Here is a 541,916-nt window from a genome sequence, read left to right as displayed (position 1 = left end):
CATTCATATGTTAAAAACTAGCATCCATTCACACAGATTCAGCTTGTTATTGAGACATCCTTTCCAATATTCATGGTCATAATAGAAATTTTAAATATGTCATAAAATGTGTTTATATCACACCAGCACTAAGCTAAATCTCCAGCTTTGAGAAACGATAAAAAGTAATGATGGCTTAATATGTATAAGCATGTTATATAACCAAAAGAAACAATGTTACTGTCTGAAGATTGAAGAAATATTTTGTAATATTACAAATTTCTTCCTATCAAATAAAATACAAGATAGTTCATATGTCAATTCTTTCAAATATAATATATGTTCATTATAACTCATTTTAGACATAGTGGGCTTCAATAAGTAAGGGCACAGATACAAAAGTAGATTACCTGGTGTGAATTCCAACTCAGTAACATATTAGCTGTGTGACGTTGCTCAGTCATTATAAATTCTTCCTGCTTCAGCTTCCTTATATATGAAGTTGGGGATAATAATAGTCCCTATCCCATAAGGTTGTTTGGAGGTCTAACTTAGTTGTTATTCATAGAACTAACAGTATCAGACGTATAGTAAGCATTTTGTAAGAGTTTGCTAGATATATAAGGTAAACCCCTTTTTAGTTGGCATTTTCAATGAATTAATTTTCAAGGAATTAATAGTCTGATGTTTATTGCAGCATTACTGACAATATCCAAATTATAGAAGCTGCCCAAGTGTTCATTGATAGAAAAATGGATAAAGAAGATGTGGTATGTATAATGGAATATTATTCAGCCATTAAAAAAGAATGAAATCTTGCCATTTGCAACAACATGGATGGGTCTAGAAGGTATAATCCTAAGTGAAGTCAGTCAGAGAAAGACAAATACCATATGATTTCTCTCATATGTGGAGTTTAAGAAACAAAACAAAGGAACAAAGAAAAAAGAGACAAACCAAAAAACAGACTCTTAACTATAGAGAACACACTGATGTTTACCAGAAGGGAGTGGGTAGAGGGTATGGTGAAATAGGTAAAGGGGATTAGGGGTACTCTTATCCTGATAAGCACTGAGAAATGTATAGAATTGTTGAATTGTACACCTGAAACTAATATAACACTGTATGTTAAATATACTGGAATTAAAATTTTTAAAAAAAGAAATTAATAGTCTAAATCAGAAGCCAATAGTTTCTTTTCCATATCAGTGAATTTAGTATAAGTGTGAGACTCATTAATCACTTATAAAGGAATCTCTATGTTCTCTGCAACAATGTGGCCTTTTAGGAATAACTAATATAGAAATCATGAATGTCCAGGGAAGCTCATCAACCTTGATACCTTCTCTTGAATGAGTTGTTCAACCCCACATCTCAATACCTGTCTGAGGAGTCGAATATTTGCCAGCAGCGATGGAAACACTGTTGGGGAAGACATACTGCCTGGGAAACGTGCAGCTGAAGGACACAAATGGTTTGCTCACCCAGCCTCATGCACAGCCTCCAAAGTACCACACAGATCTTCCACCTTGCTCCTGTCTCCACCGTGCTCCCATTGTCCTCCAAACACGCCAGCCCCATGAGCCTCCTTTCTGTTTTGTTTTGTTTTGTTTTGTTTTGTTTTGTTTTGTTTTGTTTTGTTGTAAAGGCCAGTATCATTTCTGTTTCAGGGCCTGGAATGTGGTTTTCTCATATTTTCACTTGTCTCTGTGCTTGTTATCCTGGTCTCAGCTCAGGAGTCACCATCCAGTCTCATCACAGGATCTAAGGTTGTTTCTATCATAACCAGAGACTCCCAACTACATTATCTAAATTTGCTTTCTCGATAGCACTTATAAGCATCAGAAATTATTTTATTTATGGTGTTCATCTGGTATGTATTTCTCCCTTTTGAATATAAGCTCCCTTTGAGTAGTGACTCTGTCTGTGTTTTTACCTTTTTGCACCCAGGGCCTAGATAACCCTGGAATAAGGTAGGAGGAGCTTGGTAAATATTTGCCGAATGTGTTCCCATGTTTTGTGGATAGAAGGGCCCATGAAACTAGCACCCTTATGTGTGGTCTCACAGTGGAAACAGATCACTTCCTTTCTGGAACTTAACATGTGATAGGAACTTGCTGTTTCCCCCTCAAAGTAAAGAGAGAGAAAAATCCCTGAGCACCAAGTGGACCACAGTCAGAAGAATGGGGTTAGGAAAGACGTGAATTTAAGCAAGAGATATAAAAGAGGTTGGTCTATGAAACAAAAATGATTTGGGTCAGGAAATGGAACAGAGTCCACTGCCCTATCCCAGATATCGCTGCTTCAAGATCAATCACCAGGACACCGCAGACTGAGGAAATTTGGCACAAAATGTACAGACCGGGAAAAGTCAAACAATTCTCTGGAATGCTATTGATTACTCTAGCAGCTTTTATTAAAAAAAAAAAAACACAGTAGTTTTTAAAATACATCTTATCTTAAATGTGTTTCAAGTACTAATAGTTTCTCTCACCTAATAAAACAAGAATACCATGCTTTATATTGTTTCTATCTCCTGGTTAGATAGGTCACAAGTTCAAACCTTGGAAGTTTGGTTAGTTGAGTCTTTTAAAATCAGAATATCAACTGCTGTCATCAAAAATAAGCCAGCGAAATATATCTTCCAAAAGTTGAACAATTTAGATCATATTTTCTAGCCGACAACTCAACATGGGTGAACTGAACTTTCTAGGGTCTCACTGATACAACTGAGTGTAGCCTTATGTATCTGCAAGATTGCCAAACGGAATTGAGAAAATTGAATTCTAAATCTTGTGATTTTGACAAGCTCCTTATCTTCCTGACATTCCATTGTTCCCTCCATGTGCCGCACTTATTGGGCTAGATTCATGGCTTTGCAAGACCTAAGAATTCCTCTGTGTCCCAGTAGGCAATAAGGCCTTAAATCATCTTCCAACAACTGAGAACCATAGGTCAGATAATAGAAGTTAATCCCATGTTTTAATTCACTCTTTTCTCCTCTGGATCTCATCGTCTTCTGGGATTATAGTGGTTATGCTGAGGATTTCTGTTTCCTCTTAATACAGAGCTCTCTCTCTCTCTCTCAGGTCTCTTGGGCACTATTTGAAGAGACGGTGTAGAGTAACAATCTTAGATCCCCTAGAAACACTGTGGCTGAAGCGTTCTCCCTGCTCAGGTGGTAAATGTGAGACCAGGGATCCACCATGGAACCTTGCTTGATGCTGGTATGAGAGCATTCTCAAAGGAATTGTCATCAGCATCACCACCCATTAACTTTTTTGATGAGACTGATTTGATATCAGTGAAACTGTTAGTTGAGAATCTTGTACTGGACAAATGTAATGGATGCCTCGGCGTAGAGTCCCCAATCCCACACAACAGCTGAGGCCAGCCAGGCCATCAGAATGAATGAAGGAAACCAAGGAGGGGGTTAACAAGGTCTCCAGTAACCTAAGTGTGGGATTCTGGCGAGCTGGTGAGTACATTTAAAGGCATAACAACCACAGGTTCAAACTGTTGCCATGTGGAAACTAGGCCTATTATTTCCCAGCTTGATTTTTGTCAAGAGAAACCAGAAAAAAAAAAAAAAAAAGGATATTTAAATGGAAACTCCCTCTCAATTTTGAACTCTTAACAACTAATTTATGAGGCAAGAAAACTTATCTGTGTGCCAGATTTGGCCTATGGATATCAATTTCTATTTTAAGTAATAATTTAATTGCCTTTTTTTTGGGTTTCAATTATATACCAAGTACTCCACAGACATTATTCCATTTAAATCTCCAAACTCTGTAAATTAGAAATTAAAGTATGTGCATTTCTGTTTCAGAGAATGAGGTAAAATTATGGAACTTACCTAAGGTTCTGTGGCTTTAACCATAGTTTTCCTCCCACTTCCACACCTCCACTTAATACAGGCGTACCATTCCAGAAGGAGGATGTGGAATGCCTTTTCTTTTGTTATATTACCATCATTAATCAAATGTTCAATATAGAGTATAAATAAACAGAGCCCTGGTAGCGTGCTCTTATCAGTCATTATTAGAATTTAAGTGCACTTAATGAAGTAGCCATTAAGTGCCTGCTTAAGTAAATATTTGCAGGATGGCTTTGAAAATGGAGTTCTGTGCCTCCCTCTATAACTTGGTAACTTCTACAGGGCTTGCATCTTGTTTCTGGCCCTAGTAAAATTTTGTGTATGTACAGGCAAGCCATCCAATATGTAAATCTAATTCGTGTCTGGACTCAGAATGATGTTAGCTTTCCAATCTTCCCATCACCTCGTCTCCACTCATCAGTATTTCTTCTAGATGACTTTTCTCTAATGTTACCCCTGCTCTGTGTCTTCCCACACCTGTTCTCCTACCAACTCCCACACCATGGCCATGGAGCTACAGAAGGGGGCAGGATGGTGGGGACGCTTCTAAAATATCGCACAAGAATGGTCTCCAAGTTGGCATCAGTTGTGTCTTGCCAACAGTACTGAGGCTGCCAAAGCAGAGGCTCCAGAAATAAAGAACAATGAAAGTGTAAACCTAAGGCTTTATTTCTCCAGATTAGGTTTTTAGAAAAGCAAAAAGTAAAATTTAAAAGACTCCATGTAAAATAAGTATTTTGTATCTCTCCCCTGTTTTTAGTTGGTAGCTATCAACGTATGCTTTAAAAAAAAAAAAAAATTCGTGTGTCTCCGGGTTGCCAAAGCACTGTCAGCATATCTGGAGTACTTTTATTATTTACTTTTTCAAGATACAGTATCAGGAGCCATAAAATATTGTTTACATAATCTTTGGAGAAAAAGCCATGCCCAGTGAAACCCGCTATAGGAAACCCTCCTATCAGTTCTTTGATACAGACTTAGACTCTTCCGCGTGGTATTTCCTTTGCATGAATATTAGGAATTTATCATTATCAAAGTGGTAAAAACTTGTGGAAAAACTTATAAATAGCTACTCAATATTCACATCATCCATGCGCCATATTTCCCAGAAAATAAGTCATAGAAACCATGAATACAATTGTTAAGATGTGTAATTTAAAATCCATCATCCATGCACCATATTTCCCAGAAAATAAGTCATAGAAACCATGAATACAATTGTTAAGATGTGTAATTTAAAATGTTTAAGTTTTTTCATTAAAATTTTACTCTTTTTTGAAAAAGAATTTTGTATATATTAGATATTTATGTTTTATATGTATTCTATGCATGTTCACATATACATATATGTATATATATGTTGCATATATGTTGCATATATATACATATATAATAATTTGTAGGGTCCAGTATCTAGAATATATACAGAACTCTTAAAATTCAATAGCAAGTTAAAAATAGGCAAAGGACTTTAATAGACATATTTCTCCAAAAAATATCTACAAACGGCCAACAAGCACATGAAAAGATGTTCAATATCCTTAGTCATTAGGGAAATACAAATCAAAACCACGATGAAGTACCGCATCACACCAACAAAGATGACTATTTTTAAAAAAAGAAAAGGAAAGAAGCATTGGCAAGGATGCACTTTGCTGGTGGTTCAGTTGCTGTGGAAAACAGCTTAGCAGCTCTTCAAAACGTTAAACATGGAACTACCTACCATACAACCCAGCACTTCCACTCTTAAATACATACCCCGAAGAACTGAAAACAGGTTCTCAAACAAATATATGTACAAGCACCTTCACAGCAGCGCTATTCACAACAGTCAAAGGGGGAAGCAGCTCAAATGTCCATCAATGGGTGAATGCATGAACAAATTGTGGCAGATGCTTACAATGGAATACTATTTGGTTATAAAAAGGAATGAAGCACTGATACAGGCTACAACATGAATGAGCCACAAAAACAGTCTAAGTGACAGAAGCCAAACACAATGGGCTATTGTATGATTCTGTTTATATGAACTATCCACACTGGGTGAAGCCACAGAGATAGAATGCAGACTGATGGTTGCCAGAGGATAGAGGAAGGAGGAAATGGGGAGAAACTGCATAATAATAGAGAGTTTTATTTTGGAGTGATGGAAAAGTTTTGGTGCTAGATGGAGGTGGTTGGTTGCGCAACATAGTGAATGTGCTAAATGCCACTAAATTATTCACTATAAAAGATCTGATTTTGTTATGTGAATTTCCTCTCAATAAATTTATAAAAATCTGTTTGAAAAAACTTCATTTGTAAAGATTTTCAGTATAAGTAATCTATAATAATTATGGTGTCATTTCTAGAATCAATAGACTCAAGATTTCGATAGAAGAGTATATTCCAGGAAATTAGGCTCTTGGGTGTTTTATAAATATTTATTTTGGTCCATCTTCCTTGCTAATGAAAGGAATATTTTCATTCTCAATTAAAGAAAAATTAAAATTTGTTAAATCTATTTTAACCAGTTGCCATTCACACCACCACACCTCTGGACACAGAAGAGAGGAAACCCATAAGATTCACTACCCCCTTCAGTCATTACAGATCCATACCTGACACCTCATGAGCAATCCAAACATTTAGACATCTCAAATACCAGGAATTCCCTTGTCTGACTTTTAAATTCTGGTCCTCTAACTTCTTGCTCAACTGCTGTAGGCACAGTGGCTCTTTCAAAACAATGTTTTCAAATACCTAACCTCAGCCTGCCACCTTCTTGGTCCCTCCATTCCTGCCTCCTCATAAATTTTCAGGAAAACAGTAAGAATGGGCTCTTCTCCTTGCCAACACCTGTCCCACTCCTATGCCCTGCTCTGAATCCTATGCTCTTTTCATACCCCCAGCTTTTTCATCAGAAAGTGAAATCTGCAGCACTTTGAAAGGGTGAAATTTTATTGTGTAACATGTCCTAAACTATGGATCTGATTCTTAAAAAAAAAAATGGAATGTCCAGTTTTTTTGGAAAGCAGTTTGGAAGGCCCTCAAATTAGTAAACATAGAGTTATCATATAACCCAGAAATTTTACTTCTAGAATTCTTATATTTAGAGCTCTTCTAGAATTCTGCTTCACCTAAGAGAACCAAAAACAGTCCAGACAAAAACCGTGTACTTGAATGTTTACAGCAGCATTATTCATAATAACTGAAAGTGGAAACAACTCAAATGTCCATCAATTGACAAACAGTTAAACAAAATGTAGTATAGATATTTAATGGAATATTATTCAGTCATATAAAGGAGTGAAATACTGACACATGCTACAATGTTGATGATTTTTTAATTAATTAATTAATTAATTTGAGAGAGAGCGCGCACAGAGGCAGAGGGAGAGGGAGAAGCAGACTCCCTGCTGAGCAGGGATCCCGTTGCGGGGCTCGATCCCAGGAACCTGAGATCATGACCTGAGCCGAAGGCAGACACTTAACAGACTGACCCACCCAGGTGCCCCAACATTGATGAATCTTGAAAATATTATGCTAAGTAAAAGAAGTCAGATGCAAAAAGCCATATACTGAGTGATTCCATTTATATGAAATGTACAGAATATGCAAATGTATAGAGGGGAGTGGGGGGATGGGTTAGCCCGGTGATGGGTATTAAGGAGGGCATGTATTGCATGGAGCACTGGGTGTTATGCACAAACAATGAATTATGGAACACTACATCAAAAACTAATGATGTACTGTATGGTGACTAACATTACATAATAAAAAAATTTTAAGAAAAAAATAAATTAGTGATCATTAAGAGTTGGGAAAGGGACAGGGGAACAACTGCTAATGGACACAGGGTTTCTTTTGGGGATGATGAAAAAGTACTGGAAGTAGATAGAGATGATAGTTATACAACAGTATGAATGCACTAAAACCTACTGAATCATACACTTTTAAAAGCTAAACTACAAAATACCTGGAATTGCCAATTGTTTAATCTTTAGACGTCTTGCTATCTTAGCCATCTGGTAGCTGTGAATGGTTTCAGACAGTAGTCAAGGCAGATTCTGCGGAGGTAACAAGATTTTGCCTGAACTCCCACCACTTCTCTTCAGGCTTGCTCTAGAAAGGCAGTGGGGTCTGGATTCAGATCCAGATGTGGCTTTAAGCAACTTGATTGCCTATTCTAAGCCCCCATCTCATTATTTGTAAAACAGGGTCAAACAAATTTAACTTACTGTGTCTTATAAAAATTAGACAATAATGTATTCAGAGAGCTTTGCCCGTAGTAGGCATTCAGTCCCTGGTAGCTATTTCCGTTATATTAAGGGACTTGCTCCTCATTTCTGAAGTCTAAAATAATCTGGCTTTAAACAATAGAAAAATTTTCTATTTCATTCAAATTATTGTTGTTTTCTAAATTGATTGCCTACAATTAAGACTATATGAATTCCAGGTGAAAAATGAAAAAAAAAAGTTATCACCTAATAAATTGGTTGGTGCTACATGGTAACCACCAGAAGGAATGGCTGAGACACTTTCAAGTGTTCAGTCAAATGTAGCCCTGAAATTAATTTATACTTGATTGTTTTCATAAACATCAACTGTCCTACATGATACATTTATGTAGGACAAGTGCCCAGAAAAAACATTAAATGCAAATCGGTGCTTAAGAAATCAAACCAAATTTTGAGATAGCATTTTTTGCTACACATTGCGCCTAGTATTGAGAGGAAAGATGCCCAAAAATGGTGTAAGAGTCAGGGTCTTTGACTTCCAGAATTTAGCGGATCAGTGTTTATGGAGAAGGATACTACTGATGGTGAACCAGATCTATGAGATGGGGAGAATTCATCTTTCTGCAGCATTAGAAAGGGCCCACTATTAATACTCTGGTGGGCTCTATGAAGAGAAAAAGATTTTTATTAAAGTAAAAACATCAGTCTTTACTTCCTCTGATAATGTGCCCACAAAGAAATGATTTACGTTTTAGCAAGAAAGAGTTGGGATTAGAGCACAGTACTGAGGACTTCTGGACCATAGAACTATTTCTAGGTGCAGGAACAAATTATTTTTGGTGATTTCTTACAAAATGAAATTGTAGATATTAATTCTTTGTGTTTGAAGACTGAAAGAGCTAAACAACGAATTGTAATAAAGGAAATAAAACTTCATTTTAAAATAGGATAATAGCCTAGAGGGCTTTGTGAATTCTCCTCCACTCTGTGATTTTATTATTTTAATATCACCAAAAAACAGGGCATATCTTTACAATACATCAGATAAAATGTGAATTGGCAGCACTGAGCAAGTTTCAGGCAGGGGGCAAGTCTGCTTATAAGGCATAATGAATAGAAAAAAGTGTTCATAACTCCATTTTGCATTCTCTGTATTTTTTTAGGATACAGACTTCAAATTTCAATTTTCTAATGGCTGAAGTTACTTCCTTTTACAGAAGCCTTTGAAAAATTGCAATGTTTTAATTGGTTCACATTAAAGACTCTTAGAAGCTTGAAGAAAAAAGTCTTTCCAGATGAGCAAGAGGTTGGATAAATGTAATGACATATGGTTTGTTTTTTATAGCTACAATATGCGAAAAATAGAAGCATAACACATGTATTCAATGATATATATGTATTTATACATATAAATATATATTCTGCTTATAAATTATGAGATAAGATTATTTTGTACAAATGTGATTTTGTTTTCTTTCTCTTTCTTGTTCCCTTTATGAATAAAAATAACAACTGAAACTTAGAACAATTTTAAACATCTCATTATACCAGGGATCTAGCAAAAGATAAAATCAATGTATGCAAAGCCGTGATGAGACACAATCCCCTGCTCCGACTTGGCAGCGGGGCTCTCTCAAGGGTCTCCAAGCCTTGGGGCAGGAAGACTGTCCGGTGGTCTCATTACTGAATATTCCCTGACCCAGCAGGCTTCCTCTGAATCCTTCCAGATGGGTGGGTCACGAACTGTTTCTTCAGTGTTCCTCAGTAAGGATACTTCTCCCATCTTCTGGCAAACTCAGAACACCCCCTGCAAGTTCTTCCTTCACGGCCCCTGGATGTCCGAGGCCATCAAGTCACTCATAAACAGGTAAAGACGTTTGATTATGCCATTCCGTGTGCTCAATTTTTACATTGTCAAAAGCTATGGTCAAATGACTATACTTTTTTCTTCAAAGCTAAAAAAAAAAACCCAAAAAATAAAAAAACAAAACAAAACAAAAAAAGTACACCTCAATGTGAACTTTTCTCTCATGTATTATACTTTATTTACTTATTTATTTATGTAGGTTCACACCTGTTTTCAGAGGACCGTTGTTGTGGAAAAGAGTACTAACCTAGGAAGAACATGGTGTATTGAGAGGATTACCTCTGAGAAGCAAAAATGAACCTCAAACTCAAGGCAATTTTAGCCTCACTCCTGAGGCTTATATAACGAGGCAGAGGCGCACTCTCAGGACAGGCCTGGGAGAGGAGAGAGGAGGAGGGAGCTGTAATAGTCACTCCCTTACCTGGGAACGGTGGCTCCCTCGCCCTGCCTTGCCTGCAGTTGTTTCTCTGTTATCCAGGTCCTGTCCTGGCTACCATGTCACCTCTAGGTTTTGTTGCTACCGTATCTCCAAACTACATTTATTTTACCTAGCTCCTACTTAGTAACAAAAGGGTCAAACTCTTTTTTTTTTCCTTACGATTAAATCGGTATAGAACGTTATGTAAGTTTCAAGCGTACAACAGTGTAATTCAATATTTGTACACACTACAGAGTGATCACAAGTCTAGTTACCATCCACTACCTTACAACTGAGCCCCTTCACTCCTCCACCTGCCCCCAATCCCCTCCCCCTCTGAAAATCACCAATATAATCTCTGTATCTGTGTTTGTTTTTATTTTCTTTGTTCATTTGTTTTGTTTTTCAGATTTCACATATAAGTGAAATCATATGGTATTTGCTCTCTCCATCGGACTTGTTTCACTTAACATAATACCCTGAAAGTCCATCCATGTTGTCACATATGACAAGCTTTTCTTCTTTTTTTATAGCTGAGCAGTATTCCTTTGTGTGTGTGTGTGTGTGTGTGTGTGTGTGTGTGTGTGTCTGTGTCTGTGTCTGTGTGTCTGTGTGTCTTTATGTCTTTATTCTATTGTGTGTGGAATCCATTCATTTATCAATGGACTCTTAAGTTGTTTCCATACCTTGGCTATTGTAACTAATAATCAGCATAGCGGGGGCGCCTGGGTAGCGCAGTAGTTAGGTGGCTGCCTTCGGCTCAGGGCGTGATCCCGGCATTCCGGGATCGAGTCCCGCATTGGGCTCCTCCTCTGGGAGCCTGCTTCTTCCTCTCCCACTCCCCCTGCTATGTTCCCTCTCTCGCTGGCTGTCTCTCTGTCACATAAATAAATAAAAAAATCTTAAAAAAAATAATCAGCATGGGGTACATACATGTTTTCAAATTAGTGTTTTCATATTCTTTGGATAAATACTCAGACGTGGAATAGCTGTATCATATGGTAGTTCTATCTTTAATTTCGTGAGGAATCTCCACACTGCTTTCCCTAGTGGCTGCACTAATTTACATTCCCAGCAGCAGTGCACAAGGGTTCCCTTTTCTCCACATCCTCTCCAACACTTGTTGTTTCTTGTCTTTTTGATAATAGCCAGTTTGATAGATGTGAGGTGATATCTCATTGTAGTTTTGATTTGCATTTCCTTGATAATTAGTGATGTTAAACATGTTTGCATGTACCTATTGGCCATCTGTATGTCTTTGGAAAAACGTCTATTCGGATCCTTTGCCCAGTTTTTAAATCGAGCTGTTCTTTCATTGTTGAGGTGTGTGAGTTGTTTGTCTATTTTGAATATTAACCCCCATCAGATATATGATTTACAAATATCTTCTCCCATTTAGTAGTTGTCTTTTTGTTTTGTTGATGGTTTCCTCCAGTGTGCAGAGGCTTTTCAGTTTGATGTAGTCCCATGAAGTCCTATTTGTTCATTTTTGGTTTTGTTGCTCTTGCCTCTGGAGTTGGATCCAAAAAAACATTGCCAAGATATTGGGGCTTACCACTTGTGTTTTCTTCTAGGATTTTCATGGTTTCAGGTCTTATATTCAAGTCTTTAATTCATTTTGAGTTAATTTTTGTATATGGTGTAAGATAGTGGTCCATTTTTATTTTTTGCATGTGGCTGTTCAGTTTTCCAACACCATTTCTTGAAGAGACTGTCTTTTCATTATTTGTATATTTTTGCCTCCTTCGTTATAGATTAATTGACCGTATGTGCGTGATTTTATTTCTGGACTCTATTCTGTTTCATTGATCTATGTGTCTGTTGTTATGCCAATACCATACTGTTTGATTACTATAGTCTTGTAGTATAGTTTGAAATTAGGGAGCATGATATAACCAGCTTTGTTCTTTCTCAAGATTTCTTTGGCTATATCATTTGCAGCGCCGTACAAATTTTTACATTATTTGTTCTAGGTCTGTGAAAAATGCCATAGGAATGCCATAGGAATTTTGATAGGGATTTCATTGAACATGTAGATTGCTTTGGATACTATGAACATTTTAATAATGTTAATTCTATCAGTCCTTGAACATAGACGATCTTTCCATTTATTTGTGCCTTCGCTTTTGTTTTAGTATCATACATCTTCTCTTTTTTTTTCTGATTTTATTTTTTGAGCCCTCTTTTTTCTCCTGGTGAGTCTATTTAAAGGTTTGCTAATTCTTTTTATTTTTTCAAAGACCAGCTCTTAGGTTTGTTGATCTTTTCTATTGTCTTTTTAGTTTCTATTTCATTTATTTCTCCTCTGATCTTTATTATTTCCTTCCTTCTGCTAACTTTGTGCTTTGTTTTTTCTTTTTTTTTTTCTTAGTTCTTTGAGGTGTAGAGCTAGATTGTTTATTTGGGATTTTTCTTGTTTTGTTGAAGTGGTTAATCCACTAACTTTATTAGATATTTGCCTTTGCCAGTGAGATATTTACCTTTATATGTAGTTACTAGTTTGTGCTTTTTCTTTTCAGCTTAAAGAAGTCCCTTTACCATTTCTTGTGAGGTCACTTTAGTGATGATAAACTCTTATTTTGGGGGGATAGATAATATATTAGGTCAGAAAACAAGTCTCAATAAACTTAGTAATATTGAAATTGTCTCAAACATCTTTTCAGACCACAATGGTATAAAACTAAAAATCAGTTACAAAAAGAAAACTAGAAAAATCACAAATATGTGGAGATTAAACAACATGGTACTGAACAACCAATGATTCAACAAAGAAATCAAAGGATAAATTTAAAAATACCTGGAGACAAATAAAAATGGAAATACAACAGTTCAAAATCTGTGGAATACAGCAAAAATAGTTTTAAGAGGGCAGTTTAAATATAAGTCCACTTCAACTTCAACTTTCATATGAAGGTTAAAAGACAGAGAATAGTAAAATTGTAAGTATAATAATTAGTTAAGAAACAAAATAAAAATCTATACATACATACAAAGCAAAAATCTATAGTAGATACACAAATGACAATGAGAAAGGAATCCAAACATAACACTAAAGAAAATCACCAAACCACCGGGAAAGAAAACAAGACAAGAAAAAAGGAACAAAGAGGAACTACAAAACAGCCAGAAAACAATCAACAAAATGACAATAAATACATTCCTGTCAATAATTACTTTAAATGTAAATGGACCAAATTTTCCAATGAAAAGGTAGAGTGGCTGAGGGAAAAAAAAACAAAGACCCATCTATGTGTTACCTACAAAAGACTCACTTCAGATCTAACAACACACACAGACTGAAAGTGAAGGGATGAAAAAAGATATTTCATGCAAAAGGAAGCAAAAAGAAAGCTGGTGTGGCTAGATTTGTATCAGACAAAATAGGTTTTTAAATAAAGACTATGATAAAAGACAAAGAAGGGCATTGCATAATGATAAAGAGGTCAATCCAACAAGAGGATATAACATTTGTAAATATTTATTAACCCAATATAGGAGGACCTAAATCTATAAAGCAAATATTAACAGACCTAACAGGTGAAATGGACAGCAATGCAATAATAGCAGAGGACTTTAATACCCCACTTATATCAATGGATAGACCATCCAGAGAGAAAAGCAATTAGACCAAATGGACTTAATAGGTATATACAGAACATTCTATCCAAAAGCAGCAGAATATATATTCTTCTTTAGTGTACATGGAACATTTCCTTTTAGCCACTCCCACTGGCCTACAAAATTTTTGCTGAAATATCAGCTGATTGTCTTACAGGGGTTCCCCTGTATATAGCAAGTTGTTTTTTTTTTTTTCTTACTGCTTTTAATATTCTCTCTTTCTCTTTAACTTTTGACAGTTTGATTATAACATGTCTTGGTATGGATCTCTTTGGGTTCATCTTGCTTAGAACTCTCTGTGCTTTCTGGAGCTGGATGTCTGTTTCCTTCCCTAGTTTAGGGAAGTTTCCAGCTATTATTTTTTCAAATAATTTTTCTATCCTTTCTCTCTTCTTCCTTTTCTGGGACCATTATAATGTGGGTATTATTTCACATGATATTGTCCTACAGGGTAAAGGGTCAAATTCGTTAGCTTTCAAAGTAACTGATTAATAGGTGCTAATGCCCCACCCCACACTTATTTTATTGCAGTTTTCATTTAACTTTTTTTTTGAAAATTCCATACTTATATAGTATAAGCAGAATCACATATTAAACCCTGTTTACTAATCAGCTAACTCAACAATTATTAATATTCAGCCACGCTAATATGATTTATACTTCCACCAACAGCTCTTTTTATTTTCTTTTTTTTTTTTTAAAGATCTCATTTCTTTATTTTAGAGAGACAGCACAAGCAGGAGGGGCAGAGGGAGAGGGAGAGAGAGAATCAGGCAGACTCCACATCGAGTGTGGAGCCCAACGCAGGGTTTGATCCCAGGACTCCAAGATCATGACCTGAACTGAAACCAAGAGTTGAACGTCTAACCTAATGCACCACCCAGGTGCCCCTTCTTTTTAAATTATATAACTTTTTTCTTTTAGTTAAAATTTATGTAAGTCAAATTTATATAAATCTGATTTTTTAAACCTTAGTTTGCCTGTTCTTGAACTTCTAAAAACGAGTTGGTACAGTATGCAGTGTTTTTGTGTGTCCAGCTTCTTTCACTCAGCGTAGTATCTGTGAAATCCATCCACATTGCTGCCAGTACCAGTTTTTCATTCTTTTTTTGTTATTGTTGTTTAGTAGTATTCCATTATATAAATTCCATGCCACAATTTGTCTATTATTTTATTTTCTGACAGAAGGTTGAGTTGTTTCCAGTTCTAGCCACAGCTAGAAAGCTGCTGTGAATATTTTTGTATGAGTCTTTTTGTAGATAAATGTTTTCATTTCTCTTGGGTGAAATTACTAGGTCAGAAGGTAGTTGTTCATTTAGCTTTAAAGTTTAACCTCTTCCCAAAGTGGTTGTGCTGTCACTTCTTTTTATATTGCATTTCTTTGTCATTTTGAATAGATAATTAAGTCAAATGGACAAAAAACCCCAAAGTACAACAAGTATATATTGAGAAGTGTTCTTGGCACCTTGTTTCTGTCTACCTCACTGTTCCATACTGCCTCCTGCATGTAAGTGCTTCCATTAATTTCTTGTGCATTCTTCCAATTATTTTTAAATGCAGTGATGATTAAATAAACATGTTTTGTCCCATTCCCTCTCCTAACACAAAAGTGGCCTACTAGATATCCATAATGCACCTCCCTATTTTCACCTATCTACATATCTTAGAGTCTTTCTGTATTGGTGAATAAATAGCTTCTTCATTGTTTTTTCTAAACCCAGCTCTATTGATGGCTCCTTGGATTGGCTCTGACTTGTTACTATTCTACACAATGCTGCAGCGGAGATCCTTGTATCTACATCATTACATATATATGTAGTAATAAAATTGGGACAGATGTTCAGAATGGTGCTTTAGCCTTATGAGGCCAAGGGTTATAGGTATTTGTAATTTTGTAATATTAGTAAATTGTGCCCCCAAACATGCTGTAACATTTTGTGCTCCCCTGAGCAATGCAAGAGAGATCCCCTTGTCCATAGTCTTGCTGCCAGAGTGTAGTGATCTTTGCCATTCTCAAACATTTCAATCCAACTATTCTGAAGAGCTGAGGAAAATAAACATGCAAAAATCCTACACTCCATGATTTCATCAGGTGAGGTCCTAAGAAGAACCCACTCCATTATTTGTGGGGCCAAGGGCAAAATAAAAATGCAGAGTCCTTGTTCAAAAGTTATTAAGAATTTCAAGATGATCAGAGTAGAGTATTAAGCCAAGCACAGGGCCCTTCTAAACATGTGGCCTCACGCAACAGTATAGCTTTTAAGCCATAAAAGTTATCCCTGGTCCTAAGCATCATAAAGAAAGAAAGAAATCTTTGAATAAATACCTTATTTTACCTTAAAACTTGATGCATATTTTTGTACTACTCCATATAATTACATTTTATATTACTTCTATCAAGTCAAATTGATCTTTCAGGAAGGTATATCATAGTATTATGGGGCAATGCCCCCTGGCAGCCACCAGGTACCTCCAATAGTCTGATGGGAGAACTCTAGATGGCATATCCCAGAATTCCCCTGCTTCCAGACAAACTATTTAACACTAGTCATTTAAATATAAGGACCCCCACTTTCTCTGCCTCACATCTGAATGACCAAATAACTGCAGTGATGGGAATTGAAGGCCAAGTGGAGGCTGGTGTTGGGACAGTCGTTGGAAGAAGATCCACAAATCCACAATTGCACTGATGTCTGTCTTAATGTCTGATTATACGATGTCCATTCAGGAGCCTGCTCTGCTCTGCTAAGTAAGAGAACAGAGCTCTGTACAACGAGGCTTGGAATGCTTCTGCGTTTTCGGAATGTTCTTATTAGTGGTGTTGGGGACTGCCAAGAATCAGTGTTGGTGGGCTGGACATGAAGCTAGAGGAAATTTCCTCAAAGAACTTGGGACAGTTCCTTCTGATAAAATAGAAAGCAAGTGCAGTGGAGGGAAACAAGTTTTGTAGTAAGATATGGCGGAGAGCAAAGCCAGGTGCTGTGTTAAGGGCTTTATATACATCCCCACAGAGCCCCCTTCTTAGGACTGCTCCATAAACAGATAACATCTGAAAAGACAGACACAGAGGGGTGAAGAGACATCTATCAAATAGGCAAAGAGAAAAAATAGAACTGAATGTCAAACGATTAATACAAATATAGCCAGTATACTCATGAGGATTGAGGTAAGAGGGAAGAACAATTTGATAGTAAACTAATCCACACTTTGAAGCCATTACTGTATCCCGAAGTGTTCATCCATACTGTCCTGAGGAGGCCACCTTTCTCTGCTCTTTCGCCCCCTCTGCTGGCAGTGCTAAGGCACGGTCCTCAGGTGAAAACAGCAGCAAGCACTGGGGAGAAGATGAAGAAAACGAGGTAGGTATTTTCTGCAGCCATACTTCTCAGATTTTAATATGCACATGAATTCCTTGGGAATCTTGGTAAAATACAGATTCTTATTAAGTCTGGGCTTGGGCCTAAGAGTCTGCATTCCTAGCAAGCTCCCAGGTCGTGCTGGTTTTTGGACCACACTTTGAACGGCGTGGCTTTACACCATCGTAACCACCAGCACAAACGCTCCTCCTGAGGTCTCCCAATTTCACATAGAACTGATCTCTATGGCCTTTAACTGGCTCTACATTCAACACTGGGTCCAATTCACAATTGAAGAGTTTAAGTTCTCTGGTTGCTTCCATGATTTACTTCCGTACAAGTCATCAGCTTTCTCATGCGGTTGATGGTAGTCAAATACTAGAATCTAGCCAGGAGATATCGCAATGATTTTGTCATATGGAGTCACAGTTTTATCTTACAAGAGTCATTTAACCAACCCTCTCATTTTGCAGGTGAGAAAGCTGGGGCACAAGGAGAGTGTGTGACTTGACCATAGTCACACAGTGTGTTGATAGCAGCCAGACCAAAAATCTAATTACACTGACAACTGTTCTTATGCTGCCTGTCCAGGTCATTTCGCATTCTTCTCTTTCTCTAAAATGACCAGACTCATATCTGCGAAGTCCTATAGACCATTAAAGTCCTAAGTGGTGGATCACAAAACCCAGGAAACGTGACAGTATGCATCTCATGTCAAGAGTTTTCCCCACATTCTTTCTTTCGTGAATTGGTGTCCAGGTCTCTTATCAACAGAGTTAGTCTTCATATATCCATGAGAAGAAAAAAGAAATACTAGTCCCCGTCCTACTATCATCACCTATCTTGGATGTTTAATCCTTATTTTGCTTTATCTTTTCTGCCTGAATCCAATTTACTACAACAGGACACATTAGGTCTTAATTGATAAATTTTTTTAAATTCTCCTCCAAAATAATACAAATTAATTCCATAGGGTGGGGATGAGAAGATTCTTATTAAGTATGTGTTGAGTGAATGATTTATTATTTGGGTAGGTAATAGAATGAACTGATTATTGCATTCAGATAAATGCATCATAACTAGACAGCAAAAGGAAGGACTTGTAAGACCCCCAAATGAGGCCCTGCTCAAAGTGGGGTTAGCCATAAACTATGCAGTTTCAAGGGTTTTTTTTTTTTCCTTCGGCATCAGAATTCACTTTAGAGTACTTAAGTGATTTTCATGCCTGAATGAGAGTGAAGGGTGAATTTCCAAACTGCCCTTTCCATTCCCAACAACAAGAAAAAAAAGCAGGAGAGTAAATACAGTTTCCTGGTCTCAGAGGTCCCACCCAACGTAAGCATAGAATGCAGATGAGCAAAGTGAGTGGGCGAGTGAAATCGTTTGTAACAAAAACTCATTATTTACAGATGAGAAATTTATATTGTCAGCGTAATATCTGTGAGTCTGAACGACGCGGAGAGTATATAAATGCAATGCGTTCTGCTGCAGAAGTACAGAGCTTAGGACACAGCACAGCCAAAGGTCCGCAAAGAGGGCTCGCTCTCTCCCCACCTGCTCTGCTCCAGTCACGGTGTCAGAAGGTAAGATTAAGAGGGAGTGATTGCAAGACTGTCAATCCTGTTTGGGGTACAGTTAGGTATTTTTAGGGGGGCAAAGTATTATGAATTAAGAGCTGTTATTTCATCTTATACCTTATTGCTAATAATTCAAGGGGCAGAATGGAGATGAAAAAGTGATATAAGATATATTTACATATATTTATTTTAACGTCGTGAAGCTGAAAAGTGACTTGGATAAATAATCCAATGCAAAGATATAAAATAGAAAGAAAAATAAAGATTCGAATCAATGCACTTGTTATAAGATTTAACTGTTAGGAGAACTGCTTTTTTAAAATAAGTGGTAACATTTTGAAAAATAAATATTTTCCTTGGGTTTGATAAATGTGTATACTACTTTGAACAGAAGGCGCCTTTTAAATTCAGCAGAAATGTGGCCATTAGAGAAGCTATAACAGCAATTGCTCCTTACCAATGAAAACTTACGGCTTTCTAAAAGAGCAGAACCAACATCATCTTTCAAATATTCAAATTTCTGATAAGTCTATCAACAAAATCAAAGCCATGAAATCAGCTCTTCATAAATGAGACATAGCATATCTGGTGCGAGAAAAATAGACTCAAGGATTGGGAAGCCTTTGGATGGAACTGCGTAAAACCACGGATTAATAATCCCTTACTATGTATTAAAAACCAACAATAATAAATAATATATCTAAAATGTTCACATTCTGAAATGAAATTTTAGTAAATATCTTTAGGAAAAAAACAGATGTTCTAAAGTACCTATTTAAGTTCTTAAGGACAAAGAACAATTTTGCAAAGATCCTCAAAAGCTGAAAATGATTAAGTGGTGTGTTTTTGCCCCACATATGAAGGACCTATAAGAAGAAATGAGCCAACCCGTTTGAAGAGTACTTATTTGGCCTACAACACCAATATATTTGGGGATATAGTATAATGACACCTTGCCGAGGTCTAAGGTGTATCTTCGTAAAAGACTTCCTATACAAAGAATACTATTGTTATGATATTTTCCCTTAAATTTGAGTAGAAATGTGTGGTTCTTAAAAAAATGCAGGTTCTTTCCTTAGACTACCAAAAGGGGGGTGATTAAAATTCTTCTCTTATTGAGTAGGAACCTGACCCAAAATAACATAAATATTTGCTTTCTCAGTAGTGGTATTCAAACACTTAATATTACTCTTAAAATTTTCACAACTCTGTAGGCTTCCACTAAATGAATGAATGAAATTTTTAAAGATCAGTTCTTTTCAGTAGAACTCATTTTATTGCCTATAGAGGACTTCAGATACTCACTTCCGTACGGTTGCTTCTCTTTCAGTTAGTTTCCACCATGGCAGAATCCCACCTGTCCTAAATCTGCCTCCGTAGAACATACTAGAAAATACTGTCAAATCTTTTGGAACTTTGCAAAAAAGGAATTATTTAGGACTAAATTGACTTTTTAACAGTAAGTTAACCCTAAAAAGAAATGCTTGCTGTAATTTTTTTAAAATTCCCCAAAGACTGAATTTACAGTTGAGAATTATAATCAGAAGACACTACCTGCATATGTGACAAAGTTTCCCAAGTTTGCCGACTAGGTAAGCTGAAGCGGAGCGAAATGCCTAATTAGTAACTTAATACTGATGAATGAAGAAGGGTGCATGTGTGATTCCTACTGTGTTGCTTTGTCTAATTGACCACTTACTCCACAAAGACAATATTTCAAAGAAAGAAAAAAAAAATACCACTGCAGGAACTACGGTCTCCGTGTTTTAGTGCCAAAGACAGATAGTAAATATGGCGAGGATGTTAAAGAAAAGATTGATAGTTTAAAATGATAATATTTGTAAAATCCTTATTTCAAACCAAATGCCATGTGCTAAAAATACTCATTCAAATTATTTATGGGTAAGCATAATCAAACTTGGATTGAAATCCCCACTTCTCAAAGTAAACACGGTCGGTCTTTGAAAGTAGCAGAGAGAAGTTCATGACAAACACCGGACTCAAAGTTTCCACGCAGTGACTAGAGGAGTTTGCCCCGTGGGCACCTGCCGCCGCCCCCATTCATACTGATCCCCACCCCATCCACGCCGCATCATCATGGCCTTGGCATCCAATGGCTTCACGGGGCATCTGCTTGAGCTACGGAGACAAGCAACCAGGTGTATCGTACAACCAGGCCTAGGGTGTCAGTAGCAGTGAATGACATGTCCTGGACTAAGTCCAATTATAAAACAACCTGGGGACTTCCAAGACTTCAGAAGCAAGCATTAATTTTCTTTATGACACTGATCTCTTAGTTTCTTAGTTGTGATTGTTCAAGTTGCCAGAAGCATTAGTTCTTGTTGCAAATTGCTTGTCTTTAAAATGATTTTTCCCTTTAATTTAGAACAGGTCAAAGCACCCTAAAATACCTCAAATCTGTTGGTCGCTTTATAATTACAAAGTCTAGACCAAGTTACACTATTTAAAATATAAATGAATAATACATCTGAACCGACAGCTGGTATGCCAAGTTGTAGCCTGAGGCTGCTTTAAGATGGTTGAAATGCAGTATAATGTAAATGCTTGGAAGTGGAGGACTATTAATTGAAAGCCAGACTGATAGTGAAGGGGGGTGGCATTATGGATAAGGTGCCATTCAGGCTAACCATATGTAGCGTATCATCCACAGTAGATATTTTAAATGTTTATCATGGCCATTTTTAATTTCAAGTCTGGAAATGAGTCTTCTAATCATTAACACAAGTGTCCTGCACTAATGAAAAAGCTTAGTTGGTGGTACATATCTTCTTTTTTTAATTGGGTGGAACATATCTTTTGTATCCTTTTTATTACCAAACAAAATCTGGGGAAAAATATAATCCACTATTTGAAATTAAGCTGGAAATACTGTCGGAGTAAAATTGATGACTAGCTTATTCTTTCTATTTGTAATATTTACTTAGTCAAAAACGAACTAATTTAATCTGACAGGTTTAAATATGGTTGCTGGTCTCCTCCTACCCTCTAACCCCTGCCCCTGACTGTTCCCACAGGCAGCAAAAATGAAAAGCATTTACTTTGTGGCTGGATTGTTTGTAATGTTGGTACAAGGCAGCTGGCAACGTTCCCTTCAAGACACAGAGGAGAAATCCAGGTATTAAATCCCTAGACTTGAACTAACATACCATTATGGTTAGAATAGAGCCTGTAAAAACTATGATCAGGGAGTAGGTCTCAGTAAAATACTTAGTTCGTTTTCCAAATGGTCAAGGTATCACTGTGATAAAGGCTTTTCTGCGGCATAGATCAGAGTATGTGCTATCTCATAACCAAAGGGGAGGGCAATGTTGCAAATTCGTTACACGGGAAATTATCTCTTTGAAATCTTCAGCTGATCCCATCTATCCATTCATTCCACACTGTAGAGTAGATTATTTTAATTGTTCATACCAACCTTGTGTCTCTTTTACTCCTTTTAAAAAATAGCGGTTAGTTGCTAATTGGGAAAGTCATATGCGTTCATGATAGAAAATATTTTAAAAACATGCAAAATTTTTTCCAGTACTCAAGCTTCACTATTCAGAGAAAACTATTCATAATTCTAAAATTTGGTGTATTACTTTCCTGTATTTTATGTTCACTGTATATAAATATATCCCAGATACTGTTTTTTCTCTTTTATTATTTGTTTTTTTCTTATATCATTAAAAATATCTATTAAATGTATGACCTTTAATGACTGCATACTATTTCATCTCATAAATGTATAGTATTTATTTAGCTATTCCTCCTTTATTGAACACTTAATAATTCTTCCAATTTTCCCACAAAGAATGTTGCAAATAACATTTTCCCCTATGTTTCTTACTATTTTCTGAGGATAGATTTCTAGTAGTAGAATTACTATGTCAAAGGGTTTGAATGAGTCTAAATTTTTTATATTATCTTGCCAACTTGCTTTCCAGAAAAGTCACACACATAACACACTCCCATCAGCAGTATAGAAATACTTCTCTCACACTATCCTTCCCTGTGTTTAATCCCTGCTAATTTGACAGGTAAAAATAGTATCTCATTTCTATTTCTGAGTATTAATCACATTGACTATTTCCCCATATTTACCATGCCAACCAACTGTTGATTATTGGCATGCATATTATCCACTATACAGTTTCAGATTACCAAGTCCACTTTTTCTTGTCTTTTTTTGAGTGTTTAATTGTCTTTCTTCCACCATTAGCTGCCATATAACCAGGTAAGTGAGCTAGCTTTTTATATTAATATATGCAAAAACACAATTAGGAACAAAAGTCTGCTGCTGCCCGACAAACAGGCGGGAATTTTTTATTCTTTTAAAATAGTGAAGCCATTGATCTCTTCCATCATTATGAGCATAATCATGAGTAGATGCATTAAAGGGAAAAAAAGACTCCTTTAATCCCATTTCAGAAAAAAGAAGCCAGTTGAGAAATCTACTACTAGAATTCAGAATCAGAGTGTATTCAATTCCAATAAAACTGTGGAATTCCCATGGCAAGCTAAAGGTGTCTCTGAACTACCCACTGAAATACTCAAGGCACCTGCCTTCCAGCTTCAGAAGTGCAGCGTTTTATGGAGACGATGCTGTTCAAGTGACTCTACTCTTGGGGAGAGATTTACTTGCACCAATTACTGTTCTTCACAGATCATTCCCAGCTCCTCAGACAGACCCGCTCAATGATCCGGATCAGATGAACGAAGACAAGCGCCATTCTCAGGGCACATTCACCAGTGACTACAGCAAGTATCTGGACTCCAGGCGTGCCCAGGATTTTGTGCAGTGGTTGATGAGCACCAAGAGGAACAAGTAAGGGTCTGAACCTGGTCCAAAAGTTGCACACAAATGTGTTACAGAAATAGGTCTACAATTTCTCCTGGCTTTTTTTTATCGTGTTCCTCAAATCGTGCCCATAAACTCTTCCAATTTTGATCATTTTCAAGGTTGATGATGCTGTCCTTTGTATTATTCCTCGGAATGTCCCCTCCCCCTCCACACCTCCAATCCCCTTACCTATCCTCCAATGGGACATGGACTTTAAATGATATTCCCAACTGTGTCTTGGTCCATTTCCCTTTAAAATCAGAAGTCGACTTCTGTGGAGCCACAAGGTTAGGCATGTAATTTCTGACCAAAGGATAGAGCAAATTCAACATTCCCTTGTAGGGTTCAAACTCATGACTCTGATCACATTCAAAGTATCCTCTAGCCAAGTTAATCATGGTAAGGGATGGAAACAGATGCAGTCTTTTTCTTGTAGAATACAATCCAAGATACACATTTAAAATTACAGCCTAGCTGCACAGCATAGAGAGAGAAGAAGGCAAATAAGAACACAAGCCTATCATAAGGCATACATTTTAATGCTGGATTTTCTTTGACAGTGTTGGGTTTTTTGCTACATCTAGGCTACTGGAGGAAATCATCCGCAAGGGTTTCACAGAGATGGTGGAATTTCACAATTTCTTTGGAGGGTGGCCCACAAGGGGAAGGGAGTTATGCATACAAAGTAGCTGAAGGAATCTAAAAATCAGGAAAAGGGCATAGATTTGTCTGGATAGAATAGAGAAGGGAGAGAGGAAGTGAGAGCAAGAGAGTGAACAGAGCCAGCAGGAGAAACAGGAGCAACAGAGTAGTTGACCTAAAGTTCTTAAAGTGGAAGTTACAGCTGCAGGAAAGATGGCGGTCACGGCCAGAGCAGACACTGGGAGAAGTCCCTGCCAAGGACTACAGATGAGACCATTGGCAAAATGTGGGAAATCACAAATTTGAGAAAATGAAAACAACTGTCCTCATTTCTAGAAGGGGAATGCCACAACGTGTTTAACTAACGGGAAACAATTTTTTTCTCAGGCGGTTTCTGTTGTGTGTTTAAGATCAACCTTCTGGGGCAATATATGTAGGGGAAACTGAGGGAAGCTAGTCACCCCCCTACACAAGAGCTCTGCACACCCTTGAGGGGGAAATGGAGTCTTCTTCTTAGCTTTCCTCATGGCTGGTCCATCACACATTTCTTTAATCCATTATCATGTGGTCCCTTTGATGATATTTTGAGATAATCCTTTACTTTCCCTTGAATCGCTTCATTAACTCTGACCCCCATATGGACTAATAAACAGCTGCCTTGCTTGAGAGTAGCACAGCACAGGGCAGAGCCCACATATATTGAGACTGAGGTAAACGCAGCTTTAATAATCAATGGCACAGACAAGCAGGGGAGGCGGAAATGGGATGCCGGGTAGAGTGGAGGGGCCTTAGCCTGCCTCAATTGTTATTAGCCCTATCCCATCAACCCTGGATCCAGGTAATAAATGTAGCTTCAGAATAATCCCCTGGCCACCGTCATCTCCCAAATCTCCCTAAGCCCCTTGTACATAGGATCCCGAACCCAAAGCTGCACTGCTTAAAGGTGAGAACCATATTGCTAAAGAGACAGATCTTCAACTTAACTTTCACATTTCTTTCAGGAATAACATTGCCAAACGTCATGATGAATTTGAGAGACATGCTGAAGGGACCTTTACCAGTGATGTAAGTTCTTATTTGGAAGGCCAAGCTGCCAAGGAATTCATTGCTTGGCTGGTGAAAGGCCGGGGAAGGCGAGAGTAAGTCTGTACATTCTTATTTAACATTTTTTTTTTGCATGATGCTGAAAACTTAGACTACAGTTATCTATATATGGATCTGGATTACAGAAGCAATTAGTATAGTCTCACAAAGTGAGGAAATAACTCGAATCGGTGGGAGACAGTCTATAAAAGTCTAGTCTGTTTTATTTTTGATAGAAAATATTAATAATATTTATAATTAATAATCATCTTCTAGTATAGTTGTGTTATAATTAAGGTATTTAGGGGGCGCCTGGGTGGCACAGCGGTTAAGCGTCTGCCTTCGGCTCAGGGCGTGATCCCGGCGTTCTGGGATCGAGCCCCACATCAGGCTCCTCCGCTGTGAGCCTGCTTCTTCCTCTCCCACTCCCCCTGCTTGTGTTCCCTCTCCCGCTGGCTGTCTCTATCTCAGTCAAATAAATAAACAAAATCTTTTAAAAAAAATAATTAAGGTATTCATTTGTCAACCCACGACACTCTTGATAACAAAGAGAATGCTTTTGATAACTGTACCAGGACAACAAGCTTAAACTAGAACTGTCTCTGGAAAACTAGAGATAAGGAAAAAGAAGACATAGGGCTGAAAACTGAAAGTCTGACTGTAAATATTTACACGTGGGATCACATATACGTGTGTGTCAGGTTTCAGGTAAAAACGTGATGAAGACGAAAAGGAACAAAACTTAAGATGTGTAATGAATTGCCACTCAAAGTACAGAGAGGTGGAAACACCCATAGATTTAACAATATGCCCATTTTTTAATAGGGCTGTCATATAGACAACCACTAAATTGTCAAAGTTGAAAATGAAGCTAAAGCCTTTTGGGACTTTCTTGGAACTTACCACAACCAAACAGATTCCTGAACCATCTCATTTTCTCCTGATCATTTTGATTGACATTTGAAATATGAGAGGCAGGAAATTCATGTTCAACTCTGTTTTTTTTAGTGAGATTTAAAACAAGCTCACTGAGACTTAAAGAGATCTTAAGACAAAAGGAAACTAGTATTGTCGCTGACTTTTAAAACATGAATGACCAAACCGATAAAACTAATGGTAAAATAGTCGCTTACACTTGAGGATATGTTATGGTGTTTTAACGTCATAATGCCAAAATTCTGCTATACTAAACCACTCAAAAAGAAACTGTTGTATAGACTAGTTTTAATCCTTTCATACTGCATGTCGCAAGGCTGTTCAAATAATCACTAGTTTTATGAGACATAGTACACTTTTCTGAATTATAGACAAATTAAGTCTCAGTAATAACATCTGTGCTGCCAATACACTAAAATCTTTGAAGTAGCCTGGAATATTGAAAAGGGCATGACGCTACATAGTTTTGGTCTCAGATCCCAGCTCTGCTCTTTCCTACCTAAATCATTCCCTTTCCCACATGGAAGTTTCTGTGATGCTTTTTCCTGGTAGGCCCGTGGAAATAGAAACTGTTTTCTCAGTTGTCCCCATGAGACTTACCAGGGATATGCAATCAGTAAGGACTTACCTAAAACATTTAACCAAGCACTTATTTAACTTATTTTATTAACTTATTTAACTTATTTAATTTCTTCTCAGCTTCCCAGAGGAAGTCGCCATTGTCGAAGAATTACGCCGCAGACACGCCGACGGCTCTTTCTCTGATGAGATGAACACAGTTCTCGATGATCTTGCCACCCGGGACTTTATAAACTGGCTGCTTCAGACCAAAATTACTGAGAGGTGACTGTATTTTAGTTAATTCTGAAACCATCAAAACTTCCATAAATATTATCACACAGGCTACAGGTTGTTCCCGATGTCGGGGAGAGGGTCTTTTTTTAGTCTCTTGGTATATAATCAAAATTAGGAATCATTTAAGAAAACATTATTATATTCATTTTTGACCATTACAGTCCTCTCCATTCACCCATTTATTCCAAAAACATTTCCTGAGTGTCAACAAGGGACAAGGCATTAAGAACACAGATAGGAATAAAACATGGAGATGCAAAGTCATTCGCATATTAACGTCACATTAAAAATTGCTATCTATATATGTTGACACTTTAGCACAAAGTAAAATACCAGCATACACGGTATTAGAGACTGAATGTAATAAGCATCGTAGTAAAAATCTAAACACCAAAACTTAAGCACTTATTTTGATAAGTTATAAGCGTTTTTTATGATTATTCATAAACTTTATATTTCTTGATAGGGGAACTTTAGGATAAGTCATCTCTGAATGCAAATGTTTGAAGAGTTCAAAAGAGTAAGGGATTTATAAAATGAAAAGATTGACAAACAAGTTTTATCAAAGTAAATCACTGAAATATTTCCTGGATAAATTAATTACATCATCTCAGTCTTATAGCTATGCTAAATCACTGCTGTTTTTTTTTAATTCCTAGGAAGTAAGTATGTCACTCTTCAAGATCACCTTCACATCACCTGCCGGCCACGTGGGATATTTGAAACTTTAAGTTCTGTAAATTTAAGAGGTGTATTCTGAAACCATATTGCTTTGCATGCCAATAAATAAATTTTCTTTTAATGTTGTGTAGCCAAAGATGGTAAATGGAATAAACCATTGTCAAAATATTGCTAAAATACCAACTTTAAAATATGAAAATGCAGAATTCTCTCATTTTCTTATTTTGGATGAAATACCCTAACCTGCTTACATTAGCAATGAAATTATTTTTCTGTGGTTTAATTTGTACATATAAATTATTTCAATCACAATATATCTGCATTGTAATGGTAGGATAAGGGCAGACTAGTAGCCACAGTGTTACAACAGGAAAGAGACATTCCTCTTGAAACGTTTGTCATAAAAGTGCTCTGCTTTCAATATATCAAAGGTAGATAAATAAAATTTTCAAGCTTCTTTACCATTGTCTGTTTTCTGTCTTCTTCGTGACCCCACTGCTTCCAAACACCCTTTCTTCCTAAGCTCATAGCCCATGAGCCAAATCTAGTGCCGGGACATGGCTTCATGATTTGAATGGCGGCACGGGGCTTTAACATTTTGGGCGCACACTGAAAAGTCGATGTATTTTATATAAACATATTGATTTCTGGCTTATTTTAAAAAAAATAAAAAAATCGTCAGGCAATATCAGACCTACAAGACAAATCTCTGCTGGAGCTAAGCACCAGCTGCACCCTTCCGAGGGGGCACAGGCTCTTAGTCAATTTTGTTTATCTTAAAAAAGAAAACAAAACAGCTTTTAGTTTTGTTGGTCTTTCAATTGTTTCTCTGCTCTCTACTTTATTTATTTCCACTCTGATCTTTGTTATTTCATTCCTATTGCCAACTTTGGGCTTACTTTTTCTTGTTTTTCTAGATCTTGAGATGTAAAGTTGGTTGTTTATTTGAGATCTTTTGATTTTCTCAATATATGCACTTATCACTTTCTCCTTCCCTCTAAGAACTGCTTTTGCAGCCTCCCATGCATTTTGATGTGTTGTTTCCTTTTTCATTTGTTTCATGATTTTTTAAAAATTTCCTTTTTGATTTCTTCTTTGGTCTATTGATTGTTCAGGAATGTGTGGTTTAGTTTCCACATGCTTGTAAATTTTTCAGCTCTCCTCTTGTTACTGATTTCTAGTTTCATGCTACTGATTTCTAGTTTCATGCCACTATCTGCTTAAATTTGCTGAGATTTGTTTTGCGGCCTATTATATGACCTATTCTGGAAAATGTTCCATATGCACTTGAGAAGAATGTGTATTCTGCTGCTGTTGGACAGAGTGTTCTAGAACTGTCTTAGGTCAATTTAGTCTAATGTACGGTTCAAGTTCACCATTTTGTAGTTGACTACATGTCTGGAAAATCTGTCCATTGTTAAATCTACTCTAGTTTTTTGCTTTTTGGTTGCCATAAGGCTCATATGAAAACATCTCAAAGATAAAACAGTCCATTTTAACTTAATAACAACCTAACTTCAATTGCATACAAAAGCTCTACCCTTTTACTCCTCCCCTTTTATATCTTTGATGTCACAATTTACCTTTTTTATATTTTTGTGTTTGTTAACAAATGGTGGTAGCTACTTTTCTGTAGATGCTTCCTGTTGCATTTTTCATTTCATTCACTAATTCTTCAGCTCTAGAATTTCTGTTTTGTCCTTTTTTACGATTTCTGTCTCTTTGCTAAATTTCTCATTTTGTTATTTATTGCTTTCCTGATTTCGTTGAATTGTCTTTTCATGTTTTCTTATAACTGGTTGAGTTACCTTAAAATAGCAGTTTAGAATTATTTAACAGCTAGACTGCAGAATTCTGTGTCTTTGAGTTCTCAACAATTGGACGATTATTATCTTTTGGTGTCCTTGATTCTTCATGCTTTTAAAGTTCTGCATTGCCGCTTTCACATTCAAGGTAGTAGATAGACTCTCAAATTTTCACTAGTTGCCTTCAGGTGGGATATAGGGATATATTGTTTGTTGGTCCTATTAAATGAGGGGCTCCTCTGACCTTCTATGGGTACACTCTCTCCACACTTCTTACTTCCTCTTGTGGAAGAATTCTTAAGCTTTTGTGTCTTCTCTGGTTCTTATGATTCACCAGGCTGGCTACTGAAAACCTATCTTTTGTTTTCCAAAAGGTGGCACTACAGCTCCAGTTTGTGGTTTCTCCCTTGCTCACAGACCCTGGTCTGATTTTCTGAGTGCACTCCATTTACCAGAGCTGGCTCTCTCACACACTGCACTAAGGAGCACATGCCAGGGACCAGGCGTAGAGTTGAGGGAGGTGTGGGTTTAGCACTTGGAGCATTGAGAGTGCCTGCGAGCCTGATGGGGGTTGTCTACCATGCTTTCTTGTATGCAAACTGTTGTCTTTACCACTCCAGAACCCATGTACCTATGGATGACTTAAAAGGCTCCATTTGGAACTGAAATTTGGTTTAGAAACTGTATTCTCACTATATCAGAGTCAAAAGCTTGAGAACGTCTCTGTATGTTCCAGTTAAGCGGCAGCCTTCAGAAGTATGGAATATTCTCATACAAAGGAGGAGAAGTAGTCAGCTAAGAAAATTATCATGTGGTTGAGATGAATGGAGAAGGGGAGGATAAGACAGAAAATGTGAATCAAGCCCAAAGGAATGCCCAAAGTCAAAAGCAGAGAAAATTAATCTTCCCTTAAGTTCAAAAGGCAAACTAAGGGATGACAATGGGAAATAAAGCTACGGAAGAAGACATGTAAGTGTAGAAACGAAGTTGAATTTATTAGTTATGTATATGTTTAACTGTGTGTAATACAAATCCAGTCACAGAGAATTAGCTACATGGGTGTTTATAATTTTCACAAAACAAGAAGTTCAGAGGCAGGGAGTCCAAAAGTAAACATGTCAGTTATAGCACACGGTCTTCATCCTTCCACTTTGCCATCATTAACAATGGCTTTCCTCCCATGGTCACCTTAAGATTGAAAGTTGACTGGTCCATCTCCCAGTTTCCTGTTCATTTTCCAGGGAAGATGAAGATGATGAAGAAAAAATGAGTAGGAAGAAAAAGAGGAAGAGGAGGAAGAAAACAAGAATAAGACACATAGGAAATGAGAATTAACAATCAAGAATAGAATGCACAATTTTGAAAAAGTGAAACATTCTCAGAAATCCCCAGCTTTTCAGTCATGTCTTGCAGGCCAGATATGTGTCCCATGATCACATCCTGGCTAGAAAGGAGGCTGGGAAATGTTCTCTTTCAGCAGCATGCCAAATCAGGATTACATTTACTAAGAAAGGGAAAAAGAGAATATTGTGTAGGGAATTGAAATCAAAAGGCATATTACACAGTCAGGTTTAGATGCCCGAGGCTTATGTTAGTGAGTGTCACCTTTGTAGTTTGAGGTTTTGTCCGCCTAACATAAGTCCACGCAGGTTTACAAAATCCGAGATTCCCTCTGAATTCAACGTGATAAAAGGAAAATATCCAACAAAGAAATTATTGGAGAATATTCAGATAAAACTCATATAAGCATCCTATATCTTTAATTATAAAATTAAAATTAGTGGGAATCAAGGAGTAAAGGATTCAGGTTGAATGAACCAAGCAGATATAAAAGAAGCAGAGCTGTGCTTTTGCAATCAGAAGGTAAATCTCAAGCAAAAAATATTAAGAATAGAGCACTTTAAAATCCTAAGTGCTATGAATCATAATGAAGATCCATAACAGCTATTAATATTTATGCACCCAATGGCACATCAACCACTTTCACAAAGCAGAAACTACATGAGATTAAAGAAGAAATAGTCAGAAATACACTAACAATGGGAAATCTTCACCGTCTTCTCTTAAACCAAGATAGAGCCAGTGAGGTAAAAAATTAGGATACAAAAGACCTAAACAACATAATCAATAAGATAGATATTATATATCTAAATTGAATTATGAATTCTATGAAAGAGGATACATGTTTTCCAAAATGGAACGGAAAATTCACAAAAACTGACCACATAGTCGGCAAACGTCAATATTTGTACAATTATTGTTCTCTGACCATAATGCAACAAAACTAGAAATAAATTAAAAAATTATTTTTAAAAGCTTTTTTCATACCTGGACATTAAAATACATAATGTTAAGCAATTCTTGGGTGAAAGAGAAATTATAATACAAAATTGTCAGAGTTTATAGAAAATAACGACAACAGTGTTACACATCAGAACTGAAAGAACGTTGGTAAAGCACAGCTGTATGGGAGGTTCTTACTATTAAATATTTGTAATCAACTACAAAAAATGCATTGAAGATAGATTAAACATGCAGCCCAAAAAGCTAAAAAAAGACTCAAAGTAAAAAGAAAAAAAAGTAAAGAAATTAATAAAGAAAAAAGCAAAAAATAATGAGATAGAAAATAAATAATAGAATTTATGATGAAATAAAAATATTGGTTCTATGGAAGAAAAATCAGCAAAATTGACAAATGACTGAAAAACCTTTATTTTACACTTGATCTTAGCCAAAAGGCCAAGAAGCGATGAAAAACCTTTATTTTAAAGAGAAAACATAAATACCATAATAAGAAATGGTAACAGTAAATAATTATCAAAGTAAAAAAAATGTTTTAATTGAGACTAATTTGAACAACTCTATGTCAATACATTTAAAAATGGATTTTAAAAATAGCTTTATAGGAAAACACAGTTTACCAAAATTGTTCCCAATATAGATGGACACTCTAGAAAGACCATTTTCCATTAAAGAATAGAGAAAAGTTTTAAATATGTCTGTACAAAAAACAGGATGTCCCTACAAAAACCCCAGAAAACCAGATGATATCACAGTGGATTTCTACTTAACCTTGAAGCATCAGATAATCAATTATATTTAAGTTATTCCAGAATACTGAAAACACAAAAAGCTTGTAAATTCTTTTTCTGAAATGAATGAGCAGAACATTGATACTAAAATATGAAAACAAGGGGCGCCTGGGTAGAGCAGTTGGTTAAGCATCGGACTCTTGATTTCGGCTCAGGTCATGAGACAAAGTGCAGTGTCAGGCTCTGCACTCAGCATGGAGTCTGCTTAAGACTGTCTCCTTTTGCCCCTCCCCCTTTCTTTCTTTCTAAGATAAAAAAATAATTTTTTAAAATTAAAAAAAATAAAATATGAAAACAAATTGCACGAAATTCTACAGATGGATTTCACTTATAAACCTAGATTCAAATATCTTTAAAAAAGAATCCAACTGTCCCCATTAAAAATATTATAATGTGGAAAAATCAGAACACTTGTGCACTGTTGTTGGGAATGTAAAATGGCATAGCTCCTGTGAAAAATAGTATGACTGTTATCATAAAATCCAGCAATTCCACTTCTGGGTACATACCGCAAATCCTTGAAAGCATGATCTCAAAGAGATATTTTCCGTGCATATTCATAGCAGCATTATTCACAATAGCTGAAACATGGAAACAACCCAAGTGCTTATTGGCTGATGAATGGATGAGCAAAATGTGTTATATACATACAATAGAAAGTGATTCAGCTTTGGGGGCCTGATGGTTCAGTCAGTTAAGTGTCTGCCTTCCGCTCAGGTCATGATGTTAGGGTCCTGGGATGGAGCCCAGTGTCAGGCTTCCTGCTCAGCGGGGAGTCTGCTTCTCCCTCTTCCTCTGCTCCTCCCTCCCTGCTCCTGTGCTTTCTTTCTCTCTCTCAAATAAATAAATAAATAAATAATATTTTAAAAAATGATTCAGCCTTAAAAATGAAGGAAATTCTGCAATGTGCTACAACATGGATGAACTTTGAAGTTATGCTGAGTAAAATAAGTCAGTTACAAAAAGACAAATACTGTATAACTCAGCTTGATGCATTTGGAGTAGTTAAAATCATAAAGACAAAAATTGTAATGGTGGTTGCCAGGGACTGGGGGAAGGGGAGAAGAGGAAGTTGTTGTTTAATAAATACAGAATTTCGGTTTTTCAATAGAGTTAGGGGGATGGATGATGGTGATGGTTGCAAAACAACGTGAATGTCTTTATTATCACTGCGTTGTATGTACACTTATAAATGGTTAAGATGGTAAATTTAATGTTATGTGTATTTTACCACAATAAATGTGTGTGTGTGCGTGTGTTTGTGTGTGTGTGTGTGTGTATAATGACCAATGGAAATTATGCTTTGGATGTAAAGCAGTTCAATATTAGAAATCCCCTTAATATAATTCATCATATTAATAGGCATGAGAAAACCATAATATCATCTCCATAGATGCAAAAAAGGTATGCATGACAATATTGAATCCTCATCCATGATAAGATAGAAATTGATGGATATTTTTTAAATATGATAAAACATATACTAGCCCAAAAGTTTGCAGTTTACTTAATGCTAAATATTGGAGATATTTCCATTAGATTCAGAAACAAGGAAAAGCTACCCATTATTTTGGCTATTTAACATTGTCTTGGAGGTACTAAGAAATTTTAAAAATTAAGGTAATTAAGTTAGAGAAAGTATACATCAAAAAGGTTATAACAAAACTATACCTACTTAAAGATGTTATGTTTGTATATCTGAATAACTCAAAAGAATAAATGGAAAAAATACTACAAACAATAAGATAACTAAGTATATTAGAAGACAAAATAAACATACAAAATCAATATCCTTCAGAAAGAAAAGAAAACAAGACAAATGCATCAATTCTTGTTAATTCATAGTAGTTATGTTACATAAAATCACCGCGAACACTGAATAAATGAATATCGCGAACACTGAAATGAATACGAACTCCCAGGGGAACTACAGAGGTAAGGTCTCACAAGCCTCCATTCTTGTCAACCAAAACACCACTTGCCTTTGTATAGGCTTGTTTACCAATGTCCTTGTAAAACAAATCACTCTCATAAGCCTTGAAAATCTCTTCCGTATAGTTCTTTTCCTTATAACACTTAGCAGGTATTTTAAAATTTTTTCTACAGTCCCCGGATCTATACAACCTGCCTGTTTACTTGCAAGTTTACCATTTTCCATAATATATATCACCTTCTGAAACATGTGGGCCTGCTGGCACTGACTGAGAAGGGTTTAATATTTTCTGGACTCTAGGTAACTCAACCATGTGGCTCCTTGTTTAACTTTCAGTCTCGCAACAATACTATTGCCTATGCTTTTTTTTTTTTTAAGTCACTCATTATCTCATGAATCCAGAAATTTAGCTACTTTTTTGCACTTAGGAACACTAGGCAACACTTTGGGACTACACTTGGGGACCATTTTAAACAGAGAAGTCACCAAGAAAAGTACAAAAAATGTGAAAAATATGACACTAAAGAGACTACAAAAAAGACACGTATTTACAGTATGAGAGCTGAAACAAGAAGGCAGAACATCACCTATTTTGACCTCAGGAATGTGTGCATAGAGGGACTCAAATTTTTCACCACTCTGTGCATGTCCATGAATAACCATGAAATTGCTGTGTTGATTTTGGGATTACAAATAAATTTTAGTCAGTAGGTGAATTTGCAAATATGGAATTAGGAAATAATGAGGATCAACTGTAATAGAACCAAAATAAGATAGCAGATATAATCCCAATTATACTAGTTTTATACTAAATGTAAATGAAGTAATATTCATCTCGAAGACTAAAGTTATCCAATTGGATGAAAAAATATCCAACAAGCTATTACTATTCTATACATAAAGACATAAGAAGCTAAAATAAAAAGACTATACAAGTTTACAGCATGCAAATGCTTACACAAGAAAGCTTGTGGGGATATATTAATAACAGGAAGTAGACTCTGAAGAAAACAGCATTACTAGAGATAAAGAAGAACATTTAAATATGATAAAGTAATCAACCCATTGGGGATATATATCAATTCTAAATTTTTATGCAGCAAAAAGCATCTATTCAAAAATAGATGAGTTCTAAAATGACAGAATTAAAAGTAGAAAAAATTTCAATTATAGTGAAAGACATAAACAACTTTGCCAATAGTTAACAGAACATTAGTTGAAAAATCAATAAAATCTTATAAACTCAACAAAATAATTTTAACATTTATAGGATATCATACCTTGTAACAATAGAAAGAATATTCTCTCTAAGTGCACATAGAATATTTACTAAATTAACTTCATGCTGATCAAGTCTTTAATAAATTTCAAAGATTCTAACCATGGTAGAATTAAGATAGAAATTAAAAACAAAAGATATCTTAAAAATTCATAACTGCTTGAAACTAGGCAATAACTTCTAAATAACACATACGTCAAAGAAGTAATCATAAAGGAAATTTAAAAAGACTTTTGAACTCTATGAGAATGAATATACGATAAATAAGACTAAAGAGACAACTAAAGCAGTGTTTAAGGTTAAAATATAGCCTGAAATGGATTTGTTAGGAAAAAACAAAGTGTGAAAATCAATAGCCTAAGTTTTTACCACAAAAAAGACACCAGATCTCAACGGGTAAAAGAAAGGAACATTTTAGGGGTGCCTGGGTGGCTCAGTCGTTGAGCGTCTGCGTTTGGCTCAGGGCGTGATCCCAGAGTCCTGCGATCGAGCCCCACATCAGGCTCCTCTGCTGGGAGACTGCTTCTTCCCCTCCCACTCCCCCTGCTTGTTTCTCTCTCTCTCTCACTGGCTGTCTCTCTCACTGGCTGTCTCTGTGTCAAATAAATAAATAAATAAATAAATAAATAAATAAATAAACAAATAAATAAATAAATAAACAAATAGGAACATTTTAAAATATGGGAGAAAATTATTATAAATAAAGAAAATTGGCAATAAAAATGAACAAAGCCAACAAATTCTTTGACTTGATTACTAAAATTGATAAATCACTAGCAAGACTAAGCAAGAAAAAAAGGAGGAAATTTACCTAAAAAGGGGGACATCTCTAAAGACATTACAGACAAAGAAAAGGGTATTAAGAATATATTATGTAAAATTACAAGCCTGATAAATTTGACAGATAATATGGAAAAATTTCTTTTAAAAATGTAACTAAAATAGACACAACTAATTGGAAAATCTTAATAGTTCTCTATTTTGGACATTGGATCTATTATTTAAAAACTTCCCCAGAAAAAAAAATAAAAATAAAACAACTTTTCCAGAAAAGAAATCCAGGCCCAAATGGCTTAACAAGTGAATTATTCTAAACATTTAAGGAAGAAAAAACACCAACATTACATAAACTTGTCAAAATAAGGAAAAAATAAGTAATATTTCCCAGCTCATTTTATTGGACAAGGATAACATTGACACAAAGATCTAATAAAGATTTTGCAGTAAAGGAAAACAACAGACCAATCTGATTCATGAATATAGGTGAAGAATCCTGTACAAAACATCGATGATCATATCTAGAAAATTTTCTTAAAAATCTAGCAATATATAAAAGGAATATTACAGTACAGAGAAACAAGGTGTATTCTAGGAATTCCAGGGTGGTTTGTTATTTGCAAAAACAAAATCACCATAATTCACAACATTAACAGAAATAAATAGAAAAAATTCACATGCTGGTCTCAGTAAATGTAGCAAACATATTTGATAAAAATCAAACATATTAACAGTTTTTTAAACTCTAGAAGGAAATAATAAAGTTTAAAAGAGTAAGAAATTCCACAGAAAACAAAATAGAAAACAGTAGGATTATTAAAACAAAACTATGATTTCATGAAAAGAAATAACAAAATAGAAAACCACGAGCCACCCTACACAAGAAATAAAAGGGAACAATAATATATAAGATAAAATGAATTGGGAAACAATCATTGAGACTGATAAAATTAAAACAAATATGAGACTATTAAAAATGCTAAACAAATATATTTGAAAATCTAGAAGAGATGGATAAAATTTTAAAGAAAATATAAATTTAAAAATTGACACTAGTAGAAATAAAAAAAACTGAAATAAATCAATTTCCATAAAAGAAATGAAGAAAAGTATCAAAGAACTACCTCATTAAAAAGCATCAGGTCCAGATGATTTCACGTGGAACTTCTATCAAACTTTCAAAGAATGGGTAATCATGATGCTTCATAAATTATGGAGAATTACGATGTTGGGGGGGAAAAAAGAGGAGAATATCCTAGTTTTATTTATACAGTGAACATAGCATTGATATCTAAACTTGCTAAAGATAGAAAAAAACTTCTGGACTAATTTCACTTATGAATATTGATTTTAAAATCCTAAAAAATATCAGCAAATAAAATTCAACGGCATATTAAAAATATTAATACACTGTGACCAAAGGTAATTTATCCCAAAATTGCCAACGGTGGTCAATATTAGGAGATTCACTAATGTAATACAGCATATTAAGAGATCTAAAAAGAAAAAAAATCTCCATATATCTTGCATAGGCTTTGGACAAAAATCAGCATCCATTCCTCATATAAAAATTCAGTTAAATGGAATTAATGCATTATACATTCATAACAAATTTGCAAAAGCCAGGAGGCTAAATGGTGGCAAAGATGCAGAATTCTCAGCCAGAGTTCTCGTACATTTCTGGGGGTAGTATAACATGGGACAACCACTTAGGAAAACTAGCCATTTGTTACAAAGCTAAATATGCACCTATTTCATCTATATTAACTAAAAGAAACAGACCAAAACACCCATCTATCTATTCATAAGACACTGGTTGAATGAATTAAGTTACACTGACAAAATGGAGATCTACATAGCCGTTAAGAAATAGAAGTATGTATAGGAATGAATATGATTTGAACAAGGGAGTTCTTAGTGACTTTCATAACAATCAAAAAATTAGAAACAACCCGAATATCCATCAGCAGAAGAATGGACAGAAAAACGGGGGTCCTCATACAATGAAATATTACACAGCAAGAAAAAGAACAAGTTATTAATACATGCAGCAACACAGGCCAATCTCTCCAATAACATGTTGCACAGAAGAAGCCGGATACAAATAGAATGTACTACATGATTCCATTCATAGTGCAAACGAAGCAATGGTGGTAGATTAGCTTAGCGGTTGCCTCTGGAGAAGAGGGTGTGGAATTTGAGTAGAAATGGGCACAAGGCAGCATTCTGGAGTGATGGAAATGTCCCATTTCTTGAATGAGATGGAGGTTACATGGGTGTATACATTTATAGATCTGTGCATTTCACTGTATGTAAATTATGCCTTAATAAAGAAATTTAAATATGTAAAATCTATATGAATAAAACAAAACAAAAGTATACTGAGATATTATTTCTAACTCAAAAGCCTGACAATACATTCTGTTGACAAGGATGTGGGTACAGAGTCTTCAAAACACTGCAGATGAGATTGCAAAGTGTTATTACCCCTTATGAAGGAAAACTTGACAATATACCAAAACTACTTACGTATTTGTCTGTGACTCAAACAGCCCTGGTTCTAGAGATTTACCCTAAAGATACACACTCAAAAATTTAAAACTACGTTTGAATAAGGTTATTGCTTGTGGATATTGATTATTCGTTGTAAAAAATCAGAAATAATCTGAATATCTATCTATTAGCTACTGGGTGATTGAATCAAGATACAGCCATGAAGTAGGGAACTATATAGCTATTTTTAAAAAGAAAGAGTTTTAGTTCATTATGATAGCCTTATTTTTAGTAGTATTATTAGTGTAATAATTCTGAAACTGTTAGGAATTGGGTTCTCCATGCATGAGAAAGGAGAAAAAACTATGGAATCAGAAAGGGGAAGAAGTACCAGGCAGACTTGAATTGGAGGTGTTAGTACGTGTATGTGGGCATGAGTGTATGTGTGTTTGTGCACACACACATACACGAATTAGCTATAAGTGTACATGTATGTATGTGTTTGCTGAGAGTTTAGCTAAACTACGTAACACACTAGGCCCTCCCTGGAGCGCATGCCCGGGTAGCCGCTGCAGACTTATAAGTAAATGTAAATCCGTGCTACGTGTCCTCTAAAAGTTCTCTTGATAAACGTTCTCCCCACTGCCCAGGCCCTTCCCCCTGTGCACCACCAAAATAAGGCCCCCATGGGGATTACCAAACCCTGCTCTTTTGGTTTGAATTGATCATTCAGCAACCCTGGAACACTCCACCCTCGAACCCTAACCAAGGCTGTGTCCCAGGTTTTCATGCTCTCTGTCTGCCTGCACCTGCCTTGGTTCTCCTGAGGGATGTAAAGTACAAGACAAGTTGTGCCTGAAAATAAGGAAATGCTCAAAGGCTGATGGAAGAGGGGTATGAATGCGGCAAAATGTTACCAATCAGCGCGCCTAGAGAGGGGAGAGTGTATGAGTGTTCGTTACACTATTGCTTCAACGCTTGTAGGTTTAATGTTTTTTTCTATGTAAAAGATTTTTAAAATATTTGTTATATTAGTGAAGACTGCTGGGTCGTCACCATTACTCCAAAAACATGATAAATATAAGGAAAGAAGCAGGGATTTGTTATACTTTTTCTGCACAGGTCATTCTTCGGGGTAACTAAATAGTTGGTGAAAGATTTTTTTATAGAATTCTAGTTTAAAAATTTTAAAAGAAATTATAGAATTAGAAAAATCGCCATTTTGCAGTCTTTAATAAAATAACAGATCCAGACAACAATCATCATCAAAAGATACTAAAATCATTAACCGCAAATATGATGAAAATATGATGTATAATGCATGGGTCAGGCTGACAACATCTGAACCCACTAATCTTGATGTGATGTAGTAGAAAGAACCACCCTGAATTAGTCTTAACTAAAAACTAAGCCTGAATCTATGAAACCTCTTAATCTAAATACCAGTTACTAAGGAATACGGGGGAAGCTGTGCATCAAATGCAAAATGTGAAACATTCTATAGGACAAATTATTCGGTGTCTCTATCAGATAATTGTTTTTTTTTTTTTTTAAAGGAAGCGATCTGTTACAAAATTTAAAACAGACCTACCTAATAAAGGCATGTGTCCCCCAAGCTAAAACAATCAAATGCAGTTGTGGTCCTCCTTTGGATATTGATTCAAATGATAGAAATACATTTTGATAAAATTGGGAAAATTTTAAAAATAATTTGGGTGTTAAACAATATTAAGGAATAGTTGTTAGTATGGGGGAAGTGATAATGACAATATATGTGTGTATGTATATAAAATATATATATATATAATTTTGAAATACACATCGAGACCTTATGGGTGAATGATATGGGATTTGATCAAATTACTCTAGCCTTTCCTCACTGAAAACAAATGACCAAAAACGGGGAGAAGGATAGATACAACAACACTGGCAAAATATTGATCATTCTCGAGGTTGTGTGACAAGTGTATAGGAGTTTCTTATGCCATTCTTTCTACTTTTCTTGTGTTTGAAAATTCTTGTAATAAAAAGAAGAAACATAAAAGAGATTTGGCTAGGGAGGTAGCAATGGATCTGGGATCTACTGGCAGATCCGACACACAGTCTAAAGGGAGAACTAATAGAAGTAATTGAATGTGGGAGATAAGCAGTAGCATCTTGGTAAATGTTTGAGGACCTGTTCTCTAGGGGACTGGGTTGGAGGTTGGGGGAAGACCCTCAATTGGTAGTTATTGCCAATATTCATGGTATGAGCACTCCCCCCATGACCAATCTCACAATGAACACGAATTCGGGAAGAAATGTGCACTATAGCCTCTCCCCAGCATGCGAACGCACAGCACACCATCATTCCACAGCACGGGGAAACGTGATGTATCGAGCGTCACTGCGAAGTTTCTGTCTTCAGCAATTGGGCAATGATGCTGAGACACTATGTTAGGTGAGTGACGGCTGTTGTAATTTTGTCATTAAACTAAATACACAGGGGAATGAAAGAACCCTGACTTCAGAGTAGTGGGTTGCCTCCGGTTGGGAGTCAAGAGGAGAAGAAGGGGACATTGGACTAGTGCTTCGATTTCTATGGTGTTTGGAAGTTTATGTTTTAAGATGGGTGGTGAGTTAGTGGGTGTTCATTTTTTTTTTAAAGATTTTATTTATTTATTTGACAGAGATAGAGACAGCCAGCGAGAGAGGGAACACAATCAGGGGGAGTGGGAGAGGAAGAAGCAGGCTCATAGCGGAGGAGCCTGATGTGGGGCTCGATCCCATAACTCCGGGATCACGCCCTGAGCCGAAGGCAGACGCTTAACGACTGCGCCACCCAGGCGCCCCCAGTGGGTGTTCATTTAATTGTTCTTTATATCTTTTTGAATTTCTTAAATGTCTTAAATTTATTCATAATAAATTATAAATGAAATGAAGATAAAAGAGAATGAGAACGAAAAGCTGGTGTGTTCCAAATTCCCAATAAAATACTTATGAAGACAAAGTGGTGATAATAATGAATTATTATTATTATTATTATTATTATTATTATTATTATTATTTTGTAACCATGGCTGGTGATTCTAGTTACGTTTCTACCAACTCAGCTCCTCTTGTCACCTCACCAACTCTCATTGTGTTCATTTACTCCTGCTTAATTATACCAGAATGTTCTGAGAGATGGAAAGTGTTTAGGAGGATGCTAGGCCACAAGTGTTTTAGAGCAGTCTCTGTGTCCCTCACATTTTAGCCCCTTTCTTCTTTTTAGTTCTAGTTTCTCTTATCATTCTCTTGAAGACTCCCTTCGGCCATCTTACTGCTCTGGATGTCTTCTGCTTTGGACACAGATGCCTATGTCCCCTTCACCTGAGCATTCTCCTCTCTTTTCTCCTTTTATCTGGATTGAACTGTTAATCTCATAAAACAATTTTAAAGATTGGAGGGAAGTTGCAGTTTGGAAGGACATTTTAGTTGAAAAATGAGAAGATTTGACTTGAAAAACTGAGAATGAACAGAAAGGAGAAGGTAAGCCACGTACAACGGAAGTGGCATGGCTAGAAGGTGGCATGGAGCTTGTGTCCTAGAGTTCTGGTTCGGCCACTAGATGGTATCATCCACTGAAGAGTAAATCCTGGATGAGAAGCAGGTTTTAAGGGCTGGAGGGAAAATAGTAGGTTTGGGTTAGGACACAGGAAAGATATCCAGTTGCTTCTGCACCCACCCCTACTCCAGAAGAACCCACTAAAACTTGTCCCACAAAGGAAGGACGGAGCAGATCAAATTACAGCACGTTAAGAAGAGACAAGAAAATGAGGAATACAGATAACAAACATAGACCACTGTGGTCTCTCAAGTTCTGCCCAAAAGAAAAGCAGTAAAAGCAGCTGTAAGGCGTATGCAGAAGGACATAGGAGCAGGGTGGTTGGAAGAGGAATGGGGTTGGTGCTATACTTACCTATAATGTTCTAGATAAAATTGAGATTTATTAATTGTTCAGGTGGGGAAAAAAAGGGGGAGGGAGAGAGATGATTCATAGGAGCAAGAGGTAGTTGTCAGTTGATTGAATATTTGTTGGTCGCTTTGTTAAGATGAGATGACTTGAGAACAAATTGGTATCTCCTCCCAGCCATGGCAGACCACGTGCAAAGCAGAGTGGGGAGAGGCTGTCATTGAGATGGACTTGCGCTTTCTTCTCCTCCCCAGGGAGGAAGCCAGAGGAGGAAAAGGCCACAAGATTGACGGCCTCAGTCCTTACCAAGCATGTCAAGTCACACAAGTAACAAAAACCAGCTAAGGAACAACACAGTTTCAGAAATTTCAGAAGGCAGAATATGAGCTTCAACCAGAATCTTGCTGGAAAGTTAATTCTGAAGTTTTGCTCTTTAGAAATGATATTTCCCCCAGGGAAATTACAGGATCTGCCAAGACAGAGAGAGTTCTTGCTTTTTCCCCAATGTTTTTGAGTGATCCCTCTCACTTTTCCAACAATTATAATTTCATTTTTGATGTTTGAATCATTGCCATCTGACATCTGGAACAAATACATGGCATTTCGAGGAAACTAGCTTCTTTTTCCCCCCCAAGAAACTTGTATTTATAGTAACACATCTTCCTTGAAAATTCATGGTGCTTCAGATTCTTAACAACTGTATACCCCAGCTAGAGAAACGGAGTGTAAGCAGCGGCAGGTGAATGAGGTAGAGTAGAAAAAAGATGGGCTTTGAGATCAAGCAGAGTGGGGCTGACACGTCAGCTCTATCAGAGACTAGCCATACTGTTTTGCCTCTCCAAACCCCAGTAACATAAGGATAATGATCCCTACCTCATGGTTTTGTTGTGGTGTGTAGTATGTGGAGATAGCATCTTCCAGGCTCACGGAGCAGTTCCTGGCACATGGAACACTTTCGATAAATGGATTCTTCTATTACATGAATTATTTTTAAAACCAATTATGAGGAGTTAATGTTACCAATAGTCTAGTAAATACACACTGGTGTTGTGGCTTTGATGATGGGGACATAAGACTTTATCATCGCTATAAATCCAAAAATGGTCTGTTAAATAAAGCCATGAAGTTCAAGACGAGCACAGATATTTTCATGAATAAGCCTCTAGTAGTTCCTGCGACAAATCACAACAAACTTAGTTGCCTAAAACAACACAAATGTATTACCTTGCCGTTCTGCAGGTCAGAAACCCAAAATGAGTTTTAATGGGCTGAAATGAAATGTGTTGGCCGGGTCACCCTCTCTCTAGGGCACTAGGAAAGAATTTGTCCTCTGCATTTTCCAACTTCTTAGAGGCAGACTGCATTCCTCCGCTTGTGGCCTCTTCCCCTATCTTCCCAGTGTGCCTCTCCAGTCTCAGTTCCCAGCCTCAAATCCCTTTTCTCCCTCACCCTAATCCTCCCATCTCCCTCCAAGGACACTAGCGACAACATTGGGTCCACCTGGCTAGCCCAGGAGAATCTCCCCTTCTCAAAATCTTTAACTTAACCACATCTGCAAAGCCCCCTTTTTTTTCCACATAAGGTAGCATCCTCATATGTTCTGGGGACCCCGTTGTGGGCATTTCTGAGGCACCGTTACCTAGTCCGGCAAGATACCCAAGACATAGTACACAGATATGACAGGTAGAAAGTATCAGTTTTACAGTAAAAGTCTTGAGATTTATTGTGGGACATCATCTATGCCAGAAACAAAAATGAAATGCTATAATTTAAGCAATAAATATGCTACCTGGGTAAGATAAGAAGAAAATATTGCTGTTTATTGGTGGCTGGTTAGGACTTGAGCAGAAATGCTATTAACAGTGTTATACAGTGAGCTGTGGAATCGACTCCAAAGAGAAACATTTTAAATTACAAAAATTATTGTAGAGGGGAAAAAATAAGTCTTCTGAAAAATAAAGGAATTGCAACACTGTAGCGTGGGGTGGGGGAGGGGAATAGCATAGTCTTAATAATTAATTGCAAGAGTGTGGAGCGTGGGCCAGAGATAATTAGCGGGAAAGGTTGATCTTGTCCTTTCCATAGTCACAGAGAGCTGTAAAAAGAGGAAATGGGCCAAACTGCAGTGAGAAGCTGGGTTTTTAAAAAAGGAAGTTCTTGACCATGAAGATCAGACAACCAAGGGAAGCTGTGTAATCTCCATCCTTAAAGAGCTTTAAAAATAGTATAAACAGCCATCTGCACAAGATGATTTATGCATTGACCTTCAGGAGGCGGGCCCAGATCATCTCATGAAGTCCCTTCCAAGTGTGGGATTCTATGATTTAATCAGTATGTGATTTTTCTCAGCTCCACATTTTGTGAGATAACCAGCAGATGGAAGCCACAAATTCCCCAACATCATACCAAAATCATGGTTCCTCACACTGGTAGGGCCCGGTCAAGCTTGCCAAATTGGCATCGGTTGTAAAAATCATTGAAGGACCCACCTCAAACATTTATTTATCTCCTCGTGGGTGTCTGGACCACCCATGTCCACAAAATACAGATAATCCTTATCCTGATTCATGTGCATTTAGCTTTGATTTAGCATAGGAGAAAGTTGCATGCGTTAGAAATATTTGTCTGGTTTTGAAATTCCAGGCAGTACCTCTCAAAAATGTTATTAGAAATTTCCAGACCCTAGTCTAAGTAGAAATGAGGCCAATTGGGCATTTTGCTTTGAGAAGATTCACAGCTCACTTGGGCCTTCGAGCTTCTCACTTAGATGACAGATACAGTTCTCCGTGTACATTCATTTGTTCACTGAACAAATATTTGAGTGTGACTGCATTCGAGATTATGTACAAAGCATCGGGATGCAACCGTGAGTCAGACTCTGCCCTTCTCTCATGCAGCGTAGAGTCAACTGGGAGAGACAAACAAATAAACAGGGCATTTTGACGCAGAGCAGTAACAGCTGCAGTCAAGTGAGGGACACGATGCTAACTTCGAGGAGCAACCAACCAGCTCTGGGGGACCCAGGAGGATTTCTGGAGGGAGTGATGCTTAAGATCGGGTCTCCAGGATGAATGGACGCTGCCGGGGAAGGAGGGTGGTAGAAAGAGTTATTTCATGGGGAGGGAACAGCCTGGTTGAGAGGCTGGTGGAAGGCATGGTATGGGAAATGACAGTCTGCGAGTACGGAGGGAGCGTGCGTGCACGGCAGGCAGAGAAGGGTGAAAGGTGGGTGGGAGGGAGAAGAGACCATGGAACAGTTAGCAGTGAGGACTGAGAGATCATCAGAGGCCTCGTGGGCTTGCTGAAGAATTTGGACTTGGTGTGAGGATAGCGGGCAACCACTGAAAGATAGGATCAGGTTTGTCCTTTCAAAGGATACAGGAGTCCAATTTTGAATTCAAGGGAAAGGAAAACATTGGCATTTGTTTCAGCAGGAGGAGGAGTTTATCAAGACGATATTAAAAATATAAGGAATCAGAGTAAGACCTGAACGTCCAGGGGCGCCTGGGTGGCACAGCGGTTAAGCGTCTGCCTTCGGCTCAGGGCGTGATCCTGGCGTTATGGGATCGAGCCCCACATCAGGCTCCTCCGCTATGAGCCTGCTTCTTCATCTCCCACTCCCCCTGCTGTGTTCCTGTGTTCCCTCTCTCGCTGGCTGTCTCCATCTCTGTTGAATAAATAAATAAAATCTTAAAAAAAAAAAAAAAAAAAAGACCTGAACGTCCAAGCTGAATGAAGGGCGACGATGCGTGTTGGAAGCTACAGAGCCAGGCACGGGCACACCGTGGGGCCTCATCCATCTTCCATCGCTACTCCTTTGTGCTTCAGCCCTTCCTTGCTCTTTCTGTTGCTCCAGTTACATTCACGGTCACCAAAAGCTTCTGCATTTTAAGCTCTCAGTCCTGACAACTCCGAAACAGACTCGGTTCAGTTCTCTCAGTCCTAAATGCAAAATGCCCGTGGAAGGGACGTCCGGGTCCTGTTTCAGTCTAGGAGCTCGTTTCTGGACTGAAGAGCCGTGCCAGGGAACAGAGGTACCTAACAGCAGGCCAGCCGTGCGGCAGCAACTTGGATGGGGAAGGAGGGCTCCTTCCCCGAAATGGAAGGGCTGCTTTGCAGATTTGTCTGTGTGTCCTTGCTGCAGCTTGAATTGATGGAAAGCCTGGAGGCAGAGCCACTGTGGAGATGGTTGTATGTGTGGAGCTTATACCTGGGCCCAGCGAGGAGAGGTGAAGCCTCCATTAAGCCCAAGATCGATGCAAGCACACTAGCCACATGCCCAGGGCAAGCTCTGGACCTCCATTAGGCTCCACAATCCAGAGAACAGGTTTCTGGGAATGTGTTCTTATTCAAAACTGTAACTACTGGCAAGTTCTATCTCATATATGAATTTCCAATCAGCATGCTTTTACTCAAATTGTTCTTTTGTTTCAACGTGTTACTAAAAAAAGTATGACAGGTTGGCATGCTTGTTTATGTGAATGTCTGCAACCGTAATTTCTTACATGTTAATTTGGGACCATTATATAGGCTACCATTTATAATATTCTCTGAAACAACAAAATCATCTTATCAGTATTGATAAAATCTTCCTTAAATTTGTGAAGTGTGAGGTATAAATCTTTTTATTAATGAATAATTCACCTCCCTCCAGTCCCCATCCTTTTTAAATTTTGGCCCGCAGATGCTACGTTAAGCAATTTGTATGCAGTTACCCATTTCACCACTAGATGGCACCATACATCTTTCCTTCTAATTTTATCACAAACGAGCTTTTTCAGAAATGGGATTTGCTTTTTTGTTTTTATTATTTTGTAAAGAGTTAATGGTATTTTTGCACCGTTTATTGAATAGCCATCAGTGTCACTACTTATTTGTGGTAATACCTTTAATCATATACTAAATTTCTATTTATGCTACACTGTGTTTCCAGGCAGTTTTATCATTTTATTCTGTCAATCCTTAAGACAAACCATGCTGTTTTAATTATTTTAGTTTTACAATACACTTTAACATCGTCTATCACCATCATTTCTCCTCAATTGTGTCTTCAATTTCAAAATCTTTCTTACCCCTTAATTTATCCATATGAAATTTAAGGTCATTTTATCATCTTAAAAATATCCACTGGCACTTTTATTGAAATTGTCAATAAATTTAAGAATAAATTTTCCAGTTAATTTGGGGGGAAGTTACATCTTCACAATATTCATTTCCTTCAGTATGATTAATGCATTTGAACCAGTGATGTGGGCAAGAACACATGCAGAATTCTTGGCATGTGCATGAGTGTGTGTGTGCACATGCACAGAATAAATAAGCACATAGAGGGCAGTCTGACATGCCATGTAAAAGAGGAGAAATTGGGAGAACTTCTCATGTCCAACTACAGCCGAATGGCTAAACAAAATATAATTTCAACAGGATATTGCTCCATAACAGGTAATGATTTCAAATGATTGACAGATGAGAAAATGCTCATACTAAAAGGTCAAGTAGATAGAGTATATGTCAATATATATACAACATGATAACAGTTTTGTTTAAAAATAGAGACAGAAGGAAATAGGTAATATGCTAACTCATTCTCACTGGGAGCAGCATTACAACTAATTCATGTTTTCTTAACAATTTTTAGAAGTTTCTCTATTTTCTACAGCGAACATGTATTGCTTTCATAATCAGAGAAGCAAAACTTCTAAACCTTTAAAACAAACAAGCTTCATGAAGATTGCAAAGATAAACCATTCTCTCATATAGGTATACCTATGTATATAGTTAGTGCTCAATTTTTTAGAAAAATTATTTATTATATAAATACTTTTGTAATATTCAAAACCAAAATGTCTCCCATAGCTCAAAAAGTGCCTTTCTGATACTTTTTCCACATATGTATCCTGCTATTCCCTCAGAATGATGCTGTGCCCTGTCTCAAGTTGTAAGTCACAGTCTCCAGGAAGCTTATTGTGTTAAGACCCTCCATCTTGACTTCCTCTGTACATGTCTAACCTCTCAAATTTTTCCTGAGACCAAGTCTTCATCTTCCAGTAAGTAATAAAAATCAGTGGGTCTCAAACTTTTTGGTCTCAGGGGCCTTTTATCCTCTTAAAACTTATTGACTACCCCAAAGACCTTTCTTAATTTAGGTTATACTTATTAATATTTAGTAACATTACATATTAATATTTATTAATACTCTAATATTTATTAATATTAAAAATGTAAGTATTAATATTTAAAATTAAAAGACATTTCTAAATATCTATTTAATTCATTTAAAATAAAAGGATAAGAGGGACTGACAAAAATGGATTTCTGAACTCCCTTCCTTCCATGGACACAGAGAATGTACAGTTACCTACAGCGAAGTTACCCCCGAAGGAAATCCAGAAAGTAGTTGAGCAACTCTTACACATCAGGTGAACAAGAAAATCCCTACACTGAAACAGGTAGAAATGTCTGAGATACACCCTTGCTGTTAGCCCACCCTTGGTACAGTGCATACATAAAATCAGGAGGGTACACCCAACTCTTAGCTTCTCCCTGAGGAGTGAAGGGTTTAGACCCCACATTGAGTGCTCCAACTTTTATACTCCCGGTTGAGAGATGGGTCTCTAAACACCTAGTTCTGAAAGCCAATGAGGTTTGCATCCATGAGACTCTCAAGAGGACAGCAAGCAAAGTAACAGTTGTTAAGAGGAGCGCAAGCATTCACTCCAGCTATCTCCATAGGGCTCAGCACAGAGGGAGCAAGGAAAACTGCCCATTTCCCAGTCTTTCCCTAAATGGGTCCATCTGTAAACTTTGAAAGCTGTGGATCAGTCTTCTAATTTAACATACATTTAAGGGCCGACTGTGTTCTTCTCCAGAGGATGCCCACTCTCACCACTTTTATTCAACATAGTACTGGAAGTCCTAGCCAGAGCAATTATGCAAGAAAAAGAAATAAAAGTCATCCAAATTGGATAGGAAGAAGTAAAATTGTCTCTATTTGCAGATGACATGATATTATATATAGAAAATCCTAAAGACTCCACCAAAAAAAAAAAAAAAACCGTTAGAACTAGTAAGGAAATTCAGTAAAATTGCAATATACAGAAATCAATATATGAAAATTGGTCACATTTCTATATGCTAACAACAAACCATCAGAAAGAGAAATTAAGATAACAACCCCATTTACAATAGCATCAAAAGGAATAGGATACTTAGGAATAAATCTAACCAAGGAGGTAAAAGTGTATACACTAAAGCTATAAGATACTGATGAAAGAGATTGAAGAAAACACAAACAAATGGAGGAAAGATATTTTGTGCTTGTGGACTGAAAGAACTGATATTGTTAAAATGTCTGTACTATCCGAAGTAATCCACGGACTTAATGCAATACCTATAAGATGACAATGGTATTTTTCACAGATATTTAAGAAAATCCCTCCTACATTTCATATAAAACCCCAAAAGACCTTGAATAGCTAAAGATCTCGAGATCTTGAGAAAGAACAAAGCTGGAGGCATCACGCTTCCTGATCTCAATGTGTATTACAAAGCTATTGTAAGCAAAACGGGAGGATATTGACAACAGCAGATACATAGGTCAATGGAACAGAACAGAGAGCCCAGAAATAAACCCATGCATATATGGCCAATTAATTTTTGAAAAAGGAGTCAAGAATATAAAATGGAGAAAGAATTGTCTCTTCAATAAATGGTGTTGGGAAAACTGTATTGTCACATGCCAAGAGTGAAACTGGACCCTTATCTTGCACTATACACCAAAATCAACTCAAAATGGATTAAAAACTTGAATGTAAGACCTGAAACAGTAAAATTCCTAGAAGAAAACTCAAAATGCTCTTTGACATCAGTCTTGGCAATGATTTTTTGGGTTTGATACCACAAACAGAGGTAACTTAAACAAAAATAAAGTGGGGCTACATCAAACTAAAAGGCTTCTGCTCAGTAGGAGGAACCATCAACGAAACGAAAAAAAAGCAGTCTATGGAATGGGAAAAAATATTTGCAAGCCACATATCCAATAAGGGGTTAATATCTGAAAAATACAGGAAACTCATACAACCTAATAGCAAAAAAACAAATACCCAGTTAAAAATTGGGCAAAGGAACTGAATAGACATTTTTCCAAAGAAGACATGCAACGGCCAACAGGTACATGAAGAGATGCTAAATATCATTAATCATCAGGGAAATGCAAATCAAAATCGCAATGAGATATCACCTCCCACCTGTTAGGATGGCTATTATTAAATAGAAAAGAGATCACAAATGTTGGCAAGGATGTGGAGGAACAGGAACCCCTTTACGCTGTTCATGGGAATGTAAACTACCATGGAAAACACTATGGAGGTTCCCCTAAAAATTATAAGTGGAATTTCCATGTGATCCACAAATTCCACTTCAGGTTATATATCCAAAGTAAACAAAACCATACCTCAAAGAGATATCCATAGTCCCATGCTCATTCAAGCTTTGATCACAATAGCTAAGTTATGGATACAATCTAAGTGTCCATCAAGGGATGAATGGATCAAGAATATCTATAAATGTTATTCAGACTTTTTAAAAAGGAATTTCTGTCATTTGCAACGTGGATGAACCTGGAGAACATCATGCTAAGTGAAATAAGCCAGCCACAGAAAGACAAATACTGCATACTATCACTTTTATGTGGAATTAAAAAATTTTAAGAAAGGTCAAATTCTTAGAAATGGATAGAGAAGTGGTTGCCAGGTGCTGGGGAGTGGGCAAAACAGGGAGAGACTGGTAAACAGAGTTTCAGTTATAAGATGAATAAGGTCTGATTATCTAATGTATATATAATATGGCGACTACAGCTGACAGCACTGGATTGGATAATTGAAATTTGCTAGGGGAAGAGAACTTAAATATTCTCACACACACAAAAAGTCATATGTGTGGTTATATATATGTTAATTAACTTCATGCAGTGCATACAGATACCAAATCATAAGTTGTAGACTTACCATTTTGTCATTTACGCCTCAATAAAGCTGAAAAAGAAAGATTTTGTCTGACACTCCAGCCTTACTTGAGGTTCTTCTGGGGAAGGATGTGCTCCCAGTCTCATTGGGGCTGTTGGCAGAACTCAGTTTCTTGCTGTGGTAGGACTGAGGAATTTGGTTCCCTGAGGCTGCCTGTAGTTCTTTGTCACATAGGGTTCCCCAACATGGCTACTTACCTCCTCAGAGCCAGGAAAAGATATAGCAAGCAACTCCAGGAAATTGAGCACTGCATTCTTTTGTAAGAGAATTACTAATCACATATATCCCATCACATTTGCCATATTCTGATTCTATCGGGCAGTGTCTTCAGATGTGTATATGGAAGGGATTGGCTATAGAAAACCTCAGGTAACTTGGCTGATACAATGAGAAAAAGTCTTCCTGAGGAGGAAGTATTTTAGCTGAGACCTCAAATGAGAATGAACCAGCTGTGCGAAGATGGGGAATGGAGGTGAGGAGCATTCTGGGAAAAAGGAACAGAAAGTGGGAAATGTAGCTTTACCCACAGACAGAAAACATTATCATACCATTATTAACTTGTGTCTTATTTATTTCTGTGTCTGTTTTCACCATCATCCAGTGAACTGTATAAATTATCTCAGAATCTTCAACATCTATTACATAGTAGACACTCAGTAAATTTAATAAATGGGTGGATTTGAAAACAAACAAACCCATTACAAGTCAACATAAATAACATTTTTTATGGGAAAAATGGTATTTTCCAAAACAGCAAAAACTTGGCATTGTCTTACCATCTTTTTGAAATCTCCTTAATTTCTAGCTTAATAGAAGACAGCTGGATTTTCATATCTGCTTCTGCACTCAATCTGTTGTGCTGTCATACGTCACGTAGCCTCTGGAAAGAGCCACTGTACATTCACAAGACAAAAATCAAAAATGGGAAAATGACATCTTATTTTTATTATGCAAATAGTTGTGACCTGAAAAAGGTCTTGGGGAATTCCAGGGGACCCCAAGGCACATTTTGAGATTAATTACATAGCTGGCTTAAACTATTATCAATGACTAACTAATTATCATAAACTAATTATCATTACTCCACACTCTTTCCTCACTCTATTTTAATACTCATGTACTCAACTGAAACTGAAAAATAATGATAATGAGAATAAGAACACTAGCATAAAACAATGGTCCCTCATTATCCACTTGCCTCCATGGAACAACTGGGGGAACCCTGTAAGCCACACCAGTATGCCATTCTAGAGATTACTGGGTTTATTGAAGTCATCTAACATTCCCACCTCACCACTGCCCCACCCCTTGTTTACTCATTATACAGTCTGCTTTCTGGCCAATAACTACCTTTCTTTCCAGCTTGCTTCCTAAGCCCCATTTCCAACAATCCCCAAACCCACAAACACCTCCAACCCACTGATCCTACGTTTTCACTGGTTCTCCTTATATCCTCACACACTTCCCCCATTACCCAGCTTAAATTCCATGGTCACTTATAATCACTCCCTCAAATTTGTCCCCAACTTCTTTGCTTTGCTCTTCCTTCATCAAATTCCCTTGGATAAAACCCAATCCTGGTTAAATTCAACATTCTGCCTACTCTGTGCCTACACCCACACAGATGAACATATCTAGAGAAAAATCCACTGATGACATCAATGTAGATTCATGATCGCCAACATTATGTGGGTGATTAACCCTGTCCAGCAATTACATTGTATTTCCCTAGATCATTTACTCTTCTAAGTGACTGTGTCTTACTTTCTTTCTCTTCAAACTCCAACGCCTCCTCCATCCTCATTCTCAGATGATAATTCTGCCTCCTATGCAACTAAGAAAACGAATGCGATCAGAGGAGCCCCTCCACAACTACCCGCCCACCTGCACGTGTGCTCATGCTCTGCTTCCTTTCTTGCACTAAGGTTGAGTCATCCATATTCCTAAAGACCAACTCCTCCAACGGTGCACTGGATCTCATCGCCTCGAACTCACTCAAGCCATTGCTCCAGAAATTTCCCCTAATTTATTCCTCTCTACTGGGTCTTGCCTATCAGCCTACCGACATGCTTTCATTTCTGTGTTCATTGATCAAAACTCTTCATCCGATATCTCTCTTCAGCTATTTCCCATTCTTCTCCTTCCCTTAACAACAACAAACTCCTTGAAAGAGCTGCCTATACCTGCTGCTTCAATTTAGCTCTTTCTGCTCTCTGTTGAACCTACTCTAATCAAACCCTTATTGCCATTACTTCTCCAAATTTGCTATCAAGCTCATTGGTAACTTACGCATTGGTAAATCCAATGATCATTTTTCAGGCCTCATCTTCCTTGACTATTAGCATTTGACAGACTTGTACGATTCTTCCTTTTTACAACACTTTTTCAGCTGGCTTCCAGGCCACTTTGCTTGCCTGGTTTTCCTCCATAGGACTGATATGAGGACAGAAGGGAGTGTTGTTTCAACTGAATTGTACAAGCCTCTGTAGTCATTAGGAGATCCGGTTAGAGAGAATAATCAAATAGAGAAAGCTCAGGAGCCTCACCTGGATTTGAAGGCAGAAGAGTAACTGACCCTCTCATGATGCAATAGGAGGACACTCATGCTAGAAGGATTGTCCAGGTGGGCAGGTAGATATTGGCATTCAGGATATCAGGTCAACAGAGATCTAGGCAAACAGCCAACAGAGGCAGTAATGAAAGGTAAGGGTAAAGATAAGGTAATAATTTTGGAAACCCCAACTCCAGCCTGGTAACCAGATTTACTGATAATAATACCGTTCATACCTTTACTACCTAATTCATACAAAGTGCTTTCATGGCTATTGTTCCTGCACATTGTTTCTTTCATGGCTATTGTTATTTCTGAGCAATACAGCTATTTTTTATCCCAGCTGTATGGAGGAAGAAACCAAGGTTAAACTGAGGTTTCATACAGATTAAAACAACTGCATAAAATTATACCGAGAGTTATTAACAGAGTTGAGACTAGAGTTCAGATCCAAGAAAACCAAGCAATAGTGCCAATGTGCCAGGAATCAGTGCCCTAAACACAGAAATTATGGGCTAGAGAGTCAGAAGCTTCTGAGGTTGTGGTCCAGAAAGACCAGGAAATCGACATCAGATCTTGAGACTGGGTGCCAGATATGGGTGGGTGTAGGGATGAGGTGGGAATAAGTAGCAATACTGACAAGCCAGCAGGAAGGGGAAATTCTTGTATGCCAGAACTCAAGTACAAGCCGACAAACTGAGCTGAGCACAGGTAAAAGGAGCAGGTGTGTTTACCTGACTAAGGGAGTGGGGTGGAGGTGTACAAAGCTGAGTCATTTCTGACGATCATCTCAGAGAATAAATAAACCCATGGTTCTCTGTGGAAGATCTCATGTTTATTTCCTGGAATCCTTTGGTGTCTGGCCTAAGGAGAAGCAAATATTTGGCATCTAGTCGGATGGCCATTGGGTGCTACTAAGGGTTGAGCAAGGGGTGGAAAGGGTGGAATTTTCCCCTATATTTAACTAGATCATCATCCAAAGGATTTTAAACAGTTCATGGAAAATGCATAATCCTTAAAAAGTGGAATAAGAGAACTGGCAAATTATTTTTCTGGCAGGCAATTTGTTACTTCTTAGAGCAGGAGTTTTGAAATTTCAAGTGTAACAGTGTATTGAACAAGTATGACCCATGATGAAATCACAGCACCTGTTTTTATGATCCATAACCACTACACGTGGGTTGGGTGGAATTAACCTTCCCTTGCCCTTGGACAAACATTCAGACATACCCTGTGACTTTTGCAGACACTCAGATATCTACGTCAAGACAAGGATATCCTACAGTCACTTTAGTAACAAATAGACTTAAATCCACTAATTAGAATATCTTACATAATCTGAAACTGGATCTGATTTAATGCTAAACCTCCTGCCCCCTTGCTTGGGCTGCTTCTCCGTGGAAGGTTATTCACGATTTCTTCACCTTGTGCTTTTCCTCTTCTTTCCCGATGTTCTTTCTGCAGCTTACTAGCCAGTTTCTAGGTTGGAGCTAGAACCAGGACAACAAAGAGAAACAGTAAGGGGATAGGCAATGTCCTTCATGAACTGGCTTTGCTTAAATGTTTTAAATGTTTACAAATGAGTCTTTCTTTTATGAACACTGCCCTAAGTGTCCTGTAGGGTCTTTCCTGGACCCCTCCCTTGCAGTTCCCTTGTCCTGGACAGATGCATCCTATTATGGGTTGTCAAGGGTCGGGTAAACAACCATTCCAGTTCGTCAGGGTGTATCCCTGCTTTAGCATTGAAAGTCCCATGTCCTGGGAAACCCCTCCATCCTGGGTAAACCAGAAGAGTGGATCACCCTAGTCATGCTTCTATCACCCTTATTTAATCTGTTATCAACTCCAACTTCTGGCTTCTGGTCCTTCACCCCTCTAGGGCCCTATTAGACAAAGTCAATGATAAATTCACATTGACTCACTTAAGTGACCCTCAGGCCTAGTCCACAGAGAATATTCCTTTGCTCCTTTGGAATCTGGAGCTTGACTGAATCCAAGTATTTGCAGCAGTCATCTCCAAAGCACAGGGGAAGAGGCTCCCTGCACCTCCCTTCCCCTTTCATGGAGAAAATCAAGTGTACGTTGGTCCCATTAGAATAGACTCCTTTCCATCACCTCTGAGAGGGTTTGGTAACACCCAACGGACCTCAAGGGATGTCCAGTTTGGGCTTCTCCTTGGAAGGATACATGTTCCTCATGGGTGTGGTCAAGTCTGCTGTAATCCCTACCACGTGAATGGTGAGCCCATAAATAACCCTTACTTGGAGCTACCTACCTTGTCTACTCTGTGAGGTGGGATAATAAAGACATTATTAATTAAGTTACCTTTTTTAAAAAAAGAATAAAATATTTTAATAAAATAATAAATAAAATAAAACTTATTTGAGATAAAATAACAGTAATAAGTAATAAACTTCAATAAAATTAGATTAAAAAAATAAAGATACCACTTATGTTGCCATTGGCCTGTTAGGACTTGTTGCTTTCTTTTCTAATGGAGTATAGTTGACACACAGTGTTACATTAATTACAGGTGTACAACATAGTGATTCAACAAGTCTGTACGTTATGCTGTGCTCACCACAGTGTAGGTACCATCTGTCTCCATATAATGTTATTACAATACCATTGACTATATTCCCTAGTGCCTTTTATTCCTAAGACTTATTCATTTCATAACTGGAGGTCCATTCCCCTGTTTGGCTTTCTAAGATGTAAGCTGGGTACCAATCCTCTGAGAATCCCAACTGCAAGAAACACAGTTCAAAACACTCCCAATGAACCCATGGAGGTCTCCTCTTACTAAAGTTGGAGCAAAGGGGGTAATACCCACACCACACCCTAGGATGCAGTAACTTCTTTTTCCAAAGATATCACTACAAAATTCTCTGTAGCAACTCTTGGAATTTGTAAGTGGTTGAGGGGATTCAAGTCATGGAATGTAAATGGTGCATATTATGAACTGGCTGTAGAGTATCAGATCAAGTCTATCTTGGTGCCTCAATCTCTAACTTTAATTTTAACACTTTTTTGCACAAGACTATAAACACACACACACACACACACACACACACACACACCACCTCTACCAGTAGGTGGCAACTGCAGAAATACATGCAGAGAATTTGTAGCAGATTGTATTTTCCAAAAATTGCCAGAGCTATGTTTATGTTCCCACATACTCTCCCAGAACCTCGACATCCTTCCATCAAGCAGTGGAACCTATTCTTTCCTGTCCAATATGGGACACTCCAGGGACCTGCTTCTAACAAATACAATGTAGTAAAAGTCTGACTTCCTAGATTAGATCCAAAAGGGTAATATAGCTTCTAGCTAGTTTTCTCTTTCCTTCTCAATAACCCCCCCCCCAACTCCCTGCTCTGTTCTCTCTCTCAAGCAGGACTAACTACATAATCTGTGGGATGCAGTGCAAAATGAAAGGGAGAGGCCTTATTCCAAAATTTAAAATTTCAAGACAATAGTGTCAGAACAATAAACTAAGCATGGGGTCCTTTTGAGTGTGGGGGGCTTAGTGTGATGACAGAGATCATAAGCCAGGAAGCCAGCCCTGCTGAAGATGCTTACCCTTGAATGCCAGCCACCATATTGAGAGGAAGCCCAGGCTACATGGAAAAGCCACATGTAACTCTTCCAGTTGACAGCCCTAGGAAGACCCCCCAGCCAACAGCCAAATCAACCAGCAGACATGTGAGTGAGAAGCATTCAGATCATTCCAGCACTCAGCTTTCCAGTCTTCTGGATGAGGCCCCAGACTTGTAGCAATAAGTTGCTATCATTGTGCCCTGTTCAAACAGCCCATGTACGTAATAAAAAGTTCCTTTATGCCATTATGTTTTGGAGTCGTTTGTTACACAGCCATCGTAACAATAAAAGTATGGGTTACAGACACAACTTACGACAGTCATGCAGCCCAGGCTCACCTGCCCGCCACTTTACCCTCAGACACCAGTTTTCCTCCCCAGTGTTGCTGAAAAAGCTCCAACGTTCTGGGCTGCAATTGATGCAACCCCGTAGTGACAGAAACCCACCCCCCACTCCCCACCCCCGCACCCTAGTGCTGCCTGAAGCAGCCCCTGCCTTAGGCACCCTGGCCAGCATAAACCTGAACCACAGAAGGCTCTGCAGCTCCCTCCAGGGCTTCAGCCTTAGGACCTTTGAGACCGCAGCTCTGATACCACAGGCAACCCAGTAGGGACACTGACCAATGAGACCGACACCCCCCCCCAATCCGAGTTCAGATTTAAAGTTACTCTTACAGCAACTTTGTACATTAAATTTATCTGAGGGAGTGGCCTCAGAACTTCTGCATCATTTGCATCAGGATTTCTATGAAAATGAGGGTCTGAGACCCAAACCTCAAAGTTTTGAAACCCAACCTTTTCATTAGTTAAGAACCACAATCAGATCTGTAATCACGTACAATCCATTTGACTGAAATAGCTGCTGGAGGCCGATGGCTCTGTCCTCCTGCCTGCTGATTGGAGTGGCTTTGGGAGCCATATCCCTTGGAATTTAAAGCACTCAACCCAAAGCAATTTAATATGCCATAGCAATCTAGAAAAGAAATACAAAAACAAAACTCTAAACTAGAAGGTTAGACATTTTTTAGGTTTTACAAATTATGAAACCATGACCACTGAAAGAAACTCATCCATTATACAAAATGATGTTATGAGTTATTTTGAAAAATATAAGAATGTTCTCAAAGTAAATGGGGTTTTTACTATGGTAAATTTATTCCATGCAACAACTCACTAAATTATCTATCTGCTCTACTCTTGTTAGTTCCCAAATTTAGCTGTTCCTAAGCAAAGATGCTTTTCTTTTCTGACTCTTCCTTTCAGTCATATATGAATGCATGTACCATTTCAAAACCATGTAAACAACTAACTTATATAATACACACTTTTTAAAAACCTAAATTTTTTCCTGGGGCCCCTGGGTGGCTCAGTGAGTTGAGCATCCGACTCTCGGTTTCGGCTCAGGTCGTGATCTTGAGGTAGTGGTCCCCGCATCGGGCTTCGTGCTCAGCACGGAGCCTGCTTCAGAGTCTCTCTCCCTCTTCTTCTCCCTCCCTCTCTGTCCCTGCGCACACGTGCTCATGTGCCTGCTTGCTCTGTCTAAAATAAAAATTTGAAAAAATTCTTAAAAGATCTAAATATTCTCAGATCTTGAAAATATTTCTTACATTTATTTTTGGTATCCAGTTACCACACAGACTTAAATTCAGATATTTATCAAACTTGTTTTCCATACCCAAACTGCATTCTGACTATTTGGAACTCGGCAAGCGTAACAAAAATTAAAGAAAAAAATCAAAATAAAATGGCATTGTATCCTTAAGGGATCACATTTAATTATTAAGAAACAAATCTGTGAAGTGTTTTTTTTTTTCTGTTTTCCTTTCTTTTTCCTGAACTACATCCAAATTAAACCAAGCCAGATCATAAAGAAAGGTTATCAAAATATGCAGTTCAGGTTTCCTCCGGGACCATTCATATTGCTAGTAGTACTACAAAGTTGTAATAGCAGTAAACTAGGAGGAAATGTGAATTCCTAGCTGAAAATCCAAAAACAGGATGCTAGAGAACAATGGAAAGCAGCCCTGCCTAGCAGTGGATGTACAGTGAGAGCGGTCGGCCAACCGAATTCTGTTCCGAAATAGGTGGAAACAATAGCATTTTTAAGCACTTTGGAATGTTTTCACAGTATTTAACGCCAAGAAGACATTCAATGATAAGCTTGTTAAATAATATAGTTTATCTCGTTTTTCTCTCGTCAACAACTGTGCAAGGTGCGAAAGACTATCTCCGTGACGCAGGGCACCTCCGGGGAGTATACAGCGCCTCGTTGCATGCAGGGCTCTTCCAATATCACGCATCTGACGTTGCGCTCGGCCATTCAACTTCTCATTTGTTGGTTCTTTTACTCTTCAAAGCCAAACTTGTGGTTAATACGTTTGAAGAGTACCCAGTCCAGGAGGGACGGAGACCCGTGATTCAGACACCACATTATGGACTAAGTGGTGCGACAGGGGTAAACTCTTTTGGGGTCAGGCAGGACTCCCCAGAGGAGGTAATACTAAGTAGCATCCTAAAGTGGAGGTGATCTAATGAAACTGTCTTAACGCACATGGTCTAACTCAGCGCTTCACAAACTGCTTGAAGGAACACTAGTACTTGGTTGAATATCAATAGATATTCTGTGGATGACTGAATATCCCAATTACCAAGAGTTGTTCTGTGCTTTCACCCAGCATTTCATTCCCTGTAAATCATTTCCGCTGGTCCACTGCTTCACCAATGAGCCTGCTGAGTGTGAGCAGTCAGAATTAGTCTGACATAATCGGGCTCATTTAGGCAACAAGACCCTCGTGGTGGTCTCACAGCTGAATCTTCTGACCCGGTAGGGTGAAGGCACAGAACCCCAGAACAGAGAGGACAACTGTTAAACATGGCATCATACCACACTTCTCAGCCTTCCTGTAGCTCATACTCTTTTCTTACTTGCTTAAGAAGACATTGGACATTCTTTGGATGCATTTAGTGGGTGTGATTTAAAAAAAAAAATCATTTAAAAAACAAACTAGAAGTGATAATAAGCTGGATTGTTCAATATTTAAGCAAGAAGCCAAAATCAAGTTATCAAAGGAGCTTTTTGAAGTCGCACAAGACAAAACATCTCTGCACCAGGGTGAGACCAAGTAGCTTGTACCACGGCTAGTCAGCCAGCACCCACATTTCCCGGGAGAACAGAGAAGAGAGCCAGGAGGTTGACTGTTTAAAGTGGGTAATCTGAGCAGCACAATGTTGAAAGCTGAAATTGGAATTAGGTTAGCCAGAAAAAATTCAAAGTGGGAAGGAGCCTCTCCACATCTCTTCGATTGTGCACAGCAAGCAGCCAGGCCTCAGTAACAACCCTGAGAAAAGCACGCCCCTTTGTGAGTTAGAAACTTGGCAGCAACCTAAGTAGTCCCACCTTTCTGTGTGTGTTTCATGTCATTTTTATGGAAGTCTCAAATGTGTGCTGGTAATCTCTACTGCAGTTCTCCTGCAGGATGAAACTTGCACTCCTGGAATACTTTGTAGGAGTTCTGAGGTTTGTTTCTGCTTGCCGTGGTTCGACGTGTTTGGGGCAAGATAGCGCGCATTCAGGGTGGAAGGGATGCCCTCTGCAACGTGGCCAGGCCCATCTCAGGGCTCTCAGCTTTAACATCAGAAGGGTTTTGATTTTCAGTAGCACAGAAGGGTCCTTAGCGTGGCTGATACTTCCCCCTGGTGACCCCTGGACCCTGTGCAGCTTGGCGATGTTAGCACCGAGGCTCCTGCATGCTGCTGTCAGAGCAGCTGGGCGAACAGTTCACTCTGTGCCAGCCTCTTGGCATTAAATTTTTCCTATCTTAGCAGGGAATGGGGACTCTCTGATTGTGAAGGACCCAAACCTCGATGGCCAGGCCTGTAAAGTTGTCCCCACAGCACTTGGCTCAAGACACAGAAGACACACACATCTGTCCCTCAGCCAAGGTCCCAGTTCTTTCCACAGCTCATGGGAGGGCTGCTGTCCTCTCTTATTCTGCCAAATTTCACATGATATATGTTTTGTACTTTGGTTACAGAGGGAGGGAGGGAGTGGCAGAAAAGAGGAACAGAGAAAACAGTGCTCTGCTTCTCATGTAAGAGCTCTAATTCTCTCTTTCCTGGAGGAAGTACAAACTGCATGAAAGTGTCCTCTTTCTCCTCTTTCTACACAGATCCCCCTCCACCCTTATTTTCTTGGCTCTTCTGAGACCAGTCTTTTGCCATAAGAGGGCAAAGAAGAGGGTGAGGCAAAGAATGTGTGACAACAATTCTAGTTCTTCTCATTTCGAGTTCCAGAAACCAGGTAAAATCATACTTTTCTACATATGCAATGTACCCACCTGAGCACCTGCCATGGTCACGCTGGCTCCATGACACCTCCCCTGTCACCTCTCACCTGTCCTCTCCGTCCCGTGATGGAAACATGAGGAAAGATGCAACACCACTTCCACAGCCTTGTGGAGGCTTAATTCTTTTTTTTTTTTTTTAATTTTGGAGTTTCAGAGCAAAACCAAATTGTACTTATTAAAAAGCAAGGTTCCCAAACCAAATAATAAATGATTTTGAAAGGAAATTTTCTAATCAGCTATTTAGGATATTTGGCTTTACTCCGTTTTACAAATACCAAATTGGTCTTCACTGATCTAGTCCAGTGAGAAAGGAGACTGAAAAAAACCACAAAATAACAAAGTTAAAAGTGACTCTTTTTTTAGCATTGTAATTTTAAGGAAATTTCACAATTACATACATACATGTGTATATGAGAGTAATCTTGTATGTTTATATACTCGTCTAACGAATGTTTTCCAATCATCTACAATACTAAGCATGCCAGCTCCTGCTGGGTGCTGAAGATATCGGAGTTAATATAACAGTGCTTTGATTACCTATCACTACATAACAAACCACCCCAAAGCTTAATGCCTTAACATTATAAGCAGGTAGTGGTGACAACTGTGTAATAATGTGAATGTGCTTAATGTCAGTAAACTGTATACTTACAAATGGTCAAAATGATAAATTTTATGTTATACAAAAAAAATTGAAAAAGGAATACTATAATTCATTATGTTCTCTCATAGTTCAGTGGGTTGACTGGGCTCAGCTGGGCGGTCCTCACTCAGGGTCACTCACGTAATTACAATCAGATGGTGGCTGGGGCTGGAGTCGTTTGAAGGCTTGACTGGTCAGGACATCCCAGTTGGCTTGTTTCACAACTGGGATGGCTGGAACAACTGGAGCTTGCTGGCCCTCCCTCCCTCGCAACCTCCCTCCCACTCTCTCTGTCAATCTCATTCTCCCTCTGTCTCTCTCACCATGTAGTCTCTGCACAAAGCCAAATTACGCTTCCTTAGAGCCAGGCAGCCCACAGCAGTCACACTTATGAATTCCTTCAGAGCACAAAGAGACCAAGGCAGACGTTGCAAGGCTCTCCATGGCCTAGCTTCAGAAGTCATCAGCTTCACTTCCACTGAATTCTATTGGCTACACAAGAAAAGCCTAGATGCACTGTGGGAAAAAATTACCCAAGGCATGAATGTAGGGAGGTGTGATTTGGTGGGGCGGCCATCTTTAGCAACTAGCCAAGATAAGCAAGCATGGTCCCTAACCGCAAGGAGCTAATACTAACTAAATAAACACTGAACTAAGAATTTTAAGCCCTGAGTACTAATTTTGGCTTTGCCATGTGGTTGCCAAAGTCATTTAATCTTTAACAATGAAACAACAAAAAACAATCCCTACTGAAATGGATTTTTAATGGCGTATAGAACTAGGTACTATGCAGCAATGAACAAATCATGCTTCCAAAGAGTATTTGTGGATATTGCTCACTTGGAAAGCAGAACACATAAAAAGTGTATATTTGTAGGCTATTTCTAATTTTGCTAAAAAGACACATGTACACACATACACATATAAACGCCCAGAGATAAGACCAGAGAGAATCCCATGAACATGTTTTTTTAGAGATTTTTAATTTTGAAGTTTATCATGTAATTTATTTATTTATTTTAAAGATTTTATATATATATATATATATATAGAGAGAGAGAGAGAGAGAGAGAGAGAATGCGTGTGCGTGAGTTAGCACGGGAAGGGGCAGAAGGAGAGGGAGAAGCAGACTCCCTGCTGAGCAGGGAGCCGGACTTGGGGTTTGATCCTAGGACCACAGGATCATGACCTGAGCCAAGGCAGACACTTGACCTACTGAGCCATCCAGGGGCCCCTCCCGTGAACATGTTTAAGATGGTTAGGATGTGTTTGTTTTTTCTTTCTTTATACTTTTCTAAATTTCCGCAATGAACATCTATTGCTTCTAAAACAAAAACTATCTTATAATATAGTATATTTATAACTAACATCCTGAAGAGAAAGGAAAGTGAACAATTAGTTTTTATGCTTATATCTGGAACCTGGGCTTCCCAAGATAACCGTCCGAAGATGGCAAATTAGCACTGAATCTTAATATGATACTTGGTAAAAGTGAAGCAAAGACTTCAGGGTGTCTGGGGTGAGGTTCACAGGACTTCAACATGAACAACTTTATATAAGAGGAGTCAGGCAACAGAGAATTTCCTAAATCTCCTAAGAGCAGAAACCACTTCTTGACATAGGAAAGAGTCTGAGGTCCCTGGGTTCTGCCTTGAACGCTGAGGTTCTTAAGAGAGAAGTGCTTTTGACTATGATATTTGTGTGATGCCATTTGACCTGGTTTCCACGCTTCCAAAAAAGAGAATAAGAATTTTTTAAAAAGGTGAAATGTTAAATATAATTAAATATGTATGTATGTCTCCACAGTGTATGAGGCCTTCCATCAAGGCCATCCATTGGGGAATCCAATAAATTGGAATGACGGTGGGAAGAAAGTCCTTTCTTATCTCACAGGAAGGTTATATTGTTATATGGAAGGGAGCAGGAAGACGTTTCAGTGGGAGGACTCCATGAGTGGTGAGCGGAAATGAGAACTTAGTGGTGATATGGTGGCTAGCTGAGCACGAAACCATAACTCCCGTGGCTCGGCCTCAAATCTATGTCACAGACAATGAAATATAGTGCAAAAACCAAGGTTTTATTTAAAAGTAACTCAAGTTCTTCATTTTTCAAGGACTGTTAAAAATACTGAAGTGCATAGTTTACAATACCACCCTAAAATTTTCTTTCCCCTCTATGGGTTGTCTGCTAGTTATCTGCCCCAATGTCCATTTTTCTTCTCTTCCTTAGAAGTAGAACCTGGGATTTTACTGGACCCCTCAAATAAAATAGAAACCTCTCCCAGATACTGCCACATGACTAAATTCTGGGCAACGAGTTTAAGTGCAAGCGTTGAAGGCAACTCCTGAAAAATCTCCTCAGAGTGTGTCAGCAGGCCTTGTCTCTTCCTTCCTCCTTTATGCTGGCAACAGTACAGATGATCTGACTGGAACTGAAACTCCTATTTTGCACCAGGGGAGAGCATGCTAAAGACAATGGAATGAGAGAAGAGAAAGACCCTGAGTCCCTGATGTTCATGGAACTCCCATGATGGTGATGAATTACCTACATTCGGACTTTTTAAAATGATTGAGGAAGAGGAACAATCTTCTGTCCTAGGTAAGCTATTTTTCTTCAGAGAATTTTCTGTTGCTTGCAGCTAACTGTAATCTTAACTGATTCAAAGTCAAATCCCTTAGATTTCATATTTCTAAATGCTCCTTTCCTAAAATTTCCTAGAAAAACTGTTCCCTACTTGCAGTCTCCAGGATCCCAGTCCCAAGAGGCTTTTCTCTCCTTTCCCATGAAAAGAACATCTCACCTCCTCAGTGACTGGGCCCTTCCTTCTGCTCATTTATGCTCCTGACTCTGAGGCTCCAGCTACCTGTCCTCATTCTCAAATCCTGCACCCCATACCCCACACAACTGGTGGCAATGGCAGGGCCTCTTTGGAAGTGGAGGGGAAGAAAATAAGCAAGCAGAGGCTAATCTTTCTTTCTTTCTTTCTTTCTTTCTTTCTTTCTTTTTTTTATTATATGATCTTTCTTATGAGGAAGGGGGCAGGGAGTTGTGGGGAGATTCACACATCAGTAACTTTTACTGTATCACACAACTTTTGGGGAAGTGAAATAATTAAGGGAAAATTTCAATGTTGAAAAGATGCCTTTTCACATGTGCAAATGGCTTTATAGAAAATGTGTATTTTTCTTATGATTATTTCTTATATTGAACAAAAAAATTGCAAAGAGAGAAATTACACAGCTCTTTGAGATGATAATATTTGAGGAAGGACAATTCTGGAGCAGCGTTTTAATTATTTTCACTCTCACACTTACATGGCATTTAAACGCATCACTTCATTTCACCTTCTGAACAACCTGAAGGGTAAATACTATTATCGTCCTCTATACATAGGAGAAAGCGGAGGCTCAGAGAGGTCAAATGCCTTGCTCAAGTTCACATAATATGTCAAGCTGTATCACTGTTCTCAAATATTGCCTGTCCCACACCATGGTAAGATTAGACCCTGTCACATCTTTGACAGCAGGCTTGCCAATGTGACTTGCTTGGGCCAATAAAATGTGAGTGGAGGGCCAATATCGATTCCAAACACAGGCTTTAAGACTGATTCTTCTACCTTCTTTTCCTTGCCATGAGACCTGCCTGCCTGGGTCGAAGCTGGGTCATGGAAAAACTAACTATGTAGAGTTGAGCCACGGCTGGAGGACACTTTCTCTGACCAAGAAATACCACCGTGTTTATTTATTCCTGTCACAGAATTTAGACTAAGGGGACTGATGCATGGACTCAGTGACTGGAAAGCCTGCGCCTGAAAGCCCAGCGCACCCCAGGCAGCACTGGCTTGCTACTCCCTGGCATTTCCGCACCGTCTAAACAGCTGAGGGAGCGGCAGCAACTCTCCACTCCCTACTGCATCCTCCGTCTCCCGTGGTGGGAGTTTCTTCAATATACTCGAACCCGGCAATCTACTACCGTAGTCCCGTAGGGATGTTTCTCAGAGGGTCTGCCATCAGGCCGTTCTAGTACAGTTCAACACACAGCCCTGTTCTTGACCGGCGCCCCGTGCCCCTGGGGCCCAGCTGCCGCAGGCCTCAGCTGGACAGTGGCTTTTCTGCCCACCAGAGGACTCTCACTCTGTCACCAAACCCCAGCTTCTGACTCCACAGATGGCCAAACGCGCTAGGAGAGTTTCCCCAAACACTTCCCTCCTTCCCCTCTTCGCCTGTTCAAATGCCTCCGCTTTGTAAGAGGAAAAAGACTTTGAAATTAGGGGTGTCACTGTAGTTCTAAGACAGAAGGCTTTTAACAAGCCACCAGAAACAGGCTACTTGTATCTCAGCTGCATTAAAAAAAGGAGATCAACAGTGATCTGGTCAAGGTCCAAGCAGGACGGCAACCATCAGAGAGAAAGCTAGTAGGTAGGCCAGAGCTGTTCCAGGACACCAACAGTGGCTGCCATGGCTGCCAAGGAGACCCAGAGTTCCCCAGATTTCACGGCAAGGTTAGGAATCAACTCGGACACTATGTGACAGGAACGTGGATGTCCCAGAAATCCACTGGGTGGAACACAATTTGCTCATCCTCTCTAAGGCTGGTGTGGCCTGAGAAATTTGCATAATACTCTGATTGTGTTTGTCATAGCAGGTGCTTTTTTGCCAAAAGTATTTTTCCACCACCAGCAAATACATGGGTACATGACTTGTGACGACTTGAAACTGGGTGAGTTTTCCCATATCTTGTGATCAATAGTAGCATTGTTAGTTGTTTTAAGAGAATAATGGGGAAGTTTTAAACATCTACCAGGAAACAAAACTATACCGGTTATAGTTCTTTTTAAGGATAATTACTTATCCTTTGGATTTTTTTTTTTTTTTGAGCCAATATGGTTTTAGTAACCACGTTTAAAGTTTATTTAAAATCTCATTTCCTCTAAGGCTTATTATGAACTGAGTGGAAAAAATCTCTTTACCACAGGGTAGATGACTCGAGGAAATGTGAGGAAATGTGGAGATACATTTCTGATGTATTTTGTGGACAAGAATACCTTCTCCAGAAAAGGTACGTGTAAACTCACTACGTACCTGTGCACCTAAGCGGAAGGCCCAGCGTTTCATTTGCCGCAGTCCTTCTTCAGAAAGAGGGTGAAGCCTGAGAGAAAATGGAGGAACAGAAATCAGAACAGGGGATTACCCAAAGATTCAAAGGAGGAACCTTCAAATATGCTTTGCCAGATAGGTTTGACTCACAGTACAGAAGTGATGCCAAGGTCAATTAGGGCTGTATTTTACTGTCTTTAGAACAAACCAAATGTGTCTTGTAAATGGATCCACTTCTATGTGCAAATATTCTGGGAAAGTCCTATGTGTGTGTGTGTGTGTGTGTGCGCGCGCGCGTGTGTGTTTCCCAAAAGCTAAGAGGAAAGGGGATTTTCCTCACTCTGGTGAAGCTAACGGAAGAGATCTGTTTCTAGGGGCCATAAATCCCGCTGGCAACAGCTGTTCCAACTGGACAGAGGGGGAACTCAAAAGGAAGAATGGGAACAGCTGTTATAACTGATACTATGCCCCTCACCTCTCCCTGCAGATTCCTTTTACTAACCGTTCTTCAAGTCTTCTTTTTCACTTGTTCACATGACATCTGTATTTTAATACTCTTTCCCCACACCTCCTCATGGCCACTCCCTCGTCTCCCTGAGGTCTTGCCCAAATGCCACCTTCTCATTGAGCCTTCTCTGCCCCCCCCCCATCTAAGAGTGCGGCGCTTTCCTCTCTAAACCAACATCCCCTAGTCTCCCTTTCCACTTTTCTTGGTAGCACTATTTTATTCTTTTAAAGTGTAATATATCATGCATACGAAAGAAGATATATATTTGTAAATTACAAATCACACTAATAGACTAAATACCCACGGAGTTTACCACACCATAAGAATTTAAAACATTTTAAATACACCGTTGTCTTCCTCGTCATATTCCTGATATGTGCACTAGAAGAATGTCCTTCGTAGTATGCATAATTTTAACACAAAACTGAAAACAACACAAATACCCATCAAAGAATGGATAAATGAACTCTGATATATTCACCCAGTAGAACACTCCTCAGTGGAAATCAGTGAACTACAGTTATACACAACTGGGTGTGGATAAATCTTAGAAACATAATGAATAGAATAATTAAGTCCCAGAAGACCAAACAGAATATAATACCATTTACATAAGGCTCTACAACAAGCGAAAACAGTGTTATTAGCATGAATCTTAACAACTGTTAACACACTGAGACATGCTCATCATCTTTATCTCAGCTTACTACTCAGATAGGACTCTTCCACTTCAACATACATGTAAAACAATGTCTTCTAAATTCACGCCAATTTTAAACAATCTTAATTCCCCAAATACAAAACTATATTTAACCTTCCAAGTTGGAAAATAGAAGTCGATCTTGACATCTTTTGCTTCTTGCCCACCATATAAAACTGATCACTCAGTCAGGTAACTTCACCTCTTACATCTGGCCCCAATCTGCTCCCAGTTTCCCATCTCCCACCTCCTTAGATCAGCTCTTTAACTTTGAATTCTAGATATTTGACGGTTTCCTAACCCACTTCCCCATTTCAGTCTATTCATAGTTTTTCCATGAGTTGTCCAGAAGATTAATTTTTTTCGTTTTTATTTCAATAAATTTCAACTTAATTTAATATGAGCATTAACTATGGCCTGAAACCTGTAGGGCACAAGAGGTGGGGTCCTCATCTTTCTTTGAGCATCTCCACTATTTGGGTGAGAATGAGCGGGTGGGGGTATTGGGTCCTACTTAAAGGGTGCTGTCATGGTTTTCACTTGACCATCCTAATTATCCACTCCTCCAACATGGCAGCAGTCCAGTCATTGCTTCTTTTGGGAGGCACAGTGTATGCTCATGTCAGGGCGCACTGCGTTCTTGAGGGAGGGCTCATCTCACCATTTAGTTCTGGGTATAGGAAATCTGATCCAGCTCAGTGTATCCCAATCTCTTCATTCAGTTAGATTCTCAAGCCAGCTCAAACTGGCCAATCATTAAATTTTCTGAAATTTTGTGAGCTGCTTATTAATCCATTGGTAGCCTGAAATCAGCCCTGGTGGGAGAATTCAAACAAATTGGCAAAAACTACAAATCAGTTCCAGTTTTTTCTTATGAAAAGCCAGTTGTTAAACATTTACTAGTATTTACTAGAATGTCCACAGCTTTCTTCTCTCCCCAGTATCCGCTCCACTGCCCCTTGCTGCTGGAACGTCTTCATCCCAGTCGTCTTGGGCAGGGGACCGACAAAATGGTTGAAGCCTGGTACTGCATGCTGTTCAAGTCACTCAGAGGAAAACCATTAATCTCTCTTCAAATCTCTGCTCTTTCTGCTCAAACTAGGACAGTAGCAGTCTGAGTAAGCAACTGCCTAAGCAGGCATACAGCTCAGGAAAGACATACCAATCTTCCCTTCTTGGAGTATTCACAATGTCTGGAAGCAATTCTGTTGGAGTCTCCTTCCCATTGGAGAGGGAGAAGGACTAACATCTCATATAAATAGTACTCCCTGACGATTTTCCTGGGGCAGGAGTCCTCAAACTTTCTACCTTAGGACTCTTTTACCTTCTTAAAAAATATTGAGGACCCCAAAGAGCTTTTTTGTGGGTTATGTCTATTGAAATGACTGTATTAGAAATTAAAATGGAGGGGGCGCCTGGGTGGCACAGCAGTTAAGCGTCTGCCTTCGGCTCAGGGCGTGATCCCGGCGTTATGGGATCGAGCCCCACATCAGGCTCCTCTGCTATGAGCCTGCTTCTTCCTCTCCCACTCCCCCTGCTTGTGTTCCCTCTCTCGCTGGCTGTCTCTATCTCTGTCAAATAAATAAATAAAAATAAAATCTTTAAAAAAAATTAAAATGGAGGAATTTTTAAAACATATAAATACAGAAACATACATTCTCTTAGCTACTAGAGTGATGACATCATGTCATTTCATGTAGCCTCTAGAAATCTCCACTGTATATTTGTGAAAGAATAAGAATGGAAAAAGCAAATAATGTCTTAATATAACTATAAATGTTTCGGCTTTCTTGACCCTCCCATGTAAAGTCTCAGGGACCTTTAGAGTTCCCCCTCCACTGTTGGGAGACAATTCTCCATGAGCCTGTCATGTTTCTGCATGCCTCGCTAGTACAGACACCCACTACCTTTGATCACTACCTTTTCAAAGATGTTTGTATTGTGAACAACTTTGGAAAACTAAAGACATTGTCTCCCTCCCAGTGTTTGCTCAGAGAAAAGGGCTAGTTTATTGCTGTCTAATATAATAAGGATAATGTCTCTTTCTGGAATGTATATTGCTCTTGACTGTGTATTTATGAATTATGCAACTATAACCACAATCTAATTTTAGAACATCTGCATCAACCCACAAAGAATTAGCATTACCCTCTATTCTTCCTCATTCCTCTTCAGTCCTGAGTAAGATTTTTAAATGATTATCTCTTCACATTTTTAGAATTTGACATCAACAAAAACTTCCCTCACTTAAGTAGATGATAAGAAATTTAAAATCATTTATTAGCAACTAATAAAGTATTTCCAACAGCTGAAGTTATAAAAAATCTAAAAAGCATTTTTTTCTTTAACAAAGCTATTAATATTTCCTATGCAAATGTGAATGGATTTCTAAATACTATTGAACTTTTTCATTTTATGTTAATTATCTATTGCTTAGTAACAAATTACCCCTAAATTTGGTAGCTTGCAACAATAATAAAAATGTATAATCTCACATGTCTGCAGATCAGGAATTTAGGAATGGCTTGGCTGGGCATTTCTGCCTCAGGTCTTCCATGAGGTTGTATTCAAGTTGTGAGTAGAGGTTACAGTCATCTGAAGACTTGACTGGGGATGGAAGATCTGCTTCCCAGGTGGCTCACTGATACAGCTGGTAGGTTGAAAAAGCCCCCCAAAAGATGTCTGTGTCCTAATACCCAGGATCTGTGAATATATTACTTTACATGACAAAAAAGGACTTTGCAGATATGCTTTGGTTAAGAATCTTAATATGGGGAGAAAATGCTGGATTATCCACGTGGTCCCAATGTAATCACAGAGTCCATATAAGATGGAGTTAAAAGTATAGAAGGAATAGTAGAGGGGCACCTGGCTGGCTCAGTAGGTAGAGCATGCAGCTTTTGATCTCAGGGTTGTGAGTTTGTGAGTTCGAGCCCCACGTTGGTATAGAGATTATCTAAAAAAATTTTTTAATTTTTTTAAAAAAAGGATAAATAGTAGAAGATGTGAAAACAGAAGCAAGAGGTTGGAGTGATACAAGAAAGGACACATGAGCCAAGGAATGTGGGTGGTCTTGAGAAGCCAAAGGAAACAGATTTTCCCCTTTGCACCTCAGGAAGGAGCCAGTCCTGCCAGCACCTTGACTTTAGTCCAGAGAGACTGATTTGGGATTTATGACCTCTGTAACTATAAGATAATAAATCTGTATTGTTTTAAGCCACTACATTTGTAGTAATTTGTTATAGTAGCAAGAGGAATAGTAGTAGTTGGGAAGTTGAGGCTGGCTATTCACAAAAAGCCTCATTTTCTTGCCACAAGGACATCTCCACAGGGCTTCTTAAATGCCTTCATGACATGGTAACTTGTTTCCCCCAGAGAAAGTGATCCAAGAAAGAACAAAGTGGAAGTCACAATGCCTTTCACCATCTAGCCTCAAATATCACACTCGATCATTTCTACAATATCTTATTGGTTACACAGGTGAGCCCTATCCAAGATGGGAGAGGACTATGTGGGGCATGAATCTGAGAAAGCAAGAGTCATTAGGGTTCACTTTGGAAGCTGGCTAGCACACACAAGTCTTTTAGATGGTGATGAAACTCTAATTTAGAGAACACATACATCCTTAAAAGAGCAGTCACCTTTGTCTAGTTTCTACGCCACTGAAGAGTACATCAGCCAGCAATGACCAGATGACCAATATAGGTAAAGACAGACATTGGGGCCCTTAGCTCACAGAAGACATAGCCTGATTTCTCTGACATCCCTCCTTCTCCCTCGATACAGGCCTTGGGTTGGGGCAATGTTCCTTGGACACCTGCAGTATAAATTCATCCAGCAGCTCCATGGACCCTGTCATGGTGTGGGCCTCCGAAAGCAGAGCCTGAAACAAAGGCTTGCCTGCACATAGTTTATTTGGGGAGTGAGTTTAGGTTAAGACCTGGAAGAGTGAAGCAAAAAATGAGGGAAAATCAATAAAAAGATGGGCTTACAAATTAGCCACTATTATTGGCAACTGAAGTTCATTCTCACAGGACCTTCTGGGGACCCTTTTCAAATGCATTCAGAATGATACCAGGTGATGAACATGGCAAGCTTGATCCATCAGTTCCCACCCCTTGGTCAAAAACTGCTCCATGGGCATTCGTTTTCCATACCTCCAGGTTGTGCATGTGGAGGTGTGGAACCCAAAGCCATGGCAGCTGAGCGCCCCTGGGGCCATAAGCCAGAGGCATGCTGAAGAGTCGCAAGGAAGGTGCTATCGGGTTGCACCTAGGGGAAGCTGGTAAGTCTGTGTGGAAATTGGTCACCACAACAGACAGTGAAGAAGTGAATGGAGAGGATTTGGAGTACTCCCCTAGTAGTGTTCCGTATTTGCTCTTTGTCTAGGATAGAAGTCTGCAACTGGCCAGGGAAGTAGGTAAGTACACGCCCAGATGGCAAAGAGCCACCTTGGCCATTCTTAACACGCAATATGGTGGCAGAGTAACACATGCTATATGTTTCTTCCTGGGGACCTTATGAAACTCTGCCTTCCACGGGAAAGGAGAAAGCGAAGTCTTTTTGCCATTTCCTAAGTCCCAACTGGTGTACCTAGTCCCAATGCCTAACCAGAAGACCTCTAAAATGGGAGATCCTTACCATCCCATTTGTTCTCAGGTTTGGAACCTAATTACCAATTTTAGAGCCCAAGGGAAAATCTCAATCATTATTCTATTAGTAAGCATATTCTAGGTCACCCAGATGACCACCATATAAACAAACACGCAAATAAACAAGGGAGCCTTTTTCGAGTTCGTTGTCTGCGTTTGTGTTTACTAAGGTCAATTACCATAGCCCGTGGCAGTTTTTTAAAAAGTAGCTAAAAAAACCTCTTTGACATTCTTCTCATCAAGACCTCAAGACATGGGGTCCGTGCTCCCTCCCCCTGCATAGGAGTGGACTTGTGGCTCACTGTAACCAACAGAATACGCTGGAAATGACCTTGTGTGCCTTCTGAAGCAAGTTCCGAGAACGTGAGGCAAGTTCCACTTTGCGAGCTGGGACACTCGGGAGCTGTGAGCTGCCATGTCAGCAGCCAGCCTACCCTGAGAGTCCCAAGCTGCGCGAAAGCTGACACTGCCTGCAAAGGCATCCGTTGAAGCTCCAGTTGACCACGCGGCGTCAACTACCAGAGTGAAGACGCTGAGTTACCTCCAGCCCCTGAGTCTTCGCTGAGCGCCAGCGATCACGCGGATAAGACAAGCCATTCCCCACTGCGCTCAGTCTGAATGCCTGACTCACAACATCCGGAGAGCATCATAAAGCGGCTGTTTAAGCAGCTAAGTTGTGAGGGAGGCTTAACGTATTAAATGAAGGTCGAGTAACTGCACAGCATGTTGTATAGATGAGAGACGGACCGCCGTGTGAGCAGCAGAAAGAAGGGGAGGAGTGGACTCATCGTAACGCACAAGGCATTACGGGCCTCCGGAACGCTCTCATGATTCATGAAATCCATTCTTTTCGTGAATTCATTTCAGCAAAACATGATCCTTCACATTCAATTAATGTGAATTTGAATTTTAGAATTCATATGGTTTTGTTTTTATGTATTATGTAAATTAATTTTGGTTGTCCCGTTATTTAAAAAACTATAAGCAAAAGAAGGTGATATATAACTAGTTGAAGCCGATATATATAGGATGCATATTATAATAAGAGTAATTAAGGTCAACCCTGAAAAAGTCCTTAAAAATCATTTCCATTAAAAGGGTGCATGTAATAATCAGATTTGAGAAACTCTGCTTTGTAGTGTTATCAGCTACCTTCTGCTTAAAAACCCACCAAAATACTCTACTGCCTGTTGCCTTTGGATTAAGTCCAAAAACCTCTGTAAAAAAACTCAAGGCCCTTCACAATCCCCCTCAGATCTTCCTTCCCTTCATCCATTTGCCCTGTGTTCCAGCCACCCTGAACTTCTCCCCCATCTCCTCAGAAACTCCTACCCTTCCTTAAAGACTCAGTTCAACTGCCACTTCCTCCGTGAAGTCTTTACGGATTCATAGGATTCCGTCCCCTGTGCTCTCACCATGTTTCCGTCCAGGCCTGGCGGAAAACAAGTGGTACATTTGAAAACATTACCTGAAAGCAGCTGTGACTTTTGGTCACACTTGCAGGCAGCCCATTGTGGAAGGAGCAGCAGATTTTATACCTGACCTCGTGTTTATCCCTTCCTCTGATGTGCTGCCAGGGTCCTGTTGGCTGAACCCAACCAGAAGCCAAAGGGCAAAGAAACCCCCTGACACAGTCGTCCATACAGATCAGCCTTCCCAGGGAAAAGCAAGGTGGAGAAGGATGGAGGGAGGCTGTGGGGTGAGAGGGGAACAAACCATATCCAAGCTCTTTATTTATACGTGAATGACAGACATTCTATCGCAACCACCTGTTTTCATGAGTGCCTTCCCCCTGGACTCTGACCCTGCCACCATTACCTCCACAGTCTCTGCCCTTGGAAAAGGGTGTGGACAGAGGAGTCTCTTAGTAAGTGGTTTTTGAATTAATGAATTGGTAAGGGAATGACATAGATGAGAACAGCAAGAGCATAACTGGTGCTCTTGAATGTTTTTCAATTTTTATTTTTAAATTCTGTCTCTACAGTTGTTTTATTTCTGTCTTTTGGAATACACCCTCCCCCTTTTTTTCTGTAATAGAGTTCTTGTGGGTTTTTTTTTTCCCTAAGCAAAGCAGCTATTTGTATTGTATTTTCGTTTATTTGAATCTTGTTACTGTGATTTTAGCTCTTCAAGCCAGTTAGGATTATATCTTATAATAAAGCTCATTTTAATCTGTTTTATTTGTGTGTATACGATTGTAGAGCAATTTAATTTATAAAAGAGGACACATTTATGGCACATGGTTTAAAATTTTCCCTTCAGTTTTGTACTGATTTCCTAAATTTCTTTACACTATTTGTATGGATCCTGTCAATCAAATTTTATTCTGTATAAGAGATTAATAGAGGAATGCTACATTAGAAGCCTTCCAGTTTCCTTGAATGATTTTTAGTATTCTGTAACACTTTTTTGTAATTAAGATTTAAATACCCAATCCCTCAAGACTTGCCATACAGAGAGCTGTCAATCAGAGAATTGGCAGGCTGTATGAACCGCATGATGAAGTCTTTATCCCTACTCTCTGATGCCTTCAAGACCAGCTTTTGCGAGCTGATCCTTCATTTCACATGTCTTAGAACTCACTCACACTTCTTATGCTTGGAAATGTAACACACAAAGTGACAACGTAATCCACAGCTAATAAGTTAGCGGCTATAAAAATGAACATTCACATAAACTTGCCAAGCATGAAGGCTGGAGGTGTTACACCGTACTCGTGTATACATGTTTGCCAGGGCAATAGTACATATGCCTTTGGAGATGCTTCTAAGTTATGCAGAGAAGCCGACAATAATTCTTGAACTTTGTTGTCAGGATCCAGTTTCATTTAAGAGCCAAAGCAACAGCATCAAAACACTTGGCCGTGATCAGCCACCATCCAGCCGGCGAAGAACACATGTAAAACTAGCCCTTGCGTTGCGAATTTTGTGGAAGGAAGACTATGTCAGCTCACTTCGTTGTGTCCTAGTCTAGGATCTATGCTTTTGCTGAAAAAATAATAGTCATGAAGGAGTTCTTGGATCTCTTTTCTGCTTATCTTTTAACTCATTACAGAGTCAAGTAAAATAAACAATTGCCATTATTCTGTAGAGAAAAATTTTCATCTCGAATTTATATCATTAGCACCAAGTGTAAACATATCGTTCCCATGTTTTAAAATTTACATTCAAAATTTAAAATCATAAGTTTACTCCGTTACAATTAATACTTACAGTAGTGCACAATGAAATTTAACAGTGGCCTAAAATTTGAACCTCACGCCATAAAACAGAGTTCTGCTCATTGAAATCTCATTTTAAATTTACTTATGCTGGGGGCACCTGGGTGGCCCAGATGGTTGTGTCTGCCTTCAGCTCAGATCATGATCACGATCCTGTGGTCCTGGGATTGAGCCCCTCATCGGGCTCCCTGCTCCGTTAGGAGCCTGCTTCTCCTTCTCCCTCTGCCTGCCGCTCCCCTGCTTGTGAGTTCTCTCTCTCTCTCTGACAATAAATAAATTAAATCTCTAAAAAAATTCTACTTATCTTATACGATAAGATGGGGTATTTGATATACAATGCTTTAAACATTTATAAATTCTTGATACATGCATCTGTTTTTAATGTACCACATTTGTGAATATTGTTTTTAATAAATTAATAAACTCTCTTAATGTTTTCCCAGTATGATTTTTTTAAATGGTGTGAGCTCGTGATCACATATGTGAGGGGAGAGCACCTGGAGTCCACCAGAAAGGTGAGCAGAGATTTGTGTTAAGTGGAAACAGAGTTGCATGTCAGTAGAGGAAGGAGGCCAATGTTACCACATGCCTGTTAGAGCACATTTAATGGATCTTATTTTGGAACTTATGAGAATCCCACAAGGTAGACATCTTTTATCCCTGTACTGATTCACACGCTAAATCTCAGGTTGGATAAATCACCGTAATTCACAGGGTTGGGAAATCGAAAGCTGGGATATAAATCCAGATCTAATTAAAAGGTCTGTTCTTTTTATTATCCCATATAGTCTTCCAATGTGCAGAAAGTAAAGCAGACTACAAGCTCTTCGAAGACCGGAGCTCTGCCCAAAGCGCCATTGTGCATATGTCTGTCTGTCTGTCTGTACGCATTCATTCAACAAGCATATGTTCAGGGTTTGCTATGAGCCAGGCTCAGTGCTAGGCCCCAAGAATACAATGGTGAACAAGACAAGCAAGAGGCCCTGTCCTCGAGGAGCTTACAAACTATAGAGGGTTTCAGAAAAGCGGAGACTTCGGTCATCTAGTGTGATCAGAGTTACGGGGAGAGGAAGGTGGAGATGCTCAGGGAATTCAGATTTTTGGGATCTGGGAAGGTGACTTGGAGGAAGCAGCCTCCAAGCAGAGACTTCACAAACAAGCAGGGTTTGTTTGGGCGCAGGAAACCAGGGATGCTGCTGGAGAGAGGTCCTGAAGAGAGTACTGAATGAGCAAAGGCCTGGAATGAAGAACAGGGACACACTGAGAAGGGGCAGGAATGGCGGGGAGGGAGGAGATGTTACAAAGGAATTTATAGGCAATGTTCAAAGGATTGGAAACAATAGGACTACATGTGCATTTGAAGACAATCTCTCCGAGCAGAGTATCGAGACCCAATGGAGGGCAAGGAGCACAGACGGCACTAGGACTTGGAAGACTGCTGGACGTGGTGGGGGCCTGCACTCCCAAGTGGTTCTGGGGACTGGGAAGTGGGAAGGCTGAGCCTGGAAACTGTTGTGAGAGAGGAAGAGCACACTGTGGACTGTCCACAAAGGTTTGTTAAGTTTCTGAAGAATACTGAGAGAGAGAGAGCACTAAAACAATTAATGCAGGTCAAATCCCCTCACACGGAACTCCATGGGAAACTGCTATAATTTGAATGCTCCCCGTTAATGAAAATGGAGACTTCTATGAAATATTATGTAGTCATAAAAAATAATGAGATCTTGCTGTTTGCCACACATGGATGGACCTAGAGGATATAACACTAGGTGAAATAAGTCAACCAGAGAAGAACAAATACCATATGATTTCACCCATAGATGGAATTTAAGAAACAAGACAAATGAACAAAGGAAAAAAAAAAGAGAGAGACAAAAAAACCAGACTCTTTTTTTTTTATTTTTAAAGATTTTATTTATTTATTTCACAGAGAGAGAGAGAGAGAGAGAGAGAGAGAGAGAGACAGCGAGAGAGGGAACACAAGCAGGGGGAGTGGGAAAGGAAGAAGCAGGCTCCCAGGGGAATAGCCCAATGCGACGAGGCTTGATCCCAGGACCCTGGGATCAAGCCCTGAGCCAAAGGCAGACGCTTAATGACTGAGCCACCCAGGCGCCCCAAAAAACCACACTCTTAAACATAGAGAACAAACCAGTGGTTGCCAGAGGGGAGGTGGATAGGGGAAAATAGATTAAGGTTAGAGTACACTTACCCTGATAAGCGCCGAGAAATGTATAGAATTGTTGAATCAATATATTGTACACCTGAAATTGATATAACACTGTGTATAATTATACTCAAATAAAAAAATAAATTAAAATAAGTAGAGACTTCTTATGAGCTCTAAAGTATAACTATTCCTTTAAAAACCTTAAATTGTAGCATCCAGAGGGGAAAATCTCTGGTAATAAAGTACTTAAGCATTTGAAGGTATTTATCTCTAAGGGGATTAGAGGTCTTCATCTAACTTCCTGGAATTGATAGGCGAGAAGGAATTCTTTCCCTCTAGTCAAGATGCAGTCATTCTATGATTTTGCATTTCCTTGCTAACCGCAGAAGAAAATTTGCTCCATGATTAGTGAGCCTGTTCATTTCCTCCTTATGTTTACGCTGCACCACGCTATCAGATACTCATTAGTTCTTTATTAAGACTGTCTATTAGATGAACACAAACTGAAAAAGAACATTAGTTCTTTTGCATAATCTAGAGTTGTGAATTATTACTGTATTCTGTATACTGGGACAAAAATATGAAGGAGGGGGTTACGTTTGGACGTAAGTCAGAATTTTTTCAACACCAAAATATTTCATATATTTCTTGGAATTCTTATTTTAACAGTGAATTAAAATTTTTACTGATCATTTTTATTCATTTTGTCTTAGCACTATTTATTCATACAGAATAGTTAAAAAATGTAAAGCAGTTCTTACTGAAATACATAGCCTTCAGTGAGATAAAGGAAGATTTCCTACACCCCTTCAACACAGTTCACCTCTGACTCAAAGAACACAATAAAGAGTCATTTCATAAAATGGTATTGACATTAGTGTTGATAGTAAATTAATATATTTTTTATAAATTATAAGACTCTATTTAATGACAGGGAACAAAATAAAATAGTGTCTTCTCTCATCAAGTACTGGTTTATTATAGCATGGAACATGGTATTATGTTTCTATTTTGCTGCTGTATTTAAAACAATATTTGAACTTAAGTTTTTCTTAATAACACTATGTTACTATTCTAATATCGATTTTATATTTGACACAGTATAGGATGTACTGTTTTATGGGTAAACCTTAGACATAGTGGGTTGAACTATATTAAATTGTCATACTGTCGATCACAAATAGTCAAGGATCAGCAATACCACATGGTTCAAGTCTGACCTTTACATTACATACCTGTTTTCTTATCCCTTTGCATTATCAGGAAGGGTTAGCAGTGGTCACCCAATCATTATGTGAATGCTTAAGAGAAAGAACATCTATATGGCATATACTCCATTAACCACTAATTAAAAGTACTTCACCCATACGTAAGCATTAACTTCCTACAGGGAGGACTGGGTAGAAAAGAGGTCCAGAAAACTGATCCTCCGTACGTTTGAGTTTGGTTCATGATTTCCACTAAAATAATAAAAGAGTCATTTGTTTTTTAGTAAATTTTGTGCTTGAATAAAACTTCAAAGGGAAATTGCTAAACATAAATGACCTACTTACTAAGCATCGCTCTTCAAAACAATAGGGAGGACAGTTACTGAAAATTGTCTACCAGCAAAGCTTTCAATAGAGTATAGGAAAAAACAGAGGCTCTTCTTGGGAAAACAGGAAGATCCGTGGACTTTAATTGGAAAACCTGGTTTGTCTGGGCGGTTTGATTTCACTCCCCTCAAAAGTGAGAATGCCTTGGTCACTCCTCTTTCAAAGCAGCTGTCTGGCCTAGAGAGGACAGCAGGACATAAGAGGCAGAGATACAGACGCGATGCGTTCTTGAGCCTCTGAGATCCAGGAAGGAGCTTACAGCTGTCAGGTGGCGGTCTCTGGAGGGCCGAGGGCTGTCGCAGTTTGCCACCAGAGCTAGCATATCAGGAGTTGCACAAAATCGTTGGGTAGAAAGAAACTCTTGCCACTTATACCTTTTATGAATTGTATTTATCTAAAATTCTGCATGTGTTTAGCAATACAAGTATCTTGAATTTTTGCATGTGTTTTGTCCATATGTGCATTCTTAGTTCCTGAAAACCCTGAGAAAGAAAAAGAAAGGTTATAAATAGGAATGAGAAGATCTGGTCCCTGCCCACAAAGTGTGTGCATTCTTGGGCAGAAAAGATGAACCTATAAGAAAGAGTTAGAGATTACATCTCTGTTCACCTTCATCCTCCTGCCGCAAGGCATTGGTCACTACAACACACTTACGTGGCACCTGCCTTCCGAGGGCCCAAGCGCTGCCTGCAGGACAAACTGCTGAAGAGGATCCTCCTCCCAGACCCTCCTAGCCAGTGACTCCAGCTGGGAAGCCAATCCAGTCCCTTCTTCCTAATCATAAGCTCCTCTGTCTTCGGGACCTACCTTAACCTTTGTCGTGGTGGGGAGATACTTCAGAAACCGTAGTGGGAAAATTAAAACAATGCTAGTGAAAAATGATTCTTCTTCTTCTTTTTTTAAGATTCATTTGTTTATTTGTCAGAGAGAGAGAGAGCACAAGCAGAGGGAGCAACAGGCAGATAGAGGGAGAAGCAGGCTCCCTGCTGAGCAAGGAACAGGATGTGGGACTCGATCCCAAGACCCTGGGATCATGACCGGAGCTGAAGGCAAACACTTAACCAAAGAGCCACTCAGGCATCCTGTGAAAAATAATTCTAATGACAAGTCCACTCCCATTTGTGGAGACTACCACGTGCTCTTTGGAAATGTTTTACTTATTTCCCCTCCCTCTTTAATCTTTAAATCCTACTTCTCAAGTGCTGCTCCAAAAAGACCATCAGGCAGAGCCTGGGTGGGCAACCCGCTCTCTCTACTGCACCAACGTGTGTCTGTCCAGTGTTAGCTGCCGCATAACCCAGAGGCTGGAACAGAAAATGCTTGTTTGCATGACCACAAAATTCTGAACTGCCCCCGCCCCCACCCTACTCAAAGTTTTCAAAGTTTCTAGAGAAATTCTGCAATGCATTTTAGTAAAAATCTTTTGGGACTTTAAATCTACGGAAAAAGAAAACTGCCAAATATACCGACTACCCCTGAAACTCCATCACTACCCTTGGACCCTTTCCCCCTCTTCCTGTGTCACGTGCCACTTGAGGATATTCTTTTCTAAGGGTTTGCTGAAGCCCAGGCTGTCTAGAGAAGTTGTCCTCTCCTCTCTGCCTCAGCTCCTCAAAGGGCGGTTCGAGATTATTGCCTGTACACTCCTTTCTTCCCGCGAACATCTGTTCAACATCCTTCAGACTGAAACCTGTTAGTGCATGGACCTTCGGGGCTCTGGAATAGTGACCCACAGCTTTTTCCTCTCACAACTATTTTTAGCCTTGGAGATTTTTCAACATTTTAGTCATTTTCATGTCTCTGCTTATTCTCCTCATTTCTCCATGTTGTGTAATATTCCTTTGAGTTATCTTTTTCCAAGGAACTCAAAGAACTCGATGATTCAGCCCTCTGCCCACATACCCGCATGAGGCAGGAGGCTCTCCTCCCTGCTTATCTGAGGCACAAAATCGTTTGGCTCCAGTTCAGCTCTGTTTTTCCAGCTGTCTAGCAGCAGCTGACCGGATTTTTTTATACACACTGAAAACTGACATGAAGCAAAGTGTGCTGGGGAGTGTAGGGTGGATGCAGGGTCTCAAAAAAGCACAGAGGCAAAATAGCATCTTAGAACTCAGAGAGGCAGTGAACCTACGCAGAAAGACAAGCTTGACGATTTTATTATGTGCCAGGTACCAGGCCAGCTGCTGGAAACAAACAGAATAAAACCCAGTCCTTGGCCCTTCCAAAGGGAGGGACACAAATGAATTAGCATTTATTCATTCAGTGAGTCTGTAAACACATTATGAGCTGCTATTACATGCCAGAATTTATTCTAGGCCCTGAGAGTACATCAGTGAACAACATAGACAAAATCCTTGGAGAACACTGGATACAAAAATGCATAGTAGATAATTAGATGGACTGGAGTCGGACCTGTTGGGTCCACATGCTGGCTGTGCAATACCGGGAGGAACGTTTGCCTCTCCGTGTGTCATCTGTAAAGTAGGGGTGTTAACAGTACCTACGGCAGAGGGTTGTGGGAAGATTACATGAGCTGATACAAGTAAAAGAACCTAGAAGAATCTCTAGTACGTAACATGGGGTCCGTAGTCTTAGCTGTTATTACATGAGATGATGTGAAAACTAATTAAAGGAAGTCTTGTTTAGATCGGAGCTGGAAGGCTGGCGGGGGGAGCTTGCACGACCTACCGCTCCTCATCACTGGCAGACGAAGAGGAAGAGACGTACCTTGCACTTCCGTGGATACTACTTTACCAGGCCAGCCGGAGGAAGAAGGGCTCCCATCACCCCCTCAACAGTCCAACCATCGAGAGACTGTGCAACTCAGCCAAGGAAGGGCCACTGTAGTTCGAACTCCCAGTTTACTCCAACAGATTTTTCTGTTTATTAAGCCCCTCGCAAGAGCCCCCTTTCCTCTATAAAAGTGTTTCTCTCCTTTGTTCTGAAGACTTGCCTATGGTTTTGCCATAGCTAGCGGTCTCCAATGGCAATTCTCTACTAAGCCCAAATAAACCCATTCTTGCTTGTAAAGTAACCGACAGGGTTTGGGGTGTGTGTGTGTGTGTGTGTGTGTGTGTGTTTAAGATGAACGATACTTACATTACAGAGTGAGAGCATTTTGTTAAAAGAAGGGAGGCATGAGGCCCCCTGAGAGCACAGAGGCAAAGCACCTCCCTCGGAGGGATGGTGAACAGAGCTTCTCAGAGGAGCTCGACACCCCAGTCCAGAAGGTTGACTAGGATTTAGCCCGATAAAAAATGAAAGCATTGTGTTTGAAGATTTGGAAGCGAGGGAGAGAGCAACAATGCTTGGAAGTGCACCTAACTTAGCGTAGGTGGGGGAGGTTGGCAGAAGAGGTAAGAAGGAAGGTGAAGCAGAGATCAGATCATGTAAAGGAACTCCGGCTTTATCCTTCAGCAGGAGAAGCCATTAACTGTAAACAGGAAAGTGACAGAGGCTGCACTGGAGTGAAAGCACACAAGGAGAAGCCAGTCAGAGGAGGGAGGCTGCTGCAATACTAGGATGGGAAGAGAGGAAGCCCTGAACTAACCGGATGGTCTTGAGCTTAGAGCTCAAGTGGACAAGTAACAGAGATATTAAAGAGGCCGATGTGTCAGGCCAGGCATGAGTAGACACCTGGGTTTCTGGCTTGGGCGATGTGGCAGGTGTGACCTCTCCCTGAGGTGGGGCCGGATGGAGAAGGGTCAAACTTGGTGTTTGGGGGGCCGTTGGGGAGTGAGCATGCGCGGTGCCAGCAGTAATGAATGATTCACTTACTGTTGGCTACATTGCCCCTGATAGGCTTCGGAGTGAGCCAGGCTGGGATACCCGGGAGCTCAGCATCCAGCAGAGAAAACCCAACTAAAGAGATAGGCGCAGAAATCATCAACATGGAAAGCTTCTGGGAGTAGCTGAAATTGCTCATTTATTATCTCATTAAATCTCCACAACTCTGTGAAGTAGGTTAAGAAAAAGACCCACGGGCATATAATAATTGGATGACAGACCCAGGCTTGTCTGACTTTCAAATCTTCAGTCTTTCCTCTTCTCCACGCTGCCTTCTGGGTGGTAAGTCGAGTGGCTGGAAGAAGCAGTTGTTTCTGTGTTCATGGTTTTGGTACGTTGCTGAGTTCACTCCAGATGAACCCTGCTGGAGTTTCTGGAAATACAAATAATAACAAAACATGTCTACCACCGTCAAAGCAGGGTAAGAGAGACAGAAAGACAACTGTCCTTTTGATATCATAGGGTAGAGGCAGAGGGTATATTTGCCACCACTTTTGAGAGTCAGGAAGGGGTTTGGCCTCAAAAGTCTCCATAAAAGTGTAGGTCCAATCATATCTCCTCATCAGAATAAATGGAGTTTGAGACTGGAGAAACGGGTGGAGAGGTGGGGCCTCTGCCTGAGGGAACTTGTTTGGAGGAGAGATTACGCAAGGGGATACTTGGCATAGAAGGGACAATGAAAAGAGAAGACAGTAGGCCCCGGGAGGGAAATAGAAAGAAGGGCTCCTAGGGCACTGTCACACTCGAAACATCAGTTCCATAGCTCAACATTCACATGGCCTCTGGGAATTCCAATATTCTTCCCCAGGCTCCCTGCAAAAAAATACTTTTGGGGGGTCAGTAAAGCCCAGTCATCTCTGGAATTTGGTCTTGGATTTTGCTGGCAAGCTTGGATGGATTAGCAATTGTAAACTCATTTGTAAACACTCTGATCTCCGTTTGGGGCCTGACTTGTTCACTGTGAGATTCCCAGTACACTGCCTGGCAAAGTAGCATTTCAATATTACGAACCTTGATTGAGTTAAAGCTAAACGTAAATAAATAGTTATAGTCAGATTATCAAAAAGTTTTTCTAAAATATATATTGTAAATCTATATAACAGATTTACCATGTTGAAGTTTTTTGTCTTGCTAGTAGAAGCCAGAGCCCTGAGCTGCCCATTGAGGAACCTCTGATGGCAATATTCATGGCCATCATCTAGTTTCTGTCCAAAAGACTTTGGGTGGTTTTTGCAATGTTACTCATAACCACATGACCTGATTTAGAATCAATCTTCCTTTAAAAAGAATGCCACAGACCCAAAATGGAACCACATAAACCAAGTTACCAAACCAAGACTTAATATCTAATCTAATTGCAGTTCCAACGTCCTCCAGAAATGCAGTCTTCATGGGACAGTTGGGAATTTTCTGATCAGCACCAATCAGGTAAACTGTCACATGGGCTCACCATCCCCGAAAGGGAAGTGAGGTGATCCACTTCAAAAGATCCCCTGTCCTTCCCCCTAAGAGGTGGTTACCTCACTTGGAACAATCCTCTCTTTTTCTTTTGTTAATAACTTCCTTGTTCCACCCTCCTTCCTCTAAAGACATTCCATTATGTACAACTTCTAGGAGCTTCCTTCTACCTGCTAGATGGGATGCTGCAGGATTGATGCATTGTTTAATAAAGCCAATTAGATCTTCCACTTTACTCAGTTGAATTTTGTTTTTAACACTTCTAATCAAATTCATAATCCATTGTTTCTTGTGAAATAGTTTATAGTTTGCCTGCCAACATATTAATGGTAACACACTGCTGGATGTGATGAAAAGTCTTAACTAGAAAGAGATAAACATTTGGGTTTTTTGTTTTTGTTTTAAGAGAGAAACATTTGTAATGAAATCTTCAAGAAACAGTCACTTGAGCACTGAACCTTTTCCTAGGCACCATCAGAGTCAAAGTTAATATTTAAGTATTTAACAAACTCTGTAGTCATGTATTTTTCTATGGAAGACTCCTATTGAGTGACTTAGCTAAGTTTTCTAGCACTTGCCTCTACTTCCAAACCTCTTTGAATATTATAGCTGCTACAGTCAAATGGCCACAGAATGTGGACATGTCATTCAAATTATTAAGATACCGTGGCTGATAAAGGACTAGACAAATGATGTGATAACAGCCTTTGGGGTACTCAAAGAAAACAAAAACCAAGGAATAAGGTATGCTCGCTGCTGAAATACTGGAACAGAAAATGAAAGAATTATTATTTCTGGTGTCTTTTTAAACATGTAAGGTCTTCGATGGCTACACCTTCATTCCATATTATGGAAATAAACAAAGACCACCCAAATAAAAACAATCAAAGGTTATTTTTTCGGAACCTAATATAGTGACGGAGTCATCCACCATCACTTGGCATTTGGATTCAAAGGCAGGCAGGGGACTGGGAGTGCTTTATGGGTTTAAAAAAAAAATTCAGGGGGACTTCAGGTATGCTCTGATTGGAAATTATTGGCATGGGAAAAGAGGAGGCAGGCTAGAAGTGGAATACCTTGCAAGATTGGATTGGGAGCATAGTAATCTTTTTTTTTTTTTTCTTTTTTTGGTTAGTTCCAAGTTAGAAACCTGACCACACTGGGCAGGTTGCTGTGGAGGCTGTGACTCAGAATCCAATTGTCATATGTGGTCTGGCCATTACCTGTGTGCATATGCAGCTTCTCAGCATTCAGATTTCAGAGATTAGCTTTCCCAGAAGGAGCTCAGTGTAGCTATCACCTGCTGGAACCAGCGCTCCAAAGGAGGAATGACAGCCTGCGGATCCCTGGTAATTGCCACATTCGAGTCGGGACCGTGCATTAACTATACAGCAAGCACTCTCAATGAGGCAATATCAACACGAAGGAGTGGTTCTTGGGGGCAAAAAAAAATATTTTGCTCTTCTTATATATAAAGCACAGATATATAGAGAACATATAGTACATAAAGAAACATACAGTGTATTTGTGTATTTGTGGTCTTTAAGTGTCATAGGGAGTTGGTTAGAAAAAAAATACCTAAAAGAGTAAAACCAGTCTGGAGTGGGGAAGGGTAGAGAATTAAAAAAAAAAAAAAAATCGAAAAACAGGTTTTAGAGCCTTTGTAAATACTTCTACCTAAAACTATTCTTTCCTGCCCACAGAGCCAAAGAGCATCCGACCATTCTTCTTAGACTACATTTACCTTGAAGTTTCTGGCTCTTCAAATTTTTTCCCAGTTGGTTTAGTTTCTGTTTGAAATATTACAACTACTGTCCTTTCTTTTCTCAAAGCATGGGGAATATCACCAGAATAAAGCTCTCTGCATACACCCATAGCAAAGACTCCCGTGTGGTATCATTAAGAAGATCCAATTTTCCACGGAGTATTCTTTTCCATGCCATATCTCCTTTATGAAGAGCAGCTCAAGCAGCAGAAACCAGATGCCAGTCCAGAAAGTCTATGATGAGAGGAATGAAATTGAACTCCACCATCTTGGCAAGAAAAAGGAGAGTCATAAATGAAGAATTTTAAACTGTATGCTTAAGCCGCTAAAATTACATGATAAATTGGGGCGCCTGGGTGGCTCAATTGGTTAAGCCTCCAACTCTTGATTTCAGATGGGGTCATGATCTCGGGGTCCTGGGATCCAACCCCATGTTGGGCTCCCTCTCAGCGGGGAGGCTGCTTCTCCCTCTGCCCCGTTCCCCGCTCACTCATGCACAGGTACTCTCTCTCAATAAATAAATAAAATCTTTAAAATAAATAAATAAATAAATAAAATTGCATAATAAACTTTGAACTACTCTGAATAAAAAGAAATGACTGTCCACTTAAAAATGGTTAAGATGATAAATTTTGTGTTATATATCTTTTACCACAATTTAAAAAAAAAAAAAAGAAATGATGGACTTATTTTTCATGCTAGTCCAATACAAGCATGAACTCATTTCTCCCCCTTTATTATTGTGATCCAGAAAACAGTACACAACAAAATCGGGAAGCCTCTAACATAGGATTTTCTGGTTATGTGATTTACCACTCAGAAGAGAATAGGTGGTCCCGCCCATGGCCAATGACATCTCTCCTTTTAGTTTAGTTCGGAGCCCTTAGCCATGATCTACTGATCCTTGCTCCCTCTTCCCTTCCATTGTAGCAACCATGGCCTCCCCTGGCCCCTCCACTCTACCACTGACTCCAGCCTCACAAACATGCATCACCAGCAGCACACCCACCACGTGGTTAAAGTTTGGAAATACTGAGGAGGAGAGGTCATCCTAGCCACAGCCACTTTGTGAGAATGTGGGTCTAAGGATCTTAAACATATTTGCTCATGAAGTCCTAGAATTATTTCTTACGTCGGGGACTAAAATAAGCACATTCTCCAAATTAAAACAACAAAAACAAAAACACAAAACACAGACTAGCCAAAGGACACCAACAACAGAAGAGCACAGAAGTCTTCTCCTGCTTTGGCTGGTGTCTGGTCTAACAGGTAGTGAAAGGCCTCTCCTGACCACCAAGTGTGACCAGAACCCCTTCTTTAGTATGACTGATAACTGGGGTAAGGAAAACACCCCAAACCACAGCTGAGAAACAGTTTTTAGAGAGTTACAGTGAAGTGCAAATCAACATGATGAAATTCTTTTATGACAAGCTTCACAATTAATTTTACAACATGGAGCTTATTGACCTTCGTCCCCGCTCTAGATGTTCTTCTCTCACCCATCCAGCGTATACTACTGCCTGCTTCTCACAGCTGAAGTTCAAGGATGACCTGGTTCCTTTCCCTGGCGAAAACTTGTAGTGGCTTCCTAGGACGTACTGAATATTGAATTTGAGCCTGAAGAATATTCCACAACTGACCTTTATTTCCCAACACTCTCAAACACCCTACATCCCGGTAAAACGAAACCAGGTAGATATTTCCTGAAGATCCTCCAACTTTCTCATTCAGCCCTGGTGTGCAGTTATTCTTTTGGCCCCAAATTTCTTCTTTTCATATATCTAAGTCCATAGAATTATTCAGGCTAGCCGTCTATCTTTTATATATCTCTTGGTAGAACTCAATTTTGTTGTAAATAGCTTCCATCTAGAACACAAGCAGAATAATCTTCCAAACTACAGCTGGTAGGGAAAGCAGAAAATTGAACAGAAACAGATGGGGTCAATGTTGAAGGTATCTGTAAAGTGAGTTTTAATCTGAATTTTAAAGGAGGTGAGATGTGAGCTTTGGCTTGGACAGCAGGAGCTCATTCCCAGATAAGTGGGGCAGATTAAGTGGAGGGTAGGTGTCCACTGAGCAAAAGAACAAATAAAAACTTTTGTACTTACTTAACTTATCCTCCAGAGCCGAGGCCAAGGAAGAAAATCTGTTCAGTTCCCTCACCACGCCGTCTGCCCTCGCCAAGCTCCCTCTCTCCCTCCTTTCTACATGTTGAGATCTCAGTTCTTCCATGACTCTGGTTCCAACCACCAAGAACACAGACAGAGATTGGAGATATTTTTTCTTCGCTTATCATTTCATGTTTTAATTTTTTCAACACATTGTCTACTGCTGTGTTCTGAGCATTTCCCTAGGCCCGGGAAGAATGAAGGATGGAAGAAAACAATAAAGGAATAAATGGCACATTTCCAGTCTTTATGAGGAGATGATTTAGCAAATAACACACACTTAATGGTGTTGGGCTGTTTATTTGGTTATTTTTCATTTGGACCCTCCCATTCATTCCTCAATCTTATCTGCCCTGCCCAGTACCTTATGTGGCTGACCCCACAGAGAGCACGCGGCATTATCCAGGCTCCTTCGCCCTCTGCCGTTAGTAGGGTTCAGCCAGTATCAGCAAGCTATTGAAGAGAAGTAGGAGAAAGGGACCAAAGTATTTATTCCTTCTGCTTTTATCTAGTCTGTGCTGCAGTCTGACATTGGCTCCATCTTTGCAAGCCAATAGCTCTCTCTAGGTGACCCCCCCCCACTCAAGGTTCTTAAAAAGGGTTAGTCCCAGGGGCTAATAAATAAATAAAATCTTAAAAAAAAAAAAAAAAAGGGTTAGTCCCGTATCCCCTGCAGGGAAAACATGGTAACCAGGGTGTTTTACCTGCAATGATGGTGGTTCACTCATCATGAGGTACTTAAGACTGAAGGAGATGGGCAGCATTCTAAACTAGGGCTGGATTTAAGCAGTCAGAAAAAATCTAGGTGTGGGGCAGAAATCTCCCTTAAGTTCCACAATAGAAATTCATGGCCTCTTATCACGTTTGAGACTCAAACCAGTGCATTCTCAAACCAGAACACCATGTTTAAAATGAAGGCCAGATCTTTTGGAGGAAGGAGCCTGCAGTTTCACCACACTGAATATCTCAAGTCTTCTTCCAAGTCTTCCCTTGGAGGACACGTGATGTAGTTAACTTTGCAAATGAAGGGACATGCTCAGACCTCCCAGGAGTTATTAAACACTGGCCCTAGGTTTATACTCTTTTCTATGGAACTAAAACACCACTCTGGTCCAGTGGTGTCTCAGTTTCCTCTCGCTGCTATAATAAATTGCTACAAACCTGGGGGCTGAGCCAACACAAATGTGTCATCTTACAGTTCCGGAGGTCAGGAGTCTGAAAAAGGTCCTACTGGGCTAACGTCGAGGTGCCAATCAGAGGGGCATACCTTCTAGAGGCTCCAGGGGAGAATTCCTTCCCTGGCTTTTTTCAGCTTCTAGAGTCTGCATTCCTTTTTTGTTTGTTTGTTTTTAAGATTTTACTTTTATTTATTTTGACAGAGAGACAGCCAGTGAGAGAGGGAACATAAGCAGGGGAGTGGGAGAGGAAGAAGCGGGCTCTCAGCAGAGGAGCCCGATGTGGGACTCGATCCCGGAACGCCGGGATCACGCCCTGAGCCAAAGGCAGACGTTTAACAACTGGGCTACCCAGGCGCCCCTAGAGTCTGCATTCCTTGGTTCATGAAGAGACATTAGAGTAAGGAAGGCCAAGTGGAACTGTCCTGGAACTGTCCCTCCTCCACATCCACATGGTAAAATCAAAAGTAATACCACATCCCTGGGCGAGTACAGAGATTAGTGTCACTACCTAAGAACCCAAAAAATGCAAGAATACTCGTTCTCTATCCTATACTCAATGAATTTCCCTGTTCAGCCAGTGCAAAAGAAAGATGAATTGTGGAAAATAATGAACAGTCCCAGCTGCCCTTTCCAGGGTGGTAAGTTTACTGGGCCCAACAATACAGTCCTAGGATCTGGGTGCTATTAACCTAACGAATACTTTTTTTCTGGATCTAATTGATAGGACCGTCCAAAAGAGTTTGTCTTCACTTAGAAGGGTCAGCAGTGTAGTTTTACCATCTTACTTCAGAGCTATGTCAACTCTCTTGCTCTCTGTCATAGTATGGCCTCCTGGGATCTTGATCATCCTGAAATTCCATGGAACATCACACTGGTCCACCATATGGGTAACGTTATGCTAATTGGACCTCAAGTACAATAAGTAGCAATTTCCTTATGTCCTATAGTAAGACAAATATGGCCACAGGGTCGAGGGTAAATTCCATGAAAATTGTGCAGTTTCAAGGAGTTCAGTAGTCTAGAGCGTGTCAGCCTACCCCCTCTAGAGTGAAAGATAAGTCACTGTCCCTTGTCTGCCCACCACGAAGAAGAACAATGTTTGCCAGAACTCTTCAGATTTTGGAGAAACAATATACCACAACTGGGTGGGCTTCTCTTACCCCTTTGCTCAGTAGCCTCTAAGCCTGTCTGTTTTGAATGGAGCCTGGAGCAAGAGAGGGCTCCCAAGTTGAGGCTGCCCTGATGGTTGGATCTTAATGACCTCACAGACGCAATAGTTATTAGACACGTCTGTGGCGGCCGGAGATACTGTACAAAGCCTCCGACAAGCCCCAAGAAGAGAATCACAGAGTATATGCCTGGGATTTTTAGAACAAAGTCATGCCCTCTTTGCCAATTTATTAGTTATCTATTCATGTGTAAAAAAAATACTCCCAAAACTTTGGGGCCCATCTTAGACTTTGGCTATGGTAGTCAACAATTATTCACCATATAAAAATCAATTTCTCTCTTTCTAGAGGGCCCTAGTAGAGAAAGAAAGCACGATCATGGAACGCCAAGCTTATTAGTTGGCTTGGGCTGCTATCTGTACCAAGGTACCCTAAACTGGCTGCTTACACAACAGAAACGTATTGTCTCACAGTTCTGGAGGCTGGAAGTGTCGGACCGAGGGATCAGTGGGGTTGGCCCCTTCTAAGTCTATGAGAGAAGGACCTGTTCCAAGTTTCTCTCCTTGGCTTGGGGATGGTCATCAACTTGTGTCTTCCTACTTCATCTTCTTTCTGTGCATGTCTGTCTCTGTGTCCAAATTTCCCCTTCTTATAACCAGTCATGTTAGATTGGAGCCCACCCTAAGTATTTCTTTTTAATCCAATTACTTTGTAAAGACCCTATTTACAAATAAGGTCACTTTCTGAAATACTGGGTATTAGGACTCCACCATGTCTTTTCTGGAAGAGCAGCATCCCATTATTAAGTGAAAATAGTATTTATAATATAAGGCAGAAGAGCCTAACTGGTCCAGCAGGCACAAGAAACGCACGTCAGCAGAGAGCTTAGGCTACAGGACGGCTTCCTCAATGCTTCCCTGTCTCTCCTGCAGTACACACCTGTAGCTTCATAGGGAGTTCTAGCTAGCCAGGCAACAGGAAGGAAGAGCCAGCCTTGTGCAAAAATGAGCTGGCACCCATCCTAAGTGGATGGCTGCTGCATCACAGCCCCGCTCAGGAATGCCCTGAAATATGGTAGGAAGAGAAATCTTCCTAAGGGACAGAACTTTTATTACAGCTGTTTTTCCATTTTGTCTGGAAAGAGAGATGGCCTGATACAAGATCACACTGACTCATCGGTGGTGGCTAATGTGTTGGCCAGCTGGTTCCTTAGGGACTTGGAAAAAACAAGACTGAAAGACTGGTGATAAAGAAGTTGGGGTAGGGGAGATTTGGGAAAGAATATCTTGAAGTGTTTCCACTTGGGAAGGTATTTGTGTCTCATAGAATACCCTCCAGAGACCAAGATTATCTGTCCCATGGATGTCAGCCAACCTCCCTCCAGATTCCCCTTGCTGAATGTCCAGTGCCCTGGTACAGACACGGAAGTTAAGCATGGGCTCAGCTGCATTGCCTTCCCTACTGGAAGCTAATGTGACTTGCGGCTTCCCTCCCCCATTGCTTTGTGTACAAACCGGTGAGAGCAGAGGCAAACACTGAGCCCCCAACCTGGCCCCATTCCCTGTAGTCCTTCGATGGCTCTTTTCACAGCCCCAGCTCACAGGCTCCAGTAGCCCTACTGACTCACCTTCTGAGCAGCTGGGAAAAGGAGGAGTGGATGGATTCAAGATATACTTGTAAAGGCAGATTTGGGAGAAATTGATGGCCAAGTGACTATAGTAGGAGAATGGAGAAGAAAACCTGAGATGACTGAAGTTTTCAGTTTTTGTGAATGGTGAGCGGGAACACTTTGAATGAAGACACATGATCAGAGAAGGGCAGGGAGAAACTGACAAAGGAGGTGAAGAGTTCAGTTTGAGCCTCTGGAGGTGGGTGTGGGTAATATGTAGGTATCATGAGCAACCAGTGGTCGAGAGGGGAAACGATCCCTGAGTTTAGAAGCAAAGTCAGCACTTGAGATAAAGGATGAAAACTTGAATTTATTCATAACCATGTGTTAATGTACCACAGGACTTTGCATGTTTAATCTTTTATCTCTAACTATGGACACAGAGACTGCTTTTCAGCTGTAGTGAACCCGAGTTGAAGAGGCCTTTAGGGGGCTGGAAGTACTTATCCTCAAGAAAGGAAGCAAGCATAGAGAGAACTTAAAGGCAAATGTTTACCAGAGTATTTTATACTGAAAGTGCCAAATGCACAGACCTCATCTGTCTTGTCCCACTTCTCTCTCTCCAGCGACTAGAAGAGGGTCTGGCACCTTGCAGTCACTCAAATATTTGGGGAGTGGGCAGAATAAATGGGAATAAATGCCAAACTGGAGAGAAAGAAGGAAGGAAGGAAGGAAGGAAGGAAGGAAGGAAGGAAGGAAGGAAGCTACTGGGTAGGAAGGGAGGGAGGAAGGAAGGAACCCACAGGGCACAGTGGGGAGCTGCGGAAGGGAGAAGCCACATTTAATCTTTTTCTACTCTCTAAACTCTCTTTGCAAGACTGAAAGATGAGAAGCTATGTGACGTGATGGTTAAGAACATGGACTCTGAATTCAAGCTCCTAGCTGAGCGACTTGGACAAGTGACTTAACCTTTCTGTGCCTAGGCTTTCTCCCTATAAAATAAACACAATAAATGCTTAGAGCAGCTCCCGAGAAAAAGTAAGTTCCACGTAAGTATTATTGTTATTTTTGGCATCTTGATGAGAAGGTAAACCTGCGAGACAAGCTGGAAATGCCCTGCGGAGGGTGAATTCAGATACTTAGCCTTTAAGCACCATTCTCAAAGGAACAATCACCTTTTCTTTCCCTTTGCCTTCCAGAAGCTTTAAACACAACACTACTTCCCAACAGACTTTCACTAGCAAAAGACAGAGGCCTGGGTTTTAGTTGGGCTGCCGGCAGTGAGCCGTGAGTTAGTTTGCAGACCCCATGGGAGCCGAGCGCCAAGGTCCCTTTCCGCGAGGGCGGACCACCGCGTGCGCGCCGGGTGCCAGGCGCAGGCTCACCCCGGCTCGGCTCTCGCAACCCCGCCCGCGCGTCCCGGGGGCCCTGCGCCCTGCGCGCCCCGGCTGCCGCCCCGCGCCCGGCACACGGGGGAGGTGCCTCTCGGGCGCCCTCCGGCCGGGATGCCAGTGCCCGGCGCCCGGCGCGCCTTCGCCCGCAGCCTACCCGCGCGGCCTTTATACCGAGCGGGCTGGGCGCTCACTAATGTTTAACTCGGGGCAGAAACTTGGGAGCGCCGAGTGACTCTGAGGCCCCGAGCGGCGGAGCTGGACGCGCGTCTCTGCGGCTCGCCTGACTTCTGCCTGCGCTCCTGCTCCGAACACTCAGTTCCGGGCACAAGCCGACGATGAAGGTGAGTGAGGAGCGCCTTTCCCGAACCCCAGGGTCGAGTCGTAGGTGCTTCTTCACCAGACTCTCCCCCCAAATTGACCCCGAAGCTCGAGGAACGGGACCAGGAGCTCCCGTTCGGCGGAAGCTCCAGGGCCACCCTCTGACAGGTGAAGGGACGTCCCAGAGCCCCCGCCTGGTGCTCGGCCCCCCGGGGTTTCTGCTAGAACCCGGCGCCAAGCCTGGGAGGACGCAGAGAGCCCCCCCCCCCCATAAAAAGCACGCTCGAACCCTCACTTGGCTTCTGACGTGCAGGACACCGTGGAGAAGCAAACGCTAATGTGCTCAGATGCCACAAGTTCAAGGGCAACCGCTCTTGCTACCTCCGCACTCCTCTCAGCTCACTGTGCCCCTCTTCCGATGTTCGCCCATGGGCAAATCCCGCTGCCTAGGGTGCAGCGCGGGCCCCGACCCTCTCCCTGTACCAGACTGGGGCCAAAGGGCTCACTCTAACTGGACACGATCTGCCCTGCTTGCAGACGCCGTGGAAGGTGCTCCTGGGACTGCTGGGGCTTGCTGCGCTCGTCACCGTCATCACCGTGCCCGTGGTTCTGCTGAACAAAGGCAGTAAGTTTGAAACATTTGCGAAAGATAAGACAGCTGGAGACCAGGTCAGGTTCTATCTTACCACACTGCGGAGAACTAAGGATCTTGCTGGGGGCTTGGACCAGTGCACTAGGTTGTAGCTGAGGCTCCCCTGATGTTGTTGCTGCTTCTAGGGAATGGCTGGATGGCCTTGGTGGGGTCTCCAGTGTTCAGGCTGCAAGAGCCTTGCATCATAAATACATGCTTCCCAAAATCAAGGAGAAGTCTTAGGATTTCTTTTTATTAAATTCAAGTTTAAATGTTTAAATTTAATATGGTTTAAATTAAAAAGAAAAACTTTTGTAGTTGTGATCTTCAAAGGAAAAGATGTGGTGTTTAAAGGTTTCAAACTGTAGCAAGGATGGCGAAAAAGAAGGGAAAAAATAAGAGAAGGAAAAGCCCCAAAATACAGTTTTGAGAAAAGACTACATGGGGAACCCAGGTTCTTTTCCTTCTGGGGTGATGAAAATGCATTAATCAGAGAGTGAAGATGCAGAGAAATAACTAGTTGACCATTTATAGAAATATGTCATAGTAAATTGTAAAGCTGGTGTACATGGTAATAATCGGGGGTGGGTGGGACCAGTGATGTTTGGTGGATTCTTTCATTTAAAGCCGCCTTCATTTTTTTTAGCTTGCCTGACGCAGTTCAACTCTAGCTCGTACTATAAAACATTCCTGTAATGGGATACACATTATTGGATGCAAACAAGTGAGAACATCTAGTTTGGGTTTCTTCTGGCCTTACTTTCCTTTTAGTAAATATTTACTTTCGTTTCAGTATTACACATTCTAGTGAAGCATTCTCTCTGGATGGTCTAGTCAAGCAGGAAATGTGCAGACAGTGCTCACATACTGAGGGGTCTTCTCCAGATTTCAAGGTGACAGTTCAGAATTAGTTTGTGAAGCTGTCAAGAACTGTTCGCCTGGCAATTTCAGGGCCAGGGCAAAGGTGCCGAAGGTTAAGTACCTGAGTGTGCTGACCTATTGATAATGACTTTTAGTTAAGAAAGCAATGGTTACCACCATTTGAGACAATTCAGTGGCAGACATCAGTTCCCTTACATTTGACTTTGTGTTAAAATACAATGGTTGTCGTAAAGCGATACTTTGTATATTTAAACAACCACACACACAAAGCTTAGTTGAAAGAATGGGTCATCCAGGACGCCTTGGTGGCTCAGTTGGTTAAGTGTCTGCCTTCCACTCAGGTCGGGATCTCAGGGTCCTGCATTGGGCTCCTTGCCTAGTGGGAGTGTGCTTCTCCCTCTACCTCCCACCCCTGCTCGTGCTCTCTCTGTCTCACTCTCTCTCTCGAATAAATAAATAAAATTTGTTGTAAGACTGGGTCATCCATACAATCAATAAATAGTCACATGGCTGACATTATGTCCCAGGCACTGTGCTACTCGCTGCAAATACAAAGATTAAAATTTGTAAAGATCTCTGACCTCAAGAAGTTTATATCTACTGGGAGACAAATATGCAAAAAATCAAAGTAACCAGATAGTCCATTTGTCTCCAGAACATCACTAGCCACCACAGCGTCACTGGAAGGATGGGTATAAAACTGTAATTATCAGGACTTTCCTTAAGGAAAGTTGGAAGGAACACTGAACCTTGGTAAGCCACTGGAAATAGGCTGTGAAATGACCTTGGGGCTTGGGTCATGCGACTGCCTTCTAGGGGGTCTGGTCAAGTTAACTACAGGGAATTTTGCTTCGCCAGGTCGGCCACACACACTGGGGAGGAGCAGTCTTGCCGTTTCCTTTAAACCACACCAAGTCTCTTTCCCAAATGAAATTTGGACAAATATTTCAAGAACATTCTTTGGATAGGGACTTCTCCAGAGATTCATGTGTCTCCATCTAAGCATTATGATTTGATAAAATACTTTAGAGAGGCTTGAGCAAACTTCCGTGTGAATTAGGAGGATTACTTCTGGAAATGTCAGGGAAGTCTTCTCACGAGAAGTGTCTTCTGTGGGGATGCTCGAATAGTTGTTATCAGTGTCTGGAGATAAGGTTTTCCAGAAAATGTAAACTCCTTATGAGTCACAGAGACATAAGATCACGTCCTCTAATTGGATTATAAAAGGACTCCCAGTGGAAGAGCAGGGCGGGCAGCAGCAAATGGAGTTGATTTTAACCTGCAGATGATGAGAACTACTGGAGAATTTTGCACATGCCCAGACTGTTGGGCATGACAGTGGGAATGTGGGTTGAGTGGGGCAAGGCTAGAGGGGCAACAGGGAGGTGTCCCAGAAGGCTGATGGGGCAGAGCAGAATTTGGAGGCTATCAAGCTACTCAGAAATGTGAACAATTAGACTTCAGTAATTGATTAAACATAAAAGGAAGGGGAGGGTGGGTACGTGGTTTCATTGTGTGCCTTACTTACACTTAGGAAATAACACCCAAGTTATTTCTCTTCTCATATTTCTTAATTGGTATGTGTGTATATATATATTTCAGGAGAAAAGAGAAATCATCTAGTTTCAACTGCTGCTTTATGGTAGATGAAAGCTCAGGAATGTGGCATTTTTACTAAATCAACAATCTCATTCCTGGGCTGTGCCACAATGAAGGATAGCATTCGCACAAAGAATCCAGAGTCACCACCCAGAAATGTTCTCCATAGTGTCAATCTAGGTTTAGAGTAAAAGATATAAATAAATAAATAAATAAATAAATAAAGTACTAGAAGGGAAAAGAGGATAGGAGGTAGGAGAGAGGAAAGATGAATGGAAAGAAAAGGAAGGAAGAAAAGAAGGGAAGGGGAGGGACGAAGATTTTGATAGAAAAACAAAGTCCTAGATCATGTGGAAAGCTAAGAAATAAACAGCCAAAAGGAAGGAGGAAGAAATGAGCAAACCAAGTACATCTCCCAAGAGGTTGGTTTAAGAGAAGGTTAAGTGTTTCCATATGAAATACTGGCTTTAGCAGAACTAAACACACCCAGAAGAGAGAGAGAGAGAGAGAGAGAGAGAGAGAGAGAGACAGAGAGGAATGAGCTTAATACTACTGTATTTTTTTTTTTTTTTGGAATATAAACTCCCTGAGGTCAGGAATTATGCATTTCGTCCAGCAAAATTAAAAGTTCATCTTCTTCTGTGTGTATTATAAAAGATTGTATTTTTGTTTTAAACACTTCAGATATCCTATTATAGAAGGATTTTACATTTAAACATGCAGTTTCCCAGAGTCATTACTCTTAATGAAAGTATAGAAATCTTCATGGCTTAGTGGTAATAAAACCTCTGACTCAATATTTGTGATCCCGTTACTTCCCCTTTCACATTATATTATGAAGTATTTGTCAAATAGTTTTATTATTGAGTGGTTATTTGTCAAATCGTTTTATTATGGAGTTTTATTATGGGATAGAAACATATCTGTTCTTCTTTTGTTCTTTTCACTGCTTTTGCAGTAAATTTCCTCAATATCTTCTTTGAGTGCATAGGAAGTTTGACTGCTCACCCATCCATCAGTAATAAAAGGAAACCCAAATGTGAAGGGGACAGGAATAATCAGAGAAAGAAAAGATAACATCTATGAAGTTTGCCCGAGGAAGTCCAGGATCTATTCCAGGTTTAAAAGCCCTTAAATGAGACTGAACGAAAGCTTTGTATATTTCGGAGGACAATTTCTAAACAGCGAGCCCCGTAAAAGCTCGAGTTGACCTCAGCCAGTTCAGCCAACTATGGTCAACCTTTGTCAAGTGCTCATGAGGTCAGTGGGTTGGTCTTTTTCAGGTCAGCTCTTGCGGTTCCTTAGCCACAGTATGTACCTTAAATTTCTCTCTTAGAGATTTTGCCTCTCACCCCAAAAGGGATCAGAGAGGAAGAGGGAAGACTGTTTGCCCAGTTGATGGATAGAGAAAGACAATGTAAAATGACTGACTGAAGCTGGATCAGTGTACTTAACAAAGTGCTGATCCCGTGGGAAATGTGGCTGTAAACACATGCAGGACCACCTCGCTTACGGAAGAGAAGGCATGCGGACATGTGATAATAGTTAACATGCGTTCACTCTGTGCCAGGTATGAGGCTGAGAGCTTTCAACGTACTTCTCATTTGATCCTTAAGACAACCCTTTGAGAGAGGTTCCATTATCATCTCCATTTTTACAGAAATGTAAATTTTACTTTGAGAGGGTACTTTAATTATTTATTACTGCATAATGAATTACACGAACACTTAAAATGACAAACATTTGTTATCTCACATTCTCTGTGGGTCAGGAATTTGGTGGTGGCTTAGCTGGGAGGTTCTAGCTCCAGGTCTCTCATCAGGTTTTAATCAAGATGTCATCTGAAAGCTTGACTGGGGCTGGTGGATCCACTTCCAAGCTCCGTCACATGGCTGTTAGCTAGACATCTCGGTTCCCCACCATGTGGGCCTTTCTATGGGGTGCAATGAAGGATCCAAGAGAGCAACCAAACAGGAAGCCACAGAGCCTCTGTTGTGACCTAGCTTCAGAAGCGATACGCTGCCACTTCTGCTGTATTCTGTTGCTCACCCAAGCCAGCCCTGACACAATGTGAGAGGGCATGACACAAGGGCGTGAGCACTAGCAGTGGAGATCACCGGGGGTCATCATAGAAGCTAGTTACTGAAGAAGCTAAGGAACTTGCTCCAAGCTCCACAGAGTTGCGATTCACACTCAGACAGTGTGACTCTAGAGCTGGTGCTCTTAAACTCCAAATCATTCTGCTGGGTTTGATCAAGTATAAATTCATGTAGCCTTATTAGCATAAAGTTACAATTTCCCTATATTATAATTTCATGGCTGCTAATCCCTGGATGCCAACTGTTCTGAAGAAGAGTACCCGCTGGGGATGCCTGGGTGGCTCAGTCAGTTAAGCGTGGGCCTTTGGCTCAGGTCATGATCCCAGGGTCCTGGGATCGAGTCCCGCATTGGGCTCGGTGCTTGGCACAGAGCCTGCTTAAAGAAAAAAAAGAAAAGAAAAGTACCTGCTGCTTTTGCCTCCATTCCTATATAAGACAGGCAGTGACCTCCAGCTCAGGGCTGACATCCCGCCCTTTGGATTGGTCTTATGACCTGTTTTTCATAGGTAGTAAATCCAGATTTGCTCCTTGCACTCAATTACACCTACTTGGTTTCTGATGCATGTTATATTATTTTATTTGATCTTCACGGAACAATCCATTAAGATATTAATATCTTGACTTGTTATACTGAAGAAACTGAGGCATCAAGTTTAGGGCTTTGAGAGTAAGTCCTAGAACTGGGGAATCCAAGCCTTTTGACTTTGAGCCTTTCCGGAGTCTGCTGATTTGCATCCATAGCTGTTTTAAAGAAATGCTTCGGTGGAAATTTTTGTAAGTGAATGATTAATCAGGGCTTTATGGTTTGACGCTAACCCTTTCATTGTTGTAAATCAATTATCTTGTAAATATTTTTACCTTTAGTGTTCATAGCTCCATTATGACCTCCAAAGGAGGGTGTGTCTCTCAATCTGAGAGTAAACTAAAACTACAAAATCAAAACTTCTGAGTTAGCTGTTTTATTTTTGCCAAGTACTGTATTTTCAGCTTTGTATTTTACTTCAAAATCATAACTTCCTAGGAAGTTTTTTAAACTTAATGATAAACCATTGGCTTTAGTTACCCGTATACATTTATGTGCACATTTCTTCATTATTTGGGTCACTGGGGAAACAAATAGACTCATGAGCTTGGAACACATATTTCAGCATCTCAGGCCCAAGAAGCTTGGTAATTCCATTCAGAGCCCAAGCCAGTAGGGACTTTGTTCCTGGCACCCTAAGGTCTACAGTGGCTCAGGCTGTATAATGCAGGAAGAGGGAGCAGGAGGGGTATCAAATGGGGACTACCACTTACCTCTTCCCCGACTTCACACGGGGTCCTCCAGAACTGGTTGGGTGGTTCCAGTGGCCTTAACGCCATCTCTGTGGAGCTGAGACCTTTTCCTCTTATTTTCCTCAGTTTTTTTTTTTTAAAGCCTGACCTGCTCAAGCTCAGGTCCACGAGTTTCATGGTGTCTCTATTCCCCTGTTATTTTCCTTTTTTCTTTTATTTTGGCAGGAAACTTGTACTATAAGACTTAACAGCTCTTCAGAGCTGAGGTCCCATGCTGGCCAGAGTCAGGATTTGCGAACTCACCAACATGTATGGAACACTCACTGCATGTCAGGGGTTATTGTGGGTCTAGGGGAGCTGGCCCTAAACAGCAGAGAGGAGGCACCTGCTCCCGTAGCCCTTGGCCGTCCGTGAGGCAGGCAGGGGGGAGGCAAGCACACGAGTCATTTCAGACAAGAAGAGCGTTAGGACAAAAATTAAGTGTGATAGAGAAGGCAGAGGGAGATGGAAAGGAGTTTCTTTTTATTCCAAACATGAATGTAAATGATTTTAATTCCATTTTTAAAAAAATGTCCCTGACTCCTTCATACATAATAGAGGAAGGAGGGTGGGGGGCATTTGTGAGAGATGATGGCAGGTTGGACAGGGTGGTAGTATTGGAGATGTAAAACGAAAAAAAAAAAGAGAGAAAGAGAGAGAAAACGGGATGTACTTTGGACGCAAACAGTGTGAGGTGGAGAGCGAAGAAATGAAGAGTGAGGGAAGGAGAAGAGATAAGGATGACTCCTTGAACAGCTGTCTGCATAGTCCAAGTGGAGAACTTTCTCATGTTCTCAGGGCTCTGTCTGTCCCACGAGAGCTAATCGACAGTGGTTCCTCTGAACTAATTCCTTTGTCCTGCTGAGTCTGCTTCAGGGAGCAGGAGGCAGGACTCAGGGAGGCGTTCTCCATTGTGCACCTAGCTCATAACTGTCGACAGATGGTCATCTCACTTCAGCAAATATTTATGGAATATTTTCTACATGCCAGGTGCTTTGTTACCCACGAGAAATATAAAAATAATAGATACTGCCCTTATCCTCAAACAGTTCCCAATATTAAAGGAAACATAAACATTAACTGTAGTAAAAAGGGCTAAGTATCCTTCTGGTAAATGATCAAAGTACTATGGAAGCACTAACGGGCAGCGATAAATGCTGTCCAGGGAAGTCTGTACAGAAACCAACCAGGCATAAAGGGTTAATAATTAATGAGCCCGAATACAATCCTTCCAGTCCTGGAGTCACCAGACTGCCTCCCAGGCATACAGTTCACCTCCACGTATTGTCCTCAACAATTATGGCCCCTGGTTCTGTAGGAGGACTGTGTCAAACAGAATGTTTCTGGCTGCAAGTAACAGAGTACCTGACCAAAAGTTGTTTAAACTATGAAGTGTTACAGGGACGCCTGCGTGGCTCCGTCAGTTAAGCATCTGCCTTCAGCTCAGGTCATGAGTCCAGGGTCCAGCTGGCTCCCTGCTCAGTGAGGAGTCTGCTTCTCCCACTCCATCTTCTCCCCTTGTCCCCCACCCCCACCCATTCTGGCTCTCTCTCAAATAAATAAAATATTTTTAAAAAAATGTAAACTAGAGAGTGTTACTATTGTCCTATTATTAGCATCTTACATAACTGGACGTGTAGAAGTGAGGCAGTTCTAGAGTTTGCTGACGCAGTGGTCCAACAACAACCTCAAAAGCCTGGCACCTTTCTGTCTTTTCAGCTGCTCCCCTCCTCCGACTGTCAGCCTGTGTCTCAAGCCTGTCCTCTCAGGTCGAGCATGATTGCCACAGAAGCACATCATTTGCTCACACAGCTCCTTCGCAAGGCAGAAGATGGTGCTGTTCCTCATTCGTAGTCTGTTCTCTCAGGGAGGGAAAGCTTTTCCAGAAGGCTCTTGGCCCAAGGCAGACTTTCCCTCACATCTCATTGGCCAGATTTGTGTCACTCGTCCATTCTAATCTGATCACTCGCAAGGGTAATGAATGTTGGGTTCTGGATTTTCCTTTGAATTAGATTAATCAAGACTCACCTTTCTGGGACAAGGAGGAAACTCCTTCCTTAACACATGGAAGGGGAAGGGGAATTACCTAAGTTGAATTGGGAATTCCAAAAGAAAGAAATGGGGGGGGGGGGCGGTCTATGTAGGCATACCATGTATTTTAATGATTTAATTTGCTAACAAAAGAAAATAGATGGCAAACCGGCTCTGATCTCTGAAGAACCTAGTCATGTAACGCTCCTTCCCCCCTTCTCCCTTGCTTTCCTAACCACCTGAGGTTTTGCAGAGCAGGGTGTTCGATGCTGTGTTTTTTATCTGAAAGGCATTTTGGGCCCAGTACCTGTTTTGGCTTGGCATCTAACATGATTGAGAATGGGGAGGAATTGAATTTGAAATGTTTAAGATACAAATCTGAGACAGTAGAGCGGGTCAGACACATCTGAGGGGAATTACTCTCAATTTTTAAATTAAAAACCCATATAAATTGTCATATTTTATCCAATCAACAGTGCAAAAATGTAGGAGAAACAGTCAATAGAAAACAAAAAGAGCAAAATTTTCAAATAATGATAAACATTAGACCTGCAAAAGTTGACCCTGGAAGGTAGGATTTGAAATAACTAATGACCATAAAAACAGAAGATAATCAGTAAATAAAAGCAAACAAAAAAACTTCATGGTATCTGGATTTGATACCAGATTTGACTCAAATCTTTGTTGCTAAATCTCCGGGAGGAAAAATTAATCTACATGGTAATGATTTTCTGAAGATGAAAGTGGTTTGACTGTACTGAAAAGAAAATCTAGAACGCAGTGTCAGTGGCTTCTTGTAAGGCCTGGCAGTCCCACGCTCCCCACCTGCTCCCTTACTCACGCTGCTGGAGGACTCTGTCATGTGTCTCCCTTCCCCAAGGCCCCAGCATCCCCTCTCCAGTCTCATTTTCAGCTGACAACCTGGCCTCCTATTTTAATGAGAAAACAGAGGCCCTCAGAAGAGACTATCCTCCGTTCCTACCAGCCCCTCTGAGCACTCACCTGCATCGGCCCCTCCCAGGGCTCTAGGTGAACTTTTTTGGCACCTGCTGGAGGCCAGATCCTCCTTTGGACACTAATTCCACACCTTTTGCTTTGCATAGAAATAGGGCTCCAGCTATTTCTCCTGCCCTCTGCATCATTATTTTCTCTTCTCTATCTAATTGTGCTGTAACCTCTCAGGAAAGAAAAGGAAAGGAGACGAGAGGAAAGGAGGGGAGAGGGGAGGGGAGGGGATCTTGTGGATCCCACATCCCTACCAACCTCCCAGTTCCTTTCCCTGCTCTCTTTACCACAAACTCCTCAAAGAGCTTTGTCTTATCTCTGTCTACAGTTCCCCTCCCATCCTCTCTTAAACCCACTGGAATAAGGCTTACCCCCACCCCGCCACTGAAACAGCTCAGTTCACCTCAAGGTCCCTAACCTCTGTGCTGCGAAATCCGAAGCCCAGTTCTCCATCTCTGTCTCACTGTCCTGCTAGTTGATCTTTCTTCTTTTCCCCCTCCCTCTGGGTTTCTGTCTTTTCCTGGTGTTCCTTCTACCTCACCGCATGTCCTCTCCATTCTCCTTAGAAGTTTCTCTTCATGTCTGACTTCTAACCTTGAACCCACCAGGGCTCCATCCTGGAGCTTCTTCCTTCCTTCCACTGGGCGATCTCATGCACTCCCATGGCCTTAAACACTATCTATAACCTGACAATGTCCCAACCGTCCGACCAGACCTCCTTCCGAAACTCTACATGCATGTATGAGCAAACATCTCCATTTTGATGTTACTGGCATCTCAGAGCAACATCTCGCCAAAGTCCTGCCAAACCTATTCCTCCCTTAGTGCACCTTGTCTCAGCCCAGAGCAATTCCATTTCTCTAGTCTCTGAGCCCAAGATCCATGCAGCTCTTCTCAACTCCACAGACTCATTTATACTCAACATCCAGGTGGTCAGCAAAGTCCCATCACTTCTACTTTCACATTCTTTCAAAATTTGACCATATCTCACCACTTCCACTGCTACCCCCCAGTCCCAGATGCCCATCACCTTTCACCTGAATTCTTGAAAAAAATCTTCCTATTTCTTTTTTTTTTAAGATTTTTTATTTATTTATTTGACAGAGAGAGAGAGACAGCCAGCGAGAGAGGGAACACAAGCAGGGGGAGTGGGAGAGGAAGAAGCAGGCTCTCGGTGGAGCAGGGAACGCAGGAGCCCAATGCGGGGCTTTACCCCAGGAACCTGGGATCAGGCCCTGAGCCGAAGGCAGACGCTTAACAACTGAGCCACCCAGGTGCCCCTTCCTATTTCTTTAACTTTTCTACAGTGCATTCTCATCACAACAGGCAAGGTGACCAAGGGAATAAGAATTCTAAAATGACTCCCCAGGGACACCTGGGTGGTTCAGTTGATTAAGTGGTTAAGCATCTCACTTCAGCTCAGGTCATGATCTCAGGGCCTGGGATCAAGCCCCACACTGGACTTCACAGGGAGTCTGCTTGTCCCTCTCCCTCTGCCCCTCCCCTGCTCATGCTCGTGCTCTCTCGCTCTCTCTCTCTCTCAAATAAATAAAGAAAATCTTTAAAATAAAATAAGACAAAACAAAATAAAATGATTCCCCAAATTTCCTCCCTTCCCCGGCGTACAATCTCTGAGATTGTGAATATGCTGGATTTCATTCTGATGGTTAGGTTGCATTCTGCGGCACAGTCCACTTCGAGAAAGGGAGATTACCTTTCAGGTGGGCTTGATCTGATCACATGAGCCCTTCAAAACAACAACAACAAAAAAGCAGGGTTTTTATGGCTGCTCACAGAAGAGGTAGTCAGAGATTTGAGGCACAAAAAAGATTTTTTCACACCGTTGCTGATTTGGAGGGGCCCACATGACAAGGGATGTGAGAGGCCCTCGGAAGTGAGAGCCGTCCTTGGCTGGTAGCCAGCAAGGAAGCAGTGACATCACTCCTACAACGGTGCAAAACTGAATTCTGCCAACAACCAGCATGAGCTGGGAAGCAACTTCCACCCCTACCACACCCTCCCCACCCCCACCCCCACCCCCACCCCCAGAGCCTCGGAATGAGGGTGAGGGCTCAGCCTAGCCAATGCCTGGATGTCTGCCTTGTGAGACCCTGGGCAGGGAATCCAGCCTTGCAGGGCTGGAATTCCCACCCACAGAACCCTGAGCTAATGTGAGGGGTTGTATTAAACCACGGTGCTTGTGTCATTTGTTAGGTAGTAACAGAAAACTTATACAGTGACCATTTTGAAACAGAGGTCTGATCACATTCTTCTCTGCTCAGAAGCATTCGATGACTCCCCATCTTTCAGACTGAACACCACAATCCTCACAATGGCCCACAAGACCCGTGTGACCTGAGCCTCACTGCCCCTCTGAGCTCCTCCCCTGCTCCCTCCTCTTCATCACTCACCTGTCCTGCCTCAGAGGTTTTATACCTGCACATCTTTTTGCCAAGCTTCCTCTTCCCTGGGACTGTCGTTGCTTACCCCCTTACCTCCTTCAGGTGTCTGCTAAAATACCTCCTTATCCTTGGGGTCTCCCCTCACCGAATTACCGAACACAGCACTCTCCCCAAACCTGACACTCCTTTTCCCCTTCCCGACTTTATTTTCTCCATGGCCCCTATGGCTACCTAACATATGGCATTACGTACTTGCTGTTCGTTCCTCTGTCTCCCCCCATTTGAATGTAAGCTTCCTGGGAGTAAAGTTTTTCCTGTTTTTTTCCTGTTTTATGTCTCTAGGGCCCAAGAATATTTTTTGATTAACATCTTAATTTTGCTCTAATTCTGATTAAAACACTTATATTCATAAATATGGAGTCAAGTCAGCCATGTGTAAAGTACTTCCCTTTGTAGAGGACCTCCTGTGTCTAGAGCACAGTGCTGGCAGCGGCCTGATGAGGACAAAATAACTCAGCCTTCCAGCTAACTTACAATTAGCTTAGTTAAGATTGTTCAGATTAAGTATTCAAATGATCTAAAATTACTTGATTAATAGGCCAAATATACAGTACAGAAAATAAACCCTGAAGAAGGAGAAATGGGTGTGGTGTAAGTAGTGAGGGGTAGACCCAGAGACATGAAGGAGGGACAGTGAGAAGGGGAAGACCACAGGTGTGGACTGGTGATTTGAGACATTGGCTGATAAACACAGGCAGAGAAATGAGGTGATGGCAGCACAGTCAGGTAAATATTTTTTTCTGATAGCTACTCCCTGGGTGTGCTTAAGGACAGGGCAGAAGTGGGCAGTGAGAAGACACTGGAAGCTGAGGGAGGAGAAATGAAAACATGCCCCTAGGATAAAGAAGACAAAGGGTGGAGGCACAGGTTGGGCCTGCTTCTTCCTCCAAGTGCTGAGGAAAGGGTGGAGGAAATGGTGGGAAGCATGGTGGGGGAGAAGCCCCTTAGGGTGGCTTTCGCTATAAAGGAAGAATCATCCTATCGTTTTTGGATGACTTCATACTCTTGTGAAAATGGGAACTGCAGGGCCTGAGTTATTCAGGATTGTGTTATGTTTTAAATCTAGGAAGCATGAAAAGAAAGGAAGAAAAGAAACTTGTTAAGTTCCTACTTTCATGACTCCTTCTTAGGAGTTCAGGGAAAAGATGATGAGTTTCTGGAAGCACCATGGAAGAGAGAATGAGGATGGTAAAACCGCCTTTCTGGGAAGTCACAAAGTTGCCTTTTATTTATTTATTTTTTTTAGATTTATTTATTAATTTTAGAGGGCTGGGGGAGGATAAAGGGAGAGGGGCAGAGAATCCTCAAGCAGACTTCCTGCCGAGTGTGGAACCCAATGCAGGCTCGATCCCAGGACCCTGAGATCATCCCCCGAGGCTAAATCAGGAGTCAGATGCTTAGCCAACTGAGCTCCCCAGGGCGCCCCACAATGTTGGCATTTTTAATAACAGTCTGGAGAGAAAATTCTGGGGTTTTCTAAAAAAACTGGTACCCCTTTGGTTTTGCAGCACTAGGACAAATTATGGTCTGATGCAGCCTACGAGCTCTGCAAGTCCAAATGATATTACCAACCTATCGGTCTGGATTCATGGCAGACATTGAATTTGAACACTTCCATGATGTCTGATGTAGCCATAGCAATTCACAAAAGCTGCCAGCATAGCATCTACGATGTGTACCCCCCCCCCTCGCAAATACTCAGGTTGTTTAAAAGAGTGGTTATAAGCACAGGTTTCAGAGCCAGGTTGCTTACTGCAAGTGTAGCTTCGGCACTTGGCAGTCCCGGGACCTGAGTCCACTCACTCTCTATGCCTGTCTGCACCTCAGTTTCTTTACCTATAAAATTGCGATGAGAATAACTTATTAAGTGTACAATGCCTGGAACAGCCCAGCACACTGCAATAACTCTATATTTGTAGTTATGATTCTTTATGTATTTTTAACTTTTTTATTCTTTTAACAGTCCCAGAGGCAGGTACTATAAAAACACTTGTCTCACACTCTTGAAAGCTTTGCTTGGAGAATTCTGGGAAGGGCAATTTTTGTGGCAGTTTTGTTTCCTGTTGATCATCTTTCCTTGTATCCTGGAAGTCAAACACTTAGCAGAGAGTAGCCTTGTTAATTATGCTTATAAATCTTTCTGGAAAGTTCTTCAGTGATTCAGTACTAGGGCTTTCAGCATCACCAAATGCTGATGTCCTCTAATCAGTTTTCTTTCTAACGCAAACTAATCATTCTTAGCTTGCATGGTAACACCTTTGCTTGATGTCTCACTATAACTACTTTTGAGTATTTTTCAAGAGGAAACAGCCTTTTGCTAAAATGGCTGAATGTTTCATGGGCCTGTGGGTTATTTATTCACATAGTTCATGTTTCTACCTTTCAGCTGTTTCTCGTCATCTGGGATTACACAGGTTTAATGTCAGTCAGTGTCATGGGGCATAAAAGCCTTATAAATATGAATGTCGGCCATTATCGTACCAGTCTTATTTATTCCCAGGAGAGTCCTAACAAGGGGAGAGGAAGTGACTATAATGAGAATGAATGAATGAATGAATGAATGAATGAATGAATGAATCACTTTTCATTTCAAAGAGGAATAAAGCAGCCCTGATGCCCTTTTTGGTGCAGGCTTCCTGTGCGGGCTACACTTCCGACTCATTCCTGAGGTCAGGGCAGAGTGAGTAGGGCAATCTAAACTGGGTTTGGATCAGGAAGTCCCTCTGGCCTTGCACTTCTTTGCCAGCCGCTGTAGTTATCTTCATCTTGACCTGAATCTTGAGGCATGAATATTCTGCCCTTTCACTTTTCTGCATATATATTGGAGTCTTATGCTGATATTCTTATTGTTTCAAGGCAATTAGAGTTTCAACCTCAATCTTTCAAAACCAATCTTGGGAGCGGTTGTGTTTTTGTTGTGCTTTGTTTGTTGTTACTGTTGCTGTTGCTTACAACTGAGGAATGTCTACACAGTGTCGTCAAAGAAAAGCTAGGTCTGGCCACTTGTTTTTCAAAGTAAAGTTTTATTGGAACACGGCCACGTCCCTTCAATTACATGTTGTCTGTGGCTGCTTTCAAGCTACAGCAGACTGGAGTAGTTGCAGCAAAGATGCATGACCAACAAAACCTGAAACGTTTAGAGTCTGGCCCCTTAAGAAGAGGTTGTCAAACCCATCTGGATATTGGATGCTTTCGAGCCTAAAAAGACCTTATTTTATAGGCAAAACATGTAAGTCTTTGTATTGTTAAAGTATAGTGGCGTAACAAATACAGAAATCACACTCGGTGTTTCAGAAGAGGGATTTACTCTAAAAATTGGTTGCACAGATTAAAGAGCAAAAGACAAATTCCGAAGTAACCCAGAGACAGAAGCTGCAGGAATGGCTTACCTTTAGGGGTTGGGAACAAAGAGGAAGAAGGAGGACACAGAAGATCTGGGCTCAAAACTCTGAGGGGTCTGAGGCACCCAGCTACTTCTGCCACCACTGGGAGGCATAAGGAGGCAGGCTTGGGCATTCCAAAGGAGGTAGAGGCTGGGCCAGGTGCTACTTCTGGGCACACACTGATGGGATCGACAGGAGAAAGAAAGTTCTTCCTCCTCTCCAACTGGCCAATCCTTTAACCAGACCCATCTGACCAGTGCACAGCTCTTCCTACTACCACTGCCACCCAGAGTTCACAATGCTGGTATTTGGAACCATGTTCCTCTTTGTGTTCCTGTGTTAGTGTTATCTGGCTTTTATTTTTTCATTCAACAAATACTTAGGGACTATCTTTATGTGTTGAGCACTGTTCTAGGCTGTGGTGATATAATTTATAGTAAAAGAAACCAAACACAACAAAATCAGTGCCTCTATGGAGTTTACATTCAATCAAAGGAGGCAAACAGTAAAGATAAAATGTAAGATATATGGTATGATAGATGGTATCACTATTAAGGGGGAAAAAAATAAAGCAAAAAGAGCAATAGAGAATGCCATGAGGGGAATCGGTACTTAATTAAAGACCTGGAGGAGGTAAGGAAAAGCAAGCCTTGGGCATATTCGAGGTCAAGAACATTCCAGGAGGAGAGTACAGCAAATTCAAAGTCCCTGAGACTGCAATGGGTGGAGTGTGTCTAGTGAACAGCCAGGAGGCCATTGCGGATAGCGAGGAGTGATAAGAGGGGAGGAGGAGGTGAGGCTGGAGTCATGACAGACAGCCTCCCACTAAGTTGTTCCCTTTATCCCGAACTGCTGCTATTCCAGGATTTGTGCATTGTACCATTTGGTTGGCCTTTCAGAGCAGACTTTTGAAAATACAGTGATTCCATCTCTAACAAAAGTTTGGTCATCGGACACTCTGCTCTGACAAGGAAATGCACGGAGGATGCAGTCCCAAGTTCCCTAGGCTCCAGCTCCACGGTGACACATTTATCAGATGTCAATTGATGTACCTGGGATGTTTCTCTTCTCGAGCTGAATCTGGCGATTGTGATTATAGTCTAATGCCTCCTGTGTTAGTAATCAGAAAAACGTCACTCTTCACAAATCCTCTAAGTCCACCAAGTTCAGTGTTTTCCCTCCATGCTACGAACTGCTGATTCCCACTATGGGTGGGAGGGAGGGCATGAGACCTGTACAAGGGAGAAAATGCTGTTCCTTAGTACTTAGCAAATGATTAGGTTGTGGTTATCCTAGGTGTTTTCTCAATGTGTTGCTCTTATGCTGTCTTATTAGGGTTGTTTGGGATATGAACATAATGAAACTTATTATTTTAACCATTATTTTGTTGTGGGTAAAGTCTTAATCTCAGCATCACTGCTCAGTGCTTGAGGGGAGAGACTCCTTTATTCATGTTTGTATCCTGATTGCCTAGCACATGTTTGGTGTAAAACAATAATAAATAGTGTAACATATCTGGAGAGCTTCCTAAATTCTACGTCCTAAGCTAGGTATTTTACATCCATTATCCCACTTAACCATAGCAATTCCCCATGGGCTACAAAATGCTATATTCTGGTTTTATAGATTAAAAAGTTGAGGTTTTGAAAGAATAAGTAATTTTCCCAAGGCCTCAGCGCAAGAATTAGACCTAGGCTGAAATCCAGGCTCTCTGATTTCAAAGCCACCGGGGACCCAACACTTCATTGGTATTTGTTGGATCAGTTCAGATGGGTGGTAGCCTGCCTGCGTATGCTACTGGGTAATACAGGGTATGAACCGCCTTCCGGTCAATTTCTTCTTCTGCCTTCTTGACTTTGCTTCCTCTGTCCCTATGTCAAGGCTGCTATTTTGCTGTGGCAAATTCTGAAGCAACACTCGTTTCATTTCTTTAGCATCAATACAAAATGTTAACTGATTACCATATGGAACGCAAGAACTCTATAACCAGATAGCTTTTCCCTGTGTTTAACAACTTAATAAGTTTATGAGCCGTAAAGAGCACATTTCTTTTTAGTTGCATTTCATTAGCCACTTATTTACCAAAACAATTTATCTTTGTGAAGTAGAAATATTATATATCATAACCCAATACGTACAAAAAAGTTTCTTATTAATGTATACAAAATAATTCAAAATATTCTGTCATCGTAAAGTAACAAGTGGTCAAGGCAAGGTGATTCTGTGGAACTATACTACGTCGTTACTTGGATCTTGTCATTTTGGAAGTACTTTTATTCAGAAGTGAATTTGGTCCTACCACAAGAATGCACTGAGATACCATACACTTCGATGAGAATTTATGATTCGGTTGAATCATTTTAAATACTGTTATTCTCCCATTTTTGGCTGATAAAAATGACATTTTCGTATGGTCCAACCCAATAGCTGTTCTCACCAAAAAAGTGAAATCTAAAATTGTTAACCTTTTTTTTTTTATTTTGAAATTCAAGAAAACGTGAATCTAAGAGTTTCTATAAAAGCTGATGGGTAGCATATGATTAACCGCTTTACTTGGCTAGCACAATGCTTTGAACCGATAAGTCAAATGAACGACATGTCCCAGGCCCACCAGGAAAACCACACAAGCAGCCAAAGACCTTCATCTGTTGCTGCAGCAGTGCCCTGTCAGGGAGCAAGGAGACAGGGAAAAGAAACACGAGCGTGTCCTGTAAGTGTTTGACAGAATAGGTTGTAACTTGGCAACAAACTGGGAACTTGCTAAAGGTCAAAACCTGGACTTGGCACTCACGTTTTACAGAACTCGCTTATCTAGATGTTTCAAACAGATCTTCCAATGTGCGCTGCTTATCGAATGGCAAGGCAAAAAACAAGGAACATTTGTTGCTTGATTTGCTCCAATCCAGCAGCGCCGTTCTGGGACTGGGTAGCCAGGATGTGGAAAGGAGCTCACATTGTCATCTTTCAGTGGCTAAGAGAGCCTGACACAAACCAGAGGTGGCCCCGAGCCCTCACAGATGTCCTGGGCCATAGCAGAGTGTAGCAACAGTATCGATATCTGGGAAATCAGCAGATGGTTTAAAATCTTCCTGGGCCCATGATGAGCAAACATGGTAGGAGGCTAAACATGGTAGACATGATGGGTCTAGGAATGCTGCGGCCTGAGGAGAGAATGAGTTCAGCATTGTCTGAGACAGGGCAGAGGTTAAGTGCTCAGTGAGTCATGCGTCATGAATGTGAAGGGTGGCGCCCTGGGCAGCAGGTGACGTCTCAGGGAATTTTGCCTCAATGATTTTAATATTCCAGATTTAAGTGTCTTATCCTAAAAAACCCAGGCAAACACCCTTATATGTGATAGCATTTAAATGAGATAACACTGCACGTCATCTAAGTACTTGGTTAATTTTCTCCTTACAAAATCAAGAGGCAGTGAAAGATGTTCTAAGTTGATATGTCTGTTTTATTAGATATACACGTTTTAAGTTGTTCACAGAAACACCACAGACTGGGTGGCTTAAACAATGTTTATTTCTCACGGTTTTGGAGGCTGGGAAGTCTCAGGCACTGGCAGATTATGTGTCTGCTGTAGTGAGGGCCCGTGTCCTGTGTCCTTGCATGGAAGGGACAAGAGAACCTACTGGGCACTAGTTTATAAGGGTACTAGTTTCATTCATGAGTGCCCTACACCCATGACCTAATCACCTCCCAAAGCCTCATCTCCTAATACCATCGCATTATGGGTTAGAATTTCAACATTTAATTTTGGCAGACACAAACATTTAGTTCATTGCAATGTAAATGTGCGTGCGTGTAAATGTATAAATTGTTCTCCATCAATAGGTCTATCTAGACATCTATATCAGCAGGTAATATAGGCCTGTGAATGTCTATAACCATTTATACCTTGACTTGTACTAATTTTGGAATGTCTTTTGTGTCCATTTTAGACTAATAGCTCTTGATAGCAAGGTATATATCCTCAACAGTATTTTTCAAATAGTCCTTACTTTATAGCTATTTGATGTATCAAAGAACGATTGGATGAATACAAACAATTGAGGGTATTTAGTGAATAAATCTACAGATCTGTAGGGCTTCAAATATTTTGTATAGCACAAGGCTTTACTTCTTGTTTGAAAGTTGGCAAGTTCAAGGGCTGGTTTTGCCCATTTGTTCTATCTCTGCTAACTAATACAAATACCTTGCTAATTTGCCAGGGTGAAATGCAGGCCCACATTAAAAAAAAAAAACAAAAGAACAAAAAAAAAAAAACAGTTTTTTTAAAAAAAAAATCTTTAACTTATTTAGCAAACTAGGCTTAAACAAAATCAATAAATAAAGTATGACACTTTTATCTATTGAAACTGAAAGTTTTGTAGGCAGAACCAAGGCTATGTTATCAGATAAGATCCAAAGAAATAAAATCTTGAGAACATCTTTTGAAAGAGCATTTCCTGTGAGAGAATTACCTTTCCACAGACCGTAAAAAATTAACAAGAGAAGCTGCTACTGGCTTTTCAATCCCCAGAAGAGTAAGAACCGTTATAGAAAAGTCTCGATAGTGCCTGATTTGGTGAGTGCATGTTTGCGAGTATGTGGAAAGAATCGAGTATATGGAAAAACTGTCTGGGCTGTTTGTTGTCAGTGAAGGCTCTGTGACTGGGGAATCACATTGGCTTCATTAGGCTTGTAGAATGATATCCTACATTATCAAGGAAAGCTGTGTGTGCCTACTGTGGCATAGAACTCTGCTAGGTACTAAGTTCTTGAAAAAGAAATAAACACATAACCCAAGGCCCTTTCTTCAATGAATATGCGGCCTCGCTCAGTCCAGCACACTGGTGGGCATGGAGAAATAGTTGTCAACAGAAGTTATTAGTTACAAAAGCCAAATGAGTAGTGTGGGGGCAAAAGTCAGAGGAGGCAGCACAGAAGTCTTGATGAGAGAGGAGGGAGTTGGGGGTGGAGGACTGTGACAGCCCGGGAAGCAGTTGGAGATGCCACTGGGAAGAGGCTTAGGACAAGGAGCAAAGGCAGAAAAGCCAAAGAAGGCTTACTGGGTCCGTAGGCAATCATGTGAGTAGGGTAGGGGGTTCATGCACGGAGTGAGTGGAAATGAGCCTGGAGAGTCTCATGCCAGACTGTGGAGGCCACCAGCGTCACGCTAAGGAGTTGGAATCTTTCCATACACAACGGTGAATCAGGGGAGGATTTTGAGGAAAAGGTCACCGGGATGAAAGTGGCGTTTTGGAAAAATCATTCCAGGGGTGGTGCAGAGGAAGGATTGGACTGGGGAGATACTAGGATTTCACAGGAAGACTCAACAGGGTTAATTAGATGCAGGTGGTAGTAAGAGAGGGAGACATCAAAAATGATTTTCGGACTTTGAATATGGGTTTCCAGTAACAGAAGCTAAAACCACACAAATTCCCTAGGGAAAATTATTTTAGGCAAGGTAAGTCTAGGGTTAGTGTGGGACAAGTCAACTGAGAAGGCCCAACACAGCCCTAGAAATGTGAGTTTGGGGTGTGGAAGGCTAAGATAATGAGTATAGGTTTTGTCATGTATTTAAATAGAAAATATGCCTGAAGCCCAGGAAGTCACATTCTCTAGAATCCTCTAGAAGGAAAAATGGAGAGAGAAAAGAGCAAAAAGCTGAAGATTATATATCAGGGCATTTCTGCCTTGAAGGTCGATAGAGAAAAATAAAGTCAAAGGAGGAGAAGGAAAATGAATGGTCAGAGGTTAGGAGAAGTGAGGTGTCACTGAATCCACAGGAGGGTTTCATAAAAACCTCCCCCTAGTTCAGGGAAAGGTCACCATAGAAACAAAGATCAATGAATTATGCGATCACCGTGTCTTAAAGGTCCGTGCAAAGCAAGAGAGCTTGGAAATGAAACTTCAGGCCTCAGAGAAGGACAGCCTAGCCTTGTGCCATCTACTACGGCTACTGACCAGGAGCGTGCCTAGTCAAATTGGGACATGCTGTAATCATAGACGACATACTGGATTTCAAAGAATGTGAAAGATCTCATTAATAAAATTTAAATATTGATTCCATGTTGAAATGAGAATATTTTGAATATATTGGGCTAAATAAAATATGCTCCTAAAATTATTTTCACCTTACAAATCTTTAAATATGGCTACTAGAAGATGGACTCCCATTACTATGTCCATTGGATTTTGCAGCTCTAGACCCTCGTAAGGAAGCGCGCTAATACAGGCACTGACATAGCTCAGGGAGACACAGCATCACATACGCTCTCACGGTTACGTGCATTTCCACTCCAGCCAGCCAGCCTGAAATCTTTCAGAATATGCTGTGCATTTTGTGAGTGCAATTCCTGTATTTTGTGGCCAGTGTATATTGCAGTGATGCATTTGTTTATTTTATCCCAAACTTAGGTTATTCCATTTTACTGAACATTTGGCTCTTTTTTTTTTTTAATCAACAGATGATGCTGCAGCTGACACTCGTAGAACTTACACTCTGACTGATTATTTAAAAAACACTTTTAGGCTGAAATTCTACTCCTTGCGTTGGATTTCAGGTAAGGACTTCTTTGGGGAGGGGACAGATTTTTTATGCTTGTCCGCCTTCTAATTAGGTTGTGGGACGCTTTCGTGGCCCTGAGAAGATATTCTTGCTTTGTTAAGCCATACGGGAGAGTGTTTTTCTCTACTTACAGGTACAAAGGGAAATAAACCTTGGTATTTCTTTGTTACGGACTATAAAAAGTTAAAAGTGAATTGAAACTCTGACAATGATGGGAAGATGAATGCATACTAGTGTAATATTCATCACTTAATGTTTTTCCAACTTAGAAATGCTTATTTAGTACTTGTGTGAGCTTAAACCCTAAGTTTTTTTTCTGTATCATTTTTAGCTTAAGAAGATTTTTTAACTGCAACTTGAAATACTGATCCAGCCATTTTCTTTCTTTAGATCAGGAATACCTCTACAAACAAGAAAATAATATCTTGCTATTCAATGCTGAATACGGAAACAGCTCCATTTTCTTGGAAAACAGTACATTTGTATGTTTGATTGCATAATTCATTTATACTTTAAGGAAATTCTGAGGATTTTTTTTCATAACCTTTCAAATCATGAGTACTATCATTTCTCATCCTGTTGAACTCTCTCTGCAGCATATGGCACAGTGGATCTTTCTCTCCTTCTTGGAATGCTCCCTGCCTTGGCTACCTTTTAGTCTCCCTTGACGATTCCTCCTCCTCTGCCCATACTCCTAAGCGTAAGTGCCCGTCAGGGCTCTGTCTTGCCTTGCTGGCCTCTCTCTGCAGTTTGCCTGCCCTTCTTCAGTGAATTTCATGCACCTCCACAGCAACAGAGATCTCCTGTCTGGCCCTGATTCTCAAACGCACACTTTCAACACTAACCTCCTGCCAAGATCGAAATCTCTATTTCTAATCGCTTGCTTGCTCCTGCCCACCTGTGGCCTGCAGGTATTTTAAACACAGTATCCCAAGCTCAACTAGTGATTTCCCCTTCCCTCTCCTAGCACACTGAAAGCACCCTATTCCTCTTCCTGAGTTCCCAGTCTTGGTAAATTATGCTCCCCTCCAAGTCACTTAGACTAAAAGGTGAACTTCTACTTGAATCCTGAGAATCCTCTTTGATGCCTCTGCCATGCTCATATTTAGCTATTCAGCAAACCCTCTCACTTCTCCCTCGGCAGTGTCAAGTGTCCCTTGGATTTCTATGTCCACGGTAGAGTCCTGGTTCAAGACCTTTTTAATCTGTGTTAGTACTTTAGTACTCTAGTACTTGTGTCCCTATCTCCATTCTGTAGATGAGACCACTGCATTGCCCAAGTCCAGGGCTGATGCAACCCCTCTCATCTCATGCCGGCCACCATGTCCAAGAGCGTCTTTGTAAAGACAGAAAAGATTCTATTACATCCATGTACAAAAAGTGGTTCACAGTTCTACTTCTTACATTTTCAGTCCCAGCTATTTTTCTAATTTTATGTCCTCTCACCTTACACGTTGTCTGATGTACCCTGTACTGTACTCAGGTTACGCCTAACCTCTGGGTGGTCTTAATATGCATGCCCTTCCCTACATCTGGTGTTTTGCTCCTGCTCTTCCTCCTCCTGGGAAATTTCTCTCTCTCTTCTTGATGCCTACCCTCATGGCTGTCTTCCCTTGGTTAGATTTAATTCTTCCCCCCTGGGTCTCTAACCCCGACCATCATACACCTTGCATCACACTCATTTGTGCGGGGGAATGTGCCGTTTCTGGGAGCTCCCAAGGCATGAGCCACATGTCTGTCTAGAACCACACCTGCTACATAGTTAGTGCTCAGTAATGATCGTTACATGAAATTGTTCAATTGTTCTTTTTTTCCACTTGCTTGACAGGAGGAGTTTGAACATTCTATAAATGATTATTCGGTATCTCCTGATGGACAGTTTATTCTCTTTGAGTACAACTATGTGAAGGTAAAAGAAATGCGGTCTTACTGTGACATTTAAAGAATCCTATGAGTATGTTATTTTATAACTGATTTCAAGTCCCTGAATATTTAAGATTGACACCCAAGTACAAGTGACTGTTAACAACAGAGAACAAGCTGAGGGTTGATGGAGGGAGGTGGGTAGAGGATGGACTAGATCGGGGATGGTCATTAGGGAGGCAATTGTGATGAGCACTGGGTGCTGCATGAGGTGATGAACCACTGAATTCTACTCCAGGAACCAGTATTGCACTGTATGCTAACTAACAAAATTTAAATTAAAAAAGAAAAAAGATTGACACCTAAGTAATATAATAGGCACTAAAAACTCATTAATTCAGCATCAAAAGGAGAAATAGCCATTCTCATTCATAAAAGGTAAGTCCAACAACTGTTTTAAAAGAAATTCATTTTTAGTGTTTTCAAATGCTAAAAAGTATAAGTAATATATTATAGATGCTAAAAATGTAAGGTAATGAAAGACAACTTATAATTTAAAAACAAGCTTATATGTCTGACTTGCACAGCCTGTAACAGAACCCCTTATTTCCTTTGTCTCAGCTTTACATACAGTAAAACTCTCAAGAAGTCTTTGCCTTAAAAAGAGTTACACTTCCTATCCTGCAGAAGAGACTCGGCAAGGTGACTCAGACCACCTCACAGCCTTTGGGTCCCACCATATACAAACCATTCTCAAGGGGGAGCCTCAGCCCAACACCAGATTCTCACACCTCAGGAAAGCTTAATCACATATCCTCTTCATGGTTAGGCTGGCTGCAATACGCCAGTAGCTTTCACAGTAGCTTTTTAGTTATTCCTGCATTTGACAACAGTTGTCAAGTACAGGAAGTTTTGAGACTTGTAGAAACATTAAAACCCTGTAGGGATATTCTGCTTTGAAAACAAAATATAAAACTGGAGATCCCCACCTCTGCCTTTTTATTCTAGAATAAATAATAAATACTGAGGGGGGCCTTATCTCACACCCCAACACTTCTATACTCAGGCCAAGCCAACCATCTCCTACTCCATTTCCCATTTCAATGTGGTGACTTTCAATCATAATATTTACCCTGGACTCACTGTGTCTAGCTCCATTTCCGGACATGAAGACTCTCTGACTCTAAACCTATCAGCTAGGAGCCAATCAGCATCCTAGGCCAAGTTTAACACATCTGTTCCCAATTAATGGATTGTTTATTTAATTCAGTGGTTTTTACTGCTGTCTCGAGATTAAAATCACTTGATTAGCTTTTAAAAATTCCCAGTGGCCAGGTCCAATCCCCAGATTAATAAATTATAGCCTCTGGAGTGAAGCTGACATCATTTTTTAAACGGGTAGATTATTTGAATGAGCAAGCAGGGTTGAGAACCACTGAATTACAATTGCCCATGTTCAAGACAAACATATACAAATGATGAGGTTAAGGTAGAAACAGAAAGGTAAATACCAGCTCACTTTGTTATTTGGCCAAGTTCAGTAAGTACCATCTGATGTATACAAATGGATGTATTTCACCGGTAGACCTTAGTTGGACAGCCATCATCGGTAATTTGTATCTGTGGTGTCCCTGGAGTTTCCATGTGCATTTAACTGCTTTTGCTATTTTCATGCTATTCCGTCATCCCACTGCCATCCGTGCTTTTCAGGCTGTACCTACAGTGCTCTTTTTAAAACCTAAGTTAAATTATGTCATGATTATGCCTAACCCCTCATGATCAGGGGTTTCCCATCACTTTCAGAATAAAACACAAACTCTAACCACAGCACCCTCAGAAGCCTATGTGATTGGACCTCAGTCTGCCCCTGCTAACCCATCATCTGTTACCCTCTCTGGACTCACCGTGCTTGGCCAGTGCTTCTCACCCCTGCCTGAACCTTCCAATCACCTATGGAGGTTTTTAAAAATGCAGATGCCTGCAGCCTACCCCACACCAACTAGTTCATCACAGTGATGGGGGCGGTGGGGGCAGGCATGGATAGATTTAAGGGCTCCCAGGTGATTCAGTGATCCAAAAACCTTTAGGGGCACCACTCTTTAGTTCTCTCAAGCATCATTCATTCCCATCTAAGGGCCAAAGTATTTTCTTATTGTTTCCTTCTGGAACCTCCTTCCCCTGATTATCATACAGCATTCCTTTTTCAGTAATTCAGGTCCAGGCTTTCTAGGATTGCTTTACCTAACTTTGCCCCTGCTGCTCTGTTCTCCCGCACTCCACCATTCACTCTGTCACGTTGGCTTATTTTACTCTCTTCATACCTTCTATTGCAGAGTGCTAAATTGTAAGATTATTCAAAGTAGAGCACTCTATCTCCTGTTTCACTTCTTAAAGAATCCAATAGAATTTTCTGTACAGCATACCTGTGCAACTTCCAATAATTTCTACTCATTGCCTAATGCTCCAGAATTAATCATAGTCACATCATCTATCACACGCTGACAATATGCCAGTTGACTAATCAGTGCTCAATAAATGTATCCAAAACAAAGGAAAGTAGTTTTATTCTATTTTCTTGGAGGTCTGCTGTGCAAAGTTCTTTAGATTCTACTCCATGGCTTTTCCATGACAGAATTCGTGCGTTCAGAAAGAGCGATATTACTTCTATGTTGTGGCTACAAACAAGAGAGCGAGTGAGTGAAAACATGAACAACCAGCATACATTCGCCTGGTATGGATGTCCCCCCAGCATCTCCATTCACTGCCGAGTGCTCCAGAGATAACAGTTGCATCAACTATGACATGTTGACAATGTTCTAGGGCCCTGCTCAGCACTTCACATGTATTCTCATGAACCTCACATGAGATCGTTGCTGACATCAGCCCCATTTTCCCAGAGAGAAAATTGAAGCTTAGAAAGAAACTTGTATTACGCAGTGGAGACTTGTCTTGGTCCATTTAAGCTGTTATAACAGAGTACCATAGACTGGGTGGGTTAATAACACATTTACTTCTCATAGTTCTGGGAGCTGAGAAAGAAGTCCAAGGCAAAGGTGCTAGCACATTCAGGGTCTGGTGACATCCCGCTTCATGGAACATAGTTGACCGTGTTCTCCATGTCCTCAAATGGAGGAGGGGGCATGGAGTATTTTTGGAGTCTCTTTTATAAAGGAACTAATCCCAATCATGAGAGCCCCACCCTCATGAGCTAGTTACCTCCCAAAGGCTCCACCTCCAGTATCATCACATTGGGGGTGAGGATTTCAACGTATGAATGGTGGAGGGCGGGCAACATTCAGTGATTAGCCAGGCTTGAATCCAGGTTAGAAGACTCCAAAGCTTAAACATAATCTTTCCCAACTTGTGCTTCAACGTCTCTCTGCTATGATGCTTTTTTAACCCCTTCCCCATGTGGCAGTTCTCTGCTTTGAGACTGAATCTAACACTCAACTTTTCCATAGACCTTTCTCCCTCCCCAAGGCCTAATTTATGACTCCTGCCTCTCCCCACCTACCTCTGTTATATGACTTGAGATTCTTTTCTTGTATTTACTTGCCCTTATCTCCATTCAACTATGAGCTCCTCAAGGAGAGTGAGCCTGTCTTATCAGTAATGCCTGACAGAGGATAGTTGCCAAAGTTTCTAACCTAAATAGATGGATGAGTCTGTTTCAAAAGATGAAGTGAACATACCAAGCATTTGGGGTTTCCTTTTGCAGCTCATGATGGATCTGTCATCCTGAGTGATCTCAAACCTTCTTAAACCTCTTAATATTTTTAGCCTGTAACACACCTTTCGGCTCTTACAAGTAGAGCATTCAGAGGTTTCCCAGAAACAAGCGTGGATTGTGTCAAAACAATCCAGGATTTTAAAAAAATGTATGACTTGCAAAAAGTAAGGACTTAATACATAATTGTTGACATGAGAGGATAGGAGGATGATAAATGATAAGTGGGAAATAGTCTTCAAGGTTAGAACCTCTGGCTTCTGTCTCAGCTCTATCTTATACAAACTGGGTCTGCTTGGGCTACCCATTTCATCTACTTCATTGCCATGGGTAAAATTGGATTTTTGCGTTAGTTTGTTTTATTTCTTGAACAGACACTATGAGGCTTGCACTAGACAAGACTCCAGAGATGTAAAGATGAATAAGACACAATTTCTTACATCTAAGGTTATGGTAGAGAAGACAGACATAAAGACATGTAATTTCTTTTAAAGTATCTTTAATGTATAAATGCATCCACATATAAACAAAATTTTTCATAAATGCAAATCTGTGTGTATACATACATACGTATATATAATATATACATAATATATAATATATAATTATATATATAATACATAATCTTCAGCCTTATCTTTTTTTTCTCTTATGCCTGGCTCCCTACTCCTCACCTCCCCTCTACCATTTACCCAGGTATCACATGTTAAAAACCTAGTATACATATCTCTATATTTTATATTTTCCCCCTTATTCAAATAATTCTATGAAGATAGATATTCTTTTAGTCATTGCTTATTCTATAAAAAATAAAATCCTATTTTCCATACTTTTCTGTAACTTGCATTTCTCAATGATTCTGTGTGGAACTTCTTCCAAGTTATCTGGCATAGCTAGAATTCATGTATTTTTAAATTAATAGACTTAATTCTTTTTAGAACAGCTTTAGATTTACAGGATATGAGTGGAAAATACAGAGTCCCCATATACTCCCTCGTCACCCCTCCCACTTCTGTCTCAGTTTCCCCTATCATTAACATTCTGCATTAGTATGGTACATTTGTTACAATTGATGAGCCATTACTGATACATTATTACTAACTCAAGTCCATAGTTTTCACTAGGGTTCATTCTTTATGTTGTACATTCTGTGCATTTGGGCAAATCTATCATGTATAATGACATATATCCACCATTCTGGTATCATAGAGATTATTTTCACTTCGTAAAAATCCTCTGCAACAACTGATCTTTTGACTGTCTCCATAATTTTGCCTTTTCCAAAATGTCATATGGTTGGAATCATATAGTCTGTAGCCTTTTCAGACGGGCTTCTCTCACGTAGAAATATGCATGTGAGGTTCCTCCATGTCTTTTTCTGATGTAATAGCTCATTTCTTTTTATGGCTAAATAATATTCCAATGTCTGGATGGACCACAGTTCGTTTAGCCATCACTTATTGAAGGTTATCTTTGTTCTTCTAAGTTTTGGCAGTTAAGAATAAAACTAAAAATTTGTATAGAGCGTTTTTGTATGTGTAAGTTTTTAGTTCATTTGGTTAAATAACAAGGAGTTTGCTGCTAAAGTTATTTGGGTTTGGAGTTTTGTTTGTGCAAATGTTTTTATTTATTGATTCAATGTGTTTTTTAGATATAAGACTATACAGATTTTCCATTTTTTCTTGTCTCAGTTTTGATAACTTGTTTTCCAAAGAATTTGTCCCTTTTTAAACTTTTAAATTTATTGGCCAAACAATGTTTGTCATAGGGTCTTAAAAACTTTTAATCCCATTTTTCATTTCTGATATTGGTCATTCATACTTTTTTTCTCCTCACTCTTACTGTATTAGCAATTTTATTCATCTTTTCAAAGAACAAGTTTGGGGCTTTGTTAATTTTTCTTTATTGTGCATTTTCTATTTAATTACTGCTTTTGCTTTTGTTATTTCTTTTCTTCTCATTTATTTAGATTCGGTTTGCTTTTCATTTTTTAGATTCTTGAGATGGCTGTTTAAAATATCAATGGTATATATATTTCAATGTTAATATATATTGCCAGGTGGCTTTTTTTTTTTTTTTTTTTTTTTTTTTGCCAGGTGGCTTTCAAAAAATCTGTAGCACTTTATATTTTCAGATTCAAAGTAGGAAAGTAAGTATTTCTCCACATCACATCAATAGAATTATAGATCTTTTAAATATTTTGTCAGTAAGATGATTGAAAAGAAAAAAATCTGTATTTTCTTAGACAGGTAGACTTCCCATGCTATGGTAAATGCTAGGAGTGATGTTTGCCAGGAAGCAACACATCAGCCCACTATGATTCTGAGAAGTTTCCTTGGAGGGTGTGATGTTAGAGCTAGGTTACAGATGAGGTCCAGAGGAATTTGTACTGGATGGTCTCTAAGAATCTCTTCCTAATTCCAAAATTCTAGGGATTGAGATAGAAATTATAAGACATGATAAAAATGTGGGAATTATATAATGTCATATTACTTTACATCTCATCTTGCACTCCTATAGCAAGTGGCCGAATTATCAAGAATCACAGAAGACTGAGATGTCTGTTTTCTTTTATAGCAATGGAGGCATTCTTACACGGCTTCATATGCCATCTATGACTTAGCTAACAGGTCAGTAACTTCCTTATAAAATTTATTAAGCTTCTTTAGTATAATAACATTTAAAAAAAATAAAGTCCCACTGTGATTTATTCATTTGGTAATGTTTCCTTTTATCTTTTTTTCAGGAGGCTGATTACTGAAGAGAAAATTCCAAACAACACACAGTGGATCACATGGTCACCAGAGGGTCATAAATTGGTTAGTGAGTCTCTTCTGTGGTCAGAAAAAAATAATGGCTCAAAGCTATCACATGCAGAAGCCACATACCCTGATACAGACCAGACACTCGGGAAGCAAATACTTCACTAGCCAAGATAATGTTACTGCCTAAAATAGCATTTTACTTGTCTAACGAAGTCAATAGGATTCCTGAAAGTTTCTGAACTACTGCGGGGGAATTCTTTATTTCCTGGAACAAAATGTCCATTTAAATTCTCATTTCTGTGGTATTCAGTTTGTTGTTGTTTGCTTGTTTTGGGGGGCGTACCTACTTCCTGCTAGTTCTGTGACCCTCTCTGTGTCACTCTAGATACACCTCCATGTTCTTAGTGCTAGGAGAATGCCAGAAGCCCAAGAGAATCTGAACAGGAAGACGGGATGTTCATTGGTAGACAGAATACTCCCTCCCGACATCGAATGCACCCTCTCAACTCACCGCCCCCAGAAAGCAATGGGAGGCACACATTATTCTGTAGAAGTGGTCAGGCTCCTGGGTCTTTGCAGGCACTCTGGCATCCGAATAGTGGTGTTTGTGAGCTGCTTCTTTTTAATATATTGAGTGTCTTTAGAATTATTTGGCGGTTATAGCTTGTATACTTACAATTTTTTAAATGTGAGGGGTGTGGTGCCTGGGTGGCTCATTCTTTTAAGCATCTGCCTTTGGCTTAGGTCCTGATCCCAAGGTCCTGAGGTCGAGCAGGTGACCACCGCCCCCTCATTGGACTCCCTGTTCGGTGGGGAGCCTGCTTCTCCCTCTCCTTCTACTCCTACCCCGCTTGTGCTCTCGCTCTCTCTCTTTCTCAAATAAATAAATAAAAATCTTATAAATAAATAAATAAATAAATAAATAAATAAATAAATAAATAAAATACGAGGGGGGTAGCAAATGACTTTCTCTTAGTCAAATTGAATAACCCAAAGTAATCATTACATTTGCATACCAATATTATTTGAGGATAAAAGAGTCGATAGATATTTTTTAACTCCAGGATAAGATATGTTATAACAGGTTGTTACTTATCAATCTGTTTTTCAATATTTCCAGGCATACGTTTGGAACAATGATGTTTATGTTAAAAATGAACCAAATTCATCAAGTCAGAGGATCACATGGACCGGGAAAGAAAATGTAATATCCAATGGAATAACTGACTGGGTTTATGAAGGTAGAGACTTTAAAGCTTTTTCAAATTAGAAAATCTGGAAGTTTTTTTTTTAATAGTAAAGTATTTTTCTTAAAATGGAGAAATTTGATACCATTCAAAATAAGTGGCATTTTAAAAAATGTCATCAAATCTCTTTAGCTCTTACCATACCAGGTGTCTCCCAGAACAAGGATTTCTTAGCAGTAGCTAGTTTCCCGTGTCCGTGTCCTCATTGTCTCTCAATGCCCCTATTGTCTTCCGTCTCCTCCTACAAAGGGCCTTTCTGTGTAGGTAGCTTTTCTGCTTTACTGGGGCATAAAAGCTTCCAGATTAACATCAGATGTTTCTCTAACTGGGCCTACCTAACCCAGAGTTACTAAGGAAAGCTAAATACTCCCACAGCATTCCAAGAGCTGACAAAATATTGTCTGGAGGTTGGGGAATAGAGGGGGAAGAAAGCATCTGTTTTACAGAGGATCTGTGTTCATTTGAACTTGGACAATTCATAATTTCCTGTTTTTAAAGAAGGAAAAAATAATTAGAAATGTTTCTGGGGGAAAAACCAGTTTAAAAAAAAAAACACCCAGAACAAAAAAATATTAAAAAGGATTATTCTGTCTTTTAGGATAAAGTATTAGAAAATATTAGAAAAACATTTTGCACATCTGTAGTTGCCAAGGTAAAAGGCAGTTTGAGGCTGTTCCAGACTGTTTGCAAGGTTGCCTAATGCTTATTAAGTATTCATCTTTATTTCATCCTCTTATTTCTTCCTCATAGTTAAAAAAAAAAAAGTTTTTCTTCATGACTTAATTTTGGTTCTTACCCAGTTCAAGTCAAGTTCAATTAAATGGCTAACATTTTAACAACAACAGCAACAAAAATCGCTTTAAAAGAAAGATAAATCCCCCATGGCCCAGAAATCATTTATAATGAAATTTACTAGCACTCGTCACTTAGCAATTGAGAAACATCTTTAACACTTGTTGGACAGCACAGCACAACCTGCAGGACCCCCAAAGTGACCTGGATAAATTTCTCCCCAAAGCTGCAACTCCACCCGTCCTCGAAACATCTGAGCGTCTCTAAGATAAGAACACACCTAACACTCTTAGTCCTTTCTCAGGTAGATAATAGCTGGAAAGATCTCATTTTGCATGTTGATGACAAACAGAAGAATGGCTTCCCAGTTCCAGTGTGGGCCTGTCTCCAAAAAACAGGACTTTGGTTCCTATGGGGAAGTTCCTATAATTGGTTTTATATACTTAGGAATGATCCATACTTGCTTCTCCACATATGAGATCCACCCTCCCGTGGCGCATCTCCACTGTAGCCAGGAAGACTTGTCGAGTGTAAGACTGAAAGAGTACATTTTAAGTATCTGTAGGTTCATAAGTAAAAGGAGAAACAAAGCTGCAAAGTCCAGACAGGGCCATGTGCCACATCATGGAGGGACACTCACAGGGCAGCCTACCCTCTGGGACGTATGTCTCCTGCCCCGCCCCAGGTTCCCAAATGAACTTCTCTCTCAATGTCTCGATGTTTTCACTTTGTCTTCTTTCATGATAACAGGTGCCTTCTTTTGTAAAAATAATACTTTATCTCCTAGTACGAAGTTAATCACATGACATTCACCCTTAAGTATGCGTGTAGTTTACCTAACCCAGAGGTGAGAATGGGAATTTTGAGAGCGAGGATGAAAAGGGATAGAGAAAGAAATAAGTTTGGAAGATGGGGCACTCCTTACCCTATAGTAATCGTGCTAACAGTGGGGGTGTGGGTAATTCGGGGCAATTCACACTGAGTGCCAACTACCATGAGGTGCTGTGTGAGGTTGTAGAGACACGGGGACAGATGCTATCCAACTGCTGCTCTCAGAGAACTCAACCCAGAGAAGGAGACAAAGATGCCAATGGATAGTTGTCATAGAGTGAATGGAGTGACCTCTGCAAGGGAGGGCACTAAGCCCTGGGGAAGGTCAGAGTGGCTGGACGGGAGGTGTCACAGGATGGCGAGGGAGGTTCAGAATGTGGGGGAGGGGGTGCCATAGACGCTTGTGCTCACATCCAGCTTTGTATCAGGAAGGACTTGAAATGTCTTCCTCCGTTGTTATTCTCCCTTCTCCCTACTATTCATTCTCAGGACTTTGAGTTTGACCAGAAGTAGTTTTATAATGATGGTTTTAATACTTCACAGTACGGAACAATAAATTCTGTATTACAAATACCCACCAATTCAAAACATAAATACCACCTGCTACCTGTACTTAAAAGCAATTTTAAAAACCATAACCTTGCTGTAATTGTATTCATTTTATGTGATTGCATCTTGATCTTAGACTAGAACCAATGGGTAGAAGCCACAGGAAGGAGACATCAACTCGGTATCTGAAGAAGTTCTCGGTAGACACCCCTTGACTCGGAGTCACAAGGCCTGTGTGCTTGTCTTGTCTCTGGCAATTCATTCTCTCTCTCTAAGCCACTCAGTTGCCTCCTCTGTAAAATGGGATATGACTAGACTCATCTAGGGACCTTTGCGAAGACTAAATTAGATAAGTGTTTTGTAAACTCTAAGTTGCTACATAAATGGAACGTAATGACATAGGTAGAAAACAGATAAGCGGGGAGCAGGCTGCCTTACCGAGAGGGTTTTCTGTTACTACAGGAGCTGAAATAGGCATGGAGGGCATAGAACATGGAGGTGAGAAGCATGGATTCAAACCAGACAAGTCTGGATTCATTCTTGAGTCAATCAATTATTGGCCATGTGACCCTGGGCAGTGACTTCTTTTTAAGCCTGCCCACCCCTTTCTCATCTGCACAATGAGCTACTGTGAGGACTACGGGAGATCACAGATGTTGGTTGCAGATGAAGCCTAGTGCATGGTTTACTCTTTAAATGATAGCTGCTCATCATGATAATTATTATTATATTTTGTTATTATTGTTATTGTTGATCTTGTTACTACCACTACTATTACCATTATTATTTTATTATTATTATTAAAAACAAGCGTTTGGAAGAGACCCGTAAAGAGGCCTCAGGAATCAGAAAAGTGATGGGGACAGATGATTTCCTAATTCTAAGACTCAAGTTTCTGTGTTTTTGCTTTTACTTTTACACCCACAGCGGAACATGAGATCTGTAGATTAAATCGGCATAAAGGACAGAGTCTCCATCTAGTCTACCGGAACCTCCCATCAAAGAGGTTTTGGCATTTTAAGAGCCAGAGATTGGAAGTCCCAGGAATAGACTCCATAATAAACATAGAGAAGAACTACATTTGCCAGATAATGAGAATGAGTCCAACAACATTCTGGAGAGCAAGACCTTTGCTTCCATTTGCCTCTCTCTTTGACCCTCTTCCCTTACCCAACCCTGTGCTCCAACAGAGTGTGTTAATCTGGCGGAGTCTTTAGTTTCTAGGCTAAGCGAAGGAGGTGTTTCCCAATAGGGGTCTCATGGAGCTCCTTGTCATTCTAAATTCGTCCTTCCCACACCCTGTTTGTGCCAAGAGTAGTAAACTGTGGGCACCATATTAGTTTGATAGTCTGGAGCCACACACCACCCACCAGTACCCTGTGGGCACAGTACAGACTGAGCCCAGTTGGGGAGAGTATGCTGGCATGTTGACTGTTTGAAAATTAGAAAGGAGAATCAGCCCCTTGTGTGAAATTTACTTTTAGTATGTTTTGCGGCATAAATTTAGAGGATTATAAGATAAAGAAAAAAATGTAGAGCTTATATTAAATATTGTGTGCTAAAATATTCTAAAATGGTCCAACGGGTTACTTATTTTTACAATCCAGATCTATCCTAGAAGATTTTATTTTTATTCATTTGTATTACTCTGAATTTGGAAGCCCAGCAAATGCAAAATGGTTCATTAGTTGAACTCTACTGTAATTACTAAAGCTAATGAGAACAATATTTTGAATGCCAAAGCCAATTTATCAGCTACTTCTTGTAACAGAACAATTTATGTCTTTTTTCAGAGGAAATCTTCAGTGCCTACTCTGCTCTGTGGTGGTCTCCAAAAGGCACTTTTTTAGCATATGCCCAATTTAACGACACAGAAGTCCCACTTATTGAATACTCCTTCTACTCTGACGAGTCACTGCAGTACCCGAAGACTGTGCGGATTCCATACCCAAAGGTCTGTGCTCCTATTCACGTAGTGGTTCCGTGATTTGATGGGAAGAGAATGGTTTCATTTAATCCTTTCCTGCTAATGAAAATATTGTCAGTCTCTCTTCAACAGCTTGCTGTGATTACTCTTGCTGAAGTCAACAGCATCTGGCAATTTTAAAGTATTTTTATTATCCCAGGAAAGAGTGTGATTTAAGGTTTTGTAATTTCTCCAAAAACTTTGAGGAATGACAAGCCGAAAAAGATGGGGAAAATGCTTTTGAAAGAGGTAGGGGGAATGAAAATGTTTCAATGGAGGCAAAGAGAGGCTGTCATTGAATCACAAGCTTATCTTATTTGTAGAAGTTGGAAGTTGCCCTGGATGAAGTTGAAAAGCTCGGTTATATATCAGGTTATATTGCTAATTAACCACTACGTGACTAGTTTCAGTGGTTCTGGTATAAATTTGGCACTAATGTGAATTTCACACGTCCTGCGTTTGGAATAATGGTCTCACATCTTCGTTTGCAAGGCTGTTCTCTCCGTCCGGTATGCATATTTATGAAAATTGAACAGCTTTGTTAAGCAGTGTAAGCTGAGGAAGAGGGGGATTTAGAAGGGAACCAGGATTCTTCACTAGTATCATAACATTAACGGCCACAGAATCACCTATAGGAAAATCTAATAGTGAATGTTTTCGCTGTAAGCAACTTGGGAAAAGGGATTTTTATTTTTACCAACTCACTCAATTTGCTTCATGAAGAGCTGCCATTTTAGGAAGACAGAGGAAGTTAAAAGAAAAAAAAAAGACCCAAGACTAAATATAGAGATGTATTTTCAGTGGAATGTTATTTTTTGGTGAGTGAAACTGGCAAAAAAAAAAAAAAACCCATAAAATGCTCTCACTAAAAATATATTATTTCCAACTAATTTGTCAATTGAAGATCTATGTGTATATATAAAAAAGTTTTGTAGATTTCTGTCATCATATTGATTGTAAACCTTGAACATGGTGAACTTGAATTTGAAGTGCAAATGATGGCTTCCTAATTAGCATTATTGGCTCTCGGCTCAGGTAAACTCATTTTCCTGGTGGGTTGTGTCTTTGGCTGAACCCAAGGTATTCTTCCTAGCTGTCAGCCATTAGACTTCTTGACTTTTGGAGTCAGCATATTTGCAAAATAATAGAATTGATTTTTTAAAAGTTTATCCTTGTTTGCACAAAACACATGAAGTTATGAACATTCATGATTTAAACAGGAGTCTTTGGGGCTGTCAGTATATATGTTTCTGCCTGAACATGAAAAAGTTGCATTTCATGACTCTCTTTTATGTTCATTCTATCTGTATTAGATTTATCTATATAAAATTTTTAAACATGTCTCATGATTATAATTTTATCACTGTAATGTGGATGCTTTCGTGCAGTTTTAAACCTGTGCAATGATGTGATATTTTTTGTCCATATCAATTCTGTTATTGTTTTTTCCTAGGCAGGAGCTGTAAATCCAACCGTGAAGTTCTTTGTTGTAAAAACCGACAATCTCAACCCAAACACCAACTCAACTTCAGTAGAAATCCCTCCTCCTGATGCTATTTCAATAGGGTAAGAGTCTTGATCAGAAAGTGTGGGTTGTACACAGTTTCACAGATCTTGGAGAGAACATTTTAAAAATGAATGGCAGAAACAGGGGTAGCATCCCATGGTATCCCCCCAGGGTCAGAAGTCGTTGCCTCCTTCATCAGCCATTCTTTGTTGAGCCCCCATTTCATGTGTTCATGCTGAACATGGTTCCAGTGATGGGGTTGCACAGTGAATAGAGCAGCCAGAGTCCCAGGTATCATGGAGCCTACACTCGAGGTTGGGGAGGTGGACAACAGCCAGGTAGACAGAATATTGTTGTGAAGACAATCAAAGCAGGGCAAGGTGATGGTGATGGTGGGGGGAGGTCGGGGAAGCCCTCTCTCATGAGATGACCCATGAGCAGTGATGTGAGACAAAGGGCCAGCTAGCCACCTGAGTAGCTGGGGGTTCGGTATCCAGGCAGAGGAAGAGCAGGTGCAAAGGCCCTGCAGAGAGGATGGGCCTGGTGCATGAGAGGACCTGTGAGGAGGCCAAGTGACCAGAGCAGTGCGAGTAGAGAAGTGAGTGATAGGAGTGAGGTCCGATCATGAGGGCTGTGCAGGTCCTCATGAGAACTGGAGAAATTCAGGGAAACGGTTACATTTAAGGATCCTCATGACACCGATATGCCTCAAGATGTCACTTGCTTAAATAACTGGTGGTTGGCAATTCTGCTGCCGCTCACCCTCAGCCCCCTGTGCTTTTCCTGTAAAGATAACCACGGCATTGCATGCAATTTGTGGCTGCAAGTTGCTTTCTATTCATTTCCGTTCGTTATGTTGGTTTTCTTGTTGCTTTTAAATAATAACTAGTATATACTGAGCACTCATATGTGCCAGACACAGGGCATTATCACAGGCTTTATTCTATTAATATTTAAAGTAACTCTTTTCCAACAACTGTAATTATATGCCTCTTTTACATATAAGGAAATGAGGCCTGGAAGTTAAACAAATGACCAAGTAGGAGTCTGTATTCAAGCCTGTGTTTCTGACTTAGAAGAAAGAGCTTACAAGTGCTGTGCTAGGTGCCTCCCTCTGTGTGAATTCAGCCGCTGCCCTCAGCTGCCTGAAGTTATCGTCAGAGCAACATGGAAGCATCTTCTCGGGGTTGAATTTACCACATCAGGCATGCTGTAGGCTTTGCTGTGTAGTTATTAATTCATTGACTTGATTAGAAATATCTATATGAACCCATTCGTTTGGAGGAAGAAAATCAATTATCAGTAAATTTAAAAAATTATTTCTTCTGAGTTTGTCCAAGGTATAAAGGTATAAAAATTTATCTGGAGGTTCTAAGATCTGCTGTGTGGCCCAGTCCAGTCATCTCTTCTTTCAGCATTGATTGAGCACCCACTGTTTACATAACAAATGTCCATAGGGCTGAGCTACTGTCTTTCTAGCACTTATGACCAAGCAGAGGACAGAATATATTCCCATAAATGACTCCAAAAGCACATACTCCAGAGGCGTAAACAGAAGGCCAGAGACATTCCGAGGAGGGGAGATGGGTTTTCCGTGAACTCAGGGATCAAAGAAAGCATCCTAGGGAATGCATGGATTGAGCAGAAAGGGTTCCACAGGGCACAGCTGGGGGGATGGCATTGAAGGGGAAGGTAACCCACGTGTGTGGAAGTACCGGGCTGTCCAGGGAAAGGGCAGCAGCGCCTGGTGTGACCTCCTGGTCTACGACCAACATCTGTCTGCAGGGGAGATAAGCCGAAAGCCCCGCTCTGAAAAACATTAGATCTGGAAGAGGCTTTAGACCTCACTCGTCGTTTACAAAATGTTTTAAGGACCCGAAGCCTTTTTTTCAAGTGTGATAGAACACAGGAGTACAGGTCCAGAAACCAATCAGATGATTACTGCTCAGGTTGCAGGCAAAGGCCTTGTCCCCTCCACTTCTCCCAGGAGTCAGGATATTAGAACCTGTGGGCTTCCAGAACACACTGAGAACAACGCTGTGGGACACAAACTGAGGCTTAGAGAGGGAAACTCTTTTGCTCAAGGTCACACAGCAAGTTAGCATGGGATCTGGGAAGAGGACAAGGTCCGCACCTGCCAGACTAGACTCAGTGGAATAATGGAGTTTCAATGCTTTGAGTGTTTCCTGTGGGCGGGGACTGTGCTTGATGTCCCACTCACATCTTACTTGACCACTGCGTACCGTGTCATTGTCATGGCCGTTTTACAGGTCTTCATCTGTGGGGTCTTTCCCCCTTAGAAACCTCATTCCAGGAGCTGAGCTCCGGAAACGTGTGCGAGTCCAAGCACTTAGTTTTTGCCCCGTGCAAAGGAACCCTGAAGTCACTGTGTGCAGATCTTTGTGCTGCACTCCTGGTGAGGACTGCCTCGCTCACTGGGGATATTTTGTGTGAGATGTATTTTACTGAGAGATCGTTTCTGGAAATGCCTCAGGAATGTGTTATATAGGGAATTATAAATCCAGCCCTGGTTTCTATTAACACCAGTGAGGCCGCAGCTTATGTAAAACCAGGCTCGAGGTCCTCTCTGGGGAAAACATTCTAGCAGGCGGTGGTGCCCCACTTTCTGGCCTCATGCAAACCCAGCAGGGCCAGCAAGTTGTGCCTCTTCAGAAACTGCCTAGCACCTTCTGCCATGTTTCCTAGCCATCCGCTAGCTCCTGGGGTGTAGGATGGCCCGGAGCGTAGCCCTCGGACGCTGGGCGTGTTTCTTCCGTCCTCCGCCCCGCCTGCACCCGTCACTCATTTTCCCTCGAGGCCCTGTCCTTGCACCACAGAGTCTCGACAGGGGAAATCCTACCGAGGCAGGCAGCCTCCCTGCTGCCCTCATTGCATTAGAGGTCAAGTGGAGTAGACTCGTTAGGCTGCTCATTTGTATGGATGACTCATAATGGGAATTTGCGAGCTCAAACTCTTTGAGCGAAAACAACATAGACTGTAAAATCATAATCCCCCCTACCTGCTTTAATTAGAGCCTGGCTTCACGTGGCTGGATTGAAGTAAGAAAGTTCTATAGGTAAAGGCCCATCTTCTCATAGTATCTCCAGTGCCTCTCAGGGGGTGCCTGAAACACAGCAAGTGCCTGGTGAATATTTATAGGCTAAATGAATAAGCTTCTGCATGGATAAATGAGGTATGTTATATGTGTGACTTAATGTGTTTGAAATGGTTTACACAGCCAGTACAGAAGATAAGCCTCCGACTGACCCTGTGTAGCAGTCCCCCTTTTCTGCCTCCTCCCAGCCATCTGCAGATTCTGTGGCCTGAGCTAGAGGATTGGGAAGGGCCTGCTCTCCTGAGGTGACCCCACCCGACATCTGCTGAATGGCTCCGGGGACCCATCACATCCAGCTCAAGACCTGCCCCACCCTGTTTTTTCTGCTCCTGAATGATGCAATAGATAAATGCCTCCTCTGAGCAGTTGATAATCCTTGATCCATATTGTAGCGGTATCAGGGTCTGGGGTTGTCACACAGGAGATAAATGACCTGGCCTGAAATGGCCTGGAAGCTAGCGACACTTCAGGACAGGCAGCCGATCGGGAGCTCACATGCTGTGGGTGCTGCCCTCACCCCACCTATCCTTCTCCTCAGCGATCTGTCAGCAGCCCCAGGAGGGCTGGCATCCCCATCAGAGCAGAGGGAGGCATGGAGCCCGGGGCCAGCACTGGCAGAACGCCGGCTTCCTTGGGTGATTCACCGAATTAATCACTCCACCGTCTGCAATTGCTCTTAGGAGCAATTTCTCTCCAATATTCTTTCCAGTTAGTAATGCCTACCTGATGTTAAGTATCCTTAATATACCAAAAGAAACATTTACACAAATTAGGAGAACGAACGCAACTCAACATTTATTAAATGCCTACTATTTGTAAGGCAACGGTCACTTTACAAAGGGATTCTCTGTAGTATGACCTCCAAAAGCAGGTCTGTCCAGTACATTCAAATATAATTTGCTTTATAAAATTCAGCTATTTAGTTTACACAACTCTGTGGGAATAAATAGACCTCATAGAGTGAGGAATTTTATCCTGAAAAAAAAGCGAGAGGGTAAAGCTAGCCAACAGTATTTACCAGAGGGATGGGTGGGGGTTCTATAGAGGGAGCTAATGGGAACAGAAAATCTGAAGCCAACCGCTTGGTTTGAATCGGGGCTCCAACACTTGCCAGAGTGTGACCTTGAGCAAGTTACTTACCCTCTCCGCACCTCCCCCTCCTTGTCTGCAAAACATGAACCTCGCCTTCCTACCCCATAGGGGGCTACAAACTTTACGTCGAGCACTTGGAACGGTCCCCGGCACATAGTAAACTGCCCATGGGTGTGAACTGCTATTATCATGTCCAGAAATTACTCCATTGCTTTAGTATTAAAGTCAATCATCCTCTCCTTGGAATAACACTGTTCCAGAAGTTAGAAGACCTTGTTGAATCACTATGCCTAACCTGGGATAACCGGAGTCTCTGGCTCAAGGGAAGGCCAGGCTGCCTGATGGTCCCTCTTCTGCCCCTTCCCACCATTACATAACCAGTCTACTTAGTAGATGCCTCTCTGTTCTTACGGAATAAAACCAGCACGTAGGGACGCCTGAGGGGCTGTTGGTTGAGCATCCGACTCATGGTTTCCGCTCAGGTCATGATCTCAGGGTCATGAGATCCAGCCCCGGCTCCAGGCTGGGCAGGGACTCTGCTTGAGATTCTCTATCTCCCTCTCCCTCTGCCCCTCCCCCACTTGCGCCCGCTGGCCCGCTCTCTGTCTAAAATAAAAAAATCTTTAAAAAAAAAATCAGCATGTAGTGCAAAGTATAGTTGATAATCCTGCTTGTTGGACTTTTCTGATCCTAAGTGGGACTTAAACCTTTCAATAAAAAGGACAGTTGGGCCATTGGTTCCCTTATATATCTTTTATGACTCACTGACATCTCAGACTGGCACGAGCTTGGCTCAGGGCAGGGTATGCAGCGTCGCTCTGTCTTGCCTTAATTCCAAATCCTAAAGAGAAGCTGTGGTTAAACAGAAGTATGTTTACATGAGGATTCAAAATGTCTCATCCGCTGGCCGACGGCCCTTACAGAGGCGTCAGAGGGTGCAGAGTGCACCTGAGGCTACCGCGGGTGACAGAGTGGAAGATACAGGTTCATGAACCTTTGATCTAGAAATGGGCAGGGAAGGTGCCAGATGCATGTGAGTTTCCTGGCAGATTTCCCAAATTCCATTACTCTGCCTTTTCCAGTGGGGAAAAGTTGCTTTTCTACTGCTGGTTTCTGAACCTGGAGTATGATCAATGGTTTTTAGGAGACAAAGCACTTACTAGAGGTGACCCACTAATTATGTTGAAGAGTTTTCTTCCCCCCTCACCTGCCCTTTCCTCCAACCGGGCTGCTTTAGAAAACGGAAGGCTGTTTCTTGAGCCCCTGATCCTAATCGATGCCCATGGAGCCCTGGGACAACGTGTGCATGTATGTGAAGAGAGTTTTTTTCCCCTCTAGAGAGAGGAACATGATTTTCATCTGATTTACAAAGGGATTTGATCTGTGAGTAGGAACCACGGGCGTAGAGCAGGGATCAGCACGCCAGGGCCCACTGGCAAAGCCAGCCCCCTGCCCCATTTTTGTATGGTCTGCAAGTAAGAAAGGTTTTTACAATTTTGAGTGTCTGGGAAGGAAAATCGCAAGAAGAATAATATTTCATGACTTGAAAATCATATGAACTTCAAATCTCAGGGTTTCGCTGAAACTCCTCTGCGTGTGTTCGTTGATATATTGTCTCTGGCTGCTCTTGTGCTGCAAGGGCAGTGATAAGTAATTGTGACAGAGCACATGTGACCCGCAAAACTTAAAACATTTACTATCTGGCTCTTTACTGAGAAAGTCTTCAGACCCTAAGTCTAGAAAGTTAATCTCAAAAAGTTTTATTTTCTCCCTTGCACGTTCCATCCCCTTGGCGATGATTTATTCCCTATCACCAGCAAGATTTATTTGCCTTTCCATTTTCTCATTTAACGCCTGGGGGTTGGACACAGGGCAGAAGAGCTGGACTCCGTGAGGTGCCCTTGCTCCTGTGCGTGCAAAGAGGGGCTCACCCTCTCAGACCTTGCAGCCTGGCCGTCATTAATGATGAGTCCTGTAAGTCTGCTGATATCAGTGTGGAAGGAGGGGCCTTCCAAGAAGGCGTAATGGGTATTTGAGGAAGACCAAAGGAAGTCAGAGCCTGGCAGTGGTTTCAGACTGAGGGCAGGTTAAACAAAGCAGGGGCAGCTGGGAAATCTCAGGAAGTGTTCATGGAATACCAGCCATCTGGACTGGATGCTGTATAGATTCTTCTCTCTCTTTTTAAAAAATATTTTGTTTATTTATTTGAGAGAGAGAGAGAGCACAGGTGGGGGAGGAGCAGAGGGAGTGGGAGAAACGGGCTCCCTGCTGAGCAGGAAGCAGGGTGCGGGGGCTCGATCCCAGGACCCTGGGATCATGACCTGAGCCACCCAGGCGCCCTGCTGTATAAGTTCTTATGAGCAAGAGAAAGGGCTGCAATGGAGAGGAGTCCCTGTTGGTGGGAAGGTGGTGCTTCGCTGCTGGGGGAAGGGGTTTGATCTTCTTTCAGTACATGACACCTGCAGAGGGGACAGCCAGGAGGTGCCCCTGGCAACATTAACACAGGCGATGTCCCCAGCTATAGAAGGGGGATAGTGAAGTGGCGATCCATCCTAACTGCTCAATGAATAGTGGCTGTTTGCTTTCATGTCTGTGAAGGGAGTGCAGACAGGACATGATCTGTGAATTCTGAGGAAGGACAGAGCTATTTAGGCCACAAAGAACATGATAGGATTTTCCCCTTTGTCAGTGCTGCATTCCATAGAATTTCACTGAGTGTCTACTTTGTGCCAGGTATTCATTCCGCTGGGGCCTGGGGACACCCTGTGAACAAGAAAGCTGTGGCCGTGCCTCAGAGAGCTTGTGGTGGAGCAAGGAGAGCAAAGAGACAGAAGGAGGGCGTGACCACAGCCTGTGAAGGGAAGAGCAAAGGGGCATTTTAGAGCATATGGGGTGATGAGGAGGATATGGCCATGGGGCCAGTCAGGAAGAAAGGGGAAGAAAAGATTCTCTTGGAATTTTTCTGACAAAAGGGAACAAGGCTTTGATCAGACAGTGGAAACAAATGATTTAAGAACAGCCATTCAAAATCACACTGGGGGCTAGGAGGAGCGAATAAAATAAAATAAACAATCCAGAGCAAATATTTAGGGAGGCTAGCAGAAAAGTAAGTTGAGAATTCCATGCATCTCACTATAAATCAAAAGGTAGTTCCAAAAATATTTAACAGTATGTGTTGGAGGAAAATGCATGCTAGAGAGACCTCCATTTGTATAAATTTTATGTTAAGGTTCCTTGACTTTTTCACACGGTTCATGTTTTGACTTTTGAGAAAAGATTTTTACAATATAATTATTTGATTTTCAAAGTCTGTAGAGATGTGAGTCAATTTTTTCCCCTTTGAAAATGAAGTTGAGAAAGGGGTCAGTTATAATTTCACCCTAAAAGTAAGAATTTTCTGGAGAAGCACGTCAAATTACCAGAAAATATTCGAATCTCAGCCAGTGTCTCTGGCCTCACTGTAATGTTCTCTCAAGGCAGCAGAAAAGAGATGGGAAAATGTCACCCTTGACTTCCTGGCACCACCCAAGGCCAAGTTGAGGACTTGAAAAATCCTGAGCCGTGGTGTGAATCACGTTTGCTAAGCCACTGTATGATGTTAGCTGCTATTTTTCCTGTCAGATGTATTTTAATTTCCATTCAAAACTAAATTACACTTTAAGCTTTCAGAAAAGATAAAATATTGTGGTATTAAATGGTTTCGACAACCATTTAAAATTAAATGCCTATTAAGATTGATTTCATTGAGTAAAATGTCTATCTGTACCAAGGTCTGAAAATAGTTATTTTCTCTCTCTCTTTCCTTCCTTCCTTCCTTCCTTCCTTCCTTCCTTCCTTCCTTCCTTCCAGGGATTACTACTTGTGTGATGTGACATGGGTAAATGAAGAAAGGATTTCTTTGCAGTGGCTCCGAAGGATTCAGAACTATTCAGTCATGGATATTTGTGACTATGATAATTTCACCAACAGTTGGAGAAAAACAGTGGTAAGATTTAATGGGGATGTTCTGCTTCTAAAGCTACATGTGATCCAAGAACTATACAAAAACAGGGAGAGTGAAAGGTTGGGAATCAGGAAATAAAGTTTGAGTTTCTTTTCTTTCTGACTCTATGTCAGACCCTGAAGCAGTGGGTAAGTCCTGACTAACTTTTAGAGAATCTGGTATCTGGTGTTACTTCCATTTCATCTCTACCCACTAGTCATACTGTGTTTTAGTTATGGATATTATCACTTGGGGAGGGGGTGATGATTGGGAACCCAGAATATAGAATTTGATGTCGAAATTCAGAAAGCCCAAGAGGGCCAGGGGCTGCAAAGTCAACGAAGTGTGTTTCGGTAGAGGAAGTATGGGAAGCAGAGAATGACTGGCTGAGAATATGTGAAACAAAGCAAGTATCAAAAGGCCACAAATCTCTTACCACCCTCTGACTATCTTTCAGCAGTCAACAGCTTTAGATCATAAATAGATAACTACCAGGCAGAGAGGGTGGCAACATTAAGACAAAGGAGAGTGCTAATTCAACCTTGAGGTGCTGGGGGGCAGGGCGTTCCCCACAAAAAACAACCAAGGTTCAGCCAAGGTGAATCAGAATTAAAGCCCCTTGGGTACCAGCAGCCTCAGGATGGGCAACGTCCAGGGAAGATTTACTGGCATCTGTGAAGGAGACCTCTCCAAGCCCTTTCCCGGTAATGGGCTCTGTGTCTATGGGCCTCCCCCTGTACACACCCCCTCCTGTTCGGGCACAGTCAGATGCTTGCCTCACAAAGCTTGGGCACCCTGTATCTTGACTTGCCTGTTCATTTATTTATACAGCAAACAATGAATACCTACTATGTCCCAAGTCCATGCACAGCTCTGCATTTTTAAAAGAAACAAATTTGACAACATGCCGGCCCCCCAAGTGCGTATGTTTTAGTAGGGAATACCATTAGGGTGACCAATAATAATAGTTACCGTTTCTTGAACACTCAAAGTAGCCGGACGCTGTGGAGAAGGACGTTCTTAGGTCACGTGACAGCCAGACTCCAAACTAGAAAACCTAAGCTCTTTGCTTGCTGCGAATTCTGTCATCCTGCTATCAGGATAGTGTGCCTTAAAAGGGTATAAGCAAAGTACAGAGGGAATGTAGGACCAAAGAAGACGATCCTCTCAACTGGGGAAAGGCGATGGGAAATGACAAGGGAGGCCTAGAGCACCGAGGACAGACAAGGGCACAAGGACCCTGTGAACAGAGGCTGTGCAAGGGCATCCAGTGATGCTTGGAGGGTGAGGGTATGGGGCTCCAGAGGACGAAGGGCTGGGGAGAGGCACCATGGTGAGAACCGCGGGTGGAGGTAGGCTGGGGCTCAGGTGCCGTTCTGAGGAGTTTGGACTTACTTGTAAGACACTGGGAACTATTCCTAGGTGTAAATAGGAGAGGACCATAATGAGATAGAACTATCTGTTGCCAAATGAGGTCAGCGGGTGTTGAGCAGGGTGGAAGAGGAGAAGAGCTGCAGGGTCTCCAACCGGAGGTCAGGGCAATGGACCAGGGAGAACAGAAGCTAAGGCAGTAACGGTGGAGAAGGACGAGAGGAGTCAAAGAAGCAGGAGGCAGGGGTGGGGAGGGGGCTGCGAGGAGAGGGGGCATCTAGAGTGACTGCCAAGACTCCGGCTTAGGAGAGTGGGGACACTAAGCAGAATGAAGGCGTAAGAGCAAGCCGTTGGTGATGGAGGCAAGATAAAGGACATCACCTTCTGTACGTGTTGAATGGAAAATGCTGGGGGAGCTTCCAGGGCCACATATGGAAGACAGAGCTCTAGGCAAGAGAGGTAAATGTTTGAATGCAGTTATATAAACAATCTGAGCATAAATGCAAATACATAAATGGAGATCGTTTTCAATTATTTTAAGTACAATTTTGCTTCTAGGACCACAGGTTGCAGATGAAGAGTAGAATGAATAACTTACTTCTCTCTGAAACTCCGCCCTTGTATTTTTCCCTCCCTAGGCACAAGAGCACACCGAAATGAGTACCACCGGCTGGGTTGGAAGAGTAAGTGCTTCAGAGTTGTGGGGTTTTCCAGTATGGATCAGATCCTCAGAGCTATTTGATATGTAGATATACCAAAGGAGGGCCCGATGTCATTTGCTATTAATAGAGCTATTACTTGACCTCTTTCTCAAAATATTGAAATGCTCCCCGCAGAGACAGCTTTTCATGGGGGAATACAGAACATGCTCAATTGGAAAAAGGAACAGGACAAGCAAAAACTTGAGAGCAGACAAAACAAAAGACATACTCTAGCAAACTGTAGCTCCTGAAAAGTTAAAAAGCAACCGGAGATGGCGAATGCGCTCGTTGACCGCCTCTTTGAAGTCCCGTGCTTTGGAGGCAGAAAACACGGCTTCCATCCACAGCCTACCCAAATGTGTAAGGAGACGCGACTACATCCAGCAGCACCTCGGCTGCGACTGTATCCATCCAGCAGCACTGCTGTGCACCTCCCCTTGGAGGAATCCTGCTCGTGCAGCTTCACGCTTTACTAGGGCCCCAGATGCCGAGTTTTATCCAAGAAAACGCAGTGACCCGCAGACACTTGTCACGCTTCTCACTCCCACCGCACGAGGCCTTGCACAAAATCACCAACCGTGTGGCTACGGGACCATGGGATGACTCAAGTTAAAGGAGGCTCTCCAGCCATCGTGGCACCTCATAGAAAGATGATGAACACATCTCACCTAATTTTTCTGACCGCTTCTGTTAAGCCTCCCTTAAGAGAGAAACAAAGGGACCAAAAAAAAAAAAAAAAAAAAAAAGCCATGTAAAGATTTCATTCACATCTCTGGGGCCATTGAGGGGAGGCCCCTGGTCCAGAAACAGGACCCCTTCCAGCTGGGCGCAGAGCTCCGATAGCATTCACACGTCCCTTTTCTTCAGGCATTGATTGGGCAGAGGGGAGAGGTTTGCCAACATGAAAAGTGGTTTCCTCCATGGCAAGAGACACGCTACACTTCCTCACGACTCTTTGAAAAAAATATGTTTTTTCCTCTCTGTATTTAACCAGACAGATGCCACTTTTCACACATTTCTACCAGGCACAACTCCATCCAGGGGAAACAGGGAAATGTATTAAAAAGATAAGGCTGTGAACACAGGTCTAGAGAGGGGAATGTGTTTCAGAGCTCTGTAATGAGAACACCAAGTGTACCGCACGCCTCAGCTCGCTCCATAAATGAATCCGCTTTGAATCACTAAATAGAAGAGGGAAGCATTTTTCTTCCTTCCCAAAATGGGAGCTGATAAGAGAGGAAACATCGAGGGTAAAGTGAACCAACAATTTTAAAAGACCATCTCCTACCTGCTCTCAAATGTAGTAAGGAAATCGAAGTCGTAAAGCGACACGTTCCTTTCAGGCTGGGATAGATATTCTTCTGCTTAAACTACATTATGTTCTGAGAACTCTCTTTTATTGAACTGTGAAAAATGGAAATTTTATGCTATATTTCCATACAACTACTTTTTTGGTAAATTGTTGATCCTATTTAGCAAAATGAAAAGACTTACAATAAAAATGGTAACTAGGAGAATGTTTCCGTGTGAAATATACGACAGACGTCCTTTATAGTATCCAGTCCAGAAATGGTTAAAGACTTTCTGGCTTTCAAAAAGAAATATGTACTTTAAAAGGAGGGAACAAATCCCTCAAATTAAAAACCACCTCTTGTCTGAAACCGTAAAAATAATAGCCTGTTTCAAGCAAACAAGCCAACCAAACAGAAAGCAATCACTCAGGGATGCCTGGAGGCAGGGGTGGGGGATGGGCAAAACAGGCGAAGGAGATTAAGATGTACAAACTCCCAGTTAGAATAATAATAATAGTCTGTTTCAAGAAAGCACATCTGTGACACTGAGGAAATGTACTTGTTAAAACTGGAAGACGAAGGCTAATTTTTGCACATTTATAGCCAGAAGTCACGGAGTTACCCTCCACAGAGAGATGTCCAGAGATAACCACTGCTATGTGCAGAGAGTCCCGCGTCAGCCTCTTTACATGCTTTCTGTCATTTGCTCCATGCAAAAAAATTCCCTGAGACAGATCTTTTTATCTGCATTTTCTAGAAGGAGAATTTTCTTTTGAGACACTTGGCAAGTAAATGAAGCATGGGTTTTGGGCAGAGATGTCGAGAGGACTTTCAAAAATTAAAGTTGGTGCTGAGATGAGACTGATGTGCTCTAATCTGTTCTTTGTTTTCTATTATTTGCAGTTTAGGCCTTCAGAACCTCATTTTACCTCCGATGGGAAGAGCTTCTACAAGATCATCAGTGACCAAGATGGCTACAAACACATTTGCCTATTCCAAATAGATAAGCAAGTAAGTATTCTTTCATGAATTATTTTAGGTTGATCTCTTTTTTAATGAGACTAACTCGAAGTGGAAATCATTGGGTAAAGTCAATCAATGTGTGCTAATTAATCCAGCTAATTCAAATTCCAAAGCGGTATCTGGAGGATGATGGGATCGGGAGGGGAAACTCAAGAAGAAGACCTAAAATTACCTAAATTGCTGCTATAAAAGATTCAACCTTCCACTTCGATTAGAGAGTTTAATAAACGTCTTTTTAAAAAATCCCATTAGGGTTGCACATTTATTACAAAAGGAGCTTGGGAAGTCATCGGGATAGAAGCTCTTACCAGTGATTACCTGTGAGTATTCTAATAATTGATAGGATACAAACGTACTCGTTGTAATCACACCCTCTTTGCCCAGAAATAGGGGAAAATCTCGTACAAATAAAGAATAGTCTATTTGGAATGTGTTCAGTACTTTTTTCCTTTCAACATACGGAAGCCTTAATGATTTTCACATATGCTTAGCGGATTTGATACCATGCCACCCAGCAGCTCTACCTCTTGCTCTTACCTGCTTTACGTTACAAGAGCTGTAGCCTCTTTTTCTTAAACGTCTTGGAACACCGAACCAGCGTCAGGGGCATTTGGTTCAATTTTAACTGGCACCGAATTTTTGGAAGGCTTGGAGAGGCTCTTTTATTTTATCTGTCCATATCTCGGCCTTACTCTGGAAAATGGAAAGCTTTGCAGAGGCTGTCAACTACCCTGCACGAGTGGGTGGAAAGGGAGCGTTATTTTTATTAGAATCTGAGGCACTTCTATGATTCCTTATCGGGTCTCAACACGGAGGATTTTTGCCACTGCCCAAAGCAGTTTCTGAAGGGCCTCTTTAGAAGTGGCTCTGCTGCTCCCAGACAGATGGGGCTCCTGCCAGCCAGTAGTTTGTGTAATAAAACAGAAAAAATGGAAAACAATATAGGTACGTGGGCTCTCAACTTCAGGCTGGTTGTCCAGTCGGACTTTTCTTTAAAAAGACTTTTTTTGAGTTTTTGATTGTCACTTTAATGAAGGGAGCAATCCCTGCATTCAGATATTTTAGTCTGCTTTAAAAAATAGAATCTCCTTTTTAGAGATGACGGGCAATATGGCTTCTGGGGGAGAGGGGGCAGGGAAGGATGGTACGAGAAGGGCCAGCGTGAATGTTTGGTGTTGAGTCAAATACAGTGTACTTGACTTTCTTTAAAAACATAATTAATATATATTTCATTTGTTTTCTTCCCAGATACTACATTAGTAATGAATATAAAGGAATGCCAGGAGGAAGAAATCTTTATAAGTAAGAGCTAAATCAAATTATTGACTCGAGTCTTTTTAGCTGAAGAACAATTTCTGGGGTTCTTTTTTTTTTTTTTTTTTTTTCATGTCTTAACTAACTGGAATTGTAATTGAGCACTTTCATTCCCTTATAAATCAAACCCCAGGTGTCAACAAAAAGAATGACTTCAATAGATGTTTTGTGTTGTTCCCAAACAATGGGAGGTTTGAGGTTATTATGAATTAATTCATGTATTTGTTGCACAGTAAAAAACAAGCTTTTGAGCTTTGCTTTGGCATTCTGATACCTTTGAAACTAGAATATGGCATTATTCAGTTCTGTCTTTTCATTTATTCTTTCATCAAACACTTAGTTTCTACCATTGGTTTGCAGAATCCAGCTGAGCGACCACACAAAGGTGACGTGCCTGAGTTGTGAGCTGAATCCAGAAAGGTGTCAGTACTATTCTGTATCATTTAGTGAAGAGGCAAAGTACTATCAGCTGAGGTGTTCAGGTAAGTGTGAACTGCCATGGGGAGGGAGAGCAGCCCAGGGACCACCATGTCCGTCTGTCTGTCTATCTGAAGTGGCTCCTTCCATTCCCTCAGCCTGCATGCTCTTCCTGCCTTCCACTCAGCAGCTGACTTCGTCCCCTCCTCTCTTCAGACAACATTCTTGTCACCCTCCTGGCTCATTGTGCCCATCTGTCCCTTTCTGTGTCCAGTCTGGGACACCTTTCTGCCCTGCTTAGTTTTCTCCTCTTGAATCTGAGGCGCTCTTGAAATCACCGAAGGCCCCTTCTCTTCAAGCTCATCTAAGTGGTGAGTTAGCCACCTTTCCTCCCCTTCTAACCAAGAGAGTTGCCTGGCTTGCTTTTGACTGAACGCACAACAAATACACACACACACACACACACACACACACACACACACACTGGAGACTATGTACAGCAGAGGCCTTCATCAAACACACACACACACAGATTTTTTTATTGTCGTTTTTTTTATTGTAGATCTTTAATTATTATCTTATGCACTTGCCCCTTTAGATGAAAAACTGTAGGTGGGTAGTGTCTGTCACCCAACCTGCTCACTGCTCTATGTTCTGTTGCTATTTTCTTATTGTTTTCTTTATTATAAATGAAGAAACTTGGCAAGACAGGCAACGTGACTTCCACAGATCACACAGCTAATAAGAGGCACAACGGGATTCAAGCACAGGTCTCCACCGCCTGAGCCCTCTGAGCCCTCCAACAAGCGCTATGCTAGATTACTTCTCAAAATGAGAGAATCTGGATATTCTGAAAAAGAACTGTCCCTCGCCGGAAAGAGATCTCCAAACCAGCTCTCTGAGTCTTTATTTACTAGCACATTTTCTTTATCATTACATCTTTCTTTCTTTCTTTTTTTTTTCTGTGACTGTTTTTAGACACCATTTCTTGGGCACACATTTCATACTAGGAACTGTGCTAAAAGTTTTATATTTGTAGTCTTGTTTGATTCTTAAGAAAACTCTATAAAGTAGATATTATCCTCCTTTTATATGTAAAGGGATCAAAGCATAGATATGTTGTCCTAAGTCACACAGCAGGTAAGTCAGGATTCAAACCCAGGTCTTTATAATGCCTTCGCTGTGGTTCTGATCAAGACTAAAATATTAATATTATCTAAATGCTTCAAAATTAAATAGCTCACCAAATAGCTTTTCTATACATTACCTTCTAGCCTGCAACTACCACAGTTGGGATAAATAGTGAAGATATGTTCATGCGAGAAAAACACTTTTGCATGCCAGAAAGGAATCGCTTATCCAAGTCAGGCACTGTGCAGATGTGCCCCCTGGCTCAGGACTCGGTGGGGTGGGGGTAGCGGGAGGGAAATCCGCCCCTCCCCCCAGGCTGGCTCCGGAGCTCCGCCCTGAGGGGGCGGGACCTGAGAGTGGGCGTGGTCATTGCCGGATTGTGGATTTAGGGCTGGGAAGGAAAGATAGCAGTGTCGGGGGTCTTCTGGCTTAGCTCACAGTTGAGGAAGTTGGAGGCAGCATGCCCAAAGCACTCAATGGGGCCAGAGGTTCATTTTCTGCTTCATTCTACTGAGCCCTGTGCCTTTCCAGTAATACTTCTTAATCTCAAATTGCACTATTTCAAGGAAAAGGAAAAACAGCTAACACTTATTAAGCCCCTTATCTACTATGATATTTATTCTATTGGAGTTAATGATATTAAAATCATATCAAGTTAAATGGTAGCAAATGGCCATTTTTGAAAAATATTGTTATCATGCTATCTGCGTTTCTTAAAAAGCCTCACCTAAAACATTTTTCCTGTTAACAGGCCCTGGTCTGCCCCTCTACACTCTGCATAGTAGCAGTGACGATAAAGGTATTTTCTAGCATTTCACCTTTCCTTTGCTTTTTAGAGAAATGTGTGTGAATAGGATCAATATGTACTTCGCACAGTGCGATTTTTTTCAGCTTTAGAGTGTTTAAACACTGATTGAAACTCCAGGTTCATAATCTAAAGTATGTATAGTCCCATCAGTGAATTGCCACTTGTTCGTTAGTGCTTTGCACAGTCCGAATTCTTCACATTGTAACGAATTACTGCCGTCTGGAATATTTGTTTAGAACTGAGAGTCCTGGAAGACAATTCAGCTTTGGATAAAATGCTGCAGGAAGTCCAGATGCCCTCAAAAAAACTGGATTTCATTATTTTGAATGAAACAAGTAAGTTAAATTTCCTTAGGAACTGAACTGCTCCTGGAAACACTAATAAAAATATAACTAAACATGATAACTTGATCCGAAAATGCACATTTGATATTATATGTACATCTCATTTAAGGTTATTTTTTCTATGAAATATTCTGTCATGAGAACTGCTAGTTTTACATTTTTTTGTTTTAAAATACAATACCACTCTATGTAAAAGTTATTCTGTTAAAAGGAAAGCATTTGGAAAAAAACACACTATTGCTACTTCAGTTTCATTCTGTTAGTAACTCTGTTCTATAAAATATTGAGTGTTTAACTTAATGATATCCTGATATATTTTATCTTTAACCCAAAAAGATAAAAATATCTGAGGTGATTGTATAAAAAATTAGGGTTGGCTGTAAAATGTTTAAACTTTAATCTCGGGAGAGAAATATTGAATTTTTCCTAACCTTCTCCCTGCCACAGTTAACCTGGTCCCTGTGCTGGGAGCCTGAGCAGGGATGATTATGCAGGAACCACTGAGAATGGGGCAGGAGTCTTTGAGGAAATTTTGTAGTTTGTTCATTTTTATTTGTTTGCTGTTTTTCCCATTAAGAGCTGATTACTCATGGGGGATAGGGGAATCCGCCAGGATTGGTTTTTTTTTTTTTTTTTAATATAGGATAATAATAAAAAAGATTCGAATAGATCCAGTAGAAAAGTTCCATACGATTTTAAATGGCAGGAAAAGCGCTGGGGAGTCAAGGGTGCTTGTGAAGAAGAGCTTAGGGCAGGCCTACGCAAACTCAATGTGCATATGAATGGCCGGGCACCTTGTTAACGGGTCGGGTCGGGTCGGTTTGTGATTCGGCAAGGCAGGGTGAGCCCAGGTTTCCCAGTTGGTAATTCGCTCCTAGGTGATGCTGGTGCTGCTGGCCCTTGAATCAGGCACGATAGGCAAGGACTTAGAGTTCCGGAGAGCTCCCTAGGCTGCTGGTGCAGAAGGCACCACATACTGAGATGTGACAAACAGTGGGGGACACCGAAAGTTTTTGGCTCAGGGAAACCACAGGACTGGATGGGCAACGTGATAGGGAGGAGAGCGAGGCTGGATCTGCCAGGCTGGATCTGCCAGAGCTGGACAGTCCCGGAGGGAGGAGGTTGTACATTCAAACTCCAGGAAGGGGTGCGGGGGGGGGGGGGGGGGGGAGTTGAGGAGGAGGGGCCGAAGGAGGTGGGACTGGGGATTACAAAGAACCCCCCCCACCCAAAGGAAAAACTGCATCTTCAGAAAGATGGAGCTAAAACACTTGTAATCAACTAGTACAAATTCAAACAAAGGAGAGATCAAATGGTGGGTTTGGCATATTTATTAAAAACATCATGATCAACACATAGTTTGACATTCTACTGAAAAATAATAAATACTTAAATTTTTGTTCTTATAAGCACATTTAGTCAGAAGGCATATATCTAAAATACAAAATACAAATTGAAGAGAAATCCAGCTATATAAAGATTTTACTCTTAAATCTTTCTTTTTTCCTCAACTAAAATAATTTTAACAAGAAAGAAAGAAAGAAAGAAAGAAAGAAAGAAAGAAAGAAAGAAAAGAAAGATAGACATAAAGAAGCATCAGCTCTCGAGATATGGATTTTTTTTTCCCCTACAGGTTAAATCTACTGAAGCTGGAAATTATCTGATTAAAATATAAAACATCTCTCAATCTCTCTGTCTTAAAGATTTATTCATCTAACTCATCATCTTGAATTTGGGAGTAAAGGAAACCAAGTCGTTATTTAGGGACAAATTTTATTAAACTGGTGATAATTCCAGCACAGAGGATTAAACAGACCCGCAGATCACCCAGAACGTACACAACAGTGTGCTCCATGTAAACCTGATTTCATTCTGTGGAACACAGAGCTGAAAATGGGAACTCAGCTTTGCGGTCTGGGATGGCAGTAAGAATTACAAAAATGTTATTAAATCAGAATTCTAAAATAGATGTAGGGCCAACTAAAAATCCTAAACATCTTCAAGGAAATTCAAGAAGAGGAAAACATTTTGGAGGAAAACTTAGAACATAAGCCATAAACAAACTAGATAAGTAGATCCAGTGCCAAAGAACAGAATCATAAAAACAAAACATTAGCAATTCTAAGATGCACTTTTATTTTACAAGGCACCAATATATTTAATAGATATAATAGAAACAACTTCATTGCTTTAATCTTAACTAGTATTCTAGCCTGCAAGAGAATGTTTTTATGTCTTAAAAACATACTGAATCCAAGCAGTTCATTTTCTTTTTCTATTGTAATTTAACAAATTGTTGAATACTAGTTATGATTTATCACTGCAAAGAAACCTAGATCATGTGCTAATAATTACTCTTAATTTACTAATTAATCTTTATGTTTGTTTAGAATTCTGGTATCAGATGATCTTGCCTCCTCATTTTGATACATCCAAGAAATATCCTCTACTCATAGAAGTGTAAGTATTCAAGAGGAGGGAACACATTAGAAGTTAACCACTGGATATTTTTTACCTGCTGCAGCTTACAGAAAATTAGGGCTGAATGCATCTTTTGTCTCTTCCTGAATCATTGGGAAGCAATTTGACTATTTCTTTCTTCCATTTTGCAGTCACAAACCCAAACCTTTGTTTTCTACCACCTTTCCACTGCAGAAAGTAGACACCCTTTTGTCGTGATGACATATGGTCCTTTAGTTTTGACTTGTTTCTCTGAACTACAGGGGAATTTCAAAGGAATTTTCAGGTCACCGGTTTTATCCTTACCTCATGGACATTTTAACATGCAAGAGATGGATATTAATAGTCTTCACAACTTGCTTACCCCCAAACTTGCCCAAACATCTCCGTTAGTGGCCTTTGATGCAGCAGGACACCAAGTTTCTCTTCCTTTAGTTCTTGAAATACCACTGTCTGGTATTTTTTTCATTCCCCTCTTTGGTGAAGAGAAGATGTGATATAGGAAATCATTCATTATAATCCAGACTTCTTCCCGTCTCAGAGAAAGTTCTAAAATCACACATCTTCAAACAGTAAATGTAAATTCATGCAAATTCTAAATGTGGCATCTTTGTAAAATATTTTTGATAATGACTGGGAATACCTTTTACTTAATCCTTCTAAAATTGCCCTGAACTCCCATGTAATACCACGATGCCACTCCTCCTGTCCCAGCCTGTCTCATTTCCTTGATTAGAAACAAGACAAAAACAAGCCAACAAACGTGCCAGGTGCCTGTTGCCCATCAGATAATTTACAAGCCAATAGGAGGAGTTCTATTGGGCCCATTTTATAGAAAAGGAAACTGAGACTCAAGAACATCACTTTTCTATCGTAACCACCACCACCAGCAAAAGAGGGGTGTTAGCAACCAACACAAACTTGCTGCACCGTATTTACAGTTCCATGTAAACAAAACACAAAAGCTCAAAGAAAGAGGAAAAGGTATTTTAAACTTCCAGATGTGCTATTTGATTTTCAGTAAGCCTAACTTTGACTGCAATGACATTAATTTGCTTTAGGCTTTAGCGCCAATACTGGAAACAGATATTTTAGAAAAGAGTGAGACTTTTATCCTCCTCAGCTCCCCAGTGAGGAATGGTTAGACCCCCCCCCCTTCATTAGGAAAGTTTAAAAAAACATGGTAAATTTACTGCCTGGTTTTTTTTTTTTTTTTTTAGTTGTTTTCCTCTTCCCATCCTTAGATGTCTAAATCTTTGTTTTCTATTTTTAAAAATAATGTTGTTTAATCTTAGGGGGTAGGGTAACTTGATACATAACTAATATTAAGGGAAGGCTCTTCCTCCACTGAATCTAAAATCATTGAAAGGACCAAGGCATTTCACATGTTGTTAAAAAATGTTTCCTCACACAAGAAATGCATGAATGCATTCTTCTTTTTAAAGTTAGAATGTAACAATATTTAGTTTACAATGAAAGTAATACAATGTTTGTGTAAAGCCAAAGTTCTTTTGACTTCTCTCCCTGGGAAGAGCAAAGGCATGCAAGTGGAAGGAACAGCGAGCAGACCAGTAGGGGAGATGGGCTGGGAGGGAGAGGTACTGGACAAGGTCTGGGGCCAGGAGTCCCGTAGATCGTGCAAAGATGACATATTTAAATGAGATGCAAGGAGCTATAGGAACTTCTCTTGATGAACAGATGGGAATGAGAGGGCTTGATGGAGATTGTGCATCCAGCTGTGTGGGAGTGGGTTCTAGCCTGTAAAGATTGCAGATAGCAGGGAGTTAAGCTCACTAATAAATAGAAAGCGGAATAACAACATCTATGTTTTTCTTCTTTCTCCTTTGACGTTTTAAGGAGTAGTGGTCATTCATACCTTGGCTCATCCCACGGTGACTTGTGGAGCCTTAGTGTGCAACCTGTCCTGGGACTGGGAGTGGGGGGGAATGCAGTGCATATCACACAGTAGTCAAACCGGCCTTCAGGACGTCCAAGTCTAGGAAATACACATGTAGTGGAGGAGTGCTTGCAAGCCAGGGGGGAAGGTTATATTCAAAGCTGCATTTATTGTCACATCCTCATTAATTTTTCATAACACAACATCCCTATCCCAACCATTAAGTATTTATTTCTTCGATTTCCAAGAAATATACCACCTAGAAAATGTTGGCCTATGAAGTCTGTGCTTGATACCAATCTTCAAAGATAAAACCGATGGGCATCTTTGAAGGAAACGCACAGCCATTATAGTCACGTTGCCAAGTTTTAGAGGAACCATTGTGGACACCCTGGTGACTGGCACGATTTCAGGCTCATGGTCGGGGAAGACGCATACTTCTTGTCCACAGGGAGTAGAAATACAGGCGCTCTTCATTTGATTCAGAAAAACCACAAAGGCTAACAATTTGGGATTTTTCACAGATATGCAGGCCCGTGTAGTCAAAAAGCAGACGCTATCTTCAGACTCAACTGGGCTACTTACCTTGCAAGCACAGAAAACATTATCGTAGCTAGCTTTGATGGCAGAGGAAGTGGTTACCAAGGAGATAAGATCATGCACGCAGTCAACAGAAGACTGGGAACATTTGAAGTTGAAGATCAAATTGAAGCAGCCAGGTGAGTGACTAGGAGATGAATTACGAAGGTCATCTGATTTTTCCCTCTCAATTTATATTTTAAAGTTGTAAAGTGGAAAGAATGTAAAGTGTCCTAGGATGAATCTTTTATCTTTGGGGTACATTTTTAGTGAAATATCACACTTGGATAAAAATGTATGTCCTTATAGACTTATCTAAAGGTGAAAAAAAGACGTATTTCTTAAATTCCTCTCTGTCTGTGACTCTAGAAAGGGACTTGGTATATGTGCTACAACCTTTCAGGAACAGACACCGGAATTCATCAAATGGACAAACTGAGGGATAAGTGCACCCCGAGTAAACATCTAACTAAACAAGCAGTACCCCTGCAGTCAAGGTTAAGCGAAGGCGCTCAGTGTTCTTTATGGCACAGGAGGCTACGTTACGTGTGGTGGCTTTCAAGTGCTGGGAGTGGCCCCCACAAGCGGGCTGAGGGTTACTCTGCCATTTGGGGAGAATTGTGGAGCACAGCCGTCTTCACTCACAATTATAAGGTCTTCATTATGTATGAATCACATCTCATTCTTGTGCTTTCCAGCCATGAGCCCACAGATAGATGGGGTCTGGCTTAAGAGAGACGTTACTGATGAATAGTGGTTACCACGTAACGCACGGGTAAATGGGCAGTGTTTTACCCGCAATGTCATGGGAACCGCGCAGCACCCCTGTGAGGTGCTTCAGGGAAAAAAGGCAGGCTCTTACGTGGGGTAATTTGCCAGGGGAAGTCAGAATTTGAATCGAGGTCTCCAACTCAATTGGAGTCTCAAATGCATTCTCCAATTCAGCTACCTTCAACTGGTAAATGGGAAATGCAGTCTTGGAGTTTCTATAGCCAACTGCCTGGGTGTCTAGGGAAGCATGACAAGGGGTTGATTTAAAATAATGCTATGAAATCATAAACTAGGAAATGCAGAAAAATTGTGAATGATGAAATAGATGGAGGAAAATGCCTTTAAAAACAAGAAACAACCAAAGAGAAGAGATGAGACAATTTATTACGTATCCCTAAGTCTCTTATATCAAAGTTAATGACTAGCTATTTTTCTTTAAAGTAAAATAGAGAGGAAGAGAGGTTTAGATCAGAGAGCGAGAATAAACTGGTTCAGGAGTGAGGCTGTGATATTTTCAAACTAAAATTTTATTTATCCAGACATCCTCTGTGAGAGAGGGCAGAGTGTTCAGGGCTTCTCAAATCCAAAATTAGAGAATTGGGTAAGCACACCATACATCTCTAGTTTAAAAAGTTAATGAGATGTAGTGTGTTTATACAATAGAATAGTAATTCAGCAATTAAAGGAACTACATACAGCCGCGTAGATGAATCTCACAGGCTGTTGAATGAGAGAAGCCAGGCGCAAACGTGTATATCTTGCATGGCCCGTTTTATATAAAATTCAAAACCAGGCACAAATTGGAATCTTATAAATGGAAAACATTTCATTTTTTCCTTTTGCAAAGGGGAAATGACCCAGAGGCTTCCGGGGTGTAGTAATGCACTATATCTCCGCTCAAGGATATGCTCATTCTGTAAAGTTTATCAACTTGTACATCACGCTTTGGTGCGCATGTCTATATGTATATGTCTTCTCAGTTTCAAAAGTTTACAGGGAGAAGATAATGATTTGAAAACTACTTACTTTCAAGTTCTTCTAACATCGCTTAACTCGGGGCCGCCTAAGGCATATATCTATAATCGAAAACATACAAATTTCCGAAGTCACATATAGGTCAATGCAAGGGTCCCCACCCCCCACCAACACTATAAAGTTAAAGAGCCTCATTTGCTAGGTTGCTTCTTAAAGCCAACAAATTACCTTTTGATGTTAGGTTAAGATTAAAAAGTGGATGTAAACATTTTTTTCTCATTTCTTTAGCTGGATATGAATCCTGAACACAATTTAGTGGCAAAAATACTTCTTAATCCATCAAGGAAAAATTGCTTCCTATTTCATGTGCTGAGCTAACTAATCAACACCCAGCAGAAGAAGGGATTTATTTAGAGAATGGTGTTTAAGTTCTCAGGTAGGGGGCCCAGAGACCTTCCGAAGCCCTACCCAGATGTTCTCTAGGCCCCTCTACTTCTCCATTGCGGGGGCAGCCTCTCTTCAACTGAAAAACATCTGGAGAGATTTAAATTCAATTATGTAAAGAAAAGTGCATCTGGGCTGCAAATTTTTATATAAAGCTGTGAAAAAAACTGCCAGGATTTGTTTTCTGTGAATCATACACACACACACACACACACACACACACACAAACACACAGACAAAATTTTTATGGACTCCAACAAAAGTAAATCTTGTTCATCTGGCTCTTAAGTTAAAAAAAAAAATGATTGACATCCATCTCAGGTGTTTATTTGATTGCTGGCTGTAATTAATCTTAGATTCCAACAGGAGGAAATAGAGAGCAAATGGCAGGATTTCACATTTGCGTACTTATGTACTTATCTAGTTTTCCATACACAATGCAATACAAATTCATGGACTTCTTCCATGTATTTTAGACAATTTTCAAAAATGGGATTTGTGGACGACAAGCGGATTGCAATTTGGGGCTGGGTGAGTAGTTGTTTGGCTAATGAATCTGTGTCCATATAGTTAGTGAATATAATTTGGAGCACGACAATTTTATCTTTGGCATGTAACTATTTGGAGATGAAAGTCCCGTAGTTTTAATCTAAGAAGACCCCAGTAAAATGCCTTAGATCTCTAGGCGGTGAATCCCTTATGATTAAGGAGGGAGGTGAGGGGGGTAAGGAAGGCGAGAAGGAGGGAGAGAGGTGGGAAAGGAGAGAGGGAAGGAGGGTGATTTTTCTCATGAGTCAAAGTCAGTAAAGATCTAGTGCTTATCGATCTTTTTTTCTTCAAGTACCACCCAGCAAAGTTTGATGCTTTTCCCACTTAGACCTATCAAGCAAAGGGACCAGGGCTCTGAAAGTGTAGTCTTTAGATATTGTCCAATTAAGGCCAATTTAAGCCCTTCTCTACCATGCTTTCTATCTCTAAAGAGGCACAGTATATAAAGATGTGAGAAATATGGAAACTGCGACTTGCTTACCATATGTCCTGAATTCCTTTACCTCCATAAAAATAACCATTTCCATTCCTTAGTCATATGGAGGGTACGTAACCTCAATGGTGCTGGGATCCGGCAGTGGCGTGTTCAAGTGTGGAATAGCCGTGGCGCCCGTCTCACGGTGGGAGTACTATGGTATGTAATTACTGTCAGGTACAAAAAGATACAGAGTGTTCACCTTAAAATTTCAATGACAAAACCATTCCTTTTTGAGTTTCCATGTTTCTACAGGAAATAAGCTGATTCATTGTAGATGCGCTTTACAGATACCTATAATCGAATAGTCTCACTTATTCTGCTATTGTGAAAGGCTCGGGGGTAGTATTTGTTATCTATATGTTTAGTTATCAACAAATTCTGTTTCCTAAATTTCAAACCTCCTTAATGCTACATTCTGCACATAAACCCTTCTTTATCTTTATTTTAGCTTGAGTTTTTGGGCTTCACATATTAGCAGAATAAAAGAAGCATGTATTTCTTTTCCTTCCAGTAAAGGTCAAATATAAGTAGGGCTTTGGTAGGGATGGGAGGAATTCCTGGGTTGTTTGTTTTTTTCCCCCTCTGTCTCTAAGTTAGTGAAAGCCACTCTAGGATCTCTTCTTCATCACTGAGAAATAATTCTATAAGGCATCATACATATGGAAGACTAGAATTCCCCAGGTGGAGAGAGTGAACATTGGAATACTAGGTAGGGGGAAAGAGTCAAAGGTGGTGAGAAGATGAATTATTTTCCTGCAGATTTTCAGACCCCGTATCAAGTCCTTTATGTGATATACTCATTGAAACAAATATGCTCATTACATATTTTTTGCCCTAATGTATGGCGGTAGCACCAATCTTGTAGGAAACCCTTTTTCAAAGGCTAAGTCAAGAGAAGCCAATGTAAAAAAATAATAAATACATACATACATACTGTTATCTTTCTGTTTAAAAAAATTGAAAGCATACTTCTGACTTAGTCTACACACAATGGATTTGTTTTCATATAATACTTCTCTGCTTCATACTAATTGTTCTTTTGGATAGCTTGTTTTTGGAGACCTCTGGTGGTCAATAAAATAATAGAAGCAATCTTTGTGAGTTTAGAAGTGAAGAGAACTTCATTAAATATATTTGGACCAACTCAACTTTCTAGACATAGGCACTTTCTAAAGTTCTTACATATGTATTAATTCGAACAATTTTACTCAAAGATCAGATAGAAGGAATACATAAATGGTATTTCAAAGGTGCATTTGTAGAAGTTTACAACACCTGTATTATGCATTTTTAAAATACTATTATTAAAATTTCAGGGGTGCCTGGGTGGCTCAGCCATTAAGCATTTTGGTTTAGGGTTGTGAGATCTAGCCCTGTGCTGGGCATGGAGCCTGCTTGAGATTCTCTCTTTCCTTCTCCCTCTGCCGGCCCCTCCTCCCCTCCCCTTGATCGTGCACACACACTCGCACACACACTCTCTCTCTTTCTCTAAAAAAGGAAAAAACAAATTTCAGATCTTCTCACGCATGTAAACCTGATTAACATAAGAAGAAAGGGGTATTACATTCTAGAACAAGAAGAATTGTAGTCTGCTGCTGTTTCAGGAAAAATTCATTTTGCCTTTAATGGCTATTTTCAAACCTCCTCTCACATGTACAACCTAAATTATTCATATTTAAATGTTAAAAGATCTGAACATTTTATGAAGATCTTGTATTTTTAAAAATGTCCTTCAAAATATTATATTGTCTATATTAGTGTCCTCTAGATACATAAAATTACATATAGTCTGCATTCCTTTTAATCAAAAGGATACAATGTTGCCATTACTCATTTTGAAAGACAGTATTTTGATTTCCATAGAACAGGCATAAAGAATACATGTGACAAAACTAACACTCATCATCAATGTAGTTGTTAATGATGCCAGACATTCAAAAAGGGTCAGAATGTTTGTTTAAGGTTGTTGTTTAGATGATATCTTCATTTAAAGAATTAATGAGATCAGTGTGGAACTACCTGTACAATTGCCGTGAAATTCAAGCCACTAACCTAACTAGCACAATGACAGCGTGTTACTCTGTACTTCCTATTTACTGTAATCTGGTCACTGGAGGGGGCATCTTTCAAAGCAATTACTTCAGATTTTTAAAGTTATTTTGGAATTTAGCCACAGTAAATTGTAAGTTTTCTCACATATATTTTAGGATATATCTATAAAATTTTTAAAAATAGGGCAAAAAAAATATGTTTAGTTATCCAAAATAACCAAACCAATTATGTATCCTGTTTTCAGCCATATTTATAGATAAAAGAACTTACATCATTTTAGCAGATATTAATGTGATCGATTTCACAATACACAACTGTCATAATGCCAAAATTGAGGGCTTGCCACAAAATGAGCAAAAACAAATGTTTAACTTGCATTGTGATGGAGTAACGGAGCTCATACGGGGATATACAGCAAATAAATGATAACTTAATTCTTTGTTTTCATTATAGTGGATTGTAAATTGCCAAAAAAATATGATTTAAGTAAGCAGCTAGTAATTGAACATTATAAGCGATTTCCAAAAGAAAATTAGGGCATATGCTTGTGTCAGGACCAAAAATTCAAGACAGTTGAGACATTAAGTGACTTCCTAATTAAGATTCTTTGAAAGGATCAGATGATGATGTTAAGAGCCCTTACTTTTCAGCACTTAACATTTGATTTTTCTGCAGATGGATTTTTTTAAAAAAGATTTATTTATTTATTTGAGAGAGAGTGTGTGAGTGAGAGTGCCCGAGCAAGGGGGAGGGGGGGGCTAAGGGGGAGGGAGAAGCAGTCTCCCTGCTGAGCTCAGTGTGGGGCTTGATCCCAGGACCCCAGGATCATGACCTGAGCCAAAAGTAGATGCTTAACCAACTGAGCCACCCGGATGCCCTCTGTAGATGGATTTTTGACTGGGTTTAGATCACCTAGTTTGATCTCCTCCTACCCTCATTGGTTCCGGCTGAGGACGGAAAGGCACGAGTCTGAGCGGCTGTCTGGCTGCATTAACAAGCCAAATAAAAATGATCTTGAGGAGACACTCCTGAGGGGGACGCTACAGACCCACGCACAAGTTGCAGTATATGAAAGCATGTAAAGTAACCCAGTAAAAAGAAGAAAAGTTTGTCGTATGAATTAACTATTTTTAAATGTTTTTCCTTACAGACTCAGTGTATACAGAACGTTACATGGGTCTCCCAACTCCAGAAGACAACCTTGACTATTACAAGGTAAGAGATGAGAAACTAGATCCATTTCATAACCTATTTATAAGTTGTTAAAGAACATTTTTAAGTGTATCTATTCTAGAAAATATGTATTTTTTATTTCCAACAAAATTCTTGTTAAAAAGAAATAACACAGGTGGTTTAGAGATACTCCACTAGCTTCCCCTACTATATTCTGCATTAATTACAGTCTTTATCGTATGCTATATAGGTCACAATATGCATTCATTTGGAAATACAAAGCAACACCAGATAATTACTTTAATTATAAAAATTTCATTTAGAAAACATGTCAAATTCGACATATTCCTTTAAAACCCAGAAGACTCCCTAAACCTTTAGCTATATATTAAAATGTCTACGGTATTATAATTAAGATGTATGTACAAACCTATAATTTTCCTATTCATGGCCAACTATATACAGTTTGCTCAAACAATATTGGAGTAACGCAGGTGAAGAGTACAATTGGGCAGTGCCCTGAAGAGCCCTGGAAGCCACAGTTCCTGCATAGCCTCCAGCAGGGTTGGCTGACAGGGGCACAAGAGGCAGGCTGCTCTGCAGACAGGCTACAGCATTGGAAAGATGGCCTGGAAGCCGCCATCGTTGGCAGCCACGTGTGCGAGAGTGGATGCCACGGCCGAGCCAGAGCACCCTCTCTGGTGTCGCACTGATATAGCTGGGAGTGCTAGCCTAACTCCGAGAGACCTCTGTAGCTCTTTGGCCCTTCCAGAACTTTCCTGAGTCGATCTGTCGTGTGTGTTGAAAACCCCAAAACTTGCAGATGACAAGGTCAATCATCTCATGGTCAAATTCTCCAAAGGAAATTCAAAATGCTCTGCAGGGTAAGGAATTAAAAAGCATGAAAAACAAAAACAAGAATAAGTTCACACAATTTCTCATCTGGGCCGCAACTCTCAATACATGGGTTTCATATGAACGCATCGCTCCGAGCAGTACGTGTACATTTTTATTAGATGCCACCATTCCTATAGATTCTGAAGCCATGTGATCAAATCACAGGAAAACTCATATAAAATGTCTAGTTTTGTGACGTAAGTATACACGGTTTCGTCTTAGCTCTTTCAACTTTATTTAGGAAGGCTTAGGGTGGAGGGGGTGCAGGGAGGAGTATGTGGCTAAGTCTGCCTGCGTGTGTGTTTTCCAGTCAAGAGAGAAAAGCGACAACCAGTAAAGGGAGATGAACCGATCACCTTCCACTACCAAGCAGTCCCGTAATCAGGTTGTCCCCATTTCTGCCAGTTGTCCCCCATAATACTTTGGACTCAATTCTTCCCAATCTTTCTCCTCCACATCCAATAAGCTGCCTTAAACATCCTTTCCCTTCTTCATCAGTCACCACGTTGCTGCTGTCACGTGACTATCTGCTTTTTTCTAATAATAACACAATTGGTGTCCCCTTAGCTTATCTTTGTCTGCTTCCGTCTTTACCACAATGGGACATGAGATTAATCCCCACAGCCCCACATACAACACTTTCACGGATCTTTCATGTGACTCAACTGAGTCCAACCTTCATTCTTTAACCAGGTGTTCAACATCCTTCTTACGATGGCCCGGTTCGCTTGTAATAGTCACTGCTCTCTGAATGTTTCTGGGCCTTTCGCTTTTATACCCTTGTCTTCTGTTCCTTCTGTCTGCAATGTCATTTCCTCCGTATCTCCATTTAGTACTGCTCTTCTGGCGGACTAGCATCCCTCTTGACTCTCATGACATTTTCTTGTCTATCTCTTAATCTTCAGTTTCTCTATCTTGAACTCGTGGTTATTTTGTACCCCCATTTCCCTTCTGCAGTATTATTAACTGTTCACATCTTTACTCAACACTGTGTTCTTTAGGTGACCCAGGATGACGTATAAACCTTAAAACCTTTCCTCATTTAAGAATTTTTGAAGGGAAACATTGTTATAAAAATTGCCTGTCTCCATCACTTCTCTCATTTTACATCTGGAATTTTCTTGTCCCTAACCTGACCAGGATGCTGACCTTTGAAAGCCATCCCTCCTGCGGTATGCCATATTTGCTGAGTTGCTTGAAGGGCTTTCTCATATATCCCAAGTACTAAAACTCCCAAAACAGAGCTGTACTTACTGTCCGGGACCCCACCCCTGACTCTAGAACCTGGTGGATGTCAAGTCAAAAGTTCATTTTTAAAATCCCATTCTGAAAAGTCCTTGAACCTAGAGGCGCAGGGTCAAGCCCAAACCCTGACATCTAGGGAAGTCCACGGCACCTGCCCTCCTTCCCAACATGAACATCAGCCGACAGCCAACAGGGTCTTTCCTCTTCAGCCGGCCCTCCTCCCTTCAGGATAATTCGTTCTAATCTCCTTTCATCCTGCATCTTTTTCCAGATTTTCCCAGAGGCCCGTCATTCCCGCATCGATCCCCCTCTTCCCCATCTCTACCCGCCCTGAGGTGGCCATGTTCGTCTCTCCCCTTAGGTGTTCGCCGCATGAGGTAGTCATGTAAATAGAAGTCACTTCCCACTGCCAATGGCAACACACGCACACTGGGTGCACCAAGTCACTCTTTCACTTCACTGCACAGATGGCTCCCGAGGACTGTTTAATCCTTCCACGCCAGGAGTCGAGTTTTCTTGGCACAAAATTCAGTGCTGGCAATGGACACATTAAAACTGCCAGTACCAGGGAGCGAAAGGTTCCCAATGTGTTACTCGGAGGAATGATTTGGGCGGGTGAGAGTTAAGGTGTGTAGGGAAAGGGAGGCGATCGTTCACTGAATTGTTTCCACCCTGGTAAGTTGCTTCCTCAGAGTGTGGAGAGCTGAATCTAAGTGCCTATATTTGGTGCACAGCAGGCTTTAGAATAAAGCTGCCCTCCTTTGTTTTTTAAATAAGCCTGTGCTTTTGTCTCTGGCAAGAATACATTCAAAGATTCTATTTTCCTCCGAGGCCCCAGCTGCCCCTCTGGACCCCATCTTTTACTTTTCTTTCCCAGGTTGTTTTTATTTCTCTCTCTCCTTCTCTCCCTCCCCCCCTCCTCCCACCCTTTTGGAAAAGACAAAGAAGATAATTCCTTAGAGGCTTTCAGTACCCTGTGCCTGTCTGTGGGTCAGAAGGAAATATTTTGAAAATGATTCTCATTTCGTCTGGCTCACTGACTCTCTGCAGGACATCCGGGCCAGGAAGGACCAAAGTGTGGAATAAGCAAGGCCCTGATTTTTGTCTATATTTGCAGCTAATGAATCATCAATAGAGTAGCCAGGATTATAGCCTTTATAAGAGAAGACAATCTTTAATTTAAAAAAAATAAATGAGAAAAAGGGATCATTATTAGGTCATTGATGACCCAGATTTGGAAGAATTTAGAGAAACTCACATCACCGAGAGAAGCACCTTTTATGAAGATAAAGGTCCTACTTATGATTTAGGAAAGGAAATCGCAGAAACCATTTGTATACACAAATGGAACAGGTAGGGATGCCATGTACAGTTGTTCAGCCTGAGCACTGCTGAAAACTAGTCAATGCTTCATTCACTAAGACATGAACCTCTGGGGTTGCATCCAACCAGAAGGAATGCCTTTTCCTATTCTTACAAAGCTGCCGAATAGATTAGCAGACCCTGGACTAAGGCTCAGACCCAATGCAGTGACATGAGCAGTGATCCCATGAGACTCCTTGTAGATAATCACCCACCTACTGCCAAGTGGTAAGGCAGGAGCACTTTTAAAGGCAGTGTAGCTCTGTGGAAACATCTTTTCTGCAGTGAATCTCAGTCCACAGCAGACCAAAATGGCGGCAGATTTGAGCAAAGGAATCTGATAGGCAATGAGACAGCCCTCACCCCCAACAGCAAAAAGCCAATAGCAACTACCGCCACACCTTGAGGAGTGTGTTGCTCACGAACATTGACAAGTAGTCGTTCATAGGGTCAGTCGTAGGTCTTTTAGTCAAACCTTTTTAAAAAATAAACATACGGTCAACTTTCACTCACCCATCCAAGGCCCTTGGTATTTTCATTGTTCAGAAGTTTATTACCTTGTTGGTGAGGAAAGATGTGCACACAAAATTATCAAAGAGAAATAAAGGAGAGTAGCTAGTAAAGCATGAACTCAAATATGACAGAGTGCCCCCTATGTATGGAAAAGAGAAGTGGTTCTCTAATTGTGATGAGCCCCAGGAATTTTGTACCTTGGGAGCATGCTGGGCAGGGAAAGGAAGTGGCCAAGAAGTTAGGGTTTCACCTTCCCCCCCAGCTCCTCTCAACTGGTTGGGAGTGGGATCCAGTTTCATTTATTTCATTCATTTTTCTCGTTTATTCATTGCTTGCTTGCTTCCACGGGCAGAAACTATTCTAAGCTCTTCACAAGGATTATTAGGTTCAGTTCTCCCTCAGATTCTCTGAGAGAAGTGCTTAATTATCTTCATTTTATTGACACTGAAACTGAGGCACAAAAATGTTACATAACACGTAGATGCTGAGGGGTGGGAGAGGGAGGGGCGCTCCTGTGAAGCCAATAAAGAAAGACTCAGGAATAAAGAGGGAGAGCATAGGCGCTCTGCGGGGGTGGCAGAGAGGGACGAGGCCGAGCAGCACAGCCGCACGAGTACCAGGTACAGCTGGTTTTCTGGGGATTTGTGAAGCAGGTTGGCTGAACCGACGGGTAACATGGAAGCAGGGCTGTGGGAAGAGCAGGCCAAATGGCGGCCCGTAAAGCAGGACACAGACCGGGGTGGGAATGGATTTATGAATCCGCAGAGAAGCAGAAGATCAAGGGCAAGAGAAATGGGGCCCAAGTCCTGAGCCTTGTTGCCAAGGGAAGAGGGCAGCCTGGAACACACAGAAGGGACTGATTTAACTTGTAGAGGAGATTTATTTTGCATTTTGCTCAAAATTTGATAGGCTTTTGGCAAGTGTATGAAACAGTCATAGATTTGGCAGTCTTCTGCTAGCAGATTTGAAATGTTCAGTCCTTAAGAACTGCTGCATCGTTAGGTTATGCAAAACAGGGTGCAATTTTGTAAATATGCCATCTTGTACTGATTTGACATTTGTTCTATTATCCCAGAATATGCCAAAGGGAGAGAGACCTTCAGATTTAAGCCAAACCTTAACTTGTTTGTTGAGTGCTGATAAAATGTTGACTGCTGTGTGATCTTTAAAGAAGCCAGTGTTGCTTGGTGAGGACTGAGGTAGGGCCCCCTGTCGGGATGACGGGCTCTCTTTCCTTGGCGTCTCACGGATACAGTTGTTTGATAGATGTAAACAAGGAAAACATCCGGTAGAGTGGGTCGAAATAATTTTTTCTCAACAATTTTCTCTGGCCTCTGTTTTCTGTGGCACTAATGGTGCTTCCTAAAATAGGATTACTTAATGCTATCGATGAGGTTTCGGTTGCAAGCTGGAGAACGCGTAGAGGAAGTCGGTGCACCCGGAGTAGCTCCCTGACGTGCTGGGCTGTCTGTGAGACCGGTGGCCGTTTGTCCTTTCCGAGAAAGCCTGGGAACGGGGAGGAGTTGTTGGCTGGGATGTGAAGGGACACTAGAACGTCATGCTAAGGGGAATGGACTTCGGAGTTCGACCTCTACTCAAATTTGGTTTCCACCATTTACTAGCAGTGTGAGCTCGGAGAGGTTGCATAAGCTCTCTGAACCTCAGTTTCCTCATCTGGAAAATGGGGATCATCAAGCCTACCTCACAGGGTTATTGAAAGGATTAAATGGGACCCCGTGCCTGGCCTGAGGTAAGCTTTCGAAACATGGCACCTGCCTCCTTCATCATCCTCAGGAAGCCGGTTGTCCTTATGGGTCCTCGATGGCACAAGGGCACCTTAAAAATTGTTAGAACTTCCGTTTCTTACAGTACTTCCCCGCTCTTATCAGCTCCCTCTTTATTTCAAAAATACAAAGATTTATTTGCCGGAAGGTGACTGCGGAACCGGCATGATCCGACAAGCAGTTACAGATGGTTCTTCTTAGGGCTTGAAGGAAAAGCTCCTCGCAGAGATGCTGTGGATTCGGCACTGCCACTGGACCAATCCTTCCCACTTCGCTTTGCCAGACTGTTGCTGACAGCGGGGCTCTCCGGAAGTTTCTAGCCTCGGGAGAGTGCCAACTGCACCACCATTGCATCCTTGCCCATTTATCACTCTGAGCTTCCTTTTTAGTAGCTGGTGATAGACTATTCGGCTTCTAACTTAGTCATCCATTTCCTTTTCTATTTCTGTTCCCATCGATAGGCAAATGGGGATGATCCTATTTTAGTGGGTTAAAATAGCACGGCGATATTATTTCCGATTATTAACCACATCTTCAGTTAATGCGCGCGCCTCTTTCTCTGGCTTCGGGGTTGCCTTCCGCGCGGTGGACCGCCAAGGGTCTGTCTCGAGGGAGAAGCCAGGATTCTGGGTCCAGTAGGGAATGATGGGTGGTGCCAGAGGCAAGATGCCACGGCCGCATCTCGGGGGGTGGGGGGGATGCTCTCTGCCGCCTGAGAGTCTGAGAGCCGGCGTGGGCCTCCAGGCTGCCCGTCCACCGGTCCGCCTCGCGCCGGGAGGCCCCTCTGGAGGCTTCTCCCGGGGAGCAGGGGGAAGCGAGCATGGAAAGGGCACACCTAGCTCACCGTTGCCGGGGAGGCTTTTGTTTTATTTTTCTCGTGCTGCATTAAAGTATTTGTCTTTCTTTCTTTGTAGTGTAATATTGTTAATGTAAAACAATTTGCATCATGACACTTTTATCACAGTTTTCGTCTTTTTCTCAGTATGTTGCATTTCTCACCATGTCTAGTTCATCACAGCTACAGTGTGTACATCACAACATTTATCTTAGGCTCAGGGTTTTACTTGTTTATAAAAATTGTCTTCTTTCAGCCTGTATTCACTCCATTTAAGAAAAAAAAAAGGCAGCCAGAAACTGTTTTGGTCCAAACTCCAGTAGTTATCACATTCCTTGCTAACTGTCCTGCGTATTTATATGTCTCCTAACTATTACTCTATGTTTCAATGACATTTCTCAGTTTCATGGCTCGTGGAGGTTGTAGGAGCAGCTTTTGCTGTTCGAGCTGCCAAGCCAGGAAGGCCCGTGGGGCTTTTGGAGGTGAGGCGAAGTGGCAGAGCTGCCTGCGCGGGTCAGGTGTCGGGGCGGCAGCCGCGTGTGCCGCGGTGGCCGAGCGCTGGGTTCGGCGTGGGCAGGACCGAGGCCGAGCGAGCGGCCACGGCTGGGGCACGTCGCGGGGAGCGTCGGGGCCTGCGGCTCGCCCGGTGCGCGTTCGCCGGCGGTGCTGGAGCCCCAGCGTCTGGCAGCTCAAGCCCTGAATCCTACTCTGCCCTTTGGGGAGGTTGGTTTTGACCCCTTGCTTTCTGAGGAGCGGAGATTGCTCGGGGTTCTGCTGCCGCCTTGGGCTCTGCGGCAGCTGCAGGTTCAGGAAACACGCTTCCACCTCTCACAGGCCGTGCAGAGCAGCTCTCTTCGGACCTGCTCCGCGTAGGAAGGCATGGGACCCCTGTGGCCGAAGGGATAGCCAGCGCGCTCGCGCCGCACAAGTTCCAGGACAGTCACCTTGGCTCTCAGGGTCCCTTTGCTGGAAGGCCACATGGTGAGCAGCTTGGAATTTGAGCGGCCTCGGGGCGGCATAGGAAGTAAAAGAGGTTCTGCTCTCAGACCTTGTGTCCAGCTCCGACACTTCGTACAGATGTAACCTAGTGCGAGTTCGTCACTTTTGAGTCGTGGGGTCGCCATGGAGAAAGCAGGATTGCTGTGGACCTATCTCAGAGGACTGTTGGCAGGATTGAAGAGAGCAGTGCTTTTTGCAAATACTTCCGTTTTACAGAAAAAGAGACTCAGAGAGCAGCATGTCTCCAGGTGCACAGCTCACTGATGCTGAAGCCGGGGCTGGAATCCAAATCCAGTTCCCTTAGCCCTGTCCCCTTCCTGAGACCATCAGGTTCCCATCAAAAAGTACGAAGCTGGTGTTAGCTACAAAGAGATCTGTAAAATACCTACCTTGGCACTCATAAAGTTGACTTCGATTTACCAAGATGCTGGAGGAATAGCTGGATGATTTTTAATCCTATAGGAAAACTACCGGCCCTCCCTGTGCCCAAACTGTAAGGAGTCAAGAGAAGCAGACTCCAGCTCGCCTCCTTCCAGAGGCACTACGATGCCTCTGTGACACCTTTGCCTTCATCCCAACTTTGTAAACATCCCCAAATCAAGATCAGATGACCAGTTCTGTGCTTTCAAAGACTTTCTCATCGAAGGCCCCACCCCCATTCTAGAAGTCCTGCCTCACTGAGGCCAGTCTTCAAAAAGCTTACCTCCCAATTTTTCGCCCGATTTCTCTGGCTGATCCAAAAGCAGGATTTTCCCTGATACAGAACGAGGCAGACAACAACAACCCACTGATTTTCTAAGGCCATGCTTGATCTTTTGCACCCCATTCCCCTCCCATATGTTACATTTGCCTAGGTTTTAAACATCTGTTCCAAAAGAGGTAATACTTGCTTCTCATTCATTGCCTAGCAATGTGGACCAAAGTTCATATGACATATTGCAGAGTATGTTTAGTTGCAAATGCTATGTACAGGCTCTTTGAAATGTAGCATGTATGGCACCATGTGACACACGGTTGCCATGGCAATACACTTTTTGGCTGAACTACAGCATAAGCCCATGGAACATACATTGCTAATATGAGACTCTGCCCTGTGCTAATGCATAGGACATAGCCAATCTGGGATCTGGGACTCAAGGGGCTTTGCGTGCAGCCCTGGTGGCAGGTGCCCTCTGCCTGCATGTGCAAGGAAGATGTGGCATCCTCCCTTTCCAGTCTTGTCTCCCAGGCACAGGGCATGCTGTGCATTCTGCCATGCATGGAGACAGCATTTGCTTAAATATCGGTTTGCTATATTTTGTATCAAAGGGGGCCCCAGCTGAAAACATTTTATTTTGTAAACTGAAGTGAAAAATCAGTTTATGGCAGATCTTTTTTTGAATAATGACATTCTTTTTCCCAATTCCAGAATTCAACAGTCATGAGCAGAGCTGAAAATTTTAAACAAGTTGAGTACCTCCTTATTCATGGAACAGCAGATGGTGAGTTTCAGTTAATTAGACTTTTTAGTATCACAGACAGGTTTGCAATTTCACTACTGACAAAACAAAAGCATGAGGGGCAAGACTGTTACATTTACTTCAATAAAACAGTGTTGCTTTCCACAACTCACTTGTCTTGGGCTAAATGGGATGCGAAGTCCTAGAACTTCAAATAGTCCCTTTCTTCTTGTGCCTTTCCCGCCCCTCCCATCAGAAAAGGAGCGGCTATTAGATACTTTGTGTTCCCTTTCTCTCCCTGCAGATAACGTTCACTTTCAGCAGTCGGCTCAGATCTCCAAGGCCTTGGTGGATGCCGGAGTGGATTTCCAAGCAATGGTATAGCAAAGCTTGCTGCAAAAGGGGAGAACTTGCTGGTGGGGTCTTGGTTTCCCCTCTCCCGCTCCTTCCCCTCAAGCAGTCCCAGGAGACCGGGACAGAATTAAAAGGGTTTTTATTTGCCCAATGAGAAGTTGGAAGTGATATCCTTAAGCCATAGAGAGAGTAATGTTCAAAACTATTAGCGACTTGGGAGTTGAGCAGCACAGTATTGCGTATCTCGGGAGTGTCAGAGCAGTGCTCTCCTACCCGTGTGACTGTTCCATCTCTCCCTGTTTGGATTCAGAAGCAATCACTTACTCAGTAAATGTGCGGCAGAGTAAGTCTAAAGTGAAACCAGCCTCATAATAGCTCAGCTCCAATATGAAAATCCATTTCTGTCTAGTAAGTATTACTAGCCATTCTGACAACAGTGGGGCATTAATAATCGGCATGCTTCAGTTTTTGCAATGGCAGGGGTACCTTTTGTTGAACAACCCCAGGCAATAAACAATTAGGCTTGTTTTATAGAGTTGGAAATGGCTAGTGCTGTTGTTGCCTGTACAGTAGGCTGTTTCTAGATAGTAAGTCAGATTCATTTTTTGCTCTAGACCTTTTCAGATCAAGAAGAAAAACGAAAAGATGTTGTGTGTGTGTATAACATACATTAAATGTATGTTTGTATATATGTATATGCATGTGTGTTGCACTAAATATTTTTGTATAAAATGCTTTCTTGCCTCTATTAGCTAGAAAACCTCTTTTCCTCACTCTCTTCACACACACACACACACACACACACACACACACACACACACACTTTGCTCTGTGATCAGTTCAAATGGTGCCCACTGAATTAGAGTGGGCCAGTTATTGGATACCAAAAAAAAAAAAAACAAAAAAAAAACCCAAACCTGGCTTATATTTTTTGGGGTCAGATTCTTGTAAGAGGTTTTTTGCTACTCAAAGAAATGATATTTTAATTAGGCAATTTTTTCAAATTTTATTAATGTCTCCATAATATATGTTTACCTGGTAGTGACTTCCTACTTGTTTATTGTGGGATGCGTTGATAAATTTTTGCCTCAAGTCATCAACTCTTTCATAAATGTCAGACATACAGATAGAAAATTCTGGTGAAAAATCAAAGTGTTTGCCAATAATACATTTGACTTTTGACCTCATGTCAAACATATGTATGAAATATTGAAATAGATTTTTCTAGTTCCTTGGTAACATATATTAGGAAAAAGTGCTTTTAAAAAACTCATTTATTTTTGGGGCGCCTGGGTGGCACAGCGGTTGGGCGTCTGCCTTCGGCTCAGGGCATGATCCCGGCGTTATGGCATCGAGCCCCACATCAGGCTCTTCCGCTATGAGCCTGCTTCTTCCTCTCCCATTCCCCCTGCTTGTGTTCCCTCTCTCGCTGGCTGTCTCTATCTCTGTCAAATAAATAAATAAAATCTTTAAAAAAATAAAAAAAATAAAAATAAAAAAATAAAAAACTCATTTATTTTAATACAGTTTCTCTTCCTGCAGTGTAGGAGAAATCTGACACTTGATAACACTTAACTAAAACTAGTGTGCTTAATGGGATAAACATTCTCTCCTGTGCATGATGTGGTTCTAAGTGTCCTTTGAGTCAAATCTGAAAGTGGATTTGGATAGTTTCATTACCATATATATATATATATACACATACCCTTAAAACAATGTTTTAATTCTATGTGTGCTCATGAGAGCTTATTTGAATTATTTTCTAAAAAAGAAGAAGACAACTGACTTCCTAATTCCGGCCTTTCTCTTTCTCTGCAGTGGTACACAGACGAAGACCACGGGATTGCCAGCAGCACGGCACACCAGCACATATATACCCACATGAGCCACTTCATAAAACAGTGCTTCTCTTTACCTTAGGACCTCCAAACATGCCCGACCTTATTAACAGCCATTTTTGTTCTATCTCAAAACTGCACTGTTAAGATGATGATCTTAAGAAAAAGTACACTCAAATCAAGAAATTCAAGGTTACCTTTGTTCCCCAATCTCATGTCTGTAACCCTAAATAGGGACTTCTGTCTTTGCAACAGATTATTACCTTACTGAAGTTTGAATTATTCCGTCTGGTTTTGTTTATTATTTAAAATCATTTCCACATCCGTTGCTGAAACAACAAATCTGAATTGTTTTTATGGGAGCTTTGCATAGGTTCCCTGGGAAGCATTTTATTCTTTTCTAACTGGACCAGTCCAAATCTCGTTCTCTTCTTCAAAGGGATGGCATGATGTGAGCAGTGACGTCACTGAGACAGGGGTAAGAAGGGAAGGGTGAGGGGAAGGAGCCAGTAGGTCTGGCTGGGAACCCACGTCCGAGCACGATGACCCGACCAGGCTCCTGTCAGCAACTCTTGGAGAAGAGCTGTTCGCAGCCAGACTGGCACGGTTTTCTGAGAAAGACTATTCAAACAGTCTCAGGAAATCATATATGCAAAACACTGACTTCTGAGTAAAACCACAGCAGTTGAATAGACTCCAAAGAAACGAGAGGGAATCTGCCAACAATGCAAGGCCCCCAGGTGCCAGCTACGGCTATAGGTGCGACAAACACACAGCAAGGGGGAGGGGAAAGCACTGTCACTGTGCCTTACAACTACTGATGTTTCCTAGTGAAAGAGGCAGCTTGGAACCGAGATGTGAACACATCAGCTTGCCCTGTTAAAAGATGAAAATATTTGTATCACAAATTCGAACTTGAAGGAGTCCTTGCATCAATTTTTCTTAGTTCATTTCTTTGAGCATCTTAATGAAGAGAATATTTTAACTTCCTTGGCCTTGTTTTTAAAAATCAAAAATAAACTACAAAGTTATGTATTGTTATTCTCATTCTACATACGGTGGAATTTCTCCTGGTCATTTAATAAATGTTCCTTCATTTTTTCAGAGGTAATGCGTTTTGTGTCTTGAATGAGACCTAAACCACGTTGGCATATGGACACGCTTATCCAAAAAGGCTCTTGTTTATTTTGCTTGTTACCCCAGACTGCCTTGTAAACATGGAGAGAGTTCAGTTTTTGTTAAAAAAAAAAAAAGATACATAAAAATGTGTTAAATTAAGCAGTTTGTAGGGCTTTTATGTAATACATATACAATTTGTTATCACAAACATATATAGCTTTTGAAAAACCCAAATAATTTTTATTTTTTAGGTGATACATAATATATAATTTTATTCCAGGAAACTGTGATGAGGCTCATGTTATAAGAACAAATAACATCAACAATAACATCTCAGTGTAAGTTAAGGAGTCAGTAACTCAAGTGTTTGACTATTTTGGGCTGATATATCTATATTAATGAAAGCATAGATTTCAGATGCTGCATTTAGTCTAGCAGATAACTGAGGAAACATGATTTTTTTGTTCAATTGTTTGCAAAATGGCCTCATTGTTTTAAAAAATTGATTTTATGAACTCAAACTTAATTTCAGACCATTTACTGGAAAAAATTGTCTCAGAGTGAGCTCCAGCACAAAAATCTAAAAATAGAAGAAATGGAAAAAATCTATCAATTCAACATAAGACTGGTGAGTCATGCATAAGAATGGGCAGAGGTTGTGAAATTCAGCTTCGATTGCACCTTGGGAGCATGCCATTGGGTAGCTTCACCTGACGTCCCAAATCCACTCATGCACTAGAGCTATAAATCGACCTGCAAACCTGTAGGGCTCTTGTCATAATTCTATTTCTTAATAGAGCTCAATCATCGTGAGTAACTGGACCGATCTCTGCAGAGTTCCATATCCAGAAACAGTAGTCATAGATCATATGTCCACATCCTGGACTGAACTAATGGTCATGAGAGCAAATTCAATAGAAATTCTTCTTTTATTTTAATTGGAACCAGATATTGTGCAATATCAGATGGGTACAGATATTGAAACCATTTGGCAGTATTAGTTGTTAACAATATCAGCTATTTCACAGATATCAATAAGACCATTGTACAAGAGTAGATATTTCACAATATCAGATACCTCAGAGATACCAAGAGCATTGTATAATATCTGATATTGTACAACTTCTGGACAATATCAAAACCGTAAGATTCATCGCTCCTTTAGTTTCTACACACGTTATTTTCTCTGGAGCCCAGAGGTAAAAAACCCTAGCACATACTGTTCACATGATGAGGGTTACAAGTGGTAATGATGTGATTGGGGTTGAAGTGGATCTCGTTCCACCCTCACAGGACACGTTTTACTCTCCAGTAAAAGAGTTTGAAATGGGCTGATTGGAAAAGGAAGGTAAAGACGTGAACACCTTCAGGAGAAACTTAGCCTGAGGCTAAGCTGGAAGCACATAGGAACTAATCCCAGCACTAAGCCGTGCAGACGTGCCCGCCGTCGACAGCGGCAGCCTCGGCGGGCACCGGGATGCTGAGATTCCCATCCGACACAACCCGTGGGGGCGCACCGCGCCCGGGGGAGCCCACGCCAAAGGAGCGGTGTTCACATCCTTTCTGTGGATGCAGTTTAGGTTTTGCTCAAGATTTTTAGAAAATCACTTTAAAAATTATTTTTGAACATTTTTTTGGGGAAATCTTGCTAAAAATGATTCCATACCTCCGTGTTTTCTTAAATAGAAGGCATGGAACATAATTCAGTGCATCCTTAAGGACTCAAAGGCACCACCATAAAGATCAATGATCACATCAGGCTGTGTGTCATTCTGGGTATTTTCGTTCTTATTCACAGGTGGTCACTGAAGCTACCAGTTCTACTACGTGGCATTTGCTTCTTTTGCTCGAAGGTGACATGCGAATTCCAATTTATAAAACTACTAGATTTGTACAATATTTAAGATTCAGTAAGTTCTAAATGAAAAACATACCAAAACACCAGAATGGCTTTTTTCATAAAGTAAGAGAATTTTGTTCTGCCAATTTTGTGACAGTTCTTTCAGTGGTGTCTGAGAACCTTTTTACGTACATCCTGAGTGATCTGGCGTGTGTAGTCAGGATGTCTGAGGGATCCAGGTGATTGAGAATGAGAGACGAACGTGAGTAATAAAGCATAACGTCACTGCCCATCAGAAAAACTCAGAGCATGGTATTGTTAATAAGACTAATGTCATGCCCAGTGGAAATTTATCATCTTTCTGCATATCACCTTTCTGTGACAATATTAACATTTGTACTTGAGAATTTGAATTAATAAAAAGAAAGTTCCTTTCCCAACTGCTAACATGAGAGGGGATTCTTTTCTGATGCTACAGACTTTAAATTTCAACCAACTCAATTAAGTTTTTTTATTCTTCATAATCTTTCATCTGAACAATTCACCCCAAGTTTGTCAGATGATTTCAAACACATATTTGGTGAGACCCTGATTATTTCATTAAGTTTCTTCTATCCAAAGTCATGATACTTGTGACTTGTGAGCCAAGCATTTCCTTGGCTAAGTCTGGTTTCCAATGTTGATCACAGAAATATGAGTCACAAAGAAAATGTAACATCCTGGGAAGAAATATTACTCATCTTAACCTGATTCTGGTTGCGTGACCCAGAATGAGGAGCCGGTTAAGGAGGAAGCCAGTCACTCCTCGCCCCCTGTTGGAGACTCAGCGCACTGCAGCCTAGATGAGGGGGACGTGGGTTACAATCACCGCATCACCACTCACAGTGAGAAACATTTTCAAGAGCATTACTTAGCCTCTTTGAGCCTCAGTTTCCTAATCTGAAAGAAGTACAAAAACACCTACCTCACAGAATTGTGCCATTGCTGTGAAGATTTGTGTATAACTCTGCCGGCATATCCATGCCGGGCACTTACACCCCCCTCCCGCCCCGGTCACACTACATAGCTTTTGATCCTGGTTTGATGACTCCACTGCTGACTCCATCGTTTATACGGGGCCTCACCCTAGGTGTCTGTGTCTACCTCCAGGTGCTGGGCACATGAAGGTGATCAATAAGTATTTGCTTCTGTTTCCATACTGACATGCCGGTGAGAATCCTTTTCGGATCTTTCACCATTCTTAATAAATGGAGCAGCAGCATCGTGCGATAGACTTCACTGAGGGTTCTGTCCAGCCTTTCCCAGCTGCATAAAGAGCCGAGCACAGACCTAAGCTCCGGAGAGTTACAAAGAACGGATAAAGCACTATTCCTATCTTTAAAAAGCTTATAAACAAATGAAGAAATAAGTCACATGGCAGAAATCTATACTACACACACCAGAAGGCAAGAGTACCTAGACATAAAGCGAAGTCTATGGTAAGAATGGTGAGATGAGTAGGGTGAAAAGACGGGTGGGGGAAGGTGGTTTCTGGGTTCATAAGCGCTGCCATTGGCCGCGTTGGGTACTACATTTAGATTTCCTTAATAGTCTCAGGATTACTGTTGATCTCATGCTTTTCAGAACATTTTTTTTCAAATACAACTCAAAATCTATCATCTATCTATCTATCTATCTATCTATCTATCATCTATCTATCTATCATCTATCTATCTATCTATCTATCTATCTATCTATCATCTATCTATCTATATGCCTTGTTCTACATAAAACGATTTCTAGTAAAGCTATGTGTCTGGAGTTACTTAAGTACCTGAGGGGCATGCTTAAGCCTACTTGGTTTTAATCACAATAACGTTTATACACCATTCACAGAGTTTGGTTTGAGCTTCAGAATCATCCTGGTACAGGATCCCTAAGGAATCCGATTCCACTTTTTTCACCACTATATTTTCCACTGTGCTGCTAGACTAATCTTTCCAGAAATTCATGCCTCTCCATTACTCAAAACTTTATTTAAGGTATAAAGTTCAAATATCCTAATACAGAACTTAACATCATTTATAATATAATCGGCTTGTATTTCTACCTTTTCTTACAGGTCTTCACTGCTCTCCTAACACTCCACCACACTGGGCTGTTCGCTTCGTTCCAAACATGCCATACATGAAATACGTCAGGCTCCAGTTACACCATATATCTTTACTGTTTAATTTCATTCTTATTTCAATACTGGCCTGTGTTTGAGAATCTTTGCAGCTCTTGGAGTAGGTTTCCTTCCCCATTTCCATCCTAATTCATATGCTACCTCTTATATAATATCTTCCTCGAACTCTGCCCTCCTGAAAGATCCATGTTTGGGTTATTCGCTGTTTTCATTATACAGCCAACTCGGTACATGTCACATTGTGTCATGGCTCTGTGTCTACTGTGCCCTTAGAAGCAAGGACCACAGTTCGATTTTCAATGTTCCAGCTCAAAAAAGTAGTGGCCCATACACCGACAGAACTGAGCAGTAATGACAGTTGTATCAGTGAGCTGCAGCTTTCTCAGAAGAACACCCAAAGAGATCTGGAAAATAAAATATTACCGGTAATCCTTGAATACTGGGCTTCTTCAAGGGGACTGATTGCAAGTAGCCTTTCCAAATAGATATTTAGAGAACCACCATATCCAAATTACTCTCATCAAATTTTCAAGTGCTTGTAAATCTTATTTCATTTCAATGGATGAATAGACAAGATACTTATTAGAACATTTGGGTAGCAATCTTGAAAGAATCATAAAATAGTCAAGTGACCACGAGTTAACAGCTAAAGTTAAACAGGAATGGAGGTGCAGATAGGAGAAAGAAGAAAGAAAGAAAGAAAGAAAGAAAGAAAGAAAGAAAGAAAGAAAGCCACACTTTTAAGAGCCAAGAAAAATCCTAAAAGATCTAGGGATAGTGTTAAAATACAAGTTGCTTGTGAATTGTCAGTGAACAGTTTCAATTAAGCTGTAGATTTAAACTATACCAAGGAGATATTCAGATTAAATTCAGGAAAAAACTTCCCAATATCAAAGGATGTTTAATGGTAGCAATTATAAAGTAAACTCCCAAGTCAAAAGAAAAATACTAACCAGTACATTAAAGTTCTGAATGTAATTATCTCCATAACATACTGCCAGATGGCTACAAAAGAATAATGGTCCCATGTGACCCATAGTAACAAACAGGGAGGAGAGAGATTTTAGGAAATGCCTTTCCCATGGTGGGGTTTGGGGGGTTGGGCTGAAAACAGAAGTCTAAGGAGTTCTACTTATGGGAAATCCTACTAATGACCTTGGAAGATTTCACTAGTCTTGGGAGCAATGCCATTTGCACCCAAGTCACTGCTTTCTGGAAAAATGAAGAGATATATCCTACTACATACATAATATTCTTTTCATAAAGTTCAAATTGTCAGAATACTCTAGAAACGTCTGCATCACCAAATTTTCTTAACAGGGGTGTTTAAGTTTAAATATTATGTTCGGTCAAAATGTTCTACATTGATTTGCTGATTAAGGAGAAAAAAAACAAGACACTTTGCATCACAATTTAAAATATGCAAGGAAATTAATTAGGATAAATATTTATTTCCACATAACATTTCTTAGTTGTGAAAAACACAATATCCTAGTCACATTTACATATTACTTGAACTTTGCAATAAATTACATTCAAGATATTCAGTAATTTTGACCAGGAATCTGAAATTAGGAGGAAATATATAACACTACATTTTTTTCTTATATTTTATATGATTTCAAAATATTAGGATTAACATAGAGATAGCATTAAAATTCACACAAGAACAAAATGACTATAAAAATACTCAGAAATACAGAATTTCATTGGGTATGATTGCTTATTCAAATAAGTGATCATGTGAAGGTTTTAATTCACTATGATCATTTGTAACAGAACAGTTATTAATATATTAAAACACTAGGAGGCTGCTTTGGGGACTGACTGGCACATACAGCTAGTCTAAATCATACAACAATGGGAATGTTTACAGTGTGGAATCTGTATTATAAAACACACAAAGGCAACACACTTGGAATGGAAAGTTTCTGTATTTTTCCTCGGCATTTATAAACACAGACTGTATTAACTGCAAATTATTCTTATAGTTTTTAGGTTTACATTCCATAAAAGAAATGGCTCCTTAAAAGATTGTGAGGGGAGTTTTCTGAAATATCAAAATGTTGAGTCTTATGGAGGCTTTGTTGGGATTTTTTATTTCCCTCATAAGCTTGATCACAAGAGGATTTTTTTTTCACTTTTCATGTGCACTGATACACAAAATATGTAATTACTAGTCTGGAAAAGCGGCGGGGCTCTGATTTATAAAATTGGACGCTGCAGATCATAAGATTGATGATCAGTGGTCATTCTTAGGAAATCAGAGCACTACAAGATTCCGTCTTGATTAACTTCGCATTATCTAAAATGAAATGAAATACCGTGTTTTTTGTAATGCTCAAAAATTCTTAACTTTCCTTCCTCTTGTGCAAGCTTAGTAAAAATGGATTCTTTCCTATGGACTGAAATATCTACAGAATCTTCTCGAACAGAATCTGAAATATTCATTGAAAAGACTATTTTTCTACAACATGCATTCAATTAAAAAGTGGAAAAGAGCTTTTCAGAAGAGAAAAATATAGTTGGAGACCTGTCAGCCTAACCTTAGCACATGATTCAGAAGCAGCATTAAGCAGTACGTGACCTTTAGCTGCAGAATAACTATACAGGAGTGAGAGTTCATGTACAAGGACTCACCATGGGGCCTTCCACGGGTGTTACAGAATAGGTTTATTTGGAAAACATTTGTTTTTAACGGGAGAGAAATTTAACAGCATATTTCTGATAAAGGTTTATATTGAAAATCTCACAAAACCTACAAAGTTTTCCTGAAGCATTTCCTACAAGCTGAGTGTTTGACGGTGTAATCACAACTTGAATTGTTAAGCAAACACTATTTGACTCTGCATTAGTTTCTCATTCTTTTAAACAAGTTGTGAGCAGGTTTCTATATATTTTTTTCAAATGACTTTAGTTTTAGTTACATATAAACTCTTAAGTATTAAATGTATCATAATAAATCAAGGAAATGCATAAATACAATTATTAAAAAATGCTTCCAAACTAACCTTTTGATTTGGGTCTTTTGAAATAAGTCACTAATGCTAAGCTATAAAAAATAAAAAGGAGTAGGACTACCTTTCAAAATTCTTCTGAATGAAATTATCAGGTAGCTTCAGGTCACGAAAGTAGGAAAATACAAACTAGGTAAATCTGACGTCTCTTTAAGAAAGCTATTGCTCTCATAAAACTAAGCATGAGAATCCAGTGTTTACAAATGTCTAACATACAGCAAGGAACACAGAGATTCTTGCATTAGCTATCATGTATGCTCACAAGGGTGTCTCACTGCTCAGAAGTTTAAACACAGAAATGAAACAAGTATTGCGCTACTTACAGTATGAAGGTGGATTTGGGATGAGAGACAGAATTTACAATACATGATCAAAGCAGTTTTATTAATAATTGTGGCACTCTTCTCATATATATGTAAAAAATAAATTGAAGATCAAGTCATAGACAAGTCTCCCTGTCAACACCTTTCCCTGAGTCAGCTTTCTTCTCTTTTCGGCTTTCAATGCTACAGGGGGAGAAAAAAAGGAGAAATTTATTACTGCAATCCCGCGCGGCTACTGTGAGATCTGCTTGCTCAGACACAAACCCCATCAACCCCAAAGCACCACATGGGCCCTCAGCATTGCTCTTTCATGCTGCGAAGCATAGCTAGATAGCAACAATTAAAATCCTCTGCACTCAGGGAGGTAGAAACCGAGAACTGCAGAAAGGGGGAAATTGAAAAAATAGGAACTAGAAAGCAAAAACCAGACATTTTAAAACAGTTCCAAAAGCATGCAGGATCGATACCACCGTCCTCGTTTGGCCAAAGGAATTATGATTGCTGAAAATGCCCCCAACCACCCCACCCCCGCCCGTCTTCAGAAAGCACCGACGCCATGGGAACACCAGCGAGATGCCCCGGGAGGTATCTCAGGGCTCGCTGCGAGGGGCTCGTCCTCTGTGCACACGCCGGATCAGGATCTTTGGTGAGCACTGTGTTGTGGCCAGCAGGACAGACACATCTCCGCTGGTCTGGAGGACATGTTCACTCCCACACACCACCCTCCGAACACCTGCGCAGACTAACTCTCATCCTGGCCCTCACCTCACTCCTTCCAGAATCAGCTCCTTCCCAAGTAACTTCTGTTTTGTCTGTTCTCCAATTAACTTGATGGATGGGCAAGTTGGTAATAAGACTCTACTGTTTTTGTCTGTGCTTTTTTTCGATATTTTCCCAATGAACACTTTTCCTACTCTCGTGTGGACAGTTTTCATGGAAAATTCAAATCATGTGTTCACAGGCGGGAAGCTCCCAGCAAGAGCACATGCTTCCAGAGGGGAGAAGCCCTCACTCCCTAACGCCTCCCAGCACGGGGCAGAGCCCCCACACCTGAGGCCTCCCGCGTCCCTCCCTGTCACCTGGGGCCCTGAGCCGGAATAGTCCACCCATTTTTACTGGTAACTTTGTCCCTTAATATAAATGTATGAAATAGTTGGTGGTGGGGAAACCCTCGGTTTTATAACTCTTCCCAAAGTAATAAAGTGACAGTTAAAACCTTTTTTTTTTCCTATGCGGCCTCCTGCACAGCTTTCTTAGTGGTCAATAACTTAGACACATTCTCCCAGTGTGTTTTTAAAATTGTTTTTCCTCCAATTCAAGCTAGAAACAGCCCTTCTCAGTTGTCACCACCACCCGGCACCATCAGGTAAGAAGTGCCGGAGCTTCTGCCATCCGTGGCACGCCGCCAGCGCTGAGAGCTGGTGTGAGCGGGTGTCTACGGCACCCGGGTGTACGCCTGCCACACTTCTCAGCACACACTACTTACAGGTCAGAGCAAAGCAACTTTCCTCCCTTTTCTTTTCTTCTTCCACAAGGAGAGATGACAGTGTGCACATGATGTGTTGAGAGCCTTAACTCTGTATTTTTAACTCCCCTATCGGCATGACTCACTTTCTTCTACTTTAAGTGCCTTTCCTATGACAAGTGTCTGCTACCCTACTTTCCAAATTAACTTTTCCCTGGGCTTTACCTGTCTCCCTGGCTCTTCCGCCACACAGAGCCAGTGAAAAAGGGCAGCAGGGGGCAGGGGAGGAAGCCTGGCCTGGAAACTGGAAGGTTATGTCCAGTCCCCCGGAAGCTAAGGATGAACTGTGGGACCTTGGACTCATTATTTAATCTCTCTGGGACTTGGTTTCCTCATCTGTAAGTTAGTTTTGGACTTCATGGTTTCTAAATACTCTTGTAGCTCGAACGCCAGAATTCTGAGGCTGGTATTCTCAATCACAATGAAGATAGAATAAAAAAACCGCCCCGTAGGAGACTGCAGGGACAGAGACACACAGGGCTCTCCGCACACGCACAGCTCCTGCATGATGCTCCGCTCGTCACCTTCTTACAAACCAGCACATTCCCAAGGGCACTATAGTCACCGAGCGGTGAGAAAAGATTCAGAATGTTGACCTCATTTACAGGTGTGCTTCCTCCCGACGTCCTGGGTTGGTCATCTTGGTTGTTTGGTTACAAAACTATAACCAATGAATTGATCTGGGGTTTTTCCCCCTGTTTAAAACCAGTGGTTTGGGTATCAGATTAGATTTCAACCAACTACGAGGCAGAAATTTTATAACCAGCTCAAGACCTCTATGAAAAATATTATTGACTTGAACCTATCTTCTTACCATATGGCTATTACTCTCTTTATTCCTTCATTTTTCAGGATTCCAATCAATTCTAAACTTTCATTGTAATAAACATATTACTTCTATTTATTAAATATGTATCATATCTATGATATCTATTACAATAGACATATATTACATATCTATTCTATACCAGGTACTCGGCAAAGATGAAGGGATACAAGATAGATGAGACAGTGCCCCTCCCCTTAAGGAGTTACAATTTAAAATATAAGGAAATAATATTTCATAAGAGAACAGAACATGACCTGCTACCCTCATGCTGCCCAGCGATCTATGAAACTGTTATGTTTCGATCACAGCAAAATCGTTATGAACCACATTTACCAAGCAGTCATGAGAGGGCATAGGCCTAGAAAATCAGAGCAAAGAAGGAGAATCCAGGATATAAGAAGGTGGTGGGAGTGGGTAGCCAGAGGACAGCAGAGAAGGTGGCCCTGGAGCCTAGCCTCGGCCGCCAGGGCAAAGCCAAGTGCTGTTTTCCCAATGTTGCTAGCTCTCTTCCCAAGAAATGTCAATCTTGGGTGTCAGTTTTATAAAACATAGCAGTTGCTCACCTATTCTGATGCAATGTGGTTTTTATTGAGACCTATTTCTGCCATTCCAATTCAATAAACCACTGAGGAGCTTGTCACATGTATGCATTGCACTGTTGGACAAGGATCAAATTAGATATCCTACAGATGTGGTCAAATTTGCAATTAGTTCTTAGATCCTGCTTTCAGTCAGACTGGATAAAACATTTTTACCAACGAAAAGTGAATGAAATGATGGAGAAAATACAACTGCTATTCCAAACTCCACTAAGGAAAAATATCTAGGCTTCTCTGACACCCTGATAGGCATGCAGGACCAATAGCAAGGGACAGGATGGAGAACAAGGAGCGGCGGGGGGTGAGGGGGGTGGCGGTCAAAAGTTTCAAGGAAGCCAGCTTAGGTCTCAAGAGGTGTAGACCCTGGTGACCTGGTCTTTAGGTTTTAGTTTTGTTTGCCAACAGATACTCTAGCAGGCACAAAATTTTGGAGTTCCGGGTCATCACACTCCGATGCCTTCAACAGACACACCATGAAAAAGCAATGGCTTTGGGAGGGTATTGTCATTAGTGGGTGGTTTTAGGATTTTTGGAAGCCACACTGTTTCTGCCAGTTTCCACTGTTATGAAAGTGAAAGACATTAACCATGAACCAAGAGATACATCCACATGGAAAGCTACAGATCTTATCACATTTAAGGGTAAACTTCCATTCACAATAGTTTGAATCTCATGTTAGCGGTAACATATGTTCAAAGAGTAAGAAACAAGTGGTTATATCAAAATATAAAGGATGGTCCTAATTAAAACTGGACATGTTGCCTTGTTTTAAAACAGCTAGGTTTTTCTGATGAAAAGCATCACTTGACTTTACTATTTACTTTGAGGAGTACCTAAAATATCATGACATAAATTTTTTTTTTTTGCTTGAACCAAAGGAAAACAGAGAAAGCGTCTGTATTCTGGATCCATTTTAGTGCAGGAAGAAAAGTAACCTGTAAGTTCAGTTGTCTCAAATTTTCCACATATTTCCAATGGCCAGCATTTTATTTTGAGCTTATAAACCTGGAGTTCCCATTTTTTAAAAAAAATCAGAGAAATGCCATATTTTTAACGTGAAAGAGTCCACAAGCACATATTCCAATGGGTTTGAGAAATTACCCTTCTCATAACTCTGATTTTCCCCCAGACTTCTACCAAAACAGAGCTACTGTGAGGATGACTCTATCAGACTATAGCAGGGATCACTGGGAAAGGAAGATAACGCATGTTTTAGAATAAGATATTACTTCTGCTTGAGCCAAGCAAAGAAATACACGAAGATTTTAAAGCCCTGTTAAAGACAGAAAACATCCAAAAGTCTTTGAGGGAGCCTACTGTGTACCTGATATTAACCTCTGGTGTGTGAGAGGTAGTTGTTGGGTGGGGGGAGAAAGAGACAGAGAGAGAGATGACTAATCCCCAGCTTTCTGGGATGGAGACTCTGCACATCCACTGTCTGTCTTTTTGGAATAGAGATGACACTGAAGCAGCATGCCATTTTGGGGTGACAAAAACCAGCAACAAGAGATATTCTCTAAGCCTAATGTAACGTCTTTTCCGAGTCCATGTTTCCAAATATTTCTCATGAAGCCACATAAAGCTTACAGCTTTGGGAGCATGTGGCGCATACGGAAGCTCCCAGCTTTGCCATTTCTTAATTCAAAGGGTAAATTTTCTTTTTTCCAATATAGAAATTTGACGTCATTACTAATACAGTTCTGTGAGATTCGTTGATTTGTATATGATGCATTTGTAAAAGTCATGTGGCGAAAAAAGTTCACTCAAGCTTCAAACCTTCTTAAAAAGCTGAGTAGTTATAGGAATACCATAAACACTCAGTGCGATACTGGATCTAAGCCTTTTGCCTCCCCAAAACTCACACAGAGAACATAGGCTGACCGGGTTTCCAGAAGACACCATTTAACATAAGGAAATACAACCAAGGAATAGGTTTGAGGGAGAGGGTCTTACCTTTGGGGAATCAGCTTCTAGAGTGATTAGGAAGGGGAGCTTATGACAAAAATGTAATATAAAAATTAAGTAGAAAAAGTTAATTTAAGGTCATGAAAATAAAGGAAGTTCATAATTAAACACTGCCCCAAATCCCTCAATCACTCTTTAATAAGAAGAGCTATTAGCATAACATAGAGATTTTTCTTCAGATCAGCATCTAAGAAGAGTGGATGGTTTGAACTCTTTATTTATAAATTCTGGAAAATTCAATGGAAATCCTATGATGACTCTTTATATTTAAGGACACACTCTTCCCCCAGCATGCATTTAAAACTTAGCATCTACAACTATAGGAGTTGTTTGTAATGTTTGCATACAGAGAAATAAGAATGCATAGAACTTTCTGGATCTGAAAGTTTCAGGATAAGGAAGTTAGGGAAGATTTTCAGGTGGTTGGAATAGGGGCCTGGAAATATACTAAATACAAAATCACCATGGCACGTGCATGTGGAGTTTCGGAAAGGACAATAGGAGGAGTGCAAAATGTGGTCAGATATCTAAGAGGGTCCTAGAAAGCGAGCGATGAAGGAATATAATGGAATCTTACTGCAAAACAGTAGGCCAAATGAATGTCCAAAAATGCCATGCATCGGGACCCATTTATAGCACTGTTTCTCCCCACTGTCACAGTTTTGGAGTGAGCTTTTAATTTGAAAGGGAGATGTTGAAAAAACAAACCAATTAAACTGCCAATTTCAATTTCCACCTACTTTTAAAAAGAACTATCTGGAATATATTACACCTAAATCCAGTGGAAACCAATACTATTCTTTTGCTAATGGATTCATGTCATCAAATGACTGGGATCCACACAAATTCACATTATACTGGAATTCAAACCTTTTAGAAGGAAAGCTTGACTCCTTATCTTTTGAGTTATCGGCAGTCATCAGAAGGTTCCTCCACAAGGCAGTCTTTGACATTTCATCAGAAATATTGATCACAGATGGATCATCTCTAGATAGTTTACCCAAAATGAAATTAAAAAATTAAATAAGTAACTGCAGTTGTCTAGAGACAGATACTAAATATAGGACAGTCTCGTGCCTTAGTACAGTATTTTTGATAGTTAAAAAATAAGGAGTAGTCTCACAATTACTTTTTAAAAATCTATGAAAAATCAAAAGATTCTAGTTATATAGAAACTGGTTTTGGCTACCGTTTCCTAATTCATTTCAAATTACAGAGATGGGGTTCTGCATGTTCGTGGCTCAGCCTCTTGCCCCAACATTCATAGCTCTCAGACTCAATAGGAAGAGCCCGGTAGACGGACCATAGGCTCTGACCCCCCCTCATCCTCCGACTCCATCCCCTGCTATTACACCCCTGCTCCTTCCTCTCTAGCCACAATACAATGGTCTCCTGACAGTTCTGGAATACTACAGGCTTGCTACTGCCTCAGGGCCTTGTACTTGTTCTTCCTTCTGCCCATAATGCTCCTTTACATGGCACAAATCTTTCCCTCCTTCGTTTAAATGTCGCTTACTCACAGAGGCCTTTGCCGACTACTCTATTAAAATTCCTATTTCCATCCCCTCAGAATACCCTCATCCTTTTGTTCTCATTGCATTTTTCACCATCTAAAGTACTATACTCTATTACCGGTTCATTTGTTTATTTTTTGCCTCCCCTACCTCTATCTGTTCTAATTGAACGTAAGTTTTATGAGGACAAGGTTTCTTGACCAATTGTCTGTGACTGTTCCCCCAAGACTCAAACAGGGCCTGACACTTGGTACCCACTCAACAAATATTTGTTGAATAAATAAAGGCAGTCTGTGTATTTGGCAGAAGTCTTTCCAAATGCCTAGGAGAGCTGTACTATCAGGACACGTACAATGCTGGGTGATTTTCTTGCATTTTAAAATGGCACCAATTATAGGTGACATTCAGAACTCTCTAAAATATTCCCAGGGCTAGAAACACAACCAAAGAGCAGCAGAGATAAATCACAGGCCAAGCTCAAGAAAGTTTCTAGTGAGAAAACAGCACTCTTCTTACTACACGTGGAAAAGATAGCCTGCTGTGAAAAAAATTTCTAGAGAAAAATTTCTAGAGAAATCCTAGGCTGACCTCACATGACCTTCATTGGTGGTTATTCACAGAGGGCAACAAATTAGACTTTTAAGAGGAACACCAAAGGTCTGGAGCAAAACCTTCGGTCTCACACACTCCCTCCCTTCCCAGTCTGGACATACGTTCTTTAGTTCCTCAAATCCAGCAGCCCTTAGTGACTCAAAGCATGAGATCAACCAGCTTCCAAAAGAATGTCATATGAATACATGTATTCCATGATATTATATGACAAAGAGACTTGTAAGCAAAAGAGTTTAGAAAATGCTGGATTAAATAAAATTAAACTTTAAAAAAATTACAGTACCACTTGGGTTCTTCAATATGCCAGAGTGCATTGTGAATCTCCAAACTAGAATGCAGTATGGAAATGCATCTAACCAAAAAATCCTTTCAAGAGAGGCACCGTATGAGACTAAGTTTCTACAACATACACTTGGAAATATATCGATTCGATGAAACAATCAACAGGATTTTAAAACTTAAATATTTCTTAAAAAAAGATAAAATGACTTTCTATGATAACATGGTAGATAACTATATTTTAAAAATTTTACCTAGGGAATGTGGTTTTACAGCAGACCCTGAAGATCTAGAAGATTCCACTTTTTTTGTTAACATTATGATAAATTTCCTCCTCAGAGAAAAGTTTTCTCTCCTTTGTTACCGGCATGGCCTTAAATTATCCGTAAGCACTCTGAGACCATGTATATGGCTTATATGCATACATATAATTTTTGGCCAAATTCTTTCGTAAGTCTTTATTATAACACATAGGAGTTTGCATTCTTTTGCTATGTCTTTGTGCCTAAAGACGACTAGCATATTTTGGAGAGTTACATAAATATTTCCAAAAATGACTGGTATAACTGAATCCTTCAACTCAGGAAATAGATCATCTCTTTGGAAGTGCCATATTTTAGGGGTAACCTAAAAGAGTTCAAACATTTACCTGGGATCAATTTAGTGAATACCTAGGCCATTTATCCTGGCATTGAATCTCTACCCGTCTTCAATAGCTACTTTTAGAGGTTGTGAAGGACAGCTTTTATATACATTACAAATATGAGAAGGAAAGACCACAGACAACAGTTGCCCGCCACCCCTTTATTTTAAGCTACTTGGCCATACTCACACAGTTATTAGTGTCAGAACTTAGTACTAGGACAGGGTAATCTAATTCCTAGTTTCAGTTCTTTCTCTCTAACACGGCTTCCACAAACCTTTGTAGGAATCCACACAGTAGGAAATTCTTAAGTATATAACAACACGTGCCATGACTCAGAGCTTTTACATGTATATCTTACCTATAGTGCCCTTCCAAAGGGAGCTGCACCGTGCCCTCATCTTCCATAGCGAGCATACTTTGTTCTTCCTGGAAAGACAAATGTAAAATATATGAAGTGAACCTGATGAGTCTCCATTTTACATTAAAGAAGAAACACAGATTAATGTTTCACTATCTCATTAACCTCAGGACCTTCACTTTGTTTGCACTTATTAATGCTAGCACAGGTCCTCTCAATAAAGCACCAGCTACCAAGAACATAAGTAATTAATGAGAGTCTCATACCACAAAGTAATTTAAATGCTAACAACAATCTCCTTCATGTCACTCAATGTAAAACGTGGTTAATTTCCAAGCAGATTTTTTTTTTAATAATCCAAATCTTAAAAGGAAAAACGTATGGGCGATGTAATTGTTTTCATTGTTATACAATTTAAATCACAATCCCAGAATGCTCTGTTAGAGGGGAATGAAGGATATACTTAGTGCAGTGGTTCTCAAACTTTATTTTACATCAGAATCTCCTAGAGGGCTTTAAAAAAATACAGATTGCTAGGCCCCCACCTCCAGAGTCTGATTCAGTAGTAGGTCTGGAGTAGGGCCCAAGAATTTACATTTCTAGTAAGTTCCCAGGTGATGCTGATTATGTTGGTCTAAGGATTACACTTTGAGAACAACTGCTCTAGAGACTTTTTCCAAGACAAAAGATAACTTCCTATATGGACCGAAACACAGGTGTGCTTTCCACTAGACATATCGTAGGCTTTTGTTTTATGCCGCAGATTTCTTCTCACAATGACAATACCCTACCCTTCCCCAAAGGATAGAAATACTTCATGTATTCATTTCTTCATATATAACACTTTAAAACCATGTCTTTAGGATACAGATAATCTTAACCCACCATATTAAAATTCATGGTTTAGTTTTCAATAATGTTGTCAGCCTTTTTCCAAATACCAAAAAAATTTAGTTATCTATAGATTATAACTCCTATATAATGCATTTATTTTCAAATGGGTCAATTAACAGTGCTCAAGTTCAGAGAACAATTGAGGGTCATTTAAAAATGTTAGAATCATTAGCTCTAACTCCAGAAATGGAATTTTATTTTATTTTATTTTATTTATTTTTATTTGAGTATAGCTGACACACAGGCTACAAAAGTTTCAGGTGTACACATAGTGATTCAACATCTCTATGCATTATGCTATGCCCACAAGCATAGCTACCACCTGTCACCATACAACACTGTTACAATACCACCGACTATATTCCCTACGCGGTGCCTTTTATTCCGTGACTTATGCATTCCATAACCAAGAGCCTGTATCTCCCACTCCCTTTCACGTATTTTGCCCATCCCCCAGCACCCCTTCCCTCTGGCAGCCATCAGTTTTTTCTCTGTATTTATAGTTTTGATTCTTTTTGTTTCTTTATTCATTTGTCTTGATTTTTAGATTTCATGTATGAGTGAAATCATATGGCAACGGTCTTTCTTAGTCCGACATTTCCCTCAGCGCACTACCCTCTAGGTGCACCTGTATTTTCGCTAATGGCAAGACCTTATTCATTTTTATGGATGCACAATATCGGAAATGCAATTTTAAGTTAGAGATGAAGACCTAGAGAAAATAGGATGACCCTGGAGGCTCATCCCTCTTTTAGTAACTTAGCAGTATCTTGGCTGATCTAACTGAGCTTCCAGAAAGACATGACCTTTGGTTGATGTCATTTCTGGCAGGCAAGGCCATTCCTACCACCATCCAGACCTTGGCCTCAACTTACATGCTGCCTCTGAAGAGTCCTTGCCGTATTTCTTGTTACTTAAAGAAACAGTGTTTTCTAGAGCCTGTTCAGCTAACCTATGAATATAAAATGTAATGTAGGCATTACACGCAGCTCTCATTTTCACTCTTGGAGTGCTCTCTGTACACATCCAACCTACCGACCAAGGCAGGCTCTTCTGCTGGGACCTTAACCATACCTCTGCCGGCCGATGCTGTGTAATAACGAGAAGCCAGGGAACTGCATGGCTCTGCTTCTTCTTCGCTTACAAGTTCCTGCCCTGGCCAACCATAAACGCTTTCTTACATTTATGCTCTGCAGTACTAATGGCACCTGTCTGTTACCCCTTAACGTTACAGGAACGAATCCTTTCTCTTTCTCTGTTGTTCTTCAAGAATATTTTTTCTTTTAAGAAATAAAAATATCAAAAAATATACATGTAATATATAGTCTGATATACCTTATATATGTATATCTTATAGTGTGTATATATATATATACTATATATATAATATCTATATTATTGTATATTATTACATGTATAGTATGCCTATTTCTCTTGTCATTGGCAGTACTATTAAAACTAATTCAAAATGAGTAGACAATACCATTGGTTTGAAATTACACATTTTAGCATTTGAGCAGAGCTAATCTGCAGCCTGGAATAAGGCATGCCTTGCAAATGGGTTAGTCACTATATATGGAACATAATACATATGTCATATTAACTTACACGCACAACACTGAGGCCATGGACTGAGCATGTGTACTCTTTAAGGTAAAGAAGTTTACTTTTTCTATAGAAACATTACCTTAATACACATGGAGGGACATAAGAGAAAACACTCAGTGATCCCAAATGCTATTTACGTAAAACCAAGATACAAGCAAAATGCAATTCTTTTCTCAGTTGTCTACTGGAAGGTAAGCTTGATATATAGTATGTTTCCTGACTAACTTGGAATAAAATGTCAAGAAGGTATGTAGAAAGGTTTAATAAAGAGTGAAATTTAAAAAGAGAGAGAGGGAGAACAGTGCCATCAGTGCTTAGGTGACCTGGCAGCAGAAAACTAAAGCTCAGGATTCAATGTAACAGCAAAAAATTGGACCAAAGCTTTGGGAACAATTTTGTTTTTTCCTCAGATGATTTTCCACTTTTCTCTCAAATTGCTTTCAATAATTATTTTGCACTCTGTGGCTTGTTAGCATGTGTGGGCTTTATACTAGTCATAATTCTATCCAAACAAAAACTCATCACCTCTAAAGATAGCATTTCCAAGCCATGCTTATCTGAAGAGAAGGGTGGCGGAGCAGCCGCTGCCTTCAGTGCCAGAAGGAAGCTGGGTGGGCCCCCGAGCTCAGGGATGGAGGGCCGGCTGCATCCCAGGCAGCACTGTGAGGAAGCCAAAAATTTGAGACTTTCTGGGGAGGAACAGTCAAATCAGGCATTGGCCGTCACGACAATGACAACCTAGTTTATCTCAATCGTACAGGAAAAGAGAGTGAGAGCACAAAGCTAACTGGGTATCCATCAGTTTCGAAGTCAGAAGTACCTTAAAATGAGTTCCATGTAGCGCTTCATTTACATGGGGGTCCATCAAAACTATGCTGAGTTCTACAACGTGGTGAAGACGTTAAAGGATGATGATCCAAGTTTACCCAAGAACGTTTGATGGGTTTCACCAATTTGACTAGAGGACTACTCATGCTGTGATTTGAATGCCATCTTTTAATTAAGATAGTCAAAGCATTTTTCAGATACTACGTAAGTGAAGGATAGTTAATGCAATATCTGGTAAAAGGCAGGAAAATCGAGGCTTAAAAAAAAACAAATCTGATCAATGGCGCTCAAAACACTTACTCAGCATGCTTATGCTAGGCACACAGTGAGTACTCCAGGAGCTACTCATGAATCCATTTATGAAATACGTATTGAAGGTAATCTACATGGCAGTGTTCCGCTCGGTAGTGGTGAGATAGCAATGAAAAGACATGCGCTGTTCTCTCAGAGGATGAGAAGGGTCACTGTACAAAATACAGGAAGAGAGGAAGTAGTAGCTGAGCCAGTCTTATTTGATCAGTTTGCTGGAGGAAAGGAAGAAACTCCAGAAACAATGTAGGCCAAGAATAAAAAGTAGCAATAAATATGACAATGAAGGACAAGTCTGGCTAGAGCCAAAGGCCTGTGCTAAGTAAAAAATAAAACTGGAGTTAAATTGTAGAGTGTTTTGAGGCACCTGGGTGGCTCAGTCAGTGAAGCGTCTGCCTTTCTGCTCAGGTCATGATCCTGGGGTCCTGGGATCGAGTCCCGCATCGGGCTCCTTGCTCAGGGGAAGTCTGCTTCTCCCTTTCCTTCCCTCTCGGACCCTCCCCCAACTTGTGCTCTCTCTTGGATGTGTGCATTCTCTCTCTCAAATAAATAAACGGGATCTTTTTTAAAAACTGTGGTGTCTTTTTTTTTTTTAAAGATTTTATTTATTTATTTATTCGACAGAGATAGAGACAGCCAGCGAGAGAGGGAACACAAGCAGGGGGAGTGGGAGAGGAAGAAGCAGGCTCCCAGCGGAGGATCCCGATGTGGGACTCGATCCCAGAACGCTGGGATCACGCCCTGAGCCGAAGGCAGACGCTTAACCGCTGCGCTACCCAGGCGCCCCCTAAAAACTGTGGTGTCTTTTGATTGGTAGGAAGTATGGATCTGAATTATATTTTGTGATAGCATAAAAAATGATTCATCTATCATGACAAATGCTCTACCTTTAGTGAAATAGGCAGCATCTGTTACTATATCCACTTCTCAGGTAAAATCTGTAACTGTAGGAACCCTCAAATAGCTCAAAGTGGGAACAAGAGCGGACAGCCAATGTTCGCAAAGATGGTTAGAGTATTAGAGAAAATATTCAGCAATTTTAGAATTCTTAGATCTTAAAAAATGGAAGGGACTTCAACAATCAAGTTTGACCCCCCGTTTATTTTATCCAAGAGGAAAACAAAGTCTATAGAACATAAGCGTCGGACCACTTCCTTCTTTGATTACTAATAAAACAGATAATGCTGCAAATGTTTTACACACACACACACACACACACACACACACACACTACTTTGAAAGTCATAAAATGTGATGTGTCGAAGAGGTATGTATTAAAACTTCCAATAGATAGAAGAACCAGTCAGTACATACAACTACTCACTTCAACAATGAAAGCTAAAAAAGAAAAATGGGGAGGAGTAATCTATATAGAATTCATAGAAATAATTGGATGTGACATGTTTTCATCAGAATATTTGGTTCAATATCGCTAAGTGACTTATCTAAATTATTATAAAATACAGGACTTTTGATAGAGTAACCTCGGATTTAGAAGATTATATTCTGGAGATATAGATATTGTGGTTTTAGAAAAGGTCTTATTTCACATTTTAGCATGCATCAGAAGGACCTGGAGGTCTCCAGATTTCTGGGCCTATCCGCAGAGTTTTGATTCAATAGGTCTGGAATGTGGTCTAAGAATCTGCATTTCTAACAAGTTGCCAGGTGTTGGCTGATGCAGCAGAGGTCCTAGAAGGACACTTTGAAAATCACTGCTTGATGCAGAATATGTTCGGCTTACTCTTAGGTTTAATTAGAACTAACATTTGCTTGTGTAATAATTAGGTCATGCTTCCCCAATCCACAACCAATTCTCATCTTTCTTAGCAGTAAGACCTGCCCTGTAATTTGTTTAATTGCATTAATTGCACTTGTTCTTAGTTTGCTTTTGCATCTTCTTGGCCTCGCTCATGATCCTTCCTCATACAGATCACAAGTCTCACTTGCCTCTTTTTGTTTTTCCCATAGCATATATGTTAGAATGAACCTCCCGTAAACCAAGAAGTGTCAATATCATGATCGCTGCCCAGAGCTGAATTTTCAGGATTTATCTAACATTAACTGCCTTCTACCCCCCCACCCAGGAGCGAACATTCTGCTGGGGCTTTCTGCTTTTAACAGCAGCCCTTTTGTCAAATGTGTACAATGTCCTAGAGAATATTTAAGTAGGAAGGAAAGCATGTTGGTACTCTGAGCACATTTGGACATCCAGAATTTGATTCTGCAGTCTTCCCTTTACACAGAGCAATGTGCAAAATGTCAGGGTTCCAATATTCATTTCTATCCTGATTATAATCCTTTCTTTCTAAAAACTGAAGCATATGCATATGCATATGCATGAAGTACATGAAAATTTGGAACAGAAGCTCTGCGACCTTGGACTGGCCTGTGTAGCTATTTATTCTGCTTAACTCATTATTGAATTTTAAGGTCAAACTAATGTTTTCTCAATGCCATAAGACCAGAAGCGGGCTACTGATAAGAAAACCCTGGAGGATAAAGGTACAAGCTTGTAACTATCATCAAAAGGACAAGAGGTGAGCCTACTTTAAATTCGAGTCTCAGGGAGCTGAACATTTTCTGCTATTTACCATCTTTCCAGATCACAATCAAAGTTACTCAATTAATTTGAACAATGACAGAAATGCAGCATTTCTGGAGAACTTGTCCATTTACCACCTGAACGCACAATTTCTTAGAACACTGCACCTTGGTATAAGATGCCACTGTAAGAAGATCACAGCCATCAGTGGAGTCCATAGCCTCAAGAAAATGAAATATGGATATCTGGGTGACCAAATAGAAAACCAACCAGAATTTAAGTTCTAGTGCAATCCTTCTTAAATCATCCCGTTTGCTATACTCATCATACACTTTTAGTAACTAATTCCAAGTTAGAAAGCGAACATCTTTAAACTTCCTCTCCAGTTGTCGGATGGAGAGTTATCTTTCTTGGCACTGGTCAGAACTATATTTAAATGTTCAATAATGAATTGTGTCCTCATTGTATTATTGATTCTCTTGGTTCTTTCCATGCAGTGAGATTCACGCGCAAGCATCATCACATTAATCTATTTCCGATTTTAAAGGTCTGTAAATCTGCCTGATTAACGTATTGTAAGGCATTTCCCCCTACTTTTTCTCATACTCAGATCTGAAGGATACAGCGGTAAATTTGCCTCAATAAATCTTTAATCTATTTTTGCCTCCTTTTGGAAAACATGAATTCTAGGAAATTTAGTAAGATTTGATTACTTCTAAAATACATGTTTTCATAATCAAAAAACAGTAAACACCCATTGGAGTAGAGTGGATTTATGATGTAAAAAAGTTAGAAGCTTATTCGAATAGGGTCTCTGCCTATATGAGATTAATAAATTTCAAAATGGACATCTGGCACATGTCCATATACCATACATACGCAGCTTCAGGAGTGGTTCTGGGCAATGGAAATGACAGATGAGAATAAATTTATGATTACTATCAAATTTGTTCTCCCCTATTTCATAGACACATAAAGGGTGAATCTAAAATTTTCCTTAAATGACAAAAGGGAAGAATATTAAACATAATATGTTATATATACATATCATTTTTCATTTTACAAAGTTCTAGAAGGGCAAGAATGTTCCACAGTATGGATATAGCCTAGGGAGAATGCTGTGAAAGGGATGATTATATGGCTGGGGCTCTTGTTAACTCTTTCTATGGAGGTAGTAGAGACATTTGAACAGGAAATCAAAGCAGGAAATTAAAGCAAAATTACATTTATAAGTTACTGCCTTAGTATATTTAATAGTACTCTCATTATCAGAAAGACTGAAGGGATATGGCCAATGAGTTTTATATTCATAATTGTCTCAGGGTCAATGAGTTTTATATTCAGACTTGTCTTCTTTGGAATATAAACTTTCTTGGGGATTATCTTCAACCTGCATAATTTTAATTACATCCAGTACAGATAATTTAAACCTACAGAATTTTTATATTCCAGTGTCCATCTTATTTACATTTAATTTATACCAAATTCTGTCATATTCTTCTTGAATGGTATCTGAGGAGGAGACCAAATCTTTACTAAAGCCTAAAAAGAAATATCCTAGCTAAGGCATTATTTTTAAAAATCTCTCATACTCAAATAAGAATATGTCAAACAGAAAATAAAGAAATAATGTTTTATGAAATTTCTGATGTTGTATTAATATTAGTAGACATATGTTTCTAAGTATTCCTTCTCCATTACTTGGGAAAATTAAAATAATTGTGCAAAATTAAGATACATCATCATGATCAATTTCTAAAGTGGGAATCCATTGCCAGCAATGGGACACTACAGAAAAGTAAAGGAATGCCAGCCAGTCACATATTAGAGAGCCATACTTGTAAAAACATCTGAGGAGAAATTTCATTAGACTTTGTGGCGTAATCTGACTTCACCAATTGACTGAGTAAAACCTAGAACCACTGAAATGTTTGCAAACAAATTCCCCAAATGAGAGAGGAATATATCCATGGTTTGCGAAACTATGTTGTAGACAGAAAACTGAGCATATGTACAGACCCCCTTGCAGAAGAAGGAAAGTGGAAAGAATTCTCACCAAATATTCTTTCATCTTCATTTCTATTCACATGGAAATGTTGTTCTTATGTTTTACAATCTATGAACTCAATCATGCTGGTAAATGGTATACTGGTCATTTTTTTCCCCATATAGACCCTTTTTGGTTTTTATAGAAAGCACTTTTTAAAAATATTATGGTTACTAGCCTTCAAAGGAGACCCAGACTTACACATGAACTTTAAATATGCCATAAAACGTAAAACAAATCATCTTAATGCATGAAACAGAATAGGATAGATCAGTAGTCCACGGAAGTAATTAAATCCCCCAGTTTTTTCAAACTACACTTACTCGATCTTAAATCACTTTGAAAGCAGATCAGATCATAAGCATTTCATCTATTTCAAAAATAACTTCTTTTATCTTCTGATTGGAATTAGAATCTTACTATTAAAATTTTGTTCCTTAGAAAAATACCAACAAGAATACTGTCTCTTTCATTCTTTCTCACATATTCAACCAAAAAGCAACCATTGAGGGACCCTAACTTGGAAACAGTTAAGCATCAGTAAGGTTCTGCCATCCACAAGGGAGGGAATAGAAAAGCAAAGCTCACAATTTGGATAATGAAGTACAAAGTGTTTGCATATTTCACAAGGGTTTGGTTTCCTCATGTAAGATCTGTGTTCTCTCTGTGTTCAAGTTTCAACTTTATGATTTTAAGCATTAATTTTCCAAACATTAATAGTCCACCTGTGGTTGTTAGTAACTGCTATCTAAAGATAAACACAATGATTTGGTTTTGCAAGGAGCTGTTACTGTGCAAATGTTCCATTTGCTTCTCTTTGTAAGATACCGATTTCACTCTGACTTACTTCTTTTTCAGCATCTTCTAGTTTCTTTTTCTTACTCTCGGGCATTAAATCATCCAACCAGCTGAGTTCCCGTTTTGTAAACAAAAAGTCCATCAGTTTTCTTACAAATACCAGAGCTAACACCTGAAGCAAATAATAAAATAATTTAAAACAGGGAAAAAATAAAAATGGGAGAGGTAACTTTGTTGTTTTTTTGGTGGAAACAAGTCAATTTCAATTAAGACTGATATTAAAGTGACACTTGAAGACATGTGTATATAATAGACATTGTACTTTTGCATCCTTCATTTCCTTTTCTTACCACATCCCCAGAATAACAGCTCTGATTTTATCCAGCAAAGGAGTCACTTAAAGAAGCTATCTCAAAAAAAAAAAAAAAAAAAGAAAGAAAAAAAGAAAACCTACAAAATATATTTGACTGTTTCTCAAATAGATATAGTTAATAGTTTGCATTATTTTAAATGAACATTAAACCATTCTTATCTATGTTGATAATATTTTAATTAATAGTCATTCAAATTCACTATATTTTTGGAAGTATTTGAAATTTATCCAAAATATTTAATAAAATTTAATTTTAACCACCCCTGAGTTTTTCAGATTTGCTAGTATATCTTTAATGTTACATTTTGAAAGTTTATGTTTTTCTACCCAACCTCAATTAATTCAAACCATTATGAATATTTAGAATGATAGAGACAAAACTAAAATGAATCACGGAAATTCACATATAATCTCAAATCCTATCTTAGTCACTAGCTTTAGCAGCTAAAGTTTACATCGTGGTTTCCCATAATTGTTCAAAATGACTCTACTGTTCCAATTTCAATTTTATGTGTTTCCAAAGAGAGCAGAAAATCAGAGGAGGAGAAAAAAAATTGACTTAGAAATTTCATACCATCATGGGAAAGACAATAGCAGCTCTTGAAACTTTTATTATCCACAAAAGGCCAAGGCAACTCATCTGAATCACTGTGAAGAGATGGACTTTTCGAAGTGGTACATGCCTTAGATATATAAAATCTGGCTGATGTTTTGCGGGCATCCAGAAGAGCTTTATTCTATCAAAGAACTAAAAGATAAACAGACTAAATTGCTTTTCAGAGACAATAAAGTAAGACAAGTAGATGTTTAATATGGTCCAAAATATCACACTTAAGTTGACAGCTGGGCATCGGGACAATGGGACTGATATGCATACACTCTAAAATGCATAATTTCCGTTTCATAATATCCACATTTATTGAATATGGAGACAGGCTATAAGAGTTTAGAAGAGTTTAAAAATATTAAAGCCAATGCTAACCGTTGCTACCTGGGAGAGTGTAGCCTTGAGAGACAAAACGCAATCACCATCCTCTTTTCCATTATCACAACACAAAGCTCTTCCTTTTATTTGCCCACTAAGCATCATGGTCCATTCTCTGTCCTCTTCTTTCCTGAAAGAGCTCATCCATACCCATGGTTTCAACTTTCACATGCTTGTTAGAGACTTCCAGACCTAGGTCTCTACTTCAGCTCTCTCTTGCCAGAGCTCTCCACCCACATCCTGCTGCCGAGTGGGATGTGTTGACTCTGCTGTTTTGGCCTGGCCACATTGACCCCCAGCGAGGTTTTGAGGCTGTCTTTACAAACACAACAGCTTAGCCACAAAGATTTAACCTAGATGAATTGCTGTTAATCAAGTCTCTTTCAGAGCAAACTTTGTTAATTTGATTTCTTGTTCAGTTTCTTCTAGTGCACTGTCAAGCCATTTACAATGTTTTCAATTGTATTTTATTAAAATTATTTTCACCTGGAACAGTTATTTCTGTTTAAATTTTACCATGAAGACAGTACAATTATTTTTGGACTATACGGTATTATTGTTCCACTTTCAATTTTGATTTTTATCTACCAAAGCAAATTTCTCAATTCAAATTTTATAGATTAAATTTTCACAAGAAGCTTAAAACTTCAATCACAGTTTACTCACTAACAAATTGTGCTGCATGTTAGTTTTATTTTACGTGGACCATTTTGTTTAATTTTTTTCAGGAAAATTTTTACAGTTTTTAATGTTTCCAACAAGAAGTGGTTATTTAGAAAATGATGGTCTCAAGCACCATCAGTGATATTTCATGCCATTCCTATAGTAATGTCTATTACTTCAAAAGAATGATATTTGATTTTACTTCTTGGCTAATTTATGAAAAAACTGTAACCAATTCTCATCAAATACCCCAAAATTACTCCAATATGCCAAGAGACAAATATCCATGGGGTTAAATGTTAGGGTCAAACATCCTTTTTTTATGCAAATTTTGGTTAAAAAAGATGTTAATATAATATATAATTAATAATAAAATAAATAAAATATAAATATAAAATATATAAATATAAACTATATTAAAAATATAAAATATATAAATATAAAAATAATAAAATAAAATAATACAAAAGGATGTTACTATAACATGTAATATTACATATTAATATATTTAACAATATAATAGGAACCTCAAACTCAAATCCATCTTTTCTTCTCGGTCCTTTGACTTATGGCACAGCCTACCTACCCTTCTTCCCTCAGTCATCTAAACCAGAATCATATGTAGCTTACTTCATCCACTGTTCATGTACTTATTTATATTCATTAATGCCTTCCAAAATCATTTATTGAAATGTACTTCCATGCAAGTACCAAGTGCTGAATTTCTTTTTCTTGGTTCATCCTTCTCCGTATTGTCTCCAAATATTTCATTAGGTCTTCTTATTCCTATCTCCTAAATATCTCTTTAAGGTACAGTCATTAAACAAAGAAAATTTGGTGATTGGTGGAGGTGGGAATAGGGAAGAAATAAAGTAAAATCCTCTGGCTTATAACTGAATGTTTCAGTTTCTATAGAACTCATTTTTCCCAGCCACCATTTCTCCATTTGGGAAGCTGTTATTGCATAAGTGTACTTCAGTGTGTGGGTGCTTCAATTGTTATTGTTTAAATGGCACATTTGCTTTACTTTGGATTCCTGAAGTGTTGGAATGAATATAGATGTGGTTATATATCTGAGTACAGAAACAGCATTCGTAAGAACACTGTGATCTGTTTTTTCTGCCATGTTGCACAGTGAGAAGCCTAGATAATATGTTTCATAATATTGCCAAACAGTCAGGTAGCATATAAATTCCTTCAACATATAAGGTAACTAATTGACATACTCCTTGAAGTATTGGTACTCAGTACATGCATATTACTACTCAAGTAACGATAATCATGATATATGTATCCTGAGTTTTGCACTTAGCTTTTATCTTGTCCTAATATCAATAATATTCCATTCCTCCACGCAGTTAGCCACAAAATCCCAAATAGGAATTTCGACTTTCTGAGTTGGGGGTTCACTTAAATCTTCACTAACCTTGTTTCTCAGTGTGAGACCCTGCTTACTGCTTCATTTGTGCTATTTAAAACTCATTATACTTTTCTCATGGGCCTTTAATAATGTTTTCCTCAATCTTCATTTGAGAGATTCACACCCCAAATAATTCCAAAACTTGACATTCTTGTTTAGTTCTAAACCTCATGGGTATAAAATCATGTGAGTGGAATTAAGGGGGAAAATCTGTTGAAACCTATCAAAATGATTTTACTTTGTTTCTTAAACTTCTGCTGCTGTATTTATGTGAGCCTGGGGCCTAATAATAAATACTTTTCACTTACAGATGAAATTAGTACTCGTGGAACTTTTGCCAAAGGCAAAAAACAGTAAAACAAATAAACAAAACCTCTTCAGTACTCTTCTCTATCTGCCTACCAAACCAAGTCTTTCAAAATACACTTTTCATACACGAAATTATAAATTAGCAAATTAAATCTTATTAGAGTAAAATTTAAATGCATAACACACTTCTCAACCATTTCCCTCTCCCAAGTAAATTTTACCCAAGCGTAAGGAAGAACAGTCATAGTACCTATTTTCGGTGTCCAGTGATCTTTCAATGACTTCATATTGAAATTTTGCCTCGGTTCTGACATCTAGTACCTTCCTAAAGCTGAAGTGCTTTTTCTTCTCCCAAAGTCTGAAACTGGTTGGTTGTTCATTCAGGAAGAGGGTTTCTGTGCTCCCTGTCCCTTGGTGTCAAGAGTTTAGCTAAGCTACCCCATGGTTTTGCTGCCTTGGCATCCATTTTGTTTGGCTAAGCAGCCTGTGGTCACCTGAACCGACACTAGTTCCTCATGTAGGCACATGCCCTAGATAACAGCCAGCAGAGTCACAAGTAAATGTAAGTTCCTGAGATGACTCCCCCAGATGTCCTTGCAGTCAATAGTCTCCCCTAACTTCCAGGGCCTTCCCCTTACGTGCTCCTTAGATAAGACCCGCCTGGTGCTTACCAAAACTCTGCTTTTTATTTGAATTGATCAATCAGCCTTAGATCAGAAACCCCAAAGCACTCCACCCACAAATCCTAACAAAGGCTTGTGCCCCAGGTCTTGATTCTTTCTCCGTCTGCACTCTGCCTTGACTTCCCCATACAGACCCTTAAGGTACTTCCTCCCGGACCTGTGAGTAATAAATTATCTACTTCAATTTCTCTTCTAGTCTATCCTTGACTCACAGCTTGTCATCCAGCACCCTGTGCTCCACTTCACATGTGTGAATTTAACAAATTCATAATAGGTAACATTTCTTTCATGTCTTTGAACAGCAATGAAACTAGCTGTGTCATAGAAAAAGCAGCAGTTAATGTTTTCCTTTGGCCAACAAAAAATAAACTACACTTTACAATAAATAACCCTCAAAATTAGTCTCCTTTCAAGAAAATTTAAGTGTTTTAGATCAATGATGTTAAGTGAGAAGACAAGATTTTTCAAAGGCAAATTTAAGTAGAAATCATGTGGCTTTCTTCCCTGGGTCTCTCTGCATCCTCTCTTCTTATAAGGACCCCCATCATTGCATTTAGGGTTCACCCTAAATGCTGGATGAGCTCATCTTGAGATCCATAACTAATCCATCTTCAAAAACTCTATTTCCAAATAATGTCACATCTGAGATTCCAGGTGGACATGACTGGGGAGAACACTATTCAAGCCACTATAGTATCATGAGCATGAATAATTTGCCAACCGCCTCTCCAAAGATATAGGATACCATTGTGGTTACTTTAAAATGTGTCCATGAATTCTTCAATACTGCCTCTTCAAGAGATGGAGTCTAATTTCCCTCCATGTGTGCAAGCTGGACATAATGACTCACCTCTAACAAATGGAAAAAAATGGAAGTGACCATGTGTAACTTTGGAGACTAAGTCAAAAGGCACAATGACTTCACCCTCACTCTCTCTCACATTGCTCACTCTGACGGAAGTTAGCTTCCAGGTCATGAGGGCACTTAAGTGTCCTATGGAGAGCCTGTCTGGCCAGAAACTGAGGCCTCCTACCAACAGCCACAGAGGAACCGATGCCTTTTCCCACAGCTGTGTGGTAAGCCATCTTGGACATAGGTCCTCTAGTCTTAGTCAAGCTTTTGGATGTCTGCGGCCCTCGTCCACATCCTGATGGCAACTACATGAGACATCTTGAGCCAGAACCACCTGGCTAATCTGTTCCCAAATGCATGACCCACACAAACTGTGAGATAATAAATGTTCATTGTTTAAAAGTCACTAAGTTCATTGTAATTTGTTATGAATTGTTATGTAATTTGTTAATAGAAAATTAATACAACTATATTAAACCAATACTTACTTAACTAATAAGTTTTCCTTTATACCTTGAAATTGCCTTACCCTATACCTTTATTTTTAGTTTAATTAAAAAAAGAATTCTATAAATATCATTGTACTAATAATAGAAAAAACAAACATAAAAGGGAAAAAAATCACCCAGGATCTCACTCCCTTAATAAATTGTTTTTATATCTCTACCTTCTTTTTTGATCCATTCACACTCACAGCTTTATAAACCTATATGGTAGGTACAGCTTGTGTTCCTACCTTTTTGCTCTGCATTAAGCCATAAGCATTTTTGCCATGTTCCTTTTATGGCCATCATAATTACCAATCTTAAATGACTGTAACATAGACCACTTAATTATTTTACTGCTGATGGATAATTGGGTTATTTCCAATATTTTGATAGTATGTGTTACAATGAACATCTTTGTGCATACAGTTCTTCTTTTCTGTTCCATATACATGATTACAGTATCAAAGATTACAAGCATTTGGTTATATTTTGAAATGTACTGTTATGAGTTTTCTAAGAGGGTTGTAAAGTCTAAACCTTATACAGTTTTAATATAACTTATGGTAAACAAAAGTACCTTAAGATTAGGAACCAGTTTGAAGAAATTTAATTGTGGTCTGAAAGCTGCTCCTCAGATGATGTCATTTTCTTAGTTATCACATGATTTAGCATCAATAGACTTAAGATAAGTGATCACAGATGTGCGTGGTTTACTGTAAGCAATTTACCTGAATTCCCTTTAGAGATGAAGCACCCATATAAAGAAACACTCCATACAGCACTGGCATGGGAATAAACTGTAAAAGAACAATTGGAGAAAATATAGAAGTTATTTTCAAATAACTGGTCATGCTATTTTTCACTTACCAAAGAAAAACACAGAAAAATAATATTTTAGAAGCAATATAGGGCAGAGCCAGAAGCCCCGGGTTCAAATCCTAGCTTTAGCACTTTTTAGCTGCATAACCTTAGGTAAGTTACTTAAGTTTTCCTGTGTGTATCTAAAAAGGGATGGTAATAATAGGGTTGTTATGATTATTTAATAGGTCAAAACCTATAAAAGGGCATATAAAAATATTAACTACTATTATGATTCTACTTTAGAGAAATTTGTATTTTGTTTCACAACGGTAAGATATTTGGATTAAAGATGAAGAATGGAACTAACATCCAGATGTTCTGACATTATACCAGATATTTGCAAACATGTGGACTCTTCACTTTTTTTCTTTTTATTGGAATAGCTCAGCATAATTGTAGCTCTATAATTACTTATATAACAGAAATTAATTCTTGCAAATATGCTTACATAAATGATTAAATATAAATAAACTTAGATAAGTGATTAAATCATTCCATTAGAACATTCAAATTATAGACAACTAAAATGAGTTATAATTTAAAATACAATTGACATACCTTGGTAATACCTGCCAAAATTCTATGACAAAATAATTACTCTTTAAAGCTCTTCAAAATAGACTCAATTATTTTCAATGTGAAGAAAATAAGTATATACAATGGTGAGGCCCATGCAGTAGTTTCATGAAATATTTAATATACGAAACTGCATATGTGGCCATGACCATTACGTGGCTCATCTCTGCAGCTTTATCTTATACTAGGTAATGTTAATTGCAAATGCATCTGACAAGAAAATAGAGACTTTAGTTCAGGTAGGCCTGCAGTGAATTCAGATCACAAATCAGTTAGAAATAATGAGTGACTTTTCCCCATAACTTGATAACTATTTCAAAATTACAGGAATATTTACACATTGCCAGGCTAACTTTCTTCTGTATTTAAGGTTTCCAAAACACAGCACTTAACTTCCCCCATTAAGAAGTTATATAAACATGGTAAAGAAATTCATCACTTTTGTCACATGCCATTCAGTATTTGCAAATTGATGGCTTAGATTTAAATGAAATATCTTAAGCAATAGTAAATATATTCTGCCTTCTCTTAACTTCATAAAGGCAGATTTCATTACCTTCAGAATACTGGTCATAAAGACTGATGAACCCATAAGAATAAAAATCATAAGCCCAGTAACCCTTTGCTCCCGAATGCCAAGAAACTTGGGCTGTTCTCCTGGAGCTGAACATTCTGATTCCAGTTTTAAGCTGTTGACATGAGTGATGGACAGGACAGTGGCAGCCACAAACCACGGCAGGCCCATGATGGAGCACACCCCAAGCATGACAGCCACCATCAATAGATCCAGATGGTACCCACAACCTTTCTGTTAAAAGAAAGAAAAGAGGATTCTCTTAGGAACTGAATTTAGTATAGAGACAAATGACACCACCACCATGGAACAGTAAGAATAGAAAAGAGATACTATCTTGAGTCTTAGACAACTGATTCTAAAATGCAAAATAAATTAAAGATAAAAAAGTAACAGTCTGAAAATATATAATCCACTTAAAGAAAAGTTGCAGATGTTCCTATTACAATTATGATTATAGTAACTTCAACCTACTTTAATAGGTTTAATGTATGTCTGGGTTAATATTACATTAGTTTCCATTCTATTTCTGTTGGATAATTCAAGTCATTATTAAATACAGTCACTTCTCTTAGTTTCCTTAAACGGGCAAGTTAACTCACAATTCATACATCTACTCATTCATTATTAATTCACACAAAAAAATTACTGAACACCATGTACCAGGCATCAGGTAGAAAACAGAGAAAACAGAGTTAAGGACCGTATCCACACCAGTGCTCAGATGGCCTGAGTGTGAACAGAAACCACTTCCTGACAAGACTCAAGAAGCCCTTCATATCAGATCTCCTAAAGAAAAACTCTGCTCAAACACTGTGTTTCCATTTGCCCTCTTTTGTCTCAATGGGTGGGTGTCTCAATGTCTTACTGGGAAAAATAATACCATGGAATCAAAGCTTCCTTATACACACCTATTTTTATCCTGATACAGCTCTTGCTCTCTATCTTGTTCTCATTTGTTTCAGTTTCAACACTAGAAAAATTTGCCTCTCCCTAAAATGAATTTTTGTGTTTTCTCTCTACTCCACTATCACTGACCTCCAGGTGTTGCAAACTTCAGTGCTTTCTAGGACCAGGCAGGAAACGTAATTGAGACAAAATAGGTGCAGGGGGCATGTGGAGTGGAGATGCAGGGAAGTGAGACACGGGTGAGTGGCTGAGGGCTCCGAGGAAGAAACTAAAGGGCAAACAGCCAACAGCACTTGCCTCTCCCTTCACCACCCCATCCCCCATAGGAAATTGTCAGTGGAAAGCCTCAGAGGTAGCAAATGGCTTGGCCTATTTTACATTCCAACTGTTCATGACTAACTTCATGAAAGGTCATATAATACAGTGGTTAAGGGCTTAGGTTCTGGAGATAGGTGGCCTGGGATCAAATACTGGCTCAACCAATGCCCTTGAGCAAATCATTTAACCTCTTCTGCCTCTGTTTCCCTATTTGAAAAAGGATGATGGTGATAACAGGAGTCACTTCACTGGGTTGCTGTGAGAATTACATTATTTAATTTTGAAAATTATTCAGAACAATGTCTGATACATACTAAGCACCCAGTAAATGTTAGGAACTATTATATTCTGGCAATTGAACAATACATTTTTATTTGTACTCATTTGTTTCAAGGCTTCTCAATAAAAAGATGTGTTTCTTAAGGGCAGGTAACATATCATATAATTTCTCAGTATTCCCTATAGATTTTAATGCAATCATTGGCACACAATAAGCAATCAATAAGGTACAGATGGACTTTTTTAGAGGAAAATATGCATCATTAAAACATCTTTCAGAATCAGATTTAATAAGTATAATTTAAAATAAATATAGCCATTACATTTGTTATTATGAATATGAGCAGAAATTACCAGTTTTTCTAGAGGAATAATTTTGATTTTTTTTTACAGGCAGTTTTACCAAACTGCAAGCAGTTCTTAGTTACTATGAAATCTCATATAGCCTAGAGTGTGAAGCATCCTATTTGTTGCATATTTGTCATGATACTGTTTTTTTTTTCTATTTTGTTTTGTTAATTGTTTGATTAAGAAAAACACTCTTAAAGTCGGCTGTACTTCCTTTCCTTTCTGCTTACCCCTGCAAAATTATAAAAGTGCAGGAGACAACAGTGAGGAGAAAATGGCAGATACCCACAAAAGGACATTTTCCTCCTCCGCTGTCACCAATTCACAGTGCCCTTCCTTGGGGTGGCTTAGCCGTAGCGGTGTTCCAGTTCACCAGAATGCCTAAATGCAAATTCTCTCGTCCATATGACTCTAGAGACTCTTTTTTGCAAGTAACTCGGCAAAGGTTTTTATCACTAAGAGCTGGAGAGCGGGAAGAGAAACACGCTGGTACCAGCTTAACCAAAACGGCATAGGAAGAAGCTTCACCAGGGCCACACTACGGTCTTCTGGTCCTTTTGAATGAACAGTTGGGAAGATGTGGCAGCATAGAATAGAACGCAAATTTTGGTCCCTTTAAAGGAGCGTGTCTTTACCGCTGAGAGGAGTGTTTTGTCCTAGGGACCCTGGAGTGAGAAGGATATAGAATAGCAAAGGACCTAAGTCCTCAAGCCTCTGCCTGTGAGGGAGCACGCAAGATGTGAATGGTGCCCCCTGGGCTGTTTTGCAAAGTTATGGTACTGCTAAGAGAGAATGGAAGAGGTGCTAACAGCCATGAGATAAACACCAGGGAAGGGCAGAGGACAGGGGCTCTGAGAGTCTGGCTTGTCCTTTTAGCACACCCTGGACCTTCCCAGGGTCCACACTCACTGGGACTTAATAATAGAAAGAAGGCCTTCTTCATGATAGTGATTTCCTATAGCTCTTACCTAGTGTTTTAAAAAGACAATACAAATATAAACAGTGGGCCTCTGGATTGCAGGAAGCAGACAAAATAATGGTTTCCAAGTGAATAATTTCATTTTTAAATTTAGAAAGCTAGCTTTGTACAATACAAGCCTCTAATAAAAACAAAAATACAATTTCCCCCTGATTATGGTGTACAGCAATGGGAGCATCTTAATTTAATGTGAATCAAAGGAAATAAAGCAGTTCTGGCACTTCCACTAATTAATCATCATCATCCTTCTTGCCTTTCATTAAATATCTTAAAACTTGGTCTTTGTACCCAAATTATTAGCTGATAGGCATGACAGCCAAAGGGAAGTATCCTTTTGTCAGAGAGAGAACTCTGTACCTTCTAACATATTTCTGTAGATTTTTTTCTGAAATAAAGACAGAATCAGAGCTTTTATTCTCACTTTCATCCACGAATCACAGGAAATGGACATATGGGAGGAAAAGGGAGCATAGCAACAGGTGATGCTACACCAGACCCCACTAAAACCAACATGCAGCAAGACAAGAGGCCAGCCAAGAGGACCATCTGATACCCAGATGCCACTGCTGAAAAAATTCATTTCAAAGCTTGGCAGCAATTTCCTGCATCTGTCAAGTTAACCACATAAAAGACTATAGATTGACATGAAGAACCAGGCTGACAAAGAGGGCAAAAAAGAACATATCAAATGCCATAATCATCAAGAGAATGTGGTGCCAAATGAATGTTGCAAATGCATTCATTTACTCAAGTGATCTGAGATTGTATTGCTGTTTATTAAAAATGATGTCAAAAGAAGCCTGAACTGTCTACAGAAACATGTAGAAAAGCCCACAGTTGTAGCTTAACAGAAACTTTCTTTTCTGTAAGATAATATCTTTCTTTCCACTTTTAGAGAATGTGCTTTTTTTAAAAGCAGTTATTTCTAATGCTTTTCAAAGGGAGTCAGCTAACCTATGCCTATCCCACTTTTCTAGGTAAGAAAACAAAAGATGCTAGAGTATGAATCTATACCTATATATAATATAGATGATACTTTGCTTTCTCAAATTTTTACATCTGCAGCTTCTATCACTCTTGAATGACCCAAAAGATCATGGGGTGCAGTGAATTGGAGTTTTGCTAATTTGAGCTTCTTCATTCTGAGGGAGGAGAAAGTCACTTAGTGAGTTGGGCCAACTTCTTCAGCTCAACGCAGCTTTACTGTGTCTGTAGTAACACTTTCAAAATGATAAAAACATTTTTAATGGCATGAAAAAATTTCTCTACAAGAAAACAACTGCTTTGGTAATGGAAGTAAAGAAAAGGTGAAACGGTGAAAAGGTAAGTTTGGGAGACATCAAAATGATGTATTCCAAGGTGACTTCGATATAGGATATGAACTAAGATATATGATGTGGGGTCAAACCAGGTGCTTGATACAGAAACTAGAAAACACAACTCATTGAACTATTTCAGGGCATGATCCAACCAAGGCAAAAACGGGTTTTCAAGTGATAAAAAAAAATTAGTAAAAGCTGAAAATGTGGTTAACTTGTGGTCTGGGGATATACTCAAGAAACACGTATCTTTTCCTGACAATGTGGTTCAAGTCAAAGCCAGGAGACCGTGCAAACATTTCAGTGAAGCAACAGGTGGGGAGACCAGCTCTGGAACCAACCGTTACTCTGAGTCAAGACTGTTCTGAGAAGGTGATCTTTTGTTGTTAGCAGGAAAATCAGCAGCAGCAGACCACACTATACTGAAGCTTATAGAGGACAATGGTTACAGGCAAAAAAAAAAAAAAAATAAAATAAAATAAAATAAAATAAAATAAAATTAAAAAAGTGTTCAGTGTAGATAAAATATGTCTTCACTGGAAGGAATTTGCTTTGAAAACATCTACATCTAAGGAGGAGGATAGAGTGTTCAGACTTACAGTGACCAAGAAAAGATTAATTCTTGGGGCGCCTGGGTGGCACCGTCAGTTGAGTGACCAACTCTTGGTTTTGGCTCAGGTCGTGATCTCAGGGTCGTAAGATTGAGACCCCCACCCACACCTCCTGCCACAGTTAGGCTCAGTGGGGAGTCTGCTTAAGACTTTCTCTCCCTCTCCCTCTGCCCCTCCCCGCCATGCTCACTCTCTCAAATAAATAAATAAATCTTTAAAAAAAAGATTAATTCTACTCATGGCAATATAGCATAACTTATGATTAAATCACTTGCTCTATTGTTTACTAAATCCAGCCTATTAAGGGATAAAATATAAATCTTTTGATTGCATAGTCATTTATTTGTATAGAAAAAAATTAATTACAAATCATGTAATATATTTTAGTAATACAGCCTCAAGTTTATTTCCGTGACAAAAATATTAAATGCTTTAATGCTACATTTAATTCTACAAAAGCAAGTACTTGAAAAGAGCACTTAAAGGATATTTTATGGTATTTTAACTATTCTACGTGATATGTACACAGTGTATTTGTTGATTTAGAGCTTTTGAAAGGCTGTCAATGTCAAGGGCCTACCGCAGGCTCATGAAGAACAAGGAGCAGATGTTATGTGATTTATAAGGTTGAGAGACCTGGAAAGAACAAGGACAGAGAATGAACCAAAAGGTTATATCGCTCTCAGCAAATCTTCACTTACTTCTTCATTTTGTTTCAATATGATTCCATTAACATGTAGGAAAAAAAAAAAATACTGCCTGTATTAGTTTAGCTGATAGTCTTTACAAAGAATAATTTTTCAGCAAAATCAGTGGGATTTCTGCCTAATTACAAAGGCTAAAAACAAAAACAAAAAATCTGACTTTATTTGAAGGGGAAACAATAATGATATGGCTTACTTTCTTCCTAAAATAGGAGGCTTTGAGGTCATTTTAAAACATGTCATATAAAAAACATATATACGGCCATTAAAAATGATCAGATTTACATGGTTGGCGTGGGATGACTACTATGATAACACTCTTACATGAAAAATAATACAAGGAACGTATGTAGTATGAAAACATATATTTGGCTATATTTCAAAACTTTAACAATGTAATCTCTAGGAAATAAAATGATAGTGTTTTTCACTTTTGTCTTTTGAGTTTTTATACTAATTTTTAAGGCAAAATCATATACTACTTTATGAGAAATATAGAGATGCTTTCAGTTCTAAAAAACAAGTTGGTGTCCAGGAAAATGTTTTCCTACTTCCTGAGAGTTAACAGACAAACAATATTCAACCTAAAGTACGTGCACGTGTTTAATAGATCTATTTAATCAACTATGTAACTTTCACAATCACTCGGTGGTAGAATTTGCTTTTGCAGATGACTGATATCTTAAAAGAAAATAATATTTTGAAATAATTTTTATTAAATAAGTAGGCTATTAAACTTGGAAATCTGAATTCCTTGTTTTGAGGGATGCACATCACTCAAAGTTTCCAACATTGAATGGAGTAGTCTTCGATCCAGCTCATATAGGCTATGAGAAACAATTGTTTAATTTTCAAAAATTTTTTGATGCCAATTGATATCACATTGGTAACTTGAAATGGGCCATGGTGGGGGTACTCATACCATGAAAATTAGCAAACATTATAAATCAGGGTCTCTCTCTTTTAAATGCAGAGAACTGGTTGTTAACCATCTACTAGCACACCACTTGTCTAGTTCCTAAGACTTTTTGAGATATTTTTGTAAAATTACCTTTTTTAAAAGTTTTAATTTAAATTCCAGTTAGTTAACATACAGTGTAATATTAGTTTCAGGTGTACAATATAGTGATTCAACACTTCCATACACCACCCAGTGCTCATCACGAGTGCCTTCCTCAATCCCCATCACCTATTTCACCCATCCTCCCCCCCACCTCCCCGCTGGTAACCATCAGTGTGTTCTCCACAGTTAAGGGTATGCTTCTTGGTCTGTCTCTCTCTCCCTCTCTTTTCTTTTTTTTTTTTTTTTGACAGGGAAAGAGAGAGAGAGCATAAGTTGGGAGGGGTGGCAGGCAGAGGGAGAAACAGGCCCCCTGCTGAGCAGGGAGTCCGACGTGGACTCTATCCCAGGACCCTGAGATCATGACCTACTGGAGTTGAAGGCAGACGCTTAACTAACTGAGCCAGCCAGGCGTCCCCCTCTCTCTTTTTTCCCCTTTGCTCATTTGTTTGCTTCTTAAATTCCACATAATTAAGAATCTTATTTGACAAAACCAAAAAGTGAATTGAACGAACTCCTTTTAGAAAAAGGTTTGAGCACTTGAGTTACTTTCTATAAAGAGAATGAAGAACGCTCTTTGTTTTCAGATAGATACACATTCTCCTCCAATATATACATAAAATTCCGTTTTAGTAAGATTTATTAGAGATAATTGTGCTTTCTCACGTTAATGCCATTACTATTTTCCATCAAATAGTTCAATCAGAGATTGTTTAATCCTTCTAACAAACATGACTTATAAAATTCTATAAAGCATGATTTGTGTTGCTCTGACAAGGAACGTTTCCTAGAGTTTAAAGAGTGTATGAAGATAGCTGGGAATTATCTCATGATACCAGAAAAAACAATTTGATTAACCGTGCATGTTCTGCTTTTATAAGCTTTGATTTGGATTATTTTTTTAGAAGACTTTATTTATGTATTTGTCGGAGAGAGCACAAGCAGGGGGAGCAACAGGCAGAGGGAGAAGCAGGCTCCCCACTGAGCAGGGAGCCCAAGTGGGGCTCAATTCCAGGACCCTGGGATCATGACCTGAGTCGAAGGCAGCCACTTAACCTACTGAGCCACCCAGACGTCCCTGATTTGGATTATTTTTGGCCACTCATTGATATCGTGGGTTTCATGTAACATATTCCTGTAAGTGATAGTGTTCACATTGACTATCTCAAAAATACTGCACAGCAGTGAATAACTTTGATTATTCACAATTGCAAAATGGCAGGGTCAGAATATACTAAGTAAGATATATCCATATTTATTATATTAGTTTATTAAAAAAGTCATTGAAATCGGCAATAAAACTCAACAAAGGTATCACTTACAAATGATAACATCTATGGCTGCGTTTTGTTGTCATAGACATCATGGACAGATGAATAACTAAACCAAATGAGAACTACCTGCAGCTGTAATTTGTTCCAGTAATGAATGCGATCTAATAGGCATACTTAGGGCCAAATAGAGAAGTAGAGGAATCGCACACACAAGACAGATTGGTAAAGCTGCCCTTCCCCAGAATAGACTGTTATTTCATTAACGTATGTTAAACATGGTAAAGAAAGTTACAACCTCGGCAAAGTGTATTATTTTACATCCTGGAAGTGAGGTTTCAGAGTTTAGGCTCAACCAAGTGCTATAAATTCATTTTTAAAAAATTAAAAATTAATTAATGTTAAACTCATTGTGAGACAAAGCGTCATGAATATAGACAATAAAAATTACAAACCTGAAGACATTATCTTAATATTTCACTTACAGATGACTAGAGAGTACAGGTAAAGTATAATAAACATCAATGTCAGTTAAGGCACAATGATTTACATTAAAATGGATGTTGAAATGTACCTTTAGTTTATGCTCCTTTCTGTTGATGATGACAGCTGTAATCTGTTGGTCCATAAAAATAAGAATAGTACAAAGCAGAGCTGGAATAATAGCAGCTATTACTGTCCACCATGGATTTGGACCTAAAGGTGTGACAAACCAGCCACGATCATCTCTGGTAGGCTGCAAGAAATAAAGTGATGTAGATAGTTAGTAACTGGATTAATGAATACCTAATCAAATTAAGTCTTACAGATGCTACCACAAAAGCCCTAATTATAAATTGATATGCTAAGTGAGCTATACTTAATAATAATAGTCAGATTTACAAAGCATTTATAAGGTACAAGGCACCAGTCTAAGTACTTCAAATATTTTAACTCATTTTTTTCTTTACAACACTTTAAACAAGGTGCAGATAATAAAACTGAGGCAGAGCAGGGTCCAGTAAATTGCCCGAGGTCCCAAAAGTAGTAAGCGGTGGAGACAGAATTTAAACTCTGACAGACTGGCCAAAAAATCTCTGTTCTTAATCAATACCTATAGTACATACAATAATATTAATATTTACCATTTACAGTTGGCAAATTTATTTACATTTATAAAGAGCCCATTGACAACTGTGTATAACTCAGTTTAGATGTGTGCACAGGTCATTATTGCAAATGGCAAAAAGACACTTGGTCATATCAGGAGCTCTGGGAATGGTTCTAAACATTGCTGGTACCTGAGATGAGTCCCAAAGGAATTCATTTTGACATTCTTTGAAGACCTCCCAGCCCTGTTTGACAAGTGAGAAAACTGAGGCTCAAAGAGGTTAAGTAACTGGCCCAAGGTCACATACTTCATTAGTAACATGGTCAGAATTCTATCCCAGACCTAATTTTATCTCTTTTCCACAGCCTTATCCACTGGGCAATTTTGCGTCAAGATAATGCATTTTCCTTTAGTTTCAAAATATTTTCTTATCTTTCAGGAGTGTTGTATGTGGATATTCCTGCTGGAATAATTGACAGGAGATTTTTTCAAGTGGCCTCTAGATTCCATTTCTGTTTTTTTCTTTGTAATATTAGACCAAAATTTTAGCCATGTTGTGGGCATTTTATTGAATACTCTATTAGTCTATATTCCTTATATTTTCATGAAAACCTCATCCTCTAAATAAGATTAGACCTAGAGATGGAGAAATAGATTATAAATGCCATGATAACTTCACCTTGAAAACACTTGGTACTTGTAGTTTTGGAGATGGGATCCCAATGGCATAGTCAATTAAAACCATACAGAGAATTGTAAGAAAGACAGCAAAGTCACTCACTATGGATCGAACCTAAAAATAATGAAAATGCTTGTCACTTGAAGAACTATAAATAGTAAGGAGTACTCAAGAACATAATCCAGAATCACAATTTATAATCACTTAATGACATAATATCATAGTATTATATTTTATGCTTACTATAATATTACCACTAGCTCTGTCAGAACTTGAATATATATTTATGTATTCTGTTGCTAAGATGGATACGCACTCAGCCTTTCTAGAATGAGGCATTATGTAGTAGCTAAAATGGCAACTGCACTGTTTTCAGTATTTAACGTAAATTTATTATGAGCTCAAGTGTGTGAATATTTACAACACAGAATAAGACTGCATGGCCAGAATCTGGCTGAATTTTAGGATTTTTTCTCCCACAGGTAACATTTTAATATGATAAACCGAAAGCACAATAAAATAATCTATTTATATTGAAGAAGCATAATACTTTGGCTAGTTTATCTGGATGTTAAGTATGTGTACAACAGAGTGGGAAAATTTAAAAGTTATTCTGTGGTAAGCGAGATATTTTTTCCTTTTTAAAAAATTTTCATTCCAGTCTAGGTAACATATAGTGTTATATTAGTTTCAGGTGTACAACATAGTGACTCAACAATTCCGTATATTACTCAGCGCTCATCAAGAAGGTATGCCAATTTTTAAAGCCATGTTTCGTTTTTAAAGCCATCTTCAAGAAAAAAATCCTTATTACAATCATCGACTAGGTATGGCTTCATTTAGGATGACTTTATGACTCATACACCCACACAAAATGCAGGAGATTATTGTTCCAACTTACTAAAAAAAACCTGTATCAATCAAATTGAGCTTTGGGGGGAAAGGAATTAATCTTCCACCTTAGGGAAGGAAGAGGTGACAAAAACAGAAGTTTTCTCTGGATGAAACAGATCTCAAAACATTTTCTTAAAGCAGAATTTTGATCATAATCTTTAGCTCATCCCTAAAAAGCTTGTTTTCTTGTTTCTTTTCTTTTTTTTCTTTTTTTTTTTCTTTTTGGCTGAGTCAGACATTATAGGTGTTACTTTGCAGTGTTAAATATTGAACTAAGCTGTTTCTCTGTTTACTTTCCTCTCCAAATATGCAGATGCAAACGTAGTGGGTTAGGGGGAGGGACTGACACTTTAAAAACGAAAAAGAGAATAGTGTTCCAATGAGTCTTGCAGGGGCTTTCCCAATTAGAGACTGTAACAGTGGCTCCTATGAGGTACCTGTCAGGCTGGAATAGTTCCCACTGTTCCCTGGGCAAGAGAGTGACAATCAGTAATGCAGTGTGTGCTTTTGATTTCCAAAAGCCGTAAGTGGGAGAGTGGGAGCTTATCTTTGGGATCTGAAGTTAGCGTAAAAGCCTAGAGGGCATGTGCTGTCCTACCACCTGTATCACCAAATGCTTTTCTCTTCACCTCTCCCCCTGCACCTCTCTCCTAACCTGGCAGCTCCCACACACACACACACACACACACACACACACACACACACAAAGCCTTTTCGTGGCTCCTTGTATGGCAGCAATTGCTATTTCTTTTATCTTAAAACACATCTGACTCTGTAACATGCTTTATGTTGGTTTATGTTTGGATCAGGAAAATTCTAGTCGAAGTACCTTCGTTGGAAAATAGCGGCTCGTCTTGAACTGCTTCAGGGTGGCTGACAGAGTAACTGTGGAAAAGAACAGGATCACTGACCAAAACAGAACATCTGGTACATATGGGTGATCGTGGCCACAAGCTCGTCCAACATACTCTCCATGCAATGATTTGCATTCCTGCCAGAGAAGTAAAACAAATGGAGCTAGTTAAGAAAGAAAAGGACACACTTCTTTCAGAAAACTAACATCTGAAGATCAACTGTAGTTGAGATGTTGAAGCTCTTCATTTATGGCTCTCAGTGATTTAACAGACATCAGAGTAAGCTTTATGAATTTTATATAGATAGGTAGTAAGCAATATTGGAGATTTATATTATGTTAAAATTGAACATGAACCACTTTTAAAATTTTTGCTTTTTTCAAATTAAATTTAAATCTGTAAAACTAATTGATCTACCAATCAATGTTATTTAACCTCATATCTGCCAAGTTCCTAACACTAAATTTATGGAAAATATGATATACGTGAAAGTGAGTGGTTACTAGGGTCAACACGACACCAAACCATTTAAATATATCATCTTAATTAATTTCCACATCAACCCTATGAAATAGGGAGATATCATTATTTCTATTTCATGTCCGAGGAAACAGATACGGGGAAGTAAAGTAATTTGCTATGGCCTCACTGCTGCTGAGCAGCTGCTGTGCTTTGGTACAAACATAGTGCCTATGGTGGGAATATTATTGCACATTAAAGAAGAACAGTGATTTTGTAAAATTATCTAGTCCAAAAGCTACCAAGAAAGGTGAGAAAGGCAAAGAGAAAACCATGATACATTTCTTCTAGAATGTAAAATTGGGAGTCAAAGAGGTGGCTCAAATTTAGATTATAGAACAAAAAAGAGAAAGTTAGTACATGAGCAAGGCAAAGCTCATATTTACTGTGACTTCTCGTTTTTTGTTTTTTCCTGGTATATATTTTTATAAGCCCCTGAAGGATCATTCTAATTACTACCTTAGCCATGAGGTGGCAGCAAAGGCAAAAAAATTTCTTTTCTCCAAGAAAAACTGAGCATTTAAACATTAATATTTTGAAATGAAATAAAAAATTCTCTTTAAAACTCATTTTGGTTTCTTTTATTTTATACTAAAGATTAGATTACGGAAGTATTACTTTTTTTTCAAAACAGAAAATCATGATTTAAGTGATCCAGTGACCTCATTAGTAGTACTTGAGATATTCTGGACCTAAACAGAAATTGAATTTATTGAGGATCCTTCCGTACCTTCAGAAGATTTTAGAGTAGATCACAGATAGCCCACATTTTTATCTAAAAACAAACCAACACCCAGTGAAATCTTTTTGGGGCAGCTACCCCTAAGGCTAGGATTCTTGAAAAATACTGTTAGCTTACCTCACAATTATCTAAAAGAACTGTCCCCTTTTCTAATCTAGCCCCAAATACCTTCCTTGCTAGCTAAAGTTGAGTTCCAGTTATTTATATTAAGCTAAGATAGAGCACAATAACTTGGTTAATTAAAAGACCAAAGAAACCACACCCTCCCAGCCATAAATATGGTTTTAATTTTCCTTCTCTCAAAACTCTTAAAAAATAGTGTCAGGAGTGAATCCTTGCATTTTTAGTCTTTTCTCTTGCCCTTGTCCAGAGACACTGGTAGAGCAATCATTAAGCAAAGTAATGGTTAAGCAGAATGGCAAAACACAAAGAGGAGCTGGAAGTTTCCCTGCAAACACACTATCTGTAGATTTGTGGCCATCTTCAGTCTTTCATGCAGGTATAAAAGTCTTCTCAATATTCCTTAGACTTGGCTGGGTCTCGTTCTCAGTTCTTAAGAACATAGATGCCACTTAAAGGATCATTTAACAGACATATAATCTATAATAAATTGCCAGTAGCTTGCCTTGTTACTTCAATTCAAAACAAATTGGAAAAGGGTGTTGTTTTTTTTCTTCCTTTGTGGGGGGCAGTATGCTATTTAAAAAGAAAAATTTTGACCTACAAAAGTCTACAATTATTTTCTGGTTTATACTCCTAACACATACACACGTGCACGTGCACGCACACACACACACACACACACACACACACACACACGAACCAGTCCTGAGATTTAGGAGCGAAAACAAAATCTAAATCCTGCGGGCTTTTTTTTTTTTAAATCTAACATATGGTTTCACTTACAAAAATTTAAAAAATGATTGTTGACCAACTCATTTCTACTAATTATTCTTCAAACATATTCTAAGTTTCAATTTTATAAGTTCACAAAAATTTAGTTTGATAAGAAATAAAATATATTTATTTCATTAGTAAGACTAAGAAATTAAAGTTGGCATCAGTATCTTCCCCCCTTAGATATGTACAAGCTAAATATGTAATTTTGAGACAATTGCTAGTTAACTGCATGTGAATATTTTAAACCGTGCCTAAGAATTCCTTGTAATGACTGATTTTGAGATACTGTTAAATATGTTTATTTATTTACATAAACCTATATTTATATAAAAGAAACTTATATATTTTAGCTTGCCATAAAAGACCTGAATTAAGTATTACTCACAATAGCCAAAATATGAAAATAACCTATATGTCTGTAGATGGATGAATGGATTAAGAAAATGTGGTATAAATATACAGTGGAATATCAGTTACCCTTAAAAAAGAAGGAAATCCTGTCATTTGCAAAAAACATGAATGAGCTTGAAGGACATTATGCTAAGCGAGATAAGGCAGACATGGAAAGGCAAATATTTCATGATTTTACTTATATATGGAATCTAAAAATTCAACCTTGTAGAAGCAAAGAGTAGAGTGATGTTTACCAAGGGCTGGTGGGGATGAAGAAGGGAAAAATAGGCAAATATTCATCAAAGGGCCCAAAGCTTCAGTTATGTGGAATGAATAAATTCTGGACATCTATTAATATATAACGTGATGACTATGAATAATAATACTGTGTTATATGGTTGAAATTTGATAGGACAGTAGATCTTAATAGTTCTCACCAAAAAAAAAAAAAAAGAGAGAGAGAGAGAGAGAGTGAAGAAGAAAGGGGGAAAAAAGGAAAAGGTAACCATGTGAGATGATGGGTATGTGAACTAGCTTAATTGCGGTAATCATTTCACAATGTATACATACATCAAAACATCATGCTATACATCTCAAATACATACAAGTTTTATTTGTCAAACATACCTCAATAGAGCTGGAAAACAAAATGAACCAAAACAAAACACTTGCATTAAGTAGTAAATTTGTGATATGAAACTATTTTTCAAAACAATCATTAAATGTTTACTGAATACTTACTATGCATATAGCAGTGTAGGAGAATCAAAGAAAACTGAAATTCTTTGCCCTTGCTGAGTTAGCAAGGTATAAATTATAATTCATGAGATATGTAACAATGCAATAAAAACTTTTCAAATGAATAATATGTAAATGATCTATCACCATTTTTATAAAACCAGTTATAATAGCCATTAGCACAGTGGTTTATTAATAAAATGCTGATGATCACGCTGGGGAAAAAACCCAGCATAACTATTAAGACAAAAATTTAATGGTCCTCATTGACTTAAAAATTACAAGATTACAAGATTTTTTCATTATGAAGCATTCCCTTTGGTGATAGAGGCTATTTCTGGTCAAGATTAGCAATTATCCATTGAAAAACTGCTTTTAACTAATGAAAAATAATATGAAAATTTCTGCCAGAGTGTTAACACCTACTGCAGAACTTAAACACACACACACACACACACACACACACAGTGCAAGATTTGCTTTGATTGCAAAATATTTTTTACTGTACTCTGCTTGACCCTAAAACTTTTAACATCTAAAATTAATTCATGACTAGCCAGATCAATCGTGCTGTGAGTCTCTCAGAAGTTTATTATTCAGGATTTGCCATCACATAGAATGAATACTATGATTTAACAGTAAATTGGTAAGAGAATATATAACACATAGAATAAATTATCATGTTAAATAATCTAAAAATGGGATTATTGGGTTTCTGCACTGAAGGGGACATTGAGATGAGCCCACAAGCAAGGGGCTCTTTAGACACATTATCTTTACAGTTTATACAAAGGGAATATAAGCGAAAGATACACTGCAGAATAGATTAACCATGGTCCCATGCCTAAATTCTGAATAACCGTAGCATTCTTTCTTGCTCAACATTTCTTTTATTGGTCCATTTAAATGGCTCTCTGAAAGGAAACAGCCTGTTACTGTTATTTTTCTAGGGACAAAGAGATGGAACAGAATAAATGTTAATTATAACAGAAGAAAACAAGAGTAAGTGAAAGCTTATTCTAGAGAAAATGATTAGGATAAGAAAAAAGCTCATAAAATATAGGTCAAGATAGAATTTTAAACCAAGGGCAAGTGATTTGATTTTGATTCTGAAAGAAAACATTTAATGGGGAAAATTGAGAAAATAGGCAATAGGTCAAATGCTCTTATAAGAATCATACTTAGAGTTTTGTGATACTTGTACAACAGAAAAAAATTTCTATGTTGCACTAACTGGCTCACTTGCTAAAATAATATGTGTTTCATAAAATGAACTAGAATTCATTTAGTGTTATGCTGATGGTTATAATGGGATTCGAGCTTATACAGGTAAGTAAAGTGGAAGGAACTTTGGGATGTAATGTTCATAACTAGAATAATTCAGATTCTAATACTCATCAAAATCAGAACACTCAATTTCTCCAATTATGAGATTAGATTGAACAGAAGGATGCAAATATAGATGAAAAAAGAGGTGCACAAACATTATAAGAGATTAGGAATAACTGAGAAATGCAGCTATGAGGAGGGAGAAAAAAGAAATCACAAAATAGAGGAAGCCAAAAGTTTTTAAAAGGTACAGGATTTAACCCAGATAGGTGAAAATCTTTGTCATTTCTTTTCTTGAGTGGGAGATAAAAAGAAAATCTAAGTAAGAAAACCCTTCCTGAGGAAGGTGCCAGAATTTTGTTAATAATGACTTTTGTTCTTCCTAAAGACTTCAATATTTACACTGAAATATTAACAAACATCTCCTCTCCCTCAGCATATTCCCAACAGCTGGAGCAGTATTACAGAGTGAAGTAAAAGCGTTCTGGGTTCTTTACACAGAAGGCCGACTTAGTTCTGCCATATGGTTTCATTTAGGTCAACACCACTCTTATTTAATGTGCCTTCAGTTAATCTTGTCATATTATGATTGCTTTTAGAGTAACTCAGGCCTACTAACTATTAGTAAGACTTAATAATTAAAGAAAACCCCTGTTTACTAATGAAAACCTAAAAATGAAATTAAAATTAAGATAAAACTATTACTTTATAATAATTAACCATTCAAAATATTATTGCCTTAGTGGCAATAATTCATTCAAAATGTGAAAAAAGCCTGTATGTTTCACTTACCGAAACAGTTAGGTTCTCCCAAATTATGTCAGAGGCAGAAATATTGGACTCCCTCCATTCCTTCAATGTATCATTGCTGGGATTATGTGGTTCTACACAGTTACACCTGTAAAGGCAAAATAGCATCTTTTGTGAACTAAGTATCTTTTTTGTTACTGTACTCAAAACAAATGTGTGATGGGTTCTTCTTCCCCAGTCATAACTTTTCTCTATCTGAGAGAAAAGGAGTTAGGTCATTCTAAACTCCAAGATATAGTATTTCCAGAAAGCAGGGTAGATATATTTTCAGGACATTAGACTACTCTATAGTATTTTCTCTAATGAAAGAGGTCTTTCCCTTTTTGTCCCAGTGAGAGGAAATTCTTAAAAGTGTGGGTAGAGCACAAGGGTTTTGGGGCCTTTGAAACCAGGATGCCTTCTAGCCTTTACCATAACACTTTGCCCCTAAATTATAAGTTAAATGGAAAAAATTATAAACATCCAAATCTATTATAATTTACTTATTTTTATTAATATTATACAACCATATCAATTAAAATTGTAGTTACTTAATCTGTATTTTAAGGTCATTTATAATTTTGCAAATTAGGTTGAAGAACCCTAGGTATCTTAGGATATACTATTCTATACTATACTAGGATATATATCTTAGGATATACTATTCTTTGTGATGAATGACAGTGTTATTAAAAAATAAATAAATAAATACACAAAAGCTTTTTGAGTACCTCCACATAGAAGGTAACGTAAGCTGGACGGGCATAAGAGCAAAGAGAAAATGCAAGAGTTGGGCATAGTGCTATTATTATGTAACAGAAAGCAGTTTTTGCCCTCATGGTTCTTATTTATAAATAAAACAGAAGATGACACAAGCAAGGATTTCCAACAGATTAATGCTCTTAGATGTTAACTTCAATTTACAAATGGTTTGTTTCCAAAAATTCATTCATAAACCCACTGTTTGTCCTTCAGAAAGCATTTTCTTATAGAAGCATTTTATAAAAATGGTGGTTAGCCTCCCAGATTAACCCATATATACTGCATAACTTAAAAGTTAGTTGGACTGCTGTTTTAGTGGTATTAATCAAACTGTAGACTCTAACTACCATTACTAACATTATTTCTATAGAAAAATATCATACAGTTTCTACGGGGTAAATCCCTCTGCCTAAGCAATAGTCTCTCATCAGGAATTTGGTCTGCTCTTTTTTGCACCATTCATTCATGCTTCAAAGGATACTGAATGTCTATTATTGCAAGAATCTCTACTTGACTTGGGGAATACAAACAAACATGCTTCCTTCTCTTACTAAGGAAGGTCAGAAGAGTCTGTAGCTGGGCTCACTTGGAACTGGGCCTCTAAGAGGGTAAAGGGTTCCAGTGAGAAAGCTGGTGACAAGGGTTTTAAGAGATAGGATATGGAAGCATTAGCTACTATGGGCAGCTATAGTGACCTCCATGGTACCAGAGAGAAGCTACAGAAAAAGGGAATCAAAGGAACCTGAGATGCAGTAATAGACATACATTAATGCAATTTATTTAAAACTATAGGTTCCTAAGTCCCAGATTGGCTGTACATAAAGCTCTGTTCTTTACTGGTTGCACAACCATGGGAAGATCATTCAAGCACTCTAAATCTTTGTTTCCAACTCCAGTAAAGGACTGCCCTGTAGAATCCCAAAGAGTGTCTGGACTAAGACAAGGGCTCATACTAAACAAAGAAGTACAGTAAGAGATGAAACTGAAAATGTGGAAGATAATTGAGAGTCTGACTATGTACACTTGATTCCAGAAATCCTCCTTCTACTACTACATGTAATACATCCCTTCTCCAGAAAAGTTATAATTCCCCCAACAGAAAGAAAGTTAGAGTCCCCCAGAATCTCTAGTCAGGCTGATTAGCAAGGTCTTCTGCTGTAGAAAGCCAGTTCATAAAGACTAGGAAATGTGGCCGTTATTTCAAATGTGCCAATTCCACCTCAAAGTAATGAGACACATGAAGAAACAGGGAAACATGCCCTAAACAAAAGAACAAAATAGAAACAGAAATTTTGGAGCTGAAAAATATAATATAAAAAATATAATAACTAGACTGAAAAATTCTCTAGAGCAGTTCAACATTAGGCTCATTCAAGAAGAAGAAAGAATCAGTGGACTCAGAGACAAGTCATTTGAAATTTTCCAGTCAGAAAAACAGAAAGATAGAAGAATGAGAAAGAATGAAGAAAGCCTACAAAATGTGCTAAATACCATTAAACAGACCAATATATACATTATGGAAGTCCCAAAAGAAAAAGAAAGAGAATAAGGAACAAAAAACTCAAAGAAAGGGGAAGGAAACTGACATCCAGATTTAAGAAGCTGATAGAACTCTAACCATAGTGAATTCAAAGAAATCCACACTGAGACACATTATAAGCAAACTGTCAAAAGTCAAAGACAGAGAAAATTCGGAAAGCAGCAAGGGAAAAACAATTCACCATGTGTAAGAGAACCTCCAAAAGACTTTCAGTGGATTTTTCAGCAAGAACTTTGTAGGCCAGAAGGGAGTAGGATAATATATTCAAAGTGCTGAAAGAGAAAACTACTAACCAAAAATGCTATGTCTGGCAAAACTGTTATTCAAAAATAAAGGAGAAATAAAACCTTTCCAGATCTGAGGGAAAAAAAGGAAAGAAAGTAAAGAAAGAAAAAAGAAAAGAAAAGAAAAGAAAAGAAAAGAAAAGAAAAGAAAAAACAGCTGAGGGAGTTCATCACCACTAGACCTGCTCTGCAAGAAATGCTAAAGGAAATTCTTGAAGTTGAAACAAACAGACCCTGAACAGCAACACAAAAGCACATGAAAGTATAAAGCTTGCTAGTAAAGGTAAACATACAGACAAAAAAATCACTTTTAATTCTGGTATAAAATTCTGGAATAAAATAATTTTAAAAATTACTATAAGATATGTTAATGGATACACGATATAAAAATGTGATTTGTGCCATCAATAATATAAAGTGTGTAAAGGGGAGAAAGTAAAAGCAAAAAGTATTTATATGCAACTGAATTTAAGTTGTTATCAGTTTATTAATATTGTTATAATTATAAGATGCTTTATGTAAGCCCCACGGTACCACAAAGAAAATACCTGTAGAACAAACACAAAAGGAAATTGTGAAGGAATCAATGCCACTACAAAGAACCCCCCCAAAAAAACAAAGAAAGACAGAAAAAAGAGGATTAGAGGGACAAAAACACTGTAAGACAGAAAGCAAATAACAAAATGGAATGTAAATCCTTCCAACTACTTGAATGCAAATGGATTCAACTCCCCAGTCAAAAGGCATAGAGTGAATGAATGGATAAAAAACAAGATCCACTATATGTGTCTAGAAGAAACTTTCCATTTAAGAATACACATAGGGTGAAAGTTAAAGAATAAAAAAAGATATTCAATGCAATGGTAACCTAAAGAAAGCAGTGAGGGGGACATAACTATAAAAGATAAAATAGACTTTAAGTCAAATATTGTAAAAAGAGACAAAGAAGGACATTATATATTGATAAAAGAGTCAATTCACCAAAAAGATATAATAATTAAAAGCATATATGCTCCTAACAGCAGAGCACCGATATATAGAAAGGAAATACAATGGAATTAAAGGAAAAGATAAACAGTAACAAATAATATTAGGAGATTTCAATACTTCATTTTATTTATTTTATAATTATGTTTAAATTTTTTAATTAAAATTTTAATTTTAATTCCAGTATAGATAACATACAGTGTTATATTAGTTTCAGGTGTACAATATAGTGGCTCAACAATTCTATACATTATTCAGTGTTCCTCATGATAAGTGTAATCTTTAATCCCCATCACCTGTTTTACCCTTCCCCCTACCCAACTCCCCTATGATAACCATCAGTGTATTCTCTATAGTTAAGAGCCTGTTTCTTGGTTTGTCTCTCTCTCTTTTTCCCCCCTTTGCTCATTTGTTTTATTTCTTAAATTCTCAATATCTCACTTTAAATAATGGATCACATCCAGACAGAAGAGAAATAAGGAAACAGAAGACTTGAACAACACTATAGACCAAATGAACCTAAAAGCATATACAGAACATTTCAGCCAACAGTAGCAGAATACAGTTTTCTCAAGCACATAAAGGACATTCTCCAGAATAGATCACATGTAAGGTCACAAAACTAGTCCTAACATTTTAAAAAGAATGAAGTAATATTAAATAAGTTTTCCAACCACAGTGTAATGAAACCAGAAAACAGTAAGAGAAGGAAAACTGGAAATTTCACATACATGGAAATGAAACAACACACTCTGGAACAACCAGTGAGTCAAAGAAGATACCAAAAGAAAAATTAGAAAATATCTTGAGACAAATGAAAATGAAAACATAACATAATAAAATTTATGTGGTGCAGAAAAGCAATACTAAGAGGGAAGTCGATAGCAATAAGTGCCTACATTAAAAATGAGGAAAAGTTGCAAAACATCAACCTAACTTTAAACTACAAGGAACTAGAGAAGGAAGAACAAACTAGGCCTGAAGTTGGCAGAAGAAAGGAAATAATAAAAATGAGAGCAGAAATAAATGAAAGGGACTAGAAAAACAATAGAAAAGATCAATGGAATGGAGTTTGTGTTTTGAAAAGATCAATAAAATTGACAAACTTTTAGCTAGACTAAGAAAAAAAACAGAAGACTCAAAATTGGAGATGAAGGAGGAGGCATTATAACACATGCCACTGAAATTAAGAGTTATTAAGAAATTACTATGAGCAATTATATGCCGATAAATTGGATAACCTAGAAGAAATGGGCACATTCCTAGAAACAGGCAATCTACCAAAACTGAAACATAAAGAAATAGAAATTCTGAAAAGACCTGTAACTAGTAAAGAGAATGAATCAGTAATAAAAAATCTCCCCAAAAGGAAAACCCCATGACTAGATGGCTTCACTGGTGAATTCTACCAAACATTTAGAGAAGAATTAATGTCAATCCTTTTCAAACTGTTTCACAAAGCTGATGAGGAAGGAGCACTTCCAAATTCATTTTATGAGGCCAGCATTACCCTCATAACATTGCCAGAAAAATATAAGGAAAGAAAACTGCAAGCTCATATCTCTGATGTATATTTATGCAGAAATCCCCACTAAAATACTAGCAAACCAATTTCAACAGTGCATTAAAGGACTCATACATCAACACCAAGTGAACTTTATCCCTGGAATGCAAGAGTGGTTCAACATACAGATATTAATCAGTGTCATATACCAAAGTAATAGAACAAAATATAAAAATCACATGATTATCTTATTAGATGCATAAAAAACATCTGACAAACTCAACACCCTTTTATAATAAAAACACTCATCAAATAAGGAATAGAATGAAATCATCTCAATGTAATAAAAGTCATATATGACAAGCTCACAGCTAACATCCTAATCAATAAGGAAAAAAAAAAAAGCTTTTCCTCGAAGGTCAATAAAAAGAAAAGGATGCCCACTCCTGCCATTTTAATTAAACATAGTATTGGAAGTCCTAGCTAGAGCAATTAGAGAAGAAAAAGAAATAAAAATCATCCAAATTGGAAAAGAAGAAGTAAAATTATCTCTGTTTGCAGATGACATAATCTTATATGTAGAAAACTCTAAAGATTCTACACATAAAAAAACTGTTAGAAGTAATAAATGAATTAAGCAAATTGTAGGATAAAAAATCAACATACAAAACTCAGTTGAGTTTCTGTAAACTAGCAATGAATAATCCAAAAAGAAAATTAAGAAAACAATTGTACTTACAATAGCATCAAAAGGATAAAATACCTAGGAATAAATGTAACTAAAGACATGAAAGAACTGCACATTTAAACTACAAAACATTGCTGAAAGAAGTTAAGGACAGGAATGAAAAGCTACACATGTGCTCATGGATTGGAAGACTCAATGCTGTTCAAATGTCCATATTACCTGAAGCGTCCTACAAATTTAATGCAATCCTTATCAGAATCCCAACGGCATTTTTTACAGAAATAGGAAAATATAATCCTAAAATTGATATGGATCCACAAAGAATTCTGAATAGTCAAAACAATCTTGAGAAAAAAGAATAAAGTTGGAAGGTTCACACTTCCTGATTTCAAAACATATTACAAAGCTAGACTAATCAAACAGAATGGTAAGGCGTAAAGATGTATATAGACCAATAAAACTGAATAGAGAGCCCAGAAATAAGCCCTCACTAATGCAGTCAAAAGATCTTCAGCAGGATGGCAAGACTAAAAATGGGAAAAAGATAGTCTCTTTAAAAATGGTGCTGGGAAAACTGGATATCCAAATACAAAAGAATGAAATTGGACCTTTATTTTACAATGTATACAAAAACCAATTCAAAATGTATAAAGACTTAAAAATAAGACCTGAAACTATAAGATTCCTAGAAGAAAACAGGGCAACAGCTTTATGACTTTGGGTTTAGCAACGATTTCTTGAACATAACACCAAAATCACAGGCAACAAAACCAAAAATAGGCAGTAGAACTGTATCAAACTGAAGAGCTCCTACGTATCAGAGGAAACAATCAACAGAATGAACAGGCAAACTAAGGAATGGGAGAAAATGTCTGCAAACTATATTTGATACAGTGTTAATCTCCAAAATATATAAGGAGTTCCTACTACTCAATAGCAATAAAACAAATAACTTGATTAAAAAATGGGCAGGGGCACTTGGGCAGCTTGGTTGGTTAAGTGTCTGACTCTTGATCTCAGCCTAGGTCTTGATCTCAGTGTGGTGAGCTCAAGCCCCATTTGGAGCCTACTTAAAAAAAAAAAAAAAAAAAAAAAAAAAAAAAAAAAAGGCAAAGGACTTGAATAGACCTTTTTCCAAAGAAGACCCTACAAATGGTCAACAGCTTTATAAAAAGAATACTCAACATCATTAATCATTAGGGAAATGCAAATCAAAACTACAATGAGGTATCACCTCACACCTGTTAGGATGACCATTATTAACAAAACAAACAAAACATTAGAAAAGAACAAGTGTTGGTGAGGATGTGGAGAAATTGGAACCCTTGTGCCAAGGTTGTTGTTAGGAATGTAAAATGGCATGGCCACTATAGAAAATACTATGCAGGTTCCTCAAAAAATTAAAAATAAAACTACCATTTAATCCAGCAACCCCAGTTCTGGGTATTTATCCAAAAGAATTGAGGCCAGGATCATGAAGACATATTTGCATTTCCATGTTCATTGCGGCATTGTTCACAATAGCCAAGAAGTGGAAACAATCTAAATGTCCATCTACAGATGGATAAAGAAAATGTGGTATATACATACAATGAAATATTATTCAGCCATTGAAAAAAGAAGGAAATCCTATCATATGCTACCGGATGGATAAACATTGAGGAAATTACGCTAAGTGAAATAAGCCAGTCAGAGTACAACAAATACCTACCTCATTATTCCACTTATGAAGTATCTAAAGTAGTGAAAAATAGAAACAGAAAGTAGAATTGTGGGTTTTGGGGAGGGAGGGGGAAATGGGGAGTTGTTCAATGGATACAGAGTTTTAATCATGCAATATGGAAAATTTCTAGAGATCTACTGCAACATCTGCTGTACTATAGACTTAAAATTTTAATAAGGAGTCCACAGGATAGAATTATTGAATTATTGGAAAGCTTGAAGACATTCAAGCACAGAAGGCAAGAGAAAAAGAAGGCAGTCAGCAATTCCAGAAAAGATAAAGGTTTTACAAGAAAAGCATATTCCAAAGAGAAAGAAACTAAAATATGGAATGATTTTGAGCAGCTCATGAAATGTGAAAGGAGAATTCATTTGACCCTGATGTTAAGAACATTGCTATTTTTTATTCTTCACTATATATCTGGGTTATTTTATTTGTGGTTGTCATAGGACTTACCACATACATCCACCTATTGGGCTCTACTAATTGCTGGCTGATTGCTCTATTGTTTTTGACAATAACCTGGGGGCATAAATTGTTCTGGTGATCTGATTCAATTAAATTCTAGCTCCTCTGCAGTTGAGGTCATTGAAATTTTGTTGACTCTGGTTTTCTCTGGTACACCAGGTGGCCTATTGTTTAGCTTGTATCTCTCATACAGCTACCTACCGCCTCTTAATTGCTTTCCACCAAAACTTCCATTATTTTTGAGAGTATGTTTAGGCTGTACTTCAAATAAAACCAGTCCCTTTGGAGAGAATTTTGGGGTTCTCCCTGGGCAAAATCTCTAAGGTTTGGCTCCAGAGCTAGGGGTAGGGAAAATGGCATGCTTTTTTTCTGAGCTATTCCCTTGCTTGAGGAGCAAGGAGTTGGGCAGTGTAGGGTCTATGCCTAAGGTATAGACCTCCACCCTACGGGCAGGTTTGGGTGAATGAAGGGAGTCCCAAACTCTTGGATGCACTGACTCAGTATTTAACTTTCATCACACATGCAGGGGGTGGGGGTGGAATAATAAATGCTGGCAATCTACTCTTCCTGAGAAGGTATCATTGTCCTCACCTGGAGGATAGGAGGAGAAGGAGCCCCGTGATCTTGGCTATACTTGGCTAGAATGAAGCTTCTGTCATACTGAGCTGGGATGGGCTTAAGGAAGAAGCAGGTTATGGCTCAAATGCTGCAGACTTGTTGCTCTTACCAAGATTTGGTAGATTTTCTTTAATCAGTGTTTATTTGCTGTATGCTCTTAAGACAACTTCCACAGACTTTCCATTATTGCTTTTTTAAAAAAGATTATTTATTTGAGAGAGAGAGCACAAGCATGGGCAGGGAAAGGGGCAGAGGGAGAGGGAGAAAGAATCCCAAGCAGACTCCCTGCTGAGAGTGAAGCCTCATGCGGGGCTCAATCCCAGGACCCTGACATCATGACCTGAGTCAAAACCAATAGTTGGTCACCCAGGTGCCCCTCCATTATTGCTTTTTAAAATGGTTTTCACCAGTGTAATTGTTTCACCACAGAGAGGGTGGTTGAGCTCCCTATGCCACCATTCTGGAAGTATCTATTCATAACATTGTTTTTTTAATGGCATAGGAGTCATGATACGAGAGCCAAGTAATTATTGCACTTTACTTAGCTCTAGAATGAACAATATATGGAAACAACCAAAATGTCCATCGATAGATGAATGGATAAAGGTGTGGTACATATATACAATGGAATATTAGTCATGAAGAAGAATGAGATCTTGCCATTTGCAACAACATGGATGGAGTTAAGGATATAATGCTGTAGAGAACAAAATGGAGTCTCTCTTGACAAGCAGAAGCCTGTGTCAAGCAACGATGCAAGCAGTGAAGGTACTGCAGTTAGGAGATCTCGCTGGGACCAATGTCAGCTGACACCCCAGAACTGATAACAAGCAGAACCAGAGGAGCTCTGCAGAGACCCAAAACTGATGAAATCCCTTTAAAAAGGGAAGGATTTTGGCAGAAAACTGTCAAGACTCTTCAGACCTGACCCCTCTATGTCTGACCACTTAAAAAAGGCAACTGCCATTGAAGGCTCTGCCTGATTGATCTCCAAACAGAACCAAGATCCTTCCCTGCCTGAACCGCTGAAAGCTGACCCGTATCAGACCGAGGCCTTATCTCAACTGCACACCCACAGACTGACTTCGCGTTTGGTTCGTTAGCTTCCTGCACCCCTCTGTTATCTGGCTTGTTGTGTGGCTTCTCTTCTGTCCTGCTCTGTGTGCTGTGTAAGAAGCCAAGTTTAATCACACTGTGAATTGTCCTTGAGTTTGGAATCCTGAACCTTCTTTATAATTGTGATTTAACTTTGCTTTATGATTGGGTAAAGCCGACACTGTGAGAAGACAACTTATGTGTGTACCTTCAGGGTGTGCTCATGACAAATGCTAAGTCAGAAAGAGAAAGACAAATAGCACATGATTTCAATCATATGTTACAATTTAAGAAATGAAACAAACAGAAAAAAGAGACAAACAAAAAAAAAACAAAACCCAGACTCTTGAATAAAGACAACAAATGTGGTTGCCAGAGGGGAGGTGGGTAGGGGATAGGTGAAATAGATGATGAGGGTTAAGAGTACACTTATCATGAAGAACACTGAGAACTGTAGAATTGTTGAATCATTATATTGTACACCTGAAACTAATATAACACTGTATGTTAATTATACTTCAATTAAAAAGTAAAAATGGAAATACATTCAATCCAGTAATTCCACTAGTGGGTATTTACCCAAAGAAAATGAAAACACTAAATTGAAAAGATACATGCACCTCAGTGTTTCTTGCGGCATTATTTACAATACCCAAGATATGGAAGCAACTTACGTGTCCAAGAAGATATGATACACACACACACACACACACACACACACACATACACAATGAAATATTACTCGGGCATAAAAAAGAATGAGATCTTGCCATTTGCAACAACATGGATGCACACAGAGGGTATTATGCTAAGTGAAATAAGTTAGAGAAAAACAAATACCATATAATGTCAGTTATATGTGGAATCGAAAAAACAAAACAAATGAATAAGCAAACAAGTAAATAAGAAGCAGGAGCAGACCCGTAAATACAGAGAACAAACTGATGGCTGCCAGAGGGGAAAAGGTTGGGAGTTGAGCTAAATAGGTGAAGGGGAGTGGGAGATTCAGGCTTCCAGTTATGGAATGAATAGGTCCTGGCAATAAAAGGCACAGTACAGGGAATATAGTCAATGGTATTATAGTAGCATTGTATGGTGACAGAGGGTAGCTAAACTAGTGGTGAGCATAACACACACAGATGCTGAATCACTGTGTTGCACACCTGAATCCAACATAACATTCTATGTCAACTATACATCAATCAATCAATCAATCAATAAAAATGCATTTGTGAAATGTACTATAAAGAATTCTAGGCTGCTAAGAAGATAAATAAAAGGAGAATCATACCTTGAATCTGGGTGTTTAAAGAAAACTTTAAGGAAGTGATGTTTGAGCTGAGATCTACTAAAAAATGAACAAAATTAAATAAGAAATGGTATGGGCAGGGTGGTGGGGGTGGTGGACTAGAAAGAGCAAATAGCAGGTGGGAAGACCTGAGTCAAGGAGCAGACAGACATGCATAGAAAGCTTGGTGTGGCTGATGAATAAGGGGAGAGGGGAAAGAGATGGGACCAGGGCTAAGAGATAAGTAAGGCCCAGATGGTGTAGACTGAGCACTGAGGGCCCTTGTAAGTATTATGAATGTTAAAATGAGAACATTGGGAAGCTTTTGGAGGTTTTTGAAAGATTTCTTATTCCATTATTGCTGTGGTTTTTGTAATTAACGTTGGTTATGCAGTCCTCATAGAAAGTCCATATCATTAGTTGAAAAGATCAGATCTAGGCATATCTAGAATCACTGTAGCTCAAGCTCCCACAAAATGGCATTAAATGAAAGTACTTAGATCACTGAGAGGTCTTGCAAGAAGAGTCCATGGACATAGTAGAGAACTGTGATAGGAAAATCACTGCATTTAGCACCCACCAAAGGGACGTGTGGGGGGCAGATCAGGTGATTCCTGAAGTCCTGGAGCCACCGCAGATATCTATGTTACCATGCATACAAGAGCTGCATGTTACTACAGGACGTCATTTCTTATTCCCAGGAACGAATTTTAACATGAATGACCTTTCCATACTTCATGAAGATACTCAGACACCGGTCTAGGGACTAAAAATTAATAGTAGAGCTTTCGGTAGCATGTCTATAGTCTGAAATAAGATCACTACTTATTTTTTTAAAGTAGAACCTAAAGTACTGGAGGGGAGGTGGGCGGGGGATGGGTTAAATGGGTGACAGGCATTGAGGAGGGCGCTTGTGTGACGAGTGCTGGGTGTTGTAGGGAAGTGACGAATCACTAACTTCGATACCTGAAAGTAATATTACACTGTATGTTAACTAACTAGAATTTAAATAAAAGCCTGGAGAGAAAAAAAGTCGAACCTAAAGTATTCACATTGATCTTGGATCCTCCAAATGAAGGTTTAGAGATTGTACCTTTGGGAGCCTCCAAAATATCCAATTGTGTCTACAATGGCTTGTTCAGAATCTCTGGTTCCAATTTCACAGTTGTGCCAGGATTAGATGAAAAAACAATAGTGAAAAAGCAAGGATTATAGGCCTTCAAATATCTTGCTACTGTTCTGCTCATACATATATGAACCTGCCAAACTCCACGTATAAATCAGTTTAGTAGTAAGGGGGAGGGTGTTCCCATGATGGGAAATGCCCCAAGTTGAACATTCTGTTACTCTGCATCAGAAAAAAAAAGCCCAACACCATAGGAGTTTGATGGGAAAATATTTTCATACTCTGAACGTTTGTTAAAAGTAAATTTATTGATGATAAAAGGAAAACTATAATGCGAAATAGGAAAAATATGCCAAATTTCTTGTACGAGTAACAAAATAAGAGAGAATTAGCATTATGGTAGATGTATCCATTAAAAGGGAAAATATATATGTGTATGTATGCACACACACATACACAGAATTTCATTTGAAAGGAAGAATTTTATTTAAAAGGAAGTTGGGAACAAAAACATTTACTAGCGCTTTGATCCCATTTAAATTACTAACAAAGGGCACATCAATGGAGATTTGAGGTTATTAATTTGCATATTTTAGTGAAATCACTAAACAAGCCAGCTCTTCTGTTATCTTACCACATCTAAGTAACAAAAACAAATCACTAGTTCTGACTCATTTGAGTAACAGACAAGTAAACTTAAGACATAACTGATTCTAAAATAAATCCTTCAAAGTTGTAACTCATGGCTTTACTTTGATTTACACTGGGAAAATTAATCATTATTTCAAAAGAAAAAGTAGTCACTGCTTAACAATTAAAGTACCAACACGTTAAAAAAAAAAAAAAAAAAGGGCAAATTGTGATGATGCCTTCATCTTGCCAGGGGACTCATGGAATAACTTGGTTCTTGGGAACCAGTACCATGGTGTCCAGCTGTAAGACTGGCTTGTCCATCCTTAACAGCAACCTGGCCAAATTTGGGTACTGAGAGCCTCCAGATATTGACCTCCAGGCCAATTATCTGCACCTAGATGTAAAAGATGAGCATTTTCTTCACATCGCCTTTGGTCACCCTGTGGTAGAGTTTCTAAAAGGAGCTAGGCCAGGATCCTTTCCTCGGCATGTAGAGGATAATGCCCAGACTGGAACATTGGCATGAAGCCAATGGTTGCACTAGGAGCCAATCAACCTACCTCTCATGTTGAGGATACTAAGAACCCTGGGGCTTTGATTAAAGAGACTTGGGAGAATGAGATGAAGGTTAGACTTACCATCAACCTGGGAACTACAGTGGGATATTTAGCACCATGGGCTAATCAGATAGATACAATCTCTGTTATGCCCGTGGAACCTAAATTTGGAAGGCAGAAATGTATGGGAGATACGATGTCAAGGGTTCATCAGTGGAGGACCCAGTGTCCATCTTTAGACATAGAGATCAGTGTTGAAGTGGGTACTACATGATCCATGACCATGCAGACACAGGTGCTAACATGACAGTGTCTGGCAGTGTTATTATGAGGAGTGAACATCCCAGGTCTGTGATCGACCTGCTAAGATATATTGGCTCAGAAGTTGCTCAGAAACATTCTCTTCAACAGCAAATTCTCAAGGAGCCCAATGTTTCTGCTCATGAAATTTCCCTCTTACTGGAAAACAGGAATGGTGACCACCAAATCATATTGTATGAGGCAGTGTTGCTTTCCTGAGCAACTATTTATTCCAATGCCTAAGATCTATTGTGCAAAATGCTCTAGGGGGTGAGAAAATAGTGTTTATACCTACCTTTTTAAAGATGGACTTTAAAGATTAGTGTGATAAAATACAGTTTTTACTGGGAGATTTGAGTTTTAAAAAGAATAAAAAAGAGCTATATTAAGATTATAAACAGAAATGCAATGGATCTCTCCATACTGCATAAAGAAGCCATATTAGCTATTATGAAAAAATAATTTTCTGCATTTCTGAAAGAATTTTCTGTTGTTTACCACCTGTTTTCCAAAAATGAAGGAAGTCCTTATGTTTTTCCTATTTCATGTCACTTGTGATTTGTGGATAGGATTGACAATATGAGTAGAATGGAACTTATGAAAAACTAAGCTTGAATCTGGCTGGATAGTATACCATAGTCTTCTTGCATATAAAACATCTATTTTTCCCTTTTTACTCAATACTTAACACATAAAATGTATGAAGCCCACGGGTTTTCAGGTGGTCTATTCTAAATCATAAGCATTGGTTTTATCAGGGTGATTTGTCAGCTTTGTTGAAAGGACAGATTTTTCAGTATTTTTTCTTCCCTTTTTCTTAATGCCACCTACCATTCTTAAGGACATTAAATAATGTTGTTGCCTGAGTTCTGAATAGAAAGAAATTTAAAGCCTCCATTTGGAAATATTGAGCTGAATCTTGACTCATCCCTTTCAACCTATTTGACTTCAGAAAATCACACAACCTCTGTGAGTTTCTATTAACTCATTATGCATCAAATGTAATTATAACAATTGTGCGGGGTTGTGTTGAGGCTTGGAAGAGGTATCATAATATATATATATGTCAAGTTTCCAGTACTAGTCCTAGAATTTAGTACTCAATACAAAGTAGCTATCATTATATAAGCTTGCTAGGTGGGTTATAAAGTACTTTGGTGTAATATTAAACCTACAAATCACACCTAGGACTACTAGGACAGGTATCTTTGTCCTCTTTAGAAATGAGAAACTATACTTCAGCGGCAGGCTGGTACCAAGAAAGGGATCTAATAGGTCACAGATTTCCGGTCTATACTTGTATCTTTTACAAATGGAGCCCTTGGGGGAGGTAGGGTGGACAAAGGAAGCTTCTTTTACTTACCATTGTCTTATTTCCAGCCTAACTTTATTCTGTAGCAGACCCAGATGGCTGAGAATATTCTGGAACTATGGCTACTGGCCCTAAGGATATCTACTTTATTATTCCAAGAAAGACCAGGTAGGTTAGGCAATGACAAGGTACGGCAGTAATCCACAAACTAAAATACTTATAACTATGCTCAAAGTTATACTTAGAAAACCAAATATGGACCAACAACTTTATTCTTCTAAAAATTCTTGTTATGTAAGTATGGTAAGAAATTTTGTAAAAAGGACAGGTATCTGCGGTCTTTTTCTCTGTATAAAATATTAGAATTTGAAAAAAAAAAAAAAGTAAAATCCCTAGCTTTAGACTGGCATATATTCCCTAAAGACTCCTTCTTAGAATCATAAAGAAGTATTTAAACTGCTACAGAGATTAATTATATTTGCCTAGGTTATATGTATGCTATGATTCAGGTTTCATCCGAACATACAGAAGAACTGCCTCAAATCCTTACCGAGCCTTATCACAAATTTCAAAGAATAACATAAATGACTATTGCATAGTAGTGCTGTCAAAAAGAAAACAATTACTATTCATGGGGAGCAATAGTCTCTTTCTTGTTAGAGCAGATTAGTAATACATGGTCTGAATCTGTTATATCATGTGGCTAACATTCTACTTTTTAGGTAGCTAACAATTAGAATTCTCTAAGTTGGCCATTTTGCTAATTTACCTCAGGAGAACAAAAAGGGCCCCACACCCTAGTTTGATAGGAAATGATCTGAATATTCTGAAAATTTGGTGAAAGTAAATTTGTATATGGCAAAAGGAAACTAAAATGTAAACTAAAGAATCATGGTAAGTTTCTTGCTGAAGTAAGGTAACAAGGGAGAAAGGTAACACTACAACAGGTGAACGAATGTATCTATGTATAAAAGTGTGTGTATATACATACACGTGTGTACTTTCTTTAGCTACTGTATACTATGCATGTAGTTATGATATACATACAGCTACCACTGCATGACAGGAGGCATTTTGTTTCGTAGTTTCAGTTTGATTTCTACACTCTATAGATGGAGGAAACTGAGGGGTAACTTATTCAACGCCATACTGATTAGCTTTGAATCCAGGTCTGCTTGACCCTGAAACCTCTGCTCTTTTAGCTACAAAATGCTTCCTCCAGTTATAACTTTGTGCCATTTCCATCAGCACAGCCAGAAGAGTGAGAAGACTCCAGAAGAAATCAAATAATCTACATTACACTGTATAATCATCTCCTTTTCCCCTTTTCAGACACTCCTCCTTTAAGATATCCCCTTTCCCCCAAACACCCTGCAGCTCTGCCCTCATATCCTGATAGCTCTACTACCACCACCTCCTTTGGCCCAACTGTCCAGAGTCCTATTTCTCATGGCCTCATCTAAACGTGGCCATGGACTGATATCACATCTCCATTCACTTTGCTTGCTATGTGCACCATTCCCTCAGCGTCAAGGTCTCTGTTTTCCAAAGTGATTGTATTGTGTTAGTGAAGACAATGACAAAATGTGTTACTCCATTCTTGGGAGGATATTTAAATTTAAACAGTGAAATAACTACATACTTAGAAAGTACTAAAATTTGTTCTGAAAGTCCTAAGCAATTTGGTATAAAAATAACAAGCTCATAGGAGAGACTTGTTTTTGCAGTCAGGTCTCTGAGTGGACCTTAGCCACGTATGCCTCCTTGTCAGGCCTATCTCTAGTTAATAATATTGCTCATCCACAGATCAATTCCAAAAAGGAAAAATATATTTATCAACCTAAAAGACATGTTACACATCATAGATATCACCTATCGCCTATCAAATCATTGTTCTTTCCTGAGTCTGTGCCTCCGATGTTTGAAATCTCAGCAGTTAGTTCTCAGAGGCTGTATACTTGTGCAGGAAGTTTAATAAAGTATCTGTACCAACCCTCGGTAGCTCAGAGAAGGCTCTGGATATTTAGATTTTATGTTCTTAACTGTCAAAAGCAGATATTCTAAATAAATCAATCAAGATAGAATGAGAAAAACCCGACTTTTTTGTTCTTCACCTGTACTGGTGAACTTAGTCCAAATAACTCTAATCCAAAACTACCAAAGGAAAGAAAGAAGAAAGAAAAGAAAACTAGAGACAGCAATGTGAAGAGATGGAATATGAGTTTGGAATAAGCTCCATTGTTAATTTTGTCCAAAATAATTTTTAGTAACTCTGGTCATAAGATGGAAGTATTAATGAAAAATAAATTCTTTAGGTGCATAAGATAGCCTGGTGCCTAGGACACTGGACTTCAGACTCTCCAGCCAGAATTCCTGTACCATTCACATCCAAGCACTTTGCTGAGCAACCTTGGACAAGTTACTTAACCTCTTTAGATTTCAGTTTTCTTAAAGTGAGGATAATGAGAGCAATCAACCACATGAGGGTATTATGAGGGTAAAATGAGTTAATATAGATAAAAGCACCTATAACAGGGTCTGGCATAAGTAAATACTAATTAGATATTAGGTATCATCACTGTTGTTATTGTTACACGATTATCGCTACCACCAGCAGACTGGGAAGTTCAACAATCCAAAGGCAAAAAAATGGGCAGTATCTGCACTTGTTTACAGTTTTAAAAACACCAGTAAAAAATGCCAATAATTTTGACTTGTGGTGTTGGCTTGTTTGGCTTGAAATACACTTCACCAGACACATGCTCTACTTACTTTGCCCAAAGAAAAGCATGTGCTCTATGCCATCTTATTTATATAAATGGCTACAGAGTGATTAGATAAACATTACAATTAAATGCCCTCATCCAGAAGTCTTTGCTTTTGTTTCAAGGCTAATGGGGGTGATCAGTCTTCCTTACATGAGAAGAGCCTGTGGCTGTCTTCTGGAAAACATAACTTGGTAGAACTCCCTTCAGCATTATTACTAATTTTAGTTTCTGGGTTGCAGATGCTCTCCTTTTGTCTTTGTAGTTATTATTAGTACCTTTCTGTGTGTACTGAACAATAATGGTTTATGATTCATTTTTTTGAAGTCTCTTTATTGACTAAATTAGCCCCCAGAGTGCTGTATAGCAAGTTAGGTTTTGATATAAGGCATAAAATCAGAGCTATGATCTATCTGTAGAAGTCAAACACATTTTTATGCCTATTCTTTCTTTTTCCAAAAGTATTTTGAGTTACCAAAATAATAAAATCATACTACAGAATATTTACAGAATAAAAAATTAAAAAGAAATCTCATAGTATTTCTACCAGTTACTATAATATTTTTGGCATATTTCTGTTAGTAGTTCTTACGTATATTTTCAACATATACATAAGCATACAGTGTCTTTAATCTTTTCTTTCTTAAGGTGGGGGGATGAGAAGAGGGAGAGGGAGAGAGAGAATTCCAAGCAGACTCCATGCCCAGCACAAAGCCTAACACAGGGCTTGATTTCACCACCCGGAGATCATGACCTGAGCCGAAATCAAGAGTCAGATGCTTAACTGAACCACCCAGGTGCTCCTTTAATCTTTTCTATATAGTATCATAATGAAAGCATTTTCCATGTGGCTACATTATTCTTCATAACTATAATTGTTACTGCATGAGACATGGTTTACTTACTCATTCTTTATTATTAAACATTTAATTTTGTAATAGATGACTATTTAAATAACACAGTGGTAAATCTTTTATGAATATATTTATTTCCATATTTTGGAATTTATTCTTAGAAGAGATTGTCTAAGTATTTATACTTATCTCTCTAGGAAATTATCTAAACTTATAGCTATATCATGAAGAAAAGAAATTTTCAAAAATATGCAAAATAACTCTATAATATAAACACTATCACTGCTAGCTGATACTGAAAACATAAATACTCCATTAAATTCTTAAATTTGTTCTCATCTGAATTTCATTTCCATTCAAACAGCCATATCCTCTCCTCGGCCTCTAGATACATAACTTTGGAAGCATTTCTCACTCTCATGCAGGATGGCATATTCTGCAGCTTTATATGTTAGCACTTACATCAACTATAACTAAGCACTTCTTTGAGTAATGTTTAATGTCTAACTTTTTCAATAGATAATATGCTATGTAAGAGCAGAGACCCCACCTATTCTGTCACTTTTACACCCAAATGTCTAGCACACAGCAAGCAATGTTATTTATTCTTTCATTGATATATAATGGTTTAAAATTATTTGTGCAGAATACTTTGCTAACTGTTATGGGGAAATACATAGAAATATACGACAGTCCTTGCCTTTAAGGAGTTGAAATAATAATAATAATAATAATCCTTTACTATTATTTTTATTTTAATATGTTGTAGGAGAAAGTTCATGGGCTTTAAAACCAGATGGATTTGAGTTCCATTCTCATTTATCATTCGTTGGCCATATGATATTGGACAAACTAGTTAACTTGTTGGAACCTCATATTGATCATCTGTAAAGCAGGTTAATACTTGTTCCACAGGTTATTGTGAGGTTTAAATAAAGTCATATATGCAAAATTTTGTTATAGTTCATATAAATTAGAAAGTACTCCATAACTTTTTGTTAAATGAATGAATAATGCCTTGTCAGTTTTGGGTTTTCTTCCTTTTCCCCCCTGGTTTATTCACTTTCTTCCCCTTATCATTGTCTGAGTCAATAGTAAAGACTTAAACATTTCACACCTAGGCTATTGATCCTTGCTCTACTTCCTATGATCACCTTCTAATCTATTACCACATAATTCTTCTCAGAGCTTTGTCATTATCCCCAATTTTTTACCAGATAAACCTTACTACAATTTTTAAGGATCCTTGCCAATTGGTCCCAGGAGTCCATTCTGTCTACCTCAGTGTCCTCGACTCTAACTATGACCTGCTCAGGTAGAACATACAGAATACAATAAAGAGAGAGAAAAACATAGATATGCTGTATATAATAAACTCAAGTCACAGGTACAGCAGAGATAGCATGACAATTTAGGGTTACTTCTTCTATGAATATTTCCCAACTCCCCAGGTAGTTTCTTACTTTTTTCTCCAGGCCATTATGCATATATCTAGTATAAATACTATGCTGCAATTATTTGAGTAGGCATTGCCTCTAGCTCCCTCCTCATTTATTGATTCAACAAATACTCAGTGTGCAACACATTATACGAAGGGCATCTGTAGGCTCTTCTTGATAATCACTGAGCTCCTTGAGAGTGGAAACCATATCATACTCATTTTCATACTATCAATGCAAACAATACAGAGAACAACGGATACCGAAGGAATGAGTCAGTGAGTGAGTAAGAAAATGTATGAACAAAATGGCAAATCTACTTATTATACCTTAAATATTTTGCTCTATTCTACCCTCGAATTTTGTAGGTTGCTATTTTCCTGAAATGGGAAGTAAATTTGGTTACAGGGAACTGATTTGATGAGCAACACCTGGTCCTAATTAGCTCATCTTATGACTTGCCATAGGATGAATTTCCCATCATAAGACTTATTCTTAGAAAGAAATTATAAAATAATGCATGCACACAATGCCAGTTGAACATTTTGAAATACACAAAGAAAAGAAGGCCTTTTTTCTCATAATCCTATCTTCTGTGCCCCCCTCCCCAAAATATAGGTTTGGCAGGTATACTTCCAGATCTCTTATTTCCTATGTATTTCAAATATATTTCTTATGCATTTTTGAGTTAAGACATTGTCTCCAGAGGCTGCTCTCAGGGGCTTTCCTAAGGCCACAAAATAGGATATTGGTGCAGATTCCTACCCCAATCTTTTAAACCAGGTTATTACCAAGCTTCTTAAAAGTAACAAACTGAGGGCTTCAGAGGGGAGGGGGGTGGAGGAATGGGACAGGCTGGTGATGGGCATTAAGGAGGGCACGTATTGCATGGTGCACTGGGTGTTATATGCAAGTAGTGAATCATGGAACTTTACATCAAAAACTAGGGATGTACTGTATGGTGACTAACATAATATAATAAAAAATTACTATTAAAAAGCAAAAAAAAATAAAAAATAAAAAATAAATTAAAAAAAAGATTAGCATCCAAAATATAAAGAACTTATAAAATTCAACTACTGATAAACAAATAATCCAATTAATAATGGGCAGAAGAGATGAACAGACATTTCTCCAAAGAAGACATACCGATGGCCAACACACATGAAAAAATGTTCAACATCACCTATCATCAGGAAAACGAAAATTGAAACTGCAATGAGATATGTCACACCAGTCAGAATGGCTAAAATTAACAACAGAAGAAACAACAGTTGTTGTTAAATATGGGAAGAAAGAGGAACCCTCTTGCAATGTTGGTGGGAATGCAAATTGTTGCATCTACTCTGGGAAATGGTATGGGAAGGGGGATATGTTAAATAGTTGATGGGGATTAAGGAGAGAATTTGTGAGTGCACTGGGTGATGTGTGGAATTATCAAATCACTATATTTTACACCTGAAACTAATAAAATACTGTATATTAATTTAAAAAAATAACAAGGTGACGTAAGGGTTTCAATGCGATGCAGCAAAACTCACCTCCAGTCAAGATTTTTCTCCCTCCTTGTAAAATGCCTATTTATGGGTAATCAAGATAAGTACTTTTATGTTTCAATAAGTTCTAAAATAAGAATCCATTTTACCTCTACTATTATTCAAATATTTATTTATTTATTTTTAAAGATTTTATTTATTTATTTGACAGAGACAGAAACAGCCAGCGAGAGAGGGAACACAAGCAGGGGGAGTGGGAGAGGAAGAAGCAGGCTCATAGCAAAGGAGCCTGATGTGGGGCTCGATCCCAGAATGCCGGGTTCACGCCCTGAGCCGAAGGCAGATGCTTAACTGCTGTGCCACCCAGGTGCCCCTCAAATATTTATGTTTTTATCCCTCTTTTTATATTTTTTATTTCCTATTAGAAATTAAAAATTGCTTGAAGATAATATAAAAGACCAATAAATACAATACAATAAAAATGTATCCAAACTCTTCTACATTCTAAATATTAATCATAAAAATTACTTTGGCAAACCAGTGGCTTATAATGTAGTACAGTGTCAAAAGCGTTCAACTAGATGTTAGATGTCTTAGGTTTTATTTTTATTTTATAAAGATTTTATTTATTTATTTATTTATTTATTCATTTATTTATTTATTTGAGAGAGAGCTAGAGAGAGAGAGAGCCAGAGTCAGAGAGGGGAAGTGGGGTGGGAGGGAAGAGGGAGAGAGAGAAACAGACTCCCTACTGAGCAGGGAGCCCAATGTGAGGTTCTGATCGATTCCAGGACCCTGGGATCACGACCTGAGCCAAAGGCAAATGCTTAACTGACTGAGCCACCCAGGGGCCCCACATGTCTTAGGTTTTAGCCCTAGTTCTTCCACTTGGGTAAGTCATAAACCCTCTGAGCCTCTGGGGTTTTTTGTGTTTTGCATGTTTCAAGGTTTTTTTTAGCCCTAAACAGAGGTAATATTCATTCAACACTTAATTCATTTATGCAACAAATATTCATTGAATACCTATTTTGTGCCAGGAACTGATTCAGACACTGGAAAAGCAGTGACCAAAACAGACTAAATTCCCTCCCTTTATGAACTGTTCACTCTAGAAGGGGAACAGATAACAAATTTAATTGATTAGTAAAGGTTCCACTACACATAAGCACAAAACTACATGCTGGGGAGGATGCAGATCAATGGAAACTCTCATACATTGGTGGTAAGGATGCAAAATGGTACAACCACATTGGCAGTTTCTTATAAAGTTAAAATAGACACTTTTTAACCCAGCAATCATGTTTCTAGGTATTAGACAATTTGTGGTAGATTTCTACAGTGGAATATTACCCAATAATAAAAAGTAATAAACTGATGCATGCAACAATATGAGTAAATCTCAACAGCATAGTAATAAGTGGGAAAAAAGCAGACACAAAAGCTTCCATACTCTATAATTCTATTTATGTGAAATTCTAAAAAAGGCAAAACTTCTGAGACAAAAATTATATTAATAATTGTCAGGGGTTGTGGGTTGGGGTGAGAGATTGACTTCGAAGGGGCATAAGGAAACATCTTGGGAAATGCTCCATAATATTTCAATTATGCTGTTATTCATTTGTCAAGACTCACTTAAGGATATGCTTAAAAGGGTATATTTTATTGTGTGTAAAAATGATGCCTTGGTAAATCTTACTTTTAAAAAATATAAGTAAATTATATCCTATTTTGGAAGGGGAGAGAGAAGGGAGTTGAAATTTTAGATAGAAAGTCCTCAAGCAGCTAATTTTGAAGGAAGTAAAGGAACAAGCCACATAGATATCTGGAGAAGGGCATTCAGGCAAAAAGAATAGCAAATGTGAAAACTTAAAGGCAGAAACATGCCAAGTGTGTTTACGGAAGGGCAAGCAGATCAGTGTGGCTGGAACAGAGGGGTGAGGAAGTAGGAGATAAGAGAGGAGAGCAGACCATATGATATCTTGAAGATAATAGGAAGCTATCAGTGGCCTTTGAGAAGCAGAGTGACATGATGTGACTTGAGTTTTAAGAGAACAGTTCCAGCCACTTCATAGAGAAGAGTCTATGAAAGAGGTGTAAAATCAGGAACACCAGTTGGAAGACCAACTAATAATTTAGACAGGGATTATGGAGGTAGAGGTGGTAGTTAAAAAGGGTTCATATTCTGTATAAAGCCATTTGATTTGCTGAGAAATCTAGGTGTGTGAGAAAGAGAATCAAGAATAAACCCAGGTGGTTTTTTTTTTAAGTCTAAACAGCTAAAAGGATGGAATTGCCAAATAGGGGGAGAGACCTGACAGAATTTGCTCTTAAAACTGCAAACACAAATAGGCCTAGCCTGCAAGCATCTTCCCCGTACATTAGTCTGCTAGGGCTGCCAAAATACCACAGCCTGGGTGGCTTGAGTATCAGAAAGTTACTCTCTCAAAGTTCTGGAGGCTGGAAGCCCACAATCAAAGTGCCAGCACAATTAGTTTCCTCTGAGGTTTCTCTCTTTGACTTGCAGATGGTTGCCCTCTTGCTGTGTCTTCAGATGATCTTTTCACCATGTATGTGCCTCCCAGTGTCTCTGTGTGTCCAAATGTTCTCTTCTTATAAGCACATCAGTCAGTTTTCATTAGGACCCACCCTGAATCACCTTTCTAAAAGCCCTGTCTTCAAATGTAGCCGCATTTGGAGCTCCGGGGGTTAGGGCTTCTACATACAAACTTTGGGGGAACACAATTCATCCCATAACACCCAGCGATATGATTTCAGAGTGAGGAGAACCATCTCTTTCATCCTCTAAAAATTTGATTTCATAATTTAAAAAATTCTACTGTGGATGCTTCATTCTCTCAGATACCAATTTTTTTTAAAAAATGGAAGAAATAAAATCAGACTCCTACAAATTATCTTTAGAGCAAGTTCTAATAGACCAAGAAGACACCAGGTACCTACGTATTGAAGAGATGAGCAGCACGGTGGAGTGAGTGGAAGTAGCACAACTGGCCTGGACACAAGTTCACAGAGACGAGCAATGAAAGTTAACTTACACGACATATTTCATTACCCTTCACATAATATTTAAACAGTCTTGGAGAGAGATTGTTTATAAAAATAGCTTTTTGGGTGGCATATAGAAACTGAGAACTATAACCATAGAATGTTTTTACAAAGTAAATGTCTCCCTTTCCAGAGTTGATATTTTCCTGTTTGTTAAAAAAAATAAATGTAAAGTATATAAGCAGAACACCTTATATTATCAAGAATTTCACGTATAAAAAAATATACTGAGCTAACTGAATTTGGTTGGTTTTATAAAATATCTAGTAGGAATAGTATTCAGAGCAATTAACATATTAATTTCAATAGTTAAAGGGAAGTGTTTCTTCCTCCAAAACAAGTTATTAGCAATGTCTCTAAGCATTTATTCAGTGTGACTAATACTATAAAGTATGTAGTAGTGACACTTCAAATATCCAGCAAAGTGGAGATGAATGAATAAATAATGTAGCAACGTTTTACACGAACAAGAATAATTTCCTCAAAATTTCCCAATAGGAATGGCAGATACCTCGAGTAAAATTATCAGATCATATACAAAGTGCCAACACTGGCATTATAGTCATCTCCCGAAGCATTCATGGCAATGTGCCCAGCAGGTGAAATATTCCATAAGCAGGATTCTGGTCCTATTTTAGCCTGTCATCAGGTACCAAAAATGGCTGGACACTGAATCAGTTAGGAATCAAGCCCCAAGTGCCATCTCTAGGAGATGAGGCTCATGATTCACTTGCTAGATTCCAATATAATATATCTTAATTACCTTTCATTTTTTAAATAGACTTTATTTTTTAGAGTAGTTTTAGGCTCACAAGGATATTAAGCAGGAGATACAGAGATTTTCCCATATACCCCCCACCTGGACGCATATATCACTTCCCCCACTATCAACATTCTCCACCAGAGTGGAACATTTGTTGTAAACAATTAACCACATTAACACATCATTATCAGTCAAAGTTCACCTTAGGATTCACTCTTGGTGTTGGACATTCTATGGGACTGGACATATTTATAATGACATGTATCCACCATTATAGTATCATACAGAGTAGTCTTACTGCCCTAAAAATCCTGGCTTATTAGCGTTGCGTTTTAGATGTTCTTTGTATGTTTTAGGTAACAGTTCTTTATTAGATATGTCTTTTGCAAATGTATTCTCCCAGTCTGTGGCTTGTCTTTTCCTTCTCTTATCTTTCACAGAACAGAAAATTTTAATTTTAATGAGGTTCAGCTTTAATTTTTTCTTTCATGAATCGTACCTTTGATGTTGTATCTAAAAAGTAAACTAAAACTAAACCCAAGGTTGTCTGGAGTTTCTCTTATGTTATTTTCTGGGGCTTTTATAGTTTTGCATTTTACATTTAAGAATATGATCCATTTTCAGGTAATTTTTATGAAGGGCATAAAGTCTGTGTCTAGATTCATGTTTTTGCATGTGGATGCCCAGTTGTTTCAGCACCATTTGTTGAAAAGACTATCTTTGCTCCATTGTATTGCTTTTGCTTCTTTGTCAAAGATTAGTTGACTATATCTATGGGGATATATTTCTGGGCTCTCTATTCTGTTCCACTGATCTATTTGTCCATTCTTTTGCCAATACCTCACTGGATTACTGTAGCTTCACAGTAAGTGTTGAAGTCGGGTAGTTTCAGTCCTCCAACTTTGTTCTCCTTCATTATTGTGTTGGCTATTCTGGGTCTTTTGCCTCTCCATACAAACTCTAGAATCAGTTTGTTGATATCCATAAAACAACTTTCTAGGATTTACTTGGGATGTGTTTCATCTATAAATCAAATTAGGAAGGACTGACATCTTGATAATACTGAGTCCTCCTATCAATGATCATGTACTATCTCTCCATTTATTTAGGTTTTTTAATTTGTTTCACTAGAGCTTTGTCATTTTCCTCATATAGATCTTGTGCATATTGTGTTAGATTTATACTTAAGTATTTTTTTTGGTGTGCTAATATAAATGGTATTGTGTGTTTAATTTCAAATTCCACTTGTTCATTGCTGGTATATAGGAAAGTGATTGATGTTTGTATATCAACCTTGTATCCTGAAGCCTTGGTATAATTACTTGTTAGTTCCAGAAATGTTTTGTCAATTCTTCCAGATTTTCTACAAAAACAATCATGTCATTTATAAACAAAGACAGTTTTATTTTTCTTTTTCAATCTGTATACCTTTTATTTGCTTTTCTTGTCTTATGACATTTGCTAGAACTTCCAGTATGATGTTGAAAAGGAGTGGTGGGAGGGCATATCCTTGACTTGTTCCTGATCTCAGTGGGCAAATTTCTAGTTTTTGAACATTCAGTGTGATGTTAGCTGTAGGTTTTTCTGTATTCTTTATCATGTTGAGATAGTTCCCCTCTATTTCTAATTTACCAAAAGTTTTATCATGAATGGGTGTTGGATTTTGTCACATGCTTTTACTGCTTTTATTGATATGATCATGGAATTTATCAACTTTAGTCTGTTGATGGAATGAATGCCTTGTATTAATTGATTTTTGAATGCTGAACCAGTCTTGCATACTTGAAATAAGTCCCACTCGATTGTGGTGTATAATTTTTTTTAACATTGTTGAAGTTGAGTTGCTAATGTTTTATTGAGGATTTTTATATATTTGGTTATGACAGATATTGGTCTGTAGTTTCCTTTTCTTATATCTTTCTTTGGTTTTGGTATTAAGCTAACGCTAGCCTTATAAAATGAGTTAGGGAGTATCCTCTCTGCTTCTATCCTCTGAAAGAGATTGTAGAGAATTGGTATAATTTTTTCCTTAAGTGTTTGGCAGAATTCAACAGTGAATTCATCTGGGCCCGGTGCTTTCTTTTTTTGGAAGATTATTAATTATTGATTTGATTTCTTTAATAGATATAGGCCTATTCAGAGTATCTATTTCCTGTGTGAGTTTTGGAAGACTGTCTCTTTCAAGGAATTAGTCCGTTTTATCTAGGTTATCAAATTTGTGAGTTCATAGTATCACTTTTATTTTCTTTTTAGTGCCCATGGTATCTTTAGTGATGTCTCCTCTCTCATTTCTGATATTAGCAATCTGTGTACGATCTCTTTTTTACTTTGGTAGCCCGGTTAGAGGCTGTGCTGAGATATTTTAATATAAATTGAAACATCATTATATTCCATTTTAAATATTTCAGATTGTAGCCTTAAATCTAGGTCAATTCAGGAAGTGAAATGAGGTCAGTACTTCAAAGGCTGTAAACTCTCTGAGAATGTTCATCACATCTCAACTAAGTGAAATGCTGTGTATTTTGATACACAGCCACATGACTGGAGGCCATTTGATGTATCTTAAGAGAAGAAACCAACAGTTTTTGCTTATCACTCTCCCTCTAATATTGGATGTTCATGTAAATTTCTGTCCTTTCACAGCTATTTGACAAGAAAGCATGAAAGATAATTCTATTTAACGTCTGCAAATCTACAGTTATAGAGAAGGGAAATAGTAGCTAAAGGTGCATCTGAGAAGTAACATTGTTGCCAGACAGTTAAGAAAGACCTACTCCGGGGCACCTGGGTGGCTCAGTTGTTAAGCGTCTGCCTTCAGCTCCGGGCGTGATCCCAGGGTCCTGGGATCGAGCCCTGCATCGGGCTCCCTGCTCCGCTGGGAGCCTGCTTCTTCCTCTCCCACTCCCTCTGCTTGAGTTCCCTCTCTCACTGGCTGTCTCTCTCTCTGTCAAATAAATAAATAAAAATCTTAAAAAAAAAGAAAAGAAAAGAAAAGAAAAGAAAAGAAAGGCCTACTCCTACTCACCAACCCTCTTGGCCTCTAGAGGCAGAAAGATGAAGAAACATTAATCTAGTACACAAAAGGCTCATAATCCATTAGAAACAATAAGGATAAAACAGGCAAATGATAAACTTACATTGGATGCTATTGCTACTGAAGATAATACTTTATCATTAAAATAAGAATTTAGCTCAAAGTGAGAAGGGAAAACAATGATAGCAAGTGTTTAGATTAAAAATCAAGAATGAGATGGGTTGCCAGAAGTTTCTTTATTGAATAGTCATTTATTGAGTGCCTATAACTATACTTATTTGATTCCAAGATGTCAGATAATCTATCAGCTTTTTAAAGGAGAAAAATCTCTATGTTAAATGTGTGTATCACTGCTAAGGGGCATTTCCAGAAATGTAAAAATATGAACATGCTCATTTTATGCCACATGCAAAAGCACTTTGCTAGGACAGCGGGTTCAGATGTGTGCCTACTAGTCATGGACCTAGCATTACAGAGATTAACCTGGTGGAGTTACGCATACATTACACAAATAAGTGCACAAAAGTATAATTATAAACTAATGTTGCAAGAAATCTGGATAAGTTTGTTGAGTGTATATGCAGTAAAAATCTGATTTTAAAAAGTTGAAACACAGGGGTTTCTCTAAAGCTGAGTTTTATCCTTTATTTTTTGACTAGTGAATATTATAAAGTCCATGAGCTATGAGAACTTCCTTTTCATCTTCTTTCTCCCTATATCTCTGAGAAACTTTTCAGTCTCTGCTACGGGTTGTAATCCTGCCTCTCGTTTTTCCAGATGACTCATCCACCATATTGGCACCCTGTCTAAATCTTCAGTCAGGACTAGTTTTATAGAGCCGGGTTTGTACACCTTCATCCCACATTAAGATTTTCATAGCATCTCAAGTTTATTCAAAACTTCTGGTTGAAATCTTTAAGAGTCATGTTAAAGTTACTGTAAAAGTGCACAATTGTCTTTACTTGCCAAACAAGATTGGCCAAGTGATGTCAATTATATTACAACACGTTCCGTTAATCAATATGTATGACTTACTATAGTTATGGTATTATTCTGGGACTGGAGGGACAAAATTATTACATGTTTTCTACCTTAAAGGAGGCTCAAATCTAGTGGAGGAGTAAGAAAAATAATATTCTTCTATGACTATAATGTCAGTCAATAAATAACATTTATCCATAATACTCCTGGGTTATGTGGAGGGCTGGGAGTTGAAAAAAACAACAAAGAAATAGGGGGGAAAAACAAAACCAACCAAACAAACAAAAAATCTTTCTATAAGCCAGTAGTAAAATCACTCCTCCTAATGGCTTTGTAATTGTTGGCTATTATTTAACTCTAGTCTGCTAGTAGATTGGAAACTAGAGTAATAGACCCTGTGCTTCGCTTTGATCCAAAGAATTAACACCACCCCAATCTTTCCTTAGCTAGCCATCTTTGAGAGTTTTAGATTATTACTATATATTGAAGGAACATTCCGTCTTACATAAGCAGAATGTTTTATTCTATTTTTGTCATTTCTTAAAATCAAAGCAACCTAGAAAAAGTTATTCCCACAAACTCATTACTTATTGCTAACTTGACATATTCAGCTTGATCATCTGGTGTAATGTATATATTCTTGAAACTAAATTGATTATCTTGACACTTGCTCTTGGCACAATGAAAAGAAAGCTTATAGCTTCAAATATAAGGTCTACATATTACCACATTATAAGGTTAGGATGCCAGAGAAACTAGGAAAGTCTTTTTAAAAAAATCAAAGACATTTTGTTATTTGGTTGGTAAAACTAGGAACCTAAGAAAATCTGAATATAGGAGGCTCAAACATAAAGAATATCTGAACACAGATCCTAAATACGATGCCTTTTTCAATATCTTACACCTAAACAAGATATGTGAAAGCATGGGCATATTAATTTTGCAAAGATTGCAATCTCAGATATACTGCATCCTAGCTATGACATTTTCTAAGAATTTTTCTCATAAAAACTGTGAAAGCATGAGGCCAGCAATATCAGTAGAAAATTTTAGGTGAGCATGAGTATAATGGCACTTACAAACTGATTAGTGTGAAAAGGTCACAGTGGCAAGAACAAGAAAACCACCAAAAGTATCCTATGGAATCCATGAAACAGATTAATACTTTCAAGCATGCGTATGAGATTATACAATGCATTAGTTGTTATCGTTAGCAATATTTTTACTTACTTTTTCAAAAGCACATGACTAAAAGTACATTGATAAATATATGTGTTAGAAGCATAGCAAAATATTGGCTTTGCTTCTCCAAAGACCAGGTAACGGCACTACTGATCAGATTCATGAGCACGATATATGAGTGGTATTGGGAACCTGGGAATCCCAGTGTGAAAATCAAAGTGGGGATGGTCCGGTAAAGATATCTGATCACACATTTTCCAGGGAGACTGTCAACCTCCCTGACTCTCCTACACCCATTTCAGCACCAAACAATACTAAAATCTCAGCACAGGATGAACCAGTCTTTCCTAATTGTGGTTGAGAAGAGCACTTGGGCAATGGAGCGCAGTGATTAGCACACATTCCTGCTCAGCCTTCAAATGATTAGGTTTTGGATGCGTACACTGTGATAAAGCATAACTTGAAATTAAACTTGTGGGGATCTGTTTTTAGAAAAGAGAAGACAGAAACATTGAGAGAGTCAGGACCCAAGCAACTCGCCTCCTGATTGCCCTGAAAAGCGGGAATCATGAACAAACAAAGCTATTTTTGCTCTCCAATTATCCTCTGAGCATTTGTCTTACTGAACCCCACAATTTGTCTTGATCTCATCACTTTTGGGGAGGTGGCAATCCCACATTTATCTACTCTCTCACTATCATCTCTGGTCTCTCTCTTCCCTCTGCCTCTACGTCCTCATTTCCAAACACACATAGCTCTTTTCTGTCACAAATTACCATTCTCGGGATCTCACTGCCCTCTCCAGCAGGCACTGTTTTTCAGTTTCTTTGACACCAAAATGGCCTATGCATACTTTCTCCATGTCATTACCGCCTACTTCCTTCTTCCTCTTTTGCAAACTGGCTTGTAGTTCTGCCTCCCCGCCCCACACAATACTGTTTCGAAAGTAAATGATGATCTCTCTCTCTCATTCTGTTTGATCTCTGCACCTCCGTTCTCTAACGGTCTCTTGGCACAGCCTCATCCATTGCCTTCGACAACCTGACATTATCCAAGGTTTTTTTTCTTTTTCTGACCCTTCTGTCTTATTTTTTCTTCTACATTCAAGCTATGACCATTATCCAGGGCACAGTCTTTGCTTCTCTGATCTTTTTCCTTTTCAAACCCGGAGAGATATTAAATGGTATTCCTCAGTCTGAAGTACGTTAGAAGTGGCCACTGAGGGTTCAAGAGCAACCGGAAGGGTAGACAGGTGGTGCTTCCCACCACTTCAAACGGAATAGTTCTGCTTTTACCTATTTTACTTGTTCTGTGTTGTTTCTTTTGGATAGCTTATTTGTACTCATAAGTGTGCTGAAAATTGCATCAAAATCCTAAAACCTGAATCCAATTTCTTGTTTTACCACTATCTCTAAAACTTTTGCCAATATTTCAAAGCATTAATGCATTTCTTACATCCAGACCTGTGCCATTCCTTCCATCTGGACCTCTCTCCCACCCTATTCCTCAGCACCTTCCTAACTCTTACTGATATTCTGGTCTTCTATGTCACTTCCTGCAGGAAGTCCTCTATGAACCCAAAATCTGGGTAGGGTGTTCTTCTGGTGTGGTACCATTGCGTTCTGTACCAATCTCCTAACACAGCACTTATTTCACTGTGTTGTCTGTTTGTGTATATTCCCTATTAAACTGGAAGCTCACTGGGGGCAGAATATTTTTACACCTCTAGCATAGTGTTTGGCATGTAATAAGTTTGAAAAATCCAAGCAGATAAATATATATCCCGCAAGGATATCCAAATTAGGTGACACTGCTCTCTAAAGAGAAATGAAAGGGTTATCCCTCATTCTGATCAAACTGCCCTTGTGGTTTGCCTGCTTCCTGAGTGTCCCTGACACTTCCTTCATCCACTCCTGAGTCCTGTTCACAACACCCTCACTAGTTGCTTTGGGGGAAAGTTATTTTATATTTCCACTCTGATTTTTCTTGTCTGAAACAGAGGTTTACTGTTAAAGATATCTCTGATGACCAGGAAAAATTTAAAGTACTAAAAATCATGCTATTTTCAAAACTGTATATTTAAATCATTCTTAACAGAATTCTAACAATACACAATTTTGGCCTAATTTCAACAGTTCCGGTGTCTTCCACTAGTAAATAAAGGTAATAAACTTTCAAAGGATTTGAAGTAATAGCTGCAGTTTATAAGAAGAACATTGGTGGTTAAGTGCCTTGTGAAGAACATATTGCTTCAAATATTTGCTGGACAAAAATGTGTATATATAAATGCAATAAAAAAATCCTAAAATTAAATCAAAGAGAAGCTCAATGTAATGTCCACATATACTCTGCAAACACAGCATTAAAGAAATTTTTCAAACTGCTGGTGTACTAAAACTAGAAAGTGCAGTAGGTATAGTCCCATCTTTAATCCTAAACAGTAATATCACCTTCAACAGGCAAAGCCTGAGTACCTCCATCATAAATGTGGTAAGTTCCGAAAGCAAAATTACATTTAAATTCAGTGAGCTTTGTTTTGTTTTTATAATGAAAACTCAAGTATCAGATGAGTAGCTGATGAGAGGATTTTTAAAATCCTGTTCAACTCTGAGAGTCTGGTCAGGGATTTAGATCATGAATCAATTTAAGTCACTTTATCTGCAGGGTAAGTTTCTCATATTTCTTAAAACAATAGCAATTTTGTAAAGAAAAAAGCCCCACAGCCAACAGGGGAAACGTTACTTACGAGTATTGTGTCAGCAGTTCCAAATCATTATGCATGTTGATTGGATATGCTTCACTGAGTTCAAACAACTTCTCCAGGGCCTCATAAATGAAAATGATGCAAATAAGAGAAGCAAAAGCTTCTTCAGTAAACCGGGTGATATAGCAGACAAGGGAGCTTGCATCGGTGGCCACGAGTATGATACACAGAGTTGCAGTCCAGAGTCCAATACTTGCTCTTAAAGACAGGTATGACAGCCCATATTCTCTAGAAGGAGGAAAAGAACAGTGGGAATAAGGTCACTTAACAGCTTGCTACCATTTTAAATAGATGGAAATAAGTCTAATTTAGGAAGTGAAAGTAAATAAGCTTCACATCCCATGAGTATCTAAATTCAAGACTGTCTAAAGGGAGCATCTAAGGGGACAAAACTAAAAGGAGTTTCTCAGTGTTTAATACAGAATATGATTTTTTTATCAATTTTACTTAACACATTACGCAAATCTTTTATTTTTCCTTGATTTCCACAGAGTGACAAAAATGGCAAACTGAATTGAATCAGCCACTTCTACCTCTCCCAGCAGACCCCGAATGTGATGTTGGGAGAAGTATAAATACAGTGGAGAAATAGAAAGGGGCTAAGGGCCAAAAGTATTTAACACTTACTTGCAAAATTTAAACAAAATCTTTTCAAACACCAAAACTGGTCCTGTACTGCCTAATATGGTAAGAGGCTGTCCACCAAAGAGAGAATAGGCTATCCCAGTCATAGATGCTCCAAAGAGAGATTCGATTGCACTCTGTGTAGAGATACAAATAAGTCCATTATCTAAGCTGTACAGGCAACCATTATAACTAGGGAGAAAATGTTTAAAATACATGAGTATATTCTTTCTCCTTTGCTACGAAAAGCCTAGCGACCTTGGGCAGGATGTGGGGTAGAAGGATAAGAAAAGGGATAAGCAGTCAGCAGAATATGAGTGGTTCTCAGTGGGGATATGTCCTCTCCACATTCCTTATCTTACTTTTCTTTTGTCTACTAACGGCTTACTTGTATTTGTAGTAAGGGTCAGGATAGAAGCATGGCCTGAATAAATAGGAAATGGACTGCTGGTGAAGTGAGAACCAGAGCAAAAAGCTAGCCAAACATTGGGGGTCAGGGATGAGACCAGAACCTTGTGTGAGACCTAAGCATTAACTTCTGAGATATTCCATTCCCAGATGACCAGTTCTACTAGACATCCAGAAAACTCATATGAAGTGTACCGGTAAGACCACACATCAAATCTGTCCTCATGATGCAATTCAAAAGCAAATGAACACTTATCTAACCATGAATCTTAAACACTGATCGAGCTTTAAAAATCCAGGAAAAGCATAATACATACTATACGACCTTCAGTTGCTTCTCCCAGCAGTCCTCCAAACGTGATGACAGGAGACATACACGCGCAGTAGAGAAACAGAAAAGATGCTAAGCACTGCAGGCTGAAAGCATCTCTGAAGTCACTCCAGAAGTATGGAGCTTTTCTTTTGATATCTAAAATAAGTCCCCCAAAAATCCTAAGACAGGGGGGAGAGACACAAGAGTGAAATCCAAATATAAAAAAAACCCACACAAATCAAAACCCTCATTTACTTTGTTGCCAGGTCACAGTATACGTTTTCCATCAGCAGAGATGAGACCCATTATCATGATCTACAGAGATGGCTTTGCACCACTAGGTTACTTCAATTCCTAACCAAATATTGTGCCAGCAACCAAAAAACCCCAGGTTCTCTCAAACAAGGTTCAGAGCAGTTTCTTGATCAAAATTCGGATAATGAGATTTCAGGATTACTCTAATCTCTGTGCCATTTCTATATCCATCTCCCCCTCCTAAACTCAGGCCTGCTCCCCTCAGTCACTGGCAGCATTTTCCAATTGTTCACATTTCATTTAGGGTAGCAGGAAGTGAAGATTGGGAGGGTAAACTGGCTTTTGTATTCTCCAATAGTGAACATTACCCTGGAGAGAAGATGTAGTGTTTAACCACAGCTCCAGTTACCTACTTGCTCTGCCAAAATAGTCCTCACCAGGTATTGTTGCAAGCAGGCATCTAAATGGCCTTATGGAGGACAGTAATACCTAGTAAAGACAGATTGCTTCCATAATTGTTTTCATTTTTAGGAAATTAAGAAAGGGACCTTATAATAACCAACCTAGAAAAATGCAATTTTGATCCACTTTTGTCTAAATATATCCCAACATCTATCATTCACAAGACAATAATACCCTTCATTGGTATAAATTCACTTATTCTAAACGTATCCAAAAACCACATTGAAACACTTCAAAGAGGATTTGGGGATGGGGGAGGGGGGAAAATAGCATTAAATTATGAAGTGCTCCCTAAAATTTGAGGACTAAAATGCTTTCAATTTACTAGGAATGAGAGTATTAATGAACAGGCATTCTCATTCTTTGAACATTTTATAATAATGTGTGGATTTAACAGTTGGCTACTAAGAGCTCTTTGTGCTCCAAGGAATAAAGATGTCAAATTAAAATGAATAAGACTCTGGGGAGGTTAAAAAAGCCTATTATGGGGGCGCCTGGGTGGCACAGCAGTTAAGCGTCTGCCTTTGGCTCAGGGTGTGATCCCGGCGCTATGGGATCGAGCCCCACATCAGGCTCCTCCGCTATGAGCCTGCTTCTTCCTCTCCCACTCCCCCTGCTTGTGTTCCCTCTCTCGCTGGCTGTCTCTATCTCTGTTGAATAAAAAAAAAATCTTAAAAAAAAAGCCTATTATGTTCCAATATCCTGCCTGTATACTGAATATATTTGGGTTATGCAAAAATATATAATTTTTTATTTATTTTCTAGATAGAAATGTTCACTAGCAATCTAAGAATCGCCTCAAACATTATTCTCTTGAGAAACAAATTCTGGTTTGCCTTGAAAAATGCATATCTTCAGGATAACTGAAAATTTTGACTATCATTTTTAATGGCCCTGATCTGATATAGGCACAATAGTAACATGATAGTAACTATCTTACTAATATGTAAGTGATAGAATCACTGTGTTTTCCTAGTGATTGCTTCCATCAGAGAGATATAGAGTAGGAGAAACTGAGTAGGATGAAATCCAATTAAAAAGAGGACCTTTAAACTCAAAAGAAGCTTACAGTGAACCTGCGAAATTCAAACACACAAAGATCACCTTAGGTTCCCCTACCTGTGTTTGTTAAACACATATATAATTTTATTTGGGGGAGGATCGGTTCTGAATGTGTTAACTTATCAAAGTCACAATTCAAAATAGATTTAATCTACTATTTATTCATTCATTTATAATTTATATCCCACCTAACCCGAAAATATTTTGAGGTGGTTATGAGCTATTATTTAGTAGTTAATATTTATAGGTTTGATAGTACTTCCTATTAAACCATTGTTTTCTAATTAATTACTTAGTAGGGCATACATTAGTCTACATAGCTATTATATTACTGTGTAATAAACGTGCTTTTAGCAGCAAAAATCTAAATCCGGAAGTGGGAGGTCATTGCAGAGAACAGTGCAAGAGCAGCCCAGATGTACACCAGCAACTCCAGGAGAGCAGATGAGTAATGGATACTTCAAGTCATGTCAGCAACAGAATCTGTGGAAGAACTCTGGAGAAGCGAAGATACCGGATATTGGTGACCTGGGAGGATTTAGGAAGCAGTAAGGAAAAGTGAACTTCGAAAAAAATCTAAGCTATGTGGCATGTTACACCTGAGAGAGAGAGAAAGAGAGAAAAAAAGAACCACCAAAAATAAAAAGACAGCATTTGAAAATATAAAAGTAAACAGAAGGAGTAACCGCGCTTCCAGTAAAGGGAAAAGGAAAAAATTATTTGAATCATCTCAAATTATGTATGGAGCCTGAGGAAGACGTTCAAGGACATTTCCTCAGAGACACAACATAGATAAAGGGAAAGAACAGAGGAGAATTAAAATGCACAGAGTTGTCAGAAACCGGAAAGTCGGCTTAGAGGACACAGTGAAAGCAGTCCCAGAAATGGCCTTGAGAGGAAGGGAGTACCAATCCTGCAAAGCCTTTGCCATTGCCTTCAATTATAATGGAGCCTGTGTGCACATATTCCCTGAAGACAGACCCTCCCAAGGTTTTCTGCTTTTCTGCTCACACATTGCTTGGAGAGAGACAAGCTGTCAAAAAAACGATAAAGAACCATTTTAAGAAATAAATTGAAGCTTTCATCTCTTCAAAGATGTGTGATTAGAAAAATAAATCATATAGCTCTTTCAAATTACAACCATAAAAATAAAAAATACTATTATATACATCCTACTTGCATGTAATGAGATAGGGTCTATAAGACTGAGTTCTTGGTATTTATTTTTATTTCCATCTTGAACTTGAAGCTTTCAACAGGCTTTTTTAGAAGGGGCAACTGACAGTTTTCTTATTCATTCTAAGAATCTGTGAATGCATTTTATGCACAGCAAAATGAAAGACTAGGTAAGATAAAATGGAATGATGTATCCACTGTTCTGGTTTAATAGTAACAAAAATCATTAGCAAATACTGGGAAATCAAATTAATTGGCATTAAATAGGTATTCAAGTACTAGGTATTCAAACAAATAAATATTCAAATAAATAGGTATTCATTAAGTATTCAAAGTCTAAAAAATATTACATCTCACAACAGCAATTCCTGACACAAAGACCGGTATCTCATTTGGTCTTCAAAGTCCCATACAAGTATTTTTCACTAACCTTCCAGTTCGCTGAAGTTCGGGTCCACTATGTCCTCCGTGGGGCTCTGCTTCCCCATGAGCTGCTGTTCCATTCGGTACAGCAGGAATCTTCCTCTTCTCCTGCAGGAAGTTTTTTGTTTTTGTTTTTTAATTTCAGGTGCTAGTTGCAAATAACAAAAACAAATTTTTTTCCCTTGAGGCAATATGCAGAGTGGCTAAGAACCCAGGCTCTGTTACTTATTTGCTGCATGACCTCTAGCAAGTTATCTAAGCGTCCTACAGCTTCTGGTCCCTCCTGCATTTACGAGTAGTAATAACATCTATCAGGGTGATTAAGAAAATTAAATGAAGTGATGGACATTTGTTCATTCTTTCAACTAATCTTTGTTGGGTGCCTCGTGTGCCATGCATTGTTATGGATGCTAGAGAGGCAAAGATGAGCAAGAAAAAGCATTCTTACTGGAGACAAACAACAAACCTCTAACGTTAAGTAGAGATAGAGCTATGAAGACAAATGACAGAAAGGAAGAAGGAAGGGGACAAAGAAAGACGAGGGCTGGGTAGGTTGGAGTAAGGTGTTATATCGTGGCGTTATATGGCTGGCATAGTTCAACTGTTCAACAAACTTAAACTATTACCGTTAGCTATTTTTGAGGGTAGTTCCCTCCTTTATTCTGGCTGATATCTTCCTACCCATTGAATGATTTACAATAAGGTTTTTTTCCGACTCACAGAGATTCAAAAGATTATTACAAAAGGAGACTTCTAGTTGAGCCATTGAAAAATAAGCTGAGGCTTATGTAAGTGCTGCGTATTCACAAGTCTATTCCACCCACTTTTGTCAGAAAATCAGAAAATCCTACCTATCAGTTATCTTAGAGCATGCCAATGTGTTCGAAAGGACTTAAAAGGATCATAAAAAAATTTTAAAGTGGTGCAATTAAAATTTTTACTTTGCCATTCCAAAATAGTTTAATCATTATCAAATGTTCTTATGGACAATGGGACATTTAGGTAAAATGCCACAGGTTTAAAACATGAGAAAAATAGGTTTTGAAATGCACAAAATATAGAAAAGTTCATTGTTTAATGTTTTTACAATTTTCCAAGTATATGAATAGGTACATTGAACTAAAGTTCAAAGATAAAAGAGAGGGTGTCTGTCAACAGACGGTGGAACTGCCTTTACGTATAAATAATTATCTTACGTTGTAAGGGGCTTTAAGAGTGGCCTGAGTACCTTCAACACCCAACAGTCACCCAGGAAACACTTCTTAGTTTCCACAAATCTCAGAAAGCAAGTGATATTATTTAGTCTTCTGGGTAACTATCCCTTACTGGCTATGTTAACTCATTGTCTTACAATGGAAAAAGCTATACATTGATAAGGTAAATGATAAACCATGAAAGATATTAGCCATTTTAAAGCACCTGTTTCATCAAGGAGTGTTCATCTTATAGTAAGAGGGAAAGGTGTGTGAAAAGAGATGTATGAACGGTACCGATGAATATTCCAAGGAAAATACAGGAAATATTTTTTGTTCAGAAACACAGGTATTTTGATATTTTAAAACAAACCAATGAGTGATTATATATGTGGCTACTCAAATTATACAATATATTTGGTCAAAAACAAATACTTATTGCAAGCTGATCTGTGTCAGGTTCTTGGCCCCACCACTAATACACCAGTGGACAAATCAGGTCTGTGGAGCTCACATTTTAATGGGGAATGCCAACAATAAACAAATAAACACATAAGTAAATTGATTCTATGGTGTGTTAGAAAGATTAAAACTGTAAAAATAAAAATTTAGAGTAGAGTAAGCAATGGTCTGAAGTGTGGGCTGGGTGGGTAAGGAGGAAGGAGTGGCAATTATAAACAGAACGGTCAGGTAGGATCAGTGAGAAAGTGTCATTTAAGAAAAACCTGAGGGAGTCGAGGGAATAAGCCATGAGAATAACTGAGGGATATCTAGACAGAAAGAACTGCCAATGGGACAGTGTCAAGGTGGGAGCAGGGTCTGAAGAACAAGAATCAAAGAAGCCAAATGGTTGGAGAGGAGTGAGCAAGGCAGAAAGTGGTAGGAGTTTACTTTGAAGAGGTAAAGGGAAGCTAGAGTAGGTTTAGTAAACCATTGTAAGTATTTGGCTTTTATTCTCAGTGAGATGAGGAAGTGTTGTAGGGTTTTGAGGAAAGGAGTAGCATGATCTCATTTGGAGTCACTCTGGCTGCTGTGTTGAGAAAAGAGGGACCAGGGGCAGAAACAAGGAGACCAGTCAAAAAACTATTTCAATAATCCAGAAGGAAAATGATGGTAGCTTGAACTAGGAGGGTGGCCGTGGCATCAACGAGAAATGGTGTAATTCTGGATAAATATTGAAGACGAAACCAAGAGTATTTCCTGGCAGAATTGAAATCTAAGAATAAATTAAAAATCAGTGATTTGGGCTTGATCAACAGTAAGATTGGAATTAGGACCTACCAATATAGGAATGTGCAGATGGAACAGACTTTGTGAAAAGATTAGTTTCTTGTACACTTCAGGAAGCATCATATTGCCTTTTCTAACATAAATGCGAAGATGCAGACAGGAACAGAAATGAGACAAGCTACAATTCGTTCAAACTTTGGACATGTCAAGTTTTGGGTATCTATAAGACATCCAAGGGAAGACATGGAACAGGCATTTGGATAAATGACTCTCAAGCTGAAAGTAAACGCTGAATTTGGGAGAGGATTTAAAGCTACAGGATTGGATGATATTATCAAGAGAATGAGTGTAGGCAGAAAAGAGAAGATGACTATAGACCGAGCCTGCATCATTTCAAAATAAAGAAATCGAAGAAGAAAGAAGAAACCAGAGAAGGAGTGAACAGTGAGCTAGGAGGAAAATCAAGAATGTGGTGTCTTGGGAGCTAAGCAAAGAGAGTATATCAGGGAAAGGGGAGTCATCAACTCTGTCAAAAGCTGTTCACTGACAAGCTAAATAAAATCCATACTGAGAGTTGACTATGGGATTGAGCATTGTGGAGATCCTTGGTGACCTTCACGTAATAATTTTAGTGAAGTGGTGGGGACAAAAGCCTTATTGGCAAAAGTTTAAGAGAGACTTGGAGGAGAGGAATTGGAGCAGGTAGTACAAGAGAACTCCTCTGCCATTTGGTTGCAGAGGGAAAAAAAAAAAGGAATGAGTGAGTAGCTGATAGTGGTAGCAGTATTGAGAGTTCTTTTTTTTTAAGTTTTGCAAATTAATAAGATTACGCTAATAAAAATGATGTAATAGAGAAGAAAAGAACTGATATAGGAGAGAAAGAGGAGAATAGGTGGCGTAATGTCTCTGAGTAAGTTTGAAGAGATGGGATCTAGTACAAAGGTAGAATGCTAACTTCGGATAATTCATCAATAGTAACATATGGGAAGGTAGAGTATGTGGGTACAGATGCTGGTAGGCAGATAGGCATGGTAGTGGGAATCTATGGAAGTTCTCTTTTGATCATTTCAAATTTCTCAGGGAAGTGGGAAGCAAGTCAAAATTTGAAAGTAAGGGTCAGGAAGGATGTGCTGAAGATTTGAGGAGAGAAAACAGGTCTAAAATAGTCATCTAGAGAGAATTATTGGAGTAGGGGAGCATGGTATGATGAACTTGCAACATTAAGGGCCCCCTTGAGGTATGTGGTCATGAATTAATGAGATCAATCAGTGTAGTTCTGTTTTCCTTCAGCTATGCTCAGCTGTATCAATGCTGGTACAGATTAAAAAGTCGGCACACAGGGCTGTGATTTTAACAAGCAAGTAAATGGCATTAGAGAAAAGCAAAGAAGCTCAGGGTATACACAAGGGAGTGATTATAATGACTGACATGAAGTTCTAATGAATATTTTCAAAGTTATCCTTTGAGGTGACTAGTTATTCTTCTCTTCACTGAGAGGAATAAGTGTTTAAAATCTGTGATTTATGGGGTGCCTGGGAGGCTCAGTCCGTTAAGCATCTGACTCTTGATTTGGCTCAGGTCATGATCTCAGGGTTGTGAGATCGAGCCCCACATCTCCCTCACCCTCTGCCCCTGCCCCTGCTCACATGTGTGCTCTCTCTCAAAAAAAAATTATTTTTTATTTAAAAAATAAAAAAATAAATTTAAAAAAAATCTGTATTTACACATTTCAAAAGAACATGAAAACCATGGAAATTATCCCGTGGGGGAAAACAGTATTTGAATGGGTATGAAGTCAGAGTGCTTAATATCTTTTAATTTATCTTGCTTCACTTAATGAAAGAAAACGTAGTTCATAGTATCTGTTATTCAATTACAACACACATTTTATTTATTTTTTTTTAAAGATTTTATTTATTTATTTGATAGAGAGACAGCCAGCGAGAGAGGGAACACAAGCAGGGGGAGTGGCAGAGGAAGAAGCAGGCTCCCGGCAGAGAAGCCTGATGCGGGACTCGATCCTAGAACGCTGGGATCATGCCCTGAACCAAAGGCAGACGCTTAACGACTGCACCACCCAGGCGCCCCAAATTACAACACACATTTTAAAACTAATAATGTTGAATGAAGCATGAGAGACTATGGACTCTGAGAAACAAACTGAGGGCTTCAGAGGGGAGGGGGGTGGGGGAATGGGATAGGCTGGTGATGGGTAGTAAGGAGGGCACGTATTGCATGGTGCACTGGGTGTTATACGCAACTAATGAATCATCGAACTTTACATCAAAAACCAGGGATGTACTGTATGGTGACTAACATAATATAATAAAAAAACATTTAAAAAAAAAAGGATAAGTTTAAAGTAAAAAAAAAATTTTGTGATGCAAAAGTTTTTCCTCTTGAAAAATCACCATTAATATTTGAATAAAAATGAAAAAATTATACTATCTTAAAAAAATAAAACTACTAATGTTGTAAAGAAGCATAGCAGAACCCAAATGCCTTGATTCCTAATTCAATGTTCTTTCTACTACTGCCTCTTAATATTCAGAATCCAATAATTAATCCTGATTGTAAAGAGTCTGATAAAAATAATCAAAAATGAAGAGCTTCCAGGCCTCAACATGCCTTAAAAATATCATTCCTCAAAGGCAAGATGTTTTCAAAAATGCTTGACTTCAGTTTTAGTGTTTAAAAAACTAAATGATGTTAACAAGTAACTTTTAAAGTCTCACTCTCAATGTATTAATATTTTCACAGAATTTTTCCAAACAACATCAATTAAAGACTTTCTTTCTTGGGGTGCATGGGTGGCTCAGTCGGTTAAGCATCTGTCTTCCGCTCAGGTCATGATCAGTTCCCAGGATCAAGTCCCCCTTTGGTGCCCTTCTCAGTGGAGAGCTTACTTCTCCCCTGCCCCTCACCCTGCTTATCCTCTCTCTCTCTCTTTCTCAAATAAATAAATAAAATCTTTTTTAAAAAGTTTCTTATTACTTCAGGAAGCATTATATTGCCTTTTCTAATACTGTAAGTGCAAAGATATTTACAAGTATAAAAATAAGTCAATCTGTAACCTAAAAATTACTCTTCAAGCAACTTCTATTATTTTAGTAGTTTGAGATCAACTGAAATTGTGTGGCTGTAGGTATAGAATCAGAAAATTGTCATTGTTGAGAAAAAGAAATAAAATAATCTTTAATAATTATGAAATGACTTCAGAATGAAAATATAGAAATAAAACATCAGTACATATTTCTTAAACTGATAGTGAGATTGAGCTGACCTTTTTAAATACTCATGGATGAGTGGTACACTTGTTCATTTGCCCACCTCTGGCTAACCAGGAAAACTTCTATGTCCAGGGCTGAGTCAACTACAGCGGTAGAGTCTGACGGGTTGTACTCCACAGGGACAAGAGCCCAAGACAAGGCTGAGTAGATGACAACTGGGAGGGTTTCAAGAGGCATATTCAGTAGGAACAGAGGTGGCAATATGAGTGGGCTTAACAAACATTTGGCCATCAATCTCAACAAAGTCAGCCCTGCAATTAAAAAATGACCCCAAATAATAGCAACAGTCTTTATTTTTACCTTTCTGGATTATATAATGACTGAATGCACACTGGACTTTTATAGGCAAAATTTTTATAATTTTTGTACCATATGTCCACACAAAGGTAATACATAAGAATTATTATTTAAAAATTATTCCTGATCATAAATATGATTAGCAGTAATGGGGAATTTCCTATATAATATGATTAAACCATGCCTTTGAATTTTCTATTTTTTTAAATGTTTTCATTGTTCTATTATTAAAAATATTGATCCACCTGGAACTTGTAAATATTCCAATTTAATGCAAGGCAAAATTAAATAAATCTTGACATTAATTAGGTAAACAATATATACCTACCAAAAAGAACTTTATTATTTTTTTCACTTTTTTTAAGTTTTTATTTTAATCACCTGATGCTTATCATGACAAGTACATTCCTTGATCCCCATCGTCTATTTCACCCATCCTTCCACCCACCTCCCCTCTGGTAACCATCAGTTTGTTCTCTATAGTTAAGAGTCTGTTTCTTTGTTTGTCTCACTCCTTTTTTTTCCTTTACTCATTTTTTTTGTTGTTTCTTAAATTCCACATATGAGTGAAATCGAATGGTATTTGTCTTTCTCTGACTGACTTATTTTGTTTAGCATTATACTCTCTAGCTCCATCCATGTTGTTGCAAATGGCAAGATTTCATTCTTCTTCATGACTGAGCAATATGCCATTGGATATATATACCACATCTTCTTTATCCATTCATCAATCAATGGACACTTGGGTTGCTTCCGTATCTTGGCTATTTAAATAATGCTGCTATAAACATAGGAGTGCATATATCCCTTTGAATTAGTGTTCTGGTATTCTTTGGATAAATACCCAGTAGTGTGACTACTGGACCAAAAGATGGTTCTACTTTTAACTTTTTGAGAAACCTTCATACTGGTTTCCACAGTGGGTACACCAGGTTGCATTCCTACCAGCAGTGCAAGAGGGTCATTTTTCTCCACCTCCTTCCCAACACCTTTTGTTTCTTGTTTTTGATTTTAGCCATTTTGACAGGTATATGGTGATACCTCATTGTGGTTTTGATTTGCACTTCCCTGATGATGAGTTTTGTTGAGCATCTTTTCATGTGTTTGTTGGCCATCTGGATGTCTTCTTTGGAGAAATGTCTGTTCATGTCTTCTGCCCATTTTTAATTGGATTATTTGGTTTTGGGGTATTGAGTTTTATAAGTTCTTTATATATTTTTGATACTAACCCTTTATGTGATATCAAAAAGAACTTTAAAGCATTAAAGAGCTTTGAAATGTCTTTAAATTTCTAGAAATACAGCAGAATAAACATTTCTACTTAATAGAATTTAAGGAGTTTGAGTAGTGAAATGTTCAGTGTGGCGAGGTGGACTAAAGAGGTAGAAAGGTCATATGACTTTGTTTTTCAACTTAGTGAAAAATGATGTCAGCTAGGAAAAATATAAATTATTGAGTGCCTTACTGTATACATTTTTATCTAGTTTTCATTTGGTATATTATAAGATGGCACATTCTAAAAACTATTATATGCAGAAAACAATCTTTTTCCAAACTTTTATATCCATATGTTTCCATGGATATCAACATTAGAGAGTTTATTGACTTGAGCTCAATCAAGGTATTCCATGACTTTAATGTGAAACCTTTAGTGTTCTCTAAGGTCATGGCATAACTGATTTTATGTAGAATAGGTAGTTCTCGTTTCTTAATTAGTTGCTCTGTTCCTTCTCTTTCACACTGAGTATAACATCCACAGTTATTCCTTTATCCTGCAGGGACCAGCCTTCCTCCCCTTCCAGGGGCCTTCTGGGAAAGGAAGTAGAAAGGCTGTGTAGGGCTGTGTGGTACCTGATTTTCATCATCCAGTCAAATAAGACCTGTGAATTGTAAGACTAAACAAACTTTCTTTTCAGGACCCCCTTGGACATTGGAGAGAAAGAATTACTTTTTCAGCTGTTTCAGGAGATTCTTCAGGTAGATGAAGAAACTCTTCCCGTGTGGGCTCTTCAACAGATGGTGAAACTTTGGTTAAAGTCTCAGGCAGGGGTGCCTAGGTGGCTCAGTCGGTTAAGCAACTGACTCTTGATTTCTGCTCAGGTCATGATCTCAGGGTCATGCGATCCAGCCCTGCAATGGGCTCTGGGCTGAGCATGAAGTCTGCTTAAGATTCTCTCTCTCCTTCTCCCTCTGCCCCTCCCCATTACTCATGCAGGCACACACGCGCGCGCACGCTCTCTCTCTCTCTCTCTCTCTCTCTCTCGAAATAAATAAATAAATAAATAAAGGCTTAGGCAAGTTGAGTCTCTGCTGTTCTCTGTTTGATGTTTCAAAAGATGTCCAACTCGTTTTCCAGCACCACATCTTCATCACCCCCAAGTTTATGACCGTTGCTTAACTTCAAGGTTTCACCTAGCATCTGATAAAAGCACTCTTCCAGTTTTCTGAATTTCATTTCCTGCTGGGGTTTTAGAACATTCTTTATGTATTTACTGGCCTTTTCATCCTGTGTTTCTTGTTTTTTTCTGACAAGTTTTTGCCTTTTCTCATTCTTCTCTTCTTTTTCTTTTAGATACACTTGGGAAGATTTAAATGAATTAAGCCACAAGGTAGTCACAGAAATAATTAAAGTAAGAAGAGCAAGCAGTAAGAAAATCCAGACACACAGCAAAATTAGATCTTTAATTCCTAGATCAGGGATCCTATGCCAAGCTCCAGACACATGAAGGGGAGAGTAGAGAGGAGGAAAATGCCAATAACCCAATGAGAAGTCATAGTGGCAGGAGCCCCATATCTGGGTAGGAGGCTGAATTTTCTGAATACCTGCCAATTTCAAAGAGCTATATCAAAATATGGAAAGACAGTAATGGGATTTTTCACAAGCCATATTCTACATTTTTATTAAAATTTTAATTTTCTTCCATTATAATATGTTGTAAAGTGGGTTTAAAATCTTTCCAGGCATATGGGACCATTTGATTTAGTGACATATCACCAATATACCAAATTTCTCAGTGAGGTGTGTTGGATAGCATCAAAAGACTCTAACATCATGCCTTCTTAGATATTATATAGGTTCTGGTACCAATTCCAGTGTGGGGAGAACAGGGGGCTTCCAATACCAACAAGCAATGCTACAATCCAACTCAATTCTGATACTAGTTAATGAGAGACAGCATCAGATTCCAGGGTTGAGGGTTCAGTGCTGCAAGATTGTCCCCATCCCACTCCCCAGGCTGCTACTTGAGCTTCTGACTGAGTGGCTATAAATCAGAGGTTCCCACGACCCTCTCCTCGGGTTCAACTAATTTGCTAGAGCTGCTCACAGAAATCAAAGCACCATTTTATTTACAGATTACTGGTTTATTATAAAAGAATATAACTCAGGAACACAGACAGGTAGAGAGATGTACAGGGCAAGGTATGGGGAAAGGGCACGCGCTTCCCTCTCCAGACATGCTACTCTCCCCCATCTCCAAGTGGTCACCACCCTGGAAGCTCTCTGTTTCCTGTCCTTTTGAGATTCCATGGAGGTTTCATTACAAAGGCATAATTGATTAAGCCATTGGCCACTGGTGATTGAACTCAACCTCAGGCCCCTACCACTCCCTGGAGGTGAGCCTAATCATACGGTTGGTTCCATTGGCCACCAGCCCCCATGCCGTGCTGAGTTCTAAAAGTCACCTCATTAACATAACAGAAGACACTATTGTTCCTCTCCTCACTTAGGAAATTTCAAGGGGTTTAGGAACTCTGTGCCGAAAAGGGGAATGAATGCCAAATGTATATTTGTTATTATAAACCACAACATCACAGAGGTTATAATTTAAATCATTTTAAATCTTTTGCATAAATTATACTATTTCAGTACAGGTATTTAAAAGACAACAAAATGATGGGATTTTAAAGAGTATTTTCAAATAAACATACCTGGGATGGAACGTTTTTGGGAGGCTCTATACGAATGCTTGGATCCCATTCTCCAGGAGGGAGAACAGTAACCTGATCCAAAAATTCATCGATTCCTGATACCAAGTCATTGCGATCTTTCGCTTTGTAAGCAACATCATGAAATACCTGTAGGAGGAAAAGATAAAAACAATAAATAAAAGATAAAAAAGCAATTATAAAATCTTAATGTGTTCAGTGCTTTCATTTCCCAGTTATCTCACGTGTGATTATCACAATTTAAAGAAACAGGCAGCTCTAACTAAAGATGTTTTTCATTTAAGCTATTGTAATTAAGTTTATTCTATGAATGCATACAGATATATATATTTCTTAGAATGCTAGAATGAATGTTGAAATTTCTGGAGGCAAGAGTAACAGAAAGGGAAAGGAGTAAGAAAGGAAAGCTCATTAAATTGAATTGAATTAAGAATTCAAGTTTGACAGAGGTTATTTTTGTGTGGGTAAATCAAATCTTCAGAACGAAGCCCTTGCTTAAAAATACAGATCAGATTTAGAGAATATATTAAAAATTTTAGCAATACTTATACCCTGGAACATATAAACCAATTAAAAAGGTTTATTTTGTTTTAATTTTTAAATAATAATATAGATATAAATCAGTTTTCTCTGAATATATATCATATCTATACAGTGTAGCCAGTATATTTCCATTCAAGGTGAGTTACATTTACACACATACACACATGCATGCTGTGGTAGTCATTTAGGCTATGACAGACACTGCAGATCTCCTACACACTGGGTAAGATTTCACTCTTTGATATTGGGGTTAGGTGTGTCCCATTCAGGTGTACATACATCACTTTCAAATGAAAGTTATGATAATCAGTGTGTACAATAACATATTGCCTTTTGTCTGCTATAGTGACTGAGAAAAAGCAAGTCAAGAGGGAGCTTCTATGGGTCTGGGTGCCTGAGTGACTATAATGAGCAGAAATCTGCCAACTCATGATAGACACAGAGCATGATAGAAGGAAATCCTCATTGTTTTAAACCACTGAGATTTTAGGTGGTTATTCCTGCAGCATAATCCAATATCTTCTGACTAACACACAGAGGAACGATATACTTCACAAATGAGGAAAGTAAAAATAAAGATAAATTGGAAAAATTAATCTATCCTAAACATAATATAAATATTGCTGACACTTTTTGTATTTCATATAATACGAAATGGAACAAATATTTCAAGCTTGGGGCTAGTAAATTATTCTTTATGCTGAGCTACATATTACAGTGACCACATATTCCAAAATTTCCAGGGAAATTGGGCTTTCAAATATTCTATTCTACTATTAGACCATTTGTTTTAGTTTCTAGTTTGATACTCAATCTAAACTGAAGAAGAGATAATGATTATTTTCAAAGGCTTTTTCTTTACTTTCCAGCCAAGAACTTTTCATAAAAGATCATTGGTATGATAAATGTGTACATTTGATTAGGATAAAAGTCTTTGATTAGGATAAAATGAAGACACCAAAGATATATTAATGGTTTAGTTGTATTTTGGGAAAGATATATATTTTTTAAAAATATTGACAGCATTCGTTTCCTTGCCACAAGCACCACTGAGATTATAGCTCAGAATGCCTATCGTCTTCAAAAGACGCCATGAGACCTAATCTGAACTTTCAAGAATTGCAAATGTTTTTATTCCCGAGAGTTTAGCTACTTTACTCTTTCCCTGCCAGTAGCAACTCTCTTGAAATCTTTCTGGAGTTGATCTCTTAAATAAAAAATTGCTTCAAGGGATCATATGATCCTATACCTTCTTTAGATAAATGAATGTCCAAATTCATCCACCATAGCTGATTTCCTATTCCCTTAAAACTCCTCAGAGATATAGATACCACAATATGTTTGATGTTAAATTAAAAACATTCTTTACTATTGATTTCCTATCACCAATTTCCCCAATAATTTAATTATTTTAAACGGCTCCTCTCCCTTCTCTTTATGTAGCTAACCTAACATTCTGATTCCAACATACATTTGACTTTTTAGAGAAGGCTTCCTTGATTCCCTCTCAAACAAGATTAGACATCTTGTTAATACTCTCCTAACACCTTCTTCTTTTTCTTGATAGTTTTCACTGTAATTATAATTATTTATTATCATTAATTGTTAATTATATAATTAGTTGCTTAATACTTATTTTCCCGGCTAAAACAAGAGCTCTGAACATTCATTTAAAATTTATCAAACTATTTATATGCTAAGGATACAGCAGTGAATAAAACCAACAAAAATCCATCCCTTCATGGAGCTTATGTTCTAGTGGGAGGAGAGAGTTGGAAAATAAGCAATATAGTCAGTATATATTTTGTGGGAGGGTGTTAGGTTCTATGCAGAAAAATGAAGCAGGAAAGAGGAATAAGGGTATGACTGGGGGATGCTGTGATTTTAAATAGGGTGATTAAGGAAGGCCCCAATGAGACGTTTCAGCAAGAAAACAAGGCACAAGCACACAAGCCAGGGGGAGGGACAGAGGGAGAGGGAGAAGCAGACTCCTCACTGAGCAAGGAACCCAAAACAAAGCTCGATTCCAGGACCCTGGGATCTGACCTGAGCTAAAGGCAGACGCTTAACTGACTGAGCCACTCAGGTGCCCCCATGGTTGTAATTTCTATCACACAACTAGGAACTGTGCCTCCCTCCCTCCCTTCCTCCCTCCCTCCCTCCCTCCCTTCCTCCCTCCCTCCCTCCCTCCCTTCTGCCTGCCTGCCTTCCTTCCTTCCTTCCTTCCTTCCCTCCTTCCTTCCTTTTCTTTTTAAAAGATAGGAGATTCTAGATCATCTTTGTAAAGTGATAGAAACGATAGAGTAGGGAGGGAGAAACTGATAATGTAGGAACCAGAGTGGATAATGAAGAAGCAAAGTTCCCATCAATGCAGTGGGTGGGAAGAAGAAGGATTCAGAAAAGGAGACAGAAAAAAGCAGCAATGAATTAGGAGGAAACCTCAGTAAATGTGTTTGTTTCCTTCAAGCATGCTTTTACTATTTTTGGACCTTTGTTCTTCCATATATTTCTTAGAATAAGCTTATCAAGCTCCTCAATAAATCCCAACAGGATTTTAAGTGGAATTGCATTGATGTCTCTCTCATCACCATTGCTTGCCTAAATTGTTGCAATGCCTCTTAAGTGCTCTTTCTGCTTTTTCCCTTGCTCCTCCACAAGCCAAGTGACGCTTTTAAGATGTGAGATAAATCATGTCAATTCTCTACTCAAACCTTCCATTTGCTTCCCAACTCAAAGTCCTTATATGACCAGAAATACCATACATAGACTGGCCTACTGCTTCTTTGACCTCATTGCCTACTGCCCACTCCCTTTCTCCCTCCTGCTCAGCCAGGTTGTCCTCTTTGCTGTTCCCCAGATATTCCTGGCATGCTCCTGTCTCAAAGCATTTTCCCTTGTTTATCATTTGCTTGGAAAGCTCTTCCCTCAGATATCTGAACAGCTTTCTCCCCTCCTCTTTTAGTTTTCTGATTTTAACATGTACTCCCCATCCCACCTCTATTTCCATTCCCTGCTTTGGTGGTTTCCTCCACAGCACTTATCACCACATATCATATATTTTACTTATTTACGTGTTAGTCCATCTTTCCACTAGACTATTAGCTCAGTGAAAGAAAAAGCTTTTGTCTATTTTGTTCACTGATATACCCCCAGCAACTGCAAGACTGTCTGAAAAATAGTTCACATTCAATAAATATTTAGTGAATGAATTAATAAAGAACAAAGTGAAGGAGGAATTTGTTGTTCTAGAGACCAAGACTCATTAGACTAAAGACACTATAATTAAAATAGTGATGGCACAGAGATGGGTGGTTTTGTTTTTTATGTTTGTTTTTGTTTTTTGTTTTTTTGAAAAGCACTCACTACTAACCATTGAATAAATGATGGACTAACCAATAAATGGTGCTAAGCCAAGTGACTATTTATATAAAAATGAAACTGGATCTTTACCCACCGCCCACACAAAAAGCAATTCTAGGTATATTGAAAACTTATATATGAGACATAAAGTATAAAACTCATTGAACATAAAATAAAAGAATATATTTTTGACCCTGGGGTCAAGGTACACATTTCAAAGTTTTAGTTTCAAAACAAAGCACACAATTAATTTCAGTAGTTCTTCATGAAAAAAAAAATAAAGAAGAGATGTTCAATAATGTAAAATGCCAATAGAAGATCAAGTGACATCAGCACTAAACACGGAACAGTATATTCTATAAATAGTGACCGTATTGAAAGCAGTTTTAGTGGAGTGGTAGTAACAAAAATCAGACTGTAATACATTGAGATGAATGAAGCTAAAATAACCAGGTCCAGGAAGATGCTACTCCTTCAAAGCTTCTGAAATTCAGATTCAGTCAACAGTTCTTCAATGGTAGATACTATGTGAAGCAGCGAGGGATTTCCTTTTAAGGATGGGGAAAACCTGAACATTTATTTGATATGTATTTCTTAAGTAGCTACTATATTTGGGCATGTTTGCTGATTGAACAGAAAGAGTCAGTGTTGACTTAAAATCTGGATAATAGAGAAAATTCTTGGCTCAAAAATCCAGAACAAGACAAACAATTGCCACTTTTCCTAATTTTTTGTTTTTGTTTTTCCTTTCGTTTTCATAAAACTGTCATTTATGTTAATATATACTGATTTTGTTATTATTTTTAAATGAATTTCATAAATACAGATTTTTAAAAATTCTCAGTTTTAAGTTCTACTTTGATAAATATCAGCATACTATTTACATAAACAAAAGCTCTTTGGCGTGCTTAATAATGTTTAAGAATGTTAAGGGATTAATACATTGGTAGTGGTGCCAATAAGCAAAATCACATGATTTATCATTAGTAATGCTTAATAGAAAGGAAGAAAATAGTTGACTGAATTGATTAAATGTCAGGGATTGCTAAGATGACTAGCACATTCAGTCATTAACTCATTAAAAAAAAATGATTAAACCCTGACTGAAGACCAGACACTATGCTAAATCTAAAGATGCAAAAGAAAAGACAGACTGACTACCTACAAGAAATTTCCAGTACAGAGAGGTGAAAAATCAACAGAGCTCAGTCAGCAAGTATTTGTTTGAGCACCTGACAAAATCAGGCCACAAAAATGAATGATAAGTGGTAACTGTCATCATGGAATTTACAGTTTGATACCATAATCTGATTCACCACTTTTTAAACTAAACTCTACAAATCAACATACTAAATTTTATTCTTAATAAGTATTCATTGCCTTCAAAGCAATTAGATAAGCAGAACAAGTTCTCTATCTGGGTTTTGAACAACAAAAAAGTCTTTCTCTTTTAAAAGCATTTAAACATCTTTTTGATACTCAATGGATTTATTATCATAACCAATTGCTCTCATTTTCTGGAGTAACTTTCTGGCTGTTTCTGCTTCTCTATTCCACTGCTCACAGAGAGTTACAAATCACCCTAAAACTAAGCTCTAAACTTTCAAAGTTGAAGGAATTTATGTTCGAGCCTGCATTTAGATGACTAATACTTGCTCTCAAATTGAGTAGTTCTCATTAGTTAGGGAAATAGATGGAAATCCTTTCTCTGCTCTCATTCTAAATCTATAATTTAAAAAACACAGATGCTTCCCTGTTGTGTTGTACCATGGAAACTTGATTAGTCAAAAAAACTTTGGAACTGACATCTTTCTGTTGAGAAAATCTTGACTCCTAATTGGGGAAGAGAAGAATTAGGAAGAGAGATACCTTAAGTATATATGAACCTCCCATGACACAACATCCTCCTCTCACCATATAATATATCCCATGCCCCAGAAATATCTTATGTCCTAATGTGGTAGATATAGAAACATAATATAACATGAAATGTATGTGCATAAAAGTGACAGTACTTAAATTGTGGACTGCATATCACAGTGTCATATATTTTGCAATACTGTACAATTGTAAAAGATTAATCAATATGGAAACACTAAAAGCAAAGATACTGTGTCTTCTCAAGAGAGTTCTACTAGAGCAGGTTTGGTCCTCGTGAAGCCCTTTTCCAACTCCCCTGTCTTCTTCCAGATTTCCTCAAAAAAGTGATACTCACTGTGGTGAACTGAGTAGTGTCCTCTCAAAACATGTCCACCTGAACCTCAGAATGTGACCTTGTTTGGAATAAGGGTCTTTGCAGATGTAATGAAGGTAAGGATCTCAAGATAAAATCATCCTAGATTAGGGTGGGCCCTGTATCCAATGACAGGTATCCTTATAAGAGACAGAAAGGGAAAAGACACACAGAGGCACAGGGGACGAAGGCCATGTAAAGATGGAGGCAGAGATTGGAATTTTGTTGCCACAAGTCAAGAAATGCCAGGACACAACAGAAGCTGGAGAGACAGGAAACAGTCTCCCCTAGAGCCTTCAGAGAAAATATGCCCCCCCCCCCACTGACACCTTGACTTCAAAATGTGAGAAAAATAAATTATTCTTGTTTTAATCACCCACTTTGTGGTAAATTTTTATGGCAGCTGTAGGAAACTAATACATTCATTAAGTTGATTCTTTCTCAAATTGAAAAATGTGTTTTTCTTCTAGCTTTTGGTTTCCTATGTGTAAATATCAATAACGGATCCATACAAAACCATAAAACATAATTTGGACAGATATAATAGAATTTATATCAAACTCCAAACCAAATCTAAATTTTCAGATTTCATAAACCTAGGAAAACTTGTACACAATACTAATTTGCTCTTTTTACAAATTTTCAAGTATCCAAAGCCATGTATTTCAATAAACACATTAAATTATTTAGATGAGATTATAAAAAATGCATAACCTGTTTGTTATTTACTACTTAATTTTGAATGTATGATCCTTCTGTGATCTTTTGTATCTGTTCTCCTTTAACAATAAAAACAGTGAACAATAGATTTCCATAAGGTGTTGGGGAATACATGAAACCAGTTATATGTTAATACTTATGTTCTCATTTTTATGATTGTACATTTTTGAGACATACACCTCTTTGAGAAGCTGACAAAAGCTTTTTCCAGTCCAAAAATAATTACATACAAATTTTTTACATAGAAAAGTTTGTATCTGTATCAAAGAGATCACAGGCCCCTTGGAATCCATCTGTAGCACCTCTAACGGTGCAAAGACTCTCAGGTTAAGAACATTTAGGCAACTGTAAAGAGAGTTGATAGATGTTGCATAGCTTTTGGTGTCATATATACTAATCAGATAAACTGCCATTGTTTTTTCTTGAAGTCCTAAAATTATCTTGCCCCAAACAAGATTTGTAATGATATTAACAATGGGGCTCACTTTCGCGGCACGTATACTATAGGGGAATATTAATAAATATATTCTAAATGTCACTGAATCATTTTCTTTAAAATATAAGGTTTTAAAGCATTATATCCATGTGTGTGAATTTATTACCCCTTTCAAACAAATTTTTCCAAAGGAAATTTTATAGTGGAAGCATAGAAGAAGGGGGATTCAATACAGAGAAATCTGATTCACAACGAATAGTCATGAATACAGGAACTCCAAAAGTTAAGTGTACCTAGTAGGGAAAATGTTCCCAATGAACTTGAATAAATACCTCATCTGTCATTAGGGTTGCAATTGATCTGCCAATCTCATGGTACTGTTGACCCTTTCCCAGGGGTCCCAGAAGAATGAACAAAAATCTGTAATTAAGAAGAAAAAAAAAAGTTTCATGATAGAAATACGAAAAATAACTTTAGTAGTCAAAGAATCACTCGTTCAAAGGAATTATTAAGATGAGGACTTAAATGTGAAATACATATTTTTTTCATAGTTAATTCCTATTTTAAAACATTTTATGAAGATTGGCTTTTATGCTTAAGATCCTTGAGAAATAGGAATCCATGGTTATTTTGATCTCAGTACTTTCCCATTTAATTATCTGTAGAGCCTACATGGTAGTGAGAATTTTAAGGATTCTATAATCCTTAGAGGAGGAAGGTAAGAAAAGTAAAATATGATTAAACCTTTCTGAATTATAAAGAAGAACTCACTAATATGCAAATTATAGAATGAGGTAAAGAGGAAAAAGGTAATATAATAATATAAACAAAGAACATATGATCAAAAACAGTAAGTATATGTAAAATTTACATTGAATAAATTATTGTCAGGAATCAAAGATCAGTTAGGAAGAAAAAATAGGGAGTCAATGATCTACTACTTTCAGTTAAGGGGGAATAAAAATACCGGCTGCATTGTGGTATTCCATCTAAATTAGACTGAAAGCCTAGCAAAGTCAGCGGCACAACTGGAGATTTTGAAGAAATCAGTACATGCTCTAACTTTGGAGGACTGGTAATTGTCTTGTCTCTGAAAAGGTCAATGCTACAGTGAAATTGTGAAAATTTAAAAATGCCATAGATTCTGCAATACAATACAGTGGTATTAATTTGTTAAATTGTTTATGCTCTTAAATGTGAAGACTAATAGCTTTATAAGGTATAAAGGAACAGATCCTATAACCCTACTCTTCATTCAGTTACAAACTTTAGCTATTGTGCATGTTTTTACATAAAGCATATATTACACAGTCTTAGAGAGTCTGACATTAATTTTCTGTGTTAGCTGTACCTGAATCCAAGTCAATTTCTACTACACAGAAATGTCCACTATAAATTTAAAACAGGAATAGCTTAATGTGGTGGCAGGTGTTTTATCAACTATAATACTTCTAAAAAATTTTGTAACCTATGTACATCTTGCCACTTTTCAGGTTTCTACTCCATGGGCTATTTATAAAGTCCTAAAAATTTATTTTCTGACATTTTTACTATGTGTTGCTGTTATATTCATGGTGTGCCCTTTTGTCCTCCTAAGAGAGAATAATTAGGAACCTGGAGCAGCTTTCTTTATTCTATTTGTCTACCTAATCTTCTTCCATTTTTCACCTTTCCAAACTAAATAGTCTAGTCTTTTTAATCTCTCCTTATACAGTGACTTTCCTGTGCCCCTAATTTCTCCTCCATTGTTCTCTGCACATATTTTGCTATGTCAGTATGAAATGAGGTCACCTAAACCTTGACAGTTTTCAAAGTGAGGGTATATAACCCCAATAAGGCTTTTCTCTACCCCTGGGAATTTTCTTTTTCTTTCCTTTGAAAAACAGGAACTATCCTTGTCATAAAGAGCCATCATTGATGCAGAATTTCATCAGACACCCCCCTAAATGGTGGGACGGGAATGCGCTGCTTGGAAGACTGAAAAGGAATTTTAAACTACTAAAATAATACCACCACAATTAGTAAGCTTGACATCTTAAATCTGAAGTCCAAATTCCCAGAAACTCTGAAGAGGTTACAAGTTGTATACAGAAAAATGCAATCTAATCATAGTCAGATGTCACTTTAATGTACTCAGGTCACCGTCTCTCTTTTTAATAAAATTTGGCACGTATCAGAACTCCTAGTAGCCCTCCAGCAGGATGAATAGACACTTCTTTCTATAACCTGAGTGTGATAACCAGGTTCCTGCTTCAAATCTGTTCCTGTCACAGATTCAGGGATGGGTAATTTTTGGAGGGGATAGGGGAGCAGAGGGTGGGAGAGAATCTTAAGCAGGTTCCACTCCCAGTGTGGAGCCTGACGCGCAGGCCTGTCTCATAACTCTGAGATCATGACCTGAACAGAAATCAAAATTTGGTCGCTTGAGCTTGAACACCAGGGATAGGTGCTTGAACACCAAATCCCATATTAGTCAGCTGAGTTCTCATGAAATGAGGCCTCTCCTGGCTAAACTGTTCCATATTTTTGGAATATCTTATGCATAATCAAAGCACAGACTGATATAATCTGCTGTGTTTTAGTTAAGGCCAAAGGTCCATAGAGGAAACATATTTTACAAACCCAGAACCATAGCACCTGAACTTTTCATCACTTTAAATTGGCTGAGGCATTCAGTGTGTGGAAGAGGAGGCATACTAACAGCACCTGAAATAGTTACAGCATCAGTCAAAGGGCACCAATCATGGGGGAAATGGAGCCCTCCCTAAATATGTTTTGCTATGGGAATACGAATGGAGTAAAAGGCTATCTTTATATAGAAATCCCATTTGATAGAGAGAAAAAGGAGGAAAGCAAGGTCCCCCGGATGAACTGCTAGGAACCTAACATGCTGAGGTCAATAGTCTTCTTTTTCTTCACAATTTTGCCCATGGACATATATTTTATCTATGAACTAGAGATAAGTGATAAACAATGTAATTCAGTTTGTGATATCCCTAAGTTGTTAGATTTTATGGATGGTTAAATGATAAATAAGCTTAGGTAATCAAATTAAATTTGTACTTTTGATTTGAATTCAAGCACAGTCCCACAATGCTAATGACCAGTGAGTTTTCACTTCTGTGTATGGGAAGCATACTGTTCCTGAGATGGAAATACACAGTACATTAGACAGACATCTCCTAAGGATGGCACTTACATGTACTTGGAAGGCCTCTTCATTCAAGCATAAGCCAAGCCTTTGAAACCTTTAGCTGTTTGCGTCTGACCACCCTCATCTGCTGGATCCTCTCTTTAGCCCATAGTCTAATGCAATCTTTGAGGCAAGCCTAACACTGTATCCTTTTTACCAACATTATAAGAAAGGATTTATATGGTGAAATAGACCAGGGTATTCAGAGTTAAGGAGCAAGCCTGAAAGAAAACATTGGAGTTTGAGAGGAGGGAGGAAAAGACAGAAAAAAATTTTTAAATACTTTTTCTCCTCTTCCACAAACAAGAAGAAACGATTTTGTGAATGACACATTAGTTTCTAGAAAAAAACTTTCAGAGGAAATTATATTTATTCCTTGGGTTTTTTTGTTTTGTTTTGTTTTGGTTTGGTTTGGTTTGGTTTGGTTGGCGGGGGGGGGGGGGAGTTTACCAAGAAAAATGGCTTAAGAAAAATGCAAAAGATGCCCTGATACTTTTTACCTGGTTGGAATCGGGACTTCAGCCAGTCCTTGAAGCAACACAGCGGGAGACAACCTGACAAAGGCAACTACAGTTCGATCCAAGAACTCCAACTCCCCGACTAAGATGTTTGAAGCCTCAGCACCTGGAGGAATCTTTTTCATAAAATGCAGATCAACCTGAGAGCATCACAAAGTAAAATAAGATAAATCAAAATTTGCTAAATCATATCCTAGCGCAGTGCTTCATAATCCATCAATATCCACGGTAATCCATCAATAAATGTAGGTGAAATAAATGTAACTTATATATATATATATATATATATATATATATATATATATAATGTGAATAAAGTTTTAAAATAGTTAAACATCTCATTTGCCCTTTAAATAATACCTTTTTTCTTTACTTGTGTATTTTTCTATGTTCTCATAAATAAGCTGAATACTCTAGTTTCTCTATCTCATGTTTTTAAAAGATGCTTCTTTGCCATCAGCAATCTTGAAATTTTCAGGGAGAAAAATGTATGTGCTCGAATAAATGAATATACTTGAATTATAATTTAATTAGTATTCGCCAATAGATTTAGATATTTTATACTGCATCATCTTAATTTTGTGTACAATACACTTAAATTCGTACTCAAAATATGCCTATTTAAAAAGAAATGTAACCATGTCTCTCCTTACAGTATAAATTATGACTTTAGTCTTCATCTTTCTTCTAGTTTTTCTATATCCTTCACATTCTATACTTGGCCTGATCATTCTTCATTTTCAATTTCTCATCAGAAATTAGAATTTAGATATAGCAGAGTAAAGAAAACAATAAAGGTATTAACATTTGAAGTTGCTGAAGAGCCATAGTTGAATTTCTGATATGAGATGTCTGTGATTGAAATGAATGCATACGAAACAAAAGCGATCATTAATAAGAAGAAATGTTTAAGAGATGAATTCTGGGAAATGATTGTAAAACATTCTTAAGGGTAGATATCAATTTTTATACACAGGGCCTCAGTGAAAACCAAGCACTGACTTTAAAGTCAATTTCACAAGGCCTATTTCTTGTTTCTAATTCATTTAAGTTGCTTTTTATGGGTATCTGTTTGTAGGGAGAATAAGAGTCTATCTGCTGCAGTAATTGGTTGTATGCTCTCCTGTTAATGAAATGGGGCCCCAAGGACAAAGTCAGGATAGCCGAGAGAGAGAAAAGAGCTCTGGCAAATATAAGTAAGGCAAAGAAGATGTTTTTCTTTTGCAAATTTAATGATTTGAGAAGATTTTTACCAAGAAGTTTAAAATGAAAAAAATGAAAACTTTTAGGATGAGTACCTTAGAAAGTCCATAGCCAGACTGTAATGACTACACTAAATAGGTTACTTTCTGAAATCAGTACCTCAGCATAACTAGTCAGAAGGTTTATAACTACTTAATTTTTCTGTAAGATAAGGGTGTCATAAAACATAAATCCTATTAGATGAAGTACACATTTTATCACAAACATTAAACATAAAAATAATCTGCAGTACTCCACTAAAAACATTAAATAGAACCAATGTTCTATTTTAAAGAAAAAAATTATGATTTAACAAAGCAAAACTGCCTATAAAAAATTATGACAAATATTATAAATACCAAAGTTTTTATTCTGCAAATATACTTCCAAATGTAAATTTGTAAACTCATAAAACATATACATTGGGATATTACATGGTAAATATTTTCCTTTTATGGAATCTAACTTTTTAATTTATAGATACAAAGTATTTATTTACCTTAATAATAGAAGGTTAAATTTCATGGGAATTATTATCATATTTTCATTTTTATTTTTGTAGCTAGAAGAAATGCACACATTGAAAATGCTTTAAATTAGTAATGCTTTACAATTTTACAATAATGCATAAAATTTCAAGGAGAGGATAAAAGATTACCTATACACTATTAACCCTGTGAGAAAAGCATAAAATATCTTCATAAGTCTTTTAGGGCCTAAGAGAGTAAAAAACTAAGTTTTTTTCTCCCAATGGAAAATAACAATTATACAATGTTAATACACTGAAACAAAATTTAAAGTGAAACAGCTTTTTAAGAAAATCTATAATTGATAAATTTGAATTATATTGGTAATACCTGTCATAACTTTACTGAGAAATTGAAATTCCACCCAAAAAACTTTCTATAAACTCATTTATTGCTTGACAAATGCTGTAGCCTCAACTATTAAAATCTGTGTCTCAGGCTGGTGGCAATCATACAAATAAACACCTTAAGATGCAATTTAATTAAATTAAGGAACACATAGTGTGCTAAAATAGTCTAATTTTACAAAAGGAAATATAGGATCCTAGCATTTAAATTTTTTTTGCATTACATAATACCGAATATATCACTGATTTATATCTATTATTTAAAAAATGCATAATTTCAGGTTTAGCAAATTTGTCTTTTGGTTTAAAATGTAATAATTTATAGTTAAATAATATATATCTGGAATAGACATCATATTATACTCATTACATTATATTATTCTTGGGGTGGTCATAGACTTGGAAGGAATAGATTATATAATACATTATCTAATTATATTATATAATTATATTTTTCTTGCATTAGCCCTATATTTTTGTATTTGTGCTAATACATTATTCAGAAGAACCCTGACAATCTAACTACCTTTTAATATAACAAAAGATCATATTTAAGAACCACAATTTAACCTTTTATAAAATTACAAATGTCTAAAACTGCTTTGAAGAACGAGGCTGAACTATATCCCTAAGACAATCCTCAAGTGGACTCAAACAGTTGGAATGAACATAAACCAGAATTTTCTGGTTCTCTGAATAGGACCTTGAAGAAATCAAGGTATGTACTCTTATGAATATGGATTCACATTCATGCTCCCGGCTCTCTAGACCTTTATGCTAAGAAGCGAAAGATGCTTTATTCTGGGCATTTGGTACTTAAGTTGCAGGTGAGAAACAGATATATCTCTAGGGAACAAGGTGAGACAGAAGATCATGGTGGAAAGTGTCTGGACGAGCCACATGCTGAGATGTGATGGAAACAGTGATGGGACTTAGGGAGAAAGTTTGTCTTAAACCCATTATAGAAAGAAAGTACAAGAAAATTAATAGGGATTCTCTGGGGAGAAATGGTGTGGTGACACTAACCAGCCACTGATCTTGAGCAGCTCTCTTACGCTCTCTCGGATTCAGCTTTCTCACTTTCTAAATGAGAAGATTTCTAAGGTTTCCCATAGTTCAAAGATTTAAAAATCCACTCATTGTAGTATGTTTCACATGCTAAAGATAGATGCAGAAGAAAGTTCCTTCTACATAGAAAATAATGTGAAGTCTTCTTTGGGTCATTTGAAATAAAAGAAACACGACTAACATCTGGGAAATACTATTTAGCCATCTTCTACATGGCAGTTTAAAAAACAAAAAGATATAGAGTGTTTTGACACATCGCTTTTTAAAAGCATTATGGGAAGCAAAAACCTGACAACTCAGATTATATTCAAAAGCATTCCTCAAATCAATAAATTTGATGAGCTTATCCATTGGAAGGGTTAAAAATATGTAGATTGAATGTACCTAGGATACTCTCCCCTCCCCCCTTAACATCACAAAATCCTACTGGGGTTTGGAATCTACATATTAAAGCTTAAATATTAACATAGCCACAGTAACCTGGAGACTAGCTGAGCTTTCACAAATTCACTACCAAACTGAAATCATCAGGGCTAAAAACCCTTAACTCATGTACCTGTAAAATCTGGCACCAAAATTTGTTTCCATAACAATGGATCACATTTGTTCTTTCCAAACCCTATTACTCTGCCCTCCGAGGTAATAAGGTAAGAAGTATTACTTGGAAAAAAGTTCCAGAACTAAAGGCTTAAATTACATTAAATCTCATAGGATTCATTCAACAAATACATCCCAAGCACCATTCAAGACACTAGACATCCAAGGGAGACAAAAACATATTAAATTCTGGTCTAGTATTTATTTTTGATACTATTTCTGTTAATATTAACAACAACGCAATAATAATAGCCACTTCTTATTGAATATCTGCTATATATTCAGCACTCTGCCAGGCTCTCTCTATATATTACCTCATTTAATCTTTACAACAAAATTAGAAATAGGTAATATTGTTCTTATGTTACATATGAAGGACCTGAATTGCAGAGAACTTCTCCAAGATCAGATAGCTTATAAATACTAGAGTTAGGATTCAAGATCTGATGTTCTTTCTCAAAGGCCATGTTCTTTCCAATGTGCCATGATATGGACAAGAGACTGGGGAATAGAGATGGTTGGCACTGAGTAGAGGGCTGTAGAAATTTCACTTGTCTGTCAAAAGATGAAATGGACCAGTGATTGGAAATGCAATAAGGAAGATAAGGATTAAAGGAAAGTATATATTTTTCTCTCTTCTGTAGTTCTAATTATTTTGGGGGACCTGAAGGTAAGACTACTCTCCCCGATTGACAGTATTCATTTTCTTTCAGATGTGATAACGCATTTGTGAAGGCTGCAAAGATAGGTCAGAGAACTAAAAGCAAAATGATATGGAGATATAAAATTCAGGGTCAAGGGGTTATATCCTTTAAAAAAGTTAAAAGGTAGTTTATTTCAAAGGATGTGATGTATTATCATTGTTTTTGAGAGTGTTAAATGTGCCCTTGTTATGCTGTTAGTGCCTGCATAAATAAGTAAGCAACTTTTTATGTCATTGCTTTTAAGATATTGTTTCAAATGGAGAATTACAGAAATTAAATGTATGGCAGTTTGTGACAATTTTATTCCAACTTGCAGATGAATGAAGATGTAATGCTTTAAAAAGATATGCTTTTTGGAGCGGCAAATGGAATAATACATTTGAACTGGCTTAATATTTGAATCACATGCCTCCATATGATGAAATGAGCTTTGAACCATTGTAGAAAGATAGCCCGAGTATGCCCTCACCTCTCTCTCTTGCTGGTGTGGAGGTCCTTTTTCATGCCTTTGTTTCATCCCACAGGGACTAGTATGCCCCTTTTGTTGGCCTCCCAGTCCCTGCACGCATAATTAACAGACTTAAGCTGGTACACCATGCTCCCATGGAGACTCCACCAGGCACCAGAGGGAGAACATGCACATGACTAGACCTAGACCATTTAGGCACTGGCATTCTGAAACAGCAACAAGGAGCTGATCGCCATTAATCTTCAGAAGCTTGATGCAGGCAACTTCTTCTACTCTGCCTCCCATTCCCACCTCCTCCCACTGTTACAGTCATTGCCAAGTGCTAAGTGCTTTCAGGGGAAAAAAAAAAAAAACACTCTGGGTTACTACTGTTTCAGCCACTCAGATAAAGAGAATTGTTGACACTCTTTATTTTTCATCAATATGGAAACTCCTTTTTCCTGGTCAAGTGTTAGTTTGCCATAGCCTACAATAGCACATATACACTGTCAGGAATTTGCTAACCAAAACCACACGTATTCTATTTTCTTAGAATATGTTCAAGTAAATGATTTCATTTGAATTGTCTCTATTTAGATGGATCCCTCAACAGAGTCAGTTGTTATTATGTTTTTATTCAAAACTCTGTTCAGTCTTATTAGGTTCTAGTGTTTCCTTACACTAAGGCCTTCCTGAATTATGACAATGAAGTTTATATCATATGGTTTGTTTTTCCACAAATAGAAGAAAAATGAATTTGAAAAAAATAACTAGCAATAGTTTCAACAATAAACTTCTATTAAATCTCTGCGAAGTCCACCTATTCTTTTTTTCTGGAAGAGATACATTATACCAAGTGGCTGAAACCTGAAGACTATACATAAAACTTACACATTTGGTGTTGTGAATAAGCAAAACATTACAGGTGAACTTAAATACTAACATCATCTGTAACAGTATCAAGCTCTGGCTAAGAAACAAAAAAAAATTACATGCAAAAAGTTGTGTCAACACCTCTTAAAATGGGTAGTAATTTCTAGTAATAATTCAGCGGCTTACTTAAATGAGAGAGAAAAGCCTACCTTGCTAAAGTCAACAGTGCTGTTTTCTCTGCTCACATCATTTTTATTTTCAACACAGGCTGGAGTAGACTGAGGAGAAACAACCTGACCTGCTAAAAGAAATTGTTATTACAGAATACAAACAATTACTTACACAATTCTAGACAGATTGAGTGAAAAATGAATTAATCTAGGCTAACATAGGTTTCTTAATGAGTTTATGAGGTAAGCATGGTCAATATAAATAGATCTATATCAATACAAATACTCTTATTTGTCAGTTACAGATAGAAATGGGAGAATTCAGTCAAGAAAAAGAAAGCCAATTCTCAGACTAAAACTCCATAGCCTAAACAGTTATTCTCTATGAAGAAGATCATCTGCAAAATATTTAAATCTAATCATGGTTTTGAAACATCATTGGTTTCTAAATATATATAAAACAAGATAGACATCTATGATTTAAGCTCAACCTGAAGAATTTAAAATGTAATTTTTTAAAAAAAGGCAAATATTTATCTAAATATTCAGATGTATCTGAATACACAACATATTTATAGCTTCCATTGCATCTGAAGAAAACAGACAATGAGAAAAAATGCTTTGACAAAAACTTCTAGAGATTTCTATATGACAGGGGCAGTCAGAAATACCTTTCCCTTGCACAGTACAGACCCTGTGAATACGATTTTATCCTTGTTACTATTCAATTATGTAAGTATACTGATATTGTCCTGCATCAGAAAAGACCAATAAACTTTAATTGTATTAATTTTCCATTAACACTAACCAGCAACTTAATTACTTTATAGTCTTCTTCCCATTATAGGGAAGATTACAATATTAGTTAAATGGACAGTAGAGGTGAGGATGTGACAATGGGTAATGAAATTCCACTATTCGCGAAATAGAAAGATCTTTTTCAATCACAGCTTATCTGAAATCTGTCCCTATTCAGCAATTAAATGATAAAAACTAACAAGTTCTGTTTACTCTTACTTGCATCTTTCTTCTTCCCTAACCTCCCCTCATCCTCACTTATTACTTTTGCTGTGAAATGAGTAATGGCAACCCGGCTTTGAAGCCTTGACCATATTTATGACCATAACTCAGTGACTCCAAATTACTGCTCTTATTCGCCTCAGCCTTAGACAGAAATGCTCTCTCCTCTCTCTCTGCCTGCCTCTTCTCTGTACCCTACTTAAATCCCAATTTTATTCAAAGTTCACCTTTAGTCTCATCTTCTCCACTTACTAGAATCTGTACTTATCTGACCTTCTCTAAACTACTAGCGTATATACAGATAGAAACTTTTCTTCAAATTCTCTCCTGGAATCCCATTTTTTTCTTTGTTACCGAGAAATTACCAAGCATGACTTAAAATACTAATAATTTGCTTTCAAATATTAACTATACTTTTGCTTTTGGAACAATTAAGCCTCTCAGGCAGGGGTCGTTTATTAACAGGTACAATTTTGTTATGTCTTAAAATTGTTATATTGCCAGAAAGTAATGGACTTAAGATTCTTCCAAAACTTAAATATTTCTCTGCTTTCACTACACAAAGTAAAATAATACATTTGGTGAAGATTTTTAAAATGAATTTTTAAAGCAAATTTACCTCCCACCATGTGCACAAATTCTGATTACATCAAATTCCAAGAGATACGTGAACTTCAGAGAAATGACAGACATAAACTGCATCAATTATTCTCATTCTCCCATTTCTAACCGCCATGTGCAGCTATGACTGTGAACTGTTCATTAGCAGCCATTTCATTTATCATTCTCAAAATAATAACTGTAATTTTAAAAAAACCTTTTACATAATGCATTTGTGCTACTAACAGATGTCTTCAATCACCAGTTTCACATCATTTCTCCATATTTTCATGAATTAGAACACTAGATATATTTAAACCTAAATTTACTGAATGTTCCATAAAATTGAGTGGTGAAATTCAAGGCATGGAAAAATTAAATACACGTATATTGGCTTTCTTATGATAATTTATTTCATGTGATATAAAACTACAGGGAGGGACAAATTATTTAATTCGATCAGCAAATACATACAAAAAGAGTCAATCCAATGCAAAATCACCCACTTTGAAGAGATTTAATTGGATAGAAAATATGTCATAACTTAAACTCTGAATACATTGGATAGCCTGTGTTTTCATATATATATACTTTAAAAGCAGAATATTTTATAAATTACCTTCAGCTCATGTGATATCTTTAAAACATTGGCACTTGTATTTCCTCTTGTAAATATTAACACTTTGAGATTTATTGTTCTATTCTTGTTCTAAGATGATGAAAATTTTACAAAATATTACCTCATAAAGGTAACAATCAGGAAGAGATCTGAAGTCTGTCTCTATGAATATTTTTTTAATAATTTTTATTTTGTTATATTAGTCACCATACAGTACATCCCCAGTTTTTGATGCAATGTTCCATGATTCATGATCTGAATAAGGTCCTAGTGGAGACTACTTAACTAGCAGAAGACATAGGAGGTGATAGGAAATTTCTTGCAAGTTCTAAATTCTAGAGATGTGAATAGAATGTATGCTCATATATGAAAAAGGCATTCAAACTACCAACCTATGCTATAGAAATATAGGCTACAAATTTGATATGTTTTATATTTCAGAGGTAATAGTTAAATAATAGTAGTAAATACAAGTAATAAATATATTTAATCACATCAACAGTCCTGCAAAGTTTAAAGAGAACTCCAAATTTTATTTCTTAATATGTACATTAATTTGTTAAAACAAAACAATAGACATTAAATGTTTGTATCTTCAAGGTAGTATCTGAAAACTTGGCAGGATGTAGAAAAATACACAGATATTGTAATTTAAAAATCAAACTGACAACTTTGGTTTGGGTTATTTTGGAAAAATAGAAGTCTTTAAGGGGCTTAAAATTGTATTTTTTATATATCTAGATCTATCTAAATATATTAATATATGTATGTAACTAAATCACGAAGCATAGTCTGTTGGATGACCAAAAATTCCACAAATTAAAATAAATTTTATGACTATAGTCTTTGTCTTTCTAAACACTGATCTCTTTAGTTTTTTCCAAAAATTACTGCCTTTCAGAAGAAGGGGATGGGCTTGGATTTCAAAATAACTTTTATTAATGTAAATACTATTACATAAAAATAATCAGTAAATATAGACTTTGAAAGGGCAACCCATATTTTCTGTCCGATGTTTAAAACAATAGTAATTCACAGAATGCCAATTTTCAGGTATAGGAATTTCCCTTCAACCAAAAGTGAGAGTATGTTTTCTAACAGAATAACAAAGAATTTGTGAGGATATATTTCCCTCCAGGACAAAATGGTATAATGTTAGGATTTAGCACCCACATATATGTGTGGAAGCTTTAGAAATGCTAATTTTCATGATACTATTTCTAATCATGATGCTACAATGCTTTTGAACATACATATTTTTATTTATTTCTTTATATTACCTTCATTTTACCCATTGATCACTATTCATATTAATATATCCTATAAATAAATGTCATTGCAATGTTTAATCATATCTGTTATTATAATGTCTAAATAATTTTGAGGCACGAAGATGACTATCCAAAAAAAAAAAAAAAGAAAGACAGAGAGACATTTATTAACTCAGGAGCCTAATTACATTTTGAGTATATTATTCAAAAACAAATGAAAAATGGACACTATTAGTATTAACTGGGAGATGGTCATGACTACTTAAATGTAAGCATTTAAGAAACCTAACATCATCCTACATATGTTTAGTTTTCCGGGTTTTTATAAATCTATTTATTTATTTATTTATTTATTTATTTATTTATTTATTTATTAAGTAGGTTCTATACCCAACATAGGGCTTGAACTCATGACCCAAGGACAAGAGTCACATCCTTTACCAACTGAACCAGCCAGGTGCCCCTATTTTTCCAGGCTTTTAAACTCAACTACTTCACCATCTTAAATCCAAAACTCTAATATTTGTCATACATCTTATTAATCAAAATGCATATTATGTCGTATTCATATTAGCACTGCTTGAATTAATTTTCCTTTGAGTCATGAATTCATTTTTTCCTTTGGACTTCCATGAGGGAGCATATATCAGTCAGATAAAAAAGTTATTATAGACCACATATTTTTCCAAGGCAAATTATAAAAGATGTGGGGCAAGCATGGGAGAAAACTGAGAGTAATTTAAGTAACTGCTAATTAGAAAATGAAAGCTCTGTCATTCTACTTGTTACTTCATAAATTTTTCATTAAGTCCATTGTGAGACTGGTATAGTCATTTCCCTCTTCATAAAGTTGGGGGGAAGGAACATGAAATTACGTCAAAGGTAATTTTTTTTTTATTTTAAGTAATGTCAATATCATTAAAGCATCTCATTATGGCAACACAACTGTAAAATATGTTCTCAAAATATCTGTAAAGTATCATATTAGCTCATTTAACCCCTTACCTACAGTTTTTTCTTCTTTAAATAAATTATGTCATAAAACAGCAGCTTTTTAACTTCTATTTGGCCAAATTCAAATCAATAGGAGAATAATATATCGCTTAAGTATAGCATTATTTGCTACTGCTTAACTGCTGAAACTCATGTGTATTGAAGGAAACTGGGATGAAGACATAAAGGTACATTACTATTAACCTTGAGACCAAGCTGATTTACACTACCTCAGAAACCTTCAACGCATTTAGAGTACCCAAAGGGTAGGAGATGAGGGAGGTACAGAGATGAGATGAGCCTGTTAGAGACAGACACAAGACAGAGCAAAATAAAGAAATATAAAGATGAATGACAAAGTTACATACATGTGTAACAATACATTTATTCATGGGAATAGAAAACATGAAGAAAGAAAGGCTAAATATTTAGAAAATGTTGATTAGGTGAGCTACATTTCAAAAACATAAAAAGTATGCACATAATTAAACTTGGAGATAAATTAGTATGCCTGAAAATAATTAATGTAATATAAGAAAGAATAAATTTAAACACATCATATTAGATCTATTTTTGCTGTTAATATCTAGTCTTAATATTCTAAAACTCAGTAACAACAATACAGCCTCTGAACAGAACTGTCAGTTTTGTTAACAAGTCACCTTGGTTTTTATTTTGGTTTTTTTTTTTTTGGAACAATGGAAGACACCTTTATTGAATAATAATGTTTACTTCTGATATCTACATGAATCTTTTAACATGTTTTCTCTCAAGTAATTCTAAGAATTGTAAGTATATATTTTTTTTCTTCAAAGGCAGAACATTATGTGGAATAATTTTTAAACTCTTTGGTATCTTACTTATGAGAGCACAGTATTTAAAAAACATGAAAGCATATAAATAGCTCAACACATAAAAACATTATACATCTGAAAATAAAAAGTACAGCATTTGTAAAAGAAGTGATTATAAAGCAATAAAACTGATTTCCAAAAGCCATAAATGAAAATCATTCACAATACACATGTGTACATTATTTTAAGGGCTGGAATCTACACAGGCCTACAGAATTAACTCATATCCCCATCCTTACAAATCTAAATGTTCTCCTGTAACCTATGGTTTTGAAAGTAAGTTAGAGACCTTCTGCTCTGTAACTCCTTTTGTGATCCTAAATAAAAGATGCAACTGGAAAGTATTTGTAAGAGGAGGGAGAAAAGATATGTGAAGGAAAAGAAATAGAGTTAGAATTATTAGTGGAACACGGTGGAATGAGAAAAACCTACACCTGAGCAAACACCTGAGTCTTAAATTATTTTTAAAACATATAAATGTTATCAGTAGGTTAATAATATTTTATATGAGATTTGTAATCCAAATGTCTCATTACCTAAATGATAAATACAAATATTGATATATTTACTTTTCAGATCATTTAACACAAGTCTTATTTTTATTTTTAGAAAGTCCTTCTAGTTTCAAGGAATTATTGAGTATTCTTGATATATTTATTCTGAGTACTTTCCACACATATCTTTTTCAGAGTTTTAATGTTAAAGAAGATATTATTTTTCTATTATTTCTTGCTGTTGTTTTGCCAAATGTAACTGTCACTTTTTATTGAAACATCAGAATCAGACATTTAATTCTCACAGTTTTGATGCTTAATGAAAAGTGAAAGTTAAACACAGCATGGTGGCATTCAAATGCATGGTGAATCCATAGCATCCTGCAACTTAGCCCTTAAGAGAATGTGCAAAACACCAAGAAAAAAAATTATACAAAAAAGTAAAGCTAACATATTTAGAGGTGAGACTGACAAATTATCACAAATCACTAAAAAAGTTATGAACAAAATAGTGCAGACTCAGGGAGGAGGGGAGCAAGGAAATCACTATCTTGCATATCAAATCTATAAAATGGGGAAGAACCACATTTGAGACTCACATTGAAATATCTGAATTTAATTAACCCTTGGGATTACTACCAAGGTAATAATGCTCAAGGAAAAGTCAATTAAGGAAGTAGAAACCTTATTCTATTTGACTCTATTAGACATCTCTACATAAATATCAGTTCATTTTTGAGGGAATTTCAGTTGTTTTACCTCAAAATTGACAGTATATTAAAAACAAGAGGGGGAAGGAAAACATTTTCTCTTTTCAAGTTTCCAGAAAATCCTCATTACATTATAATGTTAAAAGAAAAAAGTCAATCTTTTTGCATGAAATACTCTGCTGAAGATATATATTTTTTTAATAATAAGAGTATTATTTTCACCTTTTTGGATTTCTTAAAATCCTTTTGCATCTCTCTGTACTACTGCACACACACACAAAAAAGTCTCCATTGCATATTCTGAAACAATGTCAAATCTGTATTTACGGCTACGAATTTCGATTTGTTTGTTTATCTAGAATTTGTCAGTTTTTAGAGTTCCTAAGTAGATTGAGAACCTTAGTAATAAAGGTCTTTCACACTTTTTTTCACTTCTGGATAGGAGATTTATCTCTAAATTGGTGAAGTCTATACATATTTTCAGAATTCTCAACACACATAATTATGCAAAGTGTACGAAGAAGCAAAACAGAGTCACAAGGAGGTGTTATAAGCCTAGGCTTAGAAAACCATTTCTGACAGCATACTCTACAACAATACTTAATTGGGTATATGAATCTTATTAGAAATATTTCCAAGTTTTTATTACTCCAATGTGTGCCTCAAAAAGATCTCTACGTGTTTAGATAAAGGCTGATTATACAAATGGTGACAGAATCACTTCAGAAGTACTCACATTCTAGTTTTCAGAAAAACTAAGCATTTGCCTCAGGAAGGCAAAAAGCAGGCTTTCAGAAAACTTTGTATCTCTATGTATCTAAATGTAGACTTGTGATTCAAGGCTATAATTCTATCATTTCTTCTTATGTTTACCAGAAGTTTAAAGCAGTATCAAATACTGTTTCTAGGTCTACATGATATTACAATAAATTAGTCATCCAGTAAATTCATTACATTCTTCCCTCCATGAATAAAGTGCAATAAAGTTATTTTATAGTAACCATTATTCCCAGTGAAATTTGAAATATAAATTATGGCTAGTTCAATTCATGAGCCTTGCATTTTTAAATAAACACATATCCTTTTTATGGACATAGATTTTATTGTATAATTTCTATTAAAAGTAATCATGAAGGCAGAATTTTTTTAAATGTGCTTGCATTCATAGAGAGTTAGTTCATAGAGATATTTTAATAAGGTCTTCAGAATCATGTACACATAAACCCAACATCAAAATTAGTATATTTCTGAATCTGTTGTTTTAATATCATCATACGCAAATAAATTCTAGTATTATAAGCATAATAAAAGTACTAGATTTAGATTAAGTCTCAGAATATAAAAACTTCACTTTGTCATTTTGTGTCATTTTGTGTCAAATTGTGATTTAGAATATGAATATATTTTGAATATATGATGTGATTTAAAGCAAATCATAAATCCTCAAAATGCTCAGTGGAATCTACAAATACAAGTTGGTATACGTTATAACGTACTTAACTGAACTTACTACAGGTTTCCCTCGCTTCGCAAAAGTAGTGTTCCTATGAAACCCTTCATAAGCCAAAATGGCACGAAGTGAAGAGTATCCCTCACTTTCCGAAAGTTTGCCTTATGCCACTTCACTTTTAAGACCTACAAAAGTACAGTAACAGCTTTTTTTGGGAGCAAAGGCCTCTTTGGATTTCTTTTGGTTAATGAAAATAGGTACTAACGCAGATCTTTCATGAAAATGAAGTTGTGTGGGGCACTTGGGTGGCTCAGTGGGTTAAGCGACCAACTCGATTTCAGCTCAGGTCATGATCTCAGGGGCATGAGATCCAGCCCTGCATTGTGCTCCATGCTCTGAAAAGGGAGTTTGCTGGAGACTCTGTCCCTCTGCCCCTCCCCCCACATGCACGTGCATCCTCTCTCTTTCCCAAATAAATAAATCTTTAAAATAACCAAAGTGAGGTGGCATAACGTGAATTTTCAGAAAGCAGGGGATACTTGTGTATGCACAACTACAGATTGCTGTATAAGGACAATGATTTTAAAAATCAAATAAGTATTTAAAAAATCATTTTGCCATTGAGAACTAGTTTTGTGCCCTGAAACAACAGTACATCTAATCATCTTCATTGATTTATTAAAGTATTTATTCTACATGTATATATGTGATTCAGTAGTAGGAAAATTGGTTTAAAAATCCCATTTAAAGCACAATGTGGAGAAAATTCATTTTCACGCGTTTGTATTTAAGGCATCCCTACAGCTTTTGAAAGTAGGAGTGAAATGTCATAAAATAGTCCGTGCGGAAACATACACGCTTTAGTGCATTTGTGCAAGTGACAGTCTTTCTAGTACAGCGTTTGAAGTTACTTTTCATTAATTTTTATCTTTTAGAACTGGGAATTTTTATAGCTGATGTAAGTTTAACAAATTCATATCCTCACGATAACTTTATTTTCCTTCGTAATACTAATGGAAAGGATGGATGTACAAGAGATTCCTAAGCAGCTTCTTTATTGTAAATGATGAAGGTTCAAATAGAAGCAAGGAGAGAACAAAATACAAAAGAAGGATAAAACAGTCTGAAGCACAAGCCATAAAGCGTAAGTCATGACTGCTAAAAAACAAAACAAAACAAAACAACAGTGATTGGTGTCATCTGTGCTGGTATGTGAAGATAGTAAGTGCACCGTGGCTCCAGGGACATCGAAGACGCAGCACTGCAAACAGCAATGAGCCTATGAACTGGAAATCTGGCTTAACATACGTAGAGCCACAAGCAATGCACTAGTTGGTCTTTTCAATCATAATCTCTCATGGAATTTGTTGATTACGAATAACATGAAATCAATATCTCTTTTCCACAAACAATAATTGGTGATCATTATTCATTTTTAACTTTAAAAAACCATAACTCAAAGCATTACATCACATTCTCAAGTTGTGGGACGAAGACTACGCCCTTGACAGGACTACAACTGATGCTCAGTTTATGTTTGTTGCATTTGAGTGTGTAACTTCTTATTCGATAAAAGTTTCCTTCTCATTCTTTCATGAACATTTCAGGAAATTTAAATTCTTTGTTAAAATTTCTATAATTTGATGCTTGATAATCAGACTATATACATACAAAAAAGAAATAATTCTACTACAGCAATCTGTATTTCAATAGATCATTTTCAAATAAAATATGTTTTAAAGAATTTAGAAGCACTTTAAAATTTCAGATACCTATAATAAACATAAAGAGTACAATAAAGAAACATTTACCATTTTTATCCATGGAATTTGGTTCTGATTGTTTCTTGCCAATATCAGCAAAGGAACGAACAATGGGAATTCTATTGGTGAGTTTTTTCTGATTCTGGTGGTGATGCTGTTTCATCAGTGCCTCATGAACCCTGTGGCGTACGTCCTCATTGAGCTGACCTGAGCTCACTTGTTGGTCAAGGACCATATCTGAAGGAGGAAGACAAGAAAAGATTAGCACAGTAAATTAGCATAGTATGCAAGCAGCAAACCACTAAGTCCAAATATACATACCCCAGATAATATGAGTCATCTTAAAATAGAATGAATTCCTTTAAAAAACTTCAAAAAGTTGTAACTTTTTGTTAAAACATTGCACCAAAAAAAGACTTGGGAAAATTTTACTATAAACCATTCAATTTTAAATATGTAATAATTTCATGAAGTATTATTTTTTAAATGGACATAGTTGCATTGAGAACAAGCACTTAATATTCTCAATTATTCACACTGATGGGAGGAAACAGTAGCAGGGATAATATCAAGATAATTAGTATGTTTAAAATTGTAAAGTGGTTTATACTTATATTTTAATATGGTTCTTCTCTCTTTTTCTAGCAGAAAATGATTTCCAAGTTTCCTCCTTAAGTAAACAAAAGTCCATCTGCAAAAATCTGATGCAGGGAGGCTTAGGCAGCTATCTAGTTGGTTGTATTTGGAGAGTAAACAATTCTTACACTGATATAAAGTCAGCCCCCTCAAAGCTTCCTTGAAAATGTATTTATATTAAAAAGGTCTTCTATAACCATAAAACAAAGAATAAAGGTGAGATTTCAGAGGGCTATAATTAAGCAGATTGATATTTACCATATGTAGTGTCAGAAATGTCTATAAAATAAGTAGATGAGTAAATTTTAAGTTTTTTGGTACTACAAAATCACTTCAATAAACCTCATTGTAGGAAGAAGGATGGTAGATGGTGAAGTTGGAGGATCCTGAGCTTACCCCGCCCCACAGATACATTGAAGCAATAGCTACATTTACACAGCTAACTGTAAAAATGCCTGAAGAGTGGCAGAAGAGACATTCCACAGCTAGCCATAGAGAGAAGGTTGCATACAAAAGGGTAAGGAAGGCAGAGATGTGGTTGGGAACCAAACTCCTGGCAGTATTAATCCCAAATAGAAGGGACATCACAGACATGGAAAGGCAAGAGGATCAGACCCCACACCAGGCTCTCCTGGCACTGAGGACCTACACTGGGAGGACTAGTCCCCTTAACATCTGCCTTCGAAAACCAGCAGGGCTTAACTCCAGGGGAGCCTGAGGGCAATAGGAAACTTGAGTCTCCACTCCTAAAGAGACAGCATACTAAATAATTCAGCTGAAGACAGCACAGAAGCAGCGGTTTGAAAAGTGCCTGGGGTATAGGTGAAGGAAACTTATTGACTAATCTTAGAAAGTATACCAAAGAGGCAGGGATCTACAGGATATTTCTCTGAGAGCAAAAGTGCTGGCAGGTGCCATTTCTTTTCCCCTCCTCCAGCCTAGACAGCAGGACATTTGTGGGAGCCAACTCTACCAAGCTCCATCTACCCTGCTAGCACTGTGTGCCCCAACTGAGCATTCTCATGTGGTTCCACTTCACTCAACCTTCTTGCCTTTCCAAGCATCCCTCCAAAGCAGCTCCTCACTGGATCTGACTCCAGAAGCAATGACAACGAAAGCAAAAATAAACAAATGGGACTCTATCAACCTACAAATCTTCTGCACAGCAAAAGAAATCAACAAAATAAAAAGACAACCTCCCGAATGGTAAAAGATATTTGCAAATCATATATTTGATAAGGGGCCAATATCCAAAATACATGAAGAACTCATACAACTCGACATCAAAAAATAAAAATAAAAAAATACACAACCTGATTACAGAGGACCTGAATAGACATTTTGAAAAAAGAAGACTACAGGTGGCCAACAGGCACAGGAAAAGATGTTTAATATCACTAATCATGAGGAGATGCAAATCAAAACCACAATCAAAACAGGTGTAACCATTCCTTACACATGTCAGAATGACTAGTATCCAAAAAGATAAGAAATAACAAGAGTTAGAGACAATGTGGAGAAAAGGGAACCCTCTGCACTGTTGGTGAGATTGTAAGTTGGTGCAACCACTGTGGAAAACAGTATGGAGGTTCCTTTAAAAATTAAAAATATAATTACCATATATCCAGTAAGTCCACTAATGGGTATTTATCCAAAGAAAATGTAAACATTAATTTTAAAAGATAAATGCTGGGATGCCTGGGTGACTCAGTTGGTTAAGTGTCTGCTTTTGGCTCAGGTCATGATCCCAGGGTCCTGGGATCAAGTGCTGCATTGGGCTCCTTGCTCAGCAGGGAGCCTGCTTCTCCCTCTACCTGCCGCTCCCCCTGCTTGTATGTTCTTTTTCTCTCTCTGACAAATAAATAAATAAAATCTTTAAAAAAAAAAAGATAAATGCTTCCCCATGATTATTGCAGCATAGTTTACAATAAGCAAGATATGGAAGCAACCTAAGTGTCCATTGATAGATGAATGGATAAAGATGGATAAAGATGATGAATGGATAAAGATATAGATATAGATAGATATAGATATAGATATATAATGGAATATTAGCAACAAAAAAGCAGGAGAGCTTGACATTTGTGATAACATGGATGGACGTAAAGGATATTATGCTAAGTGAAATAAGTCAGACAAAGACAAACACCATATGATTTCACATACATGTGAAATCTAAAAAACAAAAGAAATGAACAAACAAACAAATAGACTCTTAAATATAGAGACCAACTGCTGGTTGCCACCAGGGAGGTAGGTAGAGGGATGAATGAAATAGATAAAGGAAATTAAGAGGTACAAACTTCTACTTATAAAGTAAATAAGTCATGGAGATGAAAGGTACAACATAGGGAATGTAGTCGGTTATATTGTAATAACATTGTACAGGAACAGATAATGACAACACTTACGGAGTTGAGCACTGAGTAATGTACAGAATTGCTGAATCAATAAGTTGTACACCTGAAACTAATATAACATTGTATGCCAATTATATGTCAATAAAAATTTTTTATACTTCTATAATAATTTTTAAATTTTTTTAAATTTAAAAACATAGTCAATTCTGTTTTTAAAGAAATAATCCAAGTTGCAAAAGAATTTATACTGTATGATTCCATTTATGGCACATACACACATACAGAGAAAGGACACCATAATGATACACACCAAATTGTGTAAGAATGGGTAGGGGTAGGAGTAAAGGGAAACTTTAAAGTTTTGCCTTAGAATTAGATCAAACCATATAAAACTGCCATAATTGAAAGTCAGCAGTTTCATAACATTTTAATTTTTTGCATGAGGAGTTTTATGTAATAAAAAATACTAAAGAACACTAACCAATCACAAAATTATCTCCTTTTTCAAAATGAGGGGATTTGGAAGAGAGAAATACATGAAACAGAGGATTTTTAGGGCAGTGAAAATACTCTTTATGATATCCTAATGGATATATGTCATTATACTTTCATCCAAACCCATATAGAATGTATAACACTCAGAGTGAATTCTAATATTAACCGTGGACTTTATGTGACAGTGATGTGTCAACATAGGTTCATCAGTTGTAACCAACATAATTTTCTGGTAGAGAATGTTGATAATGAGGGAAGCTACGCATGTGTGGGGTCAAGGGTTTATAGGAAATCTCTCTATCTTCCCCTCAGCTTTTCGGTGACTCTGAAGCTTCTCTAAAAACTAAATTCATAATTTAAAAACAACCTCAGTATAATTAAACTTCTCTTAGATGATCAAATATTACTCTATTTAATTTTTTGAGGCACTAACTCCTTATATAAAGCAATCGTATCACAATGAATTGCCTTCCACAGTCCTACTGAGTGCAACAAAAGATTGAATATTAGCAGAATTCTCCCATACAATGTTTACTTCAGTGTAAAAGGGAAGAACTAGGGAAACAGACTTGGGTCACTGTATCAGATTCTAGCTGTGTGATCTTGTAAAGTTGGATAACCTGAGGGTTCTTACTTATAAAATGGAGATAATATCTATCTCTTATGCTGTAGGCCTAAGGACATAAAGCACCTAATGGAATGATTAGAATATTGAGACCTTCAGTAAATATTTCCCAGTATAAGATTTTCTTTGCAATTTCCATTAAGTAGGTTATGGGTCCCTGGTTTGGATTTTGTGGTGGTTTTAATGCATTCATATTTATTTTATAATAGTATATCAAGTAGACACAAAGTAGGGTTTATCAATAATAGAAAACTCAGAGGAGGTAGTTCAAGATGGTGATGTAGGAAGATATGAATTCACCTCTTCCCATGGACAAAACAAATATACAACTACATATGGAAAAAAAATAGCCCCTAAAAGAACCTGAGAACTAGCTGAACACCTGCTCCACAACAAAGAATAAAAGGACCACATCAAGACTGGTAGGAGAGGCAGAGACATGCTCTCACCAAAAACCACACCCCTAAAGGGGCAACCCACAATCCGGAGGGAGCTCAAAAAACATGTGTGTGTACACACACATGCACACATATGTATAAAACATGATAGACATTAAAAAATTTAGATATAGATATAGATCACTTCTCACTAAGGGAAAGAAGTTTGAACCCCATGCAAGACACCCCTACCCTCAGGTCCTGCACCAGAGAAAGAAGCTCCAAAATGCCCATCTTTGAAAACCAATGGGGATTATGTTCAGGGGAAACACAGGACATAGGGAATGAAGATTCTGCTCTTAAAGGGCTTATGTGCAGAACAACACTCTTTGGGACCCAGAATAAAAAGCAGCATTTTGAAAAGAGACTAGATTATAAGTGAAGGAGATTTACTTGCTAAACTTAAAGCTACCAGAGAGGCAGAAGTCTGTTGGGACTCTCTCCAGGGATGGCATGCCGGCAGATGCCACTGTTATTGGCTCCTTCTACTTTACTGACACCAACACTGGTAGGTGCCATTTTGGTACCCTCACTCTAGTGACCTAACAGCAGAGGTAAGCAACCCTGGCCCCCTCCTATCCCCCGGCTGCTCATCCACCACCACCAGAGTCAAGGGGCACACCCAGCCTACACAAGGGATACCCCCTGAGTGGCAGGCTCAGGTGGCCAGGGGGACTGAATTTCTGAACCACAAAGTTCTAAAACAATCCAAGAGACAGCCTGAGAGTCAACCGAGAACTAGGGTAAGGTTAAATGACAAGGTTCAACTCCTACACAGAGCCGTTCCTTCAAGACAGCTCTAGATAACTGTTCCACATAACACCAGAAACAAATACAGAAAATCAAGCAAAATGAGAAAACAGAGAAACACATGTTTCATAAAGTAATAAGATAAAACCCCAGAAAAAAACCTTAATGAAACAGAGATAATTAATTTACTGAATAAAGAGTTCAAATTAATGGCCATAAAGATATTCACTAAAATCAGAAGAAGAATGAGTGAACACACCTAGAACTTCAACAAAGAGATAGGAAATATAAGAAAGTACGAAATAGAACTCACAGAGCTGAAGAATATAACTGAAGTGAAAAATATACTAGAGGGAATCAAAAGCAGACTAGATGACACAGAAAAACAGACTGTGACCTAGAAGACAGGATAGTGGAAACCATTAAAACAAAACAGCAAAAAGAAAAAAAAGGAAATTTAAAAATATGACGATAGCTTAAGGGACCTGTGAGACAACAGCAAGCATACTAACAGTCATATTACCGGGGTCCCAGAAGAGAAGAGAGAAAAGAAGGATCAAACAAAACTTATTTGAAAAGACAATGGTTGAAGAGTTCCCTAACCTGGGAGAGGAAACAAACATCTAAGTCCAGGAACACAAAAAGTCCCAAATAAGATTAATCCAAAAAGATCCACACAAAGATGCATTGTAATTAAAATGCCAAAAGCTAAAGATAAAAAGGGAATCCTAAAACAAGAGAAAAACAACTAGTTACATTCAAGGGAAACCCCATAAGACTACCTGCTGAATTTTCAGCAGAAACTTTGCAGGCCAGAAGATAGTGGCATGATATATTCAAAATGCAGAAAGGAGAAAACTTTCAACCAAGAATGCTCTGCCTGTCAAGGTTATAATTCAGAATTGAAAGGAAAACAAAAAAGAGTTTCTCAGACAAGCAAAAGCTAAGGAAGTTCATCACCACTAAACTGGACTGAGAAGCATTTGTTAAAGGGACTTCTTTAAGCTAAAGAGTAAAGGCCATAACCAGAAATAATATATAAGATAAAATCTCACTACTAAAGACAAATATATATTAAAGGCAGCAGATAAAGTACTTATAAAGCTAGTATGAAGATTAAAAACCAAAAGTAGTAAAATCAACTATTATCTACAATAGTTAGGTTAGAAATACACACAAAAAAGACATAAAATATGATCTAAAAATGATAAAACAGATTGGGGAGAGCATAAACAGAGTACCTTTAGAAGGTGGCCAAACTCAAGTGACTATCAACTTAAAATAGATTGCCATATATATGTTATTATATTGAATCTCACCATGACCACAAACCAAAAACCTATACTAGATACACAAAAAATAATGAGAAAGGAATATAAACATAAGACTAAAGAAAGCCATCAAATCACAAGGGAAAAAAATAAGAGAAGAGAAAAGAAACAGAGAATAATTACAAAATAGGGCAGGCAAGGAATGTGATAAGAAGGCACACCAATAACTTTAAAAGATGAATTGGTATTTATTCCAGGAATGAAAGAATGGTTAAACATCTGAAAATCAATCAACATGATATACATTAGCAAAATGAGAGATAAAAATCATATGATCATCTCAATAGATGCAGAAAAAGTATTTGACAAAATACAACACCATTTATGATAAAAATCCTCAACAAAGTAGGTATAGGCAAATGTACTTTGACATAATAAAGACCATATAGGACAATTCCACATACTCAATGGTGAAAAGCTGAAAACTTTTCCTCCAAGATCAGGAACAGGACAAGGAGGCTCATTCTCATCACTCTTAGTCAACATAGTATTGGAAGTTCTAGCCATAACAATTAAGCAAGAAAAAGAAATAAAAAGCATTCAAATTGGTAAGAAAGAAGTAAAACTATCACTATTTGTGAATGACATGATACTATATGTAGAAAACCCTAAAGATGCCACCAAAAAATATTATAACTAATAAATTAATTCAATAAAGTTGAAAGATACAGAAGTCTATTGCATTTCTATAAACTAATAATAAACTATCAGAAAAAGAAATTTTTAAAAATCCCATTCACAATTACATCCAAAAGAATAAAATGCCTAGGAATAAATTTAACCAAGGAGGTACACACCTATACACTGAAAACTATACAACATTAATGAAAAACAAAAACAAAAACAGAAGACACAAACAAATGGGAAGTTATACCATGCTCACAGATTGAAAGAATTAATATTGTTAAAATTTCCATTCTACCCACAGCAATCTACAGATTCAATGTAATCTCTATCAAAATAAAATGGTCTCACAGAACTAAAACAAATAGTCTTAAAATTTGTATGGAACCACAAAAGACCCCAAAAGCCAAAAAGCAATCTTGAGAAGAATAAAGCTGAAGGTGTCATCATCCCTGATTTCAAATGACACTACAAAGCCATAGTATTCAAAACAGCATGGCACTGGCACAAAAATAGACACATAGATCAGTGAAACAGAATAGAGCCCAGAAATAAACCAATGCATAGATGGTCAATCTACAACAAATGAGGCAAAAACATACAATAGGGAAAAATAATCTCTTCAATAAATTATGTTGAGAAAACTACATGCAGAAGAATGAAGCTGGATAACTATCTTACACCATACATAAAAATTAACTAAAAATGCGGGGCGCCTGGGTGGCACAGTCGTTAGGCATCTGCCTTCGGCTCAGGGCGTGATCCCGGCGTTATGGGATCAAGCCCCACATCAGGCTCCTCCGCTATGAGCCTGCTTCTTCCTTTCCCACTCCCCCTGCTTGTGTTCCCTCTCTCGCTGGCTGTCTCTATCTCTGTCAAATAAATAAAAGAAAATCTTTAAAAAAAATTAACTAAAAATGGATTAAGGACTTGACTGTAAGACCTAAAACCTTAAAATTCCTAGAAGAAAGCTTAGGCAACTTAGGCAGTCATTTCTTTGACATTAGATGTAGCAACATTCTTCTAGATATGTCTCCTCAGGCAAGGGCAACAAAAGTAAAAATAAACAAATGGGACTACATCAAACTAAAAAGCTTTTGCACAGCAAAGGAAACTATCAACAAAACAAAAAGGCAACCTACTGAATAAGAGAAAATATTTGCAAACCAAATATCTGATAAAGGGCTCATATCCACAATATATAAGGAACTCCTACAACTCAATAGCAAAAGGCAAAAAAATCAATTAAAAAATGGAAAAAAGACCTGAATAGACATTTTCCCAAAGACATATGGATGGCTAAGAGGGAAATGAAAAGATGCTCATCACTAATCATCAGGAAATACAACCACACTGAGATATCACCTCACATCTGTTAGAATGACTAGTATCAAAAAGACAAGTAATAACAAATGTTGGTAAGGATGTGAAGAAAAGGGAACCCTTGTGCACTGTTGGTAGGAATGCAAATTGGTGCAGCCACAATGGAAAACAGTATTTTTCAAAAAATTTAAAAACAACTACCATTTGATCCAGCAATTCCTCTTCAGAGTATGTATCTAAAGAAAATGAAAACACCAACTCAGAAAGGTATATGCAGCCCTATGTTTACTGCAACATAATTTACAACAGCCAAGATATAGAAGCAACCTACATGTCTGTCTATCTATCGATCTATCAATCTATCGATCTACCTATGCTGCTAGAATAATGGAATATTATTCAGCCATAAAAAAGAATAAACTCTTGCTATTTGTGACAACGTGGATGAACTTGGAGGGTATTATGTTAAGTGAAATAAGTCAGAGAAAGACAAATACTGTAAGATTTCATTTATATGTGTTACTTAAAAAGTGAAACAGATGAACATAAAAAACAAAACAAACCAGACTCACAGATATAGAGAAGAGACTGATAGTTCTCTGGGAGAAGGCAAGTTGGGGGAGGGCAGAATTGGTGAAAAAGATCAAGAGATATAAACTTCCAGTTATACAATAAATAAGTCATGGAGATGTAATATATAGCACAAGGAACACAGATAATATTGTATTAACTTTATATAGAGACAGATGTTAACTAGCCTTACATGGTGATCATTTCAAAATGTATATAAATGTCAAATTGCTATGTTGTACACCTGAAACTAATATAATATGTGTGCCAATTATACTTCAATTTAAAAAACCATAAACCCCAATCAAACTATAAGACAATGAATTTCATTGGCTCACATAACAGAAAATCAAAGTTAGGCTGGATTTAATTCTAGTCCTCTGACTCTGTCATGTGTGAGTTTAACCTAAGGTTGATTTTCCTTATGGTCATAAAGTAAGTGCCAATAGCAACAAAGAAATACATATCTTTGTTGATATCCATATATTCTTTGATTTTTTGTGACTTTCTCTCAAAAGGAGGTTCTTTTTCTTCTACCCAGGAAAAATTCTCTTAAATCCAACTGACATAGCCCTGCCCATGCTGAGACAATCCCTAGCTAAGGAAACAGTGCCCCTATGACTGGACGAGGCTGATCAAGAACTACCCTTCACTCGAACTGGTTCTCTAAACCACAGGTATTTGCAGAATTTCATATAATTTTCATTAAATATTAAATTTTAAAATTTAATCCAAATATTAATTTTGCAAAATATTAAATTTCTCTTTATTATTTTTTAATTGTGTAAAATGTAATAACCATTCTTAGCTCATTGGCCTGACAAAATCAGACAGTGTTTGAGTATAATTTGCCAACCTTTGCTCTGTAACTTTGCTGTTTACAATGAAAAGAGGTAGAATTTATGTTCAGAAATCAGCCATAATATTCACTATAATTACCTCTAACATCCCTTTCAATTCTGAAACTATGATAGTATAGAATATTTAAATCTATACCTCACTTCTTTGGATATGAGTAGTTATAATATCCTGGAATTAATTTGAAATAAAAGAAATGATAAATTGCCAAAATATGGGACTTTACACTGAAACTTTGCTAAGAGGGAAAAATGTACACAAAATATGCTGCATACACTTCATAATGCGAGTTGTAAAGTAGGTTATTAAAACACCAGAAGGGTACCACGGTACCACAGCTTCATCTGTAAGCCATAATGTGTATCCCCAGTTCAATATTCTAATCAAAATCAAATGACTCATATAAAACCCCATGTACATGGTTATGATTTTTAGTTCTTACCAAAGTGCAGTCTTTCCAGGCTTAAGCACTACAAAAACCCATAAGCCACTAGCTTCACAGTCTTTCAGAAATAAGGTCTTTATTTGAAACGGTTACATAAGAGAAAGTAAATAGAAAAAAAAAATGCTCATCTGCTCATTAGCCACACAGAAATACACAGTAAACTCCTCTGAGGTATAACTGCATCAAATATATCTTAATGAACTAGAAAAGTTAATCATCTTGCTTAAGAATATAACTTATACTGAGGTGAGATTTTAAGTACCAATGGGAGCCTGATTCACTAATCACTTTCATTGTTCTCTTCACCACTATAATATATACTAGTATTAACCTTGAAAAGTAGGAAAGGATAATGAACCATAATGGTTTTGGGCTCAAAATCAAGTCCTACACTCTCAGCCGGCTATGATGTCTAAATAACACAGTCTAGCCTGCCAAAGCATAATGTCAGGATCTGGGTGGTATCAGGAGAAGCAAGAACGAAAAGGATAAATAGGTCAGACTCTTCTAGCACTAAGCAGGCTCTAGGAACACTAGTAGCATTTCTGTAAAAAGGCCTCAGAAAATGAAAAATTATTTTTCATCTAATCAGGCAATTATTTATCATGATCAATCAATCTTGACCACTGAATGAAAACCTCCAGAGAACATGAGATTTACAGATTCTTTAGAAATCTCTGCCTCTTAAAAGATAATCATATAAATTCTTTGTCTTAAAAACCCATTGCCTTAACTTTGAAAGATGCTGGGGTTGGGGGGGGGAGTGAGAAATAAGAAGGGTCTAAATTCAGCAATTTGCTTGACAGCATTAACAGGAATGTATATACTAAAATTGTGAACTACCCTAAGAATTCTTACTTTCCAGAACAAGGATGTAATAGTATGGACATGTTAAACAATATGTGACTATTCCCATACTCCCAAATCTGCAGATTACACTCAGTGAAGCAAACTTCAATCTTTTCTTTCAGTAGAATATTTTACACAACAAAAGTTGTTTTAATGAGTGGAGAGCTATGATTGATAATCTGTCCATGGTCCTAACTTTGGTTTGGTTTTCATTTCTTATTCCCATTGACAGAATTAGGTTAAAGCATAAAACTTCAAAGAGAATATTTCCATTACTAATCTTTACAGTGCTGAATTTCAAAGAGATTGACAAAGACCATAAAATCGCCTGTAATTTATATAAATATAATTAAGAAGCATTTTAAATACAATTAATCTCCATCAGAATAAATCACAGTAACAAAATATATCTGAAGAAATTTGGTTTTGAAAAGGTTAAATAATATTTTGAAGGAGGAAGTTTAAATTTATTCTGAGTTCCCTGAAACATTGAGAAATAGACATTTTTAAATTAACTTTGTCCAAAAGAAAATCCTACTTTAATTATACCAGACATTCTTGACAGACCTGCCAGATACAAATGGGATTTTCTCCTGCTAAGTCTACAAAAATCTCTTTAAAGAATTATCTCAGACTCTATTAAAAACATATCAGAACACTGATATAAAAATCCTTGATTATTCTAAAACAATATCTGGGTCATATTTCTCTGTTAGAAAATGTCTAGAAAATATTAATGCTGCAGAGCCTGTGTATTCACAAAGTTTAAGAGTTTAGAGCCCTTAAAGATAAATACTATATTCAGCTTTTGGAAAACTGAAACTAGTGACTAATATGCTAGTAACTGCCTAACATATAGAAAAACATGAAAAATATGAGGTGAAGAAGAGTTCCAGATCCTCTTGTTAATCACTATGATCACAAGTTATCATGAAATAGAATAAAACAAAACTTACGATTATAGATTAATAAAAGAAATTATTCCCATCGCTGCAAGTATCACCTATGACATATCACTTTCTGTTTACGTGTTTATAGAACAGGGGGTATATCCTCCTCCCTATCTCATAAGGTTAACTGTGCTAATAAAATATAATGAATGTGAAAATACAAAGTTAGAAGCCTTGAAAATGTAAAGTATACTTATTACACACTTAGTAATACAGCTCAATTGTCACAAAGTAAAAATAGCAATAAGTAAACAATAAGAAAATAATTACAAACTCTAGGGAGAAAATGTCTTAATAAGATTTTATTGAGGGCAGAAATAAATACCTTTGTATTAAATGAGTCAAATTACAATTACTCAAAGACAGGAAATCTCATTAATGAGTGAAAAGAAATTTAAGGTAATAATGATCAACAAATATTTTTAATCATATTTTTAATGTGGTACTAGCTCTAAACTACTGACATCTTCTGAATGGCATTTTATAGACTGCTCTACACTGAAAATGGGACATTCAAGTTGAGCTACTTTGGAGACATAAAGATACAGACTAATTAGACGAGCAGAAAGAATAAAAGCTATTTGGGGTATCAAAACTTCCATTGAACTACTTTCCTTTGTAAGGATAGACTCAGAAAATGTAATTTGCTTTCAAGAGCAAGAATTAACACAGCTAACAACCCTCCCATATTCTACAGAACTGAGCTTAGGGAAGGGGGCAGCAGTAGGGAAAGGAAACATAAATTTAGACAATAAAACTGAACTAAGGTGATAAGATGAACAGAGTTTCTGTCAAATTCATGGGAGGATTTCCTGGTAGAAGTAAATTTCTAAAGAAAGCATTAGAAATTACATACTTTAAGACATTTAAAACCTGGTAAAACTATGAAGGGTTTTTCTGAGGTTAATTTTGCCAGGTTGAGGAATCTGACAGTTTCATTAGATACAGCCAGTCCAAAAGTTATTTGGATTAATCCATTTTCAAAGGTAATGCCATCACTGACATAAATAAACTTCTTATTTTGGGCAAGACCTTTAACCTTCTGAATCTCATTTCTTCATTTATGAAGTAAGGATAAACAATCCTAATACTAACCCTCAATTTTGTTTTGAATATCAAAAAGATAGCAGAGAATTACTAAAAAGAGCTTCCTAAACTGCAAAGTACCATGAAAATGTCATTTGGTTCCTAATTAAAACATAAAAAAGTTTATGGGCTATCAGCAGGACCCCATAATGTAAAGCTAGGAAATTAAGTTGGATAGTTACTATGCCAGCATTCACAAGAAGTTTGCTAATTCCTAAGTTAACCATTTTCTCTAAGTCTTGATTTAGTGTTATCCATCACTGTATCTGTGTTTTTCTGAAAAATATACTGTATTTAACTTCATATAGTCTTTTTGGCTCTATTTATGTATTTATGTATTTTATTTTTTCTAGTTATGTATTTTAAAGGGAAAGCTCTTTATAGGGGTAGTATGAAATTCTGGGAAAGAAGGAAAAGAAGGTCTATCTAACCCATTTTTTCTGTTTTGATTTTGTTTTTGCTTAATATTGTAGGCCAAGATATCTTTCCATATTTACTTTTCTTTTCATGCATATTGCAATGTATGCATGCCTATCAGCTCCAATGACCAAATAAATAATTTTTAAAGTAATTAAACTATCATTAAAATGTGGGCAACATCCACTTCAAGCCATTCTCTTTCTTCAGACAGTGGTTGTAGTGTAATATAAGGAACACATAGCTTATAGTCAGAGGCCTTTAGATGGAACAAGGGCCCCGAAAGTTGCAGAATTTCTATTTTCTTACTGAAAAATGGGAATGACACTTAATTCATGAGACTATTTGGAAGATTAAATTATGTCTATTTTTTTGTATAATATTCTTTCACTTCTGGAATCAAAAAAACATTCACAGAGTTTTGGAGGTTTTTTTTTTCCATTACTACAATATAATTTAGACATTAAAGTTTCTCTTAAGTCTTTCTACTTTACAAATAAATTCTACATGGAACTGCTTTTCTTTTTTCCAAACTAGAAATTTTTGAAAACCGCCTGTGTCGTTGCTTTATTTTTATTTTTAAAATCTCCATTAACTATTTCATTTATACTCTTTCAAAACTCTTTTTTCTATTATTTTGCTTTTACTAAAATGTGTTTGTCTTCCAGATCAAAAGATACTGGAGTTCTTTCCTCTATTTTCAGAGTAACAGTAAGATGCTTCCTAAGCATAGCTCCTTGTGTTATATGGACATAACAGACTTCTAATACAAATCTTTCATCTCAGGGGTTAGTCATAATATTAAATTACAAGATAATCTCAACTGCATCACTTGGCATCCTCTGGAATTCATGAGTTTTAATTCAGTTTAAAATAAATGGCCATACCTTTCTGTTTTATTCTAAATTAACATTTTCCCTATGAACTGATTTTTTTTATTTGATTATTTCGTGCATTTGAATATTAAAAAATTCCATCTCTAGCTTTATGGGTTTTTCCTTCAATTTCTTTATGGTGACAGCTTAATTAAGCACAATAGTGAAAAACAATATATATTAAATGGGAGTCAGAATACCTAGGTTCTTGTTCTAGATGTGCCAGTGACAAGTTGGACCACATTTCTCTGAGTTTCAACTTCTTTTATCTTAAACGAGGGAGTAGGAGAAAGTTAATTTTAAGCTCTCATATGCTGATCATAAGAATTAATTTTCCAAAGGTACACATACAGAGAATTATAAGGAAAAAGGAATAACAAAAATCAGCTATACCCATACGAGTAAAATAGACTAAGGGAAAAAAATATATACCTGCAATTTCTTCTAAAGTGTTGGCATGCATGTCCAGCAACACAGTTCCATTCAGAATACAACTTCTCAGCTCAAACAAGCTGTGCAATGAAAGAGTAGCCACATAGGGTTTGCTCCACCTTTCTCCTCCATCTTCCACATCTTCTTCAAACTTCAACCACCTACACAAATAAATATTATCAGCACACTGAATATTCTATTGTAGATGAATGATTCTTTGTCCCAAGAATAAAAAGTAGTAACAGAAAGATATTCACATTGCTTCATGGTTTTATGGGTTTGGAAGTAAAAACTAGCTCAAGTCATTTGGTTTATTTCATTTTAATTCCATTTAACAAGCATTCTTTTTGTCATTGGAAGTTGTGTAAAGACAAAGAAAAACTCAAATGTTATTTTTATTAGTTTGTTGATCTCTGAGAAAATATCTTAATATAAATGTTTATTCAGTGGCCACAACAAATCTGCTGTAGAATTAACAGAATATACTTCATAGAAGGAAAATGGCAATTCAAAAAGATGCAAAAGAAAATGAAAGAATAGTCATTTTTCTTCAGTGGGAAGTCTTAAAATGGAATATCGATTTTTAGGAAGGCTAGTATAATTTTGGGCCTATACTATAAGAAAAATACTTATTAGGTCTGCTTGGATGAAATCTAGTGATTGCAGTCATTTCCTAGAGACTACAGAAACCTATAAGAATGGAGCTTAGGCTCCAATCCCTGAGCCTTTTTGCCTGGATGGAGAACAGAAGAGCCTTGATGTCAAGACGCCAAATGACAGACACTGCCTTCTTAGAGTGAAATGAATAATAATATCTGAGTTTGTTTAACTAAGATAAATGGAAAGAATAAAGAGAAACCAGCAATTCCACTGGTCTGGCACAAGCACTATATCTCTTATTCTTTTAGGGACTTGTTCTCTAATCCTAATAGATGACCAGTTTAATTCCTCCATTTTTAATGAATCTTAAATAAAGCCTAAATTGCTTCCCTTCCCTTTCCCTCTGCCATTTTCCTCATTTCTCCTCTCCTTAGTCATTTTTGCTCTAACTTCCTCTCTCCATGCAATATCACTCAAATTCTCTCTAAAATACTATATTATTGTTGTATGTAATCAAATGATCTAACTCCAACAGAAACTAGTTAGGGAATCAGTGGATCAGCCAAAAATAACTAACCAAAAGGGTTAATCAGAATGATTAATGTGCAAAGTTCCAAGAAAGATAAAGAAAGCTATGTATCCATCCTCACTGTTCAGGAAGCAAAAAGTTGTGAGGAAATGAAAAGGAAACCAATAGGGAAGAACAGCTATGCCTGCCAACAGTTGACAGACAGGGAATACCTATACCTCTCATAAGTTTGTAAGATACTTGAAGGTTGAAAAAACATATTTAAGCCCCAAATCACTGACAGCATTTTTTCAATGGTGGCAATTTTATACAATATTTTTGTGTATACAGTTGGGAATATTTCACATTAGTGACTCTTAATGATTTTCAGGCCTTGATAGGGCCATAATACTTCATAAATCATGTGATTGTCGTTAGTACTGTTCATCAGCTAGTTGTCCCTCTCTATCTAGTAGAGAATAGGATATCACTGCCTGGCTCCCTTTTGACTGGGTGAAACCATATGACTATTGACTAGTTCTGGACAATGAATTGTGAGCAGAAATTACATGTGTCACTTCCAGACTGTGCTTCTGTCCATTTTTCTAATTGATTTGTTTTCATACTGTTGAAATTTGGGAGTTCTTTGCATCTTTTATATATAATATTTTTGTCAAATATATGGTTTGCAAATATTTTCTCCTTGTCTATAGCTTGTCCTTATCCTCTTAACAGGGTCTTTCACAGCACAAAGGTTTTAATTTTGGTGAAGTCCAATTTATGAATATTTTCTTTTATGGTTTGTGCTTTGGATATAATGTCTAAAAATTCATCATCTAGGTCCTGGGTCCTCCTAGGATTTTCACCTATATTTTTCTCTCAAATTTGTATGACTTTATGTTTTACATTTAGATTTATGATCTTCCTTCCTTTAGCATAATTTCCTTCAGATTGGAGGCTTGGTCTTTCAGAAAAGAATGGAATCTCTGGGAATTCTGGTTTGGTAGTTAAGATAACCAAATATATGGATGTTAGTTTGATTTAGCCATAGATTTTATGAATATTATAGGAAGAAGCATAAGATACTTTCCACAAAAAGAAACTCACAAGTTACAAATACCAAGTTTCTAAACATTTCAAGATTCAGTGCTTTAGGCCAACTCCAGAATGATGCCAAAAACATTAAGAGCTGTTTAAATAATTATTTTTAAAAGACTATATTAAAAATTATATATCTATCCTATACATGTATTCTCTCTCTCCTTCTCTCTCTCTCTCTACACACACACACACACACACACACAAATACATAAGTATCTCTCTTTTCTGCTTCTTTATTACATTTCATATTTCAAAGACAGAAATTAAGAGGTCTGGGAACACACCAAATCCTGTTTAAAGATTTGTAGTCACTGAATAGACAGTTGCAAAATGCCTGATTGCAGTTAATGACCTAAAGTACTGTAATTTATTCCAGTTTTCAAATAAACTCAGCTGACATTTGTTCGAATAGCAAACAAGAGTCTCACAGGCATAAATGAGATGTAATGAACAATGAAAAAAATCAAAACTATAGGCCAATTGTATGACATTTTCTGGGGGGGGGAATGGGCAGATTTAAACTCTGAGATTATTTGATTTTCCTACAGTGTGTCTGGATCTGTTTTCATCCATGATTAACACATTGGAATCTCTTTCTACTAAACAGCAACAACATAAAATAGGTGTTTCATGAATTCTTTGAGGATTAAGAGATGATAATCTCTTCTACAATACTCATATTAAAAATCTACAAAATAAAATTCTTCTGTAAATTAGAAATAGATGTTCTCCTTAGAAATTAACTCCTTCTGTTTATTCTATTCCTACTAATTTCTTTTAACTTTTCTAGGAATTTTTATTCTCTAGTTCTACCCAAATAGAAAGTAAAATATCATCCAAAATTATAGCCTTGGGAGAAGTTATGGATTCTTAAGAGAAAACAATCTGTTTTGGGTAGAGTTGAGGCTACAGATGGTGGAGGAGGGACATGGTTAGGGTGGAGGCTAGACAATAACATATGTAATCATAAAATGCCTATTTTAAGGGGAAAGGGAAAGTGAAATATATCCAAACCTAGAAATATTAGCTGTTCTTAAAGAGATTTTTAAAAAAGATTTTATTTATTTATTTATTTATTTATTTATTTATGAGCTAGAGAGTGAGCACAGGAGCAGGGGGAGGGGCAGAGGGACAAGCAGACTCCCCGCTGAGAGGGGAGCCTGACACAGGGCTCCATCCTGAGATCATGACCTGAGCCAAAGTCAGGTGCTTAACCCACTGAGCCACCCAGGTGCCCCTGGCTGTTCTTAATCCATATTATCTTCACATCTCACATCTCATGGAAAAATCTTGATGATGACTTAACCTTTCTTAATTTTGAATATCAAATGCCTTCACAGCATCAATAAAATTGTTTTGATGCAATAATCCTTTTTGACACTACCATGTATGTACCAGAGGCCAACTGCTACCCCCTGCTTTGCCTCTCCTGAGCTCATTTGTGTGAAGCACTTTTAAAGGGCAACCACAGCGAGTCAAACATGTTGTCTTCGTAATTGCACAGCTGTGGTATCTTTGCATGCTTTTCTATTAATAACATTATATGTTATTTATAAGCAGGACATTGTAATTGTGTTGATTTCATTAGCCCTTGTCATATGGCTTCTTTTAGGGTTTTTAAAAGTGAACAGCTGGTTTTCACAAACATTTATTAAATAATTATGATTCAAAAATTTAGCTTCAAATTCTAAAACTTTGCTTAAGTTTTACTTGGCAACAACAGTGGGCATGAATTATTCAAGATGTGATATGTGACAGGTGCAATGTGCTGATAAAATATCCTTTTTATTTCTACTATTAGGGTAGAAAATTATTAATCTCCCCTGGAATACTAATCAAAAGAAAGAAATGCTTCAAATAGTTATGCTAATGATTTATTAGAATCAAATTGCATTTGGAAAATCAGATGGAGTCCTAAATTAACTAAAATTAGTCTTTTTAGATGAACTAGGGTAACCAGAACAAATTACTTCTGCCACCTTAAAACTCACTACATTTCTAAATCCTCAATAAATACGCTCTGTTCTTCCCTGACGTATTGTGTCTCAGCCAAAATTCAGTTACCCTCCTCTTCAATGTCTGTTACTATTTTGATTGCTCATCAGATGTCTCCTTGAACCTCAAATAGCTGTACCATGCATAGGGTTCCAGAAGCATGGCTAAGAACACAGGTCCTATTTAATAACATTAGAGAATACTAATAATTAACTGGATCAACTTTTCTTTATAAATAAACAGCAATACATTTTGGTGGTTCAGGATAAACATGTTGTTCAGGTGAATCCATGAGAGCATGATAAAATCCTACCTGCTCAACTTTGATGAAGTGGAAGGGCTAGAGTCTAGTCTTGTTCTGCCATAACAGAGCTTCATGAGAGTGAGCAAGTGACAAGGAAGTTACTGCATAAAAGGAACAGATCACTATTTGATCTGGAAGATGAAAAATCATCAGCCATTTTAAGAATAAAGGAGTTACTCCTGACAAAATACACATTCCAATCTTACTTCTCAGCTCTATCATGTAGGATGACAGTGAAGAAAGGAATATAAAAGAAATGCTTCCAAAAAATACCTTTCAGCAATATAGAGACTCAAACTAACCAGAACTTCATCATACCTAACAGATATCCCTTCTTTCTGCCATCCAGGAATACCTAGTACTTCTCTAACCAGTTGAAGACAGATGCTTCCAGCCTTAAACAGGGAGGTTTGCACTTTAAATTCCTATCAACAACTCTAATCATGGGAGAGCAAAAGTCATAATGCTAATTGGTGGAGAAGATTACCATATATTGTTTTTCTGTCATCAAATAAAAAGGATGAGCATCATATTATATACATGAAGAAGTCCAAAGCACTTAGTTTTTGATGCAGTTGGAAGAAAAAAACAGGATAGATGGTTCTTAATCTTAAAATCTACCAAGTCATATAAAAACTACTTCAACTTTGGTTCTATATTTAATATATTATAATAGCTTCAGAAAGAAAGTGATTGACTTACATGATTTTTTTTCTAAAAAGGGGAATCCAGACAGAATAACATACCACTAAAGTACTAAAAAAGGCAAATAAAGAAAATGATTTGACATAAAATAGGTAAAGGAAATGAACAACTTAGTTTACAGGGAAAAAAATTAAAGCATATTTTTGAAAAGATGTTCAATCTCACCAATAATTTTAAAAATGTAAATTACAACGAGATTATTTTTCATCTATAAAATTAGCAAAAAAAAAAAAAAACGTAAAAGTTTGATGATTTAGTCTTGCAGGGGTTTGAGGAAAATAAGCACTCTCATACACTGTTCAGAGAAGTATGAATTACCAAAACATTTTATAAAGGCGATTTTGCAATATCTATCAAAATTTAAAAGCCTGCTGTCATTGGTACATAAGTTCCACTGTTAGAAACTCACCTTACCTAATGCCTACAAAATAACACCAAAACATACATGTGAATGATCACTGCAGCAAAGTTTGTAGCAAAAGTGTAAAACAACCTAAATCCCTATCAAGAGTGGCTAAATAAAGTTCATTCATATTGTAAAAGGTAATGCAATCATTAAAAAGATTGAGTAATCTGTATTGATAATATGGAAAATGCTCCAAATATATCATTAAATGAAAAAGTGAGGCACGAACATTGTATATAATCCCTATAGTATAAATTTTAAAAGGGCATACATTTTCATGCAGATCTAGGTATTAAAATTTTTATGAGAAGAGATACAAGAATAGTGATTACCTTTGAAGAGCGGTAATGTGAACAAGAGTAGAGGATACTTTTGCTTTTTTATCTTTCTATACTTTTGGAATTTTAAATTCTAGCAGTTCATTTTATTTTTTTAAATGTTAACAGAGGTGAACTAGGTAATAGCCATTTTAATTTTCTTCTATTTATTTCTAGTATTTTTTAAGTAAAAGGGACCTGTAAAGACCATTTAAAATATATCAAACAAGAATTAACTAACCCAGTATTATTTATACTATCATGACTGAACATTTAATTTCACACTAACTCTGGGTAGAGTTAAGGCAACGATTAAATGCAACTACAAGTTTCATATGACCCAGGGGTGTACCGTGGTTTTCAGAGGGCCATTCAATCCCCCGGCCACTAACAACTATGGCCAACAGAAAGGATTTCTAACAACAAGAGCTGTATGACCATGGAAGGGAGAACCTAACAAAAAAGTCAAACGCGTTCAAGCATATCCTGCCTCCTCTTCCTATACCACCCTTTTTGCTTTTCTTCCTAGCTAAGTCCAACTCACTCTTCAAGAGCCAGCTCAGAGATCACCTCCTCTAGGAAAGCTTTTTTTTTTTTTAAGATTTTATTTATTTATTTGAGAGAGAGTGCGAGAGAAGGCACATGAGCGGGGTGAGGGGCAGAGGGAGAAGCAGACTCCCCGCTGAGCAGGGAGCCTGAAGGCAGACACTTAACTGACTGAGCCACCCAGGTGCCCCTCCAGGTAAGCTATCTTGATCCCTCTCCTTCACCCTTTGGTTTAGATCCTTGCTACTCAAAATGGGATCCTCAAACCAAAAACATTGGTGCGACATCAGCTGGGAAGCTTATTAGAAATGCAGGATCTGAGATTCCATGCCTGAGGAGTACTGAGTTTACATTTCAGCAAGACCCCAGGTGATTCGTATTCACATTAAAATTTGGGAAGCAGTGGTTAAAGGACAACCCTTGGTGTGCCCACAATTCCTTGTGGACATTCATTCATGCATTCATTTTACAGTATTTACAACTTTACTTGTCTAAATCCCTCATTAAACTGTGAGATTGTTAAAGGCAGGGTCTAAGATTTTTGTTGTTCTCTATCCCTTATACCTGGCACATAATAGATATTCCATAAATATTTGTTAAATGAATGAGCAAAAAGTTAAGAATGAATGAATGAATGAAAAGTAAATGCAAAATTTAGCTTATGATTGTTTTATAGTAATTCATCAATTATATGGCAATATAGAAATATTAATTACAGTTGACAGAAAAGTAATTTTTGAAGTTATTTTGAAAAAACACTGTGTTTAAATGTATACATAGCCTAGAAACACATTACAAAATATTTTTACCTTCACCAAATAGTACATAAATAAATCCAGGACTATACCTAAAGCCTCTTATAATGTTTTCCCTTTCTTTAAAAAAGTCGCACACTCCAATTATCATATACTATCACTAGTTTGGGCACAGGCCAACAGTTGAAAAGATAGAAATAAATTACTTTTAGATACCTATTGTTTTCCTGATGACACACAAATTATGCTACAGTTTATCTTTCAGGCTGCAGCTGTTGCTGGCTCTGTGTCACTGTTTACTATAATTGCTGCCTTCAGATTTCATTCTGACCCATATCCCATTATAGGATATGCCCAGGCCAGATGAGCAATTTCAGAAATCCACAGCACGCATGGATGTTTGCAAAATCATGGCTTTACAAATCTCTTTTCCGATAGCATGAACATTGTTTAGTATACCTTCACCCTTCAACAAAAATCCTCACCTGGCTGTTTCTCGCCATTCAGCATCCTCACCTTCACGCCAGCAAATCTCATCCAGTTCTGTGAAAAGGTCATGAGGAATGTGTTCCTCATCATCATCCTCAGTTCCAAGAATAAACTGTACTCGCTGTGACGGGGTGTCTATAGAAAGTGAGAGACATGAACATGCATTACCATGACTTCAAGCTTAAAATTTCCTGGTCACCAACTTCGACATCACTCCCTGCCACCCCCCCTGCCACCCGACATCACTCCCTGCCACCCCCCCCAACTACAACAGTCATCTAGAGTAGACTTGGGAAATTAAAACTAAATTTAGAAAAAAGACAAACTAAATTTAGCATTACATGAAGTCTAGTACAATTTGGGAGCATAATTATGTAATATGCAAATATAAGATTATATATATTATCAAAAATAATATTAAATGTTATGATTATTTTTGGCTTATTTATACTTATCATAGAAACTATTTCTGTATCTCCCTCACACACATACACACATTTTCTCTCATCATAAATGCTATACTTTACAGTAATATTCAGAAGAACAGACTACGATAAAACTCACTTATACTAAAACTACACCGGATGTAATTCACCATGAACTCCTTTGTGATGCTTTTTTTATAGTCACACCTTTGCCCCTTCCCCAACCCCTGACAACCACTCCTATAGTTTTGCCTTTCCCAGAATGCTATAAACATGGAAACCAAACCCAAAATCATCTGCATGCTACATCATCTACTGGTGGTGTTTGCTTAAACATTCAAAGATCTCTTACGACCATGACTATGGCACAAGTCACTATGTTCTTGGTAGGGGAGCAAAATAATGTGTGGTTTGGACACAACACACACAATCTCAAGGGTGCACATGATGTTCCTGGAAAGAACATGTTTTCACAATTTGGGGGGCTCTGGAGTGGAGACCTATATAATTTGGGGACATAGATTGACAGTGTTTCCTACAAGGCTTCCAGTCCAGCTAGTTGGCCTTAGAGTTTCCAGTTCAGTTCAGTTAACTGGGTTCCTGTTTTTACAGGGACTACTCGAGGACAGTTAGTCCATTCTGACCTATTTGCCCATGCTACCCGTGAGGTGGCATTCACTCATTCCACTGTGTGATGGCTACAGAAAAGAGGGTAGGGAAGACATCCAAAGGTGTTAATAGGTTTTTTTGTGTGTAGGAGATGAAGGCACTGAAGACATCCTGCGTTTCTGATAAACTTCTTAAGGTTAAAAGCATTGGTGGTAGAAGTCACCTAGCAGAGAATGGCAAGACAGCGGTCAATTAAATTTAAGGCACTTGTCACAGCTTGAGAGGCACATCAAGGTATTTTTCCTTTATGAGGAATACTCCAGGGGAAGTTCTGAAAGATCATTAAATTCCCTTCCATTCTCCTCATCAAGTGTGTTCCATTCCAGTAGCTATAACTTCACCTCCTTTCCGATTATCCCCTACTCTAAATATTCCCAACTTTATTTGTCCATTCTTTCACTCTCTGAGGATTAAAAAAAAAAAAGAATTCATGGGGATTTTGCCTTCATTATTTCCTCTTTGGTTTGTATTTTTAAAAGATTATCTGATTGTTTACCTAGATATCTTTACTAGGTTGCTGGACACAAAATACAAAAGCCATTCTATCCCTATGCTGTAGTAAAAAATATTTAAAAATCTAGTAGGAAAAAAAATTCCATTTATTTTAGAAGCAAAAATATAAGGTTATCTAGGAACAAATTTTTAAAATTATGTAATACATTTGTGATGAAAATTATAAAACTTTATTAAATGATATAAAAGTAAACCTAAATAAATGAATGAATGTATAAATATGGAAAGGTTCAATAGTGGAAAAATTCATAAATTCAATGTTATTCCAACAAGACATTTGGTATTCTCGAATTTTTTAAAAATACAACAGAGGGGTGTCTGGATGGCTCGGTCAGTTAAGCGTCAGATCATGATGCCCGGGGCCCTGTCAGGCTCCCTGCTCAGCAGGAAGTCTGCTTGGCCCTCTCCCTCTGCCTCTCTCCCTGCTTATAGTGCTCTTTCTCATTCTCCCTACCAAATAAATAAATAAAATATTTTAAAATTAATTAATTTTAAAAAACACAAAAGAATGAGTACATCAATAACGAACATATAGTGATTATTGAATTTTATATTAAATTTTTTTGTGAAAATAAACCAATTAATGTTATTTACAAGATTAGGTTATAATAATCACAACTGAGGATTTCAGAAGTCAAAAGTGAAAAATAGACAAATAATATAAAATAAAATAGAGCATAATACTTTCTGTATAAATAGATGTTTGTGGTGAGGCCCTAGACCCTGCCTATCTCATGAGCATTATCTTCTGGCACTCTTTCCCTTGTTATTCCATTCAGGGTACATTAGCTTTCTTCTGGATTCTTAAAAATACCATGCTCCTGTCCATGTCAGGGCCATTGCACACACTGTTTTCTCTAGCTCTCCTGTATATCTTTCAGCATCTACTTCAATGTAATATACTTCAGCAAGCCTATCCAAACAGCCTTACAAAATACACACACAAACACACATGTAAGCACATTCATATGCAAACAATTAAGTTAGGCATCTGTTATCCCAATTCACAGCACTCTGTACTTCTCCTAGTTACATTTATCTTGATAGTAATTTTAAATTGATTGTACAATAGTAAATTAAATATTTTAAATAGTCAAAATTAGTCTCTTGGAAAAAGGTAGGGACAAGTACCGAGAGAGAAAATTATGCATGCAAAAATGCTTTTCAGATTATAAAGCATTATATAAATATTACTGATGATGATTGATGTTAATGCTAGTGGTACTGGTGATGGTTAAAATAATAATATAGGTCTGCCAAAATAGATTTAGAACTTGAAGTAGGGAGAATGAGAAAATAATAGTGCCATTGATTAAAAGAGAGTTGTAACATGGGTGGACCTTGAAAGCATTATGCTAAGTGAAATTAAGTCAGACAGAGAAAGATAAATACTGTATGATCTCACTTATCTGTGAAATCAAAACAAACAAAAAAAGAAACAAACACACACACACACACAAACACACACACACACACACACACACACACACACACAAAAGGGCACCTACTAAACTCATAGAAAAAGAGATTTGTGGTTACCAGGGGCAACAGGCAGGTGAGGGGGGCTACTGGGAGAATTGGAAGAAGGTGGTTGAAAGGTATAAACTTTCAGTTATAAGATGAATAAATACCAGGCATGTAATGTAAACATGATGGCTATGGTTGACACTGCTGTATGATATTTAGGAAAGTTGTGAAGAGAGTAGATCTTAAGAGTTCTTATCACAAGGGGGGCGCCTGGGTGGCTCAGCCGTTAAGTGTCTGCCTTCTGCTCAGGTCGTGATCCCAGGGTCCTGGGATCGAGTCCCGCATCGGGCTCCCTGCTTGGCAGGAAGCCTGCTTCTCCCTCTCCCACTCACCTTGCCTGTGTTCCCTCTCTCGCTGTCTCTCTCTGTCAAATATATAAATAAAATCTTAAAAAAAAAAAAGAGTTCTTATCACAAGGAAAATTTTTTTCCGTCTCTTCTTTTTATTGTGTTTATATGAGATAATGGAGGGTGGATGTTGATTAAGCTACTCTGGTAATTATTTCACAATATATGTAAATCAAACCATCATGCTGTACACCTTAAATGGGATGTGTGTCAATTATTTCTCAAAAAAAAAAAAAACTAGAGAAAAAGAAGGGTTGTCAGAATGAGAAGCACTATTACAGACTGAGAGCTCAAAAAACAACTTTTAGATATGCTTTATTTGAGGTGACTTTGGGACAAACATATAAAGATAGTCACAGGGAAGCTGGAGATTTGATTCTGGAAAAGAGGACAGGGTCAGTGATAGAGACGTGGGTGGCATTTAGAGAAGTCATATGATTATAATGAATGAGGACTCGAAAATGAAAGAATAGGGAGAGAAAAAGAGTCAACATTGGGGAAATAATCAGCTTTCAGATTTGGGAGAAGGAAGAGGGGTTAACAAAAGAATCAGAAAAGGAATAGACAGATACGTAAAAGGATCAATACATTAAATATTAATTAATGAGTACATTCCATATGTCAGGTTCTATTCTAGGCAGTGAATTAGACTGATGTAAACAGAAAAAAATCTCTGCCCTTGTAGATTGTAGAACTGATGGAGAGAGTAATATAACAGGGGCCATGTTTGAAAAGGATTTCAAAAGAACAAGAGGTAAATAATGCCAGATGTTATAGAATCGATAAGAACTGAATAAGACTACAGGATTTGGCTTGTCTAATGTTCAATAGTACCAGAATTCCAGGGAACATGTATTACTTTACTATCAGAAAGAAATAAATAAGCTGTTTCCATTTGGAATATAGACTATATTTTCAATAAATGGTTAGTTAAGAAAATCAAACTTACAGAGTTACAATACTGGAAGAAAATCCCTAATAGAATCATAATTGCAAATAAGCAAATTCCCTATTAAAGTTCATCTTTTCATTATTAGATATGTTACTTATATTGTTATAATTACATATTAATACCATGTTCTTAAGTACATTTTTCCTAACCATGAATGAAAATATTCTTTCTGTCGGCCCTGTTCCAAAGTTCTCTATTTTTTAGGCACTTTCTGGAGAATAGTCAATAAATAAGTTGAGAAATATATTTTTCATAACAACATAACAAGTACAATGGCAGAAGTGAATCAGGAAATTTACATTTTACATATGTGATCTTACTGTCATGAAGACATTTTTGCTCTATGCTCTATGACATTTAGCTCAAGAGAGTAAATTCACAAAATGACATGTTTACCATTATGCATTTCTGAATTACTGTATCCTTGTTTCTTCCTCTTTATCTTTGCTGTACTTTAGGTAAATCAATATTCAGATAATCTATCTTATGAAATTGTTAAATAGTGACTATTTTAATGGTTCTGTTTCAGATTCATGTCTTCAGTCTTTGCAGATCAATAATATCTTCCATCTTCATTTGAACTTTAAAATTTTGCTCATATTTTTTGAAGTTATATATAGTCTGTTCATTTAGAGTCCTACGTTTAGAGTCCTACATTTCATTCATTTACATAATTGAAATAATATATTTACTGCTATTAATGCTAATTAGCTCATTCTTTTATAAGGTGGAAGATTAATAAAATAAATATTTCAGCCGAAGCACCAAGAACCAATAGGTATTTATCTACAAAGAGGACGTAAGACTACAAACAGAATTTACAAACCATGTCCCTAAAAACCTAGTTATCTAATTCTTCATCCATACTAAGGCTATAAAAGAGTCATAAGTTGAAAACACAGACATATTTTGGACAAGATTTTTTCAGAGAAAGCTATAATGTGAGTCCCAAGTCTCCTTGCTCCCCTACAAAGGCAGGGAAGAGGGGTGTCTGCCCCTCCCTCAAGTCAAGCAAGCAGAGCTCCAAGGGCATCAGAAGGGCTTGATATGCTTCCTGGAATGGACTGGGGTATGATTTCTGCCTGAGAAACACAAAGTCTGCCCAGCTGCTGATGGCTGAGATTGCTGCTTAGGTAACATACTCTTCTAGTATTTATGAAGGCAGTGAGAGTATGTGTATTTTCTGTGAATCATATATGGGCCACAGGAGAGAGAGACAGACAGAGACCCAGAGAGAAAAAGAATGTGGAATGTAGGCTTATCTTTGATCCTGTCCAAGAGGCTGCCAAGCAGCAGAGACAAGACTCAGCAGAAAGAATCTGTCACTATAGCTGAATGCCTATGGGGAGGAGGGGATGAGGAGGAGTAAATAATAAGGCAGAAGAGAGTGCTGGTGAGAGACCCTCCAGGGAAGAATGAGTAAATTCAAATTCTTATTAAGCCTAGAGAGTGTGATATCAGCTTGCAATAGTACTAGTTAAATCAAAACTTTCCTGCCCTACCCCCTTTAGCTCTTTTCATTTCCTATGCTCCAAATCTGACGGGATCAGAAACCAGAGTTAGGACAATGATGGAGCATCTGGAAAAAGAAGTTGAAGGTAGGAGGGAAAAAAAAGACAACTACATCCTCTTTCCTCAACTGCAGCAGGCCTGGGCAAGAAAAGAGGAAAAGCCTTATGGTTAAAGCCAAGTTGAAACTTTCACTATTACACAAGACTAAATATTTTAGTTACTGATTAGAGGACTTTGAGTTACCTAAAAGTGACTAGAAAAGCTGGGGAGCAGCCTACCAGTGTTCTCATTCGGGAGCAGGATAACAATTAGACCCACTGAATAAATTCAAAGAGATGGTGTAAGACAGAAATAGTTACGATAGTTATGATTAAGTCCCACAAGGAATATTCATTCAATGTAACAGTTAAAGAATCTTACAAATGATCATAATTCTTTTATATTCAGAAATGGGTCATTTTTTAAAAGATTTTATTTATTTATTTGACAGAGAGAGAGACAGCCAGCGAGAGAGGGAACACAGCAGGGGGAGTGGGAGAAGAAGAAGCAGGCTCCCAGGGTAGGAGCCTGATGTGGGGCTCTATCCCAGGACTCTGGGATCACGCCCTGAGCCGAAGGCAGACGCTTAACGACTGAGCCACCCAGGCGCCCCCAGAAATGGGTCATTAACCTTTAAACTCTGTTTTATTGAAATAGTAGTTGACTATGGTGAGATTATAAAAAGAGAGAAAAAAGACAAAACAGATTTTTAATTTATTAATATCTTCTATAGGTCAGTTATTTTCATATACTCTCTCTTGTATGTCTTACAGTAACCTAGCTGAAAGGGCAGGGGTATTAATCTTAAAATGCAGTGCAAATAATGAAGGAGCTGAAAAAACAGTACATGTATGTTCATGCATAGGGTGACTCATATTGTGAAGATGTCAGTTCTTCCCAATGTGATTGGGATTCTGTGCAATCTAATTAAAATCCCAGAAAGTTATTTTATGGACATCAACAAACTGATTCTAGAGTTTGAATGGAGAGGAAAATGATCCAGAATAGCCAACATAATACTGAAAAAGAAGAACAGTTAGAGAACTGGTACTACCTGACTTCAATGCTTACTATAAAGTGACAGTAATCCAGACAATGTGATATTGGTAAAAGAATAGACAAATAGATCAATAGAACAGAGACTCCAGAAATAAACCCCATAAATATAGTCAACTAATCTTTGATAAAGAAGCAAAGCAATACAATGGAGCAAAGATAGTCTTTTTAACAAATGGTGCTAGAACAACTGGATATCCACATGCAAAAAAAAAAAAAAAATGAATCTATACACAGACTTTATGCCCTTCATAAAAAATAACTGAAAATGGATCATATTCCTAAATGTAAAATACAAATCTGTAAAATTCCTAGAATTTAACATAGGAGAAAACCTAGATGATATTCAGTATGGTGGTGCCTTTTTAGATACAACATCAAAGACACTATCTATGAAATAAAGAATTGATAAGCTGGAATTCATTAAAATTAAAAATTACTTAAAAATTATTTAAAAATTAAAGTAAATTAAAAATTTCTGCTCTGTGAAAGATAATGTCTAGAGAATAAGAATACAAGCTACAGAGTAGGAGAAAGTATTTGCAAAAGACATATCTGATAAAGGGCTGTGATCCAAAATACACAAAGAACATTTAAAACTCAACAATAAGAAAACAAACAGCCCAATTTAAAAAATGGGCCAAAGACAGAAGACACAAACAGACATTTCTCTGAAGAGACATTCAGATGGCCAATGGACACATGGAAAGATGCTCAACATCACTCATCATCAGGAGGATCAAATCAAATCAAAACTATAATGAGATATCACCTCACATCTGTCAAAATGGCTAAAATAAAAAATACAAGAAAAAACAGGTACTGGCAAGGATGTGGAGAAAAAAGGAATCTTCTTGCACTGTTGGTGGGAATGCAAACTGGTGCAGCCACTGTGGAAAACAGTACAGAGTTTCCTCAAAAGTTAATAACAGAACTACCTTATGATCTAGCAATTGCACTACTGGGTATTTACTCAAAAAATACAAGAACACTAATTCAAATGGGTACATGCACCCCTATGTTTATAGCAGCATTATTTATAATACCAAATTATGGAAGAAGCCCAAGTGTCCAATGATAGGTGAATGGATAAAGAAGTGGTATATATATGCAATGGAATGTTATTCATTGATAAAAAAGAATGAAATCTTGCCATTTGCAATGACATGGATGGAGGTAGAGAGTATAATGTTAAGCTACATAAGTCAGAGAAAGACAAATATCATATGATTTCATTCATATGTGGAATTTAAGAAACAAAACAAACGAGCAAAGGAAAAAAGCGAGAGAGGGACAAAACAAGAAACACTTTTAACTATAGAGAACAAACTGATGGTTACCAGAGGGGTGGTGGGTGGTGGGATGGGTGAAATAGGTGATGGGGATGAAGGAGTGCACTTGTTGTGATGAGCACCGGCTGATGTATGGAAGTGTTCAATCACTATATCGTACACCTGAAACTAATATAACACACTGTGTATTAACTGTATTGGAAATAAAATAAAAACTTAATAAAGAAAGAAGAATATAATAAATGAACAAATGAATAAACAAATAAACATGAGCCAAAGACCTTAATAGACACCTCACTAAATAAGATAAACAGACTGCAAATAATCCTATGAAGAAACTCTCCACATCGTATGTCATCAGGGAAGTGCAAAGTAAAACAAGATACCATTGTGCACCTATTAAAATGGCCAAAATACTGACCACACCAAATGCTGGCAACGGTGTGGAACAAGAGGAACTCTCATACATTGTTGGTGGCAATGCAAAATGGTACTGGCACTTAGAAGTGGTTTCTTACAAAACTAAATACATTTTTACCATATTACCCAGCAATCACACTCCGTAGTATTTACTCAAAGAAATTAGAAACTTATGTCTGCAGAAAACCTGTGCACAGATGTTTTTAGCAGCTCTATTCATAAGTGCCCAAACTGGGAAGAAACCACCAAGTTGCTCAGTAGGTGAGGATAAATAAACTGTGGTACATTCAAACAATGAAATGCAATTCAGAGCTAAGAAAAAATAATCTATCAAGATAGGAAAAGACATGAAGGAACCTCAAATGCATATTCTTAAGTGAAATAAGCCAATCTGAAAAGACTACATGAGTGTATAATTCCAACTACATGACATTCTGGAAAAAGGAAAACCAGGGAAAGAGTAAAATGTTCAGTGTTTGGCAGGGGGTGTGAGGCGGAATGAATAGGCTGAGAACAGAGGATTTTTAGGGCATTGAAAATACTCTGTATGATATTATAACAATGATATATGCCATTACACATTTGTCCAAACCCACAGAATTTACAACACCAAGAGCGAGCCCTAAAGTAAACCACTGAACTTTGGGTGATTATGATGTGTTCATGTAGGCCCATCCTTGGTAAAAAAAAATATACCATTCTGGTGGGTGATGCCGATACTGAGGGAAGCTCTGCATATGTGGAGGCAGGAGGTATATAAGAAATCTCTATACGTTCCTCTCAACTTTGTTCTAAACCTAAAACTGCTCTAAAAGATAAAGTCTTTTAAAAAATAGGATGCCTCAGTTTTTAAATGCTATTGTTCACACTAATATGCAGTCTTTATCTTATACATGACTATATATATTCAAGAAGGAGAAAAAAGAAATTACATTTATATAGCATATTTGCTTCAGGTGTTATTTCTTTTTTAGAAAGTTAATAGGGGCACCCGGGTGGCTCAGTCATTAAGCGTCTGCCTTCGGCTCAGGGCATGATCCCCGAGTCCTGGGATCGAGCCCCATATCAGGCTTCTCCACTGGGAGCCCGCTTCTTCCTCTCCCACTCCCCCTGCCTGTGTTCCCTCTCTCTCTGGCTGTCTCTCTCTCTGTCAAATAAATAAATAAAATCTTAAAGAAAAAAAAAAGATCAATGGTTCTTGATCCTAGCTGGATATTAAATCACCTGGGATACTTTAAAAAAAATACCATTGTCTAAGGAAATACCCAATATTAATTAAAGTCTTTGAGGGTGGGGTCCAGCATAAATATTTTTTAAAGATTTTATTTATTTATTTATCTGAGAGAGAGAGAGAAAGTGGGAGGGAGGGGCAAAGGGGAAGGGGAAGGGAGACGGAGAGAATCTCAAGCAGATTCAATGCTGAGCACAGTGCCCGATATGAAGCTCCATCTCGTGACCCCGAGATCATGACCCAAGCTGAAACTAAGAGCCATACGTTTAACTGACTGAGCCACCCAGGTGCCTCCAAGGATCAATATTTTTTAAAGCTCCTCAGATGATTCTAATGTATAACAGGGTTTGACAAGGAATGTTCTAGAGCTTCACTTATCAAGTTTTAGTGTATATGTAAGTTACCTAAGTATATTATTGAAGTACAGATTCTGATTCGAAATGTCTGGGGTAGGGCCTGAGATCCTGCATTTCTAACAAGCTGAAATGTGATGCTAGTAATGCTGGCTCATGGACCACGCTATTTTTTTTTTAATTTTTAAAAATATTTAAAGTAGGTTCCATGTGCAGTGTGGAGCCCAATGCAGGCTCACAATCCTGGGATCGAGACCTGAGCTGAGATCAAGAGTCAGACGCTTAACTGATTGAACCACCCAGGCACCCCGGACCACACTTTAAATAGCAAAGTTTCTAGAACAATGGATCTCAAGCTTGGCTGCATATTAGAATTACCTAGTGGTACTTAAAAAAATACCTACATTTAGCCTCCCCCCCAGAGATTCTGATTGGTATGGAGCTTGGTCATTAATATGGTCTTAAAACTCCTAGGTGTTGTCAATGTTGAGAACCACTGTTCTGAAAAGCTGACACACTGCATCCAGCAATGGGGGGGGGGGGAGGGGATGTCCGAAGCAAATGGAACAAGTTTATTTATGTTTGTTTACTAAGCATTTGTAGGTTGATATGAACATATTTTCTCAAATACTAGAAGATAACGAAAATTCAAAGTAACGATTAAAGTCCAACATATGTAATCCATTCTCAGAATCTAAGAGGGAATCTGGACCAACTATAAGCAGATGAAGGACCGAATGAGAAAAATCTACCTAATTGTCTCTTTATTACATTCCTAGACTCCACCTCATGGGGAAAAAAAAAAAAAAACCGACCTTAAAATGTCGAGGACACTTTTACACCTCCACTCTCTGTCCACTGATGCAGAGACAACCATCCTATATCACACACATGAGGATACCCAAGAGTATTTTCTTTACACAGTCCCGACAATAGTCATTCTACCTCTGGCTGAAGTACATGGCATTTGGAGGATTTTAATGCCCTAACTATACACAGTGATTGAAACAAGGAGATATTGATGGTAGTGCCTCTCTGAGAAAAATAATTGGGAAATTGTACAAATAGTACAAATCAATGGAGAATCAAAATAATCTCAATAGCCCAAAGGAAGATCACACCTCTGATAATTATCTACTTCAGGAATGAAAGAAAATGTCCAGAAATAGCTGGAAATCATCAATAGACTATTAAAACAGAGACTCTATCAAGCAGAACAAGAAAAACTAATTAGGAAAGGACAGGAAGAAATATAAAGAAAGGGGCGCCTGGGTGGCTCAGTCAGTTAAGCATCTGCCTTCAACTCAGGTCATGATCCCAGGGCCCTGGGATCAAGTCCCACAATGCGCTCATGCTCAGCGGGGAGTCGGCTTCTCCCTCTGCCCCCGCCCCCACTCATTCTCTCAATCTCTCTCGCTCGCTCTCGCTCTCTCTCTCAAATAAATAAACAAAATTAAAAAAAAAAAGAAATATAACGGGAATAGTATTAGATAAGAAAGAACTTACAGAAAACTAAAAATGCAACCACAAAAATCAAAACCAAAAAGAGAAATAGCAAAATGCAAAACTGATATTGCGGAGAATCAAATGGATAATATGAGAAACTAACTTTAAACTGTAAAGGAAAAAGACAAAGAAAAGATATCACTAACCCAACATTCAGATAATTAATATTCACAAAGAATCATAAAATAGAAAAATGTGTTGTAAGTGGAAAAATATCAGTGTATGCACATTAGAAAGGCTTTTTAATACACCCACCAGTAGGTCTGTCTTAGCAATTCTCTTAATTAAAGGGACCCAGAAAAACGTCTATATAAGCATTCAGGCTTAAAAGATACAACCTTAAAAAACGAAGAAAAAAAAACACAAAAGACTTCTCTGTAACACTTACTGAAAACAGATATTGAATAACGCAATATATATAGAATATTAAGAGTAAAATTGATACCTCAAACTTGATATGCCACTAACTTCATATCTGAATACAAGGGGATGACTAAAGGGGTACTGTGGGTTTGCGAGAGGTCAGGGACTGTTCAAAATGACAAGAGACTCAATCATGTTTAAGAGATAGTGAGAATAATCCAGTTGAGAGGAAAAGGTCAACTAGATTATAAATTGTGTGCATTTCCAGGTGGGAAGGAACAGGAAATAAACATAATTGAAAAGAAAACTCCCTTATTGCATCAAGAGAAAGTTGCAGATGTAGGCACATAGGTATGTTTAATAGGACAGAAGCTGAATGAGTTCATTCTGATGACATACTTTCCCTCCAAAGTAGAAAGCATCTGCTAAATGATAGTGAAAAAAGAGATGGTGGAGAATGATGAAAAGGTTTGAAAAAAAGTTAGTTTAAAAATCAAAGAAATGCAATAGAACTGAATAGGCGCTGTTGAAGGTCAATTACATCATGAACTTAAATAGTTACAATCTGCCCTGTTGAATGATTACATCCAGCACAGCGTGCTCATTGGGGCCACATTGAGAAAGCAGGAACACAGAGGGATCCCAACATGAGTACGGTTAAGTGGGAGTGAAGGTATGAATAAAATTAAAACAGGGAACCTATGCTATTTAGAATATTAGCAAAAGTATTACTAAAATTATAGGCTACGAAATCAGAATAGGATAAGAAAATAAAGAAAGACGATAGCATGGACAGAAAAAAAAGTGGAGATGTCAAGCATTTGCACAGGCAGGCAAGCAGGAGAGATGCATGGTCAGAAAGCAAAGTGAATGTACTGATGACCTCAGAGGCAGAGTAATTCCAGATGAGTGGGTGAGCTAGGTGCAGTGAAGGAGAAGGTCATAGGAGATGGGAATGTCAAGAAATGCAAAGCCAGGTTCTTGGTTATATCATGCACACAGGCTCTCATAGCACTTAGAAATTGTTAACAACTACCATATCACTATATTTTGATATTCTTTATCTATTTCCAGATGAAGAACATTTAAAATAGTAGAATGTCCATGTTCTAAGAGGGAAATTTGGCCAGTATCAGCAATAGTATATGGGAACTTAATATAGGCATTCCCCCCGCCCCGGGTTTGTTTGGTTTTTTTAAGATTTTATTTTATTTATTTGACAGAGAGAGAGAGACAGCCAGGGAAAGAGGGAACACAGCAGGGGGAGTGGGAGAGGAAGAAGCAGGCTCCCAGTGGAAAAGTCTAATGTGGGGCTGGATCCCAGAACTCCAGGATCACGTCCTGAGCCGAAGGAAGACGCTTAACGACTGAGCCACCCAGGCGCCCCCTCCCCAGGGTTTTTAACTACGTAGAGCAAAGACTATTATTTGTATGTATTATCAAGAGTTTATACAACTGGGGTTCCTGGGTGGCTCAGCTGTTAAGCATCTGCCTTCGACTCAGGTCATGATCCCAGGGTCCTGGGATCCAGCCCTGCATCAGGCTCCCTGCTTGGCGAGAAGCCTGTTTCTCCCTTTCCCACTCCCCTTGCTTGTGTTCCCTCTCTCACTGTCTCTGTCAAATAAATAAATAGAATCTTAAAAAAAAAAAAGAGAGAGAGAGTTTATACAACTAAGTTTTACAACTTATGTGTATTTCCTCAATCACAAATCTAAGCCAATTCTTACCTTTACAAAGCCCAACCCAAGAAAAATAAAGATCAAGGTTTTTCTCTCTCACTTCTCCCCATCTGACCAACCGATGTCTCTCGTAAAGTATGAACAATTTTATTAGTATGAGGTATGACTGCTAATTATGGATTTAAGCAAGTATAATGTTATTACCATTGTAAATTTAATAAAAAACAACAAGAAAGATTCTTACCAAAGGAAGGTGACTCCCTCCCATCCTCTAATCCCGAATCTCTTTCTCTCTCTCTCTTTCTGTGTTTATGACCACGATGCCTGTGACGTCGATGGCTTTTTCTTCCTCCCAGGGGCACATGAACTCCAATAAATAGTGTCCGATGACCTTCATCAGAAGCAAATGCATAAATTAAACTCTGAATTATTCCAAAGCACAGAAGATGATGATTTACTTATCAATGGAACTCAATTCAATTCAATCTAGCAAACCATTTTTTAATGTTTATGGTATGTAAAGCTTGCGACTTGGCATGTGTTTTGGCACTTAGACCTATTGAAATATACCACAGATCTATCACAAACATTTACAATACTAATTGTTTGGTTATATATCTTATAATCACCATTAATTTATTGTCTTAATCTCTCTGTGTCTACTCCTCAAAGTTTATAATTATACTCTTCTCATTAAGAAAATTTATTCTATTTTCTCCCTCCCTCAATGTGTTATCTCACCATTTCCCTTCCCTTCACATTTAAGTATGTGGAACAATCACTGTCTCATAAAACAGATTTCACCAATGTCCACAGTAATGCCAAATCCCATGGAATTTTTTTGGTTCTATTATTTCTATCTGTGGCACTTGATACTTGACCACTCCCTTCTCTATGACCACTTTCTTTTGGTACTCCTCCTTCTTCTCCTTTGTTTTGCTCATATTAGTTTCCTTTGCCAGTTCTTCTTCTATTTACCCACTCAAGGTTGGAGATCCGCAGGCTCTATCTTTGACCTTTTGATCAGCGGATACATATTTATTACAGGCTCTGGGACCTAATATTTGATGCCAAATTGCTCTCCTGGACTGCAGGCTTATGTATCCATCCACCTATTAAACATATTACTTGCATATCCTTCCCACAGATATGTCAAACTCAACATGTCCATGGACTCATTCTTTTCTCTGTCTCCCAAGTATCAGCCATCTATCATCTATCTTAATAAGTGTGCCATCTATCCAATCATCTCAAAGTCCATCTAATTTATCACCAGGTCCTCCTTTATATCTCTAGAATCCATTCCCTCTTCAGTATCCCTAGTGCTACTATCTTAGTTAGACTCTGATCATTTTCTACCAGGACTATTAGAACATTCTTTTTCCTGCTTTTTTTTTTTTCTTTCCTAGCTACACTCTTGTCCCACCTTTTATCCATCCTGAATTGCTGACGGCTTTTTTTTTTTCCCAAAAAAATGCAAGTCTGATTACATTACTTCCCTGCTTTAAACTCATTGATTATTCTCTGTTGCCTATACAATAAAGTTTTTAGTGCTCTTTAAGGCCAAATAATATCCGACATCTGCCTATATCTCTGGCCAGGCTTCTAAATACACTCTGCCTCAAATACTATAAGCCAGTGTGAGCCCCTTCATCCCTTGTCCAGATGTTCTCAAGTCTCTGTTTGTACTGAATACTATTCTTCTTCTTCCAACTATAGGAAATGTCTATGTCTCTCCTATCTGATGAATACCTACTCACCTTTCAACTCTCAGTTCAAGGATTATGCCACCTATAAAATTTTCTATACACGCTCACTCTAAATACAGTTGACCACTTTCTTCCTTAAGGACCCTCTAAATACTTAGTAACTCTTGATTGTATTTATTTACCTAAAAGTAGTTTTCTTCTTATAAATCTTCTCTGAGAAGGACTTAATGTTAGTCAATTTGTATCTTTAGCATCTGACACACTGCCTGGCAAACAGTAGATGCCTAACAAATGTTTACCGAAATAACAAACATTTTATCGAGTGGTATTGTGCTAGGTATCAAGAATACAAACATAAACAAGATATTATTTTATTTTTATAAATCAGCAGGTCTTTGCCCCCTCCCCCCGACTTATGTAAAAAGTGGAACTCACAAGTGTGATATATTGCCCTGGGTATCCCTTCCCTGAACAAACATATCAGAATAAATGAAGAGAAGACATGAACCCCAAAACAGACATACGTTAATCTATGCATTCAATACAATCACAAATTTCTGACATTATTGTTTCAACATAACTAGAACAAATAATCTAAAATTTATAAGGAAAAACCACAAGAGAAATAACCAATAACATCCTGATGAAGTTTAAGGAGGGAGAATTTACCTTATGAAATATCAAGATATACCACAAAGTTGTATACTTAAAATAATTCACAAATTTGGTATCTTAAATTTTCCTAATTTCAAATTACTTAGATAATCATTACATTGTTACTTTCTAATATGTTGAAGGTTGTTAATCAGAGGGAATGTGTGCAGCAAGAAAGAGAACTCAGATGGATCCTTGTGTGACACTAGCATTTAAGAGTCAGAAAAAAATTAAATGCTTAAAAGTTAAAAGAAGAAGGAAGTCACAGACTTTCAATTAAATGTGGGAGATTAGACACCCGCTCTTTACCTCTATTGTGTCTGCACACTGTCTTCTTAATGCCAAGTTAGGGAACAATTCCTTAAAGAACACTAATCATAAAAGAAATGATTAATAAGTTACATTACATTTAAGTCAGGAACTTCTCTTCATTATAAGAGTTGGGAGGGCCACGAGGCATAAAAGTATATTTCTAACACATATAACTGATAAAGGACTAATAAGAAAGATATAAAAAGAAATCCTACAAATCCTAAGAAAAAGATGAAAACCCAATGGGAACATAGACAAAAAACTTAAATAGGCACTTAATAAAAAGGAAAATACAAATTGCTAATAAATGTGGGAAAAGGTGCTCAACTCCACTAGTTCTCAGGGATGGAAATTCAAACCATAAAGAGATATCTCTATACTCCCACCATCTTGGCAAAAATTGAAATGGTTGACAATTCTATGTCTTGGTGTCGTGCAGACCAGTTTCTCATATAGTACCAGTAGTATTATACAAAACTACTTTGAAACAGTATAACATTCTTTATTGAAATTGAAAATATGCATACTTTATAACCCAGCAATTTCCTTTGACCTTAGAGAACTGCATGAAGATGTTTAAAAATATAAGAGACATGTTTAAGAATCTCTACAGCTGCACTGCTTATAAAGACAAAGGGCTGGAAACAATCCAAAAATCCATTAACAGAATGTATAAAGTAGGAGATACTCACACAATGGGATATATACAACAATAATGAACAAATCATAGATACGCATAACAACATACATGAATCTCATAAACACAAATCCAGCAAAAAATATATATATATTATAGAATTTCTTTTATAAGGCTTTAAAAATAGGAAAACTAAAATACATTGTTCAGAGATGCATACACAGGAAAAGATCAATACAACAGTCAGAAAACGTGTTATTTCTGGCATAAAGGTGAATAGGAGCTGTGACTGGGCAGAGGCACATGAGGAGCTTCTGGCGTGTTAGAAATGTTCTGTTTCTTGATACAAGTTTTTGCTTCAATAATATTTAAAATTTATACATAAGCTTTCTGTAACTTTTAGTACATATGTTTCATTTCAAATTTTAAAAAATTAAAGAAACCAAAGAGGGAGAGCTTCAAGAAGGGGACAGTTACAATTCATATGCTACAAAGGAGTCAAACAAGATTCAGACTAAAAATTAGCCATTACAGTTGTAAATTAGTGTTTATCTGTTACCTTCAGAAAAGCAACTTTAGTGAATGAGAAAATGAGTAAAACTGAGGAAGTTTAGGCAATGAATATTTCTTAGACTTGAAAATAAAGGCTTTACAGAGGGTGGTACTTGAACTAAATCTTAAGATTGCAAAGGTTTCTAATAACCACTGATTAAGATAACCATTCTCCAGATGGACAAAGATAAGGGGCACCAGGCACCTTAGGTCCAAGTCCAGAGGGCCTGGCTGGGATAGTGAATATTGTCTTTGTTTATGAAATGTAGATTTGATGGGCATGTGCCAAAAGTAACATCCTAAAAAGTTGCCAAGTCAAGGCTAAAATAAACCATCTGAAACCACATCCAAGCATAATCAGATAAAAGGATGCCAAGACACACAGCTAACTGATGTCTTGAGGACATTAAATGCACGGAAGATCAAACTGAAAGTTTCCTGAGGCAGAATCTTGTAAGGCTGGTTAAAATATCAAAACTCACTTGGGTAAATAACTATGATTGAATTGCTGGATCACATGGTAAGCTTATGTTTACCTATATGAGAAACTGCCAGACTGTCTTCCAAAGTGGCTGTACCATTTGCATTCCAACCAGCAATGAATGAAAGTTCCTGTTGCTCCATAATCTTGCCAACATTTGATGTTGTTAGTGTTTTGGATTTTAGCTATTCTAATGGGTGTGTAGTGATATCTCACTTTTAATTTGCAATTCCCTAATGACACACAATATTGAGCATCTTTTTATATGCTTATTTACTATCTGTATTTCTTCTTTGGTGGGGTGTCTGTTCAGATTTTTTCCTGTTTTGTAATCGGATTTTTGCTTCCTTATTGTTCAGTTTTAAGGGTTCTTTGTATATTTTGGATATAAGTCCTTTATCGGATATGTCTTTAGCAAGAATTTTCTCTTTAGCTTGTCTTTTCATTCTTGTAACAGTCTTTCATAGAGTATATTTTCTAATTTTAAAGAAGTTCAATTTATCAATTTTTCTGTCATCAACTGTGTTTTTGATGTTGTATCTTAAAAGTCATCATCAGACTCAAAGTCACCTAGATTTTCTCCTGTGTTATTTTCTGTAAGTTGCACAAGTTCCTGTTTTACATTTAGGTCTATGATCCATTTTGAGTTAATTTTTGTGAAAGGTGTAAGACCTGTGTTTAGATTTTAATTAAATACTGAATTCACTCATTAGGTATTTGTCCCAATGAGTTGAAAGCTAATGTCCACATAAAAACCTGCATACGAATGTTTATTGCAGCTTTATTAATAATTGTCAAAAAATGGGAAACAACTAAGATGTCCTGTAAATGAATAAACAAAGTGTGGTATGACCATACAATGGCGTATTATTAAACAATAAAAAAGAAATGAGCTATTGACTATGAAAAGACATGGAGAAACCTTAAATTCATATTGCTAATTGAAGAAGTCAGTGAAAAACCTATGTGCTGCAGGATTCCAACTATATGAAATTCTGGAAAAGGTGAAGCTATAGAGACAGTAAAACTACCAAATGTTTCCAGGGGTTCAGGGATAGGTGGTAAGGATGTTTAAGTAAAGCACAGGGCATTTTTAGAGAAGTGACACTATCTTGTATGATACTGCAATGGTGGATATGTAATATTACACATTTGTCAAAACCCATAGAAATATAAAAAAAAAACAAAGAGTGAACCCTAATGTAAACTATGAAATGCAGTTAAAAATTATCTTCTAATACTGGTTCATCAATTGTAACAAACGTATTTCACTAATAAAAATGTTAGTAATAGGGGAAACTGTGTGCAGGGAGGAGAGGGGTACATGGGAACTTTCTGTACTTTCTGCGCTATCTCTGCAAACCTAAAACAGCTCTAAAAAATAAAGTCTTTTAATTAAAAAAAAAATCAAGACTCATAGCTCATAGTAGATTACATTTCAGGGGGAGAGGACAAACACCATGTTCTTATGGTTATACATTTTGTAAAAATTTATTAATGTAAAATACCTTCATGATGGGAGGCACTTGAGTGTCTGTGGACATGTTGAGAAACTAAGAGGAAACAGAGGTGTAGATACATTTAGCTTGGATTTAATGGACTATAGTTACGTGATTTGCAGGCACGTCCATATATGAGTAAGTTACTGTTAGCTATCCTGGAATTGGAATAGCTTCCAGGAATACTCACTGTGCTAAATTCACCTGACATTGTGACACCAAGGTTCGGGGCTGAAGTATCACAACATGCAGAGCATCACAATCTGCCTCACATTGGAAGTATGTGGGTAGTAGAAAAGAAGCAAAATTTCAATTGTATAAAACTGGAGTTCACCTTCAGGAAATTTCTCTAAATCTTACAGGTTATATACACAAGAAGCTTGACAGAAGTTTTCTTAATTTTAAGACAACTCCAAAAATTCTTGTGAAATTATAAATAAGTTGTGAGGTTGAAAGAAACCTTTCTAGACTACATTAGTAAAAAAAAAAAAATTAGTGAATAATGATAAGGTTAGAGTTAGTTTTCCATATCCTCAACAGAAAACGATATTTAAAAATCCTTGACATTAGGGGTCAAAAATTTAGAGGGAAAATTATTACAGAGCTATGTCAGTTCATTTTTTAAAGTATGCTATTTCTCCAAATGTTACAATTTTATGCTATTTATCACTTTCCAAATAAATATTTGTTGATATTTTTCTCATTCTAAATAAATATCCACCTTTGTACCTAATTTATATTTAAATGTTGATTTTTTTCCCCTAGAGAACCCTCAAAAATGCATAAGTTTCAGGTCCCACAAAACTTACATCTGTCCTAAGGCCACCAATTTTGTGTCTCCATCTCAAACCTCTTTCCCAGACTCCAAACTGGCATATCCAAGCACTCACCTGACACCTCCACTGCATGTCTAAAATACAGCTGAAGATCAACACGTACAAGACTAAACTCCTGGGGCGCCTGGGTGGCTCAGTCGTTAAGCATCTGCCTTCAGCTCAGGGCATGATCCCAGGGTCCTGGGATCGAGCCCCACATCAGGCTCCCTGCTGGGAGCCTGCTTCTTCCTCTCCCACTCCCTCTGCTTGTGGTCCCTCTCTTGCTGGCTGTCTCTCTCTGTGTCAAATAAATAAATAAAATTAAAAAAAAAACAACTAAACTCCTAGTCTTCTCCATTCCAACTCCGTCTTATAAGATTGTGCTCCCCCACAATCTTGTCCATCTCAGTTGATGACAAAACAATTTTCTACTTGCTCAGAACAAATATCTTGAAGTCATTGTAGACTCCTCTTTTTTTCTTAAGCCTACAACCAATCCAATAGGAAACCTATTGGAGCAACCTACAAAATATCCAGAATTTGTCCACTTATCATTTTACTTCACCACCCTGGTCAGGGCCACATCATACCCAACCTGGGTGACTGCAACAGTCTCCTGACAGGCCTTCATGAGTCTACCTTTAGCCCCATGGTCTGCACCAAACACAATAGCCAGTGTACTCCTCTTAAAATTCAGATTAGATCATGTCATACATTTATCCTTCTAATGTTACCTATTTTACTTAGAGAAAAGGACAAGATTTTTCTAGGGCTTTCGAAGGACTTCTGTGATCTGCACACCCCACTTCTATTAGGTCTCTGATCTCCTGCTATCTCCTCCTCACCCCACTTCACTTCAGCCACACTGGACTCCTTGCTGTTCTCACTGCCACCCTGGGAACTTGCCTCTGTCTTTTTCACTGCCTGAAATATTCTTCCTACTTGGATAAATTCCTCACTTCTTTCAAGACTTTGCTCATATTTCACCTTCTCGATGAAGCCTACACTAAACACCTACTTATTATTACACCCTACCCTTTCTGACCCTTTATACTTCTCAGACTCTTCTATTTTTATTTTTTCTATAGCACTTACATACCATGTAATTAACTTATTATATTTAGTGTTTACTTTCTAGTTTCCCTCCAAAGTTTTTTGACACTAATGTATCCCAAAAGTACCTAGAACAGTGCTTGATACTTCTTAATGCTCAATAAATTTTTGAGTATATAAATCTTTTGCATAAATAGAGATGATATTTTTAAGTAAAATATATAGATAACAGACATAATAATGCATTGACTACTAAACACACTAAAAAACTTAAGAATGGAAAAAGGGGTATGACCACAAATTTCAAAGCAACCGTAATGAAAAGGCCACAATTTATGGCTATGAAACCACAGAGAAAATATTTCCTGTTTCTGCATGGTTAGAGACTTCTAAAGCAAAGAAAACTGGATTCTGGATTAAAGGACAAGCTTTGGAAGTTCAAGATTGACTAAAAGAGACTTTCAAAGAGATGTAGACATTTATCTTCCAGATTTATGTCTTTACATTGCAAAAAATAATAAATCCCCATACCTACTGGTTTATATTCCAAAGGGTTTAAATTAGGGAATGTCTTCTCTTCTACCTTGAGATTTGATTATATAAGGTAGATAAGATTTCTCTCTCTCTCTCTCTCTCTCTCTCTCTCTCAGGAGCGGGAAAGGCAGCTGTAGAGAAATTCCTATATAAACTCCCAGATTCATAACTTTAGGGCTCCCCTCCTGTGCATATAAACATCTGGTTCTCATCACATCACCTTAAAGGGGAGGAAGGGGGCATGGAGAACTAATGTGGTTATTGCTATAAGTAGAAAGAATCAGCCTCCAATCCAGAAACCACCTCATGTTTGGTTTTAGAACAAATTAATAAATGTAGATATTAAAAACCTCAATGAATTTAAGACACTCTACAAAGATTATATGAGAATAGAATAGATATAAAATATTAAATATGAGACCTATTACATAGCAGACACTCATACTTGCTAGTTCCCTTTCCCCTTCATACTGCTCACCCCTCAGTGGCTCAAAGGAACAAGAAGACAGAATAAAATTTTCTTGTCCTATCTCATTATCTTCCTGTTTCCTTCTATATTGCCAGCTTTCCTAATCCCAACTATAATAACCCTGGCTTAAGCAACAAGAGAATCACATTAGATCCTGTGGAAAACAGTATACAAATAAAATTTCTAGATTAACATTTCCATAAATTTTTCCAAAAACATCATATCCAAAATTAAATATTCCATCCTAGTAGACATCACTTAAGACAAAGAATTCAAATAACTTAATGATAAATGTCATTGTTCAAAAATCACTTGAATATTATTAAACCTAAACTATTTTTAAGATTATATAGGGAACAATTTTATTTTATGATAGACAAAGTCCAAAAATTTAGTTAAAGGAGGGAATCTCCTCAAATGAACATTTCTTAATTAATCAAAATAGTCAATAATTAATTTCATATCATGTCAAAACCCCAAAATTAATAAAAATGCAAAATCATTTAGATACAAGTATATTTCAAAAATATTAGTAAGAATGGGACAATGCTATTAAAAGATTTTTTTGAGATAAGCACAGAACACTAGCATTTATTCAGAATTTACTTTTATGTCACCTGAGAGAAAATACAGTTTCCCCATTAGAAAAACAAAGGTTCATTAAAGGTAACATTGCTTTCTGAGTAAAATTTTGTTAACAAATCCTGGATTTTTGACACTTAAATTGTGTGGATACAATCTTGCTAAGCAGATACAGAATTATTGCAGGTATTTTCATTATGTAAGAGGTACAAGTACTGAAACAACTCAATGTGGCTGTGGTGATAGCATTCTGAGTGTTTACCAAATGCAGTGAGATTATATGTGTATTTGGGGATGGAAAGGACTCCTGCTATAATTAATAATAATACTATTAAGCTATTCTTTATTTACCTAGGAGGGAAGGGGCCAAGCTACCTACTCTTGAAGAGAACTGTGGGTTTGTTTTGTTTTGTTTCCGTGAAATGAATATAACACAGCTGGTGCATAATTACTGAGTTGCTACAGCCATTTAGATATGTCAATCATGGGAAAAGGTCAAGTATATTAAGCTGAATAAGCATGTGATCTTTAATTCCATGGAGACTCTAACATTAGAGTCAGGAAACACAACAAGCCATCATTTATCATAATATATCAAAGAATTCTAATTCCAACAGAAATTCTTTGCTGAGGGAGGGCAATAGAAAGAAAGAGACCAAGAGGTGTGAGTGTGTGTGTATAGGCTATTGCACTGTTGTTTCTTGGACTGCTTCACTGAAAGAAAAAAGAGTGTCAAACCAGCACTGGTCACAGTCACGGCACCTCAGCGCTATATTTGTAATCATTACAAAATAAAGGGTCACATGATTGTAACTATTCTATCAAAAAAAAAATTGAAATCTTGCAAGTGCTAATGCTACTCATCAAAAAAGCCATACTCTGAGATTCACTAGTTTACTACTGTGACATTTAAAAAAAACAACAAAAAAACTTCTTTTTATAAATTTATAACACTGTCTTGAGCAAAATATAGCAACTAAATTACTTTGTCTCTTGAGATAGCAGTGTTATTTTTCATCTTGGAACATGAAAAGCCTCAACATGTAAGCTTCAGCATTTCTCGAATAAATGAATGAATCCTAATAATATGTATTTTCTAAGAAAAAAAAAAAAAAGCCAGGAGAATGCCCAGTGCTGTTAGGTTGTAAAACAGCTTGATATTGGATGTTTACAGTGCTCAGAGAGGCTAGAATTTAAATCAATCAAAAAACGGGATAATAAGGAATGCTTACAGGACATGATCCCTGCACTTAAAAGATTAACTATCCAATTGTTGAGGACTCAAGGCCAACAAAGAAAACAGCAGCAAATATACAAATTAGAATACAAATAATAAGCAGTAAACAATACCAATGTGGTGCCAGCCATTAAATGCTGTAGGAATTTCTATTACAGTGAAATCAATCATGATGTGAACAATCAAGGAAAGTTTCATGGAGAAGGTAGAGCTTGACTTGAGTCTAAAACAATAAGTAGGTTTTACATTAGCAGAGGAGTGGGATAATGTGTGCAAAAAGCAGAGGAGCAATTTGGGGGGATAATGTGAGGTACACGCTAAGGCAGGGGAAAAAATAAGGTAGGACAGAATACTTTTATGATCACAAAAGCTTGTAATTTGACTATTACTTCGTTTATTTATTTATTTTTTTAGAGAGAGTGCGTGCGAACAAGAAGGGGGGAAGGATGCAGCAAAGGGAGAGGGAAGATGAAATCTTAAGCAGGCTCGGTCTATGCTCAGTGCTCAGTGTTCAGCACAAGCCTGACTTGGGGCTCGATCTCATGACCCTGAGATCATGGCCTGAGCCGAAATCAAGAGTCGGTCGCTCAACTGACTCAGCCACCCAGACGCCCCATCAATTTTACTATTATCTTAAAATATTTATGTTTGCTGTTTTATTTTGCAAGGAAGAGAGAGAAAATAGATCAACATATGTTCTGAGATACTTTAAAAAATGAATGCAAAAGAGAAGGTGGTGGTACTCCCCATTTTAATTAATTCACGATTTCTGAACAGCCCTGCCACTTTGCTCTAGGGAAACAGCTTAGGAAATGAGCAAAAATGGAAAACTGTAAAATATTCCAGATTTAGTTTTGTATTGTGTTAATCCAAAAGACATGTGGACATGTAGAAAGTGGCTCATTCTGGGAATTATGGTAATTAACGACAAAGAGGCTTGCTTGGGAAAACAAAGAGCTGTTGAGAAGACAAAGAGGAGATTTCCATGAAGAAAGTTGGTGGGTTTCAACTGCAGAACTGAAGGAATAAAACAAAACATCGGAAAGCAAAGATGAAAAAACCTGGCATTTCTGTGTAGATATTTACAAGTAAGAGACAATACGGTAGATTTTTTTTTTTAGTGGCCACAAATATTTTAGCAGTTTCTCCCATCTGAGGTGAAATCTATTCCTCCAAGCCCTTGAATCTCGGCTTTGCTGTGTGACTTATTTTGACCTCTGGTACATAAGCAAATGTGATACAAGGCTTGCAGAGTACTCCTACTCTGGCTTTCCCTGCTGTTGCTTCTGGGAACTCCTATGCTACCATGTAATCAGATCTATCAAACCTGCCTAGTTTCATCACACAGAACTGCCAGCGTATACTCTCTTAGCACCTTATACTTCCTTATAAAACTTTTCAAAAGTTCAGGTCAAGCAACTAATTGTATAATCAGGTATATAATGTTATATTACTCTACTTAAAATTTCCTCAAGAAAGGTATAAAATAAGTTTCTGTGGTTTTAAATAATTTTTAGGACATTTCTAACTACTTCATTTATACAGAATTAGAATTCCTTTTCAAATTTAAAACTAACAAACTTTCCTTGTCAGTCAGAAAACTTAAAAACTTCAAGGTATTTAAATACTAAGCAAAGTTAACAAGAAATTTATATTTTAAAGCATACTCTAAAATTTCACTTTAAAGATCACAGATTTTAGAGCTGGAAAATTCTTCAGAGATCATCTGATTAAAATCTTTCATTTTAACATGTGAAATAAATAGGAGCTGAAGAAATTAATTCAACATTTCTGAACTTTATATTAAGTGACCATGTCCTAATTTTAACAACTTTAAACATTTCTCCTTATATGAAACTCTACTATTTCCATATAATACAAAATGATATTTCATCTTCCATATAACAATCTTTCAAATACTTTAATTTAGCAGTCATGTTCCTTGTAAGTTAGCATTTTTCTCAACTAATATTTGTATGAGACGACCTCTCCTGAAGTCATATCCATCTTCTCCAGTGGGTCTACCTTAGATGTAGTCAATGTATGAAGGTCCACAGGACACATCTTGAGCATTTTGGTTTTGCCCATATAGACGCCTACAGCACCTATAGGTGGAAATGATATTCCAGGAAGTGAATTATCCAGGGAAAGTAGGAAGAATAAGAAGGAAAAAATAACCAAGAATAGATGTTGAAGGAAACCAACATTTCGAAGATAGATGAGAATTGTAATTGTCAAAGGTTTGAAGAAATAGATGGAACCTCTCACATTTTGTTAATGGGAGTTTATTTCAGTACAATCATGCTGGAAGCCAATATAAAAACATGGATCAAAATCTTAATTTAATAACCTTTTGAGGTAGTGATTCTGCTTCTGTGAATTACATCAGGAAGGTCAAACATACAGAATACCTATACAATAATGTTCATAGCCACTTTGTTTAAAAGAGAAAAATGAGAAATAATCAAAATTTCCACTGATAAAGAATTAGTTAAATAAAGCATGGTACAACCATGCAATAAAATGCTAAGTAGCAATTTAAATGAGTAGTATCTATATAACATGGAAAGATCTTGATGTTTTTTCATGAAATGAGAGTAATTTAAAAGTTAAAAAGGTACCATAATTCCATCTGTATATAATTTAGTTATAATCATGTATCTGTTTATGACACATAATTAAACTAATTTTCTGTTCATAGTATTAATTCCATTATTATTCTGCTCAGACTAATTAATAGTATTACTTTTAGGTAGTGGGTTTTCAGGGTTGTTGTTTTGTTTGTTTGCCTTCTTTATGCTTTTTATATTTCTTTATATATGGATTTTTCTAATAGAATACATATTATTTTAATAATTTTTATTTTTTAATTTATTTGGGGGAGGGGAGGGCAGGGAAAGAGAGAGAGAGAGAATCCTAAGCAGGTTCCATGCCCAGCATGGAGTCCAATGCAGGACTCAATCTCATGACCCTGAGATCATGACCTGAGCCAAAATCAAGAGATAGATGCTTAACTGACTGAGCCACCCAGGTGCCCATATTTTAATAATTTTTAAAACAATAAAACTAATGTAATTTTGAAAAAAAAAAAGTATAGAAATGTCAGGCAGAGGAAGAGAGGCCACTGGGTAAAACAGAAAAAATACCAAGGAAGGCATGATCTGAGAAAATCATCAGCCAAGGGAAGAGAAATGAGAGAAGAGAGGTTTAAAAACTAAGGCATAGTCGTAGTTCTAAAAACAACAGAGAATTCAAAAGTAATGAGGATAGAGAGCCCCTGTAGTTGGCAATTAAGAGCACTTTTTAATAGTTAGATAGGATACATATTAATAAATCTTAGCATGAGAGAAATAAGCCATTCACATAAACAGTCGGTATCTCAACTTACTGAACAAGACTTTTGTTTTCATGATCACTGTTATTAACTGTATTGGTGTTGCTGACACTATAATTTTGTATTAATCACGGCGATGTCATAAAATGCTTTTGTGCTATATTGTCATCTAATTAAATCATGGCAATTGTCTTCACCAGAAAAAAACGGAGTTATGCAAAGGAAAAAATAGGCATAATTTTAAATAATTTAGCTATAAATTAGAAATCCTTTTGCTAATAGGACTGCAATACTTTTATTACAAATGCTCCTAAGGTAATTTAGAAGCAGTTTTGAAAGTAGTCAAAAGGAATATTCATAATCTGCCTGCCACAGAGACAAAAGCTTAATTTACCAGTAGAAAATTAAAATTTTACTTTCTTCTAATCACAATTTCAATTATTTTGTTTCCTTTATTATCACCCCACCTGAAGCTCATTAAAGGGTAGAAATGATGGAGAAAGGAAGGAAAGAGAATCCGATTTCTTTCGTTGTGCTTTCAGCAGTTCTGATACACTAAAGGCAATAGGAATGACTAGGCAGCCAGAAAAGTGGGAAGACAAAATGCGGAAATAAACAAGGCTACTGGGAGAAAATGTAAGAGTGCATTCAAAAAAATACCAGCATCCTGGTACCCAAATGGAATTAGTTCTATTAGGGTACCAATGATACCAGTACTGCTAAATTATAGGTGTGCATGATCCAGAAAATTAAGAACATCACCTCTTTCAATTATTATTTAATAATTATTACCCCTATTTATATCAATTTATATTTTAATGTAAACATTAATGTGCAAAGTGGCCACTGATATTTTTTTCCAAAGGATTATAGGACTGAAGTGCCCTATTGGTGGCACCAGTATCTGAACCTCCCTTAGAGAATGAAGAGCATAAAACAGAAAATGGCTCAGTGTTTGTATGCCTGAGTACTTAATTAAATATTGGTGAATGATGACAACTTCCCTAGAAAGATCCTAACTGACCGGTAGCCTATCCCTGCGTGTACTACTGTGAGACAATTCTGTAGAAAGGCGACAACCTTGGGGCGCCTGGGTGGCTCAGCCATTAAGTGTCTCCCAGCGTTCTGGGATCGAGCCCCGCATCGGGCTCCCTGCTCAGCGGGAAGCCTGCTTCTCCCTCTCACACTCCCCCTGCTTGTGTTCCCTCCCTGCGGTCTCCCTCTCTGTCAACTAAATAAATAAAATCTTTAGAAAGAAGAAAGAAAGAAAGAAAGAAAGAAAGAAAGAAAGAGAGAGAGAGAGAGAGAGAGGGAGGGAGGGAGGGAGGGAGGGAGGGAGGGAGGGAGGAAGGAAGGAAGGAAGGAAGGAAGGAAGGAAGGAAGGAAGGAAGGAAGAAAGAAAGGCGACAACTTGAGGAGGCTGCAATCATATGCAGCTGAGGAACTTTAAAGTAGGATCGCTCTATGGAGCACCTGGGTGGCTCAGTCAGGTAAGCGGCTCCTGATTTTGGCTCAGGTCATGATCTCAGGGTCCTGGGACTGAGCCAGGGGTGGGACTCCACACTCAGCGGGAAGTCCACTTGAGGATTTCTCTTCCTCTCCCTCTCCCTTTGCCGCTCCCCCAGTTCACACACTCTCTCCCTCTCTAAAATAAATAAATAAATATTTAAAAAATAAATAAATAAAGCTAGATCATTCTGGGGGAAAGATTAGCAGCTGAAATAGAGATTTAAGAATTTAATCAAGAAGTAGACTAAGTTCATCTACTTCACAATGTCACCTTCACAGTACTACTCCCACACTATTACACTGTGTAACTAAATAATGAACACCCTTAAGTCTCAGATATCAAGAAAATGCAGAGCAAAAGCATAATATTAATATAAACCTATGTAGTATATATTAAGAAGCTTTGGTCATTTGTGGTCTGTCTTCAAAGTTTTCAATATTTAAGGATTCAAATATTTAAGGATTAAAGGAATACTTTCTTTGCTGTAAAATTCCTTCTTTTAATATTTATAGGATTATATTTAATGTAATGAAAAGGAATTTCTTTTCATCTATTGTATCTCTGAAATAGTAATTGATTGAAAATGTTACATACACACACACAAACACACAGTTCTACTCATTCATTGATGATATATTTAAGTCACATTAGAAAGCAAATACTCCCCCTTCCCCCTATAAAAAGAAAGCAAATACCCTAAATGCTATACCATATCTTTGATAGGTAGAAAATCGTATTAAATAGAGCTTGACTTACAAGGAGTAATGAAGGGAGATTAACAACAAGGTCTTTTATTCTAAAATCAGTTACCTAAAAACTGACATCCTAAACTAGGGATGCAAAATGTATAAGCAGGACCCCTAAACTATGAAACCATAAATTTACAGGATTTCATAGTCACATATACACATTGGAATATATGTTACTGCCCTCATGCAAACACATGTCTATAACTGTTTACAAATGGTCTAATAAACCACAACCAAATTTTTAAGAATACTTTAAGATCTTTTGAATTTGCTTGGAATTACAATATATTATAAAAACAGATTATAAATAACTATCAAGTTACCACTCCAAATAAACAAAATATCATAAACAAATTATATATTAAAATATATTCATATGGGTCACGTACATAAATTATGTGAAATGCCTAAAATGAAGAAATATGGAACATGATGTATAGCTCACCTGAGAGTTAATTTTAGAAATAAAAGTATTTAAAACAATATTTTCTTATTTGTTTCTTATTCTTAGGATACCCAGGGAAAAATACAACAGCTCATTATGAAATGTGCTCAGGTGACAAAGATTGCTCAATAAGGAAATGAAATTTAGTATTGACAATTTTTTTTCTGGAATCTTCAGTATTAGTCTATGTGCCTAATTCCCAGCCTCAAATATCCAAAGTATTTGGCAGGCAAAATGTACAATTTCAGATGGATTCTGTGTAATTAACTAATTTCACTACTCATTACCAACGGACCAAATACCACTTAGAATTGCCCCCATCAATTGACATTGAGCTTGTATCAACACAAAATTGCACAGAAGCTGATCAACCAATAATGACAGGAAAAAAAAATGAATCTTTTTCAAAGAAAAGACATTTGGAATAAGGAAACAATAAGATTACTCATTTCATGGTGCAGAGAGATGAGAATTTAAAACAGGAGAACGTGAGGCTATAATAAAACAGGCTTCCAGTGGGAGAAAGGCTCTTCTATTTGCGGGAATGAATTTCTCTAATGGGAATTTACTAACTACAAAGCTTCTCAAATTTTTGCAAAATCATTTGGAAAACCATTGTGACATGGGTACTAATTTTTGAATTTAGTATTGCTTCATAATAGGAAATAAAAGTCTTCACTTTTTTATATAGTCTTGATCAAGTGAGGAAATACGCCCAAGTCTTTCAATTAATAATCACTTTGCCCCATTCCATCCCCTAAAACATAAAACTGAGCATCATCCTTAATTCTACAATATAGTTGTTAAAAGCCCAGACCCTGGTGGTTTCAAATCCCTGCTCTACCACTTGCTAGTCCTTAGGACTGGGCAGGTTAATCTTCTGTGCTTTAGTTTCTTTAACTGTAAAATGGAGATTTTTATAGTACTTACCTCATTTGATAATTTTAAGCATTAATTCATTCTCCAATATCTCATGCAAATATTTAAACATCATCTGCAGTCACTCTTTGCCCCCATGCACACAATCCCAGCACATTAGCCACACCATAATAACTATTCCACAATATAAAAGACCCTTCCTTCTTTGCCTTCAGAAACCCCATTCATCCTTCAAAACCCACCTCTGTCTCTGTGAAGACAACTTGGATTTCTCCCAGCAGAATGCAATTTTTCCTTCTCTTGGCAATTTTTAGAGACGAAAGTTTAGAAAGAAAAGGTATAGGCCTAATTTTTGGCTTTTTCTTGTCTTCATTTTTTCAATAATTTTTTACTTTGGTGGCAAAATACTGTGTCATAAATATAGGACCGGTACTCATTATCTTTAGTTTTTTAGGGGAAACCACTTTTGACATTATAATGATTATAGTCAGAAAACCATCTCTGTTATCATCAGAGCTCAGGAATGGGGTGAAAGCAAGAAAGTGGGAGGGTACTACCATTGATAGAACTATGTTATATGATCGCTTTGTGTAAGGTGCTTACTTACATTTTGGGTCCACCATCTATTAAGTGGTCCCCAAAGGAAATCAACTAGTAAACCATTTTTTTTTCCTCAAATGGAATGAAGAAAAGAATATCAAGATAGGGGCATAATTTTCTTTATTAAATCCTTGACTGAAAAGTATTTTACTGTCTGCTAAAAGCAATACAGGATAAAGAAAATGTCTCCTTGATTTAATTTGTAGGCCAAGACTTAGAGATGAGTTTAACTTTTCTATTAAAGTTTTAAGCTTAGTAATTCCTGAAAATCATTGAAATATAACTAGATTGATTTACCTTAGTGCAGTGCAACATAATTAGAAATTTCTGTATTTACATGAAATTCAAAGGTAATTAAATATTTGATGAGCATTAATTATGCACCTAATTTCATTACCTAAATTTAACTTCTTACATGATTAGCGATATATTATTGAATGACATATAAGTGAGATTCAATGCAAGAACATTTTTAGTTCCTATCTAATTCAAAAAAAAAAGTGCTAGATAACATGGGAGAACACAAATATGTGTAGGATGACAATTTGTCCTTCAACAAGCTTATAATAAAAAAGATAAGAAATATATACATAGGAGCACCTGAGTGGCTCAGTTGGTTAAGCGGCTGACTCTTGATTTCAGGTCAGGTCATGATCTCAGGGTCATGAGATTGAGTCCCGCCCTGGGCTAGCACTAAGCATGGAGCCTGCTTAAGATTCTCTCTCTCCCTCTCCTTCTCCTTCTGCCCTTTTCATATTACTTTGTTGCCTAACATTATACCTATTATAGTTCACATTGCTCCTCACAGGTTAAATATTTCCCTAAATCATTGACACATAAAGAATCTATTTAGTGAGAGACTATTGTTTTCCATAGTTTTAGCAAGTATTTCTATTTTTCTATAGTCTGAGAACACAGAAGACACAGTAAAATCTCAGGAATATCATTCTGTTCTTCTGTTTAAGGCCTTTTTTTTTTTTTATTTTTTATTATATTATGTTTGTTTAAGGCCTTTTAGATTGCCCCAAATTGGAGCCTTCCCATCTCCACCATTTGCCAGTGATTTCCTTCCACACAGAAATAGAATGCCCACTCCTCCCATCCATTAGTGTTAACTGATCCCTCCCAGCAGAATAATTATTTTCTTCCTTCACACATTTATTTCTGAGTTTACATCTTTTTTAATATTATTATTATGTATATATATATATTTTGGGGGAGAGAGCAAGCACATGAGTCGTGGGGGGTGGGGGGGAGCAAGCATTCTACACCATATACAAAATTATCTCAAAATGGATCACAGACCTAAACATAAGACCCAAAACTATAAATTAAAAAGAAACATAGGAAAAGCTTTATGACATTAGATTTGACGAGCATTTCCTGGGTATGACACCAAAAGCACAGGTAACAAAAGTAAAACTAGACAAACTGGACTACATAAAAATAAAATTTTCTGTATATCAAAGGACAAAATCAACAGAGTGAAAAGGCAACCAATGTAATGGGAGAAAAAATTTCTAAATCATATATCTGATATGGGGTTAATATCTAGAATATATAAAGAATTCATACAACTCAACCACAACAACAAAACACCCAATTAAACAACAGGCAAAGGACTTGAACAGACATTTCTCAAAAATGATGAATAAATGGCCAGCAAGCATATGAGAAGATGCTCAATATTACTAGTTATTAGGAAAATGCAAGTCAAAATCACAATGAAATATCACTTCATACCCATTAGGATGGCTCTCTATCAAAAGCAAATAAATAAGCAAACAGAAAATCATGTTTTAGCAAACATGTGGAGAAACTGGAACTCTTGTGCACTCTTGATGGAAATGTAAAATTGTGAATTGCTATGGAAAACAGTACGGCAGTTCTTCTAAAAATTAAAAATGGAATTACTTCATGATCCAGCAATCCACTTATGGCCAGGATTCCAAAGAAATATTTGCATACCCATGTTCATAACAGCACCATTCACCATAGCCAAGAGATAAAAGCAACCATGCCCATCAACAGATGAATGGATAAACAAAATGCAGTACACACCTATAATGGAGTATTATTTAACCTTAAAAAGGAAGGAAACTCCAACATGCTACAACATGGGTGAACCTTGAAGACATTATGCTATGAAATAAACCAGTCACAAAAAGACAAATACTGCATGACCTCACTTACATGCAGTCTCTAGAGTAGTCATATTCACAGGAACAGAAGATAGAATGGTGCTTACTACAGGATAGGGTGGGGAGCAAACGGGAGAGTTGCTTAATGTGTATAAACTTCCGTTTTCCAAGATGAAAAAGTTTTGAAGATTGGTTACATAACAATATGAATATACTTAACACTGCTATACTGTATACTTAGAAATGGCTAAAATGGTAAATACTGTGTTATTTTTTTTAGCAAGAAAAAAGTACTTTTTTGGTTTTTTAAATATTTTTTATTATGTTATGTTAGTAACCATACAGTATATCCTCAGTTTTTCATTACATCAAAAACTAAGAAAAAAGTATTTTAAAAAATTTTAGCAAAAAACAATCCAGTTGTTTGTAGTATTACCTTGACTGAAACTTGATCAGTCAGTCAAAATTACTAAAATAACAGCATGTCATCTTTTGCTACTAAACTCTTCTCTTTATTATCATCTAGTTATTAATACGACATACTACTTTTAGAGGTTTGCCATTAATTTATTCTTACACTTGCAGAAGATATAGCAATGGTCCTATCTGAAAAAAAAATTATTAAATCTTTAAAAACTGCTGGCATCAATTGTGAAAAAAAGTGGGACCAGGGTGGACCATGAAGAGAGGATTGAGATGAGAAAGAGTAACTGAAGGGGCACTTGGTTATTTTCACTGTGCCTGTGGAAACTGACCCCGGCTATCCATGCACCCATCGTGGAGTTTCAGACTCAGTAGAGTGTTGACACTCTCATATTGTCCTTACAACAGGTTCGAGGGGAAACAGACCCTGGAACCCATCTATCTTATCAAGGCCTCCAACTTACTTGCCATTTCTTGTTCATTTTGTCAATACAATGAAGCAATGTAATGTTCTGCAAAGTATCCACTCAGTTCAAGTCTTTTTGGACTCTATTATGACAAAAGGTAGGAGATTTAACACAGCCCTGGAGCAAGACCATACATGTATATCGTTATACTTCTGGTAGTCCTTCTTGATAGTAATAGAAAAAGGTGCATTTGCCAGATCAAGAGCTGCATACCACATACCTGAGGCCATGTTAACCTGCTCTAAGAAGATTCCATTTCTGATCTAGCAGTTGCAACTGATGCTTCCACTCGGCCAAGTTTGCAGTCATCCGCTACAATCCTCTACAATTTGACAATATCTGCAATGGCCAAACTAGTATATACATTAGGTCTTTAAAGATGACACTAGGCGCACTTGAGTGGCACAGTTGGTTGGACCAACCAACTATGGTTGGTTGGACTTGATTTCAGCTCAGGTCATGACCTCAGAGTCATGGGATTGAGCCCTGCATCAGGCTTCCTGCTCAGCAGGGAGTCTGCTTGAGATTCTTTCTCTCCCTCTGCCCCCTCCCCACTCATGCTCTCTCTTTCTTGCTCTAATAAATAAATTAACAAATAAATACAAATGATACCAATCTCTGCCATTTTCTGTCACATGCAATACTGATTTTCATATACTCTCATGGCCAAGGCAAGTAGTTTGGGAGCATTCTCTCCCACTACGATAGTTCTTAGCCTCACAGGCTAAGACACCACCATGAAGGTCCTGCCAGTTACCAAGTGTATATGTCTAGCGGTACTGTTCAGGGGGCAGTAAAATGATGAATGAGTGAGTCAGGTTCCTCAGCAAACAAACCCTGAAGTACAGATTTGTGTTCAAAGAGTTCATTGAAGAAAGCTGTCAGCAATAACACCTGTGCAGAAATATGTGCAGCAGCATTTGGTAGAGGAAGAAATTTAATTATGGTATGGTTGCAGTAAAAGCCTCTGCTGATTCCACGGGGGGGGGGGCTGTGAAGCTGAGATCACCCTTCAGAGTTATAACAAATTGAGGCAAAGGGGCCAGGCCCTTATTCTCCTCCTTCATTGAATTCAATGTGCCACAGGGCAGGCAGCTCCCATAGCAAGAGACAGCTCCTTTCAGCAGAAGGTAATTTCTGGGGAAGAGCTCAGCAGTGGGGCAACAGCAGGCAACACCCACGGCAACAGAGGAAATAAGCACCACAATCCTTAAGAGGGGATTTGGATGGTTCCTGGTAACAACCACTACTAAGGTTGCCAGATCTGGCAAGTGAAAAGCAATAAATAAAATATTGCATGGTATACCTATACTAAAAAGATACTCCTTACTTACCTAAAATTCAAATATAACTAAGCATTGTCTATTTTATCTGGCCACTCTGTCCACTACACATGTATTAAAGGGCAAGTTGAAGAAAGAATTTCGAGGGTATTAGTGCATTTCTCCTTTTGTAATCTTGTATTTTGTACAGTACTAATCCCGCATGGATGTAAGAAACCAAAAATAAACATTGGTTAACCTCAACAATGTTTGCTCCACTCACAATCCTGATTTGGTCTAATTATAGGGATTCAATGCTGCTCACTAGATTTTACCATAGGAAGCAGAAATAGGCTCAGAAAGAACACCAGCAGTTTTAAGGAGGGCGGACTGTAGGAAAGAGAGCACACAGTACACAGGGAAAGAACTAGAGCAGTGGCAGTGGGAATGAAGGGGAAGAAATGAGAAGGGACGCACCTGAGATAAATTCAAAGACTTTACTAACTGTATGATACAGAAATACAGGAGGTGAACAGAAGCTAACAAAATTGTATGTTCTCCATTTTAGGTAATAGGAAAAAAAGAGAGGAAATGGTAAAGTTACATGTAAAACAAAAACATAAATAGCTTTGAAGGGAGAAATTATATGTTTGACATAACTATTCATCCAAATGGATGATATATGGGAATGCATTAGCTAATATACTATACCACGCTGCTGATATTGGTCAAGTGATCATTTTCCATTAAACATATTTTACCTGAGACTTTGTAGATATTTTTAACCACCTAGCATTTCTACAAGCTGTGCACAGGATGTTAAATTATACAAGTAGTTCTATTAGCTATGAATAATTCTTATATATCCATAAGTCCTATAAACACTAATTTTCAAATTTAAAATCTTAATCAAAGGAAGAGTTTATAAAGTGTATGTCTTTCTTCAAGAGCAATTCCTAACTCTATTTTATTTAAAATAAATATCTATCTGTATGTTTTATCTACATTACTAAAGAGTTCTTAAAATGTGGAGCTCTGGTCTTTTTCCTTAATTACAAAAAAAGGAGAAACTACTGCCCACATTACCCTCAGCAACGCTATCATTCTAACTGGCACCCTCCCCTTTACCCATTTTATATTAGGCTGCCAGTTGATTTTTCCTGAATCATGACATTCAACACATTGTCCCTGCATTATTTTCTGATTCAGAGTAATCAGTCCAGGAACCACTAACAGATCGTGTGCATCACAGCAGAATCTTGTACACCATCCGCAGATGCTGGGATGTTTATCTACTTAGTATGGTCTGGGAGCAGAACAAATACTGAGAAAGTCAAAATAAGTAAGTTTTTCCTATTTTAGTTCAAAATTCTAAAATGTAATGTTACATTTGCATTCTATGACGTTAATTTTAATCACCAGTGACTTAGCACTTAGCCACTATTAACGACTATAGACATCAATGAACAGAACAAAATCTGACTTACCCAGTTGTGTTTGCCAATCAGAAATCTCTTTTAATAAGCATCGTACACCCTCACCTGAATACCATGCCCAGAAAGAGAAAATGTACATAATACACATTGATATAACAATTAAAATAAACATATTAAATCCTATTTTTGTACTATGTGTTTTCCATCCAAAGGGAATTCAGTATTTTATTGTAATTATTTATAAATTATCAATGTTAACTTTCAATTATCTGTGTGTAGATTATCCATCACAATCTTTAAACCCAAGATGGCTTTTTCCTGCAATTATGTTTTTTGACTCACTTCTTGCTTTATTGGGTTTTCTTACACGTGCTTACTGAATACAAGCTTAAGCCATGACAGGACCTAAGTAAAAAGGTAAATATGCTGCTGGGGAAATAATGTAATATAATGGCATTTCAAATCCAAGGAGAAATTATCTTTTTAGTCTCCAGTATCAGTTTAGATTTTTCAAGTTTCTGCTCCCTTCAATTTGTGTAATGATTATGGATAGCATAGCAATCACTATACCCACCCAGTAAGTACAACCCTCCTGGACCTGCTCATTTTCTGTGCATCAAACAAAACGTCAGGTGCTGAGTAGGGATCGTTGTTGAAAGTTTACTCTAAATATTGTATCAATTCTCCTGCTATTTAATTGTTGTAGCTAAAGATAAATCTAAGAACTATGAATTTCACTGTAATTTAATTAGTTACCTGACCATTCTTGAGGGGAATACTCCTTACTTTTCAGCTGTGGTGGATTATTAAGAGATATCTCTGAATATTTTTACTTAAAATTACCCGGGTTTCACTTTTTAACCAAAAGATAAAAAATATCATATGCCTTGAATCGCACTAATAATAATTTCTGGTTAAAAACTAAAATCAAGTAATAACATGTATATGTTAAATTGTGGTTCAGTAATAACTGTTAAGACTTAGTAAGTCTTATGCCAGGTACTATTCTAAGTATTTTTCCCTTAATTCTCATAAAAGCTTTATGAAATATATTCCAGTTACCCTTATTTTACTTTTTAAATTTAAAAATTTTTATTTGAATATAGTTGACACACAGTATTACATTAGTTTCAGTAATTATAACACAATGATTGGACAAATTTATGTAGGCATTATGCTATGCTCACAAGTATAGCTACCATCTGTCACCATACAACGCTATTATGATATCAATGACTATATTTCCCATTCTGTGCCTTTTATTCCTGTGACTTACTCATTCCATAATTGGAAACCTATATCTACCACTCCCCTTTACCCATTTTCTCCCTCCACAAACATCAGTTTGTTCTCTGTACTTAATTGTTCTGATTCTTTTCGTTTGCTTGTTTATTCATTTGTTTTTTTAGATTACACAGATGAGTGAAAATACATCTTTTTTAGTCTGACTCATTTCACTTAGCATAATACCCGCTAGGTCCATCCATGATGTCACAAATGGAATGATCCCATTCTTTTTTCATGGCTGTGTAATATTCGTGTGTGTGTGTCATATTTTCCTTATCCATTCGTGTATCAACGGACAGTTAGGTTGCTTCCATATCTTGGCCATTGTTATCTTTATCTTAACAATTGAGAAAACTGAGGTGCAGAGAAATTAACTGACTCAAGTTTCCAGCAGTGCAGTTTGGTTTCAGATCCCTTACACATAACTACTGGATCATACCACCTCCCGGTTGACTTATCTGACCTTCTTTCTATTGAAAAAAACACACACAGATGGTGCCTCCACCTCTCTCTCATACATATCTGAGTAAAACTCAAATTCCAGTTGTCTTTAGCTCTCTTCCAGTGACAGCCTAGTCTGACAACATAGGCTAGATTGGATGCCCTTCCTGTCCTATTCTCCCCTCTCACGTAGCACCTAGTATGCTGGTCTGTCATAACTTTCCCCAATTGATGGTCATTCCTAAAGCAATAATTACTGAAAGACTGGCACACAACATAATGCCTCGGATGAACGGATACTTCTTATTTGTAGGTCTTCCTGTTGGCATTTCAGGCCGCATCCAAGCAATCATATTCACAAACCACCACCACCATTACTCTGATATCAACTTTTCCAATTCTCCAGTTTGTGACAAACTTCATATTTCTCTTTGAAATAATTTAGGAAAGCATAACAAAAACTATCCCAAGGGGGAAAAAAGGTCTTACCTTCTAAATCTTCCTTCTCAAAGTGTGTTTTGAGAATGGAACGAGTTCCACCTCTATCCACAACTGCCTCTTCATCATTTCTCTGTAGAATGGGAAGAAAGAAGATTAAATGATTTTACAGTAGTTCCTCTTTATCCATGGGGATACTTTCCAAGACCCCCCCAGGGATGCCTGAAATCACAGATAGTACCAAACCCTATATAAACTGTTTTTTGCTATACATACATACCTATGACAAAGTATAATTTTTAAATTAGGCACAGTAAGAGGTTAACAATAATAATAATGAAATAGAACAATTATAACAATATGCTATAATAAAAGTTATGTGAACATGGTCTCTCTCTCTCTCTCTCAAAATATCTTATATACTATACTTACCCTTTTTTTAAAAAAAGATTATTTATTTGACAGAGAGAGAGACAGAGAGAAAGCACACAAGTAGGGCGAGGGGCAGAGGGAGAGGGGTTAGCAGGCTCCTCACTGAGCAGGGAGCCTGATACGGGGTTCCAACCCAGGACCCTGGGTTCATGATATGAGCCGAAGGCAGATGCTTAATGACTGAGCAACCCAGGGGACCCTATACTCACCCTTTCTATAATGATATGAGATGTAAAATGCCTGTGTGATGAGATGAAGTGAGGTGAATAAAATAGGCACTGTGATGTAGCATTAGGCTACTATGGACCTTCTGATGGTACGTCAGAAGGAAGATCATCTGCTTCCTGGGCATGATTAACCTCAAGTCAATGAAACCATGGAGAGCAAAACCACAGATAAGAGTGGACCACTATATATATTTTTTCCCCTAATTTTGGAGAATAAATTATAATATAATCTAATCTTTTAGGGGTTTAATTCAATCATTTAAGCCTACTTGGACACAACAATTTATTTGATTACCAAGTGTTAGTTTAAAAAGAAAGAGACTAAAATTAAAATGACCACATATTCAGAGAAGGAATGTCATTTGATTTTCCATGAAATCAAAGATAGTCACATATTCCAGTTGCCATCATTTGTTAGTGAGATGAAAAACAAAATACGGTTATCCTGACAATTTAGTAACATGCATTTTTATCTCGGATAAAGAATTCTTGTTAACAAGATGACATTTTGAACTATACAAGGAAAATATGGAAATCATTAGTATTAATACTACTAATGCTATGGCAAGGTGAAATAATTCCACTGCCATTTAAAATGAGGTTGGGGGGATCTAATCTCTTGAAAGCAATTAGTAGCAATTATCAGGTAAACCAGAATTCTAATTACTTTGCTTCAGCATAATGCATTTTACTCAAACTAAACTTTTAATTATAATCATATACATTAAACCTTCATTCAGGTTATATATAATTTTTTTTATTTATTTAGAATGGCCAGATGGAGACTCTCTTCTTAACATTGTGCATATGCTCAAAACAATACACACACTCATTTGGTACTCAATAAAATAATGGGGGAGGGATAAGTATAATCCATTTAACCATTCAGGAATGAACAAAATATAAAATACTGAACAAAGTGAAATACAGATTATTTCCAAATTGTTTTGATTGTGAGCACCTATGTAAAAATTGCCTTAAAAGTGAACACTGAACAGAAAGGAGAAATGAAAAGCTAGACTAAAGATGAATGACTCTTCCAACATCTATTTCTAAGCCTGTTGTAGTATCTGACTAGTAGAAAAATTTTAGATTTCCGTTTCTTCTTTGAAAGCTTTTAATTCCCAGGCATTATCTTGATAATGATTTGGCCTCCATGTCTTACAAATCAGTATTGTCGACTACAGGATTACCGACTACAGACATATTTCAACCTACAAATATCAGCTCTTATGTGTTTCACATGCAGTAAAACATAGAGTAGAATAACATGTTTTATAGCCTATAGTCCTGTGTCTTTCAGACAACATGTGCTGAGACAGGTCAGGGCAAAGTGTCTGAAATCAGAGTGAAAGAAACGTATATTACAAATGAAAGAATAAATGAAAATTAAGATAGGATTCAGATCCTACTACTCTTGTGTTTGGTAAAGTTTTAAAAATCTATTGGTCTAGGCGCCTGGGTGGCTCAGTTGGTTAACTGTCTGCCTGTGGCTCAGGTTATGATCCCAGGGTCCTGGGATCACGTCCCGCATTGGGCTCCCTGCTCAGTCAACACTAACTTCTCCTCTGCCCCTCCTTCCCCTCTAGTGCTCTCTCTCTCTCTCTCGCATGCACGCGCAAAAATAAATAAAATCTTAAAAAAAAAAACTGTAGGTCTGAGCAAAATAGCAATAGAAAAACTAAAAAATTACATATTTATATAATTTTCCTGAACCAGACAAATGCAAGTTCCAGCCTCTTTAGAATCTGTTCTTGATACATTTACAAATCACATTTATCCTCTGTGCAGGACATATTCAAATATGTGTCACGTTGGAATGTATCTCTGCCCTCTGGAGTGTTATTAGGAAGAATGTCAAAAGCTAAGTCATGCATCCATATTCAGAGGTCAGAAGAAGCACTATTCCACTATATCTCACAATGGCAGCCTCTTAATTACAAAATGGAAAAGTTTATATAGAATATAAGATGTTTCCCCCATACAATAAAATATTTAATTATTTCAAGGGCCTGAATCAATTTTCAACTTATACAAAATGGATTTTCTCCTTATTTTGATATAGCATATAAACTGTCCACACACAAAAGAAAATTCTACTGAATAGTTAATGTTAGGATATTGAGATAAAATGAAATTTTGCAGCAGAAGTAGAAGTGGAATCTAAATAGGAAATAGTTGATTATTTAATTACAATATGAATTACAAGTAGAAGTGCCCTAATTTTAATGTTTCATTGACAAAAAAAAAAAAAAAAGAACTTGAAACTAGAGTATGGATGAAACTCAATATAAGTGACTCATTTTGCAGTTTCACATAACTTTAAATACTCTCCAGATGGGCCATAGCAACATCAAATGTATGATCTTTTATGCTGAAAATTCCCAAGCTACAACTTAATATTAAATATATATACTGAAATTCCTCTACTTTAGTTATAGTTCAAAAGATTATTTCAGTATTATTGAAGAATTTTTAATAGAGTACTTCCCTTCCTCCTTATTAGCACGTGTGAGTAAAGGTGGGTGTGATGAAGAAAATCCAGGTTGTGCAATAATCCCAAATACACCAGTAAGAAAATTTTTATTTCATTTTGTACTGACCCTCTTTAGATTTGTTGAACATCAAATACATTAATGTACCCTAATGTCCATATGTATTTACTCACATAGAACAAATTTTAGCACAATGTAGAGAGAGAACACATAAGTCTATTACATTGCCTTTCAATACAATTGACCCTTGTTACACTATTGGGTAAACATTTATAAGATTATTTATTCCAGTAAATAGTATAAAACAATGTTTTAAAATTTGTGTGTGGGGGGCATGACCCATAGTGAGAAATATATATTCAACACAGTCACATATTTATATATGTATGTAATCACAACAAAAGTCTCACAAACCAACATTTACCCTAACTATAAACAACGTGGTATGATATTTTCTATTCCAGGGGGTTCTATTTCATTTAAAAATACCAGTTACTATCCTTTAAATTTAAAAATGAGTTGTGACCTGCAATTTGAAAAACGTTGGTACAGACTATGGCCCTGAAACAGAGTAACAGGAACTAAGTCACACAGAAATCACGTCTTAAATTCATTTACATAGGCCTCTAACCAAACGAATAAACAATAACATTGTACTTTTCAAATCAATATTTTTCAGTTTTTGAAGTTTCTGTCATGTTAAGTGTAGGGACATATTATCATAATTACGTATATCACATATCTTTTGCTAAACTATTTTTACTTTGTTTTTCTTTCCACGAGGAAATAGTTTGCTCTTCCTAGTTCCACTTAAGTACTTTTCTCCATGTCTTTCCAAGAAAGAAGGCACAAATAGTATTATCTATGATCCTCTCCAGTTAAACCCTGCTTATGACTAAATTGAATTTATAGTCAGCTATTTTAAAGGCAAACTCCATATAATTGGCATAACTCAAATGCATTTTATAACTTTCTACAATTTGATTACTTCTAAACATTAAGACATTTGTGTTTTCAATACAAATGTATATAAAGATCAATTGGGACTATTTCTACCTCCAAGGAAAGTTTTTAGAGGGAAGAGTTTTGCTGTCATTATTTTTACTGAACAATTACTAAAGAACAATAATAGAAGAAAGAGCTTTCTAGCTCAGCTCTCACATTTGAAGTGACCTTGAGCCAGTATACTCTCTCATGAAAGAGCAACTAATATGGGCTAGCACATTTAAGTGTTAAAATATTCAGATAAAGAGATCAACAATTTCTTCTAGAATTGTTTGAAGATATCACTAAGCTTTCCATGAATGTATAGAAAATGCATTTTTCTGATTTTCCATAACTCTTGAGCACAATCTTCACAGAAACAAACTTTCCTAATTTTATTTAAAAAATCTAACAGTAATCCCACAAGCAAGACAATTCAAACTTTTCATGTCCGTTTGATAATTCTGATCTCATTTGAGAATGGGTTAATAGAAGAGAAAGCAGTTCATTTTCATTTCAGTATTCTTTCTTCCCTAGGACTATTTATCATATCAATTTTTAAAAAGCAACCATTTCCTCAATAAATGATGCTGGGAAAACTGGACAACTACATGCAAAAGAATGAAACACCATACACAAAAATAAACTCAAAATGGATTAAAGACCTAAATGTGAGACATGAAACCATAAAAATCCTAGAAGAGAACAAAAGCAGTAATTTCTCTGACATCGGCCATACTAACATTTTTCTAGATATGTCTCCTAAGGCAAGGGAAACAAAAGCAAAAACAAACTACTGGGACTGCATCAAAATAAAAAGCTTTTGCACAGCAGAGGAAACCATCAACAAAACAAAAAGGCAACCTACTGAATGGAAGAAGATATTTGCAAAAGATATATCCAATAAGGGGTTAATGTCCAAAATATATAAAGAATTTACACAACTCAACACCAAAAAGGATTTAAAAATGGGCAGAAGGGGGCACGTGGGTGGCTCAGTTGGTTGAGCACCCACTCTAGGTTTTGGTTCAAGTCATGATCTCAGGGTGGTGACATTGAGCCCCATGTTGGGCCATGCTCAGCAGAAAGTCTGCTTGAGGTTCTCTCCCTCTCCCTCTGCCCCTCCCCCTGCTCACATGTTCTCTCTCTCTTTCTTTTTCTAAAATAAATAAATAAATCTTGAAAGAAAATGGGCAGAAGGCTTGAACAGACATTTTTTCCAAAGAAGACATACAAATAGCCTACAGACACATGAAAAGACACTTGATTATAGCTAATCATCAGGGAAATGCCAATCAAAACCACAATGAAGTATCATCTTACACATGTTAGAACAGGTAAAATCAAAAAGGCAAGAAATAGCAAGTGTTAAAGAGGATGTGGAGAAAAAAAAAGCTTCATATATTATTGATGTGAGTGTAAATTGGAACAGCTACTGTGGAAAACAGTATGGAGATTCCTCAAAAAATTTAAAAATAGAATTACTATATGATCCAAAAACTCCACTACTGGGTATTTACACAAAGAAAATAAAATACTAATTTGAAAACATATATGCACCCCTATGTTCATTGCAACATTATTTACAATAGCTAAGATACAGAAGCAATCTAAGTGTCCATCAATAGACAAATGAGTAAGAAGATATGACATGTATATAATGAAATATTACACACTCATTAAAAAAAAGGATGAGATCTTGCTATCTGAGACAACATGGATGGACCTAGAGGGTATTTATGCTAAATGAAATAAGTTAGACTAAGAAAGATAAATACCAGATGATTTCACTTATAATGGAATCTTTAAAAAAATGAATAAACAAAAAGCAGAACCAGACCCATAAATACAGAGAACAAACCGATGGTTGCCAGAGGGGAGGTGGGTGGGGGTTGGGCAAAATGGATGAAGGGGAGTGGAAGATACAGGCTTCCAGTTATGGAATGAATAAATCACGGAAATAAAAGGCACAGCATAAGGAATATAGTCAATGATATTGTAATAGGGACGTATGGTGACAGATGGTAGCTACACTTGTGGCAAACATAGCATAATGTATAAACTTGTCAAATCACTGAAACTAATGTAACATTGTGTATCAACTATACTCAAAATTTTAAAAAACCAACCACATTTTCTGACTTTTTATTAGGTATTAGGATAATATGGTATGCTATATATACTCCACTAGCCCTTACAGAACCACTTTCCACTCTTCACCATGCTCTATATCTTTGTGGACTGCATCACCAGGTTCCCTTGCAATCTAGCTTCCTATTGAGTTCAGCTAATGAGAGAGAATGAGACTGGATAGTGGGAGTGAGAGATATGGGCCTTGTTGAGCCATAATTTGGCAATGGCTGCATTCCTCTATCACAGACAAAGTCTTGTCATCTGACTCCCCTACAGCTCTAGATCTTGCCAGTTCGCATTAACTGTTCCCACATCTTGCGCCTTCAGGCCTAGAAATAGTGACAGTTTTCTGTTGCTGCAAGTTCCTGGGATTTCATCAACCCTGTTGATTTCCCTTTATCCTGCCTATGCCTTAAAAAAATAGTTCCTTCCTAGATCGGTAGGAGAAGGAAGGGAATAATGAAGGGGGGGTAAACAGAAGGGGGGATGAACCACGAGAGACTATGGACTCTGGGAAACAAACTGAGGGTTTCAGGGCAGGGATGGGCTAGCCCAGTGAAGGGTATTAAGGAGGGCATGTATTGCATGGAGCACTGGGTGTTATACACAAACAATGAATCATGGAACACTATATCAAAAACTAATGATGTACTGTATGGTGATTAACATATAGTAATAATTAAAAAAAAAAGTCCCCTCTTTAAACTCTTTATCACGCTTTTCAAGTGACTATCTCTTTCCTGCTGTGACCCTAAACTATATATATGTGTGTCATGTTTAGTGACTAAAATCCATGACATTAAATTTTGTGGAGATGGACATATAATCAAAAGGGCAACCGATGTACAAAACTTTGACTAAGAAGTATCTATCAAAAAATACTGTTGAATGAAGGGTAGAGGATAAAATGGTGGGAAACAGACTGTGAGTCATCAAAGAACTCTCAATAGGCATGATTAATTCAAGAATACTTAATTTCTGAAAAATGAAAAAGAGGACATAGAATTAAATTCTAGATGTGGAAAAGGGAGTGAAAAAAGAATAATTAATCAAGTAGGGGTATTTTACACTTGCAAAGAATGTTCCCCATAACATAAGAAATGTATGTATACATTTCTACCCATGAGGTGCCTCTTTTTGCTATTTCAAAATATTTTCTTTAATATCATAAAATATTTTCATGAACAAAGTGAGCTAACAAACACACATGCACCAATGCATCTTTTGATAAGATTATCCTTCTAACTCCTGCCCCCACTCCCACATCAAGGTAGGTATGAGATGGGAGAAATGAATACAGCAGATGGTATAGATAGAAAAAAAATCGATAAAAAGTATGGAATACAATATTGTGCTTGGTTATTTTTTTATGTTGCAACAAAACAAAACATTTTTGTGCAAACAGTTAATTTTTCCTCTTTTCCATTTAAGTCTGATGGAGAAAAAAACTACCTTTTTAATTCATTTTACAGGGTGTCTCTCAACCTATGGATTAATATCTTGGTTAATATAAATGAAACATTTTCCACTACTGATCTAATGAGGAGAAATATATAGACACATATTTTATAAACATGATCTGAGAACTATTTTTTAAGTGTTTATTATTTTTATTACCCTTTAAATTATGAAGTTAAGAAAACTGAACATTACACTTGGATTCAATATTAATCTTGAACATAGGCATCTGTATTTACTCTAGAGGCTATTTTTTCATTACCAGTAAGTTAAAGTATTATACAAGTATAAAACATCATTTAATCTCTAATTTTATTATGCTATATTAAATAGGACAAGAGATATGAAAGCATCATGTCAGAAATTAACATAAGAGTTCAATAAATCCTAGCTGAACTGGAATCTAAGCATAAGCCAAGCCTAATTTTGAATATCATTTAGCATATTATATTTTTCATAAAATAAATAAACCCACATATTTACTAGGATATTGCTTTGAAGCTAGGTATTTAGAATCTGGTATCTACTCTAAAATGTAGACTATACCATCTCATGTTAATATAAGTTAAATTAGTCTTATATACTGTCTTAATTAAGTCATAGGAAACATTTATTATAAAGTAGCCCAGGGGTGCCTGGGTGGCTCAGTTGGTTGAGCATTTGACTTCTGGCTTCAGCTCAGGTCATGATCTCAGTCAGGGTCTTGGGATGCAACCCCAGGTAAGGCTCTGGCTCAGCACTCCGCATGGAGTCTGCTTGAGATTCTCTCTCCCTCTCCCTCTACCCCTCCCATTCATTCTCTCTCTCTCTCTCAAATAAATAAATCTTTTTAATTTTTTTTAAAAAATAAAGTAGCTCAATAAATCAGTCTTTCCCCATTCCTATGTATTTTTAACAAAGAGTCAGTTGAGTTCCTTTCCAAAATACTGAATTGGGGATATGCAGTTAGGTTTCATTTACTTATACAAAGTAAATGTGTTATTTCATCTTTATTTTGTTTTATTTTTTAAGACTTTATTTATTTGAGAGAGAGAGAGAGAGACAGGGAGAGCACAAGCAGAGGGAGAGAAGGAGAAGCAGACTCCCCAAGGAGGTGGGAGCCTGATATGGGGCTCCATCCCAGGACCCTGGGATCATGACCTGAGCTGAAGGCAGATGCTTAACCATCTGAGGCACCCAGGTGCCCTGTTATTTCATCTTTAGGCATATAAGAAAGAAAAAATGGAACTGACGATAAAAATTGGAGAATAAAATGCTATCAGAGGAATAGGGCTAAAAAGGAATAAACTAAATCATCACGTAAAAATTTCAAGATTTTCCTCATCTCATTTACTTGGAATACTCCACCCATGTAAACCTTAAAGACAAGTTGCTGGACTACACAGTTAAGTCAGTAAATTTAAAATCTTCCAATGGTAAGTTATTTCTGGCTCAGGATTAATTTCATCAGCACATACAGTATTATTATGATTCCTGCCACTGTAACCTAATGAATACTATCTCTCCTACTGGGCCTAACATCTGATGGTTTAAGGATAAAAAGTGTTTGAGAAGTTTTAATTAGCCAATAGTATTTTAAAAGGCACTGATACCTGTGCAATTGAGTTCCTGCCTTGTATGCCCACCTGATCCCCCTGATTTGTTTTGAATTGTGGATGATTCCTGCCTTCTTCTTAAGAGTCCCTCCAGAGCCTCAGTTCTGCATATGAATCCAATTTGTACCCAGAAAATGATATTAACAGTTGCTAGATTTCCTTATTGTTGCTTCATGCTGTCTTTTCTCTCATCATGTTGCTTGCTCATAAGTGTCCTACAAGGCTCCATCTGTCTTGTAGGCCTTCCTTCATTTGTCCCGCTGTGTCCTTCTTTAAGCATCTGACATATCCCCATGGGCTTGTTTGGTGCTCAGGTTCAAGTTCTTGCTGGTATGGCTATCCCTCTGTTGCTGATGCTCCCTTTTAAGAGGTCAAGAGAAAGGCAGTGTTGGATAAACACTGAGAGTTTGTCTGTGGGGCTATACCTGAACTTAAGTCTTATTTCAGTTAACTCCTAGTTGTGTAATTTTAGGCATCTTATGTAATCTGTGTCGAGTGACCTAATACATCTAAAGTTCTTGAATTTGCTAATCAAGTTCTCAATAAATGTTATTTATTATTATTTTTATTTATATGATCATTTGTATAATTAGGGCCACGCACAAAAAAGAAAAACACAGTTGCTTCCCACAAAGAGCTTATAGATTTTACATTAAGTACAACAACAATGACATTGTGAAAGAAATTCATATAGCTGGCATTCAACCATAACAGTTATTATTTTTCTCCAAGAAAGTCAGTAAAGACTCCATTGAAAGAGACACTTGAGCTGATTTTTAAAAGATCAATGCATCTTTGTCAGGCAGACAAGGGGGGCAAAGTAGTAGTTCAGTCACAAGTATCAAGACAAGAGCCTCGTTATTTGAAGAAGGGTGAAAGATACTAGTTAGACCCACAGCAAGACTGGATACTAAGTTACCAAGCTACTGATTTTGTTCTCCTAACAATCCAAACGCCTGGAAAGAAAACTTCTAAAACCTGGGACAAGACTGAAAATCTTCATATGAAAAAGTTGGACTTCCAGAAATTAGAAAAATAATATATATATGTAATACATAAATACATATATAATCCTTAAAATTGAAAACTCCATAGATGAGTAAAACAGTAGACAGGACAAATGATATACAAATTAGGGAACTGTCAGAAAGTTCTGAAAAAATTACACAGAATATAGCATAGAATGATAAGGATATGAAAAATATGAAATATAATTTTTTTACAGATTTTATATATTTATTTGAGAGGGATAGAGAGCACAAGCGGGGGCAGAGGGAGAGGGAGAAGCAGACTCCCCATGGAGCAGGAAGCCCAACTTGGGCCTTGATCCCAGGCCCCAGAGATCATGACCTGAGCTGAAGGCAGACACTTAACCGACTGAGCCACCCAGGTGCCTCTAATATAGGTAATTTTTAAAATGAGGATAATATGATGAAGTCTAACATATACCTAGAAGATAAGAATAGAAAAAATGAGGAAGAAGTACTATTTGAAAATAAGAGGTGAAAATTTCCCAGAATTGATAAAACACATGAATCCACAGATTCAGGAATCACAATGAATCACAAACAGGATAATTAAAGAACAATTCACACCTCCACATATCATGTGAAACTGCAGAATGACACATTTTAAAGCAGCAAGGGAAAAAGAAAAGATTACCTACATAGGAATGACAGACTAACAAAAATAGAGGCCAGAAGACAGTAACATAGTATCTTCAGAATGCTAAGGAAAAATCATTGTAAATTTAAAAGTGGATACCCAGCCAAGTTATCATTCAAGAAACTCACTTCAGATAAACAGAAACAGTGAAAATTTATCATTAAGGCATCCTTTGTAAAGGGATTTCAATATATATACTTCAGAAAAACAATGATCCCAGAAAGGATGTCTGAGATGCAAGAAGGAAACTTGAGCCAAGAAACTGAAGGACATAAACAAATACAAAGAAAATAAAAATGACTTTAAAAATCAACTTCATGATTTCTAGATCCTTTCTAGTTGTATAATAGCTGATTTTTTAAATATTGTTTTCTACTCAGTGTAAATAAGGGTCATTTTTATTTTGCATTCATGTAGCTATCTGTGCTTTAGCCTAAGATAATAACATTTGTAACTCTTCCATATATCAATACCCTTCTCCACTCCTCTCACCCCAAATCCTGATAGTTTTACTGATATACTATAGACTTATGATATCAATTAGTATCAATTATAAGAAGGGGATAAAAGTATATGCATAGATTTTAAAATAGCAATTTTTCTTTTTAAAATTTTTTTATTTAAATTCAATTTAATTAGCATATAGTGTATTGTTAGTTTCAGAGGTAGAATTTAGTGATTCACTGGTTGCGTATAACACCCACTGCTCATTACATCAAGTGCCCTCCTTAATGCCTATCACTCAGTTATTACCCCATCCCCCCACCCGCCTCCCTTCCAGCAACCCCTCAGTTTGTTTCCTAGAGTTTAGAGTCTTATGGCTTGTATTCCTCTCTGTTTTCATCTTATTTTATTTTTCCTTCCCTTCCCCTATGCTCATCTGTTTTGTTTCTTAAATTCCACATATGAGTGAAATCATGTGATATTTGTCTTTCTCTGACTGACTTATTTTGCTTAGCATAATACCCTCTAGTTCCATCCATGTCATTGCAAATGGTAAGATTTCATTTATTTGTAGGCAGAGTAATATTCCATTTTATATATATACCAGACCTTCTTTATCCATCACCTGTTGATGGACATCTAGGCTCTTTCCATATTTCGGCTATTGTGGGCACTGCTGCTGTAAAGATCAGGGAGCATGTGTCTCTTCGAATCACTATGTTTGTATCTTTTGGATAAATACCTAGTAGTGCAATTGCTGGGTCATTGGGTAGCTCTATTTTTAACTTTCTGAGGAAACTCCATACTGTTTTCCAGAGTGGCTGTACCAGTTTGCATTCCCACCAACAGTGTAAGAGAGCTCCCCTTTCTCTGCATTCTCACCAACATCTGTTGTTTCCCAAATTTTTAATTTTAGCCATTCTAACTGGTGTGAGGTAGTATCTCATTGCAGTTTTGATTTTTTTTAAGATTTTATTCATTTATTTGAGAAGGAGAGAGAGCACAAGCAGGGGGAAGGGGAGGAGCCTTGGGATAGGGAGAGGGACAGGCAGACTACCCAGTGAGCATGGAGCCCAATGCAGGGCTGATCCCAGGACCCCAAGACCATGACCCAAGCCAAAGTCAGACACAACTGACTGAGCCACCCAGGAGCCCCTAATTAGTAATTTTTAGCATTTCCACAGTGAGTAAGGACTTGTTCTTTACAACTTTGTAAGAATCTATGAAATTAGAGCACTATGTAAGTATTTGGCCTTCTCATTATAAATTAGGACAGTTCTGAGTTGGCCTACATACACAATAGAGAATTATATGAATTATTTAAACAGAAATAAGCTCATGGTGTCTGTATTTTAATGATTTATAGGTGAAGTGGGCTTGAATATTCAATAATTAGATGGAAAGAAGTTTCCTAATATAAACAAAACCAAACCAAGCCAAAGAATGGGGATAATAAAATAATATTTATAAGGCATTATGGATTAAATAAACAGAAAAATTTCAAGATATTTTTAGATAACTAAAATGGCACTGAGGAGAAAGATAAATAAAACATTAGAAGATGAACTTCAGTGATAAGAAAATAAGCAGTGAAAGGAGATACTTCGAGTATACTCATGAGTTATGAAAAGTGTACTGTTTAAATACTTAAAAAGCAAAATAAGCAAGTCTAACCAGTTTGGTGATTTTCTTCTTTAACCTCAGTGATTATTTATTAGTTATATGCTCTACAAAAAATTGACTTCTGTTATATTTAATAGCAACTTTAAGCAAAGTGATTTTCCTATACAAATGCCAAAAATGTGAGAAAGGGAGTGTAGAGGGCCATTTTATTTACTTTCCCTTTAGATCTAAAAAAGAACAAAACCAATCAACCAAAAACACTTGTGTTCTTAAATTTTCTAATTCAAAATTTCAAAATTCAAGTAATACACATAGAAAGAAAATTAAAAACCCTAAACGTTTAAGGGGGAATGGAATTAAATTAGAAATGGGAAATGAGAAAAAGGCAAAAGATGAGTAAAAATGTGTACAGTTGACCCTTGAACAATACGGGTTTGAACTGTGTGGGTCCACTTATATGTGGATTTTTTTCAATAAATACAGTAAATGTATTTTCTCTGCCTTATGATTGTCCTAATAACATTTTCTTTTCTCTACCTTACTTTATTGTAAAAAGACAAAATTTCATATATATAGCATAGAAAATATGTTAATTAACTGATTCTGTTATTAGTAAGGCTTCAGGTCAACAGTAGACTATCAGTAGTTAAGCTTTTTGGGAGTCAAAAGTTTCACAAGGATTTCCAACTGTGTGTGGGGGGGTTAGCACCCCAAACCCTGCATTGTTCAACTGTCTTAAGAAGATGAATAACTTCTTAGATTTCCTTAACTATTTATTCCCTTCACAAGACCAAAGACTATTATTGATGTTCAATTGAGATGTTAGAATTTCCTCTACTACATAGAAGAACCAAACCCCAATTATTAGAAATACATGTGAATAATCTGTTCCTCTATTATTATATAATGGAAACAGCCAAAATTGATTTGTAGCTAGCATTATAGCTATAAATATTTCTCATTTATTAAACTCATTCATCGATAGGAACTTAGGAAAGTTCCATAAGAGGAAGCAGAGTAGTAGTTAAGAAAATCTCTAAAACCAGACCACCAGGGTTCATATCCAATTCTGATCCTTACTATTTACTTAACATTTGACTTTGAGCAAGTTCTTTCTGTCTCAGTTTCCTCAAAAATCTCAGTTAAGAGAGGGAGTTAAGATGGCAGAGGAGTAGGGGACCCCTTTTTCAGCCGGTCCCCTCAGACGAGCTGGATAGGTACCAGACCAGCCTAAACAACCACGGAACCAGCCTGCGAGGCAGGAAGATACATCTGGATCTCTACAAATGACCATCTCCAGCGCTGAGTATTGAGGTACGAAGCGGGGAGCCATGAAACCACGCACAGATATCAGAGGATAAACGGAAGGGGGAGGGAGCTGCCGCGTTCGGGTGCCGGGAAGCGGTAGCCACCTGCATGGGGGGAGTGGGCGGACTCGCGGACCGGCACACGCGAGAGAGCAGACTGAGACCGTGAGCCGGGTGCGCGTGACCAAACTGAGGGCCAGAGCTTTGGAGCCTGCGGGGGCGGCTGGCGGCTGGTGGTATTAGAAACACAAAGGACAGAGACGCGCCGGCCCTGGAAGTGAGGGCTGGGACACCGGGTGTGGGGCGCACATCCCGGGACGCTGCAGGGTTGAGCAGCACCAACAGTAACAGAGTTACGGTGGCCAGAACATCAGTGGAGAACGGTCCCTGATCCCTCTGTTCTGAGACAGAGGCTAAGATTGAGCCACTGCTGCTCTGACTCTCAGAAGAGGCACAGCAGACCACCAGGGAAAGCTGCCAGAGAACAAAAGCCTGGAAATACCAGCTCACAGTGTGCCCATCCCCATCCCCCCTTGCAGGGGACATGGAGACTCTACCCAAACAGGGTTGCCTGAGTATCGGAGTGGCAGGCCCCTCCCCCAGAAGGCAGGCTGAAAAATCAAGAAGCCCACATCCCTAAGATCCCTATAAAACAAGGGCACACGGCCTGGGTCCCGGTCAATAATTGGGGCTCTGGACAACCCCACACCCTCTCCTCATCAGAATGACGAGAAGGAGAAATCCCCCCCAGCAAACAAAAGACAATGAGTCTGTGGCCTCTGCCACAGAACTAATGGATATGGATATAACCAAATTATCAGAAATGGAATTCAGAGTAACAATGGTCAAGATGATGTGTAGACTTGAAAAAAGTATTTACGAAAATGTTAATGAGAATATAGAATCTCTAAGGGCGGAAATGAGAGCAAACCTGGCAGAAACTGAAAATTCTATGAGCCAAATGCAGTCAAAACTAGAGGCTCTGAAGGCCAGGGTGAATGAGGCAGAAGAGCATATCAGTGAACTGGAGGATGGGTTAGTAGAAGAAAAAGCTAAAATAGAATCTGGACTCAAAAAAGTCCATGCTCAGGAATGTAGGTTATGGGAGATTACTGACTCAATGAAACGTTCCAATGTCAGAATCATCAGCATCCCTGAGGGGGTGGAGAAAAACAGAGGTCTAGAAGAGATATTTGAACAAATTGTAGCTGAAAACTTCCCTAATCTAGCAAGGGAAACAAACATTCATGTCCAAGAGGCAGAGAGGACCCCTCCCAAGCTCAACCACGACAAACCTACACCACGTCACATCATAGTGCATTTCGCAAATATTAGATCCAAGGATACAGTATTGAAAGCGGCCAGGGCAAAGAAATTTCTCACGTACCAAGGCAAAGGTATCAGAATTACGTCAGACCTGTCTACACAGGCCTGGAATGAGAGAAAGGGTTGGGGGTCCATTTTTAAAGCTCTTTCAGAGAAAAACATGCAGCCAAGGATCCTTTATCCAACAAGGCTGTCATTCAGAATTGATGGAGAAATAAAGACCTTCCAGAATCGCCAGACATTGACCAATTATGTAACCACAAAACCAGCCCTACAGGAGATATTAAGGGGGGTTCTATAAAAGTAAAAAGGCCCCAAGAGTGATACAGAACAGAAAGTCACAATCTATAGAAACAAAGACTTTACTGGCAACATGGCATCATTAAAATCATGTCTATCAATAATCAGTCTCAATGTAAATGGCCTAAATGCTCCCATAATGCCACAGGGTTGCAGATTGGATAAAAAGACATGACCCATCCATTTGCTGTCTACAAGAGACTCATTTTGAACCTAAAGATACATTCAGACTGAAAGTAAAGGGATGGAATACCATCTTTCATGCCAATGGACCTCAAAAGAAAGCTGGGGTAGCAATTCTCATATCAGACAGATTGGATTTTAAACTAAAGACTATAGTTAGAGACATAGAAGGGCACTATATTATACTTAAAGGATGTATTCAACAAGTGGATATGACAATTATAAATATATATGCCCCCAACAGGGGAGCAGCAAGATACACAAGCCAACTCTTAACCACAATAAAGAGACATATAGATAAAAATACACTAATAGTTGGGGACCTCAACACTCCACTATCAGCAATAGACAGATCACCTAAGCAAGAAATCAGCAAAGAAACAAGAGCTTTGAATTCTCAACGAGTTGGACCTCATAGATATATATAGAACACTACACCCCAGAACCAAAGAATACTCATTCTATTCTAATGCCCATGGAACATTCTCAAGAATAGACCATGTTCTGGGACACAAAACAGGTCTCAACCGATACCAAAAGACTGAAATTATTCCCTGCATATTCTCAGACCACAACGCTCTGAAATTGGAACTCAACCACAAGGAAAAATTTGGAAGAAACTCAAACACTTGGAGACTAAGAACCATCCTGCTCAGGAATGACTCGATAAACCAGGAAATCAAAAATCAACTTAAACAATTTATGGAGGCCAACGAGAATGAAAACACAATGGTCCAAAACCTATGGGATACTGCAAAGGCAGTCCTAAGGGGGAAATACATAGCCATCCAAGCCTCACTCAAAAGAATAGAAAAATCTAAAATGCAGTTTTTATATTCTCACCTCAAGAAGCTGGAACAGCAACAGAGGGACAGGCCTAATCCACGTACGAGGAAGCAGTTGACCAAGATTAGAGCAGAAATCAATGAATTAGAAACCAGGAGTATAGTAAAGCAGATCAATAGAACTAGAAGCTGGTTCTTTGAGAGAATCAATAAAATTGACAGACCACTGGCAAGACTTATCCAAAAGAATAGAGAAAGGACCCAAATTAATAAAATTATGAATGAAAAAGGAGAGGTCACAACCAACACCAATGAAATTGGAAGGATTATTAGAAACTTTTATCAACAGCTATATGCCAATAAATTAAGCAATCTGGAAGAGATGGAGGCCTTCCTGGAAACCTATAAACTACCAAGACTGAAACAGGAAGAAATTGATTTTTTAAACAGGCCAATTAATTATGAAGAGATTGAGTCAGTGATAAACAACCTTCCAAATAACAAAACTCCAGGCCCGGATGGTTTTCCTGGGGAATTCTACCAAACATTCAAAGAAGAAATAATACCTATTCTCCTAAAGCTATTTCAAGAAACAGAAACAGAAGGAAAGCTACCAAACTCATTCTATGAGGCCAATATTACCTTGATCCCCAAACCAGGCAAAGACCCCATCAAAATGGAGAATTACAGACCGATTTCCGTAATGAATATGGACGCCAAAATCCTCAACAAGATCCTGGCTAATAGAATCCAACAGTACATTAAAAGGATTATCCATCATGACCAAGTGGGATTCATCCTTTGGATGCAAGCATGGTTCAACATTCACAAATCGATCAGCGTGATGCATCATATCAACAAGAAAAGACTCAGGAATCATATGATCCTCTCAATTGATGCAGAAAAAGCATTTGACAAAATACAGCATCCATTCCTGATTAAAACCCTTCAGAGTGCAGGGATAGAGGGTACATTCCTCAATCTCATAAAAGCCATCTATGAAAAGCCTACAAGCAAACATCATTCTCAATGGGGAAAAGCTGGAAGCCTTTCCCTTAAGATCAGGAACACGACAAAGATGTCCACTCTCACCACTATTATTCAACATACTACTAGAAGTCCTTGCAACAGCAATCAGACAACAAAAAGGGATAAAAGGTATCCAAATCAGCAAAGAAGAAGTCAAACTGTCTCTCTTCACAGATGACATGATACTCTATATGGAAAACCCAAAAGAATCCACTCCCAAACTATTAGAAGTTATAGAGCAATTCAGTAATGTGGCAGGATACAAAATCAATGCGCAGAAATCAGTTGCATTTCTATACACGAATAATGAGACTGAAGAAAGAGAAATTAGGGAATCCATTCCATTTACAATAGCACCAAAAACCATATGTTACCTTGGAATTAACCTAACCAGAGACATAAAGGATCTATATTCTAGAAACTATAAATCACTCTTGAAAGACATTGAGGAAGACACAAAAAGATGGAAAAATATTCCATGCTCATGGATCGGAAGAATTAACATAGCTAAAATGTCCATGCTACCCAGAGCAATCTACACTTTCAATGCTATCCTGATCAAAATACCGATGACATTTTTCAAAGAACTGGAGCAAATAGTCCTTAAATTTGTATGGAACCAGAAAAGGCCCCAAATCTCCAAGGAACTGTTGAAAAGGAAAAACAAAGCTGGGGGCATCACAATGCCGGATTTCGAGCTGTACTACAAAGCTGTGATCACAAAGACAGCATGGTACTGGCACAAAAACAGACACATAGACCAATGGAACAGAATAGAGAACCCAGAAATGGACCCTCGGCTCTTTGGGCAACTAATCTTTGATAAAGCAGGAAAAAACATCCGGTGGAAAAAAGACAGTCTCTTCAATAAATGGTGCTGGGAAAATTGGAGAGCTATATGCAAAAGAATGAAACTTGACCACTCTCTCACACCATACACAAAGATAAACTCCAAATGGACGAAAGACCTCGATGTGAGACAGGAATCCATCAAAATCCTAGGGGAGAACATAGGCAGCAATCTCTACGACATCGGCCAAAGCAACCTTTTTCATGGCACATCTCCAAAGGCAAGAGAAACAAAAGATAAAATGAACTTGTGGGACTTCATCAAGATAAAAACTTCTGCACAGCCAAGGAAACAGTCGAAAAAACTAAGAGGCAGCCCACGGAATGGGAGAATATATTTGCAAATGATGCTACAGATAAAAGACTGGTAACCAAGATCTACAAAGAACTTCTCAAACTCAATACATGAGAAACAAATAAACAAATCATAAAATGGGCAGAAGATATGAACAGACACTTTTCCCATGAAGACATACAAATGGCTAATAGACACATGAAAAAATGTTCAAAATCTTTAGACATCAGGGAAATTCAAATCAAAACCACACTAAGATACCACCTTACGCCAGTTAGAATGGCAAAAATTGACAAGGTAAGAAACAATTGCTGGAGAGGATGTGGAGAAAGGGGATCCCTCCTACAATGTTGGTGGGAATGCAAGTTGGTACAGCCACTCTGGAAAACAGTATGTGGGTCCCTTAAAAAGTTAAAAATTGAGCTACCCTATGACCCAGCCATTGCACTACTGGGTATTTACCCCAAAGATACAGACGTAGTGAAGAGAAGGGCCATATGCACCCCAATGTTCATAGCAGCATTGTCCACAATAGCTAAATCATGGAAGGAACCGAGATGCCCTTCAACAGATGACTGGATTAAGAAGTTGTGGTCCATATATACAATGGAATATTACTCAGCTATCAGAAAGAACGAGTTCTCAACATTTGCTGCAACATGGACGGCACTGGAGGAGATAATGCTAAGTGAAATAAGTCAAGCAGAGAAAGACAATGATCATAGGGTTTCTCTCATCTATGGAACATAAGAACTAGGAAGATCGGTAGGAGAAGAAAGGGATATAGAAAGGGGGGTAATCAGAAGGGGGAATGAAGCATGAGAGACTATGGACTCTGAGAAACAAACTGAGGGCTTCAGAGGGGAGAGGAGTGGGGGAATGGGATAGGCTGGTGATGGGTAGTAAGGAGGGCACGTATTGCATGATGCACTGGGTGTTATACGCAACTAATGAATCATCGAACTTTACATCAGAAACCAGGGATGTACTGTATGGTGACTAACATAATATAATAAAAAAACATTAAAAAAATTTTCAGTTAATCACACAACATAGCTTCCATTTCTTCTCTACTTCAGATTCCTCCATCTTCTGAAGTTTGTAAAAGAAATCAGTCTAAGTTTGGAGAACACACACCAAACCAAGAAATGAATTAAAATATCATTTAAGATAAGCTTTTCTCATTTTAGGCAAATAATCAGTTTTAATAAGTCCATGATGACAACAAAAGGATCAGAGAAAGGAACACAATTGCCTGCTAAATTGCCTGCTTTTGAGAGGCAAAATCCATTAACATTGACCTGTAGTAGTTGCATTTGTAATTTAAAATGTGAAAACATTAAGGGGCACCTGGGTGACTCAGCCAGTTAAGCGTCTGACTTGGGCTCAGGTCAGGATCTCAGGGTCCTGGGATCCATCAGCAGGGAGTCTGCTTCTCCCTTTCCCTCTGCTTCTCCCCCAGCTTGTGCACACTCTCTTTCTCTCTCTCTCTCTTTCTCTCTCAAAATAAATAAAATCTTTAAAAAATAAGTAAAAATGTGAAAACATTTAAAAGAAAATTCAGTTAACTATAAGCTGGTCATCTCCAATGAATAAAAGTACTTTTAATAGATAAAATATGAACTTAATATACATGAAAGTTTATATAAGAATTTGTTTATTTTCTTAAATCATAGTAACTTGGGGAAAATAATAGTTACTTGGAAAAGAATACTTTAAAATGAGTTGTATATGTATACCTCATTTATTTCTAAATTTCTAGAGAATTTTCAAGGAGGGAAGGGGAATAGGAAGAACAAAGAAAGACGTAAGACTTCAAATTCTACAGAAACATTACATCTCCATGACTTAGTCAATCAAATGATTGGCAAGCAGCCAGATATAATTAGTTATGACTACCCTAACGTCAAGTAACTGAAAAGTACTGATTGCCATTATGCTTTGAAGAAGACACATCTTGAAGGCAAAAAGCAATAATTTGTACATGAAACAATGTCTTGTAGCCAGATATTTACTGTTTAGTGTCTATCCTAGCTTAATTTTATTGTGCTTGGTTCCTAATTTTCACAGAGGTGGTTTACAGAACAATTTCAATTTTTATAATTTTTGTAACTGTTAATATTATATTAATTGTATATATTAATTATATTGGAGAAAAAGCACTAACACCACTAACTGGTGCTTAAACTGAATTTTAAAGGACAAATAAGATCATCAAGGTGAATAAAAAGAAGAGCATTCCAGGCAAATGGCACAACTTATACAAAAGCATGTGATATCAGTGACTTCAAAAGATATAAATCCCCACTCTTTCTAATTTGACGGTTTTTTCTTTAGCCATCCCAAATGATTATCACATCCTGGTGAAGAAAGCATTAATACTATTACTTTTATTGTAATTTTTTCCTATGAAGAAATTCAGATACATTCAAGCTTTACAGTAAGGCAACAGTAGAGCTAGAACTAGGACTAAAATTTTGTTTTTCTGATGACAATCACTGGATAATTGTAACTCTGTGCTCTGAAACTGTTAGTCCCTTAGCTGCCTGACTTTTCTCAGTTCCACGTAAGTGCAGTATTAATAAGAACTAACAAAAAAAGAAGAAGAAGAACTAACATTCATTGTAAGGCTTGCAACGTGCTAGGCACAGTGCTAGAACTTTACAGACATTTACTCATTACAAATCCTCAAAAACAGATGAGTATTCTGGAACTTAAAGAGGCTCAGAAACTTTCCCAGAACCCTTAGCCATTAAGGGGTAGAGACTGGTTTGAGGGTAGGTCAATATGCTACACTGCAATGGCATTATATTAGTTAATCACAAAACCTAAAATTCCTTAATTTAACTTTAAAACACTTTCTTTAGTCTCGTTCATCCCTACTTATATACTTCAGGTAATATCAATTCCTAATGGTGTCCAAAGTGACCTAGGCCATATTTTTCCATGAACTTTTCATACTAATTCCCCATTTTGTTTTTCAACAAAAATTTATTAAGTAGTTACCATGTGCCAGGCACTGTATTTGCATTAGCTTTAAAGAAATAAGACACTGCCTTTGCCCTTAAACAGTTCATAGTCAAGATAAGAAAAATCATGGCTACAATACAGAATGTATTGTGCTTCACTTAGGGTAAATACTGGAATCCAGAGGAACATTAGGGAAAAACACCTAACTCACTCTGAAAGAATAGGGAATGTTTCAGCAGGAGGCAATGCTTAATCTAAATAAATCTTGAGGCATAATAAAGAGTGAGTCAGGCAAAAACAAGGAGAAATGAGGGACAAAGAAATTATATGCAAAAAGACAGCACTTTAAAAGGTTTGAGAGAGTCTGTCTCTACCTAACAGAATTTAGACTAAGTTTAACTAAAGATGGCTAAGTTTAAATGTCACTCCCTCATTCCTTAAAAAATTACAAATAGAACTACCATATGATACAGCAATTCCACCTCTGGGTATATATCCAAAAGAAATAAAATCACTATCTCAAAAACTATCTGCACTTCTATGTTCATTGTCACAATATTCACAATATCCAAGATAAGGAAATAACCTAATTTGCCCAATGGTAGATAAATGGACAAAATAAAAATATGGAATATTATTCGGCCATGAGAAAGAAGGAAATCTTGCCATTTGTGCCAACATGGATGGACTGAGGGTATTATGCTAAGTGAAATAAGTCAGACAGAGAAAGACAAATACTGTATGTTCTTACTTATCTGAACTCTGAAAATTATCTTGAAAGTAACGGGGAGTGTTACAATTAATTTAAGTAGACAAATGCCTATTCCTGGTTCACGTTCTGGAGCTGAGATGATGAAATGTAAGTGCCTAAGTGTTAAATTTTATGATATCTTTATATTTTATGATATCTCTTCTCTTGAGCAATTTTCTCAATGTGCAAGAATTTCCCCCAAATTGGCACAGGGTCCATCAAATCTCAGCACAATGCAATTTCTTCAAATAAACAAACATACAAAATCTTATGATGTTCTAGTAAGCACAGTACTGGGCGAAGATATAAAGACCAAGGGGTCCCTGCTTCAGGAAGTCACATTTAGTGAGTCATAAACACTAAATACAAGTAACTGCAACAAAATGTGGAAGGTAGTGAGTGCCTTGGAGATTCAAAAGAGAGAAGAAAGAGCACAAATCATTCTGCTGTGAATTCAGTGGGCAGAATATTTCAAGCTGAGTAGGGAGAAGAAAGGGGAGCCTAGATGAGGAGTTAGGGAAGTATGGAAAAGGTAGCATTTGAGGTAGACCTTGAAGAGTGGCCAAGATGGGGAAAGGTCATTTTGGGCAGAAGAAACAACACGAACACAGATAGGGAGGCAACAAAAGCAAATAACGTTTGAAAAGTATGAAGTAATTCATACTTCATCATTTCCTAAGGCAGCTTAATGATGATGTGTAGGTTGCTTTGGGGATGGCAATGGGAAGAAAAAGAAATATCAGCTAAGAATGATTATAATAGTTCAGGTGAAAAATGAGTATGAATTCACACTAAGGTCAAGACAATGGGAAATGGAAAGAAGGAATAAACTTTAGATTCCCTAAGAGAAAGAATCTATATAACTTGGTTAGTAATTGGATCTAAGATTAGGATAAGAAAAAGTTGAAAAAAATGATTAGGTCATCATGCTATGGAAAACAAAGGGGTTTTGAAGAGAAAATAAGAAGTTAGTTTGGACATACCAAGTTTGAGATATTTCTAAGATAAATGGGCAGAGATGTTTAACAAGATGCATGTCTGAAACACTAGACAGAGGTTAAGATGTAGATTTGAACTATAGATTTGGAATTCTATTCAATTCTATTCTGAAATCACCATGTAAAGCAGAAGTTCTCAATTTTGGCTATTCGTGAGATTCACTTGGAAAGCTTTTTGTAAATGTAGAAGCCTGGATTCTATCTCCATAGACTTTAGTACTTCTGAGATAAGCTTGTGGCCTCAATGTTTTTAAAAAAAACTAAATATTCAATTCTGACGTGTAGTCACAATTAAGAATCACTAGTCAGTAACTGAAGTCATGAGTATAAATGAGTACATGATTTTCAAACAGTATATGGCACCAATTAGGGAAGATTGAGTAGAAATTATCAGAAAGATTATGACAATAATAACTATAATTTACTGAGCATTATGGCAAGAACTGTGCTAATGACTTTACATGTATTTTTTTGTAGTGGAAGAGAAATCAAAAGAGACTATAATGAAAGTAAGTTAAACCTCCTCCATAAAGTCTTCCACAGCAGTTTCAGTTTGCCTTGACATCTCTTACCTCAATTTGGCATTTAGAATATACTAACTTACTCATCACTATCTAATTCAAGGGTATATAACCCTAGGCAGTATAACACAGTGGTTTAGAGCAAGATCTAGCGCTAGACTTTCTAGTTTGAATCCTATATCATCCCATCCTTTGCTGGCAATTTTAATCCTAGGCAAGGTACTTAGTGTCTTACTTAGTATACTGTATATAATTAAAGTATAATGTACAGGTATGTATACACACATTAGTACTAAATATATGTGTATATATGTATACACATACATGCTAAATATGTGTGTACATATATAATGTAAGTTCCTTCCAGTGGGAAGTAATTCTAATAACTAATATTTGTTATGCTAAACAGTTTCAAGTACCTTACTTGTATTAATTGATTAATTCAATTGATTCTCGTTAGAACTCTAGAGATTAGCAATTTAGCATCCCCATTTTACAGATGATACTGAGGAAAATAGAGATCAGGTTATTTTCCTAAGATAAACATTGCCAGTGAAGTGGAAGATATGGGATCCAAACAAAGGAGTCCAGCTCGATAACTAGCTGTTAACTACAATGCTATACTACCTCCCTCTATACTTTGCAATAGACTCAAATTCTTATGAGATTGAATAAACATTTTTTTTAAAAAAGAAACGTAGGGGTGCCTAGGTGGCGCAGTGGATGAGCTTGGACCAACTCTTGGTTTCGGCTCAGGTCATGATCTCGGAGTGGTGAGATGGAGCCCCACATCAGGCTCCGTGTTTGGTATGGACTTTGCTTGAGATTCTCTCTCTCTCCCTCTCCCTCTGCCCCTCCTGCTCAAGTTCTCCCTCTCTCTAAAATAAGTAAATAAATCTTAGAAGAAAGAAAGAAAGAAAGAAAGAAAGAAAGAAAGAAAGAAAGAAAGAAAGAAAGAAAGAAAAAGAAAGAAAGAAAGAAAGAAAAAGAAAGAAAGAAAGACATGGATAGGAATAGATGTACACATTTATATACAGAACATTTTGCAATGTACTTCACTGAACCAGGCTCTTTCACCTTTTAGAAAGAGGAGTTTGATAAAGGAATATCATTATCAATATCAATATCATTTTTGGAAGGCATGAGGTGGGGAAAGGATCACATCGCTAAATGTCTTTTACCTATATTGTTTTTAGAAAAAAATGTTCAAATGTTTAAAAGTTTTAAAGTTACCCAAAGCCCAATGATCTCCAAGGTTTCTCTCAGAAATGGATCTATGATTCTAAAACAAGTACTAAAATTTTGTTGGGTCCCTACTATAAATATGACTCTTTTCCAGGCAATGTGAAGCACAAGGATTAATAAGAACCACCTCACAAAACCTAGAAAATGGGGTTTTCAAGTAATTCAGACTTCTACAGGAAGAAACAGAATATTCTCAATTATATGGATCTGCTAAAAATAGAGCCAGAAGAGCAACTGTGTCTGGTTTCATTTTTACTCGCACTTGTGGTATTCCATGAGTTTCGCTTCTGACATACTTTATATGGATAATGTGCTAAGTTAAGAGTATTCAATTCCAATTTTTTCACAATTCCCATGCACAAATACCATCTTCCTGGGTCTGATAACAAAGTCACACCCCAGCTGTCACATCTAAAGGAAATCTGCTCTTGGATGTTACCCAGCTTTTTTATTAACCATAGGCAATACTGAAATGTTTCTGGTGCATGGAAAAGATTTAAAAGCGATTATTAAAAGTATTTAGCAATGATGGTTTACTTTATCATCTCTAAATGAACAAAGAGTAAAGCTAAAATATCCCTATGACTTCCATGATTATAAGCAGCATTTCTATTTCCAATTTTCCCAAAGACAAAGTCCTTATTATCCAAATATTCACCATAGTGACACGTATATTCATTGTATTAAAATGATCCCACTAGATTGTCCTTGGTTTAGGAAATGTCAAAAATAAAGCCAAAGCTAAATCAGATTACCTACCAATAAAATAGAGTTTACATCAGGGACAAGCAGGAGGTCTCTTAGGATCTGAAATCTAGGACTTTGAGTGATTGTGGATAGACAGAAATGCTCTCATGTGCAATTCTGATAGAGAATTTTATTAAAATCCTTCATTTTGCTTCTACCCCCTACCTTGTCTACTAACTACTAAATCTACTCAGGAATTTAATTTTCATTTTCAAAGTCTCAAGAGGGTTAGAGCTCTAAGAATGACTGCAAAATATAGGTGCTGCTCTTTTGTTTTTTTATTTTCTTCCAAGAATAAGTAGATCAGCACAGAAATGTTCTCAGTTTAGAAATCATAATCTAACATTCAAGACCATACTATCTAGTCCCAACAAACCTTCCTGTGTTAGCCTGAATTACCCCACCAGGCTATAGCCAAAACGAACTACTCCGTACTTTTCGAACATATTATTTGCTTTCTGCCTCCCTATCTGTGTTCATGTTGTTTCTTCTGCCCAAAATGACCTTTCCCCATCTTGGCCACTCTTCAAGGTCTACCTCAAATGCTACCTTTTCCATACTTCCCTAACTCCTCATCTAGGCTCCCCTTTCTTCTCCCTACTCAGCTTGAAATATTCTGCCCACTGAATTCACAGCAGAATGATTTGTGCTCTTTCTTCTCTCTTTTGAATCTCCAAGGCACTCACTACCTTCCACATTCTGTTGCAGTTACTTGTATTTAGTGTTTATGACTCACTAAATGTGACTTCCTGAAGCAGGGATCCCTTGGTCTTTATATCTTCGCCCAGTACTGTGCTTACTAGAACATCATAAGATTTTGTATGTTTGTTTATTTGAAGAAATTGCATTGTGCTGAGATTTGATGGACCCTGTGCCAATTTGGGGGAAATTCTTGCACATTGAGAAAACTGCTCAAGAGAAGAGAACTAAAATGCAAAGATATCATAAAATGTAACACTTAAGCATTTACATTTATCCAAATATCAAATTACTCACTTGGACTCTGGAGCTTGACAGAACAACATGGATTTGAAATGGACAGGCCCACTTACATGCGGATTTTTTTTTTATATAAATACAGTACAGTACTATAAATGTATTTTCTCTTCCTCATGGTTTTCTTAACAACATTTTCTTTTCTCTAGCTCACTTTATTGTAAGAATACAGTATGCAATACATATAACAGACAACAGAGGTGTTAATTGACTGTTTATGTAATCCGTAAGGCTTCCAGTCAACAGCAGGCTCTTAGCAGTTAAGTTTTAGGTAAGTCAAAGTTATGCACAGATTTTCAACTATGTGAGGGATCAGCATCCTTAACTCCCCTGCCCCCATTGCTCAGGGGTCAACTATAGATGTTTTGACATTAATAAACACCAGTAATTCAAAACAGCATATTCTATCAAATAGGAACATGAATTGTTCTATTCATATACAGTATTTATAACACATGTCATTTTAGTCTTTCATCTAGAATAAAAATATTCATTAACAAATAAAATTAAAAATTAAAATTAAAACAAAACAAGTTGTATTTAACTTTCAGTGAAGGTTTTTGCCCTGGACATCTTTGTTTTTTTTTATTTTTATTTTTTAAAGATTTTATTTATTTATTTGACAGAGAGACAGCCAGTGAGAGAGGGAACACAAGCAGGGGGAGTGGGAGAGGAAGAAGCAGGCTCCCAACAGGGAACCTGATGTGGGGCTCGATCCCAGGACCTGAGATCAGGCCCTGAGCTGAAGGCAGACGCTTAACGACTGGGCCACCCAGGTGCCCCTGCCCTGGACATTTTTAATGATTAAAAAGTAACTCAGATCATTAAATCTAAGCTATATAATTTCTCTATTAGTTTCCTTAAACCTGGATTTTTTTACTCCTAAATTTTAATCTTCAACTTCAACTAAAGAAGACTTCACAAGGTCCAGTAATCTTTTTTGTCATGAATGAAGTAGTTGATATAACATAAAAAAGCAAAGAATCTATACTAGACTATCTATACTAGACTGCTAATAAAAGTTTAAGTCAGCCTAGCAAGTAGATGCAAAAAAACTTTAAACACAACACTTTTCATCAAATCACAATTCCTATTGTCAGTAAATGTTAAAATTTAATGAGATGTAAGACGTTTATCTTTGCTTGCATTTTTATAGCCATCTTTATTTCAGTATACTGTATGTTTTTAACTGAATTCCTTATTTGATAAGGAGAATGAAGGACAGATAACAAAACTAAACTGCATGACTACCATTACCAACACCTGCCAAAAGCCTATCCTAGCTCATAGAATTTATATACTAATGTCTTGTCAACAAATAATTTTGGTAATAATGTGCTTGTTACATACCAGGTAGTCTTACAAATGTTTTATATACATTATCTCACTTGGTCTTCACAATAACTCTCTGAGGTAGGTACCATTATTATCTCTATAGTACAAATGAGAAAACTGATACCCAGAAAGGTTAAGTAATTTGCCCAAGATCATATAGCTGGTAAATGGTATAGCTAAGATCTGAACCCAGTGAATGTGGCAGCTCAGATACTTAACCACCAGACTTACCACCTCTTACTGCAGCTCCCTAGCTATTACAAACCAGAAGAATGTGCCTATCAATTTTCTGTTGCTCTAATATAGGGAAAAAGATACTTTGGAGGCACTACTGGGCAGCATGCCCCAGTTTAGGATTCTGGGGGAAACAAGGGTTTTCCATCTGTTCTACCCATCTCCCTGTTACTTTCCGCCAGCATACTGGTATGAAAGAGACAAAAAGTGGTGCCTGGATGTCCAACAGCCAGCTGGCTAAGGCCTACATCCATACAAGTTCATCTCAGTCCCCTTTCTCAAAGCATGAAGTGAAACCCAATCCCCCCATTTTATTGAAAAAACTCCCCAGTGACCTCGTTAGCATCAAACACTCCCAAACTTGCTACTCTTTCTTTCCAAAGCTTAATCTCTATGAAGTCAAAGCCCCCTTCCATAATACATAATTAGATTGGACTGGTCACAATCCTATTTTGAGCTAATTCTTGAGGTCCCTGTTACAGTTTCTACCAACAGGCTAGATCCACCTTACTCTCAACATCAATTGCCAACTATGGCCTATAAAACATACAAAATCATTTTATTGATTGACTGTTTATAATGCCCTGGTTCAACAAATTATGCATTATAAAAGAATTTAATGCAGTTGTCAAAATTATGAAATGCTTAATTATACACTTTGACACAATCTTTTATTGCTTTAATACCAAGAAATTTACATGAAAAGAAAAAGAGTTATATGTAACTTATCCAAGGATTCAACAGTTTATATGATGTTAAAACTGATTGTACATACCACCTTTGAAAAGTCAATTCAAAACATAAACACGGCTCATTGTGTACATTTTCTTATAATCTCCTTGAAAGCAAGAAACAACTTTTTCTTTTCTGTATTTCTCACAACACCAAACACAATATTGTGCAAATGATCAGCTTCCACATAACGCTGACCAAACTGAACAATACTCAAATAGTTACTTACAGACAGCTTAGCTTTAGAAATCTTCATAATGTAAAATGAAATACTTGTGTAAAATGGTAAAGACAGAGGCAGCCGTTGTATAAAGCAGATGACCAATCATTACTGGGCAGATTTACAATCAATTCCATTCAAAAGGTCAAGATCATCTTGCCGCATTGGGAAAAAGGTTAACATTAAATTTAACTGTCTGTGACATTCTGACCAATCTTTACTTTTTAAGGTAATGCATTTTGACATAGCAACAGAGAGAAATTTTTCTCCAATTTGTAAAAGAAATGACAACTCTAAGGCAGTAAATTTTTCACCTTACAAAATTATTGAGATATCCTTTAAGTGCCACTAAAGGAAAGTAACCAAAAACCTTTATGGTTTGGTTCCTTTGGAAGGCCATAAATACAGTGAAAAATACCAGAAGGCTGTAAAACCAATACCTAGAGGAATCCCAAAGCAATGCCAAGAAACAGAATGTACTCATAGCGACTAATACATGCAAATACTGGAAATAAATTCTAACAGATTAAAACGGGTTTTGTAGCAACTAAAAGGTATATTCAAATCATTCCAAAACTAATTAAGCTTAAGAATATGGCAATCTTCCCTACTAATAAGAATATAAGCTGGCTAAGTAGCCTGAATAACATATAAATTATAGCCAATATCAGTAGGTATAATTTTTAATGTGTTTTTAATTAAAAAGGAGAAAAGAACCCCTCAACTGAATTAAATCACTGTTTTAGACTCCCAATTCTGTCCTCTGATAAACATATTCATTTTTATTACTGTAGCATCACCCTGATGAGGCATTAAGTCCTAACCATACTACGGAATCATGAAGACAAAACTATCTTTCTGATGAGAAATGTTGCAACATTCTTTTTTTGCTCATTTAATATGGAATACCTGGTCAAATATCTGACAAGTCCTCTAACATTAAGGAAGAAACGTGTAATATTAAAAAAATAAAATATCTTTTCTTCAAAACTGGAATGTCAAGCACAGGCACATTTTCTTGCCCTACTATGCCATTCTGAGGGAATACTATAACAAAATAAAGTTAAATGCATTATAACTTGATAAAAATAGTTTAAAATAAATAGCAGAGCTTCAGAGTAAAATGGACATATAAATCCAAATTCTTTGCTGTGATGATTCTCTACTCTTTGTAATTAACATGTTTAATGTAGTCAAGTCTTTTCATTTTGAAAATGAAAGTAAGCTCATGCGGTATATCCCTGGATCAAAAAATCTTAAACAAGCTTAAATGTCACAAACATTCTTTGTAAAAAAACAAAAGCAAAAACAAAAAACAGATTTATCATCTGCTTTCAGCTATAAACAATGCCTTAAGCAGATATCTGCATTAAGAGGACCAAGGGCATCATTATCTCAATAGATCTGAGAAATGATTTAAATTTATGCCTTTTAAAACAGGTCAGATACTGAAATACAAATTTCAGGAAATCAGTTTACAGCTCAGATGCTGGTAAACATGATTCTACTCATCAAACTTGTATTGCTGTGTGGTTGAACACTACAATGGTAGCAACATCTATTTCTGTGCCTAAGAAATTCCAGATAAAAAAATTTTTAATATGTCCCTATCTATAAGCAGCTAGCTAAGAGGTATCCTTATCAGTTTGAACAAATTATGCAATTTTTATCATTCAAAATAAGAGATGCAGTCTGACTGTATTCGGGCTTAATCTGGAAAAATCTGTAGAGCCCCAAACCTTGCTTTTAATCACAAAAAAGAATCTTTCCTTACTCCCCACTTCCCCAAAAAAGAAAGCTCAAGTAAACACGAACTCAAACACACACACATACGCATTTCTAAAATTCATATTGTTCAGCTGGTGTCTATTACTATAAATATCACTTGTTCAAATATCTTAAGAAAAATCTGATAATAATAAACAATTACATTGATTAATATATTCTACATGACTAAGAGCTAGAAAAACCAATAACTCTACAATCTAATAGTATCATCATAATTCATGAGGTCATACCTGATGACTTAGAGATTGAAAAGGCTCACAGGTTCCAGACTGCATGACCTTTCTATTTCCAGAAACCCCTAAAGATTGCATTTCCTGTCTTACAAAAGATAATCACAGCCATCTCTATGTTTCAGCATCTTCAGGGCTAGTGAAGAAAACATCAAACAGCAGATCTGTCCATCAGTATCTGTTTAAGCCATCAAGAAGATATCAAATCACATATATTGTTTATCATCTCCCCTTTGCAGTTACAAACACCCCGTATTAAGGGACGATGACACAGTTGTATTTGCTGAAGCTGCTAATGCTGTCTGAAAACAGTAAGCTTACTGCTTGGAGCAATTCTGCATCATCCAAACAGAGAATGAGCCACATCCTTTAGGCTTCCCACTTCTGCTACTATAAAAATTTCACTTGCCAAAAAGAGTTTGATTTTGTCAATCCTTTCAAAAATAAGCAACGTTCTACTTAATTAAGTATCCGATGTGTCTGCTGCAAATGCCATGTTAAAATATCAATTCTTAATTATTAGGCAGTTTTCTTCATACATGACTAAGCTTTAGTATAATGATTTAATAAGCAAATTGTATTCTCTTTTAAAGGAAACTTTCCTCCAAACCTTATGTATCATTATTCATCCTACCCATCAAAATTAGAAGTCTTTAAAAATGAAGAATTTTTTCTGGCAATCTTTGAAAGCTGTGTTTAATGGTTGATATATAGGTAAATGCACATTCACTTTTAATTCTCAAGAACTCCATTTTATTTAAAGATTTATTTATTTATTTATTTGAGAGACTGGGGTGGGGGGGAGCAGAGGGAGAGAGAGAGTCTTTTAGGCGGGTTCTGCCCCAAGAGAGGAGCCCAACGCAGGTCTCCACCTCATGGCCCTGAGATCACAACCTGAGCCAAAATCAAGAGTTAGACTCTTAACTGACTGCGCCACCCAGGGGCCCCTCAAGAACTTCATTTTTATTTCATGTTCTTTAGACCAACATGCTTCAAATCAAAATAACTTTTATATTTTAATATCTTCTTCTAAAGAGTTTCACATACACAATGTACCATTGTCATATTCCAAAACTGCATGGTTAAATCTAGGAATAAGACCTGTGTTAGCTACTGACGTTTTCATTGTGATTTTTCACTACATCTTATTTGTATTCAGCAAGGTTCTTATAATGCTTTCTTCTACCACAACATAGTGGAATCAGGATATTTAAGATTGGTAAAGTAGTCTGATAACAAAGAAACAATATCCTCTAAAATTATAAATTGAAATATTTTCTTTTGGGGGGAGCTCTAACTACTAAATTCCAGTTAGTTAACATACAGTGTAATATGGAAATATTTTCTTTACCATGTGACAAAAGATTGTGTTTTAGAAATAAAACAAAATATAGGCTAAAATTATAAGCTATTTAACTGAATTCAAAATTAGGACACCAAGTACAATGTATTATTATCCTTAAACAGCCTTCACATTATGCGTAGCCTGAGTTAATGAACACTTTATTTATATACCTACAAAAATTTGTTTATATACCTGTGAAATAAACTAAATAAAATTTAATGATTGCTAAAGTGCTTACAGAAAATGTTTTGGATAAATGTAGACTAATAACTCAGTATAATTTCCCTTCTCCCACTCATGACATCTGATGAGCATAATATGTATTATCGTGGAGACTAGTCAAAATGAATCTTAAAGATTAGACTTCTTCAAGAAGCTGGAGGGGGGGGGAGGTGGGGAAATTGGGAGGAAAGAGGAGATGTTGGTCAAAGAGTAGAAAATTCCAGTTAGAAGAAAAATAAGTCCTGGGGATCTAATGTACATCATAGTGATTATTGTTAATAATATAGTATTACATACTTGAGAGTTGCACCATGGTGATAATTATTTTGGTATATATAAGTGTATGAAATCAACATGTTGTACACCTCAAACTGACACAATGTTATATGTCAATTATATCTCAATATATCTGGGGAAAACAGTTATCACACCTTAAATATATACAATTTTAAAAAAATAATAAAGAAAGAAATTAAGCTTCTTTGAGAGCCTCATCCACATGATCCTTTTAGAGAAGTTACTACCTCTAACTGCACAAGTCCAGACAAAGAATTTTGTATTTTGGCTGTATGCATACAATCACATACCTGTATGAAAATTCTATGTAAGGAAATATGATTTATCTATGCAGCATTTCCTTTCTTGTTGTAATCAAAATAGGAACTCAATCTTGAAGACCTATCTTCTCAATAAGATCCTCCTAAACTACATCATCTCCCTTTCTGTATTCATTCTTCAATGTATAAAATATCAAACACCTTCTATGTGTCAGACACTGTATAGGTGCTAGGGACTTCATGACAACACAAAATATGCCATCACAAAGCAGACAATTAAACAAGTCTTAAACATGTTTTGTTATAACAGAAGAATTAGGAGGTGATGTAAGAACAGTAACAGGGCATCTGACCCCAGTCTACCAATCAGAAAGTATCTCCTTAAGCAAGTACTGTTGAAAGTGAAAAGCAGGTCACATTCAAGGAATGGTAAATACAGGTGGTTGGACCACGAAGGCTAAGTGGGACGGGAAGGGAAAGATAAGGCTAGAAGAATGAGCCAAAGTCCAAGCACGAGAAGCCTTTAAAGCTTAGAATGCATTTAAAGCTTAGAAGCCATTGAGCTTTACCCTTAGGGGAATGAGAAGCTATCAAACATAACCATGTTTGTCGTCTTATGTTACCCTGGCCATGGCACAGAAACAAGAGTGTAGAACAAAAGTGGAGGAAAAAAAGACAAGTCATATAATTTTGGGCCAGGTATAATTATGGCCTGAACAAAAGTGGTAGCAGTAGAAATGGAAAGAGATGGACAGATTCTAGATATGCTTTTTATTTAAAAGGAATAGGGTTTGGGGATTAATGTGAAAAATGAGGGAGAAGGAAATGTAAGATTGGTTCTTAACCTCCTCTATTATTTCCTCTATTATTACAGATTTCATTTTGACAATCAATATACTTTCACCACATGCTCTGTTGTATTGTTATTTATTCTTTTCATATGTATATGTCTGGTTTTTATAAAATAGCCAGAAAATTGTGAAAAGACTCATTTTATCTTTCTTCTGTGTCTTCTCATAATGTGCATAACAAAATTACTATAAATGACTAAATCAACGAGAAATAAACAGAACATTGAGCTTTTCTTTCACATATTTTGTCATGGATATAAACTTTGTTTTCATGGCCATTATTAATTAATTAATCTATTAATTAAATAATCTAATTTTCTTCAGTGTTTTCTTGCCAACACACTTAATCTCTGCAATAAAAATATGAAATCTAGAATACAAAGCTTTTAATTTCTCTACCATCTAGTTGACAAAATTACTTAACTGGAAAAGTGATGTATTTATAATTCATTACCTGACCCACCTAATAATAATTTAGCATGGCCTAACCACTTAAAACTCATAGATACCCATTTTTATATGACCATTGCTCTGCGAAAAAAAAAATTATACATACAATGTGCTACTCATAGTAGTGTTATGAAGGTATTCTTGTAATAGTAAGACACAACGCTTCTACATTTTCCCTAACAAATCTCTGTAACGAAGATTTGATAAAAGGGATGAAGACCAACCAAAGCATAACAAAGGAACCCCCTGGTCTGAATGAAAAAAGAACCAAAACAGTGAAAAGCATAAATCAAAAGTAACTTTATGTACTTAATGATTTGTTGAATATCAGACTATACCAAATAATAAAGGATCAGCATCTTAAAAACAGCAAAAGCTTTACAATAATTAACCCTTATTTAGCCTCTATTTTTCACCTTTCACAGACCATGTGACCCAATGCCCTCATTTTCCAGATAAGGTAACTGAAATTTAGAGAAGTAAAGTGGCTTGTCCAAGGTCAGTTAGTAGCAGAAGCAAGGCCAGGATTCAGATTTCTGTCTCCTAGTTTCACATTTTCCACAATAAAATCACTCTTTTTAATTATATCTTTGTAATAATGTACTTTATCTTCATTAATTAAAATAACTTCCATTTTAATATTGTTTCATATATTTTTCATATATGGTTGTGAAACATAGTAAATACTTCAGAAACATATCCATAAGAATCAAGATTTTTATATTAAAGTTTATTTTTATCATAAAGCATCTATTTTTATTTTTATTTAGATAACTTATTTCAAAGAATACCTCTGGAAAACCTAAGTAATTCACTTTGTTTTATATATGACTGCTTAAAAAAGTGTAAATTAGTTCAACTTTTTAAAGTAATTTGGCAAAGTGTATTAAGACCCTTAAAAATATTTAATCTTTTCCAGTATATCCAGTTTAGCGAATCTGTCCGAAGTAAGTAATGCAGATTAAGGTTTATTCACAAAGATGTTTGGTGCCATAAGAAGAGAAAAAACAGGAATGTAAGAAAAATGTTAATTAAATTATCATATAACAAAAATGAAATGCCATGTAACTACTGAATATTATGAATGAAAGATGTTAATGACAAAGGAAAACGTAGATCATAGAATATTAAGTGAAAAACAAGATCCCAAATATACTTATGTAGTACAATCACAACTATGTAAAATATGCACTGAAAAAAATAGATGAAATAGTGAATTTTAAAAGACAGCCCCTAATATGATTCATTTTACAAATATATACACCAGAGCTCATGTTTTTTCTAATAAAAGTAGGAAAAAGTTTCTGAGCAGTATTTTAAAGTTGAACAACTTCTCTTGTTTCTCATGTGCTCCCTCTTTCCACTAAAATTATGCCTCAAATTTCAGTCTTCCTGATATTTTACTCACATTTCTGCTCTAATTTAATGGAAATAGTCAAATCTACTTCTATTAGATTATCTATACCTCAAAATCATTCTTAAGAGGTGCCTGGGTGGCTCAGTTGGTTAAGCATCCAACTCTTGGTTTTGGCTCAGGTCATGATCTCAGAGTTGCGAGATCGAGACCCACAGCATGCTCCACATTGAGTGTGGAGCCTGCTTAAGACTCTCTCTCTCACCCTTTGCTCCTCTCCAAGTCATTCTCACTCTCTTTCTCCCTCCCCCCCAAAAATTATTGATGCGCTTTGCATACCATTTATTATTATACATGCATGTGACTGCTCATTTTCACACTATTTCTTTTGGGTTAATGCTGGAACAGACTGTTTCTGGCAAATCAGCTCTTATACCAGCTTCAATGTGATATGAAAAAAATGAAAATATTTTTCTATAACAATGTTTAATGGCTAACTGGTATTCTATCAAATAGAGGTACCATACTTTAACAAATCCCTATTCTTAGACATTTCAGGGTTTTTTCCCATTTTTCAATATTATAAATAATAGCATAATAAACACCTTTCTGGACACAGTCTCATACATATCTTCTATTCTCTTAGGCTAAATTACAGTAAGTAAACTTACTGGATCAAAGAATATAAACATTTTTGAAGTTTTGGGTAAAAATTGCCAAATTACCCTCCATAAGGGTTATATCAATTTACGTTCTCCAACAAAAATATTTTATTTCCTCATTGCCTTGCCAGAACTGGGTATTATCACATAAACTTTATGTAGAATAATAGTCTCAATATGCTAATATCAAAATAAAGGAAAACTGGGCATACATTAAGACAAATAAGAATAATTAAACCAAATACAGTTTTGTTTATACATTTTCTAACAACAATAACAAAAACCTAGAAAAAATAAGCTTCCCTGTTTCTATACATATGCACAAAGATATAACACTGGTCCCTAAGGAATATACCCAATGATTGTAAATCAAAACAACAACCTTGGAATAAATGGTACTAAAATATGGCATAGCTAACTAATTAAGAACAAGTGCAGCATAGGAAAAAAATTAAAATTAAAAAACTAAATAAAAACCAATGCAGCATAGGGAATATAGTTGATAGTACCATAATAACTTTGTGTGGCAACAGATGGTAACTACACTTATCATGGTGAGCATTGTGTAATGCACAGAATTCTCAAATGTTGTACATTTGAAACTACCATAACATCGTATGTCGACTATACTTCAATTTTTAAAATGCAATTATAAATAGGAAATTAGTCTTTATTTTTTCTCTGTGACATTTATGGAATAAGTGAATCTAGAGAGGAAGAATCATTCACCCAGTGCAATGCTACTGCACTCTTCCAAAATATGACCCACAAACATACAAACAGAAAGATAGATTTTTGTGGCCTTAGGAAATCTTTCAAATGGTTATCAAATATACCTTTAACCAAGAAACCACTCAGGAGAACCAAAAATACCATGTGTACAGACAAATTGTGTGTGTGTGTGTGTGTGTGTATGTGTGTAAACTTATTCTTTCCAAGCACCATTTATTCCAGTGCTAAGTAAATATGGGAGAAACATAAATAAAGATTCACAATGTGCTTGATATTTAAAGGGTTTCACTGTTTAAAAAATATAAAATAAAATAATGATCTTTTGAGTGAAATTTTCTAATAGATTTACCCATTATTATAATAATTTTGGTAAGACTAAAATTGTACATAAAGGGACAGGTATGAAAAATTGAAGACCGAACTGTCCTTTTTAATTTCAATGTAGACTGGGGTCACTGGCTATAAATAAATATGATTTTTTAAAAGATTTATTTATTTTACACCAAAAAACATAAGATACCTAGAAATAAACCTAACCAAAGAGGCAAAGGGTCTGTACTCAGAAAACTATAGAACACTCATGAAAGAAATTGAGGAAGACAGAAAGAAATGGAAACACTTTTCATGCACATGGACTAGAAGAACAAATATTGTTAAAATGTCTATGCTACCTAGAGCAATCTATACATTCAATGCAATCCCTATCAAAATATCATCAACTTTTTTCACAGAGCTGGACAAATAATCCTCAAATTTGTACAGAACCAGAAGAGAACCCGAATAGCCAAAGGAATGTTGAAAAAGAAAACCAAAGCTCGTGGCTTCACAATTCTGGACTTCAAACTCTACTACAAAGTTGTGATCACCAAGACAGCATGGTACTGGCGCAAAAACAGACACATAGATCAATGGAACAGAATAAAGAACCCAGAAATGGACCCTCAACTCTATGGTCAACTAATCTCCAATAAAGCAGGAAAGAATATTCGATGGAAAAAAGTCTCTTCAACAAATGGTGTTGGGAAAATTGGACAGCCACATGTATAAGAATGAAACTGGGCCATTCTCGTACACCATACACAAAAATAGACTCAAAATGGATGAAAGACCTAAACGTGAGATAGGAATCGATCAAAATCCTAGAGGAGAACACAGGCAGCAACCTCTTTGACCTCAGTCTCAGCAACTTCTTGCTAGACACGTCTCCAAATGCAAGGCAAACAGAGACAAAAATGAAATATTGAGACTTCATCAAGATAAAAAGCTTTTACACAGCAAAGGAAGTAGTCAACAAAACTAAAAGACAACTAACAGAATGGGAGAAGATTTTTGCAAATGTCTTATTAGATAAAAGGCTAGTATCCAAAATCTGTAAAGAATTTATCAAACTCAACACCCAAAGAACAAACAATCTAATCAAGAAATGGGCAGAAGACATGAACAGACATTTCTCCAAAAACATACAAATGGCCAACAGACACATAAAAAAATTCTCAACATCACTCAGCATCAGGGAAATACAAATCAAAACCACAATGAGATACCACCTGACAGGGGTCAGAATGGCTAAAATTAACCACTCAGGAAACAATAGATGTTAGTGAGGATGTGGAGAAAAGGGAACCTTCTTACACTGTTGGTGGGAAGGTAAGCTGGTGCAGCCACTTTGGAAAACGGTATGGAGTTTCCTCAAAAAGTTGAAAATAGAGCTACCCTACAATCCAGCAATCTCACTACTAGGTATTTACCCCAAAGATACAAATGTAGTGATCCGAAGAGGCACCTGCACCCCAATGTTTATAGTAGCAATGTCCATAATTACCAAACTATGGAAAGAGCCCAGATGTCCATCCACAGATAAATGGATAAAGAAGATGTAGTATACACACACACAATGAAATACTACTCAGTCATCAAAAAAAAAAAAAAGAAATCTTGCCATTTACAACAGCATGTATAGAACTAGAGGGTATTATGCTAAATGAAATAAGTCAATCAGAGAAAAACAATTATCATATGATTTCACTCATATGTAGAATTTAAGAAACAAAACAGAGGAGCATAGAGGAAGGGAGGGAAAAATAAAACAAGACATAATCAGAGAAGGAGACAAATCATAAGAGACTCTTAACCAAAGGAAATAAACTGAGGGTTGCTGGAGGGGTTGCTGGACGGTGGAGGGATAGGGTAACAGGGTGATGGGCATTAAGAAGGACATGTGATGTAATGAGCACTGGGTGTTATATACAACTAATGAATCACTGAACTCTACCTCTGAAACTAATAATACATTGCATGTTAACTAATTGAATTTGAATTTAAATAAATAAATAAGTAGATTTTTTTTTTTTTTTTAAGAGAAAGAGAGCGTGTGCGTGCAGGTGTGAGTGCGGGAGGGGCAGAGAGAGAGAATTTTTAAGCAGATTCCCCCTGAGGGTGGAGCCTGACAGGGAACTCAGTCTCACAACCCATGAAATCATGATCTGAACCGAAACCAAGAGTTGGGCGCTTAACTGACTGAGCCACCCAGATGCCCCTAAATACGATTTTTAACAGCAAAAAAACACTGAAAAAAAATTAGAACAGCTCATTGCTCACCCTTTATGTGTCAAAAGGACACATAGCTTTGTGGTTAAAAGCACAAGCTATAGAAACAGACTATGAAGTTCTAATCCTGTTTCTATAATCTTGGGTTCTCTATGTACTCCCTGCCTCATTCTTTACACATAAAATAATGAATATCCTACCAGGGTTGTTGTAAGAATTTTTTGTGATTAATACATGCGAGGCAGTTAAAACAATGCATGGTGCAGAGTAATTGCTGAATAAATCCTTGCTCTTATTCTAAGAAAGCTCGCTTGTTTTAGTATTCCCTTCCTCCCCCTGAAAAAGACAACAAAGTAAAAAAACATGGTATCAGATTATGAAACAATAGGAATATATACATAACTGAGTAGAGTTTCCAAGACCTGAAGATGACAATGTAGACACTCCAGACAACCATGCAGACACAGAATTTTTTTTAATTCGGGATATGACACAACTTTTGTACTATAATGGCTTGGGAGTCAGACAAACTTTGATTAAATCTTTCATTCACCAATTAGTGACCATGAGCAAGTTGCTTAAGCTCCTAGCCTCAGTTTTCTCATCTGCAAAATATAGTTAATAATGTTATCTGTCTCATAAAATTGTTTGTAAGGTTAAATAAGAAAATATAGGCAATTAGCATAGTCTACCAATGTAAAAGATCAAGAAAGGGGAAAGAAGATACAAGGAATCATTGAAAAAGTTGGTAAGCTAAAGTTATGGGTAAAGTACATAAAAGAATATAACCAGTTCCTTTCCCCTTACCATATCCAATGGCCATTTCTCTACCCTCATTATTCTCAGTTTGGCAGCATTTGCCTAAAAATTCTGGCCGAGGGTAATTACTAAATAAATGTAATTGATATGTTAACGACCAGCTAGTTAACCAAATCCAGCAACTTCTTTTAGTCTTTATTATTTTCAACCTATCTAAAATTACTGTTACTACCTAGTCAAAAACTCTTTACAAATGTCCGGCTCTAGCATTTGATGACCTCTGTGGTCTCATGCTGACAGACCTTTCCAGTCTCAGCAGTCCTCTCTGTTAGCTGTCTGATAGTCTACTACATCCAGTGACTCACCATTCCCAATAATCATTCTGTGCTTGGAAGTCTTTAGCTTTGCTTGTGCCACTCAGTGCAGCTCTTGGTTCAGATCTTGGTGCTGTCATTTTTTAACCGTGGCATATTTTACAAGTTATAATACTTACATGGACTTCCATTTCCCTATTAGCACAGTGGAGATAACAAGAGTACCTACCTACTTAGTGTTCTCTGAGGATTAGAAGAATTAAGAAAACATAGTGCTTAATTCACTGGGTGCTTACCTACAGCATAATAAGTACTTAACAACCTCTGTTGTTGCTGTTGTTGGAATGCATGCTTTTCCCCTCATTCCATAGAACTAGATCTTATCTACTGACCAAAGTTTAGGAAAGCACATCATCCATGAAGCCTTCCTTGGATCACATGCTTTTGGCCTTACCTCTGTCTCAGTTCTTGAATTCTCAACTCTCCTTCCTGACTTCTCTGAAGCATTTGCACTTTCTTTCAGAATTACTTATGGCCTTATCTTATCTTTCATTCTCAATTAGTAAGCTCCTTAAAACAAAAATTTGTGTATGAATTTTCATATCACACTTACTATAGTTCCCTGACTTAATATGTACTTGCAAATATTTATAGAATCACTGAAAGAACGAGGTCCAATTGTCATTTTCAGACCACTAAAACACACCTGTTTGGGGATGGTTGTTTCAAAACTGGTACTCTTATGGCAAACAGATGAGCAGTTTCAAAGATGACTCAAACAAGGGAAATAACAAGAAATGTCAGTCACGATATTTGCTGTTACCAAATATTTGTTCTGTTAAATTCTAGTTCTCTTTAGTGCTTATGGATTGTGGAAGGCAGGAGTTAGCCTCTTAAGAAGCTCTTTTTTTTTTTTTTTAATTTAATGAAAGAGTGTTCCATAAGCCTGACTGTAAAGAGCCATAATAATTTTTTAAATTTTAATTACTGGAAACATAGTCTATAAAAATATCCTAATGAATGAGAGCACAAGGATATAAGCACAATGATGCTTATAGCAACAGTATTTATAACAGCAAAATACTGGGAAAACTCTAAATGTTAATAAATGTTTTGTTAAACGCAAATGTAGTTTTAGGGGCACCTGGATGGCTCAGTCGATTAAGTATCCAACTCTTGATTTTGACTCAGGTCATGATCTCAGGGTCATGAGATCGAGCCCCACGTCAGGCTCTGTGCTCTGTGGGGAGTCTGCTTGAGATTCTTTCCCTTTCCCTCAACTCTGCACCTCCCCCTGCTCACATCCTCTCTCTCTCTCAAATAAATAAAGCTTTAAAAAAATAAAATTTAAACATAAATGGTTTTAAATATATACCTAAAAGTCCTCAAGGAACCACATTAAATTGCTAACAGTTATTATCACTGGAATTTTAGATGGAGAGAATGGCCAAGGAGGACTGTCTCCAAAATTATATCTCCTAAGTGATGAAAATGAAACTGAACACAAAACATTAAGAAAATGATATTTAAAAATCACCAACACTACTCCTCTCTTTCCCTTCAAAAGCAATCACTGTTGGATATACAAATAAAGCAGTATAAATAAAACATCAGCAAGAAGAGCCACTTTGTAAATAACAGTCAAAATAAATGCTGATTACAGGTATGCAATTTCAGTCTGTGCACAGAACAGAAGACTGCAGAAACACGAAATAAGGAGGGAAGAAAAACGATCTTTTTTCCACTCAATTGACCTTAGGATTCTTAATTTCTTTATATTTGGAAGTTTCAATAATTATTCGGTCCCCATTTTATTGAACTCCAGATATCTTACTGTTATTACTTTGAGGACAAAAAGTAATTGCTACATCATATTCACGTACACAAATATTTTTGCTTAGTGACAATTTCACATTCAATCCTCTTCACGTATAAACGCATGGAGATTTAAACAGATTATTGAAATCTAGTGTAAAGGCCATAATGACTTTGAATACAGGACACAGAAATACAAAAAAGTATTTAGCCTTGACATACTAAGACTTGAAATAAGCCACCTCAATATCATTAACATTCAGCAATTTTAAACTGAAACAATTACCTGGATAAAGAGAAATTCTGCAAATCTATTTTCTGTTGACTGATGGTTACTTTTAAGTTTCAAATTGGGTTAAGAAGGTTTTAAATCCTGTTTCAAATTAATTAAGTGAAGTAGCAAACTCAGATCAAACAAGAATCTGAATTATTCTGGTCAGAGTCATAAACAAAACAATTGTTGTATTTCCATGTTTCTCTGTTAAGGCCTTTGTCCTCACCACGTTTGGCTTTCCTTTTCCTTTTAACATAAATTCCTTCCTATAAAAAAGTATACACAGAAACAGACTCTACTCCTTTTAGTCTTCTATTTTTTTTAAACAATCTGCTGTAGTTTTTGAATTTCATTCATTTTATGGTGTGCTGCTTTAACACCATGAAGTCTGTAAGAAGTAAAAGATGGGTCAGGCCTTAGGCATCGTGAAATGTATTTTGGGGGAAAACTCTACAGGTAAGAGTAGTGCAAGCATGCGAATTGTACATACGAGTTTAATGGGAGTTGAGGGGTCTGAATTTTTGTGAAGATTTTCATGCTTAATTTCTAAGTTCAAATTATTGGTTCCCTGACCCTACAGATTTGACTTGTTTATTTACTCTAAACAGCTATAATATCAGGTTATATGTAATAAATGATGTGTCTCAAAGTCACATGTGTTCTAAACAAAATTATTGGAGAATATAGGAAAGGTGAGTGTCACCTGGAAAAGCCAGCTGTCTCTCAAAAGTCCTCAAAGATTGGCATTACCATAGTAAATGTGTCAAGTTTTGAGTATTTCTCTTAAACTTGCACTGTTAGAGATGTAATTCTGCTTGCTTGCTAAGATCTACTAGTATATAATACATGACTACTGGAGTACTGTCTCTCTAGTACATCACCATGAAAAGCCAAATTGTAATGAGAAGTTTGTTTAACAAGCATAGGATCAAACCTAGATGAGTTAGCTATAAGATTCAAAAACTTGGGGCGCCTGGGTGGCACAGCGGTTGGGCGTCTGCCTTCGGCTCAGGGCGTGATCCCGGTGTTATGGGATCGAGCCCCACATCAGGCTCCTCCGCTGGGAGCCTGCTTCTTCCTCTCCCACTCCCCCTGCTTGTGTTCCCCCTCTCGCTAGCTGTCTCTCTGTCAAATAAATAAATAAAATCTTTAAAAAAAAAAAGATTCAAACACTTGATTGTGTAAAGATATCCCATCTATATCTCGGTAGGTTACTGGAGGTATTGGATAGGTGAAGCACTCAATTGCCGCCTATCCTGGACTGAGTGGAGACTATCAACACTTGCCTCAGTGGTCTTCTTTGTCCATACTCTCCTACCTGCCAACTAGTTCCCCTTCTTCTTTAGCAATGTTAATACTCAAACTGGTTTTAATAAACTTTTTTAGGCTTGGGAGCAATTTGGTTCCTTTAAAGCAATATGTTGGCTTTAAGGTTTAATTCTCACAATCACTGTCATCTCCTTATACTCAATACTCGGGGTGCAACTCGCAGCAACAAAATTCTATCATAATGTACACTAGAACTATTTTTCTCACAATGAAATGAGTCAAATATGTTCAATACTCAAAATTTCAGCCTACAGGAAAATGTACCACAATATTTAACTATTTATATCTTTTTCCATTGAGTAATTACATAATTTTATATTTCTATATACCTACATAAAATTTGGCTAAGTCTCTGAAAAATGCTGATTTATAAAAAGGCAAAAGGTCAGATTCCAATGTGTGGAACCACATGTTTACAAGTCTTTCTTCTGGAGTTAATGTAGGCTCCACGTAGCTTTTTCTTTTTTTTTAAGGAGAATTTAAGAATTCCTCATAAGTGAAATTTTCCTCAATGGCCCTAAAGTTAGGTGACTACTCCTCCCTCTAAAGCTCTGCGTCATTAACTCCACTCATTTGGCATTTAGCCTATGCATGTGGCCTCCAAACATATAACATTCTATTTGAATTTCTATTATGACAGTTTACCATTGATGAACTTGTTTCAAAATATTAATGTACATGTTTTATTTCTTAGCCTGTAAACTCCTCAAGAGAAAGGATTTTTAACTTGTATAAATAAACATTCAACTAATGTTTCCTGAAAAAGAATAAAAGGTTATCTCCTCAATGAGATTATAAACCTCCTGAGAGCAAGAAATATATTTTAGGATTCTTTAAAAATCATAGAATTGAGTGCATAAAAGCTCAATAATATTTACTTTTTCTTAATGAGGACAATATTAATTACATATCCCCAGGAACACAGACTCTAATTTTTTTAATTAAATTCAAAACTTTTTCTTTTTTAAGGGAATAAACTCTTGGGCTAAATTTGTATAAATGTACTTTTTATTTTCTCTGTATACAGTGACAGCTTATACTTGCATCTCACTGCATCATATCTGATTGCAGAAAATGAAGCACAATTTAAAATATATCTAGTCTATATATATATACACACAAACATATATATAGTCTATATTCACATGGAAATAAAATTAATATCTATATTAATATAGTTATTACCTCTTTCAAATTCCAGTTTAAGAGAATTCATTCTACGGTGCTGATCCCAGACCTTTTAGTATACAAATGGCACCTGCCATAAGTATAAAAAAACACCAAATAAGTAAGGTTCTGTATTAGTCATTAGGGGACAGCACAGACGGTTTAGGCAGGGTCACACACTATGATTTAAGACACAGGAAAAATGTCAAATGTGCCTGAAACTTTCAGTATCAGCTGTCATTCCATATTTTACTGGATTAAGAAATTATGTTGCTTAGATGGAACCTTGAAGTTTATTTTGAAGATTAGTATATGCCATGAATCTACTACTCTCTTTGGATAACAAGAAAGGTTTAAGTAAGCTGGGGTGCTCAGGGCAGAGCATGCCAAAAAGAACCTGGATAAGAATCTGAATGGGAATGCAACAAAAGAAAAGGTGAAAGAAAGGTGTAAAGATGTATTTGTTTTACTTCACGGTTTTGCCAAGAGTCTGCCATACTTCTGCATAGCTGACTTGCCCACTACAGTGTTAATTTAACTAGCAGAAAAATTTGGTACCCCAAAACATTAATAAAAAATATACTATAACACCCGGAAAGATCTTGCTTTTATAAGTCTATGATATCTAAATCTTAATGACCAGAAAATCTATAATCTCTGGTGGGGCAGTACTTAACTTGTTTGCATCAATTTTCCCTAACCTATGAAGCCAACCACTAAATTCCATTCAGAACACTGTGAATGTTAAGTTATCCTTTAGTTGTGAGTGAAAGACTAAAGAAAAGACATAAAAGCACCAAGAGATATTTTAGTCACCTTCTACTCAATAAAAATATTTTTTTTTCTTAACATTAAAGAGATAGTTCTAAAACATGTTTTTTGAAATGAAGTTTTGATTATAAATCAGTTTACCTAATAAATTTAGGAAAATACATGAAATAATATAACAGTTACGGTCTTAGCTATTAAACCTCAGTGAGTACTAATGCATTTCAGACTTGATACAAGAGATAGATTTAGAGACTCTATTTGGGTCAATAACTTTATAATCCTTATTCTAGGATATACTTTTCATTATCCTAGATACAAAAAACGAAGAAAATATTCTTTATTCAAGGCTTTAAAATGACAAAATTATAAGCAATAGCAAGAGGTCACTAAGTCAATGATTCTACCTCAGTAAGGATTAACACCTCAGCCTTCTAAAGCAGATAATTTTGCTATCCTATTTTTAGACAAGATAGAAAATGAGGATTTTTTTTCCTTAATAACACTATTTAGTGTTTACTTCAAGAACAAAAATTTTTTAAATTTTGTTTATAAGTAATTTCCTTTATAATTAAGCACATTTCCTTTCATTCTGATCACTAAATAAAATATAATTATACTGTTGTTTTTTATGAACAATAAAAAAAATAATTACATTGGGAGAAAGATGAACATTGCTTACCATGTTTCTTAACATGAAAATATTGCTTAACAAACATCTACAAGGCATTTTCTTTGGAAAAAGTATAGATTAGAGAGGGAAAACCAGTGAAATTAGGAAAGGCTATATTAAAGCTTTAAATTATTATAATTCACTTAATTACATAAATAAACTGGCACTTGCTAAATTGGCTTATATATTCATTTCAATTTATAAATCCAAGATATTATTTTAAAATCATATCTATCTCTTTTTTCATAATTACTAAAATGTACTTGCTTATTACAGAAAACATGAAAATATGAAGAGTTCAAAGAAGAAACACTTACTTGCAGTTTTAACACATTCAGAGAGCCACTGCAAACATTTTAATGTTTAAATACACAGAATCATAATAGATATAAATTTTGTAACCTTTTTTAAAGATTTCATTTATTATTAGAGAGAGAGCACAAGCAGGGGGAGGGGCAGAGGGAGAGACACAAGCAGACAACCCGCTGAGCTTAGAGCCCAAAGTGGGGTTGATCCCAGGACCCTGAGATCATAACCTGAGCCAAAGTCAGACACTTAAGGGACCGAGCCACCCAGGCACCCCCGTAACATTTTTTTCATTTAGGAATTCATCATACATGCTTTCTGACATTTTCTTTAAAAGTCTTCTCCAACCTAATACTAATGGCAACACATCAATCTATCACAAGGACATACCTAATTAATTAACCAACATGATTTCCCATTATTTTGCTGATGTAAACAGTGCTACGATATAGCCCCTACTCAAAATTTTCCTCAGTCTTCTGATTTTTTCCTTCAAATGAATTACTAGAAGTAAAATTTCTCTGACAGAAGAAATTAACACTTCCAGTACATGTTGCCAAAGCATCTTCTAAGAAGACTGAAACTATATAATTGGTAGCTCTAAGTAAATAAATGGTAGCGCCTCTTTCCCTTACCCTTGCCTCAATACTGGTTATTATCAATCTTTTCATCTTTAACAAATTGATATTTGAAAAAATATATCTCAATTTGGTACTAATTTACTATTTCTATTTCTATTACTATTGAGTCTATTTGCAAATTTTTTTGAGCACTGCTTGTTCACTTTATTCTTCCACAAGACATTGACAGTGTGCTTTGTAAACTTCCCCTCTCTAGTCTCAAGTCTAAGGGATTTGATTTTAAGATTGTTTATAAAGTGGTTTATGTACTAAAAATATCAACCCTTGATAGCACAGATGTTGTAAATATTTTTCCAAGTCTGTCATTTGATTTTTAATTTTATTTATTTTATTTTTGATAACTTCCCCCTTGAACCTCCAGTAACTCAGCTTCAAACAGATTCTCCCTCCTCTAGCTTTCCTTTCTTCACCTTCTCATGGGGACCTGCCTCCTGTGCTTTCAGGACCTTGTACTTTATTATAGTACTTTCTTGTCCATTCTCACCACCCAACTATGACCTCCGTGAAGATAAGACTGTGCTTTTCTTAATATTGAAAACCTTTAGAGTATATCATCTCCAGTAGATGTTTAATAAATATACACCAGATGAATTAAAGAATATGTCTTCACTCTAGTGCTCTGGTATTCAAGTTTTCAGAGGAAAAAACTTCTTAATAATAACAATATTACTTGAAAAATATCATATTCAGTGACTTCATAACATCTTCTTCAGTCTCAAACCACAACATCTTCGACCTTGAATCATTTTGATGTATACTTAGAAATGCAGGAAGTTCTTTAAATTGGTTTTTCTAATCAAAGAGAAAATTAACATTAATTAAATACTGATTCTTTTTTAATTAAAGAATAACTGACATTCAATACTGTATTAGTTTCTGATGTACAACATAGAGATTTGATATCTATATAGATCACAAAATGGTCACCACAATAAGTCTAGTTATTTTAACCTTCCTGATTATACCTTGTATTACTTGAGTATATTGAGTAACTTCTCGATAAAGTAATTACAAAAGTTCTTGAGAAGTTTTGGGTAAATGTAATTGGAATCTTGGATCATAATTATCAGGATATAAGAGAAAAGAGAAAATTCATTTTTGTGTAGTAGTTAAAAGCACAGTTAAATCAAAGTGCTCAAGCTCAAATACCAACCTCACCACTTATTAGTGTGTAATTTTGGACAAATTACTTAATCTCTCTAAAGTTTAATTTCTTCATCTATGCAATGGGATTGGTCATAGTACATACCTCACAGAATGATTGAGAGGGTTATGTGAGATGACATAGGTAATGCACTTAACGCAGGATCTAGAACATGGTAAGCACTCAGTTAATGGTAGTTATTATTGGTTTTTAACTGATCTACCTGTGTTCTTTAAAGAATTATTAACCATAAATGAATAAATAAATCCCTGCTGGTGATCACCATGGATCTAGCAAAATTGACTTTCCCAGGTTATAAGAAACTCAGTTGCAAGTCAAAGCCTGCAATTGTTTCTCTATGGAATCCATGTGTGAATCCATTGCTTATCCTCTCTCCCTATAACATCTTAACATGCATAGCATATGACTCCTTAACTGGCCCCTTTTTGGAATTCATAATCGGCAATTCTGGAAGATGACTACCTGTTCCTGCTATCCTCTCCCCAGCATGCTGAATGATTACGTAACAAACCTGTATTTAAAGTTATATCTTCCCAAGCCTTCGGCCTATATTTGTAAAAAGCCACCACGCATGACGTAAGAACAAAGACACACATGAAGAAACTTCATTTTATTTACTAACCTCTTCTGAACATTTAATCCCTGAATAAACCTATGAGATGGATATTATTTCTACATTTTACAGTTGAGAAAAACCAAGGCTCAGATAGATCAAGTATATTATCCAAGATCACACAGCTACCTAAGTGGCAAAATTCTTTCCCTTTTCTTTTATAAAACCCTATCCCCAGACAAACATCACTTCTTTTCTCAAATCCTTGTTCAAGCCCTTCAAGGATGGCCCTGCTTTCTAGCTATACCTGGGAATATATCTTTCATTATTCTCTGCAGGGCACTTTTCCAGAAAATTTTCTGAATGAGCAGAACTAAAAAAAGGAATGTGGAGAACTCAAATAGACTGTAAGGAGGGGAAAAGTGATAATTATGATTCCCAAGCAGGAAAAGAAAAATGGCCACAATAGCCGAAGGTAGAAATAACCCAAAACCTATCAATAGGTGAATGGATAAACAAATTTCAACATATTCATACAATAGAATATTATTCCACCTTATAAAGGAATAGAATTCTGATACATGTTTTAACATGGGTGAACCTTGAAAACATGCTAAATACAATAAGCCAAACACAAAAGAAAAAACACTATATGATTCCACTTATATGAGGAACCTAGAGTCGTAAAGCTTATAGAGAAAGAAAGTACAAGAGTGATTACCAAAGATTGTGGGGGAAAGAAAAATGGGGAGTTAATGTTCAATGGCTACAGAATTTCAGAATGGGATTATGGAAAAGTTCTGAAGATAAACAGTGGCAGTGGGTACATAACAATGTGAATGCACTTAATGCCATTGAGTTGTACACTCAAAAGGGTTAAAGCAGTAAATTTTATCTTTTTTTTGAAGTATAGTTTACATACAATATTAGTTTCAGGTGTACAACACAGTGATTTGACATTTATATACATTACAAAATGATCACCACAATGTCCAGTGACCATCTGTCATTTTACAAAGGTATTACAGTACTACTGACTATATTCCCTATGCTGTACTTTACATCCCCATGACTTATTTGTTTCATACCTGGAACTTCATACCTATTAATCCCCTTCACCCAGTCACTTATCTTCCAACTCTCTTTCCTTCTAGCAGCTACCAGTTTATTCTCTGTCTTTATGAGTCTGTTTCTGTTTTGTTGGTCATCTGTTTTGTTTTTAAATTCCATATATAAGTGAAATCACACAATATTTGTCTTTCTCTGTCTGACTTATTTCACTTAGCATAACACCTTCTAGGTCTGTCCATGTTGTCACAAATGGCAGTCATTTTTGATGTTCTCCCTTTACCCTGTTAGCACTGGCACTGGCAGACACCATTTTTGCTCTCTCTCTAACCTGCTAGCCCTAGTGTTCACAACTTACACCAACATGCCATTCCTTGCAGTGCTGCATAAGCCAGCAGGGTGAGCACCTCAACCTTCCCTGTCAAGGTATACAACACATACAGGGGACTGCGTCCCTTGAATGCCTGGCTGCGGTGGCCAAGGGGATTATATTTCTGGGTTCAATAAATCTGAAACAATTGCAGAAAGTTCTTCGTAGTCTACCATTCCCAGGATGATGCGCAGACAGCTGACTGAAACATACTCTGAGTCTTCCTGTATAAAAGGCACATCTACTTGACTTGGAGCTCAGCCTGAGAGGCAGTCTTCAGGTTTACCACACCTCAAGAGGTTACAAAAGTGCTCACAGGGAATATAGGCTGGGAGATACTATCTTTGAGCTCTTATGGCCTCAGTACAGTTCACTGGTACCTCCTAGAAAGGAGCTCATAAACTCATCAAGAGCCCATATTTTGCAACTGTTGCTAAGGGGGCACCTCCAGACCACTTGGTCTGGTGGCCAGCAGTGTCTGTGATTGTGATCCCAGGGGACATTATATATATTTGCATACCTTTAATCTGTTGCCTGATGGTCTAACTTCCAATCAGATCTCAACTGAGATCCCTCCCTCTAGAAGATTCACAGGTCTTGTCATACCCTTAACAACTGGGAGTTACCAAGAAAAATCAGGCTACTTAGACAACCACAAAGGTTTGAGAGATGACAAAGAGCTAAGGCAAGATTGGATGATAGGTTCTCCTATACAAAGCCACTCCTGCAAGACTGGGGGAGATAGTCTTTTTTTCTAATACATAGAAACAAACACAGAGAGTCAAACAAAATGAGGAGACAGAGGAACAGGTTGCAAATGAAAGAACAAGATAAAACCTCCAAAACAAAAACCCTAATGAAAAAAAGATAAAGAACGTATCTGATGAAGAGTTCAACATCTTGGTCATAAAGATGGTCGCTAAACTTGGGAGAAGAATGAATGAATACAACAAGGACTTCAACAAAGATAGAAAATATAAGAAAGTACCAAAGAGAAGTTACAGAGCTGAAAAATAAAATAACTGGTACTGAAAAATACACTAGAGGGATTAAACAGCAAACTAGATTAAGCAGAAGACAGAGTTGGTGAGCTAAAAGACAGAAAAGTGGAACTCACCCAAACAGAGCTACAAAAAGTAAAAAGAATTCTTCAGCAAATGAAGACAGCTTTTCAGAGACTTTTGGACAACATCAAGCAATAATATTTGCATTACAGGGGTGCCAAAAGGGGAAGAAAGAGGGATAGGGCAGGAAACTTATTTGAAGAAAAATGGCTGAAAACTTCCCTAACCTGGTAAGGAAAACAGACATCTAGATCCAGGAAGCCCAGAAAGTTACAAACAAGATGAACCCAAAGAGATCCACACCAAGAGTCATTATAAGCAAAATATCAAAACTTAAGGATAAAGAGAGAATTTTTAAAAGCAGCAGAAAAACAACTTGTTATATAGAAGGGAACCCCCATAAGATTACCAGCAGATTTCTCAGCAGAAATTTTGCAGGCCAGAAAAAAATGGCTTAAAAGTGCCAGATGACAAAAATTCCCAATTAAGAATACTCTACCAGGCAAGGTTATCATTCAGAACTAAAGGAGAGATTTCCAGACAGACAAAAGCTACAAGAGTTCATCAACACTAACACAGACTTACAAGAAATATTAAAAGAACTTCTTTAAACTGAAAAGAAAGGACACTAATTAGTAATAAGAAAAAAAAAATTTTTTAAGATTTTATTTATTTATTCGACAGAGATAGAGACAGCCAGTGAGAGAGGGAACACAAGCAGGGCGAGTGGGAGAGGAAGAAGCAGGCTCATAGCGGAAGAGCCTGATGTGGGGCTCGATCCCATCACGCTGGGATCACGCCCTGAGCCGAAGGCAGGCACTTAACCGCTGTGCCACCCAGGCGCCCCAGAAAAAATATTTTTAAAAATCTTACTGATAAAGGTAAAAATCTTACCAATAAAAACAATGGATTAATCACCGATCAGGTAGTATGAAGGTTAAAACAGTAATAGAAATAACTATAAGCACAATAATTAGTTAAGGAATACACAAAATAAAAATATATAAAATGTGGCATCAAACATATAAAACATCAAGAGGGTATGGATAAAAATGTAGAGTTTACAATGCATTCAAAATTAATTTGTAATTAATTAATTACATGGTAACCACAAACAAAAACTCATTGTAGATGCACAAAAGATAATGAGAAAAAAATCTAAGTACAACACTATAGAAAGTCATCAAACCACATAGGAAGAAACCAAAAGAAAAAGAAAGGAACAGAGAGGAACTACCAAACAAACAAAAAACAATTAACAAAATGGTAATAACTACATACCTATCAATAATTACTTAAAATGTAAATGGACTTAATTTTCTAATCAAAAGACACAGAGTGGTTGAATATATTTTAAAAACAGGACCCACCTACATGCTGCTTACACAACTGAAAGTGAAGAAATGGAAAATGTTGCTCTATGCAAATGGAAAGCAAAAGCAAGTAGGGGTACCTATAACGATATTAAACAAAATAGAAAAATAGACTTTAATACAAAGACTATAATAAAAGACAAAGATATGCACTACATAATGATAGAAAAGATCAATGAAACTGAGAGCTGGTTCTTTGAAAAAAAAATTTTTAATTAACAAACCATTCAGTTGACTCACTAAGAAAAAGAGAGAGAAGACTCAAATAAATAAAAACAGGAATAAAGAAATTACAAATGATACCAAGGAAAAGCAAAGAATCATAAGAGACTACTAGAAATAATTACACACCAACAAATTAGACAACCTAGAAGAAATGGATAAACTCCTAGAAACACAATATTCCAAGACTGACTCATAAATAAATAAAAAATCTGGAGGCGCCTGAGTAGCTCAGTTGGTTAAGCATCTGATTCTTGATTTCAGTTCAGGTCGTGATCTCAGGGGCCTGGGATTGAGCCTCGCATGGGGCTTCAGGCTCATGGGGGAGTCTGCTTGAGGATTTCTCTCCCTCTCATTCTGCCCCTCTCCCCACTCAGATGTGTGCTCTCTCTCTCTCAAATAAATAAATATTTTTAAAAGTCATTAATTACTTAACTAATTAATTAAAAATCTGATTAGACCAATTACTGATAAGGTGATTGAATCAATACTCATAAAACTCCCAACAAACAAAAGCACAGGACCAGACAGCCTCACTGGTGAATTCTATCAAACATTCAAAGATTTAATACCTATCCTTCTCAAATTCTTCCAAAAAAACCGAAGAGGAGGGAATGCTTCCAAACTCATCTTATGGGGCCAACATTACCATGATAACAAAAAAAGACAAGGATGCCACACACAAAAATTATAGGCCAATATCCCTGAAGAACATAAATTCAAAAATCCTCAATAAAATATTAGCAAACCAAAGTGGATCATACATTATAAGGATCATTCAGCATGATTGAATGGGATTTCATTGGGGATGCAAGGATGGTTCCATAATTGCAAATCAGTCAAAATGATAGACATTAACAAATGAAGGAAAAAATCATATGATCATATCAATGGACACTGGAAAAACATTTGACAAAAGTCAACATCCATTTACAATTAAAAAAGAACTCTCAAAACATGGGCATAAAGTGTACACGCCTAAACATAACAAAAGCCATATATGACAAGCCCACAGCTAATATCATACTCAGTGGCAAAAAGCTGAAAGTTTTTCATTAAAATCAGGTACCAGACAAGGATGCCCACTCTCACCACTTTTATTCTACACAGTATTGGAAGTCGTAGCTAGAGCAATTAGGCAGGGGGAAAAAAAACCCAAAAAACTAAAAGGCATCCAAAATGGAAAAAAAGAAGTAAATTGTCACTATTTGCAGATGTCATGATTTTAGATATAGAAAACTCTAAAGACTCTACTGAAAAACTGTTAGACCTAATAAATATAATCAAAAGAGTTACAGGGTATAAAATCAATATAAAAATTTGATGCATTTTTATATACTAACAACAAACTATCGGAAAGAGAAAATAAGAAAATAATCCCCTTTACGATTACACCAAAAAGAATAAAATACCTTAGAATAAATTTAACAAAGGAGGTAAAAGACTTGTACACTAAAAACTAGAAGACATCAATGAAAGAAATTGAAGAAGACACAAATGAATATAAAGATTTTCCATGTTCGTGGATTGGAAGAACTTTGTCCATGTTACCCAAAGTAGTCTACAGATTCAATACAATCCCTATCAAAATTACAATAGTGCTTTTCATAGAACTAGAACATACAATCCTAAAATCTGTATGAAAGTACAAAGATCTTGAATAGCCAAAGCAATCATGAAAAAGAACAAAGCTGGAGACATCACACTACTTAATTTCAAACTATAGTACTAAGCTATAGTAAACAAAACAGTATGGTACTGGCATAAAAACAGATACTAGATCAATGAAACAGAATAGAGAGCCCAGGAATAAACCCACACATACATGGTCAAGCAATTTACAATAAAGTTGGCAAGAATATATAAATAATGGGAAAGAACAATCTCTTCAATAAATGCTGATGGGAAAACTGGACAGCCACATGCAAAAGAATGAAACAGGATCACTACCTTACATAATACACAAAAATTAATGCAAAATGAATTAAAGACTTTAATATAAGACCATTAAAAACTCCTGGAAGAAAACATGGATGGTAAGTTCCTTGACATTGGTCTTAGTGCTATTTTTTGGATCTGACTGTAGAAGCAATGGCAACAAAAGCAAAAACAAACAAATAGGACTACATCAAACTAAAAAGCTTCTGTACAGCACAGGAAACCATCAACAAAATAAAAAGGCAACCCACTGAATGGGAGAAAATATTTGCAAATCATATATCCAATAAAGGGTTGATATCCCAAATAGATGAAGAACTTGTATAACTCAATAGCAAAAAGGAAAACAATCCAATTTAAAAAGGAGGCAGATGATCTGAACAGACATTTTTCCAAGAAGACATATAGATGGCCAATAGGCACATGAAAACCTGCTCAACATCACTAATCAGGGAAATGCAAATCAAAACCGCAATGAGGTATCACCTCACACTGTCAGAATAGCTATTATTCAAAAGACAAAAAATAGCAGGTGTTATTAGGAAGTAGAGAAAAGAGAACTCTTATGCACTGTTGGTGGGAAAATAAATTGGTGAGGCCGGCATAAAAAACAGTACAGAGATTCCTCAAAAAAATAAAAATAGAACTATCATATGATCCAGGAATTCCACTTCTGGGTATCTATTCCAAAAAATGAAAACATTAATTTGAAAAGATATATGCATCCTTATGTTCACTGCAGCATTATTTATGATAGCCACAATATGGAAACAAGCTAAAAGTCCATCAATGGGTGAATAGATAAAGAAGATGTGGTGAATATATATATATACATATATATATAATGGAATACCACTCAGCTGTAAAAAATAATGAAATCTTGCCATTTGAAACAACATGGATGAATCTAGAGGGTATCAATGCTAAGTGAAATAGAGAAAGACAAATACCACATGATTTCTCTTATACGCAAAACCTAAAAAACAGAACAAAACCCAGACCATAGACAGAGAACAACAGATTGGTGGTTGCCACAGTAAAGGGGAGTTGAGCAAAATGGTTGAAGGGGGATCAAGAGGTACAAATTTCCAGCTGTAAAATAAACATCACAGGAATGTAAAGTACAGCATGAGGAGTGTAGTCAATAATATTGTATTTCAAATTCAAAAGTTGATAAGCAAGTAAATTTTAGAATTTCTCATCAAAAGAAAACAATGCTGCAACTCTGTATGGTGACAGACAGTAAGTAGACTTAATGTAGTGATCATTCTGCAAGTGTACAAATGTCAAATAATTATGTCGTATACCTTAAACTAATATAATGTTGTATCTCAATTACATTTCAATTTTAAAAAATAGATACGATTTCTACTTCTGATAGTAACTCTAGAGCCTATCGTCTTTTCTAATCTTAATAGTTTAATTTTCCCTATACATTAAAGATTTTACAGAATGATAACATTTTACAAAAAATTTTAGCTACTTGTCAAGCATTATTCTTCCTTCAGTCTAATTACCATAATACCAATTCAGTGGGACCATTACGCTTTAAAGTGCCTGAGAGCATAAAATTTGGCTAGAGATTTAAAAACTTGATCTCTAAAACCATTTCAATCAACCAAAAAAGGAGGACAAAATAAAGAATGATAGTTGTAGTTTCAAAGAACCCTAATAAAAGCCCTTAGGTTTTTCTCTACCTTAATTCTCCTTGACTTTTCTGCTACCATAAATACTATCATCCACCATCCTTTCCTTTGAAATTCTCCCTTTGGTTGGTTCTCTAACTCCTCCCCATATACCCCACTCCGTGAATAATTTCTGTAGGTTCAGTACTTAACCCTCTGTTTTTCTCTTTTTATATATTCATTTACTAAACAAAAGTTTATTGAATTCCTCCTAAGTACCTCACACTGTGCAAAAGGCTGGGAATATAATAGTAAACCAAATACAGTCCTTGCCTCAACGTTCTAGTGTGAGAAACCGATAACTAAATAGGAAATTTTAAATCCTCTTTTTCAATCTTCTATACTCTCTATCCCATTTGCTATATGGCATCTGTGGCAGTCAGCTCTATGGTGGCACCCAAACACCCATGCCACCCTGTAGCCACAACCTTCTGTAGTCCCCTCGCCATGAATCTCAGCTAGGCTTGTGACCTGCTTTGAAACAATGAAATGCAGCATAAATTACGCTGTCCCAGTTGTGAGCCAACACCTTTAGGAATCCTGACAGCTTCTACTTTTGTGCTGCTAGGAATCAAGCACAGCCATGTAGAGTCTGTCTGCCCTAAAAGAAACACCATTAGGAGACACCACGTGGAGGAGAGAGAGGAAAAAAATTCAGGCACTAGCATGTTAGCTGAGCCCAGGCCCCAAGATAACCTCAAGAATAGCCAAAGAGCCATCCAGATAAGCAGCCCAGATTATAGAATCATGAGCAAATAAAAACGATTGTTTATTAATTTGGGGGTGGTATGTTTTACAGGATTAGATCAACAAAAGAGCAATTCCCTGGACTTAAATCCTATAAACTTCCAGGAATATGTCATCACCTTAATCTTAGAACTAAAAACTGAATTCGTTTGTCTTCCCATTCAAGTTCCATCCATCCAACTTTCTTTTCCCTGTAGTAATCACCATTCTCACAAGTACAGAGCTCTAAAAACATCATCCACACCCAATCACTTTATGGTACATTGGTACTGATGGATATTAATGAATGTTAGAATAAAAATGGTTCCATAGACAAGTAAATTTGTAAAACACTGCATTAAGTAAAAGTATAAAACTGCTTTATTAAATTTCTTAAAGACTTTGTAATTGAGCTTGTTAAATTCAAGAAAGGAATACAAAATGAATATTTCTAAAATATACTCAACATGGAATTCTGTTTTTTACAAAGTGAGACTAGTTTTTTACAAAATACATTTTATAAAATACATTTTGGGAAACTTGACAAAGTAAGGACAAACTGACATATTAAGTTCAAAAAAAAAGAAAGAAGAAACATTTGATTGTTCCTGAAGGTCTTCCTTTTCTCAAAAGTCAAAAGCAAAAGTACGTTTTTCTTTATGTATACTATAGTTTAATTAAAAGTAAAGAAAAAATAGAAATATTAGCTTAATGTAGAGATAGGAAAGTATGACAATTCTAAGAACCAAGAGCATAAAATTGTAGAGGTTCATGTCATCACAATTGCATGATTTTTTTTTCTCATTAGGTCTGCATTCTAGGAACACAAACACAGAAATTGAGAAGAAGAAAAAGGAGCCACAGTGATCACATTAAAAAATATAAAAAGATGAGAAAACCTAGTATATTAGTACGAAGAGCATTAAAATAGCTATAAATGTCCTGCAGACCAAACAAGGAGTCATATGTAGTAAGAAGGTGTTTAATGGAGTAAAGAAGCTCCTGAAGATAGGAATCCTGGTAGACAAGGACATTGTTCAGTGAGTACAGCAATACAAGGAGCAGTTGCTGAATTTTTGATCTAAGAAAAAGATAATCATGTTTTGTAACATAAAAATTCAGGATTGCAAAATATATTATGATATAATTAGTGGAAAGCATTATGGACTAAAATTCAGAAGACTTACAACTAACTAGCTATGTTATGCTAGATAAGTCACTAATATTTCTGGCTTCAGAGTCTCATCTCCAAAATGAATATGAACTATATATGTAGTCCTTTGGGTTTCAGAATTCTGTGAGCCTCTAATTCTAGGTGGATTTATGCCACACGATGATTAAGTCTTTAACAGTGCATGGCTGATGTGAAGTGCTGACAGGGAAGAATTATATGAGTCATGAGCATGAATGTTAGCAGCCAACTGCAGGGAAAGGAAGACTGAGAGTCTGTTATGTTCTCTATGATAGTTATAAATGGATTTGGGTGGATAGTAAATGATAATAAGGATTTGAAGTAAGTGCCATCAACTTCACACAAGATCAAGAAGAGAGAAGGTTGCAATTTGATATTCTTTAAGTAAAACTGGGAAAGCCAATTCCCCTGGCTTCTTACTGAACTGAGCAGAGTTTTTAAAAAACGAAGTCATATACCAGTCTATTGCTAAGTCATATCAATGCATCCTTTAAAATATTATGTGTATCTATTTCTTCATCTGTTTCCACACAGCCGTTACCATTGTCTAAACTCTCATCTCACCTACCTTATCTTGAAAGCCTTCTATACTGTCTCACTAACTCTAATCCCTCCTCTAAAATCCACTCTGCAGATTGCTACTAAAATAATAGCCCTTTAAGCTTGCTTTCATCACATTATTCCCCTATTCGAAAACCTATAATGACAACCTCTTGTTATCCACATCAAGCCTAACCATCTCTAGCAGACGCTCAAGGCCCTCCATAACCATACCTCATCCTGCTTTTTTAGTCTCTATTCTTGTATTCTTCAACATAAATGATCCATTCTAGTTAAGTATTTGCAACATTGGTCACCCTTCTAAACACGCTTCCACTAATTTCTCCTATTCCCCATACACACAATGTTAATTCCCACCACCATGCTTTTGCTATATGTTCCACCTCTTAGAAATACATAATCCCATCCTGTTCATCTATAAAAATCCTATATGGTGAGTGGCTAAAATTCCAGCTAATCTACATATTTATTGACCATCTATTTATGAAAGACAATGGCTCTGTCCTCAAGAAGGTCACAATCTAACAGAGAAAATGAATAAATGAACCAACAATTAACAACACTCTGTGAGCAGAATGCACAGAATTCTGAATAACGGAGCACAGACATAAATGGTAGATCAGAAATGGCTTCCTAAGAGAAGTAAACCTTCATCAAAGTCTTTAATGAAGAGAAATACAAAGGGAAATACCAAATGCAAACGTATGAAATGTCACAGTGGGTCAAGGAAAATGAAAGTAATTCAGGGTGTATGGAAAATTGTACATATACCTATGAAAGGTGGCAAAATATGAAGCTAGAAATATTGGCCATGGCTAGAGTATGATAAAGTCTTAGGTAACATGCTACAGACATGATTTTGCCCAGAAACAATGGGAAACAATTAAGGAATTTTAAGTAGGAGCACAACTTTAAGTGATGAGACCTAGCTTATAGGAAGAACATTACGATAAGAGAATGGATAAAAGAGGACTAAAAATGAAAGCTGGGAGACCACTTACAAGGCAGTTTTATTTTTTTAAAAAGATTTTATTTATTTTATTTTTGTGAGAGAGAGCACACACAAGAAGGGGAAAGGAGCAGAGGAAGAAGCAGACTCTCCACTGAGCAGGGAGCCAGATGCGGGACTTGATCCTAGGACCCTGGGATCATGACCTGAGCCCAAGGCAGACACTTAACTGACTGAGCCACCCAGGCGCCCTACAAGGCAGTTTTCATGTACTACATACAAACAAATCAAAAATGTTGACTTACAGTTGCAGTAGAAGCAAAGAGATTCCAGATATTTAGAAAGTAAAACTGATAGCACTTAGTGATTGATTCAATATGTGAAGCTGAAAAAGAGAGCTTCCAATGGTAACCTGAGGAACACCAATGTCAATTCCTTCTTCCCATACCACTTACAGTCTATCACATACAATTTAGCGTTTAGATGCTATCATGTCATCCTGGATATTTCATTTTTGGTGCATTGATTTTATTTCCCTATAACTACACAATCATTGAGGGCAAGGACTGGGCCTCTACTTTTACTTTTTAGATTCTTCCCAGCACTAAGCACACTAAGTGCTTAGCAAGTATTAGTAAATCTTTACAAAATGTGATTTTATGCTCCGTCAAGCAAAACATGACTTACTTTAGACTGTAAGCTTGCTCTAAGTACATTTGAGCACCTTGAACATAAGCTCAAAATAAATATTTGTTGAACTGAAAAACAAACTAAAGACACACAAGTCTCGAATTTCTCACTGTGCATAAAATATCTATATCACTAAACAATCACCAGAATGACTAACATTTAAGACCGACAATACCAAGAGTTATTAAGTATGTGGAGCAACTAGAATTCTCATATATTACTGGTGGGAATAAAAAACACTTTGAAAAACTCTTGAGCAAAAAACACTAAAGCAAAATGTATGCATATCCTGCAACCCAACAATTTCATTCCTAGTTATATACCCAAGAGAGAAGAGCTCATATGTCTTCAAAAATATATGTAAGAATGTTCATACAGTTTTATTAATAATAGACAAAAATTTAAATAATCCAATATCCATCAATAGTAAAAATGGAAAAATAAATAAATTGTAGTATATGTTCATATAATGGAATACTACATAGAAAAAGAATGAAATATTGCCATAGGCAAGACCACGTATGAATCTCACAGATATAATGATAATCAAAAGGAGTCAGACATTAAAAAGTTCATACTGAATAATTTCAATGTATATAAAACTCAGGAACAGGTAAAACTAATCTATGGTGTTGGACTTTAGAATAATGGTTACCTCTGTGTAAGGGAGGGCAATGACTGGGAAGGGGCATGAGGAATCCTTCTGAGGTGTTGGAAAAATTGTAGATCTTCATCAGAGTGGTGGTTACACAGGTGTATGTATATGTGAACATTCACTTATTGCACACCTAAGATCCATGCACTTTATTGTGTGTACATTATAATTCAATAAAATTTTTGAAATATCTGTGTAATTCCTCATTTTGGCATTAATAAAAGCAATTTGTCACATCTGAGGAGAAATGAGCATCAGGTTGCATGTACTTCCTCTCTATAAATGGCAAAAATGAGCAAGGTTTTAAGGAGGTAAAGCACTTTCTCCATCTCTTTGGAGGTATTTAGAGCTTAAATGCAATGCTCCATTCCCGTTTTATATACAGTCACTTCCCAATCCACCACCCCCCATTCATTATCTAAACCAATCGTCCCGACTGGGTCCTCGAAGGAATTCAGCTGAGCTTAAAGGAAGTCAGGTTATGAGGAAAGATGAATCTGTCTAAAGTTAACATTTTAAAGTGTACAGTAAAAAAAGAGAAAAGCAAGAAAATGAGATGGCTGGAGATAATGAGTAAAAAGTCCTCCCATCTAAGCCTTTGGAAACTGAGAGACACCATGAGTAGTGCAAATGGGGAAATGGAAGACTATGTTATTTCAGGACTTACCCTTTGCCCACGCTGCATCCGTGACCTCTTCTAAAAGTAGCATTATATTGCCATGGTAAGAATTAAGGATTTAGGGGGAAAACAAATGGATTATGTTCCATGTATTATAGTGAAACCATCCAGGTTCATTTCTGCCTCCACCATTGGTTAACTATGCCAAATCTTGTCAAGTCATCTGATTTCTTTATATATCAGTTTCCTCATATGTAAAATAAAAATAGCAAAAACACCTTTCATGTAACTAGGATTTTGATGTATACATAATAAGTGCTTGATCAATGTTACCTGCCACTATTTGACCAAAAATTTATAGTGATTCTGGGAAAATTGTCTAGGGAATATTTGCCCAATCCATTAAACAGCACTGAACACTTCAAGGTATAGCATTCTATACCTCAAAAGTAAATTATCTGGTTAAATCCAGTTGTAATTGTCTGGTATTCTGCAGAACACTAGTCCACCAGATAAAATTTTTTTAAGTTGTGTAATCAATAAACAAAATTAAAACTGTTACTGCAGGGCTTCTCAGAGCCTTTAATAGGCTAAAAGAGATGTATCTGGCATTTACCCCTGGTGACCACACAGCACAACTCCAGAAGGCACCATTTACATAGAACTACAAACATCAGTGCAAAAACATGGCAGCCCAGCATTTTCCAAACATACCTGAATATCTTTTTCTGAAGCAACTCAAGATAAAATTAATCCCCAGAAATTCTGAATTAAGGTCAATTTCTGATATCAGTATTTTCCAACATACTTGACATCATATTTCAAGATAATTTTTTTGCTTGTGTGTTTTTTTAGGGTATTTTTGGTCCCAGGGTCCAGCCCCAGCCCAGTACTTACATATAATTAAACTCTCCAAAGTACAGGGACAGATCATTCTATTTTGTAATACTTAGTCACATTCAATTTATTTCACTATGATTCTCAAAACTTAAATGTCTTAGCCTCTAGAATATACAACTTCTATAAGAGTATTAAAAGTGTTAAAATTAAAATTAAAAATTGGCTACAAAGAGGACACCTGGGTGGCTCACTCAGTTGATCATCTATCCAACTCTTGGTTTCAGCTCATGATCTCAGGGTCGTGAAACTGAGCCCCACACTGGGCTCTGCACTAGCTGTGGAGCCTGCTTGGGATTCTCTTTCCCTCCCTGTCTGCCCCTCCCCCACTCTTGCTCTCGCTCGCTCTCTCAAAAAAAAAAAAAAAAGGCTACTAAGTGAGTTTCTTAGTTAGCAAAGATAATCAAACATTACTACATACATGAAGTAGAAAGTAAGGGGAAAAAGGAGAAGTTTGACACACCAATACCAACAAAAGAATAACAAAAAAGGCAATGAATTACCTTTATTTTATTTTAAATGACATTTCAGCATTTGCATCTGTGGTCCATGACAGAACCTAATTTCTTTCAAAAGGGGCATATGCTGATCAACCCTATCCACCCTGATCTCATGGGTGTGTTATAAATGCTACCAGGTGTTTCTCAAAGTAATACTGTTTGCTGATCTATCTGGAGCAGTAAGTAGTTCTTAAATCTGGGGGGATTATAGGCTCCTTTGATAATCTGATGATAGCTCTCTGCCCATATAAGTATACAAGGCGCATCCACTAAATGCTATACCTACAATTTCAAGTGATTCATGGAACCATTGAAACCTATCCATGATCTCTGGCCCTCAGGTTCTAGTCTAGAGGTTTAAGCCAAAGGGTATTTTTCCAGTCCGTATAATTCAAAAACAGAATTCTAATTTTGAATAGAAATTCAAAAACATGCATTATTTCACTGAGGGACTCAAATATTTGTGACAGAAGAATAAAAAAATAAGTATAGAAGAGCAAAGCCAAGATATATGTTGTTTATTTCAAAATAAATCTTTTAAATAAACCGTATTCTTTACACATTTTTCATGATTTTTTGGTAAAAGTGAATTGGAGCAGAAAAATAACCATTTTATATTTTAAATAAAATGTAGAAATATAAAAGAAAATGTAAGAAAAAAAGAGTTCATGGAATTCTAGAAATACAAAATTCTTTGAGAATTAAGAAGGAGCTTAGAAAAGATCTAGGTGAATCCTTTTATTTTATAGATGAGGAAAAGGGAAAGTTTAAGAGGTTAAGAGCCTTGCTTAAAGTCACATAGCTAAGAAATGTAGCATATATTACAGTTTCTTTACTTTTATATCTTAGTTTTGTTTTTTGGTTTTTTGGGATTTTTGTTGTTGTTTAAGTAAGCTCCATGCCGAACATGGGGCTTGAACTCAAGACCCTCAGATTAAGAATTGTATGTTCTACTGACTGAGGCAGCCAGGTACCCCTTACTTACATCTTAGTTTTTTAAATCCTGTAACTGTCTTCCAAATAAAATGTAAAAACAAACTGCAATGAAGCTGATTTTTTTTTTTTTTTTTTAGAAAACTTATTTGAAAAAAGCTACCAGAGCAAAACAAGGGTCTTGGGAACCCTTGTTCCCAAGCACATGTCTGTGTTATCTGCTATTCAGAGCCCTCTAAACTGGGCAGACACTGTGTGGCTGGGCCTTAGGTGTGCTTCCTTCTGTCAGGAAGATATTCACCATTATGATGGTCATTTTTGGCATATGGTAAAGAAAATCAAATCTAAAAATAGAAGGAGAGGAAACTCATGAGGTTTCAAGAAGGGCTCAAAGGCACAATTAAGTAAGTGGGCAAGTGGGAGTTACTCCCTCATCACATAATACAGGCTCTGGCCTTACAGGGCACTGTCACACAGAGTTAATTACAGCTGCAGTAAGCTGGTCCGATTGCAACTTCACAATTCCAATCTTGAAATGGATTTTTTTTTCTTAAGATCATTGAAATGGGATAGGTCTGCTGTGTTAAGAACTTTTTATTAAAAGTTCCCTTAAGCTGCTATAACTTGGAAGGAGAAACAAGTACTAGATGTTTGCCCATTTTGAGAAATGTCATGCTGAAAGGTGTTTGGTTTCTTTTTTCAATGTTTGAATTAACTTAACAAAATTAGTTCCCTTAGTTCTTTACATCTATCTGTCTCATTAGAATAGGCTTTTTACATCGAACTTTACATCAGAAATCAGGGATGTACTGTATGGTGACTAACATAATATAATAAAAAAAAAACATTAAAAAAATAATAGGCTTTTTAATAGCGCGAGTCATTTCTGTCTCGTTCACTGCTATACCCCCCAGGACAGAACCCTTGTGTCCAGCTTGGATGGAGTAGGTGCTCAACAAAACTATTTACCTATCTGTAGAAAAGAGCAAGGGAGAAAAGAGGGGAGGAAGACTATTTTCTTTCCAAATTAAGGTATATATAAACAGGGTATGTATATATTTCTTCTCTTGACCACAATGCTATGTCCAATCATATTATGAAAATTAAAACATTTTGTGATATAATTTTAGGTTATCAATGAGATATCTCCCCTTTCATTAGAACAGTGTATTCAAAAAGGAAAGGAAATCCTTTCCTTTTGGTACAGAAAGATGTTTATTCTCAACTACTAGTACAATGCTTAGCAGTAGCAGCAAAGATATCCGTAATAGTTACCATCTATCAAATATCTGTTATAAGACATTGCTCATTTAGTACCTACCAGGTACCAGGCACTATGAGCTATCCATAATCCACAATTCTGTGAAGTAGGAAGGAATTTTTAACCCATTTTACAGATAAGGACACTAAGGTTCAGAGATGTTAAGATATTTTCCTGAAGTCTCACATCCAGGAATATTAGATCTGGTTTTCAAATTCACACCCACTTAATTCAGACCTGCCACATTCCACATTTGTTCAGTACACCACACCGTCTCCTTAGGAAACACTGAATAAATATTTATCCAGTTAATGTTTTTTAACAAATTCAGCTGATAATGTGATCATTTTGTTGAAATGTATCTATTTTAAAATATAGATTCTATTTTTTCAAACATACCTGGTAAACAATGAACTTCTAATCTTCATTTTTAAAAAAATGCATTACTACCTAAATGCTTTATATCCAGGATTCTCATGTTTCAAGGGATTTTTAAAATTTTTTGTGTGGCATTTTAATGAAGTATAGAAGCAAATTTGCTTTATTTGTTTAATCTGTTTGTCAAAGTAGATGGTCTTCATTGCTGCTAGGAAAATCTTACCAAGTTGTACCTTTTATATAATTTTGAGAAAATGTTTCTTCTCTTCCCCCCTCCAAGTCCAGCCATTTATTCAAAATATATGATAATTTCTCTTTTTTTTTAAAGTACTACCAACATTCAAAAGAGTGATGATAATTTCACTAATGTATACCTACCAAATATTTCAAAGTACACTTTGACCTGATGAAACTGACCCTCACAACAAATCCATTATCAGCTGAAATCACATCAATGGATGTGTACTTTATTTTAAAGACAGAAAACTTAAATCTCAGGGATGTACAGTGAGCTAGGGAGAGTCCAGATACAACCTCGGACTCCTTCGACATCCACCCAGGAATGCTGTAGCTACTTCCAGGGTGCAAAGTCCATTCTTAGTTATTCCATGGCTCCTCCATGTTACCTGGGCAGTTGAGTGTATAATTAGTATACAGTCCATTCCTCGGCTGCCTGCCCAAGGCAGTTACCCATTGCAATAACACTACACTAGCACACCCAGATGATAGAAGCATTGGCCTGAGACAGAAAACTCCACAGTGCTTTGCCTTTTTTTTTTTTTTTTGATGACCTAAAATAACTGCCCTCATTTCCTGAACTGCACCATCCCAAGATGTTTTCCTCTTACCTTGTACCTCTGAGCACATATTTTTAAAACAACCAAAATAACTACATTTAAGTGAAAAATCCCTTCACAGCATTCTTTATACTTCAAAGAGTATAAAATTACATATTCCCTTTGGTATAATTCAGCATTAGAATTTAATTCTGACTGAGAGATAGATCAATAATTTGGATCCTGAGGTTAATGCCTATTAACTTCAACTGTTAGTGCTGCATTTCACTTTGTTGAATTGTATCCAAAAAGCTAAGTGATAAATCACAAAATGTTTCCATATTTCTTAACACACCTCAAAGCTAAAGATGATGCAGGAAATCAACAAGCCAAAGAAAGAACTCAGTGAATCAGAAAGACTGCTATCTCTAATCTGAAAACAAGTGAGGGGAGTGGACATTGGTTAGTTCATTTCTTATTAGAAATTCTGGGTTTTTAACAACACTGAATTTTGAAAGATTCAGATTTTTCTCACGTTTCTAAAAATGCATAAAGCGGGAAAACTTACTATAAAATTGGTTTCCTTTTCAAATAGCTTCAAATCTCATTTCTCTCTAAAGAGGCCACCAGGGCTATCCTGCTTAAACAGTTTGGCCCATGTTATTTTCACGTCTCAAAAGCCATCAAGTCTTTAATGAACTGATTCCAAACTGCATCAGCTGCCTCCATTCTCAGCACATGCCACAAACTACCCTGTCTTCTGCTCATGACAGTCTGTCTACACTCCCATTCCCTTTCTACCAAATTCCTTTCTGGAGTCAAAGCTTGGTTCAACTTAACTGATAAAGCATTCCCTAATTCACACAACCAATATTAAATAGTCCCACACTACCAAAACGCATTCCTACTTCTTAAGAATTTACCACCTTCTGCCTTGATTTATACTTTTTTTCCTTGAGTACCTTGAGATCAGAGACCATTTTTATTTATCTAAATGTTCTGCCACCCAGTACCTAGCACTATGGTTGTGTTTTAAAAGATAAAATTTCCCTAAACTCTGAAGTGTGATGAAAAAGTTTCACATACTTCAATTATTTTCAGATGATTTTTAAATTTACATTATATTTTACATTGAAATATGTCATATAAAGAAACTGCCCCTGTGTCAACAAATCCAATCAACTGATATTTACTGAAGATTTATTATCATTGTACCTCTTCAGTATCAAATGCTGGGAGGAAGGATAGAAAGAATTATTAAAATGGTTCCTGCATTCAAAGGATACTCAGCAAGGACCATAAAGAGATTCAGACAAATACAATGGACTCCCAAAGGAAGAAAAGATATCTTACACTAAGCGTGGTCTGGGAAAGCTTTACAGAAGAGTGAGGTTTAATCTGGACTCCAGAGAATTTAATTTCCTGACTACAGGAAATGCTATACTCAAGTAGAAGGAACTATGTGAGCAAAGGCATGGAGACAAATATGCTCAAGCAAAATAAATAATTTTTGGAAAACTAAGGAAGAGAAATTGGGTTGGACCAGACTGTAAAAATTCTTGTAGACAGAATTAGTCTTGAGACCTTGATTATTATCTAAAAGCAAGGTTAATGGGATAGTGATGGGGTAAATTATGTGGACACAAGACAAAATCTAGCCAAGAGCAGAAAGGACTCAAAACTTGAAAGATAGGAAGAGTTGGGGGATCAAAGATTCCAATACCCTTGCCTCATTCATTTTGGAAGTGCTGAATAATGTCTAGACCAGCAAACTGTTCAATCTAACAAACAGGGTAAGTAAAATTTCTTCCCCTCATATTCAATGCCTAAGCAGAGTAAATGTTCAATAAATGTTTGTGGAAGGAAGGAAAGAAGGAAAAATAAGAAAAAAAATAAAGAAGGAAGGGAGGGGGGAAGAGAGAAAAGGGAGGAATGGAGGAAGGGAGGGAGGGAGGAAGGAAGGAAAGAAGGGAGGAAGGAAGGAAGAAATAGGTAGGGAGGGAACTAGGGAGTTTTCTAAATAGTAGCAACTTAGAAGGCTATTTTTTGGACAACTAGATACTGTGAAAGACCCTAGAGTATGAAATAGTAAATAATATCATTTACTACTGTGTGCCAGGCACTGTTACACTTAATATGTATTAATTCATTTAGTCCTCACCACAACCCAAGAATTATTACAGCAAATTTATGGATACAAAAACTGAAGATCAGAGAGACAGCAAAGCACCCATAGCCAGTAAGCAGTAAAACCAGGATTTTAACTCAGACCATTTGACTCCAGACCTTGCACTTATATCTGTGAAAAGGAGGTCATGGTTTTCGTCAGCCTGTGGAGAACACATCAGACCATGGCTTCCGAATGAGTCTAGTCAGTTTCACAGAGCCACCCACCCAGCTGGAGGCCTAGATTGGTAATCTAAATTATGACTCACCACACTACTATTTTACAGTGACAGCAACAATGACCATCTGTTGCCTCATCTTTTTTTTTTATTATTATTATTATGTTCAGTTGCCTCATCTTTAAAGTAAAAATAAGAGTAACATACTTTCCTCTGCCCCCTCTAGATGAATAGTGAGGGTTAATCATATTTTAAAATAACAACTGTGCCCTTATATTTACATATCATATGATATTCTGATATTCTTATTACTAATTTAATACTATAAAAGGTATCTATCATTACAAAATGATCTCTAAATCCAAGTGTGTTACTCACATTCACATTGTATGTAACAGTACCTGCATACCCAATTAATTGCACCAAAAGTAACCATGGCATATTTAATTACCAAATTAACCTGCTTAGACTTGAAAAGGGGCAGTCCAAAAAGACATTAATCTGTCTTTTTTAAATATATAACCTCAAATAAGTGAAATAGACCAAGTGCCTTTTCACTTGGATCCATCCTTCAGTGTTCCTGAATTGGAAATTTGTCTGCAAAGGCCATAAATCCTACCCAGTCTCATAATCGCAACTTGGTAACAAAGACATTGAATTTAGCTTGTTTCTTTTTTTTTTTTTAAGATTTTTATTTATTTATTTATTTGACAGAGAGAGAGACAGCCAGTGAGAGAGGGAACACAGGCAGGGAGAGTGGGAGAGGAAGAAGCAGGCTCCCAGCAGGGAACCTGATGTGGGGCTCGATCCCAGGACTCCGGGATCACACCCTGAGCTGAAGGCAGATGCTTAATGACTGAGCCACCCAGGTGTCCCATGAATTTAGCTTGTTTCTTAAAAAAAAAAAAAAAAGACAGTGAACCTAGTGGGTTAAAACCAATTGCTGCATCTGATAAAATGGAAATTGTTTTATAGTCATATAGCTTGTATCAAGGATTCCAAGTGATATTCAGAAGCTAATTTATCACAAATACTGACAGAAGGCAAGCTTCAACATGAAGCAGATATAACTAATTCATGCAAAAGGGGGAAAAGCCCTTCTACACAAAATTCTTAGAATAAAGCATGCAGAGCTAGAACTTGATAGCATAACACAATGCTTTCATTTAATAATGAAAGATGGAATCTTGCAGAACATGCAAAGTGAAATAAACTGAAAGGTGAAACTGCTGTCTATTTCTCTGTGCACAAACTGATGTAGAGAACCAGGACTAAGGATAAATTAATCCATTTGGAAATCTTTCATAAAAAACTCCTCTACAAAGGGAAAAAATAGACATATCCATATTCACTGTGGATAAAAACAAATCAAGTAATGTGTTCCAAAAGACTATATTATAACAAGATATGAGAATTGAAACATCTATAAAGAAGGTCATGAATTCCTTGCACCAGTGAAATCTATTTTGGAAAGGAAAATCTTCAGCTGTCAAAGATAGAATCACAGGGTTGATAAAACACCATCATCTAATATTCCAATTCCCTTCTCAGTATAATCAAGTGATCATGTGTGCTTGAATACTTCCAATATGAGGAACTCATTGCTTCTGATGCTGCATGTTCCACCTAGGGATGAGCTGGTTCTCTGTATCACCACTCAAAGCTCTAGCATTGTTCTCCTGTGACACATAAAATGAACCTAATTCTCTATGTGAAAGCCCTGAAGATAATTTCAAACAGCTATCATATGCTTTCTAAATTCTTTCTTCCCAAGACTGAATTTTCTTGGTCTCCTCACCCATTCCTTAGTGGCATACTCACTTTCTTACCTTCCTCCTCAATTGCAGCTGCCCTCCTCTTAAATGCTGAAGTCCAGGCTCAAGTCCAGGTATATACTCAGACCAGAACAGAGCTCATGCAAATCTGAAACGCCTTACTCTAATCAGTGAAATATTTTAAAGCTTTATACATAGAGTTATTAGTCGACTAACATATACATAACTCAACTATAAATTTTCTATTGCTAAAGCAACTTACATCAGCAATGCTGATATAGCGCAATATACATTGATAATACCTTTTCCAAAATTGCCTTTAGAGTCAGTTTACCAGTAGAGAAGAAAATTAGACTCTTTGCCTCATAGTCACACTCTTGTCTGACTGTTGTATCTACTATTGTATTTTAGTATTCTACTGTTATTCTGTTCTATTTTTAAACAACAACAAAAATAATTTTGCACTGTTATTCAGCTACTATATATGACACATTTTGTTCTGGATAATTTTTGGTTTTTTGAAAAACTAAATATACCTTCAAAGCACAAAAATCTGCTACTGCAGTCAAAATAGTTTGCCATACAAGTTCAAATACAAGTTCAAAAGAAGAGCAAAAATAGTTTGAATGATGACAGTATTACCGGAATATATTTTTTTCTCAAAGTAACTGATACCAACACATTGTGATAGATATATTTTGACATGTTAAAAAATCCGCTTTAGCTTATGGTTATAGATTATACAGAACATACGGCTCAAAAGGTAAGTAGGGATGTCACAATGTCTTCATATTCCACTTTGTGCAAGGTCAAATTAGACCTTCCCTCTTGTTGCTGAATCATAAATAATTAAGTGTTTGTACATTTAACAACCTCTATAGGTCTTGTCAACTGTGTTGCAATTATTTTTTAACTTGTCTTCCCTGTTAGAGTCTAAGCTCCTTGAGGACAGAGGGTTGATTTTCATCTGTTTCACCAGCTGCTACAACAGAGCCTGGAACATAATAATAATACTTGCTAATATTTTTAATATTTACAAAAATAACTTGATAAAATTAGACAATTTATCCATACTTCTCAGTCCATCATTTTTTTTTTCAGTAGGATGAAGAAAATGGGGGGAAGAGATTATAAATCCAGATGTTACCTTAAGATGGGAGCTTAAAATGATCAGACCTATTATACCCTCAAATATAATGGTCAATGAAATGCTTCACATAGGTAAGAATACACAAACTACATGTCAACACAAATCAATAAAAATTACCAATATCATTATGAATACTTTCCAACTTCAACAGTTCAAAAAGTCATTTTTTATGAAAGAAATGTTTATTATTCACATCATAAAACTAAAAGACTTTGCAGACCAACCCAATAGTGCCGAGGTAACCAAGTCTATTTATAGAATATAACTTAAAAGCAGTGAGTTTTACTATTAAATGGTTCATTGCATTTTAAAAATCATTAGCATGAACAGAAATATATTTACATAAATTACATTGTTTCTTTCAAGCTATTATTAACTAGAAGATGCATTTCAATAGATGCTGGAAAGAATTATACTATGTTCAAGTAAGTGTATAGCAAATCTTTAAGAATTCCTCCATATTAAATGTTTCATATTCTTTATTATTTGTTATTTGAGAAATACTAGATCATGAATTATTCATAATATCTAGCCAGATCTGTTACATCAGGTGTCAGATTAATCTAGGAGGTAGAAAGTGCTGAGTTTTACATGAAGTATTCATTAAACTTGGTGAACTCATTAAAGTATGTTAATTAGGTAATAGACAAAGGAACTTGGTATTTGGTAGAGATTGGGCACTGTTAATACCTTGCTTTGTGCTAATACCTTGGCTGCAGTTTTTTTTTCCCTTTAATGAGCACAGGGAAAAGCTGATTATTCCAAACGCAGAAAAAAACATCACATGTGTTACGTGTTGGAAAAATTGCCCCAGGTGACAAAAGGAAACACATACCAAAGGAACTGGCACTCTAACAAAGAGAGTATCATTTCAAAGCTTCTAAAATTTTCTTTGGTACAATATTCTGTCATAAGAAAACTTCATGTTAATTTTGATATTCTCAAAAATATTTCATTGTTACCAATTACTGCTGGTAATACGGCTTTTTTTTTTTTAATCTCAATTTAGAGCTGCCTATATCGCAAGTATATGATGCTTGTCCTTATTTATTATTTGGGGGGTTATTTTACACTGCAGTTTGAAATACCTGAGAGCATGAATGTTTATTTGTAGATAAGGAGGAAAAAAATCACAAGTAATGTCATTTCAGTAAAATAATTTTCACAAGCAAAGTAGCTTTTCAAAGGCTAGATTAAGAGTTTTCCGCAGAAAGATCTGAATTGGAACAAAGACAAAGCAAGCATTTGGATGCTCATGACACACCAACAGACAAACTGTACAGCAGATATGGCCTCTAGGCTCCTTCTAGTTTTATCGCTCCCTCAAACCCGACTGTTTAAATCACAGGAACCAATTTTCTATGGCTCGGTGTTATATGTGAAAGTTTGCATATGCAAAACCCTTAATCTTTATTCTAAAATGGAGTTTATTCACAAAAATAAAAATAAGGATTTGGTCCTTCTTTGAGAATTAAGTATATATATGATATATTCAGTCCTTAACTGGAATCCTTAGAACCCAACATGAAAGTTGAAACCAGTATTCAAACATGCTTCATTTCTCATAGGACTTCACCTATGCTGTTTTCCCCCATTTCCTCTTCTTTCTGTGAAAAATAATTGTCACTTTGCACACAGAATTTAACTACATAAACAAAATGATTCAGCCAAGATTAGAACATTTATATCATACTTAGGGATACAGAAACACCACAGCTGGCTCCATTTAAAATACGACTCTATCCATGCCATAGCCCAGACTAAAATTTGAATTTATACCTTTGTCGTCAGATATACAGTCCTGGAAAGTAAAGGAAAATACAATAAAATAAATAAAATAACCTTTTTTGAAAAGTTAAAGTGCAAGACTATTTCCTTTATCATCAATTCCAAGTGAAAAATGTACTCATTCTAAGTAGCATTTACCAAAAGCCGCTGCTATTTTGGGATTAAATGTCTTTCATGGGATGATTTCAGTTATGCTCCTACAATTCTGCTTATAGAAATACATTCTTAAGTTTCTGAAATAATTTGCATAGGAACATCATACCAACTTTTCTAGGAGATTTAATTGTAGTATATTCATTAAAGTGAAATAAATGTCAAAATATTAAATACAATGTTTTGGTGATGTCGCTTCTTCTTAGACTGTTTCTCAAAACTTCAAAATCTCACACACACAAAAATGTTTCCATTAAGAAAACCGTGTGTAAATATAAAACCACATGAATATGAAATACAGGTCAGCTAATGGACCTAACTTTGCCTATAAAAACAACTACGTAATTTTCTGACGTTATATCAACTCACTCCCCTAAAAAATTAGAAAGACCTAAGGAGAAAAAAAATCCCCACTACATTTAGACAATAAGAAGTCAATGTTTCCCATTTATATTTTCATTTTCTTTCTAAATCCTTAATGTTCTACACAGTACATTTCAAAAGAGCAATATTTTGAAAAGGCTCTTTCAAAAGTGAACTGCAAATCTAAATGATCTAATTTGGTCTAGCAATGGGTATCATAGTCTCTAAATATACTAGGGGAGTTTATTTACACAAAGTCACTGTAAAGGAATCTATAATAGCTTCTGTAGGAATCATTATCTCTGATTACAAATTCTAAAAATGTTTTCCTATTGGTTCACTCATTAGACATCAAATATCCCGATTTTACCTTGTGAAACATTATAATTTACCAAGATTAAAACACAAATGTTATTCTGATTATTTGCTGGCCCAGGTAACTTTTAGGTATTATGTCAATAACTGCGCAGAAGTTTCAACTATTCTGTTTATTATTGCTTCATATTAACTTTTGTGACACAGTCATTGCAATAGACTGAATGTTTATGTCCCCCCAAAATTCATATGTTGCAACCTAATCCTCAATGTGAAGGTATCTGGAGGTGGGCCTTTGGGAGGTCATTTGCTCATGAAGGTGGAACTCTCATGAATGGGATTTAGTGCCCTTATGAAACATACTCCAGAGAGCTCAGGGTCCCCTTGCCAGGTGAGAACGTAGCAAAAAGACAGCTCTCTATGAACAAGGAAGCAGGCTTTCACCAGACACTGACCCTGTCAGTGTTGTGATCTTGGACTTCCCAGCTTCCAAAACTGTGAGATATAACGTTGTGTTGTTTATAAACCACCCAGTCTATAGCATTTTTGTTACAGCAGCTCAAACGGACTAAGTCATAGAGACAGCCAAAATTCTCATGTATTTTATTCAAAAAAAACAGTACTACATGCAAGATCAAAAAAAAAAAAAGAATCAGAGTTAGAATTCCAGAGCTTCTTTTTCTACTTTTTCTATGTGCAATAGGCCACAGCCACTATTAAAAATATTCCCTAAATGAAGCCTAACATTTCACTAGTGCAATTAAGCAAATATAACTGAGAAATGCTCTTTAAGATCATGTTCCTTTGCCTCAAAAAAATTCTTGGTAGGTTGAAAAAAATAAGTATCTATTAACCAAAAACATATACAATAATGGAATATACAGCCTTTACATTTCTATGTAAATATCAAGGCCTCTTACTAAACCAGCAGCTGTTAACAATGTTAAAAAATTCGTATTACAGTATAGCAATAATTTGACAAGATTATGTTGTTTTATCAACATCTCTGGAAACAAACTGAAACAAAAATAAGGTACAGATAAAACAAATTTTTATTACCACTCCAATTCTGTAATACTTTCCAATAGAGATAATGCAATCATATGTTCAAAGAGTTTCCTGCTTCTTCCATACTACTACTCAGCCCCCAAGTTTCCTGGCCTCTGCCTCCTTCAACTAGTTTTATAACTTACATTTTCCTTCACTTTAAATCATCTTTGTTCATTAACAAGGATTAAGTCTGTATTCAAATATGTGAAAAGGGAGTGTTGGATTTTACATTCTAATGGGATGCAATAATCACAATATTATATCAGAACTTAACATATGGTCTTTAAAAAGGTAAAGCAAGAATCCAGAAGGAACATAAATAGTGGGAAATACTCCCTTAAAATACTTGTAGAAAAAATGGAATTCTAACACCAAGCCACCAAAGAAAAAGATGAGTGAGCGTAAGCGCAAAATAATCAAAGATAAACATTTCGTTCTTCACTTTCGTGTTTTGTGGGGTTTTTCAGGGGGAGAGGGAGCAGGATACTCCTATTTCTCTCAAATTGGTTTACTAAGTGGCTGTTTTCCACTGGAAAACTTAGTTCCAGTATTTTAAAAATTGTTTCGGTCCTTTCAGAAATGAAACAGGATATAAGTAGTTAAAATAAACTGTAATAGGGAGATCCCTAAAAGGCAAGTAAGGCCCTGTGAGCAATAACATGCATGATATTGTAGTTCTCATCTAATTTGCAAGAGCAAATGAAGAGATTAGCAACCGGGGCTCCCACAAGGACACATAGCTAAGCAGAGGGAGCAACACATTACCAAACTACCAGGTCCACGCCTTTCTTTCCTCTAAGTTGGAAGTTAGAAACATTTTGTCAATCTCACAATCATCCTCACAAACTTCTTACTTATCATTAATATCCGCTTCAAAACATGAAAGACACTTCCAAGAAGATTTAATTAGGACATACAGAGGTAAGGATGATTTGTTGGTATAGGGACCAATAGATAACTGTGACTGAACATCTGTTCACTGGTTCGGTGCCTGCAAAAAGAAACTGGATTATAGATTTAATAAGACCAAGAGCTACATTTTAAAATATGCATATGGCTTTGAAAGATCCTATAGTGGCCAAGGCTGAAATGTACTCATTTCATTTTTTTTTTTTAAAGATTTTATTTATTTATTTGACAGAGATAGAGACAGCCAGCGAGAGAGGGAACACAAGCAGGGGGAGTGGGAGAGGAAGAAGCAGGCTCATAGCGGAGGAGCCTGATGTGGGGCTCGATCCCATAACGCCGGGATCACGCCCTGAGCCGAAGGCAGACGCTTAACCGCTGTGCCACCCAGGCGCCCCTGAAATGTACTCATTTCAATTTGAACTGCTCAAGCCTCCACCTGACTAGCAGATCGTATGGGAATCTGATGAATCATGGCTCAAGTTGTCTGAGGGGAACAATTCAGGGAAACAAGGGAATTAAGAACAAGTGGAAAGTAGTTGGTTTTTATTACTACCATTATTATATCATGTTGTAACACAGCATACATACTTTGACAGGGTAGAATAACTTCCAGTCACAGGAATTATTGGCAGATAATGTTAAAAAAACAAAACAAAACAAAACTTCCATCTCCTTAGAGAAAAATCGCTTTTAAATACAAACTACTTATAATAAATTAGAATTTTAAGGAGGCTAGAGAGCAACACTGTATTTGTCTCCTCCAAACAATGAATAAAAAGGTTTGGTTATTTTACATACAGTTTGAAAAAATGAACACTTAAGCAATGTTTTTTACTATAGGAAAAAAAACCACAATCTCTAAAGCAATTTAGATTTAATCTACCCAGAGATAAGGCAAGAGCCTAGACGGTCTCTTAGGGTCTCTTTAGCTACTATCTATATCAAGAATGTACAAACCACTCAATACACTCATATTAGGTCATAGCACTGGGAAGAAATTAAGGACTCCATAGAGTCAGGATATTATTCACTTAAAAATAATTATTAATGAATAGACTATCTCCATAAAGTATATATCTTAAGACTACTATTTTTACTTTTTATAAGTCCTGTGTTTGGCTTTATGAATATTGCAAGTTTAAATAAAATTCTGTTGCCTGAAGTAAAGTATCCCAATGTACTAAAATATTCATTTATAGTGAAAAAACATCATTTGTTGCTGAAAGCTTAAGTTTCAACACTTCTACTGCCTACTCAGTTTGGGACAAATCATGTTAGCTATGCAGTTTAAGTAATTCAATCTGCAAAATGGGAATGAAACCAGCAAATAGAAAGCCTAAAAATATTAATGAATTCCTCAGAGATCCATAAACAAATAGTGCTAAAGGGCAAAGCAGTACATTTTCAGAGGCCTTCTAAGAAAATCTCCAAGAAAATTCCACAAAGCATTTTCAAACAGAAGCTAAGTATTCACTTTCTTAAAGATTTCTACTCTGAATCTAGTCAGAAGAAAGATTTCCACCCGTTCTGTTTCACCAACATTGTCATTAAATTTTATAAATTAATAAAATATTATTCTTATTTGCCTTTCTATGCTTATACTAGAAGAGAAACAAATTAAATTAAAAGCTCCTAATGAGAAACAATAAGAAAAGAAAATTATACAATGTAAATTAAAAATTGTTAAGGCCACAATTTTGAATTGACAACATGTGATCTGGGGTGTTCCTGAAATCTTATTCATGCAATCAGAGTTTATATCTAAATTTAATTTAATAGAAATAGATACTGAAGTATTTAACAAATACACAATGTACTTTTGTCCTTACTTTCATCCAAGAGCATTGTATACTGCTTTTGACCAAATATGATAAAAGCCCTGGGCAACAATTATGCTCTCACATACTTCCTTCCACTCATTCTCACTAAAAATTCATCAATACAGAATTACACTTTTCAATTTTGGATACGCATGCCTTAGCAGATGGGACGTGCCACACAAAATGCTCAGAACAACGTCAGGAGAGGTAAAGAGAGCAGTAAATACACTGTTTGCATCAAAATGCTAGAATGCCATACAAATCCATGCTTTTTGGTTTTACCAAGACATAATTCACATACCATGTGATCACATACCATGCAATCCATTCATTTAAAGTGCACAATTCAACAGTCTTTAGTATGTTCACAGAGTTGTGCAACCATCACAACAATTACTTTCAAAACATTTTCAGCCCCCCAGAAAGAAACCCCTGTGCTTGCTAGCAGTCAATTTCCTCCCCCTGCCAACCTTCCTCCCCTCACCAGCCCTAGGCAACCACTAATCTACTTTCTGTCTCTATGGATTTGCCTAATCTGGACATTTCATATAAATGGAATCATACAATATGTGGTGTTTTGTGATTTCTTTCAATTAGCATAATATTTTCAAGGTTCATTCATGCTGTAACATGTACCAGCACCTCATTCCTCTTTATTGCCACATAATATTCCATTGTATATATATATACTACATTTCATTAAGGCATTCATCAATAGAAAAGCACTTGGATCTTTCCACTTTTTGTCTATTATACATAATGTTCCCATGATCGTTCTTGTATAAGTTTTTCTGTGGGTATATGTTTTCCTTTGCAATTCCATTTTTGAATACTCATTTTAAAGAGATATATAAAAGTATTTTCTTAAACACATAGTAAAAACATTGTATTTGTAAGTGTCCCAGTACCTTTCCTTGGTGGCTATGATCAGCAATAAAAGTAATGTTCACCATACTACATGCAATTCTTGTTCCCCTTCTGTTCTGTTTGACGTCAATTGAAATTACTATCCATTAAAATGATCACCAGATTCAAGTTTCAAGAGAGCAAAAGCAGGAATTTTTTCAAAAACTCTTATCTCCTGCTCTCTAAAATAAACCAAAAAAGGTATGAGCCTAATAAACAACAAGGCAAATACTACCATTTGTTTTATTCTAAATGTTTCTATTCACCTGGATTTTTCTTTAGATTGATTATTTTTTGTTTTTTACTTCTGCGTCAGGGTTCTATATCAAATCTAAAAGGTAATAGAGTCAGTCTAAATAATTCTAATGCAAAATGTAATGCATTCACAAACTAGAACTCAAATCGTAGAAGTTCTTCTTTGTTAATATTATTTATAATTGGAGACACAAAATTACATCAGTACTGTGGTAAGCAGAATCTCAGATGGCCCCCATGATTCCCACCCCGGCTATTCATATCTTTGTGTTACCTCCTCCCCTTGAGTGTGGGTAGGATCTGCAACTGCTTCTAAGCAAAGAAAAAAAAAAATGACAAAAGTGAAGGAATATAACTCCCGTGATTATGTCGTTTAGCAAAGGTGAAGGGATTTTGTACGACTAATTAAGGACCCTAATTAATAATAAGTTAATCAAAAGCAATTATTCTGGAAAAGCCTGACCTGATCAAGTGAACCCTTTAAAAGAGGATCTAGAGAGGAAAGAGTCAAGGCAGCAACACTACAGAGATGCACAATAACTTACTCTGTCCGTTGAAACACTGCTTACACATACATGCATGAGGACAAAATCCAAAAGTAGATGAATAAAAAAAGTTTTAATTTCTAAATAACCATCCATTACGTAGTATAGAGGTTACCCATTCTTTAGAGTGAAACTGAAGATACAACCAGGCACAGAAGTTTCATTCAGAGCCTGATTGGTCACCCTTCTAATATAGGGAACATTAATTAACAAACTGCCTATGATTTATGCAGGATGGAGAATATACAGTGAACATCCTTCAGCAGCCTAGCATTTATTGGCAGAGTCAGACATATACAGATAATAATATCTCATGGCATATAAGCTACAAAGAACATAAAACTAACTATATCATGGTGCAAATGAAGTAGGTATATACAATGAGGAATGAAATGGGTCCACACAAATCGACTGATGGCTATGGAACAGATTTCCAATGTCACTATGTAAAGGAAGGGGCTCACATTTATTACCTACTGTGTGCCAGCTACTCCACCAATTCTTCCCACGCAGTGCCATATTTAATTCTCATAATCTGGTGAGTGGAGTTATTGTGTCTCTACTGTATAAATAAGAATATTTCTTATCAGAGCAATTAAGTAACTAGACCTAAGTGTACAGGGGAGTGCCAGGATTTACACTTAGATCTCTAAAACTCTACAACATACTCCTTCTCATAAGTAGTGAATGAAATAAAACTTTACATTTTGTGTATTTTTCAAAGCATTTCAAAAATATTTCAGCTTATACTAAAACACATAGTATAGCTGTTAATTCCACTTTACAGCTATGGAAACTACCAATCAGAGGTTGACATACCACTCAACTACTGAAGGAGGTACCCTTTGGATACCTGGTCTCTTACCTTTTTCACAATACCCTTCAACAACGCTTCAAGAACAGAACTGCGGGGAGAGGGGAGAAAAAGGAAAAGAAAACATATCTGTAGCTCTGATTGTAGCTGTTCTCTACAGTTAGTGGTGTAGTGATGAAGCTCCATGTTCTATAATCAAACATCTATTGACTTCCATCAGCCACTAATTTTTGTCTATGTAACAGTCTATGCTGTCCTTTCTTTCTTTGTAATCCTGAAAAAGCAGATGCAACTCACAGATACAACATCACCTGGTCACCTGAAGGATCCACTGGCATAATCCTTTGCCTTTGTCATTCTTTATTCCTCTCCAGCCTTTTGCAAAAATAACACAAATATCTGCTTGCCCCAATTTCTCTAATCTTCTCGCCCTTTCATATGCTTTTGCTAATTGCTGCACCACTCACAGCTGTTTTTAAACATTTCTCCTTCCTATTTGCTACACATTTTCCTCTAACTCCTCCTTTAAACCTCTTACACCGTTATCTTCTCCTTTTTCCCTATAGAGATTCAGATTACTCTGTTAAGAGTGCTTCGCTCTGGAAGCCCTCCTCAGTTCTCCAGGAATCCTATTATCTGTAACATAGCATTAAAATGTTTTTAACTCAGTATTTTTTCTGAACAAAAGAAAAGGAGAAGGAAACCAAAAAAGACAAATGTTTTGTTATTCAAGGACAAATGGGTTTTAGAATGTTTGAAATGGTAAATATTTCCTTAATGCCTAAATATTTACCAACAAAGCTTTTATCAAATTAATATCACTTGCTAATCTTTTCTTTGTATGCCCAAGTTGGTTCTCTACTCCCCCCATCCCCGTTATAAGTATATAATGTACAAAAGTACCGTGAACAAGGCAGCGAGCAACAACTGAAACCCTGGACGCCCAAAATACTTTTCATTGACTTGGCTCTGCACTATATGATCATCAGCAGAATCACTTCTGCCAGTACAGGTAGGTGGTGTGGTTGTGTAAAACTGTGAAAATCTAAATATATGGTAACTGTGTGACCCAGGAGGGAACAAAGGAGCACGAGGCTTGACAATAAATGATGAATTTATATTTAAAGATACTCTCCCTCTAAAGCTAATGAATAGGATTCTCCCAAACACCATGTAAGGAACTATTTGTGGAGGCTGCTTTCAGGCAGACAGGCTTGAGCAATGGAATGTAGAAAAGGCCCATCAGGGGACCCACCTCAACATATCCATAGGTCCTAACTAACCAATGGGCTACTCACAACCAGGCACAGTTGCCCAGAAAGGGAAAATTCCATGTGTGGTCAGGCTATCTCATCTTCCATCTTTAAAAGCAGCCCCCCGTCCAATGCCTCCTTGCAGACAGTCTCTCCTCTGCTGCCCTGCCCCAGGCTCCCTTGCCGTGTAGTCAATAAACTTTCTCTCGCCCTCATTCTGCCTCAGGTGAATTCTTTCACCTACAGTGCCACCAGCTTCTACCCGATTGTGCCCCACATTTAGGGGCCTCTATCCAATTGAGAGACATCCCATTTAGACACCACACTACTTCCTTCACTCCTACTTATTCTCCTATTACCTATACAGGTTATAAAGTAAATTACAGCTTTTTTTATTCTAAAAACTTAAATACATCATTTTATTGTAGCTTATCACGACCTTGACATTTTAGTCACAATGCACATGGATGATTGCTGTCAAATGGAAGATGTAAAATCAAATTTTACACCTTAGACAAAAACTAACCTTTTAAATTATTAGACATAATCTCATTACTGTAATGCTATTTTCTGACGCTTAACATTATTTCATCTTTTAAAAAGTTTCAGAGCAAAAGAGGTTTCAAATTCACCTCTAATTTTTAAACATGTGTTATAAGTTTTATTTCTATCAGAACAGCATGGTCATCTACATACTCACGAACGCTTCGCCTTAGAAGTTAACTACTTATCAGACATATAGAGTCCTGTAAAGCCTTCATTTTACATGGAATCATCTACTCCGAGACAGTCTGAGTAAGAATAGATCTTAATTTGAACTAACAAAGAAGCAGCAAAAATTTAAAAAATATTAGGCATGGGGACTTGTTTTTAATTTTCAATACAGAATAAAATTTTACTTCTATGTCTATGTTTTCCTGCAAAGAACCACCTAGAGATTTATTTTCATTTCAATGTAAACAAGCACTGTAAAGGGACTTGCACTTCTGGTAATGGTGCACTAGGTAATTCAGACCAAGCCTTCCACTGATAACTCTAAAATCCTTTATATGAACTTAAAAAAATCTGGATGAACTACAACTACATCTTTTTAAAATCACAGAAGAGTTAATGAAACAGTAAGGAATTACTGGGCAAAAATGGAGTCTAAACCAAACAGGTGAGTGCAGAGTTGAGGCCACTTACTGCTCTGAGCTGTTCTGATCTGATTGAGAGGCTCAACTGTATTCCTGATAACCTCCTGGAGTTAGAGAGCGAGATCTGGAGGACTTGTGGGTATGACTGAGATGTCAAGAGACTGTAACCTAGATGTAAGGATAAACTGGAAGTAAAATAGCCTTTGCACTGACTTCGGACATGCACTGAGTTATCGGAGTGGCACAGAAAATTTCACATAGAATTAAGATCATCCAGAATTGCTGCTTCTTTGGATGCCTGGCAGTGACAGAGAAAAAAAAGATCATCTCAGAAGGATGACAACATCATCTAGACCTTAAATTATTTCTATGAATAATTTTATAAATACAATATTTAGCACATGATCAAACCTAACCAGAGAAGAGGTATAATATTATGAATAAGAACCTCCATAAATAACAGACAGAAACAGACCCACCAGTAACCCACGGAAAAGAATTATCAGGGAATGTTTTTTAAAAAAAAACTATAATTACTATGGTTATGTCAATAAAAGTAAAATGATATTTTCAGCAAGGAACTAGAACTATAAAAAGTAACATTGCATATTTACAAAAGAATCAACTAGATAGAACTAAATATGAAACCGAAATCTACCATGACTGAAACTAAGTCCTCAGTGGATGAGGGATAGGTCAGAAGAAATTATCTAGAAAACAGGATAAAGAGGCAATCTATAGAAAATACAGGAGAAAGAGTAAGGAGACATCAGATCTGGTGAGACAGTGTAACTTGAATTGGAATTCCAGGAGGACAAAAGATAAAGATAAAAGAGGCATTATTTGAAAATATAATTGCTAAGAATTTCCCAAAACTAATGCAAAGCATCAAATCACAGATTCAAGAAGCCCAAACAGACTTTGAATAAGAACAAAAGATCAAACAACTGAGAAACTTGCGAAGATGGCAAAGGAATCAGTAAACATATGTTGACACCAGAAACACAATAGAAAAGATCAACAATAATAAGATCTGGTTTTTCAAAAAGATAAACAAAACTGACATGCCTTTAGCTAGACTAAGAAAAGAGAGAAGACTCAAAATCAGAAATGGAATGAGTGGACATTACAAATGATACTACAGAAATACACAGGATCATAAGAGACTACTATAAACACTATATGACACTATATGACAATAAATTAGATAACTCAGAAGAAATGTAAACATCTGTCAAGCAGAATGACTACCTCCTAAATTAACAAGTCAATTAACATCTAAAAGCCACACATTGCTTGCAGGGAAAGAAAAAATATGTAAGAAATTATGGCATGAGCTCACCATAAATGGGGTGGGGTGGGGGAACCATGTTATTAACAAGTCAAATACTCTGTCATTTATGTCAGTTGTCCTGAGCATTATATCTTGACTCCATGTCTATTGTAACTTCCTATTTTAGTTTTTTAAGATAGCTCTTTAATTTCACAGAAAGATCTTATCTGTTCCCCATGTTAATAATCTCCAAATAATGAAAAAACTTTAACAAATTTATAAATGTCTATCTCCGTAACATATTTAATAGAAAGTTGGTGTTATAATTTGATAAAACATGTTCCCAGCCAATTATTAACATTTACCCCATTGTAAAAAATAATAATAATAATAATTATAATAACTCCTATGGAATTTCTCTTCTTACTGATTCTCTTCTTACTGATCTAAGTAGATCAAATATGGGGAACATGTTATAAAATAGCTTAACTCTAGAAAAAATCTGGATACACTATGAAACATTTTTATTTTTATAGATTTTGTATGGTATAGCAGAAAAGTAAGGAATTAACATTTGGGGATCTTTCTTATGTGCCATATAAAATACCTACAAAAACATGCAAAATGGCTATTATTAGATCTCTGTTTTTCAGACAGATAAGCTGAGGTTCAGAGTAACCTAGTTAACACAAGAGTCCTTTATCTTTCCACCATATATCCATATAGATTAACTAATTAAAAAAATAGAGGGCAACTTCGTTTACTCTACAATGCTTCAAATTTATTGTTTTTATTATCACAGCTTGCTATCCCTAGACCACGTTTTAATGACAATTAAGTAACTGAAATGGAAAGAAAATCATCAAATACGTATCTAATACCATCTGAAATGTTATATCTTAGAATCCAGCAAATTATAAATCTTTGTGAATCTGACAACATAGCATATGTTCCCCATGTTCGGAACATTATTTTTAAGACCATAACATTCTCAATTTTTATTTTAAATGAGTTTTGGTTTCCATCATGTGAAAATAAATAAACACCTATATTAACTAAGAACACCTATGCATTTCAAAATACAGCTGTATATTTATAAAGCAAAGCACACTTCAAAAAAATTCTTACAAAAGAATGTTCTAATTCTGAGGCCAAACTTTTACTGGCTTGAATATTTATCATCAAGTTGTGAATTTTTGAATGACAGGTGACTCATGCACAGAACAGTATTTCAAAGTTATCATTTTTATGCAAAAATGGTATTCAATTTTATATGAGTTATATTCTTACACATATTATTAGAATGCAATCTCAAAGGTGAAAGATTTTCAAAAACTCTGAATAAATTATTGAGTAGTGGTCACATTTGTTTTTATATATTCTACACATCCTCACATACTTAAAAACAAATAATTATATTAGTCAATAGCAACATTGTTTCCTATATTTCTTGTTTGTAGATATTTTGATTTAATTTACCAACTTTTATAAAGAGTGAACACATCATTCACTATTTCATGTTCTATCACTAAGATATAATTAGACAGTAATAAGTTGAAACAATTTTACAGAGGGACTTGCCAAAATACAAAAGAATCCTGAAAAATGAAATGTCCTCTATCACTTAAAGTTCTAAGTATTTTTAAAGCAAAATGTCAATATGTTGGAAAAATAGGTATATCTGTGTATGTTATTACTTTTGAGTTTTTTATTTTTATTTTTTTTAAAGATTTTATTTATTTATTCGACAGAGATAGAGACAGCCAGCGAGAGAGGGAACACAAGCAGGGGGAGTGGGAGAGGAAGAAGCAGGCTCATAGCGGAGGAGCCTGATGTGGGGCTCTATCCCATAATGTCGGGATCACGCCCTGAGCCGAAGGCAGACGCTTAACCGCTGTGCCACCCAGGCGCCCCTACTTCTGAGTTTTTTTAATCCATAACATATATATGTATCTTTTCCTTTAATTTGCCTCATGATCTCTCAAAACAACAGTAACAAAAAGTTATTAGGAGCCAGCCTGAAAGTTCCCAATGGCAAAAGCTGGAACAATCTGAGCAACAAAATAAGTAATATAGTATTGTATTATAACCCAGTATATAAAATAAATATACATGAGTCCATATTGATATAAATAAATGTCTCAATAAATAGATAAATGGGAGAGAAAGGATAAGTCTTTCTTAAGAAATAATTTCAAATTACATATATAAATACTTCTTCCCTCCCAGGAGGTAGAGCCTCCTCTCTTGAGTGTAGACTGGACCTAATGACTTGCTTCTAAAAACTAAAGTATGTAGGGGCGCCTGGGTGGCTCAGTCGTTAAGCATCTGCTTTCAGTTCAGGGTGTGATCTTGGTGTTCTGGGATCCAGCCCCACATCAGGCTCCTCTGCGGGAAGCCTGCTTCTTCCTCTCTCACTCCCCCTGTTCGTGTTCCCTCTCTCACTGGCTGTCTCAATCTCTGTCAAATAAATAAATAAAATCTTTTTTAAAAAATAAATTAATTAAAATTAAAAATTAAAAAAAATTAAAACTAAAGTATGTAAAGAATAAAATAGTAACTTAACCATGGAAAAATCTGGCAAGTATTATTCTAATCAAGTGATCAAGGTTAACATCATCAGTGATAAGTCATGTTGATATCATGTACCACTGACAGGATGTAATAAGAAAAGCACTTCATCTCTGTGATATTCTTCCCAAAACCACATAATCCCAATCTAATCATAGGAAAACATCAGACAAACCCAAATTGAGGGACATTCTAGAAAATATGTGACGCATACGTTTCCAAACTATCAAAGTCATAAAAAAAAAAAAAAAAAAAAAAACCAAGGACAGAGAGAGTCTCCTCAGAGTAGGCTAAGGAGACATGAACACTAAATGCCATGTGGTACCCTAGATGAGATCCCAGGACAGAAAAAGAGCATAAGTGGATAAACTGGTGCAACTTGAATAGAGTTTGCAATATAGTTGAAATTAATACATCAATGTTAATTTATTAGTTTTGACAAATGCACCACATATGATGTTAGAGGAAACACATTAGAGGAAGCTGGGTGAAGGGTATATGGAGACTCTGTATCTTTACATCTTATCTGTAAATCTAAATTTATTCCAAAATAAAAAGGTTATTTTTTTAATGTTAGGCTTGAATAATAATAAAGACAAATACATGTGTCATAACGCTACAAAAAAATGTCTAGGTTAAAGATCAAAAAAAAATTTTAGTATGATACACAAAGAAACTGTATTTTTGGGAGAAGGCACAGGTTAACAAAATATCTCATAGAACACAAAAATTGGATTAGTCAGTCTGAAGCATCATTTTCTCAGTATTTATTAAAAATTTTAATGCAAATAGACATCTCGGTACCTACTCCAGAGAACATACATAAATTTTTGACTGAGGCATTGTTTAAAAAGGGAACACATTTTGAAAACAACCTAAATGCCCATAATAGGAAATAGTTACATGAACTATGGAATATACGACAGAAGAACAATGAGGCAGATCAATCATCTAACATGCATAGATCTCTAAAACACTGCTTAAATAAAAAAAGCAGTGTATAAAGGCAATAGCATGATGTCATTTTCAGAAACACACACAATGTCATGTATTATCCATGCCTATATGCCAGGTCTGGAAGCATACTCACCAAACTGAAAAAAAGGTTAATTCTGTGGAGAATGGAGGAGTCCAGCAGTCAGTATGGTGATCAGTTGAAACCTTAGATGCTATGTTTTTTAAAAGTTCATTACATTAATCTTTTAAAGCTTGAATAATGTTTTTAAGAATATTTTTATCCTACTTATCAATTATTAGAGTCTCAGCAGTGGCAATACTCTGATAAATATCACAATCATCCCCTCAAAGTTCTTGCCAAGGAAGCACCAAGCTTATATGCAAAACTGAAATCCGCTGAGCCAAGTCCTTAACACCCAATGGCAAATACTGTGTGCCTTTGATGAATATCTGAAAGAGTAAGTGAATGAGTGAGTGAACAGACTACATAAGATAACTGTTTTGGATAATACAGTTGCAACCTCACCTGAGGAAATTATAAGGGAACTCTGCCATTTCACAGAGTAACAAAAAAATGTTAATCAAGTTAAGATGTAAGGCATTTGAGTTCTAGTCCTGGTTCTGCCATTAACTTATTTCATGATGGTCAAATGTCCAACTGAATCTGAATTTGTTGGTCACATTTTCTAAAAAATAATGCTGCCTATGCTTCTTACTTCAGAGATATATGGAAGGAGGAGGCAGAAATGACTTCATAGATAAAATAATATTTTGAAAAATGTATAGATGCTCTTGTAAAAGAGCTGAAGAGCTTTTGAAAAACAGTCATCATGCTCTTTAATTGGGTCGGTATCATTGCTCTGCCCCAAGTACTATTAGTGGGTCCATGACACTAGACCCATTGCTCTAACCCAACCATCTAATCTATATGATGTCTGGATGCTGGAAAGAAGTTTTACAATGTATGAAATCCAGAAATAGAAATTACCTTTATTCAAATTTTAAAGAAATTGAATCTAGAAAAAAACAGTTTGAAAGAGAATTACTGTAAATGTCAATAATGTCATACTAACACTTTCATTTTTAACTCAATGAACCTAGGCTTCCCTTTTTCCCTAACAAGGAAACATCTTTTTCCAGTTCTCTTAGAAAAATAAATTTATACATTTATTCCAAATTGGCTTTGAAGTTAATTTCAGGTATTAGTAAATGTCTACACTAGTTTAAAAATGCAAATTACTTTGTATTAAATGTTCTCAAACATTGATCAAATAACATCCAAAATTTCCTTTTATTATGGTCAGGTACATAAAAAATGAGACTTGTACACTGATTTAGACTATCATCTTGATTATCAATTAATATTTCAAATTCTTCACGGTTTAATCACCTCTAATTTGGACATGAAAATAAATATGTTCCTTGATAATCATCCTAACAGATGTTGAAATACCTGACATTAGTTTGTTTTATTGTTTGAAGAATTGTCACACGATTAAACGTGATAGGCTTGTAAATGTTGCTAACAACTTGATTTCAAGGGCATTTAAAGAACTACCCAGTTTCAAAGTTAAATCAGAGTAATTTGATTTCTCCAAGTGAAAGAACAACCATAATAGATTTTAAGTCTTCAATTAAGAAGATCCTGTATAATCATTCCAGAGAAAGAAAAAGTTGATTTTTAAAAAGCTGTTCTAAAATCTCTGAGCATAAAAGATATGCAACCCCTACAAAAATAGTACCTGTTTTAGAACTGTGAATAAATGAAGAAAAAGTTGGAAATTACGCTATCATAAAAGTCTTTTACCTAAGATATTGAAAATTCCAGAAACAACACATACAAAAACTGGGCAAGGGGCGCCTGGGTGGCACAGCGGTTAAGCGTCTGCCTTCGGCTCAGGGCGTGATCCTGGCGATCTGGGATCTAGCCCCACATCAGGCTCTTCTGCTATGAGCCTGCTTCTTCCTCTCCCACTCCCCCTGCTTGTGTTCCCTCTCTCGCTGGCTGTCTCTATCTCTGTCGAATAAATAAATAAAATCTTTAAAAAAAAAAAAAAACTGGGCAAAAGGAAGAATTTCAACAAATGTAAAATGTTTTTTTTATCATAGTAGCTAGGCTTTCCATAAGCTTCTGTCAATATATTAAAGATAAAAATATCTGTGGTATTGCTTATGTTTGATTTTGATGGAACTAATTTAAATTACAAGGGAGAAAGCATTTGCTAGCTAAAATTTTGCAGCATTATCAGCAGTGCTGATTACAAAATATATATTTACTTATTTAGACATTTGAAAACATATCTTCCAATCTCTTCTGATTCCCACATAGAACTTTCAAATCAGTTAATGGTTTGTAAAAGTATGAATTTGAGCTCTCATGTGTATACAGAGACTTCCACATTACCTGGAATTATAATGAGAAAACTATTAATTTAGCCTAATGTTTTCTGCTTCACAACATCAATATATTTCTCATATATTTTTGATGCAAAATTCACACTGATAAAAACAAGTAAAAGAGAAATTTTTGCTTTTTTTTTTTAATTTTTGCACCCTAAGAGTCAATCTGGCTTAAAGGAATTATTAAATCTAACTGCTAAAACCAAAGAACATCACAAAGAAATGTAGCTAGTGTTTAATGGGATTAAGCCAAGGGGTCTAAACAGAGAGTACTCTAAATTTTCATGATAAGCCATTACCATGCAGTCAAAATCCATACTTTTTTTTTTTTAACTCAACACACCTTTTATGGAGTACCTCTACTATAAGCCAGGTCATATATCAGGCACTAGGGATACAGACATGATTCAGACACAGTCTAGTGTGGGAGACAGACTCATGCCCAACTAATTATAAAATGCATTGCTAGCTGATTCTGAACTTAACTCTAATGGAAATTTAATCAATTTATCTGCTTAGCCACATTATAAACAGATCATAGAAATTACATGGACTTTCCAAAAAAAGCCACTAGCACTAGAAATGAGTTTATAAAACTAGAAGTTTTATAAAATTTTGGGCAATAGCTAAATTTTGCATATAGTTAACTCTTATATTCAGTGGAAATTTAAGCTTCTGTTGAACTTTTTAAAAAGCTTGATTCAATTCACAGAACAGTCACATACATTAATAGAAGTTCTCTCTATTGAATTGTATTATCACCTTTTCCTTAGGCTATTTCCTTTCCCTCTTCCAAAGGTAAATGCTTCCTACTATTAAAGGGTGTTTTATATATAATTCAGGTGAACAAAAATGAGTAAGATTTAAAAAGTTTCCAAACACATTCTCTGCATTTGATAAATGTTCATTGCTCTTTATTTTGACTGTCTCTCAGATTTATGTAAAATCCCCTTACTTGGTTTTCAATTTGAATGTTCAGCCAAAACTAAATTCTTTGAGAATACTACATTTTCTAAAATCTTAACTTCTTGAAAATATAGCCAAGTCCAAACAATACACTGTTTTCTTGTGCAGGCTTTATCCAAAATAATCAAAGGTGAACTCTTCTATCTGTATTCATATAACATAAAACCACTGCAGTGGCTTATCAGAAAGGAATATGTGATTAGAAAGTCAGAACAACATAAAATAATCACCAATCTACTTGTGAAAGGCTGGGGGGAAAAATCAGGGGGAGGCTAATCAGAACTATATGTTGTTTTCCCTATACATATTCTCTTTCTTAAGTTTTGTTTATACATATATGTTAGCTATAGTCAAATATTATCACAAGTTGCGTGTTATAAAAAAAATAGTACAGGTATATCTGCAATTTTTAATAAAATTTCCATCAAAGCCCATAGTTTCATGGGAGCATATAAAACTAAGAGAGAAAAAGTTACTGGGAATTGCCAAACTCCTTCCTATACATGGATGTAGATAAAGTGGGATGGTCACACTTAGCCTGACAGGTACTCTTTCTCCATTTCCTTCTGAAAGAGAATTTATAGATTAATATAGGATATCCCTTTGTTCTGTGTTTTTGTGGATTCTAGTTTTGTCTACTTGGCATCCATTCATCACAGGGCCACATATAGTAACTTTATTTTCCTATTTTCGATATTACTGATGATCTGGCATTTGGGGCCTTACAGACCCAGGGAGAGACTAGTCCTTTCGAGGCTAGCTAAATCCCAAAGATAACTAACAACTTGCCTACAAATATACTTTTCATATACAAACCAACCAATCCCAAATCTATACCACCAACTTCCTCCTCATCTAACTCACACAACCAAATCAATAATTCTGCCCTAAACCATCCCAGGGCCAAGTACCAGGCAACCAGAGACCACCTCTACAGCCCAAAGCCCACCAGAATTATTTAAACTCGACAATTCCAAACTGTTTACCCTGCCTTGCCTTGCCTTGTCTTTCCGTATAAAGGTTCTGGTCTGAACTTTTCCTTGCTCCTGTCCTCTGTCAATATGACCAAAAGCTAGCGCTTCCCTTCCTCTGCATAGCACGTAGCAAATCCCTCTCCAGAGACTTGCCGGTGTAACATAGCTTTTCTGAGCCTCTCCCATGTTATTCTGCAAAACTAAAACTTTGTACCTTTGACCCACACCTCCCCATTTCCTCTTCTCCCCATCCCCTAGCAACCACTCTTCTATTCTCTGCTTCTGTGTGTTTGACTACTTTAGATTCCACATATATGTGAGATCATGCAGTATTTGTCTTTCTGTGTCTGGCTTATTTCACTTAGCATAATGTCCTCCTCAATTGTTTCTAAGTATATACATAATGTCCTCCTCAATTGTTTCTAAGTATTCAATTATTACTTCTGAAAATCAAATGGTCTCTAACTCTCTCATGCCTAATCACTTTTGTGAAACGTTAGATGGATTAAGATCCATCTGTCCTTATCTTATTGTAACCTCATTGTCATTTCAAATTGTAGTCCGAAAAGCCCCCCAAATCTTTAATAAATTTTATTTGTTTAGTGTGTGTGTTTGTTTTGTCTTTGAAGAATGGTTGCTAAGGATGGAAGTTTTTGTTTTCCTCCGCCTCTCCTGTGTCTCTTTTTGTGGCCACAACTGGCTGACCATCTCATAAAAGGCCACAGCATAGTGAAACTATTTACTTAAAAAGATAATCTGAATTATCTTTGAGTCTTATTTATTTGTACTGGTCTTATTCTCCCTTTTTCATGGATCATCTGCACAAAGACATTATTATCAAAACAGTGCAAAATGTCTCTTAAGTCCATGATTGGCACGTTTTACAGTACCTTCTTATGTAGGTGGAATTTTTGCTGCATTTCTTAAAAGACAGAAAAGCTACTTGTTTACCTCCTCCATTCGCATCTAATAGGAAGGCTGCCATAAAGGCAATTAATGTAACTGAATCAATTAAAATTTTAGATTAATTAAAATATATGAACCGTTCACATATTAATATTTGTATTAAAGTTCAATTGCATTTTGTGAAGCACTCTTGCTTCTTGCTTTCTAAATATGCAGGTACTTTTTGAGATAAATATAAATACGTGTTTATAAATTATTGAAACATAATTACCAAATTATTATTTTATGGAATAATCTGTAATTCAATAAACTTTTGAAGCCTTTTCTTTCCCTTTTCAAGATATTTTCAGAACCAAGAGAAACACCAGGAAAGTATATTTTTCCAAGAAAAATTGATTCTAATGTCAAAAGTTTCAATGTAACCATGAAAGTTAGGTAGTAGAAGTCATTCTAAAGGATTTGACCTATTTGAAATCAAGAGAGCTACTGAGCTAACTATATACTTTGCAATGAGCTATATCACTATCTTAGGGAATCAAAGATATAAGCCCTTTTTTAACCTGTGCCAGATCATGCAACCATTTCTAAAGATGGGAGAAATCTGTTTAGATGAGAAAGCCATATAATTCAGTATTCCTAGCCGAAGAAATATAAGGAAGTTTAAGTATGTAAAAAGAAATGGAATAATATTTTTAAATCATGAAAGGGAATAAGTGAAATTATCAGCTACTTGAAATAATTTTGTGAAAGGCTGATCTTTTCAAAGCTGGGCTCATGGTTGATTCAGCATGTTTTAAATGGATATACCATAGTTAGAATTTCCTGAATTATGAGAAATCATCACTGATCTTTTAAATGGACAGCACTGATATTAAGTTCATCATTTCTGCATTTTTGTCCTCATAAAGATTTGATAAAATATTATACTACCCTATGTTACAGAAATGGTCTGCACTGGAAATTCCATCTCCTTTATTAAACTGGCACTAGTATCTAACAGTTTCTGATATCAAGCTAAGAGAGCACATCTTCAAGACTTGTTGTTGTTTAGCTCTTACGATAACCATTTATGTTAAAGACTAAATAGAGAGTATAGCTTACAATGCCAAGACAAATGTAAAACAATTACTGGTGTACAACTGTTTACTAAATTATTCGAATTAAAGTAGAATAACCTTAATCTCAGCTCTTAACAATTAATTGTATTTTTCAAGCCACATAAAGATAAAAAGAATTACTAAATCAGAGAGTTATGAGCACAGTCCAAATCATCATGTTATTTAAGTAACAACACATAGGAGGGTCTAAGAATTTTACTTCTGTCAAGTTTGTCATCAGGATCCTCAGATACTTCTTCAACATGGTTTTGGTGACATGAGAAGTCCTGGATAGTTCAAATAAGAATGACAGTCTCTTCATAAGGAGTGATAAAGATGAAAGCGCTGTACATAAGAATCATCTTAATGCAACAAATAAAACCTGAGTGTCTATCATAAACTAATAATCAGTAAGGCTGAGAAACAGGACAAGACACTGAAACACCTTGTGAATTGCACCTCTCTGAACTTCATTCTTTAAAAAAACCTTTCTTTTAAAGAATGTCTGTGGTTTTGAAGAAGCAGGGGAACGATTTCATTATTCAAAGATGACTAAAAATTTTCATGGCCAAAATGGTATCTAGTATGGATCTGTAATGATGGGCTAGAGTTTCATACCTTCACTGTACAAAAGAGCCCTGTATAAAAAAAAGATAAGCTAGTAACTATAAGCAGCATTTCGGTAATAATTTGAGTAAGGTGAACAAACCAAAGAGTTTTCCAAATAGTTCAACAGCCTTCCGAACTGTGATTTAAAAAAAAAAAAAAAAAAAAAAAAAACAACTTCATAGAGAAACACTACCTATAGTAAAGTTGGAAATGGAATACAAAAGAAAGTGTTAGCAAAATGTTGCCAATTTTCAATGTTTTAAAAATACCTGTGAGGCTTTTAGTGGAAATAGAAACTGGTTATATAATATTTCTGGAAGGAATTTTGGCAATATTTATACACAGACTCAAAAATTAGCCTACTAGCTCCTTGAAGAAATGACCGATTCCAGGGCTGAGGCAGAGAAAATACAAGATGACCCAGGAAAATCTTAGTGCCAGACATTAAGGAAGCGCTCAAAAAAGAATAAGAGCATGTTGAAAGGATGAGAGCCAGTTGAAGGAGCTCCTAATGTCCAAAGACGAAAACATTTGAGCAACAAAATTGGAAGTGAGAATGTTAGAATATGGCCCATAGAATAAAATAAGTAGCTCTGAGTCCATTCTGAAATGAGCTATTAAATGAATAAATGGAGGATAAGTGACAGCTCCTCGCTACAGAAAAATCCTAATTTCTGAATGCAAATAGAATGAAACAGGAAATCACCAATAGGCAAATGCCACCATAATAAATAAATAATAAGCAGGAAATAGTCACTGATGAATGCTAAAATTTGTGGGCAAAAGGTTGAGGAAAAAATAGGACATTTGCAATGGTCTTCAAGTATCTCCCCCAAGATATTCATTATTACAAAGGGAGTTTTTAATTTTACAGTCAAAAACCCAGCAGAGACCTCCATAATCAAGGTTAACATCCTCCAAAATAACATCATCTATCCCCCTGATATAACTCATTGAGAAGGAAACATAGCTTCAGTCGTATTCTCTTTCTTTTTTTTTAAGGTTTTTAATCTATTTATTCGAGAGACAGAGAATGAGCAAGTGAGAGAACACAAGCTGGAGGAGGGGCAGAGGGAGAGGAAGAAGCAGGCTTCCCACTGAGCAAGTAGCCCAATGTGGGGCTCGATCCCAAGGCCCTGGGATCATGACCTGAGCTGAAAGCAGTCGCTTAACCAACTGAACTACCCATACGCCCTGCTTCAGTGGTATTCTTGACAATAAATGCATGACCCCAATCTCATAATGAGACCCTCACAAACACAAATGGAGAGATAATCTACCAAAAAAAAAAAAAAAGCCCTGTACACTTCAAGAGTGTCAAGGTTATGAAAGATAGGGGAAAACTGAATAACTCACAAATTGAGATGATAAAAGAGACATGACACCTGAACACAAAATGGGATCCTGGAACAGAAAAATGACATTGGTCCTTTGATATCCTAACAAATATTGTGGTTTATTTAATAGAATTGTACTAACGTTCATTTCCTTTTGATTATTAACTATAGTTATATAAGATGTTAATATTATGGCAAAGTGAATGAAAGATATATGGGAACTCTGCACTATTTTTGCAATTATTGTGTAAATGCAAAATTTATCTCAAAATAAGAAGCTAAAAAATAACAAAATGAATGTTTTCTTTTATATTTGCTTTTCTATGTTTTCTAACCTACTCTAAAGAATAAGTGTTAAAATTTAGAATTAGGAAAAATGTATTTTATTATACTTACACCAGATTATATTATTGGCTTGCATCTTACTACTGTCAAATGGATAAATCAAGTTATTGACTAAGCATTATTAAATCAATAATTCGTTATTGAATTAACTATGCATATTGGGTATAAAAATCTTCAGTGCAATTATTTTCAATCAAAGGAGAATAATACTCCAGTAGTCATACCAATGATAGCTATCATTTTTGAATAATTACTCCAAACAGTATAACTCATATGTAAATGTATATACATAAGTATGTACATTATACGTACATAATTCATTGATTTTCATGAGCCTGTGAGGTAGATATTATTATTGTTATTATTCCTATTTTATAGGTAAGAAAAATGAGGCTTTGAACAGCTGGGAAACTTGCCAAAGCTGGCATACACACTTAATTGGAACAGTTAGAATGGTCTGACTCCAAAGTTTAAGCTCTTGACAACTGATGTCTACTAGGGCTGCTGCTTAATATATTACCCATGATATGTTTAAGAAGGACTTGCTTGCACTTGGCTCTGTTAGAGAGTAGCACAAAATTATGTGAAATAGACTCTGCTTTTAAGAATCTAGAACTCTAATTAAGGAAACAAGTTATATGTATGTGTATTTATATATGAGTAAAAGTAATTTTATATACACATATAAATTGCAAAGTGATATGTAATATGTAACAAATGCTAAATGAGTAAAATGAGCAGTAAGCAATTTTGTAATACATTATGATCTATAAAAAATAGCTCTCTGTATTTTTTTTTTTGCAAGATTTAGTCTTCTAGGATTCCCACAGCTAAAACAATTCAGACATACTATAAGTTTTCAGTTAATTTTTTAAGGTAAATATTCTCAAACTTTAGTGTACACAAGAATCACCCAGGGAGTTTTTATATTTCTTGTTTATTGGCACCACCTCCTCGATATTCAAGTTTTCAAGTTTGAGTAAGGCCCAGAACTTGCATTTTTCATGAACCCTCCTAATGATTCTGATGCAGGTGCTTCTTGAGTTTAAAGTTTCAGTAACAATCCCTTTGTTTAGGAGGAAAAAGAAATATCTCCTGGAAGTGCTTTGTAAAGTTATATAATACCAGATTTTTTGGCAGGCATTTATATCCTAACATTATTCATTAATAAAACACGGAGTACATGTTGTCCACTTAAGTAACAAATTAAATTATACATTAGGTCTATGTCTTGATGTCTACATGTTTTTCCATTTTTTAACCACAATCTTGTCTCTGAGCAAATCAGAAGAGTTTGGATAGGTTTATTCCAAGAGCAGCTTAAATATCAGCAGAACAATCACCTCTGTACTTATGAAAGGAACAGAGTGAATCTAACAATAATGAAATGTGCTTCATCAGCAGAGCTGTTTTGATTCCATCTGGTAGTTGTTATATACCTAACTACTTTTTATGGCACTTGCTTTCTGGAATGTGACTAGGTTATCATCTTTGATATCGAAGACCCATTAATCAAAATAAAGTCTTTAGGGAGCAGTCACCTTCTCTAAATAATTTTGTTTCTCAGGATAAGCAAGAAAAAGCATAGGTACAAATAAATGTTGGAGGCACTCCAGCAACCTAACACATTCAATATGCAATAGGGAAAATTCTTCTTAAAATAAACTGCTTATTAGATCCCTGAGCGTAATTTTCATGAAAAATAATCAAGTCTTGATACTGATGTAAGAGCTTTATCATTAAGTCAAAACCATAAATTTCTTGGCTATAATACATTATCACTCTATCCCACTCAATCCCATAGATTAATTACTATTTCCATTCTCTTGGAAAACATCTGGAGTCCGGAACTATTTGGAAATGGCCTACGCTTAATATAGGAACTTGTATGTAAATGGCATCCAGAAATTTTTCTGTCATCCTTGATATAGTACATAGAAGTCCTCACTAAAAAAATTAAAACTACAAAACATTGCCATAAGAAATTAAAGATCTAAATACATATATGTGTTTTGGAAGACTCAACATTGCCAAGATGGCAATTATTCCAAATTGAGTTGTAAATTTAAAACAATCCCTATCAAAATCTTTGCAGGTTTTTTGTAGAAATCAATAAGTAGATCCTAAAATTCATATGGAAATGCAAAGAATCTAAAATAACCCAAACAATCTAGAAAAAGAAGAACAAAGATGAAGAACTTAATCACTACTCCATTTCAAATTTCACTATGAAACCTCAATAATCAAGACAATGTGGTATTAGGGTAAGGAAATGCACATAGATAAACAGAACAGAACTCAGAGCCCAGAAAAAATGACCTTCTATTGATAGTTACTTTCAAAAAAGCTGGCAAGAAAATTCAATGAAAAAAGGTGGCCTTTTCCACAAATGGTGCTTGGGTAACTGGATATATATATGCAAAGAATTTAGACTCTAACTTCACACCATACACAAAAAAATTAACTCAAAACAGATCATTGATCTACACATAAGAACTGAAACTATAAAACTCCTAGAAAAAAACATACAATAAAAATCTTTGTGAGCCTAGTTTAGGCAGAGTTCTTAAATTCAATACCAAAAGCGCAATCTGTAAAAGAAAAAAAATGATAAATTGCACTTTGTCAAAATTAAAAACTTTTGTATTCCAAAAGTCACCATTAAGAAAGTTAAGACAAGGCCAGACAGTGAGAAAATATTTGCAAATCATATTTCAGACAAGGAAGTTGTATCCAATATATATACAGATATTTATATATAAAAGAAAACTCCTGTAAGTCAAGAAGATATCAAATAACCAATTTGAAAATGAACAAAATATTTTAATAGACATTTCATCAAAAAAGATATATAAATGGCTAATAAGCACATAAAAAGATATTCAACATCATTAGTGCTATAGACTGAATGTTTGTGTTTCCCCAAAATTCATATATTGGAACCAAGCCCTCAAATTCACGGTATTAGAAGGTAGGAACTTCAGGCAGGTCTTTTATGAAAGAGGTCCCAGGGAGCTCCCCTCCCCTTCTGCCATGTGAGAACACTGCTGAAAGATGGCCATCTATAAAACAGGAATGGGCTCTCACCAGATACCAAACCTGCTGCTCTTTGATCTTGGATTTCCTAGCCTCCAGAACTGTGCAAAATAAATTTTTATAGTTAATAAACCACCTAGTCTATGGTATTTTGTTACAGTAACCAAAATGGACTAAGACAATTACTCATGATGAAAATGCAAATCAAAATCACAACAGCAGGGGCGCCTGGGTGGCTCAGTCGTTAAGCGTCTGCCTTCGGCTCAGGGCGTGATCCCACAGTTCTGGGATCGAGCCCCACATCGGGCTCCTCCGCTATGAGCCTGCTTCTTCCTCTCCCACTCCCCCTGCTTGTGTTCCCTCTCTCGCTGGCTGTCTCTCTCTCTGTCATATAAATAAATAAAATCTTTAAAAAAAAAAAATCACGACAGCATACCACTTCGCACTCATTAAAATGACCAGTCAAAAAGACAGACAATATCAAGTGTGGGCAAAAATGTGGAGAAACCAAAACCCTTATATGATGGTACAGCTGGTACATGTAAAATGGCACAACCTAATTGAAAAAGAGTCTTGCAATTTCTCTAAACATTATACATAAACTCATTATATGATCCAGTAATTCCACTCATAGGACTCCACCCAAGAAAAATGTAAATATATGTCCACACGGAGATATACACATGAAAATTTATAGCAGCATCATTTATAATAGCTTAAAGTTAGAAACCATACAAATGACCCAACTCTCAATAAACAAAATGTCATCCATACAATGTAATACTTTTCAGCAATAAAAAGGAACAGACTTCTGATACATGCTACAACATGAATGGACGTCAAGAATGGTTCACTTAAGTGAAAATAGCCAGATGCAAAATACTGCCTATTGTACAATTCCACTTATGTTAAATGTCCAGAAAGGGCAAATCTACAGAGACAAAAAGCAAATTAGCAAAATGTAGATTAATTATTGCCTAGGGTAAGAAGTGGATGTGAACTACATGTGGGCTGGAGAAAGCTTTTTGGGACAATGAAATGTTCTAAAATGGATTGCAGTGATGATTACTCAGCTCTGTAAATTTACTGACAATCATTGAATTGTACATTTACAATGGGGAAATTTTAGATAAATAAATTATGTATATGTATATAGTATATGCATTTACTACGATATGTAAAAAAATCTCCTTAAGCAACATAAGAGCTTAGGAGAAACATACTTTGAAAATCACTATAAAATGATTGATAATGAATCGATGCTTTCCTTGGAGTTTGACTTATAGTCTATAGTAACATAATACTACATGAGGCTAAACTAACAATGGCCTTAAAAAAATGTTGGTAACAGAAAGGGAGGTATAATGGGAAAAAAAGGTATTTTCCTAGAAATGTAGTTGTTTTGATGTTCCTTATGTTCAAATTTAAAGTATATCAAGAGAAAGTTCAGAAAAATGATTTGGAGAAAAAAAAAACACAATAATTTGACCCAAGTTAAATAGTTCTCTTCCTCTCTCGTACGTAGGATATGCTACATACTCTCTTAACTTAGCTTTGAAGATATATTCCAAAAGACCTCTAGGTCTGCAAATAGTTCACTGAAACCCTGACCAACCCCAACATTGTCTTGACAAAAAGAATAAATTTTATGGTAGAGACTATCTAGGGTGTGTGTGCATGTGTGCACGTGCATGCATATATGTATGTGCGCATTATAAATTTTCATGAATATTCCACTTGCCCTTTTCTTCATCTATATAAATATGACTTATATAAGAATTGTTTAGATCCTCAACTTCTTCCCTCTTATAATAATGATTAAACAATAACTTACATTTTTTGCAATATTTTTTAGGTAAAATTCGACATTTTGCAGTATATAATTTCACAGTATAATTCACAATGTTATACAAACATCACCACTATGTAACTCCAAAATATTTCCATCACTCAAAAAAGAAACCAAATAGATGTTAGCAATCACTCCCCAATTTTGTCCCAGGCCCTGGCAACCACTAATCTAGTCCCTAAGGATTTGCTTATTCTGAAGTTTTCAAATAAATGGACTCAAGCATTATGTGGCCTGTGGTACCTTACGTTTTATAACATCTTATATCATAGTACTTTCACTTTTGAAGAGGTAGATGAGAAAGCACATTTTATAATGGTATTCCTTTTATTTTTTCATTGGCTCTAATTAAAAAGAAGAGAGTCACTTTTTAAGTAGATGCAATATTTTCAAATCCTAGCTCAGTACTTATTAGCTATGTGAACCTGGGTAACTTACTCAATTTTCTGGATAACATTAGCAACTTCTCAGGATCCTCATGAAGACTAGAGATGTCTGTGCTTAGTGTGAGCCTAAGACAATACCTATTATTACTTCATAAAGATTGTCTAATTACCATCATCATTTTAATCTGGCACTCAGATATTTACTCTATGCTGGAAGAGGGACTATACAGGGACGCCTGGATGGCTCAGTTGGTTAAGCACCTGCCTTCAGCTCAGGTCATGAACCCAGGGTGAGTCTGCTTCTCCCTCTCCCTCTGCCTGCTGCTCTGCCTACTTGTGCTCTCTCTTTCCCTCTCTGTCAAATAAATAAATTAAATATTTTTTAAAAATAGAAGAGGGACTATACAAAGGTGGAAAAAATCAAGAAATTTGGATTCTAGGCCAAGCTCTGCCATTAACTAGTATAAGCAGAATGCCCTTAAATACATCTTCTTACCTCTTTGGTGTCCAGTTTCACCACGGGTAAATTAAGGAGTTAGTCCAAAATACGTAACTGAGCTCTATAGTCCTTTTCTGACCAAAACATTTATGATTCCATAAAATAGTTGCATTTAATACTAGTTATTCCCTTTTTCTAAATAAGAGCAACATACCCCAAGGAGTATCTGAAACAATTCTTTTAAGTGAGACAATATATTAGAACTTTAATTTACATTTATTTTATCTGAAAATAAATAAAACTTAACTAATATTACTATATAGATTGAAAGTGGTATCCTCACAGAAAGCCAAATGATTAAGTGTCATGTATCCTATGAGGTGTGAGAAGGGAGGGGCAGAGTTTCTCTACACAGAAGTGCTGAGAGTGGCACCCACATTTCCCCATTCACGTGAAGCAACTTGCAATGCACTGTAGTCTGTCTATGCCTAGTTTAGACTTCTGAAGCAACCATCCTCCCAAGGTTAGAAAGAAATGATACCTTGGAAATGTGATTTTTTTTTTTTTTTTTGGTCGTGCTTACTGACTCTATTTGAGTTCCAGACCCTTGTGCCAATATTTTCTAATTCTCCATCAAAAACTATCTCACTTCCTCATCTGACCTCAATATTTTTAGCATAAACTTAATACTTGTAGGCTTTAGACTCTACCACTCATTTAGCAACATTAGCATCTTATACATATGTTTATTTCCATACTCACCATTGTAGAGTAATAATTCAAGTTATAAGGGGAAAAGGAGAATTGATTTCTTATACCGCATCTTGCTTCCTATGTATTACCATGAGAGTAGTTTTCTTTAAATTAGTATTGTAATCTAAATTACAATTTAAGTAAAATAAAAAAACCAATATTACTTAACCAACTTATGTATTCTTTTTGTTACTTTGACATTTTAGTCCCATTTCCTTTTCCCTAATTTAATAATATAGAAGATTTTCCATAACTTTTTTTCACAAATAAAGCAATAAACTAGGACATTTGGAAATCTATAATTAACATTTTAAAATGTGCTATATTCCACCATCTATTCTATACCAACAAATTACCTTTAAAAAATGGTCTTTACTCTAGTTCCATACCTCAGGGCAGTTTTATAAGCAAGTTCAACTTAAAATAAGTTCCTTTTAGGACAGCAGAATTTTAGAAGGGATCCAACATGGAACCACTACAATATCACCCAAAATTAAATGTCATGAGATAAAAATATTTGTTATAAAAATATTCTCCTAGAAGTCTCTTCCATGGTCTAGTAATTTAAAGATTGTCGGGTTATTCCTAGAAGCAAACTCAACTCTGAATGTCAATGAAAAACTTGAAGTCCTATGCAATATCCTAAATTTCCGGCTTCATACTTTCAAAAGATTAATTCTATCTTTACTAAAGTGATATCACCATCATGACTGACATATAGTCACCATATCCACCCATGTCAAACAGCTTATAGCAATGATTAAATATTTGAGGAAAAAACAGTTTTTCTCAACAAGTTAAATTAAGCTCTATCTCTAGACTAGCTGGATTGTGAGGTCCATGTGGACAGGGCTTTTGTCCATCTTGTTCAGTGCTGTACTCTCAGCCCCAAGAATATGTTTGGCCAATAATAGGCTGTTAATAAATGAAGGAATCTCTGAACTCAGCTTGATCCATAGCTTCAGGTGCTATCAAGGCCAGACTGTATTCTGGGCCTAGAAGAGCGGAACATCCTAACCCTTAGAGTGACAAGGGCCTATAAAATGCAAAGGTGCCTCGCCCCGCAAAAGAAAATTATCTTTAAAGCTTCCTATGGGGGACTGAGGGAAAAAAGGAAACATGTCAGGACCTCCTCCACTCATACCCTTAAAATGTACTTCATATACACTACATGAAGGTAAACTTTGGAGGCTTAAAAAGAATCTTTTTCTTCCTTTTCTCTCCATTAGCAGCTAACTTTTATTGAGAACTTACTAAGTGACAGATACTTCACATAGACTCTTTGGTTCACTCCTTACAAAACCCAAGAGATAAGTACCATTCTCTTCCCATTTTTCAGTTGAAGAAACTAAGGCTTATCACTTCCCTGAGATCACAGAGCATATAAATAGCAGTGCTGAGACCTACTAGACTGTTTTTAAATACTATGCCATATTGCCTGTTACATAATTATTTGCAAAGTCATCTGATTAATTTTCTAAAACATAGTCCAAAACTATTTCTTCCTTTCTCTTCCAAGTATAAAAACTCCAGTCCAGGATCTGATTATGATAAGCCTGATTACTAATGTAATGTTAAAAAAAAAAAAAAGTGCTTTTTTTCTGAACTAGTTTTAGAAGACCTATATTCTAGTCCTGGCTTCAATACTGTGTGACCTTAGACATGTTATTTCAACTCCCTGTGCCTCAATTTCTCATTTTTAAAATTAAAATAATAAAATCTGCTTTGCTTAGCATGATTGTTTTGAAAACTAAAAAAAGGGGGGGGCATAAAAGCAATTGGAAAAGCTGAAAATACTACATAAATATAAAAGTAGGCCAGTAATTCAGCATCCTTTTTAGCCTCTCAAGTTTATTTTTCATATAATGAACTGCTAGCATGATCTTCTTTTGCCATTAAGCTATGTAACTAGGTAACTACTCTGTACTGGCCCTTATCCACATATATGCAAACTCTGGCCCTTCAAAAATTTCCGTCATACTGATTATAAACCTTCTTTTCTAGCCACACTTGTATTTGCTCTGTTCCCTTAAGCCACACACTGATTGCCCATCTAGCTCAGTAGTGTTATCCCCTTTTAAATTCCTCCAGTTAATCCTCATTTCGTCCCGAACCCTTTAAGTGTTCCCTTCAAGTGACGACTCATATGCCACATCAAGCTGACTTCAGCCTGTTTTTCTAGGACAACTTCCAAACCCCTTGCCCCTAAAAAGGGTTTTTTCCCTGTATCTTAACCTTTCTTAAATCTCCACCCCTCAATATCTATGTATAGTTCCTTCCTTTTATTCAAGGAACGATAGTTCTCTGATATTCTTGCCATTCATTATTCTGAGTACCCACAGAATCCTGATTTATGTATCTATTCAAGTTTGGGAAGATGGACAAATCTTCTACTCTCATGTTTATAAAACAACTCTACTTTGATCCATAAGGAAATGTCTCTACTTTTAAGCAGGAGGGATAATTGATTTGCTTCCTTTTTTCCCTCACTGCCCCTGCTCTTTATTTAGGCTCCATTCGTGGTGGTGATGCCTGCATTCTTCCCATCCTCCTGCTCCCTCCTGGCCAAAATCTAGCGTCCTGAGGAGAACGGAGCATGCTCAGTAGCCACAGCCAATTCCGGATGCAAACTGGCATCTTTTGCAGATTTTAAGCCCAGCAGGAGAGGTAAGGCCCTAAAAATACAATAGCCCAGAATTTGCCCACTTCCCCTGAGGTATCATTTGATGTAAAGATGTGTTCAAAGCCTAGGAACGGACTTGCAAATGGACAGCCTGCTGCCAGTGCCTAGTCTGAAAGGTGGGTCACCAACCTGAGTAACAGAGAGCTGAGAACAGCCCCTCTTCCTGGTTTGGTGCAGGGAGGAGATTTCTGCTGTTCTGAGCTGTGACAGTGCTGATAGATGGCTGGAAGCTTACATTTGGCATCTCTGTTGCGTCAAGAAAATACTGTTGTTGTTGTTGTTGTTGTTGTTTTTCTTTTTTTCTTTGAACACAGCAACATCAGCTGCTCCAGACTGAGAAAGATGTTGCCTGAAGAGCTACAAAGTCTGTGAGCCAGCCAGAGAGATTGTGGAGAGGATAGGCAAAACAACTACTTACCCAGGAATTACATCTAGGGAGGTGTCTTAAGACCCAGAAATAAACAGGCTTTTTCTAAATGACAATTCAGGAACCTTTCAGATATTCAAAGCTGAATTGTCTGCCTGTCCCCACAAAACACACACCTTCTTTGTATGTGAACCATGACACATTTCCTTTTAAGAGACTGACAGAATACACACACACACACACACACACACACACACACACACACACACACACACACAAATCCTCCTGTTCTCCTTTCCCCTGGTTTCTGCAGACTGAATCTCTATAGCTGCAACAGCAGCAGATTCCCTTACCTCGCTGCCAGAGGGATGAGGCACAGGGAGGAAATTTATCATGAATGGAATATGATAAAAAAAGGGGGGGGGGCTTCTTCGCAGGGTCTTCAGCCACCACTGCACAGCCTGAGACACAGAGATAGGCAGAAACAGGCAGGAAGAGAGACACACAGCTGCCCCTGCTGCTAAAACCTAGCCATCTCTTCAAACAGCAGCAAACATGAGACATTTCATCACCGTAGTGCATCCATATTGAGAAGAGGGGGAAAAAAAATCATGTGCTTTGCGTTATGCATTTCAGTCACCCGAGATGGGAGGAGACCCCTGTCCATATGTCGTGGGAGCTATCCACCACCCCAAAAGTACGATCACTGCATCTAGCCAGCCGACCGCTTGCCTGACAGGTTTTGCAGCAAACGCGGTTAATCTGTGACAGCAGGTTGTCTCTTACCGTAGGCAGCAGCGGCTCCATTTGAGCTCCCTGGTCTTTAATCTCCATGTTTTGTAATGCCTCTGGAATAAGCACCTTTCTCTGCAGTGTCTTCAATGTCCTACACTCAGCCCGGCACTCGCTCTGCTTAGTATTCGGATCAGGTAGCTCTGAAGCAGGAGGCAATTGCACACTCCAACTCACCAGAGTCACATGGCTCCTACTCACTCGGGCTGCTGGCCAGGTTTTGCACTGAATGCCTTGGATCCCTGGGCCGGTAAGAGAGATTTCCCAAGCCCTGTGTCACTGCCCACACCTGGCTACTGTATAAAATACAGCCTGAAAGGCTGCGAGTCTAATGGACATTAAGAATCTCACCTAAGATGCTAACTTCTTATACATACTCGTCCAAGGTGGACTCCAACCAGCTCAGCCAGATTTTAACACTTTGAGGCACTTCACTTCATTCCCAGAACCCCATGGGAAACATAATTCAAGCAAGAGGATATTAATGAGGTGTACTAGATGTCCTGCTCTGAGATGGGGTCTTTAAAAACAGAGACAATGGCATCAAAATTGATATGCCTTAGTGAGACTGAACTCTGCATTAACAAAATCATTCAAGTCATTGTTGACTCAATAAAAATGGGGCAGACAGATACTTTCAATATTTTAATTATGAGAAACTTGGGTAAGTCACACACTATAAAATAAATTTTTAAAATACATTTTTCTATGATTTCCCAACAAAAATAGTAAGGAAAGTATTTTGATAGCAGCAATAATCAAGATACTAAAGCATTGTGAAAAGACAACGAATCTGACAAGAGTAGCCTAAGCATGTATCCCTTTGCCTTAAAAGTCTCAACAAAAGAGAAGAACAAGATTCTCTAATCCATGGGAGAAAATGAGTCAGAGGAGATCTTTTGTAGGGAAAAGAAGTTGATAATGGCTGTTGAGTGACCACATATTTCCTAGAATTGATTATAGATCCAGAGTATTTTAAGGAATAAAGCCCATGTATCACGGAATCCCAGACTGAGTACAGAGGTTACAAATGAAGAGGGGTTAAATGAGTATGACTAAAAATTATTCAGATAGCTTATCTTAAATAAGAAGATTTTCACCAGATTTAAAAAGCATTCATCAGCAGGAGTGAATATTAAATTATTTTCAGCAACACACCACAATTTTCCACAACATTCTTCATAGGTGGAATTATTAATAACTTTCATCTGTTTACTTTCTCAATACAATTCTTTATAATAAACTATTATTTTGATGATAAGAAAACATTTTTTGTAAACCATAATGATTAATATATTTGAGCAGCAACTTTCTACACAGCACATAGAGATGATTCCAAGGACTTAAATAACAAGATGCTGACTGGGAATTTGCTAATTTGAGGCCCAACTTGACTTTCTACCATGGACTGATAAATAAAAGCTCTCTTTCTACTCACATGACCATAGTAAATTATCACAAATGACTTATTAGAAGAAAAGTGATAAACTCTCTAGAAAGATTATTTCTATCTCATTAGGAAACCCTAAGTCATCCAGTTTGTATTTGTTCAAAGAGAATTCAAATATAGCTAGGCAAAATATGACTTTTTATTTCAAGAGCCAAAACAAAAATAAGATAGTATCTGAAATTACTTTCAATCAATAGTTTCCTACAGTGTATATTATTAAACCATGTAGGTACTTTGTTGGAACAACTATTTCCTGAGTGTTCACTATATGCTAGAGCTACTATTTCTACCAATATAACAGAACTTAGCCAGAGTTTCAACAGCAGACACTCTTCTTGTAGAGATCAAGCATGCCTGTATCTCTACAGTTCTCTGATCCAAGATATTGAACGTTAGCTTAGCAAAAAAAAAAAAAAAAAGTGCAGAAAGAAAGTGATCCTCATTTAATCCACTACTTCTATCTTACACTCTAAGAATTTAGAATTAAGGCCTGTATCCTGAGAAAATATTCCCACATAATAAACAAGTCCCAATGAAGACGATAAATACAGACTAGATAACTTCTGGAAAGAAAAGCATCACTAGGGAGTGGAATTTTTAGTAACAAAACCATAGAATTTTACAGATAGGCCCTTGGAAATCAACTTCTCCATTCATTTTCAAACTCAAAAAGTGAAAAGAACAGAGGTTAGGGAGAGAAAATCCAACTTGTTTGAGCAGCGTTTTTTTTTTTTTTTCCAACTACACACTGTGCACGTTGGAAATTCTGATATGTCCTTGGTGGAGGCTAAGAAAGGAAGTAGCTGGGGATATACTTTTTGAAAAATACCCCCAGGTAACTTTTACATTTCTCCAAGTTCAGAGCTCTTTCCACCATAGTTAAGTTTCCTTGGATCCTAGACTAAAAATGAGTTACTCTTTAGCCTGTTTTATTTAGAAACCCAGTGAGATTTCATTAGCACAATTTGACAGCCATAATTTCAAACATAACATTAAGTATTACCAAGACTGAATGTGTCCAAGGAACTGAATGTTCCAGACATTTTACTGGAATTAGATATAAGAGTCCAGTTTTCATTCAGTCTGTCCTACTATGTGTGAGGCACTGTGCTACTGATGCTATTTCCTGTCATACTGAGCAATATGAATGTGGAATTTTCCTCTCTGAAGAATGAAATAAAAGTAGCAATCGGCCACAAGCCAACCATGCAAAGGGGAATTACAGAAAGCACTAAACAGAAGAGCCACCTTCCTTTCCAGCTGCCTATGTAGTGGCCAACAGAAAAGGAACACAGCCACCATGGTGTGCTTCCTTCCTTAGATCTGTCCGGCATCCTGGGACTCTTGCTGACCTCAAATTTTACTAATCCCCCGAAGTATGCAAGTCAGCATGGAGCCAATGTCCTTTCAGTTCCTACCTCCTTTTGCTATTTTAAGCCCTGGGGGTTAAGATATGCACATTAACATAGTGTTTATCTTAGAGAAGAGGCCATCTAATATTTTATTTAATACATCTAATTGTATTTGAAGAAGACACTGGATTCTAAAGGTTACTGCCAACGCTAGTACTTCAAGAAAATACTTTTTTATCCTGGTAATATTGGGTTCTGGCTTAGATCTGAAAGTCCTTTGCTTTGACCCTTTTTAGTATAAAAGAACTGAACTTCAGGTAGCCAACAAGATCAGAAATATATTCTGAACATTAATATTATGTTGTTAATAATAGTATTAACTCAAGATTAATATTTTTAAATGACTATTTTTCACATACGTCAATGTGTCAGAGAACTGTTTATATAATTTACTTTTGTGTTATCTCCTTTGTACTTCTATCCTTTGGGATCTATACAAATGTTCTGAACAATGTAAAGTATCTTATGTAGATTAATAGATTAATCAATCTAAAAGTGTTTAGCTGAATTTGACAAATTCAAGAAATACCCAAACTGTTCTTTCTTAACAACTTAAGAAATGATGACATTTGACCATTTAGGAAAGGTAAGAATGCCCATTCCCAAATGTGGCATACCATAAAAAACCTCATTGTATACCACTAGAGTTACTCATTTTTACAGATGTTCTTGGCCACCAACCTGATAGGCATGATTCTAGCAATCAACTATTAAAAAAGGAATATATGAAATAAGTAATTAGGAAGCCCACTCCAATGCTGGGCAAGTGTCCAGATTTAAGAGATCCCAAAGTCCCACTTCTCTTAGTTCATGACTGTTTTTTCCAATCCTGAAGACTGAAACAAAGACTTGATTTTCACTTTGCTCCAATTTACCCATACAGGATAACCCAAAAAATACCTACTCTCTAGACTGAGTACTAGAAAACAGCATCTTAACCCAATTCAAATCAATTCAATAAATTTGCAAGGCAGGGAGTAAATGGGTGAAGGGGACCAATTATAAAATAAATAAGCCATGGGGATGTAATGTACAGCATGGTGACTATAGTCAATAATACAGTATTGCAAATTTGAAAGAAGAAATCCTTAAAACTTCCCACCACAAGAAAAAGAATTATAACTTTGGTTAGTGTCAACTGGTAACTAGGCTTATTGTGGTGATCATTTTACAATGTATACAAATGTTGAATCATTATGCTGTATGCCTGAAACATGGGACACATGAATAATGATTATTTTATTGTAATTCTTCAAAACATGTTATAGAATAAGGACAAGTTAAGGATTATTTAGCTACAAGATTAACCCCGTAATAAGTGTGATATTGATTATTTTCAGGTTAGGAATAGAAATACATTCAGGATCATTTGACAAAGACAGTAATCATTGGGCTTAAAGGCTAATAATTGGAGACGTAGTAAGTTGAGGCATGCATATACTTCTAGCTTACATAACAAGTAAAGGAAAATAAGATTTTCATTTCCACAAAAAGAAATACCCTGAAGATTTTAGATCTCTATTATAAAGGGGAGAAAAATGCTATTAGAAATTAGTCATTTTGTCTTCTGGTCTCCCTCTGGTTTTTGTACATGTTTTTACTTAAGCACTTGTCAAATGATACTGTATTTCTTCTCTTGTAAAATATGACCTCTTTGAGTATAGGGTTCATGTTGTGCTTGCTCCTGTATAACTGCTAGTACTTGGAAGCTACTCAATTATTTATTTGTATGTTTAATTAATTGATTAATTTCATTGAAGTATAATTGATATATAATATTAAATGTAATTATCTGATTTATCTATCATTTTTTCTCTCCCCCACCCCCAAACTGGAGCTCAACTAAATGGACAAAGAACACACAGCTCTTTCTCAAGGGTGCACACTGGCAACTAAAGGTCTTGTTCCTTTCCAATTCTTCCCCTCCTCCATTCCAGAGAATCTTTTGCTATGGACAGCTTAGTTCTTCATCTTTCCTTACAATGTTATTATTTAGGAACTGTGTATCCTTGGAGTTTAGGCTTCTGAAACTTAAAACTGGCTTTTTTTTTTTTTTTAAGTAGGCTCCATGCCCAGCACAGGCCTCAAACTCACCACCCTAAGATCAAGACCTGAGCCAAGATCAAGAGTCAGACACAACCCACTGAGCCACCCAAGTGCCCCAAAACTGGCTTTCCTATTGCATCATCCATTCCTTAAATGCCAATGATTAACTTAAGAAATATAAGGCAGGTAAGTAAATATAGGGGTAAAAACTTGATTATGATAAAAAATATTATTGGGGTGCCTGGGTAGCTCAGTCGGTTAAGCCTCTGCCTTCAGCTCAGGTCATGACCTCGGGGTCCTGGGATCAAGCCCCAAGTCAGACTCTCTGCTCAGCAGGGAGTCTGCTTCTCCCTCTCCCTCTGTGAGTGCTCTCTCTCTCCCTCAAATAAATAAAATCTTTTTAAAAAGATAAAAAATATTGTCTTACTTCAACATTAATAAAATAGGGTAAAACTGAACAACTGAAAATTGCTCTTCTATTTCTGGTAAGAAAATTAATTATTTAAGTTTTGGAATTAAATGCCTCCTCTCAAGAACAAATTATAAATCAAGAGAGATAAATAAAAATTGATTTATTCATTTAATAGACATTTACTAAATACCTCCTATAGGTCCAATATTGTGCTAGATACTGAAAATCCAAAGTCCCTACCCCAAGGAGTTCACAGTCTGGAAGAGAAATAAATAATCAGACACTCCAAAGACACCGTGACAGATACATGAAAGAAATAGAAAGAACACCAAATTATGGAAGCAGCTCAAGTGCCCATTGATAGATGAATGGATAAAGAAGATGTGGAATGAAAAGCCATAAAGAGGAATGAAATCTTGCCATTTGCAAAAACATGAATGGAGCTAGAGAGTACAATGCTAAGCAAAATAAGCCAGTCAGAGAAAGACAAATACCATATGATTTCACTCATATGTGGAATTTAAGAAATAAAACAAACAAGCAAAGGAAAAAAAGAAAGAGGGAGGGAAACCAAGAAACAGATTCTTAACTATAGAGAACAAACTGATGGTTACCAGAGGGGAGGTGGGTAGGGGGATGGGTGAAATATGTGATGGGGATTAAGGAGTACACTTGTCGTGATGAGCACTGGGTGTTGTATGGAAGTGTTCAATCACTATTTTGTACACCTGAAATATAACACTGTATGTTAACTACACTGAAATTAAAATAAAATTTATTTAAAAATAATTAATGCTTTTCTTATGACCTTGAAATACTACCCAGAAATGCAGATCCTATTAACTTCAGATACTATCAAATTAAATAAGAAATTTTCCATTTATTGCATCATCCATTTGGTTTAAATGAAATATTTAAATCAGTTAACAATTCTCAAGAAAATACATACTTGTATAAAAATATTTCTTAAAGTTTATCCACAGGCAATTTACATCAAAATAACCTTCCTTGGGTGCTTCTGAAATTATTTGATTCCTAGGTCCCATTTCTAAAGATTCTTATGCAGTAAATTGAGTTGAGAACGAGGAGACTGTATTTTTAACAAGAGATTCTGATACAGATGGTCTGACACCATCTATCCCAAATTTTACTTCCATATTTTGTTACTCTAACTATAGCCCTTTTCTTAAAAATGATTGGTTTAAATATCTATAATTATTTAATAGACAACACAAAGTAGTATATTAGGATAGGTCTCAAATGAACTAACATGGCATCCACCATTAAATAAATACCTACCATTGTATAGAAGTGTGGAATCACTTTATTGTACACCTGAATCTAATATTACACTGTGTTAACTAACTAGAATTAAAATAAAAATTAAAAAAAAAAAACACCTACTATTTATTTAGTGTTTACTACATGTCAGATACTGTGCCAAGTATTTTATATAATTATTTAATTTACTCTTCGTATTAATCCTGAGATGCATGCACTGAACTCTTCACATATGGGATTGCTGAAGCTACATGAAGTTAAATAACTTGCTGAAAGTCACACAGCGATTAAGCAGCAGAATCAGAAATACAACCCAGGAGGGGTGTCTGGGTAGCTTAGTCGATTGAGTGTCTGACTCTTGGTTTAAGCTCAGGTCATGGTCTCCCGTCCTGGGATCAAGCCCCACATGGGGCTCCACTCTCCACGCCGCATCTCCTTGAGATTCTCTCTCTCCCCCTCCCTGTGGCCCTCCCCACCCTCACGCTATAAATAAATAAACAAATAAATAAATAAATAAATAAATAAATAAAATATTTTCTTAAAAGAAGAAAGAAATGCAACCCAGGCTATCTGTCTCCAAAGCACTTACTTTTTGTATCATGCTATAATTGATCGCTAATTTGTCCAGGTGGCCAGATGAAATGTTTGCCCCCGAACAAAAAGACCAGCAGATCCATGTCATATGCAACTAATGAATCACTGAACACTACATCAAAAATTAGTATATATATATATTGGCTAATTGAACATAATAAAAAATTTTTTAATTAAGTTAAAGAAAAAAAAAAAAGACCACCAGATCCAAACTCAAAGTTGGTACTATGGTGAGAAAATTGTAAAAGAATGAAACTGGTCAAGCCAAAAATGAAGTATTTCTGTCACCAATGATGCATACAAATCCTGCTTCACATTGAGGCTTCCTCATGTTTATTCAGAAAAGCTGAGTAGAAAGCATGTGATCCTATGTCTTGACAAAAAACAACTGAAGTGATAACTATTACATCAGGATAAGAAGTCCTACAGTGGGGATACCCCTAACCAGATTCTGTAAGTGTTTCTTTGGCCAAATAATACATAGTACACTTTCTACATGTTTTCCACTATCTTTTCTATCGACATGATAATTCAAAAATTTTTCATGAATTCTGCTTTAGTGTCAAAGACAGTGAAATATTTATCCAATTGTTATTTTGTAAGATAAAAGAGTTCACTCGTTCTTTAAAAATATATGTATCAAATGTCTCTTGTATGCCAGACACTATGCTAGTCCCTGACTACAGCAAGATCTCAACCCTTTATTTTATTTTTGAGAGAGAGAGAGAGCACGAGCAGGAGAGGGGCAGAGGAAGATGGAGAGAGAGAAGCAGACTCAAGCATGGAGCCTGACACAGGGCTCGATCTCATGGTCCTGAGATCAAGAGTTGGATGCTTAACGGACTGAGCCACCCAGGCGCCCCAGATCTCTACCGTTTAAAAGCTCACAGTCTAGAGGAGTTACAAACATGAGACCATAGAGCATGACAGATCCTACAGTGTAGACTCAGTGGGAACAGAGTGGAAGAGAAAGCATTATTATTGCCCTTTTCATCAAAAAATGATGAATATATCTACCTAAGACTTATGTGACAGCTACTTTCTAAGGGCTTTATTATATTAAGTTATTTAATCTTCGCATTAACCCTATGATGTGGATACTTTCCCCCATATTACAGATAAAATTACTGAATTTTCCCAAACCACAGAGCTGGTAAATGGCAGGGCTGAGATTGAAGTCCAGGAAGGCTGGCGTTACTGAGCTTCCTGGCCACTACACCACACTGCTTCTTACAGTGGAGAAAGCATGAGATTGGAAATCTCTGTCCCTAAGTAACTCTGCAACCATGGACAGATTATTGCCCTAGTACTTTCCTTACTTTCTTTATTGATTAAATAAGAGGGTTGGACTAAATATAGTATCTTCTGCACCTGCAGAATATGAAAATGGGTAAAACTGAAGGCTGACTCAAATTCAAGCCTGGCAACTAACTGGTTGAAAAAGCTTAAGCGAATCAGTCAACACTCCAAGCCTCAGTATCCAAACCATTTTGTGTGTTACCACTAAAAAAGAATTTCTGGGGTTTCTAAATACTCCATGCACTCACAGATCTCTAAACATCAAAAAGGAAACTTTTCCAACTCCATGCCGCTCTGTTAACCAATCCAATCACACAGCCATCTCTCTTACTTTCCTCAACTACTCGGTCTTTAAAGAGTATTCCCTCACTGGCAAAGCCAAATATAAACTTGTTTATTTGTGTATCCAACCATCCATCCATCTGTTGATTGATTCAGAGCTTATGAGTCAGTAGGTACATTATGTACTATAATAAATTATAAAATACATTATGTGCTAAGTAAATAAGACTATATAAAGATAGCTGAAATATAAAGAATATAAAGATAAATAAAACATAAATCAAACTCTCAGAAAGCTTGCAGTGTACTTGGAAATGGGAAAGACAAACATTCATTTAGTGTCCCATATGATAACCACTATAATAAAGTACAAAATGGCTCTAAGGGAGAAAAGGGTAGAAGTATTCCAGATAGGAGAAACAGTATGTGTTCAAGAACTCTAAGAAGTACTATATGTCTGAAACATGCAATGTATAAAAGGGAGGGGCAGGAAAGGATGTAACTGAAGACAAAGAGCAGATTACAAATGCTCTTATTTGTCATACACAAGAGATGGGACTTTATACCACAAGATGATTAGAAGTTATCTAAGGATCTTGAGCAGAAAACTGATGTGACAATACAACCAGTTAGAAAAATCACTTAGGCTATACCATGGAAGATGTTGGGGCAAGACTAGTGGCAAAGAGACCAGTTAGTAAGCTGATAAGAGATAAGAACCTAAACTATGATAGCTGCAGTAATGATGGATAAAAGGAAACAGTTCCAAGAGACATGCAAAAGGAAAAAGTAGATATGACTATTCAGATGCAGGGAATGAAGAAGAGAAACAGGTCTAGCAATCTGGCTGGATGCATAGTGATAACATTCAACAACATACGGAAAACAGTAAAAGGATTAGTTTGAGAGAACACCTAAGGAATTCTATTTTTAAACTAATAACAGCAGTTAAGAACATAGGCTTTGTACACAAGAGTGTCATTTACTATCTTGCAAGTTTCTTAAATTCCTAAAGTCTCGGTTTCCTCATCTATAAAGCTAAGGTAATAAAAGAACCACCTCAGAATTGTTCTGAAGATTAAATCAGCTAACACATATGACACATTTAGACTATTGGCAAGTAAATGGTAATTTCTCAGATAGTGGCTACCATCATTATTCCATTGAGTTGGGGTAGTTGGAGGTTGTCTAAAGGCAAATGGTAAGAAAAGAGTTGGAAATACAGGTTTGGGATGAGGAAAGAGTCTGAGTATGGATTATGTTTCTTTAAGAGGTTATGTGGAGCTAGAAAAATTCCATGAATGGATGGCTGAGTAACACCAACAACTAAAAGTCTTCTGCATGTTTTTCTGAACCACTCATTATCCTAAATATTTGTTTCAAACTATTGCTGAGTCCCAGTTTATAACTCTAGAGACTTTTTTTTCCAATAAATCAAACCACTTCCCAACACTTCAGAAGTGTCCTTATATTCAACCTATTCTTAAAATTATTGTTTTTATTTGTATAAATCTGTGATGATGTTCTATTTGTCCACTTCAGTTCCCCTACGAAACTGTATTATCCTAGAAGACCCTATGGAGCTACATATATACTAAAATATTTCTTCACTGACACACAATTACCACCCACATGTAGCGGAAAAGATGTACAATTTCAACTCCTGCTTAAGAGCTAGTGGGACCCAGGAGCAGTGGCAGTCCCAGGAAAAAAACTGTGACCAAACTGGGTCTTGAAAATCCTTGTCCTTTGGCATCTGTCCGATGACACTGGTGCCACAACTGCAGAGTTCTACATGCAATCTAGTAGCCTGCTTTTTAACTTTAAGGTCCTCATTTACTTAAATTGTCCAAAAGTCCTTCTTTTATTAATATTTCCTTTCTACTTTAGAGAGAATAAGGATTCCAGAGCTTCCTCAGGAAACACAATGGTATTTCTCAGACCTGAGGAAAGGGCAATCACAAAGACAAGGATGCTTACCCTCAATAATAATAATAATAATAATAATAATAATGCAATATTCAACATATGAGACAATGAGAATAATGAGGAAAAGCTGAGGAGAAACTAATTTAACAAGTGAGTAGTTATCATACTCAAGATGTCAATGTTCTACTTACTTTGATGCCTGCCAAAATGTTTATAAGATCAGGAGCTTGATCGGCACTGTGAAACTCCAGAACAACTCTCACGTTAATAAAAAGAAAGATCTATAACGGGACAGATGGTAGCTATACTTGCAGTGAACACAGCATAATCTATAAATTTGTCAAATCCCTAAGCTGTACAGCTGAAACTAATGTAACATTGTGTGTCAACTATACTCAAATAAAAAAATGATCTAAAAATGAACTTTGGGGGTACCTGGGTGGCTCAGTCAGTTAAGTGTCTGACTTCAGCTCAGGTCATGATCTCAGGGTCCTGGGATCAAGCCCCACATCGGGCTCCCTGCTCAGCAGAGAGTCTGCTTCTCCCTCTCCCTCTGCCACTTCCTCTGCTGCTCCCCCTGCTTGTATTCTTTCTCTCTGTAATAATAAATAAATAAAATCTTTAAAAAAAAAAGAACCTTGAACTCTTAAAAGCCAACTAAGTTAAAATCACACAAACCAATAAAGAGTGCTTGTAGAATTAATACTCATTAATAGCTTTAATGAATAGTTTTTATTTTAAAATTACAGTTGAATATGAAAGCATAATATTCTCCCTTTCAGTAAACTATGTCTATAGAAAACAAGCCTTTTCAGACTATCACTGACCCAATGGAAAATTACCCTAGTTAACAACAAAACGTACTCCTTTTCAACAAATAACCGGGTACTTTTAGGTGCCAGATTCTTAATACTCAATGCCCTAGAACCTGGGGCTATAGCAGGGAATTAAAACATTCAAAACTGCTGGTTGATGGATGGGGAAGAGGAAGACAAAGAATAACTAGGTATATGAAGAAAACATATAGCATGTGAGATGATAAACGCAATGAAGAAATGGAAAGCTGGTAAGGAGAATGAGTGTCTGGATTTCCAGTGTTAATTAATGGTGCCCAGAGAAGACCTCACTGAGAAGGTAACATGTGCATAAAAACCTGATGGAAGTGAGATACTGGACCATGAAGCTATTTGGGCAAATCAGTTTTCCAGACAGAGAACAAGTGCAAAGAATAGGTAGAAGATAAGTAGGGGAGGAAGGAGAGAAACCAGATAAGAAATGTTTGCAGAAGATAATAATAGCTTGAACCAGATGAAAAATGGTGGGATTCTGGATGTGTTTCTGAAGGTAGACTATTTGCTGAAGATTGGAATATGGATGAAAGAGAAAAAGAGAAGCTCGGGATGCTGCCAAGGTTTTCAGCCTGAACAAGTACCACAGCATTTCCATTACAGATGAGAACTGAACACCTCATTTGTATTTAGCAATGAGGAAGTTATCTGGGGACTTTTACAAGAGCTGTTCATGGAGTGGTAGGAAGCAATTTAGGATACCATAGGGGGAGAAAAATTGGGAGTATAGACAGTAAGTCATACTCCCGAAGATTGGAAAAGGAAAGAAAAGAATGAAGGCAGGAGCTGGAGGGAAAAGTAGGCTCAGCAAAAGAAGTCAGTTTATTATTTACCTTGCAAACTAGACCAGCAAAGTGAAAATAAATACCTTGTCTTTTCAAAGCAGTTCACCATATCCCATTTGTAGCTGTTTTATTTTTTGGGTTTTGTTTTGCCTCCTTCCCTGTGAGCAGCAAGTTAGTGAAATAATGAAGTAATTGGACTCATTCTAGTCAAATTACAACTGTGTAACAATAATGCCTCAAACAAATTATCTGCAAAAAGATGTACAAAAGAGGCAACAAATCATTTTTATCAGAAAGGTTGGTGGAACAGTCACTGGGAAGACAGCTTAATGGTTTGATCAGCAATAAATGAGAGTTATTTCCTTTATTAAAATCCCTGACTACATAAAAAGAACACAAATATTTTTAAAGTGTATCATAGTATCAGTTCTCTCACCATGAAATTTTAATTCCTGTTGTCTAGTAGACATAGATCTGCTGGAGACAGGAAGCAAAGAATACCATTCAGCTGAATGAATGAATGAATCATTGAGGTAAACTATAATTTCCAGAGTCAGGTCAGGACATCAGGGATAACAACAATGTGGCTCTCTTCATAAGGGCATGGAAGTTTTTTGTTTTTGTTTTTTTGAAACAAGTGAAAAAAGATACTAATTTGGAGCTTCATTCAAAAGATTCCACTAGAGTCTACATTCCTTAACAGTATGGACTAAGTCTGTCTTGTTCCCTGTTGTTTTCCCTAGGTCTATTTTGGTGCTGGATTCCTAATAAGAATTCAATAAATATTTCTGAGTGAACAAGTGAATGATTGAAAGTGTGCAATAATTAGTTAAATGAATAAATGAATGAGCAGCACCTTAACCCTCTATTAGACAATATATCACAGTTAGCATCCTACCTAATAAAACTTAATAAAACTCTTGTATGATAACCATCACACCTAATTCTAACTCTAACCATACATATAGAACACTTTAAAAGACTACACGTTATCTATATTGATTAACCAGACAAAATGTTATTACTAATTTCACAGGGATACCAGCTGAAGAAAAACCTATTTTGGCTTTGTTTGTTTTAGAAGCACTAGGAACTTCTAGCAGTTAGTGCTCCTAAAAGGAAGACAACCTTTATTTTAAAAGAATCATGAAGAAAGCTGTGACATCACCATAAATATGAATACTGGTGTGGAGAATTCAGAGGTATGCTGTTTACATAATATAAATTGGATTAATCCTTGGCCTGACTATGCCCTTCTAGAACAAGAGAAAGATTTCCTACATATATATTAATGTCTCCCACATAACATATTGATATCATTTACGACTAAATAACAGACTTTTAGAAATGTACAGTTCAACATTTTTATTTTCTTGTCTGAGTAACAGAGACTAGATCATACCCAGGGGTGGAGGAGGCAAGCACTCCCCTTAAAGAAACAGATGATTCTTTTTTCACCCTGGCATGTACTTTAGACTGGGCACGAGAAACAGTTTAGGACTCTGAGTCCAAGATTCCTATAGATTTCTCTTTGGTGGGGATCGAGCTTACCCCACAATATGATGCCACATGGGAGCAAATTGATATGGGGAAAACAGCTTGGAGAACTACAATACTGTCTTTATTCATCAGTACATGCCTAGAATAAAATCATTCAGAGTTATGAGTATCTGGTAGAGGACATAAGGTGCCACCAAGACAGACTAGCAAAGCATAAAAATTCTTTTGGGAGGCCCAGACGTAAATTGGGTAAAAGAAACAAGTAAGCGAAAAATTTAACTACCCTGGGGCGCCTGGGTGGCACAGCGGTTAAGCGCCTGCCTTCGGCTCAGGGCGTGATCCCGGCGTTATGGGATCGAGCCCCACATCAGGCTACTCTGCTGTGAGCCTGCTTCTTCCTCTCCCACTCTCCCTGCTTGTGTTCCCTCTCTCGCTGGCTATCTCTGTTAAATAAATAAATAAAATCTTTTAAAAAAAAAAGAAAGAAAGAAAGAAACATTCTCAAAAAAAAAAAAATTTTTAACTACCCTATCCATAGGTTGGAAGTTTATAGTCATGTTATTGAGTATTACGTTGGAAATGTTTTGTCTATCATGAAAAGTACTCTTCCCCTTCATCTGGAAAATGTCTTATTTAACCTTTTGACAGAGTTTATTGGTCCAGGGATAGCCATCTGACCCAATATGAGCTGATCAGTGTCAGTATGCTTCCCCTGGATTCTTAAACTTGATATGAGACAGACCTAGTCTGCATGCATCTCTAGTGGAGGAAATATGAGGCTCTAGGGCTGACAGAGACCATGTCTCTCACCATAAGAAAAAACTTTGGGGAGAATGACTCTAAATCATAACATTTAATTTTCTACTCTATGCCAGGATCTGTTCTAGGCACTAAGAATGCAAGAGGAAACACACACACACACACACACACACACACACACACACACACAAAAGACTATTATAAGTACTAAATTTGGTACTTATTTATGGTTTAGGACCCTAGGCACCCCCCCAAAAAAATGTGTTCTAGAAATTCAGAGGAAAAAAATATCATTTCTAATTAAGGTTATCAGAGATGACTCTGTAAAGAAGATTGTAACTGGCCTTAGGTAGGAAGGGAATAAGATTTCCAAAGGTAGAAATAGAAGAATATGGCATTTTAAGTTGAGGGGATGGCATGAGTAGGGAAGGATAGCATCAGTGTCATAGGGGATTGAAAAGAGCTCAGATTGGCTGAATAAGAGAGTGACAGGGCGATTGCAAATTCTGAGGTTAAAAAGGTAAGGTTAGGTCAAATCATTTGTTACAGTTTCAGAGCATTTTCACTAGTCAGATTTTTACCCTAAGCCAGAATTCTCTTCCCCCAGATCTTTGAGTGGCTTGCTCCTTCTCATCATTCAGGTCTCAAGCTAAACTCCACCCTCAAAGATGTTTTCTCTGAACAGTCCTTCTAAAGAACCTACATCTGAATTTACCATAATCATCTTCTTGTTAATTTATTAGCTGTTTCCCCTACTAAAATATAAGCTCCACTTCCACTTCCAGCCTTTGTGGACTAATAGTTACCATATTTACTCCTCTGCATGGAACTACATTAAATCTGGACAAAGTATGTGAAACCACAGTTTTCAGACATTTGACAGCAAGCAATGCAAGACAGGGATCTCTGAGAGAGGGAAACAAAATGAGTTCTCTGAATGCTCCCCTAACTGTTTAGAGAATGGCTGTAACACAGGAAGGGGGGTATCCAGAGCTTGATGGTCTCCTTAAATTGAAATGATGAAGTTGGGAGTCACGATAGGTCAAAGTAGAGTTGGCAAGGCAGATACCAAAGAAGAAAGAGGTACACAGAGAGGGAGACCTCTGGTCTTTGGCTGGATAACAATTACCACAGTGTGTGAAGAAACTACCTAAGGCAAGTGGGGGGCGGGGGGAGAAACCTGAAAGGAGTAGAGGAATAATCCTCAGAAGTCAAACAGAGCTAGGAATACTACATTTTCACATCAACAGAAAACCCCATAATTTACAGAGCATTGGATAGAGTACTCAGAAGTGTATTGCCTCAGTGTGGGGCAAAATTAGCCCTGTTCCTTAAAAGGAAAGCCTGGAAGGACCAAACTGTTTCCAAGTAATTTAAATGTGTCCTGGGGTGGGGGGGCGGGGGGGGGATTGCTAGAATATTTACAGGAATAAAAGAATATCCAGCAGTCAACAAGGTAAATAAAATTCACAATATTTAGCAACTAATAAAAAATTGTCAGGCATGCAAAAAAGCAGGAAGCTACGGCCCATAAAAAGGATTAAAAATCAATCAAGAAAAACAGACCCAGAAATAAGACAGATAAATGGAACTAGTCGACAAAGCAAAACAATTATTATAACTATATTCCATACTTAAAAAAGGTAGAAGAACAAGTAATCATTTTAGTTAGAGATATGGAAGTCATGACTGACTTCACAGAAATCTAAAGACTTATAAGGAAATATTATGAATATTTTGTTGGTAAAATATGCCAACATATCAGATAACTTACAGATGTATAACTTATAGATATATGTTCAAGAAAGGCATAAACTACTAAAACTAAAATCAGAAGAAATAGAAAATCTGAATAGATCGAAAACAAATAAAACAGATTAAATTAGTAATTTAAAATTTTCCCAAAAAGAAAAGCCCAGAGCCAAATAGCTTCACTGGTGAATTCTACCAAACATTTTAAAAAGAATTAATATGATAACATCACAAGTTCTTCCAGAAAACAGAAGAGAACACTTTGCTGCCATTATGTGTAAAAAAACAAAAACAAAAACAAAACACTATGGAGTTTCCTCAAAAACTAAAAATAGAACTACCAGATGATCTAGCAATCCCACTTCCAGGTATATAGCTTAACCTTTGTATGTACCTTCTGGGTATATATCTTATCTTAGTGAAATCAGTAACTTAAAAAGATATCTGCACCCCCATGTTCACTGCAGCATAATTCACAATAACCGAGAGACAGAAACAACGTAACTATCAATGAATGAGTAGATAAAGAAAATGTAAGATAGATATACAATAGAATATTATTCAGTTCTAAAAAAGAAGGAAATGCTGCTGTTTGCAAGCACATAGATGGAGCTTGAGAGTATTGTGCTAAGTGTAATAAGTCAGACAAAAAATACTATATGATTTCACTTATATGTGGGATCTAAAAAAGTTGAACTCATGGAAACAGAGAATAGAATGGTGGTTGCCAGGAGTAGTGGGAGTGGGGAATTGGGGTGATTATTGGTGAAAGGGTACAAACTTCCAGTTATAAGATTAATAAATTCTGAAGATTTAATGTACAGCATGGTAACTATTCTGTACTATATACTTGAAAGCTGCTAGTAAACTTTCAAGAAAGTAAATCTTTTTTTTTAATTCCAGTATATTAAAATACAGTGTTATATTAGTTTCAGGTGTACAATATAGTGATTCAACAATTCTGTACATTCAGGAGAGTAAATCTTAAATGTTCTTACTACAAAAAAAAAATTCTGTATGGTGATGGAAGTGTTAAGTAACCCTATTATGGTGATCATTTTGCAATATATACATGTATCAAATCATCATATTATACAGTTTAAACTTACACAATGTTATATGCCAATTATATCCCAGTAAAACTGGAAAATATTAAAATGTTTGGAATGTAAAGAACTTTCAAGAAAGAAAATGTCTAGCCAGTTGACCCATTATCATGTTGTGAATACCCCTCACCCCTATTTAAAATGACCACCTTGTTGGGGGGGTGCCTGGGTGACTCAGTGGGTTAAGCATCTGCCTTAGGCTCATGTCATGATCCGAATCCTGGGATCGAGACCCACATTGGGCTCCATGCTCAGCCAGGAGTCTGCTTATCCCTCTCCCCCTACCCCTCCCCCAACTCATGCTCTCCCCCTTCTCTCTCTTTCTCAAATAAATAAAATCTTCAAAAAATAAAAATCAATAAAATGACCACTTCAAATTTAAGAAACAAAACAGATGAACATTCAGGGGGTGGGGGGAAGAAAAGAGAGACAGAGGGAAACAAATCATAAGAGACTCTTAACTATAGAGAACAAACGGAGGGTTGATTGAGGAAGGTGAGTGGGGAGATGGGCTAGATGGATGATGGGTATTAAGGAGGGCACTTGTTATGATGAGCACTGGGCATTATATGTAAATGATGAACCAGTGAACTCTATTCTGAACCAGTATTGAACTGTATGTCAACTAAGTAGAATTTAAATTTTTAAAAAATAAGATTAAAAAAATAAAATAAAATATAATGACCACCTCTTTTTCATATAGTAAATCCTTGTACATTCCAGTCATTCTCAAACTTTTATATAATGTGCATCAGAATCACTTGGAAGTCTTACTGAGTTATAAATTGCAGAGCCCCACATTTTGTAACATGTTCCCAGGTGATACTAATGATGTTGGTCCAGGGATCACACTTTGAGAACTGCTGCTATATTCCAAGTATGTAATAGCACAGTGACTGAGAGCTCAGGCTTGGATTTAAATGTTTACTTTAACCAGTTACTGCCTTGGGCAAATCTGTAATTCCTTTTAAACTTCTGTTTCTTCATTTTAAAATGGAGATACAAATTGTAGCTACTTCATTTAACCGTTGAGAATTAAATAATAAAGCCCTTAGAGTATTGCTTGGCAAATAATATTAGCTTCACAGCCACTCATCATTGTTATTACCTAGGAGCTTACTAAAATGCAAATTCTTAAAATGCAAATTATAGGATAAGACCTGAGATCCTTCAGTGTATATTAAGGCTTAAGAAACACTGGCTTGTCCACAGCCAGCTTTTGTTCCTATTGTTAACCCTCCAGTTAGAATTCTTTTTTTTTTTTTTTTTTAAGATTTACTTATTTATTTGAGAGAGAGAGAGAGCATGAGCAGGAGGGGCAGAGGGGATGGGAGAGAGAAACTCAAGCTGACTCCTGCTGAGCATGGAAGCCAACACAGGGTTCAATCTCACGACTCTGAGATCACAACCTGAACCAAAACCAACTGTGGGCTACTTAACCAACTGTGGCACCCAGGCGCCCCTCAAGTTAGAATTCTCTAAGGGTGTTTTCTCATCAATAGCCCTCAGGTGCACCTACGTGGGTTGTGGTTGCTCTGCTCTGATTTCTCCCTTTTTCTGACCCCATTAGCTTTTTAACTTCCAGAAATCCTCAAATGTTCTCACCCAGTGATATAGCTCCTTTCCAGTTTTCTAGCGAGGTTATGGGTCTTTTTTTCTTACCAAAACTTATGGGACGCAGCAAAAGCAGTTCTAAAAGGAAAGCTTACAGTGATAAATACCAACATGAAGAAAGAAGTTCTCAAATGAATTAGTTTTACACCTCAAGGAATTAGGGGGAAAAAGAACAATGTAAGTCCAAAGTTAGCAGAGGAAGGGAATAACAAAGATCTGAACAAAACTAAATGAAATAGACACCAGAAAAGCAATAGAAAAAAATATCAACAAAAATAAGACCAGATTTTTTTAAAAAGATAAACAAAATTGGCAAATCTGATGGCTTCACTGGTGAATTCTACCAAACATCTAAAGAACTAATAGCAATCCTTCTCAAACGTTTTCAAAATATTAAAGAGGAGGGAACACTTCCTAACTCATTCTATAAGGCCAGCATAACCCTGATACCAAACCCAGACAAAGACATTACAAGACAACTACAGACCAGTGTCCCTGATGAGTACTGATGCAAAAATCCTCAACAAAATACTAGCAAGCAGATTCAGGAATGTAGCAGGGCAATTAGACAAGAAAAAGAAATAAAACACATCCAAATTGGAAAGGAAGAAATAAAATTTTCTGTTTACAGATGATATGATCTTATAGGTTAAAAAAAAAACCCTAAAGACTCACAAAAAGATATTAGATTTAATAAATGAATTCAGCAAAGTAGCGGGCTACAAAGTCAATGTACTAAAAAAATGAATTTCTTTACACAATGAACAACCTAAAAAGGAAATTACAAAAACAAATCCATTTACAATAACATCAAAATGAATAAAATATTTAGAAATTAACAAAAGAGGTGAAAGACTTGTACAATGAAAACTACAAAACATTGCTGCAAGAAATTAGAAAAGACATAATTACTGGAAACACATCCCATGTTCATGGATCAAAAGACTTAATATTGGTAAAATGTCAATATTACCCAAAACAATCTACAGATTCAATGAAATCCCTATTAAAATCCCAAAGATTTTTTTTTGCAGAAATATAAAAACCCACCCTAAAACTTATATGGAATATCAAGGGACCCTGTATAGCCAAAACAATCCTGAAAAAGAAGAACAAAACTAGAGATCTCACACTTCCTGATTTCAAAAAACTTACTACAAAGCTATAATAATCAAAACAGTGTGGTATCAACATAAAGACAGATATACAGACCATTAGAATAGAATAGAGAGCCCAGAAATAAATCCTCACTTACAAAGTCAAATGATTTTTGTCATTGGTGCCAAGACCATTCAAAGGGGGGGGGGGGAAGAACAGTCTTTTCAACATATGGTGCTGGGAAAACTGGATATCCACATACAGAAGAATGGAGTTGGACACTTACCTTAAACCATATACAAAAATCAACTAAAAATGGATCAAAGATCTAAATGTAAGACCTAAAGCAATAAAACTTTCAGAAGTAAATATGGGCAAAAATTTCATTATATTGGATTTAGCAATGATTTCTTGGATATCACACCAAAGGCACAGGTAACAAAAGAAAAAACGGACACACCGAACTTCATAAAAATTTTAAAATTGTGTATATCAAAAGATATTGTTCACAGAAAAAAAGGTAGCTGAAGGAATGGGAGAACGTATTTGCAAATCATGTATCTGGTAAGAGATAAATATTCAGATTACATACAGAACTCCTAAAACTCAATAACAACAAAAACAAAAACCCAAGTCAAAAATGGGTGAAGGACTTGAATAGGCATTTATCCAAAGAAGATATATAAATAGCCAGTAAGCCGTTTATAAACAGCAGAGATTTCTCAAAAAGTTAAAAATAGAACTACCCCAGGATCCAGCAATTGCACTACTAGGTATTTACCCAAAGAACACAAAAATACTTGTTCAAAGGGATACATGCACTCTGATGTTTATAGCAGCATTATCTACAATAGCCCAATTATGGGAACAGCCCAAGTGTCCATCAACTGATGAAGGGATAAAGAAGGCACAGTATATATCTACAATGGAATATTACTTAGCCATAAAAAAGAATGAAATCTCACCTTTTGCAATAACATGGATGGAGCTAAAAAGTATTATGCTAAGTAAAATAAGTCAGTCAGAGAAAGACAAATACCATATGATTTCACTCATATGTGGGATTTAAGAAACAAAACAAATGAGCATTGGGGGAAAGAAAGAGAGAGAGGCAAATCAAGAAACAGACTCTTTTTTTTTAAGATTTTATCTATTTATTTGTCAGAGAGAGAGAGAGAGCAAACACAATCAACCCACTGAGCCACACAGGTGTCCCAAGAAACATACTCTTAACTATAGAGAACAAACTGATGGCTACCAGAGGGGAGATGGGGGGGAGGAAATAGGTGATGGGGATTAAGGAGTGCACTTGTGATGAGCACCACATGTTGTAAGTAAGTGTTGAATCACTATATTGTATATCTGAAACTAATAGCACACTCTATGTTAACTAACTGGAATTGAAATAAAAACTTTTTAAAAAACTAAAAAAAAAAGATGCTCAGCATCACTAATCATTTGGGAAATGCAAATCGAAACTACAATGAGATACCACCTCACACCCATTAGGATAGCCTATCAAAAAAACAGGAAACAAGAGTTGGTAAGGATGTAAGAAATTAGAACACTTACACACTGTTAGTGGGAATATAAAATGGTACAGCCACTGTAGAAAACAGGATGCAGGTTTCTCAAAAAGTTAAAAATAGAATTACCATATGACCCAGCATTCCACTGCTGGGTATATACTCAAAACTCAGAGATATTTGTACACTGACATTCATAGCAGCATTATTCACAATGGCTAACTATGGAAACAACCTAAGTATCCATCAACAGATGTGGTATATACATAAATGGAATATTATTCAGCCTTAACAAGGAAGAAAATTCTGTCATATGCTACAACATGAATAAACCTTAAGGACATTATGTTAAGTGAAATAAGCCAGTCACAAAAAGACAAATACTTTATGATTCCGTTTATATAAGGTATTTAGTCAAAATTATAAAGATGGCAAATATAATGGTGGTTGCCAGAGGAGGATGGAAGGGGAGAATGGGGAACTATTGTTTAATAAGTATAGAGTTTCAGGGGTGCCTAGGTGGCACAGTTGGTTAAGTGTCTGACTCTTAATTTCAGCTCTGGTCATGACCTCGGGGTCATGGGATCAAGCCCCACGTCCAGCTCCGCACACAGCACAGAGTCTGCTTGATATACTCCTTCTCCCTCTACCCCTCCCCCCACTCTCTAAAAAATAAATAAATAAATCTTTAAAAAAATAAGTATAGAGTTTCAGTTTTACAAGATGAAAGAGTTATGGGGATGTATGATAGTGATGACTACACAGCAATGGGAATATATTTAATACCACTGACGTGTAAACCTAAAAATGATTAAGATGGTAAATTTTATGTAATGTGTATTTTAACACAATAAAAAAATTGAAAAGAATATAAACACCTGAAAAAAAGTCATTAAGTTATAGAAAACATTAAAAAAGAATATTACCTATGTATTAGAGTTTAATATATACAAACATTTTTATATTTGCTTTTTTACCAAGACACTCTTTTGTTGGTATAATTATTAGACCTATAAGTCAGAACACAGTAAAATAGATAGAATATATATACAAGGAAATTTCACTGTTTTTTTAATTCAAAATATTTATTATGCTATATACCATATCTCCATAAAACTGCAAATTAGACAGTTCTTGATTAAAGTAGCATAAAATCCAACTGGACAGACAGACATATACAATTAACTGGCTCTATAAATATTACAATAAGCAAATTATAATGGAAGCACAGAAGAGGGAGCAACTACTTCTACTGCAGAATAAATGATATATTAGCTGGTCCTTGAAGGTTGAGTGAGAACTTGAGCAGATAGAAAGGGATATTAGCATTCTTACAGCATTGGAAGCTAGAAAAAAAGACACAGAGAACTGAAAATACATGGCATGCTGGGGTGACACAGAGAAATTTTTTTGTTGCAGCTAATTCACAGAATGGATAAATGGATATGAGACTGGGGAGAGAAGGCCGAATTATGTGGCTGAAAAAATAGGTTTTGTTCATACTAAGAAAATCAAACAGTACCAGGAAAAGAAGATAGGATTTTTTTCCCTGGAGTTAACAGGGAACCACTGGTGATTTCTGAGGGAAGAGTGATATGAAACTTCTGCCTCCCATATGGCAGAATAAATGCATACTAAGATGGTCCTCACACAGAAAACGACAGTAAGTTCTGGGGGGGGGGGGGACACACAAAAAAAAATCTTAAATTACTGAAGAGTAAACAAAAAAGAGACAGGTTATGGAGGAAAATCAAAACCTGAAGAAGGAGAATGGCACAGAATGAAGTTTTTCATTTGTATGGCTTTTGGCCACAACCTTTCTGGCCTTAAGAACCAGAGGACAAATTTCAGGGCCACTACTTCTACTAGACAGTGTAAATCTCCAAAAATAGAGAGGGAGAGGCCCAGATTCTGTAAAATCTGCCCAGATCTCTGAATGCTCACTGAATCTTGCATGCATGAGAAAGACAAAAAACCAGCCCATCAAAGATTTTGAAAACTAAACTGAGATTCGAAGTTGCCACTCAGAAAATACAGTACTTCGAATTCAACTGGAAAATTGCCTCCTAAAACCAAAATAACAGCACTTGTAGTAATAGAAATGATCCACAATGTAATATTCACAATATCCAGAAATGAAATCGAAATTTGAAATTATTCAACAAGTGAAGAATCAGGGGAAAAAATTACCTATTCTCAAGTAAATAAACAATGTATGGAGCCCAACTCCAAGATGACAGAGATGTTAGAAAGATTTTGATGTAGCTATTATAACTTTACTCACAGAAATAATTGGAAATATGCTCACAATGAATGAAAAGATAAGGAATCTCAGTTAAAAAATGGAAATTGTAAAAAAAAATCTAATTACAGAACAAAAATTATAATTCCTGAAATAAAAGTTAATCATATGGTCTTAACAGTAGAATTGTGTTAGTGGTGGAAAAAGTCAGTGTAGTTTCAGAAAAACATTGGAAGTTATCCAATCTTATGAAGAGAGAGATAGGGAAAAAAAAAAAAAAGGTTAAAACAATGAACAGAGCCTCAGGCACCTGTAGCAAAATAACAGAAAGACTAATATGTGCAACTGGAATCCAGGAACCAGAGAAGAGAAAGAATATGCAGGGGGAAAAACTGGAAGATGTGATGGCCAAAAATCTCTCATAAATGGTAAAAGATATAAAAGTATAATTTCAATAATTTGGCAAACTCCAAACAAAATAAATCTAAGCACATCATGGTCAAAATTCTGAAAACCAAATATAAAGAGAAGAGTCTTAAAAAAAGCCAAAAAAAAAAAAAAAAGGCAAAGTACTTACATGAGAACAAGGACTCACATGGATACTGCTCTTTCATCAGAAATTACAGTGATCAGAAGATAGTAGAACAATATAGGAAAGTTCTAAAAGGAAAAAAAAATGTCAACCCAAAATTCTATACCCAGAAAAAAATATGCTTCAAGAATGAATGCACAATGAAGACATTTTCAGATAAAAGAAACTAAGAAACTGTGTTGTCAAGGTGCCTATCTATAAGAAATGATAAAGAAAATCTTCAGGCCAAAAAAAAAAAAAAAAAAAAGGATGCCAGAAAGAAACTCAGACACTTAGTAAGAAATTGAGAGTATTGGAAATAGTAAATATCTGAATAACTACAAAAATTACTCTTTCCTTTTAATTCAATAAAAGATAAATGACGAGCTGTAGCAATAATGACATAGAGCAGGTAAATGGAATATCATGGTTGCAAATTCTTGTGTTTTAAATGAAGTAGTATAATATTAACTTTAAATAGGTTGTAAAGTTAAGGATGTGTGCTGCAATCCTAAAGAAAATAATTTAAGAGAAAAACAATTTTAAAATAATGAAAAGAGGTATAGCTAAAAATCCAAGAGCTTCTAGGAAAAAACATAAGATATAAGAATATGCCTTTTCTCAGGGAAGAGTATATATACCAATGGAATATTAGCTGGAAAAAAACGAAGAATTTAAAGTTTAGAGAAGCAAGAAAAGAATGACTTTCTTCCTCCTCCAGAATAACCAAATTCTAATTTTTTTTTCCAAACTGGAATGACAGTGATATTTCCTAAATTCAGTCAAATGTATGAATACATATTTATAGATATAACTAAATAGTCTACAGATGCTTGAGTTTAGAAGTAAGGTTTACTGTGGGTATTGTCAACGATGGGGGCACAGGAGCTTAACAACATACACATGGGTGCACTCTGTCTGCAAACCTTCTTCTAAACATGAATTCCCCCTTCTCTGCAAAGAAAAAGGGGAAGTATTTCAAGAATACGTTGCAGTAAGGTTAATCATCTTTGGTATTTTAATAGCAGTTTACTTCTTGCTTTCAAACAACTTACAAATAACAGCAACAGAGTTTGGTTAAACCTCTAGCTCCCAAAATAACTTATTGTCAAACTAACTTTTCTTTCTTTCTTTTTTTTTAAGCTCAAAGTACCTTTTACTGATCCTTTTTGCAAGTTCCCAAAGACATACCCATCAATAGACCACTGAATCTTAGAATTTGAATCAGCAATATTTTGTCTGTGACCTAGGCTTTAGTGCCACTCAGTGTTCAAGTCACAGAACTGCAGTAAATCAAATCCCCAAGTCTATCATAGCAACCTCGAAATATTTACTCTGAATTTAAAGACATCAATTCTTAAATTCCTGCCTGCTTTACGCTGCTCGATACATCTGAGCAAGATGAAAAATTCAGCATATACAAGATACCTGTTGGAACTTTGATCTGGAGAAAGTGGAGAATGAGCGCTGAGGATCTTATCTTCTCCTTTCTCTGCTTGAATCATCTAGTACTGTGCCATGTCTCCAAATATAAAAGGACTTACAGAAAGCATAGGAGAGAGAGATCATTTGCTTAGAAGGAAAAAAAAAAGCCCAGCTATTCAGGAATAAGACCTAACTAATAAGTCCCACATTAACAGAAAATAAAAACACTGATGGAAGTTTATAAACAAATGCTGAAAACCACCAATTATTGGGACCCAGGTTATATAATCTTAATTCTGTTAAATAACATAAGATAAAATAAGCAAGTAGGCAATCTTCCATTTCTCACAACAAATTCCACACCAATTTTTCAAAATTTTCACTGTATGGGAAAAAGAAAGATTCAAAGAATGAAGACTGAAAGTGTGTTGCAAAAGAAGAAATACAAAAATAAGAAAGGCATTTTTAAGTAGAAAATAATTAGAAAAATAAGGAATAGAAATGCAAATATGAATGTAGAAAGGCTAAATAAAATAAAAATTTGGCCAGCAAATGGGATTTAAAAATTCACCTGGAAATTACGAATAAAATTACATCATTCAAGTTCATCTGGGAATAACATTATTGATAATGATCCATTTTTAAAATCAAAATAATGACCCATATGTAGTATTAAATTCAAAATTTTTAAAAGGATAGAGAGATCAAAATTCCCCTTTTGCAAATCCGTAACTATGCTTTGAAAGATCTTACATGCAACAAGAGGTAATTTAAAGAAAATTTCATGGTAACTTTTTCTTCTTAAAAAATTAAAATGTCCATTTATTGTAGAAAATTTTAAAAATTAAAAAACAAGCATGAATTATAGTCCCACTAATAGGACTGATAAAATGATCTGCATTAGCATTTTGGTGCCAGTCTTTTATCAATGTAAAAATTTACATGTTCCAAATGAAATCTTAACGATTTAATGACCTCATTTATTCTTTTAATATACAGTATATACATTAAAATATTGTTGAACAGTCCTCTAAAACATCATGTTAAACAACAACTGGTTTTTATTTTCTAGATGTACTCTAATTTTTTTAACCCATTTCCTATTATTGGACATGTTGGCTGATTCCTGTTTTTAGCTTTTATAAAGAGATAGAGTTCATATCCTTGTAACTAAATCTCATATATACAAAATTATTTTCTCAGAATAAAAAGCTAAAAATTGAATTACAATGTTAAAACCACAAAAAGTTTTATGGACTTCATAGGTAATTTTCCTACAGAAAGGATTGACCAACTGTCTGGTTTTCTGTATCTTGCCAATAAAATGACCACTCTTTTTACATCTCTATCAGTTTGATAGACAAAAATGTTTTCTCATTATTCTCACTTGCATTTATTTGATTTCTGGAAAGAGTAAGTAAATTTCATATGTTTACTGTCTATGGGATGTCTTTCTTTGTGAAGTGCCTGTTCATGTCTCTGACCATCCATAGGAACAGAGGGCAGTGCCTTGCAGTGGTTAAGAGCACAGGCTCTGAGCTCAGACCACTGGCTTTGAAGTCTTCATCTATCATGAACAGTAAGACTTCTCCAAGCCTTAATTTCTTCATCTGTGAAATAAAGATAACAGTACCTAGCCCCCCAGATGAGATGATGGCCTGTCATGTTCTACATGCTCTTATATTTCAAGAGCTCTTTATAAGAAGGATTTTCACCCTTTATTCACCATATGTGTTGCAACCATTGTTCCTAGTTGTCACTTGCCTTTCAATCTTGTTTATAGTGGATTTTGGCAGACAGAAGCTTTAAATTTTTTGTAGTAAAATCTATCACTCTTTTCTTCAGGATATTTGCCTTTGGTATCATGCTTAGAAAGGCAACAGATTTAGAGAAGGAGTAAAGATAGTACAACTTTTTCAGGAAAGCAAAATATATCTAGCATGTGTATTGTGAATCAGATCAAAATCCAGCATTCTTCTCATGCACCTCTACTAAGCATGCAAAATTTTTAAATAACTTCAGTCTGAAAAAGAAATGCACAAAATTCACAATGTCAGTCACTATACACAAGATTTCCAATGATCATGGCCTGTCTAGTTCCCTGGTTTAGCTGAATCTTGGTATTCACCTTCAATAAAAGCTACATAAATATACATAAATATAGTCATACCACAGTAATTAAATTAAGTTCCTCTTTTTTAATCAACTTCCCAGATGATTTAAAAATGCGTAATAAAATTAATTATTCCAAAAATCAAAGAACTTCCCAGAATCACTCATGTCTGAGGGAATCGGCTTGTGACTGAGTTTCTTTATCCTAGTCTCAGAAAATTTAACACAAAGACTTTCAAAGTTTAAGCAGACTAAATCATTAGTAAGGCAGCAAGGTGCTGTTCATTTGAACCAGGATGACGTTTTCCATCCAGCAGAGGACAGTACACACAAGCTGAAATACCAAACTGTAAACTGTTTCCTACACATCTCTAACACAATAGCATTATTTACCATGGTCTCATTACAGAGATAGTATTTAGTCAATTAATATCTTTGAAATAAAAATGTAAGCAGTAAAACATAACTGAAATTTTGTAACGATTTTTCAAATTTAGTTTAATGCTAATTCAATTTTAACATCTAAAAGATTTGAATATGTAGGGGCTCCTGTGCGGCTCAGTCGGTTAAGTGCCTACCTTTGGCTCAAGTCACGATCCCAGAGTCCTGGGATCAAGCCCCCACATCAGGCTTCCTGCTCAGCAGGGAGCCGGCTTCTCCCTCTCCCTTTCCCCCTTTGTGTGCTCTGCCTCGCTATCAAATAAATAAATAAATAAATAAATAAATAAATAAAATATCTAAAGAAATTCTATAACAAGTGGAAGTACAATTCCAATATTATACTTTCATTTATAATTCATATAGAACTTCAAAAAGTTATCACTTTTATGATACTTTCATGTCCTTAGTCATTACAAGAAATTGCATTCAGGTGAGCCACTTAGAAAACATTAACAGTAGCAATATATTATGCTATATTTAAAAAAAAAAACAGAACTATGTTTAAAATCTCAGTATTCCTATTTTCAGATATTTTGGGCAATTTTTGCCTCTTTTATAATATAAAATTGTAGTTAACATATCAGAACTGTAAAAAAAAGCTACTGGTTTTCGCAAGATCACAAATAAGTAAACAATTGCATATCAGTGATAAATTTTTCTTAGTCTGCTACTCTATCCACCACAGTATGTAATTTCTGCCATAAACATCTTAAAATATGTAAGAAGTCATAAGAATTGCTAATACTACTTTTCAGCACTGTCATATTTTGTCCGCTGAGCCAAACATACCAGATGTCTTTAAATAAAAGATTTAGACAGCATAAAAATAAAGTGTTATTGTATATGGGATTTTTAAAAATATACCAATACATTAGAAATACCATAAGGTCTGAATATATGCTATTACCAAAGAGGAAGAGAGTTTATAGATACTAACACAATATATCTGAAGACGTAAAGAGATAGTGATCTTAAATGGAGATGGTTAAGAAGAAAACAATAAAAAATCAATGTAACACTCTGCATGATAAAGAATATTTTATCTATTTTAACATAATGAGCTAGAATCATACATTCTCATTTCTTGGAGAAAATATGGATTTTTCATTTCCTAAAAGTAAGATAGCCCCATCAGTGTACAATTCTACTAGATTCTATGAAAAAAACCACTGTCGTTAAGTAGGCTGGAATGACGGTGAGGGGGTGAAGGGATGTGAGGTGACTACTGGGATTAACTGGTGATACTATATTTAAACACATGCACTCACACTCACAACTAGTGAAAAAGGAACTATCTGGGAGAACAGATTTGAAACAATAGCTTCATCCTGAGCTGCTCTTGTGCATCTGTTACATTTACACATTTCTATCTAGTAACTCTAGATGTTTAAGTGAACATTTCTCTCCGCATCCCCCCTCCACCTCTAGCCACAGATGATCATATAGGGAAAGGTAGAAGGGGAAAGAGAGATGAAGACAGAGTGGCAAGTCTTATATCCACACATGTAAAAAGATATAAAAGGACACATATGGACATAGTCATAAACATCACAAAAATAATTTTTAAATGCTCACTCAAATATTTAAAGATTACCCTCATTTGCCTGCAGAAAGTGTAAAACTTCCTTAGCCCTACATAACATATTAAAGCCCTCCACAATCTGACCCAACCTATATTTTCAGCCTAGGCTTCCACCAGGCACTGATATGAACTCCTTACTCCTCACATCAGTGCTTGTCATTCTCCTAGGCCTTTAAAATAAAATTTTGTGCTTTGGGACCTTTAAGCAAGGCATTTCTTCTACCTAGATCACCATCTTACAGCTCATCTAAAGAACTTCTTCTCATCTCTCAGGATTCAGTTCACTTACCATAATATAATTATTTGCTTATTTTGGTGTCAAACTCCAATAGACTAGACTTTGAGCTCCTAATAGGCAAAAATAATCTTACTTATATTTGTATTCCTAGCACCAATCGCACTGCCAGGCATCATTGCTGATTTAAAAATGTTTGCAGAGGGGTGCCTGGGTGGCGCAGTCGTTAAGCGCCTGCCTTTGGCTCAGGGCGTGATCCCAGCATTCTGGAATCGAGCCCCACATCAGGCTTCTCTGCTGGGAGCCTGCTTCTTCCTCTTCCTCTCCCACTCCCCCTGCTTGTGTTCTCTCTCTCACTGGCTGTCTCTGTCAAATAAATAAATAAAATCTTTAAAAAAAAAATGTTTGCAGAATGACGAATAAATGAATGAATGAACACATATCTATTAGAACTCATAGATCTTTTTTAGGAGTGACAGAATCTGTTTTCCTTTTCTCTCCTCAAACACTCAAAACACTATAAATTAACTAAAATGGAATTTTCTTCCTTTGCCCAAAACTACCCCATTCTTGTCCACAGCAACTCCTAACCTCAGTAGCAAGTAAAATATTTTCTCTATTTCGAGACATTAAAAGACATATTATTCCAGGAAGATGGGATAGATGAATTTTTCCATATTCTTCCCACTAGGTACAAATAAACATCCTGGATGTTATATATAAAATAAACATAAAACTCTGAAAGATGGAGAGAAGAAAGCAGACTGGTTAGGAGGGACATCAAAACCCAAGGAACAAGATGGTGGTGAGTTCCTTGGGTTTTCTTTCTTTTTTTTTTTTTAAGATTGATTTATTTATTTTGAGAGAGAGCAAGCAAGCAAGTTGCGGAGGGGCAGAGGAAGAGGAGAGAGAGAACCCCAAGCAGACACACACACCAGCTCCGGACGCCCCCCACGGCCACTGAGCACAGAGCCCGAGGCAGGGCTTGATCTCATAACCCATAAGATCATGACCTGCACTGAAATCAAGAGTCAGATGCTTAACCAACTGAGCCACCCAGGTGTCCCTCCCTTGGCTTTCTTGCCTCATACATTCCAGACTTATTGCTTAAGAAGCCAGTAATCTGGAAACATCAATAGGCATAAAAATAGCCCCCAACAAAGGCTTGCTCTCTCTAACTAAAGGACCAAGGAAAGGTCAGCCTAGTGAGATAGAAAACTTTTAGACAATAACTGCTCAACTCCAGTCAAACACTGCAAGAAAAACTGTGGCTCCACTCCCATCCATACCAGCAAAGGCCAAGTGCGGAGCTTAGACATCTACCCTCACCCTCAACTACAGTAGTGTCAAAGAAGTCCAAACAGGAAGCTGGGCCATCACGGGCTATCCCTGCTGGCCAGTAATGTGATCTCCCCCTCCCTGTACTGTCAGTGGGGAACACACAAGGAGCCAGGACTTCCTCCCCAACCCAGTAAAAAGCCACCCTTCCCACTCCAATGGAGGAGTGTCAGAGGATGCCTTATGCAGAATGGGACTCTCACTATCACTCAGTAGTAATAAGGCCGCCCCTACCACAGAGTCAGTAGAGACTCTGTAAGGAGCCAGAGTTCCCACTGCCACCCAGCAGTAATAAGGAGTCCCTCCCATTCAATTGTCAACAACCTACTTCATATTTTTTCTCCACTTAATATTAACATGGTGACACCTCTCCCCTTCCTTCCACTGCCAGAGTGGTGTCAAAGAAAGTCAACCAAAAGGGAAGGTTTAAATAAAACTTGAAGTCTCACAATATAATATGAGAATGTCTAAGTTTCAATAAAATATCACTCACTACACTAACAACCAGAAAGGTCTCAAACTGAATGAAAAAGACAACCAATGGATGCCAAAAAGAGATGACAAAAGAGCTAGGATTATCTGATAGAGATTTTTGTAAAAGCCATTATAAAAATGCTTCAATGCACAATTACAAACACACTTGAAACAAACGAAAAATTAAAAAGCCTCAGCAAAAAAAGAGAAGATATAAAGAAGAACCATATGGTAATTCTGGAACTGAAAAATACAATAATCAAAATTTAAAAGGTTTAGTGGATGGGCTCAACAGCAGAATGGAGGAGATAGAGGAAAGAAAAGGTGAACTGGAAGAAAAACAATAGAAATTACCCAATCTAAACATAGATTAAAAAGACTGGAAAAAAAAAGAAGAAAAAGAATAGTGCTTCAGGGACCTGTGGGACTATAACAAAAGATCTAACATTTGTGTCATTGGACTCCTAGAAAGAGAGGAGAAACAGGCAGAGATAAAAAGCACTTAAAGAAATAATGGCTGAAAACTTTACAAATTTAGCAAAGGACATAAACCTACAGACTCACAAAGTTGAGTGAATCCCGAACAAAAAAAAAAAAAGGAAAAGCAAAGAAAAGAAAGAAAAAAAAAAGAAATCTACACCAAGACAAATTATAATTAAAATTCTGAAAATTAAAGACAAAGAAAAAGTCTTGAAGGCAGCCAGGACATCTTATCTATAGAAGGGAAACTATCTGAATGACAATGAATTTCTCACCAGAATCTTTGGAGGCCAGAAAAAAAAGTGGTACACTATATTTCAAGTCCTGAAATAAAAGAAATGTCAGAATCCTATATCCTATGAAATTATCCTTCAGGAAGTAAGAAGAAATAAAAACATTCCCAGATGAAGAGAACTGAGAGAATTTAATACTAGTTGACCTATCCTAAAAGAATAGCTAAAGGAAGTTCCCTAAACAGAAAAGGAATTATAAGAGAAGGAACCTTAGAACATCAGAAATGAAATAAGAACACAGTAAGCAAAAAATATTGGTAAGTATGATAGGCTTTCCTTCTTGAGTTTCTTAACTTACATTAGACAATAGAAGCAAAAATTACAATACTGTCCTATGTGGTACAAAATGTATGTAGAGGAAATATTTATGACAATTATAAACAGAGGAAGGTAAAGGGATACAAAGGGAAGTAAAGTTTCTATACTTCACACAAACTGCTAAAATGATGACACCAATTATTGTGATAAGATATATATCTAAATACCTTGCAGTAAGACAAGAAAGGGAAATAAAAGACATACAGATCAAAAAAGAAGAAACAAAATTGCCCTGTTTGCAAACAGCATGATTATCTACTTAGAGAATTCCAAAGAATCTACACACACAATCTGCTAGAACTAATAAGTGACTTCAGCAAGGTCACAGAATACAACATTAACATACAAAAATCAATTATATTTCTATACAGTAGCAATGAACACATAAACACTGAAATTTAAAATACAATATCATTTATAACTGCTCAAAATGAAATACTTAAATGTTATTCTAACAAAACATATTCATGATTTGCATGCTGAAAACTACACAAAGCTAATGAAAGAAATCAAAGGAAATATAAATAAATGGAGGGATCTACCACGTTCTTTGGTTGATAGGCACAATAGAATAAAGATGTCAGTTCTTTCCAAATTGGTATGCAGTGTTAATGTAATTCCTAACAAAATCCCAAAAAGATTAGATAGGGTACGCCTGGGTGGCTCAGTCGTTAAGCATCTGCCTTCCGCTCAGGGCGTGATCCCAGAGTCCTGGGATCAAGCCCTGCATCGGGCTCCTCCACTGGGAGCCTGCTTCATCCTCTCCCACTCCCCCTGCTTGTGTTCCCTCTCTCGCTGGCTGTCTCTATCTCTGTCAAATAAATAAATAAAATCTTTAAAAAAAAAGATTAGATAGGTAGATGGATAGGTAGATAGATTGATAGATATAGATAACTCTAAAATTCCTTTGGAAAGGCAAAACTAGAATAGCTAAAACAATTTTGAAAAAGAATGAAGTGGAAAGAGTCAGTCTACTTGATTTCCAGAATGTATTACACAGCTACAGTAATAAAGACTGTGTAGTATTGGCAAAGGAATAAACACACAGATCAATGCAGTAGAACAGAGAACACAGAAATAGACCCATACAGATATGCCCAACTGATTTTTGACAAAAGTACAAAAGCAATTCAGTGGAGAAAAAATCCTTTTCAACATATGGCATTGGAGCAATTGGAAACCCAAAGGCAGTAATTTGAACTTGAACCAAAGTCTCATACCTTATGAAAAAGTTACATAAAATGGATAAGACTCAAATATAAAATGTAAAACAGTATAACTTTTAGGAAAAAATTGGAGAAAATTTTCAGGATCTAAGACTAGGTGAAGAGTTCTAAGACTTGACGCTAGAAGCACAATCTACAAAAGGAAAAACTGATAAATAGGATTTCATCAAAATTTTGAATTTTGCTCTATGAAAGACCTTGTTAAGGGGGTAAAAAGACAAACTATAGAAAAGGATAAAATATTTGGAAACCATACATCCAACAAAGGACTAGTGTCCAGAATAGATAAAGACTCTCAAAACTCAACAGTTTTTAAAAAATTAATTAGAAAATAGGCAAAAGATGGGGTGCCTGGGTGACACAGCTGGTTGAGCACCCAACTCTTGGTTTTGGCTCAGATCGTGATTTCAGGTCATGAGATCAAGCTGAGTGTGGAGTCTGCTTAAGATTCTCTCTCCTCTTCCTCTGCCCCTCCCACTTCTGCACTCTCTCTTGCGCACTCTCTCTCTCTCTAATAAATAAAAAATAAATCTTGTAAAAAAAGAAAGAAAACGGACACAAAAGTCATGAATAGGTATTTCACCAAAGAGGACACAGAGATGGCAAATCAGCACATGAAACATCATTAGTCATTACTGAATTGCAAATTAAAAACACCATGAAATGTCACTATACACCTAACAAAATGGCTAAAATTTTAAAAAGTGGCAAAACCATATGCTGGTGAGGATGCAGAGAAATGGGATCATGCATATATTGCTGGTAGGAACGTAAAATGGTATAGCCACTCTGGAAAACAATTTGGCAATTTCTTTAAAAATCTAAACATGAGGGCACTTGGATGGCTCAGTCAGTTATGCCTCCGACTCTTGATCTCATCTCAGGTCTTGATCTCAGAGTTGTGAGTGCAAGCCCCACATTGGGCTCCATGCTGGGTGTGGAACCTACCTAATAAAAAAACCTAAACATGTAACTACCATATGACACAGCAATTCCACTCCTGGGCATTTGTCTCAAAGATGTGGTCACACAAAAACCTGAACACAAATGTTTACAACACAGATGTTTATTCATAATACCCAAAAACTAGAAACAATCCAGATGCCCTCCCATGGGTGAATGATTAAACTAACTGTGGTACATCCATACCATAGACCAATACCCAACAATAAAAAAGAATGAATTATTGATACATGCAATAACCTGGATAAATCTCCAGAGAATTCTAATATGTGAAAAAAATCAATCCCAAAAGGTTACATACTGTATGATTCAATGTATACAACATTCTTGAAATGGCAAAATTATAAAAATGGAGAACATGTTAGGGTTATTGGGGCTTAACAGTGGGGGCAGAACTTCAACAGACGAATGGATAAAGAAGATGTGGTCCATATGTACAATGGAATATTACTCAGCCATCAGAAAGGATGATTACCCAACATTTGCATAAACATGGATGGAACTGGAGGAGATCATGCTAAGTGAAATAAGTCAAGCAGAGAAAGACAATTATCATACAGTTTCACTTATTTGTGGAACATAAGGAACAGCAGGGAGGACATTAGGAGAAGGAAGAGAAAAATGAAGGGGGGGAACAGAGGGGGAGATGAACAATGATAGACTATGGACTCTGGGAAACAAACTGAGGGTTTTAGAGGGGAGGGGTGTGGGGGGATGGGCTAACCCAGTGATAGGTATTAAGGAGGTCATGTATTGCATGGAGCACTGGGTGTTACATGCAAACAATGAATCATGGAACACTACATCCAAAACTAATGATGGTGACTAACATAACATAATAATTTTTAAAAAGTGGGAGCAGAAGAGAACTGATATGCGTATAAAAGAGCAATATGAGGGATCCTGGGGGTGATGGAAATGTACTGTCTCTTGACTATAGCAATGTCAATATCCTGATTGTGATATTATACTATAATTTTACAAAATGTTACCACTGGGTAAAGGTTACATGGATTATCTCTGTATTGTTTCTTACAACTGTATGTAAATCTACAATGATATCAAAATTAAAATTTTGTTTCAGAAAAAATTTTTTTTTCCTTAAAGAACTAAAAGAAGGAAATAGACTTGATTATCTCACTAGTCAACAAAATACATATGTTGAACATTTGTATTAAATCAAAGAATGAATGAGCAACTAGACAATTCTTATTGGCCTATGCTCACCTGGTGGACAGCCCTGTCTTGACCTTCTAGGTAATTAAAATTAAGCTCAACATCTTTGTTTTGTGTCCTGATGAGCTATGCAAGCTTAGTCTATAAGGTCAGAGAAGGAGCCTTAAAGGTCACCCAATCCAACTCTCTCATTTGTAAAGAAATTGAGGACCAAGAAGATTAAATTATAAGGTCAAGTTTTGGGTTTTTTTTTTTTAAGATTTTTATTTATTTATTTGACAGAAAGAGAGACAGCCAGCAGGAGAGGGAACACAAGCAGGGGGAGTGGGAGAGGAAGAAGCAGGCTCCCAGCAGAGGAGCCTGATGAGGGGCTTGATCCCAAAACATCGGGATCATGCCCTGAGCTAAAGGCAGGCGCTTAACGAATGAGCCACCCAGGCGCCCCCAAGGTCAAGTTTAAATACAGAGTTTGTAGTGGAACCAGGCCTAAGTTCCCATTCGCCAGTACAATATTCTTTCCATCGTAGACTTACATATCCCCAAGAGTGAAGACAGTCTCCTTGATAGGTCTATACAGAGAATTATTTAAGGAATCTACCATACACCATCTGAAACTGAATTCCCACTGCATACTCTCTGGAATAGAATGGCCTCTTTTATATAGGATGGCTTATCACCAAACCCATCCCTGGAAACTATCAGTGAATACAAAGAGCAGGAAAGAAAAACATCAGTAGCCTAGAAGCTCAACATCCCTCCTGGACAAGCACAAAAGAAAGCCCCACAAATAAGGAGTTCTCCCGACCCTTAGAGTCCAGGAAGGAATTTTACTCTGCATCTTCCCTCTAGCTGTATTCCAGCACTCTGGGAACCTAAAAACATTAAATATTTATTGAGTAATTATTACATGCCAGGAACGATGCTTGATGCTAGGGACAGTGAACAAGAGACACAATCCCAAGCTTCACGGAGTTGCCATCTGTGAGAAAATAATTACAGGTAATTGCAAAACAGTATATTAAGAGTTAAGAGTATGTCCATAATACACTGAGAGCACAAGAGGGAAATCATTTCCTACTGGGCAGGGAGAAATGGTAGGAAGGTGGTGGGAAGAGTAAGCATTCAAAATAACCAGACAGTGGAGAATAAAGTTAATCGTTTACTCAATTTACTCAACTGAGAAAGTATCTAAATAAAACAATTGCTTTGGATCTTACATAGTTCACTTTGAGGCTTTGGTAAATGCTTCTATAAACCTCATAATCACATTCTAATTTATCTGTTTTGTAAAGTCAGCTTTTTATATAGATTTACTTTTAAAAGACTTTCACTACATTTGTAAAAGACTACTGTACCACTTCCCCCCACTCCCACTCCGTAAATCAACTCTGTCAAAAGAATTTTTTTATTGTATTTGTTTTGGTACTTAAAAACCCAATATGTAACTCAAACGACATGGTTTACATTTTTCCATGACTATCATGCCATATTTTGTCACACCCACTAATCAGATACTTTCCACTCATCTCTCTGCTGTATATGAAGCTGGCAGAAGACAATATTCTAAATTGCTTTCCAATCACTGCACCTCAAGAGACTTAAAAACACATTAACCTCAGGCAAGATAGCACGCTTTCATTTTGCAGGAAAATAAAACACTAATTATTGTCCCAAAACCTTCCTTAAAGGTCAAAAATAAATCCATAAATGCAATAAAATTGAGAGAAAACTTAACCTAGACCTTAAAGGAATAAACTCTTGATCTTGGAGTAAACATTTGAAAAACTCACTCTAATTTAACTTCTTCCGTGCCATGGTACCAAAACAAAGGGGGTTAATTAAGGACACAGTAATCTTTTGTCTGGTTTGGTTTTTTCTCATTCTCACAGGTATAAGTGTAAATTACTTGTGTAGCTTAAAATACTTGTTCACATTTCAGGTCAATGGATATCCGCTTAGAAGAAGGCAAGCACTGTGAACAGTGCTCTTAATTAATAATATCTTCACTGCATTGTTATATATTCTGGAAAATTGAAATCAACAGCAAAAATGCCTCATTTATTTCAGTAGGACTAAAGAAAATTTTAAAATTTATGTAGTACAAACAATATGTGTGAGCCACCTGTTTGCTTTTTAACTAAATGGATTGGTATGGAATGACAGCTGCTGCAAAACCAACAACACTTCAAATACTATATATTACTTTGCCAAGAAGATGAAATTTTGGTATCATTTACTTTATTACCATGGGACGTGTTAATGGAGATTCCTACAGAAGAGCACTGTAATGAATATTTCTAGCCACTAAGTGTCACCCTTCAGTTAAATATTTTAAAACTGCACTGATTGGGGGGTGGGGGCATGACTGTAGAGTCTTTTGAATGGGGTCAATCAGAAACAAACAAAAAAGACTCGATTATATAATGCACTCAAAGCAAGCATAGGCACTATACCAGTGTAAACTGCATAAAGAGGAATTCCTAGAGATAGAGGTGTTGCTCTCAGTGGAATGCCAAGTGATCAAATCAGACATTTTGCAAGCTTAAATAAGGTTTGAGCTGCACTAAGCCTTGTAATCTGTTTTTACCAATATAAATGCCAAAACTGAATTGCCACTATAAAGTCTGCCAAGTTTCTTTGTATTGTATGTCAGTATGCTGTTTTCCTTGATAGTGCCATCAATAAACATGTCTGGGGATCAACCGCTTGTGATCAGATATGCTACTTTCATTGTTTCAAGCTGAGCTGATACCGTATGAAAAGCCAGTGCCAGAGAGGTTCCATTCAGGCTTGAGCATGTGAGGGAAGAGAGAGGGCACAGTTCCCTTTACCCTGTATACATAGGTCTAGGTTAAGATTGGAAATTCCCCAATGCTCATGAGTTATAGACCTCATTTCTGAGATTGCGTAAGTTTTAGACAACAGCATAATGTTCTGCCCCTTGTAGGTGTTTTCTAAATAATTCAACAGATAAATACTCCAAGTTTAAAAGAAAAGATTTTCAGCCATACCACTCATCATATGTAAGAGTCTTGTTATCTCAAGATAGCAATATTATTGTATATTTTTCTGGTTATGTCACCATACAGGATAAAAATATATGTTGTTGCTGGAGTTTCTTTGCAATTAAAGGATCCCTTCAAATGTTTTTCCTCAAAATAAAATATCTATACTCAGAGTTACTCAAATCTCTATCTTTTCTTGCAAGGCAGACTGCTTCCATTTTGAAAAAACAGTTTTTCTAGCTTCTACTAAGTTTTGGGGGGCTTGTTTGTTTCATTTGGTTTGGTTCTTATTTTGTTTGTTCAATCTTGGGCATTTCATGCTGGGCAATCTTTCATAGTTACAACACAAGTCAGAAAAGTTAATGAGTACTTTAAAAGTTCAGAGCTGAGAAAAGTAAATTTGTAAGGGTAGGAGTGGGCAAGTAAAACTTTATAAAAATAGTATGTTCTTTAAAAGTACACATTACTATATGGATAGAATTTCCTTAGACCTAAATGTGGAGACAGGACATTCATATAGCTAGAATGGTGTGAGCAAAGATGTTGAAACAGTATATTTTGGAGACAGTGAGCAAAGCAATTTGGACTGAGTAATGATTCCACATAAGAAAGTGGTAGTTGACTAGGATTAAAAGAATTTTTGGAACCAGACTGGAATGGAAAACATGAAGTCAATAAGTTTTAGCTCATACAAACTAAGAGACAATGGGAACCATTAAAACATTTGAACACAAAAATGAAAATGATATGAAAAAAAAAGTATCCATAAGATTAATCAGACAAAGATGCGGAAAATTTAGAGGTGGCAAATGACAATAATACAATATTTTTTAAGAATGTGTATTGCAGATATATTTTAAGATTCTTAAAAATGTATAAACTTTCACATCCAATAAATTCTTCTGTTGAATAACCCACAAAAAATTTTAAATAAAATAAAAAATCCACAAAAGGAAAATAACAGGTACACCAAAATTACATCAACATTTGTTTGGTTTCTTTTTAAGATTTTATTTATTCATTTGAGAGAGAGAGCACAAGCAGAGTGGGGAAGAAGGGCAGGGACAAGCTGACTCCCTGCTGAGCAGGGAGCCCAACACGGGACCATGACCCAACCCCAAGGCAGACACTTAACTGACTGAGCCATCCAGGTGCCCCAAATCAACATTTCTAATAGGAAAGAAATACCTCAATATCCAATATTGGGAAAGAATGACACATATTCTTGAAGAATTTTGTGTAGTAGACCAGTAATTATGAAGACTATGTAAATTACATGCAAAAATTTAAAAACTCATGATATATGTACACGTATACAAATATATATATATATATATATATATATATATATATATATATATATAAAATCACAATTTGAAGTGCAAAAAACAGCCCCAGAGTACAATGTCTGTTTGCCTAAGACACTAGTAATAAGGAATTTGAGAATACAGCCTTGACCTGAGGTTATAAATCTCTTCTTCATATACCCAGAGGTCCTCAAGTTTTTTTAGGAAAAGAGTCTAGGGGGTCTAGGGGGTCCATCCCAAATCAGGACACTGGCTGTGACAGAGGGACATTACTGCTGGGTAGAAGCTGGCCTTGGCAGGTGGCGACTGAAGCCAGAATCTAAAGCAAGGGCTTCTATAGCAACCATGGGTGACGGAGCAGCACCTGGAACAGGTGGTAGTAATTATTTTAGAATGTCAGTTCCATTGCTGTAGTCAAGGAAGAGAATTCCCAGTCAAGTTGACAGGGCCCACTGGATTACATTTCTTTTCATTCCCTTCCTCCACCACTTTCACACAGTGCTACAGGTGAAGATGGAACAGGTTCTGGTGACAATCAACTCACGGGTTTGAATCAAGAGGGGTTTTGGCATTAATGGAACAGTGGCCTTCGTGGAGCACGTCGGGCTAGGCAGCTCCAGAATAGAGAACAGTGTGACCCAGACAGAATAGAGACATTAAAGCTTTTCTATTTCTCCAATCACCACCACCTTCAGCTGTACTAGCTCAAGTCTTCCTTTCTCATCCCTTACAAACATTTCAGAAAAAGTACAGAACTTTCTGGATCACTTTTCAGGTATAAAATAGCTCAATCTGATATGAAACTTCCCACTTAGAGCTCATTTCATCCTTTCCTCTGCAGTGCCGTCTGAGCCTTAAAGACTTAGAGTGACAAAAAAAAACAGCGTGATCTTTCACTCTTTCCCCTCAGCCAGCCCCATTTCAGAGCTCCCTTCTCCTGGCTTGTGGCAAGAAGGGAAGAGTTGGAATGAGACAAGTGGCTCTTTCTTATCTAATCCCTGTTGTTATCCTTTCTTGGCCAAAGCTGGGTATTGAGGAGTTCTGTGTGGCAGGTATCCAAATGTTGGCTCTTTCATTAAGCAAATGTGGTTCCATGAGACAGAAAATCTGCCTCCAGCTTGTCCTCTTCCAATGCCCCTTCAGTTTGCACCCCTGGAGGTCCCTTCACTTCACATCTTCTTTCTGCCAGGATATACTTGCCTGGAGGCAAGTTGTCTTGAGTAGGCTTCTGTCAAGATGGCTGAGGCCCAGCTACCTTCCCAGCTGACTCTCTAAAAACTCACACATCCTTGATAGGCCTAACATGGGAGTGCAAGCTGTCCACACGGCCTCTTGTCCAACACACATTCTCCATTCTCTACTCCCCTGTTGAATAGGCACTGGACAGATTAGCAAGCCTGCAACGTAAGCAGACAGCAAACCAGGACTCAAAAATCTTTACAAGTAAACCCCCCACTCTCAGCTTGGGGGTGTTAAGCCTTCCATCTTCTTCCTCTCAGTAAAAAAAAAGAAAAACCACAACCCTCTCCCCTTAGGCTAATGATGACCTCCCTGTGCTTTTCCTTACTTTCACCCTTGTCTTCTGGTCTTCTGCTTCTATAGCCGGGAGCAGGGAGAGGGGAGACAGTGATAAGAGTGGTGCTAAGGTGATGATTAGGAGTAACAGAGCCTGTTTACCTCTTAATAAGTTCTCAGCAGATACAGGGTCTAGCCCCTAATTATTTCATGCTACTGTAGCTACTTGATGCCTCCTTGTCCCCAACTTTGAGTCCTAGTCAACAGGAAAAGTTCAACTCAGTATCCTGTTATTAAAGGCTGTAAGAAGTCTCTGAACTGAGAAACACAGATATCAAGGAAGCAAAATGCTGCCTAAATTCAGCATTTTTTTCCTGAAGTTCAAAATCTTTCCCTACAGGACAAGAGGGAAACATGGAAATGGAGCCTGAGTCTCCTTTCTGAATGTTAGAATGGTGCCCTTCTAGTTGTGGCCACAGATGGAGAGTCATTTCTTAATAAGTTCTACTGCCAAATATTTTCATTCTTAGGGCCCAGCTCTGGATTCACACAAGCAACCACTTCCTGTAATTAAAACTGGTCCCAAAAGAGTTGGAATCAGTTGCAGAATCCACTGCCTCAAAGATTGAGAACTACTATCACCACTTCCACTGTCTACCCAAACCCCCACTTTTGTCACTCTCTCACCGGTCCTATTTCCCTCTGTAACCCGCCCTGCAGAGACTCCTTGCCAATCCTCAAAAGATTCCCCTAACTTCAAATCACAGGGAATGAGGTTAGGATCTTCTTTTCTTGTCTCCTCTTGAAACATCACCATAGGTCTTCAGGGGCATAATAAATGTGATCCAAGTGCAAGACAGTTTCTTAAATAAAACAGAATTCCTTTGGTCACCTTCCACCCCAAACTCAGAAATAGCTACTTTTTAAAATGGCACTTCTTTGGTTTTGCTTTGTATTTTTTTATATTACTACATAACCATAAGATCTTCTTCTAGTCAAAATAAAAATTATCTGTAAGTCTCTCCAGTTTCTTTATAGAAGCAATAAAGGTCCCTAAGCCATATATGTGAATTCACCCCAATGATAATAATTTCACACAAAAAAATTACCTTCCTTTTGGAAAAATTGTCACCATAACCAATTACAACTGTATGATTTGCCCCTTAAGCCATATAGAGACCACAAAATTAAATTTAAAACCTGCCATTTTCCCTTCTCCCTTCACCCCTAATTCCAATTAAATGAAAGACCAAAAAGCTATATTTATGAAATGTTTAGAACTCCTCAACTAGAACATGCTACAGAAAACCAAGTGTTGCTATAAAGCTTGATAATATGCATTTACTATGAAATTGTGGTAATGGGGTCAGCTTTTGTTTTCCAGGGTTGAATACAAAGGAATTTGAGAAATATGGAGGTTTATGGGAAGATAAATCTTAAAAACATGGTCTCAAATAAAATAGGAAAAAGAAACAAAAACACATTTTTAGTAAGCATTGCACTACTATTTGGATAAAATCCTGAGCCCAATTCAGCTTCCATAAGACCATTACCACAGACTAATAGCACACATCATTAGATTCTAACTTTAACAGCACAGCCTCATCGAACATATGTGCTGTCTGCATGGGAGGTCTGAGGGCTAAAGCTAGAGCATGCAGCAAAAAATGTGCGAAAAGCAGTGCACTTCTGAAAGATTTTACTGAATGTTAACATCCATTAAAAACTTTCTTTGTGTTGCACACAACTCATAACCTTTATCCATCTCTCCCCCCCTCACTCTGTAGTATCTGTATATAAACAACTGAGATAACTAAATAATTCTCAGGTTACTCACTAAAAATAAACTTAAATATAATCCTTTAGTGAGATGTAGTCTAAGTACTTATGAGCCACTGATGCTTCTCACAAGAATCTAAAAAATTAGAGAAGTAAGATCTTGTGAGTGTAAAACTCTGAATGCCTCATACACAACGGTAAAGATGCAAAGTCACCTTAAAAGACAAATGGAAAGACTTGTGTGCTATTTGATTAATTATATAATGATGCTTTATTAAATATGTCAATTAAAAGGGGAACTGGCCAATCAAATACACATAGATGAAGACGAATCTGCAAGCTACACTTCAGCAGCAATCGTCCAAGCACTTGTACGTGGGAAAATCTGTTTGGGCCAAAATAAAGCCCACTGAAAAGATTATTAAATTAATCTAATTCTCTTTGTCCTAATTAATGCTCAAAAAAGAATATTATGGCTTTACTTCCCAGGTACATATACGTAGAAGGAAAAGATAGGCCAGCCACCTAAATTTGATTGTTCCGGTTCTAATAGCAGTTATATTTATTATTATAAATCAATAATATTGGCTTCCCATGTAACCTAACTACAAGTATCCTGAGGCAATCAGGCTGACTAGAGTTCACTACCTGTTTCAGTTAAAGTTCTCAGCATAAGTTAACGAATATACTTTATGAACTTCATTATTATAAGTCGCCCATGACATATGGATTGAACTTAATGCCAAAATTAAGTTTCTAAGTCAGCTGACCTAAGGGCTCGATCCCAAGATAATAAGTGTCAATTTGTGAAGGCTTTTTGTAATAGCTTGTTATCATTCCCATATAACAGAGATCGGCTACATTATCATCCAGAGGAATGATTTATTGGAACCCAACCCGTATACCTAGTGTTTTGAATTATAGATATTTCAAATAGGGTTTTATGCCACTATTTCTCTACCCCTGCCCTTGGCAGACTTCACAACACTCTTTCCTTGAAGGCCAGATGCAACCTTAGAACTATTCTTAACATAATCTTCTAAGCAGCCAGTCAATTAAAATTGGCATGAGGGGCACCTGGGTGGCTCAGTTGGTTGTGTCTGACTCTTGATTTTGGCTCAGGTCATGATCTCACAGTCCTGAGATCAAGCCCCATGGCAGGCTCCTTGCTGAGTGTGGAGCCTGCTTGAGATTCTCTCCTTCTCTCCCTCTGTGCCTCCCTCCACCCCACTCTAAATAAATAAATAAATAAATAATTAATTAATTAATTAATTAATTAAAATAAAATTAGCATGGGATGAGAACTATTGTTGGAATTGATATTTCATATTCTTTTCATGTACCAAAAGTGTAATTTGTGTCAAATATATATGGCCATAGTGTATTGTGATAAAATTTCAGGGTAAAAAAATCTTTTCTTCAGAAAAAATTGATAAAGAATTAAAAGAAAAAAGTTATGCTATTCTTTTTAGGCTTGAGTTTAAACATTCAAAAGAGAAAATTAAATTTTGATCTTAAATTCTTTGAGTTTCCCAAAGTAAGAGTCATCTTCCCATTTTTCTTCAAACTTCCTAGGATTTGTCCCATAACTCTGCATCCTGTTCAATCTTCTGTATCCCAAAGAAGTTCACACCAATGATACAGAGTGGCTACTTCAGAGACAAAAGGCACATAGCCAGCTGGCATAAAGCTTGAACCAAAAGACAAGAGAGTGAGAAATCTTAGCCAAGAGCCATGAGAGACAGTAATCATGATTTGTTAATTGTATCATAATTGCCCACAGAAAACGTGTGTCATCCTACTACATGACAGGACAGAGTAATATCTTAACAGCAGTCTTAAAACATGAGAGAATTTTTCATACTTAGTAGGACCATTCCTTTGTTCACTTCTACTAAAAAAACTAACAATAGGAATTAGATTTAAGCTGTTCGCTGCCTAATGAAGGACTAAAACTGAACACGAGGGAATTTTTCATTTACAAAGTTGCAAATTATGAGTGAAAACAGGACCCTCAGTAAGGTTGCCAGAGGAAAGCATGAATGGAATGAACACTAAGAAGCTGGGTGAGAAAGACCTGGTTGAAGCAAAGAGGATGTCCAGGGAGGGACACCTGGTAGGGATGCCTCAGTGGCTCAGTCAATTAGGCGTCTGACTCTTTATCTCAGCTCAGGTATTAATCTCAGGGTTGTGAGTTCAAGTCCTGCTTTGGGCCCCATGCTGGCCATGGAGCCTCCTTTAAAAAGAGGGGTGGGGATGTCCAGGCCTAGTGAAGTACAAGAGTCTTGGGGAAGCTTAAAAAGAAGGATGAATATGTTCTAACTAAAGTCATGAATAAAGCTTTTTTACTATGTAAGTTGTATTGGAAATTTTTGCCAACTCAAATAAAAAATAAAGTAATAAAAATTAGAAAGGAAGAGGCAAATGATTTTTAGGTGACATGGTGATGTAACTGGAAAAAAACAAGAAAAACAATGAAAACACTACAATAAGACAATTCAATAAAGTAACAGAATAGAAAATTAAATAAATCAATAGCTTTGTATACAAATTATAACCAATTAGAAAATAACAGAAAACCCCTAAACTGAAAAAGAAATGTGCAAACCTATATGTGGAAAGCTATAAAACTCTCATTAAATACATAAAGTAGATGTGAACAACAGCAAGAGAAATCATGCTCTTAGGATTATCAATTCTCCTAAAATTAAATTTAACACAATCTCAAAAAAAAAAAAAAAACCCAAATACCAAGAAGTTCTTGGATGTTGATTCTAAAGTTTAAATATAAAGAAGAATAATGGGAGTGGGGGTAGCTAGCTCTATCAGATCTTAAAATCACTACGAAGCCTCTATAATTTACTGACATATAAATGGACCAATAGAACAGACCATAAAGTCTAGAAATAGAACCAGTACACATCAAAGTTTAGTTTATCATTCCAGTGACATCTTAAATGATTGGGAGAAAGAACTTTTTAATAAATGATGCCAGGACAATTGGATAACCATTTGGAAAAAGATAAAATTGGATCAGTACAGTATAAACTCCAAATGGTTCAGAAATCTAAATATAAAAATATTACACAGCCATAAAAAAGGATGAGATAATGCCATTTGAGACAACATGGATGGACCTAGAGGATATGATGCTAAGTGAAATAAGTCAGACTGAGAATGACAATTACCATATGATTTCACTCATAAATGGAATCTTTAAAATATAAATAAACAAAAAGCAGAATCAGAACTATAAATACATCAGACAAACCAATGGTTGCTGGAAGGGAGAGTGGTGGAGGAATAGACAAAATGGGTGAAGGGAAGGGGGAGATACAGGCCTCCAGTTATGGAACATGGAAGTCATGGGAATAAAAAGCAGAGCATAGGGGCGCCTGGGTGGCACAGCGGTTAAGCGTCTGCCTTCAGCTCAGGGCGTGATCCTGGCATTATGGGATCGAGCCCCACATCAGGCTCCTCTGCTATAAGCCTGCTTCTTCCTCTCCCACTCCCCCTGCTTGTGTTCCCTCTCTCGCTGGCTGTCTCTATCTCTGTCAAATAAATAAAATCTTTAAAAAAAAAAAAAAAGCAGAGCATAAAGAATACAGTCAATGATATTGTTATAATGATATAATGGGACAGATGGTACCTATACATCTGGTGAACACAGCATAATGTATAAACTTGTCAAATCACTAATTTGTACACCTGAAACTAATGTAACATTGTGTGTCAACTATACTCAAAAAAAAAAAAAAAAAACTGAGCGGCACCTGGCTGGCTCAATCCATTGAGCATGCAACTCTTGATTTCGGGGTTGTGAGTTCAAGCCCCATGTTGGAGGTAGAGTTTACTCAAAAAAAAAAAAAAAAAAAAAAAAAAAAAAAAAAAAACCTATAAGTACTAGAAGAAATTTTGGTTGAATAGCTTTATAACCTGGGAATGAGAAAGCCTTTCTCATGACTTAAAATCTAGAATCCATAAAATAAAAGATTGACAAGTCTGACTTTATAAATACAAAATAAATTTGCATGGCAAAAATATATACATATACATGTGCATAGATACAGATATAAACAAAAAGAGCCTAGAAAAAATGAAGAAAATGACCAAAAATCTAAGAGAAAAAATAGGAAAATAACAGTTAACACAAATAGAAATGCTAATGGCCCTTAAATAAATTAAAATGTGCTCTACCTATCTCCTAAGAAAAATGTAAATTACACTACACTGAGATCCATTTTTTACCTATTGGATTGGCAAAACTCCAAAAGTTTGACAGCATACTCCATCATCAAGGCTGTAGAGAAACAGGCACTCTCAACATTTGTGGTTGGCACACAAAATAATGTGATCTCTATTGAGAAGGAAATTGGTATTACAAAAAATTTACAAATGTGTTTACTCTTTACCCCAGCAATTCCACTTCTAGCAATCTTACCTGAAGATACACTTTAAGAAACACAAAATAGCATATTCACAAGGTTATCCAATGTAGGATTATTTGTCATACCAAACAATTGAAAATAACTCAAATAGCCTTTAAAAATGACAGGCTAACTGAACCACATTACATCCACAAAATTAATAGATACCATCCAACCATAGAAAACAATGAGAAAAACCTCTCTGTTCTACCACAGTGTGAGTCCAATATTATGCAGTACCCTGACACAGTTACAAACTGAGAACCACCATAAATTCTAAACTCTCTTTTTGGCTCATATTTTGTGGAATGCATTATTCACATGCAGTTATAAATGAAAGAAGTGGTACCATATAAAATTTGGTGGCTGCTTCTCCGAGCTATGTATTGTATTAAATCAACAAAATGTGCACAGTTTTTATACAGTACCTAGATCAGTTTTGGACATTATAATGCTATGTCTGTATATTATACAAAGAGAAAACCAAACTTCTTCCTCATATCTTGGGATTTTATTCACATAATTTGTAAAACTACACATTTCTAAAATATAAATAAAGTGTACAAATCCTTAATGAAACAGTAATAAAAGACTAAAAAATGTACTTTCACTATTACCTCCTACATAAATTTCATCCTAAGGTACTAAATGATGAATTTTAAGATACTGTATGAAATGAAATGAAATGAAATCTATACCAAGGCTCTCTTCAATGACCATTAAAAGATTTAAATCAGGTATGGTCATATTTTAGACAGCTTAGGGAAAAAAAATTAGGAAATGCACATTAGGCTATCCAGATGGAGAAACAGAACACCTTTTTTTTTCCCCCAATGAAAGACCTATTAAAAATAGTGCCATATCAGATGCAAGCGTGGTTCAATATTCGCAAATCAATCAGCGTGATACATCATATCAACAAGAAAAGACTCAAGAACCATATGATCCTCTCAATCGATGCCGAAAAAGCATTTGACAAAATACAGCATCCTTTCCTGATTAAAACCCTTCAGAGTGTAGGAATAGAAGGTACATTTCTCAATCTCATAAAAGCCATCTATGAAAAGCCTACTGCAAATATTATTCTCAATGGGGAAAAGCTGGAAGCCTTTCCCTTAAGATCAGGAACACGACAAGGATGCCCACTCTCGCCACTATTATTCAACATAGTACTAGAAGTCCTTGCAACAGCAATCAGACAACAAAAAGGGATCAAAGGTATTCAAATCGGCAAAGAAGAAGTCAAAATGTCTCTCTTCGCAGACGACATGATACTCTATATGGAAAACCCAAAAGAAGCCACTCCCAAACTATTAGAAGTTATAGAGCAATTCAGTAACGTGGCGGGATACAAAATCAATGCTCAGAAATCAGTTGCATTTCTGTACACGAATAACGAGAACGAAGAAAGAGAAATCAGGGAATCCATCCCATTTACAATAGCACCAAAAACCATACGTTACCTTGGAATTAACTTAACCAGAGACGTAAAGGACCTTTATTCTAGAAACTATAAATCACTCTTAAAAGACATTGAGGAAGACATAAAAAGATGGAAAGATATTCCATGCTCATGGATCGGAAGAATTAACATAGTTAAAATGTCCATGCTACCCAGAGCAATCTACACTTTCAATGCTATCCCGATCAAAATACCGAGAACGTTTTTCAAAGAACTGGAACAAATAGTCCTTAAATTTGTATGGAACCAGAAAAGACCCCGAATCTCCAAGGAACTGTTGAAAAGGAAAAACAAAGCTGGGGGCATCACAATGCCGGATTTCGAGCTGTACTACAAAGCTGTGATCACAAAGACAGCATGGTACTGGCACAAAAACAGACACATAGACCAATGGAACAGAATAGAGAGCCCAGAAATGGACCCTCAGCTCTTTGGGCAACTAATATTTGATAAAGCAGGAAAAAACATCCGGTGGGAAAAAGACAGTCTCTTCAATAAATGGTACTGGGAAAATTGGACAGCTACATGCAAAAGAATGAAACTTGATCACTATCTCACACCATACACAAAAATAAACTCCAAATGGATGAAAGACCTCGATGTGAGACAGGAATCCACCAAAATTCTAGAGGAGAACATAGGCAGCAACCTCTACGACATCGGCCAAAGCAACCTTTTTCATGACACATCCCCAAAGGCAAGAGAAACAAAAGATAAAATGAATTTATGGGACTTCATCAAGATTAAAAGTTTCTGCACATCCAAGGAAACAGTCAGAAAAACTAAGAGGCAGCCCACGGAATGGGAGAATATATTTGCAAATGACACTACAGATAAAGGACTGGTATCCAAGATCTACAAAGAACTTCTCAAACTCAATACACGAGAAACAAATAAACAAATCAAAAAATGGGCAGAAGATATGAACAGACACTTTTCCAATGAAGACATACAAATGGCTAACAGACACATGAAAAAATGTTCAAAATCATTAGCCATCAAGGAAATTCAAATCAAAACCACACTGAGATACCACCTTACGCCAGTTAGAATGGCAAAAATAGACAAGGCAAGAAACAACAATTGTTGGAGAGGATGTGGAGAAAGGGGATCCCTCCTACATTGTTGGTGGGAATGCAAGTTGGTACAGCCACTCTGGAAAACCGTGTGGAGGTCCCTTAAAAAGTTAAAAATTGAGCTACCCTATGATCCAGCCATTGCACTACTGGGTGTTTACCCCAAAGATACAGACGTAGTGAAGAGAAGGGCCATATGCACCCCAATGTTCATAGCAGCAATGTCCACAATAGCTAAATCGTGGAAGGAGCCGAGATGCCCTGCAACAGATGACTGGATTAAGAAGTTGTGGTCCATATATACAATGGAATATTACTCAGCAATCAGAAAGAATGAGTTCTCAACATTTGCTACAACATGGACAGCACTGGAGGAGATAATGCTTAGTGAAATAAGTCAAGCAGAGAAAGACAACTATCATATGATTTCTCTCATCTATGGAACATAAGAACTAGAATGATCAGTAGGGGAAGAAAGGGATAAAGAAAGGGGGGTAATCAGAAGGGGGAATGAAACATGAGAGACTATGGACTATGAGAAACAAACTGAGGGCTACAGAGGGGAGGGGGGTGGGGGAATGGGATAGACCGGTGATGGGTAGTAAGGAGGGCACATATTGCATGGTGCACTGGGTGTTATACACAACTAATGAATCATCGAGCCTTACATCGAAAACCGGGGATGTACTGTATGGTGACTAACATAATATAATAAAAAATCATTATTAATAAAAAAAAAAAATAGTGCCATATCAGCTATTTAGATATTAAACTACTTTCAACATCAAAGAAAAGTAATTTTAAGGTAAGAACATTATTTTTCATTCTTATTAGTGAATAAATATTCATACAAAAGAATGCAGTCTAGCATTCACTAGAAATATTTCATAATCTATCTTAACTTTTACTGTAAAATATTTGATACATGTTACATACAAAACAATATATGAGTCCACCAGTTATTTTAATGAGAACATTACCAGTAGCATTAAAACTATCTCTGTGTTCCTCACTGGTCCTACTTCTCTGTCTCATTCAGATTAATCACTATCTTTAATTTTATTATTCCCTTGCTTAAAAAAAAATTTTACCCACATGTATACAAACCATGTATTCTTTATAGTTTTGCCTTTTTGAAAGTATTATTTTAAATAGGTATCATACTGTATGTAGTCTTCCATGACTTGATTTCTTCATTCAACATCATGTTTCCAAGATCCACCCATATTATTATGTGAAGCTGTATTACATTCATTCTTGCTTTGTCATTACGACAATTTCTTAATCCATTCTCCTGTCAAATAACAAGTGGCTTATTTTGGGTTTTTTGCTATTAAAAACAATGTCACATAAATATTTTTGTTCATGTATGCTACTATACTTGTGCAAGAGTTTATCTAAAACATAGGCCTAGATAGAATAGGTGGGATGTAGGATATGCATATGTTCAACTTTGAATCTAAAAATTTTTTTCAAAGGAAGTATATCAGTGTATATGCCCATCAGCTGTATATAAAAGTTCTTATTCCTTCATGTACTTACCAACATTTTGGGCTGCAAGACTTAATTGTACCAAACTAATTAGTGTAAAATAAAATCTCATTGTAATCAATAACATGTTGTTATGATATACACAATATTCTATTAAATTAACATAATTTAATGAGTTTTAGCATCTTCTTTCATAGATTTACTTGCCATTCCTATCTCCTCTGAAACGTTCACCATCTATTTTTAAAAATAGTTTATCTTTTCTTATTAAATTATAAAAAGTATTTGTATACTCTGGATACTAACACCATGCCAATTTTATGTCTTGTCAATATCTTCTCCCAGGATATGGTTTGTCTTTTCAATTTCTTTTTATGTTCTTAATCATTTATTTTACATATAGTTCACATTTTTTAGTTATGTTTAAGAAATTCTTCCCTATGGGTGCCTGGGTGGCTCAGCCATTAAGCATCTGCCTTCAGCCCGGGGAGTGATCCCAGAGTCCTGGGATCGAGCCCCGCATCGGGCTCCTCCGCTGGGAGCCTGCTTCTTCCTCTCCCACTCCCCCTGCTTGTGTTCCCTCTCTCACTGGCTGTCTCTCTCTCTGTCAAATAAATAAATAAAATCTTTAAAAAAAAAATAAAAAATAAAAAATAAAAATTCTTCCCTATACAAAAAGTGTCATAAAGACACTTTATTTTATACTTTATTTTACACTTTATTTTAAAGTTTTAAAGTTATACCTTTCACATTTGTCTTTTATGTACCTGTAATTGATTTCTAGATATTACATGACATTGAGACCCAATTTCACTTTTTGTATGATTGATCAATTGTTTCAGGACAATTAATTAGATAGACCACCTTTTCCTAATGATCTGCAATGCCACATTAGCTCTATATCAAGTGTCCACATATGCTCCAGCCCGTTTCTGGATTTTCTAATTTAGTCTATCAGTCAATCTATCTTTGCGCATACTATCTTAATATAAATAGACTTTTCTATACAGCCAAAATAACACTTGCACAAATATAATAGAAATTCCTTAGTATCCTCTAATATTCAGTTCATAAACCATCATCCCCAACTTGCTCTCAAAGTATCTTATGGCTGGTTTCTTCAAAACAAGATCCAACTCAGGACCTCATTTTACATCTAGTTGTTCAGCCAGTGAGGCTCTTTTAAACACCACTTTTTCATGACACCAATGGTTGAAGTAATTAGTATACTTGTCCTACACAATGTCCCATCTTCTAGATTTATCTGATTGTCCCCTTGTGGTATTATTTAATTACCTATCCCCTGAATTTCCTGAAAAAAATCAACTGGAATTTAGATCTAAATATATGTCTGGATTCAAATTAAACATTTTTGGCTAAAAAAAAATTATAAATAAGACCCTGTCGTTCATATTGCACCACAACTGGAGATACATAATATCTGATGTCCCATCAATGACCACTGCATTAAGGTGCCACCCCTCCATTGCATATTGCCCCTCCACTTTCTTCAAAGCAGAATCTATGTAGTATTATTTTACCACCATTTAAATGTCCAGCCCCATTTCAACCATTCATCTTGGTTTTAACACCAATTAATACTCATTGTCTGAAACAATAATTTCATTAAGGATTGTGAAATGGTAATTTTCTGAATATAGCTATTTTCCTAAATTTATGCCATTATTTTATAAAGATAGAGCTTTCCCTTTTAATTTGTTTACCCTGAATTATAGTTCCTGCTGGAAAGACAGTAAAAATGTTTAAAGTCTTTCCCTCCAATTAACAATTTTCAAAAAAATTATTTGGTTTAGTAATAATCTATGTCCTTTTTTAAAATAGACTTTTTTTAAAGATTTTATTTATTTGAGAAAGAGAGGGTGAGAAAGAGAGAGAGCATGAGAGGCGAGAGGGTCAGAGGGAGAAGCAGACTCCCCACTGAGCATGGAGCCCAATGCGATATGGGGGCTCGATCCCAAGACTCCAGGATCATGACCTGAGCCAAAGGCAGATGCTTAACTGACTGATCCACCCAGGCATCCCAGAAATAGACTTTTTTAGACCAGTTTTAGTTTTATAGAAAAAGTGTCATTCCAGGATTCTTTACCCACTTAGAATATCCTTAAGGAATAAAAGCAAAATCAAGACATTCTCAAATAAATGAAAGCAAGGGAAGTTGTCACCAGCAGACCTACTCAATAACAGTGGCTAAAAAAAGCTTTTCAAACAGAAAGGAAATTATAAAAGAAGAAAACTTTGAACATCAGGAATTAAGAATGAATGACAGGAAGAGCAAAATATAGGTAGATCATAATAGACTACTCTTCTCTTGAGTTTCCTAAATTATGTTAAGGCAGGTAAAGCAAAAATTATAACATCATGGGGCACCTGGGTGGCACAGCGGTTAAGCGTCTGCCTTCGGCTCAGGGCGTGATCCCGGCGTTATGGGATCGAGCCCCACATCAGGCTCCTCCACTATGAGCCTGCTTCTTCCTTTCCCACTCCCCCTGCTTGTGTTCTCTCTCTCGCTGGCTGTCTCTATCTCTGTTGAATAAATAAATAAAATCTTTAAAAAAAAAATTATAACATCGTTTGATGTAGTTCTCAATGTAGTAGATAGAGGGAAACATTTAAGACAACTATATTATAAAGGGGAGTATAAAAAACCTAAATGAAAGCAAATATTGACATGAGTAAAGACTGGAGTAAATTATGTATATATAATATAATGCCTAGAACAATCACAAAAAATATATACAAAGAAATGCTTTTGAAAATTCTAAAGATGAGGGGTGCCTGGGTGGCTCAGTCAATTAAGCGTCTGCCTTTGGCTCAGCTCATGATCTCAGGGTCCTGGAATTGAGCCATGTGTCAGGCTCTCTACTCAGCAGGGAGTCTGCTTCTCCCACTCCCCCTGTCCCTTCCCCCTGCTTGTGCACTCTCTCTCTCTCTCTCAAATAAATAAATAAAATATTTAAAAGTTAAAATTAAAATTCTAAAGATGAGTCAAAATGTAATTCTAAATAATTTCAAGTAAAAAACATGAAAGCAAGAAAAAGTGAAACAGAGGAATAAAAAACAGGAAGAACAAGCAATAAAATAGCAGATCATATAAATAATTACATTAAATGTAAATGATCTATATATATACCAATTAAGAGAAAATTAGCATGATAGATTTAAAAAATATGGCCCAGGGTGATGTCACAGAAGATGGCTGAGTAGGAAGCCCCAGGAATCAGTCCCTCCATGGAGACAACTATTGAGCTAGCAAAAAGAGTCAAAACCAACTATTTGTGAACTCCAGAGTATAGTCAAATAAATTTAAATGTCCAAGGGAGTGCTTCATGAAGAAGAGGCTAGCAAGTTTTTGTAAATTTCAGTGTTTTGCATAGCAGCTACTATCACCTATGCCTCTACCATTTATCAGGCAACCATGCAGATAATACCCATGTTCTTGGTGCAGCTAGGTGTTACCAAGGTGGTCAGTAGGGACTCTCTCCTCCAAAACTCATGGCATGTGTTTTTATCTGCCTGGCAGTACACTGAAGTTGGCTATTGTTTTAACCTCATCAACCTACAGCAGCTTCCCAAGAAGCCTCTGTCAAAAGAATTTAAGGTGAGAACACATCTGTTGCTGTTGTTTTGTTGTTGTAACACATTTTTGTTTCTTTTCTTTATTGACCCAAACATTGAAGGAAATCTCTGTCAGATCACTGGCTGACCATGGAGATAATGGAATAAACTTTAAATCCATGCATGATAAGTCCTGGATGATATTTTGTTTTGCAAAAATAGTTTGCAAAAGTCATTAACCAGATGATTGTGGCCTTCAAAAGGAACAACACCAATTCTGAGGGACATTCTGATTTCTAGAGTCACCACATCACAATAGTCACAATGTCCAGGCTTAAAAGCATACAAATAAACAGGAAATTATGACCTACCCACAGGAAAGAAGAAATTGAAAGAAACCATCCCTCAGGAAACAGATACTGCACTTACTAGGCAATAACCTTGCATTAACTGTCTTAAATATGCTGAACAGCTAAAGAAACTGGATGAAAACCCAAAAGAAATCAGGAGAATGATGTATGATTAAGTAGTGAATATCAATAAAGGGTTACAAATTATAAAAGGGAACCAAACAAGAATTCTTGACCTGAGAAGTACAATAAACATTACATACAATATTGTAATGAAAGGTACAATAGCTTCTCTAGTGTTGAACACAAGAGAAGTTCAAGAGCAAATCTGAGTAGGAAGAAGAAAGAATCGGTGAGCTTGTAGATGGGGCAATTTAAATTACACAGTTTGAGAAGCAGAAAATTTTTAAAAGTGAAGAAAAATAAACAGAGCCTAAAGGAACTGTAAGGTACCATCAAGTGTACCAACATACACAAAATGGGAGCATTAGAAGGAGAGGAGAGAAAGACTACTTAAAGAAACAAAGGCTAAAAACTTCACAAATCTGATGAAAGACATGAATCTACATATCCAAGAAGTCCAATAAACTAACAATAAATAACAATAAACTCAAAGAAATCCACACAAACACATATTATCATCAAATTGTCAAATGGCAAAAACAAAGAAAGTATCTTGAAATCATCAGGCAGAAGCAACTTGTCATATATAAGGGAGCCTCAATAAGATCAGCCAATCCCTTGATCAAAAATCATGGAAGCCAGGAGGCAATGAGATGACCCACTTAATGCTAAAAGAAGAAAAAAAAAAAGCTGTTAACCAAAATCCTCTATCTGGCAAAACTCTCCTTCAAAAATTAAGGAGAAATTAAGACACTCTCAAATAAATAAGAACTGAGGGAGTCCATTGTTAGTAGCCTGCCCTGGAATTGTTAAAAGGGAACTTCTCAGGCTCAAATTAAAGAACACTGAATAGTAACTCCAAGCCATATGAAGAAATAAAGAACACTGGCAAAAATAGCTACATAGGTAAATATGAAAGCCAGTATTATTATATTTTTGGTTTGTAAGTCTTCTTTTTGTTTTCTATATAATTTAAAAGATGAATAAAACAATAATGATAAATCAATGTTAATAGGCACAAAATGTATAAAGATGTAATCTGTGACAATGCAAACATGAAGGGGATGGAGCTGTACAACAGCAGAGTGTTTGTACACTTGTGAAAATAAATTGATATTAATTCAAACTAGATTGTTAAAAATTTGAATCCCCATAGTAACCACTAAAACAATAACTAAAAAGGGGGGAATCAAAAATGGTATTCTCAAGAAAATCAATTAAACACAAAAAAAGGCAGTAATGAAGGAACTGAGAGACAAAAAATATGACCTGTAGAAAACAAATAGCAAAATGCCAGAAGTAAGTCCCTCATTATCAGTGATTACTTTAAATGTAAATGGATTAAACTCTCCAATTAATAGGCAGGGATTACCAGAATGGAATCTAAAAGCATGATCTATGCTACTCTTGAAACTCACTTTAAACCAAATTCAACACAAATATGTTGAAAATGAATAGAACAAAATAGATATTCCATTCAAATAGTACCAAAAGTAAGCATCAAGAAGTGGCTATACTAATATCAGATAAAATAGATTTAAGACAAAAATCATTACAAAAGACAAAGACATTATATATTGATTAAAAGGATCAATCCATAAGGAAGACATAACAATTATATACATAAACACACCTAAAAGCAGAGTCCAAAAACATTTAAAGCAATGACTGAAGGGATAAGTGGGTACTACCATGATAATAGTTATAAACCAATACCCAACTTCAATAATGGATATAATATCTAGACAGAAGATCAGTACAAAAATGGAGAGCTTGAACAACACTATAAGCCAAAACTAAAAAACACACAGAACACTCTTCCCAACAAGAGTAGAATACACATTTTTCTCAACTGTACTTAGAACTTTCTCCAGGATAGACCATATGTTAGGCCATTAAAAAAGACTCAATAAATCTAAAAAGATTGAAATCATACAAAGTATCTCCTCCAACCATAATAGAATGAAGCTAGAAATCAACAACAGAAGGAAAACTGAAAAATCTGCAAATACATAGAAAGTAAACAACACACACTTAAACAACCAATGAGTTAAAGAAGAACTCATTAGGGAAATTAGAAAATACTTTAAGATGAACAAAAACAAAAACTCAACACATCAAAACTTATAGATGCAGCAAAAGCAGTGCCCAGAGGGATAATTATAGCTATAAATACCTACATTTAAAAAAGAAGGAAGATCTCAAAAAAGAAGATCTAACTTAACAATTTTAGGAACAAGAAAAAGAAGAGCGAACTAAAGCAAACTAAACTCCAAGGAAGGAAATACAAAGATTAGAGCTGAAATAAATGAAATGGAGACAAGAAGAGAAAAAAAAAAAAATAGAATCAATGAAACCAAAAGTTGGCTCTTCTAAAAGACCAACAAAACTGACAAACCATTAGGTAAACTAAGAAAAAAAAAAAGAAGACACAAATAACCAAAATCAGAAATGAAAGTGTGTGTATACTTACTACAAAATTATAAAAGTTAAAAGGATCATGAGAATTCTCTGAACAACTGTGTATCAACAAATTAAATAATCTAGAGGAAATGGACAAATTTCTATAAAGACACAAACTACCAAAACCATCTCAAGAAAAAACAGAAAATCTGAACAGACCTGCAACGAGTAAACAGATTGAATCAATGACTCTTAACTATAGGAAACACTGAGAGTTGCTGGAGGGGAGGTGGGTGGGGGGATGGGGTAGTTGGGTGATGGGCATTAAGGAGGGCACCTGATGTAACGAGCACTGGGTATTATATGGAACTGGTGAATCACTAAATTCTACCCCTGAAATTAATAACACACTATATGTTAACTAAATTGAACTTAAATAAAAAAATATTTTTTAATCTCCAAACAAGAAAAGCCCTGGATCAGTGGCTTCTCTGATGAATTTTACCAAACATTTAAGGAAGAATTAACACCAAAAAAAAAGATGAGAAAGTAATAATTCCTAACACATTCTATGAGGCCAGCATTACCAAACCAAAAGATACCACATGAAAACTACAGGACAATATCTCTTGTGAATATGGATGCAAAAATCTTCAGTAAAAACTAGCAAGCCAAATCTAGCATTACATTAAAGGATTATATACCATAACTAACTAGGATTTATTCCAGGGATGCAATGGTGGTTCCACATAAGAAAATCAACCAATGTAGTACATGGTATTAATAGAATAAAGGAAGAAAGATGTACATGATCATCTCAATCAACAAAAAGAATATGACAAATTCAACACCCTTTCAAGATAAATATGTTCAGAAAACTAAGAACAGAAGGGAAGTTATTCAACACAATAAAAGACATTTCAAAAAAACCATTTATCATACTCAATGGTGAAAGACTGAAAGCTTGCCCCCTAAGATTAGGAACAAGACAAGGATGCATATTTTCACCACTGCTATTTCATACTGTACTGGAATTCTAGCCAGAGCAATCAGGCAAGAAACAGAAATTAAAGACATCCAAATGGGAAGAAAGAAGAAGGGGGGAGGGGAAGAAGGGAGGGAGGGGAAGGAGGGGGGAGGGGAAGGAGGAGGAGAAGGAGAAGAAGAAGAAGGAGGAGGAGGAGGAGGAGGAGAGAAGGAGAAGGAGAAGGAGAAGAAGAAGGAGAAGAAGAAGAAGAAGAAGGAGAAGAAGGGGAAGAAGAAGGGGAAGAAGAAGGGGAAGAAGAAGGGGAAGAAGAAGAAGAAAAACAATCTCTATTGGCAAATTATATGATCTTGTATATAGAAAATCCTGAAGAACCCACAAAAATAAGCTAATGAACTAATTCAGCAAAATTGCAGAATACAAGATTAACACTCAAAAAATCAGTTGTATTTCCATACACTAGCAATAAATAATCCAAACAGTAAATTAAAAAACAATTCCATTTACAATTGCCGCAAAAAGAATAAATACATAGGAATAAATGTAACTAAGCAGATGCCAGACTTGCACACTTAAAACTATAAAGAATTACTGAAAGATAGTATAGAATACCTAATAAATGAAGAAAGACATGGATTGGAAGACTTAATATGGTTAAGATGGGAATACCCTCCAAAGATAATCTACAGATTCAATGCAATCCTTATCAAAATCCCAGCAACCAATTTTGCAGAAGTGGAAAAGCTTAGATTAAAATTCAGATGGAATTGGAAGGACCTCAAATAGGCTCAACAATGTTGAAAAAGAAAAACAAAGTTAGACAACTCAGGTTTCCTGATTCCAAAACTTACTACAAAGCTGCAATAACCAAAACAGTGTAGTACAGGAATACAGACATACATCAATGAAATTGAACTGATGTGTCCATATATAAACCAGTCTATCTGTGGTCAACAGATTATCAACAATGGTGACTGGACTACTCAATGGGAAAGAATACTCTCTTCAAAAAATGATGCTAGGAACATTAGATATGCACAAGCGAAAGAATGAAACTAGACCCTAACTTCACACTGTATACAAAAATTAACTCAAAATGAATCAAAGACCTAAAACTACAAAGCTCTTAGAAGAAAACAAAGGACTGAATCTACATGGCCTTCAATTAGCAATGGATTCTTGTATTTGACAACAAAAGCACAAGCAATTTAAAAAATAAACTGAACTTTATCAAAATTAAAAATATTTGCACATTAAAGAATACCAGTAACAGAATAAAAGGGCAACCCACTGAATGGGAAAAAAATATTTGCAGATCACATACCTGATAAGGGTTCAGTATCCAGAATGTTAAAAATGGGCTGAAGACTTGGATAGACATTTCTCCAAAGAAGATATACAAATGGCCAAAAGCACATATAAAGATGCTCAACACCACTAGCCATTATAAAAATGCAAATCAAAACCACAATGAGATACCACTTCAAGTATATTTGGGTGGCTAAAACAAAAAACAAAAACAAATCAGAAAACAAGTATTGAAAAAGATGTGGAGAAAGTGAAACACTCGTATATTGCTGGTGAGAATGTCAAATGGTACACCTGCTGTAGAAAACAGTTTGGCAGTTCCTCACCTCAAAAATTTAAATATAACACTACCATATGAACCTGCAATTCCACTCCTAGATGTATATCCAAATAAACTGGAAACAGATCTTCAAACAAATCTTATAATTAATGTCCATAAGAACATTATTCACGATAGCAAAAAGGAGGAAACAACCCAAATTACCATCAAAGATGAATGGATAAAAGAAAAAAAGATGAGGGGCACCTGGATGGCTCACTCAGTTAAGCATCCAGCTCCTGATTTCTTTTTTTTTTTATAGTAATTTTTTATTATGTTATGTTAGACACCATACAGTGCATCCTTAGTTTTTGATGTAATGTTCCATGATTCATTATTTGCGTATAACATCCAGTGCACCATGCAATATGTGCCCTCCTTAATACCCATCACCGGCCTATCCCAATCCCCCAGCCCCCTCCCCTCTGAAGTCCTCGGTTTGTTTCCCGGAGTCCATAGTCTCTCATGGTTCATTCCCCCTTCTGTTTACCCCCTCTTCATTCTTCCCTTCCTTCTCCTACCAATCTTCCTGCTATTTCTTATGTTCCAGTGAAACCATCTGATAATTGTCTTTCTCTGCTTGACTTATTTCACTTAGCATAATCTCCTCCAGTCCTGTCCATGTTGCTGCAAATGTTGGGTAATTGTTCTTTCTGATGGCTGAGTAATATTCTATTGTATATATGGACCACATCTTCTTAATCCAGTCATCTGTTGAAGGGCATCTCGGCTCCTTCCACAATTTAGCTATTGTGGGCAATGCTGCTATGAACATTGGGGTGCATATGGCCCTTCTCTTCACTACGTCTGTATCTTTGGGGTAAATACCCAGTAGTGCAATTGCTGGATCATAGGGTAGCTCAATTTTTAACTTTTCAAGGGACCTCCACACTGTTTTCCAAAGTGGCTATACCAACTTGCATTCCCACTAACAGTGTAAGAGGGATCCCCTTTATCCACATCCTTTCCAACATTTGTTGTTTCTACAAAGAACTTCTCAAACTCAATACACGAGAGACAAGTAATCAAATCAAAAAATGGGCAGAAGATATGAACAGACACTTTTCCAAAGAAGACATACAAATGGCTAACAGACACATAAAAAAATGTTCAAAATCATTAGCTATCAGGGAAATTCAAATCAAAACCACATCGAGATACCAGCTCCCGATTTCAGCTCAGGTCGTGATCTCAGAACCCTGGATCAAGCCCTGCAGCGGGCTCCATGCTCAGCAGGTAGTCTGCCTTTCTCCCTCTCCCTCTGCCCCTTCCCCTGCTCACTCTCTCTAAAATAAATAAATAAATCTTTTAAAAAGATGAATGAATAAACAAAACATAATATAGTCATACAAAGCAATATTATTCAACTATAAGAAAGAATGAAGTACTGGGGCGCCTGGGTGGCACAGTGGTTAAGCATCTGCCTTCGGCTCAGGGTGTGATCCCGGCGTTCCGGGATCGAGCCCCACATCAGGCTCCTCCGCTATGAGCCTGCTTCTTCCTCTCCCACTCCCCCTGCTTGTGCTCCCTCTCTTGCTGTCTGTCTCTATCTCTGTCAAATAAATAAATAAAATCTTTAAAAAAAAAAAAGAATGAAGTATTAATACACACTACAACATGAATGAACCTTGAAAATATTGTGCTAAGTAAACGAAGTCAGACACAAAAGGCCACATATTGTGTGGTTTCATTTATATGAAATATCCAGGATGGGCAAATCCACAGAGACAACAAATTCATGGCTGCAGAGTTTGTGGGAGAGAGGAGAATGGGGAGTGACTATTTAATGGGCATGCAGTTTCCTTTTGGGGTGATGATAATATTCCGGAACTAGAGTGATGATGGTTGTACAACATAGTTAATGTACTAAATGTAACTGAATTAGACACTAAAATGGTTTAAATGCGGAATTTTATGTTATATGTATTTTGCCATAATAAAATTTATATATAAAGAGAAAAAAGTTCAACGACCATGTTCAAGTGGTAATAAGTCAGTAACACAACTTTGCTGAAGAAAATAGTTCTAGAAATAAGAAAATTGATAATCCATATACAAAAGATTTCAAAATTAGTACAAAGTACTAAACATACTGCCAAGACTCAGAGAGAGGGCAAAGTATAAGATAATCTGGACCTTTTCTTTCATGGTAACAATGATGTTTTAAATTAATATTTTACAATTGTAAGAGGTAGCAAATACATGGAATTTATTACTCCCAAGGAAGTGCAAACTGACTATGCAAATAACTTCAAAATTATTTAAAATAAAATATGATAGTCATATGACTTAAGGAAATTTTGCAATGTTTTAAACCTGACCTTTTGAGACTGATATGAAGAAGAAGAAAAAGCTTTCTTTCCTGCAACATATCCCTTGGTTCTACTAGTGGAAACTAAATATTGGGCAAGAAAAATAGTGGACCAACTCTACATATCAATTTTTATATTCTTAACTCACTATACTTTTAGAAGTTCAATCTGAATCTTCACAACCTACTTTATCCCAAGCTTGTCTACAAAACATTTCATAGACAGATGTGGCTGGTGGTAGGTTTCCATTTTTAACAAAAGTTAGTTTCTTGTCTTGAGGATTGAGTTTGTTTGAAAATCTTTCTGTATTTTTTTCTAATTATGTTGGTGCATCCACTAAAATTCTGTTTTCATAACAACTACTATTCACGGATGTCTATTTTTATTTTATATGAAAGGAAAACTGTAATTTAGAAACACAATGGCACATTTCTAAAATATTCATTTATAAATGGGCTAGCTTTGGACCAATGAGCTACATTTAAGAAAAAATGTTTACATTTTTGTTTCTTTTTAAAATTATACTAAAATTATTCAAAACCATTTATTTACTGTTAGATTCAGAAAGCTTGCATCTGGTGGTGATACAGGTATCATGCCAATGATTAAGCTCTTAGATTAGCAGTGCTAATAATAATTTGTACACAGATGTTATAAAAAATAACCTCTTATATTCTAGTTACGCTTATTTTTATGTAACACACAAAATTGGGGGGGTTCAAGTAAACAAATGACATCTACATTTTAAACCCAAATATGTTTCTGGCTCAACCCCTACAAGTTGAAATCTACCCTCTGTAGTTACATATCTCCTTTTTAAATCAATTACTGGAGCGCCTGGGTGGCACAGCGGTTAAGCGTCTGCCTTCGGCTCAGGGCGTGATCCCAGCATTCCGGGATCGAGCCCCACATCAGGCTCCTCCGCTATGAGCCTGCTTCTTCTTCTCCCACTCCCCCTGCTTGTGTTCCCTCTCTCGCTGGCTGTCTCTCTCTCTGTCGAATAAATAAATAAAATCTTTAAAAATAAATAAATAAATAAATAAATTACTACATAAATTGTAAAGAAGTATTATGCCAAAATTATCACAATACCCCAGGGGAGAAAGGTCATAGGCTCTATATATAAATTAAACAGTACAAATGAAGTATTGGCATACATCAATTTATTCATTTTTTTAATATAAGAGATGCCGCACATCTACTGTTTGTCGGGCACAAGGCCAGGCACGAGTGATACAGCAGAGAATAAATACAGATTTTGTTCACAAGGAGGTTACCCTGTTATCGGAGTATTGAATATACAACTGTTCAAATAACTAAAATTTTTAAAGGTCATGGCATCCCTCTTTTCAAGTGATTTTTTAAAATTTCAAACATTTTAAACGTTGCTTTGTAAAACCATTATTAAGACACGAAACAATGGGATTAAACTGAGCTACCAGAGTTTTTTTAAGATTAAAGCTCAATGTTTGATAAGTTCTGTCAAGACTTTGGATTAAGCATTATAAACATCAATAATATTTATGTGAACCTAGGAAATGCTCAGCAAAACTATATTAGTTAGGGCCTTTCATGTTGCAGGGAATAGAGATCCACCAAGATAATGCAGATTTACTGGAAGAACACATGGGGAAGAAATTAATCTGAGGAAACTGACTCAGCTGCTATACTATAACCAGACAACACAGAGAAATATAAAGATAGCTCCTTGTTGGGGAGGAAGCAGCAGTGGTCTTCAAGCCCAAATAGCAACTCTAGTAATGGACTAGGTGCTCTGATGATGTGTTCACATAATGATCGCCTCTGTCTCAAATACGTATTACCTGTCTCATTATAACTGCCATTTGAAGTCCGCATTCAGTCTTTTTCTTGCATGTTACAACAAAACCATTAGCAAATCCTGACTGCTGTAGATTTAAAATATAGCCCGAATCCCACCACTTCTCATGAGTTCCACAGCTAATACCAATTCAAGCCAACATCTTCTGTCTCCTGGACTGATCACCCTCTTTCTGCTCTCCCCCCCGCCGCCCCGTCCAGTCTCTGCACAGTGGCCCAAGCTGTTGTTAAAGTGCACATCATGTCCTGTCGCTTTCCTGTTCAAAACCGTCCAAGGGCTTCCCAGCACACTTAAAATAAAATAGAAGTGCCTCACCATGATTTGTAAGGCTTTATGGAATTTGAGTCCTAGATACTTCCCAATCTCATTAACTACCAGTTTCATTACCTATCTCCCACTGCTCCAACATTGGCCTTCCTCCTGTTTCTTAAAAAACAACAAGCATACTCCTGCCTCAAAGCTTTTCCAAATGCTATTTTCTCTGCTGGTAAATACTCTTCCCCCATGCACTCTCTCCCTCATGCCTTCTAGATCTCTCTCAAATCAACTACCTCCTCCTAAGAAAAGCCTTCCTTGACCACCCAATCTAAAAAAAAAACCAGAACAAACAAAAACAAAAAGTTCTATTCCCATCTCTGATTTATTTTTCTTTGTGGACTTTGCAGTACCTAAAATAATATTACATAATAATTCTTTATTTAATGCCAGTCTCCCTAACTAGAACGTAAGCTCATGAAGGCAAACTTTTATCTTCAGCAGCTCAGAAGAGTGCCTGGCACATAGCAGATATTCAGCATTTATTTAATAAATATTTCTCGTGACTTAATGTCCCTCTGTCTGCCTCTCTCTACTGCCTCTGCTTCTGTGGATCTAGCATTCAAAACTTCTAAGAAACATTCCCCTTTCCTGAGTTAATCACCATTCAACAGTGAGTGTCTAATTAGATCAGGTTACCTGGTAGGCAGCCAGATGGGAGTCTTGGCTATAGCACCAATCCCTGGTCCCCAATCTCTTAAGGCTGGAGCATCAAGTCATAAAACAAGAATGGCATAAAACATGAATCACCTGTGGCCATTTTCCTCATGTTTTGTGAAAACATAATAGACACTTAGTTTCTTGGACTCCCCTCTAATACAAAAATAACAAAGTAGAGGGGTGCCTGGGTGCCTGGGTAACTCAGTCGGTTAAATGTCTGCCTTAGGCTCAGGTCATGATCCCAGGGTCCTGCGATCAAGCCCTACATCCTTTGGGCTCCCTGCTCAGCGGGGAGCCAGCTTCTCCCTCTCCCTCTGAAGCTCCCCCTACTTGTGCGCTCATGCACTCTCTCTGTCAAATAAATAAATAAAATCTTTTTTTAAAAAAATAACAAAGTAGCTCTTTCTCTTTGGTTATTTTCCTTCACTCCTTCTCTTTCCATTATGGGCTACAAATTTTCATGCCACCTATCTAAGGTAACAAATAGGGCCAAACTTCAGAGGGAATTCCTTTCTTCTCCCCACCAAAATGCTTATTCTATCTCTCCCTCTGAGCAAACCCTTAACCTCACCCTCACCATTTCCCTTCAGTTTTTATGGGGAAATTTTTTTTTTTGAAAATTTTCTAATATGTAAATTTGTGAGCCATGGTGTTGTAGGGAATTTATTACTTTTTTCTGAAGATTTTTTTTTTCATTTTAATAAGGAATCTTATTATAGAAAGCAGTGCTTTAACCCAGGAGCAAGAATCTTTAATATGCAATTTTGAGCAGGACGATGATTATGGAGATAATGGCCTCCCTAAAATACCTCAAATGATTTCACTTGCATGACTATTTACAAGCCTATTTATGAAATTATCCTGTTGAGTGCAATTCTCATTCATTCACACATTCATTCAGCAAATATTATTGAGTGCCTATTTTGGTTTTTGTGTTTAATTATGTTATGTTAGTCACCACACAGTACATCATTAGTTTTTGATGTATTGTTCCATGATTCATTGCTTGCATATAACACCCAGTGCTCCATGCAATACATGCCCTCTGCTAGACTTATTTCACTTAGCATAATCCCCTCCAGTTCCATCCATCTCGATACAAATGGTGGGTATTCATCCTTTCTGATGACTGAGTAATATTCCGTGGTATATATGGACCACATCTTCTTTATCCATTTGTCTGTTGAAGGGCATCTCTGTTCCTTCCACAGTTTAGCTATTGTGGACTTTGGTGCTATGAACATTGAGGTGCATGTGCCCCTTCTTTTCACTACATCTGTATATTTGGGGTAAATATCCAGTAGTGCAATTGCTGGGTCATAAGGTAGCTCTATTTTTAACTTTTTGAGAAACCTCCATACAGTTTTCCAAAGTGGCTGTAACAACTTGCATTCCCACCAACAGTGTAAGAAGGATCCCCATCCTCTCCAACATTTGTTTTTTCCTGCTTGTTAATTTTTGTCATTCTAACTGGTGTAAGGTGGTATCTCAGCGTGGTTTTGATTTGAATTTCCCTGATGGCTAATGATGTTGAACATTTTTTCATGTGTCTGTTAGCCTGCCTATTTTGTTAAGGCACCACACAGTGCTCTTTGGTCACAAGACTGGGATTTCAGCAGAAAGTTATCCTTCTTAACATTTTATTATTAAATATTTCTGGGAATAAATACACTGCTGAAGCATGTTTAACCAGCAACAATCAGTATGGTTCACTCAGACTTCTTTACTATGGATCACTTGTTTGTAGGCATACAGGTGTATTATGAAATTATTAAGTGTATGGGGGAAATTTTCTCATTTCTAAATACCTATGATATGGTGTCACTTCCAATTTAGTTAAGAAAACTGCATTTTCTTCTGCACTGTACTCAATTTGCTCAACAGCCTGTTTTACTTTTTTTTTTAATATTTACTAAAAGATGAGTACTATGCTTAGGTATATACTGTTTACACAGATTTACTCACAACAAGTATAAATATTTTACTTACGCTTCCATAAATTTCCATTATATCCATTCATTTTGTTAATACATTCAAAATGTGTTTTATTTCATAAATGAGTCAACCATTTCTATTTTTGATAAAAAGGTAATGTCCATTCTTTATAAAGATTATTAGAAAAATGTTCATTTCCACCAGCTTTAAAATCATCTCTTTAGCCAGTTTTAATGTGCCCCACAATATAGCCACAATACATTGCATTACCATCTGCACTAAATGCTATCCTCCCACTCTGCCTTGTTATTCTTACACCTAATCCTCTTTGTAACCCTTACACCTCCCACACTATCTATCCTAACTTCATAATTGTCACAAAGGAAATGATGATTTCATCTCACACACCATCATTTTCAGCAAATTTTCTCATCCTTGTGATATAGCCTTTAATTCCAGCCATCTGACTGTATAAGACCTTTCTTCTCAGGCCATCAGTGGGATGACATTGATAAACTCTGTACCTCTACTCCTCTAAATAGATGATTGCTATGTTTTGCTTTGACTCTTAGACATATTAAACACATATATAACATTCTGATAGCCTCATGTTCACAGACTTTTTTATATCTCCACAACATTTTTATGTTCTCCTACAATGCCATTTTAAGATCAAATATCTAAGCCACTTAACTTAATTGGGAAACATTATGCTAATTAAGCCAAGGGTGTTGGTTCAAGTGCCATAATAACCAATTAGCTGGGAAAAAAAGCAAATATAAAAAAGACAATATCTCAATGGTGGGTAAAGGGCTCACCATTTCATCAATATCAGAGGAGGTGACCAACATGTAGAGATTACCAAGTGTTATAGCACCATATTTGAAAAGCAATTCATATTCTATCCTCACTAGGTCAGCAGTATCAACTCCACGTGCTCTGGACAACATATTAAATGCATATAATTGCTATGGAATATAAATTATGCAAGCATAATTAATTTGTGCAACATTCTTATCCACAGATAGCTATATTTAAGGTGATGTGACAGATCTAATTCCATAGAATTGATAAGGTGGAAAGATTCACTGAACTGGGAGTTATGAGACGAACCGGGTTCTTGATTCTTTTTTCAATCCCAAATGATAACTATATAAACCAGATTGTACCAGAGGGTGGAAAAGCCAAGAAAGGTGAAAATTTCTCTAAAATTCTCTGTTGGTGGTCTAGATAATAAATCTACTATGTCTAAATAATGGAGAGAAAGAACATTGGAAAGACCTCACAGTTCTAAAATGAACTGACAGAAAATAAGCAGTACTCCAAGGAAGTTAGCAGTCAGTGTTCATAAAGGGAACCATGAATGGATATATTCCTTCCTATCTACAGAGCATTTACTGATTCAGACATGCCGGACTGACATGACAGAAATGAACAAAACAGTGTCTCTCAAGATGGGTCTGTGACCCAAGAAGTCTGAACAGGTGTATTCTATGAGATTTTTTTAAATTTTGTATCTTCATTTCCATGTTGTTTTTAAATTATTATCAGCATTTTACTTATCATCTGAATATTTGCCTTCCAATTATGCCACAATATAATTTTGGTACCCATGACAACTTACAATTACATTACATTACATTACATTAGCCCCAAACAATCACTGAAAATGAAAACATTAAATTTATAATGGACTCTCCAATGAGGAACGTTTCAAATCTGAGTATGAATCCGTTTTTCAAATACATTTACCTTACACTATCATTCTTCTCCTCCTGTTCCACCCAATATATTCACTGCCTTAAATATACTTTAAGGATTTCTAGCTTTTGTCATATTACTGGTCCATGAAACGACTTCAATGACTGCCAAAGGTGCTACCATCCAATGATTCTAGAGCTACCAACTTATAAGTTGATGGAGAAGTGTCATGTTCCCATTCTGTGCCATGTTTTAACACCTGAGCCTAAGTAGTGTCACTACTTGTGCTCATATACTCAGAGAGTCTCTCATGGAAACTTCTTCAGCTACCACCTGCAAACTTTCTCTCCCCAGAATTGGATATGGGCCCACTGAGCCAGGTCATGGAACCAATACCGAGACAGACAAACACTACTGCATTACATGGTTGCTTTGCACAAAGTCAAAAATCCTCCTTTCTTTGGAAAGAAAATTTAAAGCAAAATAACTTCCAGTGATGCTCTGATCCAGTTCATAAGACATATTGGAACATATCTCAATTCTAATTGGCATACTTTGTCTCAGTCCACCCCCTACTGCCCAGAATCGCATTATAAGGCAGTAAGGGCCATTCTTGGGAGTGTGGGGATGCAACCTAAGGGAAGAAATAGAGAGGCAAAAAGAATTTTAAAACATTTAGTGTTCAAAAGAAAACGATAATTCTCAATACACCATGTTTCCAAACTTACCCTCCATAGATCTATGATTCCTACACTGAGTAACAAAACTTGAAAAGGCCATTTCTGTTTGTGGTTAGACACTGGCTCATAGATGGCACTTTGATAGTCTTCTAATGGAAATATATCACTAAGGAAAGGGAGGGATTCTCCACCATTCCACCACAAACTACCATTCAGCTCTGGCCATGCAAGAAAGGGTAACTGCAAGGGCAGCAGCAACAGGAGACTGAGGGACCTGGCAAGAAATAGTAGGTTTCTCGTTTAAGAGTACATGTGAAAGATCATCTGGAAAGTCTGAGGGTACCAAGGTCCTTCATAAGAAAGTGGGGTCAAAAGTGAAGAAATTTTGGTCATTCTTACTTGGCCCTTGGAGAAAGCCAGGTTTATTCACTTAGGAGCACTCTCCCAAGATTAAATTTTTTCCAGCTTTATTGAGATATTATTGACATATAGCATCTGTAACTTTAAGGTGTACAACATGATAATTTGATGCAGGTATATATTGTGAAATGATTATCACAGTATAGTTAGGGAACACCACCATCCCCTCACATCATTAACATTTCTTTTTTGTGGTAATAACATTTAAGATCTACTCTCTTCAAAATTTTCAAGTATATAATCCATTACAGTTAATTATAGCCACCATTCTGTATATTAGATCCCCAGAATTTACTCAACTTAAAGCTATTAGTTTGTACCCTTTAACCAACATCTTCTCATGTCCTCCACCCACCTAAAGATGAGGAATTTAACATCCTGGCAAGGATCCCCAGGAGACAACGTGCCCTTGTTACTATGGTGGCTCCTAGAAACACAAAAAGTTGTGGTCCACACTGAATAAAGCTAAAATGCCAGCTTGGCTGTGGCAAATAGTGGATAGGATTAAAAGGTTCAGGGAACTAGACTGAAACATATGTATAGCTAGAAGACCCACCAGTTTATTATGTTCCACTGGAAAACCAAGAGAATGCACTACTTAATTTACCAAGACCATAAGGAATAAACTGGTGAGAGGGACACCAGCATCACTAAAAAGTTTAGCCATGGCTCTCCTCTAGAGGCCTGGGATGACAGTAGAAGAACTTGGTTCACAAATAGTAATGGGGATAATAGGATCCCCAATATAGAAGCCAGGTGAGCAGTTTACTGCCAAAGGCCAGGGAGTCATAATTATCATAATGACAAAGAAGGCCGGAATGACAGCCAAGGGGGTCTTGATGTACAGAGAGTTATAGAGTTACAGAGATGGTTAACAGAACATGGAGTCCCTAGGGGAAAATTAGATGGAGAGCCAAAAGGGGTACCACTCAGCTTATACAAAGAGAATAAATTAAGGATAGATAACTGGAGGCTGAGAGTGGTTGTGGACCAAAAAATTAACAAGCCCTAACCCTGTTTTGGGATCTGAGCCGTTTTTCAATTACTGTAAAGGTGGCCAGATCCACAGAATGAAGATTTCTGTAACACATAGCAAGTTATTCACGGTAATGATTTCCCTAGTCCCCCCAAAGGGACCTCTAGGCATTTACTTAGGAGACTACACATTGAAAAAGGGGGCATATAAGACATTTTGAGGACCACTAAGCACAATATTTGAATTGACAATATTTAGCAGCCTGAAAACATCATCATGTCTTCCCTATTAGAGTGGAGGTGTATAGGGATAAATGAAGTTCTGGGCAAGGCCCAACCTACAGTGGGTTGGGCCTTGATGATGACTGTAAACTGCCAAAACCCAACCCACAAACAGCCCCAATCACAGCCACTACTCCAGATGTGCTATCTTTGCTAGAGGTGATACAGCCTGAGATACACGGTAAAAGCCACTGATACGGTGCATATGTTCTCTTCTATGCCAATCAGAAAAGATCAAAAAGAGCTCGAATTCACATGAGCCAGACAACACCA

At 37.1% G+C, this 541,916-nt stretch overlaps 3 protein-coding genes, 1 long non-coding RNA gene and 2 pseudogenes across 7 annotated transcripts; 4 read left to right on the top strand and 2 right to left on the bottom strand.

Moving 5' to 3' along the window:
* Positions 1 to 18,844: 18,844 nt before the first annotated feature.
* On the top strand, positions 18,845 to 28,406 carry GCG (glucagon). 2 transcript variants are annotated; one of them, XM_057316571.1, is made up of 6 exons: positions 18,845 to 18,921; positions 21,951 to 22,051; positions 23,582 to 23,743; positions 25,402 to 25,539; positions 27,119 to 27,262; positions 27,934 to 28,406. In XM_057316571.1, exons 2-6 carry the CDS (start codon positions 21,960 to 21,962, stop codon positions 27,938 to 27,940), a joined length of 543 nt encoding a protein of 180 aa, XP_057172554.1. In that variant the 5' UTR covers positions 18,845 to 18,921; positions 21,951 to 21,959; the 3' UTR covers positions 27,941 to 28,406. The 2 variants fall into 2 exon arrangements, with proteins under 2 accessions (XP_057172554.1, XP_026346462.1); XM_026490677.4 differs by lacking the exon at positions 27,934 to 28,406 and having other exon boundaries at positions 27,119 to 27,266.
* A 37,402-nt stretch (positions 28,407 to 65,808) lies between these two features.
* LOC113250837 (uncharacterized) lies at positions 65,809 to 72,957 on the top strand. Of its 3 annotated transcripts, none has more exons than XR_003314218.4 (5): positions 65,809 to 66,031; positions 68,078 to 68,152; positions 68,408 to 68,491; positions 72,243 to 72,390; positions 72,726 to 72,957. It is a non-coding gene; the product is annotated as an uncharacterized LOC113250837 (long non-coding RNA). The 3 variants fall into 3 exon arrangements; XR_008961289.1 differs by having other exon boundaries at positions 68,075 to 68,152; XR_006408800.3 differs by having other exon boundaries at positions 67,190 to 68,152.
* Positions 72,958 to 95,938: 22,981 nt separating this feature from the next.
* Positions 95,939 to 173,768, top strand: DPP4 (dipeptidyl peptidase 4). Its single transcript, XM_048214178.2, has 26 exons — positions 95,939 to 96,239; positions 96,754 to 96,841; positions 118,081 to 118,176; positions 118,572 to 118,663; positions 120,010 to 120,090; positions 126,349 to 126,401; positions 126,518 to 126,590; positions 127,657 to 127,777; positions 131,749 to 131,909; positions 133,375 to 133,487; positions 141,485 to 141,620; positions 143,627 to 143,671; positions 145,885 to 145,992; positions 146,257 to 146,324; positions 147,253 to 147,306; positions 147,679 to 147,800; positions 149,618 to 149,665; positions 149,911 to 150,009; positions 152,409 to 152,478; positions 154,900 to 155,094; positions 157,621 to 157,675; positions 158,228 to 158,327; positions 161,374 to 161,438; positions 170,440 to 170,512; positions 170,775 to 170,848; positions 172,643 to 173,768. The coding sequence occupies exons 1-26, from the start codon at positions 96,234 to 96,236 to the stop codon at positions 172,742 to 172,744; spliced, it is 2,298 nt and encodes a 765-aa protein (XP_048070135.1). The 5' UTR covers positions 95,939 to 96,233; the 3' UTR covers positions 172,745 to 173,768.
* A 7,357-nt stretch (positions 173,769 to 181,125) lies between these two features.
* Positions 181,126 to 468,931, bottom strand: SLC4A10 (solute carrier family 4 member 10). The gene is made up of 25 exons (XM_057318172.1): positions 468,823 to 468,931; positions 360,325 to 360,406; positions 334,572 to 334,718; positions 320,440 to 320,578; positions 312,718 to 312,878; positions 297,703 to 297,891; positions 287,920 to 288,011; positions 281,887 to 282,044; positions 278,526 to 278,613; positions 270,884 to 271,030; positions 260,951 to 261,051; positions 257,570 to 257,744; positions 256,848 to 256,981; positions 256,203 to 256,448; positions 222,998 to 223,103; positions 217,560 to 217,721; positions 215,837 to 215,950; positions 214,642 to 214,803; positions 206,252 to 206,503; positions 204,987 to 205,055; positions 199,432 to 199,605; positions 198,534 to 198,656; positions 189,456 to 189,523; positions 186,917 to 187,033; positions 181,126 to 181,311 (listed from the first exon to the last, which is right to left on the bottom strand). Exons 1-25 carry the CDS (start codon positions 468,868 to 468,870, stop codon positions 181,245 to 181,247), a joined length of 3,321 nt encoding a protein of 1,106 aa, XP_057174155.1. The 5' UTR covers positions 468,871 to 468,931; the 3' UTR covers positions 181,126 to 181,244.
* LOC113247858 (ribulose-phosphate 3-epimerase-like) lies at positions 236,000 to 236,786 on the top strand (annotated as a pseudogene).
* On the bottom strand, positions 268,666 to 269,728 carry LOC113250839 (UBX domain-containing protein 8-like; annotated as a pseudogene).
* Positions 468,932 to 541,916: the final 72,985 nt, after the last annotated feature.

This window comes from Ursus arctos, unplaced genomic scaffold (assembly GCF_023065955.2).
Source record: "Ursus arctos isolate Adak ecotype North America unplaced genomic scaffold, UrsArc2.0 scaffold_1, whole genome shotgun sequence".
NCBI lineage: Eukaryota > Metazoa > Chordata > Mammalia > Carnivora > Ursidae > Ursus > Ursus arctos.
The sequence above is the reverse complement of the archived record's forward strand: the minus strand, read 5'-3'. Positions and strand labels throughout refer to the sequence as shown.

Excerpts from the sequence above, each read along its gene's own strand:
- SLC4A10 (XM_057318172.1), bottom strand. The coding sequence starts at position 468,870 with ATGGAGATTAAAGACCAGGGAGCTCAAATGGAGCCGCTGCTGCCTACG. Across the intron at positions 288,012-297,702 it reads AAATTCCATGGATAAAAATG|CAGGTCAGGTTGTTTCTCCT; the intron begins GTAAATGTTTCT and ends AATTTCTTTTAG. Across the intron at positions 282,045-287,919 it reads GCACTGTTGACTTTAGCAAG|GTTGATCTGCATTTTATGAA; the intron begins GTAGGCTTTTCT and ends TGATGCTCTCAG.
- GCG (XM_057316571.1), top strand. The coding sequence starts at position 21,960 with ATGAAAAGCATTTACTTTGTGGCTGGATTGTTTGTAATGTTGGTACAA. Across the intron at positions 22,052-23,581 it reads GACACAGAGGAGAAATCCAG|ATCATTCCCAGCTCCTCAGA; the intron begins GTATTAAATCCC and ends TGTTCTTCACAG. Across the intron at positions 23,744-25,401 it reads ATGAGCACCAAGAGGAACAA|GAATAACATTGCCAAACGTC; the intron begins GTAAGGGTCTGA and ends CATTTCTTTCAG.
- DPP4 (XM_048214178.2), top strand. Across the intron at positions 141,621-143,626 it reads ACAGTTGGAGAAAAACAGTG|GCACAAGAGCACACCGAAAT; the intron begins GTAAGATTTAAT and ends TTCCCTCCCTAG. Across the intron at positions 170,849-172,642 it reads GAGTGGATTTCCAAGCAATG|TGGTACACAGACGAAGACCA; the intron begins GTATAGCAAAGC and ends CTTTCTCTGCAG.